At 37.0% G+C, this 518,352-nt stretch overlaps 1 protein-coding gene across 3 annotated transcripts; it reads right to left on the bottom strand.

Annotated features, from left to right (window-relative positions):
* Window positions 1–38,242: 38,242 nt before the first annotated feature.
* On the bottom strand, window positions 38,243–470,525 carry ATRNL1 (attractin like 1). Of its 3 annotated transcripts, XM_036385270.1 has the most exons (29): window positions 470,144–470,525; window positions 433,139–433,222; window positions 431,051–431,164; window positions 430,454–430,582; window positions 427,203–427,411; window positions 417,494–417,668; window positions 416,303–416,390; window positions 405,431–405,686; window positions 399,258–399,441; window positions 395,184–395,338; window positions 387,378–387,462; window positions 385,561–385,769; window positions 383,244–383,362; window positions 377,566–377,698; window positions 376,133–376,314; window positions 367,208–367,421; window positions 366,333–366,521; window positions 361,510–361,728; window positions 356,850–356,987; window positions 339,734–339,827; window positions 314,746–314,798; window positions 295,526–295,620; window positions 294,811–294,889; window positions 293,483–293,640; window positions 256,894–256,955; window positions 242,102–242,180; window positions 155,559–155,666; window positions 89,848–89,962; window positions 38,243–42,030 (listed from the first exon to the last, which is right to left on the bottom strand). In XM_036385270.1, the coding sequence occupies exons 1-29, from the start codon at window positions 470,425–470,427 to the stop codon at window positions 41,906–41,908; spliced, it is 4,134 nt and encodes a 1,377-aa protein (XP_036241163.1). In that variant the 5' UTR covers window positions 470,428–470,525; the 3' UTR covers window positions 38,243–41,905. The 3 variants fall into 3 exon arrangements, with proteins under 3 accessions (XP_036241163.1, XP_036241164.1, XP_036241165.1); XM_036385271.1 differs by lacking the exon at window positions 155,559–155,666; XM_036385272.1 differs by lacking the exons at window positions 38,243–42,030; window positions 89,848–89,962 and adding an exon at window positions 123,856–125,741.
* Between the last annotated feature and the right edge of the window lie 47,827 nt (window positions 470,526–518,352).

Raw genomic sequence — 518,352 nt, 5'->3', positions numbered from 1 at the left:
TGGCACAGTATCTCTAGCTTTAAAATAACAGTATATAAATGCTGTAAAATCACATTTTAGAACAGATTTCAAGTTATAATATTCCCTACACTTACCCAGAGAAAAAGCTCTATATTTTAATCCCCTTCAGTTTTGAAACACTTTCAGTCCATTAGAGCCACGTAAATACAAGGCACAAAACAATAACAGGCTACAAATCAATACATTTGCACAGCCAGCTCTAAATAAATATGATCCAATTGCTGACTTGGAAAACTGAAAAGAGTCCAAAGTTTCCAGAGTGAAATGCTGGTGGTGAAACAACATTCAACTGCATTCAGGAGACCCTGACCCTCTTTTCAGGTGTACATTCAGTCCAAGGTATCAGAAGGTATTTACCAAAAAGGGGGGCCAGTTTTCTGAGAAAGTAATGGAGCATTTAAAATTTACCCTGTTGGGAAGTGTGTTCAGCATTACTGTGGACAATGTGCTGATAAAGTGGGTTGTTAAGTGGTATGAGACAGGTTCAGCTCAAATATTCAACAGTGATCTCTCCTGAAGCAAGCATTAGGCCTAGCAGGAACTTTATAAATAATACACAATAAAATCATGGTCTTCAGTTTGGAAATTGGTGCTAAGCATCCAGACATAATCATACTCACTGTAATCGCACACGGTTGGTGTGGCTGCAAGGGCACCTCAGAAATCCTGCAGGAAGAGACAACCAGAAAGGATGACAATCTTTATTAATTTTGCCTTGTACATCTCATGTTTCAGCTCTGCAGCTGCTTTTGTGATAAATAACAGAGGATGCTCCAAAAGATCTTGTTTCCAACACCTGAGGAAAAAACAAACAAAAACCAAAACAGCAACAACAAAACAAAAAGAAACCTAACCAAAAACCAACCCAAGAAAAGAAAGCACTATTTTCATTTTCTAATTTCAAGCAATGAAGCCCATTGGATTTAAGCCTAAGAAAAAATTTAAACTTCAAGTCATTTTACACCATGATATTCCTTTCTTTCTTGGAGTTAGGGCTTTCTAATCCTGCCACAAATGAAGAATTTATTCCTTTAACCAGGCACAAGCACAGTAAGTCCACACACAAGTAAAAGGCAAAAGACAAAGCGGGTGTGAGAGGAATGGCTTCTCTGTACCTCTGCTCTTGCATGAACGGCTAAAACTCATGTTTGCCCCTTCTTCAGTACAACAAATATGTTCTGCCCAAAAAGTAGATATTGCCATGTTTCACACTAGTCAGAGTCTACAAGCACATACCACAGTGTAATAATTGGTGGATTTGGATGAAATAATTTGTGTAAAAAACCATGATCATTTTTTCTTCTCTCATTCAACCTTCTGTTTCTTGGAACTATTCCATCACTTTTGGAATCCAAAGCCCAAAGACAGCAATCTGAGGCATCAGATCTCTCCTGAGTGCAGCTGACTCTACTAGACACTTCTTGCTGTGAAAAAAAATGAAAATAAAATAAACCAAAATAAAATATAACAAAGCATTTTATACAGTAGTTCTTTAGCACAAAAATGTTGGACTGCTGTATGCATATTTATGCATGCACCTTTATGTTTGATAGATTCTGGCCCCACTCTTTCCTACACAAAATTTAAAGGTTTCTACTGGAAAAAACCCCTCATAAGTGACCTTAGAGATTCAGTTATTTTCAGCAAAATAAAGAAAAGCCCCTGTATCATTTTAATCTAGATGATTCTCATTTACAGTACTCATAAGAGCTCATTAGTGTTAAGGCACATATCTTTGCATGCTTACCCAGCTACCTTGAAAGGCAGGAAAATGCTGTTAAATCCATTTTATGGATGAGAACATAAAGATTCAAGCAGTCTAAATAGGGATTAAATTGAAGTTAGGAGCCAGCCTCTCAGATGGTGATGTACAGTATTTACTCTCTACACTGCATAGTCCCAAAGATGATTTAATTCAGTGAGCACCTTCATCCTGGGCTCCAGAGCTCATTAAGCACTTTTGCATGCTGGAAAATCTCCCTGGGTGGAGCAGAAGGGCGCCTGTCTCCAACCCAAAGTGCATCACATTCCAGGGTTAGATGGGAAAACACCTCAACAGCCTGCCCAGGTTCTTGGTGCTGGGCTGGGGTGCTGAGCTCGTGCTGCCTCCATTGCCTGATTTCCATTTCTTGAAGACATCTGCAAAATATGGGACACCCAGAATCAGGCCCTACTTGGCCCCTAAGGGGCCCTTCAGAGGAGTACAAAGCACAGGGCTGTAGCCAAAGCCAGGCTGGCTCCTGTTGTGCTCCTGTGCTGAAGCAATTCTGCCCGAGCTTGTTGTCTTTTCCTTGTAGCGGGTAACCCTCCATGAATTCCTCATCTGGCGCTTTCAGAATTCCCAGAAGCCCCATGGAATTTCCACTGAAATCAGGCAGAACATGAACAAGTGTTAATCAGTGTTGTAAGTGTTGTACAAGCCACGGCAAGGTTAGAACCACTGCCTTTTGCCTTCTCCTGGGAGAAAGGATTCGGATACATTTAAAGTCGACTGACTGACGCCTTCAGTCTCACCTTGTTTTATTTCAGTTTGCATGACTACACATAAGAGATGGTTTGTCTGCTGTGAATTGTGTCTCTAAAAGATCCCCAGAGTGGCTATATCCTACAGAAGACGTAGTTAAAGTGTGTTCTAAAATGATAGTCCAGACAAAGAGCACAACTATCTCTGGTGTGCACTGCAACCACTTTAGGAAAATTATCTTGTAGCACATAACTCATGTTACATGACAGCATTTTGAAAAGGACAAGATAGAAGGTTAACTCATGAAAATCCATTATTAACAGACCTCTGAGAGTCTGACCCAGTGACAGACAGTTTCTCTCCTTTCTTCTGAGCTTTATACACCCCAGGCTCTCCCAGTTTACTCTTACCTTCTTGATACAGTAGAATTAACCTGACCCTATCTAAATAATAATTTAAAAATCACAAGAATACATGTCTTTCATCAAGATAATGGCTGATGGCATCAAAGGCTGAGGAAGTCCCACTGTGTTTATTGATTAGTGCACAGCTACAATTCCCCAGTTGTCTTGGAAGAAACTGTACTGGATGCTCAACAACTAAAATGCATTAAAATATTACATTTTCTTGTACAAATAATCTCTTAATGAATCTCCTAGGCTTGAGATACACTAAAATTTTGGCTCTATGTGGAGAAATTGCCCCATTTGTAGTGAACTGTTGTTACCACTGGAAAATCCCCTCTGTGAAAAGGGAAGGGCACTGTGTTTAGTAGTAGAGCTCATCTTAATTTCAGAAAAGATGAGGTGTAGCAGCATGTCCATGCACTTAACTCTACAGAAAACAATGCATTGGAGTTCTGGGAAGTTCTCAGTATTGTGTAGGCTGTACTTTATTTCCCTAACCCTCCCCTTTTCAATAGAGAAAGTTTTCAGAAAATTTTCCCTTCTTTTCCTTTAATGAAACCACTCATCAGGAATAATTTGCTACAAATCCATACGTTGAACTCTCAAATTAGGAGCAAGAAAGGAATTCCAAGCAGTTAAGCGCTCTCAGGAAATGAGGCGAGATGAAAGGACCACAGGCACGATGGGGAAATGCATTGTGAGAGGACCTGTGGGACAAATGAAGTCACCAGCCCAAAGAGAAGAGAGCAGTCAATGAGCAAACTTCAGCCTGAAGATAATTTTGGCTCAGGTTTGAGACATCTTAAATGCTTCTAAATCTTCAGAGGTTAGACAGACAAAGCTAGCTGAAAGCCAGATCTTCTTCTAGGCCCCTCTTATCATTAGTCAGTTCTGAGAATCCAGCCTTGTTCTGCTCTTTTTTCCTGGGCTTTGATTCTGTCAGTTTTAGTCCCCATGTTCCACCTGTGAGACTGAAGCTGGATGTTAGGCACACCATTTGTCAGAATGGTGAGCAATTTTTCTGCTCAAAAAAAGCATGGATACATACATTTTCAAAGAGTCTGGAAGTTACTCTATTCACAATAGTCAAATCAAGTCTAGAAGCCCAGGATTAATGACATAACTGACAAAAAGTTCTTTCTACCCTTGCTGATGAAAGGAACTAGACAAATAGGCATACAATTCTATATAATTTGTAAGAGATTAAATGTTCTCCTAAATTTTCAACTAAGAAAGAGAAAATTAATACAAAGAGAAGCAGAAACAGAAAGTTGTTAATGGGCTTATCTCCACAGTTTTTGTTGGGAAGAATAAATTTATCAATATTCTTCTTGTGAAGTTACTTCCTCCCCTGATGGTAATTTTCATAGCATGTACCCCCAGGTATGCCTTTTTTTTTCCTGATTAAAAAAGTGCTTGCTGGCATTGGCCAATCTGTTCATCAACAGGTGTATCCATAGTAGCTCACAGACTACTTTTCCTGCATGGAAACTGAGGTTCCATTATTCATTATCCATTCATTCTGATTCCAAGCAGCCCCAAATCTCAACCAGTTTGTCTATGGATACAAAACAAATGGATCTAAAAAGATGTGACCTTCATATATCAAAACAGCTGCCATCTGGAGACCATAAATGCTCTGCTTCTACCTAACATAAGCTTCTGCACAAGCATGCAAATTGAAGTCAGGTTTTGGTTACTCAGGCAAAATGAGGTTCAACAATGTTTTAGTAAGGTCACTGTTAAAATTGTTTCTTACAAGCCATAAATTGAGCCACCATCCCCATCCATTCACCCTCTAAAGAAGAACAAAAGGAAAATAAAAACTTGTGAAATGTCACCTCACATAGTTTTTCTTGTTTGATTCCCCTCACTATGATTTCTCAATGGTCTGTGTTAAATGCCCCCATTATCACAGTGTGTCACAAGTTTTACATTTCCCAGCATTGACTCAAACTCCTACATACTGTGAGACAAACATTTGAATTAGCACATTCTCCCAAGGAGCGCTGTGCCACGAGTAACCTCGGGAATTCACTACGCACCCAGCTCCTTAGGAAAGCGCACACACTCATTCCCATGCAGTGAACAGGACACCAGGCTGCTCTCAGTGAGGCCTGGGTCACTGCACTGAGCCTGGCACAGCAGCAAGCCCAGCCTGACCAGTCCCTGCTCCCAGCTGCACATCCCATCCCAACCCGCATCCCACACGCCTCGCTTGTGCCACCAGGAGTGTGGGGCTGAGCCCCAGCCTGCACTCCTGAAGGGAATGTCTGAAAATGATGTTAATAATAAACTGTTGTATCAACACAGCTGAGGGGCGATGAACTGCAAGGAGGAGGTGGGATTTGGCCAGGGGAGAACACGTCTTTGGCCAGCTTTGCTGTGGAAATCCACATCTCTCTGATTGCTCCTTTCGGATACAGCAGGGGTGTGAGGGAAGTGGCATTGACAGGATATTAAGAAGCTGGTTCGTGGGGACTTTTACACATTTTACTGCTGCTACTGCTGTGAATTTAAAGAGCATATCCTGTTCTGCTACATTTTCTTACAGTACCTTTGAGGACGACAGGGAATGCAATGGCAGATCACCCTGTGATCCCTGCAGCCCAGTGCCTTGTTGTAAACTCTGGCCAGCAAGACCTTCCTAAAGAAACTCCTTACCCAAAGCTGCAGTTGCAAGTGAACCTGCTGCTAGGAAGATTCTTCCCATCTTCAGTGGTCTGAAAGTAGTTTATCACAGTTTATTCCTGCTCTATACTAATGGGCTCATATTTTAAAATCCCAATTTTTAATGGATAAAGAAGGATACAAATAAGAAAAAGAATCAGTAACAGAGAGCAGATATACTGTGCTGATTTTGAAGCTCAGGAACAATCTTGCATATTTGCATTCCTGTCATCATGCTTTGAGAGCCATAGGTGTGGGTGTGTTTGCATCCACACCTAATGCCAAGGCTTAAAGACAAATAGACTAGGAAGAGGAAAAGAAGTACCCTTATTTTACAGATAGAGATCTAAGACAGAGAGAAATGAGGGACCTACCTCAGGTCATGCAGAGAGTCAATAGCAGAAATTGAAAAAAGTTGTCTGAATCCTGCCCAGTGCACTAATACCTTGACCTTTCTACCAAGGCATTTCCACTTCCAAAGGAAAGAGCTGTACAGATGGCTCAGGGAAAGCAGGGCACAGACAATTAATTGCATTTTACCTGCCATTTTTTCCTTCCCCCCAGTTACCTCCTGGCCCTACAGCCTGAATCATGAATTCTTGAAGAATTTTGTTCATTCAGGGAATCTATACATAGATGATAAATAGAAGCTGGAGGAAAAATACCGAGATGATAGAGTAGGTGGAGGAGGTTTTCTGTGCTACTGATGTATTTCAATATAGCTCTCCCTGAGCTCTCTGCAGCTACTCTGAAGAAAGAGAGAAAAAGCCTGAATACTTGGCTTTTTACTCTAGGTGACAACTGCAGACAGTAGGTGTGAGAGAGTATCTCAGCTCTTTAAAGCATGACTGATAAAGAGTTTTGTTGAAAATAACAGGAGAAGAAAGACCTTCTGCTTCTTTTCTTGCCCTGAGAACTTCTAGGCATTTCCTGTAGGTGCAAAAGATTCCAGGTGACATGGGCAGTGGTAACTGCAATGGTTGAGGGGGCCAGTGAGGATTTTTTTTTTAAAGCACTGATGGGATTTAAGAGCATAAGTCCCACTGACAGGTATTACATTCCTTAGCTTTGCCTGAAATGCCACACCACAAATAACACTTGGAACAGCAGATTTGCTGCATTATCCTTCATAACTGCAGGTGATGTTGGATTAGATTTAAGTTTTTTGTTACACTAAGAATCTTTTTCCTTCTGCTGGGAATGAAGATCTGCTTGGTCACCTCTTCCTGGCCTGGTGTTTCTGACAGTGCTTGGGCTCTGAAACAAGTTGTTCTGTCCCAAGAAATTCACACTTCCAGCCTTCTTCCATATTTTCTCTCCCTGGTGATACCACCCCTCTAATGTCTCCCCCAAAGACATTGAACTGAATAACAACATATGTCACCCTCAGTACTCACTGTGCTGAATTTTGTTGGGTGCTGCTTTTTTGATTTACAACTTTGTGTAAATAAATTCAGCACAGGTTTTAGCCTGCACAACCTCTTTGTGTGCTCTCACTTGTGTGGATGGGAAGCACGAGATACACAAAGGCAACCACCAGTGCCACTGACTAGAACAGCTTGTTAGAAAGTTTACATCTGGCACAAAGGCACACGTGCAAACTGCACTCTGTGCTCCTGGTAAAAAGCACATTTGGGAACAGAGAATGACTGAAACAGAAGAATGAGTGCTTAGTCAGAGTCTTGCCCTTCCCATAGGGAGCCACATCTCCTTCCTGCCAGCAGTCATCTGTACACTGGAGAAAGCTTTGAACAGCTACAACTCAGACACTGATCCTGCTTATCCTGCTAATCCCATGCCCTGGTGTGCTCCATTAGCCTGTGAAAGACTCAAACTTCCCCAAGCAGTGGCACTCTACTCTTCAGAAAGGTGGCTCACACATCTCCTCAGGCCCAGCCAACGGGGAGCAGTAAACACAGCAGCCAAAGGACCTGCACAGCCATTGTGCCAAGCAAAAAACAAACTCCTTGGAGACCCAAAGATGGTCTGGTTTGAATCCACACACCAAAAGTCACTGTTGGTCTCCATACATCAGGTCTGGCCTTCACTTAATCCCACTGGCCTCAGCAACAGCTTTAACACACAGCCAAGAGAGCCAGGTACAGCAGCTACAGTAAAGGAGTGAGAAAAACATTTTCATTTCTCTTTTGTCCCTCAATCAGCACTGCCAAGAGCAAGTATGTATTACCTTAGCACACAAATACTGCAAGCTTTCAATTAAAGATGACAACATCCATGTGGGAATAGTCACTGAAAGAATCCTCTAATCCTACAGAAACTTGTAGGTAGCTAAAAAAAGTGGCAAGATGGTGTGTGTGGATGCACACGTGTATGTCTGAGGAAAGGCACCCTTTGTACCAATAAACTTTAAAATATGATTTACGCTGTGCAGGCAGCAGCCTCAGACATCAAAGCTTCAGACTTAGTGCAGTGTCAAAAAACCATGAAGCTTTAAGGCTCGACCAAGCATCAACCCCAAGCTGAGGCAGAAGCTTTTACTCTTGAGACCGCTGACTGAATGGATTAGATTAAAAAAAAAATCACAAACTCCACAACTCTCTAAAACTGCTGGTAGAAAAATAAATTACAAAATGTATGTTTGCTCAAGTATGTCTTTATTCATCCTGCTGTATTCTACACGTAATGCTTAAACTCTCTGCATTTTAAATGGAGGCTAAAACCAGCTGTATATGTACTAGCCAATGAATAGTGATACCAAATGCATCCAGCAGGGACAAAGGTGTGCTTTTAATCAGAGAAATGAAATAAAAAAAAGACTGAGGTAATACTGTGTTAGGCATTTTGTGTCATGCTGCTGAGTGGCCTGGCTCTAGGCAGCAAGGTACAGCCCTTTCCTTCATGCACGTGTTTTTCCAGAGCCACGGGCAAGGCACCCAGGGGTTTTGTACCAGATGTGTGGTCAGGAGTGGATCCAACAGAGAGAAAGTGCTCTGCTGCCTGTGCTGTGGTAGATCCTGGTGACTCAAGGACTACTGCTTTTCTGTCCAGAGAGCAGAGCTGTGCCTAAAACTACTGTGGTGCCAAAAGATGGGATCTCCTTGCACTGGAAAAAGCTCATTCAGCAAGGAACTTATGGATCTAAACAGGGCAAAAAAACCTGGAAGTTTTATAATTTCTCTTTTATATATCAAAAATATGTCATGACAGAGCTACTAAACAGTTATTTGAGGCCTCTCCCCCAATTTCAGTGGGAGTTCCATACCTGAGCGGCTCACAGAAAGTGTACCAGATACCACCCATGGTCTGTGAGAGAGAGGAAATTACTACAAAGCCCTCTAGTGGGATTAAGGTCATATATTCCCCATATAAAGCCTTGTGGTTCCATCCTTAGATTTTGCCATGCTTTGGTTGCCAACACAACTGAACATTTCAGCTTTTTGAACTTGTGGCAGCCTCTGCTCCTACTGTTTCTGTCGAAAAAGGCACATGGAATCAGTCATCTGGATTCCATACTCATCTGAGAAGGCGACTGAACTGCTGATGGGGGGGACACTGCCTCACTTTCCACAGCACCCTCAGCTTTACAGCCTGCACCAGCTGGAGGGCTGCAGCTGAAATGATAGCTGGCATTAACACTGCTTGCACAGCTTATCTACAGGTCTACTTCAAGAAGATTTCATTATTTGGACCAGCATCAGGCTCCTCGTGTTCTGCACAGAAAAGGATTCCCTTCTCTCCATCAGGATTTCATAGGCCCATTTCCTGTTAAGGGATGCTGGTTACTGCTTCCCTCAGCTCCATTCCCCTCTCCATGTGCTCACAGACACCAACCCCTTTCTGTGTGTCTTTGTGGCAAATTTGCACACTTCAGAGCTCCTCACCCCCAGCCTGCCTGGGGCAAATTGGCAACAAGAATAAAATGCAAACAACAACAGCAGTTGTTTTGCTACAATGCAAAAGCAAACTGAATCTCCTCCTGTTGGTAGCTAAGCCCTGCTGCTGACAAACAAGATGGAAGGAAAGACAATGAGAAAGATGCAGGATGGGATGAAGATCCCAGGTAGGAGGCTGAGGGGCTGCAAAACACCCTCTCTTCTGCCACTCATAAACACTAAAACCATTAAAGGAGCACTGCATTGTAATTTCAGTAACAGGGCAGCAAACCAAGTTTAGTGACATGGAACAAGTTGTCAATAGGCCTACAGATCTGCAGGAGGACTTTAATTGGGTGAGAACGTATCTCAGGAGCAGGGGGGGAAGCAGAATTCTTTGCATGAGCAAAAGATGTTACTAGGTATGGTAGCTTTTGAGAGGGAAAAAAACTTTTATTCCTTTTGTCTCTTTTATCATAAAAATCTACTAAACCACAAACTGTTCAGCTTTGCAATGAGAGTGCCTTTTGTGTCATTTATGTTACCCCACTGTGCTCTTATTATTAAAAGTCTTATGCTTAAGAACAGCACTTGGAAAAACATGTTCTTAAGAGCTTGAAAACACTCCCTGCAATGCTTTCTTCTTTTACTCCCACCCCAGAATCCCAACCAACAAGTGAATTTTGTATTCAGGCTCCCCGCTCCACCCACCCATTCACTTTTGTGAAATATTAATTCCTTCTCAGGTTCCAAAAAAAAGAAACCTAACAAACCAAAACCAAAAAAAAACCAACCTATTGAAAAACAGCTTGAGACACTTTACTCCCTCCGGGAAATGCCATCCAAGACCCTTTGGGTGTCTGAAGAGCAGGAAAGTTCCAGGGTGAGAGGTAGGAAAAGCTATTGCCCTTTATAAAGGAATGGTGAATCTGAAAGACAGTCAAGAAAAGTCTGTCAGGACATGCAAATGTGCCTCAGCACACTGAAGTCTCTGAGAGGAGTGGGGACTATGGCAATCCTGACTCTTTTGGGAGGAGCTGCCTGAGCCTGTGTGCAGTTTGAGTTCCCAGATTCTGTGCAGCTGAGCAGGGTAAGCTGCCACAAGCTCTAGACTAGAGCAGACTTCAGAGCACTCTAATTTAAATTATTATCATCAGTGAAAAGTGCTGGACTATCTGAACATCATGGGATAGACCAAATTTGGGAGATCTACCCTAGCCCAAGAAACAGAGGGGGAAGAGGGTCCACAACTGGCAAATGATGATCTCTACACATTTAAGATTCAAGTAAAAAACAGTAGAAAGTCTTCCAATAGCATCCTACAAAGTACTCCTTAACAGAGCTGCTCCATTCAGTAAAGCAGGGCAGTTCTGAGCTGCTCAGTCTGTGGAGAAGTTTTGGTGCATGAAAGCTCCAGAGCTTTTGGAGGCAGCTAAACCTGAGGCTCTGGTCCAGTCACAGGCCAGACATGGCAACCACTGAGGATGTGACAGTCTGCACCAACAGCAAGGCCTTGGAGAGATTTTAACAACATTATTGGTGGGAATTCCAGCCTAGGAGACACAGAAAACATCTGAAGAAAAGCCCTCCAGCAGTGAGCTGTGTAGAGCTTGTGGCTCACCTGACTTTGCCAGGTAAATCCTCTGGTCGATCTGCCCCAAGGAAGCCAAATTATTGTGGTACCCAAGGCCACAGCAACTCCCCTGTGGCAGGAAGGAAGCCTAAACATGAGGCTGTGTAGAGGACCATGTAGTCTCTGTGGGTTTTTCAGACTGCAGACAGGGAAGCCAGATGCCAGCTGTCAGTCCTATGCCACTTGAGACACTGAGGAGCAGTGGCTCTTGCCATGGTCTCCTCAGAGGACTGACAGAATTTCTAATCTGCCAGAAATGAATGCAAGCATATGAAAGTAGAATGAGCAAACACAGCTGCAATGAAAAGAGAACAGGAAAAGGATTGATGTCTTGGGGATCTCTCTTCTGATACTGTCCATCTCTCACTGAGAGTTTCATAGCAAATGATTTTTAATTTCCCAGATGTACATTCATTTCCCCTGAGAGTATCTTTTCAGAGACTCAGATAATACAAGCTCCTGTGTATCTCTGGGTAATATTTTGCCCTTTTTAGAAAGGACTTTAGACATGCAGATCTGAAGTCAAAATTGCATGCAACTGATCAATGTTCACGGTCAAATATAATCAAATAAGACATTTCTCCTCTGATTAATTTCAAGTGCATTGTCAAAGGTGGTACAGATAATATCAAATTCACATTGCAAGTGGAAGGAGGCAGCACAATGTCTCCATACTTTTCAGCTGTCTGGCTTGATGAGAGGGTAAGGATTGCTCCACTCTTGGCAGGGAGGAGCACATCTCACAAAGCCAGAAAAAAGGAGGTGGTTTTCTTCATGGTTCACCAATAGGGGACAGCCTTTTGCATATTCGTCAGATTAACATATTCTCGGATGGCATTTCCCAGGGGGAATAAAGTGTCTCAAGCTGTTTTTCAAGCTCCTGTGCACTGTCTGAACAGATAGTTATGAAATTGCATTGCTAATGCTTGCAGTGGAGAGGCTTCCTATTCTCTGCTACAATAAAAAACATTCAAGACATTGCTGCATGGCTGTCTCTAAAGGTAGAGAACAGCTTGCTGTGTCCTAAGTAGAACGCCATGCACTTAAATGATGGGGCAGCAACCAGAGGATATTTCTTGTGATGGAGAAGCCAAATTTCATTGTGAAAGCACATGCCAGCTCACCTCAGCCAAACTGGTTGTGGTGCACTCTACTTACAGCACATCAGCAATACATCTGCTCTGTCTCTTTCAGAAATTTTCAAATCACCATCTCTGTCCCCCTCTCAGCTCATCTTCACTGTTTCCTTCCTCCCTCAAATGCTGATTCCCAGCCTTTTGCAAAACATTGTAGTTCTGCACCAGGAAAAACAGAAACATTTCAGTCTCTCCAAAGCCATCCCCTCTTCCCCTACTGCTTTCCCCTTTCCCTCCATCCTATTGGTATTTATGAAGGGGGGGTGGGAACACTCTCAGGTGGTGATATTAAAATGTTTGCTTGGGCAGATGGGTTTCACACCTTTAATCTGTCCCAAACTCAGAAGCTAATAGGGTGACAAAGATACCAGCCCAAGCTACTCACAGGACAGTTTCTCCTTCCCAGTTCCTCCAGCAGTGTAAATCTGTCCAAAATTCCTGTTTGTCATTCCTTAGTAACATGGCTCTTTCATTACAGCCATCACTTTCAATTTCTAAGTCATTTTGTTCAGAGATCTGTTTACAGGCTCGACATGAATATAAAGGGACAAGGCTTAGTGCTTTAGTTTAGTATATATTTTTATGAAACCTACATGTCAGTAACAGTTGTTGCTTTGACTGATTAGACAACATCTAAGTAAAATGATTAAATATGAATAACACAGGATATTTATTCAGACTTAATCTCCCTCTCTCAATCCTCAAGACATTATCTGTTGAGAGTTGCTAATGCAGAAAATGTTGCTCCTATCATCCAGATAGCAATATGAGCTATCCCATGTAAAATTTGATGGATATACTTCCTCACACTGAGGTGGGAGGTGGGCAGAAGGCAGGGTTTCCAAAGAGCAGCTTTGAAACCCCATGCATCAGAGTTGTCAGCTAACTGCATATCAGATTTACTAACAGGACTTACCAGGGCAGGGATTTCTAATTTATCACTGTCTCACACTGGAAGGAATGCTCAAAATACATGACTATTTTAGGCAAGATCTGCAAATTAGTCTCCATCTTATTGCATCCCCCAGATCTGTACAGTGAAAACACCTGCAGTGTCTGAGGGTGACAAAAAGCTGCCTGCTTCAGATCTGCAAATAGCAAATAGTAACATCCCACTCCATTAGTCCAAACCTACCTTAATTTCATAATAGAAAATGGCCCATGTTTTGGACAATAAGCATCCACATCCATGATAGGTGCCCATTATGCTTTTCAGTGTAGTTCAGTTCAGTGCCCACCATTCTGTTTCTCAGACAAAAATGTTTACAGATCTCTTTGTCTAAAGGCTTCTTAGAGCAGGGTGGAAACTGTTATCCAGAAAGCTCCTGGCCAGAAGTTTTGTCCTGATTTCACAGCTCCTCACTGACACTCCTTCCTCAGAAACCTGGGGCTGGTCAATGTGCATTTAGGGTTTTGCAGATGCTTGCTTCCAGCCCCCAAAACAACCCTCAGAAGATAAACTGATAGAAACACAGGAAAGATGGCCCCTAAACACCCAAAATGCCTCAAAGTTATGCTCAAATTCTCCCCCCAAGGGTATTAGCTGAGCCTCAAGCTCTAAGTGCAGCACAAGAGCCCGGTCTCCTGCTCCTTCTCACTGTGCTTCAGCAGCAGATCTTGGTGTTTGATCTCTTGTTGAGTGATTGAAGGCAGAAAAAGTGTGGTCACCCTCATGTTATTTAATGCTGTTTTTCCTCAGTTAAGCAATTAGCACAGTCACTGAGCTGTTTTACAGCAGGTGTTACCACTCTGAATTGTTCTACAGCTGTGCAGGATCAAAGAGTCACAAAGGGAGCCCAGTGTGAAGATCTGCCACATGTTCCTTTAACTCGGCCTTGCTTGGTATTAATAGTTCTGATGTGGTCATTAACTCTCTTTCTCTGTAAGATTTTTTATTTCTTGCAACATATCTGAGAGCTTTGTTCCAGACTAGCAAGCCATGACAGTGAGCCAGAGAAGATGAGACTGATGGAATATAGCCAAGGCTGTGGCACTGTCCTGCAGAAATATTTTAGCCAAGAAAGGAAAGATCTCTCGCTGCTTCAGTTAACATTATCACTCGTGTACTTAAGAGCCCTTAAGGATGTTTTGCTTGTTTTCAAAAGTCTAAATATGACTATGTAGCTAGGGAGCCTTAAGAATTATAATATATCCTAAGGAAGCATTAACAGAATTGGCCCAATAAGGAGAAAACAAGTCAAAACTGAAACTGTCAGCTGAGAAAAATAATAAAAGCCTCCTCCTCCCTCCCAGAAATATTACAGCTGTAGTTGTTCCCATGTTCCTCAAGTTTAAAATTTCCTCCTGTAATAAAGGTTTTGCATCAATAGCTCTATCTCAAATTGGTGTAAGCTTTCAAAGGCACCAATGACAGATATGACATCCCAAAAGCTTTGGGAAAGGGCTTTCCAGAGCTTTATGAGCAGGTGTTGCTGCTTGTCTCTCAGAACTAGGACTCCAAAACATAACACACTCCACAGCCTATGGTGAGAGACAGGGAGGAACAGAAGGCAATGCTGAAGGGAGAGAGAGGGGAAGAAGAGGAAAACAGTGTCTCCAGTTACAAAAGAGAAGTGGGAGAGCAGTGGTTTGAGAGCATCAGCACACAGGGAGGACAAAGACAACACACTGAAGTTGCATAAGATAATATGCAGCAGATAGTGCATGAGTACAGCCATGAGCTACTGCTTTAATTGTTTTGTCAGCATAAAAATGAATACATATTTTACCCACTTAAGTGGCACTATTAAGACTTCACAGAACTCAGGCCTTCCTCAATTAACCCCATCAGGCAATATGCATTCCAACAGCAGCTTCAAAGGTATGGATTTCCACTCTATTAAACTCTATTAAGCTAGTACAGATCATAAAACTGTAAACCTGACAACCTGATGATAGTTCATTTTATTTTTCTCTTTCCCCTAAGCCACTATTCCTTTGCTCCTGTGTTTTGCCACTTGACATGATAGGCTTTGTTCTCTTACTTCAAGGCCTGACTTACTTTTTAGAGATGCTCTATTGTCCTGAACATCTTGATAAGATTGGGAAATCCAAAGTCTGTGGCTGGGACTCAAAAACAGAAAGTGTCTCCTTGCAGTCTGTCTTCTCATGTAGCTCAAGAGGCACCTTTGATTGAGAAACAATTTCTTTAAATCTGAACAGTAATGAACACAAAAAAGGGTTGAGGGTTTTCTGGGAGTGATATAAAATTCTCTCAGCAGTAAGGCAGAATGTAAATTAAAAATTGTAGGAAAAAGTATTCTTTGGTTTAGGAAGGTTAATTCTTGTTTCTGTTGCACACCATGATTTCTCCCACAGAACATGCTCACAGTGAGACTCATGCCTTCCTTGGGGATGACTTGTCAAAGAGGATATGGATATGGATTCTATCATTTTTCCTCACTGTAAGGACAGATGCTTGCTCTGACTGGCAGATCTAAAGAATGAATTATTTTTCTCTCTGCTGAGATAGATATACTCCCTAGATAAATTTAAGCATGATCAACAGATATCTTCTTTAGAAGACTGACACAAAACTTGAAGAATGATGAACATGTCCCCTGGCAGGAACATCCTCTCTGCAAAGTAGTGACATAGAACTGGAAAAAAAAATGATCTATGCTCCTTTCCCATTCCATCATTTTATTCTGTGCTCTACACCTCTATCAAGGCAATCATAAGATGAAGGCTTGAGACAAAGTAAAAATATGGTATATTGCCAAATAGTCTTTAATCGTATTTTTGGCTTCTCAGTTGTCCATTATTCCTTAGGAAGAACTTTGTTCCCTGGCAACTGGAGGTTGAGTGTTATTTCCATGCTGTACAGGGAATTAAGACTTTTGTTTGTAACCTCTTCTTAACTCCACAGATTCAGGGCAGCTCAGAGAATAATGTTTCTTACATTGTAGAAACACCAGAGGAAATAAAACGTGGGCCAAATCCTTCTGTGCTACCTATGAGCCAGGAGACCTTGCCAGAGCTCCACTGCCTGCCCAGGTTCTGCTCCTGCAGAGAAGAAATCAGCTGTGATAGGAATGGTCCCAGGGGCTCCTCCATGGTCACCATCCTCCACTGAAGAGGACATGGCCAAAAATTACATGGGAAATGTCACTTCAGCCATTCAACCTCCAGCACCTCCTTCCTAAACAGGACAGAACTTCCCCCTCCCACCACTAAAGGAAGGAAGGAGAGGTATTAATGAAACCCCAAAAAACCAAAACCAAGACACAGCAGAGACTCCACCAAATCCCCTCAAGGCTATGACAGTGGACAAAATTATAAACCCTAAAAACAAGGAGGGAGGGAGGGAGAGATGAAAACCCAGTCAGATAATGGTCTGTCAATGGACTGATAATTCTCCTACTCCATTGCCTCCTTGGCCACCTGAGCACACACCTGGGCTCATGTTCAGCTGCTGGTGACCAGCACCCCCAAGGCCTTTTCTGCTGGGGCCACTTGCCAGCCACTGAAGATGTGATGCAGCAGTACCACAGCAACCTGCACACTTAGAGCAGCCTCACTGAAGCACTGGAGTACCACCAAAACCCTGTCTTAACAACCTCTCTCTTATGTTTTATTTGGTCATCATTTGCACTCATTTTCATCTGTTTCAATTCATATTGTAAATAGTTCTGAACATAAGATATCTTTATTTGTTTCTAACACTCACTGGGTGCCCAGCTCTAATGATCATCACAGCCATTAATGACTCAGAGGGTTCTGAGTTCTGGCTGTACTTAAAAGAACTTCAAATATCTCAAAGCAGGGAAATTGATAGTTGGGGCTTTCAAAATATTAATTAATATCTATCCCACTGCTAACCCCTAACTTTTTCCATTCCCCCTTACTTTTTAAGGTGTGTTTATTCTCTCCAATAAGTGCCTTTGCTCTGGTTGTGTTGGAAGGCTGCAGCAACATACCAAGGATACATTCCACACAGAAAACCACTGTACTTGTACCAATTATTTGCGCACCACGGAGCTTCCCTTTTATAATTGACTTCATACATTCATGTCTTCAATGCTAAGTGTGTAGCTTCATCACTGCACTAAGCTTTGTCCTGCTCAGAAAGCAAGGGCAATAATTTCCTGATCTGGGCCTGGGAGGTTCATTTGTGCAGAGTACTGAAGCTGATGACATTCGTGTAACTGGGGGCCCGTGCAGAGGCAGCATCAGAGCTGCTGGAGCCCTGCACAGAGGCTGAGGTTTGAGCTCCTCTCTGCCTCACTCACTGTTTGCACAGCTTCCCAGCCCAGCATGCTGATCCCAGTTCTCCCTCCTCCATGACCAGAAAGCTTCAGGAATCACCCCAATATCTCCCTCTCATTCTGTTCTGTACAGAGTCCAGCAGGGAAGGAAATCTTGCTGAGCCCACTGCTTCACTGAAAGTGAATGTGGAGTGTATAGCACCTATTTTTCTTTGTTCTGCATCTGCCCATAAAGAAAATTAAGGTTGGCAGAACTCTACTACAAGATTTAAAGTAAGTCACTGGTAAAACAAACCTGTTTGTAATGGAAATATGAGATTTAAAGTACATCACTGATAGATAAAATCAGTCTGTTTGTAATGGAGATAAAAGCTATTTATATTGCTGTGGTACAGGGTAAACATATTTTTTTTTCAGCCAACAATAAACTCACCAAGAAATGCATTTTCTCTTGTCCAGAAGCTATTCCTGAATTCAGGTCAAATTTCCTGATGGTTCCATCTGAAAAAAAAAAAAAAAATGGAGCCAGGACTCTCAGAAGTGCTGTAGATGGTTCTGTTACCTTTGACCCAACAATTTCATGCAGACCACTTAATTAATTTTTACTGAGGTCCACTTCCTCTATGCAGAAAGCATGGAACTAAATAAATTACTGCATTCTGTAAATGTTGATGATTTTTCACATCGTTTGGTTCAATATTTCAATTTTGATTTCTTCTGCCTGACACAGCCCTACATTGCACTTATCTTGACATATTACTTCATTTTATACAGGGCTGGATGAATTACAGAGATGCTTTTAATAGCAGTTTTCACACTTCCAGTGTCTAAATTTTGGAACCATTCCTGATAATTAGCCTTACCTTTGAATTTTCTCATCTTACTGTTAACTGGAAGCTTAAAAAACCCAAGCCATATAAAATCTGAAAAAGGTTTTAAAACAATCTTGTCAGAAGGAGCATTATATTCTAGAGGGAATGTCAGGACAAGCTGCAGGGTTATGGCTTCCCAGTCTCTGTGAGTCATCTGGGATTCCTCTCACCTCTTCTCCAGTTCCATAACCAGCTGTTGCAAAAGTAACAGCTCAAGAAGAGGTTGAAATACTACTAATGAAAAAAATCTGCCAACAAAATCCACTCACCTGTGCTGCTGACCAAACTCATATCAAGGTTTGGTCTCCCTTTCCAGTGAATTTTTCCAAAGTCTGTTTACTTGAAACATTTCTCCCAGCTTTTATTAAATGCCTAAAAAAGGGAGAGGCTGAGAACTGAGACAGGCAGGGAGATCTCAAGAATGCCTAACTTTGGCTCTGCAGGTTTAAGTAATATTAGGTAAGGACAATACTGGAGAGCCCGAGTGGTCATCTGAGATCTAAGGCTGGGCTGAGCAGCAGCCACACAACAAAACCCTTTGAGTCCATTAGCCTGGAGCTGTGCATGAAGAATGCACTCAGCAAAACACTGAGCTCAGTGAAATGGGAGGGAAAAGTCCCTTTTTCCTCTGAAGGGGAACAAGCAGGTTACAGTGGTTCACCTGGGATATTGTGTTGCCTGTGCTTTTGAGATGGGAGGCCCCTTTTGTTTTAAGACCAATGTGCAATAGCTGAAATTGAGCTGGCAGTACCTGCCTGGGGAACAAACTCACCTTTTATTAAAACAAAAGAAAACTTGCCAGAGCTGCTAGGCTCAACGCAGCTTGATTAAAGACATTGGGGAATTTACCAATCAAGGAAAGGGCAGAGCATGGTAAAAATAAGAAGTTCTATATCAGTTAAAAGTAGCTAGAGAAAACCCTGAGGCTCTGCAGCTGGTCATTGCTGATGCAAGAGATAGGCTGCCTCGTGGAGAAGGGATGTGATGGGAGAAGAGGAACACATTAATCTGCAGAGCTCAGCATTAGGGCTGACTAATCACACACAGCCCCTTCTTATGGCAGGGCTTGGCTGCAGGTCCCTGTCTGCCATGGGAACACGTGCCACCACGTCTGTGAGCCCTAAACGAGGCAGCTCGCTCCCGCCCTGCCATGCCACAGGAGATTGGTGTGAAAAGCAGCTCCAAAATGTGCCCACACCCTCTGCAAGCTGCAGGTGCTGCAGTGAGTAGTGCAGGTTATCACCAGCCCTGCTGGAAACCATTATCACTAGAGAGGCTTCAGCGAAAAAATCCCTTCTAAAGGCACTTGAGTGCAGCAATGTTAATTGCTGATTGTGATTCCCTGCCTCTTACAGGACAGCAGGAGAGAGGAGGTAAGGGGAGGATGCACCAAGTGAGCTCCCTGAGGCAGGTGAGCAACAGGTGTGTGTATTTATCTAGACAGAGATAAAGGCATAAAACATAGCCAAGTTCTTTTCACACTTTCATCAGTAGCACTGGGATAAGGAATCCAAGGTTTCACCACACAGAATCCATTTCTGCCTCGTTGAAGAACTGCCTGACTCACATTCAGGCTGTGAAGAAACTGATTAATAACAGGACTTTGGGGCATGTGGCTGCACACCAGGTCAGATCAGAGTTTCACCAGGCTTGCTGTATGAGAGAGAAAGAACTGAGGTTCACCAGGGCCTCATATAACTCAGCCACTGTCCATGAAGACAGCTGTACAATCTGTGGATGTGTTTTCAGGCCTGATCTCTGCTGCTAGGAAGAACCTGCACCAGCGTAAGCTCAGTGTAACCTGCCTCCTCCTCACAGCCAAGAAACCCTTGACTGTGCTAGAAAGCAATTAATTGATATTTTCCAGTGTATAACAATACAAAAGAATGGCAACAAATCTTTCGTGCCCTGCTGCACCTCAGAGCTTTGAACAAAAGTTTCTCCCCCTCCACCTCTCCTCCTGTCTGCCACGAGAAGTGACAGAAAACGTCAGATTCCAATGCCCAAATTAAATGTAGTAATCTGATCAGAATCAAATGCCAAATGAGTCATCTCTAGCAGCAGCCTCTGTGCCACCTGTCCTTTGCTCTGCCTCTTAGCTTTCATAGTTTGCTGCTCAATACAGTGTCCAAGATAATAGAAAATGGCCCTGATAAAGAAGGAGCTAATGGATAAAAACACCATGAGACCTCTCAGGTGGAAGACTGCACTCTAAGCAGATATAAGTGATGACATTTGTGGGGAACCTGCCCTATACTCTTCCTTTCTAGTGGAAAAAGTGATGTTGATAGAATAATTCTGAATTTTTCACCTCTCTTCTAAATGGCACATCAGTGAGACAGTGACAATGTCACCATTAAACCTGACAGAGAAATGTGTGTTCCCTGATTCCAGAAGGCTGCAATAATGTAAAAAGTGCTATGAATCTGAACCAGATGACCAGATAGAGACCTGGACACAGAACAATGTGGCACCAATTGTTTTTAATACACTTGCTGAATTTGGTACCAGTTCTTGCTCCTGAAAATCAAAGAAACTAATTTAAATAAGTTATCTTCTGCTTTTTTTTTTTTTGCTTTTCCTTTTACTTCTTAAAAAAGGCAACACACCCATGAACTCTGAGCTTGTGTCCTAACTGGGAAACAGAAGGAAAACTTCAGCCAAGGGCCATCTATAATTCCTTTATACTCTCATTCCATCAGCAAGGCAAAAGAAAGAGTTCTGCCCTAAAATTTAAGAGAAAACTCAAAGATAGGCTCTACCCCATCCCCCTATTCAACTACTTTTCTCCTTGTTTAAGGTCAGAGTAACTCACTGCTCAGGCTTCCTAAAGCAGGACATTCAGTCAGACACTACCATGCCTCCAAGGCCATCCAAAAAAGCAGATCCCTGTTGAGAGGTTCTTCTTCCAAAGCAAGGTATATCCAAAATAAAACAACCAAAATAAGCTCCCAATTCCTCACCTCTTAAACACTGGGGCTTTTCTGCTTAACATACCTGTTCTCCATGACTGAGCCTCAAGTCCTCAACTCACATGGCCAACACCTTCCATGCCAATCAGATTTTATCAGCAATAAATTTTTTATCAGCAATAACTTACCAAGGCTAAGATAAAAGGCAAAACAAGAAGAGGACTAAATGGTAGGAAAGTCTGTTGAAAGAAAAGATGGATCCAGTAGAAAAATGGGCTGCGTTAGGGGAAGATGAGCTGTTCACATTGCATACAGCAGTTTACCTTCTTTGTGTTCTTTGTCCTTTTCCTGTATCTGTCTGACTTCCTAAGGCTTGAAACATCTGATAGCAGGAAGGTAAAACTGTCCTAAATGTCTCCAGAAACTGCTTGCCTATTAGGAATTCCCTAGAGAAAATATAAAGAAAATCAAACACCAGACTTCACATCCTGAGCAAGCCTGGTTATGCATATTTAATAAAAGGAAACATACATTAAGTTAAAACTGGGTGTCCATGGAAACTGCATAACTATCTTTTAAAAAAAAACCCAAACAACCAAACATATGAAATTTTACATATGATTTTCTTTTACCTACAGTCTCCCTCTACCGCTTTAGGTGTTATGTATTGGCTGTCAGAGATCATCCCTGCCTGCCTGTTGATTTGGCATCTCCAGGATGATCGCAGCACTGTGCAGTTCTGAATCTGTCATGTACCATACACAGCTTGGGCTGCACACAGGCTTTTCTGCAAACATGGGCTGCAAGCAAAACCCTGAGCAGGATGCCTTGCCTCCAGAATCTAGAGCTCTTCAGTAACTTCTTTTGTTGGGGGTTAGAGGAGGAGAAAAAAGCCCAAAATGAAAGAAAATGGCACGGGAAGGCAGAAGCAACCTGCGCTGAGCAAAGTGAGAAGGAGGAGCTGTGCTCTGAGCTCTCGCTGCTCCTGGTCCTCACTCTCTGCAGGCACAGGGGATAGACAAGGAGTATGGATTTATGTCATGAGGTTATTTAAAGCAGTACCATGAAGCCATGGTGCTGTAGCAGTTCAAAGCTACAACCAGCAGCTGTCCTGGTGCTTTGTGTGGGGTATCTGGGCTGCAGCTCTGAAAGCTGGGCTTCGTGCTCAGGACAGAGCATCAAGCCCTTGCGTGTGGGGGATCAACAAACACTGAATTATCCTGTGGTTCTCTGAGCCTCAGCTCCCAGAGCAGTGCTGAGCACCAAGCAGTGCTCAAAGAGCCTCTTTGTTCCCAGCACCAGCTGCTGGGCAATGTGATGAGATCTGCAGCAAGCAGAGGTTTGCAAGAGATGTGAGTGTGGACACGGCAAAAGAACAGTGCTACAATTAGCACAGGGTGTACAATCAAACTTCTATCAAAATGAAAGCAAAAGTTGGCTTCTTCAACATTTTACCCTTAACAAACAGGCAAATATGCCAAGTTTATCAGCTGGCACTAGTGCAGCTCTGGGAAAACAGTGAGTTGTACACACTGGGACGTGCTGAGTGATACTCAAAGGCACCACCTAATTTGTGGTGACAGCAAAGGTCACCATGGAATATCTGACCTCTTCCAGTCTGTTTCCATATGGATCCTCCTGTATAAATTGCCACAGCACTCAGCAGCTTTGAGGACCAAGACCTTACCAGAGAGAAGCAGTACCCTGAGCTGTCACCCTTACTACCATTGTTTCCAATGGAGTCGTGATGTTCTCCTCTTCAGTAACTGGGAAATTAAATCCAGTCCCTACTGCATTTTTAATGGCAGTAAGAATTTCCACAACGGGATCAGACATTTAAACAAAGAGCAGTAGTTTCTCACCTCACTCCACAGAGCACTAGCAAACCTAACCTCAACCCACCTCATCCTCCTCTTCAAGTCTCTGCACACATTTCTCTCTGTAGCTGCTGCCTTTCTTTTCACTTGCTCTCAAGGAAAGATATCCCAGTTAACCAATTTCTAGACAGCCACACACAGCTAAACAATGCAAATATGTTCCCTGTTTCATCCGGTTCCCTTACTTCAGGCTTCACTATGCACTCATGAGCACATCTGGTTTCCTCCCTCCTCCTCTTCTGTGTTACAAGAGAGATGTTCTATCCTGTTCCCATTATCATGCCAAGCATCCATAAATTCATCCCATGGCTTGGTTCTCCTTACATTCCTGACACAAGGCACCTGCAAAGTCTGCATGTTGAAGCTCCTCTGCTGCAGGTGGAGCCATTCAGGAGCAGACCTACAAGCTCAAGCAGCAAGCAGAGGCTGCCTGGCACTGTCCATTTCATCCTGCTGTAGTGCTCCCACTTGTGCTGCTCAGATCTCTGACTTCCACACTCTTTTCCAACAGTACTCTCAAGCTCTTCTGGAAAGTACTCTGGCCTGTATGTCCCTGGTGGAGAAGATGATGTGGCCCAGATAATTGCATGGGAAACCTGTATATTCCACACGCCATGGATTTCATGTCTGGCATCAAGCATCATACATGGACAAGGCTGATTGATAAGGGCTGCACAGTCAAAGCACAAACCTGTAGGTGGTTCCATGCATCAGGTGTGGGATCACCCACAGACCAAACACACTGGCCTGTTCCAGGAGGTGATGAGTCCCGTGGAAAACAGGGATCAAAATGCTTCAGTGCAGCAATACCAGATCTGCTCAAGTGAACGTGGTAGCTGAGGAGGATGGGAGCAGGAGGAAGGGAAGAATGTGCTATGTGGCCAGCAGCAAGGATACAAAAACACCCAGGAAACTGCTGGGAATCCAGAATATTGAACTATGGGCTGGCAGGCCCCTCATTCCAATTATTATTCCATTTGCAATTTTTTTGGTCATCTGTTTTGTCCCCGGCACTGAGTTCTTTCTATGTGACTTGCCAAGGACACATTCTAAATATATTTCTTCCTGCAAGGGTAAGAAATGGGTTAAGTGAGCTTAGAAGTAGCTTTATTCTCCAACCAGCATCTGTATGCCATTATAAAGTCAGATAACTGTATTACTGGGGTAGCTTGAAAACAGACAAAATCTGCTTTCTGTTTTTGCTAAATCCACAGCTAAATGATTTTTGAGGGGGATGTTTTCATGGGAGATAAAAGACTAAAATCAATGATAGGACTGTCTGAAGACTGAAGTTTCATCTTATCTCCACAAAAAATCAGGAGTCAGCTATTCCAGTCACTCTCTATTAAGTTTTGGTTCAAAAATGTCACTTGTACTCACAGCAGTGCTGAAAAGACTATTTATCTGAATCCAACTGTAGCATAAAGATTCTCTTGGAATCTTTTGTTTATTGAATGAGATAAGCATACGTAAGTAATGCCATTTATTGCAAAAAAAAGGACATGTAGGTGATATGAAACTAAAACTGTGATATGTGACAAAAATTAATAACAGTAATCATAAATGGTTATGAGAATGGTGTGAGGTCTAAAGATAACACAGGCATGCACTTAGATATCAATCTGTGATTTAGAGAATTTAGGAGAAAAGTGCCTGACAGTTCAAAAAAGGAAAATGATCATCTCTTTCAAACACTTCAAGAATGGCAACCAGAGTTTAATGCTCTAAGTAATCAACTTTGCTGTCATAGCACGGTGATGGGTCTGTAGCACTTCTAAATCTGAGTAAGAACCCTGAGAAGTGACAGAGCAGTACAAGATTAAACTTTACACAATCTAAATGTATGCATATTACAGAGTTTCACCTTCCTGATTTCACAATACTGTGACATTTTTTCCAGAAATAAAAGCTTCTATAAAATGCCCTGAAGGACTTTGTTTTGGCCCAGTTAGGCAGTGAGTGGTTCCTCAGTTCTGTTTCCATGTGGCCATTGTAGCCCAAGAAGAGTTAACAAGGGTTGGACAACGTCGCTGTCTATGGTACCTGACTGAATAGACCGTCCTTGACGTGCTAGTCCTAAAATCCTGATTTTCCAATCAGTCTTCCTTTGCAGCTGGCTCTGTCTAGAGCCTCCTGAGAGAGGAATTAGGATTAAATTTTTCTTTCTAGACACTATTCTCTTTAAACACAGATCTAGCTGTAAAGCGCAACTAAGTAGAAATGAACCCTCTCTCATTTTCTCTTTGTAACTAACTTCTTTTATAAAGAGCTTAGTCTCCAGTTCAGCTAAGCCTTTAATTGTGTGCTTAACTTTAAGTATGTGCTTAATGTCAATGGGACATATGGGTAAGTATGAAACTGTGTGTTTCATTGAATAGACTAACTTACCTCAAACACTTTAATGTTTTTGCTGAACTGAGGCCCTGGCAAACAGAACAAGAAAAAGCATTTAATGGGATATTGAAAAGTTTCCTAGTATCAGTTTGTAAAACTAGTATTTAAAGTTTTTTTCTCCTGAGTGGTATAATTACATCAATAACTCATTTCAGTTCAACCTAGAAGGAAAGATTTCTTTGAACGTTAATTGAAATGTGGGAGCTTAAACTAAGCAACTGAACTCTTTGCTTTTGGGTGTCTTTGATCAGAATGTCAAAGATGCCTGGATAGTTATTGCTATTACATCAGTGCTCACGACCTTGCTATTAAAATATATAAACATATCCTCTCTCATTCACTGCATTTCTAGGATTACTCCATTCCTGCAGGTATTCAGCCAGAAAAGTGATTGAGTGGGTATCACACATCAGAATGCCATAAACCCAAGGCATGCGCTCACCAGGGTTCCAGGGCTGCTGTGAAGGCACCCTGCTGAGATCCTTGCCCCTGATTTATGTACACTCTCCTTACTGAGCAGTGTTAATCGTGGCTCTAAAGCAAAGGAGAGCTATGAAATGATGAACACCCTCTCATTGCTGCTTCTGTTCTTGAGTTCAGGAAATTTATCTTTCATGAGTTTCTGTACTTAAGTACTTTCTTTCACAAGTAGTTCAGTCACTGCATTCAGCATCGTTTGCTCTGAAACCAGCACTACCCTGAATCAACTGAGGTGAGCAGTTTCTGAAAAGCTATACCTGGCAGGCAAAAGCATTCTGCCTTTTGGCAGCTCTCTTTCCTTTCCTGTCCCTGAGCTCACCCTGAAGCAGAATGAGGTGTTACCCTGTAAAAAAGAATAAATGCTGTATGCAGGAAGAGTGTTTCTCTTCTCTCTTGCCTTATCCCAATGTGTCCTGCTCTTGTCTCTCCTATAGCTATTGCATCATATTCAGCCTCGGCTTGTCCTCTAAATCTTGCCAAAATCTACATTTTGCTCTTCAAGTAAAATTAATGGCCACACCTATTCATCCTTCTGACATGTCTGTTCTCATTACTCCTCCATCCTTTGACCCTTCCTGGTGTCATTTCCATACTAATATCTTTTACCTTGTGTGTCTTCAGCGACGGGAGCTGCTCTCTCGCATGACTTAGTGCAGAGCAGTACTGGAGAGTCAAACATATTCTAATGGCTCACTAATATTTTTCTTCATTTCTTTCCCATGACAGGCCACAGAAATATAGAGCAGTTATTCCAATATTTCAAAAAAGCCTCAGCAACACTCTTTTATCTAATGGCTACGGTTTTATTTCACAATCTAGGCTACATTTAGTGAAAAGAGAAAGTTAGTGGCAAGTTAAAAAGGACCATAAACAAGACTTATTATAAGCAATATGCCAATAATTATGCTATTACTGCATTCAGTTTTTAGTGCCATGTCTTCCCTGTTTGTTTTCTTCAGCATTTTGGGACAGCTTAGACAGTTAGCAGAAACTCATGTCACTTCTCCTCTGTTTTCCCTTTTAAATTCTGATACGTATTATTTGTGTTGCAGCTCTCACTAGAGGTTTCTTGGTTCTTTTAAACACTTCTCTTGGAGATTTAAAATTGAATGAAGCACATATTCCTATAGGTCTTTCATTTTGTAAACATTTTCTTCTTCAAACAAAAATCTGCATTCTGGGTCATATTTGGAGATTTGTAATGTCTCTTTAATGGATTGTAAAACCAAAGGGATCATTACGATAATCTATTTTAAATTAACTTCTGTTTAAACAATAGTACATTTTTCAAAAAGATATTCAGAGGGGGAAAATACATTCTGATACTAGATAAATTGTTCTGGTAATCAATTACCCTGCCTTTTAAAACACTGAGGTTCTTTAAAGTCTGTATTTGTTTAGCTCCAGCTTCCATCCACAAGATCCTGTTAATCCTTTTAGTGATGTGTTCAGACATATTCAGAATTGTGAAACAGGTATTTTATGTAGATATTGAAGACGGGTATCAATTCACCTATTAACCCACTCTTAGATAAATTGGATAGATTAATTTTCTTAAATCAAAGGTTATTGGAATTTCTTTTCCACAGGCTTAGAATCATTCCTTCGTTCCTCTCTGAACCTTTTATCTTTGTTGTTGTTTTTTTTTCCTTCAGGTTTTTTCTTCATGTGAGACAACAAGATCTGGACAGAGAATGCTAGCAATTATCTCAGTCATGCCATGAACTCATCTCCCTCCTGCTTGACATTCACTGCTTACCCATTCAGAGCTAATGTTTTTCTCTCAGCCATTATATTGCACAGGGAGCTCACATTCAGACACCACCTATCACAAACTCTAAATCTTCATCACTATCACTGTATTTCAAGGGTACTTTTCTGCTCTTCTGTGTACATGTGACTGGAATTTTTTGTTCCCAGGCATATGACTTTGTATTTGTCTGTATTAAAATGCATATTGTTCAGATGAGCTCACCTTATGAAATGATGCAAATCCAGAACACTGAAATGATCTCTTCTGTCATTATTTACCACTCCACTAATTTTTATGTCACCTGCAGTATTTACTAGCAGAGATTTTGCATTTTCTTCCAGATTAGTATTAAAGAATAACTAGCATTAGGCCAAGAACAGATTACTGCAATAGGATGCAGATTTTCAGCCACAATACTTTTGAAATCCATCTACTAAGTACATCTTTCAGCCAAAGCATAAAATGGTTTAGAATGAGCTCAATATACTCTATAAAATGGTAGGGAAAGGTTAAGCTGTTTTAAACAATAAAAATCCAGCTGACCAGGCAATAGATTGCAAGCTATTGTTGCCATCTAATAACATTTTAGACTATCCAGTCATAAAGTTTGAATATCATCATGGGAATAAAGACAAAACCACATTGTGCAGCTAGAAAAAATCCAGTCCCTTAGAAATAATGCAAGACAGCTTTCTCCTTCAAATGCATTAATCTGAGCAGCTCTGTGATGAATGTGACACGGTAACATTCAGTTAAAACACTTTAAAATCCTATTTATTGAGTAGAGAGAGGCATCTGCCTACTTTGAGCCCAAAATACAAGCAAAACTTGGAGAGTGTTTTCACTCTGGATGCACAGAGGCAGCACCAGGGATGCATCTCTCATCCCAGGAATGGCCTAATATATATGGTAGCATCACAACAACCTAATTCTGTCCTTTCTTTTTCTTAGTCAGCACAGCCCACAGTAATCTCACATGAGCCTGCATCTTGCAAGTTGTGCAGGGGTTTGGCAGAACTGTCACTTCCTTTACAATACAATGCATTTGGGGCTTGTGTTCATTATTAAAGAAGCAGCATTTGTGCAGGATTAGTCAGTCCAAATGCAACACTTTAGGTTTAATTTTTAGTGATATATCTGGGTCATATATCTTTATGTGATATACAACAGAACTGTATATTTATCTAATCTTGTAGTAGGAGGGATAAAATTATTGTGATATCAGAATAACTCTTAGAAACTGTGTTTCCTCTGGCTCAGACACAACTATTTAGGAAGAAAAATCAGTTGAAAAAAATAATTGCCAGAGGTTTTGTATGGATTTCAGAAATGCTTGCCAAGAAACTCCTCTATTTCCACTCCTCCAGCCTTTCAGGCCGAGTCTCATCTTATTATCCAAGAAAGTAAAATACCCCGGATTCTTATTGCCTTCTATTTTCGTCACTTTAAATGGACAAATAAATATTATTTCCCTTTTTGGCTTTGCAGCAATTTAGTCAAATAGCTATGATCTGTCTTGCTTGTTATTGTGATCCACATGCTACAACCCAGACAAATCAATCTGCTCCCGTGGTACTGTTACAAGAGAGGTCACAACTTGCTCTTTGTCTCAGTCCTCTGCATTGATGTAGGACCTGTCATAATGTATTTTAAACAGGGATCAAAGACCTAAGCCTTTGTACCTTAACACCATAGTTTTGTTCACAGACTCCTGAAGTTTTAACAGGTTAGATAGATGCAATATTTCTTCCCTCTTCTATTTTTACTTGGTGTTACAGGATTCAGCCAGTAATCTATATGCTAAAAGGGGGAATACAGCATTTGTAACAGCTCTTTCCTTCCCATATAATGTACATCTAAAGAAAATTATTATCATGAATGAAAACATTTGAAATATGACTTGAGAGTCTCCTGCTCTTAAATATCACAGACTTTCTTATTGCCAACAACACGACGTAGGTATTTAAGTATTCTTCAACTTTACAAGCTTTTACTACATTAAATATTTTTGCTTAAGGCATAATATATGTTTTAACAACTCCAGCATGTGCAAAAAACCATTTTATAGCCCAGAGCTTCACGGAAGTAATGAAGGTTTAAAGGTAATAAGTCTCATCCATTTCATGAAGGGGAGAACTACCTTGACACGCTCACATTTTGCAGGTACTAGGGTTTCCAGGTGCAAACAGCATTAGACAGATGGGGTGGAACTGTTAAGAAAACTGACTGAATTTAGTCACATGAATTGGATTTTCTAAAAAAAAAGGGGAAACATAAAATCACTCTTTCATTATCCTTGCATCTGACAAAATGCATTATCATATGCTTTTGCTTGAACAGTGTAAAGACCGCTCACAACAGATACAATTGCAAATCAGGAAAGATCACACTTATGTGGAGCCCTGACAACGTGATCTCATCAAGCTAGAACTTGAAATTGCAAGTGTCACTTCAGATAAGATCAGAGAACATTTCCTGTCCCAATGATGTGACATTATCAGGTTTGAGACTGGAGCAAAGGCACATGCACAATTTTGTGAACTAACAAGGCAGATTGAGAACACACTGGTTGGCAGGATATTTTAGATCCTGAGATTGCCTTGAGCTGGGCATAATTACAGCTCATTTTTTGCACATGGGAGAGCCATCTCGAAGAGGAAAAGAGCAGGATATTCACCGAGGAAAGAAAAATGTTGATCTTTCAATTAGCATAAGTTCAAACATCTGAACTGTGTTTCACAGTGTACAGAGAGCTTTTGGTGAAAAAAGCCATCTTCTGTAAGGCAACTCTTCAGTGGCTGTGCTTCCATTTGTATGGGAATCCTTTAACTACAGAATTCTACTTTAAACTGTTATATATTTAAGCTTGCTTGCAAGAAAAAACACAAACAAACAAACCCCTGCTGTTATTAAACTGCTTAAAGTTCACCCTTAAGATAAAGCATTAGGAATTTATTAGAAGGATTTTCTGTTCATTTCAACTTCTCAACTACAAAACAAACACACTGTTCACAGCCACAAAGGAAGGAGGGCAAAGAAGCCAGTTAGATTTCTTGTCTCTCTGCCTATTTTTGGCACTGTTTAGAGCCAAGTAGACAGGTACTAAGAAGGTAGGTACCAGTCCAAAACAGGTTTCATGTATTAAAAGCAGTGATAGGGAAAATGCTGGAGGTCACATAAGAATCAGTAATCTGAAAATGTTTCCCAGCACTAAAAACCTCAAAGCCATTAAATGCCTCTCCTGATCTGAAAATTTCTTAGCACCTACAATTTACTTTTAATTGAATCGTTGCTAAAATACTGCTTGTTCAGGAAGATTCACTTTTTGGATTTAAGTGTTCTTCATGGCTTTAACTCCAGCACATGGCTAAAGATCCCTGGAAGTCCAGGCTTGGGAGCACCTCCACTCTTTTGAAGCTATAGGAGTAGAACACATTGGAATTTCCATGATGGAAGACACAAAGTCTATCATGGTAAAGCAGCTGGAGGAGACAGAACCGTAAAGTGCTTTTCCCTCAAAGCTATAAATAAATGTACTTAGGAATAAAACATTATTTTATGGAGCTTATACATGGTCTCCTCAGAAACCATGTCATTTCCTGTAGCAGAGGCTGCAGCATTTGAAATACTAATTCCATGGGCAGAAGTTTACAGTAGGTTATTTTATCCAATGTATGCATGTAGTATGATACCAAAATAATTTTAAAATTAACATTTAAATGGAGAGCATCCAATCCCCCACAAACCCAGTATTTTTTCCAGTGACTCCCCAGCATATTAAAACCACAATGATTGACAACTTCCTATATAATGTTTGACAAAACAGAAAACTGTACTTCAGTGCATAACTAAAAAACCATGATGAATGTGTTTTAACATCATGGTTCTTATTTCAGCTCCTCATTTTAGCACAAATGTTTACGTCAGATGAAGAAGAAACCACTATGCATTCTTCATATTCACAAACTTTCTTGCATTGATTAACACAACATTTTATGAGACCTGAAAGAACAAAGTTAAATGAACAAGAAGTGAAAACTTACGATGGATGTGTCCCTCATAGCATTTAGATCTTTTCCACTTGATTAAAAATTCCTAGTTCCTCTTCACTGAATTGTTTAGTTTTTAGCAGTCTCTGTCCTGATTAAAACAAATTAGCATCAAAGATCTCCAGCTGAATGAGGAATCATTAATTGAGAAACATGCAATGCTCCTTAATTACCTCAGAACAGTCAGAGAACAAATAATCTTGGGTTTCAAAGGGGTTTGCATGCACTGTGCACCGTGGGCTTATTCTCTGTGTCTGCTGGAATAAAAGTAGACTTGCCTATACCACTGAGGGGTATCAGTACAAGCCTCAGTAAACACATTGTAGATTGTTTATCTAAAGTGGAGAAAAAACACAGTGAGGCAGTGGCTGACTGGAAGAGATAGATATTTCCATTTATTATGTTGACCATAGCTTTTGATTTGCTTTGCATATTCCAGCATTGACTGGGAAAGAATGAAAGCTGTTCCTTATTGATACAAATTAGTAACGTGGGAGCTGGAGCAGGAGGGCTTTACTCAGAAGCACCTAACAAAATGTCAGACATGGAGGTGCAGAGGGTAACCATGTACTTTGAAACAGCAGGGGAAAAAGGCCAAAAAAATCAAGGAAGCTGGCTCAAAAGGAATCTAAGGATTATTTGGTCTGCCTTGGTCACTTGTTCTTTGTGATACAGTTCTGATTGTTGCTTTTTTAAGATATGACTCAGGCCAGTTAAAGGCAGCCTTCACAGGAGAAGAAGTAACTGACTTTTTTAAGGGCACAATATACTTACTGATATGAATATCCTAACATTTGTTTTGCTTCACTGGCTCATAGGAGAAATCCTGCAGGAAAATGTCACTCAATGGCACTGAGTGTACTCCTGGAGTGGGGCTGTTATTTACATTGCTTTGGCACTAAAGGTAACTGAACAAGTGTTACTAACCTCAAAACTGGACAGGAAAATGAAATACTGTGCAGAGCTACCAGGCTCCTGTGCTCTCTCCTGGAGCTAATTAGCTCTGCAGAGCAGCAAGCAGGGGTGCAGGACAGTGCTGATGCAGCTGCACCCTTCTGGTACCCAGACTAACTCCCCTAGAATTAGCTGGAGAGATTTGCACCACACTACTGATGCTATCCAAGGGTACCCACACAGTCAAAGGGAAAACCAAAAGAAAAGGGAAACAAAACCCTGATGCAATGGAATATGTTTGCAGCTGACATAACAAGATGATCCCAGGAAATAAAAACACCAGAGTAATAAATTTAAAAAATGAGTCCCTACACCACAGGAAAGGTTTGGGCTTGCTCCCAGTTTCTATAAATCCTGCCATTACTCTGGATTTCACAATGGCTTTTTGCTGATGTGGTACCTCAGAAGGGCAATTTTAACATAATTTGATCTCAATATCACATCCTGCTGTTGGCAGTCTAGAACCTGAGGGGCAGATGTGGCACATCCAGCCACTTACACTAAAACCACCTTGCTTGACCTCTTTTCAGTTCATAGACAGGAAATTTCTGTTCAACTGGAAGACTGAAAGTCTCAGAGATTTCACTGGGGCTCATTCTTCTCCTGATAAGGATAGTATCTACCCATAAAGCACAACCTCCTTTTAGCTATTTGATGTAAAACTAGAAAGGAAGGTTGGAAAACTCCTGAAGCCTTTAGAAGACACCACACTCTTTATGCAGAAAGACATTTTACATATTTGCAAGCAAGACCACTGACCTTAATCCAAACTAGTACTTTTATTGGTGAGATCCATATATATATATATTTATGTATGTTTTTGTGTGAGCACAAATGTACCATTTAGAGTAAATATGAGTTAGAGAAGCACTTTATTTTGTCTCTTCTCCTGTGAAAAAGACCTTCACCTGTATATCACACTCCTAAGAGCCACGGGAGAAATCAGAAAGCTGAATATTCTGTTGTTCCCTGGTTTAACTTTTACTTATTTAGAATTTAGTGATGCTGGTTTTGTTGCTGAAGTTGTGATCTTAATGGGTACATCTACTGATGCCCTTCCAGTTGCCCTTCATTTTTAGAGACTATAAACTGAACAAGTTGATATTCCCAGACAGCAAAACTATTGCTTGCACATTGCACTGTCGCAGGAACACAAATTAAGAAACCTTTGCAGTCCTGTGATGTTTGCCATCAAAGCAAGGTTTTGCAAAGCAGGTGAAAGCCACCCAGGCCTCAAAGCACTCCTTGTGGGTTGGTAATTCTTATAAAAAATGCAGTTTGTTGTAACAGAAGGCTGAAAAATGACAAGGTAAATGGCAAGTTCTGAGTGCTTCCATTTCGAGGTACCATTAAGCTGCACAATTTTAAAGGCCTCTTTTGAAAAATTGATTAGTTTATTAAATAAACTAAATGATAACATAGTCCAACATTAGCAATTTCAGTGTCTCCATCATGAAGAGGGCATAAAGTTACATGTTTTCCTTTTTATGGGACCGGGTGAGGCACAGTGAGAGGCAAAACCTATGAAATGGCAATCTGGTTAAGTAATAAAAGAACACCTTTACAGTAATATGAATCATTGGCTTAAAATATTTCGATTTCTCAAACATTCCCCTCTAACCTTCCAAATATTGCAGAAAACAGCCCCCAGATCTATTGCACCACAGAAATTAGGCAATGACTTAGCACACCAGCTCTAGCTAGAGCTGCTTGGACCGTGGCATAAAACAATACCTTGGACACACATTTGACTATTAAAGCTCTGCTGACTGTAAAATCCTGGGCAGGCTAAAGGAGTGGGGTCACATTAAAGCAATATTACTTGGAATTCAAGGCCTTTTCCTCATAAAGAAGAAGACATTCTTAGTAAACACTTGACTAAATCTCAGGGAGGCAGATAATAGAGAGGTCTAAGGAAGGGGTGGACCCTGAGGTCATGGAACACTTTGAGTGCATATGGTACAAGAAAAGCCCCAAAACTGGGAGCAGCTGGCTAGATATTAAACTTGTAAATGTCTCTGCAGGAGACAGCCTTGTCCCAGCAGAGACAAACATATATGCTACAAGTAAAACTTACACATTCTGAGAAATTAGAGAAACTGAGTAGCAACTAAGGACAGGTTTGAAGCTTTGGAAGATTTCTATTTGAGTGTGCAGATGAAGTGTAAGATGATTGGAGATGCTTTAGGAGAGCTGCTGAAGAAACCAACAGTATTCTCCCAAGAGGCAAGATCAATGATTTTGGAAAGGAATCAGGACCAGAATGTGGAAAGGACTGCATGTCTTCAGAAGCTGGATCAGGTTCATGATGAGATTGAATCAAAAGAAAATGCCAAGAGACAAAGCCACTTCAAAACATTTGGAGGGCATGGTGGAGAGGGTGGGGCAGAGAAAGAACATGAATGCCTGAGAAGAGAGCAGAATCTTCACCTGGAGCAAAGAGCATCATTCTTTTGCCAATCTGATGAACAATGCAAATCCTTTCTTTTCAAAGAAGTTACAAAGGGATGGGCCTGAGCTGTTTGTGGAGCTCAGCTCTGAAGGGATCCAAGAGGCAATTACAAGCCTTTGGGAAGAACTTGGCACCGTGTGTTGACAGGGTTGCCATTAAATTATTAAAAGCAGACGGAGGTAAACAAAGCCAAAGGCTGTACAGAATAATTCTGTTCATTTCAGATAGCTGAAAAAATTTCAGAGCCGTGGAAAGTGGTTTTCAGAAATGCAATGTAAAAGCCAGTGGAGAGAGTGCCTGTGTTTTCCTGAAAGATGAAAAAGCTTTCTCAGAAGGGTATATATTTTTGGGGGGTTGTTTTTATTGGGTATTTTATTTGTGTTTTAATAAAGCAGGAACATTTCAGTAACACCAATTTGGATTCTGGAAAAAGAATTCTTCTAAGTATTGAATAATCATGATGTATTTGAAGACATTTAACACTATAGTCAGAATGAATACACACACTTCAAGATTTTAAGAAATCTTACAATGCTATATTGTGGCCTTTGAGCCACATTGGAGGCATTTATAACTCCATAAGACATTTTTTAACAGGCATAATCACAATTTGCAATGAAGAAGATGGAGCACGAAGAAGGTGTAAAATCTCTGGCCCATTTAATATAAATGAGGGATTAAGGCATGGAAATGCATTATCCCTGGTAGTCTTCAAAATGATTAAAATATTACATTCACTGACATTTCCAGACTACAGTGGACAAAATAGTGGAGCACCTTTGGGATCTTATGGTCTGGGCAGCTGGGAATGAAGCAGAAGGTGCTGAATAAAAAATGGCTACTTGAAGAAGAAAAACAAAGAAGAAATAATAATAAAATCAGCCATCTAATAAGCCCAAATAATAAAAAATACCAGTAAATTGAATAGACTAGTAAAACATTTACCCAGAAAAGGAAAATGACATTGATAAGCAGAACCAAGAACAAATTCTGTGACTATTGTTATATGAAAAGTCACAGAGTTGGAGTATCTGCCAGTAAATAATTTGGTTTGGTTGCTGTTTTTTAAAACTGTGCTTTTTAAAATTGTGTCTCGAGTTGTGGTATAAAACACTAACACCTAGCATTATAGAATGAACCTAATACTAAAAAACTTCGTAACTAAAATACACTCAGCACTCTTACAGTAGATCAGTAAAGAGCTCTGAGTACTCTCCATACATTAATTCATTAATCTTAAATATTCCCATGTTATTAGGTTAATTTTAATTTTATTTTAATTTTATAATTTAATTTAAATTTAATAAATTTAAATTTAAATTTAATTAAGGTTAATTTTATCATGCCTACGTATTCAGTTAGGAAATCTTTTCTGGCCATACTTCCACCATCTATTTAGAAGAAGAAACAAATTTACCTGTATTCATATATTTAAAAGATTTTTCATCCCTGACTGTTTGACTCTTAGTGCTTTGGAAAGGGATGGGGAAGAGGAGACTTGCAGGAGTATTGACAAATTTCATGTCTGAGAGGAAGTTTTAGGAAACAGACAATTTGTGTAGAGTTCTTTCATGAAAACATCCATGCTGATTATCCTAGATATTGTGTTCCAAAACTATGTTTATTTTTTCTCAATTATATTTTATAACTGAATGTCTTAAGAGACCATGAGGACTTCACATGAAAAAATAAATTTTGCTTCATGTCAATCTCTAAGAATCATAAAGTAAAAATGACTTTTTATAAATACTGACCTTAGAATAATTGTTAAAAAGACACAAATCCTCAGCAGAATGTTTCTGATATCTTTTAGGAGTATTTGAAGAGCTTCATCTTACTTTTTTCTTGCTTCTTATCCAATGAAAGGTCTTTTAGAAAAAGGCATTTACTAAAATTGGAAAATAGCATAGCTAAGCATTGTTTTGATAATGTCATAGAAACACTTATTGTTAAGTGAATAGCAATTCTGTCAAAATTTATATTCTTTCTGTATCATTGACTCTGATCTTAGCACATAAGAACTGCTACAGGAAAATAAACTAGAAAAGGAAGGATACAAAAGGACAGGAGTTGCCTCACCTCCTGCACTCAGTCTTGGACATTCTGAAAATACTGATACCCAATTGATAATAATTGATAATAACTGATAGTTGACAACATTTTCTATACAGTGTTTCAAGCACACTTCTATATCCTCATTCAGAAGGACTTAAGATTTTATTTCTGTAGAAAGGGCTGTTATTATGTACATAAATAGTCACTGTGTTAGCCTTCACATAATTCAATGTAATATGTGAGAATATGTGAGGAAACAGAGAATGTTCTGATTTAGGTCAGCTGTGAAACCAACTACACAATCCATTATATATATATATATATATATCTATAATATATACATATAGGCACACCCACACACGTAGATATGCTTCAAAAATAATTGTTTGGTTTCCCCATTGGTTCCACTCTTGCTTCCTCATTTTAGAAAAAGGCAGTCTTTAACATATCAGCCAGGGCACAGAAATATTTCAAGACACAAACAAGTTTCAGCATACATGACCAAGCCTGGGGTGACATTAGTCCCTTTTCAGCCTCACAGTAAATTTCAGAGAGCCACTAGAATTCCAGCTATATGTACAAGACGATGATTTTCCAGATCAGAAATACCTGCAGCCATGGAAATGGCCACATGTGGCCATATAGGCAGTCATATAGAAATACAAACAATCCTTATGAAAATAAAATTGTATTAAATAAGGAAAAGCTAAAACAACATCTGTATGGCCCTGAGTTATACAAGCCCAGACTGTGCAAGGACTTTTTTTGCCATTTTTGTGCTCTGTTGTTAGAATTTAATGAGGAAGTACAACTGAAGAGAGCACGGGAAGTTCTGGCCACCTGCAGACATCTCTGGGCTTGTTATTATTTGTTATAAGCACCTAAAATAGCCTTGGATATTCCATACTTTATTCTAGATCTGGAATAAGTATCAGGAAACTACAGTTTTTCAGGTAATTCTGCACCTTAGAGGGTGGAAAAAATACAATTAATTTATTTAATTTTCCCCAGTAATGTTGAACATTCTGAACAGGACAACTTTGCTTATAAAAAAGAGGGATTGTCAAATCACCTTTAACAGAGAATTTTTCTTTATTGTCAAGAAACCTTTCAGATGCTTTTTAAAAAATTGGTAATGAAATTAGATACATAGTGATTTTATAATTTCTATGAATCCAGGAAAGTTATAATGCATGAAGATTGAACATCTGTTAAAGTGATCCCAAACTAAAATTCTTACCATCAGGATTCCAGCCTCTACATTAAATTATTTTGAAAATAATTATTGCTGCAGATTTTACACATAACAAATTCCATGCCCCAATCTGAAATTGCCAAAATGTTTTTGATTTGGGAAGATGAGAGAAAACTCTATGTATAAAAAGAGCAGTCAGCTATGAAAATTCTCAAATCAGATGAATTTGAATGTTTCTTAGTGGTATATTCATGCCTTAACATGTTAAAAAATTGACCTTTTTATTAAATAATTTCAATAGTGGCAACATACTGATAAGCTTTTTTTTTTTTGTACAGGTGAAAAAACATTTCATTACATTTCATAGGAATGTAATGAATGGAAACAAATATTCTGAAGTGTGCAAATTCAATTGGAGTCGTTTCAGGATTTTATATAAATATAGAAATACAAAGAGGAACTGAAGTACTAACCCCATGTTACCATGGACAGGCTATCTCATATTTGGACAGTAATTTGTAGCTGCTGGATTTCCCTCAGCAGAATCCACAGACTGAGGAGGGGGAGGTTGAATCCTGACAATCAGAACTTCACTGGGCCTTCCTTACCAGAACAGCACTTATTTATTTTTCATCCAATATAAATCACATTAAGAGTAAAACAGGCCATTCAACATTTTCTGACTATAAGAAAGGGTTCCAAAGTTAAATTGGATAACAGGGTTTAAAAAAAATATGGCCTTTTCTTGACACAATCATAATGGGACTGTTCATAAAACATCTCATCTGATGTACAGTGGTCGTTACCAAAAAGTTTGCACTTGTCAACAACTAGCAAAATGTAGTTATCAGACATTTATGCTATTTATACCTTCCAAAAAGAAAGCTTTGGTATGTATTTGCAAACTCCTTGTTTTTAATTGTGGCCATTATATAAGTATTTTTATTTACTTCATTATTATATGAATTTACTAATTTGCATGCAATCAGGGATCGTGGGAGTAGAAAGACTCTTCAGAAAAAAATTCTCAAAGTGAAGGGAAATGCTGAATGATCCCATGACAAACATGCTTTTCTTGTACAGTAAAATAACATCTTTACCTGAAACCACAGTAAAATGGCTGATCGCTATTTGCCTATCTTCAGTGTGCAGTAAACTATTTTAATCCCTTTAAAACTCACACCTGATTTTCAAGTATTTTTCAAACTCTGCTTGAGATACAGAGGAATATAATCCTGTATGAGTGAGCACAGTCACAACTCTCCTACAGGACTGGATGCTCTTTCTGTGGATGGGGTTTCCAGTACATTCACAAAACACACTGTATAATTCTTATGTGAAATGCTTAGATTGAGGATTAACACAGAGTTTGGAATATATTCCAGACATGTGGCTCTTTCTTTTTCCTAAGTGTTTGCATCATGTAAGCCAGTCCCATCAGTTTATATTCACTTGAACAGATTAACTTTAAAACTGGCAGAAAGGGCTGTTTTCAAAGGACAATTTTTTCACTAGGCTAAGTAGCACTGGTTCAAAGTTCCCAACAGAACCTTTAAAAATGAATTTTTAAAGTTTTAGGTTATATGAGGTCAGAATAGGCAATAAAAGTCACAAGATGGTATTATTTTAAGATAATAATCTTATTTTAAGATATGAAAATACTGAAACAATCATGCCAGTATAAGAAATAATTATACCATAATTCATAAGTGCATAATTTATCAAAACAATAGAGCAGTCATGGTTAGATGCAACCTAATACTCCTGTATAAGATATAACTACATACTGTACAATTGTTCCTTTTTAATAATTATTTTTTACATTTAGGCCTCATCCAAATTAAGCTGAGTACTTCTATGTATGAATGGCTTTAGGAAATAAACACAACTCACAACAGGGCTTTATTACTGCTACTGCACCACCATGGCATGCAAGTAACTATGTAGTCAACTATAAACAGTAAAATGTCATCGTCTTTCTGAAATAAAAAGAACATAAAAAATACAGATAAAGTAGTAAACATCAATTATCTTTTTTATATCTTTCATATTTACCAAAAGTCTATCATTACATGAGACATTTATACCTCTGTATCACTCTCCTGTACTAGGATGGTGGCAGATTTGGAGCTGAGAAACTATACTTTCAACAAGCTTGTACAAAACTACTGGTTTCATATTACACTCTGTCAGTGTGCAATGCATAAATGAGAATATGACACATCTGCTACCTGCCCCTTACACTCTCTTACTCTTTTCTATGTGCATGATTTCTGAGTAAATAAGAAGACCAAGGGCCATTAAAGCTGGTTGCCAGGTTATCTGTTGTGGTTACTGAGCCCCCAAAGGACCAAAGTCCTTCACAAAGGAAATTCTTTCATCTGGTTTTTGTTGTTGAGTACTGATTGTGTGAGGTTCCATACTGGTTGTGGAATTTGACAGCTAATGTTGGAAGCAAGATGGATTTTTAAACATTTATTTATTTATATAGGGTAATTCCTTAACAGGTGCTAAAGTGGCAATGAGATGAAATTCTGCAGTTGTGAGGGAAAAAAATATCCATACTTTATTATAAAAACAAGAACCAAAGTGCTGACTGGGATTAATCTCTTCTGCTTACAGGTCAGGACAATGTATAGATACCAGCAAATTTCAATATTGGAAAGGGAGCAGGTCGAATAACAGCATGTTTAACTCTCCTTAGATTTGCAGTCTTGGAGACTCTCTTGGGAAAAAATATTGTAAAGCATCTTTTCCATGCTCATTTAATTTTGCTGATCATTTAGCTGGCATGGAGAACCCTCTTTGTAAAATATCCCTAATTCAGGACAAACTCTGAGGTACAGAAAAGAAAGCCCACCCATCACTCTTCTGCAGCCCAAATTATGTTTGTGAGGGTTTTTTCCAATGCAAAGAAAAATAATCATTAAATGCTCAAGTAATAGTATTTAATAGAATTATCTTTCAAATATTACATGTGGTGTTCTTGGGATACACCTTTGCTAAATTCAAAAGCTGCCTACCTCTTCTGGACAATGAAAAAAACACTTAAATCCAAATGATTCTCTTTAGTTTCTGCTTGCTGGAAAGAAATCTTAATGCCAATTACAAGGAAAGAACTGTACAATTCCCATTGTTACATTAAGCTGTACAAAGATTTCCTTTAGATTCCTGGAATTTGCTCAGTTTTCAATTATACAATTTGTTTCCACATTACAAAAAAAATGTGAAGTTTCTCCTAGTCCTGTCCAAGGATTTTCCCTGCTCTGATATGTTCAGGATCGAGAATACTCGGTATTTTATTTTGTATTTTGTTGATACCAGGATCCACTCTTTATTAAAGCTCATCAAGCATGCTCATACCTAGCAGAAGTTAGTTCTGCTTTGGGGGATAGCAGGCTGTGTGACTACAACAGAGCACAGTACCTCATGTGTTCATCCATAGATTTGCCTCCATAAAAACTGAGGCTGTAGTATAGCTTTCAATGGAAGCCATTTAAAAAGAAAACATTACAGAATATACAATTGTAGTTTTTGACTCTCAGACACAAGTTCCTTGACGTGTTGAAAGGTGATGTTTTCGATTTCTGACTCCTGAACTCTTATCTTTACAGTCCGCAGGCTTCTGTTGTGAAATGTCTATCAGAGCACTTGCAATTGCAAGACCTGTAAGGTAAATAAAAGAAAAACAAAATTTAATGCTCAGCTTTCCTGAGAAGAATTCCAGAGCAGCGTGATGGTTTCTTTCAAGGCAAGTTTATGTACTTTCCCAGAAGTGATCAGTTTCATTTCAAAGTCAGGTAACAAGTTCTCACTTTCTTAAATGCCTCTTGGTAACAGTGAAGAGACAGTGGAAGGAAAAAAATGCAGTTAAGACACCAGACTGGAAATAAGGAGAACTGAGTTCCATTTGTGTCTCTTATTGATTTGCTGTGTAATCTTAACATGACCTCTCTTTATGACCATTTTCCTGGTTATGTGGACCAGAAGCTTTCTGACATGAATTGTCTCATATTAAATGTATGTGCTTTGCATTTAGAAATTGATAAAATCAAAATCAAATCAGAAAATAAGAGAGAAACAGAAAGTGCATCTAGGATAACATTGAATATTTGCCTTTGTAATATATATATATATATATGTCTCTTTAATTGGGGAATATCTAGAGGTTAGTATTTACCACAAAAAGATATGAAAATATCTTTCTAGAAAGCACAGATCTCTAAACAAGCAGTGAACCAAGATGGCCTGGGTACATTCTAAATGTTTTCAACTCACCAAAACTCTTCTGGTTTTGATTCTGGTTAATTTGTTGATATTTCATGACCTGTTGTAACCTTAACAGGGTATTGCCAAGGGCATAGACCAGCATGCTTAGGAATCATAGAAACACAGAATATTCTGAGTTGGAAAGGACCCACAAGGATCATCAAGTCCTGCTTCTGGCCCAGAACAGGACAGTGCCGAGAATCCCACCATGTGCATTGTTCACATCCCTCTTGAACTGTCAGTGCTGTGACTACTGCCCTTGGGGAGCCTGTTCCACTGCCAACCATCCTCTAGATGAAGTATTTTTCTCTAATATCCAACCCAAAGCTCTCCTGACACAACTTCAGGCTGTTCCCTCAGGTCTTCCCCTCATGAGGAAGCCGGAACTGCAGTGAGGTCTCTCCACAGTCTCCTCCAGTCTGAACAGACTGGAGTGTGACCTCAGCCACTCCTCATTCAGCTTCCCTTCCAGACCTAAGAAGCTAATATTTTAAGAATTTACTCTTCCATTTCCTTGCTACTGCATCCTTTCCAGAAATTAGTGACTTCTAAAATGCTGTGATTAACAACACACTTAATACAGGGTAGTTCTAGGCTTTTAAATTCACACAGGTGATACTGCAATCAAATAGATTGGGAGTATTCACATCATTTATACTTTCTACTGCAAACAAACCACAAATCCACATTTACATTTACCCAAAATGTAGATAAGGATGGTGCTGGTTCTCCATTCAGTCCAAAACTTTTCATTCTCCAACCAATAACACCACCACTGTCCAAGGAAACCTTTGAAAACACTTTTCACCATGTTTAACTCTCTATTCCTTATCTCAAGCCAATATCAAAGTCAATTTATCTATTGCACAGATTCCAATTTTGCAATACTTTTCATGCAATCCCTCATTACAGCTCTTATCTACTAAGAAACTGTGCAAAAATTGTTTTTCACTAACAAGTGTTATTACAGTCTCCCTTCATAGTATTAGATTTATGGTCAGATTTAGTTCAGGTTTCCAGTATCCTGAAAAATCTATGCTATTGTACACCGGTAACATCACCTTTCTTAAGTCACAAAAAAGTTGCAAGCAGTAATTAATGAGCATCCAGATTTTAAAAATGCACGATGCTGTAAAACACTAAGTACAATTATCATTGATACATTTCAGGACATGTAAGAGCCAAGATTAATCAAGTTGTTTTTTCTCACATACACAAATATTTTGTGGCATGAGCCAGTGATGCTTAAAATTGGACTCTGACAAATTAAATTGTTGAAATCTTTGAGGCACCTTCAAAGTTTAAGCAGTAAACTTAGGTATTAGCTAATTCAGGGATAAAACCTAAATATCTTTTGATGGTTGCTTATATGTTATCCCATCTTCAACAGATAGGCTTAGAGACTATGCTAAACAGAAGGAGTATGATCAGTAAACAGATTTTTTTTATTTAATATTTGGATGTATTAAGCTAACCTCACTTAATATACCAACTAACAAAAAGGAATCCTTAGGTCTAACACTGCATACTGGGATGTACTGGCATGTTGATAGAATCCCATTAAAATCAGGTTGCTACAGAAGATAATTTTTCAAAATGTCACACAAATCATCTGATGAAATTCATTTATTATGTTCTCTACACCCAGCATTGTTCCTTGTTATCAAAGCAATACAATTAACTGGGGGAACAATTCATTATTCCAGACTGGCAGTCTAAAGGAATTTCATTTACCAAGTCAAGCTTGTGCACAGACACTTCGAGCAAGGAGAATTTACATCAAAATAAAACAGAAGAAAATGCTGTGGCTTAAATATTCATTAAAAAAACCCACCAAACCCAAAACATTCCCTTGATGTTACAGGTTTTTTATCTAAATAATAAATGCGAATACATTTACAGTCATTGAAGTTGGAACTGTAAATTGTACAGTGCTCTATATGTGTTACCTCAACTCCTAAGTTAATACATTTACGCTTCTTCTCTGAATGCTGCTGTTAAAGTATCCTACCTAACATCCAAACTGGTATTTTCCAAATACCAAGTACATGGTAAATTCCAAGTACACGGTCTCTGGTTGCTTCTGACTCTTGAGCAACATGGCAGAAAGGAACAGTGGAATCAGTATGGTTCCCACATGGAGACTCAACAGGTCACCTCTAATTTCTCTAAATTCAATCTTAGTTGCAGAACCAGCACTATTTTTAAATTTAGTTTGTTTTTCTACAAAATGTTATAGCAATAACCTGACCTAGTTCTATGCAGCTCAAACAACCTCTAGCTGGTTTTAAGGATATGCACATACAAGTCATTAAGAAGTAAGCCCAGTCAAATTGTAAGTGGAAAGTATATTTTTGTAGGAGATAATTGCATCCACAATGAGGAAAACACCAGAGGAAGCAATATGAACTTGGTTATCTTTAGCAGAACTATTGTCTTTCCTAATGGAAGTTAAATGGTAACAGTTTATTCTCAGGAAGTCTCTAATCATAAAATTACTGGGGTGTGAATTTTTTCCCTTTATTTTTTTTTTTTTACAATAGTGCAAAGCTATTAATAAGTAGAGGGACAAAATACAGCAAATCAAATGAGATTACCTTGAAAAGCACATTCACGGTTTATATACAAACAGCCCTTTAATCCTGCATTCAAACAACAGCATCTGAAAAAGTCATTCATTCTGAGATACTCTCCTCCCAGTCTCTGTAAAAACAGGCAGTACTATATATTTTAATTTTGCAGCAAAACAGCTTCATTAGGCGTGAAAGGTTAATTGCAGGTTTAAGTGCAGTTCGGGGAACAGTGCACGGGTCTGTGGTGAATAGCACAGTCTGCTACAGGAAGGCTGAGTGCTATAAACTGTTTGCCCTGCTGAAATGTTTTACTACCTCATTTACTAACTGTCTTCTTTTACTGCTTGTATTTGTAGTTCTTCTAAACCTTTAATAGCTACAGTTTTATTTCACTGTAATCAGATTTAAATGGAAATACCCATGCTGGGATGTTTAAACATTTTTCCTCTGATTGTATACAACTACATTTGAACTGATGTAAGGCTACACTATCTCTAAAAGTAGAAAAAAACTCCCTACATTGAAAAAATTAGTCTTACATAATGGTGTGCATATTTAAAACCTTTTTTTCCTCCTCTATTGTTCATTTTAATGAGAAATACATGGAATTCTTACTATCTCGTTTGTTAAAAGTAAGGGAACAAAGAATGACCTCAGATTAGGCAGGTAACTGGAAATGTTTCCTTTCAATTTGAATATGCATTATTCAGACATAACATTTGGATAGATGTCTTCATTTGATTAAATTTCTACACATCATTGTTATGCAGAATCAGAACATTCAGAAACCTGAAGACAATAAAATAACTACGAGTCAGGTAGATCAATTAGATTTGTTTGACATTTCAACCAAAATTATAGTCATTGTTTAAGGTGACTTTAAGCAATGAAAATAAAATGCCAGCTGCCATACAGAGAGACTTAAACAGAAAAGACTGGGTAAACACTATATTATTAAAGTCACAGCTTCACCCTTCAGTGCCCACAAGTCTTTGTGTTCCTTCCATCTGTTAATTCTTTAAAGAGTGGCATTACTGTACATGCTCACCCCATTCTGGACACACTCCTTTTATCATAAAGGATCTCTCACTCAAAATATGGCCATTGTGGAAGACTTATTGCCCATGGAAGTCTGTAGAAATGGATCAGAGCTGTTTGAAGATGCACTTAGTGATGAGAATCACAGACTGTGGTGCCTCATGAAAGTCACCACAGCACACAGTGAAGCCAATGAAGGCAATTTCATGCTCATCAATAAAACTATCAGTTTTAATGTAGGGAATTTTAATGAATTCTGCCATTTATCAGTATTTAAAGTCTATAAAAATACTGTTTGAAAAGTACACAATGTATATCATATGTGACTTAATGGTATATGCATATGTATCTATCTATATATATATATATATATATATATATATATACCAAAATTATGTAATAATGTAACATAAATATGCCATTATGTAACAATTTTATATATATGCACACACACAAATTATATACAACCCCCCCAGTTAATAATGAAGTTTTGTATTACCTACTTCTTAATTTGAAGAAACAGATCACATTGACCATCATGTTTATGGAATGCACACATTTATTCTTCATAGGAAAAAATATGTTCATTATAATGTCTGTAATAGTGGGAGAGCATAGCATCCTAGAAGCAGCCTAACATTCTAGAAGATTGTTACTAGGCAGTGTTTCTGAGTACCCATGGAAGAAATTCTCTCACTTTTCTATGAGATACTGTGCTAGAAATAGTCATATTCGATTTAGTTGTTTAGCAATAGTTTCATGATTTTCTGGTTGTTCTTGTGTTCTCAACCAAACTGCCTCCAAGCAGACCAACTCAGGCTTCATTTTCATGACTGAAAAGGCCAGCCTGTTCTTTGTGCTGCATACTCCTCTGCAATGGATCAAGTCATGCTGGGAGATATCCAAAAGGCACATAAAACAGAACCAGAACAAAATTTGGTATTTAAAAACTTCATGCACAGAGCCCCCTCCCAAGCAAGTACAAACCTGATACTCGAGTACTTTCCAGGAGAAAAATTAAGAGTCATCTGAAGTTCAAGACTGTATATGGCTAGAAGAACACAACAGATCTAAGTTCATTTCAAAGTCAGAAAATAGTCAAATCCTTCATGTGTATCAGAGTTTCCTGATCTGGCAGGTGTGCCTAGACAGTATCCAGAGATCGCAGACTTAGTCACAGAGAAAAATAATCATAAGCATCTGCCAAGAACAATAAGTGTCTTCATAGCCTGTCATATTGAATGTTTTTTTTTATTTGAATTAGATTATTTTTAAAAGGACAAGCTGACAGCACCTCAAATTCACAGTCTTTTTATGGGCTTCTCTTCCTGTTTGGTGCATGAATGTGTATTTTAAGTTGACACCGCTCTTACTTTCGGAAAGATATATTAAACAAACTAAACTAACTAGGAAATTACTTTGGGAAAGTAACCCCATCATTTTTTTTTCAGTGATAATTTTTGCAAGATGGGAAGACAGCCAAGAGGCCAGGAGGTATGTTTTCCTTTTCTTTTGCATATAACTTAATTAAATAAGTAAAATATGAGACAGAGCTTAAACCATAACAATAATAACCTAAATAATGATTGTGTGGAATTAAATAGCCACACATAGTAGAGAGAAGATGTCATGCTCCTTTTTATTACACCTTTGCTATTTAGTAATAAGGGCTATCTATAAGGGACTAAGAAATTCTTATTCCCAGAATAGACTTATAAATTACGTGCTGTCAGTTTGTGGGAAATGCAGACTATACAATAAAGGATCCTACAAGAAATGTTCATCCTTTCCCAAATTTTCTCATTGTGAAAAGGAAATGGCCCTACATATTTGTGTGAAATATTTATATTCCACGGGGCCAGTAGGGATTTTTTTTTCTTTTTTTTTTCTTTTCTTTTCTTTTTTTTTTTTTTTTTTAATGCAGTCAGGCAGTTCTCCTTCCCTTTCAGAGTGAGATATCTGTAGTTTGGTCTGAAATCCAGGTCTGTACAACATCTGGTGCCTTTCAGCTATCCAGCCTGCCGGTGACTGAGAGCCAGCATGGGTTGCTTGGCCTCTCTGGATATGGACAAAGGGAAGGTGACAATGCACTCTGGGGTGCTTCAAAACGTGTCCTGGTAAGTGGACCCAGTGGGGAGCTGGAGACTCTACAGTAATGGAATGGGGCAATCTAACATTGATTCACTGGAGCTTTTTTCTCCCACCCTCTTTTCTCAACTCAAGCCCTCCTGGAATACAAGAACCATGGGACCATTAAATTGTTTAGTTTGGAAAAGACCCTTATGATCATGGGGGTCCAACCATTAACACCGCAAAGCCCACCAATAAAACATGTCCCTGAGTGCCACATTCACACGTCTTTTAAACACCTCCAGCAATGGTGATTTCACCACTTCCCTGGGCAGCCTGTTCCAGGGTCTGACAACTCTTTCGGTGAAGAAGTTTTTCCTAATAGCCAATCTAAACCTCCCTGGTGCAACCTGAGGTCAAATCTTCTTGTCACATTCTTTTAAACGGAATGATAATAAAAACACCAAAAAAGGAATAATCCACTTAGAATATGTGCAAATCTCATGCAGATTAATTCCTTGCTGCTCTGCCACTGTATATTACACAACATGCATTAAAATGCAAGTAATTACACATTTTTCTACAATGGACAGTAATATTTGAAACATTTGGATTACATTTTCAGTTTGATTACATCTCACTTCCATTGAATCATTTATCCATATGCTATGAAAAACATCTCTATTCTTGTGATGTTGTGCAGCCGTTTAATTTGTTTTCAAGAAAATCACTATAAACTAATTTGCTCCTCTGCAAGAATTTGGTGAGATGCATTAATCATGCCAGAATCTAATTTGGTCTTGTAAACCTATTTCTGCAGAAGAGAGAAAGTCTACTCAGACTATTGAAGAAGCTCTATTTTCACTTACTTTTAGCAATACCTGGTTTAATACAAACAAAATCATAATTGGTTTTTTTTTTAGAAGTCAGTATCACAGTTATGGCCCAGGTGGGGTTAGTTTATGAAACCCTCTATAGTACTTAGACAAGTCTGGATTGCAAAAGTCTCCTCCAGCCTGGCACACTCAAGGTTGCCTGTATAGCATCATTTCACTCTTTGTCTCTATCTTCAGCAAACTCTTTTTACTTGGACCATGGATGCGAATCAGAGCAAAATGAAGATATGAAAGCTGTAAAAAATTGTGAGCATGAGTTACAACATTTTAAAAGCTCTTTACCCAAATCCATTCATGCAATTGGATGCTTTAACCATTGTGATGAAAGTTAAAGCCTTACTATACATCATGAGGGGGATGAACACCTGTGGGACAGAGATTTATCATCCATATAAACAGAGTGTGATTGGCCATTATTACAGTGCTGAATTATATTTCATGCAATTCAGTAATCAGAATATCTGTGTGTGCCTGAGTATCTGGGAAACAGAGCAGGTTGGAACACAACTGAGCAATCAGGAGAACACTCAGAAGGAGAAAAGGCAGCAGTAGTCACTGGGGTTTGCTTCCCTCCAGAGGGGCCTTTCTGGCAGGGGGTGATTTAAAGCAGATCTCTTTCTGTCTGTAGAGGAAATCTGGGGTGATAAACCTCACCAGGTGAAATTCAGTTTTTATGAATACCTCCCTAATGTTCCATCTGGGTGATAACATACACTGTCAGATTTGCAGCTTTACTACTCTCCTCCTCAAGACAAAACACACCACCTTAAAGACAATAGGTTTAAGGGCCCAAAAGGGGCCAATTCTGCCCACGCTGGAGATAAAACAATACTACTTACATTACCATTTGCTTTTAAGGAAGAAGATTAGAACAATAATCCTCTAAGATCCTTCTTCTCTCTCTTGCACCCTTTATGTTGCAGGTGCCAGGCTTTTTTTCCCCTTGTCAAAAATTTTATTTAAGCCAGAAAGTACTGAATATGTTAATGCAAAGAAATTATTGTAGTTCACCAGAAATTCAATAGGATTACAGCTTAATCAGCAGTAGGCATGATACATGCAGTACTCATCTATAGAGAATTCTCATTTTAAAGTTTTGCTTTCAAAGTACTGGGCTTGTTTTCCATTTCCAACATACTGGTGCAATGTATCATCACTCTAACCACTGCTTTGATACAAATTTGTTTCTGCCCAAATAGCAATGCTAATTTTTCAGTATTCTGCTGATGTCCAATTAGACATTTAGAACATCCCCAGCTACATAGCCAGGAGTCACTCTGACAAAACAAATGATCTTGGGAGGGAAACACAGAATTAAGTCAACGGGACAGAAAGTGTGCTGAGAATTTTGAACCATATTTTGAGTATCACCAAAGTGACAACTTCAGGGTCCTCAGGATCTCTAACAAGGTTATTTGTAGTTTCAGTAATATTAATGTTTGAGAACAATGAAAAAGAAAAGAAAAAGAAAAAAGAAAGATAAAGTCACAAATGCCCGGCTGTCAGTATTAGGGTGGCTCCATTAGCAAATCTAGCAGCAGCATACATAGAAAATTGATTTTTGGCAAAAGGCTGAAAAGCTCACACCGTAAAATAAACAATTTAACCCCCAAACATTTTGTACAAATAGCCCTACCACAATTATGGTCTGCACTGACAGAGAATAATTCTGTATGGGATTCCAGTATAGACAAGTAAGCTACACAGCTACTCATTTATTCTTTACTGAATCTTCTATTTTACATTGAAAGCACCATGTTCTGACTATAACAGGCAAAATTACACACTTAGACCTGTCAAATTGTATGGAAATAGGTTTCCATTTTAAACACTTCATTACATACACTTACTTGGTCCTGAGCAGTCAATATAGATAAATATCAGTAAAATGATAGTAGAAGAGCACTGTTTCTGCTTGTGTGACACATTCACATACAGCAAATGCCTGAAACTGAGAGAAAGTAATACAATGGCTGCATATCACTATAAATTATTATATTATATGTCCTGGGCATGTGTCCTAGTTTGGAGAGGAAGCACTGGAAAACTGATAGTCCACAGTCACAGCTTGCCACCTACCTCTATGTGTATTCCCAATCCAACAAGCAGCACTCATTGTCTCATTCACCCATTAAATAAATTAAATAAAAAAAAAAAATGAACGCACAACACCAAGATCCCAAAAGTCTTGCAAAAAAAGATTACCAAACTATAACTCTTTTAAACAATTTAAAACATTTCTCTAAATGCCTGTGGAAAAAAATGAGAAAGATTCTGCTGGCACACCAAATTCAGATTCCACATTTCTCCTGTAAGGATCAACATCCTTCAGAAATACAGGAGCTATGAAAGATTCCTCTTGGGATCTCATTTGGCATAAATCTCAGCCTGATTTGCACACCTGTTTTTAATTCAACAAAATAAAATCTCTAACTCATGGTCTATTGAGCAGAACTCAGTACTAAATGGATGTGGGAAAAAAAAAGGCAGAAACCAAGTGAAAGATACAGTCAAGAAAATCTCACAACATCCATTTCTCAGCAATGTCAGGAACCTGAAGATGCACTCAATGAAAATTCACTTTCTGACACTAAAGAGTTACTGCAGCAGCCCATTCTCATTAATATTCATGTGAGCAACAAATGGAAGAAATGGAACCATGGACAAGAAGATGTGGTAAGAGATACACAGAGCTTGGAGTTTTCCAATGTCAGGATGGTTCTTTTAGACAACAGCAAAATTCAGAGCAATTCTGCGCATTGTTCCCAAAATTTTCATCAGAAATAGCTGTGCTGTACAGAGCATCATGCTGTCTTTGTGTTTCTAGGATGTCATTAGGAGCTAGTTTTCATTTAAGCATTTTCAAAAAAGCTTTTACTATGTGATGAAGGAGAAACGAACCTTCAGCAGGACATTAGAACTCCCTCGCTGCAATTGTGCTAAATCTCCCATCTGTTTTTTAAAAGCAGAAATTGCATTGAGGCTTCTATTTGCTATTTAACTGCTGACCTTTTTCCCCCTCTATTTTTTCCCATATGCTTTTTGATCACATGTGAAAAACTTAGCTTTGGTTCTCTTATTTCCTGATTTTCTATATTTCAATTAGACTTTAATGGCGGTATATACAGTGATAATGATCCAAGAGTGTTTTGAATGAAATCTGTTTTGTATTTCCCAGCTTCTGAGAGCTGCCACAATTTGAGAAACTTTCTTCTGTAGCCCCTGAAGTGCCTTCTATAACATAATAACATAATAAACCATGGATCTGCTCTCCCTTTGCTGTGCAATACAGCATTCTGTTTCCTACAGCCTGCTGCAGTATGATTTGCCACTATAAATAATTATCCTAAGTTATAAAGATGTAATATAAAACTATAAAGCAATACCATTAGACACCATACACTGGAGACTCTGAAGAAGCCATAAGAAAACATCGATTTTCATAAAGAATAAGAAAAAAGGTGAAATGATGAATGAAAAACATGGTTCATGCTTAGGATTAGCTCATTAAAAGCCTGCTGCAATTTTGGGTACAAAGAATGATAATAGCAGGTAATCAGTGGCAAACTACCTTTTTTCTGAAAGGTGGGACTGCACGTTTTATGACATCTGTCTTAAAAGGTGAGAGGAAAACAAAAGCTGTGGTGGGAATGGGACTTGAAAATGTGTGAGGTTCAGAATTATAAGGTATTATCCCCCAAAAGGGGAAGAGCCAGACTGAAGAGGGATTCATATAAATCTCTGTAAGGTTTGTGTCCAGATGTGCGACCCTGTGAGTTGATTTTTGTTTGTTCTGTCTTGTCTGGACAATACAACAAGAGACACATATAGGATTTCTGGCTTTTTCCCACATTATTTTCCAATGCCTTCCTTCCAAATAGCCCTTCATTTTCTGTTCTTATTTTTGCTGCTTTTTTTTCTGTTGAGCTTCAGTCAGCATCATTTAACTGCCTTTACAAAGTATTCCGTATATAGACCTCCAATAATCATGGATTTTCTTTGTGAATCTGATGTTAGCAACTAAGACTAATCTAATTCCTCTCTACTTTCTTTTATCTCTTTGCATTGCACTGGTGTAAGAAGGTGGTATGGTAGTTAAAAAAGTTGCAAACATCCTCAAAATCATTTATGCTACTTTTTCTTCTCATGACTTCTCATTTTAGTGGGCAATTCTTTTCTATGATACACACACCCATTATTTGCAAAGAGAGATAAAAATAGATGTTCACATTTGAACTATGACCTAATCATTTCTTTAGGAGCAATGAAGTAGATTGTGAACAATCTAAATGCAGCCAGCCTTATTTCATTATTTGAGTCCCACTTGTGTTATAAGAAGAATATTTACATTCAAGATTTTAAAAACTTTGTGCTAACTAGTACACATTTCTCATGCAACTTTTCATCTTTGATGTGTCTAACAGTGCTCTCTCTACTCGCACTGCAAAAGGGACAATAAAAATGTGTTTTCCTCACTGGGGTGGCCTCAAGGATACAGCTATCCTTTGTGCCAGTGTAAGCTGTGCATGGAGCTGCTAAACATCCACAGGGGCTGAGGCAGTGGGGTTTAAATCCTCTCCAGATCCACTGCGATGGGATGCAAGGGGAGGGAAGTAGGGCCAGGAGCCCCTTGCAAGAACAAACAGCCTGCAGAGTGAGGTATGTCATTTCTGAGACTGTTAAGAGATCTAAAGATTGGTAGGAGAAATCTGAACCCCAGAATTCATGGTCTGACTTAAACAAGTGGAATTTTCACACTTTTTTTTCCTCCTTCCAAACATTAGCTCTTTCAAGTCCTATTTTAGAGCTTTCATTTACAAAATCAATGTTTACTGACCTTTTCACAGTGGTTTAAAAATGAATTCAAGATATGGGTCCAGGGAAGAGAAACTGTATTAAAATATCGAGCTTGTTATCTCCAAAGTGCTACACACAAATTAACTAATACATGCTAATACAGTAATTAGATAGTTCGCCTAGCTTTAGTGCAATGACTGTGTTTCCTAAAGCCACCACTGAATGAGAGCTGGAGTGACATCACCCCATAGCCAACAGCTCTCCTCAAAACATAACGTGCTTAATCTTTGTGTATTTCTGTTTGAAAATAATGTAAATTTATTTAGAGTACTGACACGATTTGCAAAAAACACATTTTGAAATCAAGGTATGTTTTGAGTTATTGAAATACTGCAATATAGACCAAACCAGAATGGGTTGTTGTTGGCTGGCTGGGATGAGGATGAAGCTACAGACATTTCACCTGGAATGACTCCTGTGTTCTGCACAAACATCACAGGCAATGACCCCTCACAGCTTCTTCTCTTCTAGGAGCAAATAGCACAGAAAATACTTGAAAGTTCTAGAGGGCAGGGCCATCCCCTCCACAGGGCTGTCCACAGGCTCCCTCCTCCTTTGTGGAAAACCATAAGAGACCAAACAGGCTTCACCTGTGGCTTCCCAGAGCATCACACTCCATGGACACTTGACTTGCATGTCCAGGCTAGATTAGGTACATGTTTGTACACCTCTCAGTGTAATGAAGTCCCAGACACAGTGAGGACTCTAAAACCTTGAGAATAGGAATGATAAAAAACCCAGTCATGAAAAGAAATCAAACTGGTACCATCACAGGTACCTGTGGAGCTTTGGAATTATGACAAGAAAGCTGGCACAGTATCACTGGCATGATGTATTCTGAACCAGATTGGAAAAAGCAACCTGGAAAAAAACCAGTATGATTATAATGAATGAGCCTTTATTCCACATATGAAAGTGCTTCTGATGCTGACAAAAGGAGGAACAATATTTATCATTCTAGGATCTAAGGGGACAAAACAACAATATTAAATCATGAAAGGTTTTGCTTGTGAATTGGCATTGTTTTCTGTCCCTTGTGTTACCAGAATGATAAATGCTTTCCTTTGTGTAGGAAAGAAAGGATACTGCATGTTGTTTATACATATATTTATGCCATATTTTTTGAGATGGTTGGTTAGATTCTCATTAATAAAAATATTTATATTAAAGGTGCTAATAAACATTTGGGGGGGGTGGGGGTAGTGGTTTCCTCATCTGCAGTTTTATTTGAGACTCTCCTTCATGACATTTTAGTTTCTAGGACAGATGTAACAAGATTCAGTTATCTCAGTTCTTAGGAAAACTGGTGGGAATATTCCAGAAGCACAATGTGATCAAAGTGGATGGAAAAGCAATACCCAAATGACTAAAGGCAAAACTGTGCCAGTCCCAGAATTACAGAAAGAGATGATATGTATAAGACATACTAAACACTTGCATTTGAATTTTTAATATAGAAAATAAATGTCACAGCATTTTCATGAAGAATCTATTAGTCTTGAATGCAGCTCATCTGCTACTCATTGCTATGGCTTATACCTTGTACTTTTTATCCATCTTTAACTCCTGCTGAACACTCAAGCAATTGCAATGTCTGACAGGAGGTTATGGATTTTTTTCATATTATCATATTTTTCTTACATTTTATATTTTCAAAGGCTAGCACAGAGCATTCCAGTGAGCACATGAGAATTAACACACTTTGTTGCCAATAATTTCAAATGCAAGCAGTATCTCCTGGTTTGCACAGTTCAGGATGAATATGGTGCATCACTGTGCCATCTAAAGTGACTCAGCTCTGAGAGCTTCAGGGCTTGGCTCTGCCTTCAGTGCACTGAGAACACAAGGCTGAATTTTTTAGACGTTAAAAAAAAATGTAAATAAATTTATAACTAGTAATCTGGTCTGCAAAGATACATATGAGCATGACTCCAAGAAGGGATTACTTTTGAATGGTATAATTCTGTGCATGCTCTGAGTGCTGGGCAAAAGTTCCTAGAGCACAGCCAATTTTCCTGCACGGATTTCAATTGCTAGGTTAGATGCACTTCAAAATAATATTTAAAATTGCAGAGAAATGTGCTTTATGTCTGTTAGATATTACAGCGAGCATGGACAGAATGGCTCTTCAGAAGAGCATGACGGTTTTCATTTTCTTTTTGGGTGTAATTGCTGTTCCTGTTACTCAGCCCCCTCCCTGAAACCTCCATCAGGGACTCAGCTTCACTGCCTTGAGCCTAATGGGTGAGCACTGCCCCACAGAGCTCACAGCACAAACACCTCTGCACTGAATTAAATATCCAGGGGAACAGAAACATACTCTCAGACCTCCTTCACCCACAGACTTTTAAATTCAGCCCAGATATGCAAATTTTGGTGGATTTTTCTTTCATGCAATAATGGACTAAGCAATGAAAGTTCTGCAAATCACTACCAGCTCTCAGTTACGCTCTGTACTTCAGAGGTTTCAGGTGAAATTTCTGACACCCTGTTCCACAGCTATTACCAAGCAGCCCTTTGTGAATGGCTACATTAATGGTGTGTAATAAAGAACACCACCTACTTTACACCTATCTACATTGGCAGTTCCCACACAAGTAAAAAAAGATACAGCTTGATGTTAAAAACTGTCAATGCAAAAGCTTCATAGATCTACGGAGCAGTAAGACTGCATTAACCAACTGGTTTGGATTGTTTGGGGTTTTTTGACAGAGAGAACGGAGTTAAATTATTTTGAAAACTAACACATGAGTAAGCTGCAAAATTTAATTACTTGAATTAGAACAAAATTTTCAGGGAACTTATAACACATGTGCAAAGTTTTGTGTAGAAAATGACATGTACAGGCGTCAACATTGAAAAGTCAGGAAGTTCACAGATTTTGATAGATTTCAGGTTGGATGTGTCAAAAGATAAGCCCTGATGCTGGCAGGCAGTCTCCCTTGAAAATTTAGATTCCATATACAGAGATTTCAGGTAAACCAATTTTTACCTTTACCTCTGCCTCCAAGTGCTGGTCTCAAAGGACTTCATTTCAGCCAAGACCTGTCAAACCCCAAATGCTTTTCATTACTGAATTCCTTCTGTATGTTCTGTCAGCTGTGTTAAAATAATAAATTCACAAGCAATTGATTTTTGAAAAAGGAGAGAACCAATTGAACTCATCTCCTGATTTTGTTATTTCAGCACGTAATTTTTTTCTTTACATATTTAAAATTGTAGTTTGAAGTCTTTCTTTTCTGTTCCCTTTATGGGGTTTAAAGTAGCAACAGGTTCAGAGAACTTGTAATTAAAAAAAACCTTCTCAGTACAATGACTCTGAGACATCAGGGGCGTACTCCAGTCAGTACATACCCTCTCAAATCATTAATATTAATGATAATTCACTGACAAGCATCCAGCACATACTAGGTGCCCTGGTGATCTTAATTGGTGCTATGAAATAATAAAATGATTTCTTACATTCTGATGTATGTGGGGAAAAATTGAGGACATTTCTGAAATTCCTTGCAGAGGTGAATTTGAACAGTTTTTGTCATTATCAAGGGAGGATAACAAAAAAGCCATAGTGATGGATTAAGAAAGCAACAATGGTTATTTCACCTAAAAAGTTGAAAAGAGTCTTTTCAAATTGTGTGTGTGGGGAAAAAGAGCACAGTTTGGATGAAGCATTTGCAAGAACACCTTAATAGGGGACAAGAAAGCAATTAACAATGAAAAGTCACTGATGCAAAAGATAGTCCTAGAGATTAAAATCTTATTGAAACAAATGCTTCTCCATTTGATCATAATGAATTGAGCTGAAAGATCTGCAAAAGCAGTTCACTGAACACCAGAAGAAAATAATAATTTGTTACCCAATTATGGTACAAAGCTTTCTGACCAACATACTGCTTTACAGCATTACTTAAACAGAAATAAACTGAACAACACCATAGTAGAATTAGACATAATATTATTTGAAACTGCAATGTGATAATTAAGAAAAAAAAATACAGCTATATCAGTTTTTAGAGGGCTCTAAAAACACAAGAATATGCTTTATCCCAGTGGGAAAAAAATATTCAAGGGAAGAGGAGATGAGATGGGCATAGCAGGGACAGATGAAGCAAATAGTGCAGGGAAGAAAGGGGCAGTGGTGGAGCTAAGCTGTGCATGGGGCAACAGGGGAATAGTCTGAGATGAAATAAATTGCAGAGATGGAAGTGAGAAAGGTGGGGAGAGAACATTAAGAAGTGATGATTGAGAGAAGTGCATTACAGTGTGGGAACAGATTGCTTAAATTAGAGAAATCCATCAGATCAAGGTAGATTGGGTTTTTGTGATGAGCATGAAGATCTCAAATTCATCCCACCTGACTTCAGACACTTAGCTGAGACATCCAAATGTGGAAGGGTTCCTGTCACAATTTGAAAAATCAGCAGAGAGGCCTGTCCAAAGAGGAGTCAAGGCTCCCAGTGGGCTCAACTGCCCTCTGACAGAAGTGTTAAAGGATAGGAGTGATCGCATTAGAAACACATTTAAAAGAATATGCACAGATACACGAAACGTTTGGATTTGATGGGACTATATAAAAGGGATTAAAGAAGGACAAAATAAACATAAACAACTGCCACAGGAATTGTTATTGAATAGGTTTTTTACAGGTCCCATATTTTTCAATCTTGCCATTTATGGGAAAATGTGGCAGTGATGGGGTGGGTACAACAGAACGGTCAGCAGTGGTGAGGATGGCACCCACAGGAAAAAAAAAAACCCTTAAATTTTCATTTTCTTACGAGTTGCTTTGCTACTGGAACAAAATATGAAGTCACATGTCTGGGACAACAATGTGGGATGTACCAGAATCAAAGCAATGGCTTCAGAAAGGCTCTCCCCTTTATACTCGGGGAGGAGGAAAGGGTTTAATTACATTTTAGAAGTTCTGAGGAAATAAAGATCATGTGCTAAAAACTCTCTTTCACCTTTTCAGTAAGACAGGTTTAACACACAAGTCTAAAGCCTGAACTCAGAAAACCTAAAGGACAGGAGCTTAAAGGAAATGTGATAAACAAATCATCAGAGTAGGTAAATTAACAATTCACATCTTAAACTCTGTGAAAATAAGGAATTAAGCAGACAACCTGGAAAGAGAACAAAGTTGGAGTCAGTTGTCAGAAAAACCAATATGACAGAAAGGCACTGGAAGGAACACACATAGGTGTGAGCAATTACAAAAACAAATTATCTGAAAATATGGATTTCTTCACTGTCTAGTAAATAAAGTAATTTTAGCAAATGAGACAAGCATCTAGATGAGAAAAACATCAAAATCATCAAACTGTCTATGTATTTTGTGTTTGTTGGTCTGTAAAAAAAACAATAAAAAATCATATCTGAAATTAAGCTGTAAATACCATATTTTTTCAGATCATCATCTACTTGAAGTTCAGTAACAAAATCTTGAAGAAATTCAGTTGTGTGTTCCCACTGCAACAATGTTTTCTAATAGTTCTAGTGGTGTGCTGAAAGCTGTGTGTAATTAGGCCTGATGAACCCTAGTAGGGACAAACCCAATGTGGTTTGAAACTTAAGTATGAACAAAAGACAGGTAAAATGAAGCAGAAAATGTATTGCCTACAATAGGTCTTCCTAGACTTAAAATTATGGAGAAAAGCTTAAAATACATCTAAAGATGTAAAAAAAAAAAAAAATAAAAAAAAAAAATTGTTGTTTAAAAGAAGAAACCCTCAGGACTGCAGCCTTTCTGAGATCCTTTACCTTCCTGAGTGTTCTGCTGGGAGAAAAGCAGTGTTCTGCTCTTGTCATGCCAGGAGTGTACAAACCCTGCACAGGAACCAGACAGTGAACATATAGTCGGACACTGTGGTTCTTACTGCCTTAACGAAATTATGCTTTAGACATTTTCTGCATGACTAATCTCTCTTGATTACATTTTGAAGCTTTGCAGTGAATTGTGAATTATGGATGCACAAGGCCTCCTCTTTGTGGTTCTGCTGCTTCCAGTACAGAAGGACCACTGGACTTTGGTGCACAACTTCTGCTGTCTCCACTCAGCACTGTTAGATCATTCCTAGTCTTCCCTGGGAGGGATATGAGAGATCCAGAGAACCTCCACACTGGGCTCAGTGCCCTCCCCAGGTGAGCTCCATTTCCACCCTTGAACAGGGACACAGGGATCTGGTGCTGTCCCAGACTAACATCACCCCCAACCTGCCAGACCAAACAAATTGGGTTTTCAGCACTGAAGGAAAGGACAGGTCTCTGTAGATTTCCTCTCTCTCAGACTTTTCCCTCTTGATTTCCAGAAATATTCCTCATATTGCTAAGCTTTTCCTAAGGTATCCACACACATGGCTACCCTCACATCAATGCACCCACTGCACCCTTCAATTTCTACTCAGATGTCTGGACTAGAACTTGGCAGAGACTCATCCTGTCAATAAGGAATGGTCTATCCCTTAATAGAAACATCTACTAACACTCATGGGAGCTTCATGTGATTTTTTTCTTTCCCTATGGTCGTCTTCCACAAAAATATTTGTGGAAAGAAAAGATGTGCCTGCAGGTTTCAGGACACTTAACACCAGAAGTGCAGAAAGGCTCCCAAACAGAGCAGGCATTGCTTCAAAGCAATTTTCCATCAGCCTTAGCGCAACTGTGCACACAATATTCTCTTTGCAAATCTCTTCCACAATCTGAGGCTAATACCTGCAGCATCTAGACCAGAGATGCACGACAAGGATGTGAAGCTCTTTATAAAATCTGACTGACAGGAAATCAATATTACAAACAAACCCACAACCAGGGATCCATTACTGCAACAACATATAAACCAGCTCTGTGCTATTCAGCAAACACTTGCAAAGTATGTGTTAGCAGTGGGAAATCCTTTTTTCAACTCTCTGGGAATATACAGTGACACAATATCCCTGAAACTAGGAAATATTGTAAACAAACCCATAGGCTCATAACCTTAAACAGAGTTATCCAGCACAGTATATTCTCCTGTGCTTTGGTCCTGTTATGGTAAGGTTTACTTTAGTCTTTTAATCTGATCATGCATACCCCAAATTGTTTAAACTATGATTATAGATGTAAAGTTGTTTAGCCTTCTACAAAAAAAAAAAGTGCTTTGGAGAGACCAAAACAGAAATTAAATGCATGGAAAATAATAGAACAATTTCAATAGCACTAATTGCAAAGCAGTTTAAGAAAGCATCTTTTGATTAAATAATTGTTTTAATTATACAGTATACTTAGGATTACCAACTATAAACACTTCAGCTTTTAGCATTAGGATAATTCCACATATACTTTTGCCAGACTTTCTTTCAGAGCATGAATAAACTAGAAATAGAAATCACTGTAAAAATACATCCAAAGAGAAGGAAAAAGGGTGATTTCTCCACAAATAACAGACATCTATCATAATACATTGTTAAAGGCTATAGCTAAATGCAAAAAGTCAATTCATGAATTGCTCAGGAGAAACCTCTTTATTGGGGGAGACCAAACCTTGGGTCATTCAGAAATGATCTCTGCCCAGGGAGGGCTCTGCGCAGAGCTCAGCAATATCCCTCTCATTGTAGAACTGCACCAAGGCACCTCCTCTGCCAGGGCATTTTCCAAGTGAAGTCTTTGCAAAGGACAAGGTTCCCATGGCTGCCTGCCTTAAACTCACAGATTCATGGAGGGCTCCTTTCATAACCAAAATGAGATATTTCTTGACTTCACACTGTGGTAAACCACAAATTCACCATGGTACATTATCCACCATCTCAAGAAAAAATAAACTCAATTATTCTTATCTACATGGCAGCAATTTTCCACTGAGTTGGTATTAAAGCTTTCTTTGAGAGTAAGATGCCTAGAAAAGGCATTAAAAATCAAATACTGTTGTAGGGAAAAAATATTCTATTTAATCTATTTAATTTTTATATTAATATAAAATATTCTATATTATCTATTTTAATATCACTATTAAAGGCAATTAAATGATATCCTCAGACAAAACCCTCAAGTTTGCTACTGTTTTTATTGTCAAGGGGATATAGACAGAGTAAATGTATTCTGACACTTGGTAGTAAGGGGAGGAGAGAGATTTGTGATACAGAATGGATGAGGAAAGGAGATGTTAGTGAGGCATTGCACATGCAGCCATGCTCTGACAGAATTGCAAAGATTTTTACAGCTATAAAACACTCAAATCTCTCCTCAGTTTAAAAATATGCCTGTAAACAAGTACTTTATATCATTCTGTGAAACAATGACAGCAACAACTGCTTGTACTCTGCCTGCAGTGAAGGGGCTCCTGCTCCAGTAAAAATCACAGTATTACCCTTATGAAATTTCAGAATTATTGGTCCTTCACAAGACAAAGAAAAATCTTTGCGTGCACTGACTGCGGGATCAGTGTAAATAAAACAAACCCAGCAGAACTGCTTGGCAGGAGTTTCAGCAGTCTCTTATCTCTACACTGCAGTTCTGCTTGTACTGCACCTCACTACATGCACAAGACTTTTGTGTTGGTCTTGCTCTCACCTTGTAATCCACTAATCAAACTGGTTGGAGGTTGCCAGAAACTTAACACATCTGTTTAAACTTTTCCACCTGGAAATTGCAATTCAATTTTTTTTTTTTCTCGCTTAAAAATTCATTGCATTGATACTATTTCAAATATCATTACTGATTAAGTCGTATTTTCAACTCAATGAATTTTCACACTGCTCTCCAAATTTGTTCCATTATGAGGAAATATATTTTATTTTGAAAGATAATGTTGAAGTCTTCAGAAGAGTTGTGTGTCGTATCTTCAGCTGGTGTTAATGAATAGTCTCCTCCACATGAAATAGGTTAATCAAAAATTTGGCTATCTGAATTGGGTACTGGTTCTCTTTCTCCCTGACTAGCAAATTATGCAAGTCTAATTGACATTATTTACAGTATGTTGGTATTAGAATTTTATATACACATATATATAGACTAAACTTTGATAAGAAAATGTATCATTACTGTCTTTCACCTGTTTTCTTTAAGGATTATAATCCCAGAGAATTTGTGCCCCAAAGCTTTTTGACCTTTCAAATATTGTCAAATGTTTGTCAAATATTCCTTTTCTTGAGTTATGTAACACTGGTCAAAAACACACAACAAAAATTTTGAAAAAGAAAAGTGTCCTAAGGCTGATACAATGTCTTTGCATAGACAAAGGCATCTGATCATTATGGGGCACATTTTCCCCACTAACAAAAGTTTATTGGCTGTATCTTTAAAACTGACAGTGTCTTTCAGGATCTATCAAATGTATCATAAGATAAGCCATCAAAATAAATAAAATATAAAGTGCATACTTCTTAGGGACATAATTTCCAAGTACATAAACTTTTATCTTACTTTTGAAAAAATGTCAAATCACTCGGAGCAGCACTTTAAAAATATGATTTATGAAAAAGTCTTCTTTTACAGGCTCTAAGAACTCTATAAAAAGTCTTTCAAACAGCAGGGCTCTAAGAACTTTTAACAGAAAGTTATAAAACAGATTATGGATGAGAGCAGGTGAGACAGAATCACGGTTGCTGCACTCAATCAAATGCATCTGCATCTGGCAAGTAGCTCTAAGAATTAAATATGTTACAGCTGAAGAAAGGCTCCTGCAAGTTCTCAGTTTGCATTCCCCAGATCCAACCTTTGCAACACAATAGATGCTGCCATGCTGCAGTCAGCAGGAACTTCAAGCACAGAAGATGCTTTGGGTACTCAGGTGAGGACCTCATGGATGAAGCAAAGAGATTGATATGAGAACAGTCCAGTCATGCAAAAAAAAAAAAAAAAATTCTCCTTTTTTAAATAATGCCTCTTCTTTATGTCAGAATCCCTGCATGTGACACCATCAATTATTCACACAGCACTCAATACATGGCACTGGGGTTACCTGACACCAAACAGAGCTTCTCAAGGCTTTCCTGTTCCAGCTCATGGTCACTGCTAGCCTGGGCAGCCCTGGAGCTGTGAGCCTGCCAGGGTAAGTGATGCAGCTATTCTGTCCTGGCTCTACACAGACTCTCACTCTCCCCAGGCTTGCTGAGCAGAGATGTGCCTGTGAACTGCAGCACCATGGTATATTTGACAGCCTGAAATAAAAGGCAGTTCAGCTCAGTTTCTAAGGTTGTTTTTAATCTCCTCCAACTCCAGATGTCTAGAGTGAGGTGAGGAGACTAAGCTAATCACCTAGGCTCCCTCTGTAGAAGAGGAACAAAGATACTTCAAGAGTGAGATTTAATAGATAATTTTATTTCAAAGTCATGTAATAGAATAGGACAAGATGTCCTGTCCAAGTGCTTCTGTTGACTCGCAAGGAAACTTAGATAAATTCAGATGAAAAACCTAACTTCTGGATGAATGTGAGACAGCTCCTGGTTATTTTGATATAGAATTGCTTAAGAGCAGCTGTGGGAGCACCCTTATACAGACAGCATTAAGGATAATTCTTGCTTCTGGCAATTCACAAATTAAGCTAAACTAAAATCCTATTTCAGCTATAAAACTGTTTTAAAAGATGCTTTTCGGGTTCATATTATACATCTTAATGGGAGAAGGGTGCCATATGGAGGGATTTCATTTTGTTAAGAGATACTCAGTGCTCTTATCTTCTTTATGTTCTGCACAGAAATTGAAAGCAAACAATGTTTATATATATTTTTTGAAAGCAATTTTAATTTTAAATACAGAAAACTTTATTAATAAAGCAATGGGATACTGAAATACTAAAATGAGAGATCCAAGTGCAAAGGATCTTTTAACTCAGCTAACACCATCTAGCTGTATGTAGTTATCTTGCATTTATTCATTTGCATATATGGACCATGGCACTTTAAAATGTCATGTATTATTTTCCAAGGATCATTTTCAAAGGGAAATTGTAATTTGCCAAATACAACTGCCATATAAAATAATAGCTAATGTAACCATAAGATGAAACTGCTGTCAAATTGTTTACCAACTGTCCAGTACAATCAAACACGGTCTTGTGATTATTTTTCTGTTCTGTTTGAGAGAAAAAAAAAAAATTATTTGACTTCCAAATCCAAGCTTTTGAATTCTGGGAGTTCAGAAGTGTTCTGTAGCCTCTATGCCCAAACAAAGTATTTTATGTGCTCAAAAGTGAATCTCATCAAATTCTCTGTGGCCAAGAAGTGTCTGCTGATACAATGGGGGAGAAGTCCTTCAGTGAGGATGAGAGGAAGAAGCATTCTTCACAATCTTCCTCACTTACAAAATGGATCAAAGAAACCCAGCTTTAGCTCACTCCTACCTATACAGAATGCTGCTGCAAAAAAACCTCATGTACTTATCTAATATTTTTGGTGATATCGCCACTATCTGAGTGTTTTCTGCTTTATTTCCCACTTTCTGTGCCCTAAAACACAAAATGCTTGTCTTTACTTCCAAAGCCCTTCCCCACCAAACTGCCTCATTCTGAGGAGGAGTTCCCTACAGCCATCTGCAAAGCTGTCTTAATTATCTCATTTCAGATCCTTCCTTTGCTATGTTGCTTATAGAAAGCTCATAGCTGGCCTGCTGCTCTCCCTTGAACACTGACTTTTTGGCTGCCCAGTACTGTCACATTGTTTCCTTATGCTCCCCCGTCTGTCTAGACCCATCTGTTGTCTCTTGTTTTATACTTAGATTATAAACTCTATGGCAGCAGAGCTGCCTCTTTGTTCTGAGTTCATTTAGTGCCTAAAACAATGCAGGCTTGACCCATGATTAAGGCTTCCCAGCATTAGGAAAAAAACACAGAAAACAGCAAACATTCTAACAAATAACCCAGCTGGAGTGCCGGAAACAGACGCTGCCTCCCAGACATCACAACACAGAGGAATCAAATTCCACCAAAACTGAATTACTCAGCAATACTGGTCCATTTGATCACCACTGAAAAATAGCCTTCGTGCTTCTTTTGCTGTTCAATCTAGCTCACAGTTGTGCCTTTTAGCTGAATAATGTCTTCCCTGAATAAAACTTGTCAAACTTGCATTGTGTGCTTTAGGTACTAGGGCTCTGCTTACTTTGTCTTGGCTCCTCTAAGCAGGCTCAGGACCTCTGTTTCTCTCTTTTACCAGAAAAAGCTGGAGTTTGAAACCAGTTTCCTTGAAGCCAACTTGGGTGCGAGGAGATGCTCACCCACAGCTTCCCTGGTTTGAGGCATCATAGGCTCCTGGTGTGTTTTACTGTGCTGTGATCCATAGCTCATTCAAGAATCACAGAATATGCTGAGCTGGAAGGGACCCACAAAGATCATTGAGTCTAACTCAAGATCTCAAGGGTGGCCCTGCTCAACCCCAAGAGTCACACCATGTGCCCATGAGCATTGTCCAAATGCTCTCTGAGCTCTGTCAGGCTTGGTGCTGTGACTTCTCTCCCTTGGGGGACTGTCCCAGTTCCCAGTTCTCTGGGATAAGAAGATCCTTAGGAAGGAACAGCCTCAGGGGGTCCTGCTCTCTCTGCTCCAGCTCATGCACTGGATTTTGTCCACCTCTGGCCAGCTTGTATTCCAAGCTCCTCAGGTTCCTCCATCTAAATCCCCACAGCAGTGCAAAGAACGCTCATGATGACCCAGCCAGCTCTCTGCTGTGTGACAGGGGACAAAAGGACTAAAAAACCAACGTGGGCAGATCCCAGAGGAAAACAAATCACCACACATGTCTCTGGATACAGCAAATGATGAATCCTACAGCATCTCCAAGGCTCCACAGATGCAGAATCTGAGTCTACTGAGACTGACCAGCACAACAGGAGAAGGTCAGAATGCTCAGAGCACCCCCACAGGTCCCTGCAGATTCTGGCAAGGGACACAGTGTGGTAATGTCCTCATTCCCATTTCAAGGCTGTCTGTATACAGAATTTGGGACAGGATTTCTCTTGTGGTTCTTGAAGTGCTGATTAGTTTAATTAACTTTTCTATGAAAGTAAAATAGGGCATAAATTTTAGCTGTATTCTTTTGAGATTACTGACAGACTTCTTCAAGCACCTCTCTTTCATATTTTCGGGATTTTTGCTGATTTGATTACACAGAAGAGGTGGCAGCATGATGACTGCTAATTAGAACTCTCAACTTATTATCAGTCCATATATTTATAGGTTTCATATTAGCAGATTAATACAAAAACATAATCTGTGTACAGCTGCATTTACCTCTAACACTGAAATCACCCTAGTTCACCCATGTCACCTTTAAAATCTTTTAGCCTGAAGAATTGCATTTAAAAAAGGAAAAAGGAACATAAGAAAATCCAGCTCTAAAGGGGGGTTTTACCACAAATAAAGTTTTATAACTCTAGTAATCAGGAATGTCCTTGAGCTGGGAGTTTTTGATGATATCATTAACAAGCAGTGGCATTACTTCTATGAAGACATCAGCTATAAATTATGCTTTACATACAGTCACTGTATATTTCCCAGGGCTCCAGCACCTCATCTAGGAGGTTTTGGAGATACTCAGCACCAATGGACTTCAGAATGAGCTGAGAATACTCAGCACTCTGCTCTACTATGACCACAAACCATAACTGTGCAGAGCATGCTGAAATAATCATGAGGTAAGTACCTGGTAATTTCTCTTTTCTAGCCAAAGTGCTCATTACACCTTAATTACAGTTAAGCCACCTAAGCATAATCGTCAAGTATTCTACAGAAACAGAAACGTGCAATTTCTATGCAGATTGCATTTGGCTGAAAACTCTATGAATCTACTGTGTTATTCTATCTTGCCATGTATATGTGGACAATGCAAACCAAGCTATTAACAAAATAACCCTGAAAGAACAGGTAATTTTTACTGCTGCCACAGACTCACCTTTTAAGAATGCCAAAGTAGCTCAAAGAATGGAAAAGAGTAGATTATGAAGGACATAAGGACACATTTCTTTATCTGACAACCACAATGCTTCAAGAAGCCAACTCCAATACTCTGGTTTCCCATCAGTTATTTCTGAATGTTACAATAAAATAGTAATGATATATCCAGGTGGCAAAATTCTGTTTTAACAGCTGCATCAACTGTACAAAACTCAAAAGCAGCATCTTAACAGATTAACAGCTCTCCATGATATTATCTTTGTAGCATGCAATTTGTTTCCAGTGATAATTAGGTATTTAGAGACATAACTAATTAGAGAAAAATGACTGGATGATTTTTCACTTGCTCAGAAATCTACTGTCAGGAATGAAGATCCACTATGAGGACTAATGTAATTCTGGTGCTAGAATTAGTGTCAGAAAGATAAGAGAAAATGTGGTTTAAACGATGTAGATGGTAAAATAATGTACCTTCACAGACCTCCACATTGTCAATATATGCACTGATACACTTCTCCAAATGGAATGATTCTATTCCTAATATGCATTTTGTAAGTGTGAGTGCTGAGGAGGGAATATACAAGATTTAGTAAAAGATGGTGCTGAATAGGTTTTTTTCCATTAAATAGATCTTTCCCAGTCTAATTTGGGATAACAGATAAAAGATTCAAGGGATCATTAGTTCTTGAAGGCATTTGTTTCCTCTTATTTTCATGTACTAACTGCAGGACTCTATCTCTGTTTGCCTTTGCTGCTGCATTGCCTGTCAGTAAAATACATCTTTAACTGTGTATCATTTTTCCTCTGGATTTTATTTACCATGTCACTCACCAGCTAGACTCATATAAGTATACCTCAAGCTACTAGAAAAGAGCATTCTCCACATTCACTACTAATATCATTCCACAGATTGAGTGGAGTGCTTTGTGAGAGATGCTGCTATCATCCAAAGACAAATCGTGTCTATGACATATTCAGCCAGCTTTTACCCAGGGCTTAAAGTCATACATCTACAGCACTAAAATGTTTAAACTGGCCCTACAGCGTTCTTCTCCTGGGAAATTGATAGTTCTTTTTGTGCAGCACCAGAAAGCCCCTCATTTCCTCAGTTCCAGGTGTACATGCATGTCTTTGCACACACATCCCCCACCCTTAAATGTGCATCCAACAGCATTCACATTCAGAAGAAAACCTTACAATATATCTGAGTGGCCAGAGCAAACCTTCAAACATTGCAGCTGTTTGTTCAAACATAATTTTATCCTTTCTTATGGTCCAGCCTGTGCAATGAACATGGCAGCTGTTCTGCATAAACACACAATATCACAGCACTGAGGTTTGTATGACAATGCACTCACCCAGGGGAAGGGAATAAGACAAATCTTGCAAACCATTACTTGCAAAAACTTACTGGTTTCATTTGTTTCCTCTTAAAATAATGCCTGAAGTAATTCAACCCCCCCCCCCCTCCATTTTTCTGTTAGTTTGCTTTAATGAATAGACTTTAAAGGTTTGCTAGGTCAGCAGCGATGCTCTCCCCAGTTCCCAGTTGATATTGGACACAACCCTTCAACTTTATGTTCAGGACCAAATTGTCAGCAGTAATCCCATGGGTGAAAATTATATTTTCTATGGCCTCCCAGATGTGGCAAAGGGATAATGTTCCATGACAGATCTGGAGGGTGTGGCTGAGGAGCAGAACCTTGACTGTTCCTCCTCTTTCCCCACTGCTCCAGCAGCACCAACACTTCACAGTGCAGCTGCTCTGGTTAGTAATCTGGGCCTGAATTCTTAAAACTGTTTGAGTTCAGCTATTATTTTGGCCTGCCACCAATTTTTTCTATGAAATGCAACTAAAAGAAAGAAAACTGTAATGTTCTACAGTTTATAAGTCCACCAAACTGGACTGAATTCAGGGAACAAAGAAATGGCATTTCTTCAGTTCATGGTTGGGGTTTTTTTTTAAATTTTTTTTTAACTTTACCAGATTTAAAACTATTCTGTAAACAACAGAAGTGTGAGAAATTGCCTTTGAATGTAAATATATTTTTCTGCGAAAACCTTTCATTCCACTGAGCTGGGAAACTTAGCACATAGACCTAAGTTTGTCTGAATATATGTTTCATATCTAACTAGAGAAACACTTCAAAAACAAGGTTATAAATAGGACAAAATGGCCACCCATATGGCAGCAGTTACATTTAAACTTGTTAATTGCTTGAAATAGCTGCAGACACAGACAACCTTATGTATAGGCACCAATGCCTGTTACACAGCCTGACTGAATCATTAATAGTATTAGAAAATAAACGTCTCCTTGGTATCTAAGCAATCAGAATTTAGGTATAAATAAACTAGATCTTATATTTTAAATAACAGGGATAATTCCCACAGCAGGTTCAGATCAGCAAAGTTCACAGCCAATGTGTTTCTGACCATTTATTCTGAGCATTTCTCTCAAGTCTCTAAATTTCATTGTTGCATATCTCAAATTTCTTCATTTCCACCCAACTCCTATTTAAAAGACCAGCATCACAAAGTATTTCTATCCCTTCTTCCCACTGTGGAAACTTATCGGCCAAGTTTGACAAGTCTTTATGTACAGTGAACAAAACTAAATCTTGCAGCACTTAGATAATCAATGTTAAATATTTAATGATGCATCACAGTGATACATCACTGAATGACACTCTACAGAGAGATGGTATTGACCAGTTGATAAATTTGAAAAAACACAGATTTTCTTAAACAGCACCATTTCTACAGATTTGAACTTTCTAAAGAATGGTTCTCAAGCACGTTATATTCAGCTAACAAAAAACAATGAAATTTTATGCTCACACATGCACACAGAAACAGATTTAAAATACACTTAAAGGGCTCAACATTTCTAAAACATAAATTATTTTGTGAGTAGCAAAAAAGCATAGAAGGAAGGGCACAATGATATGCAAATAACTTCTAAAGTATCTGCTTAAGAGCTCTTAAAACTTCCTAACTTATTTTTTAGGGCCACATTTTCTATCATGTTCTCAAAAAAATATGCACATGCATTTTTTTCATATGCAAAAGAAAGCTGTATATGTGGGAAGAACAGCTAACTCACTAATGCTAAGTAACACTGTAAGAATCTTGTCTTTCCTTTTAAATAATAAAAATAACTGCTTCCACAAGCAAAATGTAGTAAATTACATTTTCCCATATGTTTACATGCAGCAGCATCTACCTCCTCAGAGGAGCAGTCATTTTCTTGTCATTTTCAAGTAATATGTCACACAGAACTTGCACAATCTCTTGAATGCTATTTTCCATAATCACACCTTGAAGTGTCCTAAAAGTCTGGGAGAAGTCAGAATATTCTGCGCTGTCATATCAGCACACCACTCTATATGCAGACAATGAAGAATTAAATCTGCTCATAAAGGAATGGTACATACTGTAAGGTTGACTTCATTTTCCATTAATGCTTCTGGTTTTGTTGTTAAGAAATAGGAGAGGCATTACCTTGAAAAATATTTGTGAGCGCAGGACAGCATCAGAAGTTTCTCTCCAATTAAATATTTCTCAATACAACCATAATATTGACTTTGAAAACACCCATAACAGCCTACTGCTTTCGATTGCACTGTTACACTCATGGGCAACCTCACAGTTAAAAAAGCTGTCTGCTCTAACAGTTTGAGACCATTTCAGCATCTCAACCTTTAAATGGGGTATTTGTTTTTCCAGCCTCATCTAACAACCCCCTCTCACTGAATCAAGGAGAGATCCAGGAAATCAAACTGTGGCATATCTGTCTTCCTTTGTGCAGTCAGTGCATGTCAGACTGGAGGCTTTTTTTAATCTTGACTAATAGGAAATGAAATTGGCTCCAACTGTATCTAGACTGAAACAAGCTACGAGCAGACCTGCAACTTCAATCAGGTTCGTTTCTTCCCATTTCAACCTCACCAGTCTGGAACAAGAAAACCTTATTACAGCATGCTCAGTCAGAGTTTACAAGAAAGGCACATAACTATGGAGACAAAACCAGCCAGTTCTTTCATTCATGGCTGGTCAGGTCATAAATAAGTGCAATTCACAGCCTTGCTTCCAAAACAAAGAACATGCTAAAGTAGGATTCCAGATAATGAATAGTCTGCTCTTATTTCTTTCATAGAGATCTATTTCTCTACACAAATTGTTTGGCTTGAAATGCTGAAAATGTTTTGAACAGGAAAAAATGCTTCCTTTCGTAGCTCTGGCAACACAGCATTCCAGTCTGTAGGAAGATGGTATAAGTGGCATCCAAGAGCCAAGATCAGAATGTACTTCATGAAGCATTGCCAATAAGGTAACATCCCCACCTTTTTAAAGCTTTTTTCATTTCCTAATAGTTGATTTCTTGAGAAATCAATATTCCCTTCTCTTCCCTATACTTTGGAGAATGCTTACAACTACGGATTTGAAGTTGAGGCTTTTATTCACTACTGATTTTTCAATGAGGCCTTTGTATTGCAATCCAAAAGATATAAATAATAACAAAAGGAAAACAAAGCCAACAAACAGTTAAGAGCTCATAACTTGAAGTCATACTCAGTTCAATCTAACAAGTACAAAGCAGATTACGTGCTTGGACACGGATCTCCTCTTCATCTACAGATCATTACCATCTGATTATGAGCTTGATATGAATGTGGCATTTTTTCCATTTCATTCTAATAGAAAATACATTACAAGAACCACGACAGCCCTCACCAACTTCCATATTTGCTAGCATTTTCTCTAGGAGCATTAAGGAGCAAGGGGAAACATCTCCCTTCAAAGTAAGGGAGTGGGCACTTCAGTGAGCCCTGCTGGGAAAACTGCACCACTCCTGCCAGTGCTCAGCTGAGTAAACAAAGTTTCAGCTCCCAGAGCAAGAAATGCAGCAGTAAAATTCGAACATGCAATTCGATATTAAAAGGAAAATAATTTGGGAAAGCAAAGCGTCTCAACTTTTGCTTTTCAAAATGTAAAAGAAAATGCACACAGTGGCTACTGAGGTTGGGTAGGGAAATTTGAAGAGGAGAAGGTAACAACTATTTTTATCAAAAGTACACAAGCAACACAGCACAAGGTAACCCAGACAGGTACTGGGATAAAAAGGATGTATTGAAAACACGGAACAAACACCAGGAGGAACAGACAGAAATAATTTGTTTCATGAAGTTTCTCGAGACTTCTTTCTCTAAGACCTTTCTGTCTTATGGCACTGGTATCACTGTAGTGATGCAATTCCTCACATGGAATAGGATCTGGAGGTGTATCCATATATTTAAGTATGGCCATAGCACAATATTTTACTTCTGAAAAAGAAAGCTAATAATTTTTCTCAGTATATGGTGCATTTGCACACTTTTGTTCATGCAGGCTGCACTGCAACTGGTGAGCAAAGATCTTTTGACTGGAATGAATATTTTCAATCATAATTGCTTTGTTAAATTATTGACAGTGTCCATGCTCAGCTTTCATTATTTTTGTACCAGTTGTGAGTGTGAAAATAAATAACAATTTTCTTATAACTGTGTTCCATCTCTTAGCTACAGGTGTTATGACTGAAGGGACATCAGCTTTTACTAGAACAACTGAAATAGGCCAAAAACCCACTCAGAGGTACACCCATAAAGTGTACATAGAAGATGAGCTTGGGAACTAATTTCATAATTTTCAGGTGTCTAGACATCTTTCGTCGACTGAAATCACTGATTTAACCTGAGAGCACCCCTTTTCATCTGAATAAAGTCACATTGACTTAATTCAGGACTAGGAACTAGAATTTGTAATGTATATTATTTTATTGGTAGCTGGGAATTTCTGTCCTTTGTGGATTGTAAGTTCACTCTGCTGCACTGGGGTGTTCTAGTAACACCTTTATGTAGCCATACAAATAAATGGATTTAGAATATTTGAGGATATAAAAGTACAGAATACATGGAAGGTAATGACAGGAGCAGGGCATTTGCTGAAGTGAGATGTTTCATGTTACCTGTACCTCCTAGAAAGTCACTGTCCTTGTATCAGTGTCCAGCTTGATGGCTAAGGGACAGCTACAGGCCTTGTGCAGCAATCAGTCAGACACTCCATTTCCATGCTTCCAAACTGGCATTTGCTAGCATGTCCAAGTTTGGACATTTTGGGCAGGATCTAAGGAGGGAATTGCTGCCCAGCACCCCTCAGAGCTGCTGAGTGGGATTTGACTGTAATTGGTACAAAGGATGGAGCTGCCTCTTCCCTGAGCTCTGTGTCAGGATGCCCTGTGCTATCAGCTGATGGAAACTCTCCCTGGGAGTTGGGCTGCACATTCTGAGTGGGACAGGCTGTGACCATGGTAGTGGTTGTTGATTGTTACAGCCTTCACACTCTATTCCTGCTGTAGCAATTTATCTCATCTGGGATATAAAATCCTGCATGTCTTGAATTTTTCATAGGGTCTGTCACGGGCCAGAAGTGCAAAGTGGCCTCCCATAAGTGTAGAAGAATTACGTATGCTAAGGATGGTAAACAAAATTCTGTATCAGGTGAAAAAACCTGGATCTTAAACGCTTGACATGGTTTCTGATTGTTTATTTGAGTATCTGGAATATTTTCATGTACCTACCATCAAATAAAAAACCCAATAATTTATGATGAGATGATGCAGGAGAACAGTGCTTTCTAAAAATCTGTTTTCATATCACTATTGATCAATGGAGAAGAATCAGAAAAAGCATCACTGAAGCATAATATCAAGGAAACAGCATTTGAATAAAGCTCTAGTTGCACAATAACAAGTAGTGAAAGTTCATTACAGAATTTCTTAGTATTATCAGACAGAATAAATTATCAGATTATAAAGTTATATGAGCTTCTTAGGGGACAATATTTATCCCACAGGTAAGGATTACTTGAATAATTTACAAATTCCCTGGTGAATGAATTATGCATCCTTGTAAGCAAAATGTACATCACACACCCCAAACTGCCACGCACCACTTCTGCTGGGATGCAAGCCACACTTGATTCCTAAGACAAATTTCTCTTCATTAAAAGGAATTTCCATTGCACCTTGCTACAAAGTGCCACAACCCTACAGGAAGAAATAACTGATCCCTGCTGGCTGAGTGTACCAGACGTGAATCATTGACTCCACTGTGGATGGAAAGAGATGGGCATGTGTGTGGGAAGAAGGAATTAAAGCTCAGGGCCAAGATCTCTGCAGGAAACCCTAAAAATAGCCAAACTTAGAAGAAGCATGGAGTAAGCTTTCTGGTTTCAGTATCAAGTCACTCAGTAAAATTAAGATTTGCTAAGGAGAAAATCTGAATCAACCACAGTTTTGATTTTCCTGTTACTCTACAGATCCTGCATATTGCCCAGGTTCAGAATTACAGTGCCCCATATCACACACCTCTCCTTTTAGGCATGTCAGCCCTTGACTGTAGCAGGGAACAGTAATTAACAGTGTAGGAAGGAAGGATACTGTGCATCTATAAAGGGCAAATTGAAGAAGAGGCTGAAAGATAAAGTGGTACTCAAAAGAAAAAAAAAAAAGCTGCTGAATGATTGGTACAATTTCAGTAACATTTTCTTGTAAAATACTCAGTTTGCCCCTCCATCCCTCAGTATTCCACCCTCCTGCTGTACCTGTCTTTGCACAGGCATAATCTAGGGGACTAATACAAAGCAGACAGGTCTACAAAACATGACCTTCACCAGTTTGGATGAACTGGGATTATTTTGATATAGAGAGAGGTGATAGAGTGTAAGCAGAAAAACATAAATGTCTGCAGAGAAAAGGAAGGAAGGAAGGAAATAATCTTTTTTTTCCATGCTCATTTTGAGCATGATAAAAAGTAATGGGCTTAAAACCATAGCAGAGGAAATTTAGGTTAACCATTGGAAAAGCTTTTCTAACAAGAATGCATGGGGCAAAAAAATTTCCTAGGTAAAAAGCAGAAAGTCCATTTTTGTAGGCTTTTATGAACAGGTTAGGCAAACATCTGCCAGAAATAGTTTACATGCAGCTGATACTGCTATGAACAGGAGAGATGGGAGTAAATGATCTCTAAAAGTCCTTTCCAGCCTTATTTTTTTTATGATTCTGTAATCAACTTTGAAAGGAGTTTGGCATCACTCCTGTTGAAAATAATGGGAGATTGCAGAGTGTTCTGTAGTGGCATTCCAGATTTCCTCCAGTACAAACCAAGGTGGAACTGTGTGCATTTCAGTGGAGGGAAGGGGATCTCGGAGCTCCGGTAGCTGCAAGAAGGGTGGTAATTTATACCTAACTGCATTTGTCACACTCAGTGTCTTGCATTGCCAAGGTCTTTAAAAAGCAGAAGGAATTTGATGCCTCTTTCAGGCCATTCTTCTGATTCTGTTCTGAACTAAAGCTGATGAGTAGCTGATAATGTTTCTTAGGTGGATGAGTAACTGCTTTTAATGCACTGTTTCACATAAATTAGAGCTTTCTCTACTCTGAATATTATTCTGAGCATATACTCTTAAATCATCAGAAAACAGTAAATTAAATGATAGATTTTCATTTTAATCTAAGGCACATTTAAAGCAACACATAATTCTTCTCCCATTTCAGTGAGAACAATGCTCTGACACAGCTCAGGATGTGGCTCCCTGTGCTGCCAGCCATGGTTTGCTGTTTTCTAAAAAAACAACCCCCCATTATTTTCATCCTCTACATAGACAAATAGAATTTATTCAAAGGCTATTTCTTCAGCATTTAAATTTGAAATGTAATAATTACAATCCAGAAATTGTGAAGAAAATTTCATCTGAAGTTCACATGTATACTTAGATATTTTTTTACTTTATGACCAGCGTTCTTTTGTGGCTTCCCCAGGAAAAGATACAGCCTATTCTTGAATTTAATATGTTATACTGTAATAATTTGTAGTGTAACTTGTTACACTTTTTGCATATTGATACATTTTCAAGTAACCAAAATATCTCTACAAAAACTTCATTTTGTACTCCCAGCTGCAATGTGCTATCAAAGATTCTTTATCTATTCCATCATGATGACTAATCAGTATTTCTGCATTGTGGACAAAGATTCCTGCATGAGTATATTTGACAGGAATCATTTATCTGCAGAAAGAATAACAGATTAATCTACTCTTCCCTGAGAAAAAAAAAAACAAACAAAAACAAACAACAAAACAGAACAACAGAGTATCTTATATATTTAGATACTGATCTGAAATTTCATCAACAAATAGTGAAGAAGAGTCCTTATCTTTGATTCAAACATTTCTGCTGAGGCAATGAAGGGATCTGGAAATTAATGAATAGTATTATGCACTAAACCAAGCTATGAACTATTGCTTGAAGTTTTTTCTATTACACTTAGAGCAATGAATCTGAGAGTAACTCAAACATTGTTCATTTATTCCCATAACATCCCCACAAAGTAGCATTCCCATTTTGCAGAGAGCATGAAGACCATGTATCCAAAACCACATGGGGATCTGGTTAGCAGCTAAAAGGCTAAAAGGCTAAAGGGCTAAAATCTACTCTGGGTGCAAATTCCAGTAGATCCAAGGCCCCACAAGAATTTTCTCACTTTTTGGTAAGATTAACTACAATCAGCCACCTAAAACTTCCACCTCCTGTCAGTGAAATCGTTTCACTACGGAGTAAATTCTGCTGAATTTACTCAAATTCCACTGTTGTGTGAATTTGAGCCTAAGGAGCCAGATACAGCTGCAAACACTCAGGAAGAGGAAGGGCTGTGGGGGAATGGACAACACAAGCCTGAAGCAGTTTTGTGCCTGGAAAAGTGTCCTGAATGATGCTCCCAGGGACAAGTCTGAAAGCCTTGAAGTGCAGTTATGGTTTCATGCTGCTACATCACTGTCAGAGGGCGAGGATAAGGAAGGTTACCCTTTGATCACTGCAATCCAACTATTCTGCCTTCCAGGGTTTGCCCTGTGGCAAGGCACCAGATATTCTATGTCTCACTTATAGTCAGATGCACTCAAAAGAAGCTGAGGACACTGAGGACTTGATAGAAGACACTTCAGATTGTGTATCACTGGATCATGAATTATAAGTAATAAATATATATATATAAATAGTACAAATGAAGATAGATAGATAGCTACGCTGTCATTCTAAACTTTCCTTCATCATTTCATGTTGAGTCACTCTCAACCCTAAATATAGTTTGCCATTGTCATTTTCTTTTTAATTTTTCCCTTACACCCTAGCATGTTTTGAGCGCTCAAGACAACCTTCTTGAAAAGAAAGACTTAAAGTGACAAGAGTATTTTTCAGCTACAGTTCAGATCCATACTTCCTGCTTAGGAATTTGGAGGATTCCCTTAGTACTAATGTTTTTCAGACCCAAACATTTTAGAAACAGTAGGTTTATAAAGAGGGGATTCTTTTAGAAGTGATTCACGTACAGGTACTAGTTTAAAATGTCCCTCTTTTGGATGGATTATTTTGTCTGTCCTTTTCCAATATTAACAAGCTATCAGTAATTTTTGAGCTCATTTTCTCCAGTATGAAAAATATATGCAGTTTAGTGTGTGACTCACTTGCCAGGTCCAATAACATTCAGAGAAGCCTAATTTCATCTCATGTTATATTTTACTTATTTTCATGTTTTAAATAGATTTAATTGATCCTTGGATTTTTACTTTTGAATTATTTTTAAATAATTCTTTTTAACAGACTGGTTTTATTTTATGAACCTGCTAATTTTGTATTCCTTCTCATTGTTTCTGCAGCATTTCACATTTACTGTATTTTTAAGAAAGAGCAGAAGAAAAATCAACTTCCAACCTTTTTGTTGATGTTATTATTATTATTATTTTTTAACCTAAGGAATTGCAGATGTGATATGAGAGGAACCCACCCATCTAGTGCTAGTACAGAGTAGTGCATCCTGCAGAAATTTTTTAAGTAGCTCTGCACTCAGGCATGATTCACCAGGCTGTACAAGTTCTGACAGCCTTGCTGGGATCCAAATCATTCCCTAAGCAGCATTTGGTGGTTTCCACACTGTTCCCCATTTCATGTCCCACAAAGACTTAGTCATGTGGATGCACCATTTAGCTGGTGCTGTGTGCGGGCACAGTGCCATTCTGAGATGCCAAAGGATGGTGCATGGAGAAGCAGAACACAGCCCTGGGCTTGCACAGGCACCACTGACCTGCATCTACAGGACAGGAGCTGACACCTGGATCTCTCTGGAATATATTCCCTATATCTCTCAGTTCCAAAATTATGAAGCAGAACTATGCAAGGCATACAAATAAGAGAAGCTGAGAATTTATCACAGTAAGAGATTTGTCACAACCAGCATTAACCCTTCTCTCATAATCATGACCTAGTTAACACAAAGCCAGGGCTCTCAGCTACCTGTGGGTGCTCTGAGTTAAATCTTTGCTGAGTTCAGACCAGTTCCTTCAAAAGGGTTTCACTGTGACAGAGCAGGTCATCCACACACAGAAAGGATGTGGGCAATAATTGAGTTCACTGTTACAAACTCATGGAACTACAGGGACTAAAGTATCCCTTTAAGAGGCACAGTACCCCTAAAGTATTCCTTTAAGATGTATATCCTCATTTTGCTATTCAGTTTTATTAACAGAAAGATCTGAACTTTAAACCTTATTTCTATTCGTTTGTACTTGCAACAGTAATTGAATACATAGAGCACAAGAGGAGTTCATTCCCCATCCTTCACCTTAAAAATGTTTTATACTTACTAATAATATTAGTTCATTTGTGCCCATAAGCTCTAAAGCCTTCTACAATAGTTGTGCAATATTGATTGAAAGGGGTTAGATCAAATTATTCCAGAAATTGAACAGCTCCAAACTTTTAAGAGCTACTTTCAAGTAAGAACCGTCCCTATCATGCTTTTAAACTGCTAACAACAGAAAGCCCTGACATTCTTCTGTCAACATTTTCCTGAACCACAAATTGCTCATGCATTAGAAATTCACTTGAAATGGCATAAAAAGGCTGTGAAGTAAATGTATTCCTGAAGCCTGGGTCTGCAAGCCAGTGTAATTTCAGAAAACACCATACAGGCTGTAAAGACAGCAGATGCAAGGACTGAATTTAACTACATATGATAACTCAATTTATTTTCTCTGTAGTCTAGTAACTCAATAAGTCTTTAGCAGCTTTGTAAATAAACAGATGGATGCCATCAAACGCCAAAGAATGATAAATCTGATTGGTCTCTGTATAATTTTGGACAGCTTTATCCCAAAATAGGCAGTAGGAGCATCTTACTCCAAGAGTGTGATAAAATAAACATGGGAAGGTAGATTATGGGCAATTGCTTTGTCCCAGTAATGAATGAAACTTTCCATGATGCCAGGACTAAGAATCAGGACGGATCTCGATGTAATTATTTTCAGTTGAAGATTGATTTCTATTGATTAAAGAAAAAAAATCTGCTTTTTCAGGGATTCAATGTTAGAGTAAGGAGAAATAGGTGATGGGACCCCTGCTGAAAGATTTAATTCATATACAACTTTAACTTTGAAAGGTTTATGGTTCTAATTTAGCTGTAAGCCATCTGCTCCACATCGTATGTGTTGACTGAATACAAAACCAAACCACCAATTTCACATAGGAAGGACACTTATCATCCAATGCACCACTTGTACAGGGATTTGTTCACTTTCCCTAATTTTGCACCTCTAAGTAGACATCTGTTGAATTCTCAAACTTTAAGAGCACAAAATTGAAAAGGGGGCTCTGTTAGGTTGAGGTGTACATTCACATGGGCCCTCCTGCTGCCCATTTTCCACATAAGAACAAACCCTGTGGTTTTGTGCCAGGAGAAGGAGAACAGGATGCTGCTTTACAGCATTATCTGAGCATCAATGTTTCCATTTGTGTAAAATATTAAAATATTTTTTCCCGTGAGATTTCCAGTAAAAGCTACATAAGTCTTGTACAACCTCTCGCAGCAAAATTCTGAAGTGAGAACTTCCCATGTTTGTTAGTTGCCTTTATAATTTTTTTTTTCTTTTCCTTTCCTTTGTCAACATCTGTATCATTCATATCAAAAGCAGAAAAGCACGCTATGATTTCTTTCAACCAGGGAAAGCTTAGCCTTCCAAAGGGCCTAAGGCTCTGCCTGGGAGACAATCAAATTTGAAGACCTAAGTTTACGGCTTTTTTAATTCAGAAAGCCTATGAAAATGGCTAAAAAGCATCAAGTAACAAAGTAGGCTGTCGTTTGCAGGCAAAAACACAAAAGAGCCAAATAAGAATTGTCAAAAGTCAAGATGAGTTACACCTTGCAGAGGTTTAGTGAAACAAACATCCAAGGACTTTCACTGCATATAACTGAGAGACCAAAACAGGACAGAGTCATTACATAGAAAGAATGAAGAGAGATCAGGTATTTTCTAGATATTGTCCCAGGAGTGAATTTGAAGGTTTTCAAGGAGGGAGATAATGTTTATCAAAGAGGGTACCATCAATATGGATAATGGAATGAGGATATGGAAACAGACAAAACAGAAGTTTTATGAAATGACATTAGGGTAATCAGAACACTAATTCTGTAAGAATATCAGAAAACAAAGGCTGATAACAGGGAAATTTAATAATCTGTCATGTCAGATGCATACAAATTGAGAACAGTAACTGCTGTTTCTTTCAAACTAAATATTGTCTAGATTCAAGGAAAAATATATTCAGTTATTTACCGATCTATTAATCAGACTCTATGAGGTACTTTGCCAGAAAAAATAATTAAAGGCAGGTAAATGAAAATCAAGTCAAAATGCAACAACATTTCATCAAAGATTGTGCCAGAATCCCCTGATAGTTTTCTAGAATAAGTTAGATGATTTTCTTTGAAAGAGTATGCAGAATATTTTCTAGATTTCTGAAATCTTATAATGTGAAAATTTATCAAGAGATAAATTATCAAAAAAGAAGATAAAGGAGTTATGGAGAGTGAATAATGGCATGAAGGAGAGAAAGAATAGTTTTGAAGAGAAAGAAGGCTGATGAAGGTGTAAAATGGAAACAAGACTGTTCCAAAATTTTTACTGTTAATTTCTGTGTTCATTAAAGAGCTAGGCATTAATGTAATTAAATTCAATCATGGCAAACATCACTATGTATCACCAATACAGAGAAGGCTTAGAATATGATCCAGAAAGAGATGCATGACCCCAAGAACTTGAGGAAAATACATGTACTCAGATTGAACAAGAAAATTCAAAGCCATGTATTTTGGAAAAAAAAAAGAAACTTATACTCTAAGACTTTACAGTTCAAGGAAGAAAGTAAGTTGGCTGCAAAAATATCAAGTTGGAAAGGGGGAAAAATGTTTTTAAAAAGTAAATGTTAAAAGGAATAGAGTAACAAAATGTTAATGCCACAGGGCAACACCAGATGGACCTTCACATGGCACTTTGAGTACAAACCTGGTCATGCAAGGTAAAAAGAGATGAACTGAGGCTAAAACTGGGACAAAGCACTACAAAGGTGTTCAGAAGACTGAAGAGCAGGTTCAGAGCAGACCTCATTTACCTTGGCAAAATGAAGGTGGAGAAAATATCTGATTGCTGTGTTAAAACACTGTGGGTGATGGATGAAAATAGCAGAGCCCCAGGTACTGCAGCTGATGGTGAGCAGGCAGGTATGGATGAGGATGGTGTTTCTTTTCAGGTTAGAGCCTTTGATCAGAAGGTTTGGATCCTAGTGCATCTGTTTGTGGCCAGAAGCTTTGCATCATGAGCATTCATCATTGCTTCTGCATTCCCATGACAACAGGAGAGAGGAAACCACTAAATTGTCACCTGGATGCAACCTGACGACAGCTCAGACAACCTCCCCACACAGGGGAAGAGAAGGACATGGCTGCACTTACACTTCACAGTGTTCAGAATTTTACACCCTCTTCAGACATCCTTTGAGTTCCCTTTATCTGACTAAAACTGCAAAAACCCCAAAAGAAAAAAAGTATTTCTAATACTCTGAAGAAACAGTGACAGTTTTGGATTGAAAAATGAATAACTAGTTGTCAAAGAAATGTTCACAGTACTTAACAGTTTTTATTAATATGTCTCATTTTATTGAGTCCCTCTAGGGCAGCAAATCCAGTGATAAAGTTGTAAAACAACCATCTCCACCTCCTCTATTCTCCTGCTCTCTCTCTTTTTTTTCTTATCTTTTTACCTTTTTCAGCTGATGGCTCCACAGCATGCAGGTTTTACTGTCCAATCAATAAGTTACTTTTGCCAAGATGTGTGGAAGACACATTGCTAGCATTATACTGCATGTTCTTCATATTAAAATGTTTATGTCCTTTCCAAGTATATTCTTCAGAATTTAAAGGAATCAAATTTGTATGGCTAGAATGATGTAAAAGCTAATTCATTACAGAACCACCTAAAATTCTGTAAAAGAGCAGACAAAATCAATACCTCATTCTTCATCACTTACAAAGCCTTCTGTGCTAGGAACCTCTGTACTTTCCAAGTAAACTTTATCCTGCACGTTGCAGAAGTAACTGCTCTGGGTTTGGGCTGGAGTAGGGGTGGTGGTGGCTAGCAGGTCTTATGATCTCCTTTGTTTTTGCTATTGCCATCAATATTTTTTAAGTAATCATCGGCACCATCTGCCACTTACCACTGTGTTCTTTTTACAGTGTCAATACTATAAACACAGTCTGCTCCCTCATTTGATGCAGTGCAGAAGGATGGAATTAGGCAGAAAATAGTCACTCCAAAAATAGGCCTTACTGCTCAAAAGGAAGCAACTCCTTCACTAAAATGATCTTGGGAAGAGATGATTTTAGTTTACATCAAGTCTTAGAGCTATTTCCTTAAGCATCTCCAGCTAACTGAAAAGAACCCCAGATTTTACAGTCTCTCATTGCCAGTAAGTTGAAGATACTGCTTAATATACTAATTAGGAGTTTAGTTTGAGTTCTAGTCATTAAAACTCTTACAAAGACTATTTTGATTTTCTCCCACAATGTTAATGTTTTCTATTTTTTTTCTTTTGAGCATTTAACTGGCATCATGTTCGTAACTAATATGGAATATCCCTCAACAAATTACCAAAACTACATTTCTATACAAAATGCTCTAGGTGTGCCTTAGATTAAAGAGAAAGATTAAATCCAGTCTTCACACAATCTAAAGAGTAAAAGGAAACTCAAATATTTCTGTTCCCCACTGAGTCTTTTATAATATAATATTTCAGCTTATCTTTAGAGCTTCTGATCAAATGAACATGACTGTGCAACTTTGCATAATAAATAAAATGTCTGACTCACCCTTGTATTTTAACACAGGTTCTAGACATCTGCACCATTTTTGTGTAATATATACTTTCACTTATTTCCAGTTGCATGTTGGGACTTCAGAGGAAATAAGAGAACTGAGATGTTTTTGTTTTGATATTTCATTATTTGAAAAATCTTGCTATTCATGATGGATGGAGGTGTCTCTTCTAGAGGTGTTGTTTAGTTACTTTTGCTCATGTTTTTATAATCTTTTCTCTGTTTACATGCTATTTTACCCTATCTGAACAGTACTTTTAGATTACAAATATAAAATGTACTTTGGTGAATCAATGTCCATAAAACAGCAAACAATGAAAGCAAGCCAAGTTCTGTCTCCAAAATTACAAAGGAGAGACAACATTCCATCTAGAGATGTGGATTGCTATGGGGCAAACAACAGCATGATACACAGAAATAAGTTTGCTTAAATAAAAAGTAGGACCTTACTTTGTAGGGCCTGATAAGCCATCTGGGAAAAACAGAATGCAGAAGTATGTTTATTCTGATCTAGACATCTATCACTTTTCAGAGTCCCTTTTTCTTTTTGCAATATCAATTTTCGGTTTCTTTTTCAGATGTTTAGGAATCTAAATAATCAGTTGTGAATATCTTCCCGTTTCTATGTCTACCCTCACTTTTCTTCTCCCCCTTTTCAGTATTTACAGTTTTTCTTCAATAAAGCAGAGATTCAACCCTCCTCTGTGTGTCTTAATGACAGTGTATTTTCTGCTACAACTTTTACTTATATTTTTCTACAGAAAAATCTATACTCATCCTTGTAGCACTACTGACTTTATTGGGTTATTTTGCAAGTATGAAAGGACTGTGCAAAGGAATGAGTTTTTACGAGGTAGAAATTCATGAGACTTACATGCCCCAGTGTATGTCTGCAACCAGTTCTGCATACTGAGACAGGTACACATATGAAGCCATTCTACAAATGAAAAGCCATAAGCTACAGTTTTGTTTCCAAGGGTCAAAAAAATTGAGCAATATAATTAAATATAATACTCTATAAAAACTATTAGTTAATTCATATTTATGTTAATGTGCCTCTTATGATATGCATTAGGTTTTTTGTATTTTAATCAGAGAAAATTATAAATACAATCAGGAAAGCCTTGTTACTGTTTTCAACCAGAGCTAATTGTCTTGTAGAACACTAAATGAGCCATTATTCATTATGATGGTGAGGACAGGGAAGGCAGATGGCATGGTAGTTTTATTGATTCTGTGATCCTACTGTCGCTTAAGTAGGATTGAACACCACAGTTAGTGTGTGTGGCCAGAATTACACAAAATTCTGTTTTGAGTCAAGGATATCAGACAGGAACTTTCAGACATCACTGTTTGGAGGCCTGCCATCCTAATTTGTATTGTAACAACGGAATATTGCACACAGTCTTCCATTTCAGCTTCCATTCAATTTCCAAGTGTTATTTTATGGCTTAAGTTAGATTCACCTCATCCTGTCACAGCCATGGAGGTGTTAAAAGATCTACTAAGGAAGAGACCATTCAGCTCACTGCCTCAATAGGGAATTTCCTCTACTGGGTGTTCTATCATTTCTACCCTCTTGGTAGACAGGCAAGTGCTGCTGTGTGAAAGTCAAATAACCTGTAAATAAGTCAGAAATTACACCCCTTGATTCTGAATTATTTTGAAATGGTTTAATATTTTCATTTGTCTTCGTGCTTTACAGCACAAAGTGGCCTTATCCCAGAATGATGCAAGCATTGTTTTATAAACTTATTGTACAATAACTCAATACCTCAAAGCATGGGATTTAGTTGGTTTTAGTAGTAATGATGACATGGTCACAGTTCTTTTAACAGAATTTATCACATTACCAAGCTATTCTTTCTGTATTGCCCAATATATCACCAGAGCTGTATGAAGACCTTGAAGGAATTATTTTTGGGCCTTCCACTGGTGATAATTCATAGGCACTTTTTTCTGCATTAAGGTGTATATTATCCTCTTTTTTTCTGGTCTAACTTGTTTTGTTCAATCCCCTTTACAATGTATAATTTAGTTCTTTCTAGAGAACTAAAGCAGCTGCTCTCATTATTCGATCTGCTTTGATATTAAGAAGAGTTTAAGCTATTTAAATCATGGGGTCAGACACTACAGCAATAAAAGATGATCTCAAGCTTCCAGTGCATCATAAAACTTGCAAGTCACATATGAACTACACCGATGCATTTGTACTGATAGACATGTGAACCCTACAGACAATTGCTATTTTTTGGACCCTCTAATTTTGTTTTCATTACACAGGTACAATGCAGTGAATGAGATAACTGAAGAATGAAGAAACCACACGCTCTATCAGTCAATCCAAACTGAGAAATTTAACTTAATGTTTTGCATCGATCATTCTAATTTATACTTTGTCTCTAATTTCTTTCACTTAAAAGCAATTACTTCAGTTATCTCAGAGAAGTATAATTGAATTGTTAGCTTGCACCCAAAAGAAAATGTAAGGTCTGCTATGAAACACCTAACCTACCATGATGACGATGTTCTGTGACTTTCCAGATCTTCAGGATATTTAATTCTAAAAATAGGTGGGTCATTGAAAATATCTTTTAGGACACGAATCACAATGACTAGTGTTTATTTTCTTTTGCAATAAATTCGTTTTTATCAATATTCTGACTGAGTCTACATGATCAATCTGTATAAAATCTATTTTAAATCACAGATTAATTTTAAGTAGTTTAACTGTTTAACTTACAGAACTAGGCCTGAGTGCTAAACAATGTTATTGAAAGTCTGTAAAGTTGTGAGTATTTTCTGCAGGAAGCAGAGAACACACAGACCTGCACTGGGACATATAGTCTCTCCTAGAGAAGTTTTTTGCCATGCATAGCCTTTGGCCAAAGCCCACCATCTGTAGCTTCAACTTTCTCTCCAGCTGCTGGTAAAGGTGAAGTATAGAACATATGCTGCACAAAGAGTAACCTTTACATTAGGGTTTAGTTTATTCTTTGGTTTGTTGGGTTGGTTTTTTTTTTGTTTTGTTTTTGTCTTTTTTTTTTTTTTTGAACATTCAGAGACATTTTTCAACAAAATATTTGTTAATGTAAAACTCAGAAAAGAAAACTCAAAATCAGAGCTTAAAAAGTTACGTATACAACTAAGAGCTCCAGTGGGGCATAGATTAGTTATTTATGTAAAGAATTTTCTTCCTCAGTTTTGGAGAAAATGCAGGACAATAAAAATACAGGCATTCCCTTCTTATGTTTGGGATGTATGCACAGAAGGAACAAATGTCACATTCTCCCAATGTGAACTGGGAATGAGCATCCTTGAGGTATGATTTAAACAAAGGTGCTTGACACACTGTCATTTCTACCCTAGAACGATCCCAACGAGCTGGAAAATGGCTGTGTGCAAGTAATAGAGGATTCTAATATTACTTGGCAAGACATAATTACTGAACACACGACTTCCACCTCCATATCATTGGTTTTGTCTAACTTAGGTCATAAGGGAAGCCAACTGCATAGAGAACGTGTGTGTTGCCCAAAGTTTCCACATCATTTCCAAAAACTTGGCAGTGTTCACAGCATCTGCTCCCAGGCAGCCCAGGGTGCTGCAGGACAGGAATGGAGTGAGCAGAACTACAGCTATGCCAACAAACTTGCATAATAGCTCCTGCCCAGCCCAGGCATGGCTACAGAGAGCAATCCATGAGCACCAAAAGTCACCATACACAGGAAAAAATGTATATAGCCACGTAATCTAATACACTCTGCTGGCTGAACACCTCAAGCATTTCTATTTGCTTTTGACCCTGAACAAAGTGAAAGTTGTTGGACTAAATAATTTACCTATTTTGAAACACTAAGTGGCTGACAGGTACCATAATAGCACATGGAAGAATAGCATTCCAAATATATGCCTACACAGCTGGTGGAGGGTAAAGCAATGAGAAGACAGAACATAACAGGAGGATAAAAACATGTTTAAAAAGAGGCGCATTCTTTCACAGGTTGAGAAACGTGCAGAATGACACAACTGGTGTGTTGTTGAACCCAGGTCCTGTTTCTAAACACCCATACCATCCATGATTTACACACAGCAAAGGTCAGCAATTACTTTTCAGAGAGTTCTTTATATGGTAAATAGAAGCTGATTATAAAAAACGTAAAGGAATACATTTTTACTGTCAAGATGCACATCATAGGTAAATTTGAAAACAACAAAAATAGTCCCTCCAAAAACATTTTAAGCTTCCATTTCAACAATTACTTTTAATTTCCTTTCATAATGTTTTTTCTTGTTGCAAGACTATAAACACCTTCATTTCTTTTTCATTTCCTTGAAACATGAACAGGGAATAAGCAAAACATCCTTACTCTCTCATTGCTCTCTTCAGAGCACTTACATTTATATATTTCTTCCAGGAAATGGTTTTGACAAAGCATCAGTAACACTTTTATTTTCATAGCACTTCCAAAAATGATATTCCAAGCCATAAACAGCATTTTAAGAACTAAGTCCTCATCTCAGAACTCAGAGGGAAAAAATTTAACACCCCTCACCCTCAAAAAATGAACTAAAACTCCCAAATAAATAACAGATAGTGATCAGGCCAAAGGAAGAACACCCAGCTGAGCTTATTTCCAACATAAGTCAACTGAGTTTGCCCTCATCATTACTCAATACTTTTTAATCTCTTAAATGGATTTTTGAAGGTTAAAAGGATATCTTTTCTGGCTCTTAATGATAAAAGTTTGCCTGAAAGCATATTTTCTGGTTTATTCCTGCATTTCGGGCACATACCATGCAGTCTACTATTTCTTGCAAAGGTGTTCATCTTGGCTGCAGCTGCAGTGAAGTCTGAATGAGTAAACTGCTCACATGTGCAGTGTCACATTACTGGCCACACTTTCTTGTCACGGCTCTTTTGTGTCACATCACTGTAGGCAATTATTCAAAGAATTTTAAAGGTGCAGGTAGGTATCTCCTGTTTGGGAAGTATTTTATGAGAATGTTTTTGTACAATGATCTAGCAGCGAAGGTAGGTCACCACAAGAAGTGCTTCCAGATAATGCAAGTGCTACTTTAAAATGAGCTGGGATCACTTCCTAAGTGAACACCTCCCTATAGAAGCATTCACTCACACAATTCCAGTTTTTATCTGACAGGCATTCTGGGAAATAGTAGTGTTTTAATTGAGTCCCAGCCAGCAAAGTGTTGGGATTTATGGTGTAAACTAGACTGCACTAAATTTTAGCCTGAAGTGAAAATACTCACTGGTATTCCCTGTACAGCCTCATTTACAGCAGCTTGAACTGAAACCATGGAAGTGGCTGCATATGAATTTTTTTTCCCTGAGAGACAATGTTGGAGCATATTGACATGCACAAGTACTGCTTCAGGAAGTCCTAATGAAATGTGGCTGGCTTAATCACTGGGCTTTTTATTTGGACATGACACCAAATTCCCATGAAAAATGAAGTTGGGGCTAAACTTAACACCAGCTTGACCAAGCAGCTCCTTGTATCCATCTGCTGTGCCATTATTTTGGATCTGTGAGGGTGATTTTGCCCAGGCAGAGAGTATAAGAGGAGACAGACACAACAGGCCCCCCAGCAGCCTTACCTGACTGCCCAGGTGGAGGAACCCCTGATGGTCCCCTGGGCAGGCACAAAAACACCGTCAGGACGGCGGCTCTGTTTCCTGAGCACGGCTCGATGGCAATCGGCTTAGGAGCACCCTGGAGAAGGAAAACACCCAGGTTAACCTTTGAGATCCCCATTCCATTTTCACTCATGCACCTTTAGGGTTTTTTAATGAACAGTGTAATAGTGGGAAGATATTTTTTCTGTTGCATTCCCACAGATTGTCTGAACCATGTTAATTGACTTAAAAATGGGTTCTGACAGCCCACGCGGCAGATCTAACCAAACAAAAAATAAAGCATCAGAAGGACAAAATTTTACTGAATTTTATAGTCTGCTAAATGTAGTGATATCAAATTAAAGCTTAGGAAACAGCAAAACCTTTTGATATATACATCGGTATCTGAGAGTAGCCAACTTCCCCATCTCTATTAAGAAGTATCCATGTGAAAGAATTCTGCTTCAACAGCATCCATCACCTAGTCTGCCTAATGCCAAAACTATAAAATGAGTGCAAATATACACTATATACCAATAGCTAAAGGCAGTCAATCCCTCTTGAGAGCCCCAGACCAGGAGCTGCCTTCTCTCTGCCTGTCCTGCTAAGGAAATGATTTCTTCAAGGCAGAACCTTCCTGATTCTTTTTGCATATGCAAAAGATAGGTGCAGTGCAACTATATTTATATATGCTCAGAAACCATCTGAAAATGTTGCCTGTATGACAATCACCCTGCTTTCTCTTCTGTAATCTATGATAGCAGTGGTGTTGATGGCAGGGGTTTGTGCTGTTACCAAACTCTCATTAACTATATAGATAATTAAATTTGCAGCTAGCTTTCAACTAAATGGTTGCTAACTAATTGTTCTTGATGTACCAAGGACAGTAGGAGTTGGGAAAACAAAGCAAAGCCGTCCACAAAGGCATAGAATAGTAAGTTTTAAGATGAAAATTTACAATGTATCCACATTTCCATGTTCCCAAGCTTTGTGTTCACTCAGAGATAGGCATTTCACTTCTGAGAGCTTAAACATTTAGTCAAGCACTAAAGATATTCCTAAAAACATTAGGTCAAAATCAGCATAATCATTTCTTTCTTTTTCTGTTTGCAAATTTTCTAAATGTCTGTCATGTTCCAAGGCAAAATATGAGTTCAACATTTGGATTCAAAATTCAAAGCCAGAAAACTTTCTATTTACATAAAAAATGCAATGTATACATAAATGTCAACTGATTCCAGTATTCTAAGAAAAAAATGATAGTTTAGTCAAGTTAAATACACTGCAAAGTACTTGATATAAGGAAAACAAAGGCACTTCCATCATGTAAAGCAATAATAATTCTCTATTTTTCTACCTCCAAGTAACCAACATTTATTACTGCTCAGTGAAAAAAAAGGTAAATATACTTTTTATTTTTTTTTACTTCATGGTCATATTTAAAAGGCATTTCTGTAGATTCTTTTAAAGCTACACCATTGAAGAACTTGAGTAAATAATGACATCTAATTTAAAAATGCCATGTCATCGGGAATGACAACTTACATTCACCAAAACCTTTACCAAATGATAAAACAGAAAATGAAAACCCCAAAAGCTCCAGCTGGTGTTACTAATGCAAGCAATAGAGCCTTTAAGTCAACATTCCTGACTTGTCACAACAGCAAATCAAACAAATATTTGAAAACACAAAGGAAATGAAATCTTCATTGTAAAATGTAATTCAGAAAACTTTATGCAGTCACACAACTGAAAAGAACAAATTCACTGCTATGACTTTTAATTTGGTGATTACTTTCTTATAAATCCACATGATGATATTTTCTTTTGCTGTATAATATGAACCCTTTGATCAACAGGCCCCATCCTTCTCTGTTTGAAGTTTATACTAATGCTCTTCAAAACACAATTGGAGGAAATGATTTCTGATAAATACTCTTTCAAAGGACTTCATCCAAAAATAAAATACAGTAAGAATTTTGTGCTTTTTTTTTCTTTATAAAAAAATTAAGACTGCAGAAGCAAGATGTCTTATCTTAACCTCACATCATTCAGGTTCCCTAGCAAAATAACACAGTAGCATAGAGCAAATGATAATAATTTAGATAGCCTAAGGTTTGTCAGTTGTTTAAAGATAAATACATAACCATGAATCAAAGTTATTTCACAGGGACATAACATGTTCTCTGAAATGTGCCATTTATCATGCATTTTCCACGGGCTTTTTGGAGGAGATAAGGTACATGTTTGTTTGCCCAAAGCAGTAAGCTACCATGATTTACTAGCTAGAATTATCTTTTTTTTTCCCCCCTTGTATAGAAAGTGACTTATATTTTTTGTCAAAACCTCAAATGACAATCACAGATTAATAAAAGTTTATCAGTGGAAGACATAACAAACAAAAACTTCTTTGATAAACTTTTACTCCTATCGTCCCTTTTTATATACACACTATGACAGAAAGAGGCGTGTCAGCTGGGAAGGTGAAAAAGAAAGTGGCAGAGAACTATAAAGGATTAAAAGAGCATATATTATTAATATTGATAGGGAAAAAAGAAGAGTAACCCAGAGCATATAGAAAGAAGAAATAAGTGGAGAGGGTAGGGATTAAATCAGGTAATTAAAAAAAAAAAAGTTTTATCCACAATTTAACTGTGTATTCATGCATTTATTCACAGAAAATAAGTATCAGGAGTCATCTTCACAGGTTCCTAGATTTTTATTAGAGAAAAGGTTCTACATTCTCCCAATATTTTCCTGAAAGTCCTAAAAAGCCAAAGTTCAGCTGCCTGGTGAGTTTATGAGGAAATACCAAGCTGTGGGAAGATCCTTTTGGATCTGTTTCAATAAGAAATAGATTTGGGCTGAATAATTTATTTTCCTTCACACAACAGATGACAATATTACCATTGCTGGCAAAAAAAACATACGGCAGTGTATGCCATATTCATGCTTTATAAAAGAAAGCAGGAAAAGAGGTGAGTATATTTCTTTAAGCATTGACAACCTCTGCAAATCTTGCATTATTTTGTCTGTTTGGGAATAAAAGAGTTGATCAGCTTTAGAAATGCAGACCAAGGAGAAGCTGGGAAGTGGATTTTGTCCCCTTCGTGGTTAGGATGGGCAGCAGAGAGCAGGAGGATTTTAATGGTGCTGTGTGAACTTGTCCAGTGTCCAGTCTCAAATTCTAAGAGATCTCAGAAGTGGCAAGCAATGACATGAGAGAGGAAAAACCTGAAGAGGTGAGAAGAGCAGGAGGACAATGACTGAGGGAATGTTCATGGAGCTGCTCTAAGTGCTCAGTATCTCCTTGGGCAAAATGCACTGAAACTTCAGCACTGATCTGAATCTATGAAAATATTTAATATTGTGACTACAGGAAGACGGAAAGTATAAAGAGTTTTGGTCTATCTGTATTCCAAGAAGTGGTGCCTCTCAGATGTGCTATAAAACTTCTGATTTTCAGTACTAAGTAATATCCCTCTATATATTTTCTGCAACAGTCTAAGTTAGGTGCATCCAATTTTTAAAAGTGCATTATTATACCATAAGAAAAATACTTCACATAAGACTAAATGGCTGCAAACTCATGCCAAAAAAGCAATTAGAAAATTGAATCAAGGAATTAAGGATTAATGTGAGCATGTTACACCTGTCAGAAGCAATAAGTATTTTGACAAGAACAGAATAAAGTTTGACAGTGTGCACAAATACAGATCTGACATATAAATCAAGTATTAAAATGCAAACAGCTATGCATTAATCACTGTAATGTTTCCTAACTAAAATGGTCTTGGTAGTACTTACAAGAATTCATTATAAATAAAACTTCAGTTCTTAAGAAAAAGCTTGAATCATACTTCTTATTGTATTAATTATTTATGCCAATTTAAACTCAGTTTTTAATCATATTATTAAAACAGCATTAATCTGGTGAATTCCACACAAACTAAGCTAAATACCTTGGCAAATAAACAATCAAATCTGCTGTTGCAACAGGATTAGGACCAGACTCAGAATGTAAACAGCCACTTTTCTGGATTTTTAATGTGGAAGACTTCAGAGGAGAAAAAATGGGGGAAAAAAAAAAAGATTGTGTCCTCTGAAGAGGTAAGAGATGCAGAAAAGGAGGAAACATAAAATTCAAACTGTTATATTACAAGTATTCACATCTTCATTTGCTCTAAGCTTCTGGTGCTTTTCCTAAATTCATTGGTTATTTTCTGAGTTACATGATTTATTTGGGATACAAAAGTCTCAGATTCCAAAATGCACTTGAGTATCCAGGTTGGATTTTGGTCAAATTAAGTTGCCTACATGCAAATCCAAAAGCTTCAAGAACCTGTTAGCTTTACTATTAGAATTAAAAATTTCCCAAGATTTGAAAGTTGTCTCTACCTGCCAGGCACATTTTGGTCTCTTCAATGCCTGCTCAGGATTCACTGTCATTCCTGCAGCTGCCCTGGCTTTAGAGTTTAATCAAAGTAGCTGTTCCCAAAACATTCTTATCAAATTAGGTTTTTAAATTGTAGTTGTGGCCACTTGCTTTTAAAACAGAATTGAAATCAGAGATTAACTCTGTTTTTTATGGTAAGAGGACAAACCCTGGTTACCCTGTTCTGCTTTTACTAAATGCATCTTTGAGGTGAAATTCTCTGGCCTATAATTAAAGATGAAGTCTCAAATGCTGTGACTGTTCTGACCATTTTCAGTGCAGCAAAGGCAGACTCCTCAGCAGTGCTAAGAAAAAAAAAAAAGAAAATTCACCCTCTCAAAATCACAGAATTCCACTGATGTCATCTGGCTAGGGCTTTTTTGGCCATTTTCCTGAAGAAACTCCAACTGTCCCTTATGCAGCTATCTTTCCAGGAGAAGGAGATGGCAGACTCCCACTGCAGACAACCTCCATCCTACCTCCACCTGATTCTTTCCATGGTCATTTACCAAGAGAATCAAACCCAGCAGTAACATCAGAGGAAAGAAGCAGCACTGTCTGTTCCTCCCAGCAAAATCCCACCACTTTCACAGCACCTGCTGCTGCTCCAAGGAGAACCTGACACTTCCAGAGTGCTGGAGCTAAGACAAAGCCAGGAACAAAGCCTGCCATCAGCACTGCTGGTTCTGTAGCCTGTCAGTTCTACACCACATTACTATTCTAAGTGATGGGTGAACTAATGAACTAATGCTCATTAACATACTTTTGAGTATGAGCTTCCCACCCACCCACAAGTTTTGACAATTTTCTCCACAGATTTATTCAATGAGTAATGAGCTTTAATGATAGTGCAACCAAAAAAAAAAAAAAAAAAGCTTTCACAAAACATCATTTGTGTAAGGGAGAAATCTACTTCAGGAAAACACAGAGACAGAATAAATAAACAGGGCTGGGGCACTGAACATTGCCTGTGGCTGGCAGAGGAAACACCAGTTCTTCATATGACTCCAGGGTTTTACAGAAATTCTGAGCACCACTGAAGACTTTCATTCTTTCATTTAATCCATCACATAAAGTTCCTCTCTTGCAATTAGTGAGTGGAAAGCTTCACCTCATTTAAACCTGAAAGAATGGCCCAGAGCCCGAGTGTCCTCAGCACTCTGAGTTTCTACACTGCACCTTCTTTTGCCTGAGGATTGCTAAGTGATTTCTACTTTTGGCTAATGAGGTCCCACTAACCTTTTGGAAGAACAGAACCACATTACCAACAGCAGCAAAAGCTGGTGAACTTTTTGTTGTATCTCATAATTCTTCTACCTAAACTGGAAGAGACTTGAGGCAGCCACCTTTGCTTCTGTGACAGAGTGACTGAATCATCCAGCTTCACCAATTCACTGGGAGGACTCCACCAACCCTACCAAACCTTCAAAATGAACAAGTTTTACCTGAAAACTTCTAGCATGCCAAATAAAGCTTTATTGATAATTAAATGCAACCCAACCAAAATTACACTAACGTTTCTCATTGCTTTTTTAACAGCACATTATCTTTCCATTTTAATTCTGCCCCACTGATTTTGCAGAACACAAATCATTAATTTCCTTGTTTCAAAATAGAAATGGAAATATCAGACTATACTGGAACATTATTTTCCATAAGAAAAGCAGTGGAAATGAACAATAAATAGAATACATTATGATTACCAAGCTGTTATTATGGCCCCAGTGCACAAACTGCATTGTTATCCTTCAATTTATTGTCTTGCTTCTCTGTCTCAGCTCTAACAATGATAGACTGCATTCTTTCATGAAGTCTTTTCTGAGTAGAATATGGTTGTTAGTTCTGTACTGATCTGAAATTTATATATTAGTCTTTAAGTGTTTATGCTCAGAAGAGTCATGTTTTTAATATAAGAACTATGTTTATTTGCAACAAAGTTACCCTCAGTTAATCTAGTAAAGGACTTCATTTCAAAACCTAATAATATGTCATGTGGCATTTCATTAGCAAGAGAATTATGAATTGACATTCTGATAAAAACTGATTTACTAAGACCAAGCTATGAGAAACACCTGCAGATACATTTATTTTCAGTGGGGTTTCCAGAAAGAGCTCCTTATCAGGTTTGCTATTCAGTTTTTGTCCTACTGCCTAGAGGTTGCTGTTCCTGAACTGTGACATCAGTGTGCACCATCCTGGAATTTTCTTGCTTGTCAGGGGTGGCTGCAAGGAACACTGATTGTATTTCTTTATCCATGTCCCCCTGTATGCAGTTCCCTGTGTCTTCATACTATTAAATAAACTTGGTTTTACTTTACTATTACATCTTGCCCATTAATGAGGGTAATTCCAGGTTAATATGGAAAATATTGAACATAACTTAGAGCGGATGGTGTGCAGTAGTTGGACTGGATTACTGCCAGAGATATTCCCTAGAGCTTCCAGAATATTCCCCTATTAAGTTCTATGAGTCTGATTAAAGGCTGGCAGTGACAGCGTCCAGTTTGTGAAAAGAAATTTATCTTGGCAGCATCCAGGTAGATCCTGTTGGGAAAAGCACCTGAGACTCTGTGTCTGTGGCATATACCAGGAATCATGTATCCCCAGGTACCTTCCTGTAAATTCTTCTGACTGCCATCCTGTAAGTCAAAGTGGTGCTGTGCAGTGAAGTGATGCTAATGGGCATTTGTTTCCCAGATGGGCATATCTGCTGGATCTCCAAGGATTAGAAATGAGAAGCAGAGAATTCTATTATTCCTTTACAATTCAGCCTTAAAGACTTACCTATGAAAACTCATTTCCCCGGGGATGAATAACTGACAGTCCATCACTGCTTGAGCTGGGGCTGATCACTTAAGAGCAGAGAGTCACTCCCATATGTCACAATGGGTTAATCTTACCCTAGACTGCCTGTAAAAGAGGACATGGTCCCCTCAGAGCCACTACTAACTTTCCAGGGTTGGGAAAGATAAAGTACAAGGCACAATTTAAACTCTGCCTCACTTGCAGGCTGACAGTGTGGCTGTGGTAATAGGGAGGGCTAAGTGTGAGCACAGCACAGGTTTCTTTCTCTGGGAACAAGCAAACTGAACCAGCTGCAGGCTTTTGAAATGTCCATGAGGAGCTCAGAAGGGCAGCCCTTTGCTCAGGGGGGGAATTATAAAGTTTCAGTCTGTCATTGTGACAGTGAAACTCAGACAGAAGGCAGAAGCTCTGACTAACAGTTATCTTTTGTGATTGCAGAGATCTTATTCCTGTAGCTCTGCATCACCCCAGAGTCATAAAAGATAAGGTTTGATCATCATTTAGGAGATCAATGCCAGATGTGAGGGTTAGGAAAGGCGAATGTCCTATAAGGATTATGCTGTATTTTGCATTTCTTGCAAAATTGGAAAGAAAAATATAGTACCCTGTATGTCATCCAAAATACAGTGTTAGTGAACTTTTCCTCAGCAATGCCTTTTCAAGTTCTTTTTTAACCTCCTGGCCACATGCAGGATGGCTAGTGAATGATAAATTAAAACATTTCTACCTGGAATTGTAATAATAAAAAAGAGAACTAAATCAAGACATTGTGAAAACTAGCTGTCAGCAGAAGGGATTAAAGTGCAAACCTGGCAATATTCTTAATGCAGGAAAAAAATGTTAATGGCATCAGAATAACAAATTACTTTCAATCATGACAACTTACACAGATCACAGACTAGGGAATGTAGGGAGGACACGAGCAAACGTCTGAAAGCGTGACGTAGTTTTTCTTCTCATTGTCCTTGCCATGGCCCAAGGACAGCTGTAAAGTGTGTACACCAGAGCCAAAACCATTCTGAAACAAATGATCCCTATTTAAGATGTGAAAGTCTATGGAAGTTTTCATCCCAGTGACTGCACGTGGACATTGTGGATCTGATCGTAGCCGCTCTGGCAGCTGGAGAGCAACGAGAAATAAAAGATTTCTGTTATCCAAGGAAAAGGAATGAGATGGCAGCAAAAGGGAGCCTGGTTTTGCTGTGTTATATGGTGGTAGCAGCAGCATGTGTTAAACTGCCTTGGCAGTGGTTGCTGCCAGCAGGGGAAAAGGGAGAGGGAAGGTTGGCAGGAGTGTGAAAGCTCAAACCAGACCTTGTCTAAGGTGTTGCAAGATGTGTCTCACTTTCCTCTCTTGAGGACCTCTATCACCTGCTCTGACCATTCACCAATTTGAAAACATAATTGAGTAGTTTTTCACTCTAATCTTATGAATTAATTCAAATCTGAAATATCAGCTGCTTAAATCAGCACAGCACAAGTAGCAGCCGAACTATTTTGATTTACACCAGCTGCAAATCTGACACTATGTTATTCATTAATACTGTCCTTGAAAAATCCTGCAAATAACTCAAGCTCAAGTATTATCACTTAATGTTGCTTCCTAAGATGCTCCCCATCAAGATTGTTAGTACTCACTGTGCTCATATTCAGAATATCACTAAAAATGCACCAAAAAATGGAAGCTACAGGATCTAATCTGACAAATAATTAGACACATGAGAATTAGTGCTTGGAGAAACTTTGCATTAAAGCAAACATGATTACTTGCATGAATGAAACTATTTATTCTTGTTACTCATGTTAGCTCAACATATCTGATGGAATACTTTTTTCTTAAAGAGACAGATTTTTTTATTATTAAAAAAAAACCAAAACTGCTCCTTTAAAATATTACAAAACCTGTGTAATTTTTTAGTAATTCGGTACAGATCTACAGTATTAAGTATTTGATGAATCCTACTTACATGGAAAGTAAGTGGATCTTTTTTGGGGGGCTTTGTGGGGGGTTTTTTGGATTTTTTTTTGTTTTATTGATTGGTTTGTTTTTTTGTTTTTTTTTTTTCTTGGCTTTTTGCTACTTTGTTTGGGGTCTTTTTGTTACCATATTCCAAGCTTGCTTACGCACTTGGGCATTGCTAACTGAAAATGAGTGCTAGGGAAATATAGCCCAGCTCAACTCACCCTTCTGCTCCAGTCATATTTCCTATGGCCCGGCAGCACTTCTAATTATGTCATATATTTATTATTCTCTTCATTACATTAAGGTGGTGCTCAGTCACCACCACCAAAAATTGTGGTTCACATTAAATTCTGTAGTCCCAATCCTTTTTGCATGAAAGTATTTATTTTGCTTCAGAAAATGTTGTCACTTTAAATTTGACACTGCAAAATTTAGCAGCAGTGATGATGATTTTAGCATCTTATCTTCAAAAGAAATACCATTTTCACAGCAGACTGACCAACTTTTTGAAAGAGTTTCCTTGAAAATTCACAAATTTGTGAACTTTTCATTGGAATTTCCTTCAGAGCCTTGCATTTGTTAAGGTTTGTACTCTGCCTATAGATTTTTCATATCTAACCAAATGATTTCTCTTCCCCTAGTTTATGCATGAAGTTGAAATCACTGACAAGACTAAAGCAGAGAAATGTTTGTCCTGTACATCAGTCAACAGAATAACACATTTACTTTTGGTCTCTATGTAAACTCTGATTTATTTTAGCAGTGACTAAAGTATAAAGAGGCAGATAACACATTTTACCATTATTTTCTGATTCCTCTTCCCCCTTCCCAATACCATTCCCAGTCCTATGAAAATAATGCTCTGTATCAAATGCCACTGGTTAACAAGAAGCAGGAGGAGCAGGAACTTATTTACTTCAGCAAGGGTTGAGATTTGAGATCAGTCACCAAGCAGATGTTATTTCTGAAGCTGAAAGTTTTCATGATTGTTACTATGGAAACCAAGCTTTGTAAAATATTCCAAACAAACACTTCTTTATTACCCTGGGCTGTAACTACAATGCTCTGCATTAAGGCTGCATCCCACGGTAAGTTTTCAACTGTGCACATTTTCTTTCTGGTTATTTGCTTTCAGTAGTAACCACAAGACAGGGTTTCTGTAGGTCTAAGAAGAGACTGTATCACAGTACCAGCCATCCATAAAATGACACACACTGTACCCATTCAGCACTAAACTCCTGTCTCTTTCATTTCCCCCCTCCTGTGGGCAGCCACTCAAATCAGTGTTTCCCTGTTCAGCAATGGTGAAAAACAGGAACCCACTGCTAATTCCTGTGGTTAGATCAGCAGCACAAAACCAGCAGTGGTTACTAAATGCCAGCCCCAGCCTCTTTAGCAATTAAACCATTCTGCATTCTTAGTAGACTTTGTGAAGCCCATGAGTCACCCAGAAGGCATCTCTCAGCGGCCTGTCATGCCACACCATGAGCCTCAGACCTGCTGCTCTCTTTGCCAATTGTTGTGATTCACTGGAAAAGCGAAATTTTGGATCCCAGTTCCAGTGAGGCAGTGGGACTCCAGCACTGCAGGATCCCTGGCTCTGAGTGCATCCCCAGGGAGAGGGCACAGATGTCACTGCAGGGTGACCTGGAAGCACCATGGCCTGGGGGAAGGGGCAGGTGAAGCCTGTACCTATGCTTGGTATTTTAACCTCCTCCCCCTTGCTACAATCCAGCTCCCAGAGATGGGGAACAGGGCAAACTGCAGAGGTTAAGGAGTGGCAGCTGGCTTCTTATAACACAGGGAAAGGAAAACTGTACTGAAGGCTAAGCAAGGAAATAAAAAGGAATTTTGTTACAGAATGAATGTACCATGTGAACACTAGGAAAATTCTTTGTCTGAGGCCTTCCTGTCTCCTTTTACAGAGGAGTCCTTATAAAGGATAAAATTATACTAATAATTTCAAAATATAGGTATTGAAAATTAGAGACAGGTGTGGTCACAACTTCTGATTATTACAACTAAAATTACAAAGCTAATTTCATCCTCAACTGACTGCCATGTGCTCACAGTCTACTTTAACTTTTTATGCACTTTTTCTGTTCAAATAGGACAATTTTACCCAAATCTTTCAGAAACTTCTCAGTTATCTTTGAGATGTGTGACAATTACGTTTTTCCCCTAATACCAGTTCCATCCAGAGCTTACAATTTAATTTAAAACTTGGCCTTGACTCAGGTAACATTAAGGATTCCTGCTTTTCATTATTGTAAAACAAATCGGTTTTAAAATACAGAGATGCAATCAGAGCACAATTAGATTTCCATAAGAATATACAGAAGTATGGGACTTGGTGTGCCACTGGCATCTATTATAACACAGCAGAGCAGGAAAGCATTAAGCAAAAGAGCACAACTAAAGAGCTAGCTAAAGAGTTTTAGTTGTGGTGATTTGTTCTCTTGCAATAGTGTGCTGAAGATAATAATAAAATTAAAAATATTTATAAAAGATTTTAAGCGTGAGAAATGTGTGGCATAAGACACTCTGGAAAAAGGTCACCGACAAAAGCAGGCATGTTTTATGAAGATAGAGTTACAATTTGGAAGTGACTGTGTGGGACAGAATACAGAGAATGCAATAAAGTCATGGCACATGTCCTGGTGGACCAATGCCCAGAGAGGGGAGTGCTGCAGCTCAGTGCTGTGGTTACAGGAAGGTTAAGGGTCCAGAGAACACAGAAGCTCTCTTTGGATACCCAGAACATCTTAAAGATTTCCTCTCTGTGAAGTAGGGTGTGCTTTCTCCACGGAGGAGGAATTATGGATGGCTGGGCCTAATGTGGCCAAAGCCAAATCCTCTGGATAGGGGCACTCAAGGGACCACAACAGCCATGCAAGAAATCCAACTGCCTCCCACTTCCCAGCTTGAGTCAGCTCCATTTAAGGCCACTTTGACTTAAGGTGACCTTCCCCCAGCTCATGGAACTGTACCTATGTGCAGGTAGGCTACCTACACAAACAAACTGCCATTTCTTAGTATGCTCTCAGAAATATCCGGAATATGATGTTGGAGGAAAAATTTAAGCATAATAAAAGCTACATCAATACCTTGAATGAAAAATCTTCTTGAAAACCTCCCCAGTCCCAGACAGAGCAATTTCTCATAATTTCCCAAATGTCTATTGAAATGAGTTGCACTAAAAGGTTCTAGAGCCATCAATATATTTAAGAATTTAATAGACGTCTTTTAGGCCTCTTCAATCATAAATTGCCAGAATGGTTTCTACTCCCTCCAGTTTCCTTGTCCCTGATTTTCTGCTGTGACATTTCTGGATGACTTCCAGTTCTGATTGTTGTAAAGTCCTTGTTTTTGCAGAATCACCTAGTGTAGAAATTTGCAATTCCAAACACTATCTTTTTTGGTCTGTTTATCAGCTAACAGTCTTTGCTCAAGCAATCTTTGCCCTTCACATTCCAATTGGTTTTGTCCTTATTCAAACTTCTATGAATTTACCATAAGTAATGTAATTTAAAACATAGATTAGTATTTTTCTACATTAAAAAAAAATTATCTTTGGGCAATCTTTAGTGATGAGAAATATCTGAACATAGACATAATGACAGACGTAATTTGCATCATTAACATTTCACCCATTCAATCTTTCTAATATTGAGGTTTATTTTATATTTTCTTTATATATTTAAAACATTTTTTTATGTTCACATGAAAGGCCTCTTTGTATAGTTATAATTTTTCTCCAGCTTGCCTGGTTTTGTTCATTAGAGTTTCCTAATTTTCTGTGAACTGCTGAGCAAGCTGAAGATTTTAATTGGATATATCACTTTATTTTTTTCTTGTAAGAGCCTTCTTATTAAAGGCTACTCATGTAGATGATATAGATGTTAATCAGCTTGCATCTGTCCTTCTAAAAGATTCAGTTAGGTCCCTAATTAACCATCTGTAAACAAACCCTTGCTCAATAACAGGGCTCAGGCATTTCTTGTGAGGTAGGAAAAGCTGGTGAGGGCTTCCTGCTACCTCTCAGCTCTGCTGTAAATATTTGACTCCTCTCAGTATACAGAAAGTAATTGGAAAAAGACAAGTGACTCACAGTCTAGATTGCAGATCACTGGATTCTCTCTAATTGAGTCATTGTTATTATGAGAAAGCTTTAAAAATTGCAGGTGTCTGTTGTTCCCAGGAGGTGTCAGGTGCTTTAGCAGCACTAAGAGTTGTGTATTCCAGAGCTGTAAGAAGCCAGGACAGAGAAGACCATACATTTCCTATGATGAAAGTCAGGAGAGCCAGTCTTTAAAAATAAAATTACTTCTGCAGATGAAAAAATAGGGGTTTTTTTCCCCTCCAGAAAGAAAGGCACATTATTCTGTGCATTTCCCAAGATCTTGGTCTTCCAGAACACCAATGGTCACTAGAAAATTCTTTCATATTTTTAATTTTTTAATCAATATCAGTCTCCTTTGAGACTGTTTTCAAAGCTCACATCTCCCTGACTTTGCACTGTAGCACCTGGTGCACTCTGCAGTGATCACAGGAGTTTCTCACCAGCTTCAAGAAGGGTAACCAAGCACCCTAATAAATCTGGTCTCTGACAACCTCCTAGGGAGCACGTGGATACTTCATGTGCAATAAGGCTATCCTTTTTTCTTAGAACATATTTGGCATTATACACCTAAAGCACTCTATATTTATATCTATCCCATTCCAAGCATGCTGTTAAGGACCACATCTGCTCACAAAGACTTGATGCACACCCTGTAGCTCTTTTCTTATGGGATGCTCACAGCTGTGACAGAGACAGACACTGTTATTGTCCATGCTTAGGAGCAATTTCTAGTACAAAAGGAAACCATCTTCTCTGTTCTTACAAGCAGATAACTCACTGACGTGTGTCAGGAGGCATTATTCATTTTTACCACACAGAAGCACATCAAGGGTGCCACTCAATCACATGGAAGGGATTACAGCTACTCTGAGGCACTTCCAGTCCTGCCATCATATCTATTTCTCATCCTTCCCTCTTCTCTCCAGTACCTTACTATAAATTACAGGTATTACCTGCATTGCTGTTAATCCACACCTAAAATGTGTGATGACCACAAACACAGGACCATTTGCACAAAACACAGGGAAGTGACTGCTTTTCCACAGAAAGAGAGCAGGAAGCATGACAGAATCCACCTAATTTGGCACACATGACTTTAGAGGCAGATACTCATTTTGATTTAGTACTAATATTTCAGTGGTACTGTTTTATGCTTTCCACCAACATTTCAGCAAGGGATCATTGTGACTCTCATGTTCAAAGAACTTTATTTTATCTTTAATTCTCCAATTGATAGAGCTGTTTTCTGAACAGCACTTGTATGTAATTAGGTCCCTATTATATAGTGTTTAGGAGCTGAGAAGGATCATTAGGACTTGAAAAGAAAATAAAGACATAAAATGAACTTGCTAATCATCAAAAGTTGAAAACAAAAATTTATGAAGGGAGAAAGCAGAGCCACTAATCAGAGATCTAACCTTTTTCTGCAGTTCTGTTTCTCTCAGTGATCTCCCTCAAGATCCAGATTTGTTATAGCACATCCATTTCATATTGATTGCAACAGATTGTGTAACACGAGACATCTTGTCTTTGCAATTTTCCAGATTCTTCTGAAAGTAAACTCATCAAATCATCTAAAAACATGTTACCAGAGCTCTTCAATATTGCATCTATCACATCTTTCCTTCCCATTACCATGTGCATGCAGATGATTAAATTAACACTCCCCTGTATCCCACACAGGCCATCATCACAGCTGTTGTGTCAGATATAATCCATTGCACCTCTGTTCACCTGTTCCACACTTGCAGGACAAAAAAAAACCTCCTCTTTGGGAGACATAGACTGATTTTAATATCTAAATATGTTTTGTAACAGTTTTTCCCAGCTCTAAATGTCAAGGCACTTCTCAGTTTCAAAGAGCCTATCTAAAAGCTCATGGTATATACACTTGATATTTCACTTAGCACCAGTGGAGCACTTTTGGGCGTCCTACCTAATGGTCCTAGGAGCTGGAAATTAAAAGGTTGGATAAATTCACTTGGGAGAGTCACAGCACTCCACTAGGATACAGAACACTTGCTTTGGGTCTTTATATTTAGGCTGAAACAAACAAAGGAATTAGCTTTATAATCTAAGAATACAAGAAGTAAACCCATAGCACAGTCTCTGATTTCCTTTTTTTCTGCCGTTAAACATGTACCATATGCATAATGTATGGCCATGGGATCTTATTGATGATTGTTTGGTGTGATCTATAACTCATATATTGCTCATTTGTGAGTAATGCAAGTCCTCCCAAACTCCTGCTCACACACATAGAAAAGATGAAAATGTTCAATGAACATCACTTTAGGAAGGCCACATTATTCCTGAATGTCACAGCTTATGCAAGTCCTGCTGAAAAAGGCAAAGAACTAACTGACATCACAAAATTACCCACTCTAAATGCATTATACATTTAAGAAAAAGTAATTTAGAAACATGAAATTCTTCCCCTCAGAAAAGTTTGGGTGTTCTTTTCTAAATCTTTGAATATAAAGCCACTTTCTATTAATTCAACTGCATAATCACAGAATAAATCTTTGACTATAAAGCCACTTTCTATTAATTCAACTGCATAATCACAGAATGGGCCAGGTTGGAAGGAACCACAGTGAGGTCCTGCTCAAGCAGGGTCATCCCCGAGCACATGGCACAGGATTATGCTGAAAAACAGAAAATGGTGAAATTCCCAGATTTTATAATTTGCATCAAAAATTCACAATTTTTCTTGTTTGGGTTGCATTTGATAAATAAGAGTGATTTTACATAGCATGTATTTTTAGTTCCTTGGGTTTTGGTGCAAAGGTTCCATACACAGGCATCCCATGCCTTCACCATCAACATCTCTGCAGTACATAATGATTAGGGAAAGATTTTTTACATGCCTAAATTTTACTGAATTTTGAAGAATTAAGGCCAAAAGATTATATGATTTTTTTTGTCTGTATTTGGTTACAACGATTTCTCTAAAAATTCCAAACATCCAAAATTTTAAGAAGCTGCATCACACAGCCCAAAAATCTGGGTGTAAGGGATGCTCTTCCACTAGAGTACATAATAAAAGCAGAACACAGGAATATGAAGCAAAAGAAAATAGATGTAATTACCTATTACAAGAAGAACAGATGTAAAAAAAAATGAAGTTAGGTCTTTAGAACTAAGAAAAATTAAATTTAAACCAACACTATTATACTGTATTCTCACAAAGAGTAAAATGATGGAATGTCACTTTTCTTTCAATGTCTATGTCAGCTTGAAATAAAGATAGCACTTTAATATCATTTACAAATACATGTTAGCTATTATAATATCATTTGTTTCATTCACTCATTACGAATACCTAAACACAAAGTAAAAGTTCAACAGCTCCGTTGACAGCATGATAAATTACAAGAAACCAAATGAGTAAAACATACTACACCTGCCATCACACAACCAGGGAGACTGTAAAAATAACAGAAATCTTTAATTAACTCAGGAAATTAAAAGGTGAGTTTAATAAAGAAGCTTAATAACAAGACACACTCAGACGAACTCACGAGCACATGTTAATCAAGAACAAGGAGTAATTTCAGGTGCATGACTAGATACTTATACACAGCTTAAATTACACTAAAGATAAATGTGCTAAAGTGGTACCCACATACTGATGAAACTATGATGTTATAAACACAGGCACTGACCATAAGAGTCTAATAACAAAAAATGAGGAGCAGGGATGATTCCTCAAAGAGCACAAGTTAAATGAGAAACTACATGGACACTGTGGTTTATACCACTGAAGATTCTTATTGCCCTGTGCTTACATGTAGATAATAAAAACTATATATTTTGTAGGTAGAAGTTTTCAGAACATAACTGCACTAGCATTCAACTAACTACTGCAGCAAAGATGAGATCAGTATAAAGTCTTATTTCTGATAGCTGCCTAATTCCTTTGCTTTCAACAATCATATTTACTGAGTGTACACTATAAACACAGACAATAGGTAGTACCTGTGGCAAACTCACTGTACATTTTCAATAGGTTTTTATATCGGAACAGAAGTATGGTTCTTTTCTATTCAAATATACTGAAAATTACCAACATTAGGAAGAAATGTATGTCCTGAAATATTTAATTTGAAAACACTAGAAAATTTTACAGTGTTTGAGGTGTTTAAATACATAACATTGCTGCTTCAGTGATTTTCTTAATGGATAACAATTGAAAACAAGATATTTCAATTAAGAGTCCCTACAATCAATTGAACAACTTAACTACAAAGCCTCCCTATAAATAAGTTATGGCCTCCTGAAATTAGAGCATTTAAAACACAGAATAAAACATCAGTATCCTGAATTTAATGGACAAAACTATGTCTAAGTTATTCATTAAATAGCACCAAGTATTAGTATTGTCCTTCTTCAGCCATGTGGAAAATGTTTGGAAAGGTTCAGTCCCCCCAGAGCTAACACAACTTTCAGGAAGGCTCCAGCAGTTTTACACTTCCCTGGTAGATTTTCAGTTCCAAACAAAGGTAACTCTTGTCTAGCCCAAGCCTTACAAAATTGTTATCAGCTGGAACATTCCAGATGCTGCTTTCAGTGACAAAATACAAATCCAATGAAAACAATAGGGTTTACATTGAAAAATGTGAATTATATCTGAAACGTATCTCAACATTGTATGTACATGTGGCTTTGAAAGTGATAAACCACCAAGTGAATTTTAATATGGGAGTACTCTTTTAATGAACGTTTTCAAATGATCTCTTGGCTTTTCTAATCTCAGTCCTTATTCATCTTGGAAACTCTGCTTTTGTTCTTCCTACAAAATATGATCCATGGGCTACAGAATTGAACTTACTCCATTTATAACCCATGGTTCTTAACTCGTTCAAATGAATTTGGCAATGTGCAGTGGTGCCACATTTATTCTCAGCAGCCATGCCTCCCCCCTCCCCCACAACCCCCAGTTTATTCATTTCCTAGAGGAAATTGCAAGTTAATAGAAAAAGCAGCACTGGAACTGCCTCACATCCTATAGTTATTAATTAAGTAAAGTCTGGTTCAGTAACTCTGGATACTAAAAATACAGAGTTAAACAAACACTAGTGCTTTTTGAAATGGAGTTTCAACTTCGTCAGTCATTCTACAAAATTTATGCATTTAGACATATCTTTCCTTTAAGAAATTTTTCACAAAATCTCAGAGTTAAAAAACAAAAAACAAAACAAAACAAAACAAAAAAAAAACAAAAACAAAAAAAACCAAACAAACAAAAAAAAAAAACACAAAAACAAAAAAAAACCCTAACAGCTCTTGACCATTTCTTTTGAAGGAGTGAACTCCTTCAAAACACACCAAAGTTATGTTGCTGTTGTGTAAGAGCCACTACACTAGCTGGGTAATTATCTTTTATTCTCCTTTACTCCTATTGCAGATCATTTCCCTGCAATTAATAAAACAAGAAGGTACACTACTTATTTTGTTGACAACGAACAGTAATTAGTAAAGCTTAAAATTCACTCGTGTGAGAAACTTTTAAGTGCTCCTGATATCTGAAGATCTTACAGGATAATTATAGTTGCAGTTGGTATTGAATGTTAAGTCAGTTAAGCTGGGAAAAATGCACATAAACTTAGGTTCTAACAAGCCTATTCCTTTAAAGTGAGCCTTTTCTTAAAAGTTAGCAGGCTATTATTAAAGTGATTTTTTGGAAATGAAGACAATAATGGCTTCAACAGCTATGTCAAATATTTTTAAAATTCTGAATGGAATGAAATACATAAAAAGCTTATGGCAAGTTTAAAGGTTGGGAACAAATGGTGTTATAAATGCAAGAGCAAGTAAGAAATATCGATGAATTTCATCTGTGAATATGTACATTACAGAGAATACTTGAAAACATATCAGTTTGCATCCTATGAAGGAACTGAGTCCCTTCTTCTCTCAGGGAAAGTAATGGATGGGAGCCTCTAACTGAAAAGCTATACCAAGGAAAAAGAAATGCCATAAAAGATAGGATTTTACAATAGATTAAATTAGATTGTTTATTATAGATGGCATTCACCTTTGATTAAACAGTAAGTATTTAGGTGGTTTTGCTCTCATATCTGCTTTTATACTCCAAACAAGACACTTGTGTCACAAGAGGAATTGTCTGTGTTTGCTCAAAGTTACACAGCAAGTGATGTTTGCTGTGCTCTGCCTTCAGAGGCAGAACTGTGCCCTCAGTGTCACATCTGACACCCTGGGAAGGGGAAAGCTGAGGTGCTGCAGAGGAAGCATTCCTCCTTTCCTCAGAGGAGCAAAAAATTACTGGCAAGGGACAGTGAGGCAGGTGAGAGGCAAACCTGCCACAGAAGCAGCACTGGCTTTTGAGCATTTCTCCTGCTCAGAAAGAGCTGCCAGCTTGTGCTCCTCTTCTTCAGCTCCAGGGGCTTGGTGGCTTTTTGTCTCAAGGAATAAGGAGCTTGTCCCCAGCCCTGTCTCTGGCTATTGGCACCTCCATCTGCTGATTCCTGCAACAGCAAAGGGTCTGTGCTGAGCTCCTGTGGAAACACAGCCCAGGGGCTGCCACCCCTCCAGGCAGCCACACACACCACACTGAACCAACTACACCACAGCAGAATCCACAGCAACAAGGAAAAAAAGGGGGAAATTAAAGATCCCTCATAGAGATCACAGTAAAGAACAAAGGCTGTGGATAGCCACCATCCAAGTTTTTTGACTATAACCTTAAATTGAAAAAACCCACAAAACCCACAAACGCCAACAACCTCTGAATCACTGAACAGAAACCCAAAGCAACAAATAGAATTGTCTTATGTACAAGTTTTCTTGTAGAGGTTTGAAATCTATTCCATCAACTTACCTGCACATAATATGAGTGACTATAAAAAGGGCTGAGTGCTGAAGGACTGCTTTCCAGATTTGCTCTTGCTTTCCATGTATTAGGACAATTACCCCTCCCTTTTCTTTTCTTCCCCTCAAGTGGACACAAACAATCATGCTGTGCATCAGTAAATTTTCTCATAATTTATAGTGCCTTTTAGCTTATTGTCTCAAATGAAAAAGCTCTTATACTGAGCAGTAGATACACTGAATACTTCAAATAGTATGGGAGAAAGGCCATTAAATTAATTCCATTTTTTCTAACAGACACTTTTGCTCTATTGCACCTGAGTTCCAGTTCTCTTCTTCCCTGCCAAACATATTCAGGACCTAAGGGCCTTGGATACTTTTGAAAATCTATTTTAACGACAGTGTTGAATTCTAGATTGGAGGCTAAAGGATATATCCCTCTCTGCAGCATATGCTATGGTATCCCATTTCTGCTGCTGGTACTTTAGTGTAAAAATCACTAAATTATTTCATATAGAAGGAAAGATGGTGTTAAGATATCAGCTTTAGAGCACAGCACCTCCTTTAAAATTCCCTGTGCACTGACTGGTCACCTCTTGGGCTGAGGATTGGTTCTTCCTTTGTCATCTCTGCATCACAGCACACAGCCCTGCTAGATTTCCCAGCACAACCATTCACCCTGAAAGCTGCACTGCTGCAATGATTGACCTTAAAAATAACCCAGAAAAAGAAAAGAAAAAAGCAAATGGAGGTATTTTTTAGAGTACAATGCTTCCTCAATTCATTTCCCAGAGTTATTCTTCAAGCAGTTGGGGGGGCACCAGTAAAAGTGCAGAGGTAGAAGGTGTAAATGATAGAGCCTGATGCAGAGGACTGAAAATATTGAGAGGCAGTGGTGCTGCTAGCCAGCCAAGAACATCAAACTGCTCATTCCTTATCTAGTCTGCATTTCTCCTGATAGGAGCTAGTTTCACCAAAACTAACCATTTATGTTATACTAATCAAACTTGTTTACAACCTCCATTTAACCAGGAGACTGTTCTTTTTTTTCAGACTTTGAGAGGTCTTTTTTTCCCTGACAGCTGGCTTGGTGTTTTATTTCAGAAATGCATTAGTTAGTTTAATAAAATATATGGCTTTTCTGGGAAATCTTTCTATTCCTACAGAGTATGTGATTAACAGGCTGGTGAGTTAAATTTTACGTAAGCAGGATATATATCTCCAGCCTCTTAAGCATCTTGTCTCAGCTTTCTCTGGAAGACTAGGTCTGTTGCAGGAAAAATGACCACTACTTCCCTACCAGGGAGAGGCTTTTTAATATATCAGCCCTTTATCCTCCTTGATCTAAAAATCCCCTCAACTTTACCAATGAAGAAAACCAGGAGGCCAAAGTAACTCCTCTCACAACTTGCTCACAGCAAGGGAAAAGCTCCACGTGCCTCCAGAGCTCTGTGGCATTGCTCAGGTTTCTGCAGTCAGAACCAGGTTCCTAGGTCCTGCTGTTTTGGCAGAGATTGAATAATGCTGACACATTTAAGTAGGGAAATAAATCAGGCACAGCCTGCCATAATAACCTTCAGTTGTGAGTGACACAGGACTGGAAGGTTTCGTTGGCCTGGGACATGCTAGAACAGAAAGTGGAGAAATGAAACGAGATCTGTTTCTGAAATCATAAAATGTTCCTCTCAGTAAGTGTGTTAAGAAAAAGGAAGTTGTAACAATAAATTAATTCACCTGGATATGATACACAATTATTTGAAACAGCTGCTTGTGTACTTGAGTTACTGGCTTGCTGTGCTAAAACCCTAATTAAAAGTAGATTGAGAGAAGGTAGCACTGACATTTGCATTTCCTGCAAGGTCACTTCTGAAAATTATTACTGTAATCCAGGTAAGATGCACTGCTTAATGCTTTTTTGGGCAGTGCGTTCACATTTTCTTATTTAATGAGAATGCTCAGCCCAGCATTATTTAACTCTTTCCTTCAGACATTATATAATATGCCATCGAAAAATATTACCATAATTTACACTTGTAAGAGGATTAAAACCGAAGTTGTTCTCTGCAAATTAATTTAGGTAAGTACACTAGATAAATAAATCAGCACCCTTCAGCTCTGAGAAAGCACTTCAAGCAATTTGAAGTCATTAAAAATACTTTTAGTTCCAACATTTTGGCTCTTAGAACAGTCTTAATGGTTATATGACAGTATGTTCTACTACTGGCAGTATGGCTTTTATTGCATGCCCTGATCTATTTGATGATCATGGCAGCTTTTTAGAGAACTACAAAGAAAAGCTGGAATAATGAATTATTTTTCAGACAAGACTAATAAAAGTGTTAATCAAAAATACCATAAATGTCAGAAGCTCTCATAAATTCTACGTTTTATATATTCCTCCTTCTAAACATTCAAGCAGAAGAAAAATCCTAAAAGGAGGATTAAAAAAAGAGAGGGTGCAAGCCAAGAAAGAGCACAGTACAGTCCATGTGCCTTAAGAAAATCTCAGCACTTCATTTAACTGATCTCATTTACTGATTTATGAAGTAGTATTATTCTCCTATGACTCAGTTTCTGAGAGCTTATAAACATCTCCTATAGATTAATCTGATTATGTTTGATTTCTGGTTAGATTATAAGGTATTCCCATATGACAAGACACAGTCAATTATCCCCCCTTATGCCACTATTATGAAATATTAGTGGGTTTTCATACACTTCTATCAATATAAGAAGCACTCCCCAACACATTTTCCAGTGACTTGCACATCACTGATCTTGAGACCACAAGAATTTCAAAGTACGGCGTGGAATGTATCTATTCCATTTATAATTACATGCTTCCTATTTTTTTTTTTGTGACATTTATCAAGATTAGATGATATTTGACCCTCTTTCAATCTACTTTTAAATAGGCCTCAAAAGGAAATTCTCACTGGCAATTGAGGAGAATAGAACTACATATGGCATTGTGGATTCGTTAGCAAAAATTCATTTTAAGATTTTATGAGGTTCCAAGAACATTATGCTGGAAAGTAAAATTATAGAGCTGTCAGTTATGTCTGTTGGATGGTGTACTTCTGTTAGTGCAATGCCAGGAAGGTTCAGTAATTTTGTTGAGGGGTTTCCATAGAGCTGTGCAGATGCTTTGTTCTACCTATGGTGCAAATACCTGCTAATTTGCTTCACTTTCTAACTGAAAGCAATGAATTAAAAAAAAAATAAAAATAGGTACTGCTTAGACACATAATGAACAGGCAAAAAGATGGAGCTTTGTAAGAGAAATCAGAGAGGCTTTTGGATGCCTTGATAACAGTGGTGCAGTAGATGGCCATTTCCAGTCACAACATATATTTTCCTTTACCATGCACACAGACACATAAACACCTCTGGCAACAGCTGTAAAAATAAGCTGCTATTGACTCGAGCATGCATTAGCTATTGTTCCTCTCACAGTGCAGTCTCAAGCAAACACTGACTATATATAAATATATCTCTCTATATGTTACATCTTACAGCAATTCCACAGAATTGTTCCATAACCTCCATGCCCAGAGGAGAGTCCACTTATTTAAAATGCATGATTCTTGGTGTGTAAAGTGAAATCTATACAAAAAGTTCCATGGAGTACTTTTGGGAGCAGCAGTATGACCCTTTGGAGAGTGCTGTTCTAATACAGGATACATCAAAAGATATACACAGTCCCTCTGTTTGAAAACTGTGGCAACAGATGCTTCTCTGCAGTTCCCTGTTTTATAAAATAACCAGTGACAGAAATTGTCACCATATGCTTGATGTTTCATGAAACATCCAACCTGGCTCATTTTATATACTTGTACACTTTTTCAAAATGTGTAGATTTCTTCAAAATGTGTACATATCTTAAATTTATTCCTTTCCCCATATATTTCACACCATTAATATTATCAACCATATAAATTTTACTGGTAAATATTGTAAGAACACTGAAAAAATAAAATTGATTTTTTTTTCTCCCAAGTCTTTTTCATCATTATAGGCTTAATCTTTGAACAAGTGACTCTGATATGGGCAATTTTTAGTCTTTAGAAAGAAACACTATACTTATTGAGAGTGTTTTTGAAAACATTATTTTGGGAGAAAAGGGTGTGAGAATTCAGAGAATAATGCATTCCAATCTTGCATTACTTTCTCAAGTAGGAGAAATCTGTACTCATCACCTGATCAGTTGCATCCATACTTTATTAAGGTTTGATGGATTTAAGTGACCAGATCAATATGTTTGGAGAAATCACTACATGAAGGGGCAATTGCAAACAAAACTTTCTGGATTGACTTAGCGCAGTCTTAAGCATGATTTTTTTTTTCCCAGTGTACGAAGAGCTATGACTAACCAAAAAAGCAGCTTGGTTTTGCAGATTGAAGGCTGGGCTGCTGTCAGCTGGGAGATGAAATGCTGTGCTTTAGGTCGGCACAACCCACGTTTCAGGGACTTTTCAACCCAAGCTTCACCTGCTGTATCTGCCACAACAGCAGCTCCAGTGGAATATGATCCTTTGAAGCTGAGATTTATTTCACTTCATTCTAATTAACCTGATTACTATCTAGCCATACACATCTGTTAACGTGAGACACCAAAAAACCCACACGTTTCTATCGTCATCTGCAGAAAATGCCATGACACTGTCTAAACATAGCATGCTGCCAGGGATTTGAAATGTCAGAGGAAGAGGGTGAATCAGACTATCTGATTAAAAGAGAGTGACATGAGTTAGGAAAAGGAGATTACTGAACAGTGCAGGGTTACTGAGTTCTGTTTAGATTATCGGAAAGAACCCAGCAGTTAAGTTTGACTAACACAGTACAAATAGATAATGGACAAGTTCACACATATTGATTACAGCATTAGCCCAAAGAACAAAACACACACTTGAGCACAGAGATCATTAGCAAGATGCAATATTGACCTAAGTACTTGCTATCAAAATTCAGGTTTCACTTTCAATGAAGTACACAAATTAAGTTGATTTTTTTTTTGTGTGTGTGTGTGATTCAAACTTGGGGAAGAATCACACAAAAAAGCGTATCATATCTTGTGATTTGGTATAACCTTTGCCAAAAGCCTGGGAGGAAAGAACAGGGGAGGCTTTTATACCAATTTCAGCGATCTTAGTAGAAAACCAAGGTGGCAGTGGTGTCATAAGGCTATTATTAATTCAAATCTCAAGAGGTGCCAGTCAAGAATTAGAAGTAACTTGTCATAATCACTTTGGAACTGAAAATATGACTGGAGCAATTTTATATCTGGAAGCAATATGTGACTCTTACGAAGAAAAATAAAAATGGAGGAACGGAGAAACCAAGAGAGAGAATTCACTCTTATTTACTCAATCCGAGTCAGCGTTTTGCTCTGAGCAAACTTGCTTTTGTTTATCAGATCTCTACCTAAAGCAGAGGGAGAGATCACAGACTGCTGAGTTCAACCTCACATGACTGGATCATCTCAGGAAATCTTGCTGGGAAAATCTCTGCTGTGCCACTTAATTGTTCTGTGACCCTTGTAAAGTAACATCACCTCTGTGAGTTTCCATTTCCTTGCCCACTTCGGATCAGCTACAAAATAAACATGTCAGGGCAAGGACTCTTCCTACCACACACTTGTACTTGTCCCTTGGGAATTCTGATTTCACTGGAATTGCAATTTTGTAACAATCTAAACTGAGCAAAACAGTTCTTGAATTATGCAAAGATCAAGACACGAAAGACCAACAAGAGAAAGAATTAATAAATTTGTCTGATTTTTTTAAAACCCTATGAGAAGATTTAGATAGTGCCATGAGTAGTGCTGAATAAATGTACTTAGCTGAAAACCTTATTTATTATTTGATTCTTATAACCAGAGATGCCACTTCTAAATGAATGGTTCCTTCCAAGATAACACAGGAAAAACTAGATTTTTTTCTTTTATTTTTATCCTAGTGACATTAGCCTCACCAGTATCTGTCCCAGATGGAGGTCTGGTAGCAGATGTCTGCCTGTATGCAGGGATCATTGACCTCTGAAATCTGTGCTCCATATTAAAGACTTTAAGAATGAATCTTTCTTTTAAAGGAGAAGATAACCTCTTTTTTTTCTGAAAGAGGAAAGAAAAATCCACGACAACACAAGCTTTATTTTATTTTAATCCTAAACCTGTACAAGAATTAACTTCCACTCACTTCCCTTTGATAATAAAGTTTTACTGTTATTCTACAGAGAGTCCAGGCTAATGAGTGCAAATTTGTACCTGAAAATTTAGCAAAGTTTTAGTTAAAATTTCTATTTTCACAAACCCAGATCTCAGCAAGATCAGAATTACAGTATTCTGTCTCAGACCTCTTGTGATTTAGAAAATCTAAAAGGTCTAACCAGCAACATTTCTAACTCATCATCCCTTGTTTGGTTCATCCTGTCTTTAAATCTGACAGTGATGAGGCTGCTGTGAAGGGGCTGCCATGAGATCATGCAAAATGCACCAGTGAAGCTTAATGTGTGCAATGACAGAGGTACAGGAAATAACTAATTTCTCATTTTCTGCCTCTTCCTCTCTTTCCTGTCAAAATTCTAATTACATTTAAAAAAATGCATTTTACTGACATTGTGTCAAGTAGTCATAACTATTACCCAATATAAGTGTTTGACTCTGGCTCCCAAATAATAATGTTAATGAGATAACACAGAGCAGAGGGAGTGTGGGCTGCCAAGCCTGTGCAGCAAGCTACAGAACACTTCTGATGCAAATTGTTTCCTCCTGGACACAACTGCATTTGATTTGAAGATTTCTTAGTGTATTCATTTTCAGGCTATATCATCCAACATGCTGCTTATATCATCATCACTTTGCACTGATCACAATCTTGCTTTCTGCCAAAAAGAAGTTTCAAAAATAACATAAAGTCCTGGTAGAAATCAGGCCATATCGACAGGCCACTTTAATGTTCTTTCAGCACTGCCTTGCTCCAGATTGCATATTCTCAACCATAATTTCCAACCTTCATCATTCACCTCTCTCCAACAGCAGTGCTTACATTAATTGACCTTGGAAACTATTCTACTGTATTGCACCATCATATCCAATATGCATTTTTACTCCTTAAAAAAAAAAAAGAAAAAGTGGGATTTGCCCTTTTAATGTCTTTGGATTAATTGTAGCACCATCCTCTGCTCTTTCACTGAAGAAAGGAACTAAAGTAGATCTTACTGGACAAAAGCAATCTCTCATCAGACCTCTCTTTCTAAAACCAGAAAAAAATAATTGTATTGCCTCCCATTCTACTTTAATTATACCCACACCAAATGTCTTCAAGTTAACCAGTTTAAGAAGAAAGGCTTTGTAGTAATTGCACACTCAGCTGGGCTCTTTGTAATTCTGTCTCTAATGGCCCTTGGAGGTCCCTTGACTCCTAGAATTCTGTAAAGGCATCAGGGACTGGATAAAAGGGATGCAATCCTGTTGGTGAAAATGCAAAACTGAACAGAATCAGTTCCTTGCCATCCTTTTTCAGAGGCTTTATATGTACGGGGTCAAAAGAACAAACGACAAGTTGCACACTATTTGCATTCCTTAATGAACAGCTGGAGGCAATTGGGACATTGTAATAATGAAAACAACCTAAACAGAACATAATTTAAAAGAACATTTTTGCTTGTGTTTTTTAATAGTGGGGTTAACACCAGAGACACAGAAACCATGCCCTTCTATTTTGAAAGTGCTTTTACAATGACCTTTCCATCCTCAAAGACACATTCTGCATGCCAGGCAACCTAGGCAAAGATCTAAGTTCTCTCTTTTGATTTACAATTAATTTGTCTTATTTTCAGGTAGGATAATATATTTATAACAGGCCTTATGATGTTCTCCTCCCTCTTGCATTTCAACATTCAGTAACCACAGGGATTTTGCAACTACCTTTCCCAGAGATTCTTCTTTCTAACTTTTCATTTCAGAGGCAGGAACTGTACACCTGCAGTTAGGGTAAAAGTCAGCACTAAAAGCAGAAATTATATTTCTTTCTTCTACATGAATGATAAATAGAATAAATACAGGATTAATGTCACAGTGCTTTCCCTACTACTATGTCTGAATTTCCCCAGAGGCAAAATGAACTGTGATCTTTTTCCTTTAACAAAATAAGCCAAATGACACACGCCCCCTGAAAAAAACCAAACCACAAAAGCTCCATTAAAAATATCCTAAAAAAATCCCCAAAAACCTAACCACAAACACCATGTAAAAAAACACCAAACATCCTCCAAAATGAGGATTTTTTTTAATGAGTTAAATCCTCGAGAAGTGGTCACAGCACTGAGCCTGACAGAGTTCAAGAAAATAAAACAAATCTCCTCCCACCACCCCCCAGTATAATTTAAAATCTTCCAGTGTTGTGCTTATTTTTCTTTTGAATAGTGTTCTCTGGAGATAACAGTGGTTTCCCCACATAAATCTTTACAACTGATTTTTTTTTTCCCCTTTCAGTATTGCCAAATAGAACTGTTCTGCTCCAGAATATACAGGAGGAACCACTCTGGATGCTCACCTGTCACTGCTCTCCCTGGAACTGAAACAAGGTGCTGACTGCAAGGGGCACTTAGAGAACGACTGGAGCTGCTCCTGCCCCTGCTCAAAGCACAGGAGACCCCCAGCTCGGGGCAATGCAACAAAAATCAAAGGTGGCTTTGCTAAAGGAGGACAATTCCTCATAAGCTTTTCGGACAGGCAAGTTTTTTATATTTTAGCCTTCCTTGACATATTTCTGACTCCTCTGTTTGGGAGTGACATGGCTGCTGAGCACAGGAATCATTCCTGATGTGCCTATCAGGAACCTGACGACAGAAGGAATTAAAATAGGAATTAAAATTAAATTGTGTAGGACAAAACTGAACTGATAAAAAAGGGCATATCAGGTTAGAAATATTTTGCAAGGTACCAAGAAATTGATCAAAATTTTAAATGTAGATTTATCTTTTGTTTTACAATAACAATGTAATACCAAAAAAAAAGAAACTATCCCCCCTCTGATTGAAGTTATTAACAATGATTCTTTATCAGCTTTCATTTTTAGCAAAGATGATCTTAAAAAATCTTTGTCATTTTTTTCTGCAGCTCTAGAGTGTAAACCAAGACAATTGAACCATTTTAGCAGCAAGGCTGGGTGCTCAGGGAGGAACTCTCAAGTACTATTATCCCTGATAGCATCAAACACTATAGTTTGTGCTGTGTGTAGCAGTTTTGAAATGTGTCACAGAGATGGAGTGATTCATACTTTGTATTTTTCTTGACAATAGATGTTAATATTTTCTGGTATTTAGAGTGTCAGCTTTTTGACAACTTATATTGCATTTTGGGCTTGTTGGCAGTTTTTCTTGTGTTATCTGAAAACTAAATTGTGTATGACTTGGTACAAAATGAAGCCAATCACTTGACTACCACTTCTAGCCTCTCTTCTTGTGGATACTTTACACAAAGTAAATATTCTTGTGAGAAGGCAATGAAATCTTGGGGGTGGGGTGGGGGTGAGGAGACGAAAGAGAAAAATGGGGGGAAAAAAGGGATCACAAAAATGTTTATATTTCAGTCTGAACAATGAATTTTGAAGGTGGTTTTCTTGAAGGGAGAAAAGCGACATCTGCTAAGTCATGGTCATTAAAGCACTTCACATCTTGTTTTCCGACTCACATCTATAAAAATCGTGCTATGCAAGATCTAAGTTGAGACATAAAATAACACAAGGTCTTCCTCTGGCATCTCACCTCAGAAAATTCAAAAGTAATGCTTAAATTGCTAGAACAATTCCTGAAAATTAGGTAAAAACTTCCATGGAGAAGTTGTGATAGAATTTATGTGGACATATGCTTTCTCTAAATTTTCATGTTAACTTCATAGTGCCCTCCAAGGCCCCATGCAAATCTTCCAGATAACACTAAACTGTAACACTGAACACTTTACTGTGCCTGGGGAAAAAAAAAATCACAATATTCAAGTTTGACTTCTGCTCTTTCAAAAGCTACACTTTACCCTTCTTGCTAGGAAGGAGCAAGACAAAGTCAGCTGTAAGGCTCTGAAGCACATACTATTTTACCATAGCTAAGAACTTCTCATACAATGTTAAGGGGTTGGAAGGGAGCTTAAAGATTTTAGAAGCATTGTTGAAGAGCAACAGAATACGAAAGTTCATTACAAAGGAGAAGTGTCAAAATGTGACATTTCAATAACCAGGAGGGAGCATGGCTTGTTACCAAGCTCAACACACAAAGGAGAATTATTACAGACCAAGTCCAGAACTGCAGCCTGGTCTCACACCCCCTATAAGAATTTGCCTTCACAGCTGGCTGTGACATGCCAGGACCACGTGGGACAATAGAAGAAAGGGACAACGAGACTGGCAGAGCTGCTGTGTTTGGTCCTGGTGTTAAGAGCCTTGCACAGGTCATGTTTTGCCTGCAGAAACTCTCCAGGCGCCAATTGCCTCTCTCAGGCTCTCAAAGCACACCTGTTAATGTGATGAAGGAAAATCTTTCCCTCAATCCCAAAGGAAAATTATCCCCTGCAGATCCTTTTGCTCTTTCCCTCTCTCCCCTTCCTCCCACATCACGCAGCGATAGCAGCTCATGAAAGCAGAGTGGCTGCTCCTATCAGAAGGAGGAGTATTGGACATTTACCAATAAAAGTTCATCGTGTGACCACATTTACAGTAACAGACTTCCACAACAAAAATACACACAGTAAAAGCAGGTACCAACTTCTCCAGGAAGGAAAAGAGATCTAGTAGGACAAGAGATTATTACAAAAAAAACGTTATAACCTGGTGATTTCTCTGATATCTCTTCTCTAAAAGCTGATGCTGGAAAAGTGAAGCTAAAGAGATGAAGGGTAAGTAACAACACTGCTTAAAAAATCAACCCAAAGATATTAATTAAATGAGGTCAAAATCATGGGAGAAGGTTAAGGGAAAGGCCTGTAACATATTAACATAATCTCTGAAGCCTAAAAAGGTTTTCTGTTCCAGAAAGACAAAAGTTTATTGCAAAAGTTTTACAGTTTCAGTTGTCTCTGCACAGATCAGACACACAAACACACAGAAGAGAAAAAAAAAAGGCAAGATAAGTAAGATCTGGGGATCAGTGACCACTACATACCTTCAGGAAAGAAAAATAATTATTACCCAGAGCAGAAAAACACCTCTAGATCATCTCTGAAATTGTGGAAAACAACTGGAAATTATATGAAGATAACTGTAAAAAATAAAATTTGAAAATAGCCTAATTTATGAAGTAGGCTCTGTAGATTGTAGAAAGATTCTCATTAACCACCTCCAGTAAAAAGAACTATGAAGAATAGGATGCCACAATGGGAAGGCTGTGATTGCACACAAACATTCATAAGACATCTCAGTTTGCAAGAGTGATTCTGTAATTTGGCTAATTTAAAACCATCATTTCCAAAAGGAGTTGTTCTGTCCAGCATTAAGCTCATGCAGGGTCCAGGGCTGTAACATGTTTGCAATCCAGCAGTGGTGGTGATGATGCTGTGACTAAATCCTGCAACAGGCATCATGTGATAGCAGAGTTCTACTTAGTGGGAGTCCAGTGAACACATCCAGCTGAAATCCAGGCAATTTAGCCTTTTCTTGGAGCATGGGTGCCACAGCTGTAGGTCTCAGCTGTCACTTCAGAAAAAGCATGGCCCAAGCCTGGGGAGCAACTTCCTCCACACCAAATACTGAAACAAAAGAAAAACTAACAAAAAACCCCAAATAAACCTCCCCTAAAAAAAATAGCTCCAGAAGCAAAATCTCTTATCTCTGCTTGCCAGCAGAGGTTGGTGTCCTAATTTCCAGTCTGCCAGGATTTTTTAGTCCTGCTGCACTTCTGACCACTGGCAACTACAGTGCCCCAGCAGCAAGTGAGGGACTGTGTCATACTCACAACATCGGCACTGTCATGGTAGCTGTGTCCCTCTCCTGACACTTACAGTTAAACCCTTCAGCCTGAAAAGGACCTAGAGCCCCCAAGTTTTTCTGGGTAACTGTTTCAGGCACCAAAGAAGAAATTCCACAGTAACATTACCCCGTGAACACATAGTTCTGACCTGTGAAGACAAAAGCTGTTGCAAATTTTTTTCCAAGTCTTCAGCCTTCATGAAGGCATCCATCTGCTTCATCAGACATTACTGAGATCACATGCACACAAGGTTACCCTTAAAATTAACTTTACCATTTGTCATACACATCCTCTGATGCCAGCAGCACAAGGTGCAGTTGCTTTAGGCTCTCTTGAAACAATTTTTTCCACGTGCCGCCTCTGTAGAAAAAGTCTAATCTTTTATACAATAACTACTACTACCTGTGGCATTATGGCACCCATATCTGACTCATCCTGCATAAAGAAAAGGGCAAATCTCCCTCATTCAATAATTTCTGCATCAAGCTCAGCTGCTTGCTCTTGAGGCAGCTCCTCTTTTAGAAAGAGATGCAGTTTTGATCAAAGACTTCCACTAATGGAAAATGTATCATATTCCCTGAATGATGCATTCCAATAATAAAATACTTTGGCTTCTGAAAATGTGCATCATCTTTCCTGATCAAATTCTCTGACTTTCAGGCTCAGCCTCACGATCTTGTTATGCTTTGTATTCATGATAAATGAATCCCCAATACCAAGCATCTACTCTGTGTGGAGTAGATACGTCACCCCTTGCACTTGTCTTTGAGAAACAAAAGCAAACAGAACAAAACAGGACCAAAAAGAAAGCCCCCATATAAATTTGTTTAAGGTTGGCTCAAAGCTTTTAGACGAAAAATGAGTCTCATCTTGCATCATCTCCTAACCAAGAGTCAAGCACAGAAGTTCAGATTTAAAGTCAAAAGGGAGATTCTTTACGTACCCACTCCTCCCCCCCGCCAAAAAAAAAAACCAAACCAAAAACAAACAAACAAAAAAAGAGGATCTAATAGAAGACCTTTTTATCATGTCCCTTCTATGTGAAGATAGACCTATCAGAGCTGATTGAAGTAAAGAACTTCTGAGCACATCCCCCAAATGGGAAATACAAGGGGAGATCCTCACATGCAAATTATCTAAGAATTATTTTTCTAATGTTCCTTCAGAATTATAGCATGGATTTACAGTACTCTTAATTATGTAGAGTAGTAGTAAATAACCATGAGAATTTCTATCCAAGTGAGATGAAGCTACACAAGTGACCAAGGAGGTAAACACATTTTGCCAACACAACAGTACTACTGATGCTTAGAACAAGATGAAAAAAGGTGGATATGAGGAATATCTGGAAAACACATGGAAAAGGAAACATCTTGTGGTCTAATTCTGTCTGTTATTCACCTTTTGGGAGCAGCAACACATCTATAACACAGCATGGTAACTCCAGCATCAGAGGAACAAAGCACTGAGCTGGACTGAAAGCCACATACCTGCCCAGCAAACTTTCCCACTTCATATCTTCAGCAAAGTGTTCACTACAACCACACAGAAAATAACTCTGTAAAATGAGTAAATACTGGCCCAGAAACAGAGGAAGCCCCAGTCTTGGGAAAAGCTGCAGAGGCACACAAAAACATTATCTGACATGGATGAAATTTTCAAAATCAGAAATGCTGCACAATTTTAATGGTGGCCAATGGAAAGGAGAACTTAAGTTCACACAATTTCAAGTTAATTGATTACTGACTTGGTTTTGGGCATGATCACTGTAAAAACACTTTGGTCAAGGCAGACATATCTCCTGGTATTTTGTCTTCTGTTTGAGAAATACCCTGGTCCTCTTCGCCACACACACACTACTCAACAGCAAAGCATTGGTAAGGGTTTCTTTTATTTGGTCAGTAAGAAAACAGCATCAGTACATTAATAACCAATGATAAACAATGCCGTTTAACTGTCCAGCACCTAGATATCTCATGTTCCAGCTTTCTTTATGTGTACACACATTCCAGTAGTCTCAATGCATTTTTACAAGTTGGTAGCAGCTTATGTTAACAATTTGCACACACAAACACACACACATGTATCTCAACAGGAATTATTTTGTATTATTCAGCCCAGCAAAGAAAACCTGCAGTAGCTGGCATTTCCAGTAGCCATGCACGATTTGTATGAACAGTTAAGGTCAGATAAGAGGGAGAGAGGAAGAGACACAGGGAGACACAAGGAGAAAAGCAAGCAAAGCCACAAGTTGAAGACAGGCTGTTGGCTCTCAGTTCTTCAGGTAAAAAACTAAGGGCTGGTAAGAGGCAGTTGTCCATATCATCATATGGAAAAGTCTCCTTGGCTAAAAACAGCTTCTAGAACTGCATTTGTAAAACTAGACCAGCTGGGAGGGAAAGAAAAAAAAATAGCTGATGAAGAAAAATTTTAAGTGGCAGAGCATATTCAGGAGAATTAATATGTCCTTCTCTGGGAAGTCTAGGCTCACCTAAGCTACCCTGGAGGAGGATGCACTTTTTGATGAAAGAGTTTCTGTTCAGGTCTGTCCTTTGACAATTGTGGTGACTACATGAGCTTGGGGTCACATTTAGAACAGAGACACTGTAAAGTCTTGCAGACCTACTAAGCAAGCCTAGATGGCACAAAAGGTACTGCGATGTGGGGTTTGGTATGACAACAGGAGAATTACAAAATTACCCAGGACAGTGAAAATCACTAAACCTCTCTCCACGTGGACTGATTCAAGGAAAGACAAAGGCAAAGTGAGCCCTTTAACTTTGGTACAGTATTTCTCTGTATGCAGTAATTTTTTTTACACATTAGCAGAATTACTTTGGCAACCAATGTGGTTAGGCAAAGTGTCTTTATACAGACACACTTTGAAGGTCAACCTTAGCAAACACTGTGGTTCAAGTCATCCTAAGATATTAAACATAACTGGTCTAACAGAGCTGCAATTTATAATAAAGTGAAAATAAGGACACTTCAGGAGGTGAAATAATTAAATGTATAATCAAGTTTCAAGTATTGAATATTTAGTCAGGAAATGTACAAAGATATCCTCCTATTGACTTAACACAGAGGTTCAAGGTAGATATCTGTTAGAATGCCCAGGCAGCTGTGGCTGACCACATTGTGAATGTCAGCTCATTGACTGAGGTACTGAACTCTTGGCATTTTAAACTTAGGCAAGTCATTAGCCATGAAGAAAAGCTAAGATTATTAGTTAACTGCCTGTTCAGTTGCAGGTACAAGCATGGTACAATCTGATCAACCAAGCATAAATATTTTCTGCATTTTAGAGCTACACATGACATACAGAAACCCCAGAGGTGCTAACATCATTGCAGAAACTATGTAATTAAAATTTACTAATATAACTTGCAAAAAAAAAAAAGCAAAAAAACCCATAAAAATGTGTGAGAGGCTTTTGGGGAGTCCCAGGAGACAGGTAAGGGGTACAAGCACATGCCATTCCACAGTACTGAGGGAGGCTGGCTGTGTGCCAGTGTCAGCCACTTAACTGCACCCTGCAAGAATTCAGCTGCAAATCTTTGCTTCCTTTCTGTCTTTCATATCTTTGCAAGGCAAAAGGCAAAGACAAAGTCTTTCAGCTGGAGTTCTTTCATCCAAGAACATTCTTCATCCAAGGCCAAAGGTTCACCATATCCTAAAAGGCCTTTGGATCTGCATGTTCAGTCATCTTCATCCAAACGTATTTCTTTGGGAGCATTATTCAGTCCTTGTGGCCGATCCTAAAAGAACACCAATAAAAACTATCTTCATTCCTTCAAATACAATCTTCAATGGCTTTATCTCTAGGACCACTGTATGAGAGCATTGTGTCGAAGGTGAAAAATGGATGCAGAGGTATTTCAATTAAAACCACAGCACATTGAAACATTTTTCTATGGTTTTTGGAGGTTTAGTTTTGGTCAACTCTCCAGCTAAGTGTTCCCAAGGTGAAACAGGCTTTCTGGAAAACCACACATATAAACACAATATTTTTCCCCCTGTGCTGACAGCTGTTTAAAAATACTACCTGTTGGCTTTCCTGGGACAATATTTCTAAGGGGATAAGAATTGTGATATAAGATCCTATCAGTGTATTACACAAGTACAAAGTACTTTGAATATAAAGCTCTAGAATATGAGGAAGTTTTGTATCCACTTAAATTGCTTTACTGGACTAGGAAGAAGCAAAGTTTTTTCTGGGAGGAAACGAGCCAGTTATTTAGTGGGGCACAATAATGCCATAGAACACAAAGCAAAAACCTGCAATTGTAACTTGTGACTGTCTAAAATAAAAAAGGTGCAAGCTAATCTTGGTTTCAAACAAATACCATTCTTTCACCTGTCCATTGTTATTCCACATCATCTAGCTCATTCCTTACATTTCCTCCAGATTCTTTTATATATATATATATGTTTTCCAATCCTTTCCATAATTTTTTAAAAATATTTTTCCAGAGTCATCTATTAACCTCTTCCTTTTTTCCTTCTGTTGTTTTTCTCTTCAGGTAGCCTGTCCCTGCTACTCTTCTTTTCAATTCCATGAGGCCCTATAAGATTTTAGTCTTGGCCTTCCTCTCAGCATCACTCACAACTCTGTTTTGGTCTCCAGAGTCTCTCTGCCCATTTGGGATCTCCTGACCCTTTTCAGCCTAATTCCCCACAGTCACCTCCAGTCCTTTGCTATATTATTTTTTTATTCTTCACTTCTCTTCCTATCCCTCTTTCACCTAAAGCCATTGTAACTTCAGTTTTATTTCTTCTTTTTTGGATGTCACCAAGCTTCTGCAATTGCAGCACCCTGCCAGACTCAGTCACAAACTGTTTCTAAAATAAAGGGTCAATTGTGCCTTGTTCTAACAGCATGAAAAGACCTAAGTGGAGGAGAGTCAATCTTCAGCATGTTGTTAAAAAAGAAACAAAACACCACAAAACCTTTTCCTTAAAAGCAATGTGTTCAGTTTTTGCTATTTTTTTATAAGACTTGAAATAATTTATTTTATTACTTCTGTATCTGTAGCTTCTGAAGGACTTCCATTAAAAAACTCACTCCAAAGAAAACTACAAGTTTTGATGGTTACAAGAAAAGCATGAAATATGCTCCTGTCTTAGCTAAGTGAATCTCAAGTGAGAAAAAGTATAATTCAACCCTAATATTTTAAAGTCCTCAATTTTCAAGGCAACTGTGTAAGTATTAGCATTCTGACTCACAGACACAAACCTGATCTGAACAGAAGAGCAGACTGTGCAAGAGCTTAGATCTATACTTGATTTTGAACTATTCTGAGTTAACACTGTTTGGTCAGAATAGTAAAGGAAGGGAAGAAAAAAAAGGAAAGCCAATCTCAAGAGGTGACCACTTGAATGCCATTAAAATGCCACTCATTACACTAAAGATGTGAAAGCAGGCAGGAAGGTCATCTCAGTAACTTCTAGACAATTTTGGGTGGGAATGACCAGCAGCAACAAGTGTTTGGTACTTTGCAGATTTCAAACCAGTAGGAAATTGAGAAAAAGCACAAAATTCTGCATCAGTTTGTGATATTTGTTCCTATCAAAAGTAATTTCTTGATCTCAAATTAGAAGCCATTTCCCCTGCAATGGAAAATAGGTCAGATAAAGGATATTTATGATGATTACTTTTTCTTTGGATGGAATGTAATCAATACCCCTCATTATGTTAAAGCAAGATGATGGGGAGGAAAAAGGTGCTGAGGTGAATTTAAAGGCACTGAAGGGTTTAGAAATCTTTTATAACATTAACTTTTTGAAAGATGTTAACAAGTCATACTAGCTCAAACAGAAGCTTCCTATTGACTCTATTCTGCCTTCAAGGCTCAACCAAAACAGATACCAGATTTTACATCTGAAAAAACTCAAATGGGATTTGGTTTTTAAAGTTTATTAATTCTTTAGTCTTCTTTGTTCTTTAGCTTTTAACGTGTAAACTAGATTTCTGTGCACCAGAGTCAATAATAAACTTCTAGCTGAAAGAGGATAGTGATATAAGGTTCCATGTACCTTATTGTAACATCAAAAATCATAAGCTTGTTTTAACATCAAAATATATTAAAAAGTGAAATTAAAGTAGACTGTGTTAGCAACAGGCTGAAGGAAGACTGAAGACAAAATAAGAGAGCATGCTCTTCAATAATTTTTCACAACAAATTTGAGGCCTATCAGATTTTGCACCTAGTATAACATACAAGTAAGGATCATTTTCTGGATGCTAAGGCCTTCCTAAATTTATTCATAACCAGATCTAAGCTTTTGGTCTCTGTCCTGGCACTGACATTAAATAGTCCTTAGTTTTCCCCAGCTGACTTCTGAAAAACAATAAAATCAAAAGGTGCCAACAACAAGTTTGGTGCTGGGTCAGTGTTCTCCCTGCAGTGTAAAAACAAACTGTGAAATGCCATGAAGTACTTGGAAGTACTCACAAACAATTTTCTCAGGGTTCCCCCTTCAGCACTGGAGGTGGCTGTGGGTCAAGCCAGTGCTAAGACAAATCTGAGCTTTACAGCTGTTGAAATACTTAAAGCACACCAGATTTTTAAATTATGTCATAGCAGTGCAGTTATTACTTGCCTGCCACAGGATCTGCTGATGGCAGTTCAAGTTCTTATTCATCAAGGGGCCCAAATAATTGAAGCAATCCATCTGCTCCATGCACTCCCCCTCTGCCTACCCTGTGATTGCTTATTGCCATGTGTTTTTTGCCAGTGATGCCATACCTGAGCAATTGGTGGCCTGTTGGATCTCCTGAGAACTGTGCTGTGATGGAGCAAAGGTAACTAAAATATTCCACCTGCTCCAAGCTCTCCCTTTGCAAAAACCTGATGGGATGTGAAATTTGGCAGCCACTGTCATAACTGATCAAGCATTTGCCAGACTCTTTCGTATTTCCTGAAGGCTGCTGCTGTTTTTCATCATGAATTCCAGATAATTGAAATAATTGACCTGCTCTAAGGCCCTGCTTTGACTCCAGCATTCTCAGCATTGGGACATTTGCCTATTGTCATGTTTGGTTAAGAGCAGCAGAGGCTTTAATAGCTCTTTCACAAGATGTCACAGCACCACAAAAGAATCTTTTTTGCACAGTTTGTGTTACTGAACTGCCAGACACCCTTCTGCTCTCTGCCCTCACCCCATGGCTCAAAAATGCACATGCAACATCCACCCAAGTGTTAGAAAAGTGTAGGAAGAGGAAATGAAGGAAAGCATGCAAGCAGTTTTGCAAGCAGGCTTATAATGGGAGTCCTCTTACTGCTCCCATGTGATGAGTAATTTAAACACTCCAGTGCTCTTTTGCTTAGATGAACTTCCACTAAGATTTTTTTCAGTAGTTAAGGAGCCTACAAATGTTTTACAGAGGATCAAATACCCAAACTTACACTTTTCACCACTTATTATGCTGCTAAAGGACAGACTTGCCTGTTGACTGATATACAGATTTTTAGAATAGTCCAATTAACTGGACTAGCCATAAAAACCTTTGATGTGTTCTTCTACTGAGGGGTATAGATCTTACTTGCAGTCAGATTATATTGCTCACTTTTATTTGAGAAGAACAGAAGTACCACATTCCCTCACTAGATCACATTCCACGCCTGAATTTACTGTATTCATTTCAAGGAGGGATGATCAATTGTGGTCATTGCTCTGCTTAGACTCTGAGCAGGTCACAGGCTGACTGACAGTGACTGTAGAAGTCTTTCCAGCACTTACATTAAGATCTAACATTTCTGCAGCTGTACTTTGAGGCATTCTGTATTTTGCTCTGCACAAAATACAGATACAGACTTATTTTTAAAAGACCACTTCTGACACATCATCCACTTCTAACAATGTTCAGCTTTTCTAAAGTCCAGGTTTCTTTATCTGTAGCCTTTTCTTTTCAGCTCTTTATCTTTAAACAGATAACACTGAAACAAACAAAGAGAAATGCTGTTTTTGAAGGGAAAAATCTGCCAAATCTTATACACATGTACAGCTAGTAATGATCTCAACATTGTTACAGTTATAATTATCTACTCACCTTAATAAAATTCTGTTTGGTTTTTTTTTTTTAATTGAATGTAAATGAAACCAGTCCAGTAAGTCAAAATGATCTGTTAAGAATAACAGTTTACAGGTAAACTATGTGATACAAAGAATACTTTGTTCTTATCTTGCATCAAGCTTTTTAGACTAGGAACTGCTCATTGTTTCTTGAGTCAAAAGGCTTGATGTGTATTAGTATAAAGATAAATCCTGACATCCAGAAGAAATTTAGGTTTCTATCAAAAAAGACAGTGGATATATGCAGAGAGAAACAAAAAGTCAAGGCAGTTCTGTGGCCCAGAGAGAAGCTGAGACCTTCAGGGGGTCCCTTCTAAACTTCAAGTTCTTGTAGCAACACAACACATAGTTTCCCATTGAGAAATACCTGAATTAAAAGAAGAAACTCACCTAGTGGTAAGTTTCAATTTTCAAATTTAGAGAGAACAGTTTCTCTAGAAGACTCAATACCCTGCTCCAGTGAGTCTTTGTCAATCATCACTTATTTGAGGTAAAAAAATGACAGAAAGGACACTGCTGTATTTATGTACACAACTGTGGGGTGAGAGAAATCCATCTTTTGATGAAATAGCTTTCTTTTTTTACGAACACTAGTGATGACTGATTGTAGAAAATTCAAAAGGGTGACTTTACAGATAATTGGCCCTGACTAACAAAAGCAAACAACATTGAAGCTTTTTGTCAGCAGTGGGATGCAATTATGCACCATTAATTAAACTGGCATGCCAATGAAAGGTCAGATAACACAACATGTAGAAGAAAGTAGTTCTGTACTTTGAGATGTTATTGCTTGAAAATGTTTGTGCTTATATAGCACTCTTGGAGTGGGAGGAAACCATTCTTCATTTAAATAAGGTGAAAATTTGGAGTGAGATTCTGGTCTGGCTTAAATACAAGAACATAAAATAAAATAAAGGTGATGGAACTAAGCAAGGTGTTGCAAACTTTAAGGTATCCTTTCATCCTGCAGTGGCAGGTCTGCTCAGGAACGGGGACATCAGACAGAAGGCAGAACATTTTCACTTAGTAGGGGATCAGTAACCTTGCAATCACTAATTTAATTCAAAGCAGAAGACCTAACTTTCCTTATGACTGCATATGCTTTTATTAAGATAATCTACTGCTCTCAATGTTATTTTTATTCCTTGCCTTCTCCCTGTCACCAATCTGATTGCTCTCAATGCCATCTCAGGAAGTAGATTTGCCATTTGTGATGCTATGCATCACAAAACTCGAGTCACAATTAAGAAAAAGAACCAAAAAAAAAAATCTTTGTTAGCAGTAAATAATTTTTTTCCCAAGAGAAGTCACTTTTAGCTGGATTCTTCCCTGTCCATCAAGTTGCTCTCCCCCAGTTGCTTTATTTGCAGAGACTAATTTGGCAGCGAATGATAAATGGCAGCAAGCTTTGTGTCTTTGTACATGTATTCCAAATAACCCAGTAAATAAAAGACACAGTAACTTATGATATCATCTCTGCATGCAATATATATGGCTTTTCCTGATTCTTTCAATTTTTCTTAATTGATTAGAAATAAATATGCAACCTTGAAGGCCAAAAGCTTCTGAAGTAAAAGGCACACAGTGTTCTAATGTTTATCACTAATGGAGTCAACTGTGTCTCTTTGCCAGGATGAAAGAGACTTGCAAAGATATTCCAATACAGCTGCTTCCTCTCCCAAAGCGGAATTGAGACTTGGCAACAGGTAAAAATGGGCAAAATTGTGCCAAAGAACAGCTCAGGGACGTGCCTTCACCTTGGCAGGCTGGAGTTGGGTTAGGTGATCTGAGCAACAGCCTTTGATTGCTCAAGTTTCTCAAGGCTAGAAAGTCTTGGGTCTTGGCAGGGATGGCAGCGGTGTTCTTTAAAAACAACAACAAAAAGCAAAACCAAGCACAAACCCCAACAAAACCCCAGCTACTTTACCCCTATCTATCCATACTCAGATACATTATCCTTTCTTTCCAAAAAGAACAGCAGTTCTTTCCAAAAACAACAGTTAAACATTGAAGTGATTAGATTGTTGACAAAGAACATAAATGAATCAAAAATATTTTCATTTTCTTCCCAGTTTTTTTTTTTTAAGATTTCCCAGAGAAATCTTATTTTCATCACTTCCATTTCCCCTGACATACTAAAAAACCTGATTCTGTGTCCTTTCCTCATGTTATTTTAACTTTTCACATAATTACAGAGAAATTGCTAATGGTCTTGCTGAGCACTTAAATCTAACTTATCAATAAGGCAAGTCAAACTTCCACACAAGTTAAGTTATGCAGGATACATATTTCAATGCAGCACTATACCATCACACTTGGTAACTTAAAGGCAAGCATTTAATTGCATGAAAATTTTTGAGAGAAAGTGAGGGAATCAGTGTAATGAGGTTGTCTTTGAGCAAACTAAGTGGAATAAGCATTGATAAAAATATCAAAGAATTGATGTTGAAAGTGAAATTAAGTCAGAATAAGGTAAGTCTCAATTCCTGGAGTTTAACTTGATGCAAAATCTAAGCAGAAGGGAACTTGAAAACTAGGTTAACCTTTCTTTCACTTTGCATTTCTTTCTACATTGAAGTTGCGGGCTATTTTAAACCTGTGGTTTTGTCTAACTGCACATCTCAAATGGTAAATATCTCTTTCTTTTCAAGTCTCTCTGAGTTGCTAGAGAACACCTTTGATACTATTCACTGAATCCAGCCCTGTGCTTAGGCAGGAATGCTACTCTTCGGTAATGGTTATCCTGAGTAGCTATAGCACCATTAACTTGTCTCAAATGCCCCATTTTTGGAGATTGTCCTTGTTAGGAGCAATTTGAAAGAGTATAGAGGAGCTGAAAAGGACTGAGTATTTTAGATTAGACTATTATAGTAAAATTGAGTATCCCAATCAAGTTCTTCAGTATCTAAACTGATTTATCACATCCTAGCCCTCCTGTGTTAAAAGAGGTCTGAAAAAAGTATGCACCAGAAATTTTGTAGCATTCCATGTTAGGCTTCCTTCATCCCCACAGGTCAGATTCTGATTTAGATTAAATTATCTACCAGAAAAATAAAAAGTCCTCTACCTTAATATTATATTAGTATATCAAAGAGATGTGTCCGACATCTCAGGCTCAATCTAGTAGCCAGTAATTAGGAGACAATGGGAGTGATTTTGAGAGAATCCCTGATTGTTTCCAAGGTAAGGAAGCAACAAAGAAAAAGACATTTGGGGCATTCCTTCTGAGGCAGCTCAACTACCACAGCACCTCTTGCTCTGATACAAAGCCCAGATTTCCTTCCAGCTTCTCCTCCAGCCAGTCCCACAAGAAGCAAGCAGGCATTTGGATGACTTCTGTGTGCTTTCCACTTTCCTGAAACCATGACTCATAAGATGAAAAGGACCTTATTCAACTGTTAAAATTCTTCTACTGTATTCAGTTATTCAGTGACCAAGTAAAGAGGCACCCACCACACACCATACATCATTAAGATATTTGAAAAAGCTTTCAAAATCAGAACACTCAGTACAAACTGCTGAAGAAAACCAGAGGTAAAAAGAACCATGCACAAATGTTACTAATGGACCTAAATAAAACATATGGCCCTCCTGATTGCCACCTAGACAAGACTAATATTAGTTTTTAAATCTAGAGCTCTCTCAGAAGCAGAAAGTTCTACTTCTTACCATGAAAGAAAGGCTTTTATTCATATAAAGGTGGGCAGGGCCATTCTCCTAATTTGCAAGAGGAATGCTGTGTTCACATGGGCAAAGTAGGGCTCTGGGCCAGGACTCATGTTTAATAAGACAAGAGTGCATCTAATGGAATTTAAGGGTTTAATATTATGTAATTAACTTTTTGTCAACACAAATCCAAACAGTTCATGCAGGTTCTGCTGCTGCAGTCAGAGGCAGGCGAGCAGGCCCTGGCTCTCCAGGGAAGCCCCTTTCACTCCAAGGGGGCTCCAAGCAGATCAGTCCTGGCATTCTCTGCACTGTCACTGCAGTCACATCCTAGAGCATCTGTCCCGAATCAGCTGGCAGTGGGAGGGATTTGCTCCTTTCCAACACTGAATTCTAAGAAAGACTTATTTAAAAGTGAGGGAAGATGCAAATAGTTATTAGATAGCCTTAGAAGAACATGATCTGATGGTGCTTTTCATCATAATATTGCTGATGATTACTCCCTCAAGTCAATTCAGAAGAGGCTAGGACTTTTCACATGCAGCCAAGCAGCTTTCAAGAGGAAATGCAAGACTAAAGATTCTGTTTTGAAATCCTGCATAATGATATGTATTATAGAATAATTTTTTGTTGTGTGTTTTTCAATTTAGCATGCATAATTTTCAGTTTTGCTAGTAATACAGAAGGCTTTAATGCTTACTTAATTAGTCTAAGCTTGGTAATTCAGCCAATGAAAACTAAAGTGTTTAAGTTATATTAATTGTAAACAATGTTAACAGTTAATTTTCTGAATGATGGAGCAACACAAAAACAAACTTGAGTAACACTAGGATTAATTAATTGATTAGCTAGTTTCTGTTGAGAATTATATTCAATAAGAGTCTGTCAATACAAATTGCTATCAATTGAAACTTTATGAAGTGCCAAGAATAATGGGTTCAGGTGCATACTATAACTAGTTGTCATGAATGCCAATTTACTGCAGAGAAATGGATTGTTTATCACCTAATTTAATTTCAGACAGCTAACTCACTTGTAATAACTCATTTTAGCATTGAATTTTCAAGAACTTGAGTGTTAGAAGCAGCAGCTTGCTGCTGTAATAAGTTTGCAAATTTAAATTCTTCTGTAAATAATTTAAAGCAGACTGTAACTCAATTTTGCCATTGACTACTTGGAAAATATTTAGCAATGTTATTTACCATCCAGACACCCCTGTTCTTCCCACTGGCAGCATGTTTCATTACAAATGGCTGCCTACTGCTGCAGTATTAGACTTGAATCTGTGCTTTTAATAACACTGGCATGGATGCAGTGTCCTCTGTTGCTTCTGGCTGACTCAGCCAAAACACTCTGTGGAAGTACTTAATGCACTTCAGGACATCTGGAGAGTTTGATGTCCAGATGCTGAAGAGGAAAATGCAGAGAAGGCTCACAGCAGACTGAAAGGACACCAAAGTCCTCTGGTTTGGGCCACAGGATGGGTTTAGTTCATCCTGTGCTTTCTCCATCCTCTCTCTGAAGTGTTATAGGGTATTTGATGGCACCTGGGAACAAGGAAAGTTAAGCAAAAAAGTAGCTTATTTGGAGCCTTTGAAAAATTATGCAAAACATCAATTTCTTAAAGGCTCTGAGGAAGCTGCCAGCTAGAAATAATTTAATACTATGGAAATACCTTCCCCTTCCAGATTTTCAACAGTCACTGAATTTCAGTTGCAATGCCCAAATAAGAACATGCAGTTACACTACAATGAAAAAGTGAGATGGCATACTAACTTAAGAGTTTATGAATCTGCATAAAGCTTTACATCCAGGAACCATATCAGCTACCACTGTAATATACATTCCTGGAAACACGATCAGCCTTTCTTCTCTTTACTTTGCAAACAAGGCATTGAAACAAATCAATGCTCCAGCACATCTGCAATAGGTATCTGACAGAGCCCAGCACCTTGTACTGACAGCTGTCAAACACCACTGAGTGTAAAAGTTCCTCCCAGCTTCATGCACTTACTGCAGGTACCTCACATCAGTGTGCAGCATGCTTGTTAGTCAAGGCAGATCACATTTCAACATAACCACTGTATTAACACTCTCCTGCAATCTGAGACTTCAAGGAAGATCAACCACACTTGCAAACAAGCAGCAACAAACTAAAATATTTAGAAATCCCTTTCAACTTTCCTTTAGTAACATAAAAAATTTTAATAAAATAAGAGGTCCAACAGCAAAAGCTTTGAAATGCCATCTCAAAAATAGGTCAGACTCTTACTTCCTATCTTCCCCCTTACAGCATGAAAAGCTGTCTGTGCTTTGCCTCATGACTTCTCTCCTTATGGGAGCTTCTATAAATCATTTCTGTTAGCAAAAAGTAATCCATGGACTAAGCCTGTCCTAGAGCTACAGACTGAGCTTCCACTGGGAAGATGCTGCAGGCTGAACACAGATGTTGACCAACCTAGTTAAAAATTGAACAGCACATAAGCAGCACTACAGCAGCACCACTGTTTATCAGAAATCACTCAAAACATCTTCTAAGTGAGGAACTATTTTAACTCTAGTTTCAAGTCAGACTAATAACATGACATTTTACTTCAACTCAGAAATCTTCTTTTCTAAAGTCTGATATTTCCCTCCCCAAGAACATTAAATGGATTTTCCAGATTACAGCTACAGTGATACAAATGAGGAGGTAATCAGAGATTTAATTTAGGATCATTACCCAAGCTAACACCTCAGAAATCTCTGCTGACACGAATCAAATGGTTATTCTCACCTGTCAGCAAGAGTTTGACAGCTGAAAGGCAGGGGGAAATATGGTATTTGACATTTTCCTTCTAGCAGGAGGCTCAGTTATGAGTTTATAAATTTATTATAAACACATGAGGTCAAAAGAAAATTATCTATATCCAGTAAATCTAGATAATAGCTTAATAAATTTAAAATGTACTCCCCACCCCCTCAGTATGTTGGGAACTTAGAAAAAACTACTTACTGCTTCAGTTTTGAAATTGTTTTGAAGAAATTTTCTGTAAAGAAATATGTTCATACTTCATTAGTTAAACTGCTACAGCAACAGAATAAAAAAGGTCATATTTCAAAGTTGCAAGGCATTAGCACATGACTGAAAACCTATGAGTGGATCTTGCTTTCAGTTCAGCACCAGAACTGACTGATCCAAATAGGAGTATACATCAAAATACAGGCAGGTTATAACAAATTGTACTTGTGATGAAGTAAAATATATTTATTATATATTTATTATAATAGTAAAATACTATTTCTATTGCCATCCTATAACAACTGATACTTGAGCACATACAAGCCATTACTTAAATCATTACATGGGAATAAAGTCTTTCTAATAAAGCTTTCAGATTATAAATGACATTGATCTGTATGAAATTGTTATTTACCATTGATGGACACTCTGTACAATGTTAAGGAAGATGTATGCATCACAACACAGCTGAAAGCAAGGTCCTACCTAAACACAGAATGCCTTTATTCCTAAGGGGGAGCTGGGAAACATCAGCAGACAAGTGCAGGTCTGCTTTTACACAGATTTGTAAGATTATAATTATTTTTGACCAGAACCTTACCAAGAATGAAGCCTTAAAAAATCCACAGCAGTTTATGATCAACTCTCAGATTTCATCCTTTGGTACCGGCACTGGTCCACAAAGTAGACAGAAAATGGGGAATTGCAGTGCATTCAGAGAAGAGCTCCAGAATAAACTGGAAATATGCTTTGAAGTGTCAAGAACTCTATTTGCTTTACTGAACAACTTTTAAAAGACTATTAAATCAAAATCTGCAAGTACCAGTAAAAGCTGAAGACTCTGAGATGTAATGGATGAAGGCAAGACAACTTTAAGTGGCTCTTAAATTTATGACAGCTCAAGTTAAGGCATGATTTTAAATAGACCATAAAAACAGGTGAAAAGTATTAACCACTGGAAGACTAGGAAAAAAAAAAGCCCCAACACAACAAAACCAAAAAGCAAACAACTGTTATTTTACTGATACCTAAGTCCAAAACAAATAAATTCTTGTTGGTACACAAAGAAACTTGCACGCATTCAGAATTTACTGCAGTCTAAAAATAGTTAATGACTTCAGTGTTTCTCTCTTACAGAAGTACATGCAGGAAAACAAAAGTAAACATTCTTCTCCTCAAATTTCCTATGGAACAATGAAAAATTCAGGATTAATTAAACCTGGTCAAAAGTACAGTTTTGTAACCTATTTCTATTCTATTTTTAGAGAGACACAAAGTTTTTGATTCTGAGTTGAAGGGCAATTCATGAACTCCACATTACTTCAGTATAACTGGATTAAAGGCTTGGACATCACTCAGTGCAGAGATTATAAAAGCCATCCCCATCTTCTGTCTCCCAGGACAGCAGCTGAGGTCACACAGCATTTTTCCACCAAATTTGTTGAGTTCAAGAACCCTTTTCTCTACAATAGCAGAGTCACAGTTATGGCAGAAAATGACAAGAGCACCCTATAGCCTCACATTTGGGTCACAGAAATGATTCTCTCCCTGCTGGCTGATGACGGCCTGGCACACCCATCTCTTCTTTTCAGGGACTGTCTGAGGCACTGCACAAAGGGGAAACGCAGCAGCCATCCACTGATTTTTGAGAGCAGAAGCACAAGCACAACTCCAGGAGATCATTTTCAGATGTAAATCCTGATTTGACAGAATCAGCTTTCTGCTGTGTTTGAGGTACTTTTGAAGAGGCATCCCTTTTCAGTATTCCCCCTTGGCTCTGCTCCACACATGGCTCTGGATTCAGTTCTGAGTCAGGCATCTAAAAATGGACTACTCCAGCAATAGGCATTACAATAGCAAAATCTTCTGGGAGAAACGTATCCCAACACTTTATTTTGCATTTTTAAAATTGACAACATATTTCTGAATGAATTCTAGTTAAGCCTTGTATTTTTAGGAGAAGCTGCAGTAATTACTGGGCTATATTTTACTGCCTCTCTTAGGCTGAAAGCCATATCTAGATGGGAAGGACCAATATAAATACTGTCACTTATGAGTAGGTCACTGGATAAAGAGCAAAAAAACCTGGGCTTGCTTCCAATTTTTCTGTGTCAGTATTTCTGTGTGTAAAGTGGGATGGATATCTACTAACACATAAGAAGCATTTCTAAACCTAAACATGAAATAAACATAATTTACTATGGAATGTTTTAAATGGCTACAAGGCTACTGAAATACTATAATATTTGCTTTTCCCTCAAAGGTTCTCATCTGCATTGTAAAGATTTTACTACTTAAATTATGCAAAGCCATCAATCAGCAAAAGCACATTCACACTTCAGGGAGCCTGACTCCATACCCCACAGACACTTCTCTGTTTATAAAAATTACTCTAAGATAATACTGGAATAACCTCACTTTGTTAATTATGACACTTTAGACAATCTGGAGCGTTGCAATCATTTCAAGCACTTTTGAAGCCACACCCTTAGAACAGTGATAACTCAGCTTCACATTGTAAGGAAGGAAAATGAACTGTAACGGTGTTAATTTTCTCTGAACATGCAAACACATCAATGGGATGCTTCAGATAGTATTCATACAACAGGAATATTTGTTCCAGTCCATAGTACATCTTTTATTCCTTCCAAATTGCTACTCTGACTCTGAGTCTGTCACCTGTGGAAATACCTATGACTCCATTTCAAGTACTGCTGAAGAAACTTACATGTCTTTTCAAATACAATGTGTGTTTAAAGAGTATTGAAATTTATGAGGAAATTGAATTTCATGCATTTATTTTTATAAGAAACCTATATTTCTACAGAAGACTCTACTGATCATCTTTATGGAATCAGGTTGAAAAATACTTAAAAAAAGGAAAAAAGTTGAATTTTCTCCTCAGAGTCAGAGGAACAAAGAACAAGGTCATAACATAAGAACAAAAACACAAAAACAAAGTCTTATGAACTTTAAGAGACTTCAGAATGCTAGAAATATTGATACTCTTCCCCCTTTATTCCACTTAAGTGTGAGATTCCTAGCAGACAATTGCTAAAGCACCACATGCAGAAAATAGGCTTGACTGTTTTCAGTAAGATGCTCTTGAACATAGGTATGCACCAATTCTGCTTTTTAATCTAGAGTTTGAACACAAAATCCTAAACTGAGACACAAAATCACAAACATTTTCACATGAGAAATTAAAGAGGGTCACCATCTGTTTTTTCCTGTGAATGCGCCTCCATTGTGTGCTTTAAGGTGAGAGGATGCCTCACTCCTGCACAAAGCAGCACAACCCGGTTTGTGGCCACCTTTTCAAGCTGACAGCCATAGACTTCATCCACATGACACCTCACCTGTGTGCAGGTTCCCAGCACTGGGACAAAAGCTGCTCCACAGCCTTCTTGGGATCCATCCCCTCCAACACGCACCACTTTTCTCACTCACACACACATTTTGTGGTCAGAGGTGGGAACACTTTGCAAAAAGGGCAGGTACACTGAGGTTCCCCTTTCTGCTGCTTTCCAATAGATATCTCTATATGTTAGTGCAGCTCCTGCAATGGGCAGGGTTTGGATTAAGTCACAGCTTTTACCCACTCCATTGGTCATCATTTCCCAGCTTTCCATCCTTTTATTTATGATGGGTAAATTGAAACATTTTTATCTACCCAATACTCCCAGTTTTAGATATTGGGATGATTTAAATTCTGGTATCAATCAGCTACAGCCTATTGCACCTCACCACTGTAACATGGAAGAGAAAGATCTGGATTCTCCACTCAATGTGGGAAGCCTCATTCCATAGCTCATTTCCAAGCCCCCATATCACAGGGTCAGTGATGCATGCTAGGCTTTATAAGCAGCAAAGGACTTTTAGATACTTGAGAACAATTGTTTTATTTTTAGCCTTCTTAAAAAGACAAAGCTGGCACAGTTTGGGTCACTGTGGAAATGACTAGAGGTGAACCAAACTGCCTTTAATTCCAATGAGTATTCCACTAGTCCTTATAAAAATAAATATATATAAATATATATACTATTGACTGTTCACTAAAGCTATCCATTTTCAAAAGTTTTCTCCATCTTAAAACTTACCTTAGAATGATCATTTTAATATTATATTCTGTGACAGAAGAGCTTATATAAGAGTGTAACATAAGAGTTCATTTGGCCCTACATCTCCCATAATGGGCACTTTATGAAATATGAACTTCCTTATCTGTGATATATTATCTTTTCCTTGAAATATGGCTAATTACTGTCATTCATTAGAGATGAGACATTTGAGTATCATTTCTTGTGTCACATTGACTTCAAGTTGCTTATGATTTCATTTAACTAGTGACAGGGAATTTCTGAATACAAATTTTAAAAGATTCACCATGTACCCCATAGTTATTAATGCACTGTCTTAACTGACATTTCCAGCTAAGGAATAGGGTACCAATACCAACACTTAATAACTTCAGTGTCACATTCACTGTGGATTAAAATATCTGTAGAAGTAGATCAGAATCTGCATTAGGAGCATCACGTCACAGATAGAGGACAGTTTCTCAGTTTGCAGGTTCAAGTATTTTTATACAACACTGTGGATTCACCTTCCAAGATAGCCACTCCTCCAATTTCAAAAGCTGTTTTATATCACATACTTAAGGGTTTTCTCCCAAAAACCAGATACAACAATCACACAAGTAGTTCTGTTTGTAAATTCTGCCATAGTACAACCAACTATAAAATTGTTTGTTCTGAATTTTACTCCAAAGGACAGGACTGCAATGTGAACATGCTTGAAAGATTAGGACACGCATTACATTATTTGCAAACTACAAGTTAACATGTCACAAAGATTGTCATTGAACATGCTTTATCTGTTGGAAGAGTTGAAAGAGAAGAAAGAGTTGAAATGAAGAGATGTTGATTACAAGGATACTCTAAACTAGAGGTCAGGCTCCATAACCACATCTGTTGTGAAAGCAATGGAAGCATATTTTTATCACACTGACTCTTCTGTCCATATGCCTTAGTAATCTAATATGCTTAGGAGAAAGGTATTTTGGATGATTCACTCTACAACACCTGGGAGCTCCCAATTCCATCACCTCTCTTGGAAAACCAGAGCCATTACTAAGACACCCTACACACATCTGAATAATATAATCTCTATCAATTGTATTGTTAGCACACCTGTTGACCTAAAATACACAGCCTAGACTCTCACAGACTGAACTGTATCAACAAATCACTGAAAGAAGATGGTGCCTTTATGATGGAATTGAGACTTTTTAATTAGTCAAATGAATGCACCTATTCCAAAAAGAAGGTACCATCTATTTACATAAAATTTTATTACAATTAAGAAGAGAGGTCAGGGTATTTCAGAGAAGATAGTAGCAAAGAAATCCTAGGACGCCCTTAAAAGAGATTATTTTTAACACTGGACTCTCCTAAAATGCAGCTATCAAACACAAATATGAAGACTATAATTGACATAATACCAAGAAAAGAAAAAAAAAATCAAACAAAATCAGATGCAGAACAAAATTTCTTACTTACTCTTTGTAATAGGCACCTGAAATCTACTTTCTCTTTAGTTTCTTTTTTGAAGAACTAAAAGAGCATTACCAATTTGTACAGTATAGAACACAGCTTTAGTATAGTTCCCCTTATCTTTAAATTGAACTACAGCCAAGGCATCTTGCATTAACAAAAAAAAAAAAAAAAAAAAAACAAAAAACTTTTCCTTCCCTACCCATATTTGGGATGCTTTCTATGGTCAATGATTGCTCCACAAAAAGATCTTCTGCAAATTTCATGTTTATTGGGCTCTGAGCTTCAGTAAACTTTTCTGGGCTAGTATCATTTTGAACTGTGCCTAATTTACCACAAAGCTTGTAAAACTAAAAAAAAACCATCAAAAAAAAACCCCATCCCAAACTTCTCTCACTACACAAATAGGTTAAAACTCCCAAAAGTGTTTTGTAACTGTACATGCACTGCCAAAATTTAAACACATTTTTCAAAAATCACTGTATAGTATACAAATGTACACATTGCAACTACTAAAATATAAAGGCCAGGAAAAAAAGGAAAGGAATTTAGGGGCTAGCATAAGAGAAAGAATTGGTAAATATTTCTTACCAGTATCAGCAGAAAAACAGACACTGAGCATTTCTTACATGATGCTACTGAAGGAAGTGCCTTTATAGCAGTTCTTTGATTAAATTAACATCAAAACTTCTCCAGCTCTTGCAAGAACTTTACAGCCAACTCTTTTCCACATACACAAAAGAACCTGAAATCCTGAGCAATACAGATTTTGGTTTTTGCTCATGTTTTACATATGGTTGAGTTAGCAGAGAAATGAGCTGGGGAATCACTTAAATTGGATACAGACAAGTCCCCAGGAGCAGCAGGGATACTGGGAACTGGGCAATGTCATTGAGAAGATGCTGCCATCTTTGACTGGTAAGAAGAAAGACTATGAAAGAAATCCCCCTAAAAGACCTGTCCAGGCATGTGAAGGTCAAGAATTTGGCAAGGAACAGCCAGCACGGATTTCTGAAAGACAAAGTTTGCCCCACTGACCTGGTAAATTTTGGTAATGGTGTGACACACTCAGAGAAAGACAAGGCTGGATGGTGTTAACTTTGACTTTAGCAAAACTCAAAAAAAATCTTCCATTGTATCTTTGCAAACAAAACAGTGAGATAGAGGTGGCCTAAGCATTAAAGTCTGGTAGTAAGGGATTTGTTCAGTCCAAGGAGAAACCTAAGTTGGGGTCTCTTGCTGACTCTGGTAATTCTATCCTCTTCTCACAAGAATAAGAAAATGGGCAGTAAAAAGAAATTTCAAGAAGGGAGGTTCAGGTGAGATATTAGTAAAGGCTTGTCACAGAGTAGCTGAACATTTGAACAGGACTCAGTGAGTTTTCAGAATCAGCTTCCTTAATAATATTCATAACCCCATCAAACAGGGCCCTAAACAATCTCACCATAGGGGGGTTTAACTCTGCTCAAGGGTTTGGCTCCTCCCCAGTCTCTTTGACTGATGTATGACTACAAAAGATGCCCTCCAACCTAAGCTATCTATGATTCTATTGTGCATGATGAATGCTATTTTCTAAAGATTAGATTTACTGCCTAATTCAAATTCAGTAACTGAAAATATTGAATTTCAGCTTAACATGAGCTGTCCTAACAAGGATCAGTTCCCTGGCCCTATTAATGTGAAGTCTCTAAAACAGCTGATGAGAAGATGATCTCTAGTGCTGTAAATACCGAGCTACCAAATAGCTGCATTTGTCTGTCACAAGTGCTCACCTTGCAACAGACTCAATGATCATGATGTTGAACAGAATGGTGCTCAGAGGAGATCTGCCTACTAGAGAAAAGCTGGTTAGTTGAAGATGGACAGACAGGTGAGCAGGGGGAAGACCCTACAATTACACAGCTGTACCATGCAATGATCAATTATAACCCATTGTAGAGAAGAGCTTTTGAATTTCTCCTTCAGTCCCAGCTCTCATTAACCACTTCCATGTAATGCTTTCTCCTTAAGCACTTCTGAATAATGCTTTCTGACTTTCCCAGCTGATTTAAAATTGTTGCCCCTCGTAATGAGTTGATTGCACTACTTTCACCTCTTAATGGCAGCTTCAGTTCTGTGATACACTTGGACATTTTAAGTCCTTTGAAAAACTGTCTGAAACAGAGTAATAGAGCACACCTCAGCAGCAAGAGCTATTATAAAGATTGCTGCAAAAACATCAGCTCTACCCTTTGCTTTCTGTGCTGGCTTTCTAAAGAATATAAATTCAAGGTTTTAGACCTTATCCTCAAGATACTTAGTGGCTAAGATGGCATATCTAAAACATGCCTAAAGTCTGTAATCAAACCTTTATCTATTTTTTTTTCCTCATCTTGCACAGTAGAACTTTTTGGAACAAAGCCAATTCCAAGTATTACAAGATATATAAGTTTTTTGGATTAGATCAATAATGTTCCTGAAATATTAGGTGGTTGGCAGACTTTGACAAACTCCCCTATCCTTCATCCCAAATCCTACACAAGTTTCTCTGACTTTGCCCTCTCACATAAATTCAAGCCCAAATGAATGTGTAAAAAAAAAAAAAAAAGCCAAACCCAAAGCATGACATCACACACTAAATATATTGGATTTCTGCCATTTCCAACTGTGGATGCCAATGGCTGTGTGTAGTGCACGTGTACCTACACTGTCTGAGAATTCCTTTCAGTTCTCTTACTTCCTTTTCACCTTGAGCTATTACATCTTCACAAAATCAAATGTCATTAATGAGACAGACATCTGGATTAGTTACTTTAAACACTTCTTTAGCTATTTATTTTGCAAGGTAGTTGCAAACTGGTTATAAACTGTTGCTAGATCAAAACATGCTGCACATTGCTGCCATTTCAATGAATATAGTTCATGAAAGTCCTAACAGAATGAAAAGAGATGCTTTAACTATTCTGGAGGAAAAAAAAAATCAAATATTCAGATTGTAGCTGCTCTCCTACCATTTAATTAGGTAATGGGCAGGAAATGGGAAAACTAATACATTTTTTCCATTTAAAAAAGTATATTTCTGCACTTACTCTGTATTTAACCATACACACAAATCCACTATTCCTCAATAAACAACAGAGTAAGTAGAGTATTTAACTACTTTCCTTCTAATGGAAGGTCACTGGAAGATCTATATTGTACTGCATTAGGCCCTGGTGCAACTCTGCCTTGACTTCAACAAGTGATGGGAGAAAGCAATTCAAATAACATTCATGATCAATGCCTGAAAGTACACAGAAGTACATGACAGTTGGCTTTGGAGATTATATTTCATGTTTGTCTGACAATTTATAAGAAAGTGGTAATATATATATATATATATATATATACACACACACACACACATATATATATTCAATATTTCCTCCATGAAAAATAAATGACCAAGAAAGACACACTTTACAGCATCCATATGCCCAGAGGGAAATGATCTCACTGGATCTCACTGCTAAAGTCGTGTCAGTGACTCTTGGTGTATTTAGTGGTGATCTTAAAGATCATCCTGCATTTGTGTGCTCGGTGTTGCAAAACATAAATTATATTTGTGAGTCATTGGATAATGCTCTTTTCTGCACATAAAATGACATTTAAACACATTCCGAAGGGTATATTTTATTCCTTCTGATTCCTACAACTTGAAATTTTTCTCAACATAAAATAAATTGCTCCTCTACTTTTCCAACAGCCCAGTGACTTTTCCTTTAATAACCAATAAGTTGTTTGTAGAAAAGAATAACTATTTATTAACTGCAGCTGGTTCAATATTTGTACATCATTTTTAAAGGCCTAAACAGTTGAGACAAGAAGGTGACAGCAAGTACCTCTATAAACTTTCTAGTCTCTTACTGAAAGCTGGATAATAAAGATAAGAAAAAGGTCATTTTGCCAAGGATATAGTACAAGGAATGGCACTCAAAGGCAAAAATTCTACTTTAAATAAAAATCTAATAAGATTAATATATACCAAAGATGAAAAAAGGGAAAATTTTATTTCTTATGTATCTGTTAAAAACTTTACTGCTTCACACTAATGAACAATAATGTGTTACAGTCTTTGTTACAGGAAGCTCTAACAGATTTATTTTATCTGGAAGTGATCACATATCACAAATACTGCTGATTTTTGAAGGAGATAGCCCTGATACAAACTCAATGTTCTTCCCAATTTCATTGCAGTCTAACTGCCTTTTTAACTTCTACTTTACTGCAGTGTTTAGTTTATTGCAGTGTACCATTCAGAATCTTTTGATTTTCAGAAGTAATGGTCCAAGGAGAAGGTTCCTTCAGTACCATTAAAGAATCCTACTGTAAATCCTGATTGAGCCCACTCATTTTTCAAATTCCAGTATTTTGCTGGTTTTCCTATTATGAAAAGATAATTCTTCAGATTATTACTGAAATTAACACCTTATAAAATGTTTCTACCTCTGCTTTGCCAAAGCCAGTGAATGGAATCCACACCCTGTAATTCAATAAACCAGCCTCACGGTTTATTTGAAAATTTGAGTTAGTCACACCTAAGTGATCCAGTCTGCCTGGAAGCACTCACACCTTCCTGAACAATCAGTGGAAAATCAGAAACCGCCTCTCACAATATGCAGGGGAAAAAAATGAGATGAATTTTCTACAGCACAGGAAGGACATGGACCTGTTAGAGTGGATCCAGGGGAGGGCCACCAAAATTGCCAGAGAGAAGGAACAGCTCTCCTGTGAGGAAAGGCTCTGAGAGCTGTGGTTGTTCAGTCTAAAGAGAAGTCTCTGGGGGCAAGAGCTGATAAGGGAGCTGATAAGAAACATGGGGACAAACTTTAATAGGGCACATAGTGACAGCAGAACAGAGGGGGCTCAGAGCCTGCCTAAAAACTATAAAGCTTCAACCTTTTTGTTGAAATTGAGCCACCCTGCAACCAGAAATTGAAGAATTATGATGTCCAATGCACAGCAGACAGAGCCAAGCAGTAAAGTGCTGCTGGGTTGAAGAGTCATGGGAAACACATTGGATGTGTTGGATGGCACATGGGGTGGCTCTGAAGTTTGGGTGAGCTTTGAGTCATCCAGGGCAGGGGCCTTCTATGCAAATAATTCATATTCACTTCAGGCACAAAAACAGTTTGATAGGTGGTACAGAATGATAAAACTTCAGTGAAAAGTAGCATAAACTTAAATATTGCCTGGCATAGAGGTTGCCAAGTTTTGTGAAGAAAAGCCCAGGCAGTGCTTTTGTCTTGTGTCTGCTGCAGTTTCAGTGACATTGTTGGAAGGTAGAGCTGAATCTTGAGTAGGGAGCTGGAAACAAGCATGAAGGTAAAGCCTCTGAATTAGAGCTAAGGACTACAAGTTGCTAAACATCAAAGAGCACCCTCCAGTACCCGGTTCTACCTGGAAACATGGGAAATGGCTGATGAAACATTATAGTTTCTGTACCTATTTCTTCTCTTTCCTTTTAAGGACAGAAATGTCCTACTTTAAAGATAAGAAATAACTTCTGATCTAAAACCAAAAGAGGTACTAAGAAAATACACGTAACTAAAAGAGCAGCCAGTCAGAGAATGGCATGTGCAAATCAGGTGTACAGAAAAGCCCAGTAAACAGAGCAATATTCCCATCAATGTGCTTTTTAGTTATTCTGATAGCATAACTCTTTCCACGCTTTGGTATGTTCAGTTTAAATAATTCTGGAAATATCTCATTCCTATGGATTTCATATCCAAAGGCAAGATTTCCATGACCAAGCCTTGTCTGAGGAGAATCCTAAAGCTACTTAAAAACATAAGTATATAAAATTGCTTTGCATTTGCTGAATTTTGTCTACTTTATAAAATATAATTACTGAACCTGTCTACTTTATAAAATAAGATGTTGCAAAAACTGAATTCATTAAAAGGTAGAGTGTCATTATTCATAACATTTACAGAAATATATAAACACTTCTGCTTTAAAACAATCAGCACAATTACTTCGATACTCTGGATTTGCAATTATGCATAATACATTGATTTAAGAGTTCTATTCACAGCATGCCAATACCACTGAAACATCTACACTTTGCTTGTAAGCCAAAATTCCTCTATAATTGAGCATGAAATTTATTTGCAATTTTGTTCAACACAAATAATATATTTTTAGCCAAACAATTTCTGTAGTCATCTGATTATGCAGTATGTGTGCCAAACACACTCTGTGAAGTGGAAAGATACATTTTTATCAAAAACCTACACAAAATCAGGTTCTCAGAACTAATTGTGAATTTACAGATCCTACAGTTCATGTAGGTAATAAGCAAAAGCTTTACTCTCCTGTTAGGGTGAAATACTAGGAAATCAACCTCCACCTAGACAAACCTCCTCTACATCATGTCTAACGTTTTCTCACAACACCTGTTTGCCCATGAGGACAGAAATAAAGAAGCAGAGAAAAGAACATAGGGATTTAACAAAAAAAAAATTTGCACATTTAGAGACTGGATACGCTTTAGAATTGATATACAATTTTTAAAAACTTGAAGTTGAGGACTCAAGCAAAACATCAACAGGTTTTGAGGTGTTAGTGTATATTTTAGGAATAAACACACGCATACAAATATGGTCTTTATGAAAAAAACTGTGGCTTACTCCAGGCAGCATTTCTCAGGTTATTTTTAGCTTTCCCATATGCCAGAGAAGAAAAATGCTACTCAGGAATCTTAAAATATTGCTAATGTAATTCTGTGCAACAAATTGAACATCTATACCTTTTCCGTTGATTTACTATACACAACATACAAAAATGATAGCTGTGACCAGTATGCATGAGCAGCTAAGTGAGATATTTGTTCTGAATCTTAGGCTCAGAACACTCACACATTTCTAGACATACATTTTAGGTGAAGCCACAAAAATCTTACAGAAATGTAAAGATATTTAACTGGGCAGGGCAACCCTGTTGTGTGTAACCACTGTATGAGGAGCAAAATAGTGTGAATCTAAACATCTTATTTAATGAAAAACTACATTTAAGGAAGAAGGTAGTGCAAAGCAAACAATGCTGCTTTGGGGTAAATGCTTTTCTCTAGTGGAAGAACAACTGGATGTGAATTTTGGTGATATAACTTCCCTTGCACATCACATCACAAAAAAACCACACAATCTGCAGCAATCATTTACAAAGAAGGAAAAATGCTGGAAAGTGACAAAAAGTGACTCAATAGCTCAGGAGAAAGTTTTCTGGATGAACAGTACTGAGGGAGGGGGCAGAGAAGGCAGTGAGCCATCCAGGTTGAAGTGTAGCACAAAATAATGGAGTTCTTGAGATAATGGACAGCAAATTTAACATGATCTTTGAGCAATACAGAACAGCAGAAAATGTAATCCAATACAGATGTCTCCTCTTCAGTGTCAGGTGTGACATCTGACTACATCTCTCTGAGATCTAGTAGTCTAGGATGCATGGATTTTGAGAGACTATAAACATGGCAATGCACTTGTTAAGAAAAAAATAATTACATCATCAGTACAGACTTCAAGGAGAATATTGAAGCTATTCCAAATAGGATGGAGATCATGTTTGGCAGACCTACAGTCAGGGAGAGGCTGGGGTCAGAGATGACTTAACAGTTTCTGATCTTGAGAGAAAATGAAGGATGTAAATCAATGAATAAAACAGCAAAAGTGAAAAGAAGGGTGATAAATATTCAGTAACAGAAAACTAACATTGCAGTGAAGGTAATTAAGGTGTTCAAACAACAGAAATGGAACATTTTCAGAGAGTCTGAAGAAGGAAGAGCTAGGGAGCAATCAGAATAACAATAAAGACAGAGCTGAAAGGAGGTATCTAATGCAGCTATGGTACATGGGACCTCAGAAATATTTGTCCATCCTGCTCTAAAAAGCTTCCAATAAAAGAAATTCCATCACCTCCCCAGGCAATTGCTTTCAGTGATTCAGCTTTATTATGAGAAGCTTTTCTTGATACCTTCCTAAGCCTTCCCTCCTACAGTTTAAGTCCATTACACCTCTGCCACCTGCAGCACACCGAGGAAGATTTTGCCTTTCTGATTGCTGTTTCCCTTTTACATATCTGCAAGTTATTATTTGGACTCCTTTAACTAGCCTACCCCATTTTCCTTGACTTTTCATGGTAGTTATAATTTCTAGGTCTCTGATTGCTCACATTGTTCTCATCTAGATTCCTCCTCTTCCCTTGAGGTACGGAGAGCAGCTCAAGACAATGACATGACTTTTCAGTAGGGAAGAAGGGCAACTATAATGGCCTCTGATAGCTCCTGTTGCCAAATACATGTTGCCTTTATGGTCACTGGAAACAAGGTGACCATTCAAGGGAAAATTTCACCATTATCTAAAATAAATTATTACTTTTTGCAAGGGCAGTGAAACTGATACTCTGATACTGAGACTAATATTAGGAACTGAGCATATCAAGAGGAAAGCTGATGCTCTGCACCAAGGAGTTGGGAAGAGCCTGTTCCTTGGCTTTAGACATTATGTCATCAGCACAATGCAGGTGCAATGCTGATGAAGCATGCAACTAGGTGAATTTTGTTCAAAATAAGGTAGGCTGCATTTTCAAAAATTACTCACTGATTTAGTCAAATTAGATAAGAAAATTAACCCACCTTAACGAGATTTATTTGTAAACCAAGCAAAAAGTTGCCTTATTGGCAAGAGAAGCCAGCAACACAGGTTATAATATATACTACAATTACTTAAAAGTCCACAACTCTCTACTACAGGATTTCAATGTGTTTTGATAAGTCACTCTACTTTCCAGCAGCCATTCTTTGTGTAAAATGACAGCTGCTTGTGTCAGTGCACACCTTCCAATTATTTACTCAAATAAATGACAAATAATGGCCAATATTTGCTTCATACCTATCAAAAGTGCCTGAAATTCAAAACTTATTTAATGCACCATAAATATTACTCACTAGAAAACATTATTTGCTGGAGAAAAAAACATAGATTTTATTAGAAATTCAAAACGTCTGACATCATCCTACCTTGTCAGAAGCAGATGATGGTCTAATTTCTATGACAACTCTAGGGAAAATGCAGTCATTTAATGGCAAAAGGACTGAAAGATCTACCGTGTGCTTTTCTGCAGAAATAATTGTGAAATAACATTGACTTGAAAAAAACAAATCCAAGTAATACCACAAATATATCAAATGGATGATCATCACAGCAGTAAATCTGCACTTGGCCCTTCTGCAGGCAATGACATGCCTGTCTCCACTCCAGCAGATGCAGCACAGGAAGATGCTGCTGTTCAGAGTCTTAGCATGATCAGATATGAAGTGTTTGTTTACAGCAGTGTCTACCTTGTCTTACCTAAAGAAATAATCTGTCCTCATGTCCAAAAGAAAAATATCCAGAAATTAGGCAAAGAGGGGGAAAAAAATTGTTTTACTTCTCAATTAATACATAGATTAACTGAAATGACTGTCAGCAGCACAGTAGAAGAAACTCTTCAAAAGTTATTTACATTTTAGGGAAAAAAATTGCCTAAAGGAGGTTTAGAATATGAAGATAGCCTAAATGATTTAGCTTTTGGTATATACTGGAAACTAAAAAGCAGCCAAGTCAGGAAATGGCTCAGATGTCTGGAAAAAAGAAATGAAAAGAATAAAAACCATTGTAACACTGAGGGCACTGAGTGCCAAGAAGCTCAGCAATGAGCATCTATTGATCTATGATGCTACTTTGATTTTTTTTTATGATTGTGGTACTGAAAAAAATTATGGTGGTATCACAAAAGAGCTAATATTCTCAAACTCTCTGGACAGGGCACTTCTGCTGTTTTCTGGCTCTGCTCTGAACAGCCTGAGCTATGTGCTACTGCTGGCAAGGGGCCCTTGGGAATTCTCTCTGTCCTTTTCCCTTCTCCTGGCTCACCAGTGACTTCACCAGAGCCCCACTGGACTGTCCTCCTCTTGGGATCCAGAGGGTCAGTGCCTTCCAGACTTCCCTTCCCCCTCTCCACCACAGTAACTTGAGATTACTCTTGTTCTGCCCAGGAGGGAGTGAGGGGTGTCCTGCCTCCAGCTTCACCTTCCCTGCAAGGGCTCACACAGACCTCATCAACTCCAAGCAGTGCAATGGAAATCATTACAGATGCAGATCAGGACTAGCATGGGTAAAATATCATTAATATCATGGCACAACAGGAATAGGTGTTGCTTGGTACATTTAGAATTGGGATAACATCCCAATTAACATCCTATCAGTATCATTACGAAGGCAATGGTTGGTGTGATTCAGCAAAGAAGCAGGGCAAGGGAAAAATGAAGTCTGCTTTCTTCTGTGTTAAGTTTAAACTGACAATAAAACATTAAAGAGTTGTAATAAAGCCAACAGAACAGAATAGAAAACAAGATGAGACTTGTTCACGTAAAAGGTGGCCTGAGGAGGTAAAAACTGATAAATAATGTTGTTTAAATGGGTAAGAACAAAGGCTATTGCCAATGCCTAAAAACCCACTCAAGATAGGGAAGAGGAGGAATATGATGCAGAGTAAAGTTTTTTGAAGGAGTTAATATGGAGATACTGTCATTTTGTTGTCAAAATATTAAGAAAGATAGACTGATTGATGGAGACTCCAAAACTGAGGTTCAACTCTCCTCTGTAGTGTTTTCAGGATTTTATTTTTATTTGTTGCAAATTGCTGCTAACTGAAAATAGACCCAAATATTATCAGTTATATTGTAAGTATCTAAACTAGACAACCATTTCAAGTACAGTATTTATACTGTTGGGTTTTTTTTTAGCTTTTCTGAACACTGGGTAAAAAGTGCCTTACTACTGCAAACTAAACCTCTCCAGTGAAACAGCTACTATGGATATTTACAAATAAATGTAAAATACAGCTGTTAACCAAACAGTATCCTGGCATTACCATGTGCAGTCATATGAATACTGCCTTTACCAGAACATCAGCATTAATGTAGAGCTCCAGCTGTACAAAAGCATCACCACAACCACGAGAGGCAGGTGACCTTAATGAACAGCAGCTTTACTGTGCAGCTGAATGGGAGACTTGCAGCAATGTCTGGAAGAGTTCAGTGACATTACCCAGTGCCCAAAGGGCCCCGGGATCAATGTGGTGCCACTGGAAGTGTAGAGTTATTCCAACGTCAATAGAAGTGTAACAACAATGTCAAAGTATCAGCGAGTAACACACGATGCCAATAAAAGTGTGAGGAGAGGGAATGCCAGGCACCATCATCAAAACTGAACCCCTGGTATACCAGTGCAAGATCTCTGCAATGCCAGCAGAACATTTTGAAGTTACCGTATATTCTCATTTTTTCACAGAAGATCTTTAGCTTTCAGCCTCAGAAAGGGCCAATGGGCATCAGATATGACATAATTTTTAATGTAGTTGAATGATTCTAAATTAATACAATAAAATGAAGTTTACAGGTATTTTACACGATTCTGTTCTTGAACATTGTATCCTGGAAATGTGTGACCTGTATTGCCCTCAGTCCAAAAGAGCAGAATACAAAGAACAGAATGGCAACTAAAACTTTTAGTGTCCTTTCACAAAGAAGCTTAATATAGCCCCTTTATTTTTACAGAATATATACCAAAGGACAATCAATACTTGAATCACATTCATTTAATCCTCAGTACAATGACTTTTTAAAGATGTAGGATCAGTATAATTCCAAGGAAATTTTGAATGGACTTTCTTCTGTGTATAGCTACGTATTAATTAAGAAAAAACCACTATGGATGCTGAACTCTAAACAATTGCTAGAAAATGCTTAGCTAGGAAAATAAAAGAAGGTAATAAAAACTGTAAAATATAATTAAAATATTTTAGGATCTATCTCTTTTAGTGCTAAATAAAAAACACAAGAAAGAAAATGTACCAATTAAGTTGTGATGTTTACTTCTAAAGTTTAATTAAATAATCAGTATGTACAAAATTAGAGTATGGATGCCTCATCATCCATTCACTGCCTCAATTTGAAAAGAAAACAGGAAAAATCTTCTCAGGTAAGAGACAATGAAATTACATTGCAAAACAATTAACTTTTAACTGCAGTGTAATGTCCTCAGCTTGGGGAGCTGGAGAGGTCTTCTTTTCCAAGATAAGAGACAGAAATAAGGTGGTTTTGGTGAAGAATGCGAGTGGTTTAGTATTAAGTCAGAAAATAACACAGCTTCTTCAAAGAAGAAGCCACCTATTCCAAATATTTAAATTGTGACAGTGAGAAAAATTGGGATGACTTCCTGTTCAATAGCAGGACAGAGCACCTCACTTTGATAAGTACTCAATAGCTGAATCATTTTCTTCCTGCTAAGCTTTTGTTTTTCACATAACTCATTCTCCATGAACCTTGGAGCTTTGACAGATTGTATTTAACCTTCCACTGAGATTGGTTATTGAGGAAAGTAAGAGAAGCTTTGAATTTAAGAAGAATTGGCAGCAATGAAGAGTACAATCTTGAAAGATTTCAGAGCTAGCACACCTTGTTCCCAGGCCCCACCATACATAGGCTGAAGTAAAAACTGTAAACACAATATTGTAAATAAAGTTAAAGGAGTAAAGGAGTAGAAGATCATCTCCCCAAATCTGAACCTAGATTAGATATTATTATTATCCACATATGGTAATTTCCCCTCTATTTTCAGGTGAAACTTCTAGAATCCATTTCATGCATTATTACATCATTCCAATATTATATTGCTTTACATATTACTATTTCTTTTCCAATGCACTGCGATTGCAATAAAAGAATGCAGTAATGTAGCAATCTCCTACAAACAGAACCATGCAGTACAGTCTGTATGCTTTTATGTTTTAAACCTCTGTGTATCAAGCAACACTGAATTTTTACTCTAAGGTGCTTTAGTTAGGTTGTTTGTTGTAATCTCTGTTAATTAAGATAGATGTTAACTAGATGGCACTGTGTACTTGAAGGACTGAGCATGACATTTGCTGCTGACTCCTGCCCGAGTCCTGCATTCCTTCAGCTCACATCCATCACAACAGGACTGCCAGGTGAGCTGCCTGTCACCCCAGCCCAGGCTAATGGATTCTCCAGTGGTTTTAGGTGCAGCTTATGTCATGAGATTAAAACTCTGTGCCTTGGAAATGACAAAACACACGTAGCTGAGACTTGTCAGCTCCAGGTAGTCAGATGCTGCTTGGTTTCAGAAGCAGATGCAGATGAGACTGGCAATATAAATATGCAAATCACAATGGTCCCTTGTCAGCACCACTGTTCCTACCTCTAATGGCCCTCGTAGAAAGTCTGTTTGCTCAGCTCCTACTTCCAGTGCTACATCGACAGAAGCAAAGGGGCGGCTGGCCATCTGCTGTCGCTCCCGCATAAGTTGCTGATGAGGAAAAAATGATGTTTTAACAAAACATTAAAAAATGCACCAGATATCAGTCTGTCCTACTATACCTCCCATTAAAACATAAGAATGCAAACAGCATGCACACAGGCACTTTTGTGATATCAAAGTGAGAAAGTTACACCAAATCATAATCATCACCATCTATATTCACTCGAGAAACAAGCACAGAAGGTTATGATGCCTACAAACGGCCTTTTAGCTTGAACTCTGACAAACTTTCCAAATGAAAGCTTCCCTAACTGACTGTTCTCTCTAAATAACTGCTATTTCTGTAAGTTACAAGCAAATATAGAAAATGGTTGGTAAAAATAGTTGAAGTCTAATTCCACTGATAATGCATGCATTAGAACACCTGCCAAAAACAAGTCCACTTGGCCTTTAAATTTTCATAATTCATAACTAAGCCAGATGGAGTTAATAGTGTCAGGACTCAATTTTATGCAGAATCTTTTCTGGTGTTACTTTCATATGAAGAATAACGTGCCAGGATTGGGAACTCTGCAGCAGTATATCAGAATACACTCAGCTATGCTCACAGAGCTTGTATAATCCCTTCCAATCATACCAGTGTGCACAGAAGTCCCAAGCAAAACCACAAAGTTAACTCATATTTCTTCCTCTGTCTGTAATTATAATGCTTATTAAACCACAATGAATAAAAATGATGACCAGCAGTAGATATTACAGATCTTACTCCACTGGTTCAGTGCAACTAATGAAAGCATTATTAAATATTTAAGGTGAATGAGTCGTGCAATTCAAGTGGTGTGCTCCTTCAGCTGAACAGGATGTCACAGAATCTTGAAGAGACAAAACGCTTGCAAAAATGATTTATTAGAAAAGATCTGTTTCATTTTCTTAACGTTTTTCTCCCTGTTATCTCTGGAAAGCTTAAAACATTAGAAAGTGATGCCTGAATGTAAATGACACTAGCACCGTGACATACTGCTAATAAAAGCCTTTGAAATAATAAAAGGTATGCAAGCAAATATTTGCTGGCAGCTTACTAATAAACACTGTTGATTTAAGATCTGTTACAAAGCAACAAACTCATTTTGTAGTGCTTCTTATGCATTTTGCCTCAGCTTGCATTTTAAGATTGTCTATAGAAATTTAAAGACACACTCGTAACGTTAAAATCAGACCAGAACCTCTCAGTGCACAGCCAGTACATTCCCAAGGCCAGGATTTTATAGCCAAGCAGTGTTTGTCAGCAAGCACCTGCACAAATGGGCTCCCAGTATATCACACCAAGAGGGCAATCAATATGTCTGTGGGCAAAACTGCATGTTTTATGTTGAGAATAAATAAAAGCCAAGTATGAATATCTAGATGGTTAAGAATTATGTTTTTAACCCTTTACTTCAACATGAAACTGCTGGTCTCTGTCTAGGATTTACATCAGCATTGATTTACATCAATACAATTTACTAATACATTTTACAGCTGTAAAGAATTACTATGAGCCTCCAGTCCTACCAACAACTTAAGAAAGACCACAAAAACTTGAAGTATAAAATAATGAGTCCCTACATCCTAAAATTACTATATGTACCTCCTTTTCCTCTTAAAATAGCAAAAATTGAAGAAAACAGTGTAATTAGAACAGTCCTGCCACATGGAACTCATTACAGTATTCTAAGTCTGCAGAGCTATTGGCAAGTGCTTACTTTTTAATGGGAAACCAAACACTGTTTTAAACAAATAGAATTGCTTTGGGAAAATACTTAAACAAGCAGAACAACCTATGTTCCAAATGCACATATTACTATTTAAAAGATTTATTTAATGCAGATTAAAAAGAAATGTATTTTTTATATGTCCTCTGGTTTTTAAGGCCAGTAGGTTTCTCCCCCTCTTCTCCTGGTCAGGCATTCATCAGAACCTTTTCATTCACAAGACAGTCGCTGTAATTATGATAGTCTGCCATTTGAAAAGAGTGCTACAAAGATTCTTAATTAGCTCTGTAAACAAGAATGAAATCTTGAAAATGTTTGGTTGCCCATAAAGCGCTGCTGATTTTGGCAGCTGAGCACTTGCACATCAAAGTGGTTTACTCAAAACACTGCTGCTTTCCTTCATCATTTTAAAGCTCTCTGCAAGGTGCAGGACAGAAAAAAACCCAAGATGCAATGAGGAGAAATACAGGAAGATATTATGATGTTTAAAATCAGTTTTGTGGCTGGAAAAGGTCACTGACTCCCACCATTGGCAACTGTCCCTGGACCAATATTGGGACAAAGTTCTAGAGCTTCCAGTTATAGGGAATTAGTACCTCACCCACGGGGCAAGGAGCATGGAAACTGTTTGAACAGACATTTCATGAGAAGAGTGAAAAGGTTCTTCCTTACCCTCTTGGCAAAGAGATAAAAAACCAAACAAAACCCCTCCACAGATTTCACCACAACTGAGGCAGAATAAACAGGGGATAGCGGAAAGTAAAACTATAATGCTGTTACTTTTATATACTCAATTCCAAAAAATATACTGGATTTTAAAAAATCACAGGAAAAAAACCCTCAAACTCACACTTCTCCAGTAATTAGGGATATTCACTTGTAGACATCAGATAAACAGATAGTATTAACATGTAATATTTGAATATTTTATCACAAATTTGATCTATAGCATTTGGAATGCAGGCACATCTCTAAATATTCACTTTAAAGTATGGGAAATGAAAAATATTTTCTCAACATAGGGCTGAGAAATTCAATAAGCATTTATTTGACTGAGCAGACAACCAATTTCAAGTTCTACCATAATTTTAAATCTCATTAAGTACAATACTATTGACAAGATTAATTTTTTTAGGTATCTCTATTATTTAGCAGCAATTCTAGTGTATTAATTTATATCCTATTGAAGATTTTTTCATATAAAGTATAGAATTATAGGTATCTTCAGTGAAGAACAGTAAGATGCTAGGACACTATAAATTAGGTCAATTTCTCGCTCAACACCCATATAATTTTAAAACATTTCTTCTAAACCCAACCATTTTGGCATAAGTATTTCCCCATCATGGGAATATGCATTTCACCTGACTCTGCATGACATGTAGACATCTTAGCCTGCAGATTATGATAATTTTGAGTTTTGGTGTCCTAGTGAAATAAAGATTTTGAAATGGGACCTGCTTTCCATCTAGAATTTTATCCTAAGAAAGCAGTTGCCCGAGAATACAATTAAATTTTACCATCAATCAAAAAAACTTTCGTGGGGGATACCACTCCTCTGATCAACATAGTGCGGAGTAAATTAAAACGTTACATGGCATCGTGTATGCGCTACAGTAAGGAAATTCATTCCTTGCATAGTTCTTATTTAGATAGAAATGTTTTGATATTTTTTGCTCTTGGTTGATAACATCACATTCAAAATATTTTAATGACTATATTGTATTCACATACAATAAAACACTCAATGCCAAATACATATTATAGTGAGTTAACATTAACAGAATACAATATTTCAGCAAACTCAGGCTGACATGTTTCAAGTCTTGTATTTTAGGAAAGGTTACCATTTTGCTTCTTTTTTGTTTCTTTTTTTCTTTAAGATTTGCTCTCTCATGTGGAATTGGATACTGCTCTTCTGACTAGCACTGCTTTTCTACTCTGTTCACCTTCCAGCATAACTGCCCTGGAAAAGCCCTAATTGGAAAAAATCTAATAAAGTGCATGAGTTGTTAGGAACTAGGAGAGGTGTGCTTCTCTTTGTTATAGCAGACATTCCATAGAGACTGAGAGATTAGGAGAGCTGAAAAGAATGAGGCCATTTTAGTGCCGTAACAGGATGAACATAGCAATCCTTTCAAAGATCTTTCTGTTGCTCTTGGGCACCTCTAACAAGCTCCTGTAGCCCACGGGCAACCAAAGGTACCCAGAGTGTGCCATAAAGGGGGCACAGACCAGTGTGCATGCCCAGGGTCATGGGGACAGCTGCACACTGGGGTAGGAGTAAGAGGTGGCAAACACCAGAAAAAATGTTCAGGAGACTTCTGACTGCCAAACAGAGCCCGGAAGTCTCAGTACACTGTTCCAAAAATAAGGGTATGGCAGGTGGAAAAGTGTCTATTATCTTAGCAGCTGCCTAGATTTTCTAGTTTTTCTTCCTTCACACCTTAGATGGGTTTGGTTTTCTTCCTAGATGACATCACTATCAAAGTGGTACCTGGACATGTATGACTTTGTCAAGGTGAGCATTGAAAACCAGGAAAATGGTAATTCTGCAACTCTCTGCAAACTGCTGTCTAGCTCCATGCTGCACAGCCCTCCTAGAGACAAGGATTTTTCAAATGTCTAATTTGAAATTCCTGTTCTGCTTATTCATCCTGCAGCTCTCACTTGTCTGCAGTTACAACTTGGTCACCTCCTTTGCTGCTTCTGCACTGTCAACTGCTGATGTGAGTAACATCCAAAAGCTACAACAGAAGCATTAACAATGCCATGCATTAAATCTGAGTTTTATAGGAAAAATATTTGCAAGGAGAAAAAAATGTAAAAACCTCACAGAGAGTTGCACTGACGAATTTCTGATCACACTGCATTTGACAAGCTCCAAGGCTTAAAAAAAATAAAGACTGTAAGTAAATCGACAGCCCTGCAAAACCAGAGCCTCCCTAAACAACCAATTCACCCATTCATTGAATATTCTTGAAGGTTCTTACTGCCACATCCAATCAACACAAGTTACATGACTTACACACATCTGCGTGGATCACTGATATTTTAGTTAGAAACACAATTTAATTCTCTTCCTAATTCTTAAGTTTTCATTTTCAAACTGAATTATACATAGTGATATTGTAATGAAGCCCTGATTATTCACTTTAATTTGCACAAGACAAAGCTTGCCTCTGTAAATTTTCTCATTGTAACTCTTGGTGTTGAAAATCTCTTCAGATTAAATTGGCTATTTATATGGCTGGAAAGGAGAGCAATTTCTCATTTAAATGTTGAATAAAATATTTGACTTGGTTAATTTCCAAATCAGCTGCTTTCACCGGAAAGCCAGATCACAGTCATTAAACCTTTTTGTTGGGTTTTAGGTGAAATAAGCTCACTATTCCATGACTGCATGAGGTACACTGATTTTAAGAGATGGATAAAAGCTGGCATAGGAAACCAAGCAGCAGGAATAGCCATGGTTCTGACCGAATCTGACAATCTGAATTCAGTCATTCCCTCCACCATGAACATCCTAAACAATCATTTTCCCTCTGCCTCATTTCCCACCGTGCTAAGTGGAAAGTTCCCTGATACAAGAGTGCATTCAGGTAGGCAATGAGATATTACAATGATGGACATAGTATAACGTGCTATTTGCACTGCAAAATAGAGTCTGTGGAAACTTCCTGCGATACCAGGGCCTATTCCATATCACTTTCTTGTAAAATTGCCTGAAGAAAAGGTGCTCTCAGGCGTGTGCAAAGATCTGTCATGGGAAAAAAATAAGAGGAGTTATACTTTTTGTCCTAGCTTTATACTGAATAAAATGAAGGGCTATTTAAACTAGACATACTCCAGCAAACAACAGCTAAGACATACTTAAAATACAGTGTACACATCCCCAAAAAATAACAGTTCCAAAAGGTCAAGTTTTTATGTATCCCTTTTGGAAACCAAATACCAGTCGTCTGCAATTTCCCTTGAACAAATCAAAAATGAGAAAAAAAGATGAGCCCTGAAAAGGTCATTTTTTTGCTAGATCCAAGGAACAGATATTTAATGTATTGCACATTAGCAAGCAAAGAGCAAAATGTGAATCTGCTGTGACTTCAGCTTTTGGAACTTTGTGATACTGGAATAGAATTCCCATCTCTAGAACACTGAAAGTGGCACCCTGGGTGATGCTCATTTGCCAGCAATTTATGGGGGATTGTGTTACAACAAGGTTGTGTTTGATCCTTCATATTTTTCCCCTAAAGAGTATTTTGGCATGGGGAGATTTTTTGGGTGCTAAGAATCAATAATAAACTCAAAATTCAACTCCCTGCTTTAAAATTTAAGAAGTGTTAAACACGACCAAATCCTATTATCACTTTCACTTGGATCACAGTGAATCCATGTAGCACATTTACACAGATCTGTAACCACTAACATTTTAAAGGTTCCTAAAGATGTACTTAAGTCTTTCAGTAGGTTTTGCTAATCACAGAATTTTGCTCTTATCCCAAGTTGAGTGGGTTTAAAAATCCCTTCAGCAAACTGTTGAATATTTTGCTCTTAGCTATCACAGCCATCGTCAGTTGACAGAAAAATTCTAAAAATGCTTGTTCTGCAAAGTAATTCTGTGCACAGAGAAGAGCCAGGTCAACTAATTGCAGATGTTGAAATGCTTCCACAGAAAACATTTAGTATTTGCCTAAGGACAGTTGTTTTTAAGTGAATATATTAAAATATGTCTTCAAATTATTTCAGAATATGAAAGAGAGAGTCAAAAATTGTATGGTGCAAACTACCCCTTGGAACTCTGTCATCTACAATGGTGCCACATAAATACTGCTTTCAAAATGTTTTCTAAAGAACTGCTTAAAAATGTAACTACCATTTTTATGAGTGAAATAGCCACAGTGGGAAACTTCCTTAAAATAACAAAATCTCAGTCCTTCCTATCAACAGTTGTTAAGCAGTGGCCTTTTGACACGAGGCACCATTAATATTACCCATCATTACCATAACTGTTAAAAAACAGCTCTAGTTCTTATCTTAAACAACAGATGACAAGCTGGTAATTTGCAGCTCTTCCTAAAGTAATTCAAATTGCTTTAAAGATAGCAAACATGTTCTGATAAAGGAAACCGGGTTTAAGTGGTGCCCCATGAGATCACTTGGTCCACACCCCTGTGCCTTGCTCCTACACAAGGGCAGTGTGATCATGATTCTTCTGGCAGATGTATGTTTTTAAAAAAAGGCCATAGTGGTTCCACAGTTCCTCCAGAAGTCCAGAACACTTAAATTAAATCTCCATGTTGAAATTTAAGCCAATGTCTGCAGTGGAGACCATTCTCTGTTTACAAGTGAGGAGAAATCTCCCCCAAAACTCCTGTGTGCTTTACAGGACTTCCTCATAAATCTGAAGTTTCCCTTCAGCCTTCTCAACTGTAAACAAATGTGAGTATGTAAATGTTATCTCACCACTCCTGCTCCCATCTTCAGTGCTCCCTTCTGTCTTTTAAACCAACACCAGAATCAGATTCCAGCAGAAACCCACCTGATGCACCATTCCCTTACAATGAACAACTTGTATCCAACAACTTCAAGAACACACTTTGACATTCACTTCCTATTTGTCTAAAAAGTCTGTTAATCTGTTGTATCAAGAAATTGGGTTTGGCTCGACACAACTTGTGCTTGAAAAAAACAACATTAAATCCCTCACTTAATTTTTTTTTCTACATTCCTACTGATCATGTAAAAATTGTTTATCCCAATACTTTCCTAAGAATTCATGATAAATTGGCTGGTGCCTAATTGCCCAGCCCTTCCTTTGCCCTCTTCTTTTCTTAGATGGGAATTATCTCTGGTTGTACTTGAAATCTCAGAACCCTGACATGCTCTGGAATCATGTATGTGCTCAGCTAATTCTCTACATATTCTAAAATATATTTAACCAGGTTTTGATAACTGAAAATATTTAGCAAGCATTCTCCTAAACATTTTTCTACTTTACTGCTTGATATTGTACCCCATTTTCACTGCAGGTACTTAAGAACCTTTTTAAAGAGGCCATATCTAAAGAACTTTTAAAAAGAGACTATTCCCTAGCACAGAGAAAGTCAGAAAAAAAGCAGTATACATATTATTACTTTAAAGAGAAGCTAAAGTGCAGGACATGTATATCTTAATTTACAAACAATGTCAATGCATTTTTTAACCTACATGACAGAAAAAGGGTAGACACTAGATTTGTTTCTTTTGTGAAGTGATGTGAAAAGTTGCAGTCCAAATTTTAATGACTGAATTGGAGCTAGGCCAATTTATAAAAAGCTGAAGTGTCTGAAATGTACCTGGATGCCAGGCCCCGTAGTCACTTCAGGTGATCAAATATTCAGATTTTCTTTCCAGATGACATTGAATTCAAGGCCTATATTTATTTTTCTTCATTTTTAATGAAATTATAACACATACAAAAGTTAGAAAAGAAATAATAATGCTGAGTAGGAAAACCAGGCTGTATTCCAACAAAGATTAAGGTTGTCTTTATTATTACCTCCAATTCTTTAAAACCATCTATTATTTGAGATTACTGGTACACTGATAAAGTGACAATGTAAATTAAACTTTTTAGGTGCAGCACCACTGACAATCACAGTACTATCCTAAAGTGATCCTTTAGAAGCTCCTTAAAGCATAAATGATATCACCATTAAGGAAATTAAACAGGTGATGTACCATGACTGACTGATGCCTTTAAATGCTTTCAAGCTTTAATCTTTAGAGTATTTAGCTGAATAACCATCATTGTCCCTGCCTTGCCTTTGCCTACCAAAAAGAGGTACCTTGACCAGTGTTCCTGCCTGTGTCAGGATGGAAATGCCCTGACTCACAGGAATCCCCAGTGTGAGGAGCTGAATGGTCAAGCTACAGTACCTGGTGCTACTGCCTCGGGGGAGTAAAGGCCTTCTATAAAATCCTTGCAAATTTTGACCCTGTGTTACAAGCTTGTTAAATCACTTTTCATTAAAAATGAGCCTCACTTTTAGCTCAACCACTGCATCCAGTAGAAGTTTTAATACCCAGTATTTTTCACATCAGCCATTCAATCAAATCATTAGTAAAGTCATAGTTTTAAGTTATAGCCAAGACCAGAAATAAGTCTGGACACTCCAAATGTACAGAAACAAATTTCACCCACTTGGCATTTTCAGCAAGAAGGGGTTTGAAACTAGGATGCCCATCTGAAATCTGGGTGCTAGCCAAAGAAATATTTCAAACTTCACAGATTTGTTCACCATACGTGGTACATTCAGGTCAGCAAGAATTTGGCACAAACTGCTGGGGGGAATGGCATGTGGGCAGAGCCAGTTCATGTTGTGCAGGGGAGCAAGAGGCTCTGAAACTGATGCAATTCTGCTGTTGGATCAGAGTAATAATGTGAGTTAAAGCAAGTCTCCTTTGTTCGTGTTGCTTCTGTTGGAAACAACTGATTTAGTAGATGTGAGACGCTACACTTCTAATGGGGGTTGCTCAAGAATACTTGAACAGTAAATCTGATGGAAAAGCTTTCCACTCCTGCTAGAGAACTAAAAAATCAAGGCCACTGAGCATCCCTTACCTTTGAAAGAAACCAAGGAACCAAGACAGTTTGCTCTGAGTTCAAATATCTTGAACAGGAAAGTACAAAAATCAAGAAACTGCTGAAACGTCTAACATTTCTATGGAGAATTATTTTAAGAGTTGAGTTGCTACCTAGAAAGCTAAAGGGATGAGAACTTGTCTAATCTCCTAAAATATTTCAGCTACATCAGAATTTCAGAAATAGACAGCTTTCAAGCATAACTACACCAAAAAGTTTAAAATTCAGTTCTGAAATAAGAAGCACAACAGTAATTCCAAGAGACTACCTTGGCAATATCTGTAGCAGCAGAAGTCAGGTTGCTATTCTATTAATCTTAATAATTTTGTGCACAAACCAGCTGCATAAAAGGAAATCTGACTTTCCCAGTACTGCTCCTACAAGGGATTGCACCAGCCTGTGTGTGTGCATACTCTACAGATTAGAAAGAAATACTGTGAAGAAGTTAATCCCTCACTGCTGCTACACTGAGACTTTCAATATAAAAGTGACAGAGTGTAAATCAAAGCACCCTGGCATTTTGAGCTCCAGTCAGAATGTTTCAAGAGAGAGAAGTGGGACGATTTAGAGTTCATCAATTATATCACATCAAATTATCCTCTATCACAGGCTTGGCGCGACAGCTTTCATCTATTTTAATTTACAACAGAGAGGACAGCCAAGTACAGGATTGTGGCAATGACACAGTCAGAGGGAAGCACAGCACTTCTGTGTCACAGGAATGGAAGGCTTGTCTGAACAGCCACTTCAGCTGGGTCAAACACTCCAGCCACATTTTGTTTCTTCCATTTGCTTTGATCCAACACCTCTCATCCTCATTGAAGGAAGCAATGTACTCAACATATTTTTAGCAGTTCTGCAGCCACTGTCCTACAGACTCTGTCCTGTATACATCCACCTTACACAGTGCTTTACCTTTGCAGTTAAATCCTCAAATAGATGAGTAGACTCATGGAATGCTATTGTAACTGTATGTGGTTAGGACAGAGGCTAGCTACCTTAAAGTAAAATCACTATCAGTAAATTGTTAGAATTTGCCTTCCAATTGACAGACTTTAAATTTGTATTTGCCATGGTTATTCGAAGACACTGACAGTGCAATAACTTAAATCACAGAGAAGCACAGGAAAGCACTGAAGGACCTTGCACAGATGTAACATCACAAAACATTTTATATTAAGAATTCATCCTTTTGCTATGGATATGATCACAAGCACTGTGCATCATTTAAATTGTGGTTAAAGGCTTAGACAGATTCAAACAGAAAATGGGTCTTGTGTTAGCACTGCATAGTGGGGAATTTGCACGATGATGAAAAGTCAGCTTTACTGTTTCTACCCACAGTAAATCCTAAGAAAGAAACAAAAAGAACAAGAGACATTTTCCACATAGCATTCAGTTTCCCTCTTCTCCTTTCTTTTTTTTTAACACAGGCAAATGAATGTAGGGATTTAAAAATGCATATATTGCAATGATTACTTCACCAGAATGAGCAGGCACTTCCAAAAGTATATTTCCACACAAGCTCTGTGCACATTGGAATTATGTGCACATCACTTTTACCTGCTTTCCTCTAATATGGCCCATTTCCAAATTAAATACTGCAAGCTTTAGGCAAGTCAAGGTCATCTTTCCCATTCCTTTACTTCCTCCCCAAGCTTGACTTTACTGGTAGGATTTTAAGTAGTGAATTACTACTAGGACTACTACTAATAGGTTTTTATGGCAGTCTTAAAGGGTTTTTTAAATAACTGTATCAGATTGAAATGCTTAGGGACAAATAAATTAACAGAATTTCTGACTTCTACTTTCTAGAAACTCTCATATGATATTAGAGTGATTAGTTGAAACAAAAATGTAAGAGACAAGATTATTTTTACCTGGAATCTTAATTGCCTCCTTTTTATATGCAGTCTCGTATAGTTCGTATAAAGAGTAAATAAATACAACAAAATATATATTCATGACATTCCTCTCAGGAAACTGAAAACATCAGACATTTTTATATTGTGCAACAGTAAGTCACCTTTTGCATAGGAATCCTTTACCTGCATTAGAGAGAAACCTAAATTTTTCAACAATGTGGACTTGTCTCCTGCTATTGTTTCCAGCTGGATTGGTTTAAAATGTCAGGGAACTTGCTACGTGCTAATAGCTTTTATATATGGGCATCTGCTAAATGCTTTCAAATCTACACCACCATAATATGAGAGACAGCTGGAATTTCATTAATTGAAATTTATTTACCAAGAATAAAAAAAAGCCAATAATATCCTTAATTGTGAGACAAAAGGAAACAGAGATATATATGAGTTAAAGGTGCCACACATCTCAAATCTCAAGCAGACTTATATTTATAACAGTGCATGCAAAGCAAGGCCTTGCCCTCAGGAGCTCCTTAAAAAGAGCATGACAATGATGATTTGGCTAATTAATTTTCCCAACTTATTTGAAATGGAGGGAAGTTTCTAAAATGTAATGCTCAAACCATTCAACATGAGTTTTGACTGTCTTACTTGGGGCTGTGGTGGTTGGTTGATTATTAACAGGGAAAAAGATATTTCTTGATTATGTGAACTTTGAAATTTAAATAGATATGCTTTAACCAACAAATACGAATTTATGAATTTATATTCTCTCTCCTATTTAACTGAGGACCAGCAAACCTTCTCTATTTTCATCTGGGTAAGGATCCCACTCAATATCAGCTCTAGCACAGGTTCAAAATGCCAAATGACAGCAGGGAAGCCTGGGACGCCGCAGAGGAGGCAGCTGCTTGCTGTGAAGCAAAGATCAGGTTCCTGTCAGTGAAGGTGAGCTGAAAGACCACAAAGGTGTGAAGTACAAGAGCATTGCTGGGATGTGATGCCCTGAAAGGATTCTCTGATCCTTCCCTGCCACACATAAATGATGTGGGCTACAGAAGCCATTGAAGGTACTACAGGAGACATTTCTGGACAATGCCCCCATTGCAGTTTCCCTGCACCCGTGGAGAACTTTCTCCACCTTGCTCACTCCTTAAGACAAACTATTGAAGACTGGGGATCTTGTACATTGCTAATAGGTGCCAAACCCTCAGCTAAGGCCACCAGGAGAAGAGAAGGATGTTTTTCCTCACCAGATTAGGAGGGGTTTGGAGCTTCTCATGGAGTAGGATCTTGCTTTGATTGCTCAATAAAACCATTCTTTATGCCCACATTTCATACCAGTGTAGAAAATCCAGTTTATATAGAGGCAAGCAGCTTGACAGTGCTGGGATACAGGGCTGGAAGATCAGCATCTGCTGTGATTTTTCCTATGTGATTTTCCCCGAATATTTGTATTAGGAGAAGGAAACATAAAAATGCAGCAGCAAAGACAGCTCGATGACAGGCAGAGGGAGACTGAACAGTCCCACTTAGTGGATTATTAAACTGTGTTACCAAATTAAAAATGTACACAGACACAGGTTACTTTAACCACATCTTGTCCTTCATGTCCTGTATGGCCATTTTTAAGGGTCAGTACACAGGAGCTACTTTTACTTGGGTAAGTAGCTCCAAACAGGTCCCTACAAATAATTTGGATATTTTTGGTGATGGATTATATTAATTTTTTCAAAATTCTACCTGGTTCAAGATTCAAAGAACCATATTATCCCCACAGGTAATTTCTTCAACATTTTATGAATACTCAGGGGACTTAGAAAAAGTTCTTATATTTTTGTTTTTTGATAATTTATATTTTTAGCACGAAGTTAAAATTGCCAACATCCATGATTCAAATACAAAAATCCACTCTATATAAGAACTCCTAAGTGGCTGTTTGACATTTACTCTTTTGTCTGTGCTCAAACACAAAAGGTGGGCAAACAGCACTAAAAAATTTGGTTTCATACAGGGATACCCTTGCACCTACAAATTATTGATTGTAAGAATGCAGCCTTATTAGAAAATGATTAAATTTTTAAAGAGGATTTGAATATTTGCCTAATTTTCTAATTTATCAGCATTTTGATTCCCTTCCATTTGAATTCTGATGAATGAGTCTTATGATTTCAACAGCAAAAGTTTGCTTGCAGTTATATTTCACTGGCCTTTAAAATAACATGCTTTCATTCCTGTCCTACAGGCAAAAGTCATTTCTGAGTTTCTCAGTTTTTGATGGAGGGAAATTTTGACCTAATTTTCTGAAACTTTAAAGGCAAAAGATGTCAACAATTCTTAAACACTTTTTTTTTAAATGCAAGTGCAATAAAAGGTGCTTCAATAAAAATCAAGATATGAAAATAGTGGTTTATCAAATAATTTTCTTTGCAATTGGCACCTGTCACATCCAAAAATGCTCCCTTAGGCTGTACCAACATTTTAGATCTATTGTGAATATACCAATTAAAACAATTTGGGACTATTTATGTTTTTCTCTATTACATCAGAGTCCAAATTTCTAAAATATTCACTCTAAATTGTCTTCTTGTCTGTCATATCTCTGCCTCTGCTGAAAATAAGTCCCTTTTTGAAAACCCACTATTTCTGACAATCAGTTTACACATGCTCCAGCATCGTTTTAAAAATATGTTTTTATTTTAAAAACTCTGGCTTGATTACAAAAGTACAGGTTATATGGTTTAGTGCTCAGAAATGAGTGGTTTGTACCTGCATTAGTCCAGAGAAAAGAGAGAAAAGTCATTGGAATTCACAGATGCTGAATCACAGCTTGAGCTACTTACTCCTCTTTTCTTCACTTATATTCAATGAATCAAGGCTTACTGCAGCTGAGTATCTCAATTATTATTATTATTATTAAGTCCCTGCATTCTAAACCACTTACATACCCAGCAGAGATCAGGTCCTTCCCTAATCAGGTCCTTCAGAGTTTTCAGAAAACAGGAATCACGGCGTGACCCACACTGAGAATGAGTTGACACCACTCAGACTGACAAGGTCCAAGTTATGCTAAACCAGGATGGCATTGCAGAACTTGTCAATGAAAAATCCCCCTTGTTTAGTTCTCATTTAATGAGAAATTCTGCTTTGTTTTTCTGATACATTTAGAGTTCTGTGTCTGAAGATATTTTTTGCCTTCAGTCATGCATAGACAACATGGAGACAAGTGGATTTTATTCTACAGTTTGATTCCCTCTCTCTTGAGCATTAACACAACAAAGTATTTAACTAGTTAGAGGGATTTGCATAAAGGAACACTCTGCAGTATTTAGGAGTGGATAAAACACAGTTAAAGCTCATAGAATAAAAATGCTTCCTTTACATTTTCATCCACTACCTGTATTGCATATATAAATAGATTGATTTGGAGTAACTAAATTATTTTAAAATCCCTTGTATTCAATCTAATGCAAAATGTACATATGAATACAGTTATTTAAGCAGCCACAACAGCCCATGTAATAGTTATACCAGCATTTGCTGCAACTACAAGTAGGAAAGGATGGCAGGATACTGGCATTTTCTTTCCCACAGTGTACAGTGGGTTGTTTCAGATACTGAGCTAGTTCAAACATATAAAACATGATTTTCTTTAGAAAGTTAAAGTAAGGCTTACACAGAATGAATGCAAATAATTTACATACATATAGGTGTCCCAAATTTCATGTATTCTATTTAATTCCAATGCATATTAGGCTTTAACAGCTGAGTGAAGAGGACTTTAATACAGCTGGAAAGTGAACTGAAGAATCATGCTGGCTACACACTGCTGGACAAGCCAAGAGACCTGTAAGCCAGTTTCCTCTTCTGAAAAAGGTGTCAAAATACACAGCAGAGAGCTACCTGGAATTGCAGCACCTTCTGAACATTTCAGAGATCAATGCTCCCCTGGCCCAAAGCAAAATAATTCCATTTTTCACTCACTCATTGGAAAGCTTCCCTGAAATATCTCATTTCTCATACAAAGCTGACATTTAGATAAAGTAGTATTTTTGAAAAATATGCTATTTAGCCTTAGTAACAAATAATGAGAAACATTTAGCTGTAGGGATCATTGCCATAATTTCAAGGATTTTACTAATTCTATACATAGCTTGAAGTCATTCAGAAATGTTTTTGATCCTACTGTACATCAAAGAATTACATGATTTTTAAGCAGAGAATAAACAAAACTGAATTGTGTGAAGTAAAACACAGCCGCGATGAGAGATGACACACCGTTTACTGAGTTTACTCTGGGATTTTTTTGCTAATCTCGTATTTCCAGACAATATTTTGGCCCTTCAACATACAAAATGCAGATTGGTAGCTGTGACTCAGCTGCACAAAGCAGCTCTTTTGTTTTTCTCTCCTGGGGCACTCCTTGTCCAGAAGCAAACTCATTTCACATCACCTCAGCTGCCATTGGCAAACTCACCAGCAGTGCAGAAGAATCAAGCTGTGATGTGCCATGAAGCAAAAATAGAGGCTGGACCTGCAGTTTACTATATGCAAAAAGGACTTCTAACACCACTTCACCTGGACATAAGTTATATTTACCCTTCAAAGAGTAAACCTCTATCTACCACCCTAATGTGGGCCATCCATCTCAGCTGCATTTCTCAAGGAAAATTTATTTCAGAGGAATGCCGCCAATGATAGTACTATAAATATATATACACACACATGTGGCTCAATACAGCATGCTTTTATAACAGTTTAATACAATTTCTAATAAAAGGTCCAATTTTTAGCCACTTTAACAAACCAACCTGCACACCAAGTGGCCACAAACTCCTCAAACAACTGGGCATTACTTGTGGGCATATTGCTATTTCTGCTAAAAAACCCCAAGGCTATATGATGAAAAACTCTGCAGACTTCAACAAGACTTAGGATATGTGAAAGCCTCCTTAAATTTCTGGATTTCCACAGAGGTGGTTTTGGAGGGCTGTGCTTTTGCTTGGTGCTGCAGACAATTGTACCACTGCACAGAGCTTGGCTGCTGTGTTTCCTAATGCAAAATGACACGGTACATTATTTGCCACATCAGGAAAAGCAGAAACTATGCCCTAAGGCAGAACATCCTGAGTCATAATTATTCAATTACCATGTTTAAGATCATCCACTGTTGTGTGAGCACTGTGAAAACGAGGCATAATGAAGTGGGTTACACCAGGCCTGACATTTCACCCTTCTGTCTGATTGTGCTCACTTTGGGGATTAATTCAGTTCTGTTGTATCATTCTGTGAGGCTTATTTCTAGCTCCATTTTAATATTAAACTAGAAAACATTTCTGCTTATATGTTATGGAAGTATTTCATGCTACATTAAAAAATATTTACAATCTACCCAAAGAGCACACTTAATATTTTTGAATATTTCAAATCTAGGGAGCTAGAGAAATAGAAAAATTATTAATTCATTATAATTATTATTATCAATGAAAACCGCACATAGTGATCTGTACAATATTGCACATTTTTATTACAACACACTACTGTGAATACAATCATTGGGGAATGCTATGAAGAAGAGAAATTATAGAAAAATTAATAAAAAAACTCCAACACAACAAGAAATATTATAACCACAAGAATGTTTCTGCAAAACAAAAGCAATAACAAATAAAAAATGAATGGAAAATGTTTAAAGGTTATTTCTCAGCTGCCCAGTACTACAACAGCTGATTTAAAACACATTTAATATTGTAACAGAATCCATGGGTAGCAAGACTTCAGCTAACAGCCCTGCTGGAGCAGCCTGCAGGAAGGAACCCAAGTACAGCTCAGCAGCCACAGGGAACTGGAGGGGCAGGAGCCCTTCCCTCTGTTCCTCCTGCCCTCCCTTCCATGCAGATTCCAGAGGAACATGGGCTTCTGCCATGATGTCTCCTCCCTGCCTCTTCTCCCTCAGAAGGGGGAGACTTGGGATGGTTTTGCTCTTTCCCTCAGAAATGGTGTAGGAACACCTCTTCCTGCACTCCTTCCCACCTCCACCTCCTGACAGTGCCCTCACAGCAGAGGCAGCAGGGGTAAAATCATGGAATCACAGAATATCCCAAGTTGGAAGAGACCAACAAAGATCATTAAGTCTGACTCCTGATCCTGCAGAGGACAGCCCCAAGAATCCACCACATTGCTCTTGTCCAAACTGTCTTGAACTCTGGCAGCCCTGGGGCTGCCACCATTTCCTGGGGAGGTGTTCCAGCGCTCAGCCACACTCTGGGTGAAGGAGCTTTTCCTAATATCCAACCTAAACATTCCCTGACACAGCTTCAGGCCTTTATGGATGGTACAAGCTGTGCACTCAGTGGTGGCACACTCCTTGGGTTCAGCAAATATTCCTCTATTTTGGGGTAGAGACACCAAAAAGAGCATCCTGTGTTTGATCCCACGTGGGAGCTGCCTGTTGGACCGTGCTGGTGGCATACTCAGAACAAAAACATAGGAGATTGATTCACCTTCATAAGAATGGATTAATAAGCAAAAAAATAGAAAAGCTAAAATTTCCCACTCTTTTCCTGAAACTACTGTGAGAAAACAAATACATATTATAAAAAATCATAATATTTTCTTCTTCATGATAATTCTCAAATACAAAATAAAACCACTGAAAATATACAGAAGAATTCTAGAATGGCAAGATTTTTCCAGGATCCATATGCAGTCTATATCACAGCAGTAAATATTCTCAATGCTCAGAGATATACATGCACACAGCACTAACTCTCTAAAGAAAGTAAGATTTTAGTAAATTTAATCTTGTTTCATCATAGGTGTGGGGAAAAACCTATGTGTATTTTAATGGAATGCTAAGATAAGTTAAGACTAAATGTACATGTATAGGTAGATGTCTCTATATTAAAGTAGCACAAAGCAGAAAGCCAAAAAAGGGGCTAAAAAGCAATTTAGCTGAAGAACGAGGATCCCAGGTATTAATGCACTGCCACAGATATGAACCTACAACTAGCACAAGCACAGAAGAATTCCTATGCAAATAGGGAAGACAAGCTAGTCCTACTTTCCCTGCATATAAAAGGCAAATATACCAATATGGGATGAGTAAAAACCTCCTCACCAATTTTTATAGCGAACGCTTTAGAAAATTCCCAGCATTTAAAATCCAGCACTCACGGTCCAGAGAAGCCAAGTGGGACATGTTCTTAAACGTGACACGAGCCTTGCCTCTGACATTATCCTGTGAAACATTTACTCAGGGTTCGTGGCTTTTGATAACAGCTCAGCATACTGCTGCTCTTCTCCAATTTATTCTGCAAGTTTTTGATCTGCCTGCTGATTATCTCTGAGCCAGTGGTTCAGAATCGGAGCTTTTCCATCCTGTGTATTACCACCAGCAAATTCCTAATGGAGAGAGGTCTCAGTGGATGATCCCTCAGCATCCTACGTGTTTCTAGCAAGACAGACTGCTACAGCAACACAACAAATAAAGGCTTATATGTTGAAATTCACTGCTTGCAGGGATGAAAAAAATGACAGTTTTTATATGCAATAGAGAAATGAGATTCTTCTGATACCCAACATTGCTCTTAGACACTGAACTAAGCACAGTGCACACATACTTGCCGAGGGACAGTGCTGCATCAGCAGGCAAAATAGATGCAATCAAATTGAAGGCCTCCTTATTTTAGGACATCACACAAAAGCAGGGGAGGCTCAACCCTACCTCTAAGAAAAAGATTGATTTGCATCTGCCTTAACTTTGGGAATGGCTGTGAACTCTGCCATGAAGTTGCAGATGCCCCCAGGTTGTAACAAATTGAAAAGGGAGAAATACTGGAATTATATTCACATTATGGTGTTGTGTGAAGAACTTTAATGACCATGTGGATGGTGTGCCCTTTTGCCATCCATTTTGTGGGACAATCAGTATTTATTTACACAGACTCTAGAGTAATTTGTGTGAAATGTAGTAATTCAAAAGAATTCAAAGCAGTAAAGGACAACAACTCAGAGGCATTCCTCACTCACATACTTTCAAATTAAAAAAAAAAAAGGGAATATTTGTAAAAGTGGCATTAAAAAAGTGGATATTTGTAAAAGTAGGAGCAGTATCCTCCTACTCTTCAAAAACTGGAGTACTAACACAAAGGCAGGCATCAGAAAAAGGAATAGACCAAAACTCCAATAATAGGTCAGTACTTTTTATTTTGGCAAAGCCTAATGATTACAATTTCTGCTGATCTCCACTGTATATTATCATTTGTTCTTTTTCATTAGCTTTGCCTCAACAGCAGTAGCAAAATGGGAAGCAAAGTGTGAAGGCAAGAGAAACACAGTTCTAATAAAATGAAAGTAATTTCCATTTCACCTAACGTGTCTGTTAACAAAGCCCCTCCTCATGGATGTTGACTGCACATCATCCATTTGCTGTAAAGTTGAATTTAATTGTATTATTATTTTTATACTCAGTTTATTGCCTAAAAGCCATGAGCCAGGACTTCTTTGCATTAGCTGTTGTGCAAACAGAGGAAAGAAAAGAGGGGTTTATGGTCCAGAGAGTTTATATTATAATTTTTAATTTTTGATGAAGAGTAAAAGATAATCTGAATGAGGCATTCAGGCATTAAAAAAAAAAAAATTAAAAAAGCATTTAGGTATATAATGCAGCTCCTCTTACAATTCTCAGCAGCCTTCAGAAAATACCATTACCAGATATATTGAACATTGCTATAAAGTGACAGTAAAGAGGATGAAAATCTCTTTAGGTATAAGAGCCTGAACTACTAACCTCAAAGGAATAATGTCTATTTATCAGAGACGTCCAATCTCCCCCCAAAAAAGGTGGTATCAGGATAATAAAAAGTGCAGCCAAAAAAAAAAACCCCACACACAGACAACAGACTGTAAATTACTAACATCCATTAAAATAAATGTTTTTTCCTATAACTGCAGAACTAATTTTACTCTAAACTAAAACAGAAGTAGTAATTACCATCACTGCTCAACTGCTATTTTCTGGGCTCAGAATCTCCCTGAAGGTTGGGTTGGTAAAAAAAAAATCTGGTGTTGTCTCTGTGCTTTTCCAAGAGTAGAAGTATTGATTCATTTCCCTTTGCCTTCCCAAGATCTTTATTTGCTGCCTTTAAAGAACAATTTGGAATTCAAAACACAATGAACTATCCCTGTATCAGCAATTTTCTAAGTTACTAAGAAGGTACTCAGGTAAAATACATCATCAAAAGTTCCATATTCTGACACACTATGTTTATATAATTTCTTGAAAACACCGAAAACAAGGTAGATGTTATTTTATAATAAAGTGTGATGGCAGCCATTACCCAGATCTATTTATTGTACTGATAGAGCTAAACAAGTATTCATCAATATTGAATTTTAAACATAATACTGAATTTGGACTCTGCTAATCTGGCCAATGACCAGATTCCCCAATGAATAACTGCTGCAGAAGGAAAATGCAACTACAGAAACCTTGCAACTCATGAGATTGAATTTAAAAGTCTTTCATCAGAATTTAAAATTTTGACAGATTCAGTTTCAAAAATAACCCTGCTCTTAAAAGAAAATATTAATGGTCTGCTTCTGCTCCCTCATGATGAACATCAACATTTCTTTAAACTCATTAAAATATATCCTCAAGATTAATTTTTAGAGGGAGTAAATTGCTTACATGGTCACTATTTCCATTAAGTAATCCTTTGAACAAAAGAGGGAAATCAGAATTTCAGGAATTAATAATGTAATAGTAACTTTTAAAACTATGGAAGATAGAATTGGATCTATTACAAAAAAATATTATTTTAATAACCAACCATTTTTTCAGCATGAGTATACAGTATTTTTGAGATTCATCTTTAAAATTACTTTAAGATTTAATAATTATATATAAATTAAAATGAACATGCCAAGTGCTGGGTGATATCATCCAAGTCTGTTATTCAGCAGAGCAGAAAAATATCAAGAAAAAGTTGTCCTGAAAACTCCCATTTTAATTGCTCTGCACAGCCCTGGAAACTGAGTTTGATGCCTCTAATATTAATTCTGTTGAATTGAAGCAAAATGGATCAGGCTGATCATAAAGAAATTATAAGCACTGAGCCAGGTTATGCTAAAACAACTTCAGAACAAATGGGAACAATTTTACTCTATCCAATGACAATGAAAGAAACACATCACATGTTTAGCACTAAAAGAATATTTATGCTCAGGAGCGAGATGGGGGGAAGTTGTTCAAGGTCAGAATTCAGGGCTGGAGTGGATCAGGAGAGCCATGAGAGCTGGGGGAGGCATCAGGCAGTGAGGAACACTGGAACACACCACAGCTTTCAGTTTTTACAGAAGAGGATCTGTGCTCTGCTGCTTTCCACGCCACAGGCATCGTTACAGATAACGCTGGGCTGCCCTACACAGAGATTTTTCTAGCATCCCCTTTGGCACATTTTTCTCCACCTCCCATCAACTTTTCACCTTATAGAAGCAGCTACAGCCAAGAGATACAAAGTCAATTCATATACACACAGGCTTTTTGTTTTTAAAAACATCCCACGAACTTTCCAAGATACCTCTTTAAGTGTCCCCTTATACCGAATTCTGGAGAAAAATTATTTTATAGACACCATTCCTCCCCAGGACCAGATTGATTTAAAACCACACCACAACCTCCCTTCAGAGTGCTCAGGTTGTAAACTTGCTTGTATTGGTTCTATCAAATGCCTCATGCCATGTCTAGTCTGTGATTTAAAAAGTATTTGACCAATTTTCATAAACTCAGCATCTCTGTGCTAATAAAGAGTTGTTTAAATCAATCAGTGCTGTAATGGAGGATGAGCATCAATGAGAACTTCAGGAGTGACTCTTGTCTCTATGTTATAATTACATATGTTCATTTCATTATCTGTTGTTTGTCATGTCAGAATACAAGTTCTGGCTACAGAACAGTAAATCTGGGCCTGAGTGATTCATAAATGTGCTTTAAGTTTCACTGTGTGAGAAGTATTGTTGCATTTATTTTTTTTCACTTGAGTGCTTGTTGTATAAAAGCTTATTTTGTATGTCTATAACCCTTGTAGAAAAAGCAGTTTTAACTTTATAATAGTTTCATAAAGGGAGAGAGGGAGAAATAAAAAGATACATTACACAAAAACCCCAGAGATCTCTTTTTTAAATACAGAAGACACCACCCTTTCTTTTCTTTTACAGCATGGCATAAAGTTGATTTAAGAGATTTAATTTTAGACTGGAAATCATTTTAGATCCTAGACAAGGAACAGGTATTTTTTAAGCCCATTGGATAAAATGCACTGGGTATGGCGCCTTGAAAAAATAAAGGGGAAAGTGGATCTTGCCAGGAGGAACATATTACATTGGCATGAGAAACAGGACAGAACAATGCAGTTGACACCAGCTTAGCATCTGGGGTCAACTGCCAAAAACAATGCATTGCTTATTAGGATCTGACTGAAAAGCTGATCCTCTGTCCTGAGCCACATTATTCATTTGCTTAAGCCAAACAGGCTCTTCATCAGCTGTCCTGCCTTATGTTCTGATTTCCCTGGAAATGCATGGTAATGAAAGTCCTTCTAACAGATGTTTCTTCAGACTCATTAACTTCTGAATCTTCTTGTTCATTTTTTACACCAAAAGTTAGTTTATTAGAACAAACAATTAGGGGAAAATAGAAAAAACACAAAGAGCTGTTGTCACGTTACTTAACTCCAGGTACTGACACAGAGTGAATACATGCAGATGCTAATAAAGTATGAGACTCAGAAATTGTCTTGAGCAATGAGGGAGTTCCCCAAGTCTCAAGAGACAAAGATACCCTGTGTGGCCTCCAGCAAAACATCATAAATCATCCCTTCCCAAAGACTCCAGTAGAGACTGTCCTGGTTACTGGCAATAACTAAAGGCATAAAGCACTTTGATCATACTTCCTGAGGGAAAGTTATTTAGTGAGCTAAAATTACACTACAGGACTATATAAATAGTGCTACAGCAACCAGCTCTGAGGAAAATGTTAGTCTTGATGAATTCATGAACCATGACTGAAATAAAAAACCATCAGAAGAATGAAACACAGCTATGAACAGGATTTACTTTATGATACATAGAACATCATAAGTGGCAGACATTATTTTTATATATATGTATTTACACATATATCTGTGTCAGCCAAGTGGTGATTCTTGGGGATGATGCTGTGCAGGGCCAGGAGCTGAACTCAATGATCCTTGTGAGTCCCTGCCAACACAACTTATTTAGACTTACCTGTTGAATTATTAGCTGAAATTCTGATAATAAGGGATGATACATTAAAAAAAAACAAAAAAACACAACGAAAACATCTCTGCAAAGGTATGACATGACTCTTCACCACCATGTACAAATTCTGAACAGTTCCACATTGATCTAAGTTTTAAGGGTTTTCTAGTATTTTAATCTAACAAGCGAGAGTAAATGAAATAATATTCTGATATGAATCCGAATATTCTGATAATAATAATCTGATATTCTGATATGAAACAGTATCTTCCCTAGCATGGAGATTTTTAAAATCACATTGTACTCCTATAAACCCCCAGATTAAAAAAAAAATTTACATGATCTTACATGTCATCTCTGAAGACTGATGGTAACATGAAGCTATAAGCTACATAAACAAAAAGAAAAGGTATCTTTTCCAACCAATAGATTAAAAAAACCCTAATTATTAAAAAAGAAATAATTATTAAAAAACTAATTATTAAAAAAGTTTTAAAATGTAAGATACCAACAGGTCAAAGGCAGCTACAAAAGCAACCTTTGTCACTGGCTTCAGATCTTCTAATGGAAACCAACACTAGACACAGTTTATAAGTTCTAGTTCTAAAATAATGTACTGCCAATCAGGAATTCTTTCCATTCTGCTAAGAGATATTTATAAGTTGAGAAGAACAGCTTAAGGATATATCATCAGAGGTAACCTATGACCTCTGGTGAAAATATTCCACAGGCTTCTGAATTGATTGTCAGTCAAGTTTTTATCTGGATATAAAAAGTGAAAGAAAAAAGGCCTTTTCAACAAATAGTAACTTCCTTTTCTATCTTGTGTTTTGGTTTTGTTTACCATCTGGACTATCATACAATTGTATGTACCTGACAGTTTCCTAACATTTTATAATAATAAGCTGCTTTTAAGGAAATCCATTCACAGGAGCAGAAGCAGCTGCAGGATGCACTTGCACCCACCAGCAGGGCAGCAGCTTACTGCATTTCTTTACAAAGCAAACTGAAGTATTTTGCAAGCAAGAAACAGTTTTATGTATATCTGATAATCATGAGTAAAGGTGACAAAAGACTCTGTGGGTGAATGCTTGTGATGCATTTTGGAGTCACATAATAATTTCTGCATGTTTAAGTCTTGCTAAACAATCAGCACGGTTTGTTTTTCACATTTACACGGGGTATGTGTTCCCACCCTGAACAAAGCAGCATTGTGTTATCCTCAGTTACTAAGAATCACATGCAGAAGAATTCTCACTTGAATGAGCTAGCAGGAGATGGTGGGCCACATGTTTTCCTTTGAAATACACACACTGATCACACAAAAATCCCAAATCTTTTACTGTCTTAGTTGATCATCAGCTCACTGGTCAGATCACAGGGTAAATTTAAGACAAGGAAAACAAATGAGTTCTGTGTCCTGGGGCTTACTCACACTTTTAAGACACCGAGTTAATGGAGTTACAAAACTGTTATGCCTGCCAATGACACTGCAGCATGTGAGCAGTGCTAAAAAGAAAGGCTGAAATAGCCCCTTCTTTCACCACTCCTGCAGAACATCTGACTGCTGCACTCACTATGCAAATCTGTGTCTGGTATTATATAGCTCTCAAACATCTTTGCAAGGACAGATGCCTTATTTCAATTAGTTTGTCCCACCTTCTTTTCAACTAAAATAGAAAAAGGCATTCACATTTCATAGTTAAGAACAAAATTTCCATCACTTTAAAAAAATTAAAAAAAAAAAATCAAGCAGACCTCATTTTAAGGGCAATTATTACAAAATTATGTCTGTCTGATTAGCAACCCAAGCTTTTATGAGTGAAAATAATGGAAACACCAGTTGAAGTGCAACTCTGAATATCAAATGTCCACAAAATAAAACATCCCTAGCACAGCATTGTAATGGCAGCACCCTTAAGTACCACTTAAATGGCCCAATTTAATGTCCCCAGCATCAAGTGCCTTACAGACACAGAAGTAAAAAACAAGTCCTGCCTGAAGGAGCTCCCAATACAGGTATAAATCCTAGAAAACAGGTGACTATCACAGGATGTTGGTAAAAGGATAACAGGTTGGCAGAGTTACCAGAACTGAGTCACAAAAGCATCAAATTACACTGTTGCTAAAAATGCAAATTTAACATACATTGTGCCTAAGGGCTGTTCAGAAGAAACTCTTTCTGCTTTTTCTTACAGTAGAACAATTGTAGAGACTGTGAAAACATAACAAATGTACATATTTGGGAATTCTTACTCTACTCAAAATTTCATCTTTGCTTGAACGTGAGTGCCACTGATCAGTCCCCAGACTAACATACACAGAATAAACAATGTAAACCAGCAAGCCTCACTACCACTAATACCACTACCATGTGCATGGCTATACAGAACAGAGAAGAAAAACATCTGTCTGCATTTTTTCCTCTTTTTATGCCATGTACTGGGCAAATGTGTGTGTTAAATTTCATTTTCACAGATAAATGTATAATATTAGGCTCTTAACTTCACTGCCTTACCAAAAAGTCCCCCATTGAAGGGCAAAAAATAAATGTAGGATTTTGCTTAAAATCAGGCTGTGAAAGCTGACAGAAACTTCCCTTTCAGCACACTTTGTATCAGTAGGTACTGTGCTTGCAAACTTATCTTGTCTGGATAACTTCTTTCCTAGTTGCAGAGAGATTAAATAAAAATGCACATTCCAGCTTCCAAAGTAAACAGCCAGATATTTTCTCAGCTATTTCATTAACCTAGAAACCTTGTAGAGGCATTTCTCAAAGGCATGGTTTAAATGGAAGTCATTTTAATGACAAAAGAAACTTTTCAGATCTGATATTTTAAGGACTAATTTTAAGCTATTCCCGGTATTTGTATAAGATCACAAAGACTTCTGTAATTAACGGTTGCTACGCCAAGAGAGGAATTATTTTAGATTATAGTGATCCTGTTTATTAAACAAATTATTTGCATAGTATTTTAAAAAAAACTTTTACTGCAGCTTGCACTTTTTAACTCTTCTAAAATTATCTGGTAAACAGGTGTGGCAGTAATAGGATTAAACTCTGCACAGCACTTCCTTTTGGCTATCTCTAATCTCAGTTAAACCTTACTCCCCACTCATCTGTGCATGGGGGCACATGTTCATCTCTCAGATTAGCTGCATGAGGAGTTTTGATGCCTAACTTCAGAAAATTAGGAGCATGTAGAGGTTGGTACATTATTTGTGATGCCTGATTTAGTCAGAAGCCAAGGTACTACAGGGCTGGCCTTGAGCTAATTGCTACAGAAACTAAAAATTCTAGGAATCAAACGGGAAAGAAAATAATTGCAATTAACATGAACACAAGTGCAAACTTACTTCTAGAAGTATTTTACCTCACAAAATTCCAGACCACCAAGTAGTAGCACAAACACTGGTGTGTTGTACTGAAATTAGGTGCTACCATATATTTTTATCAAATAGTATTGCCAAATGTTTACAAATTAGTTACAAAACTAAGTACCGAAATAAACAGTCAAATCCTTCATGTTTATTTGAAAATCAAGTTTACAAAATATTTAGTTTTAAAAATTACTAAATATTTACTTTGATAAAACTAACTGTTGACTAATTCTAAAGAAAACGTTGATATCTTGCAAACCATGTGGTGGAACAGCAAGACCAGCACAGAAATGCAAGTTATTTAAAATTAAATATTTTAATACAAAGGTATACATGAAGAAAGTTCCATTAGCTTGAAAGATACAATCTGCAATGTACTTTGCAGCCTCACCTGATAAATTTATGCTGTGTCAGTTTTCAGTCAACAGTTAATATTTGACCACACTAAATTAAATTACAGGACGATAGCTCATTCACACATCTTCTTGCCCTTATTTCTGTCTTAAAGCTGTCTCTTTCATCATGGTAAAAGAAGACAATTATTTTTCTACAGATCAATCCCTATTTTGTATACATTCCTGAGCATGCCTATCCCTTCCAAAGTACATGAATTGGAACAAAACAGATCTCCTTTTCTGATAAATTGCAGTAGAAGATTCTGCCTTACAATAAAACAGTATACTTGTACTTCCAATATTTCTTCAAATATCTAAATATTATAAAAAGCAGGTAGGAATTAGGTGGCAGCTGCTAAAATAAGCGGGTCATCTATTATCATCTTGCCTCCTATTTGCTCCATATGTGCATGATGCAGCCACAGGTTTGCAGGAACTGGGAATGCAAACTGTTATCCTCACAGCAACTCCTTTCCATGCTGCAATGCACATCCTCAGTGCAGTAAAGAACTTGTATTGAAGTCCTTAAGTCCATGAAAGTTTAAATTATATGCACTGCAAAGCCTGAAACTTAATCTTCATCTTGAGCTGAGATCTGTACTTTAAAAGTAAAAAAAAAAAAAAAATAAAAATCTAAAGGAAGATCTATTCTTAATAGAAGCAACAGCCACCTGCAGCACAGGTGGATTATGGAAAGGGAGAGCCCAAGACACTACATGGAAGAAAAAAATAATTTAATATGAGCCAGTAATTTGTTCTCATGGCTGACTTAGTTAAGGCCAAATTAATCATCTCATTTTACAATGTGAGCATATTTGGGCTTGGTGCTACTGCAACTCAAGTGTATATTTGGAGATATTTTGCTCATTGAAATAGAATTGGTTCTAGAGGAAAAAAAAAGGTAGTGATGTCCAGTTAGGAAATTTTGATTTCATGTCATTTCAGAAAGCTACTAAATATCATAGCACAAGTTACCTGTATAGTTTTGGATGTTTTTTACTTGCTGTGAGCTTAGAACCACAGGATGCAAATCTGGATGCCTCCCAGCTATTGTGCTGACAGAGCAAAGGAAGTAAAATGTATCTTAACTTTATTCAAAATTGTTGTGGTAAAATATGAGACAAAGACCGTTTAGAAAACAAAAAACCTACAACATCCAGGTCTACTACGAACTGTTTTCCTGAGGGAAATACACACAAAACATTAAAGAAAAAACAGACTTTTATGTAGGAGTTAATGGGAAATAGCAGCCTTGTCTTAAAAAGAGGAGAGACAGATTATGATTTATGTCTTAAAAGATCATCATTCTTCCACTGAGAACATTCCCTTGCCACAACAAAGGCATTTAACATAGAGCCAGGAGGAACAACAGGCTACAAAAAGATCTGTGTAGATAACAGGACCAAAATCAGGTAAAATGCAAGGATCCACTTCAGACCCTGCATTTCTACAAAAAAAAAAAAACCAACAACCAAAAAACCCAAAACCAACCAAACAAAAAAAGCCACCACTCACAACTCAAAAAAAAACCCCAAAAAAAACCCCAAAGAACAAAACAATAAAACAAAAAAAAAAAACCAAAACAAAAAAAAACCAAAAAACAAAACAAAAAACCCAAAAAACCCCCAAAAAACCCAAAAAAACCACAAAACCAAAAAAACCACAAAACCAAACAAAAACCAAACCAAACAAACAAAAAAAAAAACCAAAAAAAAAACCCAAAAAAACCCCCCAAAAAACCCAAAAAAACCAACAACCTGAAATGCCCAGAGGCTGCAGGAGGACTTCGTGTCAAACACCACCTAACCTGTGTGACAGCCACATGGTTGCACTCTGCCTGTGCAGCCGTAACTGAGTGATCCCTCTGGCCTCAGGGAAAACAACAGGTAAGGTCCATGCAGCAACCAAGAGCAGCTACACAAACTTGCATTGGTGTGGCAAAGTACAAATCCCAGTGCAAAGCTTTGGATAACTACCCAAAAGCATGTCAAAACGCCACCAAGCCTTTTAGGTCTCTAATCAGAGAACAAACTGAATCTTTCATGAAGATCCTTACAGATAAGGATGGATCTCAAGTTCCAAACAAGCAATGGCTGCCTTTCCTAGACAGAGCATTACCCAGCTCATTGTCATCCAAATCCAATTTCACAGTACTCTGTGAAGGCAGAGACAAAGGAGACTTTCTACTGATAAAGTTTAATGAAAATAAATCCCAGAGTCCCAGGTCATCAGCACACTGATGAAAGCAGAATCCACCCTGTATGCACTCTTTCCTGCTGACATCATATTTTGTATATGATGGGTTTCACTAGACCTTTGAGCGAGGAGGAAGGAAAATCCTTTCAAAATTACCCTTAAAATCTCAAAGAGAAACTAGGGATGTTCACTTAAAGAAAACAGTGTTACCCAGTCTGGTCCATGGCTAGATAATACAAAGAACAAATATTGTGGTTTTGCCTCCTGAACAGGTCACTGCTTCAGAGCAGCAAGATCTGGATTTCTGTTTTTCCAAGGACATTTGATATACAGTCATGGATTATAAAAAACATCATGAAGATATTTCATGTAATATTGTTCTCTGGATTTCCTGAAACCAGATTGCACTTGGAATTGCAGAGCTCAGAAGTTACATAGGGGTCGTCTCATGAAACATGGCTAAGGTCAAGCAGAGGGGAAGAAGTATTTCAAGCCTTCTACAAGTCTTATTTATCAATAGATCAAGATCCTGCTTCCTGCATCTCCCCATCTTAACTTTTAATGAGTTTAATATTCACTATACTTTGACATCAATACATATTTTCCCCGTTTTCCAAGACTATGATCCCCTTTTGCAATGCAGCTGCTGCCTCCTCCATCTTTCCTTGACAGTTTCCTGAAGAAAATACATTCCACATCTACTTCTTCCATATCCACAATATCTCTTTACTTGTTACAGAAGGTGAAAAGTTTAATCTGCTCACTGGTGCAGTGGGAATTACCTCCCTCCTCTAGAAGGAGGTGAGTAGCTGAACAATTTTAAGGACCTCAGGCTTTCCAGATTTCAGAAAATTCCTGATAAGGCTGGCTCACAACACAATGGTGTAAACATCATTTCTTTAGGAAGAGAATGTTTGGGGTATCTAGTACCTAAGGCTACAACTTATAAAGTTCCAGATAAGGATCATATGATTCAATTATCAACTTCCTTATTCATTTACCCAGGTGATATGCAAAAGATTGAGCAGAAAGTGTGTACCTTTAAATGTTTAATTACAATACTTAAAGGAATTTTATGTGTGTTTATATAAAGTGGTTATTCCTTACTATAGTCATCATCATAAATTTCCTCATAAGTCCTAAAATAAATACAAGTAACATTGAAATGCACATTATTCATTCTCAAATTGAGAAGCAAAACTCTTATTATTCATTGCAAATCTAACTGTATTAATTTCTCATTTTGGTTTAAGTGAGAAACTTGTACTTTTCTCTTAAAAAGGAAATTATTTTTACAAGTATACTTAAAGCATGCTGCCAAACCTTTGACATAATCATGCAGAAGTATTTTATATATGATATGAAATTACTTTAAGCAGGTGACTTTAAGCACTTCCATTGGTATTTAAGAATAATCAGGAACACCTGATAACTGAAGACAACAAAGATTTGAAAACTGAATTTACATTTCTTTAATACTTCTTACTTGCTCCATCAGATCTCAGGTTAAATACAACAGCTAAATGTAGCATTAGATCAGGGTAATATTCAAAGTTATTTTCAGTATTACAGATATTAACATAAACCAGTTTGATTTTCCTTATACACTATTTAGGAAAACCCACAGGTGAGCTCATCACAGCTTTCCCAAAGAAAACCTGAAGTCCTTCTTCAATTTGATTAATCCTTACTCTTACACATCTCCCAGTGAAGCCCACTGCAGTCTCAGGGGTTTGATTTCTTTTTGAACACAAGCAAATACTAGAAAAGATTTTCTGTTTTGTTATAAACCACATGACCTTCCACTTAAGGGGGAGGAAAGATGGAATCACTGTTGGGAAAGGCATTGACTAAGCAAGTAAAAGCTGAGGGTTTGGGGCTTTTTTGGTATCTTCCTTCACTATATGAACTGAATATGACTTCATTTTTCCTAAATCATTACTATTCAGTCCTGATAGCATTTACATCACCAAATTTCCTGTAGATACTTGGAAATATTTAGACTTCTAGAGTAGCTGAGACAGGAAAACGTGCAGAGTCTGCAGCAGGAGGACAGGGAAAGGCTGTGCTGTTCCATACATTCTTCACTTAACCTAAATAAAGTCAAAGCACCACACTCACATGACAGAAATTATACAGGCCAGAGGAACAAGGGCTGTCTGCAAACCATCACCTTTGTGGGACAACTGGAAACTAGACATTGAGCCAAAATGTCACATGACACACTGTCCTGTTCAAAAGTAACTCAAGTTCTTCCATTTCTGTTTAATCAAATTTTCCTCATATATGGAAACTAACTACATCAGGCTCTTTCATGTTCCTGAACTTGGCCATAGAACCTTCTTTAAAATAACATATGTATTTCCTTTGTATTTTACATGAAAAGGCAAATTTCTCTACAGGGCAAGTCAAAATACCTGAATCCAGCTCCTGTTCTATGTGAACTTTTAGAGGAGTCTCTCAGCCATCACCAACTGTGCATTTAAAAAAACACAAAAAAGCATAAAGAAACCTGCTAGTACAATCACGCCATAATTTTCCCAGTTACTTTTTGAATTTCTTTTTTTTTTCCTTGTATTTGTGCTAGCTTGAGATTTCATTTACTCTCCTCTTAAAGCCATTCCAATTCATATATCTATAATTAAATTATTCTTTGGCACAAAAAGAAAGAAAGGAACTTGGCATGACTGCCTGCTGCTGAGGGCAGTAGTCCTCATTTGCTGCTATTTGATCAAGATAATATTTACCCCCAGTGAGAACCATTAACAAGACAGGCTCAGAGGGTGTGATGCTCCAGAAAGTACTAACTTTGTAATCAGGGCATGCTGCTCCAGATAAGACAGAGGAATAATTCCATTTGTGGTTTTCTATCTATCTTACTCATGCATCAGTCTTAAAAATTAAAAAAGGCACATGACTTAATAAAAAATCCTCTTCTAGACAGTGAATTGCACTGAAGTGTAAGATTCCAATTTTTCATTTTCAAGTTTTCTTTGCCTTTATTAAAAATACATGTCATGTTAAACTTTGCATTTAATTTCCCCTGATAGCTTATAAAAGTGAGAATCCAAGAGGAAAAAAAAAAATCACTTGGGCTGACCTAAATAAATTTCTTCTCCATTTCTAGGAGTGTCAATGAACAACAACAAAATTGACAATTTCAGTATTTCACAGAACAGTAACTAAAAAGGACTAGAACGATTAGTTGAGCTGAGTTCCAGCTTTGCAAATACCAGCAACACAGATTAAAACACAACCACAGAACTGTGTGAGCATATTGGATAACCCTCACAATTCTGTTTCTCACTAATGTGGTCAGCAGCTTTTAACTCCATCACTGCAGCTCTCTCACCTGTCCTTAACAAATGCAATCCTGGCCCACTTACATCTATTCAAGGCATTTCTGGAGAGATCATTATCTTGTCATCACTTTGATCATATCATCTTTATTTAACACCTGGTTCCTCGGTTTCCCTACCATTTCAAATACCTTTTACTTGCCTTCAATTTCAAAACCCCTTGAAATTTCTTCTCTCCTCTCTAGCACTTTTCATATGTTATCATTATGGGTACTAAATCATTAATGCTGCTTTCTGAAATTAGAAGACCATTTGCACCTTCCCCTACACTACCCCTAAGGCTACCCAAAAAACTTCACCCATTGAAACCTTCCCATCAATCATTAAAATTCATCTCTGACAATACTTTCCCAGAAAACTGGGATAACAAGGTCACTGGTGGGCTGAGCTGATTGAGCAGTATTGATTCCCACACCACCACAATCTTATCACAGAATCAGCAAGGTTGGACAAGATCAAGATCATTTCATATCAGTATGAACCCAGAACTGCCATAATTATCCCTAAAGCACACCCCCAAGTGCCACATCCAGACACCTCTAGAACACTTCCAGAGACAGTGACTCCACCACTGCCCTGGGCAACTTATCTCAGTGACTTCTCATTCAGTGAGAAAAAAAATCATAATATCTAATCTGAACCTGCTGCAACTTAAGGCCATTTCCTCTCATCCCTTCACTTGAGACATGGCAGAAGAGGCCAACATCCACCTCACTACACCCTCCTGCTGGAGTTGCAGAGAGCAATAAGGTTCCCCCTGAGCATCCTGTTCTCCAGGCTACACAACCCCAGCTCCCTCAGCCACTCCTCAGATCTGAGTTCCAGACCCTTCCCCAGCTCCATTGCCCTTCTCTGAACACATTCCAGCACCTCAACGTATTTTTAGAAATGTGGGGTCCAAAACTGAACACAGCACTCAAGGTGGGGGCTTACTCAACAGAACACCTTCCCTCATAGCTCTTCAAAAACTATTCCATTTAAATGCTCTGTTGGACACAAACCAAGTTGATGCTACAGATTCATATTTAAAAACCAAAAATGCTGCGAATATTGACCTCTTCTTATTGATATTTCATTGTATGTTCATTCCACCAGATATTGAGACTTCATTGTCTGAACAAACCCCCAGCCTTTAAACTCCTTTAGTACCTTGTATTTGTTTCCATGATTCAAGAATTGGCACAAAATAGCAAATCAAAAAATTCAAAACTACAACAGGTTGTTCACACAGAGATTGTTTTGAATTTTGTGTGATGTCTGTCTCTTAGCTCTAATGAATTTACTGCATGAAACCATGAAGCATATATTATTTTATGCAACAGCAGAGGAAAACACAGACAAACTGAAACACTTGTAAAATGAAAGCACATTTTAACCTAGTACCCGTAGAAGCAGAGGGCAGGACTTCCAGTCCACTATGAGACATTAATTTAAACACCTTGCAGCCTCGAGTTCCCATGACAGATCCTGCCCTTTAACAAAATCAAGTTATTCCTTTTAAATGTTATTGGCATTTTATGGGCTGCTAAAAGGAACAGAGCTCAGAATGTTTATATTGCTCTGAGTCTCCCTGATTGTGTCCCATTCTGATAACCACCTGCCTGATGAAGCTTTGATCAGGGATGCATCTTCTGCAAATAATTCAATAGGAAACAAACATGTTACTGTTGTATTAAAACCAGAATGTGTACTGGGACCTAAGATTATTGGTCAGTGCAGGAATTTCCAGGCATCTGGTCTGTAGCTCACATTGCATGCAGTGAATTATATCCCAGTAATTGAGAATGATGAATGATTTGACTCTCTTAAATATATAATGAGGAAAAAAACAGAACAGTGAGAGCCAAGATTTAGGCAATTTTAGCCTCCAGGAAAAAAACAGTTGTAAACCAACACCACCTACAAATCTCAGCGGGTACTTTGGTGAGGTAGTATGTCATGTACCTTGAGTAATACATCTTGCATTGTGGGCACGAAGAAACACTAATATTGATCTTCTACACCATGAAAAACCACATGTAATGTCGAAGCATTTAGAGGTTTACACAATAAGGTTAAAAAACCCACTTAATCTATTGCTTGGAGACTTTTTTTTTCTCTGCACAGAAAAGGCAGAGGTATTAAAATAAGTGTTACAAAAGATTGCTAAATTGACCTGATACAATTTAATGTCACAATGGCAAGATAATACCTCTTCCTGCAAATATTTCTGTAGTACTATAGTGACATTACAAAAATACACAGTCAGCAGCATATCCTGAAGTTAAAAAGCAGGATAATTAGTAATTTCATGCAGGCATTTCACACTGGGATATCCTGCTGTGGTAAGAGACCGTCTGGGACCAACCTCCCATTCACACAGATCCTGGAGTCAGAGGTCAGCTCACTTCTGTTATGGTTTGTCTGTCTTCCCAGCTGGCCACCCTCCTTCCTGCTGCACTGAGTGGAAACAGCAAAATGCAGAACCTCTTGGGAGACTTTGGAAAAGACTGTCTGTAAAGCTGCAGAGTTCAGTACATGGATGACAAGGCAGCTTATGGAACTTGGGGGCATCAGCCTCAATTTATTTTGCAACACCAGATACAAAGAGGGAAAGGGAGTGAAAGTTCATATACAGTCCTAAAAGTTTTATTTAAAAATACCATGCAATATTGTTTGAGTAATTTGGTTTCTATAGTAAGAGAGTGGAGTGGAAAGCAGAGAAATGGTAAACTGATTTTAAAAAAGCTGAAACGGAAAAGAGTTTTAAAATTGCTAAGGTGAAATCCCCCTGATAGTCTTTTCTTTTACCTATTGTGTTTATTTGGGTAACCAGTGGCTAAAAGCAGTTTCTGGTGAGTTTAACTGCTCATTACAGAAATTCACGTGTCTCTTTTGTTGGTGGCTCAGAGATGTGCATGCTTAGCACTGGAGAAGATGAGCTTGTGAACAGTTTGCTGTTCAGTTCTGGCACAAGGACTGGATTTAAATATGAATGGGCAGATCTCCTGCAGCTGACAGAAGTGCCCACTCACTCCACCACTGCTGCAGAGATGTTACCACCAGCTCCAGGGCCTCATTTTTCAGAGCAGCAATTCAGAAAATGCATATTTATAACATTTTAACAACCAAACAAGTTAAAGCACAAAACGCTGGAATTACAGAGGAAGTAGCAGACAGCAGTGGGCAGAGCCTTAATTCGATGTATCTGTATTGTGTTGTGGGCTCCATCCTGAAAGCCCTACATTTGTGCTCTGAAAGGCAGCAGCTGCTTCCCATCTCCCCCAACATCCGAAGAGAGTTTTACGTTCAGAGCACTCACAAGCCAAGAACACTCATCTCTGAGCTGGCTGAGGAGGTATCAGAGGGATACATCTCTGATACTGGCTGATGGGGAGAGGATTTCTCTGCTCAGCTGAACTACTCCTCAAATGAGGGAGAATTTGCTAAGATACACTGTGCTGCTAAACAGATAGTCCAGTAGCAAGAGGCAGCACCAAAATTTACCAGTATTTCTAAATGCTGTGCTAGATTGGTGAAACTTGGTATAGCACATCCATATTTTCAACAATGGGGACTAATTTCCACAACCAGTATGACAGTTTTCTTCCAGAGCATTTTCCAATATGACAGGTAATACAAAACAAAAGAAAACAGGGAAAGTCATCTCTAAACTATTCTTATTCAATAAACTCTTATCCATTGTTATGGTAAGCTTTTTCTTGCAATTTCTGATTTGTAGTTAACTTTTTTTTAACAGAAGATTTTACCCAAGTGTCTTGAAGGACATAGCTATGAATGAAACAAAGATACACCTCACTTTTCACTTTCTAGATGAGCCAACTCCTTCTGATCTTGAACCTTTGTGTTAATACCTTTCTTATTCATCCAATAATCAATTTCCCACACAAATACCTCAGTTCTTCTTCCCAGCTACCCCCGACACACATATCTATAGAAAATATTCAATATCTTCTGTAAACCCATCTCCATTTCCCCAAACTGCTTCTTGCAATGATTATAGAAAAAAGGTGAAAAGAATGGCTGGAAAAGAGATGAAACAAGTATTTGGAACAAAATAGTGCATTTGTGTACTATCATGCACCATTTTCCCTCACACTTCCTCTGCTTTTTAAGAACATGCATGTTTATTTGTTGCTATATAGAACCTGGCACCATGGGACTTTCAAAGAAAAAGTGTGATACTTATTTACTACCAAAATGCAAACAAGGTTGATGATTGATTAAAACAAAACAGTTTATGCTGTATTTGCATTCCTGGTCCCAAATGTGGAATCTGCCAGTATTGTACCTAACCCTCTTAGAAACGAGCACTCCTGAGATGTTACTCACCAAAGTTAATCTAATAGCCAAATATTATAACTATGCTTTCAGCACATTATTTTGTATTTTGTTATTTACTGTTTTGTTATAAACACAAAAGCAATATTGTCCAGATGTGTGAAAAGAAAGTCAGATGCTAACAAACTCCACCAAACAAAAGCCTAAACAAAACCAACCACCTGGTAATTTACCCATTTGTGCATTTTTCCCAGAAGATTTTGTAATTCATAAATGAATGAGAAGCTACCAGAGTTTTATTTCTACAGGCTTTTATGCTAATTGAGCTTGCTCTAAACATTTCCATATATCACATCAAGTATTCAATGAGGTGCCAAAGCACTTTGTTAACAAACTTATTTCCCAGATGTGGCTAAAGCAGGGACAGAAGGCTTGAATGTTCTAACATACCTAACAATTCAATTACAGTTATCTTATGGTGCCATCACATATTTTTCTTCAACAATCAAACAACCTCAGCTGGAAACTCCAAGCAATAACACAAATAAAGGACCATCTGGCAAGAATAATTAAGGAAGGCTGGAAATAAAACATTAATTAGTTGTGTAGTCCAAATGACCTTCAAAGGCCTTATGATGAAATTATACCCAAAACAGATAATCATTTATTTCATGTTACAGTTATATTTAACTAAGCATGAATAAATAATAATATCATTTTAGGATGCGATTACTCTGTTATTGACTAAAACTGATTTTGTAACTGTCTTATTTTTCTATAACAATAAAATTAGCATGGAAAGCAACCTACATCAGTCTGGAATGGCAGCCTTGGTGTTCCCCTGTTTCATATCAACGAGACAGATAAATCAAGCTTGCCTCAAAATTTACATAGCAAAGGGATAGAATGGTTTGCCAGGACAATATGCATGCAGCTAATTGCTTTTAAATCATTTACATATTTTTTTCCCTTCAATTTTGGAAGAAAAAGAATGGAAGTCTACAATTACCTGCTTTCTGATCTATGAAATTAAATGCAATGCCAAATACTAGGGCTTCTTAAAATCTCTTCTGGACAGAAAGATACATGGTTATCACCAACTTAGGGAAGATAAGGTTCACACCTTTCAAAATCTTTGCTACTTTTACTGATGACAAGTTAGTTGCAATTAAAAGAAATCAGCATTTTCCAGTGTAATCTGCAGATAGGTCGTGGTGGTCTTCATGATCCTCAAAGCAATACAGTGTGGAAAAGAATCTTCAAAAAAAATACAACCAAGTCATTGAAAAGGAGAAAAAAGTGCTCAGTATTTCCTCTGTTTTTGTACCTTATCCAAACTGCACTTAAAATGTGTGTATGAATTATTAACAAAGTTGCATCTGTATATTTTCTGGGTTTGGTTTTTTTAGTTGCACGTTATTGGAAAAATACGCTAAGGCAATGGGTTTTTAAAGAGGACTATAATTAAGAAACATTAATTACTTTATTTTATTATTGTACAGAATTGCCATCCAGCCAATAAGAATAGAGCCTTCATTATATGGTGGAGTCACCTTCTCCTCATCCCCAGGCTACAGGACATCGAGCAACTGAATGGATTACCCTGGAGCACAGCCAAGAGCACATCCTCTAGCCACAAGCCAGACCATGACAAAGCTCCTGGAAGCCTCAGACATCATCTGGATAAGCAGGCACAGGGGACAAAATCATCCTTTGGGAATCTGAAGACCAGATCCACTTATGAAGACCCATTACCGACAGAAGAACCACAGGAGTCCCCAAGGCCAAGGAAAGCCAGATGAATTTTTGCTGATATATTGTTGTTTCCACTACTGAGCTGTGTCTAGCACAGCATGCTGGTACATCACTTGGTACAAAGAGTACCAAGATCAGAAAGAACTATAACAGCTTTAAGTAGCCCAGAAGTATATTCATTTACTCTAAATGCCTTTCTCTGCTGTCATTACTACGTAAGAAAGGCAAAAGCAATGTAGCAGTCAAACATGATATTGATAAAATTAAAACATACTTAATTTTTTTATGCAAAAGATGACGGTTCAGGAAAATGCTAAATATTTCACAACAGCCACTCAGTTCTGTCAGAAGAATATGAACTAGCAAGCCAAAGCTTGATGACTGGATCTCAAATGTGATATGGCTAAGGATTCCTTAGTATGGGGCAGTAACTCCACTGGGTTTAAATGTACTCAATTGTAAGATTTTCTACATACTATTTTCTTACTAACCAGTGAATTAAATTCACTGTTCCAGGATGATTTCTAGGAGCACTAAATGACTGAGCTTAACTTCTAGGACAGTGGAAGTCAATCTAAATCCACATACATGTATTGCTAAGCCTTTGAACCATCCAGTTAATAGGTCACTGCTTAATATGGTGGATTGAACATAAGCACTGCTAGAGGAGCTAAAAAACTGATTTTGTGCTGCATGAAATGGGAAAATCTGTCTAGGTGAAGTCCTCTGAGCACAGCAATGATCATTTGCCAAAAATAATAAAAATTGATGGTAATTACAGCATACCACGCATCAAAAAATTGGAATTGTTAAATATGCTTTAATAGCTGAATTGTTCCAATAAAAAGTACAAAGTGGTTTTATGCATAACTTTTCCCTGACAAAACAGCTATTAAGCATTTTTCACACTTTTACTTCACATCTACACTCTGGGTGTCATTAGCAGTGACCTCGTAACAGGAAAACACTAAATGGCATTTGTCAGAGCTGACAGCAGAGTGGAAATAAGAGAAGCAGAGTTTTTACCCCTCTCTCAGCCCCGACTGAAGCCGGGAGCTGCAGTGTGGTATGAACACCCCAGACCTTATATTCTCCAGCTCTAACTGGAATGGCAGCTCTCATTTTGTGCAGAAGTTTGAGATACTTGATTGGAAACTGGCACATACCAAATTCTTACTTTTCTTAATCTCTATACGATGTTGTAACTCTCTTGGGGAAAAAAAAAAAAAAGATCCTATTTTGTATGACAAATATATACACACAGACATAGATATAGGCATATCCTATAGTGATATTACAGTTATATATGGTACAAGATCAAGTGTCTTACGTCAATTTTCTGTCAGAGTTCCTCCACTGACAGCACCAAAGCTCTATTCTTTAAAGATTTTCCTCTTTTCCTTCTTACACATGAAGAATGAAAGGAAATCCAAAATGAACCCAAAAACTACTGGAAATTTTCCATCTATTTCTTACTTAATATTAAAAATGTTGATTTTTTTTCAACATCTGGACATAAAATTCTGTAAATATTTCCATATTACTTTGATTTTGAGAGATTAATGTCCAGAAAAGTTCCTCAAGTGAGAGTTATCTCAGTGATCTTAAGTATTTTAGTATTCTAAACTAGAATTTCTGCAATCTCTTCTTCAGTAAGAATACAAATGGAAGTATCAGTAAAATAATTCACAAAATAACATTAGGCAAATATATCAAACTAGTCCCAACACATGCCCTTAAAATACTGTAACTGAACTAGAATGGTTGTGCTTTAAAAATAACAAAATCAATATAATTTCCTACTACTCTAGCATAATATTTATTGCACCTGCTGTCACAGAATTTCCCACTTTTCTAATGCATTTCTTTTACCTTAGAAAGTCACTGAGATGACAATGGGACTCTTTCACCCACATCCTCAAGGCTGTTAATTCTTTTTAGAAATACACATTTTGTGGGGAAAAAAATGATAACTATTTCCTCATAATGGAAAATACTACAGTTCTATATGCTATCCAAATGGAAAATATCACTATTTTTTTCAGTGTGAAACTATCATGCATCCATAATGGTATCAAAATATCCAAGAGGAATTAAATATGCAGACCACAGCTAGAACATACTGAGAAATTTTAAAAAATTAACTCAAGGGCAGATGCTTAAACAGAACATGGTCCAAAACCAAATAGTTTGGGCCAGGTCCCTGTTAACTGTAAGTATTCTAATTACTGAGACAGATGATGTTTCAAATGAATGTAAGCCACTTTGGCTGAGGTACAATTCCTAAATGTTGCATAATTTTATTTTGCCTTTTTACATCTACAACAAACAATCACCACTAAGGAAAATTCTACCAAGAAGTATTAAGTAAAGCATTCCTATTGCAGGAAGAATAGCGTATGCTTTATGGTACTAAGCCTAGAGCACTGGTCTCCAGTTTGGGACCAAAAGCCAAGGTTATTCTCTGTATCCCACCACCTTCTCCCTCTCTCTCATCTCCTTTTTTTCCCCCCACTTTCATTTCAGTTTGGGTTTTGTTTTCTGGCCAAATAATTACCACATCAAGGAACCACAAGAGCTGCATTGCTCTCAACCAGTAAATAGCATGGCCAAATCCAGAAGGTCAGCTGGGATTCCAGGTGGTCCCCGATACAGCCCCACAGTCCAGCACAACAGATCCCAGAAGGACAAACCTGCCAGAGGGAAGAACTCATGGCCTTGTGTTTTCACAAAAGCTGCAGAGTTCTTCTTCAGATTGCCAGAAATGCTCTGGTTCTCTGCTCCAGCAAGGCAGGAAAGTGTTTCTCACCCACAGACACTGAATTAATTCAGCTGCTTAGACAACCAACAGGAACAGACCTTCTGGGCACCAGGGAAATGTACTCTTGTACTACAGGTGGGCAGTCAATACAGAATTCACTTACAAATGAATATATAACCCAGGAAACAGTGTCCACAACACTGGCCTAACTACATGTTCACACAGCTGATCAATGGTCACTAATTTTGTCTGTTGCCACTGAGACCAGGCTGCTGATATCCATACATGTCAACAGGAGCAAGAGAAACAGAGAAAGAAACCACTTTCATGGCTATTGTGAGAAGACGTTAATCTCCCTCCAGAATGTTATCTGTCAATCCACTAATTTCAATGAAATCCATTCTTGATGAAGTTACAGTTTCCTGAGATCTTGGATATCTTAGGTTTAGCCCTCTTTTACTTCTGAGTCCTAACAGAATTCTCGTGTTCAAAAGCAACTTCTTAAAATGTTCTATAAGCCTTTAAGTAGTTTTAATAACAGTATTTCACATTGAGAATTGTGGAAAGAAAATTACTATTCAGCAAGAAAAATTAATATCTGGCACATTATCAGAAAGCCCACTGCAGGATCTGTGCAAGGTAATTTGGCACAATATTCCCTCTGGCTGGAAGAGTTGATGGGCTCTCTCTCATTAATGAGGGCACACGGATGGTGTGACACCTTGCAAAGAATTCTGTACTGACAGAAATCTGCAAGCCAATAAGCCACCCCAAAATTTCACTCTTTAGTTTTCACGTTGTCCCCTTTGTAGAACTTTACAGAGCAGAGTAGCAGCCAAATTCTTGTCTGACTCATCTCATTTCCTATTGGGATTTAATAATCTAATCTAATGCTTTATTTTGATTTTCAAGTGTCAGCCTGAAATGGGTTCAGCCCTCTTAAAAGTGGATGAGTCCACAAGCATTAAAATAGATAAATCATATCACAACTTGAAAATTTGATTCAGCTTCTTATATTATTGGTCTGCATCAGAATTTGATATTTTCTGTTCTCATAACACATAAGCAGCAATTGCTTCATAAACTGGAAATACAAGATATTTTGCTAATTTTACAGAAAAATTACCAAAACTGTTATGTGTACTTGATAAAAGTGAGTTGGTCACTGTATGCAAACTCTAACTCTGCATCTAAAAAATTTAGTTAATTGGGGTATTTTTAGTAAGTTACTTCCACAAATGAAAGTAAAGTTAAAAAAATTATATTAAAAGTAAGCACTCAACCTTTTTCCTGCTTAATGTAAAAAGCCTTGATCTTGTATGCTCTGAGTGGTCAGTTACATTCTCTAACTACTTTTCCCAAAGTAAAAGGATGGATGATCACTTGATTTTTCTTATTGCAAGGAAATTAAGTTTCTTATTCCCCATAATTTTATAAAATTTTAATTAAGGTCGATTTTTTTCCACATTTAACACTTCAAAGTGAATTTTTCCAAGAGTGCATACACTTCAGATAAAATGTGTTCTTTTTTCTTAAGAATTATAAATACACACTTTACCTGCACATTAGAAACAACCTATTTTTTATAGTCAAAGTGGATCCTGTACTTTAATACCTTAGGGATAAACTAAAAATTTGACAAAGGGGACATTAATATTATGACTTTTGCTTTTTCTTAAGAAAAAAAGTTAAAATCTGTGATCAGATTATAAAAGACTGTCTTAACACCAAAATAAAGGACATGAATTATGTAGGAGCTTGAGCAACCTACATTCTGGAGTTCTCAGCTTTGGAAGAAGGTTCCTTGAGTCTTTTGAGGTCTTATAACATATGGGTCTGCATTAAACTCACACCTGTGCTCAGCAGTAACAGTGGCAGAGTGCCACAAGTCCTTCATGTCATGGTGACTCCTCTCTAATTGTAGATTATTTTGCAAAACAAAATGGTCACTCAGTTCACTTGTCTGCTACAAATTCCACTTTCTTTTCTCTTTCACACAACTTTCTTTCCAGACAGGTGTGCTAAGAGACTCTCAAATGTCTATCCAAGAGATAAAACATAATCTTCCAGAAATCTTAATACATATCCCTCTTGACTTTGTTACTATACTGCAGTAATATTCCTTTACTAAGAGATCCTGATTTTCTTTGCTTCTACTAAAACTACATGTCACAAGGCAGAGCGAAATTTGCACTTTTGGAGTGCACAGCACTTGAGGAAGATCAAGACCACGGTAGCAGACGTTTCCCTCAGATAAGATCGATATCAAGGATCCTCTGGAGCCCTGGCAGCATTTTAAAGTGTGGCTGTTAATGGTTGCCAAGAGAAGTACGAGGGAAGCGTTCTCTTGGAGAGTAAATTCAGCGCAGCTTGTAACTCACTCTCCTGGTATATGAGAATATTTTGCCCTCTCTCAGCCAGAGCCAGAATCAACACCAACAAACAGGTAGGGAAAAACTGGAAGCGTGTAATAGTGTCTAAGGGTGGGGAAGAGGGAAAAAAAATCTGTCCCATAAAGGGCCTTCTTGAATACCACATTTTATTATGAATTTCCTTACTTATACTCTATAATACTTTTCTGTCAGAAAAATTATATTAACAGTTTTGAATTTACAGTTTTACCTAATTTATGCAAAATACATACGCCTGATTTTGATAACTTAATGAACTCATTCTAACAGCTGAAGAGCTGCTGTCATTTCATCTGAATTTACTGAATTTTAAATAATTATTTGTAATGCTATGAATTTTATAGCTTTGCAATGTAATTCAATTCAAATGTACCCTGAGGTTTCAGAGTGATTACAGCCCATCACATCCAACAGTCCCAAAGAGGGCAGAGAGAACAAACTCCTCAAAGTAAAATTTTTTCCCCAGCATCTCATATTTTGTCAAAGTAAACTCACATGATTAATCTGACTCGTGCACCACAGATATTTAATTCCAACTCATTCTGACTTTTCATTCCCACAAACATCAGTGCCAACACATCCAGAGCTCTCTGGTAAATCTAAGAACCTATTCATCTTATACAGTGCATTGGTAAAATGCTAATGACAATGAGTCAGATCCTCCTTGATGTAAACCATAGATGTCTTTCTGTTAACTTAGAATCCTGCAGAGTTTCTACTTGAAAAGCATTTTCATTGCTTGTTTATGCTGGTAGAATTCAAAATATGGTGAATTGATGAAACAGCTGTTTTCATGATTAACAAATTAAATTACTTTTAGTGTACGTTAGCCTAGAAAGGGACACTTGTGAAGAAACTTGTGAGTGTTAATTCACATGAAATAAGTCACTCTTACAGCAGACATCCCACATCAATTCTCATAAATCCAGAATACTGTGTAGGTCCTCCAAGTATCACACCTAGTTCACTACAAAACACAGAAGTAGAGAACATTTCATCAAATCAGCTATTTAAGAAATCTGTTTCTAAAATTTAGTCAACATTGTTCCCAGAGGGACATTTTTTTAATGCTCAGTTGCTATTCAGCTGAAGTTCATTATCTTTTATACTTGCTTCCCTTCACTATTCAGCCAAGGACCAACCACTACAAAAATTCCTAGTGAACTACTTTTTAGCCGTTTTCCTCACAACCATCCAACAGTTTGTCCCTAATACAGCCTAAATTACAAAATACAAAATTCACAAAGTTACATAGACTTCCTAAGAGGAAAGGGTCTTTAGGAAAATTCTGACTGCAGAAAGCACAGAAGCCACCTTGGAAACAACCACCACTATGCCCAGTGCCTTCCCAGACCATGTGAACACCATTGCACAAAGGTTTTGTGGAACACCCTTGTAGCTATCAGACTTCTCATGGGGATATGTGAAGTTGGTCAGAGCCAATATAGTTTAAAGAAGTCTCCCTCAGCACAATAACCAGCTGCTGCCCAGGGTCATCTTGAGGAGTCACTAAGTTGGGTGGAATAAACAAGTAATGACAAGTTAAAGGTAGTAGCCACTTACTTTTTCCAGACATGGTGAAAGCCAACTCGATCAACTAACCCCTCTTCACCAAAAATAATTAGCCCTACCTTAGTCTCACTTACTTAAACAGTGCTTTGAAAGCCCAAGTGATTCTGATTGAAATGGGCTAAGTGAGCCCTGGCAACCCAATCAGCACAGCTGGGAGCAGGGTAACCCCAGCAGAGGCATGAGGAGCAGCTGGCCTTAGAAACAGGATTATAACCTTTCCACTGGCACAGCTGGACCAGAAAGAACAGGTACATTTACATCTGAAAGACAGACAATCCTTCTTAAATGAAGAATCAATACTGTGAGCATTCCTGATGTGGTCATCCAATCTCAGTCAGCCGCTCACTCCGTATTTGTAAAATAAAATCAAAAATTCAACCTAAACTTTTCTCTATTATACCTACCAGGCATACCTATAGCGTCAGCCAAGCAATCTTTTAACTGCTCCATGTCTTAAAATTCAAGCACATATTGTATGTACCTGAGTGAAATTTAAGGTATTGACAAACAACATTTATTTTGCTTCCTTCAACACAGATGTGAACTGTAAGCTTTCAAGCATACAGCATTGAGTGTAGAACAGTATAATTAAGAACTATATATTAGAAACAAAATTATTTTTGTGATCTCATATTAGTTCTCTTTCTTGTGTTATTCAGTTTGTATTAGTCTGGTTATTTAACAACTCAATCTCATGGACAATTAAACAATACTCACAGAGGTATACGAATGTCCAACCCAATCAGTTCCACCTTATTAAACTCTTCTTTCATTGTTTTGTTGCATCCTGAATTACACAGTCAATACGGTCTCCTCAATAGGCCTACACTTCTGAACACATTTTAGAAATAAAATCTCAAACTTGATAGATTTCACTATCAGAATAAACTGCAGCTGCTCTTTTAAGCGTAAAGCAAGATTTTTAGTTGTTTGGGGTTTTTTTTTCCAAGAACGTCCACAGTCTTTGCTTATTCCATTTCTGCAGTTTTAAAAATTGCAGAAATAGAATTCTTGAAATCACCGCTGTCACCTCAGAGGTATCAGAGTTTATGGTAAAACACAAACACACAATCTCCCTATCATCAGCTGCTGTAGCAAAGTTATTTACTGCACTATATGGAAGCAGTAATCTTGTTTTCCATATTCCTTTTGAAAGCTGGTGACATTCACTGTCTTCCCAGCCACCACGGCATGACATGCAAGTCAGCATGAAAACCATCACAACACCTTGACAGCAACACAAACATTGATTATTTCCAAAGGTAACAGCAGAGACTAGAGAAGACAACTTTTACTTTCCTTCAGAAAAGTCATAATTTCTTTTAGTTTCTGTCATTTCTATGGCAGAGACAGACACTCTCTTATTATATATTTATTTTGGCATACAACATTTCTGAATGATGAATCTCAGAATGAACTACATCTGGGAATGGTATTTCAAATGAAGTATCTTCAGCCATCACAAAAGAACAGGTTAAAACCCAAGGAACTTAAAAGCTATTTTCTCTTTTCATTATGGACAAAGGGTTGTTTTTCTAAATTATTGTAAGAACAATACCTAATCTCCTGATATTCTTTATTTTGGGGAAAATCACCTAAATTTCTAAAACAAGAAACACACAGCACAAAGCCAAATTAAATTCTTTATAACTTCTACATTCTCTCATTTTGTGCAGTAGATGAGTGATCTGAAATTTGTCAAAGGAAAGGTATAACTCTCATATTTTGTTATAGCAGCATACATCAGTGACAGGTCATGCCTCTTTGCAATAGAGACCTTTAAGTGATACTAAATGAAACTATTATATACATACCATATTTCAAGTGACTGCCAACATTAATGCATTGTTTCGGTAATAACCATGAATCTACTGTGACATATTTGGGCTATTTCTCTGTGTAGTTATAATAAACTTTTGTCCAAGAGCATTTAAGACTGTAGTTCTCATTATCCTTGTTGTGTGACCTAGAAGGGTCCTTGGCAATCAAAATTCTGACACAGAAGTTCACAGTTCAAATCTGCCTTTCAAGTTATCCCTTGAGACCACTTGTACTGATCCCAAGTCTTTTCTGACAGCTGTGTTGAGGTTCCCTGATTATAAATTCCTATCTTCTAATCTTTTCACTGGAAAGGGCAGCTGCAAGTAATGGCAAGTTAATTGCAGCATATGACACAAATTCAAATAAATGCTTTAAAAGATTTGCAATCTATGCTTAAAAGAACAATTTGGTGGCAATAATTTCAGTGTAAATCTCCAAGTGCTGAAGGGATCTAAGTTGTTCCTAAACAGTGCAGAAGGAGAAAAAAATTGAAGTACATTTTTTGGGATATAGGTCTCAGTAATTGTCAAGGCATGACAGGGTTTTTGCTACACCAGTGAAAATGAAATTGTTCCAGACACAACCTGGCAGCCAATACACAGCTCACTCATGGAAGGAGACCAACTCAAACTAATGACAACCTACTGTTAAAATACATTTCAGTATTTTCCTTAGCTGTGGGACTGCAAAGGTCTGTGATATTTGAAGCAAAATAGGTTATAATGTGGTACAATAAGGCAGAAAAACAGAAAAAAAACCCTGCCTGTACTGATTAGAAACATAATAGAAGCTATACAAACTTATTGTAGTTATTTGCACTTGCAATTATTTTCAAGTAAGCTATGACAACTGTAATAGAGACCTGTCAGCTGCTGTCCTACCTCATGATCAGACACATCAGATCTCATACACTAAGAAAATGCAAGAATAGATGGGTATGGGCATAAAAGAAGAATGATGCACACTTTTGGAGGAGGTGACATTTCAATGCCTAGAGAAGGACCAAACCAATGGCCCACCAAGGAGCCATTAGGATGATCCAGTTTGACTTGATCCGTAACATACCTTAAAGGATTGCCCCCAGTAGTTTATGCATCAACCACACAACATTTATTTAGTGATAGAGAACCCCTGAAAACCTTTGAGAAATTCCATTTCTCATTATAGGATCTTGCTATACCATTTCCTGCTACATTAAAGAACTCAGAGCTAGCAATTTTCTATCTAAAGATGAGATAAACTTTAACCAGCTCACCTTAACTTTCATTCTGTTAACTACATTGAGATCTTCAGCCTCTTATAAGCACTTTTTCAAACCTCAGACAAATTCTTGTCTCTCTTCTGTTGATCCCTTTACAATTATCCAGCCAAAGATATTTCAGATAAATATTTAAGGAAAGGAGCAGACATGATAACTTGACTATTGGACTGTTACAAAATTTTTAAGAACATATGCTATGGATGCATTCTCTAAATTATTGCATGCTTTACTGTAGGAATTTAAGTTTTAGACCTAATATTACACATCTTTGTAGCTCTTTAGGTTTTTCTGTCTTAATGTTAAAAAGCAAAATAAGTAATGGACATTGGGCTGCTTTTCAACAAACAAGACTAATGCTGCGGATAAGGGTAAAGTTTTAAGGGCTTAAAGCAGTTCTTAGTTCTTCAGCAAAATGTACACCTGAAACCAATTTTTGTAATTTCAGTAGCATATTTTAAAGTTATTCAGAAACTTCTGATAGTAATATCAACTGATGTGTAGGTGAACTAACCTACATTACAGCCAAAAGCAAAAGTACACCAAAATCACTCTGTTTAATGACCTTTTCACAAGGCCTTTTGATGGCACCCACGCTTCCTTCTGTTACATAAGAAAGAAATGGATATTATTTTTTCACTCAAATCTGTGAAGGGAGCTTTGCTAGAAACTGAAGTTCTGGTCCCCTACACATCATTGCCCTGGAGGTTAAAGTGATATAAGAGAAGTCAAAACCTGGAGCAAGTAAGGGCACATTTCCCTGTTCCTGTCCTATGTGACTGCCCAGAAAACAAACTGACCAAACTGGCTGCTGGCTTTATGAGTCTCAGGTCAGCTCTTTTTAAACCAGCAGATGTACTAGACTATACAGCATGTTTCAGTCTGGCCTCACTTCTCCTCTTTTATACTCAGTATAGTTAAAAAAACCAACAAACAAACAAATCCCAAAACCACATAGCCAAAAAACCACAAACAAAAACCCCAAAACAGTGAGAATAACAGGATGTCTTCCTCTCAAACCTTGTAATGCAAGACAGGAGACAGATGATGACTAAAGCTATCAGGAGAGTCACACCCCCTCATTCCCCCAAGAAATGCCATGAGTTTTAACACTTGGAATTGAGTAGGACGCACAATAGTAGAGAGTCTACTCAGAGATCTCAGCCACCTCAGCCAAGTTGAACCAGGGCACCTGCCACACTGATTCATTGGCAGGTTTGGAGAGTTTTTACTCAGGAGCTTGGTGGAACAGCTTGTCCAAGGTGTGTACTCTTCAGAAAATGTACAAAACTGTTTCACTTTTATTGTCATTTAAAGGTATTTTTTCGGTAACAACTTTCAGATTTTCAAAACTCCTTTCTTCTTGAAACTGTTCTGTGTGAAGGAATTATTCTATTCTGTGATTTGAACAGCATTTTTTTAAAAAAGAAAATGTTTCTCAAGTTTGCTGAGTTGTAGATCTTTAGCATAAAATTGAGATAGTTTTATGTATTTGTTTGGATGAAAGAAATACCTAAAAAGAAGCCTTTTGAAGGATCTAAACATCCCAATATGCCATTAGTAATGCAATTAGTCATATCTCCTTTATGGCCCTATAATTTCAAGGGAGCAGTGTAGGAGAAAGAAAGGTTCAGGACAATAGTGCAGCAACAGAACATCTGTAAATTAGCAAGTATATTTTATTAGATAATTAGCAACTGGAAAAGTAGCACATGCAAATATTCTAATGGAATAACTCCCACTAGCATGCATTTAAATGGCATTCACAAAATAAGCTAAGAGCACCTGAGGTGTAAAAGCCTTAAAATTGCGTATTTTAGCAAAACAGAAGAATAAGGCTAATGAGTTAGGTGTATATTATTCTTATATGCTTATAATAATAATCCCTTAGCTAGCAAGTTTTAATTTTTTTTCAAGGTGTTATAAAAATTACCAGAATAAGTATTAGTCAGAGGTACCTTTTCAGTTATATCTTCAAATACCAGCAGGACTAATCCTCAGGTAAAATAGCAAAAGCTTAATGCTATCGTATTTCATTTCAAAGGATTTGAGCAAGGAAATAATTTCAGATGATTAAATCAGTTCATTTTGAAAGAATTTCCATGGAAGAATTGCACTTGTTACAAAAGTTTGTTGCATTTCTCACAAACACCCAGAAATCTTTTCATCAATTTATAGGCATATTAAAGAAATTGGCCCTGAGTTCTAGAGCTCAGCAATTGATAAGTGAGTTTTTGAGCACCACAGATGAGTTTCTTTGTCCTGACCTTGAGCAAGGAGTCATTGTGAAGTATCATCACTGCATTTATACTGTGAGTAGTGTAGGAAGACTGTGTCCCTCACACTTCATCATGCATCACTGAACTGTAACAAACTCTGACAGGTATAGAGTGTATCTCTAAATATTATGACACTCTGCTAGTGACAGCTGGAAAAGAAAAGCTGGACACAATCACAGTTCTCACATTTACTGGAAAAGATGAGCTGCCATCCACAGCAAACATATTTCAGGAAATGCTAATGAATAAATTTTTAAAAAATTGTTTAAATGTCTCATTTCCTGACATTTTAAAATGCAGAGAAGCACCAGTTACAATTGCAGATGCTTTTACTGTCAGCAATTAGTCTTCATGTCTTGTGTGTAACATCGTCATAGAAACCACTGCTACAAAAACCAACAACCCCCTAAAAATCTAGAAAATTCAATAACCTTGCTCAATTAAAAAACAAACCATGGTAAAGGTCACTTGCCAAGCAATAATGTTTGCATAATACTTGCATATGAGATTCAAGCTTGGAATGTCACAAAAAGTATTCCAAGAGTACACTTTTGGCAAATTGAGTTTTCTCATTAACCATAAGTATTTCTGAAGTAATTTAATTAGATATTCATTTCAAAATGAGAAAATTACATTCAAGTACTGCATCTCATATATATGAGGAGTACACAAAGGAGAACTGCATCTTCCCACCACAGCTCACTTCAGCTTACAATTCCTCTTTAATTATTTTGATGAGGCTGCATTTAATTCAAAGCTTACAGTTCTGTAAGTTCAATCACTCTGTTCAAATATAAATGCTCTGAGATGTACAGACATCTACTCTTTTGTAGCTCAACAGAAGTACACTTCAGCCAAAGAAATATTTTAATATTTTCCAAAATAACTTTAAAATCTCAGACATTACAATTTCTCTCACAGCCAATCAGGTGTGTGCTACACACATCTGTTGAATTCAGTGCTCTCTTAAAAGCTGCTGCTTTACTTGCATGATAAAATATAGAGATTTTCCTTCATAAAAAAAGAATATTTATTTCTAAAAACAATTACTAAACCATAGTTTAATTCCAGAAACATAAGCTTTTAATGCAGCTATGCAATAAACCAGCATGCTGGAACAACCCAAATTTTTAATCATTACGAAGTGAGAAATGAGCATTCCAAAGGCTTCTATTTATGCTTTTTAATTATTTTTTTTTCCTAGATGCATTTTGGTTAGCATGGAGATCAGTTACAAAAAAATTATTCAGAAGTTAAAACAATTATGGGTATGTCTCTGCTGTAACTGATTTTTGCAGAATAAGGAAGAGCTTGGTTTAATAGTATCAGCTAATTCTATTATATTATTAGATGTATTGCTTTTAAATATTGTGATTTTAAAATGTTTAGTCTCAAATGTTTTCGTGTACTTTACATTATACTAAAAATTCTGCCAAATCATTACATTAGACACTTTATAGATTTTACTCAGAACTTTCTAAAAAAAATTCTTCTGGGGTACCTTTTCTTCTATTTTATGAATATGTGCAGTAAAAAAAAAGAAAAATAATTTAACTGCCCAGGCTGTTCCTTTGATTATTAGGTATTTAAAAGGAGATTAATTTCCTGAAAATTGCAATTCTGCTTTTTGGTTCTCTACTCAAAGAAGCTGAAGTTAAACGCTTGAAACTCCAATCTGACTTACTGACCTTGCCAAGAATGTTGAAACATCTCACCTTTGAAGAAAATCAGTTCAATTTTATTAACTTATGAACATTTCCAACAGGCAGACCAGAATATGTTTACAGCACATTTCATACTATTTGGGGCATGAGGTATTTTTACTTACAGCTATTTATAATTCTAATCTGGGTGCAGGGAAAGAAATGGGATGGTTCATTTAATGTCTTCAGCAAAAGCAATGTCTAAAGGGATATTTATTAGGAATCCTTCATCTTAAGTTCCCTGAAAATCCATAGAATTTCATGGGTTTTTCTTTCCTTTTCCCATTTTTCACTAAACCTTCCTTATTCCTTAGCAAATTGAGTTAGGAGAGAATTAATAATAAAGTAACAGAGAGACAAATAAATCAAGTGTACATTAGAGGTAGCTGACAAAGTCAGTCCTGAATCTTTTCCAAGACCTTTAATTTTCTTTAAGTTCTTAATGCTAAACTTAAAATTCCCAACACAGGCTTTTCAAAAGTGTTCAGGATCCAACAAGTTGAACAATCAGGGGTAGATTAAGGTGGAAAGAAGTGAAGAGCAGAACAGTAGAAGAATGGAGGAGGATAAGAGGCAAAAATGTGAGCACAGAGATATGGAAACAGTAAGCAGGTAACACTCTGATCTTTACTCCAACTTACTGGATATCACATCTCTGTCTTCATCTGTTAAAAAATATGATACCTACTAATGCTTGAAAGGCTTTGAGTCTTATGGTTTAAAAGTTCCTAAAGAAAAATTGAACCCTGAGTCAAAAAGAGCCAAAAAACAAGACTGTTAAACCCCCTGATTTTCCATTGCTTATTCATCTTTTCCATATGAATTAAACCCTAAATGAGGAATATTCAATTCACTTGTTGAGTGAATTCATACAAATTCAACAAACAGCAGTAGAACATCAAGAGAACTGTTTTTTTTCAGACTCTATATGATAAATCTACATGCTTGACTGCTCTGAGTGCAACAACATTCTTAGCAATTAGATGGCCACATTCTCCTTAAGCAGATGGAACAGAGGTTAATGACACTTGAAACTGCCATATTAAAGGCATTTTTATGGTGACCACTTGTTTTACTCACTTCAGTGCAGTGGAAAATGGAGTTTGACAGAGGTGACAGGTGACCTGAGGTTCACTGGAAAGCTGCAGTTAGTATTGTGTGTTCTTGGTTTTCATTTCTGAGTGCTTCTTCCACTCAAGAGATCTTCAGAGAGGATTATGGATCAGAAATTAATTCAGCTCTCTTTTATAGCAAAAACCAGTCTTTTTTCTTCTGAGAGTTCTCAAAAATTCAACACGTTAATTTAAATACTTAACAGTATCTTTCTGAGTATTTCTTCATTTCAATTTTTAGCTTTTACATTGAATAAAGATGCAATGCTGATTTTCAAGATCTATTTCTTGCACTTTAGGGTTGTATTTCACTCAAAGTAGGGGTGAAAAAATCCCCAAGATTTTTCTTTTGTTTAAGTCTGACCATACATGTGTTACAAACACTTGACTACCACACTTAAAACTCATATCACAGTGCACTGAAACTTTGTGAAAGGCAAGATCTCTGTGACATTAAAGCTATGCTTGATAGTACGCTGTACTTAATGATCTGTTAGATATCCTTTTATTTCTCTGTTTCAGAGGGTTTATAACTTCAGGACACATTCCTTGCAATCTGAAGCTAAGCGTATAGGATAGCAATCCAGGAAGAATTTTATTAGGCATGTGCTCAAACCTCCTATAAAACTGATTTAAAATAAAGATCTCTTTTTATGCTTTTATCTAAAAGGGAAGATTAACAAGAATTTTGTTGGCACCTATCTATAACAATTTTTTCACAGTGAAATGATTTTGAATATGAAAAATGACTCTGTAGAATACAAAAAACCCAATATTTTTCTACAAAGAACTTAGTATGTATTGATCTTTCTTATTACTATTTAATTAAATGTTACAGCAGTGGTGAAAACCACAAAACTGAAATGAAGTTTATCTCATAAATAATTTCTGGGTCAAAAGAGGTACGGGTATGAAACCCAAGACTTTTCACTGTAGGTGCAATTGTGAATAAATACTTTGGATGGAAGTGTTGCACAAATTTCTGTAGGAGCTGAACAGAAGTGAATTGGCAAAGTAGAAAGAGGGGGACACATAAAATTCCATTTGCATTGGTCAAACACAGCAGCCTGGCTTTGAAGTTCATCCCCTACAGTCCCCGTCTGTCTTTGGCTACAGAGAAGTTTTGGTGCAATAATTTATCTTTGGAGGAAACCATGCTAGAAACTCTGCTTCCTGTGTGCACCTGCAATCCCAGTGGGTGTGCAAGTGTCCTAAGACTGGTCTTTTGGAAAAACTGTACAGCTGTACACAGTAGGACTGTACATGAAAGTAAAGTAAATCTGCATTTCTAGTCTTGGCTAAAAGAAAAAAATACGTGAATCTTCACACAGAAATATTTTAAAATCCCTTAATTTTTTCACCACCATTGAAGCAATATATAAACCTTTTCTGGGAATGCCAATTTTACCCCATGGATGCAAATTTCTCAAAAGCTTTCTAACTTCCTGCAAAATGCATTGTTTTATATTAGATAATTTGACACAAATTACTGTAAACCTTTTTATCATGATGGAAAGAGTAATATTTTTCATGCATCTGAATCAGAAATACTTATGAAACATCCTGATCTTTTGAGTCACATAATGCAAGTGTGCACATGAATGAAATTTATAGAATTCAACCTATATAATCAGACAATTATGTATCCATAATTATCACTGCTATTGCAAAGAATGTTTATTTCAATCAGATAGAATTTGTTTCTCCTTAAGGTGGTAGAGTGGCTGCTCTTCTGAATGTGCATTCCAGTGGGACACAGGGACTGCTTCGTTGTGCTTTGTTGCAGAATGATGAGTCTAAAATGTATTTGTCAATATTTTGTTGAACTGAAGCCTGAAAATGCTCCAAGCTCCTGCTAAATAGTTTTTCATCAGAGACACAACATCATCTCTGGAAACAGTAACAGCAGCTGTTAGAGTCATCCCTGTGGCTTGGAAGACAGGAGTCCTCCAGTGAGAGGGCAGGAGTTCTCCTCTCAGCATTGCCACTGACTGCTATTGATTGCTCTGTCCACATCCAGCCCTTCACATTGAAGAGATCTCATTTCTCTTGCCCTACAAAGCAGAAAGTTTGGATTGCACATTGTTCACTTCTGGCAACGCTGGCATCACAAACTCAATTTCCAGCACAGCAGTTCCAAGTTTTATTCACTTAGCCACTCAGAACAAACATTCTTCATTTATGAAATTGTACTTAAGGCACTTAGATAGCAGTACAGAGAGTTCTCTTTTGTACCAGTCAGAGTCTTCCTACATGATTCAAGGAAAAACATATTCATGTATATAGAAAAGGAAAAAAAAAAAAAAACAGGTTCATCACTTAAATGGGAATTTAGGAAATCCCAGAGATGCTGAGTTAGCAACTGCTTTTGTGAGTGTTGCCAATTTTCAGCTGACAAGCAGCATTGAAAACTGGAGTGGCAAACATTTGCAAAGCAGTATTTCTTTATGTAGGTTTAATGGGTATCAAAGCTCTGCTTTGACATCTTTTGAAGACCTGAGCCCCACTTCAGGAAAATTAAATTAATCATTGATCCATTTATAACTGAGCAAAATCTGTTAATGGTTTAATTATGTTACTGTATAAGGCTTCGCTTCTTTCCCTGTCACTTCAGGGCCTCCCTCTAGTTTGTCCTTTTTCAGACAAAAAACCCCAAAACAACCAACCTATAGTTCTTTTAAAATACTTCCTTCTTAATAAACACATTGTTATGCTCAAGTGAATATTGCTTTCAAGTGTTTTCAAGGAAATTGAAAGCATACTTGGAAACTACGAATATATCATTTTCTGTAGGTACAATGTAAATCTGAATGCTTGTGGGAACAAGACAAATGCTAGGGATTTAAATCCCTTTATTCCTTTATCCTAAAGTCCCACCATTCTTAGGCACAGCTACAGAAACATCTCTCTCTTGCAGCTCACAAAGAGAAGTGGAAGCAGGAGAGAGAAAAAATAAGCCAATAGATTTTTTTCTCAATTCTTCCCTAACCCTACAGCTTCATCACTCATAAGCCCTCCTCAAATCCACAGGTCTTCTAAAGTCTCTACACACTCACCTTTAAGGCCCCTCACATAGCCCTCAGCTTCACTCAATATCCCTAAAAGCTCCCTGGATAATCCCTTCTCCTCCCTCCTGTGCTCCCTGCCACACAGCTGGACAAACAGCCCGTGCTGCAGCCAGGTTTGGGTGACATGTCCCTGACTAGGGGGCTGCTTAGGGGACAGAACAGCTAAATATTCAGCTCTGCTGGCTTTTCTCTCACAAATCTGAGCTTCCTTGCTCTATGGGGGAAAAGTTACAACCTCTTGGTTGGAATAGTGAACTTTTGGACACGGTACCTAAGTACAATTGCAGTAGGCAGCCAGGCCCAGAAACAATTACTGACAGCCAGCAGACAGAGTATTTGCATAAACGTATTTTTCAGGACACTAAGCTAAAATCTGATATTGGAAGCTGTGGAACTGCTTTAAAGGAAGGGAAATGAGCATAGTTATGAATTGTGGTGATTTTCAATATTGTGACAATGAAACTAAGTGCCAGCTTTCTCTCTTTGTATTGCATTCAAAACTGCTCAGCTGAGAAGTGAACTTTGCAGAGGATGGCAAGCTGCTGCAATAGAAGCCTCTCACTGTGCAAAAACTGTTGTTACTTTCTTGATGTTTCAGTTGTCTATCCAAATAAAATCACCCGGTGCAAATGTGCATTAGGAAGCATATGGTACGCAAATAAATAGTAGGAGGCCTATGCTAAACAAACTTCCATTTTCTCTGTCCCAATCTTTCATCCTTTCCAAGTTGACCTTAACCATATTAGGAATGAAAAACTGTTTCTCAATTATGTGTTTATATATGATAAGAGACAATCAGGCCTAGTCCAGTGAGGTCCAGTTAGCCATTGTTTTTATGAGTGACAGTTATCACAAATAATACTTCAGCCTCCTTGGCTCTTGTATCTTTCCCTAGGATGCAGATGTGCATAATTACTTGAGGTGAGACAAAAGAAGTCATACAGCATTGAGGGATTAGATCTCTCAGAAGGTCCCTTTTCACTGTCTTCTCCTGATTGCAGGCAATCACAGAGAAGTTTAGTTTTAGTGAATCCTTTCTCCTTTGCCTGCCTGAGTGGCAGCCAGGAAACTGTACAGGACTGCAAGGCTCTCTTAACTCATTTCAATCAGCTGAAGGAGGACACAGAATGAGCTAAAACAGCTTCTCCTCCTCTTCTGTGCTCTCAGTTCAGCAAAGCATATCCCTATCTTTATTTGCATGCCTAAGTTCTAATAAGGGCTGTGTGCGGACCAGAGTAACTGAGAAAGATTATCCCTGTCCTTCACATGCCACAAAGCATTAGTGCTGAAGCAAGTTCAGCAGTGATATCCCTCAGAGTCCAATGATTGTGAGAGAGCCAAGATGTGTGTTTGGCTGCCTAATAAACTGTACCTTTGAGGGCGTTTGCTCTATCACCATTTGCAGTATGGCTGTTGTAATACATGTCAGCTGGACGTACCTTAAGAATGGTGCCTCACATTTAAAGTATTGCTGCATGTTCAGAAGTTTTACAGGCTCCAGTCTAAGTAAAATACCATTGTCTGCGTTATCTCAATGTCAAAGAAGAAATACATTTTGTCACTCTAAGGACAAGGTCAACATCAAACTAGTCTCTTGCTGCCCTGTCTTTAAAAAAAAAGGAAATAGCCTCTGTGCTGGGATGGAGAGCGGGAAGTGTCCTCAGAGTGTCAAGATGTCATAAGACATAGATCAGAAATGAAGATGTGTACAACCAATACAGAACAGCCTAAAATAATCAAAGGTACAGCTCATCCAAGTCATACAGACATGCCCCAGTTAGCTTTGAAGTTAAGAGCTAAGATTTTCACAATACTGATTTTCAGCAGTGTGGAAACCAGGTGAGCTGGAATAGCTGGCTGGTATTTGGGTAAATATTTTGGTAGCTCTCCTTAATGAACATCACGAGGCAGCAACTCTGTGGTTTGAAGACATGGATTAACAAATCTAACTTAGCATACCAAAAAAACACCCTCCACAGGATTTGAGGAGGAAAAAGACACGGAAAAGACTACAACAACATTCTGCACAAAGGAGGATTTCACTTACTAATAACTTGGAGTGTCAGGACTCAAAAAAAAAGGTAGGTCATATCTAACAACGTAAGCTCAGGACAGAAGAATAATATTAAAAAGTCCAACAGTTTAATGAGCTACTAACTAATTCATGGTTACAGACTCTTTTTCACATGTAACAGTAAGAAAATGTGGCCTTAGCTGGCCAGAGAGAACAATGCTTAATCTCATCATTGCACTTCCTCATCTGAGCCCCCTGAGAGGGCATACACTCCAGCTTCCAAAACTGAGACACTTCTTCATCCTCTCAAGCATCTCTCAAAACAAGCAACACACTTCAAGAGAACTGTGTTCTACATTAATTATAAGAATTAGAAACCCATCACTAAATTGTTGATATAATTGAATGTATGAGAAACAAGATGAATCAGCTCACAAAAAATGTGAATCACAAATGTCACCCCTGGAAAAAACACTGGCTAATCTAAGGTTTCTAGTCCAGCCAGAAAAGATCTTGCTTAGGTTTACATCCCAGTGATTCATTTTGTGGAAGGAAAAATAATTGTTTCTGCTCTTTCACAAAAATGCAGTTTGTGCAGCTGTCATCAGTACGTCAACAATTTATATTTGTTTTACCTGCACAAAGGAGTTTCAAATCAATTTCAAAGGCTGTACATTTGAAAAGCAGCCAGCTGGCTATTCAGAACTTTCAATGTGGTTGCCTTTATGTTACCAAGCAAATAAATAGACAGCCAAACATAAAGGGAATTTACAGCAGTTAATTAGCAAATGCCATTGTCCTACTAAACAGAAGTTATTTCCACACATTTGGATACCACTCCCCTTAGCAGACCCTCTTCATGATACTTCTTTCATAAAATGTCTACGTATTTCTGTACCCTTTTAGCATATTTGTTTGTTGCAAATCTGGCTTTCAGATGGCTATCTAAATGTGTCACAACAGGCAACATAAGGGAACAAAATGCTTAATTTCTTTCAAACGCTGTAATAAGGCATTTGCTAAAGTCTGGGAAAAAAGATCTAGAGATGTGCTTTATTCTGCAAGATGTGATGATAGCAGAGTGCAGCTTCACGAAAAGAAAATAAATCAGAATTAAATCTGTAGACCCATGTGAGCTATACCAAAACCTCTAAGATGTGTCTCATTATTGCCCCATCCAGGCTGCCTTCCAAGCCTTGGAGGTTCTATCTTCAGTGACTTATGTGCCCATACATTTTTACACAAGACAAAGAGTATATAGGAACTCAACCATTGTAATATAGAGAAATGTGAAGAAAGTAGGGTTTTAAACCTCCCCTTGCATTATTTTCCTTCATATGCTCAGCATTTGGCTTGCACTGTCCTATTCCACAATTTCCAATCCTCCTCCCACAGCTGAAGGACAAACAGCACTTTCATTCTAGTCAAGATAAGAACAGATTTTTGCAATTTCTTTGTCCCTAAAGCCATATCTGAAACCCCATTCTCCTGTGCAGAAAATGCCTTCCCTTTCTGAAGGCAAGAGTGCTACAGGATTCTTACCTAGACTAAAATTGGAATACCTGAGCTCAGAGCAAACATCAGCAGCCCTGGCAGGTGGCTGTGTGATCCTGAGACTGGAGTGCTGCTATGGCTAACAGGGATTTAGAACTACTCACAGTCTGTTTTAGCAGCTGTCTCTTCATCACAGACATGTTTTACTGCTTGGATATGCTGATCCTCGTACATAAAAAACCACAGTGATAAAGTCAACAAAAATTTTGCTTTGCCGATTTCATGGATTAAAAAAAAACCGAACACAAAGCAACCCACAGAGATGTGAACCTTATCTCACCTGTTACCTGCTATGGAGACAGCACCTCATCTCAAAATCAAGAGATTTTGCTGAGGTGGATCTACATTGACTGTTGGGCGATGTTCAGTGGTGGACCTGGAAGTGCCAGGTTAACAGAGGCTTCTTCCAACCTAAATGATTCCATGGCTCGATGTTGTTTGGCTCCTTTTTAATTACTATTTTTAATGCTGTTTCCAATACCTTGTATATTTTTTTTTACCTTATTTATTTCCCCCAATATGTTTTCCTGCACTATTTTGCCAGCTTGCTTCTTCCCTTACATTTCTTTTAAGGCACAAGATCCAGATTTCAATTTTTTTGAAGTCTGGCCAAGTAACAAAGGAGGAACTGTGTCAACAATAGTAATAAAAACAGGGCAAAAGATCAGGAAATTTCGAAGGTATTCAAGACTTCAACTTGTATTCAAAGGAATGCAATTAAATGCAATCAAATGAACCTAATGCAAAAAATAATATCATATTATTAGTAATTGTAATCAACATGAAATATAGAAAACTTCTCTGCTAGGAACTTTTCTATAAAAATTGGGGTAAGATTTATTATTTTTTCCTTTGTATCTAAAGTCCATGAATTTTTAAATTAATATAAGCAAATTATTTGCAGTTTTTCCAAAAGAATGTGGAAAGGAAATGAGAAATCATTGATCACCCAGACAATTTCATAACAGTAGGAAAAAAGCACATGTGGGCACACATACACAGATTTACACAAGTAAAGGCTTACATGCCATGTGTAAAACAATTGTTACAGAGAAGCATTTCTTAGGTTCTGGAAACAAAAATCCACATTCATGACTGCTATTGCTACTGCTAAAAGTATGTGCGAATTGGTAAGAATACAAAGTGACAATGAAAGAGTGGTAAAAATACTAGTTACCCATATACTCACTGATCTAGGACTTTTTTTAAATTGATTTATTATATGAACAGGTGTTTTCAAAACACATTAAAAAACATGAATTTTGCAATGCTTGTGAGGTGATGCATAATATACACTAGTCCTGAATTCAAAGGTGTGTTAGAAATGGAAAAATTTAAAATTAAGGAAAAAATCAGATTTCTTCAAAACAAATTATTTTTGGACCCTTAAAAATTGACCCATAATATATTACAGAATTTTTAATCCACCTAAATTTAAAAAGGTACTACTGCTTTTAATATGATTTTTTCAGTCAGACTGCTTCATAAAATATAAAGAAGCACACTGTGTTTGCTCTTAGAAGCTAAAGAAATTTCAGAAGGATTGACTTTTTAAACACATATTTGCAGTAATCTAGTAATTCTTAATGTTTCACCACCAACAGATTGGCCAATGTATAAAATCAATCTTTAATTCCATGACAGGAAAAGAGTTCTTGGTTGCTTGCATAATTGCTGCAGAAATGGTGGCTACCCTAATGGCACCACAGAGGCTGTAGGACTGTAGCATGTGCAGCAGCACAGAAAATGCTGTTAAAAATGGATCATTTCCATTCCTTCATCGGCACAGAGTTTCTAAACTATGACATCATTCTGCATTACACACAGAGTCGTTAGGAGAATAATGTGCTAAAAATAAAGAAAAATAAGCATAGAAAATGAAGAATTCAAGCTGAGCACTAACAGCAAAGGTCAGCATGAAAACAGGGAAAACCTCAGAGATCTAAGGTTAGAATAGTGAAAGAAAAGGAGTGAAAGTAGAGGCCTGCTTGAGACCTTGATCAAGCTCCAAGGGGCTCTGATGATACAAGCTTGTTTAACACGAGGAACAGAAGTGCAATTCATACGCCTGAATAAGCCAGCTAATCTTGTTAGGGCATGCATTCATGTAAAATTAGTCTCTGCATCTCTGTCTGAAAGAAACACTTGGATCTTTTTAATTTTTACAGCCTCCGGCAGTAAACGATTGTAATCATTTAACAATCGGACTCTTTGCAATTCAGAGCTGTTCTTGAGGGTGCTGCAGCCCACACTTCCAACCCAACAATGGCCAAGCTGAACTCATTTGGTTTGACTCCCTGTGTGCTGGGTTTCACATTCTCAGAGCTCATTTCTCTGCTAAGGCTTCCTGACAGAAGCCTAACACACAGGCTGTGCCAGCTGCAATCCTGCCCATCGCAGAAAAAACCCTGATAAACCGTGGCAAGAGAGAAAGCCTGCTGCCCCAAGTCCCAGCATGATCACATAATTATTGACCACGTTCTCTTGACCTTTCGATTGCTAGTTCAGGGCCTTGTCTTATGATTATTCAGTGATTCAGTTATAAAAGACTTCGGTACAAATTACACATTTTAAATAAAAACATTTATTCAAGAGCAGAGTATGTCACAGTAACTTAAAATAAAATCTGACTTGGGAATCTATGTGTTTATTATCACAGTAGCTATGCTGCTGGGCTTTTGTAGATTATCTGGCCCATGAGATTTCAGTAATGGGATGGCAAAAAAACCCTAAGTAGCAGAGTAAGCAAAATCTACCCCAAACTTCCAGAGAAATTTAAAACTAAACATAGTGAAACAAACTAAAACCTTGCAATTTTTCATTAAACGAGGCTACTTTGCATGCTTGCAAGACATGAAGTAAACTATACTGGCCATTAGAAGAGAGAATGTTTCCTAACAGGAATAAACCAAACTATAAATAGAAAACTATATTACTCCAAGTGTTAAGCTCTTTTGTATACTCACTGTGGATACTAAGATACAGATAATTATGATATGGAGGCTAATGCTGCTACTAATTTAAAGGAGCAGGTGAATACAGTGTAAATTTTCACTGATTTACCAAAGGGCTAAAATTTTCTAAACTGTTATACAATCTCTTTAGTAAAAAATAAACAGTGGCAGATGGGGGTCTCTCATAACATCGACCTCAAAGGAAACCCAAGACAGTCTAAATCCACAGAAGCTGATGAAAGGATTCCTCAGTGAAAGAGGTCAATATTCCAACAACACAGAAAGACAGGAATTGTTCATTGAATAGTAAAACTTCCTTTTTCTACCCCCACTGGACTGAAATATGCTTCTTTATCCTCTACACTACTTGTGTAGACAGATATGAAACATCTCTGTCAACCTGTGTCAATATTGCTCAACTGTTATCTTGAAGATCTGGTAAGGGAGAAGTAGCACAGACTTAATCTCCCTTAAATCCATATTAACTATGACAGATATACTTTCCATGTGCAACAGTTCCATTTGGCAGTTGTTGTCTTTGGTCTGTTCTTGAACTTTCGACTCTTTTCCACTGTTTGTTGAAGAAAATTTTAACAAATGTAAAATAGCTGCAGTGAGAGAGGAAGAGAATAAAACTGAGGCTCCAAACATTTAGGAAAATCTGACTGCATGGCAAATGGATGCATGATCAATAACAGAGAGCTGGAGAGAAACACATTATAGAGACACATTGAGAAATATTCCAGATGTCAGCAACGCTAAGCCTCAGACATCAGATAACAACTGTAGGAATACACTCACACCCTGATGTTCAGCTCTACTTTGGGATGAAGATTGCTACTATTCTCTTTTTAGCAAATAATATTTGCCAACATAAATTTGAATACTGTGGCTTTTTCCTATGGTTCTTTGCTAGTGACACAGAAAGTTAACTAAGTTAAAACTGGATGTTTTCTCACAAGTGCTCATTCCTGAAGGTAAAAACTGAGTTGAAGGTGGCATAATTTTATGTTTGTTTACATCCTATTACAAAATTATATATTATCTATAAGGCTTGTGTATAGTTTTAGATATCTTGTTCAAATATTTTCTTGTGTTATGTGTTTCAGATAGAAAAGAAAATCTATTGTTAGCATTGTTAAAAGCTTTTATGGAAGTAAAATTCAATAGAACATTTAGTCCAAATATTTTATAGAGTCAAATTTGTCAAATCACATGAGTATTAAAAAAGAACAGGTGAAATTAATGACAAGTTCTATACAATATTTTTATAATAGATCTTGTGGAATTTACATAGCAACTTAAAAGTTTCCAAAATATCCTATGCCAGTTTACTCAGCAATTTGATTTAATTCCAGATTCCTTCTGATCTTTCAGAGAAATAAGGGATGTCCCAGATGAATAAGCAAGAGGATGTCCTAGAACCTTGATGTATGCAAGGAAATCACAGCAGCAAGATAAACTCTCTGCGGTGGCTTTGATGCTGACAATGCCTTTCAGCAAAGGACTACCCAGACCACCAAGGAGATGCAGGCTAGGATCAACCCACAGCATCTGAAGCCCCAGAGGAAACCAGATTATGATGTCTCCATTGTGAAAAAAATGAAATTATTAGCATGCATTTCCATTAAAAACAGATTAAGTATTTTTGTTCATACAAATGTAAAGCACCTCTGTTAAAAAACTCAAAAGAATCTGTCCCATTCCAAGTCCTACTTATTGGAAGTGAAAAACCTATAAACACTTTCATCATTGCTATGCATGTTGTTAGACACACTTTAAAAATCTGGAAAGAAGGCCAGTTTTGCCACTTTCAGGAATATCTATTCTATCAAAAGTCACAATATCCACATTTTTAAGATCCTGCTATTCAGACAGAATAAAATGTGCAACACATAAATTACATTCAAGCAGATTTAATGAAGTTTTGATTTGTGGGCTTTGTCCCCTGACACTTCATTTTCCTTCACTCATAAGGATATCAGATTCCCTTGGGTTCTCTTTGTGAGTCCTGATGTGTCAGGGATGGGTTATTGCATCTCTGCACAGAGTGGCTTGTTGGTTACTGCCAAACACAACACGAGGACGAGTCTCAGTCCTCTAAATAGCTACTTACTTTTCTCATATTTGTTGAAGCTCATTATCTTTGCTATTTCTCCTTTTTTTTTTTTTTTTTGTCCAGAAATTGTGATATTTATCAACAGCTTAAAAATTTTAGGAGGATATAGAAGACAGAGAAAAGTCACCCTGTTTCCCTAGTCAAAAATTTGTGAGAAGGTTCTCTGAAAACACACATTAGCCAATATTCCTTGAAGTGCTCATCGTTCCTCTCTCAGCTCAGCAGTGACATTCCAGAGCTGGTCACTCAGAGTGACAGAAGTCCCTGAAGTAGGAGAGCGGCACTGACGGGCTGTGCAATGACACCAGCTCACGTCTGCACAGCAGCAAAGGTCCGAGCTGACAAAGCCTGACCCCTGTCACTGCCAGGCTGCAGGAGGCTACAGGACAGCTGTAACAGTCTGCTGCCATAAGAAAAGCCTTTCAATGCAAATCAGATGTTTCCTGGTAAAAGGCCACTTTTTGACCCTAATTATGAATGGAAATCTCTCAGCTTCTCTCTCTGCTACATCTGTATACTATGGAAAATTGATGGAAATCACAGAACAGAAACCTTTAATTTATTGTCAAGTATATTTGGCATTAACATTTGTTATTTAACACATTCATCCAATAATTTGTGTTCTAATCTTGCTAACATTCGTTTATCAAAAGGGCTAGAATTTGCAGATTTTGTTTTAACCATAAGAAACACCCTTATACTACACTGTGCCACCAGTGTTCTTCTGCCTGTCTGGATTTATCAGAGAATGCAAGCTGGTAGCACTATTCCACATATGTTCACTTTGTATAAACCTCAAAAAACAAAGGAGCTCAGAACTGCAAACAAATTGAATTTAATTCCTTCATAGACCATTTGCAGTATTTCCTCTTTGTGGGTAGCAGGAGGAAACACTGGCTTTGCTTAGAGAATTTTGATAATATTTGGTAAAATCTTCATCATAATCTTGTACTTTTTGTATGTTTAAAGCATGTTTTTGATTACCACAACTATAGAAAACAGCAAAAGCAATATACCCAGCACAAGAGATACAGATTTACAGTTATACATTAATCCTTGTTTTTTCCTGATCTGAAACAATATTAAACTGACATACTGTGTCTCTATCCTGTGTATGTCTCTAAAAACAAGAGATACTTCAAGCTGTTCTGTCTCAAAACATGTGAAATGTGCTATACATAAATGAAAGGCAATTATTCATGTTCATGACAATACTAATTAAAAATTAAACAAATTGCAGAGTCATTCTGATGCAAGTAAGGTTACCTGAGTATCTGCTATGGCCACTGAAAGAACAGCAGCAGCACAGGCACAGCCACATTAGCATATGGCAGGTGGAGAAGGACAGAGGAAAGATCAGAGAGCACCTGAGAGAACTGGCTGTGAGTGAACACAATCTGATTCATGGAAAAAACAACCGTGTGGGTTTGCTTGACATAAAATTGAGCAAAAAATGGTAGATGCCTCTATGAGGATTAAACAATGAATAAAATAGATCTATCACCCTCGGTGAGCAAAGAGGTAAAAGAGTTTTTAGCCACAAGCACACAAATTTCAGCAAGTTTTCACCTATAGTACCCTGGAAAAAACACCCCCTTGCAAAATGCCTGAAGAGCAAATCACAAGTTGTGGTGGGGGAAGTATCAATGTAGCATTGTTGAAAGTAACAACCATTTTATCCCAACAGATGGCCAAGGGGCAATATAATGCTTAGTTAACTTTGTACCAAGGGCACCAAGCATTTGTGCCTTTCTACCCACCTGAAAGGGAAAAAAAAAAAAAACACCACACCCCAAACCCCTGAATCTATGAGCTATTTTTATATCAGGGAGAATTGTTGTTATCCCAGCCCTCTTACTAAGGTATGTTTTATGAAACCCAGGTGATGACATTTCATTCCAGGCCAATGAAGGCATGCAGAGCACTGTAGCAGGTTCCATCCTGCCTAACAATGAATAACACAATCATTTGCAATTATGTCAATGTGCTGCTCTTACAGTGGTGCCATCTAAAGGATGTGTGATATGGATGTGAAAGATGATGAGACATCAGTCCAGATATAAGGGCAGATTCAACTCTCCCTGGAATTACCAGGACTTCATAAATTCAATGTAATTAGTTTTGGACCAAATCACTGTACATAAATCCTCAAATAAACTTGCTACAATTGTAGGCACTTTATAAAAAAACAGAATAAAGGGACATGAACACTGCGTGCAAAGCAAATTTACTGGGAGCTGTGGCTAAATATCTTAGCTGCCTTTGATATATCCCATTTTAAGGGTAAACAACTGTTCAGTTATCAGTGATGTCAATTCCTGAAGGTTTAAAGATTGTGTATCCAAAACTATCAATTTTTGAAGGACACAATCCAAAATATTATGTGATGCTGGTTAAGTCTATTTCTCTGTACTGAAAGAAAAATACCAATTAATACTGAACATAAAATCTTTAGAACTTCAAAACATCTCAAAGTTTCAAAATATCTGATAAAAATGCATAATTTCTTTCTAATGTTTTAAAATCAGAACAAATGCCTGCCAAAAGCAATTCAGAACAGCACAAAATATTGCTTCAGGTATTAAAATGCCTGCTGCACTAGTAACTTTCATTTGCACTTTTTTAAAAAAGCCATGCTATGAAAAAGCAAAAACAGATTTCTAAGGTGCATTGTAGAAATGTTCTGAACCCCTGAATCACCAGATAAAATTTCTCAAAGATACAAAAAAAAATCCCCTCTTAAAACAGGATCAGTGCTTATTTCTTTGTGGAATCTACAATGAAATTGAACATATAAATCATACCAATTACATAAAATATGGAGAATGAATATGGTTACAGATGTAAAATGAGTATTTACCTATGAAGACTATTCAGATATTTTTAGTGCTACTGTTGAATAAAATTTCTCTGCAGTGGCAGAATTCACCACAGAGCTTACTCCCCTGACGTAAAGTTGGGTTTGAGACTTGCACTCCCAAAATTCATTTTAAAAGGATAAGAAAACACACAAATGATGAAAAAAATATTAATAGAGTTAAAGTAGCAAATGGAAAGTTTAAAATCTAATTTGAAAGGGGAGCTGACTCTCTCCCAAGCTATTGAACATTTATTGGATACAATATGCAGTGAAATGGAATCAAACTTGATATTAAATTCAGGATGCAGCCTAGGTTGGGATATTAATAATCTCTTCCAAGAAAAGCAAATGAACCTATGGAACAGGGAAGGTTTTAAGGGTGAGGGTATGAAAAGGGTGAACACTGCAGTTCATTTACCATGACCATTAACAGAGCCCAGGGATCTCCCCAGGAACCAAACTTCAGGAGCTCCTCCCTCCCACAGGGACACAAGCTGAAGGGCACAAGTATTTATAGATTTTTTTTCAGTCCTTCAGTCCACTCTTGTGGTGTCTTTCTTGGGGGTGAGGGGTTGTGGATGGGGGATAGATTGGGTGTTTTTTAGATTATGGCATAGCCATAAATGCTTATACAGAGACACATGGGTAAGCAGTTACGGTGAGAAATTTTCCTCACGTATTGCTCTCAGTTTATGCTACTTTCTATATTACAGGAGAATCCTTATGGGAATTTTAGGTATCTGAATCAAATTTCAGACCTCAGTGCAAAGGCCTGCTGCTCCAGAGGGCAATGCAAGCCTCCTGCCAGCCCCAGCTGCCCCTTTCTTTTGCAAACAGACACTTTCTGTGTGTAGGACAGACACTGAGACACAGCAGGGGCAGATACATTTATACGTTCAAGTGGCTTAAGCTGCATAAGCAAATAATAGTGGGAAGAGTATGTAGGGAACAAACTATAAATTTACCCCAACATCAAATAAAATTATGGGATGAGTGTTTCCTGCATTTTCCCATTCACCTGTATTCCTCCAGAAAATACATTGACTTGAAAGAAACAATCTTGCTAGCTATTACTGAAATTCATTTTAATAAGCTGCAACTTGGTGTTTTCTTATTTAAGTCATGTATTACAGTTTTCTTCTTCAATTTCTGCTTTGCTTCACATTCCACTGTATGTGTACCTCTAATGAGGAGACAACTTTTAAAATTAAAAGCATTAATAAAATGCAGCTTGTAGATATTTTTAAATTAAAAAAAAAGTCAGATGTGAATAAGCATCTGGGGATCTGAATAGTTATTTCTTTTATTCCAAAAGCTTCCAGCAAAAGAGCTGTTTCTGGAGAATTAAAGGTACAATCTTCTACCAATGCACTGACAGATACTTTATGGCTGGTGCCTTTTTTGATAGTATATGCTTTTAATCCATTCAAAGCAGTAAGAAAATATAAGTTTCACATCCAAATGACGTCAGTCTCTTTCTATTTGAACTTCCTTTTATTCCCTCCCTTTGAGTGGATAATAAACCATGGCTTGCCCAACTGTGTAGCATAAATGAAACATGGAAACACCATTCCTTGTGGTCATATTCAACCCTTATTTTGATCCCTGTCAATAAGGAGAGCCCTAAATACTCAAGTACAAATTTAAGGAGGTCAAGAGGCCTCTGTTTCCCACTGCCCCTCCTGCACTGATCCTTGGTAGTAAGGCAAGCGCTCTTCTGGAAGAAGCCAACAATATTGTGCTGCTGCATCCTCTCTTCTTCATTACACCAAGTTGCACTGTCCCTTTTGTCCTCTTAAACCTTTTGTATGGTGATTTTGACAGTCGAGAAGCAGTCTAATCTTTCATTATTATTGTGTACCAGCTATGCACTCAGGCAAAGGCAGTGCTTTCTCTAAAGAGTCATCAATCTAGAGAAATCATTTTGACAATTGAGTTCAAGCATAAAAGCCAAAAGGCAGAGGCCTTTTAGAAGTGCCAATTTTAACAAAAAACACAACACAGCTGAGATGTGTTTCATAAGAGCATATTCAGTACTAACAAAATAGAAAAGATAACTAATGATGAATAAGAGAAAGGAGAAACAGATGTATCTGATGGGAGAAGGAATGAGAACAGTGGAAAATTCAAAGATAACAGCAATACAATCAAAATCAGGAGGACAAGGAAAGAAAGATATAAGATCAATTAAATATGCTTATTAGAACCTCTTCCCATATTTCTGGCAGAGACTAACAGTATAAGAAAATGAGTACAGCTGCACAAGTTTGTCATTTACTTGGAGAGGCTCCTCATGAAAAAGCTTTGTCATAGCTAATCTTTCTTCTGGGGGCTTTCTGAATAAGTGGCAGAAAGTGCATTTGAATTCTTGTGCAAGAAACAGTAAGGAGAACAGAATTACAGCTAAACACAAAAGTAGTGTTCTTACAGCATGATGATACAAATAAAGCAGTATTTCTAGAGAAATACTTCTTCTGGAAGAATGACATTTCATACCAATATCATGGAAAGACATGTGCCATTCTTAAAAAAACCTGGGGTTTTAGCATTATGTTCTTTCTATTAAAAGATAAAAACCAAACAGAGCCACACTCAATTAAGGATGAGTTTCCATTTTGAATAGAATTATGATTACAAACTCCCTAAGACATCAGGAAGATGTATTTTTTCCCTTATCTAACCAGTGGGTCCCAGTGTACAAAGCCACACAGTCTCTCCAGAGACTGGCACTAAGTATGCTGGCCTCACACCCTCAGAACAATGACCTGCTGCAAGACAGGACTGCACTCGAATTTGCAGAGTTACTCCCTTGTTATCACACACAGCAGCCATTCAGCATCAAAGGCACCTTCACTTGGATTTAACAAACATTTATCTTGAAGAAGAAACTGAAAAGTACGTTAATGAGAGGTATTAAATATGCTCAACAGCTAAAATGGGAATGAAACTCTCCAGAACTTCAGAACTTTATTCATTATTATCAAAAGCACATAAGCACCACTTGACAAACTTTAATATGAGCATGGGGGCGGGGGGAGGTGTCACTGTGTAATTTTGTTGAGCTAAAACATTACTCTAATTTAATCAGACAAAAAAGCCCTATTTATAATTTGATTCACTATCTTTCACAAACAATTTCACTTTCCTACCTATTCCCTTTGTTCACTTAATTGCTAGATTGTTTTAAGAATGCATGAAGATCAAAAGCTGATTTTATGGCACTTTGAGGTGTGAAAATCAAAGACAATCACAAACAAAAGATGATTAAAAAATAGCTTTTTGCCCTCCAAAAATAAAATTTTTATTTTTAGATTGTGGATTTTTGGTTTTTTTCCCTGCTTAAATATTTGTGAATGGTGTGAAGTACAAACTGCATTGGATTCTTCAAAGCAATCACATCCACCTGATGCAAAGCAGGTACAGAACAGCTGCAATATGAAGTCACAGTGCACACTGAACTGCATTGTAGCTCTTGTGTGTCTCAATGTTTTTCAAATACTGGAAATCTTATATACAATTTACTGAGGGGGCATAACACTATCTGGATCAGAGCAGCTCAAATGATTGTAAAGGGCAAAGTTTTAACCTCACAAATCAATGGGAAATCCAGTCACAGCTGCTGTAGGATTCCCCTTCTTGCAGACTTGTCTATTTAAAATTTTAGTCTGCCTCCTAGAACATGCAGAAAAAGCACTAAATGTAGGCAGCTATACATGCATGTTCCTCATTTCCTTGTTACCCATTTGGGCCAATGTATTACAGCGACCTGGAGAATGGCACATGCTTTCTGTTTGTGACGTTTCAGGCTCATCCCTCAAGGCAAAACTCATTGGCAAAAACAAATGCTTTGTTCAGTGACTGCTTACCTATATTCTGAAAATATTTATTGCATCTTATTTTTTAAACAGTAATGTGAGGGCACTGATGGGTAGGTAAAACTAGCTCTTAACATCAGCTCTGGGGAAAATACTGCCCTGAGTAAACCAGGCAAAAGTTTTTATACAGAAACAAATGTGTGAACAAATCAATGTTTTTCACATGAAATAGAAAAGAAAACAATTGATTACCTAGAAACACCAATAACATGTCTTTGACAGACTTCAGCATCAAGTACCTACTTCAGCTGGTGCAGAGCGGTCCAGTGAATGCTGCTTTTGAAATTCAGTGCTTCCAAAACTGATAACAGAGGGCCAAGTCCCACTGGGGGACTAAGCCTACAAGAAGCTGAATCTCTGATCAGAGAAACATTTTGTAAACACACTACTTTCTCACCTGGAGGACACTGAGCAAGCAGTATGAAAGTGCTGCATGACAGCTGGCTGCCTGAGGCCTCCCTCCATCATGGGGAGAAAAACAAAGCCAGGATTTTTAGACATATATATATATATATATATATATGTCCTGCAGCTCATGTTGGTAAGAATCAAACAGGAAAAGAAAGGAATTTAAGCTCCCCCCTAGAAACAGATAATATTTCCCTTCTCTTGGAGTAAGGAGATCCATAAACTATGAATCTGTGTACTGGATGCTGTGGGATTGAGCAGTAAATGGGCACTTACAGAGTGTAAGAATTGGGATGCAATAAAAAAGTGAATACTGTGCTCAACTCGGTAGCAGAAATAGCATCTGCAAAATGTATGGATTAGAGGAAGATCTCTCTAAGATAGCAGAAACTTTTCAAAATAATGTCAGTCTGACCTGAGCAGGATGGTAGCAAAATAGAGGGATATAAACTTTTCTTTGTAAGTCTTAGCTATGAATGTGAATTTTATGTGGGTTGACAGGGAATTTTGACTGTATCAACTACTAGAAAAACCTATTTACTGCTGAGATGATAGACTATATTTCTTCATATCTTATTTTGCTTGCAATCCAGCTAAATCACCTTATTTCTTTATGTTAGAGATATATATTTACTTGCTTCTTCCACCAAAAAAAAGTTTAATCTAAATGAAGCTGCTTACCTTCCGCTAAAAGTGAGATTTTTTTCAGCCTGAAGAAAAATATCTTTGTCAAAAAGAAATGTTTTGTAATAGCTTTTATACCACAGTATTATTTCCAGTTAATAGCAGCCTTGTAAGTAGATATACAAAAAAATAGAAAAAAAGGTAATTGTGGGTGTTTTATTCATTTGCCATTTGCCTGCATTCCAGTTGATAAAAAAAATTAAAGAAATTAAATAAAGTTAGGATTTAGCTTTTGCATCACACTGTGCTTGATTCAAATATTTTACTCTAAACCATTTTTTAGGGACAAACAACATGGAAAAACTAATAGCAACAGGGAAAAACTAATATTCAAATATTTGTGATACCCTAAGCATTGCATTCAGGAACAGGAACACAATATTAATTTTAATTAGAATTTGCATTTGAGAGATTTTTTGCTCAATTTTGGTTTTATGATTTATGATTTTATGCAATTTTTTATCAATGATTCAAGATAAAAGGAAAGCCAAAGGTTATATGTAAACTGGTCATTATATAAGGGAAGAAAGCATGTTTAAATTATGTTAGTTGCATGTCAGAAAACAACCAGCCATTCTGAAACTACTGAAAATACACAGTATTTTCCATCTGTAGGATAGATATCATCTGTCACAGGATACAGGAAAGCAAGAAGAATGACTCACGAACATGCAGCAGCTACCTTTTATAAGAATTCTGCGTATGTGCTAAACAGTGCTGTTGCAAAAATGTGTATTTTAAAATACTGTTGAGACTTAAAGACAGTTAAAGGTTCAGTTAGAGGAAAATCAGAATAATTGCAAAACTATGTATGACAAAAAAAAAAATCAAACACCAAAACAAAACCCCAGGAAAGCAACACAAAACTTGCTCAAGTTCTCATCTATGTGTGTTTCTCAATTTTAAGGTCAAATAAGCTGTCTTGCCTTGCCTGCCACTCATACAGGAAAAAAACCCAGTAAAATTACACAATGAAGGGGATGTAAGGTGCAAAACAAATAATCCAGCCCAAATCATGAAATGAAAAGTCAAAAATGAAAAAAAAAAATCAATCCACGGGTGACTCAGTCACTTGGATGGACATGAACTTAAATGGCACAAAAGGTAAGGGGCTATTTTTGACTCTGATTTTCTAGTATCTGAAGTTTTGTAAAGTTTAACCATGGTACATGACATCAATAACTTCAAAGGCTGCATTTATGCAAATGAGATTTGTAAAGAAGAAAGCAGCTCCTTAAAAGCCTTTTTAATGCAAAAAATATGATGGAATATCTGGATAATTACTTGCCTTTATTGCCATTTGGGACATAGTTTTGCAATGAAAGTATAAATATCAAATTAATGTAGATTTTTAAATAGCCTTTAATGAGGAGGTGCAGGTGCTATTAGAGCACTACTGTGGATTTTTGATGCTGCAATATCATATCATGTAGCTTTAGTCTAAGAGAAATCCTGGATGCCTCATCCCTGGAAGGGCTCAAGGCCAGGCTGGACAGGGCTTGGAGCACCCTGCCCATGGCACAGGAGTTGAACTAGATGATCTATAGAGATCTCTCCCAAACCAACCCATTCTGTGATTCCATAGCAAATAAAATGCTCCAGGAATGTACAAAATACTCTGACTTCAAGTGGGTTTTTTAAAACATAAGATCATAAGGTTAAAAGAGACCTACAGAGACTGCCAAGGGACTCCCCACCACCCTACAAAGGCATATCCAGGTCTAATTTCTGTCCTGTATTTGCCCATCCCACTCCTAAAGGCTTACACTGACAAAATGTCTCGAATGTTGGAGAATATCTATTGCAGAACTACACTACTAGTATCATTAAAATTTATTATTTTCATTGTATCACCTGATTGTTCTTTGAACATGGGCACTTTGTTTCTCATCCTTTCTACAATAGAGAATTCAGATGAATGCATTATTCCATTCCCCACCTTCAAGGCTTTTATCACACCTCTCCATGATCTTTCATCCTATGCAACTATAAACAGACACACTTTTCCACTTCTCTCCTCTGAACAGTTCCAAATGTTCCACAGACTTTTTGAACTGTTGTGTCTAAGCTGTCCATGATGTCCAATTAATGCTATATTCAGTAAAGGACAAGAATTACATGTCTTAGAGGTACATATGCAAACCAGAAATACATTCCTTTTTTTGTAACTAAATTGCAGTTGACTTATATTCAGCTTGTGAACCTTTCTAAGCCATTGATCAGCTCTGAGGAATTGTAGCACAGTCAGCTTTTCCTTTTTTTAATTTGTGCTGTTTCTGTGAAGATGATTATTTCTACCGGATTATTTCTAAAACTTGCTTTCACCAGTATGGATATTGCTTCCATATTTCTAAAGGTTGTTTTGAAGCCTGATCCTGCTAGGAACACACTCCTCACCCAGCTCCCCTTATGCAAATTGATTAGATGTAATCTCCAACTGCAGGACTTAGGTCATTAAAAAACACTGATGAGTTCTGGAGCTAGGACAAAGCTTTGAAGGGGCTAATGCAGATAACTACAGTCCACACATAGTTAATCCCTCATTTCACTGATAAGGAACATCTGATTATGGGGTTCTGAGCAGTTTTGCACCTACTCCACAGCTATGTAATCATGACAATGCTTCCTTGCCTTCCCTATCAAAGTATCCTGGGATGGACTTTTTATAGTCTTTACAATGGCCAACTGTACAAGCACCAGATGTTCTCTCCTCCGTTCAAAAGGACTTTTATCCTACCTTGGAAGAAAAGTATACTCTTTTTGTGTGATTTGGTGAACGAAGAAAGCATCCAGGCTTTTAATCTTTTTTTTTTTCCATAGATGCTTACAAACAGCTTAGCTTTTATTGATGGATGTTTCTGGGAACTCACTGACTAATTCTCTGGCTCCTCTTTTCCTCCCTTTCCACTGAGATGATTTATGTCCATCGTTTTCTGTAAGCTGACAGCACACTGGATGCTCTAATCAGAGGTGGACATTTTGTGCATGGGTGATTTAGTCATTAACAGCATTAACACCGTGGACTTGCTTTCCATGCGAATGTAGAAAGGGACAAGTTCATTATATTATACTTAATAATATACACTATATGATATTAAATATACATAATATAATATATGATATTATACTGAATATTATTACTGGACACTGTGAAGGTATTAAGTCAAAACCTAGTGTGCTTGATACTTGTACATGGGTCACACATGCAGGGATACAGTATTTTTCTAACCTGCATGTTCCCACTCTTCTAGAAATATTATTCCTTAACTTTGTGAAGAGAAAAAATTATTATGGTAGGCAAAAAGCAGTGTAGGATCAGTATTGTCCATCATTAACTTGTTCAGAAAGCATAAAATCCTAAGAAATGGGTGATTGGTTTTAATTAAGATGAAAATCAAACACATACAACATATTTCATACCTTCATAATGTATTTTAGCAAATATTGAAATATGTACAAAATATAACACATTAAAGCATCAGACTATTTCACATCTTTGTATCTCTTCACCCAGAAAAAATTAGGAGAAAGATTTACTGTCCATTTCACTCCTTTTTCCTGCCTAAATGAACAGAAACCTAAATAAGTTGCCAGGGACAAAGGGTTATTACAGAATAAAGGAAAGAGTCATCAAAGCCCCCCAATTAATACCAACAGAATCCTTAATGAAAAACTGTATCACCACCACACAACTGTTTGTGTGCCACAGGTGAGGAACTGATGGCCCAGGCAGTGAAAGAACTGGCAAAAAGGCACCTACAACACCAGAAAGAAAAGGACTGACTTCCAAAGCCAAACTTCTCCAACTGGGAAATTGAATTTCCCTGCCTCCCTTAGTACTTCTGACCATGGCTGCACAAATATAAAAGGCTAAGAAGCTACAGCTATTTAAGTCTATGATAAGTCTTAATTAACTGGGATTTTCAAAATGTATGTGAAGCAGAAAAAAAACATAACAAGCTCAAGCTACAGGATTCATTGTGGTTTCAGTTTTGCTAATTGCATGTGGGTCAAATGACTGCCAAAGCAGTCTGGGCTAATTTACTGATGTGACAATTCAACTGCCATGGTGTACTCCATCCAACAAATCCCAAACAAAATATCAAATGATATTCTATTTTCCAAAATTTATTTGTGTAAAAATTGAATGGCATGGATAAAAATAATCATCTGTTCAAATATTCATATCCCTATATTACTTTTGCTACTATAGAACTGTACTAAAATAACATAACATTAATTTTAATTAGTTTTGCATTTCAAAGCATTTTTTCCACACATAGTATGTTTTTATGCGACTTCTGTCAATACTTGAAGATAAAAGGAAAGCCAAAGGTTATATGTTAATTATTAATTATCTGTTGAAAATAATGTAATGAGCTTGGTTTATATCAGGTCACACTAACTCTCAACTGTTGTTTGTGAACTGCTGGAGCAATAAAAAATATAGCTCCAGGAAAGATAAACATTGTATTGTTAGATCCTTGAAAAAGAATAACTACTCTACCTTTTTGTAGGCTGTGTCATATACCCATGGGGATTTTTTTAAAGTACTATTTGATTGTGTGTTTTTTTGGCTTTTGGTTTTTTTGGGGGTTTGTTTGTTTGGGTTTTGTTTGTTTTTGTGGGGTTTTTTTGTTTGATTTGGTTTTGTGTGTTTGTTTTGGATTTTGGGGTGGGTGTTTTTGGGGCAGAGGAGGGGAGTTTGCTGGGGTTTTTTTTCCAACCTAACCTTTCACAGGTGTTTGCAGGTTCCTCCAGAAATAAGTACACTATGCAAATCCTGTCACCATGACTCTGCTATTATTTTGTCTTCTACCCAGAGAAGGGGAAGAAGCCTTGAAGGTGCCCAGATGAACTGCACAGCCAGCGTTTGCTCAAGAAGCACGACCCCAAGGAATGTTTGTGTGTACAAACATCTACAGAGAGTACAGAAGTCCCCCATGGAATTTGTTGATAGCAACAACACTGACACTCACAGCAGTGAACACATTCTGCTGACAGAGTAAACCAATTAATAGTGCAGGCACTGAAAAAATCAGTTGGTAAAGTTATTTAATTTCTAGCTGCATTGATCTTTGCATCTGCTTTGCATTGATTATTAAAGCTCTAAGTTTAGCAGGGGGTCATCCACATAGGAGAAACTTCAGTGCCTTCAAAATGTTTTTGAAGAAAGAAACAATTAGTCTGTATATTATGAACACTAACTTTAAGAGATAAAAAGGTGGATGTGCTTATTTTAGAAGGCAGCTACTATCCATACTGGGCAAAGTAAAATGCAAACACTTTGGAAGAGATTCAGGAATTATATGAATCCCACCTTACTGCTACTCAATTGCACACATATGTAAATGTACCTAAAACTCAGCTCTGAAAAAGAATCACGTATTTGCAAGGAAATGGATGTTTGTGGAAGCAGTAGCAAATGTTCTATAAACTACAAGCAATAAAAGTTATTGTTTGCATGATTTAATGTAATTTTTAGAATACATGGCTAGCATTCAACTGTAAATAAACAAAACTTTAGGTAGAAAGGAAGAGCAGGGTAATAGAACGGAACTATGTTTTCCAGGCTTGCACTTTTGAGTTATTTCCCTGCTCTTTGGAGGAAGGACAGTTCAGACTAAGCTTCTTTTATTCTTCTCCCATTGCAGGGGACTCACCTAGGCCAAAGTTGCCCATCCAGTGCAACTAAAACTTCTGGAAACTCTGAGAAAAGCAATGGAGTATCTAGAGAGGAGTATTTGCACTTTTCAAGACCTCTTACTGTAAATTGTCAAACTTTTTCATTCTCTCTTCATATCAATTCTTGCAACACTTCTGTTGTTTGCAGTTAAATTCACTCTTTTCTTACACAGCTTTGAGAAACAGAAGGTTTGTTTGTGTTTAATGGGGGAAAAATAATTGATGCTATGCTGCAAAGACACAGGAAATACAAACATAAAGAAGAGTCTCACCACTTTGGGCCAATATTCAACACCTGCTCTTTCTTTTTTGTTAGGAGACAAAAATGAATCATCTATTTTGGTGCAATCTTCTTTATTTACAAAGAACACATTCACCATACTCATTCCTTTAGCACTGTGGAAACCAATTCAAATTACTTTTCTTGTCATAAATTCTAACGGAGTTTTCTGGTTTCTTCCCAGGGTCCCACTAAGGACTGCCTTTCTCATTGTCTGCTGCTTTTTGCTGACAGCTAGTTTGCTGAAAATTCTGCTAATGCTCTTATGTTTACAACCAGTCCCATGGAAAACTCTCAGACCATGCAGCTCAAAGCACCCCCAGGTTCTGCCAGGTGGCCACTTGCCTCAGGCAGTCTTTTTCATTTGGGCCAGTTCCCTCTCTCTTTAAAATAACCTTAATTTTACCTTCCTGTTGCCTTGAAAACTTACCCCAGTACATTTGCAAGAGTTAACCAGAGAGTAAGACTTAATATCACCATTATAAAATTAGCATTATCTCCAGAAGCATTTTATATTCATATTTAGAAAGCTCAACTTTGATAATAAATTCTACTGTACAGAATATCACAACTATTAATTTTAAAGTACTGTTATCAGCAGTAAAAACTACATCCAAGCTTCCTTTCTATGCATATCCCAGGAACCACATATAATGAAACTAATTTATTTTGATTATTGCCTTTTGGGAATCTTCAGGCTAACTCCACTACACAAGTGTAAGAAGGAACTTTGGTTATTATGTTAAGAAAAGTGAACAATTTTCTTCTCCTGGTCATAAGTACATATAATAGAACACCTACTTACTTTCTTTTCCCTAATTTATTTTTTTTTAATTAAAGAACTCACAATTTGAATTTTAAAATCTGTTGTTGTCTGTTATCTTCTTTACCTTCTGAATTTTTGTGGAATGAAGAAACAGATCTTTTAGCAAGCTCTCACAAATACTTTATATCAGCTTTGCTTAATTCACTCCCCAACAGAAATTTTTTCAATATAATATTGAGTCTGTCACTGGCACCATTTAATACTTCTTTTTACAGAGAACATGCATGTTGTGAGTATTACCAATATAAGAATTAATCAGATGCTTACTTTTATGAAATGACAGTATTATAAATACAACCTCAATTTTACAAAATGCAAGGAAAGAAAGTGAAGAATAACTCTCAGTATGGGACATTTGACTCGATGGGTTATTTGTATTGTTACCAAGAAGTCAGGTCCCCACAAGTATCAGAGTATAAAGAGTGAACACTGTGAAAATTGGGCAGGATAAATTGTCATTTGGAAGGGCCTTTCATACTGACTGCAGAGGCAGTCCTGAGACAAGATCTAGTGTCAGCTACCCAGGCATATTGCTTGAAAGGTTCACTCAGAGAGGAACCTAAATTTTAGGTAAGAGAGAATGCAGAAAACATCAACCTAAAAGAAATGCCCCGGTTATCCTCAGGAAAACTAGATCCACAGATGAAATAAGCAGTCATAGCTCTACTGATTTCAGAGGAGCCTGAGCAATATAACAAGTTGAGATTCTGGTCCTATGAATAGCTCCTTTGACTTCAGTAGGATTACTCACATAGCCTATGAGTAACTACATACAGATGTGTAAGATATTTGCTAAGCAACAGACAAGAAAATAGCAAAAAAGAAAAATTATCTGTGAGCTTAACAACTTATAAACTATATAATCCTGTAGACCCCTACACACATGAATACTATTACACACTGGGGTACATTAATTATGCATGTCAATATTTCTTGGTTTCCTTACATTTGCTGTTGTTGGTTCTTTGCTCACCCTGAAACACAAAGTATTGCTTTTGTTCCTTCAAAAGCTGTTGTTCAAGAATACACCATATTGTCTGTGTTTTAGTATTGCTAAAGTAAATGTGTTGCATCCCATAAGCAATATCATATACACCAAAAGCCATTACTGTCTTTTCTAAAAGAAATACTTTAAGAATTGTCATTTGAATAGAAAGCAAAAAAGCTCGAGCTGAAATGTTCATATTCTCCACATTCATTAGTGCTATTGACATAACTGAACTTCTTTGTTCCTATTAGAGTTACCATAGAAATGAGCCTAAAGCTATTACATGAATTGTTACTGCTATTAAGAAGTAGTCTACTTCAGTTTCATTTGTCTATTTGTAAGAACTTTTTAATATTTAAGAGAATAAAACTACCTTGGTAACAAAATCAAGGCAGAAAGGTGGAGGGTTTTTTACACAAACATAAGCATATTTAATAAACAGAAGCAATAACTTGAGTGGCACCCACACACTGTATTGAAACAAGCATTTTCTACAATTCCATGTTTTTATGTTTGTATATGCTATTCCTTAAGATCGGCAAATGGTGCACAGCTGACTGTATAATGAGATGCTATATATAAATTATATTAACCTTTAAAGTTAGGTAAGCACTTTACACACACAATCCATGCTTTCAAGCATTTTTTACCTAAAAGGGCAATCATGCATTATACTTCCTCATTGCTCAAGAGCTTTATAGTGTATCACATGAGGAAATAAGAATCTAAGTAATCTTTAAAGATATGCACTGTCTTTCTGGTGTGTAATTAAAATAATATATTAAAAAGTGATTTACATTAAAAAAAAGTACAAATCTATTTTAACTAACTGACTGATCCAATATACACAGATGCATATTTCAGACTAGATATAGGGAATATATTTTTATGATCAGGGTGGTGAAACCTCCATGCCTGGGAACATTCAAGTTCAAGCTGGATGAGGCTCTGAGCAGCCTGTTCTGGTTGCTCATTGCAGGAGGGTGGGACTGGATGACCTTTAAAGGTCCTTCCCAACTCAAACAATTCTATGTTTCTGTGATTCTAGATAACAACACATGACACATTGGCACATGTCTTTTGTGTGTCTGAGTGAAGGGAAGAAGGTGCTTTATGTACATCAGTGATTACAGGCTTTTGGATTAAAAGTAACAATTACTTAAAACATCTGAGGGGACCAAGAGTACAAAAGGTGCACAAAAGGAAATCTGAGCAGCAACTGGTTTACCTTAGGAAGGGCAAATACTTTGCTAAAATAACTCAACTAGAAGCTTTGTGGTTTATAATCCCATCTGTGTGAGTTTGTTAGTGACCTCAGTGTAATCTTGTCAGCAAAAAGAAAAGTTCAATGCACTATTAAAAAGAAATCATTTGGATGCAGATTCTATCAGCAGTGTGATGCCTTTCAACCAGAAGTTCATGAGACAAAACCTTTGAGCCACTAAAACTCTGGCAGGCAACCTATCAAGTTTTCAGTAAAGTGATCTATGAACGGATTGTCTTGTACCTATTCTGAGCAGAAGGCTGAATGAATATTTTATATATGAAACATGCAGAGAAAACAAATAATATTCTCTTCATATTTCTTATTTGGCAAATCTGGGTGATAGATCTTTTCTTGTATAAAGGAGGAAAACAGTCAGATTGGAGCTTCATGGATGGGCTCTTGTGTGAATTTAGGGTATAAAATGCAAGAGGCCCAACAAATCATTTGGGAGAAAATGACAGCTTTTGGTTTTTCATCCACTGAACTAGAAAGTCAAATTTTACTGAGAAAGGTGCTAGTAGAAAGATTTGTGAGCCTTTGGAGTAAAAAGAAGGATGAAAGATTAAAACCAAGAATACCTATCTTATCTTTTAACACAGTGTAGGACTCTTCTAAAAATGCTTTGCATTTCCTAAACCTTGCAATATTTAGGAACTCCTTTATTTGATATGCAAGTATATCTTTCCCTTTTACTAATCCTGTGTCAATTTCCATACTTACCTCTAAATGTTATCTTGCTAACGTCATGAATGTTCTAAATTCCTCCTGTTTTGTTTTTGTTTTCTTGGGACTTTGATGGTATTTTTATCAAGACTTTTGGGGTGTTCTTATCAAGATACTGCTATAAGAATTATGCTTTGGATATCATCTCGTTGTATTCTGTATTATTCTTTTCAAGGAAGGAGCTCCCTGAGATGAGCCATATTCCACTATCTTACTTCAGCCCTTCTTAAAAACCTTTTTTAAAATGTCACAAATCCATGGGAGGGATGGGTGGTGGAAGGTGTCAAGGGATGCCAGGCAGGAGGCTGTTCATGTTCTACTGCTCAAAGTTTCACTGATCTTTTTGGAACTATAAAATAAAAGAATGATACTTTCCAATTTCCCTCAATGCAGAATGTGAATAACTTTGATGGTATAATGTAAGACAGTGTCTGCTGTCCCTTGCCCTTTCATAAGGAGAGAAGAAGAGAAGCTCATCCAGGAGTTAAAGTATAAATATAGAGTTCAAAAACTTGAGATAAAATATATCTTAAGAGACAGGAATGTAGGTAAGATATGAACCAAAATTTTTATGAGAAAAAAAAAAATTACCAAAGCTCAAGGTCTTAACTTAGGGGAAAATTATTTCAACTAGATAAACTGAAAGACCAACAGATATGGGCAAAGGAAGTTAAATTCAGTGTAGAAAAACATCAGTTAAAGTATTTTGGAAGACACTTATTTATCCATTTTCATATATACACAATGTAACAGTTTCTTACGTGTACTTATGATAGAACCTAAATTTTAACTGCTCAGCAAGATATGGGCAGTGCTCTGAGCAGTGCAAAGCAAGTATTTGCTGAATGAGCAATGAATTAGGAAAGAAACTGGAGGGAAAATTTCTAAATTAATGGGATAACAGAGACATTCCCTCTTCACAATGCAAACAACTTGCTCCTGCTTTGTACTGGATTGGGGCCATGCTATGTTCAATTTGGAATCAATAACGTCCCAATTTAGCCAAGCATTGAAGTCAGAGGGAAAAACAGGACAAGGTTCTGAATTTTCAGCTACACCTAGGGCTCTACAAATCTTTAAAAAAATTATTAGCTTACCTCAAGAGCCTGATAAAATGCATTACTAAAAGATGACAAGAACTGGATGGTAATGTTCCTCCTCCTCAGGGGAAAGAAAATCAGGAGGGACAATAAAAGGATGCACAGCTTTTAACAGCAAGCTTTTCTGTATTTGTTTGTGTTCTTGTTTTGTTTCTATTACTATAGTTTGGGTCCATATTGAAGGTAACATCTAAAGAGTCAAACATTCCTGTCTCTAAAGAATGATGAAAGAGATTAAAAGCTCATCTGCCCAATGGGCTCTAAAGTAGATACTTCAGAAATCTTTTCAACAGTAGATTGTGTGCTATTCATACAATTTATTTGCAACACTTAATTGCAAAATCTTATATGTTACATATAAATAGAAGTTTTCTAGCTAGATTAAAGGAAAATATTGCATGGAATGTAATAAAAAACTTGTATTTTACATGAACTGAAGCTGGTGGTCAAGAGCAGATTGAAAATAAAGGAGATTTCTTTCAGCATTTACAATTCATAACGCTACTGAACTCTAGCTACAAGAGAAAACCAAGTTTCTCTAGCTATACTCAAGGAAAGACAAGATTCAGAACCAGCCATGAAGCTCTGAGTTCATCCAGTTGCCAAGTATGTCCTTCTCTTTAGCTCTTCTAAAGAAGCTGCTTGATGTTTATGTTGCATTTATCAAACAGCTTATTTTAGCTTTCATAGCAGTCTTCGAAGTACTTTTGATGATATTAGGAAAACAAAGCTTGGAAAACTTGAGAAACTTTTTGTATGAAAATGTTTTCATTATCAAATGATGCCTAAAGACCACATTAAAATATTATATTTCAAAAATCTAGGAAAGCAATCACAGAACATTAGACCAGATCCTCTAGATCTGGAAAGGGGTACATTCATATTTGTTCTTAAAAACATAACAAACCAACCTCATTAACATCTGGAATTAAATCAATGAACTACTACATTCTATCACAACACAGTTTTGCACAGAACTATCAAAGTGTTAAGACAAATTTAAATGAAATAATATTATGTTGAATAATGTAGTTTACAGTAACCTTCATCTATATTTTGCAAGAAATAAGAAATAGATGAGAATTTGCCCTCAGAAAATTTTTAACAATGTTCATATGAATTTAAAAAAAAAAAAGTTCCAAAAGGAAACAAGTACCAATAACATACATTTTCCTTTGTAGCACCACTTGAAGCTAAACCTTGGCATTAGTACATTATAATTTCAGCGAAGAAAAATTATAAGTGCTAGTTACCTGGCACTTTTAAAGCATATATAAATTCACTGTAGATCTACAGAAAAAGTTATTTAAACATTCATAGTGCCAGTATACTAAGAAAAAAATCATTAAGTAGATCAAAGCTTGTCTTTAAAATAAACCCTCAAGATTATAGTACATTAGGCAAGTGCTTTTTCCAAAAATCATCAAGGTTAGAAGGTTCAAGAAGGGAAAACATGACTGTCTACAAATTTTAGATCTCATTTATGAGAGCAAAATGAAATATTACAACTATCAGTATACAATCATATACATGTAGCAGCATAGATAAAGTTTAACCTCATTTAACTGTAATAAATTGTTAAGCAGGTAAGAACAAAGATTTGGCCCAGATTTTTCAACATAGCTGTAAGAATTTAGACCACAAAAGAATAAGGTGATTTTATGTATGAATATTTACTGAAGATTTTAATTGTGCCACAGATTTAATGATGAAACTACTGATGCTAATAGAGAATTTTGCTCCTTTGAGGGGAGGTCCATGTTGGATATTAGAAAACATTTATTTACAGAGAAGGTGGTCAAACACTAGAACAGACTTCCTAGCAAGTGGTCAGTGCTCCAACCTCATCAGTGTACATGAAATTACTATTTACTTGGACAATACTCTAATAATATGGTTTAACCTTTTGTCAGCCCTGAAGTCATCAGGCTGAATAATTCTTTGCAGGACCCTTTCAACTGAAATATTCTATTCAATTCTATTCTAAATATTTTAAATATGCCACCATAAGGAAATTTTAACTTTCTGCAGCCTAGTGCTGTAATTCCTTTAGTTTTGACAGGAGAAAGAAATAGATTTTTCTTCTTCAGCATAAAAAAGTCAAGGGTATAAAATGACTGCATTTTATTTTTGCCGTGCTATTTTTGTTTTTTTGCAGTGCTAATTATTTAAATTGCATATACAGGAGAAAGGGAAGGAGTGACTGTTAATCAAAGTTCTCAACATATTCTGAAAGATAAAGCTACTACAATAATCTTAAAGTTATTGATACCTCTCTCCGTCGAGAAGCCCAACAGGTTTGTTTGATTTTCCACACGACAGCAGCTACCAGCAGTAACGATAAGAAACAACTGCAATTACAAAAGAAAAAAAAAAGAATTGTAACTTGTGAAAAGCTTATGTTTTTAGAGTATCAAAGGTAATGAAAAGGCATTCTAGCATGGGAAAATAAACCCCAAAAATTGGGGAAACTAAACTCTACCAGAATTACAAAGAGTCAACCATCCACGTTCAAAGTCAAAGCAAATGATGCACATCACATGCTCTGCTTTTCTCCTGGAACTGTTTCCATTAGCATGGGATAAGCTCCAGTACAACTTTCCACACACTCACAACAGTCTGAACAAATATGCACTGCATGTTCCATGTTTAGTAGATGAAAAAAGAGGACGAAGTATAGAAAAAAATTTATAGCAATTTATATTTCTTTCACTTTGTAAATTCTGAGTAATTTCCTGGGATGCAGGAAGGGCAACTACACAAGGAGTTTAATTAGTTGAGGAGCTGGGTTTGCACATGGACAATAGGCCTGTGTTATCTTATTGAGTATTTCCATGAGTAATTGCCCAAGGAAAACATCTCCAAGGACATCACCACATTACAGTTCCAAAGACACAACAGAAGAAGAAAAAAAAAGACAATTAAACACCTGCAGTGCAGAATCAGAGCATACACCTTCTCTCTTGCTTCAGTATCTTTGTATTGTAACATTTAATCCATGAAGTATTTTAGTAGAAAGATCATCGAACTCAACCTCTTTTAATGAGTTTCTGGATATTGAAAAAAGGCTTCTAAAGCTGGCACTTGTAATTACTCAGAAGATCTTTCAAGTTTTTAGACAGTTTTTTTTTTTCTAATATAAGTATCTGGATTTACTAATTGTGTGAAGAACTTTCACACTATGTTAGCTCTACTACTGTATCAAGTGGTTTCAACTAATCTAATACTAACTATTGAATTAACTACTAGACATCTACAATTTTTCTTTTCTGCCAAAAAGCTTCAAGATATATTCTTTAATATAGGAAATACCAAGATTTCTGGAAGTAGTATAGTTCAGAGGAGTACTGTGCATAAGTGCAAAGTAACACCAATGTCTTCCTTTAAATGCAAGTACAAGTGATTGTAAATTTATATTTGGTTGCCTATAGAAGAGCAGAACTAAAAAAACCCACTGACCACCTGAATTAATTCAGTTCTGCAGCAACATCCTTTAAGGTTTTTAAGTCAAGAAGGAACTATTAATAGTATTTCCCAGAAATGTTCCCCCTCCTCTACACTGCACTGTCCAGGTGGTACCTGCAACCAGCCTGACTTTAGGGCAGCATCAGGGTACTGATGTGCTGCTAGAGATTGGCATACTGTGCATGAAGTAAGGGAAAGCCATCTCACTCTTCTCCTCCTCTACAGTCCTTCCAAAATCCACTAAATTACGGAAACAACAGCAACTCTGTTTGCAATTTTTAACTCAGTGCTCCTGGAATTTAGAAAAGGTTAATACATGCAAGGGAGCTGGACACAAGAAACTAAGAGAGAGCCTTGCACTGTGTGACTGATCTATTATGACCAGGAAGAGAATCTCTACCCTTAGAAAATTATCTCCTTCACATTTATTAATTTCTTGAACAGTTCTCTTAAGTTAGTAGAATAAAAAAAATATTCAGAGTTCTGGCTGAAAGACTTCAGACAAATGGATTCTGTGCTCTGTACGTCAGTGGAGTGGGTCACACTGAATTTTCTTCTCATCAGTCAAAACATCAATTACTTATTTTATACATAATTACTTATTTTAGCAAAGCTAAAATCAGAAATTAGTGTCTTAAAGACGCACCCATAAGATACTATAAACCACTGGAAGTTACAGCATTTATAATGTGACTTTTGTATAATCTTTTCTTGGCAAGTAAATATTATATTTTCTTTCCTCTTTTTTTTTTTTTTTTTTAAGGGAGTGGTTTTTTAGAGGGTGAATCAAAATTCATGCTAAAGAATGAATGAAGAAAGAGATGGAAAATAGATTTTGTGAAATTAACCTAGTTCCAGACTGTGGTGAGATAACATCCTTGCTTTATGTAGGGCAATAAAAATTAAAGCTGACTGCAAAGGATCTCACAATGTAGAGTGACTTAGCAATAAAATAAGAGAATGAAATTCAGTGACAATGAACTGAAGGCAATGTGCACAAGAAAAAAAAAACAAACCACAACTAGCTACAAATACACAATGATAGGTTCTAAATTAGCAATTACCACTCAAGAAAATGATCATGAAGTCATTGCAGATAGTTCTTTGAACATATCAACTGAATGTTTAGTAGCAGTCAAAACAGAAAATAGGATGTTGAAAGAGATTAGAAAAGGAATAAAAAACAAACCAGAAAGCATTGGGATGTCAGTGCATAAATCTAGAGTGTGCCTGTACCTTGAAGCAACCAGCATCTTATCTCTAAAAATTTAAGCTGAATGTAAAAGGTGTAAAAGAAAGCAGTCAGCTTGGCCAGGGGAATGAAATAGTAGAAGAAATAAGTTCTCTTTGGCTTTGAAACAATAGGTATTTGAAGGGAGCCATGATAAAGACATTAACATCACAAGCAAAAAATGTAAAAAACCATCAGGACAGGTGTAAGTGGATGCTCTCCAGTCCCCCATTATACTTCTTAACTCCTCCTTATGACAGAGATATAAAAACAGAAAGTGCAGTGCAAATTAAATGAATTGAAAATTGGCTATCAGGCAGATAAAAAAGAAACTGTCAGCAGGGGACCAACATCAGTAAAGGGAACTTCTAGATGGGTTACAAAGTTCCCATCAGATCCACTCAGTTTTGATGGGACAAATATATAATAGCTGAGCGATCTATGCATGACACAAAGACAAAAGTGGTTAATAATGGTTAATGGCACAGAGGTTAAAGAAATTGTATAATGGTCAATTTTTAGATTTTTTTTTTATACACAATCATTGCTAAGTTGTATTTATGAGAACAAGCAAGTCAGACATCATTTACATTGCAAAGAATTTCTTTTTGCCTTGGAATGAAGCAGTTCCCAAACCAGTTTAGAGACCAGTGTGAATGACAATTCAGTATGAATTACTGCTGCGGTGCTGAAACAAAAAGGGTTAAAACAACCTTAAATACTCAGGTGCACAGTAGTAAGCAGCACTTGAGAGATAAATTTATCACCCTACAAGGTTCTGCCAAAACAGATTCTATCAGACTTGTTCTTAAAGCTCTGCCATTGGCATTTTGTGAAAGGAGATTGGAAAACATGGAGAGAATACAGAGAAAAATCACAAAAAGTACTCAAAATCTGGACAAATCTTTTGCTGACAGTGACTTTACAAATAAATCATTTCACTTTTGGAAAAGACCAAGTGGCAACTTGCCTGCAGTTAATCGACATGATCACAGATTATGTGCACCATCTCTGACTCTCCAGTTGAGACTGAGTGACATCCAAATCAACAGACATTTGGATAAATGCCTTTGCAAAGCACATGGGTTATGAAATGCTAACCCCCAGTACAGAGTGAATGACTTTCTGTATTTATCAATGTAAGTCCTCCCAATAAGACAATTGCCATACCAAGACACTCTTAAAACCACAGCAGCTCAAGCATTATCAAGATTTTGTGCTCTCCAGAGCAAAGAAAAAGTGCCAGAAGACAAGGATACAGCTTTGCACAGTTTCGCCTTCAAACCACGTGGAACAAAACAGGAGGAAACACTAAAAAGCATGCTTGAAAATGAGCAACCCATCACCAGAGCCCTGGATTACAGCTTGGTTGAAAGTTACTGTCCTAGCATGATTTTGGAGACAATAAACAATTGGAGAACCAATGAACTGCAGAGGAAGAAGCCTTGAACACAGTTTGTGTCCAGCACAGCAGAGGAAAGTGGCCAAGGAAAGGCTGCAAAAGAACACCAGGGCTAGCAGGGAGGTCTGGGCTATGCAGATGCTCTGCCCAGAAGGGCTCTGGGTAATATGAAAACAGAAATAGTGATTTAATAGAACAAAGAGAAGGGAAATTGCAAGGAACAATTACTGCTTGCATAACTATTTTTGCAAGCTACAGAGCAAATTTTTGACTTCCAGAGGTCACATTTAGGCATATTTAGTGCAGACCTGGCTGAGGAAACTAAAGTGTTTTCCATAACTCAGAAATTAGTTTCTCTGCACTTCTTTAGGCGGCAAACTAAAAAGTGTTAGGGGAATTAGTGGATGTGTTGCTGCTTGGTCTGGGCAAACTGAAATAAAATGTGTAGATATCCTTAAAGAAATTTTAATTGCATGGATAAATAGAGGGGGAAATCTGTGAAATGTAATGATCAGCATGTTTAGACCAGATGAATTAATGACACATTTGTGCCTTAAGCTCTATGAATGCATAATAAGTAAACTACAGAATTCCTTTTTTTATTATGTATTAATGCCTATAAATTACATATTGTATCAAAGTAATACTTTAGTTAAAGTGAAATAATTTACTTATTTTTGCCGGGATGTAACAGGAACTAAGCATAAATATTTTAAGAATCAATACTGTAAATGGAAGGTAAACAAACCAAAACAAAATGTGCCATTCTTTGTTATTTCTTTTTTCATTCTCTAATTGTTTAACATACAAAGAGAATAATTGCTGTTTTTATGATTTTAATCAAGACAGTAATTTGCACAATAATTCAAATAAATTTCCACAAACCAATGAAAGCAAACACTTTTACAGAACTTTAACTTTCATCTAGTATACTTTTAAATCTACTAAAATGAAAAATTATGTGAGATCGTACTTTGAGCATCCATCACATTTACTCTTCTTACAGGACAAGGTAATGCAGCAGCCCACAGCTGAGCGTGGGGCAGCATCCCTGGTTGGGCCCACCCTGGGAGCAGCACAGCTGGGCCAGCACAGGGAGTCAAGGCTGCTCTGCCAGCTGCCATCATCCTGTCCCCATGCTCCAAGGTGTGACAGACACATCCTTGTGTCCCAAGGGGAACTCCTGCAGGGCTGGCTTAGTGTGGATCTGGAACGGGCTTTTGAACCAAGCCCTGAGTGCCCCTGTGGAGCAGCCCTGGAGCTCAATTAGAAGGTGTGCAATGTTCACTCCAGACCCAAGGGGCTGTCAGCCCATGGAACTAAACCAGAGCTAGTTCCAAGACAAAAAAAAAAAAATCATTCAGTGTGGATGTCAGGTCCTCAGCACCATCTTGCCCAAGTGATGACCTCTTTGTTCACACTGCTCACCAACAGAGAGAGAAGCTCCCAAAATTCCTTTCACCAAGTTTGTTAGAGGCATAGCAAACTCATTTACTGGCCACATATATATATTTGCACATACTTTAAAGTCTTCTCCCAAGTCTTTTTGAACATAGGACTTGGGCCATCAAGACAATTATTACTCAATCACCGGAGTCTTGCTGAGCTGAGACAGTAATTAAACATTCTTCTGTATCCATCAACCGCCTGCCTGTTGATTTCTCTTTGACAAGGACACAAAAATGTACAGTTCCCCAGTTAGCAATCTAAAGAGTGACCCCACACTCTATTGTTTCTCTTCTAGTACTAACATGAATACAATTTAACACATTCAGTAAAACAAAGTGATGGCAAAGAAACTTTTTAATGCAGATATATGCAAAGAACACAAGTCTCATACCTAAGTTAATATTTTCAAGGTAGTACTGCAAAAGTTTCCCAACAGATCACATTAACTGTTTTTCTAAGAACCGCTTTCCCAACACATTATTTACTATCTTTTTATTGGTAAATAGAGCCCATTTTAATTGATATTTTATAAAGCAAGCACAATTCTAAAATAAAAATAATTGAACAATTATTTTTCTAACACTGTGACTTCAAATAGCAATTATTGTCACAGCAATTGATTTCTTTCATTGTACTTGACAAGAACATTGTGTTTATGATTATGATGTGCTGGGTTCAGCCATCCTTGTGTTAACTGGTATACACATGACAAGCAGCTCCAAAGATTTCAACAGGATTATCTGAAGCACAAAGCATTGTAAACATAATATTAGAAGTCTGATGTGTATGACAGCAGTATATTTTTTAATGATTAATTAAATTGCTATGAATCAGAAAGTTTTATAAACATCATTATAAGTAGAACTATTTCAGTGATTAGCAATTTAAAATGATTCTGGGAATTAAGTGTTACAATTCCAAATTAAATTGTATAACGATTAAGGGAAAAGTAGTCTTGGCTAGCAAGGAAGTAGGATATGCAAATTGCAGTTCATAGTAGCACAATGTGTGGGGTCAGGGAAATGAACCCTGGCTGTGGAGCCAAGACATTTCAGCCAGGAGTGCTGAATTCCTGCTCAGGGAGAGGCACAGCCAGTGAAAGGCATTGCCAACAAAGCCAGCATCCCCATCCAGGTGATTCAGGAATGTCCTTTTCCTATTCCTGCTTGTCATGACAACACCACCAGCAGCTCCATGCACTGCCTCCCATTTTCTGGAACGCTCCATTTTCTTGGCTCCATTGATAAGCCAAGAGCTGCAATCTTTCCCTCTTCAGGTACAAAATGTCATTGTTGCACAGCCTTAAATATGACAGGGCTTTTTCCATATTCCATTATTTTCCCCCACAGCTTCTTTTTGAATTAAAGGAACCCAAGGAAAATGTGAACCCTGTAATCCAAAAGCCACACAGGGTTCAGGCACTGAGTTCTTGCTTTCCAAACTGCAAAGTTAAAGAAATGCCTGAATATAGGTAAAGTATCTACGATGGTATTTAAAACTCAAAGTATTACCAAAAATCATTTAAATGCAAATTTGTATTTATTTGTGTCTCAAATGGAATTCACACAAGTTAAGCAACAAGTTTCAAGTTCATTTGAAACTAATTACACGGATAATTCTTCTTATCCAGATGACTGATTAAAATGTTATTTTTTGATGCAGTCCTGAAAATCCATATATCCCCAGAAATAATTCTTGCATAAAGTGATTCATGAAAGTCACATAACTTCCCTTAAAATTCTCTTCTCACACATTCACAACTACCAAATTTATACAAAACAGATTAAGAGTTAACAAGAAATATATATCTGCCTTCTGATCTGGTCCTTCCAGACTCAACACTGTATTTGGAAAGAATGCATGGAAAAGAATATCCACATGAAATTTGTTTTACTTTGTCATGGTTAAAACCATGATACTACCAAAAGAATGCTGTAAGTCTCCAGAGCAGCACATTAAAAATTACTATTAGAAATATCGTGAAAATAATTTTCAGTCAGAAGAGCAAAATTAAGTAAAATGACAAACTAAGACTTCAATAATGGTATAAATAAAGCTTCACAATTTAAGCTCTGAATACATAATGGGAAACAGGGAGATTGAACTATCAATGGTGTCGACTGCATTTTATATTAGTTAAATTTTAAAGTAAGCAGTAGCAATGAAATATAAATATAATATGTATTAATTTATTAGTCAGAATAGCTGCTATTTTTTGTGCTAAATAATTTATTAATATATATTCAATACAGAAGACCAAATTAATCCTTCTTCTCCCAAGGCATAAACTCCTATAACAGTTTAAAATCATCTCTGACAACTGCCTTTGCAAAGCCTGGGTTCATTGGTCTTTCCTGTGCAATGAAACATCAAAACTCTTCTTGAAAGTAAAGAAGAAAGAAATGTTTGAACAGGGAATTTGTAATTAGCAGAAGAATTATTATGAAAAAAAGTATTGGCTTTTTTCATTATGTCCATGTGCCACACTGTTATAGACGATGGAGGGGAGCATTAAATAACTTTATTCAATAAAATAATTATTAAAAATAACTACAAAAGACGTACACATACATTTTTTAGATTTCTATTTTCCTACATACATAATTCATGCATACATCCACAAGGCTGTGGGTTTCTGTTAAATATACCACAAGCTGCTATAGTGAAGTATGAATGAATGATCAATCACACGAACAGCCTTTATATTCAACTTAAAAGGGAAAATGCATGCAGTGTACACCAAGATGCTATTGAGAGATCAACATTCCCATTTAATCTGCCAATCCAATATCAGATTAAAGTGAACCATGTAAAAGGACTCTGAAATATATTACATAATAAAGCTCTAGATGTGAACCTTTTACCTTTTACCCTCCATAGTTCTTCCTTTCACCTCTTTGAGGCAACAAATAAAAAAGATTTACAATCAAAACTACTTGATCTCGTGTAAAATGAAATTAATCTCCACTGAATAAATAGAATATCACACCCATGAAGCGTGATTATGTTTCTTTAGTTATGGAAAATACTTTAATATGTCATATAATTTTATGTGTTTGCCCTTCTTGGGTGAAATAGTCCATATTTCTCTCAATAAGTGATGTTGCATGTAAAAAAAAAGTATAAAAATTATATATATTTGTCCACTGAAATTCTGTACAAATTATGAAATACAGAATTTAGTATTTTCTGCAGTAGCTTTCCAGAATAATTAGAAATTGAATATAGTGCTTCTATTACAAAATAGTTGTGCTTTTACTTCTGCTTTTTTGCAATGGTCTTCTGATTTATGCTAATTTAGGATTTAAAATTAAAGGGTGGGGAAGGGTGGGGGGGAGAGACCGAGAGAAAGAGTCATTTTTTCTAATCACTGTCAGCTAGTGAATTTTGGGAAGAGTGCTAAATTTCAGCCTCCCAAAACAAGAGATCCACATTATTTCAAGAATTTTTTTCAATACTTTTTCAATATTTTCACCCATTGTTATTTTTCACTGCTCTCTCTAGTACAGCTATTATTCTCCAATAATACATCACAGAAATATAAAATATGCTTAGAAAGGCACCACACCATGTCAGCATTGTTTAGCATGATGGACTGAAATATAATGAAGGAGTTTAACACAGTCCAAACAACTTTTCCCTTCCATCTGTAATCTTTCCAATACTTTTTCAAAAGAGGCAAATACGCTAAAATGAGTAGGTGTAAAAAAGTAATAACTTTCCTTATTAAAAGTCCTGTTAAAATTAAATTTTCCTGAGAACAGAGCAAGGATTTTTAAATTTCCAGGCCAAAGAAGCATCAGTCAAGAAGAACACTAAAAATTCTGCAAATGTACTGGATAAAGAATAAAAACCCCTGATTACCCTCGACCTGATATTAGAATTTCAGCTAGTAAAGACTGTAAACATATTAGGAAAGAAATATCATTTTCCAAGTGGTGAATGTTTCCCTAAAATATCACCAAAAAATTATCGAAAACATAGAAAACCAACTATGATATAGAACATCATTGGGCCATATATGAAGATTAAATTCAGATCAAAAAATTCAGATTAAAAAATTTAAATAGATTATATAACTAGTTTAGTTTTTACTGTGTGATTCTTAGTGTGGCTTTTGGAGTTCACAGAAAAATTTCCATAATTTTGCTTCTTATTGACAAAGCATAGTCATCCCTACCTTGGATTCCAACAGATAATTTAGAAAGACCACAAAATCTCCCCCACAAAATACTTAATTTAGTACCAAGAAACTTTACTAGAATATTTGCATTAATATTCCAATATAGAAGATTAATTCCTTTGATTTAAGATGTCTCTTCTAAAAAGGAATAATCAGATTTAATATTTTTGGACGTATGAAATTCACAGCATAGCACGCGGTCTAGCACTGTCTTTTCTCTCTCTCTGTGATTTATTTCAGCTGAGAACAGGGACCTGGAATATTTCTGCCCTGCCATCAGGAGATTGCTCATTTCTTGGCTGTCACTCAGTGCCCAGCCCATCACACCGCCCGCCTGCAGAGACAGACGGGCACGGGGCTTGACAAAGCTGCTTGTCACCCGCTGTAATGGACAATGACACCACTGCCTGAAGGAAAACACTAATGCTTCTACTTCCTTTAGTTCTTGTTATTGTTTCCCTTCATCAGCTTTCACCCCACTTCACCGTATTCCTCACATCTGGGAGCAAACTCCTGAAGTTAACTTTGCAACTGGTACATGTCATAAGAAGACTGAATTCCTTCTCTTTGGAATTAAAATGACAAAAGCAAAATTTCAAGTCCATTTATCACAGATGAAAACCTGCTTTAGTTCTTTTGCTTAAAGTACAGTGGACTGGAGTTTCATAAAAGAATGACCAGGAAGGATTAAGCACTCTGGAAGAAAAATTGCTGTGAGCCTTGATGCTGTTGAAATCTAAGAAAAAACCTGACTAACTGGATTTAAGAAAATACATCAGAAAATGTAGGGAATCAAAACATAAACGCAGTATGAACCATCTGTGATGCTTCTTAGGATACAAAATCCAATGCAGCTCTAGAAAGAAACATCCCTGAAAGGAGAAAATGCCAGAGCTTCAGGAGGCACAATGAACACCTCTCACTGTATTTGCTACATAAAGGAAGAGAGACTTCCAAACTTAACTGCACTGACTTTAAGGAAGGAGAAGGCCATACCTGTTTTATACACAGGCACATAGGCCATCTTCAGATATCTGAGCCACTAATTCGTGTTTTGAGGAACAGTGTCTGTTGAAATCGAAATATGGTGAGCACTCACACACACTTCCAAATGACTCAAAGGACAAACAGAAAGATGAAAACCAGGAAGAAAATAATGGAAAACAGTTCTGTTCACTGATAGATTAAGTGACTCATCCCTTGTTTTGAAGAGCAACTGATCCGGTGGCACTGGGGAATCTCCTTTGCCTGCAGGCCAATAACAAGTGGCTGCTTTCTCTGGAAATATGAACACACCAAATAACTCAAAAGTGATGACAAAGTTTCTGTGCGATTCAGAGAGCAGAAGACACAAAGCTACATTCAACAATTCAAACCAAATATTTAAAGAAAGGAAACCCAACTCAAATTGCCCACCACAGTACAGATGTGCTTTTCCCAGTGGAAGTCAAACAGCTCTGTGCTTCTAAGTGAGGTGAAAACTTTTAATGCAGCACTAATAAAAATCAATTTTATTCTAGCCTCAAAAGTAAAATCCATTTTACTATGATAACTTGATTTTCATATTATTATAAAATATTCTAATTTGGGTTTATAAGAGCTCTGGATTTTCTGAGATCCCAGCCACGATGGATGTGATCTGATCCCAACACACTGGTTTTTGTCTTTCTCACAGAGATCAATATTAGATCTGATAAAGATAAGTACTCCAAAATAAAGAATAGCATTAATTTCCCATCCTTCATTCTAATAGGAACAAAACATGAAGGCAGGGTACAGATCAAAGGATGCTGGTAAAGAGCAGGAGTTCTCCCATTGCAAACTCACCCCCAGGGTGATGGATTCATCCACTGCAGCTCCCAGGAGCTCTGACACTGCTGAAATGCAGTCAACCCCTCCCACTGCAGGCAGCACACAGTCCTACATGTGGACTTAATAAATCTGGTTCTTCAGCATCTGCTGCAATTCCTCTTGTAGCTCATGCTCATCTTTACCAAAATACCCATCCTCTCCTTCTGCAATAAGCACTGGGTACATTTTGAATATTGTTTTCTCTCATGCAGCTCACAGAAAGATTTAATAGAAGGCATGCACCCCTGATCCTAAATGACTGTATTTTTTCACGGAATTTCTTAAAGCACACACAAAAGAAGCATTTTTAAATCAAAGAGTCCATATTGTTTAATATTGCTCTACTTAATAAAACCTGGAGATTCTGTAATTTATGACAGTAAGGAGGTATGTTGGAAAAGTGACTAAAATATTCTATTCAGTCAATCAGCTTCACCCAAAGTAGCAGAGACAAGTAATAGTTCTGGGAGCTCAGAGAACATGCCTGATGAGTTAGTAGTTGGTACAATGCATTTGAAAAAGGCTTTAAAAACATAGTTCTGGCACTTGCTTATCATTTCCTATCACGATTATATTAACAGCTAACCTTTGTCATCTGCACCAATTTCATGCTTGCCTGGCTTTTGATTATGAGATTTAACCACATTTCTTACCAGAACTTATGCTTCAGATTCTTAATACAAATAATTATCTGGGAATTGCTTGAGTACTGTTATAAATTCTGTTACACTGTTATAATTTTATTTAAAAGCAGGTATAAAAATCAAGTGTTTCTTAGCTCTCCAATCAGGATTTACTCAAATCAAAGATAATAAAAACAAAAAATTATTGAACAATCAATATACATGGTTGTTAGATGTGATCTAAAGAAGTAAATAATGTTTTCATAAAATAAAGCTACTTATGAAATGTCTGAAATGTCCTAGCACCGATTTAGCTAAATCCATATATTCATGTAAGACTTGTTAACACTGCAAATTTCTTTATCCCTTAGAATTTCAAATAAAGTGCCATACTTTAGGATATCATGGGTTTTAGTGGTCCAGGTAATACAGAAATATACTTTCTTTAACTGTGCATACTGTATTTCTTAGTGTAAGAAAGATCATTCACATTCGCTGCCTGTGAAATTTTCCCGTGGGATCTGTACTTCTTAGAGAAGGTGGAAAGAAAAGAAGTCGCAGATTTCTCAATTTGTGTGATGGCTAAAAGTCTTCAAGGCACTCAGAACAGCAACACAGATGCCACACACTCTATAAGGCAGTTTGGAATCTGTAACTACTCATATTGCCTTTTTATTCTTAGAGAAAAGGTCACTGAACCAATAGCTACAACAAAATATTCCAGCAAAAAAAGAATGAAATTAAATAGGGTGGAGGTTTTTAACAATGCATATCATGGTCTGAAGCACTACAGTTTCAAGAATATTCTGCTTATTTTTTTCAATATAACTTCTATTTATCTATATCTTATCCTAGACTGTTTTTGTTCTAGGATATACAATATCGGTATCTTGGTAGATCAAGCATTAATTTCATCAAAATCATATATTTTGTGCTTTATTATGTATAGTTTTAAATAAATTCCTAACACAACAATGTTTTTAAAACAGTTCATCTTGATACAACAGGACAGTTCTAAAAATGCCTGTTTTGATGCAGTAAAATGTTCATTTCATCTCTCAGTCTGGAACAAAAAACCTACAAAGGAACAGTTTTAAACTATACTTTTGCCTGGCTGTTGAATAGCAGTTATTGTAGAATGGGGCTATTTGCTGCTCTGGCCAGGCAGGGTGAACAGCATTTTGTCACAACCTCAGAAACAGGAATATAATACTGGATGGGAGAAATGCAAAGGCAGGTTTACCAAAGCATGTTGAAGTATGTTTTGTTATCAAGTACATTCAAGTTGTCTTTAAACACTATTATTTTCTCTATCAACAATCTTAGTAAACATGGCCTGGGTTATTATTATTGCTACCACCATGATTTGCCACAGTCACAATACACCTAATTCCCATTCAGCAAACAAAACCAAACCCCACAAACAAACAAACTCAAACCTACACAAGACAAAAAACAAACAAACCCTTATTAAAATGATTCTTTTAGGCTGCAAACTGTTGACATCCTACCTGTGCATTTACCCAGAACAAGCTGGATGAGACAGACCATCACACTTGGAGAGACAATTCCATGTACCCATAGAGATGGCTGCACCACCACAGAGCTTTAAGTTCACCTTTCCTAAGGCTGCACCAGGGCAGAGAGCACCAACAAACTGCTCTTAGTTAACCTCTGCTATTTGTCACAGGATCCCTCTTGTCTGTTGTACTTGGACAGACTTTGCTTTCTTTCGCATGGGTTTGTAATCTAAACGTTTGCATAATCATCATAAGTTTTAGAGCTTGCTGTCTCCCCATGAAAAAAAGAGAATAAAACCCCAAAACACACACACACACACACACACACACACACACACACATAAAAAAAAAAAAAAAACAACCAAAAACCAAATACCAAAACACCACTAGGCTGACCTTTAGGAAATTAGCATTTTATTGCTCTGTTTGTGGTGAAAGAGGAGAAATGGGATATTTTATATCACCTACTAAACTCCTCCCCATTAGCCAAAGCCCTAGGTATAGAAAACTTCAGGCTCTGTTCATTTCTCTGCCCTTTTTGGCAACAGAAATAAACAGAATTTGAACCATTCACAGTTTTCAAGAGTCTGATTCTTTAGGTACAGTTCCTCAGAGCACAGTGATTAAAGTCAACAGAGAAGCCAAACTGTGAACTTGTGAAATAAAGTTATGGCCTAAAAATACAGAAATTCTGATGAACAGACATGTCTGTCACTGTTCATATTTTGTGTACACTTCATGGTTATTGGGAAATATCTTCACAGCAAGATTTCAAAGCACTGTAACTAATCTGTGTATATTCAAGTTTGTGACATTTTATAAGATAGCTGAACATTTAAGAAGCCTTTCAGCAGAGTTTTGTTCACATTCTAGAATAGTTGTTCATTTGCAGTTGCAGCCCATCCCTGCATTGCTGCCATAACCAAATCTCAGGCATCAGCTTCACAATCAATCTCTGACACATGAAAGCATTAGTAGTGACATGCCGTGTTTTGTTAAAAATAACAAGCTATTGAATAGAGCCATCTTTTTAAATAATTCCATAAAAGTCTTTTAAGAAAAATGACACACATGAATTCGAGTTTAGCTGGCTTTTCTTAATCACTGTAATACATGGTACAAACCCAGCTAATCTTCATGAGGTGTGAGGACTGTACCACTGAATATGAAATACACAATTATATAATGCAAGATTCCAGCAGCTGCCTGGTGCAAATTAGGGACCACAGTTTGATGGCCTCATTTCAGGCATTTCTCAAGATTCAGAAGCTGGTTAAGATACTGGTTTGATGGTAAAGAGTCATCAGGATTTCAGTCAGAAGACAAAAAGAGCAATTTACCTGAAGAAGGTGACAAAGAACTGCACCAGATCCATGATAGTATTATGCTGTGAGAAGGCAATCTGCAAATAAAACAGAAGTAAATTACAACATTTTCAGACTCAACAGCTCTTTTTAGGCGAGGGCTTTATGGCTCCATGAATTATTACTTTCAAGTGTAATTTCACTCTAGTCTGCACACACCTGCATTTATGATAAAGTGAGATGAGCAACTAATTCCCATATCCTTGCTGGTATCAAAACACAAATGATGGAATATAATACTTTTACTGAAGCAAACTTAATAGAAATATCCACTTACTATGAAGAATAAAAATATTAGGAAAAATATTAGGAAATCATATTGTTATTAATTGTCTTGTTTATAGTCAACTGTTTTAACCAACACCATCTTCCATTTTAATAAAAACACTGAAACAAGGTTTTAGAGAAGACAAAAAACATATAGAGCTTAAAATTAATGCATTTAAAATATCTTAATTGTATAATATTAAAATTAATGCATATGTTAATTTAATTTTTATAATAGATAAATCCAGTGCATAATAAAACAGTTTCAAAGCATATTACTTGAAAGACAAAGTAATAAATATTCTTTTGGGCTACATTTTTATAGCCTCACCACAACATGCATTAGTTCAGCTCCTTGCTGTAATTTTTGTGAATATTTAAGAATTATCTCTAAGACAGCATAGAGACACTCACACTTGCATGCAATACAGGCTATAATTATTTTTTTAAGTAATTTTTGCTAATGTTAAGAACAGTATTTAATATTTATGTTATATCTACAAATATCCATAAGTCCCTGTCTTGCTCAGTTTTTCAGTCTATATTTATCAAACTAAAGATACAGAGAACCTTATACTTTGAATTGTACAAAGTGTTTATCTAACTATATTTACACTCTTTTCAAGTAATTGTTGGGTTTAGAAACCCTGGTGCATTTAAGATCTGATCTTGACTAGTAATTACACCAAATTACTCTGAATCCCTTTCATAGCTTATTTGTGAACTTTTGAAATTATAATTCATGATACTGAAGAATTTACATTTTTAAAATTTATTTTATTTGATTTTTATTTTAGACCAAAGCTAGAATGCAAATTTTGGTAGTAATAGTGTTACTGTGCCTTGTGCCAGCCAAACACAGCTGAACAGATCAATTACCTAAAAGATAATATCTGAGAAAAGACCAGAAGACTTCTTTGGCCCAGCATAAAGTGCATCCCAAGCATAAACTATTGTTTAAGTACACCTTGAACAAAATGAAAGCTTTCCAAATTATTTTTTTTTAATTTTAAATACTGCTTGGATTTACTTCAAATTCTATTTAGCACTGAAATTCACTCCTGGTGTTTTCATTATGTTTTTTACAAGTACCATACTTTAGGTGATGAACTAGCACAAGGAGAAAAAAACATGCCAGTTTTGATAGAGTTCACCTTTTGTGACCTGTTGAAATGCTCTTTGTTGAAGGAGCATTTTGATTTTGCATTACTGCAATTATTTTCATTCAAGGTGTCAGAATTTCTTAATGGCCCCTGTGAGTCTAGAAACAACTCCAGTCTGCAATCAAACCCTGCAATTTGATCACAATCATACAAGGAAAGTTTCATCTTAAACTTTTTTAAGAAACTATAGTGCCTCTATTTCTCTTTTCCAACACACAACAAAAATGAAGTAAGCAGATTTACAACATTTCAATGATTTTATATCATTAGCAATTGTTAAATGATTTGCACAGTACAAAGCTCAGGGATATAAAGCTTTTGCACAAGAATGGACACAAAAGGAATTTCCAACTTCTATTAATCTAATCATCTACTCAAGATAAGTGCAAGGGTCTACTGCTGGGGTCCATGTTTGCAAATTTATGGAAGAACTTCTGCCTGTGGGACTTGCTTGCTTGGTTGTATGGGATTTTTCTAAATGTACTCATACTTAAAAGCAGAAACACAGTTAGATAGAAAGTTTCATCCCAAAAGTAATTTTCAATTTTAACCAAACATTTTCTAATAATTACACTGAAATTCATGTTTAAAAGATGAACTACAGTATTTTCTGAACAGTATCATGCATCTTTGACTAATTTCAACACAGAATATTAACAAAAAGAATACATATTTTAATTATAAGGAGACCACAAAGACGCAAGTAAATGTCATGAACCTAGGACTGATACAAAGAACCATAATACAATTAAAAGGATTTATTTCCTTTGGGGTTTTATATAGATATGAATGCAATTGTCTTTTTGCTTGTGCCTATATAGATAAGGGACAAGAAAAGTTCTTTCAACCCAAGGTTTTCACTTTGGACTTAAGGATACTGGAGCCAAATATCTCCTTTGTTAATTTGTATCATACCTTAATAGTTTTCAGTTTCCCCAAAACATCTAAAATCTTTGTGGATCTTACAAACATTACCTTTTATAAATAAGGAAGAAGAGAAATATCCTTTCAATCATCTCCTGTGGAACAGAACCAAGTGCTGGTGGAACATATTTTTTAATAGTAAAGGATACCTTTGATGAGTTATTGCTATTATTATCATTACTGCTATTGTTGTTGTTGTGAACTGCAATTGTATTCCATCAGATCAAAGCAACACCAATATACTACAGATTAAATGTAGAAAACTGCAACAGAATGAAAAGATTCCAAAGCCAAATGTGGTGCTTATATACATATATATATATACATGTGATCCAGCTCAACATCTTAGGTGATAGAAAAGCCTATGAAGAAAAGGCTGATGAGTGATAAACGAACTGTGGGGATTCTTCCAACAAACAAGACATATCTATCTTTTTCTTCTGCCACATTAAAGTTTGTGAAAAATATGTTTTTTAAAAAGCAAGCAAACAAACTTTTTTAACAATACTGGACAAATTGGAAGACAAGGCATTGTGACTGCTGGAAAATCCTTTTTAGCAATTAAGGATTCAAAAGTGAGATAAGCAGCAGAATATGCCAGAGAGCACCGACACAAGGATGCACTGCAATCAACGTTTCAGGTACTTAACTTTTCATGTTTTGGTTACACACATGATATAGGAAATACACTTTACACTGAATAATGATGGATGGAATAGGTTTGTTGAAAGAGGAACAACTTCTGAACAAAGATTTTTCCGGCCTTCAGAAGTTAATGCCTGCAGGAATGGATTCATTTTTTCCCATTGCTCCAGTTCATCTTTACCTTGACTATCACATCTAGCAGCAATAGAGTCCTACAGAACAATAGGTCAAGATCTGTTCCACGACAAAATGAGACAATCTTGACAGTCTAACTCAGGGAGAACTTTCATATGGAAATAGCTAGAACTTTGTGTTTTAGTTTAAAGATATAGGTGTCAAAAAGCCACCTCCACAATTCTAACACTACCAATTGTGCAAAAGGAAAACTAGGCACTAAATCCAAATTGCATATTTGCAGAAAACAAGAACCTAATCCACAAAATGTTCCATATATTCAAATAATGTACACAAAAAGCAATTATAATCTCTGCTCCATTTCATGACATTAGCCACTAAAGCAAACTCCTATCTGCTCAGGCTCTCAAACCATGAACAAATACTTCCTTTAATACAATTTCTCCATCTTCCTCTGTTAACAAATTAAAAATGAACAAATAAGAGAAACTAAAATAAATACATGGCAAAACTCTGATAGAAGGTCTATTAAACCTTGAAACATAATGCAATAAGGTCAGACATAACCCAAACTAAACTGCCTGCACTGTGTTGATTATGCAGACTTAAACCCTGCAGAATTATTACTTCCTTCAGTATCATGAAAACCATAATTTAATTTCTTCTTGGATAAAACTATTATACCCTCCCACACTGGTGCTAGGTATGTACTGAAGCAGAAGAAATGGATACTGACTGAACATAAAGGCTGACATTTTGGTGTCCAACATCTTTCATACTTCCTTGAGGGATACTTTCTTACCGAGACAACTTCAGACAAAAAATATGAAAGTCAGCTGAGAAAAATTGTGTAGATCGCTACATTTTTGTGTATACACAAAAAAATTTTTAATAAGGAAAATGTAGAAGATCAAACACTGCAATAATATGGAATGAGGATGTTAAAAAATTTAAACATATAAATTCTTACATTTACATGTCACTGTACAAAGTGAAGTTTAGATATCTACTCTGCAGAAACATGACTGCAAAGACCCAAGTATAAACTGTTTTAAAGACATTACAATGTCTTTAAAGTATTACACAATAATTTTGGGGTGGGGAATGGTACTGATGGATATCTTCAAACTCAGTGAATACATGACTACTGAATAACCAGTAGTTACAAATGAAAGGACACTCTGATTTCTTCATTTAAATATAAATACAATTATAAGTACAATTATATACTGGGATATCTTTAGAGAGAGTAAATATGGTTCTGACTCTTCCCATTGGACTTCAGCTATGAAGAGTGGCCTGCCAAAGTGAGAGATGGATGGTAGGAAATTGTCCATTTCCCAATAGAAATATTTAACAGGCAAAACACAAAATTTCTTTTCCCTTGGAAAACAGAAATTCCAAGAAAACATGGTAAGGAAAGGACAAGATTACCAACAAATTACATCTAAATAATTATGTCTAAATAAGAGAAACATTAAACTCTTGCTGGCTAAATGTTTATTCCATATACTGGCTTTCCATTTATTCCATATACTGGCTTTCCTAGAACGCAAGAAATTTTGAAATGTATCTGAATTTTCCCATGTGGAGTATATCTGATCTCATCCCATGCGTGAACCTCATCTAAATTAGTCAGCTAACTTACAATCATCAGCAGAGATAGGAAGGCACTTCATAGGTGACTCTAAAATAGATGTGGAACTCCCATAAATTGGAAGGAATTGCCCTACGGAGCTGCCATTTCTCTCCACTACCAACACTGGGATTCTGTGATTAGTTTAGATTATAGACCTAATGTCAAACTTAGAATAAATAATATTAGGTGAGATAAATTTCTCCCATGGTTTGTAAGTACTCACTGGGTATTTCTGTAAAACAGTGTAATGATAAAATAGGCAAAAGCAATATTTATTGTTGGGATTAAAAGATCTGAGAAGCAATATGAAGCTAAGTGGCTGTTGCAGAATCCTACTTCCTCTTGCTGTGTTAATGCCTGTAAAGAATTCAGTCTGATGTTGACAAACAGTCCTCCCAGATGATAAGATTTAGTGATAAAGAAACTTTCATACTGATAACATAAACAGAAAATGAAAGATAACATAGAAATTCAGACTTCACATCAAGATTTGATAAACAGCTTCCTCAGATTATCTCTGCATTCTGCAGCCCTGTCTCTTATGCTGGCACACATTACATTATCAAAATATACACCCCTTCATTTCTCAAAAAATGTAATAATTACAGGATATTATTTCCACTATTCAGAGTCATCAGAAAGGCTGAAAGACAATCTAGTTTTGTATTCAAGTAAGATGAAAGACACTCCTAAATAAGGTTATAATAGCTGAACTTTTTTCCTACCTAAAAGGCACTTTATCTATTAAATTCAATATGCATATTCCACTTCTTTATTCAATTCTGTGCTTGTGTACACATATGAAGAAAGACATAACCACACAGAAAAACCCAACATTAATAAACTCCAGGAAGTGAAGGAGAGAATGTGGGGGAGGGAACTGTTATTTAACTTACAGTTTTACTCAACATGCAAAGCATTTTCATAATGATTCATATGGACATTATTAAGAAATTGAAATATTGAATATTGAAGTCAATGAAAGAATGGAAGAAAATTAAGAGACATAGACAAGAGACAAATTACATGTTTCAAAATTAAATTAAAAAAAGGATTAAAAGTAATTGGCACAAAGACCTATAGTACTGGAAAGTAATTTTCAACATAAATCTTTGCAGGATTGAGTTATCCTACAAACTGTGTGAAACAGCAGATTTCTAGACAACATCTTTCAAAACTCTGATTTTTAAAAGCCTGCCTAGATTAAATGGACAGGAAGAAAAATTAGAAACAGAAGTGAAGGGAATGAGGTGAGAGAATTTGTCAGGAAGAGTTGAATGATTAAATTCTACTACAAAGAGAAGCATTGCATGACAATATGGTTTTGTTTGTCAAGCTACATTAAGGAAAAGCCATTTTTTGTCACTTGCTAGAATTGAATTTTCCTTTCAACCCCACGTTTCAGCCTTCTTAGTATGCCTTCTTCTGACATCTTATTATGACTTGATAAATTAAGGAGTTTCCCATTAGGAAAGCTGCACCTGTTACGGAAAGTGCTCTGATCATCACAGAGCCACAGAAACGGGGAGGAACATCACAAACTGAGGCTGTTCAACTTCTCACTCAAAGCCAGGCTACTGTCAGCCCCAGATCAGGCCAGCAGTGCCCTTTCCAGGGTAAGTTCTGTAAACCTCCCAGAGTGACCATTCCACAGCCAGTCCAGAAAATTTGTTTCAACACACAATTGCAAACACAATGAATTTTTTCTAAGGTTCAATCTGAATCTCCCAAGGTGCAGATTCCACTTCTCCTTTCATTCTGAAGTTTATAAACAGAAAAATATCCTGCATGCAAGACATTTTTCACCTTTCCTAAATAAATTAATAACTTTATACTGAGGTATTTGAATGACTGCAGAACTTAATATGATGTTCATGGCATTTACCATTCATGCCTATGTGTATAAGAGATATATCAGAGATGGAAAATGTGCTGCTAAAATGATAAGATTTTTTTCCAAATTTCTCTAAGTTTTTTATTTCTTACATCTACAGTAGAGCTGGTTTTGCTAGACAATCTACCAGTTAACCAACTGGCTGGTCTCCAGCCTAATAAAAATGATAATAAAATTTTTATAAGGCTACAAAAGCTGAATTGTTAAAACTTATGCAATGTTTTGTTCATTTTAGAAATCAAATACTTGGTTAGAGAAGGCAAAACATGCCCTGAATTTTGCATAAAGATCATGCCATTCAAAATAATGTATGCAAAACCCATTGTGAGATGACAAGAAAAGGGCAAAGCATTTTCTTAAACATGAAGAGAGTAATTTCCCAAAGTTTATTGTTATAAATGTAGAGCATGCTATAAAGCTGTTGGAGCTGTGAAATAAAAAATTTTGTATTTGCAATGGCACTTTTCTTGATTACTGTGGATTAGCATATTTATGAGGTTACTCAGCCTCAGGTTTAAACCCACAAATCAAAGGTTTATATCGGCATGGGTAATGGATTACACAGGAGTCTCTGGCCCACGATATCCCAGAGGTATCTGCCTTTCAGAAGATTTATGTATATAATACCACTTTGTAGAAATTACACTTTCTGATCTTTTGCGTGGTGCTCGGTGATTCCCCTCTCTAATGTCTAAAACAACCAAAAAGCAGCAGTCTCAGTCAGCAGAGGAATTCATTGATGCATTTTCTTGTTCTCCTCCTCACCTTTTGATAAGGCCATGAAAGACAGAGGCTCTAATTCCTTGATGTACATAGCACTGCTACAATGAGAGAAGTCACTGTGAGCATATTTAATGCAATTACTTCTGAAAAGAGGAAGGAATCTGCATTCCAGCAGTTACCCACAGCACAAATACCTGAATTTTGTTCATCCTATGAACAGCTCTCTGATAGAATACAGATAAAATTTTTTAAAGTCTCACTTTTTTCTCCACAGGTGAGTACTGATTACATTACTATCAGTGGTAAATACCTACTGTCTTCCTTTTGGCTTCAGAGAAACCAGAATTTCAGTGCAGAATACTAAGACAAGAAATTTAAATGCTTAGTCCAGCCTCTTATTAAAGACTAGACAAAAGAGAAGTCAGGTAAGCATTTTCAAGACTGTGTGTACCCAAGTTAATCTTTTTGATCATCACTGAGAAATTATGACAATGGAAGACACGAAAATCTCTTTAAACTCTACAGAAAAAATGGTCTTCAGCTCTATTACTTCAATCTTTTACTCAAGATCCACATCTCATAGAAAAGAAAACCAAAGTATGCAAAGAAGGATAAGGGAGTGGGGTTTACATGTGCATGACAATGAAGAGGACATATAATAATTGATATAATTTAGAAGAGCCAACATAAAAAAGTATGAGGAAAAAACTCCAAGACAGATTAAGTTCTCTGTATTGAATGTTTATTCCACTGGAGGAGAAGTGTGGGGGTTTAGATGTAAGGCATGATGTTTACTTATCTATACAAGGGCAAGAATATTCTAACAGATTATCTGCTGAAAGAACAAGAGATCACACTAATGTGAAAATACTAATTCTTTCAAATAAAGGGGAAGTGGCTGACTAACCTAAAAAGCATGCAGCATACCAAGAAACTATATAACATATAAGCAAGAAAATAGTTCTATGTTTCTCCTTGAAGAGGTGATAAAAATGCAGAAAGTGAGAACCGAGACTTTTACAAAATATTAAATTGTGAGGATTAACAGAATAAATTGTGATTCAATTTTTTAATGTTAATTTTACTCTCTTTCAGTTAACTTTTATCGATCCCTTGAAACTGCTATTATAGTTCAAGCTGTAATGAATTTGAAAACAAAAAAAGCAGATACAACTGTCAGCTTGAGACTTCACTCACCCTCATAGTACATTCTGTAGAGTCAGGATGATGGATCACTGACATATCACTGAGGATATGCTGTCACAGTCAGAAGAGTATTTGTAAAAAAGTGCAGAGAAATGTGTAATGGAAATGGCAGAAACCTTTTTAACAACTTGCAGGAATTAGGTTGGGAAAGGTGGATGAGTAACTGGGTTTCAGGAGGACTCAGAATGTGAAACCGAAGAGCAGGGCCTGCTCAGCTGAAGCTGTTTTCCTAGAAACAAGCCCATGCTGCCTTTTTGGCAATGACATGCTGGACTACACTGATATGAACTGGCAACAGTCATTCCCAGGAAACTACAGCATTTGTACCAAAAGTTTTGAAACTGAAATGTAGAAATGAGAGTGAAATGAATGAATGCACCACCTAGAACTGTGATCTGGAGGCTCCCTGCAAAGCTCAGAATGAGCTCATGGACAAGCAGCAAGGAACTTCAGTCAGATTTATTTTGATTCATACAGGACCTATTGTTGAAAAGAAAACAAATATTTAAAGTTGTCAGCACTGAGTGTAGTTTTTATTCTCACTTTTTAAAAACTGGATTTTCCAGTATAATTTCCAGAAGCTCTAACTGTTTAATCAGGCTTGTGTAAATCCACAATAACCATTTGTCTGTTGAACAGCTTTAACAAAATCAAAATCCAAAGAAAATAAACACTTTTGCAGCTAGAGCACTCATGCCTTCAGAGAGGAAAATGGAAATACTTTTCAAGGGCCCTACATAATTATGATGCTGGCCTGCACTCTGCCAAGACATAGGTTGTGCCTTTTCCTTTCTCATGGTCAGTACTTAATACCAGCTTAGGGCAGAAATGTTAAGATCTGCTTTTGGGGGTGATTGTTCAGCTATCAAGATTTTTTTTTCATTTGAGTGGGAAGAGAGAGGGTATCTGCATAGATGAATTTGATCTCAAAATAGTGAATATCATCTTCTGGCAAAACAAGTATATGAGTCAGGGCAAAGATCCTACGTGCAAAAAACTCACATTCAGAAAGATAAACTCAGTTTCTGTTTCACAAACATTCACTTTGGAATTCTGAAATGCCTCATTTGCTGTTCTGAATCTATATGGCAGGGGAGTAAGGCAATAAATAAGAAATTTATTTAGAGGGTAAGTCTAGTAAAGATCAGGTATCTTCCAGCCTTCCTCTACACCTCAGAAAAATGATTTCTTCTTTTAACTAAGGAAACATTTCCAAGTGCAATCTGGCAAATTGAAGGAAATTCTCTAACAAAAACTTTGTTTCCTAAACAATAAAAGCTATAGAACATAGCTCTGCATGTCCTGCATGGACAGCTGTGGGCTCAAAGACTGCTCTTAAAAACAGTGTCCAAAAGATTTTTTAATAAGAGAACAAGGGAGATGATCCCAGAATATACCAGCTGAGGGAAAGACACATAAAAAAGTACCCGTGTTTTCAGACATCCCCAAAGGAAACAGAAGAAATTACTTATAAAAACATCAATTATTCACAATAATTTTAGACAAAATTTCAAACAAAATATGGGGGGTTCTGCAGAGAGCTAGGAAATTTGAGGTCTCTATTTTCTCCCATAGCTACCAGTTTTAAAAAATTGGCTGAGCTGGTCCAAAGAACCATAAAATAGTTTTGATAAGCCTTTAAAGGAAAAATTACTTTCCTGAAATTTGAAAAAAAGTAAAAAGGTTCTGCTTAAAAACAAAACAAAAAAGTACATGAACACTTGGTTTAACCCTGAAATGTTTTTTTCTGCAAAGTTTTAGAAACTAAAACAATTTTTCTCCAAAACTTTTCCCACAAAATCATCATATTTGACAAACTCCAATTATTTCACTCTATAAGCCTGACCAGGCTTTTTTAAGAGAGCTATGTGCAGGGCACATAGAGGAACAAATACTTTAAAAGACAATTCTGACTAACTGGCTCCAAGTGCAGGAAGGTGTTGAAAAAGTGAAGTTAAGAAATTAAAATCATACTCTTTACTCCCTGCAGGGTGAACTTCCCACATAAAGATTTTAAAGGTATCTATCTTGCCAACAGTCATTTGTAAGAAATATCCTCAGAGTATTCCAGGAAAGATTTTCAGTATGTTTTCTGGGACAAAAATACAGCAGAAAGATGTCTTCACCTAAATGCAATGACCACAGTCAAAAAGAAGCATTGTTTTTTCTCCTCAATGATTACAGAAATTCCCCAGACCATTCCAACACTCCTTTTTCCAAATGAGAACACACTCATGGTTTTCACTGAGACAAGAACATACATATAAAAAATATAGATCTGTATATTTATTATTTCTGAGAACGAATGCTTAATTGGTTTCTAGCTGCAAGTAAGGGGTTTTTGCAATTATTTTATGCATCTGTAGAGGGCTTAATGCTGATTTATGTTGTTTACTGAATTCTTGACTTAGGCCTGGTGGGAAACAGTACAAGGAAACCACACAACGATATTCAAGGGTTACAAGTGATTTCCACAAATGAGGTATTCTATACTGCAAAACTCTTTCAATACAAATCATTCTCAGCAATAATTTTTTTAAAAAACACTAAGTTAAAAGTGGTTTATGTACCAATTGTCTTTTTAAACTTCAACCTAAATCCATTCAAAGTGAAAGGCAGGAAACTCCATTTAAACATAAGAAATATTTTTTATGGCAAGGAGGATCAAAGATTACAGCAGGCTGCTTAGACAGGTTGGGTATTGATCTTTAATCCTCGGAGATATTCAAAACCTGACTCAACAAAGCCCTGGACAACTTGCTCCAGCTGACCCTGCTTTGAGGGGTCAGACAATCTCCAGATGGTCCTTTCCAACTCCAGTCATTCTGTGATTCCAGAATAAGCATGATTATTTCCCATCTCATGGGTGTTAGTACAGGTTATTAGGCCTCTGTGTCAGTAGAGGAAGAAAAGATAGAAAAAGGATTTCTGAAAGATTTAATTTCCTCTCCATTGTTCCAAGGCTGGCAAGCCTAAAAGTGCTTGAAACAACAAATGCTATCTAGTTCAATGTATTGTACCAGAGAGCATTATGCTTTTTCTTAATTTTAAAGCATAAAATACATCTTGCAAATGTCTGTTTATATCACAAGGAAAGAAAAAAGGTAGCAACTGACAGACACTCAAAATTTGCTACATCAAAAGTTCCTGAGATAAATGCCCTGATTCTGGTAATGATGACAAACACTTTGATGTAATATAAGCTATATATTTACTGCAACACACTATTACAGTAGCACCAGTCTAATGTTTATAGTTGGTGAAGAGCACTTCTCTGCCTTTTCATTATTGGCCTGAAGAACTGCACTGAAAACTGTTGTCTACTCAATGATTCTATCTTTGGACAATGCCATTCATTTCATCTTCCAGAGGTTCCTTCCAGCCTCAACCACTGTGTGAGATAATACAATAATAAGCCATAGTTATTACAGTTTTTAAATGATCTTTCAAAAAAAGAAGTTTATTCATTCTTAATTGCTACATTTCCAATCTTGGTCTTAAAAAAAAACCAAAACCAATTGTTCAAATCTGCTTAATATCCTTCCAAAATTAACCAGCTGAGAGATTTTAAGTGTTCTGAAATTGAAGCTTAATGAATGTATTACCAAAAAAAATCTCTGTTTTCCCAACCTTTTCACTAAAAACTATATAAAATACAAACTGCTGTCTGCTATAGTATTTATTTTATTATTTTTTTACTATTTATTAACTTTTTCTTTACTGTGATGAAAAATCTTAATGCCAATATTCAATCAAGTCTCTACCATAAACATTCCTGATGCCTTTTTCCTATGCAATGAAGAAATTCTCCTTATTTTCCCTTACATCTTATCTAATGAAATTCTATCCATAAGTTTTAGTGACTTTTCAAGGTCACCAAATATTTGTTGTGCCACAATTTAAAAACCTGATAGGAATCAAAGATACCAGAACTCCAGGGCAATTTCAGGTCAACCTCTTCTTTATTGAAGGTTGATAGGTTTTGATCTGTTTCATGGGCGAAGACATTAGACCAATATTTCATCTGAACACCCCTTAAAGATGTTGGTATGAAATGTAAGAATTTCAATGGAAGTGAAAGGCAATTGAAGCTCTCAAACTGAGGGTAAACCTTAATAATTTTCTGTAATTTTTTCAACATAATTTAGCATGAATGTGTTTCCTACTTAAAACTCAAACTGCTGACAAATTCCACGATCAAGTATTTAAGAACAATTAATATATTGTTTGGGATCCAAACTTTGAACAGATAAGAAAAATATTTGAATAAACTGTAATAAAATTGCATAATACACTCCTAAAAATACTCAAAACCTGATGTGTTTCCCATAGATAACTCATATTTCCAGTTTCAGACTTTTATCCTACTAAATATTATTACGTCTAAGTACTTGTAGTTCATCCATAGGCAAAAATGATCTACTAAAGAACAGAAAATCTCTCAGAAATCTTTACTGCTGTGGATTGGACTGTCATAAAAAGCTGATTTTCTGAGAGTAGGTCTTGCACATTTTAATTATAATTGGAGATTTGCTTTGAGGAGCAAAGCCTGAGTTCAAAGATGAGGCTGCAGTCTGTAAGCAGATCAACAATTACAAACTGAGACTAGAGTTAAAAACCTCAGTTCTGGAACACTTAAAATTAACTTTTTAAATCTGCACTTTGTATAATCTCCAAAGCACTAGCAGCTCCATCAGACTGGAAGAATGAGAAACTGCATCAATTTGGCCAAGAGCAGAGCTCTAATCCATCTGTTTGGGAGTAAAAGTCTCACTTGATGGGTCAAGAAACACCTTACACCTGAGTACCTATTTCAGATGCAAAATTGCTGGGTTTATATATATTTTTCTATTAGACATCCAAAGGAGAAGCTCGCTGTTTTATAAAGAATAAAGATAATAGCTACATAAATGTTACAATATTTAACTTGTTGAAAGAAAAATTGCACCTTTATTTTTTGAAGTCTGTTCCAATGCTGCACTTATGTCATATAACTGAGCTTGGTTTAAAGTATAAGTATCCATAAAAAGGTGATATGATAATATCTTGTGCTAATGGTGCCATTATCAAGCTATAAAATGATGCCATTATTTTGCCCAACTGTGTGGCTTCATGCCCAAGGCCGTTGTTCCAGCTGGGAAGAACAACTCACAGTAATATGGCATATTATGAAATTTCCCTAAATATGTAAGAGGTTCCATAAATGGAATGCATTTATGCAAGCCACACTATTATGTAATAAAACAGTCTCCTGATTTATGTCTGAGAGTAGGAAATCATGTCAATCCATCCCTTTCTAGGACTCAAAAAACGAAATATACTTTTTGAAAGCTAACTAAAAGGGAAAAATAAGTTGATATGGAGATCATCCTCAAATACCTGCTATAAAAATTATTTCCCACACATTCTGGAAGCAAGCCAGTTGTCAGAATTTAGGGTGACAAATGAGAAACAGGTCAGCGGTCAAAAACAAAAATTCCTTAAAGCTCTTAAGGCAGCATTTAATGCATAAAAACCCAGTGATTATAAATACAGCTAAATATGCCATCTGCAACATTTCTCCTTCATCTTGGCTCCTGTCTGGTTTATCTACACAAACCATAAGACACCTCTTTGAGCACTCTTGAGAGTCACCGAGTCCCAGCTTTGTCTCTCAAGTTCAAGAAAAGATGAGCTGACAGACCTGCAATGGCATCTTTACAAATTCATTATTAACATCTGGCCAGTTACTAGTTTTGTACTTCAAGCATGATCATTATTCTTCATGCTCACAAATTGAAACTGCAAAGGGAAGAATAATTCTTGGCATCATTCTCACATAAGAGGCAAATCTAAATTATGACATCAGTTGCAGATTGACTCAGTAGTAAATTACCAAATCCAATTTACTCAGGACCTTGTAATTTAGTTTCAATCTAATTTAATTTAATTTTAGCTGTGATATATAAATGTTGATTAGTAGACTATTGCATAAGAATGCAAAGTATTTAAGTTTCTTAAGTTACTAATATTTAAGCTACAGTAGTTTTGGGGAGGGGGGTTGGCATGCTTTTTTTCCCAAAGGCAGAACTGAACAATATTAGGAACCACACAAGCAAATGTTAATAAAATTAAATCTGCTATCCATGCCAATTAACTCTACAACATAAGTTTCTAGAATTGAAAATAATTCTCCCTTTGCAAATAAACTGAGCTAGAAATGCACTCCATAATTTATACACCAGGCCATACTGACATGGGCTTATCCTTGTCAAAGATACAGCTACAACTGCTGCTCTTCAGAAGTGATGGATACTTATGTTTGAAATTTAGATTTTTTTATCATGTGATTATCACTCAGAGATCTTACAGAGTTCTCTGATCTTTTTGCTTTTGAGATCTTCCAGCACTGAATGAAAGCACAATGAAAGGACACTCTAAAGAACCATGCAAACATACACCAAAATGTCACCTGTTTTATTCCCCACTTTTGCTATGTTGTACTTACTGGTCTTTACTTCAAGTCAGATGAACAGTAAAAACTAAGCTATGAGAAGCTGTACTTAACACATTTTCACAAATAAAAGAATGATAAAAATCAGGATAAACCTATCAGTAACTGTCATTTGCTAATTACATGGCTGTACTTACACTAAAGCTATAAAGGTCGATTAAAATAATAAATCTGGCAACCTAGCTAGAATTTTATGCTGCAATATTCACTAAAAAATTAAAAATTTCCATGAAAACAGTATAAATTCTGCCCCTGGGCCACCTCCCTTGACCTGCTGGCAGCACCCTGCCTAACTCAGCCCAGGTCACCTTTCCCTTTTCAGAGCACGCTGCTGGCGCATGGCTTTTCCTCCCCAGGTGCAAGATTTTGCAGTTCCCTTTGCTGAGCTCCATGAGGTTCCTGTCAGCCCATTTCTCCAGCCCCTCCAGGATGGCAGCACAGCCCCTTGGCATAGCTCAGCCTCCTCCTGGCTTTGTGTCCCCAAAGAACTTGCTGTCTCATTATCCAGATGAGTCCATAAAACCTCATAGCACTTTTCTACAAATTATTATTTCACTAACAAAGTGTTCCATAGGGACAACCCAAATGGACAGACCTAATTTTACCTTTGGATAAATAGAACTGTTACAATCTACTGCTCTGACACTGAGGTAATTCTGACTTGTACAGGGAAATGAATATGGATATGTATGGAAATAATTATGTAAAGGAATATACTCCTTACATATTTATATATACATATATATATATATACTTACATATATAAATGAAAAGTAAATGGCATCAGGAAAATGTACTACCAGGCCATATTCAGATTGAGATATCTGTATCTGCCACTCAGTTTATCTCTTCTCAATTTATTATCTTCCTAAGCCTACCACCAATTTCCTGACATATTTTATTTCTAGTACAATAGAATAGGCAAGGGGAAGGTATTAAATAAAATAGATTTAATATTGTTGAACAAGTTTATTTGAATACTGATGCAGTCCTTGCAAAAAATTAGTTCAGCCTTACAGTTAAATCTTTTTTGTAACTACATGAAATCTGGTTCTGGTGAAAGAAGGATTAGCAAACTCCTATTGCAGAAAACTGATGCTACTTTGCAGCCAATTTTTATGGTTGTGTGATGAGGAAAACCAGTTCTAAAGCTATACTTTTAGTGTCATATGAATCTAATTTTTCTGGCAGACATGTCTCATACAAGGTCAGTAGATAAGCATTTTCTCAAAATGTCTTATAAGCTTCCTAAATCCATACAGTTTCGTTTTTTCCAACTGAACAACATCAACTATCTTTTTTCTTGAGAGAATAAAAGAACAATAATTCCATAGACCATTTTTTTTCTATTAACTGCACTCAACCCTTTATAAAAGATAATAGACCTTCTGCAGCATCACAAAGCAAAAATAAGGAGATCACATATAAAGTGATCTGTGAGTAATCAATATGCAATATTCAGGCTACTTATCAGAGCCCCCAACCAGAGGAAGAATTTGGTTACATTGTGACATAAATACTAAGTCAATGATATGGGTTTGAAAACAAAATACACAAGAGACAGGAAGAAATTACCCTAAATTAACAGATCTCTAATGCTAAAGCTAGATTTTCTACAAAAACATACAATAATGCTTTTAAAAGCTGAGTTAAAAGGTTTGAATTACACATTTCCCAAGCGAAAGAACTTCTACTCAACTCTAAATAAGATGATTAAAAAATCCCTTTAAAAGGAAGAGAAAAAAAATCCCTTTAAGGGGGAGAAACAGAAAAAATCCCAGCATTCCAATGCTGCTCCAGCAGAAGCCAAAGCAGCAGATGCTGTGGATGCTGTACCTGGCACACCCTGCAGAGCAGCACTGCTGACGTGTGGGCACCACCCAGAACAGCAGCTGCTGAAAGGCAGCTTGGATTCCTAACAGGGAAAAGAGCTGAGAAAGAGGAAATAATTTCCTTTTCTTGACTATTTACAGGTTTGATTCAGGACAGGAGGGCATCACAGTTATTCTTATGAATGGAATAATACTAAAAAGATGTTCATGTTTAACAGCCTTTGCTTGTGTGAAAGGGGAACTCTCTAAAGAAAATGGTTGAAAGTGAGACTGTTGATGGAATGGGAAGAGAAAAAGGCTCATTTGACAGCAGGAAAATAATACAAAGTCTACTTTTTTTCTTGAGAAGATTTTAGCATGTAACTTCAGATTATAAAAAGTAGATATGTAACTACACACGGTACAATGATGTGTAAACCAGAGCCATTACAAATATTCTGTTTGTACAGACAAGGGATTATTCAAAGGAAAACAAAATAATCAAAAAGGATATTTTTTTACACAAAACATCTACAACTGCTGCTCAGAAGATTAAAGAGACTTCAGTTCTGGAAGGCAAAAAGACTGATGAAGACAGAAAATTCCTTTGTTCTTCCTGTTCCTGAATATTGGAATGCTTCACTGAGGGAATAAATGTGTACATAAATATGGGACCACGTTATTACAGAAACCCAGAATTAGAACATGGAATTTTAAGTGCTTAAGCTTTGCTTTGAAAATTTCCTTGAGGCTCTGAGGTGCCAATAGATCACTCTGACTACTGCGCAAGATGGAGCCCAATGGTACCAACCCCTGAAATTGAAACAAAAATAAAATTACCTCCTAATTAGGTAATTTAGGATTTAAAATTCTGATATACCTATTTTAATATACTACACTCAGTTACATAAAAGTAATATTATCTCTGATTTTGATGTCAACAAATTTTGGGTCAGTTCAAGGCTTTTCACAAGGTGTTTTACATGCACTTCATACCAGCTATCTATGCAGAAAAAGGATGAAACAGAGCAACAGTTTACACCGTTAGGCAGTAAAGCTGTCAACATACATGAAAACCAAAACAGACAAGGACATAAGAAAAAGAATGTTCTATTTGAAAGTCACATTTGGTAGAAACACAGCACTCTTTTGCTTATCATGAATTTTCCTCACAGCTGCACTTTTACTAACCCCAAAACTGAATTTCACCAATATGTAAGTTTAAGAGTTGAAATTAGACTTCTAAGATATTTCATTACAAAAACTGCAATCAATAAAATTATAATAATTCTTATCAACTCTCATAAAATTTCTTCTACATGTTTCCATGTCTTTCGTTTTCTTCCATTAGTTTTTTCAGGACAAGAGCAACCTCAGCATAAGACCTGAAGGAGTCTCCACTCTAGTTCTCTTGAAACCTCTTAGCTTTAACCTCAGAGAGCTTTTGTTTCTCTTTTGAGTTCTAGTGTGCAATTCTGAATCTCCTTCAACAACATTCTCATCTTCTCAGAGCACAGTAAAAGCCCAGTGAAGCAAAGATTTTCAAGGCATGGTGAAACAGTTTAACACTGCTTTTGTATATCCTGATGGACACAGTTATTTCTGGTCAGAGGTTAATCAAATATTACCCCTTGCAGCAGCTGGATATTTGCCATTTGACTCCCTAAAATGTCTGCTCCCTCAGAAAAGCACAAGGGCAGTTTTCCTCAGATTAAATACCCATTTTAAAATTTGGTGGAAAACATGTTTGTTTCATGCAAAGACAGATGAAAGTTTACTTACACAGTAAGTAATAGGGGGAGAATAAATAGGGGGTTAATGGGGGGGGCGGGGAAACTATAAGAAACTGAGAAAAGTAATTAAAGCTATTCCTTCATTTTCAGCAGCATAACATAGCTTCTCTTCTTTGAGAATAGGCTCCTTTACATCGCTTACTAAGTCATGTTTTTATGCTGACTTGTATAAGGTTTTGACTAATAACTAAAAAACTATTTACATACTGAGATTAAAATAAAGAAAAAATCATAGAGGTAGGTCTCTATGTAAATTTTGCAGTGTGGCACTGAATCCCCCAGTACAACCTGCCATGGATTCAGCACCAGAGGACACACAAACCCAGAGCGCTCTCTGAAACTCGTGTGACGATTCTATGAAGCAAATGAGGGTGGTCCCTTTGCACTCCCCAAGTGTATGTCCTCAGGGAAAGCAACCCCTTGAATTTTCTCCACTGCTTTATAATAGCTGTAAAGAATTTATTCAAAACAGGATATGAAATAAAATCGAAGATAAATAATGGCTGATATCACAAAAGTCATTCAGAGTACCCAGATGCCCCAACCTCTTCTGAAAACTAGCACCCAAATATCCAGATGACTTAAAAATGCTACATTTATGATCTGTAACTTACAGAATCTGGTAAGAGGGGATTTTGTTTTTTGGGTAATTTGTGAAAAAGATGGGGGTGAGCCATTAGCAATTATCAACAGAAATATTGATTTTGTTGAAAAAAACAACCTACTGTCATAATTTCTTCTACTGTCATAATTTCTTGATTAAATAACTTCAGGAATTTCCTTTAATCTGTTTGGTAACAAAATGTCATTCATTTTGTGTCTGCTGGTCAACTACATTTTACAGAAACATTAATGTACAAATGTTCACATTAAGCGGTCAAGAAAAAGATTCTCCTTAGCAGTATTTTCAGATCAAAGAAATAATTTTGCTACTGAAAGTTCAAAACACGTAGTTATATTTTACCACAAGTGGCACATTGAATATGAAAGTTTATTTTATCTGCATGATTAAACCAAAAAAGAAGTGACAGTAACCACTGATTAATTTCTAAAATATTTCACAGAACTAAGACTGCAATAATATAATTAGTCAAAACAAATTCAGGGATCTCTTACCACTTCCGAATACTATTCTTTCATACTTCCTTTCTATTCCTAAAACAAAAGACAAAAACCCCCCACTAACTTTCAGAACAGAAGGTTGTAGCAATTTATCAATTCCCTGAACAGCAGGGCAAAGCAGTCAATTCAATTAAAGACCATGTACTAGACCAATTCTATTCTCGTTCCTTGTGGAGCAAAGAGCTCTAAGTGTCAACAAACTGACAGTGAAAGAAGAGTCAATTGGTAAAAGACCAATTTCATTTGTTTTTAAACTGTTCACAGGAAACTTACAAAGCTGAAAATGGACCTGTTTAATCCTCCTTTTCTGAAGCCCATTAACTGCTTTGTAGTAATCACTGCTTCTATGAAACTGTTAAATCGTCAATTCTTGATCCTTCATAACAATGTCAGAGATAATTGTAAACACTCCTCATCCCCACTACCGTTTTCCCTCCACAATCCTTCAGGATGGCTTGTAGGACACCTATGTGTCATATCACAAAAAGGATGATTTCAATTATTTCCTAAGATGTCATCAGTGGATTCACTTTACTTTTGTTGTTAGAAATTGTTCACATCAAAAAATGTTCACATCAAAAAGGAAAAAAAAACCCAAGGAATATTGAAAGAGGAAAATAATATCACAGAAAACATAACAAAAGCACATCAAGTACAGCAGATGGGACATATCTGCTTCCCCAAAGAGAATCAAATCTGTCTAGAGAGGTGGTTATACAATTCCTTTCTTAAAATGTTTGGTTTCAGAGATTTTAAAAACTGCCTGTGCCACCTTTCCTTTTAGCTTGTCTAAACTATCTCCCACTGATAGTCAGTCCTGTTTGTTCTTCCTCCCATTCTCCATCTCCTTCCCCCATCATCACTCAAACAACCTGAGCTGCAGCATCACCCTTTAAGATTTCTTAACAAGTGAACTCACTTCAGGATTGTCTCAAGTCGTTTTTTCTAAACCTCTTTGCAATTTTTACTATCCTCTGAACTCTCAAGTTGAAACCAGGAAGAACTGAGTAGAACAAAAGGACACTTTAAAAATTTTATTTAAAACACTGTTCTTCACGACAACAAATCCTGGTTTATGTCTTTGTATACCTTTTCATTTTGTTCTCTTTGTATCCTGAGTTCCTCTTTGAACACTATTAATACAAGAGGTGTCAGCTTAGCAGTAAAATTTTTAAAGTATAATATTATTTAGTATGATCATTTAAATAACTTGCTTTCACTATGCTGTAGGTTTAAAAAGCCTTTAAAAACCATAGCATTAGCATTGTATATAATTAATAACAACTGAATCTTTCCCTTAAGAAACCCTGAAAATCTTATTGCAATGATGTAGCATTTCCCATTAAGGCCTTTCTGTTAAAAAACACAATTAACCTTAGCACACCTAATATCATACTGTTAGCAAATTGTCACTACTGTATCTTCCATAATTATCAGTTTAAACTAAAAATACTAAAATAAAAGAATCCCTTCCACCACAATTTGCTTCATTACACCGCACTGACTGGGGCTGAACAAAGGTAATGTTTAAATATCATTAAAAGACCCCTAAAACAGTTTAAAAAATATGAACAAGAATTTAAGCATAGGTTATTTTATAAAAATAAAAAATCACTCACAAAGTACTTTGCACATAGTAAATGCAACTGCAGTAACTCAGTATTTGTGATAATAGAGACAGCATGTGAATGGACCTGAGCAGAACTTGTTGGTTCAATACCAAGATATCATGCAATTTATCACTGTGAATGATAAACCATGCAAAAACATCCACAAATGAAACATCAGTTAATGATCCTATAGAGTATTTGCAAACTCAGGAGTATAAATTCACATTGGCACTCCTATGACAAAGCATCTACACATTGCAATTAGGCACTCAGATTTCACTGGTTTCCTTAACTGATTAAATGCTATGATACTAGAATATAATTTGAATTTGTCACTTCAACCAAAATAAGTTTATTATTTCAGGTTGAATGTATTATTATTATTATTATTATTATTATTATTATTATTATTATTATTACTACTACTACTACTACTACTACTACTACTACTACTACTACTTAAAAGTAAGTCCTGCCCCTTTTCCATCTGGCTACAACAGGTGTAGAATAAACAGCACTGAAGCAATTTCCTTGAACCACACCAGCCAAGCATAAAGAAAAATACAAACGGAATGTGAGGCATCTTAATGGAGTAACCAAAATTGTAACAGTAACAATGGTGCTGTGCAATTTAATCTTCTGACTGCAAAAGGATGTTTTGACAGACTAATAACTGTACCCTGCACTGTCATTCTACTGAAAGACTCAAGCAGAAGGTGAAGAGCCATTAGGGTGGCTGGGAGGGGACAGAAGATGAATTTAAACACAAAGAACAGAGCTTGCTTAGCCAGCTGAAAGGCTGACAGGCAATAGGATTGCCATGTATAAATACAAAAAAGGGAATATACATTAGGAAGAATGAAGAGCTACTGATGTTATAGACAATGGTTGCACAAGAACAAATGTGTCTAAACAGAATGATTATATAACGGAAAAAAAGGAATTGTGAAACTATTTTAAGTTCAAAGCATGAGGAAATCTGTTTTTTTTAAACAGGATATATGAGGTTATGAAAACATTTGCTTAAACAGTTTCAGGTTTAACACATCCTGATAATGGAAAAGATTACTGTCAGTTCTGAGCCTATACAGGTATTATATCAAAAAAACCACTTAATTGTTCCATGTGTATTTGCAAGACTTGAAGCCCAGCAGATAAAGATTACAGCCCTTCACTTTTTGTGAATTACTAGTTAGTAAAAATAAGATTAAAATTTCTTTTAATTAAAATATTAATAATGGAATCAAATCTTGAATAGAACAATACTTATTATGCAGAAAAAAATGACTGAGAAGTTACTGTTTCCTTCCCTTTCATAAATTACTTTAAACACATAATTTTAGACACTGTTCAGGTACAAATAATGTCTACAGAAAATGAATCAAAGTGAAACCAAAATAAGACCAAAAAAGACAAAGTACTGTCAAAAGGACAGGGTGATTATATCCAGGTTCAAGATGTCTTCAAGTATCCCTTATCTATGTGAACTTTAAACAAAATTCAAAGGAAGTGGATGTAAGGAGATGAGTATCAGTCTTCACAAGGAAACAAAGATCCAAACATATCAGGTTACTGTAATTTTCCCAGCTCCTCAGGATGCCTCTTCTAGTTAGAATGGAGAAGTGAATTGATTACATTGCAAATAATACAGCTGCAATTGATTTTTCTTTTCCACTACTTGCCTTACCACAGATGAATACAGCTAAAAAAGATTTTCAAAACAAATGAAGCTTTGTGTTTAATGGTCACAGAATAGAAATGAAGTATCAATTAAAAAAAAAAAACAAACCAAGCAACAAGAAACCAACAACGTAATCACTTTACAAAAAAAGCATTATCAGCTTATAGTAATGAATACAGGTATGATGTGAATAAAACAGCTTTTTGCCTTTTCTAATGCCTAAAGAGAGGACACGAGAAAAGGAAAAATCTATTCTGGTGCACGTGCATCTTAATCACAAGAGTGCTGATACATCTGTGACTTAGGCATATCTGTTGTTGAATCCTCACCCAAAAGCTGACAAGAGCACTTCAGAATGTCACTGAATGCCTTCATTTTGGCATGGATGCACTGACACATTCACACCAGGCTCATGCTCAGCAGTGGAACAATAATGCATCCCCAATGAGAAAGCCAAAAAGTTCCTTTTAAATCTCTGAATAAACATTTTATGAATCCTTTCTCTACTGACATCTCACCTCCTACACTGCAAAGTCTAACAGTAACAATAAAAAATTGTATATTTCTATCCTTATATTTCAGTTTAGGTACAGTTTTGCACTCTTTCCCCCCTTTTTACCCTTGCTGCTACTGAATAATACTCATGGAGTGCTTTAAGTTGGAAAACACCTCTAAGATAATTGATGTGAACCATTAAGAGATGTAGTCCATCCTTGCTCTTTCCAATCTCTGGTCTGGACACAAGCACAGTCAAATTTTCAATCTGGGAATGTATATTTAAGAAATCATGCCAAAACGGGGGAAAAGAGACTATCCAGATCTCATTTAAGAATTATTTTTTCTTTATGAAGGCATATATAAATATTTAGCTCAAAATGCCCAACAGCTGAATTAATATCAAAAGAAAATATCTTGCATTTGTATTACACAACTTATTATTTAAAAGAAATACCTCAAATTTATAACTATTTTCATTATTTTTAAAGCCTGGGGGTTGGAGGGACTCTCAAGGAGAATGCAATGAATTGCACTGAATTCCTGGTATGGATCTTAACATCTTCTGCAAATTCATTGAATTCACATTTTACTACACAGAGAAGTCATTAACTTTGAATGTTTTAAAGACAGGGCAAAGAAAGGATGGTTGCAGAGAAGATGACTCAGACTGTTCTCAGAGGTGCACAGAAAGAGGATTAGATACAATGAACAGAACCTCCAACAGATGCAGGAAAGAAAATTACTAGACAAGGATCTGAGCAATCAGACCTTACTTTGAAGTTTGCCCTGATCTGAGCAGAGAGCTGGACCCGAGACCTTGAGAGGTTCATCTATAAACTGTTCTGCTTCCCTGAGTCAGAAATTCTGACACTTCCACTAGAGATAACTAAAACAAAACTTTTATCCATGAAAATCAGTCATTTCTGCAAACCTCTCATATGTACGCAGCAGAGAATTTCTCAGACCCTACCACTGAGAACAGAACAAAACCAAAATTACCTTAAATGAAAACAATTCAAAGCCTGCACTAAGATGGTATTAGGAGACAAAGGAGTAATGATGATTCCACATACATACAAACAGCTTTTATTTCAGTCATTTGAGAATATCTGACAGCTTGAATGGGTTTTCACTACCTGGACTCGTAGTTAATATGGCAATTTTAACAAGACTGCAATCTGTAACAATGTCAGTCTTGTGTATTTTTCTTGTCACTGTAAGGAATAAGAATGAAAAGACAAGAAAGTAAAATGAGGACATCATGAAACAAAAACAAAAAAGGAAGGAAAGAAACACACAAGATTAATCTTCCCCTGTTTTTTTGTGAAGGATGTTAATGAAAAGCTAGCAATGAAAGATGAGAGCAATGAATAAAAATCACATAAGATAAATAATAATGTAGTAGTAGAATAGAAAAATCTGTAGAGCATGTTGGTCTAAAAAATAATTAATCAGCTTTAAGAATATATGTGTTCCAAACAAGTATTCTACAACCAGCAGATCTTACACGTTTTCACAGGAGATTGCTTCACTCCAATTCATGTCTACATCTCCAAACCCACTCCTAACACATCCACAGAAATATGAGTAACAGAACTTACAGTAATTGTGGATATTTTCCTGTTTCTACATATAAAGAGATTGTATTAATCCTTCTGACAAAGCTCCCACTTTGAGGAACTAGAATAAAAATTCAGCATGACACTTAATAAACTTTTAACTAGTGTAAAATGCAATTGCAAATAAAGATTCACATTTGTACAAATGTGTTTCTAATGCAAGGCACAGCATGATTCTTAGATCTTAGTTTTCTAGTGCTATTTAAAGCTTCTGTCAATAACTTGCAATAAAACAGTATCATCATTAATATGTTTGATTTGGCATGCTGAGGAAAGGAAGTGAAAATAATAGGTCACTTACAAAGCCATGTGTATAGGAGGATAGGGGAAAGGTAAGAGTAGTAAAACTGGATTTGGTAGTATAAATGTGGAATCAAAGAATGAAGATCATTCTCAAGGATGTTATTCTGGACTTAGTGACATTAAAGAACATTTGGGGTCATGGTAGGACTTAGTGACATTAAAGAACATTTGGGGTCATGGTAAATAATCATTAAATTCCCAGTGCTGTGATGAAGGGGCTATGGTACTCCTGGGTGTATAGAGGAAAATAGTGAATGCAGCAAAAAGGATTGTGATTGGAGTCACAAGAAGAAAGAGTAGGAAAGATGGAGCTAAGGCTGCTCTGCTTCCCTCAGAAGCACAGTGTGTCCATGGGGGAGCTGCTGAAAACCCCCTTTTCCTGTCCCAACTACATCATTAACTCTACATCCAAAGCAGATCCAATCACTTGGAAAAGCACACCCAATTCTGGCTCCCAAAGCTCCCAAGGGATAATGAAACACTGGAGGGTTCAGAGAAAAGCCAAAAAACCAGCAAAAGAGTATATGGCATTTGCAACAACATCATATCCTTTATAGGAGGAAGCTCTCCTTTCTAGCACAAAATTACATTTCAAGAGTGGCCCTTGGAAAGCCACACTTACCATGAATCAAAATTTTTGAACAGCGGCAATAATTGACAGTCAGAACTATGTAGCAGAAGTCAAGTGTACATCCCCTTTTTAGAAACATTTAGGCCAAGATTTTTTTTTTTCCCAGTATATGGTCTAGTTCAAACTGCAATTAATTTATGAAAGCCTATGCTTTAGTTTATGTCTCATTTCAAATTATATGACCAAAGCAGCCCCTTCTGGATTTATCATCTATGAGATGTAACACCTAGGTAGCAATGAAATCAAGTGCTTACATGAAAAAGTAATGACAAGTAACTAATGTACTTAAAGCCAGATTTTAAAAGAAGCAGATGGCCTGCAAGCTCTCTACTCTCTTGTTTAATATGTTTATCTGGCTATCTATGTCTGATAATTGTACTGTCTCCCTCAAGGCACAAAATATATTTGTTTAACCTAGAACAAGCAGTTTATGTTTGGTTTTTTTTTTTTTTATTTTCTTCAAAATACATTAAATTAGCTTCCTGGTAATAAAGAATTCAAGAGATTTTTTTAAAATGCCATAATTATCACAATTTAAAGGTCCTTAAAGCATTAAAAAATAAAAAAATCAGCATTTCATAATAAAAAATGAACTGAATTGTGACCCTATAATCCTTTTCCACAGTCTGAAGAAGAGAGCACTCACACTATAATCTAACAGAGACCACAGCACCTCCCCAGAATTTGCCCAATTATCAGCCAAGTTTGCAGGTCTGAGCTTGTCTTCTTGATAAACAGAACTTGGGACTCTACTCAGTTTTGTGCTGTTCCTTCTGCATTTCTCAGGAAAAGCATTTGTCAACTGTGACTTCCTCATACATTCAGACTGGTTAGCTGGGTTCAACCCATTTATGCATTAGCTAGTCCATGAGGAACCACAGAATGGCTTTGGTTTTTTAAATCCTAGAGTCTCACTGAGTAATATTCTCATTTTGTTATTTCATCACAGAAATTATTACACTGGCCAAATGGTTCAGAGATTAATATCAAGCTTTTTTAAAAAATCGAAATAAAATATCACCACAAGAAAAATACCCTGAAGAGCTCCTAAAGGTCAATATATGGCAACTATTTTCCATTCTCAAGGATTGTATCTAGCAGCAGATATGAAATTCAACTTCTTGCATCTGTGACTGCAATAACTCTTACACATTACAGTGCCACCAAAAACACTGGTTCACTAAAATAACCATTCTTAAGTGTGAATGTCTGCTTAATCTTAATTAAAAAAAAAATTGCCCTAAGGATGCTGGTGACACCTGAGCTCACTCCTGAGAATGCTTGTGCACATAAAACAGTCTCACCTGTTGAAGCTTCACTGCTTTTGGAAAACTGGGACTTAGAGAGCCCTGCAAACTCAGCTGTAAGCACTCCTACAGTCTTCAGCTATTTTGCCATGGCCTGAGGAATTAAGCTCTGAAGCTTTAGGCAAAATCCCAGAACTGTATTTGCAGCCAGTGTTGTCAAGGCTGCCTAGCACTGAAAAGTTCTTTTTTCCAGATTTACTGGCTCAGAGCTCAGAGGTCACACTCAGCCTCCAGGTCATGGCACAAGTGCCCACATGCTGCTGTTGCAGGACAATCCCAGGATGCACAGGAGCACCTGGAGCCAGAGGAGCTCAGGAGACACAAGAGCTGCTTCTCCTAACCCTGGAACTCCTGTCCATGTCAGGACATGAGCACCTGGAGCCAGAGGAGCTCAGGAGATACAAGAGCTGCTTCTCCTAACCCTGGAACTCCTGTCCATGTCAGGACATGAGCACCTGGAGCCAAAGGAGCTCAGGAGATACAAGAGCTGCTCCTCCTAACCCTGGAACTCCTGTCCATGTCAGGACATGAGCACCTGGAGCCAGAGGAGCTCAGGAGACACAAGAGCTGCTTCTCCTCACCTGAAACTCCTGTCCATGTCAGGACCACCATGATATCAGTGATGCTCATCATCATCATCATCACTGCTCAGCAGATGTGGGGCTCTCAAGAAGTCTTCCTCACAAAGCCCCTACACTGAAGTTTTTAACCTGATTTCTGGCCACTGACATTTTGTTTACTAAGAAAAGTTGAAAAACATGGATTTGGCAGAAATCCAAATTTAAGCAAATATATAAGAAACACAAGCCTGTACATTGCCCACATTTTTCTATAAAATCCTGATCACAGAGGGCAACTAAGGTTGTATTAATCCTTCTGACATAGGAGTTTCTGACAGTCACGATAAATAGTTTGAAAATACCTATTCTCTCCCACCAGCTTCCTATCTCCATTCTGAGCCCTTATGAGCCAAACATTTACTTTCAAATAATTCTGAAGCCACTGTGTATGACCTTTATAGGCTTCTGCAGTTCAGCAAGGCATAGATGTTTTCTTCAGGGAGAATCTTAATATTTCAAAGTGTTTTTTTCTTATTACTGAACAAAAGGTTTTTATACCTCACCATTTGTTCCCACCCCAAATCCCAAGATGAAGAATTGATTTATTTTTTCTATACCTAATCAAAAGTCTTGAAAAAACATAAGCTATCTGAAAGCAAACATTTTTTTTCTTGCATTCTAAATTTTCTAACTAAAATTTACTTCAGTAAGTATATAAGAAAAATGGAAATTACAGGGGGAAAAACATCAATATCTACTTGCTAAACCTATTAGGGAGATAATTTTTATTAGCAAATACAGTATCTATACATCTCTATTGTGTTATACAACCACCAGTAGATGAAGCCTTGGTCTGGAAAAGAAAGCCCTGCACAACTGGCACATCAGTAACACGAGTTCTTATCTCACACATTCAAATTATACACCAATTAAAACTATGCATCACTGAGGACTAATTATCTCTTAATTACGTATTTTGGTTCCCTTAAATCATCAGCTGAACTATTAACAGGGCTTCTGTTTTCTCAGAGATACATCAACTATGTTAAATATTTACAGATATTCTGGTGGCTCATACTGGTCCTTTTCTAAGGTGATTGGGAAAAGAAATGTACCAGGAAGAATAATGAATATCTACATTTATTGGAGTGGTGTGGGAGTTGGCATGATATGGTTGGCAACCTTGTTCTGGTACATTTTAAGACTAATGTTAACTCTTTTGGCATTATTTAAAGTAAAAATGCTATAATCTAATAATCAGAAAACACCTTCTCATTTTAGCAACACTCTAGGATTTGTGGGAAGCATTTTGGAACACCCTGTATTGGATTTAGGCACATTAAGCCATTGGGGAATATCATACAGCCTTGGGAGTTATTCTCCATACAACTGACCTTAAAATTCCAAGAAAATAAATTATAGATATTATAGATAGTCCACTTTCCAAGGCAAGAACTCGTGGGTTTCTGGCATTACATTTGATTGCCTAAGAAAGAAAAAAGGACCCATAATTACTGTAGCAGTCTCCATTTGGGTGGTAATTTTCAAGTACTTTCTAAAGTGTAATAATTGTACATGTAACAGATATACCTGTAATAATGTAACTATGACTGAGAATTTTAACAATGTTATTTAATGTATTGAAAAACAGAATTGAGTTTAGCTTTAGATACTAGCAATGAAGCAAATGGAACTTCACCTTCAGGCTGCTGTCCTGATTTCAATTTTTAAATAATTTTATATTTCTCCACTTATAGTAGCTTTTTTTTTTCTATAAATAACTATAGAGCAAAAATTCCACTTAACACATTTTAATAATATATAAAAAACAATGCTATGGAAGATATAAACCTGAATTTCCAGGCTTCTTGCTGCGTAACAACCTAAATGCCATGAGCAGACAGATTTTATGAGCCACTTTGACAGAATATTGAAGCACAAATGTATCATGAGCAGCCTTGTGATCTCTTATGGGGATCCCTGCTTATTTAGATATACATTCTTTCATTCTAATTCCCTGCAAAACTTAATGCCTATATTCAATGAATAAAACCTGACAAAATACTAAAGACTGTAACAACCTTCCTTCAAAATCTCTTCCAAAGCACTGTAGTTTACTAAATCTCTTGTTACTTAGATCATTTCCTTCTAACATACAGATGGGAACTTGCATTTGCACTTCTTCAGTGTCATGTTCCCACCCCTCCTGCTTTTGGCACTGCAATTTCTCTTCCTTCAGAGCCCAGGGCTGATATGACCTGATGCATAATGTGAGGACATTGAATGTAAATTTTGCATCCAGCTTTGTTGAGGACAATTTTCACAGCAAAAGAGGAGGAGAACAAATGGCCTCAAGTTGAAAATGGGGATGTTCACATTGGATATTAGGAAAAATGTCTTCACAGAAAGGGTTGTCAGGCCCTATTGGAATAGGCTGCCCAGGGCAATGGTGGAGTCACCACCCCTGGAGGCATTTCCAAGACGTGTAGATGTGGCAGTGGGGGACATGGTTTAGAGCTGGACTTGGAAGTGTAAGGTTAAATGTTGGAGCAAATTATCTTAGAGGCCTTTTCCAACCAGAATGATTCTACTTTTCATAGTGATCATTATCATCATCCTTACTAAAAACTGAAACTACACATTTTAGACTATACCTCAGTCATCTATAAACAAATCCACTCTGTACTGCAGGTTGCCTTCTAGTCCTGTTATTTCTTCTGTTCTGACAGAACTGTCACTATATGATAGTTCAATGGATTTCCCAGGGTTTTGTTCTTGGTATACTACTTCCAAACCTACTTTAATAGAGGGATTTTACATTTACTGTAAGAAAACATCGAAGTTGTTTGGAAGTTAATGCATCCACTTCATCATCAATACCAGTTTAGTGTTTCAGGAATTACAGTGTCTCCATACATTGTTATATGCAGTTACTCAGCAGCCTCTATGAGAACCATTAAGGCACTTAGAAATGGAATTGTTCACCATAAATCATAGGGATTAAATTTAGGCATGCAGTCACAGGTGGCACAGCTACAAACACAGCTACGTGTGGATAAATACACAGCAAAGGGTCCACAATCATGACCTGAGCAAACATCAGGAAGGCCTTAAAACCCAAAAAGATCTGACCTTTACTTGTTAATTTAGTTATTAGGTTTGTGATATGTTGTAACTTCTAATGGCAGTGACTGACAAGTTTTACTTCTTGGAGCTTTTAGAACATGTAAGTCACACATGAAAGTTAAAAATTCAAATGAAGCCCAAAACAAAACCAAAAAAGCTGAAATAAATTATACTGCACAGTAAATTTTATTACAAGGGTAGATATGCTTCTTGATTTACATTACACTCCTCCTTCAGTTGCTACACTCAGGCTATTAAGAGGGGAAAAAAATCAATTCTGAAACAGGAGCCAGTGAACTGAAAGAACACAAGTTCCAGCTTTCAAAAAAAAAAACCACTTGAAGATTTATATATGAAGTAGTTTTAATTATCTGTTGTGCTACATACAAATAAAATGTAAATCTTTACCATAATTCATTATTCTGTTCTGGTATAAAAACTAATACAGGGTGCCAAAGACAGTTTTCATCAGAAACCACAGTGCAGGCAAAAATGGAATTCCAAGTAGGCTTGCTTAAAAAGATTAAACTTCTTCAAACACATCAGGGTATTCTACATGTACACCAACATCCTGTCTAACTTCACTGCGACAGTAATTGTTTTATGCTGTGGAAACATGTTAGTTTAACTAGGCTATGTTCAAAAACGTATAACAAGATTTTTTTTTTCATTATACACAAACCTAATTTTGCCAGACAGTGCTTTGCTGCTGAGGCTGAACCTCACAATTTAAACTGACCCTCCCAATTAAAACTCAGACACTCGTGAATTTTTCATTTACAGTTCAGGGAAGAAAGGAAATAACTAGTAGAACAGTTATTATTATCTTCAGATTCAGCTTTAAAATTGGTAAAAAATTTTGCTGCTCAGGCACAAGTTGCAATCAGACTTACAAGTTTGACAGTTATAAAGAGATATAGGTGCAGGAATGCAGCTGATCCTAAAGCAGGAATGTCACTGCTGTCCTTAGGGACAGTGATCAGACCAATAGCCAGGACAGCATTTTAAGGGTATTTGCTTTTTCATACGCAGGCACTGCTTTCCAGAATATGGGAGAAAATGATAGGGAAAAAAAATACATCTGTTACCAGCTTAAATTACAAAAATCCCTTGTCATAAAATTAGTTTCCTGAGACTGAAGAACATGTTGTGACTGCTGTTATTAATATTTGCATAGCTGTCAGAAGCCCAAGCTTTATGACTGCTTACTACTTCAGGGACCATTGACCACTATTTGAGGTGCTGCCTACAGCCTGAGTTACTGCTTCTCAATAAATGTTACAGCCTTCAAATTCCATTATCAGTGGAGTCTGAATTATACTGACTCTCAAAATAAAATAAAAATGAGCAGAAACAAGTTATGGGGCTTTATCATATATTCTGTTCAGAAATCTAGCCTATTTTAAGGCAAGAGCATTTTCTCATGAGTCCTGCTTAACTGATACATAAGACACAATACACCCAAAGGTTTGGGACTGCCAAAGACAGTCAAACATAAGTGTGGATGCTACTCACATCCTCTTACTTGGACACTTCTATTAACATCTGTTAACAAAGATAATTTATAGAGATTTCCTCTGAAAAGATGTAGAAACTACTTTTGTTTATGAAAGTCTCACCAGTTAAATTTAAGGGTCTTTATCCATTCTTACTCACCAGCAACTCTGAATAAAAGGAAATGGAGAAAAAGTGTGGTATAAGCTGTTAGAGTAATTCAACAGGGAAATATCCAACATTTGTGTGCCAGTGTATAACTATTACATACTTCTGAGGAAAAACTGGCACCTGCCCATTTCACAGCCAGGTCAATAGATCTATTTGTGGAAACAGCTCTAAGCTGAAGATGTCCCACAACACCACCTTTCTAATGACCCCTTATGCAACTATGTCACTTTTCTGCTTCTTTCCTCAAGGAAGAAGAGATTTTTCAGCTAAATAAAATGCCTTTAGCATCAGGAAATTTAAATGCAGTGTTTTCCCCTGAGGGCTGCAGAGATCACCCAGCTGTGTGCCCATGGACAGGAGGGTGATGGGAAGCTGCAGAACATTTCAATAGAGAGCGGCAGCACAGCTGAAAGAAACTCAGAATTTCCTACATTTCCTGGCAAGGAATTCACTGCTATCCAGTGCTGAAGAATTTGTATTCTGAGGTGATTGGGATCACCAGTGACAACAATGAAATGGGTCACTGCTTATCACAGACCAGTACACCTTAAAGAGCTGTTTTTATTGACACTAATCATGACATACCATTTTTTCAAAGCCAACAAAACATATTTCTAAAGAAGATATTTTGTTTTAGAGCCACCAGGGATTTATTAACATTTTGGAAAAAAAATCCCAGCTTGCTGAATAGGTAATATGAATAATAAAACTATCTGAGGAAGCAGCTGTGAGCCATTGATCCCAATAAACAATCACCTGCTGGGATGGACAGATTTTTCCTTATAGTCATGAAAATCTTGGAGATAAATGAATGCAAAACCAGAGATAATACAGGTGACTTTAACAGAAAGTGAACTTATATGTCTTGTATAATGAGGAGGGCTGCTTCTTTTCCTATAGAAAAAGAAAAGAGCAGTAACTCCAACACCCAAACCCTCCCAGTGAAAGAGCCCAGAAATCTTAGCTTCAGTGCCAGCATAACAGGAGGCACAAGAGCAGAGAGGTGAAATGCGTACCAATAACACCAGAGGTAATAACATCAATAACACAACTTCAAATACCAGTTTAAAAGGAAGTAAGGTCACTAGCTCTGCCTCCTTAGGAACTCATGTTTTATATAATGTATTCTCAACAAGTTGCGATGAATAATGGAAATACAGGAGGGCTGGTACTCAGACTGTACTTGAAAAATGCTCAGTGTGCTGGAGTACATAGTCCTCTACAAAAGCATTGTGTAAAAGGCATGTGTCAAATTTCATGTTGCTACCTTACTTATTAAATGAACAGAATACCTGTCAAGGAAGCCAAAATAGTTTCCATAGGATTAAATAAAGCCTTCTGCACTGAGTTAACGCAAAATACCAGGTTTTTCCCAGCATGGTATGACCACTGCAGCGTGGCCATTGCAGTGAAAAGGACTGCAGTGCAAATAGACAAATATCAACCACTTTTGCCTGTTATGAAGGTGAAAACTGGTATGCTACGAGATGAAGATGTAGAAGATCATAACTATTAGACCTGATTTAGTACTGGCCTTGGAAAGTTTAGCCTCTGATCGGAATGAACCATGTCTTCCTTCTCCTAACCCAAAGTCACAGGAGGTTTCATATATTTTTAAAATTTCTACTACATGCAGAATTATAAAGTTAGCATATAAAACAAAACTTGTTTTCTCTGAAAAGCTCCCTGCTTCATTTATCATTTGAAGATTTTATCTACTGCTAGAGCACCAAACACAAGAAACATATACTGGTAATGTTGACTTCAGATATTTTCTCAGAAAAGAACAAATTACAGCATAAAAAAGGCTGAGAGCTAAATAATAGTCTCATTAATTTAGGAAGGCAAATACAGAGGAAGAAGTTAAAATCCCAAACCAGTTTGCCGGATTGGACCTCAGTATTCCTTCTCGGTGCATAAAATTGAGTAACTTAATTTCTAGATGGAGTACAGACAGGACAGGAATGCAATAATCAAGCACCACCACATCTGAGGCAGAACTGTGTAGACTGTTGAATATCAATGTGCCTCTAAAAGAAGCACAAAAAAACCCCAAAAATAAAAACTGTGTAACCATGGCAGAGAATGAAAATTCTGATTAAAAAAAAAAAGAGGAAGGATGTAACCAGTGATCAGGGATTCCCTTCATCTGGGTGTTATGCTGCAGTGGAAACAGCACAAGGAGGAGCTGAGATCTGCCAACATCTGCCACAGAGCTGCACGTCTCAGGAATGCATCACCTTAATAATGTTTGTCTTACAATGATGATACAGGCACCTTGCAGTCGTAAAGGTGAGAGGAGAGTGTAATGCATTTACAGCTGATATTGCTCCCTGGATTTGTTTAAGGAGCCTGTTTGGCAGCTGAACTTGTTCTAGCCTTAGGAAGTGGGAGAGAGTGTAAAACACCCCTAATATGAAGACTAAAAGAAAGCAAATAGTCTTCAGGGTTTGTTTGGATTTTTTTATAAACTAGTAAGTCATAAATGTTAGTAAACTTAATAAATTCATCCTCTGACACTGTTAACACATATTTACAGTCACTGTTCAGGTATAATAAAGACAACTCTAGCTTTACTTAACACAAGAAAAACATTTCTTTGACACTTTAGTCAGAAGATGACTGCTTTAATCCAGAACACTTTATCATATACATCTAGACAGATAGAATACATTTTTGTATTTATTTTATATACATATATATACATATATATATATATATATATGTCTGTGTATGTGTGTGTATTTTTATACATAGATTATAAAGTAAGGTTCAGTATTTTAGAAAAATCTGGAAGGTTTTTTCCCACCAAAATGGAAATTTTGGAGGGTATTTGTATGGTTAACTGCAAAGTATTTTGAGCTTGTACTTGATTAATGATGAAGTAAATCATCAGGATTTCCTGATGAAGTAAATCATCAGGAATTATGAAATTATCATTTTAACAACTTAATTTTTAAGACTTAATTCTGTAAGGGAGTTATAGTCAAATCCACTCATCCACATAAGAAACTGTTTCATTGATGCAGGACATGCTGTGTTCACAAGTGCAGCCATAGTAATTATTAGTATAAATATTGCTGGAACATCACAGGTCAAGGAGGAATAATGACTGCATTGGTTTTTTTTGAGTCTGCTACTGTAGAGTATCTCAGTGCTCCAGAAAATACTGAATGAAATTGATTCCAATGAAGTCAAAGAAGGAGATAAATTCTAATAAACCATACTTAGTCCTAACTGAAGTCTGTGATATTGCAATTTGATATAGTCACTCAACATTTAAAAAGTCAGAGGCTCCAAAACCAATTATTAACATCCAAATACCCAGGTACATACAGATTTGTATACCATTTTCTGTGTTTACATCTAAATGCTGAAGTTATATTACAATTAAACACGTATGTTCAACAATTTAAATTCAGATTTTAAAATTGACTGAAGTCTGACTCACTACTAAAAGCTAAAGCACAGCATCATGGAATGGTTTGGGCTGGAAGGAATCTTAAAGAGCACCTCATTTCAACTCCCCTGCTATGGGCAGCACCACCTCCCATCAGGCCATGCTGCTCAAAGTCTCATCCAGCCCAAACTTAAAATCACACTATGACTGCCATCATAACATAATTATTATAGACAGAAAATACAACATGCAAATAACTCTATTTGTATACTTACTGCATGAGTGAAATCATGAAATTCAATGTAAAGCTGAAATAAAAATGTCTCTAAAAGCACAAAGAAGTCACTAACCTGTATTTTGATTGGCCAGGAGAAATTGCTGACATAGACATAGAAAGTGATGTTTGGGTTGCTTCGAAAGTTAAATTTTTCACAGGAAAAGCTGTCTCTGTATTCCTTAATATTAACCTTGGAAACAACAGGAATCTCTTCTCCAGATATTGTTCCAGCTAAAAATTTTTAAAAGCTCAGGTGTAAATATACATATTTGGGAAAAATATTAATCATCATTAAAGATGCCGAAATAAATTTGCATAAGAAACATAAATCCTTAACTGCTTTTGGTGTCTTCCTCTAAAACAACCTCTTATTATAGTTTAAATGGCACATTAGGTATATTTAATATACATACAGAGAATTCACAGAAATTTTTAGTTTGGTTTCAAAAATTATATACAAACTGGAAAAGTGACAGAAGAAACATAATTTTACAAGATAGTTATTATGGTCAGCTTAACAGATAATATGCTTTCCTCCATAATTTATGTTTCATTTCAATAAACAGCTCAATAAAATCTGTAAGGGAATTTGTCTACATCTTACACTTTTGCAATCAAGTTTTAATTGTTCATGAAAGCGTTAATAACGTAACTAGTAATAAACATTTATTAGTTTTTGCAAATAAATGAGTGACTGAGCTAAATTAAAATAATGGAATAAATAGAGTTTACTAACTGTAGCATGGTAAAGTACTTCAGAAATGCATTGATGAAGAAATTCATGAATTTAAGAGAAACTCTGAACCTTGTTTAAAAAGATTTCATTTTAAGCATCATGCCTCTCCTTGGATGTGTTTTCAGAAAGTCAATAGAACCAATTCAGAAAAACTGTCTTAATTAAAACAAAGAAGAGTAATGGGGTTCAAAGTTGGAGAAAAAATAGATAAGCAGCTCCTTTTATCAGCATACACAGAAGAACTTTATTGTTTGATATCAATGTAAAGGTTAATAATTAAATTTTTAGCTTGAACACTGAAACAAAGAAATAAAATCTCAGTCTCTGCAGTAGTTAAGGAAGCAATTTATCTTAATTAAAATCACAGCATTTCATAACACTGTCATTTTAAAAATTTAAATATGCTACAAGCTTTTCTTACCAATGCAATTTTAATTGAATAGGAGAGAAAGTCAACATATTAATGAAGCTTTATTCAGATTGCAAATTATCATCTGAGGTTTAAATAATATAATTAATAACAGGATAATGATAATGGCAAAAGAACACATTTGGCAAAGTTTTATTATCAAAATTAGCAACAAAGAGACAATCAGGTTAAAATAACTCAAAGGATCATGAAATCATTTGGGGGAAAATCTCATCATAGCAAAATTCATTCTCACCTGTAGAACCAATAGACCATGTAATATTGAGGTTAAAGTTGTTTGATGCATTAATTGATATATCCAAATTTTTATTTGACTAGAGAAAAAAAAAAAAAGGAAAGTTAACAAAACATATCAGAATGTACTGCATATAACTCTAGTGTACATAGAGCCTTTCAATCATTTTCCAGTTTTCATTTTAAACATATCTAGAAATGGCAATGTTTCACTGCCAAAGGCAATTCTCTGTTTTGCTTTGATAAGAACATGGTACAATTTAACATATTATTTCACATAACATAACATATAATTTAACATAACCAGTTTTGTTTGTATTTTGTCCTAAGTATAACAAAATATTTGTCTTTAAAAAATAAAAAAAAACCAACATGGCAAATGCCTACATTTTAATCACAAGCCAAAAACTTTACTTTCTGTGACTGAAAATATTTTCTCAACAGAAGGGTATACCCCTTCAATTCATCTCAGGAAGATATTAAACTTGTTATTCATGGGAGCAACAATAAAATCAACCAACTCATAAATTTTCAGAGTATTGATTAAGCTGAAGTACATCTACCATTTAGAAAGGGTTCTCAATGAAGGCACTGAACTAATTTTGCAGCTCTAAAACTTTATAGACACTTCAAAAACCTTTAATCGACATCAAATACAATGGAAATCTTAATTCTGAGTCTCGAAAACTTTACTAAAATTAGTAACATTTTCTTACCTGTTCTGGATTTGCTATAAAGTTTATGGCAGTGTGATGACGATCGTCCTCTTGTAATAAGCTGAAGGTAAACTGATAATCAATCAAAAGGCTGTCTGTAGGCAAAACAAAAAATATAAAATAATAAAATAAAGTGTATAAGTGTACACATATTAGTTCTATATTATGCAAGTACCTCAAAGTTTACCATTCACATTGATTTTAAAAGTCATGGAGAAATCTACAAGTCAGAATTATTCACATGCATTTCACTGTTTAAGTGTTTGCATAATAAAGTCTTGAAATGATTAAAACTAAAATTAACTTAACAAAAAAACTAAATTAAGAAAAAAACTTCTAAATTTTTTACCATTACAGTTCTACAGGGATCAAAAGCTTCTATTTTCCCTCTCTCACAGGAAATAAGGAGGTGACTTATAAGTGTACATGATTCTGATTATTATTTTATGCATGTTAAAATATGGCAAGTCATCTCTGGTGCTACAACCCAGTGAATAATTGTAAAGCATTATTTTGATCCCTGGTCTGCTGACATTCTGCTACCAACACCACACAAACTGCGTTACAAATAAAAAATATGTGATCATAAAAACAAAATCAGTAAATACAAAGAGAGTGAAAGATTAAGTCAAAGCAGAAGAAAAGCTGTGTCAGCCTTTTGTTGGATTTAATAGTTTGCTTACTGCTGACAATCACCTTTTCTGCAGCAACACATCATCTGAAAAAAATACACTCTGTTGTATCCTATGGGAAGGCTGACTTAGAAAGAGAAAAAAGCCCACTATATTGTCTTAATAGTTAAAGAAAATTGTTTTGGTTGGTTTTGTTCAGGGTTTTTGGGATTATTTTTTATAGTGAGTGTGGAAGGAAAAGTAGAAAATAAAGGTTCATAGAATATCCTGAATGTGGAGGAACCCAAAAAGGAGTTGCATGAAAGGAATCACCATGATATTCAAAGGTGAGAAGTTCGCTTTCTCTATCATTACCCACCACAGTTCTGTTATTCAAATAAGAATAAGCTGATCTACATGTCTTAGTTAACAAGTTTTGACCAGGTCTCTGCATGTTTATGAAGGCAAAAAATGAATAAATATGAAATTAAAATGCCCCATGAATTTATTTATAGTAGTCTACACTTCTACAGTTATGCAAATCTAATTAATAAATCTCATTGACTATTGTGCCATATGTCCATGCTTAACAATAAGATGACCATGGTACCAGAACATCTTTAAATGTAACAGGACAGGAAAAGAAGGCAAGTAAAGATTGACCCCTATTAAATGGATTAATAAACCCTTTAATAATCATGAGTAGAAAGGGGAAAAGGTTAGGAATAATGTACAGAAATGCTCAATCTCCTGATCTCATCAACTTGGAGATCCTCAAAATGCAGACAACTGCTTCAGCATCAATCTTTGCAAACAGAGTTACTGTAAAGGTGTGATAGACCAGCACCACAGAAAGCACTACTACAGAAATTCTGGCTACAAGCAAGGGCTTCAAGATGCAAGAAGCAGCACTGACAACCAGGACAAGATAACATTGATTTGCTCATAAGATATGGAAAATTACCACTTCAATATGTCACAGTCTTTTTCCAAGCACAAATTGTGTCCTCTTAGGGATGCAGAGTATCAGCCAAAAAACCAGAAGTTGTATATAGATAATATCCCATCATAAGATAACATGGGAAATAGACATAAGACTCTGGTCTCCCAGTCATGAGTGAACAGCTCGTCTGCATACAAGTTTTAAAAAAATTACAGTAATTTACTTTTACAACAATATGAGGTTTTTTTCCCCCCTGGGGTTTGTTGCTGCTGGTGGTGGTGTTGTTTAGTTCTTTGTTCTTGGTTAATTTTAAAATAATTTTTAAATTTATGTTTTACTTCTTAAAAGCCAACAAACTGATGTTTCAAGGAATGCAGGAAAAATCCTGACACTTATAAAAGTTAAACTAGACGTTTCCTCTTAAATTTAAAATGTAACATCTGTAACAAATCAGAAAATTAATTCCACTTTTTATATTGCATTCTTACATACAATACAGCTGATAGTGAATTGTGAAAAACAGGAAGAGTTAATTATGTGTAGAGGCTCTCCTTTTGTATCCAAGATATCCCAAAGTTTTTTATTGTGTTATTAATGACTCTATTATTTAATGGTTGATCAATTTGATACTTCATTAATAGCAGGAAAGTTCAGTAGGAAGTCCCACGCATCATCTTCTCTGTAGCAGTCAAGAGCCTTGAACAACACAGCCTCAAGAGCAGCTTTGAGAGCCAACAGAAGAACTCTCCTTGGGGTTCTTCAGAGTTGCCAAAGGATCTCTAAATTGCAGCAATTCCACAGAGATCTGCCACAGGATAAACCATTATATCCCTGCCTCGGCCATGGCTGGGTGCTGTAGAGCAGAAACATTTATCCCTTCAGAGACAATTCCAACTCAGGGGAGGTCCTTGAGGTGAGCATGACTCGAATGAAGCAGACAGCAGGGCCTAAGTGCAGTTGGGTGATTCAACAGCACAAATGAACTCAGGTGCAAATGAAAGAACTGACACTGAGCAAACATTCCTTCCCATCTTTCTGAGGACTGCAGAGGTTTGCTGAAGAAATTTCATAGGTTGGAGAAAGGTTCACAAAACTTCAAGGAAGATTTGTCTGGACCTATTCTAAAGGCAAAGATTCCAAATCTTTGAAAGTCTCTAAAGTTAGATTTTATTAGAATATAAATTAGCAGAACCAATTTAAGAAGAAACTCAGAGTAGAAATTAAAAGGGATTGTAAAGAAGACTCTACCCATTGCACCCTGCTGCTGCCCCTCTATCTTTCCTCACTCTCTCCATCTGCTTCATTCTGTAACTTAGGAGACTCTTCCCCCACAAGTATTCAGCAGCTCCCAGGGAAAATATCACCTCCCTCTCCTCCAGAAAGCTCCACCTTCTGCAGACTGAAGCAGGCAGAACAGCTTTCTATCCTACTGCCAAACCTCTTCCTAAACATAATATATGCCACTGCATCATAAGTGCACATAAACTAAGCAGTTACTCAGTACATCACACCATATTTCCTAATTCATAGTGCCATTCAAACTAGAGAGCTTAGCCTCAAAAGCAGTACAAAATTCAAACTAAAAGTCAGTTCTAAGACTATGACCTGTTCTGAACAGCTAAATGTAAAAGTAGCCACATATATAATAACTAAATGTAGAAATAGATATTTAAAGTACATTCAAGTATACCCTGTTGATATATATGTATATGTTGTGCATATTCATATCAGGAATTTGGAGAAGCCTAAGATTCTACTCCATGTAGAAACCCCCATGTGGGTTTGTTTCTACTTTAAATCTTTATGAAGCCACCATAACTAATTTTACCCTTTATATAAACAAATAAGACTTTTCATATTTCTGTTTACCAAGACAGAAACACAACAAATCTACTCAAGCAGGTGACTCAAAGCAGCAGGCAGACAGAATTTAAAGAGCCATTTTCTAGCCTATAATCTCCTGAACTTTCATAACTCCCTGAACTTTTATGTCTAAAGTTCCATGGGAAAAGTTTGTGAGAACATGGAAACCTCTCACAAACTTAGAGCTCAGCTCACAGCTCAGATCTTAATTCCCCAGCACACAACACAGTATTTGGAATCCACAAGCTCAGTTTTTTGAGGCAGGAGTCAGCCCAGAACAGTCTAATATCTATGTTTCCAGGTATTTTGTTTCACTTTATCTTAGAAATCATTGATTAAAGTACAAAAAAAAGTGTTGGGAGATAGGACCACAATACCACCCTGACATCATCAACGGTCAAATATTACAAAGACATACGGTTATTGAGTTTTTTCACATCACTATTTTGATTTTTTCAAAACCCTTGACTGCTTTCACAGTCAAAAGGAATCATTAAAATCAATTCAAAATGCCAGTAATGAGCATGTGTGAGAACATAACAATAATTAGGTAAAGAAAGATATTTAATGAAATAGGAAAAATGAATTTCAAAGCAATCCTTTAACCCTAGTATCGTTGTTAATTTTCAAGAAACCTCTCTGTTTCATTAATAAAGGTCAATGACTTCTGATAAGAATTATATGGTTTAATATGAAAGTTTTGTACTCATATCCAAAAAGGAACAGACCAATTCCCATACTCAAAATTTGTACTGGAAGAAAACTCTGATTTTTAAAACTACAGAATACTCCCAAAAGAACAAAGGCCAGAAAGAAGCTCTTCAGTATTTCTATAGTGCCTCCATACTCTGTGAGAATATATAATTACAATGGAAATTACTTTTAAAAAAGATGATTAGATTGAATATGTTTAGTATAAATTAGTGACAAATTTATATACGAAAAGATATGTTACAGGGGAGTTTTAAGACTGTAAAAGGATATAAACCACTATAAATCAAGGGTGCCTGTAAATTATTTTTGGGTGAGTGCTCCCTTAATGGGCAGCTTTCAACACTTTGTTCCATGTTCAGTACTCAGTGTTGGGCCCATGCCTCATTTACTACGTGCTATACAAGCCCTTTTCTCAAGATGGAATTAATTTCTAATGTGGCTTTCTATAGTATTCATCACTATAATTTTCTAAGTTCTTCACAAAAGTTAATGAATTTGTTACAACATTACTGAAGATGAGAAGGCATTTGAGTGCCATTTTATAGGACAGGAAATGAAACAAAGAGACCAAGGACAAAACCATCTATTAAAAATGAGCAGCCAATCTGAAATACCTGGACTTTGATTTTTCATAATACTTTGAATTATATAACACTATGTATGAACACTGTTATTTGGCAGCTCCTTCCATCATTCATTGTAATTCTTTCCACTTTTTCAACAAAACAGGAAAGGAACACACATTCAACTTTCCATTACATTATCACTGATTCGTTCCCTACAAATTCATTCAGTGCATTGTGGAGTGAAAGTTCCTTGGGAACTGGTATATAGCAATATTATTAAAAACTGTGCAATCATGCTCTAATAAAAAAGCAAATATAAAATTATTGTGACAGCCACCTTCGTTCTTCCACCATCCTGCACCCACTGCCTATGCAGCATATTTCAATAAAGGGGGTTTATTAAGTAATTTAAGAATCAGGCTGGAGTAAATTTTAGAGAACCGCTTCTGAGCTATCTTTTACCTGTGAACAAATCATTCCAAGAGAGTATCCCAGTTCACTGCATCTCTCAGCAGGAGGGAAGATTGAACCTAGGTTCCCAAAAAGGGAGCAAGAACATTCCCAACTGGACACACTCAGGGCTTTTCTAACTTTGGTCACTGGCCATTCTCCCCTGGTTCCTCTCACATAGTTTCTAAACACATTTTTAAAGCTGAACAAAATGGCAAAACAGTTTCATACATATACAGAATTTCTGAGAAATGTCTATTCATTTTAACTCCAAAAGTTTAAGTTTAGCAAAATATCTAAGCCAAAAGCACTGCAATGTATATCAGCCAGATTTACAAAAAGAGCATGGAACTAGACCCACCCACCCACAATATAATCTCATTCTCAGCTCCAACCTAATTATCCCATTTTTAAAATATTAGGTGAGGATCACATGATCTTTACTCAATCAATGACTAAAATAGGGTTTTTTTCACATTTTTTTCTGATAACTAATAACTTCTATTTTGTGAATAAACCTCTCAAAAATCTAGTGCTGTTTTATTTTTGCTTGACATCACTTAAAGTTGTAAGAACCTCCATCATGATTGCAACTTCAGACTCGTCACAGTCTTCCCACACTCTTCTATTTAAGGATCTGTCTATTCATGCTGATTCTAAAATTCATACTCTCACCTCTTCATTGCACAGGCAGTTCGTCTCTCTCCTCCTCTTTCTAGTGATTGGTCTCTATTTTCAGCTAGATTTTGTTGAGAACAGAACTACTCATATTCCTCTCTATCAGTACAAATGCTGCTTTTGAAACCAAGTACCATTATCAAATGCTATAAATCATATTCATCTGTGACCAAAATGAAATTCTCCTTGTATTACATCAAAGTTGGGGGTTACCACCAGACCTATTTTCTGTCAGGATAATTATTTTGAACTTTCAGAGCAGCTGCCTGATTCATTCCACTGTCATCTGTATCTAGCAGTCATCCACTGCCTCATTGTCATTTTTATATTGAATATGTTTGTGTCTGACATTACTTGTCCATTGTGATAAAACAAAAAGTCATTTACTGTGAAGTCTTTACTAAAAACTTGCATTTTATTATATCTAATCAGAGCACAATGAACTTCAAAAAAACCCAGCATTTACTATTTATATGCCTTTTTCCATTTCAAGAAAGAGCATGGGAGAATGTATTTCACATAAATTCAAAGTCTTTAAAAACATACAGCAATAGCAAGTCATTGTTCGTTTTACTATACTTTACAAAAATGTACTGGTCTAAAAAGCCCACAAAAAACTGAGGGATTAGTGTCATAATCAGAAAATTGGGTAACTAAATTTTATTTTAAATATAAATCTTTTATCTTATTAACTTCTCCACTGCTATTTGGAAAGGTCTAATAAGTTGTCAGTTTTGATCCTAAGCGAGGGCCAGAAAAATCTACCTGTTTTAGAATTTTACTCAGCTATATTTTGCTTATTTTCTCAGGCCACTCTGTATTGACTAAAACTTTCAGTGGATGACAGAAATGCATCATGTTCAGAAGGTCACTCTTGATTTCCATTACTGCAAATAGAAAGACCTAGAAGGTTCATTAAGTCTGGACATTTAAGTTTTACAAGGCTAATTAGGTGAGATGTATCTTGCCATAGCTGTCACAGAAGTAAAAGTGTAGGTAGGAAAATGTCATGGTAAACAAGGCTGGGCTTGTGGCTGAGATCTAAAAACTGAGGTACAGATAGAGTCACCTGGGGCCTTTTGAGCATGCAACCTCAAGATGATGCTCCTAAAGTTTTTAAATCCCAGACCACAGTCAATTATTATTTTTCCTAGATATTTCATTAAACTCTTTACTGAAAATGCTGTAACAACTGATGAGAACAGCTGCAGACCCTTCTCCAGCTCTGTGGAAGAACATGGTCTATAAACAAAGTGTGGAAAGCAATGGCTAGGGAATTATGAGCAAAATATTAGCAAAAGAAGCAGCCACAAAGAAAAGTAAGTGCGCCAATCAGCAGGTATCCAAATGTCAGTTGTAGGAAAAGGTCTAGGTGTCTCCAATGATGGAACATTTCAGAAATCACAGCAGAGTCTTGTCAGAAGTGTGTTATTACTTGACAGCAAGGAGTACTCAATAAATGTAGTTTTGTTTTGTCACACTGGACCGTCTTTGTAATCCCTTAACTCTTGTAGTATTCATAAGTGTTAGAAGAGTGAGAAAAAAAACCAAAACAAATAAAAAGCCAGGAAAAAAAAGTCATTAAAATTATTATGGAAGAAATTCAAATTTCTCTCTCCATGATTTTTTTTCATATTGATCTAAATGCATCACCACCTTTGTAACACTCATATTAATATTACAACTCTAACATGTATTTTCCAATATACCAGCATCAATACCCACTAACCTGATTCTAATTTACTGCTTTCATTATATAGTCTCTACACACTGAGGAGATCTCTGATCTGCTTGTTCTGACAACAGAAGTGGCACATCTAAGAAACAACAATGTTAAATTATTGTTTGACTTTGTGTATTATTGCCAAAGAGGGATGTTTCTTGTCTAGGAAAGTACTAAATGAAAGCAGTCAGATTTTCATGCTATTTTAAATCTTGCTCTCATAGCTTTCAGTTTATTGTATAATCCCTGAAAGTTTACTACATCTCCTTTTAGAAATGATTTTTTGAGAAGCTTCTATTTATACATGGATCAATGCTGAAAAAATGGGCATGGCAGAAGTACAAATGTAATTTTTAAATTGTTTATGCTTTTATACGCGTATATACTCAAGCTTTGCTATAAACTGGGAACAGTCAGAAGTTAATCAGACAATAACTTCTACATAATTATTAGCAGAGCTTTTATCCTGCTTCTCAAATAACCAAACACATATCTTAACAATTAAAGAACAACCTCTTGCTACTCAGGTCTTCCAAGGAGACAGAGCACACACTTTATAAATTGTCTATAAATATACATGGATAAATAGGTGCTCCTGCAATATCCCACCATTTTCAAAATTCTCTTCTTCCCCTTTTCTCATTATTTAGTTGAACTTTGCTTAAGAAACCCTAAATCCACAACCCAAATGTCAGAACCCACCCCATGTTGCTTGACTCCGCATGACTTGTACAAACTGCACAATGTACCTTCAAGTTGAGATGTTTCCACTTTGCTGTATTCTCAAACCTTGTTAATACATTAGTTCTGATAAGTAAAATCTCTCATAGCAAATAAATCCATATCAGGAAAACTGCACTTCATACTGGATAGAAATTACGTCATATACCTCACTGAGCAGTGTCCTCTGTTTTAAAGTCACAAATTACAACAAGTACTTGTACTGTAATAAATATAAAATGCTACATCTCCATGCAGTAGAAACACAATTGCGTTACAACTTTGAAAAGAAGAAGAACACAAGCACTTTTTCCTTTAAAACACCATTAGGTATTTTTAGAGCAAAATCTGTTGATTTCATTAATAACGTTCTCACTCAATAACATTGCTCATGCTAAGAACTGAGTGCCAATTCAGCAAAAAATATTGATAGAATATTAAAATTCCAAACACTCACAAATGAAATTATATATCTGTAATATTGCCTAATCCATTTTACACAGCCTTTAGAACAGATAGGAGGAAATATCTCAACCCTAGTATGGAATAAAATACAGAGTGAAAAAAAATAAAAATAGAAATAATAAACATTCCCCTACTTGCTACAAGTTTGATTTGTAGGACTGGCAGTCAGGTACATAAAATAATAAACAGTTTGGTTAAAATAAGCAAATTGAAATAATGAAGGAAGGAAAAATGGAGCCCCAAAGGCTGTTTTCCTCAACCCCAGTGCAGTCACCCATCCTTCAGAGGAGATTTATTCTTTGCCTCAGAGAGGAAACATTGGTCACCATGGCAGGGCTCACTGACTCCTTTCTGAAAGTGACTTGGAAAACTCAATTTCCACCCGAAACAGCTGCCAGCCATTAAAAGAAATATTATATTTTCCTGGTGTTATTTTTTTCTATAAAGCAGGAACTAAATACAGCTGTGCTTTCATTATTTTTTTTTTCTTTATTTGGCCATGGAAAGAAATTACTGTGAACCAAAATGTGCAAATAGAATAAATCTCTTCTTTTATTGTTATGGTTTGGTTGGCTTTTTTCAAAATAGCTTAATACAGACATATTGAACATACCATTACTCATTGATATACATCAAGCACAAACTTTTTGACACGGATTCTCTGAGAACTGAATTAGCATGTAAAAAGGAACAGCAAACTGTAGCAAATACTGACAGTCTGTTTGTTCTTGGTATTTGAAAAGCAGTAATTGTTCATATCACTGCAAGTGACCTTCACAGGCCAGAGACGGTGGCAGGCAGTCCTTGCCAACAGACATGAAGTGACACATTTGCATGACGTAGCCATACACTGCCTTCCTTAGAAGTTTTCCATTGTTCTCTTTCCACCATTTATTCTGTTGTTCATTCTAGCAATGACCTCTCCATGTTCTCTTTCATTAGCCATTCCCAACATCAGAAAAGGCTCTAGCACTTTAAAATCTGTCTGGCCACATTTTCAAAAACAAGTACAGAAGCGGTATGTGTTTCTATTCAACAGAAGTAGAAATCTAAAATTCTCATATCATTGATGAAAAAAGCGTGATATTGTTGCCCTTTTAAGACTTTTCTTCCCACATTTTGCATAGCTTGTCATTTTTATAAAATTATTCTGATGGCCGTGGCATTTCCTTAAGGGGCTAACACAGTAAAGTACATTTATTTCCCCATAACATAAAAAGACAAATCAAATACATATATATTACTTCTTTACCAGTGTATCTTCATACTCTTTGACAGATACATTTTTCAACTTTCCCTTAATGTCTAGTTTGCTATTGTATCTATTTCCTAGCATACATTGCTGCTTTTTGACCTCACATAGTTCGCTCTTCCATTTCATGTCAGCATTACCCTTTATATCAAGTGACTTCCAAATTACACTTTGCTGTCAATGAGTTATATTTCTGGAACACATTTTAAAATAATATTCACAACTCAAGCTAAGAAAAAGTGACAATAAATTAATATCAAGGACTCACAGGCTACCTTGCAATATGCTGAAATGGAGCTGAGTTATTGAGTCAGAAAGCTGAATTTGACAATGTCCACATTTAACCTAGTTTACAATTTCCTTAAGTTTATATAATACAAGGTTTTATCATTCTCTTGAGATAGAAATGACCCCTAATTTATTTAAATGATGGCACAAAAGTCCCTCAAATACCCTATAAGGGCTTCCCAGCACTAATTCTATAGCTGGAAATATCCCTGACTGCTCTCAGGACCTTACAGATACATGTGCCAGGATTAGGTGGTTCAGGACCCGCACCTGAACAGTGGAACTCACACTACAGCACATTTGCATTAATGGAAGAGGCTCAGCTGTCCTCCAGTGCTCCATGTTTGCCAGCAGAGAAAAACACCCCAGCTGACTTGGAATAACGCACTTGTTTGACCAAGAATTCCCAAAAGAACCAACTCAAAATCTCCCACATATCACAAGACACTTACTGAAGTCAGGGTGTGTTTTTTCCCTTTTTCAACTGGTTCAGGATTTCACTATAGATCTTCCTTGAAGTCCTGCTGATCAAGAATTCTCTTTTCCCTGGGCAGTCAGCATGGGAAGCAATGCAACTGCAAAAGCACCACAGGTGTTTTCCCTTGACTGTCAGAAGGTAAAGCCAAGGGACCCTGAGGGATCCTTTCCCATGGCATTTATTTCTTACAGCTCCAGGATCAGGGAGCTCCAAGGCCTCCAGGTGTCTGAGGAATGACAGCTCCTGTCCCCTGGGAAATGTTCAGGAATCTCTCACACACACAGCACAATGAACACACAGCACAAGGATTCAGAAAGTATCCATCCCTGTGAACACAAGCGCAGTATATCAACAAAATCAAACATTGTGTATTTGTAGATACTTGCACTGGTTTCCTTCTCATTTAAAACACTGCTTCATACAAGGACTAAAGTCCCCTACAAAGCAAAGGATGTCCTCTGAATGAGATATCCTGCTGCTCTTGCCTCATCAAGATCTATAAATACTCACATTTTATACCTATAAGCTATTTTACTGTAATATTATATCTTACACTGCAAGAAAAATAATACAAAAAATAATGATGGCACCTGTGGAACAGTCCTCTAATTCAGGCCTTTAACTGCATGCAATACAAGGTATGATTTTTCTTCTTTTTAGCAGTTAGAAAGTTCGTTTCACCACTGTTAGTTTGTCCTACTTCTTTGAGTTAGGGTAGCATACTTGCTATTATTGATGAATAATTACTAAATTACTTTGTCTGCTTTGACAAAAGGTATTAAATAGTAACTGTAAGAGGATGCCAGTTGGTAAATTCCCTAGTATATAAGCAGAAGCTACCAGAGAAAGCAAATAATCTTAATTTCAAAAATAACACATGGCTTGTTAAGCAAAGAAAATCCACAACATTAAAAAACATTAATTACAAAAATGAGAAATAAATACATACATGGAAAAATTCTCCAACTCAAAGTAAAAGCTGAAAATGATTGGCAGCAAATCCGTTTCCTCAGCCTGCCCAACAAAGCTGCAAGCCAACCTAGCATTTGGCAAATGAGTACACAGAGCCTGGGGTGAGATCATAATACTTTATTAGGAGCTTCAGCTTCAGATGTGGTTATTGTTTTAATTCTCTGCAAGGCGACAGTTGGTTTCTGCAGTTATTTTAGCTCAGGGCAAAGACTATGTTTGTCTGCTGCTCTTTATAAGTTCTGAGTTGGTAGGTTTGCTGAGGCTAATCTTTTATCAAGCCATCCTAGAATTGTCTGATTTAAACAATAATCTGTTCCACTAGACTCTTTAAACACTAAGATTTCATTTTAAATAGAATTTTTTTGTATGAGTCCATATATTCAAAAGACAATGTCAGTCATTACTTTGACTGTATTTATAAATAATACAGATTTTTTCAGTCTGTATCAAAGTCAATCAATGTTAGATATAATTGGTGGAACTCATTATTTTAAGTCAAGCATGACAGTTTTACAATTACAATATGTATTTAGTTGAAATTAATGTTGTCCCAAAAGGAAACACGAATTGCTCAAATCAGTAGTGAAGCTGGTGGCTGCTGGTATACATCTCCCAAGTCAGCTAAAGCAAGCACGTTTTCAAGAGCTAAAATTTATTGTTTATGCCCTTTAAGTTTCAACATAATTTTTAAATATCTGGAAAATCCCTGCTAACAGTTTTACTTATAGTGCTACTTGCTATTTATCTTCTAAAACACTCTCCTTGGAATGTTCTTGAGTTTAATTTTCCTCTAAGTATAACAAGTCTGCCACCTAGTGCTTTATGGTACCTCTAGTACACGTTTTACTTGACAATTATTTTTTTACAATTTTATTGATAAAAGAGGTCATGTTCTGAGTTCCTGAATGCATCAACATGCATGATTTTAGTATTTAAAGAGATTTCTTTCAAAAATTTTAATTCTCCTTTTTATTAAATGATAACATTGGTAACATAATAAATGTTACTAAAAATTGCCTTATATTAGAACTTTGACTGTGACTAAGCCCAGAAAAGAAAGAAAAAAATACATACTAATAATAAAGAGAACAGGTGGGATGAACGATCAGACCATGTCAATAGGTCTAGAAAGCTTAAACTGCATTCTGACAACAGAAATAAGGGTGTATTATCCTTTTGCTCTGAAACAATATTGAACTGATATTTCTAAAAATTCATTGGAAGTTGTCATAAATTATCTACATTTAATAATTAAACAATCTTTCTAGTTACTACTACTAGGAAAAAAAGAAATCAGGACTTACAAAGTCTTTAGTCCAAAGACCAGATATGAAAAAGTAATTAGACTTCTTATTTTTTAGCAAGTAAGGCAAATTTTTAATAAAGCAGATAAAAGAAATAAGTGCTTGAGATTATTTCTTTTCAGGCACCACATACAGTGCATAAAAATATGGTTTAAAAGTTTTAAATTAAAATAAAAATTTACTATAAGAAATGGTATAGAGAATAGGTACAGACTAGCACTTTTCTTTACTTTTCCCTTTTTGAAATCCTGGTGTGTCAGCACTAGTGGGGCTAATACAGCTTCAGGACTGGACTAGAATCCTTATGAGGCTCTTCACCAGAAGCAAAATTTGCTTTTTTTGTCCCCAGCTCCCTGCACAGACACCAGACATTATCTTGAGAGTTTTTACTGAACGTACATTTCATAGTTTCTCACCAATTTTGCACATGAAAGTATCATTCTTCATCTTTGTGAGCTGCTGACATACTGAGGGAATTGCTTATTGCTATCCTGTCTGTATTTATACCAAGGAAAGAAGCAATAGTCTTATAAGCTATAATGATTTTATGGCTCAGAGTTAAGAATGGCAGAGCAAAGCCATAAACCAATTATTCAGGTCAATCCCAAAAAAGTCGTTGCAAAATGTTTAGTTTTCCTACTTGTAATAATGTTGGGGATTTTTACATATAAGCTAAACTTTGCAGTGTCCTCTCTGGTTTTCTATTTCCTCCTTGTATGTCCAGGAGACTGAGTGGAAAACTCAGAGGTGCCAGAGGAATGTGTACACCTGACCCCTAAGGCTCCTGCAGATGGGCCCAGCACCTTCCTTCCCTGTATGTTTCATCCCAGAAAAACAGCTGAGAATGGTGGTCAGTCACTGTGTAAAGCCACCCACAAATGGCATTTCATGAAACACTAAGGTAAGAGAAAAAAGGAAGAGCTCTGGAAGGAAACACCTAGAAAACAGTTAAAATAAAATTGCACATTCTTTCAACCTTTTTATATATAGATATTAAGACCTAGTCTTTTTTTGAAGGCTATAAACCCAACAAATATCTGGATCAGGAGCATATGATTAATAAATAGGTTTTAATTCCACAAAAAGCTGCAAGTTGTTCAGTCCCACCCTGGTTTAATTCTCTTTGTAAATGACCCATCCCTCGTGACCTCTTAAGTTTTGGGTTCTCTAATCCTTCTCAAAGGTCAGGTTCTAATCCCTAAAGCAGGCCTGCTCTGCAGCATGGGAAAATCTACAGTGTTACACTGGATCTATAATACATACATACATATATTTGTATATATAATGCAAAGGCAAGCTTCACCTGATTTTTCTTTGCATTCACAAATATCACAGACCCATAAAACTGCCTGTCCAGCCAAAAGATGAGCACTAGATTAATTAAAATTGTTCACTTATAGCAATTTTTTTACACTGTGACCACATTCTGGCCATACATTGCTGAGGAAATCTTCTGGAATGCCTGAAACTTTCCCACTCCAAAGTGTGTTGCCTTGTAATTCACTATTGTTTTAAAACAGCAACAAGTCTGTAGGAGCAAATGGAAAAGCTCTTCACTGTCAATGGTGGTACCCAGAAATAATCCAAAAATTATTCTAAACACTTTTTTAAAAGAATAAAATGGAAAAAAAGCTAAGGTATCTAAATCCATGTGTATTTTTTCAACTTCATTGTCTTGGCTAGGAATTTTCTTAGTGGACGAATGGGAAAATCTTGAGTGCTCAGCTCATGAAAATTCTAACTATATGCAGGCAAACAATGTGATTTACACTGGCAGGACTGATTTGTTGTAAGCTTTTATGCTTCTGCATGTAGCAGTATTAGAAACAGTTGTACTTCTTGTTTGATATGTTGCATTGGAACTCAAAATAATGTACATAAGCCACACATTTTGGAAAGATTTTGACCTTAGAATTATGGCTATCTAAGAGAGGTTTATGGTGGAAAGTATCACATCCTCTCAAAACAAGTGATTGTTAGCATGCCTATAATTCAAACCTTGCATTGTAACACATCATGAATTGTAAATTTAAACTTTCATTTTCTCTGGAACACTGGATTAACCACTTCTCCATCTATGATTTAAAGCTTTGTGTCTGTATACAACCCAAGTGAAGATCACAGAAGTGGCATTCATCCCAGTGATTCCTCCCAATCTGTCTAAAACCATCTGGTTTTGCTGTGTGTTCCCTTGCACCCAGGAGCTCTGACTCTGACAGCAATGCATTCCTAATGCTGATGTGTGAGGAACTAATGCAGCCATTTGGATGCACACTTTGCTATCGAGGTGTCACTGCCATCCATCACGCTGGCCCAGACACCACGGAGCAAAAACAACAGCCAATACAAATGTATCACGACAAAATGTTGTATTTATGGTTTGTGTACATGCATAAGTCAGCTGCACAAGCATCTCTGGCCTCCACTCAGGATTCATTTCTATGGATTGAGTCAGCTTCTGATCATTCATGGCAAGATTGGCTCCCAACAGACAGGCCTAGGGATACAGAGCCTCCGTAACAGAAATACAGAGACAATCCAGAAGCAGACCTGTCCTCAGCTAACAAGGATGTTTACATGGCCAAACAAGACTGTAGCTTCTAAAATCACAAAGCTTTCTTTTGCATTAATACTGGTTTTATTTTGTATAAGAAATCTTTGATAAGGTCTCCTCTGATATTCCTAAGCCATGGCACATTGAACACTTTCAGCTCAAAAAATCCTCCCTCTCATGAAGTTCTAAGCTGCAAATTGTTGGATGTAAAGAGAGAATTACCACTGTATGTTTGTCCACTTGCTATCCTCTTCCCATGGCATTTGTGTGCAGCCACTCCTGACAACAGGGTGCTAGACTAGATAGATCATCATACAGCTGCTCACACATTATTATACATTCAGTACTTTCCTAATTTCTGTATCTATGAGGCTTGCTCTCATTCTCGTGCTCTCCAAGATGTTGTGCTTTTTCAATAACACAATTCAGTTAAAAAGAATGATATTAAAATAATTTTTAAAAGCCATGTACAGTTATTTTCACACAATCTGGATAATATAGCACTGCATACCCCATTACACATTTCTTATTCCATTCTATTAAGTTTTCATAATTTAAAGCAGAAAAACTACTCTTGTCCAGTGCTGCTGTGTTTGGAATTGCCATATGAGAATGAAATCTGATGTTTAAAGCGCTGTTCCTCAGATCTCTCTTCTTCATCCTTTGGCATAGTATCTGAATTTAGATAAAGTCCCTGCAATGTTTCAGCGTGTTGCCTCCTACATAAATTTCATTGTTTTCAATCATGCCAGACCCATCCAAAATCCTCCTCTGTTTTTATTTGTGCTCAGATCACTTCTTCAACCACAACACCATCCATGTAAAGAATTAAAATTCTGTTTACTCTCCTATATCATTATGAAAGGAAACAAATAATGAAGAGAATAAAACAACCTGTGCTCTCCCAGTGGCAAACTCTGTTTTCATTTACCCTCTTAATCAGTCCATTGATGTCAATACCTGCACCAACACCAGCCTGTTCCCCCTTCCTAGGCTCAAGCATGGCAATGACAGGCAAGAGGGGGCAGAGGACTAGGCAAGGACTAGGTGAGATGGGCAGAGATGAAACCAGCTGAGATTCTACAGGGCAGAGAATATTCACAGCATCCTAAGCTGCAGGAAGTTCTCTAAAGTAACAAGCATTCCTCACTCCACATCCTGCTGCTAAAGAGAAATAAAGAGAAATCCAGGTCATCCAGTATCACAGGAAATTTATCTAGACACTTGGGATTAAATCCTGAAGTTTTGCTCAGAAGAGCATTCCAGTTTAGGGCAATGTTTCCACAAGTGAAAAAAAGGGCAAAATTTAAATACTCAAACTGATCATTTTAAGATGGCCAAACTCAAGTATGTGACCAAAAGTTTTCCTGATGAAGATCCTAACCATACAGCAAGTTATTACCTGCAGTCACTGATTTTGATTCAAAGTAATAGAAACAGATGTGCCTAGAATTTTAATTTCTGACAATCTTATGCTGCTCATAAATACATACAATTTATTTTTCTCTCCTCTTGAGCAATAATATTCATGTGTTGTAAAAACTACACTTCAAGAAAAAGTAAAGTGGTATTTTAAGGATCTAAAGAAAAAGTTTCTTAATGAGGAGTGAAATAAAGCACAGAAAAAATGCCATCCAAATGCCTGTCTTGTACAAAACTGAAACATAGTATGGCCATATTTTGGAATATAGATAACAAATTAGAGAATCTCTTCATGGTGTGTGTACATATATATTTTTTAATACATGATTTAGCAGGAAACAGACTGTGCTGATAAGAAACTGTCATTGAAATCTTAGGCCAGTCAGTTATCCACAAATTAACTGATTATTTCCCATTATGATGCACCATCCAGCAAATACAGAATTCCATTATTATTTATCAGTGCAATCTCCCTATTACTACAATAAAGTAACTCTGAGAATTGTTTATATCGGGTACTTTAAATGGCTGGAAGTATTAAAAGAAAATTTATTGTTTCAAAACAACAAGATTTTTAAAATATTTTGAAATCTGACAGAAGACAAATAACAGTAGTGAGTTAAAGGTGAAAGGGCATCTTGAATATAGTACAATTTGTCTCCAATATGATTTATAGACCCAGCCTGAAACATGATAGCAAAAAAATAAGGTTTTTTCATGAAGGTGCCTGAGGTCTACAAATCTCATTACTGTCATTTCTTTTCAATCCCTTAAATTTAATAACATTTATTTTTAAAGGACAAAACAAACGTTGACACACATATCCAAAATATCCTATATATAATTGTGTTCAAAGTATGAACTTCTCATGTACTCACTCTAAACCTAAAAATAATATTTATTTAATTTTTATACAGATACAAAAAATTATTCTTCTAAATACTGATATTCTGTTTTAAAGTAAGACACTTTTCTTATGCAAAAAACAACAAATAGAAATTTACTGATCAAGAGTATCTTAAAGACACAGCTTTCAAGAGTATTTTCAACTTGGTCTACACCATTTAAAATTTATGTTCCAGCTTAAAGTATTAAATTCAAACTTATGTTGTCTGAGAGAAAAAAAAAAAAAAAAAAACCCCACACCAATGTTCTTTAATAGCTGGCAGGAGGAATAAATGTTTTAGGCCTAGAGATATGTCAACATCTGTAATATAGCATGTAATTTACTATTTTGTTCTGTAAAACATACCTTGCAGATGCAAACCATTTAAGGTAAGAAAGACAGATTAGCAAAGAAAATAAACATTCCTTTATTAGGTAAATGATGCCTTAAAGACACACTAAAATAAAGTTGTTGTGTATGCTGTAAAATAAAATGCTAAGAAACAAGGCCAAAAATCAGAAGAGAGGTTATAAGTATGTTCAGACATCTGTCTTTATGTACAAATTCAAGTTTGAAGTAGGGATGATGTTAGAAACAACAGACAAATGGATCCAATTGTCTGACACAGAGCAGGTACGTGCAAAAGTCACAAAAGTTAAAACAGTGTTCTCCAACATCCCATCTGTTTTTATGATGATTAAAATTACTATTGAACTTGATATTGGCATAGTAAAATTGGCACAGCTCACTAAGGGATTTCTGCACATGGGTAATAAGCATTCTCATCCCTTCAGGTCCTTCACTAAGACTATCAAAACTGCAATGCTTCAGAGTAAATTTGCCAGAGGCACCTTTTCTACGACATTAAGAACATGGAGACAACACACAGCCTCCTTTTATGACACTGTGGAGAGCAGCTGTGTCTCATGTCCCTGGGAGGCAGACTGGCTAAACCACTCAGAAAGTCCCAGGGAAAGTCCCAGTGCTGTTTACACTATTTGCATTTCTCCACCACAAAGTCTGTCTTTAAAGCATTGACACAATTACTATTCCTTTCATTCACTTATGATGAGATACAGAAAATAATCCAGTGGCTTGGTCAGTCCCTCTAAGCCAGATGGAAGGAATCAACTTTCAGTAGACTTTAATTTGTGTTCTTGTAGACAAAGTAAGAGAAGCCCAGTAGGGCATTTTATTTTTCAGTCAAAATATCAATGTGCTCAATTTTGGAAAATCTCCAGGAACTTATTTTGTTTTTCCAAGGAAATGAAATTATCATATAATATGTAATCGACATTTCAGTATGTAGCATTAAAAATACAAGTACTCACAGTAGCATGTTCCCCTAAGTGGATTTCCAAGATACCTATTTTCAGAGTCACAGCTGCAGGGGGAAAAAAAGACAAAACCAAACATTCCCATTAAACATAGTACAGCTTCAATAAAAACGCAGCTAGAATATTTATTCAAATATCATGACTTTCAGTACTACCAACACAAATTCATGCAAATAAGAAGTATTTAATATAGTTCTTAATGGGGGTGTGCTACTGTCTGGAGGCAGCTCTCTGTCATACACGAAAGCCAGAGTGACCAAGAGTTGAATAAAGAGCTTCAGTCACCTGCCTGAAGCTCTGTAGGAGTGCCTGCTGTAGGACTCAGGGCAGGAATTCTGGGCTCTCTGCACTCTAATGAGCAAAGGAGGGCCAGGCAGCCACCCCAAGCACTGATCTCCTTATCCCTGTCCCCCCAGTAAGAGCTGATTCCCTCCCTGGTTTTGATCTGGCACAGCAGCATCTCAGCTACTAAACTTCCATGAACTCCAGTGGCAATTGCTCCTCTTCACTGACCACCCAGGGCACCAGGTGAAATTCAAACTGAGTATGATGTACTGATGCTGCTGACAAAATGTGCACATGAGAAGGGCTGGAGAAATAGCTTTTTTATTGAATAAGAAGATATATAGCTATTTTCAGAGACATTAAATTTCCTACAGAAATTCAGTTCAAATTCAGTTGTATAACATTACTCTACAAATGCCAAATATCTTAATAGAAAATTATTAATCTGCTTTAGGCTTCCTTGGCTATTTCATGGAAGTCTCCAGCAAGATTATAGTTTTCCCTTAAATATACAGAAAGATTCACAAAACAAAGAGAAAGCTAATCACTGCCTATTAAGTTTCATACAAATATTTTCCCAGAGGTAATCTGAATCATTTAGTATCTTGGACTAACTTTTCATTACTTTATTCTAACAAACTTCATTTGGAAGGAGATATTTTTGCTGTTATTTTATTTGTGATTGGTATTAAAAATACATTCTAACTTGGATGTCATATCATTTAACAAGTTTCAGACTTTAAAATATTTTGATGTTTGTATTTCTGCTGGTTTCTTCAATAGTTTCTAACTGGTGATTCCTAACTCATTTTTATTTAAAAAATAAGCAGAGAATCTCCTTGACCGTTTGTTACAATACCACAAAGAAAATAATAAGCAGTAGCAATAAAATCAAAAAAAGTAGAAAAAACATGTTCTGGACTCTGTCCTTGTGCACTCCTGATCCCACATTAGCATGAGAACTCTTTACAGGGTCAACTATACAGAAATTCAACACTTTTTTAATATAATAATTTTCATGATTAATCTCCAAGAAAACAAAGCCCCCTATGCCTAAAGTCTAACTGCAGAACACAACTTGTGATCTTGTTCACAAAGTCACTCTCACCCCACAGTCCTTTGCACAGAATTTAGAAGTGTGAATTTAGAATTTAGAAGAGAGTCTGATCCTGAAGTAACTCTTGCATGTACTTGGAAAGAGAAAATCTCTCAAATAGTAACACTGGTCTGCCTGAAACAGTTTTTTTCTAAACATCACAAACATTCTACAAAGAACAGCTTGCAACTGAAACAATAAAAAACATATTCATGTCTGAAAGGGCTTTTAGGTTCAGAATTCTGAAAGAGAGCTACAGGAAAGGGACCATTTTTAAAGTAAGGGTTTAAAAGAATTCACTATTCTTTATGTAAGATTGCCACATAAATGAGACAATGTATCATGTAGAAAATAATAATAACATTGTAAGAGGACTATTTTTCCTCTTGAATTGTTTCAAACTTAAAGCAGATTAAATGTAGCCAGTATTTAGAATATGCTGAGGTTTTATACCTGAAGGAAAAAAATATAAAAAATAACTCTCTACTTAGAGTCTTAGGATGAAGGCAAGAAACTTCCCCTGCTGCTCACTGCTAATGAGTGTGTGTGACATGGAAGAGCATTCCAACTCCCAACAACAAAACCTTTTCCATGGGGAGAAAATAAACAAATTCCTCTCTGACCTCTTGCCCAGTCAAAGCACTCACCTGTGGTGCTTTGACACTGAGAATAAAGGTTCAGGGTCTTTTTTTTTAATCTTGAAAATCTTAATGAAAAAAGACAGCTGTTTCCACACAGCTTCCCTTCTCCATTCAGCTGTCCTTTTAATCAGATGCAACCATCTCCTGTGGATCAATAAGTGCCAGAACCCAGGGATTTCCAGCATCACATATTCCTTCCTTGCATTTTTACTTCTATTTATATCACAGAAAAAACCCAAACATGAATACATGAAATAAAAATATCTATAAACTCCATCTAACATAAGACAGACTTCACAACTTACAAGAATATACAAAGGATTGGTTAACACAAAAATTACTGGGTTCGAAATATGTTGCGACATACAAGTATTCATAAGTATGCATTCAAATCCAAATAATTACCAATTCCCTGACAATTACAGAAGTGACCTTCAAACATCTTGAAGACAAAAAAAGCAATGCAATTGTACAGCCATCTCAGTTGTTTCAGCATCATGTGTGATGGAATGATAAAATATGCACAATGAGAAAAGAACAGGGAATTACACCACAGCAAAGTATTTGGATGTATGATCATAGATATTATACTCTCTGTGTTGGGAGCCTCATGGAAGTACTGAAGGAGGGAATGATTTTGGGCAGGAGAGAGCCCTGGTGGGTGCTCTCCCAGAGAAGCTCCCAGTCTGACAGGAGCAGACACATGGCTCTGCCTGGGCACAGGATAAAAGGCACCATGGATGTGAGGGAGGAGGAACATCTCCATGGACAGCACCTGTACAGCACAGAGGGAAAATCCAGGTTCCTCCAGTGCTGCAGGCACACAGGAACCCCAGTAACTGAAGGGGGATGAGATTTACCTGTTATCTGTGTTCTTTTTATGCCCTCTCATGAAAACAGCTGGTTTATTACACCATTTGTAGCCAGGTCTTTCATGCAGAACACTTCCATAATGTATATCAAGAATAACATGAGGTGGAGTTTTTACTAGTTAGGGAAGCCTGTTTTAATTTAAATGGAAGATACTGCTTAAACACTTGGTTTTCAGTGGAGGGAAAAAATGAAACTAATAGGATTAAGAATATATCTGAAATTATTCACACGAGCATGTATGGTGGGTTTCGATTAAATTTAGTTTTGTCTTTTAATCCTCTCCTATTTTATTAGCATACATATTGCTCTGCATTAGTCACTGATTATGGTTCCAATTACAAAATTTCCTATTCGCTGAATTGTTTCCTTATGAGCTTTACTCATTGTAGTAATTTTTGTACCTTTTCCAAAAGCCAGCACATATTGGACCATATGTGAAGCATAATATATGCCTCAGATCTGAGAAATGGGAGCTACACTCATTATTTTATGTGCCATAGGGCCATGATCATTTGCTTTAAGTGGTCATAATGAATGAGCAGTTCCACTCTGGCAGGACTCCAAAGACACAGCTCCCATTTACAAGGACAAATGGAGGAAGGCTCCTATTAGGTTATACACAAGTTCTATGGTTTGTTCCAATACAGAAGTATTCAATTCATCAAGCTCACTGACCTTTGGATGGCCTGCTATTAGCACTTATTTCCCAACTTCTCCCTCAATTATCCTTTCAAAACTGAACCACTTTCTTCACTTTTTTTTATCCCCCTGGATTTTCTGGAAGTTCAAAATAGAAGTTATTGACAAATGCGTTTAAAAAATAATTATTCTCATGTTTCTGACCAAGATAATGTCTCTCCTTCTCTTTAAATACAATAAATGTATGTAAATGAGGACATGTTTACAGTAAGACTGACAGATTTGAGGGGATGTTTAATGAATGAAAGGCTTCTTTGTAAGACAGAGTTTACAAACAACCTTTTGTTGAAGCTTAGCAATGTCGATACTCATGTGTTCTCTACCTTGCAGGCTTAAGAAAGCAAAGGAACTGAAAGGACGGGAATATTTATATGCACACATCTAATTTTATTGTCCTGTATGGCCCTTAAGGAAGGGCAAATGTTCAAGCTTCTCATGTGAGGAAAACTATCAATATAACACCAACCAAGATCAACAGCTTTCTACGCAGGTGATTTGATCACGTGGAAATCTTGCTATAACAGCTCAGTTAACCTTTCATGGTGAAGGCAGAAGCTTCTGCAGCTGAGGTTGTAACTGGTCCAGAGCAGTGAGTGACTGATACCTGAAAGCTCAATTCACACTTAGATGTGGTCAAGACTTAGGTCTTGATTTAGGCCTGCCTGGCATCTGTACCTTTGTCACAGAAATGCCCAAGAACAACCACATCTTCTGACCATCCACAACAGACATGGTCAGTAGCAAGGAAAAGTGAGTAACCTCACAACCAGCACCTACAATACAGCAGCCAGTGTCATGTTTTGGAAGTTAAAGCAAGTTTAAAAGATTCAGAAACAGCATCATCCTTCCACCGAAGTGCTAAGATTTAGATGCAATAGTTGAGCTCAGATGACATATTTAATGAAAAAGAGGCATTGTAAGCAATGCTAATGACTGCTTTGTGATTTTCAGAGAACAGGTTCATTTGCTAATTATTATTGAATTTTTATCCTGCAACATAATCTTTATTTTGCTAAAGTGAAATATGCGAAGTAGACAAACTTCATCATCCATAAATGCAAATGTACGCCTCTTACAGATAAAGGTCTGCTTCTTGACTGCATTGACATTGTACTCTGTACTACATTGTCCCAAAGCTATCCATTAATACTGCAGTATACTCAGATAGACAGACCTCTCAGATCTTGGTTCTAATGTAAAAATTGGACACTTTCACTTCTCACACTGCCAAGATCCTTCCAGTCATGAGTAACTTCAGATAAAAAGAATTATCAGCCTACCTCTTAAGATAATGATAACCTAAAAGAGTAAAAGGTACTGGGATTTATGTTTCCAGTTAGAACTTTTTAATAATGTGGGGAAATGATTTATTTGTTTCTTTCTTGTAAGTGCATATAACAATGTCTTGAGACAATGTTTCTTCTGTAGATCAATTTGTCTCTTCCTCACATAATTCATGAAAAAGGCCTAGGCCAGCAATACTTTTGTTTTTTAATCTAGGCTGATCTCACCAAAAGAAAAAAGTAAAACATTCTAATGTCATAAGAAGTTTTCCATATCCAGACCCCTCATGCTATTTAAATCTTCACTGCAAGATCAAAAATAATTATTATTATAGACTTCTTATATATTCTTTGAAGTAATAATATTTCAAATCACAAAATCCATTTCACTCCAGGACAAAATAAGTTTTCAATGAGGTGTCACTTATCATATAATTATATAAGAGAAATCTTCAGGAGAAAATAAAGATTAATATGTAAAATAAGAGTTTTCTAATAAAGTCTGGATCCTATTTAGTTCTTCTATACAAGAATAAAGTGGCCTACAGCCCTGATTTGGAATAGCTGGATAACTCCCTGTTAATCTTAATGAATAAGACAGCAAATGGATTTTGTATGCAAAGTATTTGATGCTGCTTACTCTGAACAAGAAAAATCTCATGTCCATGGCCTTACCCTTTACCTCTGGCACTCTTTTCTCTACAAATGGCCGTGTTTTTTGGCAGTGATGCACGAACTTGAATATATGCAAAAAGGTGAACTTGGAAAAGCAGAGTTCCCTCTTATCAGTCACTGTTCTTTCAAAGTCAGGGAGGAGAAATACCCACATTTCTTCTCTCACATTTTGACCTACATCAGACACTTCATCCAGCCCTTAGAAAGTAAATACTAGAATATCTCATAACTCAAAATAAGAGGCTCTGTTTACACTGAACTGAACCACAACTCTGAGAAATATTAGTATGAGTTTCTCAACTACTTCTTTCCTTTTAGAGGGAAGAATTAGATAAGAAGCAATGGCAAAATAACTGTGAAAACTTATTACTGCTTAAACTGAAATGCAGCTCCTCCTAAATGTTTACTTTTCAAAAACCAGTGAACAGTTCACAAAATTCACATATGTTTAATCCTTTCAGAAGATAAATATTGATGAAATGTTCATCAACAATAGAGTATTCATAGAATCATAGAATGGTTTGGAAGGGATCTTAAAGACCATATGAAATAAATACATGCAAGTCAGTGTGCACTGGAACACGTTGCCCAGAGAGGTTGTGGGGTTTCCCTCACTGGAGATATTCCAGAACCATCTGGACACAATCCTGTCCCCGTGCTCTGGGATGGCTCCATTCTGTGATTCTGTGATCAGCTATTCACTGCCTGCTCTGGCACTTTCCAAGAGTGTTTGTATATTGCTCTTGTTTAGAAATCGTTTCTCAAAAAGAGCAGGAGAGGCAGCACGTCAGAACATTAAATATTTTAACAGGCCCTGACAGTCAGAGCAAATGCATCGTAAATGGCTTCATCAAGTAGACCACATGAAAAAGAAATAAATATACACACACTAAATCCCAAGTGGTTTACTGCATTTTCATTAGTCATTACTGAATTGTAAAATTTTACTATTACTAAGTGTGTTTGTAGTAAGTATATTTAAGTATTAAACAGTTCCTGGGTTGTTTTTTAAAAAAAATGTGCATTATAACATTACTCTTTTATTATTGTTGAATTTAATCTATGGTTTATAATTCGACTATTTTATTACCATTGAATTTAATCTATGGTCAGTCTCTGAGGGAAATTATTGCAAAGAACTACTCAGTTACAATCTCAGTGCAGAAAGTTCAGTGCTGTGGTATTACAGAGTGCTATGGAGTTCTCAGCTGTTTGCATTTGATCTTTCTTGCATTCATTTCACTTTGTTTTCAAGATTCTGGGATGGGTTTTGTTTGTTTGTTTTTGTTGTGCTGAGGATTTTTAACAAAATCACTATTTATATAAGACTATAATTTCAAGGCAATTTAAGGAAAAGGCAATTTCAGAGATATGTATTTCAGGATGCCATACAGACACTATAATTTCCAGAAAATGGTACAAAGACAAGCAAGTTACTTTTTGTCTTTCTACTTCAAATTATGTGTGGTAACTTTGGTCATTTTCCTGTCATTTAAGACAACAATCTAGCACAATATGGCAATTAATATTTCCAAAAATATGGGAAATTCTGACTAAGCCAAGACAAAAATGACAATTCAGAAGCAATGCATATCACACATTTTGGACTTGACATTGCAGCTCAGCAATGGCCAAATGCTGCTTATACGTGGATGTTCAAGAATAGCAAATACAAAATGAAGACAAAGGTATGAATAAATCAGAGTGCCATGGCTTTCTCTAGGCTGTCAGCTATACAGTATTAGGGAATTTTAGAAAATAGTCATGTTATCTGAATTATTGCTCTACTTGCAACAACTTCTACAGTGCTAACGACAAGTTATAATATAAACGTGATGAACAAATACCACGGATGTTTATGTATAATACATACTGCAATTGGCAAGCTGTCATCCTTACCCTTAAGGAACAAAAACTCTACCCATTACATTTTCAAGTAACTTTCATTACTCCTACATGACTTAGGTGTTTCTGATGAGATATTCAGAACTTTTACTTCCCATAGGTGTTTCCTATGGCATCAACAGAAATTCCCAGAGAACCACCAGAAAGCAAACATGGATGCATTACAGTTTCCAGACTTGTAGCTTCCTTCTTGATCTGCAGGTCTTTAACACCATATTTTTGTCTATCAGATCATTCCAATATCTATACACCTATCCAGTATGTTGTTCTGATAAGTTCTCCTCCTGCCTAAAAGAACTTTCTTTACCCCACTCCTGCATAGCAGTCTATCAAATCCATGTGTTATTGCCTACCATCATTCCATTTGGGCATATCTGGCCTTTTTTGAAGTCCTTTTTAATATCTAGGATATCAATCCCATCTAACCTGCACCATCTTTTATTTGACTTTATTAAAAAAATATATCAATCCAAGAGATAGAGAAATATCTATTAAGAATAGAGCACAGAAAAACGTCTGGGTGGCTGGAGAAAGGATCAAGTCAGATACACACATCTGCTTTTCCCTGGCCCCTTGCCTATGAAGAGCCCAAATCCCCATTAGCTCATTATAGCACATAACCTCATGAATTTCCTGGAGCAGAGATGACACTGATACTTCTTTATGAAGTGCCAAAGAAGTGTAAATAAGTGTTTCTATCTGTGGTGCAGCAACAATACTGAAACTGTCAACACTTCCAGTCTTGGCCAGCTCTCCTCGAAGTTATTGGACACTTAAGAAGAAAACTTAAAAGGAATGGCTATAAAAGGAAAAAGAGCTGGCCAAAATGAGACTATAGCCTCATGGTAGGGGACTGTGAAGTATTTCATAACAGGAGCTTTGCTCTACCAGCCCTGGTCCGTTCAGACTAAGTTTCTATGGGGTTTGATGGGCAGGCTGCACAGGACTGCCATGGAAAGCAGCACTTGCTTCTATGTGAGTACAGCACTGAACAGAGTCTTTAAATAATCCCAAAGACTTCCCAAAGGGCAATTCACAGAATACAGCATTTTTCAAATGCACAAAGTCTTATCCTAAACAACGTCAGAAGGAGAAAAGAAAATAAATTTTTTAGCTACTGTAAGAGCTCTGGTGAAACTACTCGCAGTGGGTGAGAGAAATCTGGCATTCCAGCTGGGAGTGACTGGGAAATCCAACTCCAGCACTCCCCTAAAAGATATTTTATCATTCCATCCCATGTGCCTCGAAGACTCAATCCCTCTGCAAAGAGGCCATAAAACAGCAGCTTTAGTGGGACCAGTGATCAGTAATCGATCTCCTGCATTTTGTAAGCATCACACTTGATGCTTGAACTAGTTATTGCTAGAATTACCTCAGACATATGTATTACACTGGGTACAATCAGTTTCTTTCCAGAAAAAAATGTTCTTTCTTTGCTTTATGGGCTAAAACAAGGGTGACAAAACTATTGAATTCGTTTTGTGATTAACATGCTTCGAACTACATTTTAGCACCTTTCTCTATGTATTCTGAGGAGACCAAGACATGCGTTTTCAATTTTTAAAAGATTGCAGTGCAAAATATGTAGGTATTAAAAAATATTTCTCTTACTGAACAATGAAATGGAATAATAAAAGCCAGGTAATCTGCCAGAACACAGTCCTAATCTGATCCCCATGTGATCACCTAAAATATGAAAAACTATATTCAAAGGGCTATGCAATAAAACCACTCTTACAGTTGAAAAACCTGAGTTGACTATTTATTACTTTTTAACTCAATACACTAATAAAAATAACAGTTTTTGCTAGTCCCTTAGATAGACTTAGGATCAAAGACTAACTAGTTATGTGGCCAACTACTTTCCTATCACTCTGTATGATAACAAAGAAAAAGTGCTCAGAAAGAAAAGAAAACTGAATGCTTTACCGCATGCCCAGGAAAAACCCTGATTACAAAGTCATGAAATTTACTAAACCAGGAACTTTTTTGACGTCAGAGAGAAATAAAGAGAATGCAGGAGGCATACAAAAATCCTGTTTAGTAATCCAAACATACAGTAGAGGTGGGATATTACTGATGCAGAGATTATGTGGGAACAGCTATGGCATAATCCCTTCACAAGTCTCTATTTCACCAGCCTTGAGCATTTCTGTTTTCTATCCATCATTTTCTGACTGTCTGTTGGTTTGCTTCTTAACTCAAGCCTGCATAGGATAATAGGCTACAATTACATTAACCGCCTTTCATCTCAGTTTGAATTAAATTTGTTCTGCGTGCCAGCATGAAAATCTGTCCCCAGTCATTTTGCTTAAGTCAAGGAATAATAAACTCTCTCAGTCCAATAATTTAGCCAATGGTTTATAATATGAAATATTTTTTAACTGATAGATAGTATCAAAATTAGTATAAGAGGAAAGATTCAGTTACAATATTTATCAGTTATGTGTATATATTTTGCATAATAGAGAGTGATTTCTAAAATATTTAAAATACAGTCCTTTCCTTTGTTGTTTTCACATTCCTAAGGTCTTTTTTCTCACTTGTTTTCTGACTGGGTTTCTAAGTTATGCAGAAGTTATGCTACAATCTGCAACATTAACCATAACTTAGAAATGCAAAATATTTTAATGCCAATTGAAAAAGAATTCTGGTGACTGAAATGATCCATCACATCAGAAAAACAAAGTACTCATTGCATTTTCCATAAATAAGAGAAAGAAATTAACTGAGAGCACAGTGGAGAGATGCACTCTGAGGTGAATCCCCTTTTGGGACTATCAGAGTGGAAAAAAAAATCCAACTAATTTACTCTCCATTCTAAGTTTCTCTTTTGGATTTTTGTTTTTAAAGAAAATATAACTGGGATGACCCTCTGATTTCAAAGTTCTTCAGGAGTGACTTCAGAGAAGCGTTTTGAGCACCATATCAGTTCTGAAATCACAGAATATTTTATAAGCTATCCTGAATTCGTTGATTCATAATATTCATATTATTAGTAAGAGTGAGCATACATTCAAAAGGCAAAATATTAAATTGACAAACATCTCATAAGAAAAAGACAAGAACTATAGTGAAATGTCCTGTTTTAAAAACAACCTGTGCACAATATGACTTACTGCCAAATGGAAGAAATTTTTGATAATCAAGTTTGGATTCTGGAATCAGAAAGCACAAAAAGGAATACTCAAAAATTTTAGCAATGACTTCTAAATTTGCAGAAAACCACGTTCATACAAAATGTTACCGGGCAGTTTTTATTACAGTGTGATAATAGAATGCATGACAATTTACTGCATTATGAGCATTCAAAATATCAAATATGATACACTATTTAGAAACACAGAAAGCTGGATATATCTGGAATTAAGGTCAATAAATTACTATGAAGGAATAAGATATATTAGAATAATCTTTGGGCTGTACTGCTGAATGCTTCTTTTCCATTTCTAGGCCTGTATATAACTGGAATAGTTCAATTAGAACTTCTACAATGTTTATCAAAAAAGCTACATTGGTCACCATTTCTTTCATTCCTTCTTTTCCCTGTGAAAGAAGTACTGTTTGCTGAATATTTATTATCGTTTATTTTAAGGCCAGTACTTAAATGACACCTGTTGCAGAAAATTTCATTTGATACAAACATAATTAAAACAAGACACAAGAGATTCTTAGGCTGAGGAAATTGTCAAAGGCTGAGGACACATAGGGAGTATGCGCAGGTTCAAATATTTCAATTAAAAGAATCAATCTCCTCTGGCACAACAACTAAGTCTAAAACCAGCCTGTAATGATATCAGAACCTTAACTACATCGAAATATTCTAAGAATATTGAGCAGACAATGAAAAACAGGCCAATGCAACTAAATAAAACTGAGCACAGACAAAGCTCAAACAAAAGCTTCTGAAGGGCAAATATCAAACGACTTATAAAGTCACATATTTAGCTATTTTCAAAAATGTAACAGCAAAAGCAAAAAGTACAGGAAATGGTACAGGAAATGTTTCATAAAAGCATAGGACAAAAAGATAAAAGAATTAAGAAAACAAAAACATCCCAAAGGTTTTTTTCTACCCTAAAAACAGGGTGGAAAATGCATTTAATTTTATTCACATCAGGGTGGTATAAATAAAACTGAAAATAAAATGGGAAAAAATCCTACAGTACAATTCAAGAAAAAATTACATTTTCTTAAAAAAAATCTTTCACAAATAATGTATTTACATTATTCCCACTTATGAATCTCAGAGTCATTTAACTTACATGTGGTTGGCACTGAACAGCAGTGGAGCTGTTCATCTGCTTAGATGTGCTACTACCTCTTTTATTCATAACTATAGAGGAGGCAATTCTTCTGTTCAACATGAAGCATTGATATATACATTTTTCATTTCTTACAATCACCATTGGTCACCTTCAACTTTACCTTTCCTGATTAAAAAAAACTCTTTATTTACCAAGTACAGAAAACATCTAAAAACATAAAGAAGGCAAATGAACGAATTAAAAGAAGCAAAGTATTAGGAGTGAAAAAAAACTTTTGTGGACTTGTTTTGTGAAACTCCAGCTGCTATTCCATAGTGACATTTTAAAATTAGCCTCCCAAGAGCAGGGGAAACAAAAGTAAACCATATGTTCCCAATTCTCACCAACCAGGGAATATCCCCTCTTAAACCTAAGGAACAAGGTGTTATCATGTATTAAAATATTTATCTGAATCAGGGCCCAAATCTGTGATTAAATCAAGACTCTACGTAAGAGAGGATAAAATGACCTAAAGGAGAACAAGATGAGATTTTGTAGCAGCTGTTAGAAAGTAATTGCTGCCCTTATCTCCTTACGGATCTTGTAAGAACTCATTTCCAGGACAAATATTTTATTTTAAGTCTTCTTTATGAAATCTGATTTATTAAATCTCTTTCAGCCTGACTGTTCCTTTACCCTTTAATTCTTATCACTTCTCTGTGAGCAATCCAAAAGTCTTTTCTTGCAGGACAATGAGCCCTTTTTGACACATTCTGTATGTTGGTTTGCCAACCTTGCTGCTCTCACTTTGGCCTCCTGCTGTAATCCAGTATTCCTAAATTTATCTTTGCTCTGTGCAACACTGAAAAAAAAAAAGTTTTGTGGCAGATCAAATTTTCAAATGTGATTATAAGTTTGCTTTGATTCTAAATCAGACTCCTGACAGTATTTAAAACAGCTTTCCTAGCTAAGTTTTACTCAGCCTTCTAGTACTTTGTTCTTTTCTTAAATTGCTGAAAAATTCCTTTTTTGTAATATAGAAATAATAGATAGAGATGGAGAACTAAATCTTTAAGCCAATCCTTCTGAAGTGATAATCTAAGCCACTCAGACTGCACTGCTGAAGTTTAGCATATCATCAGGTTCTTGGATTGATTTATGGCCTTGTAATCAAGCTCCCCAGCCCCATTATCTAGTCAGCTGATAAATACCACTTATTTTTCAATACATCCACAAGAATAGAAAGCTCAAAACATGCAAAGGTTGGGCAGCTTAATTTATATTTTATACTTTCTAGTGGTGATTACTCAGTACAGAAGTAGAAAAGAATAAGGGAGTATTTTAATATTAAGACATTATTTTCTTTCAGCTGGTGAAGGCAGATAGAATTGCTCCTCTGTTATTTCTTCTTGCCTTATCAGTTATCAGTTCCTGTAAATACCTTGCATGTGATGGAGAATTTACTTTTTGTATCAAATGTTGTGAGTTTACCTTATAAGAGGTAAAATATTACATATATTTTTCAGTAATGTTTATTGTAACTTGCTGTCTTTTCAAGTCTGCATTATTCCAGGTCATTCACGTGAAAATGTAGGCTAACAATGAAGGCAAAGAAAAAAGGATGCTTATGTAGCAAATGTGCTTATATATGTTCTGCCTGCAGAATTCATTATCCCAGGCAGCCCACCTCCCAGTTTTTAAACAGGAGTGAAAATAATATTCCTCTTAAATAGACAAAGCTGCAGCAAGGAAGAATATCAGTACAGGGAATCACAATAGATTCCAGTGAGCAAATAAAGCGTAGGACTTCAACCACACTTCTGAAGCAGCACAGTATTCACAGCCTCCTATTCTTCATTATGTTAATTGTTAAAGTACAACTCGGATATCTACAGCTTTCCAAGCAACTCTAAAATGTTGTATGCAGTCCCCTTATCTACCCAACCATTCCAAGAATGGAATTTTTATTTCATTTCAGTCACCCATCATTAATGCAGGAGTGGCACAGAAAGCCTCTGTAGCAGCACTGTACTTGGGCCATGGGGAAGCAGGAGAACACGGGCTCTCCTGCAGCAAGGGCACAGGCAGGGTTGGGATGGAAAGAAGATTCAATAGATAAGAAAACCTGCTTGACTGCCAGATGTCTGCACATGCAGCTGCAGCAGAATGCAAGTTTGTTGGCAGGCAGGAGTCCTCGGGGTGAGGACTCCTTAAGCACAATTTAGCACTGTGTAATTGATGTGCACAGTCTACATAATTAGCAGGAAAAAAAAAAAAAAAAGAGGACTAATGCATTTCTCACTCCCATGTCTTAATACCAGAACACATTTCTTAGTTCTCTCTCTGCATAGCTTTAATCTTTCGTGTGCATTCTTCTAATACTCTTGGCAACTACTGAAGCAATTTAAAACTAATAACTAGCAACAATGTCTTAACTTTGAAACAAAAATTGAAACCAGAAATAAAACTATTCCAGCTAAATTTTCATCTAAATGTAAAGGTATGCAATTGGCTGAAAGAGGAAAAAGAAAATGAAAATGGCAGTAGGAAGATGCATATTTCATCTATTAGAGACCATAAGAGGAAAAGAAATGCAATCTTTCCATCACCAGGAGATTTTTATCAAATAGTGCCTGTAGTACCCACCTGACCTAGCCTTTCCTTATCGCTCTATAAAAAATTATTTTCTTCCCTTTCTCAGTAAATAAAAATATATGAATATCACAAGCTGAAGTTGATGGATATATCTATCAATGAGTTTTCATCACAGCGTAGCTTCATTTCTTTTAGTTATTTGTAAGGTTTTGAAAATAGACTTTAAAATATAAACAGGGTGTGGTATTTTGGGCAAGTTGAGCACTGAGCAATCCATATCAAGCAAGAGAAAGAGGCATTATTCCAATTTCAAACTTAGCTTTGTGTTGATAGCTCAGAGAGAGCTCTGAGCTCTCACACTGGTCTTTTCTTTTCCCATTACTACCTCTACACTTGCACTTCCTTAATGACAAATTGATTAAACCAGATGTCTATTTCAACTTTAACAACTCTTGTACCAATTGCTAATTACCATACTAATGGCCTATCAGGTGTGCATTATAAGCCCAGATCTATGCTGCACAATGGGTATTTTATCTGAGAGTTAAGAACTGAGAATAATTAAGAGATTTTCAGCAGCTTTGAAAAATCATGAGAATTATAGATCTACCAAGAAGAATTTGAGATTCAAAAAACCTGTATTTTTAAACTCACAATTTAAAATGAATCAAATGTCTGGATTACTATATACATTGAATTTGTGTACAGGTAATAAGAAAACATGGGTATTTTGGATGGATCTACCTTAGAAAACTGCTTTTCCTTCAAATAAAAACTATATCCTCCACGATGTATTGACTTGGATAGCACAAACCCTGACAGCAGACACGGAGAGTCCCTTCAGCCTTTGCTCAGTCCTCATCAAAATTCCATCATCAATTGGCTGCAATAAGCAGCAATAGCAACACGACCACTTTAAAGCCACTCAACACTCACTGTACTATTTCAAACCTGGTTTTCAACACAAAACAATTCTACAATAGGCAATATTTCAGTTAACAATCAATAAAATCAGTATCACCTTCAAATCATTCAACCTGTTTTTATTTTTAATGCCAAACTTAATACAGATTCTATTGAAAAACTATTTTCATTGTAAATTCTCCTTGCACACTTTCTCTGCCCAGTGCTAAAAAAGGAAAGCCTGGAGTGCAAGAAGACTTTGTTATATCAGTTCAACTCAGGAGAGAAATACAGTGTTGGTAAAATTCAAACTCACCTTCCATTCCATATATACTCTGAATTCTGTACACAGTGAAATAGTAAGGGAAATACTTATTTTGACAGGCAATATCCTAATGCTTTATTTTATTTGCATAGTGTCCTGATAATTCAAGAGAAAACTATTCTGAAGTAATTCCTATATATACTTCCCACTGGATTTAATTACGAAGTGATTTTATAACTTTCAAAAAATCCATTTTAATGGATTAAAAAGTTCAGACTACATTCAATCAAGTATCTCAGAAAATGATGGATATTAATAATATTCAAACATATTAAGTATAGATCAGGTCAAATAATCACTCATTTCTATCTAAAAGGATTTTTCCTTAAAACAGAAAAAAATGTTGTCAGTCATTTAAAAGGCATAAGTGCTATTCATCACTTACTAAGAACTGATGCTTTGTGCCTCACTAATTGGTGTCATTTCAGGAAGTTACAACTTCATTTAAAAACAAACAAACAAAAAAAAGAAAACCCAACAAAAATGGAAAAGGTGAGTTTTGGGAGACAGCCAATACTATTTAATAAGCTCACCATAGAATCTTTCCCACCACAAATCTCAAAAAAGGTCAGAATTTACATGAACATGCACAATATACTATTTTCAGAAACAGCTGGGGTTCCTTTGAAATCATCTCAATTTTACAGACCACTTTCAAATCAGAAGAAACCACATTATCTGTCTCAAAACTCAATATATCTATGGCCCACAACAATTTTTACTGTTTTTTCTCACAAGTGGAGTTTCCATTACTGAGTACTTAAAGTCTAGCAGTACATAATGAAATACCAGTTTTGTGTATTGAAATCAATGTCTGTAACTAAATCATAATTCTCTTTACAATATAACTCCATTCTCTCTGAACTTCAGCCAGCCAAACCTCATTTGTTCAGACAATCAGTTAAGGAAAACGAACCAATTCTTCTCCCTAATAAAATACTGTAGAAAAATCTTACTATTTACTCAATACAGTGGTACCATGAGTGACTCAGGGAAAGAATTTAATGAAGTGTTTTTACTAGAATATATTTAAATGCTTCTACCAGAGAAGGTTAAACATCTATTTTATCCTCGGTGGAAACCACAGAAGAAAGGGGAAGCTTTACAAAGAAGCTCAAACAATACATCTCCAGCTGTAGCAATCCAATAGTCAATCAGTATTGATTGATTTATCTTACCCTAAATTGAAAACTAATAAAAAAGAACCTACTTGCTTATGAAACAATTGAAAAGTGATGGCTTTACATAGCAAAACCAATTTTTTTTTAAAAAAAGAGTTTCTTGAAGGACACAGTAATACTGCTCTAAGTCCCTTTCTTCAGTTATTTCCCTTCTTTCCACAGAACTGACAAACTGCCCCTGTCTATGATGCTACAATGATCAGCATGGATGGGGACATATCAGAGCACTTTGGTTTTCCTCCTCAGCTCTTTTCCACCACAAAGGACCAACAATGATACATAACATTTTGATAAGCCATTTTTAAATATGATCTGTATTTTCTATAGTAGCCAAGATCCCCTTAAAAAACCCCCAAAAATTAAGAGACCACTGAGAACTCTGAGAACATTGATTTTGGAAATGTTTACATGTACTGAAACTGACCAGTGTTTATGTGTCATGAAGGCAAAAGTAATAAAATATGTCAAATTCTTTGTTCTAGATAGCAAGTCTATAATAAAACTGTAGTAGCAACATTTGTTTTCTGGAAGATGATCACCTTGAAAAGGTTTTGTCCTCCATAAAGTTTTGTAGGACTGTTTATTCTCAATTTTTTTTTAATCTCCTTAAGTATTTGCCTTCCACAAAGGAAATATCACTTTCCTCCCTTCTGCTCCATAGTTAATTGTCCACAGCTGACTGCAGTAGCAGTAGCCAGCAATAATAATAGTGATGTAGAGGGTTGTTACTGTAACACAGCACATATTGAATTTAATCAGTTACAACAGAGCAGTATATAATAGAATTTTTTAAAAGAACTCCCTGAAATATCTGGTTTTGTCAGTCACAACTCAGCTGATGGATTTTTTCTGATGACAGCAGGAAGAGTAGCCAGAAAAGCCATCAATTATTTTCTTTTCCTTCTCTAAAGTGAACTACTTATCTTTAACCAAAGTAGTAGGAAGGGTAAACCAAATTCATACTGTACTGGAAATCTGTGTTCTTTCTCCCCCTACCTGCAGAGTAATTCACAGATCCTATCCTACACATAGCAATTTCTGATTGAGAGAAATTAATTATGGTGAGATTAATTATGGCTCCCACGAACAATGACAGTTTATAATCCAACCCCAGCAATGTGAAAGAACAGAATAATTATATTAATGGTGAACAGAGGTGGTGACCAGGATAATCAAGCTGCATGTATTTATGTTTTGTGGAGACCCCAGCACTGTACCTGGCAGAAAGGACAGACTGCAGTGCTGGGGGTATTTGGTTCATGCAGGTGAGAAAAGACAAATGCCTGGTGGAGCCACATGTTGAAAAGAAGATTGTCTTCACTGTCAGCAGCTTCCTGCAAGTGTTTTCTGGAATTTAAACACTCTGTTGGCTGTCTTATAAGAAATTCTCCAGTCTCCTTTTTCACTTTCTCAAAGCAGCAATGCCAGGAGATGCTGTAACTGCAAACACCTCTCCCACCGGGCTGGTGCTTCACAAGAGCTCTTCATACTGAGTTCTGGCTTATGTGACTGATGCTACTCAGCATCCCTAACTCTTAACTGGGTTCCAGTCCTGGCCACAGAGCAGCATTCCCAGGTGCCTCCATTGCACATCCTGAGAGATGCAATGCAGCACAGGCCCATCATTTTTAACTGCTTGAACTGGGTTTAAAAAAGACAAACTCAAATTGTAAGTCTTTGCAACCTATTCTGACCCTGTCTGAGACTAAGAAAAAGCACTGGCTATGCAGATATGTGGAATTTTGCTTTAAAGCTAGCCCTAGGCAAGATGTAAAGCCAGCCCAATGCACAAAGCCCTCTGACCTCCTCCTTTCCAAAAACAAGCACAGAAATTAAAGCTACAACTTTGCTGGGTAAGAAAAAATCAGACTCAATAATAAAGCAATTTTATGGCAGCCATAACCCCCACTTTTTCTCTTGCTCCCAGTAATTCTTCCATGGGGCACAGTCTATGCTTTTTTCTTTTTTTCCTGCATGAGTATACATCAGCATCACTCCCATTCCTAATTTCATCTCAGTCTGAACTCAGTACCTAACTAATTAAAGGCAGAATTAGTGTCTTCATCTTATATTTACCTTTAAATCTTTATGAGTCTATTTCAGACATAAAGAAAATGCAAACTTCTCTGTTCTTTTCAGCTGTGCTATTCTATTTTAATATAGCACGTGGAAGCATCGCCTTAACTGTACATCTCTAGACAATTGACAGTTTGCACCAAAAATCACTAGCATTTTATAGAAAGAGGTTGGCCTTACAACAAATGCATCCTGAGCACTGGAATTCAAAACAGATCTCACTGGCATGGGATCTGTGAAAGGCTTGGGCAGCCTGCCCTGTTCCACTGCTTCACTGATATAACCTGCACTGAGCAAAACAGATTATTCACATGCCAGTCCCTCAATGACACGATCACGGCATTCAAAGAACAGTTGTTCAGAAAATGAGATTCACTTCTTTTGAAAGAAAACCCAGCACCATATATTTTTTGAATAGGAAGCCAAAAAGATATTAAGTAAATCTCTATCCAGTACACATCCAAACATAAACCAAGTGGGCACAAGAGACAAGGACAGTGCTGGCATTCCTTCTTTAGCCAGGAGGGTTTGAACAATTGTAAAGCAATACCTGTTTTCCCCTGCACTTAGCATTTTTGGAGGTAGCCTGAAACTTCCTCTTTTCATTACTATGAAATATCTTAGAAAACAGCTAAAGCCCAGTGGTAAGAGGATTCTCCTCTGTTGAACTTGGCAAACCAAAAGTCATTTTTATATATGTGCACACAGCCAGTTATGGAAGATCCTGACTTAGAAACCAAAGCAAAATTACTTCATTCTCATGAAAGAGAAACTCTCATGCTGAAACCGCTCCCCATTTTTCAGACAATTAGTACTAAACTCAGAAAGACAAAAGGCATAGGGACAGAACACAGTGAAGTCCCAAGGTACAAAGCTCTTTGCAAGGTGCTTTGCACCAGCTCATCCTCACTTATGCTCTGAGACCACTGTCTTCTAGGAATGATACACGACATTCCAACTCTCATTCCTTATTTCTGCAAAACTGAACAATTTCTTGAATAAAATGTAATGTTTGGATGTAACAATGCTTAACAAAGTGTAGTTTCACTTACAGAGAGCTGGCAACTCTGAAAGATCCCAGAGAGCCTCATGAACTTTACATATAATATACTGAATATAGCAAAGCAGACAAAGTGAGCCTCCTGCAGAACAAAAAAAATCAACAGAAAGGCCAAGAGTGACATACAATACTGCCAAAACCCGTATTTTTCTTTTCTTCAAATTTTAGATCTCAAATGTTTCAAGTGCCTTCTGAGGGTTTGAGCCATTAGAGTGCATTTGGGTCATGCTCTGAAGCTTTGATATTAGACATATTTTTTAAATGAAAGCTGCAATTTAAGAAAAAATGATTGATGCAAGAAACATGAATTAAAAGAAAAAAAATAGCTCATATCCTTGAAAGATCTGACAATAATTACTACATGTAGAGCAGAAAATGAGTACATTTAAAACATAAATGTACTCATAAATGTTGAAGTAGGAGTTTTATTTTATTGTTCTCCTTAGAAACCTAATGATCCAGCACAGTGAGAACTAGCTGAGAGCATGAACCTGTCCTTACAGAGGCAAGCTGAAATTTTCAGGCAGTTAAATAAGAAGAGAGGCAGTTGCTAAACCCACCAACACTGCTAAACTCACCAGCAGCTACATGACAGATTTTGCTGTAATTCTCCACCAAACGTCACAGGTAATGGAGTAACATGCATTAGCATGTCAAACTTTCCTCTTAAACTAAAAAAATCAAGGTCTGGACTCAGCAGGAATAGGTAGAAAACACCTCCTATCAAATACAATCAAATATGTTAAACTAATGGTGAAATATTATCAAATGACAGAAATACAGGGAAAAGTGTTGAAATCAGGAAAAAAACCCCAAAATCCTTTTATTTTATACTTTTAAACTTTACTTTAGAAAACCACCAACCACCATGGTAACCAGTATTAAATGTATTATACCCTCAATCAGGAAAAGACACTTTCTCAATAGAGTAAGGGGTTTTTTATTAAATTTCCAGCAATAAGAATTCCTTTTAGTCTATTTGGCTTTGTGATTTGTGTGTGTGTGTGTCTGTGATAAAGGAAGTTCAAATCAAGTGAATTTATTATATGATTGCTGCCAATTCTTCTCCTACTGAAAAGCAGCAAGAGAAGCTCTGTGTGGAAATAATTGGGAAAAGATTTACTCTGCTATCTGCAAATAAAGCTGCAGTGATATCAATAGAATAGTGAATTTGACTCTTAACCCAGTATATTTTTTACCTGTAAGATGAATTGTACCATTCTGTGGAGGGGAATTATACAGAAGAGTATGGCTGGATACTTTAAAATCTTATTCTTATGTACAGCAGACTATCAATAAGTGTTTATTTTTTATGCACAGATCCTTACATTATTAAATAGCTATTTAAAGCTTACATACAGGAAAGATTTTTACCAAATAAATACCATATATTTTAATAAATAAAATAGCATTTCTTCCACTTTTACGTAAGAGGTATGTCTAAGAAATTAATGGTGTGGACATTCATTAGAACTAAAATGAGCAATACATTTTATAATCTTGAATTTATCCTTCTTACAACTATTTAAAATATACTATGAAATGTGAGATTTAAACTAATACTTTTCCCCCAGTATTTTCCTTCCAACAAGTAGTGCTTCATTACAGAGGTTTTGAAGCCCAATTTTAGCCCAGTTCTTACATGGTGATGAGGAAAGCTACAGACACATCACCAAGTGAAGGCTTTCACTTGCAAGAGCCCAGATTTACTGAAACTTCTCAAAGAATTATTTAATTACTCACTTGATCACATCATTTTCATTTGTTTCTTCCTTGCCTCCAGCAAAATTTCTCTCATTTAATATCAAAATTTGAACTTTGAAACACCCCCTTTGCATATTCTGCACATTCCTACAAGCCTATTCCCTGAGAAGGTCCCTGTACATAATCCTGTATATGGATACATCAAAACATGGAAGTTTGAAAACCTCTGTCAACAGAATTCGATGAGAAAATAAAATCAGCAGCTAGTAAATCAAATGTTAGAGAAAATTAAATAAAACAACTACCTTGAAGCAATAGTTTTCCCTAAAAATATGGTTTAAGTCACCATGATTTTTCTGTTACTACCAATTGCATATTTCATTTTCAAAAAATTAAGGGGAAAAACAAGAAATCAAGAATTTTTATTTGTATCTGGTTTTAGTATTTACAGTCTAGTAACTTAGAATAATCCAACCATTACAACAATTTCCTCATGATCAGGTGATTACGAAAAGTTTTTACCAACTGAAACGACCAACTTAACAAACAAAAAAAATAACATTTGACAAATATATGATCATGTGATCATGAATGGTCATTTAAGAAACATAGTAAAACAGAATGAGAATTTGTGCTCCAAGCTGCTTTAGAACAATAATTTTAATTTCAAATGGCACTGTGCTGCATGCCATCCAACACCACAATCAAGAAATTAATGCATCTGAGAGATGGGTATGCTAAAAAAATGCACAAATAAATAAGGTCTTCCATAAAAGCATACAGTTGATAAAGTAGGGAGGGAAAACTAAAAGAAAAATAAAAAATGTTGTAAACTTTCCTGAATTTCATAAAACCTCTGCCCACAAGGCATTGTGGTACACAACAGAGCCCTGCAGCTATGACTTCCTAATCAATAGGATTCTTGACAGAAATATCAATCTATCCTTCTCACTGAACAGCCAGAGTTTGGAATTTTCATTGAAATACTTATTTTAGCAAACCACAAGGTTGTAGATTTGCTGCTGAGGTTGTACGTTTTTAGCCTAACTAGTCAGTAGCAAAATAACCCCAAAACATTCATCCAGAGCAATGGAGAGCAGTATTCCCACTTTGAATCAAGTTTCAGATTATTCATACAGAATATAATAAAGTAATAAATGCAAGTAAAGCATTGAGCTGATTTTAGTTTCTCCTTATCTTCTACATAATGACTGCATATATCTCTTATGATACATTCAAGAGAGGTTGTGAGGGTACAAATTATTTTTAAAGATGAAATAGTTTTCTATTTCTTAAGCATAATACAAAATAAATCAAGTTCATATTTTTCATATTAAGTTTAGAATGAGTATGGGACTGCATTCAGTGACTCATTAGTGATTGGTTTTTTAAATTATTTTTTAATGCTCTTCATCTCCTGATGTTCTAAGGGAAATAGTTAAAAAACCATTTGATTGAAACTTCCATACATGAGTGGATCACTCTCTCAAAACAACCATGAGAGTAAAATGACACATTCTAACTTATTTCCTCCAACTCAAAATCTGTGGTTATTTGCTTGAGTACCCATGAACCCAACAGATTTAATTTCATCCCCAAAAAAACTCACCAACACTTTAAATATCAAATAAACACCATAGCTTGCCCTGGACAAGCCTTGGGTTTGTGTACGAATCTAGAACAGGAATGCATTACATGTGACTAAAAAAGAGATTTTCAGTCTGAAACTGCAATTTTAAGTTTACTCGTGAAAAGTCAAAATTCAAATTTCTATTTCATCTGTGTTGTGGCATTGCTGTAACTTCTGAGGAGGGAAGTCCACAACTAGGAAAACCTTTTCTCTTCTAGTCCAGTAAGTGGGATAAAAGAACCTTTTAGGATAGACAAACTCAGGACAGCAGACTGATATAGTTAAGCAGCACAACCAGTCACATGAGAAAAAAGTTCCAAATCAGAGTGGAAAAAACAATGAAACAGAGGACAAAGGACACCAACAACCACAGAGATACATGAAAGACAGGCTGGGGTGAAGGCCTGAAAAGGGTGCCTTATATGGAGGGTAGCCAGTAAAGAATTGGCATTTTCAGCACTGAAACTGTTTTCTGTGGTTCAGGTGTTAAAAAGGATAGAGGAGAAATTGTTGTCTTTTTCTTCCTATTCTTTGTATAGTCAGAATGGCACCAATTCAAGTCCAGAGCTGGTAGCTGATAATCAGATCACTCATTAACACCTAGAACTGATTAATTGTGTGGGTACAAAAAGAGGGGGAAAAAGACTTCTCAGTGAAGACTTAATTCAGAGCTTAAAGATATCATCATTCCAGCTTTTGTCATGATAAAATTTCATCACTTAGTCCTAATCTTGACTTCTCATCTCATCCTGAGAGTCTTCAATTAGCTGGACACAAAGTCCCAGAGGTAGCAGGGGAACAGTACAGCTGCCAGCACAGCTCTTTCTCACGGATATACACAGATCCTCTGCATCAGAAATCTTTGTTCTTTACAATTTATCAAGCAAAGTGTTATAGGTAGGATCCAAGCCAGTTCATTGACTAAATCAAAGACAAATTCACAAATCTGGTGTAAGTGGATGTCCTGTGGCAGGCAGAGCAGAAGCTCCTGGCAGCTCTCCCTGCTGGGGAGGAGTCAGCTGGATTCATGTGCGTTCCCCCCAGTTCCAAACAAAACTGCTAAGGTAAGTTTGTTGCCAGACACTATTACAATAATTATAACTGCAAAATGAATAAAGTTCCTATTAATAACACAGTGTATCTGATAGAACAGACTGAAGGAAGCATCTTAAATTTAAGGCTATTCACAATTAACTTTAATGTGCTATTTGTCCTATTTGATAAGTTACTCCACTTCAGCACTTGATTGTTCTTAGGACTCCATTTGTTGTGAAGGTGCAAACTCTTCCTCTAAACACAAGAGGCTATTCCAGTCCAAAAAAAAAAGAGTACTTTCCATGACAGGTCTACACATTCCTATAGTCTTGATTTTATGATGTGGGAAAATGTCTAAAACACCTTAGTAAGGTTCCAAAATCCTAGAATCACTGTAGATTCCCATCAAAATAAGTGACAAAAGTAATGAATGTAATTACCAACTCATATGTATTTTTTTCTTCACACTAATGTTTTAAAAACTTAAGAAAAAGGAAGACAAATAGAAGTAATTCAAGTTTGTTCTTGGAAAAAAATGGATTTTTAAAAAGTCTTCAGTACCCTCAAAACATTACTAAAATTCTTTTAACTAAAGTCTAAGTAATAGTGAAATTTCCTGAGAAATGTAGGGAACACTATATCCACCACCAAAACATTAGCAGGTCAATCAAAAAACCAGTACTAAAACAAGGATATGAAATGGGAAAAATAGTGATTATTCACTAATCAAGGATTGCAATAACTTTAGGCTACATTTAATTGTACTCACAGTTGACACTGGTCTCCTTTGATTCCTTTGGTCGTGCAGAAACATTTTCCTGTTTGCATGTGACAGATATTTGCATGTCCACTGCATGTGCAAGCTGTAAAAACAAAAAGGAAAAATGAGATTTCCTCACTCATACTTAATTTGATAATTAAGTGAATATTCATAGATTTTAATACTTCATCCCAAACACATTTCCTACAAGCTGTATTGAAATATATATCTAGTACTACTTCAAATATAATATTTTTCAAAAAAAATTCACTAGCATATCGCTTCCTTTATTTTCTGCAGAGTTAAAAACTATTCCTGTATCATTAGAGGCTGTCCTCCACATTTTAAGTAACAGCAGTTTGAGAAAAGCAATTAAAACCTACCATTTCAATGTGCAACACAGAAAATAATTCATAATTCATCTTTGCTACACAGGGTGAAATCCTGACCAATGACAAAATCCATTTAGCTTGAAATGTCTAATTAAAGTGTTATTGCAGATGTTTGGCAAAAGATCTAATATAATTGGAACTCTCGCTATTGACAAAAGTGAACAAAAAGAAATCTCAGAAACCATTTGAACAAAGGCAGAGCAAACACTACAAGTATAGTCCACAAGAAGAGTTTTCTAGAAGCTGGAAGCAGGCAACTTTAAAAGCTCCTGGAATCTGAAGGAGAATCACAGGAACTGAAGGAGAATCACAGGAACATCATCATCCCTCCACTCCTTTAAGGCCAAAGAAATTCTCTCCACATTGGTCTGCTCACTGCCACTCTTGCTGCCTGATAGATTCTCACCTCAAAAACATTTTCCTATTCCCAGTTCTTGAGCTCTCTTCTTCCTTTTCCTTTCCATGTTTATTTGAATTACCATCTTGCTTAGGCAGCTATTTTTAATTCCTAATCAAGTATACCAAATTTACTAATCTCTCCCTGGTAAATGTGTCAATACATCCCCACATCAATGGAATGATTCCCTGCTAATATTCACACCACACCCAAAGTCTTTCTTTAATCCAAAGTAATTCTGAACCTACTAAGATGTTCATATTAGGCTTTCACTGAAGTTTTAATTATGACTAAGATAAAGGATTTAATATATGAGGTCCTGCTTGGGAACAGATATGGTACCAAGTGGTGACCTGTATAAGATAAAAGTTTATTCTCTATTTTATAATCTCATACTGAATTCCTATCACAGACTGAGTTTTAAACTTCCCTTATACTGATAAGGAATAACACACAATAAATCCTTCTTCGACTGTGTCCCATCCCATACACATTCTCACCTCTCTGCCACAGCCTAAGATGAATAGAGGAAAAAGGTACTAGACAAAGTAAAAACCTAATTAAATCTAAATTATTATTGAAATAATATGTCCATTTCAGGACTCCAATGGTTTGTTCAGCCCTCAGAGGGCTCATTAAATAGCCAGCTGAACTTAAGGAAGAATTCTTACTAAGGAGATGCCAGGCATTTAATCTGTCTGCAAGAAACACCAGAAATTTCTATGCAGCACATAGTGATGTGTGATGTTTTTCTCTGTTTCATAACACAACACTTCTGAAAAATACCTGCAGTTACCACAAAATCCTACATATTGTAATTCTGCTATCCTCTTGACACTCTACATTAAATGTTCATGGAAGTGCTGCCACTACATTATCAGTTAGGTTTTTCCAAATCCATTCATGTTTTCCACTCTACATTTATAGAATTATTATTTAGGCACTTTAAGCTGAAAAAGCCTCTTCACAAAAGTTAATTTTAGTTGTGTAAATCTTTGCAATGCTTTCAGTGAAAAATACAGGAATATATTTTTAGTATCTTATTCTGCTTATAGTTAAGTACTCTTAACAGTGATGCTCCATTACAGGACAGCACCAAAGTTATAAAGGAGCTAAAAGGGTGAATTCTGAAGCACATTCCAAAAGTTGTCAGTGTTTTGACAAATATAAAAGCTATTGCAAACTAACCTTAATTGATTGCTCCCACAATTATTGCTCATTTAATAGGAAGTAGATCACAAATGTGAAAGTGGAAAACATAAGTGATTATATAGTAGCAGCAGTTCAGTGAACATTACTCTTATTGAGCAAGTTCCTATTAACCTCCCTGTTCCTAGATAATACCAGGGGAAAAGCCAACACCTTTGCATTTACACTTTTTAAATCTAGAAAAAATCTGTTTCACAGCAATGAAAGCATATATTGATATGCTTTTTATATGCCATCAATTACCTAGGATTTGCAAGTGTGTGATGAAAAATTGACTCCTACCAATCTGTGGATCTCTATGTGGGGGTAACCCCCAAAAAAATCATTTTAGCCATTGCTGCTCTTACTGGAGCAAATGTGAATGCATGTGATCAAAGAAATGCAATAGCAGAGCAGGACAATATGGTAGGAAATTGGAAGAAGATTGACATTCTTCCATTACCCCAATATTTCTGTACTCCTCTATACATATTTCTTTCTTATTTTCTATTTGTTTCTCTCTGCTTAACCACTCTCAGTGAATGATTTCTCCTGGGATGATAATGCAGCCAATAATTAAAACTGCAGCTAAGGTAGGATCCTTCCCAGCTTAATGCTACCAGTTTTGCTACCTTGAAATTTAACAAGGGATTTTTCTTGGGATCAGTTTTAAAATCATATTTTGTACCAATCATTGTCAGCTGGCAGAAATCAGGAAAAGAGATTCAATTTATATTTTCCATACTTTTTTGAGGCCAACACTTGAGTTCATTCACTGAAAGGGGTGTCAAGAACTGGAACAGGCTGCCCAGGGAAGTGGTGAATTCACTGTTCCTGGAGGGATTTAGGATGTGTGGATGTGGCACCTGGGGATGGGGGTTTGTGATGGGCTTGGCACTGCTGGGGTAATGGTTGGACCGGGTGAGCTTAGAGGTTTTTCCCAAACTAAATGGTTCCATAATTCTGTGACTTTGTGCTACACCCTTGGACAGAAACAAGTTCAGCCCAACCGCAGCTCTTCCCATCCCACTCTTCATCTTCAGCTTGGGTTTATATCATGCACACCTGCTTTTGTTTAAACAGTTATTTTAAATACTTAATTACCACGCTTTTTACCAAGAATTAAATATTTAAAATAAATAATCTATGGCTCACAATAAAAACCTACTTAAAAGATAGAATTTAAACCTTTGTTTGTTATTTTTAACATAATAAGTGAAATTATGACATTAGAGCTTTAAAAACAACGAGAAAAAAAAAAACTCACCCTTGCAATATCTACTCTATTTTTAGGGAAATAGCAGCTCAAAATACTCTTTTGTACAACATGCAGATTTTAAGTGGAACAGAAAGATTATATGAAAACAATATAATTCAGTAGAACAAATCCATGCTGCAAAATCACAACCCTATAGAATTTATTAAATAACAAATCCACTGTATGATTGATTCCAAGTTGCCAGCTCAGCATATAAATGTTCTTGCTGACAACAAAAGAATACCCATCACTATTTCCATGCAGTATGCATTTTAAACAATTGAATTTAAAAATACTTACTGCTTAGCCCCCATCTCCATCATACAGCTGCAAGAGCATTTTTTCTCTCAAATGGAGCTCACTACAGATGGTGATTTAAGTAAATATGTTTGCTTACATGAAAGGTTGCTAAACCAGAGCTGCATGTGGATAATCACCATAAGACACCTTGCTGATGTTTTTTAAAGGAAAGCTATGACAATGCCATTAAATACTGAGATGTGCTACTTTGTTAATTTTGCTAACATTCAAGGCATATGTTAAATCAAAAGAAAAGGAAATAGAGCATTTCTTGTAGATTAGGCTAAGTAAGAAACAGCAACTATAAACTTTTATTAGATGCAAAATTTTAATGCTCAGTTTCCCTGTAAATGTTCACCTATGTAATCTATTAGTCTACTCATATGGCAACTGCCCTACAGAGACTATTTTCTACATTAGGAATATTGCAATATTTGTTGTTGAATATTGCAAAATATTGCAAAGTCTAGTCACTTAATTCTCTAGAAAAGTGTATTTAGCCAGAAGCCCCTAATACCCTTTTCCCATTCAACAATTGCTTTTATAGGAAATACATCAACTCAAACTTTGAGACAGGAAATGTAAAAGCAAAAAGATGTGCCCAATAACACTTCTGCAATATCACCAAGCAGTATTAAAATTAAGCTAAAGAACTGCTGTGAAGGCAATAACCAATAAAACCAGGAGTTAAAAAAAAAAAAAAAGAAAAAGAAAAAAGCAAAAAGATGGTACTAGAACATACTGCTGTACATGCAGAAATGGAATTGTCATTTTACAGTGACATGATTGTCCTCCAAAATAAATCAGTCTTAATAGAATAATTAACACATATAGAACTAATTTTATTTTCCTCTTTCTTGTTTTACCTTGTGATTTATATTTCTTTGGTCTCAAATTAATTTATTTTTATAGTAGCCTTACAGCACAAAAAGAAAAAAACACAGGTGTACTAACACAGTGCTAAGGACTGTGAGACAGAGAGAAAAGGTAAACAGAATAGACAAATATTTTGGGTTCCTGTCCCTCAGATATGGAACTTACAGTCATATTAAAACACAGACAATTTCACTCGAGCTTGAACTAACGCTACTGAGATCATGTGACCACTGGTAAGGCAATTATTTTTTTCTGAAAAGCAACAGTCAACAATCTGGAAATCACAGCCCTCTTAGCTTTCAGGACTAAGCATACATTCCAGAAGTGGGATATTTATCCTAATAAACCCAGAAACAACAACAGACTGATTATCTGTGGAAGAAATCAAAATTTAGTTTGGTTCCACTTAAAGACAACCTTCATCAATTAAAGGCTTGTATTTGTTCTTTAGCCATTTTTGTTCTCGTAAAATAGCCCTGCAGTGTTTCTATTTAATTTTTCCTTCTGTTCAAAGCATTCATCCTGAAAAGTGAACTGATTTCTTTTGTTTATTTGTAATAAATACCTCTCAAGCAATCACAGTAGAGCTGTCTTTAATCATCAGCAACTAACAGTATAAAGACAGCTTGGAAAATCATAATTTTGCTTTATACAAGTAGATAATGAAAATGCAACACACGAGATTAACACTGAAAGACAGACAGGATCTTTTTTCTTGTTAGGAACTGAGCAGAATCTTTAACAATTAACAAGAGTAATGCTGTTCCTGAATCTCTCATGTCAATACTGAGCCACTGTACAGAATTTTTACAGCTTGCTGTTGGAATAATATGCATTTTCTGCCAAAAAACATGCTGAACAAAAACATTGTCACATGAACTCACAAAATACAGTAGCAGCAATTTCATGTTTTCCATGTTAATCTGTTCGAAAAACAGAAACGTTTACACTAGCTTTGAACATAGAAAAATGAAAAATTCCAAGTGAAATCATTAATACTACTTTATTTGGAGATAAGTTTAACATGTCATACTTATCAGTTTCCTTTTCATTCTTTCCACTTATTCATTTCATTTCTAAACATAATATTAATATTAGTTACCAAAAACTAAATTGCCTACAAATTTAGACTGGGCTAACCTACAGATTTTAAGAGTTCAACTCAAAACTGAAGTCTGTATCTGATGTATGGGACAGTTTTTTACGTATCCAAGCATTTAAAGAGACCTTTCACAAGATTCAAAGTATTTTTTCTTAAATTACTCTTAGCTTTCCTCAGCTGTGAAGAGACTTCGCACATGAAAACACAAGAGAAAACTAGAATTACTTAAAAAGGAAGTAATTTCAGATCTAACAGACAAACTTTTACCAGCTTTAGTAAAAAACTAAAACAGTGAGTCTTGATAGTTATTTGCAAAGCAAAAACATAAAGTGAAGATTTTGGATACCTTCATGGTCTAATGTCCATACTGAGATGTGTTTTAGACTTTTTCAGACAATAAAAGGCCCAGTACCTACTATTATTATTGTTGTTGTTGCTGCTATCATGTCTTTTTAAATTTTCTTAATACAGCAGCTTCTGTACTACTTTGGAAATTTTGGTCAAAATGTTCCTTTCATCAAAAGGCTGTTAGCTTTCCCCCATTCTCTCTAAAGAGAACACTGGAAGTTATAACAAAAAAAAAAATCAGAAAGATTATTATAAGGCAGTATACAATGCAAAAGTATTTAAAAGCATTCAAATGTTATTCATAGCAGCCTTAAAGGTCAGAAAAAAATTCCAATCTAAGGTGAAAAACATCTGAAGTCAACAACTGGTGATTGCAACTATTTGTGTGTATTTGGTCATTCAGAGTAAAAGCCCAAAGAAAAGAAATGATTTCTACAATTTATCAAGCAAAAATGTCACAAAATGTAAAGAAGTCAGCAAATCATTTCCCTCCCTTAGCCATTAGGATGTACAAAATACAACTGATTTTTAATGTATTCCATTGCAAAGGAGGCTTTTTTTTTTTCCCTAAATAACTAATGTGGTCTGGCATTATAATCTATTTCATTTAGCACTCAGAAAATGAAGACAGAATCAACTGCAATCAAACTGAAATGCCATTACAAGTTTTTTTGAGGATCTTCATTTGATCAGTTGAGGAATGAGTTGCACAATGCCTCAAAATCTATTTTCTCACCAGCTATGGGGGGTCCCAGGCCCCCTTAGGAAAAGGGGTGACCATTTCAATCCAAACCACAAGTAGAAAGGGAGATGCAGAAATTAGAAACAAGCAAAATTCCTGCTTTTTCTATTGCATTTGGGATGAGGAGACTGGCTTTAGTCAAAGGCTTATTTGAGGATCAAGTAACAGTGATTTAAGAAAATGTCATCTTCAGCTTGCAGCTGCCTGCCCCCAGTGCCCCCTGAGCCAGACACAACATCTACGTGAGCTCTTGACATCACCTTCAATACAGGGTAAAATATGTTTGTTTATCAGAGGCTGACAAAATCAGTACATTTCTAGACAGCTGAAAGTTTCTAAATCATGTCCTGCCTATCTCCTCTAGGAACATCATTTGGAAACCAATGGATTTACACATTTCATTAGGAAGGTGAACATGATACAAAGCTCAGACAGCACATCAGAAATACATTTTGTAAGTATTCCTTACCACACAAAATAAATTTATGGCATGTAAACCTGAAAAAAAACCACAAAAATAAGAATACAGAGCAACTGGTTCATCATTGTCAGAAACTGTGCTCCACAAAAGCGTGCAGGAGGACTTGATCACTAACAGCAGTGAGAGCAAGAGAATTGTCATTAATCATTGCAAGTAGATTAAATAAGCACAGAGATAAAGGAATATAATATAAATCAAACTGCTGCATCTCTTCAATATCTGTAAAAGCTATAAGTGGTGATCAATTAAAGGATGCCTGAATTCAAAGTTCTCAGGATAAGATGCTGAACAAGCACAAAATGCCTGCTACTTACACAGATTAAGATAGCACAAGTTGTTCTTATTCTTTTTACTATTTCAGATATTTTTGTTGCATAGTAGACCTCAGGAACAGTTTAAATTAAGGTCTTTTCATTTTTCTTTTTAAAAAAGCTGCCTTGTTCACACTCCACTTGAGTAAATTAGAATTAACTTTGCTGGATGGAGAAGTTATACAAAGCAGCCTAGTGTAGCCACCAGGCTTAAGGAACAAAACTGTAGTTGATAAAATTGGTTACTAGTGATTTAACTACATAATTCCACTGTAATTGTTCAGGTTGGAAAGAAAACTTTCTTAGGCAAGAAAAAAAAGTCAGTGGTTCTCCACAACCAACCATTCCAACAGCAATCCTAAGGTGATGCTTGAACCAGTTGTTTGCCATGCTGACTGCTCCTAAAATCACATAATTCTGCAATGAGAACACACATCCTGGTTTAGGAAGTAAAGGCAGGTTTGGAGAAACAAGAGGTACCTTAAAACAGTTGTACTTGACAGAAACTTTATAAAAATCTGTATGCAGTCAAGGAAAAACATCAAAAATGTTAAACATGTTGAACAGGCATCCTGTCAAAACCTTTTGAAATCCCACAGCCACACAAATAATCTCTCTCTGGAGGTTAATCATGCTACATTCAACAGTTTTCCTCTTTTTAACTCTCATAAAATTATGAAGCATCTGAATGTCTATTGATATTTGACAACGATACTTCCCCTGAAGTGCAACTCCAGGTCCTTCACTTAACATTATTCTAAGTAGGTTATGGAATACAAATGTATCTATAAAAAGTTTCCTAATTTTGGTTTGAGTTTTTTGTTTGAACTTACAATTAATTGTGCTAGAAATCATACTTTATAATATAGCTCTAGTGTACAAAAAAAAGAAATCAAAAAGAAAATTATCTGTGTACACAAGAATTAACAGCATATTGAGAAGTTTGTTTAGCACATTTTGCTTGGCAGTCCAAAAAAATGGAACAGTAATTTTAAAAGATTTTCCAAGTTCCTCAACAAAGTTTTTCCTATGGCAATCCACTTCTGGTTTAGTAGCACAGGACTGATTTTGAATACATTCTGATTGAAGAGAACCTAATTTAAATTCATAACTAAACCCAAAACCAGGCTTCACTCAGTGTTCAGACTATCTTGGATACTGTTCAATAAACAGCATTCATTAAGAAAGGAAAATAAATTTTCAAATCACCTTTGGGAAAAAAAGGTCTTCTTAAAAGAGTGTTTATTCTGACTGTTCAAAATCTGCAAAAAGCAACATGAGGCTTTTCTTGAATAGATTATTGTGCTAGAATCCCTTTTCTTTGTGTTTCATATGAACCAAGAAGGCCTTTTCCTTCTACTAAAACCAAATTCCAGCATTTTAGTTAATACTGAACACTTTTATTCTATGATAAGGTATTTCATTTTGAAAAACCAAGGGATTGGTGTCATCTCTATTCAATACTGAATGGTAAAAAACAAATTAGGGAAAACAAAACAAAATACCACTACTACTGCAAAATGGGATTTCTTGACAGTCCCTTCATTCATCAAAGCCTTCTGCTATTTTGTTTGTACAGCATGAACAAAATCATGTTATCTGCTGGAACTTAGCATGTGAGATTTTCTTTGTCTGAATAATCTTAAATTATAGCTTCTTATCACAGAGTTTTGCTGTGAACTTGTGACACACTGTTTCTTATAAACCAAGGTACAAGCAAACAGGTTTTTTAAATTTAGTTCTGTATTATAGTACCTGAAGACAGTACAGAGCACACTATACTCTTTCTTCCACCAACTTCCAATATTTACCTGTTTTTATATAAAATGTCTTAATTCAATAGGCTCCTGTGGTCTTGTGTCATAAGCATCCAATCCACTGAAAATCCTTTTTTTCTGTGACTAACCTTGAAGTGCCTGGACTAAAAGATACTTGTGATTTTTTAATTTCATACTTAGTCACTGTGAAAACAGGGTTTCTAGAATACAATATTTAACCTGATATACAGTTTCCTGTACATTTTAGACAGCTAAAGATGGAATGCCAAATGTGTGATCTTGCACCAGTGAAGTCCACAAATACAATTCCCTACATGCTAGACATTAAAACAGCTAAGCAGAAAAACTATATAAAACCTCTCTATCCCAAGCTGCCATTTCATACTCTAAGAGAGTCAAAACTCCTATTTGGACATTGGCTCTACTTTAGGAAGATGCAGAAGTAAATGCTTTTGCTGACATTTATACTGCTAATTGAGGATATTCATGCTTCCTACATTTCTGCTTTTTTCCAGCAGATGTCAGTTAAAAGCTCTTTGCTCCTCATTGTTAGTCCTACCTTAAACAGGATTCATAGCCCCAGAATATAAGATTTTGGACCAGAAACCTTTTTGAAACAGAACTGCGTGTTGTAGAAGGAAAAAAAGTCCAAGTTTACAGCTGTCTCTTGATGAAGTTTTAAATGCAAGACTTTTTCTCTGCTTTTTGACTCCAAAAAGTCACTTCTCAGGTCAACAACCCCTGCCCAACTTTTCCTGTTGAAATAGCATCATCCATCAGCTCCTAAAGCTCTTAGTCTCCAGGTGTTTTAAGGCCAAAACTCATAGAAAAACGGCAGCATATTTGATATTTACTGAACAAAACTATTCTTAAGTAAACAATTAACTCCGTATTTAGGTTTACTATCTTAAATAAAGTCATACAAATTTATATTCAGATGCTTTATATTTGATGCTTCTCTACCTGCCCTATGCAATCCCAAACTATAGGTAATTCTAAAGCTACATAGCAATAGTGTTAAAGTGAAAAGACTGCTGCTTTCTGTTCCCTCATTGCTTAAATAACTTTTTGAAACCTTGAAATATAAGTCTAAATGTAAATTAGCAGGTACCTTTCTAACACAACAATTTGTTAAAAAAAAGAAGTCAATAAAAAACTGTTTTCCTTGTCATGTTATCAACTTTTTCCTTTATGAAAGACAGGTTGCTTTTGGTAATGTATGAAATTATGTAATCTGATGTCCATCAAATTTCATATACAAATGCTGTGTATATATTCATACATACATGTGTAACTACATTCTAAGAATATGGCTGGGGAGCAAACAAAGGCATCTTATTTACATCATCCTGGGCTCTATGGGCCAATTTTCCTGGGATCTATTTTCAATTGGTTTTCCTTAGCACATTTCTCATATTTTTCCATAGATAGCCTAATTCAAATTGATTCTTTTGTTGCTAAAAAATCAGAATGGATATTACTTTAAAGTATGTGCATTAGAGTGGGTTTTGGTGTAGGCACCCCATCTAAGGAACCCCACAATTAATTTAAGGTGATCAAACTGGATTCTTTTTTTAAACATCTGACACACTGATTGCCCTCTGTGCTCTACAGAAAGAGAGCTCTGTCTGTTCTTGAGGGTGCTCATGGCAGCTTTTAACAGTCTTTCTTTTGGAGAAGAAAGGAAGGAAATCAGAATCAGCTCCTCCACAGAGGGTCATAATGAAAACACATTATGAAGGTTGCCACTGCTGAATATGTAAAAGTTATAGAAATAGTGCCAGAGAAAAAAATTTGTAAAGTCACCCATTAGGCATCTTTAAAAGTTAAATAGAACCCAAAATCCAAGGAGAACATTGTCAATCTGCTGCCAGGATGAGTTTAACATCTTTCTCATGTCTCTCTTTCACAGGCACTTGAAGTAATGCCTTGTGGCACCCTTGGCCTCTTCTCTCAAAACCCCACATCTCAGCTGTCAGTAACTCAGCAGAATAATCACATTTTCTGAAGAACAGGATTTGAACACCATGGAAGAGCATTCTTCAGATATAACTTCAGTGACAACACATCACTAATAAGTTTTAGTTTTTATTCTTTTAACCAACACAAATAATCACAATAATGTATCTATACAACTAATCTACTGCTGGGTTAAATTTTACCAAAATCCTTCAACCTAAGGTACTTTTAAGTAATTCTGACAACTTAGTCTCTTATTGATACTTGTCTGATTTACTTTTTTCATGTCTTGAGGCATTTCCTGTAGTTACATGCCAGTTGGGTGGCTCATGTCTAGATGCCAAAGTTTATGTGGAATGCTTTCAAGCAGCAGCACTGTGTAGATGCGTGCACATAGGTTTACAAATACAGGTGATGCACACACGGTGTATATTTGCCAAAAACATACTGACTTTTGATAATGGTTTGAACACCTCATAAAAAATCAGATGTTTCCAGTAAAAGGTTAACTTTACCTTTCCAAACAGAATGATTACAAAGCAAACATGGGGAGAAGCTGCTGCCTTTGGTATTGCAAGTGTCCAATGTGTGATAACAGAGAAAGGAAAAGATCTATAAAGGCAACAGAAATGCTGCAGATTTGCTTAAAAAATGTCACCCCAACAGCCTGTGTGGTTGGAAGCTTTTACAGGATGGTCATCAGTGTCTCAGGTGCCTTTAAGGGCTGCTTAGAGAACAATCAGTGCAAGTTAAGACACAATTCTCCTGCTGTGCTGGGACTCACAGTCTCCTTCTCCTGCAAAAGCAACAATGGCAGCACAATTCTGGGAAAACTGAATGCTGCTTGGAGTGTTATCCCATTATTAAAGAAAATGACAATACAGCAAAATGCTTACATTATCTTATTATTATTAAATATATTATACATTCATTGCATGTGTCATTAGTTACCGTAAAGAATTTTTTTCCTGGCATCTCATAAATTGTAAGGATAATTTTTTTAAAATACCATGCATAAAGAAAATGTCAAGTTGATAAGCAGCTAGAGCAATTTTGTTAACACTGACAACTTAAGTAGTGATTAATAAATTTGAAAATAATACTAAAAAACATCACTAAGATGAAACAAAAATTGTTCCAAGAAATCTCCCATAGTGGGGGTTTTTTGGTACTTTATGTGCAGTTTGTAGTACACATACAAATCTATTTTTTTCTAGAATTTCTATTTAAAAACTGCATATTTCCCAGAAATGCAGCATGTAACAGAGCAAGACCCTGAAGAAAACAAGAGAAACCATCAAGACAGCAAGCCAGGAGCTGTTCCCACCTACAGTCAAAGCTGGTTTACTTCCAAAATCCAATAATATTCAAGAATGAAAATTTCTGAAAGAACTGAAAATTTCAATTTTCAATATTTCAATTTTCAATTTCAATATTCACACCTTCAAAATCATCCCTCAAATAGGACTTGAGCAAAATTTAGAAAAAAATCAATCAAAGTGATTTAGAATATCTGCTTTCAAGCTCTTCAACACCTCAGACTGAAAGGCTGCCGAGATGTCCCAGGAACAGACAAGGCCGAGCTGTGAATTTCTCATCTAATCTTTACCACAACACAGAATGTGCCTTATGCTGTTCAAGACAGGGTTTGAATACTTAAATATTTCTGGCACAGGCTGACAGCACTGAAATTAGCACTCCAAGGACTGCCCATGGATTTGCTTGCCCTGGAAACCCAAACCTGTCTCTTCCCAGAGCACCCTATTCCCTCATGCTCACAATTCACCTCTGCTCTCCCTCTTGTTTTCTTGCACATTGAGATAATTCTTAAAAAGGATGCTGTAACTTGACCTGGTAACTTGGGTGGTATCCTCTTCATGCTTTCTTTGCTAGACAGGGAGTTTAGATGACAAACCTTAAGCATATGCACAGGGTCTGGACTTATTAATTTGTGCGCTAAGATTTGTTTCCAAAAAGGAAGGCAAATCTTATTGTACAACTTAAAATATTTCATAGTTTAAGGTAAGAAATCAATTTCATTTTCTATTGTGGCTACCTATTTGACACCACAGACTCCCTGAAACCATTTTAATTAGTATAAGAACAGATAACTAATAGATTACAGTCACAGAACTTCCCTTATCATAAAAGACCCCTGCAATTTATTACTGATTTTTGTACAGAATGCAGCAATGAATTAAATATAAAATAATTCAAACTATATATTTGTACAATGAAATGTCAGAAAGAACTGAAGGAGCACATATATCTTCACTGCAAGCCATATCTTAGGACAACTGAATATAAAGCTCATTTTTACACCAAGAATACAAATTCTAATTCTCATTCTCTGTACTGAAAAGAGACTTCAAGTGACAGAATTTAAATGAGTAATTGGTATTAGGTATGGTTATTTCAAGAAAAAGAACAGTAATGATTTCTTAAAAATATGACTATTGACAAACTACTGGCCATCAGCAGCCACAATACCACATTTCTGACACAAATAAACTAGTCTCAGCTACAGGGGAAACCTGCATAGGATGGAAAGCTTTTTAACTCCACAGTAACTAAAATCCTACAGATGCAAAAATAAGTAGTATACAACTTAGTAATATCTTAGTAACATTAAGGACCCAAAATATGGTAAATATCCATAGCCATATGGCTATACACAGCTCATTTTCCTATATAATCAGAATACTTTATCTTCACCCAATACCTCCCTGCTTTCTAGATCTCAGACTCCAAGACATTACAGAATATTAGGGCTGGAGAAAAATGTGTGGAATCAGCTAATTCCCTACCCATTTCCAAGGCCTGAGACGTTTGAAAATTTAAAAGGGATAGTGTAAGTGGTAATGCAGATTTCATAGCATATTTAGGTAATCTTTCACAGTTTAACCAGTAGAAATTTTTCCTTGTATTCCACCTTAATCTTTCTTGTTGCAACCTAATCCCATTACTTCCTCCTCAACCAAAATGGGGATGTGGGGGAAGGCTCTTTATCATGTCCCTCTCTTTTCAGCTTCCTTCATGCATTTGAAGCCTGCTATTGTGCCTCCATCTTTTCTTTGTCCTTCTGCAAGGTTTGTCACATTTACTAAGCCTGCATAATATCAGAATGCAAAGCAAGTCCTTAGATCTGTTTTAAAGCTATTGAAATGTCAGCAATTATAGTGAGTGAAAATCTCAAAAAGTCAATTTTTTTTACCCAGTCTTTAATCACAACTATTCAAAACCTTTTGGAATCTGAATTATATCTTTTTTCTATAACAACTGTTACTCATTCCATAGTAATTTAACACCATAACACTATACAATACTACTATAAATGTATCAGTTATTTGATGACAGTTGTAAAGCCACCATTAGTACCAGAGTAGAAAAAAATAATTTTAACAGAATTTGCCATCCTTGGACAAAGGTCAGAACAGAATTGATCACTCAGAGGTGGACAGTCATTTCTTTTAGAGCTTTCTGAATTACCTCCTTGGAGTATAAACAGAAAGGATTTAGGAAACTATTGGCACAGTTAAGGAAAAAAGATAAAAGTTTTCCAAGGACTTCAAGGCTTGCTATGCATGTCCTCCTTCCTGAGGGCTAATGGAGCCTATATAAAAAAGGAAGGTTTTCTTGCAAATCATTGTAGCCTGTATCACCTACAGCCAAACTAAGAGCTCAGATTTTACCTATAAGTACATATACCAGGACAGCAGGAAATGTAATGTGTGTACTAAATGCGTACATCAGTACTTTCCTCAAAACACTGCGAAAAAGTTATTTTATGTCATGAGTGTGCTATGGAAATGACCTGCAGATTTTGTCCCAGAGCACACGACTTCACCTCTGCACTGCAGAGATCAAGTACATCCTCTGTCCCCAGCTGTGACTGCTCTCCCATTCAAAGCCAGCTGTGCCCTTGTAACTATAGCAACTTGATCCATGAAGAATATTACAATATTACAGATGTACTTTCAGAGTTATAGTCATCATCTTGTCATGCCTTTACAAAGTTTTCAACCTGCATCCTCAAAGATTTTTACTCAGGAGCTCAGAGGCAAAAACACCATGTGCTCAGGCAGCCATGGAACCAAAGGCTGAGTCTCGGTGGAAAAGCAAAGTTGGTGGGGTCCAGCCAGAAAGTCAGCTGGCAGCAGCAAACTGACACAGGATGCAACTCTAAAGATGACTGGGTTGGGTGGTTTTTTAGTTCCTTGTGATTCTTTTGTCCTTTGATTGGCTTTTTCATATAATTTCCTGCCTTATTTTCTTCTCATTTCAGTCACACTTAAGCTCAGCTTCTAACTGGGTTGCCCTTTTTTCAACTGGTATTTTTCTCCATATATTTCTATTTTAATTATGGTTTTAATTTCCAGCCAACTTTAATTTTTTTTCTGCATTACCAATAACATTAGCAGAATGAAGGAGAAGATATATAGAACCATTACTTACTTTATGTTTGTACTGTGCCTGATCCCAGCTATTGTTCCAAGATCCTCTTAATTCCCAGTAACATTGATTTATCTATGGATCCCTGGTATTTTTTCCTGCAGAAATCCCAGGCCCACAGTTTGGGCACTTCTATCACAGTACTCAGGATACTGTAGAAAACCTTACAGTTCACAATTACTACATCCTTCAAAATATCCTAAGGATGTAAACATTTATTATGCACTCTATACTAAAAATACAACTCAGCATAGTAGATAAAGCATTGAAATAATTATCATTTTTATTTTTTAAAGCATTCTCTAGTCAAAATGGCTCCTGTTAAAATCATGTCTACCAATAAAAATATGCATTTTTACAGACTAGGACTGAAAAAACAAGCTGTAAAATTTATAATTTTACTAGTCTTATAAATTGATTTCAGCCATTATTGCAGCACGCATATTTCACTAAAGGTGATGGAATGCTTATTTGGTTGATAGCTAATGTATCCCTGAAGAATAAAAGCTGTATGAATACATCATTTTGCCATAAAGGTGATACAGACAGCAAAAGAACATTTTGTCAACTTCAGGAGAAAAACTGAACTATTAAGAATTATTTAAAGCATCATAAAGCCTCAGCAAAATGTTCAATTGTCAATAAAGGTAGATATTAATCTTTCTATCCCCTTGAACACAATTTTTACATATTGTGCTTGAGTGTACCAGATGTGAATCTTTATGCATTGCCTACTGCACATTAGAGTGCTGAGGAACCAACAAGGTCTTTAAATTAAGAAATACTCCTTGAGAAGCAAAGGTCTGGTTAAAGAAATATCAGTAATGAAGAAGAAAAAGTCATGGGGCAAACCCTTCCAGCATCCTCTTAGATTCAAAGCCAACCTTATTAAGCTTCCATAATGAATATGTTCCTCCTTCCACCATTCAGTTTTAAGGCAAGGAGTCCCTGTAGCCCCTCAGCAATATATAAAATCCACTTGAGTATCTGACTTCATTCTCTCCTTCACTTCAAGGAGAATCCTCCACTGCAGCAGTTTAAAAACTAAATTTTTAATAGGTCTGGGTGCCTTGCCAACCTCAGCACACCAGGACTTTTTGTTTCATCTGTACATGAGTAAGACCTGTTAGTCTGTTAAATGTGTAATTCCTCCACTAGCATCACAAATTTACACAAATCAGTGTTACAAGACATGCTGGCAGATACTGAAGTTTATTTATAAGCACTGCCTCTAACAGGATTGTTACATGGAATTTAAAGACATCACTCTGAAATAATTTGAGGTGTTGCTCCAACGAGGAAGTTTCTTCCTCCCCCTGAGAGAGCAACAATTGCAAAATAATGACTCTGATGAGTTTTTCTTTAAGTATATTAATCTAATTTTGAATCATTAATTTAGCTGATCAGCTCATCTGTACTATAAAATAAACTTTTAACCTTTAAAGAAAAGTAAATTTCACGTTACATTAAAGACATTAAATTCATATTACATAAAATGTCATTTTGCTATTTTTCTTTTTCCTTCCAATAGAAGAACTTACCTGTACACTGTCCTCCATTTGTGGGATCCCCATAATATCCTGGCATGCAGGTCTCACACTGTTTTCCTGTTGTTAGGTTTCTACACTGATCACAGACATTGCTGTTGATGCAGGTGCTGTGGCCATTACACTGGCAAGCTGGAATACACGTTTTTAAAGCTTCATTAGTAAATTTCTCTTTGGAACAAAATCATCTCTATGTGATTATGAAATTGTAGTACAATGTGATTCTGAGGAGTTTAGTCCTGACTAATAACCAGCATAAATATATTTGCACTTTGACACAGAACCTCTTCAAAACAGCATTGCAATACAAGATGGATTCACACAAAAACTGTGTTGTGACATGTGAGTTTTAAGGGGGGGGGGGTGATTTATGAGAAAGGAGGGTTTTTTTTTTACTATTGGAATTATTTAATTAGTCATTACAGCTTTAAAACACTGTCCAGGCATTTCAGAAATCTTTGAAGAGGTAGTAAGTCACTAACTGAGACTCCATGAAAACCCCAATACCTACGTACAAATATGAGGCATTTGAAAACCTACTGTGATGGAGAACATGAACTCACAGCTGATCAAATCTAGTGGGCAGAGAGAAATTCCAAAATAAATTAACTAAATATTATCTTATTTTAAATGTCCTGACGTTCATTAGCTTTGACATACAAAGCAATTTTAAGGATATCAGGACCACATCAAACAGCTCCAGTCTGTCCTCTCTACAGCCTATTTTGGTGAAAGTGAAAAAACTTGCATTCCTGTTGACATAATTTTTCACACGTGACCTTGAAAGCATAAAATTGCTTTTTGTCAAATAACATCACTATAAACCACTGATCTTGCAGCAGAGCTCCACTCCAGAGCTTCACATTTTGGGGAAATTCAGAAAGTACTGATCACTCCTGCAGCAAAATCACAATGTGAATCCTGCCAGCAACATTGATCCTGCTGCCAAGTTTTGAAGGATGACCTCTCTATAGAGTAGAGCTTCAGAGCTCATGGTGTCCAGCAGATTAGTAATTTGTCAATTATAGCAGCTTATCAAATGTCAAACCATGTCAGACCTGTCGATTCTTCAGTGCCAAAGTGGGTGGAAGACTTGGAAGAGGACAGCTATCACAGTAAGATTGAGTTTTTTTTAAAATTTGGATTTTTTAATTTAAATGTCACAGTGATTGGTGTCTTGGCTAGGGAAAAAAAGGGACTCTCACTGCATGATTTAAAAGTTTCTAGAGCTGTTTTATAATTTAGTAACAATATATTTATAGCCATTGCCAGACTTGGCTCATAAACCATTAAAACCTCCCAAGCTGACAATCTCTTCTTTCGTCTGTAACTACGCCTAGACAATCTTCCAAACAAGTATTAAACAATTCTGTACCATTAGGTTTTCTCACTATCTGGACTAAATCTCTAGAAATCACAAGACTTATTCTTCCCAAGAATACTTTATTTTTAGACACCTTTGTGGTGTCTCCCTCTTGTTCAGTTTGTTGCCATTCTCAGGAAAATCTACACAAAAGCACCATGAGCTGCAGCTCTATTTTGAGGTTTGTGTACATGTTTTACACATTACATTACTTAAAGAAAATGTAAAAAAATTACAGCCTGATAAGCAAAAATTAAAAACAGAGAGTACATTAAAGAGGTATTCTATTGAAGTAAGATTGCCTAATTAAGAGTATATCATAGCGTAGGACAAATGCTTAATATTAATATTCTCTAACTAGTGAGCCATTGATTCATAAATTATCTATTCTTGCTAACGCTTAGTTTTGTATTTCTTAATTTTTTTGCTATACAGGGTGATGAAAGTAACCTTAATTGTAAAGTTTAGATTTTTCCATGCCATATTATTATCTGGTCATACATGACAGCTCTGAATTCTTACATTTTGTTGAGTCAAAGTAAATGGAAGAGATTTTACAACAAATTCAAAAACATATATATATAGACAATAGAAGGCAATCCACAACTGATATGACACAGCATGGAAAAATTACACTATATATTTGCTGGTTTCCCTAAAAATATGCATCTCCTTGGAAAAAGTAAGAAGTGCAAGTTCAATAAATTTCTAAGTTGGTTCAGTGCAATCAAACTGGAGGCATCAGTATTAAATAATTTTAAAAGTCATTAAATTAATGAGCCACTGGTAATGAGTAATTAAGTAAGAATTAGGAGTTAAATTTGTAAAAGTTCTTTTTTCCTTAAGTCCTTTTAATGTACCTCACTGGCACCAACAAAGTCATTTTCCTCACACACAAAAATGTGCTTCAGCTGAATCCTCAGGCAGGCTGCCCTGGAGAGAAGCAATTTTATGTCTAATTTGCTTTGGACTTCTGTGTTGAAATAGCTGATGAAGCTGACAATTGTTGGTAATTATAGATTTAAGAAAATAGTTGAAACCAGGAAAATTTATGAAAAGGGTGTCTTCATTACAATCTGGATCTAGTGTAAAGATACTTCATTTAGTTCTAAACAAACTAGTTAGAATCTACTCACATGGCTTTTCAGAGGAGAAAATTAGACTTTAAAGAAAAACTTGGGCTTGCATTCTACCTAAACCTTTCTTCTCACAAGGTGAATGTCAAAGCTATTTTTCTTTGCTTTTTATACATATGTTATTTGCAATTTTATTTATAACAACAGTTCAGTTAAACTAAGAATCCAATGAAAATAAAACTGCATTCCTATCAAAAGAAATACTATGACAGCTTATTTGAAGCCTGTTGATTTCAAAGTGACCAGTCACAAAAATAAACATTTTCTATACTGTCTGATGAACAGAAATCTTGAAGTTTTGAACAAACAGAAAATGAGAAGGAATTTAAAATCTGTATCAGCAGCATAATTGCCCAGAGGCGCTATAAGGAGGATGGATATGGACTACAAGGAAAAAATAAGTTCATGCCTGAATGACCATGAATGATTCAGACAACTATTCATCAATGTGGCAGAATAATCTCCAAACTGCATGATATAAACTATCTATTTATATTTTCATCCTAACTGCAAAGTGTTCAGTAGGCTTACATAGACTTAGTCCAATTCTATCTTGTTTCAAGTACATCAAATGATTGTTGTGCTAAGAATAACTGTGTTAGTATAATCCACTACAGAAAATATTTATGAAAATGAAAATAAAAATCTTAGGAACCAAACCTCCAGCCTAAACAGATCAAAAAAGAAATTTCGCATCAATTGAAGTTTTAATGCTATGACTTCTGAACTATTTGTCCCCTAAACTCATAAAACCAGGGAATGTTAAACTGCAGAGGAACTTCAGTAAATTCTTGATCAGAACATACAATGAATACAGAATTTTATCCATCAAGAATAAATATTAAACACAGCTGTTTAGACTAGCACTATATTTACCTATTACAATTTCACTAGTGGCAGAAATTATGCATTGCCCTGAAGGGTTAACAATCCTTCAATATCAATATATAGACTAAGTAATGAAATTTCTATACAACAACAGAATGTCATTCTACTGTCAGAAATGTACTAGAAGCTTCTTTATTCAGGAAGTAACATTAGATGATGTGGAAGGTTTCTTTGGTTTTAACTAAAAATACGCAACAGTGTTTACTGGGGTTTATAGATTTCATTTAATTTTTCTAAGACTTGAAAACACCCTCACTCTGTATATATGCATACACAACAGAGAGAATAAACTGAGAAAAAAAGCAGACAAGAAGGCAAACACAGCTGCATGTACCCATAAAATTATTGATCCTACAGAAGCTCCAGCTTCCAAAACTATCAGCAATAGACTATTTCCTGAAAAAATAACTGTAGAATAGTTACACTATTAATTCTTAAAAAAAAAAACCAAAAAAAAAAAAAAAAAAAAACAAAAAAAAAAAAAAAAAAAAAACAAAAAACACACCACAAAGTTTTCAAGTTGTCTTTTAAACTGTATTATTTATTGTAAATGACTTCTGGAGGGCTGTCACAGTCCCTAGTGTGCTTTTCATTTGCCTGCAGTGCTCCACAGCTGCTCCCCACTCTGCTGTCAGGGTTGGATGATTTCCACACAGGAGGCTGCACCAGCACAGCTTTCGCTGTCACAGCACATGCTATTTTCCTTACTTTTCCAATGAACTCAAAAATTAATACTGTAATCAGACTGGTGTGGCTTAAATTAAGACTTCAGAGATTCTCTTTAAGGACACATAAGCACATATTCTATTCATTCTGAGTGTCTAAAAGGTCAGCTGGAAGCACAGCTCAGGTTTTGGCAGGCCCCCATTCTGACAGTCAGCTGGACTTGGAAGAGCAGGAGAGAATTTTGTGTCCGTCAGTCTTCCCCTATGGATAATTTCTCCCCAGTTCCACTCCTTGATGGATGCAAAAGCCAGAAGAAAGCAAGAGCTGAAGAAAATTCATATGCTTTCGTTTCTAATTGTGGATGGATAGGGTGGGTGAAAACTTATCTACAAATTAATGGCAATTTTGTCTAAACTTCTTGCACTGCATTTCACAAGTCAACCTATACTTGTGTTCAGTAGACAAACAAACCCTATATTTAGGAAATATTTTGTAAAAAATTAGTTTTCCATGACTATTTGCATTACTTAGAACAACCACGTTATTTTGGTGTGCTTAAACTCTTATTTCATATATAAGAGAGAATGGAAGCAAACCTTACCTGGACACTGGATAAAAGACCACTCATAATTTTTTTCTTTTGGGCAAAGAGTAGCATCAAGCACCATTTCATTGGAGTGGACACTGACAGGTTTCATTGGGCCTCTGGAGGAGCCTTCCAAGCACTGTCCTTTGCCAGTGTTACTGGGATCATTGCACCATCCACACCCTGGCTGCTCCAAACACTGTCCACAGGTCCTCAGCCCAGAGCAGTTTTGAGCTTTAATACATGGAATACAATATTAATGCATTATTTTTTAAATAAGATGCTTGGATTTTACAACAGAAAATGGAGAATTAACTTTTCCTTGTGCAAATTAAAAAAAATACCAGTAATACTAGTAAGAATATCTCAGTTTTCATTAAAAGTTGTGCAACCTTAAAGATCACACAGCAGGTGTTTGTTATACCACAGTGCAACAATAAAAACTTCAAATCAACAAAGAAAATTAAGCAGAACAAGAATAACAAGAATATTGCACATTTTCATTAAACAGAAAAGAAAATATTTTCCTTCCTTATTAGTAGTATATAATGCATTTATTACTAATTTTACTGAGATAAACAGCCCTTCCAAAGGAAAAACTAGAGTTCAATACAAGGTCAATAAACCAAGTAAGTGTGATAATATTTATAAACATAAAAAACTACAGGATCATTCAAATTCAAACCAAAAATTATTTTGGGCACAAAGTAGCCCTGGATGTCACCTGAGTATTCACCTACAAATATGACTTGGCCTTCTCACATACAGTTTTTGAAACAAGCTAGCAAACCACACATCTCAAGCAACAAGTCATAATTCAGACCCACTTAAATTAACTATATCTTAAGGTTCTCATCAGTCAGTCAGGTTTCATTTTTAAAACTGCATTTTAAAATCTAAATAAACCTTTAGATCTTTTATACTCTATTATTTAAAATTATTACACAGTCTTCCTCATATTTCAAATCTGTTTAGAACCAAATAAAATTCCTATTCTGAAGTTATTGTCATTTTTTATTAATAAGAAATTAACATTTTAGTAAATTCAAGAACACCATTAAAGTTCCCAAGCTTCTTTAAGCTTTTTCTGACATATCTTAGTTTCTTTAATTAGTGTTGTAACACTGGATCAAATTAACGTCAGACTCATTCAAACATTGATCACTATGGGTTCCTGTCTCTCCTCACATTAACTTTACGGGCTTTCAAAATTAAATTTTAAAAGCACACATGAAGGTAAGCTCCTGCTGTGAAGCCAGAATTATCCAAGTTTCTTTTTAAAAAGAAGAAAGTAATTTAAAGATTCCCAGAGTTATTCGAAGGACACACAAATGGCTTCTACGTGAGGGGAACCTCTCAATTTGGCTCAGCTGCAGCCAGAACACTGCATCCAAATAATGCCCACAGTTACCTGGACTCCTCTGGTCCACAAAAGGAATACTAAGCAGAATGATTTCACTGCTAAATAAATTAACTGAGACCAGAATAAAACCAGCTCCTCTGCCTTCAGCAACTATTAAAATTGTTTTAAAGTAATGAAAGCTGTAAAAAGAAAAAATACTGCACAGTCTAAAGATACCTGCTGATACCAGGAAAACAGGCAGTGAAGAGTCTGAGTGAATCTCAAAAGGATTTTAAGAGCACAGAAAGCTGAAGCAAGAGCTCTTCAATAGACTTGGAGGAATCCAAACAGGAGGAAATGTTTCAAGTTTCCCAAATATGGAAAATAGCAGGGATGGGAAAAGGCCAATAGTTGTTGCAAATTGTCAAATGTGAAAAATCAGTTTTAAACAATCAGAGTTGAAACTGAATGATACAAATCTGTGCTTTTGAATACATTAGAAGATCAGCAGAAAAATAAAGACCATCATTTTGCACTGGCTGGCTTGCCCTTTCAGAGATGCACTCCAAACAATCCAAATAAATCTCATGCTGCTATTTATACTCATGCTGCTATTTATAAAGCCCTGAAGTATCAGCTGCACTATCTTTACAGAGGCGAAAGCAGAACCAAAAGTGAAAATCCTCAGCTATTATCTGTAGTGACATTCAGCTGAAAAACTGGAGAGCTGAGAAGCAATTGTTGATGGAAGAAAGGGATATTCAAGCAGCAATTTTGTTTTCTTTGAAATTCTAGAGGTGGTCCAAGATTGTTCAACTGTCAGCTATTCAATCAAAAGTCATAATGGATGGAAGATGTAGGGAAGAGTGGAAATGCAAGTTTTTGGCAAGTAGGCATTAAAATGACAATATGTCACCAATAAAAGAGCATTCCTCATTTTTAATTCCAAGTTGTGAAAATAAATGTGAAGTTCTCAGGTTTGTTTTTTTTTAATTTTAAATCATACATGCTTGTCTGAATTTTTTTTTTCATTCAAAGCAAAACATCCAAAAGCTCAGAAATTAGTCATTCAAAATAAAAATAAAATTTTAAATGCAAGGAGGATTTTTTTAAAGGTATAGTTCCAGTCTGTTCTTCAAGTAGAAACACTATCCCTTGATAAGGGTATCCACTTAATAATTCATTACTCCAGCAGCAATAATGATGTATTTACCTAATAAAATTTTCAAGTCATTTTAGACTAACAAAATATCTGAACCATGCTTCATTTGAACATGCATTTTCTTGTTTAAATGCAAAATATCTGATGCTAAAAAACTCTGGGAAAACTGCTTACAGCCACAGAAACTTGGTTTTTTTCTAATTTGTTGAATATAAAGTACATTTTCATACAAAATTGCCTTTACATAATGTTGAACTGGCATATAGCAAATCCCTTTTGCCTTATTTAATATTAACTTTTACAGACCTAACAAAAATGACAATCAAATTAAAAACAATTTCTTATGTTCCCCAAACAAATTGAATCAATATGATGTGCAAACACTACACAAAGAGATAAACTGAACTGAAAGTTCAGGTTAACATAATATCTGCTAGTTCAAAAATATAAGCATCATTTATGTGGTATTCTGTCAATTTTATCTCCAGATTTGCAGTCTATTTAAGTTCTGCCACAACTCACTATCAATATTTTATAAGTTAAAAAATTGATTCCTATACATGAGAAGAGAACAAAAGTTCTGTGAATGGTAATAGGAAAGAAACATTTATATAACTACAGAATTATTATTCCAAACATATTGACAGGAGATTAAATGTTCCCATTACCTGTTACACTGAACCTGGAATAATACCTCAAATTTACTAACTTAGCCAAAAAGTTTACCAGAAAAGCTCAACATGGTCCTGGTTCATTACATTCTATGATTATTAAGGATGAAGAAGGAACCTCAATTAGAGGAATATGGGCTCTTGGCCAGTTTAGCCTGAAGGAAAAGCTTTCCTATGCCTTATTTCCCTTTAACCCAGATAGGTAGAGGCCTGGTACAATCAGCTCTTTTTCTCTCCTAAGACTAGAATATATCAATGGTTCCTTTTACAGATACATCAAGAACTTGTTTTACCTAGTATTTTCCTAAGTTTTAGGTGAAAGTAAGTAACTGCCTTCTGTGATCTTTGGGGTTTTTTTAATTTGTATCCATAACCTCTCAAACAGAATCATGATCTATGTATAGTCCTGAAAGAAAGTTGCTTGTTGTTGTCAAGATCTTTAATGCTGTCACAAGATATCCACAAATAAAAGATTCCAAAGGCTTTGATATCAAAAAACCCTTATGGAGAGAGAAAGGAAATCAGAAGTAACCAGAAAAACTCTCTCAGAGCAGAGCAATAAGGAGAGTCCAAAGGTACCCTTCAGAAATCCTGAAAAATTCTAAGAACCAGTCTTCTCAACAACAGTGACTGAGGAATTGTTCTAAACAAACCTCAACTAAGACACAGGCAGCTCACTCCAGCATCTACATCAATTATGGCACCAATAAACCCTGGGATGCTGGAACTGCATGGGGCTGACTCCAGTCACTCCCAGCTTGGCAAGGAGCATCTGTGACTGATTCACTGAAAGGGACTTGGAGGAGATTGCTCCCAGAGACACTGCATCAACCTCTGATGAAATGTGCTTCCAAAGGGGACATCCAGGGAGTAACCTGGCTCCTTGACAAAGTAAGAAATCACTTGCTTCTTGTCCCAAAGGATGAAATGGGCAACCTTGAACATTAACGCAGCCTGACCCAGTCTGGTCACACAGGACAGAAGTTTTCTGTACCTCCTCTACCTGCCTGATGGCCTAATAGAATTCCTTCTACTTCCATAGAGAGGATGAACAATCTGCAAGAGTTAATTACAGATCAAGGTTAATAATCCCCATCTGCAAGGGAGAGGAATCTAAGGAAGACCAAGATCACTTCTTTTGCATTTGTGTTACAATATTCTCAAGACTACTACTATCCTTACTAAAACTTTGGTTTTATCTTTGCATGTTAGGAAAATGGCATAGCCTGAATCTGAAAAAAAGTAAATCAGAACACTTAAACCTTTAAAAATTCAGCACACTTCTTAATAAATTGATATTGTGTAAGTCTAAGTTTTATATATTGGTTATCTAATTTTAACAGTATCTTGTTCCAGCTCATGGATCTTGTTGGTCATACAAACGATCATGACAATTTTTCTTTACTTGAAAGGAATAAGTACTTTTCACAGTTTCAAAAGATTAAATACATTTCATCATTAAAGAATTTCCATCCATCAAAGAATCATCTGTATCTAAGAAATGCATACTCAGCACTGACTTCTCACATTAGTAGCCATATAACGTCATTCACTTGAAAATCTTTTTATCTCTAGAGAATGTGCTGAATCTCTCCAGCTCTTTTGAGTGAAAAAGAAATGTAACAATATATTTAGTAAGATGAACATTCACTAAGATACTCACGGGAGCAGGTGGCAGTTTGCCACTCCAGACACTGCCCATATGGGAAGGAGATGATGTAGGCATTGGAGTCCACGCATCGTTTGGTGCTGCTGCACCACATGCACTCCATGCCATTGCTCGTGCAGTTGGAACAGGTTGTCCTCAGGGAGCAGGGCTTTTTGCAGGGCCTGGCATTCTGGTTGGGACTGACTGGAAAAGGATCACAAATATTTTATCATTTCAAACACAAACTCAATCTACTTTTTCTTTCACCACTTATTCCATTAGAAAAATCCCTGTTGAAGTGGTTGCTTCCTTAATTAGTCATAAATATTTTGCCCCAAATTTATGTTTTTGTATATAAATAAAATCATATTTTACAAAATTTCATATGCAAAACTGAGCATGACTCATATGACAGCTCACAGAGTCCATTTTAGTAGATGTTAACTTGAACGGTCAAATGACTCTCACAGTAAATTTCATACACAAACAAACCTAAAAGACAGAAACCAGAATTTTGGATTTGTCTGTCTTTTACAGCTTTAAGATATTCATTAATGTTCAGCAAGATTCAGAAAGAACACATCAGCATTACTGAAGATCTCCACATGTAGTTACAGATACTGTTAGCATTCACTATTACTGATTTAGAGACAAACAATAAGACTTCTGGTGTAATGCAAAAAAGCCACATGACCTAATTCTCAAATAAATATTTGCTGCTTTAGGAATATTAATAGATTACAGCTGTTTCCAAAAAAAAACTGAAAAATATATATATTTTTGTAATTATTTAATCCAAACTGTCCCCAGACCCCTCTTAGGCAAATGAAGCCCCAAGGAGCTTGTTTATTCACCACGGCATCAGTTCTTGGGAGAAAGAGGCTCCTTACCAACGGGTTTTTCACACACAAGGCCATCTGCCATGGCAGTGCAGGGATTTGCCTTCAGCCCTGCCACCTCTGCTCTCTCCAGGTAGGCACAGAAGCCAGAGTCGTTGGGCTCTCCAGGGAGCCACTGCAGGGTGGTGTTGGTGAAAGGGGACATGTCATCCCAGCCCCAGTAGGAGATGTTGATCTTGCGCAAACCCACCCAGGGGGAAATTTTCTAGGGATGAAAATGAAACAAATGGAAGAGAATCATTTAAAATGCTCTTTGTCTTGATAAAAAATTTCAAAAAATAGTTCAACAGCAACAACTTCACACTTTCAAAATTCACCATGTTTTTTATCTTACTTTATCATCTCATCAATCATTGTCGACACAGGTTTTATCTTAATTTTTCTATCTTGCTGAACATCCAAAAAAACCCAAAAAAAGTCCACTCCCTATATGCTTCTCTTCAACTAAAATCCTGCATTCTGTTCAAAGACAATTCTGATTTCTATTATTGGTCATAATGAAATTGTTTGGTTTTTTTCCCAGTGGCTACTGTACAATTACTAATTGCTAGGCCACTGTGGATAATGAAATACACATATCTTAACAGCAATTCAGAGAAATCAAATTTCAGGAAAAAGTAGGATCAATATTACATCCTCTGAAGTCCATAATGCTGATACTTTAGGCAATTCAGAGACAGAGAAAAAAGTGGCACATTTACATTTCCAATGCTGTTAAATACACATTGAATATACTTCCATTATGATTTATAAGTTACATATCATGGTCCAGAAAAAACTAAAAGCACACATTTTTAAAAAATATTTAGGATGTATCAGTAAAACTGCATCACAAATTCTACTGATTTTTATCATTTCATCTTTACACTCCTAGCAAGTGAAAAAGCAGATTTTAAGGAAAAAAGGCATTTGCTTGTTCCAGGATAAATCTACATGGATTACTTGCCACCATTGGTGTTAAAATCTCCAGATACCCAAACCAAACACATTTCCACATGTAATCTCTGTGTAGGCAGTTTTCATTAAGCCCAGTTTAAACACACAGAAGAGAGATACAGAGAGACAACTGGGCTGTGACAGGTACATGATGGCAGGTGGGTGCCAGAATACCAAACCCAGCTGCCCTGCCCAGGCAGAGGATACACATTGTCAGCTCCAAAGCAGAGATATTGATCTGATTGTGAATTAGGTTCACAACTGGTTTAATTTACAAGGTAAGTAAGGGTAATTTACAAGGTAAGTAAAACACTATAATACATCTAAAGGGAATCTGCCATTGTTAAAGAGCTATGTATTCCACAAGTGAACCAAGAGTTACTGTCATTCTCTATCACTGATCTTTCACCTTTGATCTCACATTTTCTCTGGCCACTCAGGTTTAACCCATGGGTGAAAAGAAAATCTTTCAGTACTCTTCATTCTACACACTATCAGAGCATTCCTTCTTTTTTTCCCAACTTGTTAGAGCAAATTGAAATATGAAGGATTATTAATTTTGTTTCAAAAATACCAGTGGTAAATACCTTTTAAAAGAATCAGTAGGTAGATAGTTGGCCAGATTCCTGACCTCCCTAATATGTACTCCCTATGCTCTCTTCTGCTTCTGTACTACAAAAACTGCTTTCCCTACTAACACTTGGGGACACAACAATTTTAAATAAACCAGAAAATGACTAAGAAAAGTTCCATTCCATAAGATGTGTTCTGGGAGACTCTTAAACAGCAACAAGAACATTCAGCAATTTTACCACTTTGTGTCTTACTTCAGTATTTACTTCCTAACTCGATTGCTACCCCAGGTGATCAACTTTCCAGGTGTATGTGGGGACTGTGAGGACTCACATGTCCTCAACACCAGAAAGAACATGATGCAAGCAGTAAAAGTGGAACTTGGGCATCTGGAAAATGGTAGATAATACATCTGTTGCCTTATTTGTTGTTTAGTTGGCTAGATTCCTGTTTTTGTATGTGGTCCACATGGACCAGAAGACCTTAAATACGTACACACAGATCTACACAGGTCCCTGTAGATGCTGAGTGTGCACACCAAGCACATGAAATAATGTCAAGGGCTTAGGCAGGATAAATTGCTGACAAACACACACATAAAACCAACCCTACATGCCTACTTTGGGATTGAGGGATTCCAGCCAAGAGAATCTTTAACATATTACTGACTGTTTCAATTGCACTGCCAAATAATTTGGCCTCAGCATCAGTATATAAAAAAACCAGGGATCATATTCTAGCTATGGTGAAAAAGTATGTGAGCCAATAATGAAAACTGACAGTGCAGCAGTGATATTTGGAAATAAATTCTTCCATTTGAGTAGGAGACTGTCTTGGAACCCCTTTAATGATGACAAAGTCCCAGGGAGAATCATGAAAGCCAAAGCAGCCACAGGAGATAAAAGCAGCATCCCTGAAACAAAAGACTTCCAGCAAAAGCAACACATATCCCAGTCATAATCATTCTTAATAGCTGGACTATCTGGACAGCTTACAGTCATCATGTCAGGGATCTCAAATTCCATATGTACCATCTCTGGCTCTCTGTTAGGATAAAGCATCAAAGTACAGACCCAAATGCTGATGAGCACGTTATCAAATGCACACCATGGAAACTGTGACCTTGCAGGCCCACTCAGGCAGTGCTGTTAGGATGCCAAGCACAGATTATCCAAGTAAGGCCTCCCAAATGTTCCAATGATGTGCTTAACATGCATATTCAATTATGTGGCATCAATTCCATCATGTGGTGGGCCACAGGTGAAGACTGCTGGCAACAGCAGAGAGTGTGTGTGGACATCATCAAAGTTTATCACCAAAAATGATTGCAGCTGCACTGCATGGACGCCAACAGGAAAAATCAAATCACAACAAGAGCATTCAGCAAGTTCTATGTGAGATACCTGCAGCCACCAGGGCTCTGTGACTATCAAATTAATTTCTTAAAAAAAAAACAATGCATAAATCATCTCTCAAACTGATGAAAGGTTTAGTCAGAATAGCTGGGAATCTCAAGATACTTGAAACAACCAAGGGACTTCAAATGTGTTGACTGAAAATGCCAAAATGTGTTGACTGAAAATGCCAATCCAGTTTCTTCTTCAGGCTTAAGAAATAATGGGTGTTGAGCTTCCTTCACTTGAACTCTATGGTTGTTTCATTTAATGCAAAATGAGTGTAGAAAACAGATTCCTTTACTTTGAATATCTTGCCAAAGATGCCTCTGAAGAGGATCAGACAGGAAGGAAATGAAACTGCTAGTTCTCTGGAACCAGAACTTGCTGATGCAAGATTCCAGCTTCCAGGCCTCTTGAAAAATGTTCTTTAACAAATCAGATGAGTGAAAAATACAGTGCAAACCAACTGATTTATTGGAAGTTCAGGTGATCTTTACTCAACATATAAGTGGGAAGAACATTACTCCTCCAGAGAGTACTCTCCTCCTTCAGAGAGCTCTGAAGATCTGTTCCTTATTTCTATATACGCATATCTATAAAAACTCCCTTGACATATAATATACAATTCATTTTAAAACAACATCAATAACTCAACAAGCTCACAAAAGAGCATTCTAGGCAAGTTTAAAAATCAGTTTAAAAAACAGAACAAAAAATAAAAACCAAAAAACAAAACAATACAATACACAGCAGGGGCTCAACTCCATCTTGGGAAAATTTGTCATGAGCCTTACTAATGTTGCGGTGGATAACACAATCAAATATATATTGTGAAATATTGTATAGCTTTATCCCACTACACTATTTAAAATTTGGAATCGCCTCTAGAATATGTTTGTCCTCCCATCCATATCATTCTGTCTATATTTTAGAATCCACAGCCCATCTTAGAAACTTTATATTTGTGCTTGAAATACAGCTAGTCATAGCTTACCTGTTTTCACAGAATCACCTTTTATAGCACTGAAAACAAGTTACCAAAAAACCTTTTTAAATGAGACATGAAATATTTGAGAATTACTAAATTCTGAGAAAAATTGCTAGGCAAGGCTTTATTTTTCATCTGACAGAGGAACAAAATTGCAATCATATAATGCATACTAACAGAACATTCTGTAACCTCATCTACAGCTATTAAGATGAACATTAGATCAACTTTTGGCCATAACAGGAATCTATAAAAAACTGATCAATAATAACTTAAAGAATATGCTCTTCTCTCTTTCTAAATCAGACTATTTAATTTGTTTTTAAATAGTAATCATGGAGCTATGTTAGAAAGAAAAATTGTGTAACCTTAACTAGAAAGCTAATAGTTCATGTTAAATCCACTGTTTAGTCAGAGAATTTAAATGAGATTAAGTTGCTTTGAGATCTAAAGTGAAAGGGATCATTTCTACTGATGACACATTTTTTCAGATACTACTGCTGAATCAGCACTAAACTAAATGAGGGCTGAATAATTTGCAGATGAGTGAAGTGAGCAAGACTACCTTTACTGAATAGCCAAATACCACTGAGGCTCAAAAACCTCCCCTGTTTCTTAATTATGCAAATTACTGAGGAACTATATATCTCTTTCAAGAAATGTATATGCACCTTTATTTAAATTCCTTTTATTTTGGATCTCAAATTGTCCTGAAAGTATATAATACACTACTGTCTCATTTTCTGTAATGTGCCCTACAACACCTTATAAACAAAATTCAACAAACTTCTCAGGAATTGTTTGAATTCCTGGATTTGTTGCTCTAGGATGAAACATACAATTAAACTTTGAAAATACTGTGGCCTCTCAGTGCCCATATTTCCACAACATTCACAATTTGGAGAAATTACTTGCGGTTAATTTGACTCTTTTCTGCACCATTCTGAACAAAAAACCTACTTCCTGAAAAAGCAGCTCTGTGAAGAGAAACAACGTGTGTTCTATGGAGGGTTTTCCATTCCTTAACTGCAGCAATTCTGACTATATCAGATACCATCACACTCCATGTTTTGTAAATATATGCCCAGTGATTGACACATTTTAAGCAGTGGAAGAAAGATTTATAAGTGTCTCTGGATCTATTAGACACATGTGATGCAACCTGGATGAAATTAATAGTAGGAGTCATGTGTCAGGTCACCTTATTCTCCTACTCTTTTTAAACTTTTCTGTAGTCCAATAGGTTAAAAAAAACCATGAAATCTGTGAAACTGATAAAACTAGAAATTCCCCAATTTCTATCTACAGAGAGTCTAGCTAGTATTTCAGTGAGACTTTGGTTTCTTCTCGGAATTTCTTCTTTATAGGGGACAATTTTAAGGCATTTTCGGGCATCCAAAGTGAGTTGAGCTCCCCCAATCCTGAATGTAGGAAAAACAGTTAAACTAGAGGTGAGCTAATGGATAGCCAATGCAACAACTGTAAAATAGAGACAAAGTGCTAAAATAATTTATTAGACTTCTAAAACCACAATAGGAAAGTGGGACTGGTAGAAACTGTTCTAAAGGGAGTAATTCAGAAACCAAGAGTAGATGTCAACTTCACCACAATCACACACATTATCAAACCACAGAAACATAGAGCCCTCAGAGAATACTTGGAGCTAACAAGGAATAACATTGCTATGCAAAGCTCACTAATTAACTGCAACCTACACTCAAGTGTAATTTATAAAAAGATGCTTAGCCTTGTGAGCCCAGAGTCAAAGGAAAAGTTGCAACCAGTTTATATAATGAAAAGCTTTGTGTATAACTGTTCTCTTCTTCCTTTGTGCTTACTACACCAAAACTAAATCTTCTCAGAATTTATTGCATGCTAACAAGAAAATTATTATTTTTAGTTAAATCCCACAGTAGCAAGCAAACTCCCAAGAGAGCTAATTGCACTTTTAAATGAATATACAACATTTGAATATTAGCAGGAACAATAAATTAACCTCATATTGCTGTTTCATCTGTTTTTCAGAGAAATTCAAATCTTCCCTTTCATAATATTTTGCTTACTAGGTCAATAAAAGCATGTAAGAAAAAAACATTAAGTGTAATTTCTCTTTAGTGTGGGAATCTGCAGCCTATCCATTGTGTTTACTTTGGCATTCTTTGACAAAATTTAGTTTATTTTTCATGAACAATACAAACTTGACTTTAAACTGCTGGTGAGAATTTTAAAATACATTTGCAAATTCAACAGTGTTTTGAGTTCATATCACACAGATCTTTGTTTTGTCCCTTCCTTTAGTGCCAAATGAATCTTCTCCTTATCCTTTAAAAGGAGGCAACCTATTGATTTCCAGTTTAGTATTGGGATTAGGAGAAATTATTTATACACAATGAGGTTTGGAGAGGGTATGGAGACAATGGCAGCCCCCTCCCTCTGAATCTTCCCAACACATCAATGTATTATTCTAAACATGATAAAGAAATTGTCCTAAATTTGTCCCAGAAGAGGGACTTTGCATATTAGGAAACGATCTACAAAATCACATGATGTTTCTAACAATAAAGAATGCTGAAGTCCTCCCAGGCTGTAGATTTACTGATACTATTTGACAGTTTGTAAAATACACAACAGCTACCTAAGTTGCTTTCCATTTCTCAGCATAAGAATACCAAATAACAAGGAGATAAAGTCCGAATCATATTCTTATTTCCAAATGCTGCTCTGACACATTCATTAATCCTGAAAAGTTTTTTTTTTGTTTTCAGGTGAAACTGAAACCTTTTTTTCTTTCCCAGACTAAAGATTTTAAAGCCTTCAACATTTACCCACCCAAGTCAAACTCTACTGCAGATAATAGAGATTTAAACCACCGTGTTCACCTTACAGCAGCTCTGACTCCATTTGTGAACTCCCCACCAACACCTGTTACAGAAAAAAGCCATCTAAAATGAAATCTCACTCTTTAAATCATTATGATTGCAGTTGGAGAGGGAAAGGCAGGCAAAAGAAGATCAAGAAGTTTCAGAGAGCCTCTGTCACACCTGATAACACATTTAGGATGTATCACACTGAGTAAATGCAGCTGGACAGATAGATATGAATGAAAAAAGATCTTTTCCTTTCCAAGTGCCACTGAAAACACCAGGATAATTCATGGCAGAATTTCATTAGAGGTTCTGACAGCTAAATGATTGTTTAATCCAAGATAGATTTTTTTAAAGCGAATAAATTTGTCTACAATTGCTTAAACTGTATTTGAGGTATCTCAAATTTACATCACCACACTGGCTCAGGATGTACTTCATTTAAATAAAGATATGCTCAGGAGGATGTCACCTTGCAGAAGTTCTAAGCTCTGAAATGTAAGAAAAATCTTGCTTCCAAACACTACAACAAGCGTTTTCTTATCCACACCTCAAGCCAGTCAGGCAAAATCAGTCATAACAATAATCTATCACACTTTATTAGATTTGAAGGCATCCTGTGCAGTATTTTAATAGGAATCAGGGGAAAGGAAAGCAAAAAGGAAAAAAGGTGGTAAAATAAATAACCATAGCAATCATGTTGCCAACATCATTCTGTTGTTGCTTTTGTTTCAATTACATTTTCAACATTAACTCATCAAAGAGTGGACAGACAAAATGTGTCTCAAGGCTGCAGTAAATACAGTATCAGAGAAGAACTTCTGACACAGAATGATTTCTCTCCTTCATTAGCAAAAAAATAGGAAAAAAAGTTTATTTCTAGTAAAAAATACTTCCTCTGTCCAGTTCCTTTATTTACTTGGGAAAAAACACAAAAACCTCAAGTACATAACCTATGTTTGAATCTGCATTTTGCAGTGGAATGCTAAAAAAGGATAAAAGACTACTTTTGTCCAGAATGTGTGTCCCTAAGCTCTTGCTTTCAGATTCAGAAATAACATAAAGGCAACCCTTAACTGCTATTTCCTTTGAATGATCCCAATTCCTCTGCAGCAAAACAACTTCATAAATCACATACTAGTTTGATATAAGCTTTAATTATTATCCACAATTATCTTTCATTTTCCTGTAACTTTAAAAATCTCAAGCTACTTAAAAATTTGAAGATTTTATATGGACAAAGTGCTGCATGTTCTACAAAACTAAATACACACTCCCAAAAATGTCCCTTGCTAAGAACAACTGATTTGCTTGAAAAATCTGAATCATATTCTGCTAAGACACCCCATCTGAGTGTGCACTGCTGGGTTTCACATTTCTGAGCATTTTTACATTTCATATACTTTAACCAGTGATGTTTAAACATCACAAAAAGTATTTGCATATTTAATTGCCAAAAAATTGAACCTGACCACCCAGTGAGAGATGATTTTTCTTCTCTTCTCTAGTTCCACACTTCACAAAAGTAATATGGATCACTTTTTTAAGGAATATTCTGGTGTATTGCTGTATTTGCCAGAGGCATGGAAGAGTTTTCAGCTCTCTCTCTCTCCCCCCACCATCATTAGAGAAAGCTAATTAGCTCCAGCTAATTTCAGTACTGCTAGGAATTGCTACATGTTTTGCACACTAGTGCAGCTTCTCAGTGACCCTTTGATCCCACAAACCAGTTACAGAGCAAACTGCCTTTTCTGGAGAAGTTACACCTGTACTGGTGCATGGAGGTTATGCATCCCTATTGCTGGGGACTGCCTTTGCCTGTGTTGAATTTCAGGATTACCTCTATCACAGCTGAAACCAGGACACAAAATCAGTGTTCCAGGCATTCTCTTGAGCAAATACTCTCTTCCAAGTAAACAGAAACTTTTAGCATTTAAATCTGGTAAGGGGAAACCTTGGGAGCTGCTGTGTGATTTGTTTTAAATCTTAAGATTTTTTCAAACCTTAATATGCTACATGTGACTTATACCAGTCTTTAGCACCATTTAGCACATTTCTTTGAAGGCATAAACTTTGCTCTATTTGGACAATACCCTAGATGAGATTTCTCAAAGCCAATTTGTTTCACATAAACACCAATTACAGTTCCTCAAGTTACCTGAAGTGTATACTTCTGTATTTCATCCAGAACAAATTCCACTTCTTTTGAGGTTGTTAATGAGGCGAGATTTCCACTCAAATTGTAGCAGTACAGTTTGGCATTGTCGTAGCTTTCCCGACTGGAATTTATGTGGAGGCAGGCATCTCCAATGTGATTCCATCTCTCCCCACACAGGTGAGCTGGTGCAAAAAGCATACAATTAAAACTGATTCAGAAAAAACTTTTAAAAAACCCAAGGAGTCTGAATTTTATCTTCCTCAGATCATAAATCTAAATTGCACCCCACACTCAATTTCCCTTCTCACATCACGTAAATTCTGAGATAGCAAGTATCATCACCAGAATACTGTATTGTTACAGAAAGAAGCTTCTAAGAACTTAAAAAATTATTTTTAGATATTTGCTAGGTTTCAGCATAATATTTTTATGCCACTATTTCTTCCCTGTATTCAGAACTGAGCATAACTAAATATTAAGATAAGATTATGTACATAAATAATAGTTTTAGCAACTCCTTTTATTTAAGTGTTATGTAAATTTCGAAATCTAACTGTCCTAGAATTAAGAAATCACAACTTTACACTATCCTTGCTTTATCATACCTTTGCATTTCTATTTGCCTAAATACCAATGCAATCCAAATGATAGAAAATTCAGATAACATCTCTCTTCAACATTTTACAGCATTACTCAGACTCAGATGACTATTAAAAGATAAGTATGAGCAACTGTTATAGTCAATCTACAGAGATTACATAAACAGAGTTTTGAACTGCAGAGAATTGTTATTTAATGAATCATCTCTGTAAAAAAAAGTATTCATTAACTTCATCTGGACATAAAGATCAAATGGAAAAGGTTCTGACATCTAACTTTATATATGTAGTTATGAATACAAAATAAATACTACTTCAGAATGTTAACAGTCACCTTCTGAGAATATTTCACATTAGCATTTTAATATTCACTGCTTTTATATTAGTACCAACATTAGACAACCAAGAAACTAGATATTGGGCTCTATCTGCACAGGAAAATTGAAGCATAATTGAATGATAATTTTTCAGGTAAAACCCCAGCTAGCAAAAGGAACAATGTCAGTGTCCAAGGAGCAGTAAGGCCCCAGAATGGCCATTCAGCTCTGCACTCAGTGCTCCCTGCAGGCCAGGGCTCATCTCTGCCTGTGCAGAGGCACAGTCATTGTGCCTTCACTAATGCCATTATCTGCCTGACACAATTAAAGGTAGCACTGACACCCCAGAGTCAGGGCTGAAATCACATCTGGGTTCACCTGCACAGGCACAGACAGGCAAGAGAAGCGAGCACAAATAAAACAAACCCATGGCTGCTTATGAACAAACATTCTCTGGCAAGAACAGAGGAGGCTTCCTCAGGTTTGCAAGCAGCTGTGAGCAGCAGTGGCCCCTTACCAGGCAGTGCCTGGCACTCCTGCTGCCGCTGGTCCCACTGGCAGTTGAGGTGCAGGGAGCAGCTCTTGCAGCTCGTCAGTTTGTTGCAGATCTGCTCATTCCTCACGTGACATTTCGTGTAGTTTTTAACCGACTGTAAAAACAAGCAGACAAAGCAGCATCTCAAGCAGACATCTACTAAAAGAATAGAAGTCAAAATGGAAATACAGAGCCGGTAGATCCTTCCCAGAAAGTCACGGCCACCTAAAAGCTGGGCTGAATTTAAGCTCTTTATCTAGAATCCTTTACCAGAGCCAGAATGCAACACTGGAGTACAAACCACCCCACTTGTTCTACACAACTGAGTGTCAAATTGAAGAGGCCAATTCCCTGTACAGAGAGCAGAAGAGCTTAAAAAACTAAACTAAATATTTATTTCTTAGCTACTTTAAGGTAATACTTTCCCTAAATTATTTCATCCTATGCAGGTTAAAGCAAGAAAAATAGTTAAACAGAACATAAAAAATGGCACAAGGTGCAAAATAATTACATATAACTGACTGAAGGTGCAAGAATATGCTCCACACACAATATAAAACCAGGGATAACTTTATTCCTGTGGTACCTTAGCATAGAAGGAAAGCAGTAAACACTGAAAGAATTATTACCTGGGGGCTTTTATTGGATTTGGTCAGTGTTTGGTTTTTTTCCTGAGAACTGAGGTCTTCCAAGTTAGACATTTTGAACACAAATCTTTCTTCCCCCTGCATAGTACTTTTAATTAAGACATTGTATTGATACCTGATTTAATGAACTGCCCTAAATCCTCAGCCAATTCATCAGCTCACCTATAAGGCTCTCTCTACCAACTTAATTTCAAGGTAATAATTAAAGTAAGTCCTAATGCAAGACAGCTTTATACTCACAGAACAGTTGAGATTGGAAGGGACCTCTGGGAGTCCCTCGTGTCAAACCCTAACAAGTCTTGTCTCTCTTAAACAACAAAAGATTAAAATAATACACGGCAGCAATAATGGATTGTACTTGGATAGCAAATGCATGATTTATTGAAAATGTTGGTTACTTTCCTTTCTATTACTCTCCAGGAGTATGATTAAACAACTTGGAAAGGACTGCATGACAATAAGTTACACAGTGGTTGGCACTGGAATATGGCAGTGATAGGGCAGGGGGGAGAAAAGCTGTCTCCTTTTATTTCTGTTTTTTTCAAAGTCCTGAAATAATGCATTTGTGAAAGTGAATTCTCAATCTCACACAAAACCAGCTTCACTCCAGTTGCACAACACTGCTGTTGAGGCTTTTTATTTTATTTTTTGCCTTGAATGGATCAGATGCCTACCAGTAAGTTTGTTTTCAGAGGTCCTGACTTTCTTCTGTTCTATAGGGAAGGCTACTGTGAAAGCAAAAAGAACCAGAGAAGCAGGTCTAGGTGCAGGCATCTGCACCAGAACACGAAACAGAGCCAAAGGCAATGCCAGCAAGTAACAGGCTTGTTACTATCTAGGCCAAAAATGCACACAACAGTAAAGCACAAAAAAAAAACTTCGGTACAAACCCAAAATTTAGTTTCCCTCAGTGATGAAACATACTCACAAAACTTCCTGAGAGATGCTTTAAAGTGAATTTTAGAGCACAAGTAACCACCATCTGCTCCTTTACATTTGCTCAACTAATACTCACTTTTAACATTTCATTTTGACATACCCTTAAGCATTCAGATTTCTTTTTAAAATTATATACTCTTCAGTAGTATTACATACAGATTACAATTTTCCACCTAAGCTGAGATATTTGTTCTATTTCTTTCTAATCATGAAGCTTGTTGTGTGCTGGTTATTTAATGTTTAAAATAAAATTCAAAGTACTAGTGACTGTTCTATAATAATATTCTTTGCTGTATTCCCTTATTCCCAGCATTTATTTCCCTTAAATCCAATTTAAACACTGTTTGCCTGAAAATCTCATTAGTTCAATGTAGATGTGACTCCAATAGGTAATTCACATTAACACAATATTAAGGTTATAACTTAAACTACCGAACCCAATGAAATTCAGAAAGATGACAGTCCATCTGTTACAGAACTTCTATATTGCTGTAGGATATTTATAATGTTTACACTCCAAAGCATGAGTAAATCATGTTATGTATAAAGCCTCCCTCATGTCTGATTTACTTAGATTTTTTTAAGTACTGATCCTGATATGGTAGTATATAGACAGACTTATGAACTGCAGTGATTTTCTGAATATTTACTGGAGAATGAAAATACTACAGTAGTTTATCTTAGAATTTCAGAAATCACTATTAAATTATGTACCTCTCTCCTCCTCCTGGATTTTTTCAGGTTAACAGTATAACCTTGTCTAGTTTTCCTAGTGTAAATGTAAATTATCAATTTATAGATTCACTATTATTTCCCTGAAGCTACTCCCAGAACTTGCTATTGGGTACTTCTTACTCATAAATTTTCTCTGTTTCCTCCAAGATAAATTTGATTCTATTCATATTTCCTTCTATTACTTTATATATTTTCTCTTGACTATTCTTTGAATTCCTCAAATGTAGGCAGATTAGCATGATTACTATTCTTGGTACTAGTGTATCATCCAAGGACTCCTATTGTGAAAGAAGGAGCTTTCTGGAAGCAATGCAAACACGAGAAAAACCCCAGGGATTCTTGTCTTTAAGGCACTGTGTAAAAATATTTATTAATGTAGGACGATAGGTCTCTTTGAAGCCTCCTCTAGTATCCCATTTCCTTGGCAAAATGCTCTTTATCATCCCCTTCATGGATTTGACAATGTTTGTTTTATGTTGCCACACTCAGATAAAGAACTCTTAAATCACACACCATTCTAGGCTGTGTTTAGGTAACTGTCACCAACGGGGGCTTTACAGTATTGCACATGTCTCCACGTGAACCAACACACAAGAAATTCAGTCAAAGAGGAAGCATGCCCCCCTTATAGGAACATGCCCCCCATTGGAGCTTTTGAAGGCAATGACATTTTCAAAAATGCAATACTGGGTGGAGGCAGAAATAAAATAATTCAGCTATGCCTCAACATACTAAGGCTCTCTTTAAGGCTACTTAATCAATTCTTTTTTTCTCCTCAGAAATTAAACAAAATCGATAAAGTAAATTTTTTTACTCTGAAATTCAATCTCTCTCTGGTCTTCCTCAGTAGAGGAAACTGCATTTTATTGCAATCAGTCAGCCTCTCCAGCAATTTACCATTTTATTTGGTAAAGTACAAGATTCTGCCTTCATGGAGCTTACTCCTCCACGGTACTACTTCATGAAAAATGACATCTTGTAAAGGAGCAGCAATCTAAAATGAAATTAATCTCTCCCACAAAGCCTTTTCTTTTTTTTTCTCCTTTTTTTTGGTAAAGACTTGTTTCCATTAAAAAATATAGTCCATTTTCTGCACAACATGATCAGCAGCAAGGGAGTATCATTTTCATAGGATGCAAGATAAAGCATTTTATGTGCAGACATAGAGGGTGAATACAGTTTCATAAACATATTAAGCAGATTCAGATCAACCAGGCATTGCAAGCTTCTGCTTGCAATGACATCAGATATGAATGTGACATAGATACATTATCTGTATGATCTATACCTTGATGATGCATGAGTCTGCACAGGAGGGGAATACAGTGTCCTGCTAATGTGCTGGCTCACATCAGAGGGTGAGCACAGGCAGGTGAATGTGCATCATCAACACATTAGCACTAATCACGAAGTCAATCTGTCCAACTAGAGTTACTTCAGGGAAATGTCCATATTTTACAGGCCTTCCAACCAGCAGAGTAGCCACACTTTGCAGTGTCTGCTTTGCATCTATCTGTGACCATGAGGCCAATGCCAATCTGGTTGACAGCACATCTTTAGTAAACTGGCCAGTTTCCTTGAGGCAGCAGCAGCAGATTTTTATAAAAGATTATTGTCATTCTCATCTGGAGTTCTTTGATCTAAGTCATAAATCAAGGGCTTTGTACAGCTGCAAAGGCTCCTTGTGATGTTCCTAAGTCTACAGCTTGTTATCCCATATTACCATCACAGTGCTGTCACAACATTTCCATTTGTGGGCCTAGTCCAGAAGTAGCAGTCTATGAAAATGGATAATCAGCCTGATCCATTCTGGTTTTCCACATGGTGCCATTCTGTTGATGCTATTTTGGTGGGTTTTATTGAAGCTGCAAAATTCTGCTTCCATCATCTCACGGCCAATAGACTAATTTTGCAACAGCCACTTCCCATTTATGATAGCACCTCTTTCCAGAAGTCATTTTGATGATTTTTTGCTACCCATTCTTTAGTAACTACACTAACAGCCTTTGCTATCCACTTCAAACCCTAAATAAAAGACAGGAAATGATACAGAGCAGACTGGAGCATCGTTTGCTAATAAAGCTGACAATCTTAGTCATGAAAGGTTGTCAAAGAAGGACACTGAAACAAGAAGTTTGTGCTAAAATACCTAGTGCTCCACATTTATTAGAGATCATTTATTAGGAATGAAGATGGTCTGCTCCTTAGCAACTATTCCTTGTTCAAGAGCCGAAAACCACAGCTAGAAAATTAGCACCTAATGGAGAACAATGTGTCAGGAAAAGAAGGGCCCTTGAAGATCACAAAGGAAACTAACCATTAGTGCCTGGAATGTGAAATCCCTCTGACAGACTTATAACATGACTACTGATGAATTTGTGTCTGCATTGCTTTTATTAGTAGTGACTAGCTACAAATGCCAGTGATTAGAGCTGGCTGTGCTCACCCTGAACGGGCAAGATTTGAGTCACAATCAATCCAACTCACACCTTAATTTGTCTGGGGAACAAGATTGATTTGCATCAGGTTCAAGCCAGAGAGCAAGATACTTTTACTAATGAAAGTGTGTCAAGAAAGGATTTTGAACTCAAGTACAGCCAGGTGTCTGTGGACAGCTGAAAAGTGTAAGGAGGCAAAATTTATAATGCTAAAACACTGTTGTAAGCTTGACAAAAATCAAATGAACAAGAAAGAAATGAAGCAGCTGGTGAACAACAACATAAAGTATAAAACATGGCACTAGGCAATAAGAAAAAGAGAAAACTATAAACTTGCACAAATCTATGTGATCTGATGGCTTGTAGTTGAAAAGATCAGAACCAAATTATCACAAGCCAATGGACCTCATGGTTACAGAAGCTCATATTCCTTTTATGAGATGACAAGTGACTCCACGACAAAGAAAACCATTTCTATGATGATCGATGATCAGAAGACCATGACTAATGAGACTGGTGTGGTCATGTTTAAAAGGGGAAAAACCAAACAGCACCCTTGATGGGATTCCATGGTTTCTGCCTGTCTACTGTACACCACAAAAGCACAAAATCCAAGTTAACAATGGCTCTGACTTTTTGCATGTCATTAATTAGGGGATAAAAGTATTTGTCTTGAGAAATATATAGTAGGCATATATAGTAGGCAACACACTCCTGAAAAATACTTGTTTTACTCTGAAGTAGATTTTTTTTTGCTGCAGTCCAACTGTCCCTTCCACAACACTTTTAGCTCAAAAGCCTGGAAAACAACTTTGTTTGCGCTGAAAACAAGCAACTCCTAATCTACTAGACCTAGGAAAGGAAAAGTACTGCTAACATGCTCAGATTTGCGAGGACTCACCATGCTGCAGTTGCTGTTTGCTGAAATGCACTTCTTGTCGTCGCACCACTGGCAGCCGTTGGTGTTGGCGGTGCAGCTGGCGCAATCCGCGTACCGGTAACATCTGTCGTCGGCAGCAGCTGCCACACAAACCAAACAGAGAAAAGGAGAATAACGCCACGTTTCTGACACTTCCTCAGAGCTTTTCCTGTTACGGCCTTCATTTGAACTCTAGCCATTCATAAGGGTTTAAGTTACTGTAGGAAATGAATTCTACTCAGTTAATAGGATTTGCTCCTTTAAAAATTCCTTCAGCACCACTTTATTTGAAGGTTCGTAAGTCTCATATCAACTAACGGAATATTCACTGATTTACAGCATGAAAGCTCTCTTAGCACAATGCAGAAATTAAGAGTATGAAAAACTTTTTTCAAGTATTTTTCCTTCCCTCTTTTAACATGGAATAAAGATTTTCTTCAAATGTAGGATTCTATAAAAAATATTAGATGGCTATGCAAGAAGACAAGATAAAAGCAGTAAATAAAACAATCTAAGACAGATATGAGCAAGACATGGACATTTTAAATCTTTGTAAATTAATTTATAAACCTAATAATGACTGGTAAGTTAAAGCTCTGTCCTTTAGCTACAAAAAGTATTTGAAAAAGAGTTAATGTTATATTCTTAATAATGGGACTTGGACTAAAATTTAGGTTATGTAAAATCATTTAAGACACAAACTATTACTTCAGTTTAAAGGAGGCGAGGTTTTAAAAATCATCATAATGCAAAATAGGAGAATTTGTATCATCTCCTATGCTGATTACTGTGTTTAGTTCCTGTTTGGTTTGGCTCCTTTAGTTTCAGGTGCATGCAAGCTTAAAAGATTCTCTTGCCAGGAAAGTCTTGTCATCCAAGAATTGATCTTTTGAAAATCACTAAAATTTCTGCTTCTCCTTCAAATATTGACCATCAGCAGTTTCGCAGATGATACTCTCAACCAGGTAACAACTGAGCCAAGTAATGTAAAAGAATATATGAAAAATTCACTTTTGGCAAAAAATTACCACCTGAAACTGGAAGAGTATGACAGCAGTGAAACAGTGCTGCCCATACAACTTCTTCAGAACTGGAATTATACAGACCTCATCTCTTCCAAGTTGAGTTGTACTTTATTTCCACTGCAGCACCTGGACTTGAGAAACTGCTCCAAATTTTTAATTTTCCTTCAGCCTGTCTGTGCTTTGTTTTGTTTGGCTTTTATAAACACCTGTTGCTATGATCAGCTTTTTATAAAATCCACTTTTATCTGTATTACTTTTGAATATAATGCCACAAGTTTTTTTTGCCTTTTTTATATAGATGAAACTTTCTAGACTGTAGATCTCTAAAAGTTCTGACACTGTACAAAAGCCATTTTCCAGAAAACTGTACCTGGATAATGTTTTTGTTATATCACGTACCTTTTTTTTCCTGAGTTTGAGACTTTATAGCCAGTCTAGAAACAAGTACAAGCTATCAGAAAAATAAAATGTCTTGAAGTGTTGATTAATAGCAGTGCTAGTAACTTTTCAACAAACATTAAACACAGACTGGCAGTTTAATTGTATGGCAGTTTGTACACACAGCACACAGGCAAAGTCTGGGAAGCAATTTTACACTGTGCTGAAAGGAAAGATGCACAGAAAAAATAGTAGGTGCCTGTTGCAGGGATAAATATTCTGTTCATGTGACATATAAGAACAACACTTTCACAACCAATTTATTTGTGACAAGCCAAAATGCTTAGGAATAGGTTGGAACAGTTATTCATAACAGTAAATTGCTGTTTCAAACAATACAGCCATCACAATGCCACAGAGAAATTCACATGACAAACTTGAACTCATCTGACACACTGCAAAGGGCTTGCTTGCCTCAGGTTTGTTTTCCAGCTGTGCCTGCACTATATTCTTCTGAACAAATGCTTCTGTTTCATAGGTAATCTGCTTGAAGCAGTGATGCTTTCCTCTCTTACTGGCACTGGCACACACAGGTACAGGAGTGCCATGTGCCCATAACACCAGGTATCACTTGCAGTGCCCATTTGTGCTCTCACTGTTCTGCTCTGCCTTAGCAACTTAAACTTGTGCTCTTTTGCATCTACTTCTCTGCATGAAAAATACAAAAGGATTGCACAACTGAATTTTCTTTCTAAAAAACAGATCTCTTGCACTGGCTATTCTCACAGGGGAACACTCTTAACATTCCAGTCACCACTTCCAGGTGGTTACTTCTTTGGGGGTTGCCCACCCCCATCTCCTACATTGCATTACAAACCTGACTAGAATTCACTTACCTGTTTTCTTGGGACATTTTGCTCTAAGGATATTATTAGCATGTCCAGATTCCCAAGATTCACAATGTTTCTTGTTCCACAGACACCTTATTCCTGGACGAGCATTTTTGCACAGCTCTTCATCTCTGAATGCTTCACAGTTGGGAGGCTTGTACACGAGGATGTCATTCAATAGAACACTTGAAAAACCCCCAAATATATACATGGACCTATTGGAGAAAAGCAAGGAAATTTAACTGTTATTGTAGATACATTTTCTTGATATCTTATCTGTCTTGATGCACAATTAAAAACCCACATACAATCATTAAAAATATCATATTCTTTCTCTAATAAAGACTCTATCAGTGGCTCCTTTATTAGTTACATTTTCAATTTATTTCTCCATGGAAGTTGAGAGTTTAAAAAAATTGCTGAAAGCTCCCTGTGCTGCATTTATTATGGAGTGGCATATCCAAATATCTGGGAAAAAAAATGAAGAGCTTTGAAAGAATTTTTGCAGTTAGATATTGAGAATAAAGCATGAAATACTGGCCTGCTGAAAACAAGAACATTCTTTTCAAGACAGGCAGCAACAGTTGGCAAGATGGGTATTTGTTTTTGGTAACATTTCTGGTGCAGTAGCTGCTGACACAGGAAGCAAAAGACTAAACCTGAACCCTCACCCTTCTCATTAAAACTAAGAACTATCTCAGGTAAAAGATAGTAATAGAGAGCCTCTATATTTGTATGATATACTCTTAAAACAGAATTAATCACAGAGTTACCAATAGCAGAAATCTGGAGAGTGTCTTGTATTGCACTGTTCTGGTACCAAAAACCCTTCCAAAAATACCACTATGTTCTTAAAAAACAAATACATTTTTAATGTAATTAATAGAAAGTGACAGTTCTCAAAGTATCAGACATGGCTTAGATGGCATAAAACACAAAAATCATAATGAAAAACTATCAGTTGCTGAATTCATTAATTCCAAGTAATTTTGTCTTAATAAATAAATCTGTTCATTGATTAATGTCAAGTGCTCTGTGTACATACTTACAATTTAGTGTTATTTTTGCTAAAAGCAGTAACACTCTTATTTGTAGCATTACTCATTACCTCATTTCTGACCTATACAGGATCCTTTTATAGAAGATCCATAAGTTGCCCACAAATATTTCAGTACTGACTTTATTAGTGTGATGCATAATGTAGAAGAGGTACAATGATCTATAGTACTGCAACTTCAGATACTGGGCCAGGTGGCAACCAGCAAAACAAAAGCTGACAAGGTAAATATATACATTTCTTTAAATAAACAATATACATTTCTTTAAACCTGACTATTGTTTTCTACAACTTTTCCAACTTAATATCATCTAGTTGCTGGTAGGCTTTTCCTCCTGCAGGTAGTAGAGATGATGACTGTATCAGTATCATCAAAACCTTCCCTTTTTCCCAGCAAATTTTAGTTACATGGTTATACATGGTTATTTTATGACTGTAGAAGAATTATAGCATACTGCAAAGAGAAAAATATTTCTTCCATCACGCCTAAGTGAGGGTTATAGTTGATACCAAATATGAAATTCAGTGTAGCCCTCCAAGCTGAGAAAACACCTCAGTACCCTGGAACATTCACCTAAAATGTCACTGAACAGATCCCCAGCAGACTGGGCATTCGCTGTACTGATTACCTGATGAGCGCTACTTTCTTTCCCTTTTAATAAGTTATATCAGCTCTGTTATTGAATCATACTTCACTTAAATGTGACATCTACAGGTTTTTCCTTCAGAAAAATGGCAAGCAAAATTTAAGAGACACTTCATTTACCCATTACTGACAACAGCAGTGTGACCAAATCTGTTGACATCTCGATGCAGATTAGGTTTTGGTAAAATCTTCCATTCATCACAAGCTGAAAGACAAAACACCAAGCATATATCAAATAATTTGAAAAGTTTTCAGCAAAATACATGTGAAGTATATTTTAACCACTCAAGGATAAATCAACTCTACTCCTTTTAGATGCATTTGTAAGTAGATGCTTCAAGAACCTGTCAGCAACACCGATCTATCCTAACATTTATCAAGACCATAGGACATTCACAGAAGAGTCCCTTTATTACAGATACAGTTGTCTGCCTTCACAGCCAGTTTCAACACCCACAGGAACGAGCCCTGGCCATTGTTGCTATCAAGGGATCAGTCATATTGCCCTCACGTTTACACATTCTCAAATTAGCTAAAGGGTTTCAATTTCTAAGTATTTAATGGAATATCTATGGCAGTGAACTTGGTTCTTTTCTTAAGTGTTTTAAGATAAACTATCACTCCTCCAGATGCGCAACCCATCTCATTATTGTCTTACTTTTGGTATCTTGATTTAAGTATGCTGCTAACTACTTTCCACATACTTGAGAGGAATGCTGAATCAGGATCTCCATGTCAAATTAATTATTCAAGCACATTTCTTTTGGAACTGCTGTACACAAATGAGGTTTCAGTGTGGTTTATTTTTTCTTTCCTGACTAGAGTTTTAGTTCTTTAGAATAATTACTCTTTTCTTCATTATTTCCTACTTAAACTTTACTGACTTCATATATTCAAATCCCACAGTAAAAGAAATAGGGAGCACCTACAGATTTAAGCTTCAAGGAAAGTGAAGGGCTTTTGCACCTTAATTTGGGTACAAGCATCTCTCAGTAGTCAGATCATAACACCTCACTCCTCAGCTTAAAAAACCAGAAATGGATAAATCCAGGAGGAACAAACTGTCTTCCAAGCTGGTCTCATTCGCAGTGTCAGAACAGCTCAACTCTGCCAGTGCTGCTGTTCTGGCACTTCTAATGCAGAAAATCATTCACTGCAGAAAATTATAGACAGCAGCACCTTGTGCAGTCAGCATCCTGTTAGCAAAGCACACTGGAACACCCTGTGCAAGGTCACACAAGGATGGACTCGGCACCCAGGAGGGGATAGTGTGGCACAGCTATGGCAGCAACACCACTAAGTCAGCTCGGGCTTCCACCAACCACAGCCTGAACCCATCAAGAGAGCCAGTGTGAGACCATGGCTGTGATAAATAAATCAATTACACGTCTTTATAAATTGGAAACAGAACCTAAAAGCACATTATTACTGGAGTAATGCAGATGGCTCAAAGAGCAATAATTTTGACATCAGGTGGTGGACTCCATGGAATTAGCAGTGTGAAGAAAGTATAGCAAGTTTCATGCATGGTCTTAGCAATACATCCCAAAATTCTTACTTCTTTCTCAACTCCTACCTTCTATCACTATCATTGTTAACATTATGTTATCATAACACTATGGAATTATTAATACACTTCATCTTTCACACTTGTTATTTTCTTATTTTCTCTACTTAAACAGAGTGGTGAAAGTATGCACAATGCCAGAGAGATATTCCTGAAACAGTTTCAACCAAAAACCAAGCATTTTAACGATTGACCAGCAAAATCTTACTGTTACACTTTAAAATCAAGTCCTTGATGCTCTTAAGTGACTGCACATTAACAGACACAGCACGTGCGAGCTCATGTGCCTTTGATGGTAAAGGAAACAATTTAGGAAACCCACACTAAATTTTCATCTGATTTTAAAACTCGCACTATATTTTCATCTCATCTTAGGAAGTATTGACATTTATTTTCTTATTTTTACAAACATACACATTATGAACATATAGTCTTTCCTGTACTTAGAAATTTATTTTAGAAAAAGTGGGATTTAACACCAAGGGAAGATCATAAAACCATATCAAAGGCTGATTTTCAGATGAGGAACCCCTGAGGGCTGGAGATATAATAATTCCTTTCTTACTGATGGTATTTTTCAAACTGGCAGGTCTTTTCAATAGACTACAAGAAAAAAAAGAGGGAGGAAAGCTTATTACAAATAGCCTCCCCTCTTATCTTCTCCTAGGCTTCTCAATAACTACTGAAAACTGAACAGAGCACTGTGCAAGAAAAATTCTTTTGCTCAGCTTTTAATTCCTGATGTGAGTTTCTCTGTACAGTTGATTAATACAAAATACAGATAGCTAGCCAACTGATTTCTGGTGGTTTTCAGTAAAGAATCAAATAGAATTCATCCCTGCCCATCATCTTCAAACTCTCTTTGAACCACTCTAAGCACCCAAATTTCAGACTTCACTGTACTGTTCCAAAAAAAAAAAAAAAAGACAAATGGCAAATGTAATATGATTTACAACATGACTTATCAATATTACAGCATTCTGTGTATTGTGTGCATTATATTAAGTCTAATAATGATGGTAAACTGTGTAGCAAAGAATAACATCTTTTCCTCCATAAAATGTTATGCCCTCGAGGCATTTTACTGATAGAAAATGGCAGATAGTTGTATCTGTTCTATCTGTAACTAGGTACAACACATAGCACATGGAAACACACTCTGCTTTTAATAGAACCAGTTACTAAGCAGATGAAGTAACAATACTAATAAGTTTGGAATAAACTTATTAGCAGAATTTTTAGCCACTGAAAAGTACAAGGAGAAATAAAGGAGTTTTTTTCTTTCTATTACAAAGGCTTCTGCTTTAAGAAAAAGCTGTACCACATTATAACATTAAAAGACAAAGTTTCATCCTCCTCCCTGCTGTAGATTAAACAGTTCCCAGATGACACTGGAGTGGCTCTGACAGTGAATAGCCAGTCACACACAGTTCTGTGATGAAACACCACAGAAATGCACTGGATTTGAAGCAATCCAGCTGAGAAAATCCCCACTTGAACTTTGCACAGGGTATTGCTCTCCAGAGCCCTCACTCCAACAGGTCAGGCCTCAGCACATCTCATCTACAACCTACTGGCCACATTGCATTACTGATATCAGAAAGGATGACCTGGACATTTCACAGGAAAGTTTTCAATGCTGCAACAGTAACCATACATTACTGGAAGGTTTCTCAGTCTGATTTTATAGGGGAAAAAAAAAAAAACAACAAACCAAACCCCAAAAAGAAAACAACCAAATAATTTCTAATCAACATTATAGTGTCAGTAAAATACTTGAACACAGAATTTGGTTTTTAAAGTTTAACTAATTAGGCTTACCAAAATGTGACTGAATGGAAGAATAAAAAAATAATAGAAAAATAAAAATAAGAAGAAAAGGTTGTTAGGATAGTCTTTAAAAAAGAGGTAACCAATGTTCCATACTTCACCTCCAGGATCACATTATTATTTTGGCATTGGCAGACTGATTTAGTGACAACCTATTACTGCATTTAGAGCTTTGTTTTAAGAGAAGGTATAGGAAACCTTAAGGTAGTTAATGCTTACATTTATCAAATCATTTCTAAATTTCAAACTATTTAAATAGTTTGAACTGCCAATGTATTTATTCTGCTCAATCACACTGCAACAATGCAATGCAGCTTTATGTGCTACATAGAATCCAATGCCAGCTTATGTTTCTATTTTCTCTTTACATATTTCTAATAATTATTAAGTTCATTTTTCTTTTGTAAAAGTAGTAAAGCTGGTTCACAACATATGGACACCATTATACCTCTGTCTGGTTCTCATTTATGACTCTGGACGACCAAACACTGAACATAAACAGCTAAAACATCATGAAAGTTATGTACTAGCAGAAAACTTATTTTCTGCATTTTTCCACACTTCATAAATATTTTTCTTTAATCAGATAATAAAAATCTCCTTACTCTCAGGAAAACACAAAGCAAGTATGTTCAAAACAGCATGAATTGAATTTAAACTCTAGAGCTAACATCTACAACAGAGTCTGTACATATAACAGTGACTCCCCAAGCAGTAAAAAGAAATCAACAACCTCATGCTTTGCTATTAAAGGGAGCAATTAGTGCATTATATTATTATGGCTTTGCTCTTCTAATAGCCCAGCAATATGGAAGTAATTGCTGTTACAAACTGCACCAAAACTGCAATTATAACTTAAGGGTTTAGGAACTCATAAAACTTAATCTTTCACAGGCACTGATTTACACTTTCTTTGTGATGGCACATCGATATCCATTTGTAACTCCAGAAAGAGGGAGAACTCAAAAATAGATGTGTTCATATTGGGAAAAAAAATAATTCACAGATATTAAAACTACTTCATTTTGTTAATGGCAAAGAGTAAAGATGAAACAATTTACTTTACAAGCAAACAATTTATGAATAAAAAATTCATTTTTATTACAAAATACAAGCAATAGGTTTGATTACAAGTGGAACTAAAGTCAATCTCATGAAATCATTTTGAATTTTTTTTTCAAAATAGGAAAATGTTTCTAAGCTTTGTTTGAATATCCTAGAAGAAACTTAGTACTTCACATGCAATATTGTCTTTCATAAGCAATTGAATTTGCATACAATTTAATCCATAATAATAAACTGAAATCCAGATAGTAACAAAAGAAATATTATGGAGTATATTATTAGTGTAAACATATGGGTTATTGCACTTCTCCCACAGATCCAAACAATGCAGAACCCCAACCACCACTAAGAGAAAGCACAGAAACAGCTGCCATGTTCCCAGGATTTCAGGTTTTGGCTTTTATAGAGATTCCCTGACCATAATTCTTTGTACATATCAAGGGTATCCAGACACCTTAGCAACTGTCAAATGTGGAACAAAAGGACTAAGACTGAATACTTCATAAACTCAAACTTAAGGAACTTAGGCATGCAGAGATCTATTTATTAACTGCACCATTTTGGCCAGAAACTAAAATAAATATCCTAAGTCTTTTAAAAAAAGCTTTTATTTAATTGTATATTAATACTGGTCTCAGTAGTTAGAATTGCTTTAAACTCTGATTCTGCGTGTCTAATAATCTATTTTTATCTGCAAATTTTGTATGTTAATACTCATAAAATATAATATAATTATTTTTCTAAGTTCTGCTTGGAACAGAAATCTAAGTTTTAAGCATATGGGGGCCCTTGTAAAGAAAAGCCATAACCAACATCATTCAGAAACCTGCAGGTCAACCCCAGCATTCAAGACTGTCCCCACTGCCAAGCTTCCTCTTCCAGAATAATGAAGCAATTACAGCACAGCTGGAAAATACCTGACCTCTACAAGAATGACCCTCTATGTTTTTTTAGGGGGCTTCCAGAGCAACCCAGGGGCAACCTGGTGGTAAAAAAAAATCAAAGCAGAACAGAAGTATACCAAGGCCAGATTTCTAAAGCTCATTTTCTTAATGCAGCAGTCTTCCCATCATGTATTTACTGCTATATAAGTAAATACATCAAGTCGCATTAAACTATGAAAATCACGGCATCATAGCAGTTTTTATAATGTCTCCCCATCTCTGTGTCTTCACCTTTGACAAATTTGCAGTAGGTATTTCAAATTACTGAACTGAGCTCTTGACTCATGACACATTTAAAGGTCTAAAACTTGTTGCAGACTAAGCTCAGAACTTAGGGAGCAATGCCTGACTCAGAAAAGCAGAGGGGGAAAAGGGAACTCTGTCCCAAGCTTGGTAAAATGGATTGCTCTCTGGAGAGACTTCTCTCTGTGCCTGGACTAGAGGAGGAGTGGGGATTACCAAACTGCATTAGAATCCAACCTTTCAGAAAGCTGAGCTTGGCTGAGATGAAGCCACATGAACAGTTATTCCACATTAATATGAAAAGCAGTGTTTTCATGGGTAATAAAAAGCTGAAGCAATCTATTCAGAGGACTATGTCACATATAATAAGAGAGATAATCAAAAGTACTCTCTAGCCCAACTTGAACATAAATAGCATAGGCTCTATCTCCAGGATTCAGCTGGTTCCCAGACAGCACCCATTTTTTACAAGACAAGGCTAATACTCCATCACTTGCAAGGTATCTAGGAAATGTGATGCTGATAGCATCATATGTATTTTTTCTTCCAAGCATTGTTCAAAAACTCATGATACAAAGTAAATAAGATTCTGAAATATACCTATTGCATAATTATTTAATTCTTTATAAAATATTTCAAGTTTTCTGAAAAATATGTCTTTATCAAATATGTGCTGTGAGATTTGTTTCTAAGTTGGTAAAACGAATATTACAGAAGAGTAAGTCTGAATCAAATGTCTTCATATAGTCATTTTTTAAGATTAATTACTACATCCAAAGAGTGATTACTACATCCATTTCTTTTGTACTTCATCAGTTTCATAACACATGGAGAATGTGACTTGCAAGAGAATACAAATACCAAATTAAATACAACCAACTAGACAAACCAAAATATCGTTCTACATAAGAAAAAATACTATAAAGCATTTTCATGAAGATGATAAAAAACTATCAGTGTGTGCAAGTCATAAAGTTACATTAATTCAGATCTTATGACTCACACTATTGATCTGTAAGTGCACATTTACAAATAAATGCAGACCAATAAATAATACTATGCTCCAAAATGAGAAAGGAGCCCTGTTTCATTAAAAATTAAATCCACATGTAGACTGAAGTGAGAACAAAATCAATAGCTCACAGCATCAGATGCCTATAAGAAGGTATGGAATATGCAATAGAGGGTTACAGTAAAAACAAATCAGCTGTTTTATTTATTTTATTTATTTTATTTTCAGCTAAGGCATTATTTGCACACCCATTAAAAATAGCAGGAATTAACCCATATATGTTCCATGTACTGAAATTAGTCATTATTCTTGTTTTAAAGCAAAGACATTGCACTGATATCTACAGTGAATGCCATAAAGAGCCACTAACTAGTCCTGAAAGAAGGATCATGTCTCAGCCTCTTCTACCACTGTAGGCAGCTGATAAACACTTGCCAAAAGCAGATCCAGGCAATATCCACAGGCTATTCTCACCAGGAGCATGCATGAGTGCATTTCCCAGGCTGCTCTGACACATTTCCCTTTTTTTGGCTCTCAGGACAAGAGACTGTGCTTTTTGGCCCCAATGTGTGCTGTATGATTATATTTAAAGCCCAAATACAAAGTATATGTTTATATTTAAAGCCTATGCATAAAATATGAACATGAACATCAGGGAAGGGAAAAACTATTTATGATAAGAACAGCAGTGGCACAAGATAGGAAAAAGATTATGGACTCATTAAATTCTCTTCTATTTATAGCCTCCACAATCCTATAGGGAGGCTTTTCCATAAGTGTACAGCTCAAAGGGTTGGAACCACTCACCAGAATGAAAGCTGACACCCACCCAGTCTTGTCTTATCACACAGTTTTCCTCCAAACTGTATTCTTATCATATATTTACAAACAACAGTCTTTTTTGCTCTCAGCCACCCTTGTGAAATGAAATATAACACATCCTTTTATCATCTCCTAAAGGCTCCTCACGCTTCACTCAGCTCTAATACCAGTTGCCATGTAGTGCCTTTTTTCAGTTTGTCTTCCTTAAAAGTGTGTTGCCAAAATACTAAAAAATATTCAGGGCCTTGAGAATGGCATGGATGCTGCTACGCCTTGCCCCACAAACCAAAATCTTTAGACAAAATGGAACAAAAATCTGTAAAATTTATAAATAACTTGAAGTTGTTTGGGATCAAACTATAAAGAATCACATTAGCTGGACTTGAGAAAGTAAAATTGCGGTATTTAAAACAAAAATGAGAAAAAAACAGCAGAACACATACCTATATCGTATGAAAGAAAGTCAGCAGAAAAACACTTTGCACCGTTGCTCAGGGAAGTATCATTATGAGTGTTTCCACCAAAAATGAGCATAGCTCCATTGATTAAGACAGCTGAATGAAGGTATCTTGCAAAGCCACTCTCTTTCAAAATAGTCCTACAAAACATAAGAACAAATACATACTAACACATGGAAAACTGGATATGGGCATCCAGAAAATTTGTAATGAAAGCAACACAAAATAAGAAAAACAGTAAACTACAGTTATTACTCAGTAAATACAATGACATTTAATCAGATTGCTTCTAGCACTACCCATTTTCTCATGACACAAAATATATATACATTTATTTAAAATATGACACTTTTAGTTAAAATAAAACAGTTTGCCAAATAGTATAGCTGAAATTAGTTTTAACATGTTTATTTTCTTCAGAAATGATTACTGATATGGTAAATTTTACTCAAAACTGAATGAAAACTCATTCATAGCATTAATCCCTATTCTTATATATACTTAGCCATGTTAGTTTTTTGCTCAAGAAATGCAATAAAAAACTCTTTGGACAGCTAAAATAAGCCAAAAAGCATAGTCTCTTTAGACCATACTTAAATTACAAAAGGAAAAAAAAATTCCTAATTAATTGAACACAGAAAAAGAAATGGTAGAAGGCATTTTAGGTACATTAAAAACACTTGCACTGCTTCATAAACTTATTCAGACCGGTAAACTCTAACATAGCAAACTTCAGTGCTAAAAAAAAAAAAACTGTCCAGGCAATTGAGGCTTTGATCTCTGTCTTTATTTACTTCAGCCTCTGTGTGTGTGGTCTGCTTTGTGCCAGAGCAGTGGCACAGGCCCAACAGTAGCCAAGAGCTATCAATGCCACAGTTTGAAAGGGGCAGATGTGGGGCCAGTAGAAAGAACAGAATACAAACTTGATTCAATCCCAGCAAATAAATCTTACCAAGGAAGAGAGTAACCATCTGTGGGTTTTGCCAGATGAATTAGTTAAGCAGACCAGCTGTAGACATGTTTGTGAAGGGCTGATTAGATCACCAGTACAAAATACCTTCTACATTCTCCTAATAACCTTTCATTGTTTCAGTAATCTAAGTTTACAAGTTTAGACTCTCATTTTCATTTATGTTACTACACACTGCTCCAATCTACAATTAAGCTGTTAGTCATTAATTTCCTCTAAGAAACTGACTCAACAATCTTTCCTTATGAGTGAATAATACTGTCTCTCTTGAACCACTCTCATATTTGTTCAGTATTTTTACATCATCATCATGTTTGAGAGAAAAGGTTTAAAGTATATCTCATTTTTCTTACATAATAACATAAATCAATCAACAAACTTGAAATATTTTAAGTGATAAAAGATTGCATAATTAAACAAGTTGAAAGGAAAGCATCAAACCTGAATTCTCATATTATTATTGAAAAAAATTCCCCCCTAGCCCTGGAAAGTAACATCAAAAGAAATACCAAAGACTAAATGAAAATAAATGAGCTTTTTTATTGCTTAAAAATGTGACAATTCCTTCAATCCACTTACATACCCACATATGTGCTTCTGCTTTTGACCTCTTTCTTTTTTTCTTTCCTATTAAGCCACTTGCTTTTCTCTAGTGTATTTCTGATTTACATACTTTGAAAACAGAGGACCACATAAGTGTGTTTTTCTAACCACGAATTGGCTTGATAAAGGATACTTATGGTACCCCCAGATAAATGTGGTATTTGGGTTCAACTCATCAGTTAGCAATACAGAAAGTTAGAATTACATGGAAGTAGAACAAGACATTATTTTTAAGTTATTTTCAACTGGCCATGGAGGAATTCTGCTGCTATGACTTGAAAGAATGATAATATCCTAAGAACATGTTATCTTTGTCCATTTAGACTACAGAGACCTTCCTGTCTTTTGCTTCTCCAGTTTTCTACAGCCCCTATTGCCTAATTTGCACTAATTGCTATACACTAGGCTCTGCCTTGATGATCTGCCTCGCAGCTGTCTACAAATAGTTGTGTTGATCACTAAAGGCCTGAAGAGACATACACTGTTCTGGGGCTAACTAAGCCCCAGAACACACAGTAGACATTGGAAAAAATCTCCACAGGTTTCTTTTTTGGGCTACTCACTTTTCTACTTGTGACCCAACTCCTGGTCCCTACCACAGTGTGGAGTTTTTTTTCCTGTAATTTTTGCATATTGTGTGCTGAGTTTCATCCCTCCAAGTAACAGCAACTTTTCCTCAAGATTCAGCAGAACTGGAAGTTTGTTAATTTGGCCATGATTTTCGCTATTCATTAGCATCACTAATGAGGGCAATCTAGAGAACTCTCCAACACATATCAACCCCATGCAAATTCTGTGAGAGTCTCAGCAGGTTTCCCCTGAATCCATTATTTATGCACATATTCGTGTATCTGCAAACATTAGTCCCGTTAACTATGGCAGTGCCAAGTGCTGCAAGCAGCAGCACCACTCTCGAATGGTAACAGAAACACCCAGAAGCCAGCAGGTGCTTCCAGCTTCAGGCCATTATCCAAGCCCAGCTCCACGTTGTGCCCCAGCTGCAGCAGCAGGGCAGTAATGCAAAGCAATGCAGGTATTGCCAGCACTGTAATACCCCATCGTGTATTAGGAATAAAAATATTGCCCTCTCACATTCCAAGAAGCATAAAGCTTGTTTATTTGATATTAAGAAATTAAAACCTACATGGAACTGAGTTGAACAGGTAATCATATTTGTGTACCTCAACTTACTGAAGCCTATGAACATCTGCCAGATCAGCCACTGAAATGGAAGGAGTGCCAGAGACAGTGAGGATCAGCAAATGGCATGGACATGGGTATGAGAGAGCCATCAAAATTCCAACTCCTCCTCATACCACACTTATCCAGTGCCACATTCAGTCTCTTACCTCACCAAGTGCTTTGAATGCTAATCATAAGGTGTCACAGATAAACAAAGATTCAGATTTTATTACTGTATGTCATTATTCCATCCTCATGCCCATTTGAGCCCATTTTCAGTGCCACAGTAAAATTCACTTGCAGTGTAAATCTCACAAAATAAAGACTTGAGTTCTCTACAAGCTGCAGAGAATGCTACATTAGTATAGAGTCAAATGAAGTATTCTTTATTAGTTTTTATATGAATAATGCATAAAAATATTCCAGCAATTATTATTATTATTTTCTTTTCTAACAGACCATCAAAGGAAAAAATATCACTTTGTTCCAAAAATAGAATAAGAAAGCATTAAAATTCCAGGAACTCATAAATACATTGAAAGGAAAAAAAAATTATTGTATTAATGTTTCCAAATGCCATGAGTTAATGGTATTAGAACCTCAGTAAAATCAAACCCATGTTTCCAACATCTGAGAGCAAGTTTTGGGTGCTTAACGTGAAGCCATTAGAACTCTAAACAAATATTAAATTGCAATAATAAAATGTTCCAAGAAATAGTTCTTGATCTCAAATCATTTCTAAGGTAAGAAAAAACATTCAAGGTCACTTTCTGAACATAACATACAAGTAGCCTTCATAAATTACAATAAACTTGAGGAACAAGGAACTGATAGAAACACCAAGAGCATTCATAACTAAGGATTCCTACATAATACCAGAGGTCTTCTTATTTCTGATAGTTTTGTGAAAAATAACCTTCCACAGTTCTTAGGGTTTTGTCCTTCTTTAAATAACAGCCACTGTAATGTACACCAGCATGAATATACTTATCATACCATGAGGAAACAGTTCACATGTGCTATTTCTGCACAGGGGTTGTGTGTGGCAAGGAGAACCTTTTCCCAATTTGTAGAACATGCACAAAGCTTCCTCCCTGCCATCCTTTCAATGAATAGCTCCACTAATCTATTGAATCAAGTGTAGTCCCTCACTACAATTCTTCCATTTTGCTGCAGAGAATGTGTTGTTCTGAAATGTGCAAAGGGTATAGAGGTACCTGATGACTTTGCTAGAACCTTACTCTACACTTCTCTTGTCTTCAGTAACCTACAACTTGGTTTCCTACATTAGAAATCCAACTTACCATGTCCGAGTATTAACTTCATATCTGTAAAGATCATCCACTAATCCATATTTATTGCCAGGCAATGCTTTGTATCCACCATGGACATAAATAGATTTTGTCAGTTCATCATAGACACTGGTATGGCCATATCCACCTTGAACAATTGCTCCTTTTGTTTCTGGGACAAGCCAAGAGTTAGACCCTTGAAGAGACATTAAAAAAAAAAAACAACATAATTTAAAGGCTTACTACTGCTAAATCACAATAGTAGGAGTTTTAAAGATATAAAAGAATTTCGAATATAATTCTAAATACAGCAATAACTATGGGGATTTATTTTAAGAAGTAGTTTTATACCGATGTATCAAAATATATGCAATTAGATAATGTTGTCAGACTATTACCTGCTATTCACAATCAAATCAAAAATACATCATTGTTACAGCTGCCAGGCAGTATCTCATCCTCTCCCACATGTGACTTCAGCACTCACACAAACAACCAAAAAGCCCAGAACTTTTTGAAAATATGAAATTAGGAGTTATGATTAATTCTCACCAGAGATGGCTGATGAGAATTCAGTGCTCCAGCTCCTTCAGATTCATTAGGAACACCTGTGCTCAGTCACAGGGAGTCTGAGGAGCCTGGCAGACACTGAGCTGCAGTGAGTCGTGAGAAGCACGTAACATAAGGCAGCTCCAAGTGTGCATGGATATGGGCAGACACTTTGGGAGCAACCATAAAATTATTGAGCTAAAATCCATTTCTAACTGCTGTTTCTTAGTTCTTTAACTGCAAATATACCCATTCAGTTGCAGAAGACTCACAAAAGAATAATTTGATAGCAGCTCATTCAATTGGCATTTAAATCCATGTTTTACATCACATGATTAATAACTGCAAAGAGACACCAAATAAAACCAGCCACAATAGCTGTTAAGACTGAAGAAGAGAATACAACTGGAAAATATTTTACCATTGGAAAAAAAAAAAAAAGAAAGACACCTATTAAATTCCTGCAGCCTGTAGCCCCAAAATGTCTTTTTCCTCCACTCCATCTTCCCAGATGATGATTTAAGTCACAAAAAGAGCAAGCCAGGAGGTATTTCCTGCACAAGGCAGCCTATACAGAAGAGCCCGTGATGGCTGGGAGTCAGTGCTATAGATGTGAAACAAGAAGTAATTCACTTCCAGGCTTGTGGAGACTGGCAGAACAGAGAGCCTGGACAAGGACATCCAAAGTGGAGCCATCTCCCAGTTCTTAACCTCAACTGGCTACCATTATAAAGTTACTTATCCAAGCACACACCACCATACAGCTTGCTTCCTCTGAAAATTAGGCTAAATCTCATTCTAATTTTTTATCTGATATTATGTAGGTAGCTTAGATTAACTCTTTTCCCTCTCATGAAGAGGCTCATGATTTTCAGTTATTACTTTTGCTAGCATACTTGCCTTAAATAGTTTCCAGACATTGCCTCTATAAGTTACATTTTTTTCAGTAACAAGTGCTTATGGCAAGTTATAAAGTATAGATTCTGAGGAAGAATTGTGATGATTTTTGTGTACAAGAATGCTGGTATTCGTGGTAATACACTATTTATAACTGACACGGAATATTTACATTATTTATGTGTAGTGTAATGTAAGCAGTATTTTATTTCAATCCCCATGTTAGATATTATCAAGCCATGAAGAAGTGCAATTCTGAACACAAAGATCAAATTTGTACTGATAATACTGTACATTACATACATATTACTTTGATAACTAATAGATTTACTTGATAGAATTTCTGTAAGAGGGTTGGTGAGAAGTCAGCCTGCAGATACACATTTCTATTGCCAAGAATATCTTCATTTATTTACTTAATGATCAGTCCTAGAGATTGGCATATTTGCTTTTCAGGGAAAAAGAACTATTTCTCCCCATAAATTGGCACAATGCTGTTGATAATATGCATAATAGAATATTTTGCATTTCTATCAGAATGGTTCATGTGGCATTAATGGAGCATTATGGTTTATGTAGCAATGCTGTATTTGATGATTCTGAGGTCTTTTCCAACGTAAATCTGTCTGTGATTCTGTGTAGCATTCAGAACACTGTCACAGTAACACTGCATATTGCATCACTTTACATGATTTGGGCAGAAATATGAAAACCTGTTCCTTCTTGAATAAAAAAAAAAAAAAGCTATGAATAACTACAGAAATTCAAGGAAAGTGGTCCAGCAACATCTTTCTGAAATAAAAGCCAAAAGCAGTGTTATGTTGCTCTTTCTACCTCCCATTCTAAAATTTAGCTGAGTTGCCTGAATTTCAAATACTGAAATGTGTATGTACAGTTTTGATATCATTCACACGTCAGCATCTCGAGTATTGCATCACTCATACAAAAATCCAATCCTGTCTATATTTAAAGACATTACTATGCATAAGATCTCACCTTTTGAAGCAGCTTATTGACATGAATCTTCACCTAGCTTTTTTTCAACAAAAATTCAATTTTTATTGAGGATGTTTACATAACTCCTCATACTCAGAGATCCCTCTCTTTCAATCATTATATCATAAGAATATTGAAATACATATAAGAATAAGAAGTACTCGATTGACCAAACTAGTAATTGAAATTGCATTCTCAACAGCTTACAAATTCAAATGCAAAGAGAGCTTCATGAACAAACATGCCAGAATAAGGAAATAGGAGGTTTTAATTTTTTTTTCCAGATTTAAATTTCAAGTCTAGTATACAATGTAAAAATGAGGAAGATACATTGGTCCAATCTGTCCTTATCATAATACAATATTCAGATAGATCAGGTAAAAAGAACAAAATGTCCAAAAAGCAACTTGGTGTGCCACTTTCATTTTATCACAGTGACAAACTTGAAAATTTTACAAGCAACAAGGAAGCTTATGTTAACTTTAACAAAAAAGAGGAGGTATGTTACATCATGGGGCCACTTATTTTTATATTATTTCAAAGAAATACTTTTAACCAAAAGCAATCTATAACCCATTTCTAAAGCCACTAAAAAATTTGGGCTAAAATATCATGATATTATATTAATCCAAAGAAATCTCTGTATTGTAAAAGAAATAAAATAAAATCACAGAAGACTTATTCAGAAGTTTCTAAATATATAAGGAGCCTTTATAAACCTCAGCTAAACCAAAACAACATTATTATATTCACCTTGAGACTCACATTGAGATTCTTAGAAGGTTTATGAGGTATTGCTAACCTAAAGGGAAATAAATTTCCCTGGGGAGTAACCCAGAAAAGCTTTATGGTTCAAGTTAGTAAAATCATTCACATAATTCCCATATCAGGATTTACTGGCTCCTCAGAAGTCGTAAGTCTGGGTGCAGCAAGAAAGGACAACAGGAAGCTCTTTTCTTCTGCAGCAACCACCACACCTTTGAGTGGAAATAAATTCATGTGTCTTTGCATGGTGAAAATCTGCTGCAAACCCTGTCCAATTATTCCAGAATTTATTTTACTCTCATAGAAATTACTTTCTCCCCTAATGCAACAGTGCCAGAGACATTTTGAGATTGGCTACACCTTTGATTGGTATGTTTTATTAACAAGAACTACATCCTGCATGAAAAGCTAGTGATTTCCACAATTATTTAAAACCTCTTCAGGTGTTTGCTAATATAGACATCATGGAAATCATGGCCACAGCAACTAAATAAGGCTTTAGCACCAGAATTCCATGTACCAAGTTCATCAAAGTACTGGATCCTAGAGGTTTCAGTTCATATGAACCAAAGGACAAACTGCCTCTATATTTCTTTCTAGGCATGTAGCAAATGCTTGAAAAAATAGCTTTCATTAGGACTAAAACTGATAAGATGTAGAGACAATAACAGTACAATTTGAAATGTTAAAGTAATATGCTTTTAAAACCAGCAGAGAAAGAAAAATAAGAACCTGATTTTTTCTTTCTATAATATCAGAAGCCCTTATTTTTATGAAATTGCCTTTCCTATTCAGGTGAAGTCAAAGGAATGCTTCTCACTTCCTGTGTCTTTTAAGTTTGGATCCTGAACTGCAAAAATCCTCCAAAAAGTCAGCAATTCTTAATTCAAACCACCAGCTGGAATTTTATGGTTAAAAATGTGTTGCTACAGCTGCAAAACTGTAGATAAATGACACGGCCAACACAGAATTCAGGAAAATTTACCATAAAATTCACTTAACTTAGAGGGGAGGGCAAGGAGAGAGATGCAGTGAGGTGAAATGAAACAGGAGAATTCTCTGTGGCAGCAATGGTTGAGGTAGCTCATGTTCTGCAAAGCACTGGGCCAGCAATCAATCCTTCATCAGATGAGGAGACTCACTGAAGGCAATGGGCTTCCACAGTAATACCCAAGACTGTTACAAGTTTTCTTTGTGTTTGATGCAAGTGAAGCACATTTCCTCTAATAAACTAAATCTCTCAGTAGAGTACAACAAAAATATACTCTTAAAAAGGAGACATTAAAAACTGAGATTAATTGACACACAACTGACAGAGAACTGCTTTCTCTTACTCCAAACTTATCCCCATGGTAGGGACGGTCTGAGGTTTTTCTTTGTTTCTGTGTGTTATATATGCTTAACTACACTGTTTTATTAATCCTCTGCAAACGTAGCTGTAACATTAAAAAAAATAGGAACAAGCTGTCCATTTCAACCATAAGGCCATCAATAAAATCAGCCAGGCAGAAAATTTTACAATACAAATCGTGTACCCTTCTTCCTAATTAAAGTAACAACAATAATAGGTGAGAATAAAATTGGTACTTCTAGTCCATATTAAATTAGCAGCATGTGAAGAAGCAAATAACTTAAAGTTCCAACAGAAGAAGCAAATAATTTAAAGTTTTCCAATAAACATTACAGTGAATGAGCATGCAGAAACTAGAACAACATATTGTTTCCTTCACAGAAAAAAAATCATCTCTGATATGTCAAAAAAACAACTTTCTGAAAGTCAGTTTTTCTAAAAAATGGCCTTTAATACTTAAGAAATATTAGAATACTATTGTAAAACATCATTCTAAGACCAGAGTTTTATAGTAGATTTTATGCAGTTAAATTGAATTTTTCAGTGTGACTAAAGAACATTATGGTGCTCTTCCTCTTACTGCCATTCACTTTTATCCTTTTTCAACACTGTTATATAATTTTGACACTGCCATCAGAGATAATGCCAGAGAGCATAAGAACCATCTGACTTTTGAAGGGATTTCCTGAACCTATAAATCTGTTTAAGCAGTGATTATATAAATATGCATGTATGAAAAAAAAAGTTAAATGGAACAATTAAAAACAATTACCATCCCGTAGCACGTAGGTATTACTTTGAAATTTTGTATTACGTCTTCTGCATATTTATTTATTGCATAAATAACTGAGACTCAGATAAACTCAATAGGAAAATGAATTAAACAAAAGTAGAAGACTATAAATTTAATTAGTAGGCATATAAATATACCTAAGAATTTATCAGGTGTAGATTTTCAATATTATTCCATTGAAATGGTATCTTAACTGCACCATGGACAGGATTAGAAGATTTCTCGTTGTTCATTGAATTTCAGCATTTAAAATCACCTCAGAAACAGCTTGCATTTCACAAGGGGAATCCCAGACAGACATGGTAGCTTATTTAGAGAAAATGAGAGCTCATTTTCAATTATTACCTCTAACAGGAACATGTATATCTTCAAGAGAGAACCTTATGTATAATGATGAACTAAGTTATTACATTTAAAAACAATACAACAGAAAGAAAAAAATATACCAGCATTAAAGAATCTTTAAATTAACTAAATTATTTTTGGTTTTTCTCTTCTACTAAGTGGTATAAACAGCAAGTCTGTGTTGAAAAACTACATTTCATCACAATTATCACGGTGAAGAATTTCTGGTTTCAATTTTTATCCTATTTAGGGTACCACAACCACGTACAAAAATGGAAAATATCATGGTGCTCCAAACACACATGAAACACTATTACTGAACAAGAAATCTTATGTACATAACTTGAAGGAAAAAAAGGTGAGGCTTTATTTAAATTGGAAAATATAAATTTTTCTTTCTGGAAAAAGAAAAATCACTTTTTTCACTTAAAAAAAAACAGCACTTTTCGTATCAGTTTGTAATCAAAAAATTATTTGAAAGTGACTTACTGATGTAGTATTCCTGCACAATGCTTGTGTAGCCATATATGGAAGAATATCCAAAAATTACAATCATAACCACATCTCTGCTGTCCAGCTCTACTATGTGTGCTGAATGACCTTCCACAGCATATTGCTGTCCATGGACAAGGACTGCAGGAATTCTGGTACTCCATGTTTGACTGGGTATGTTGAAAACCCACAGTTCATCAGTGACATTGCCATAACTCGTTTCAATTTTGCCTCCATACATGTAGATGTCTTCCTGTAAAAATGGGAAGGGAGAGAGGAGAAAGCAAATAATGGATTACAGAAAGATAACATCTGAACTGCATACTCCTCTGCTGAGCAGTATTTCATAACTGAGCAATCTGATTTAAATCTTCCCATTTAATCAGCTCAATATCAGACACTAATCCCAGACAATGATACTTAAACTAAACCAACAATGATAAGGAGTCTATTTCTCTGAAAAATAAACCTAGCCATGAAAATGACACCAAAATGAATCTCAAAGAGATTATTTCATCCAGAAAACCTTTAATTACATGGCACTTCTAATCCATATTGAAGCATTCTTCTTTAAAAAAAGCTAAACAGAAAGGATATTATATTGTTTTCTTAAAGAACAGTTCACAGAATTAAAATATGATTTTCCACACACTCAGTCTTTGAGGATTTCACTCAGCACATGCACAAGAGAGCACATTCTCTCCTACTAGCAAAGTAACTTAACTTCTGAGAAAATCCAGTCACTAGAACCCAAAGAAAAGGGAAAATGCATATATGGAATCATAGAAGGGTTGGAAGGTATCCTAAAGATCATCTTCTCCCACCCCTACCACCACGGGCTGGGACACCTGCCACTATCCCAGGTTGCTCCAAGCAATCTTCCACTATCCCAGGTTGTCCAACCTCATCTTGGACACTTTCAGGGATGGGGTCTGAAGATGGCTGCTTCTCTGGAAAACCTGTGCCAGGGTCCCACCCCCCTCACACCAAAGAACTCCTTACCAGTATCTAAACCAAACCAAAACCTAAACTAAATCTGCCCTTCGACAGTTTGAAGCTATCTCCCTTGTCCAGCCACTCCATGCCCTTGTAAAACATCACCCTCCAGCCCCTTTAAAGTGCTATATGGTGTCACCAGAGTCTTCTCCTCTCCAGGCTGAACAACCCCAACTCCTCCAGCCTGTCCTCTTGGAGAGGTGCTTCAGACATCTGATCACCTTGGTGGCCCCTCCTCAGGACTTGCTCCAACAGTGCTTCTTCTGCTGGGTGTCCCAGAGCTGGACACAAGGCTCCATGAGAGCAGAGCAGAGGGGCACAATCACCTCCCTCTACCTGCTGGTTGTGCTGCTTTTGATGCAGCCCAGGATCTGCCTGGCTCCTCCTGAGAACACTTACTAAAATCAAATCATATAGGGGAGTACTTTGAGTTCTTTTTAAGGAATGCAAAACAGAGATTCCAGCCATCATGAACCACACACCTTAAACAGCAGGGCCATCTGTTCTGGTAAGTAATGAGTGATTTACTTAAATATTGCCTGAAAGCAAATCCTACTGAATTTCACTTCATCTGGATTTGTAAGCCAAGGTATGAAAAGTCACAGAATAAATTCCAGATTGTTGGCTTCACAGATTTGCTCAAGGACACTTTATACTGGGTGGAAAAAACTTCCTTTGGTTCTGAGATTGATACTCAGTCTTTGCTAAGATATAACCACCCCGTACACCCTGTGTCCCATTTGCATGCTGCACAGTTGGCAGCTGTCTTCTGCATTCTCCAATGTAACATTTAGGGCTTACCCTAAACTCAGCCTTATCAAGTTTAAATTAGAAGAAAAAAAAAAAAAAGATTGACTTGGCATGAAATACTCAGAAAAAGAGGCTGGATGACCAGCCAAACTGGTCTTTTAAAGACCAAACTCTCTGATGCACTTACATAGTACACTTGAAATTTCTGCAAAAATTTCAACTATTTTTTTTTCTTCATATGAGGCAGGTGAACATTTCTCGATTTAGAATTTAAATCTTTTCTGTGCAGGGATACTCTGTGCTACTGGTGATGTTTGAACAAAAGACGTTCACAGGAGGAATTTGTAGTAGGATTAGAGAGATATGTATCTGAACCCATTCTTCTCCTAGGAGATAAAACATTTCAAAGAGCTTGGTAAAGACCCACAAAAACTGAAGAAGGTTGTGCACTGATCCAAAGGAATGGTTTGAAAAAATATTCTTCTTGAAAGGATCCTATATGGCTCATTCCTTGCAATACCACATAGATCTCCAAAGTCAAATCAGCATCACTAAAATTGTGAACTACTTATTTTCAAATGCTGATAACTGACTATAGCATAAAGAGAAAGCTATTTAGGGAGCTGCAGGGGCTGTACAACAGTATTTGGAAAAAAAATATTTCTGACACTGAGAAAAGACACTTAAAAAAAGAAGAAAAAAAGGTGACCTAAAGAGCTGCATGAACTTTGAAAGTATTTCTCAGACAGCTGACAATAGCAATGTCCTCCTCACGGTTCTGCTTAAATGATTCAAAGTTCAGATAAAAGAACAGTTCTGTGAGGAGTAATCTTTTAGGTGACATAGCAGATCCTGTATACAAGAATATTCACAGACAAAAAGACAAGAAGGTCATGACAACTGCTTTATCAGCCACAGAACCAGATTTAACTAAGCTTTGCTAAGGGCTATTTCTGAGATTAGGAAGCTCCTAGAGCTGGTGAAAAACGCTTTAAAAGTAAGTGATGATCAGCTGAACACAGAGAAAAACAAGCTGAGAGACCAAAGTCAGTGGAAGAAATACAGAACTGAAATTAAAAAATGTTACATGCATACTTATACATGGAAAAAAAACAACCTCCTAAGCACAAGATAGACACTTATTTGGAAAGCCTTAACAGGAATGGGTTGTAGGAATGATAAAAGTGCCACCAGTCCTATGCAGCATAAAAATTGTGACAGAATAGAAGGAACCCCTTTATTAATTTTATACTACCTTTATAAATTATTTATATAGTAAATATAGGTCAAGGTATATGCTAAAGGTGAGGCTTTCTGGAAGACACAACACCTAAGATACAGAGTTTAAAGTATGCTGGTGCACAAACACTGCTGACCTTTACCTGAATTAAGCATAGTAGATATTTGTTTATAAGACAGCAAACCAAGCAGGACTGCAAAGTAAAATAATATATTTTTTAAAAAGGCAACAAAAAATATAAACTTGAGAGTCTTTGTGAAATTAGTGCAAAAAAGTGTGAAGAATCAGGTCCAAATTAAGGATCTTAAAAACTGTCCTCAGTCTAGAGGAGAGAGTAGGACAAGAAGCAGATTTTTCCATGGAAGAGATAACAAAACAGGTAGATGGCACCAAGAAGATACAAGGCCTCCAACACATTCATATTTTAAAGTTCTGATACAAGGTATCAAAACAAACACCTTCAATTACAGTATGAGATAAAAAAATTGATCATTTACTCAATAAATTGACCTTAGATATATAAAACATATTAGATATGTTTTATAATATGAGTAACATTCTCTGAGAAGTTATGGGAACCTTGAAAGACCTTGTGGTTTTTAAACCAAAATTTCATATAACTATTACTTTATGCAAATTGAAGTACAGAAAAGTACATTGTTTATTGAACTTCAGAGCTCCTCCTCAGTAGGGAATTAGAGAAAAAACGAGAAATTTCTTCCTGTAAACAGAGCAGGTCGACAGCTCACTCAATCATGACATTCCCACCTACAGATGCCATCAGTTGGTTTCTTGGCAGGTGTTCAGGTCCAAGCCAACAAAACAGCCAGTGCAGCTCCTGTTTGTTTCAATGGAACCAAAACTTTTCAATAAATGTTTCCATTTTTTCAAATCACATTTTTTCCCTGAGAAAACTACTTCAGTGGAAAATTCTGATGAACCATAATGATAAAAAAAGATGAAAAAAGGCATATGATCTGTAAATAGTTGAGTGTGCATATTGGACAGAGAAGATGACAGCAGAAGGCAGGAATGATAAGACCAAAGCCAGGATTTGAACAAAATAGTTAAATCGCATTTTTCAAGAGAAGAAAACATTCATTGAATCTAGGATTTCTCTTATAGAGCAATGAATGACATGCACATTTTTGACTGGACAAAATAAAACCAAGAGAATAACTCATATATAGGAGAAAAAGTAAACTTGTAACACTCAAATTTAGTAAAACTAAATTTGAGTGTTACAAGAATCAATACAACTTACAGCCATAAAATTCCTCTTAATTTCTTCATCTTATTGGTACCGTCATCATCTTTGGAGATGATGTTTGTTAAATAACCAGATAATTCAAATAAAATTAAATGCCTGGTGGGAGAGATTAAAAAAGAGGGAGCCAGACTCTTCCCAAGGTAATCCAGCAAATAAACCAGATGTGATGTGCACAATTTGGATTACAAGAAATTCAATTTCAATATAAGAATAAACATTTCTCTTTTCTCATTGAGAATGCTCAAGACTGGAAGAGGTTGCTCAAAGATCCTTGACAGAGGAGCATTCTACAGTGAGGAAAAATGAAACAGATCAAGGAGGATATTTTAAAAGATCACCAAAAGACCAGGAGCACTCACTTGTCCCTTAAGTCCCAATTAACAGACTGTACACCAGAGCAGAGTAACATTTGCACACACTTCACATTGAATCCTGAACAGCCAAAAATCATTTGCTCGATTCACCTTGGACATGTTCTCGTCACTACACCTTATCTCAGTGTTAGTATTGATTTTATATTTCATATAAATGCAGTAATTCAAGACTTCTAAAACTTAACATTTTTTTATTCCTAAGACTTCACAATTTTTCTTTTTCCTAAAGGAACAATACTTAGCTGCTCAGGCTGTACCTTGGAATAACACACTCTTATGCAAATCCTGCCTGCATTCCAAAAGAATCTTATCTGGTAGATACCACTAAAAAAACTGTAAAAAAAAAAAAAACCATGCAACAAAGGGATAATTAATAATCCATTTCTAATGAATGGGAAGGAAGTTAATTGCATTAAAATAACACATAATTTTCATTTTGCATTTCTGAACTACATCATGGCTACACAGAAAAGTTTCTCTCTCAGAAATTAGTTTTCTGCCTTAATTCCTATATAAATCTAAACTGTTCCTGAAGAATTGGCCAAAGAAATGCTACTCATAAACCACATGAAGTCATCCTCTATTTTCTTGAAACAAGAACATCAATCTTTTTTCTCCCCTAGATTGTATCTACACCTTGATATTGAAATTAATTTTATGTAAACTAACAGAACTCTAGCATTTATTACCATTTCTGTTCTCTGTACTTCTACCCAAAATTTTTAAAAGTTTAGTGAAATCAGTACATCATTAAAGAAATTCTCCTTTTTTTGTTTCCCCAAGCAAAATACAAGTCTCACAAAATGTTACCTAGCAATAGCTCAACCTCCACAAGCCTGTTTTTTGCATTCAACACGTACCACCTGGTTTAGGACTGTCTAATACCACCTCTTCTTTTCCACAAACTGTTATCTCCTTTAATTTGGTTAACAGTATCAAGAACATCCTATGTGTTATATCAAAATTAAAAATTAGTTACACTTCTACTTTATCCAGTAATCCATTAGACTGTGGAAAGTAGTCTTCACTTAACTCTTCCTCCTGAAGCCTGATTACTAATTCTCATTTTTTCGAGGGACTATATTCTCTCTGAATAGGAACCTGAATAAGTTCCTGGAGAGGAACATTTTAACATTGAACTGTTCCCAACAGGACCCAGTTCAAGATCAAGACAATACTGCACCACATTATATGTCAGAGGGTCAACTTAATCAAGAGTGCTGTCACTTTATTTCTTCAGTATTTGCAGTTTTCCAATGGTTGCTGGGTTTAGTCAAAGCTATTAATTAAAGTGACCTTACTTGGACTTCACTTTCAAACCAACTGGGATATAACATTGAAACAAGGAATGAAAAATATGACACTTCTACACAAAGAACCAATCTCTTGATGAATTAGGGCCACTTCATAGAAGGGAACTCTGAAGAGGCTTTTCTCAAGACTACGTGCAAAAAGCGTGGGGCAGCTCATCTCACCTACTTCTCACACTTCTGAGATCTGCAAATCAGAATTAAGAGAGCAAGTTGTGCATAAGATGTAATTCAAAGTTACAGAACAATAAAACTACAGAAATTGCTGGTACAGCCTACCAATAGCTACTTAATAGAATAGTTAGAAAATACTTTTGTATTTCCAGTGCTATTCAAATTATACTACAATAGCCAACAAAACTAGGCATTAAAAGAATAACAATAAACCAACTGGTGAAAGATTTTATCTAGTTGTTCATAATAAAGTAGGAAAAGTTTTTTACTCTTTTTTGCTTTGTTAACACTAGCTTTTGATAAGACTAATAAAAAAAACAGAAGATATATAGAGACTCAACATCAACACTAATTAATTTGTGAAAAGAATCAAAATAATTACCCTTTCTTAATAAAGTTTTAGAAGTGGAAGTAATATTCATAAAACTCAAATGAGCTAAATTAAATTTGACTATATATAAAATGGTCTGTGTACTTTATGGTTAGTACTACATCAGCTTGCCTGCTTCATCTCTATAGCCAGTCTCAAAGAAACAAACCTCCAAGCCCAGCCATCCTTCCACTGCCTTGGGACCAGCACCAACAGCTCAATTATGAGGCCAAATGCAACCAATTTTAGTGATACTGCCAAAAACTAAGTCCCAAAGGCGATGACATATACACCTTGCAGGCACCTCCCTTTCTGCTGAATTCCAGTGATCTAGTGTTTTGGAATTTACTCTAACTCCCTACCTAGTCATGTTTATCAAAGCTATATGTACCTACTCTAAAAACCTCACAAGTTGTTTCTTCCAGTCTCTATATAAGCCTATTTCTTATATAAATTATTTCAAAGTACATTGATATTTTCAGTATCAAGCTGCCAGAAATTACATACAATTTATGAGATGCAGCAGAACCACTTGCTAACAGCACCTTTCCAGTAATCAGTGTGAAAACTATTTAACAGTTTAGTTGGTTTAAAAGCATGAGCTCTTTTATGCTCTCTCCTCTATAAATGCATAAAAAGTTTTGAGGATTTGTTATAACTACACATCAGTGGGAGTCCTCAGATCTTTTTTTCTTCAGAATAAAGAACAGTACTTCAGTTTTTACCAAAGAAGCTTTCTGAGGGAAATGGACACAGTAACTTACTTCATTCTCCAGAAAGTCAATCACACAGCTGCAATTTATCTTGCACCACAATCAGGCAATGCTGGCTCTGGGCTCTCACTCCAGCCAAGCACTAGGCTTTAAAATTTCAGAAGCTCAAGTCAAAAACTTAATCTAATTTCTTCTCTGTGGATATTTTTTCCTATCAACCATAAAGGAAACATTACACAATTACTGGTACAGAGCTGAAAACACAGCTCAAAGCTGCCATCTCTAGGTATTATGTTCTACTGCTCTTCACTCTAAATTACTTTTTCTGTTTTTCCAAGAGACTGAAGATCTAAAAAAAAATATCAGAACTATATCCTAACAAGTTAATGTAAGAAATTGCTTCAGAAGGGAGTTCATTTTCCCCTTGAAATTTCTATGATTTGCATGATCAGCTTCTTTTGGCCCATGTAACTTCTGACGTTTGACATAATCACTAGTACAAGCAGCATAGTAGTTAATCATTTCATATAGGTTCATTATTAGTGAATCCTAATTGCTAATTAACATCCATCTTCAACAACAGCCACAGCTTCTTCACTATACCTTTGCTTTGCAGCTTTCATTATCATTAACATGAGTTGCACTTCACTGAGATCCAAAGAGATGTCTGAATTAACAGAGACCACATTTAATATTTGCTGGTAAAAGGACTTCTAAAACAGTTACCCTTTAGTTTGGAATGCCTCAAGAAAATATTAGCACTGTCAAATAAAAAGGTTAAATTATATTTTAAGCCTTTATTCTGTACTGCTAAATGATACATTACTCAAATGTTTCTTGACTAAAATCTCCACATTCTATAGGAACTGTAATAATCAAAGTCACTGGTCAAAAAGATCTGACCTTTCAAAGAACAGATAATACATTAGTAATGAATCAGGGAACTGACAGGAAGAAAGGCAAGCTTGGAGTTAGGGCATGCACAAAACCTAGTTTATATTACTACTGAAAACACCTCTACAATATTCACCATGCCACACACAGATTCAACATCTCTGTAAGAACAGATGCCAGGAAAACAAGACAAAACAAAATATCAGCCCATGCCCTGAATTCCTCTTGGGGGAAGCACTCACTATATAAAAGGAGCACAAACATAAAAAGAAACTAAAATGCACAAATAAAAGGGTAAAGTCTTTAAGAGAAAAATACGAAAAATGTGAAAAAATTAAATGTAAGACATTGTAAGACATTTTTGCTCAGATTACAAGAATGCATCCTATTTCAAAAAGAAAACAAAACTTTCCATTAAAAATAACAAAATAAAGTTTAACTTAATAGAAGGATAATGGAAAATTCATAGAAAAAGTAGAGCTCAAAACAAAGTTCAGTAATTCCACCAGATTAAACCAGAGACTCACACCAAAGCAAGCTATGAAATACCTTAATGAGATGCCCAGAGAATTTATATATAAAGTACTAAGACATCACTTTCCAAATGCATTAGCAATACACCTAACTAGATACTTTGTGGTGCCAATAGACTGTCTGAAGGAGTATTCTGAGAAGTCAAAGCCATAGCAATAAAATGAGGTTAACTGTCCCTTCATGGTAGACTTCACAGGTATTTCCATAGCAAAAACTAAAAACAGATAGTTCATGTAGGGAGAAAAAAAAACCAAACAACAACCTAGCAGAGAAAGTCCCTGGAATTAGTTCTGAAGAAATTAAAGAGGTAACCCCCTATCTGTAGTATCTAAATTCCTGCTTAAAAATGTGTCTATACCAAAAGACTGATAAGGGAGAGGCAGAAAGGACAGAATTCACTAAGTGAAACAGACAAACAGATAAAGAAAAATTCGATGAAGTTTTAAAAGGGAAGTTTTATCTTGCAAATAAAGCATTGGCTTTTTCTGAAGAAATCAAAGGTCCAGATGATACATGTATCTGAAATTTCAGAAAGGTGCTTGATAATATTCCTCATGCCCTAAAGGAACTAAGATGTTCTGGAACAAGGAAAGCAGACAACACAAGGCTAATTAAGTCTATAAAGTAAAGTTTGGGGGAAAAAATAGTCACTTCTTAAATTAATAAAGATCATTAGTGGTGTTTCACAGAAATGTGCAGCTGGGATTTGCTTGTTCAATATGTTAAAAAAACAAGCTGACTTAGGGATGAGTGGAAAAACAGCTGTACTGTCTGACTATACTATGTTATTTAAAATAGCTGAGACAATGGTCAAAGGCAAATAATTGCAGAGGAATCTCCTAACATTGCATGTGCAATACAAGAAAAAATTAAAGATTAAATAAACGCTCACATGCATAACAAAGAAAAAACCTTTTTTCACCCTATGTGAAAAAACAATTTAAACATATGGGGATGGGTTTTGAATTGCCCAGACTGAGATCCTGAGGCTGTAACTGACAGTTCTACAAAAATACCAGTTCAAAGCCAACAGTAGATTTTTAAAATGCTAAAGCACCCTAAAGAATTAATAGGAAAAAATTAGACCCTGAATTACATCAATCTCTGAGGTAAGAACACACTAAAGACTGTGATTCCTCCTTTTTCAAAAGGCAAATACCAGAATTAGAAGAAGCAAAGGCAATAGTACAACATTACTCAGTGTATGAAATATCTTCCTTATAGAGGATTATTAAAAACACAAAAGTATGAAAAAAAATGGTGGAGTGTGTGATGGCCTTACAGAAAATCCTAAGTAGTAATAGGAAATCAATAGAGAATAAGAAGTAGGGATTATCAAAATTAAACCAGCTAGTACCAGTTCCTGAAAAGGTTTTATTTCTTAAAAAAGATATTCTGGAATTCTTAGGCACAAGATGATGTCAATGTTAAAATAAATACATGATCCAAAAACTGAAAAAAAAACAATAAACAACGGGATTCATAATTTTTCCACCAAGATACTACCCTATTTTAGGAAATCCCAGCTGCAAAGTAGGACAGTATTCTGAGGAAGCTTCTGTAAGTTCCTGTCATTTTTTCTCATATTCTTCCCTAGGCATGCACTGTTACCATTATTCAAGAGGTGTTACCAGGCGAGCTGAACACTCTGGTCTGACTTGATGCAATCCTGTTTGTCCTGCCCTGCTGGCAGTGCTTTATGCAAACAAAGGAAAATTTGTGACAGCAATTCTTTATTTCTCTGTCACAGTTAACAAGCCTGTCACCCTCTGTAGCTTGTCTCCCTGATAGCCCCCTCAGGCATAAGTTGGAGCCTTCTCTCCAGTCCTGTCTGCTTGTGCTCCTGGATTCCCTGAGCAGTCCCCAGACCTGGGCCATCACTTGCCATGGCACTGCCAAAGGTCCCTGCTACCAGCAACTGGCTCTGCCTGTGGGGCTCAGCCCCTGGGGATGGTGCCTGGTGAGCAAGAGCACTGCCCACAACCCCAGTTACATCTCATACACACCTCTGCCTTTTATTGGCAGCTTTAGCTCAGAAGATTTATGGTCAGCAAAGCGATTGAGAAGTATTGAACAATCTCTGTTCCAAAAACCATGCAATAAACCTAAGTACTGAAGAAGAAAACATTAATACAAAATATTTAGAAATTAAATTATCCTCAAGTCTCCGTTCATGGTGACTCATTTCATCACTAACAGCACACAGATATAAATTTATTATACAGAACACTGAAGAGTCCAAACCTGATACAAAGCAAGAGTATGTCCATATCTCTGAAGTGGCCCTTTGGATACAGGCACTACATTCCATATACTGCTTTCCAAATTGTAGCTAGAAAAGAAACAGAAAAAGAAACATTTTCGACCTGTAGACAAAACAGAAGGGCTTGTATGTTCAAACTAACTCCAACATGGTGATTTGTTAGTGGGGCAACACAATCCTTTGAACTATTACAAGAGTGCAGTAACTTAACAGTGCACTAAATTTACCTCAAGCAGAACAGGAGCATCTCTTTAAGGGATTCATCAACAATCTCAGACAACAGGAGTAACTGATAAAAATCACAAGACTTGTTCTGTTATCAGTCACATAAAAAACCCACCCCACCAAACTGCTCATGCCCCCTGCTTTTGCGCTACTCTGAAGATTTACTGCTGGGAACCCTCTTAAATATATGGTTGATTTTAATTTCCATTACATTTTCATTCATTAATTAGTGCATAACATTAGATGAGAGAGAGGTAAAAAAAATATTACAAAGGTAGAAAAGAAAAATCCAAAAGATTATGGGATTTGTTTTGTATGATTGCAAATGTGTGGAAGAAAGCAATAGGTAGACAACAATAGAAGAGGTAAACATGCTAATAATATGCTAATAAATAGAACCTAACACTTGCATTTGCCACATTTAGAGCCTCTACAGATCAAGTTACCATCCAAATCACCTGGTTCCTATTTACAGCTGCTTCAACTTTGCTTGCAATAGGTGGGCAAATACACACACAAACTGCCATAAGTATAAAAAAGTGGAATACACGTGACCTGCCTGACCCTACTGGCATAGCACAAGTGGCAAAGTGTGAGCTCTAAATACAAATGTCCTGTAACCATAAATTAACATCAATAATGAACATGGCTTTCAAAATGTACTGTATGAAAATATCAGCAGAGAACTTCTTTCACTATTTTATCACAACAAAGCTCCTTATGTTTTGCAGTTTTTCAAACTGAACTACATATAAATATCACCTACAGTTTGATGTTGCCCATATTTTCACTTTCTATAATCGTAAGAAAATCACAAGCATAAAATAAGACCATTAATAAAGAATCTAAAAGAGATAGAAACCTTTCAGCTCAATTAGAGGACAGAAGCTCCCTCCCTGGTAAGATCTGTTTTCCCTAAGCCGCAGGAGAAAGGAGAAATCACTCACTTCAACACCATTTGGAAGGAGCTGTAGTTGAAGGTGTAGCCACCGATCACCCACATGAACTTCCCGTGGAGGACGGCCTTGTGGGACGCACGGCCCACAGAGGGGCTGAAGGGCTTCACGTTGGGCAGGATCCAGTAGGACTCCGTGGAGGGCACGTTCAGAGAACAATCTGGGCCTGTTTTGTAAACAAACGTGCAATTTGTGCAATCTGTTAGATGGGGATGTTAAAGCCAATAAAGCAGAAACAGGGGAGGCTTAATTACAGATGTCAGGATTGCTCATTCTGATAAAATACGGTGTACACTTTTATGTTTAACAGATGCTCAATGAAAAAATTGACAACATGGGATGTCAATCTAATTGAAAGCATTAGATTAGCTCAAATAATAACAATTCATTTCCACATTCTTCTCAGACAAGAGACTGAGTCACAAATTGAAAGAAAGGCACAAAGCATCACATTTATAAATGACCTATCATTTATGTCTAAAACTTTTAGCACTGTAGGTTACCTTTGGAGAAAAACTATACTGTAGTTGAACTAGAATAAGTGTATATCAAAGCAAATAATATTACAGTAAATTAAGTTACAAAATGCATTATACTATATTAAATCTTAGAAGTAAAAATTTGCCTTTGGCAAATGCCATTCTGCATCATTTTTCAAGAGGAAAATACACTATCATGTGCTTTATCAAAATAATTATTTGAATAATTAAATTTTATAACATTTTATAGACAAATACACAAAGCCACCAAACCCACAACTACTACATATGACTTTCGAATCTATTTCAGCCAATCATTTTTGTCAAAGTAAGAAAAGTCAGAAAAATGCATTGTTTTTTTTAGCTATTTATACCATTACAATCATGAACAGCAAAACAAATTTTTTATTTGTTCCATGATAACAAAAATGTGATCTCTTCATCATCAATTTATACTCTAGATCTTATGTAAAACCTGAATATATATGTATATGTGTGCATGTCTGTATATATATATATATATATATCTAAATATTGCTGATAAAGGTTATTATTTCAGGGCCTTTGAAGAACCACAGAAGTTCCTGTCCAACCACGTGACTGAACAATAAAACAATACACAAAATTCAACATAGTTAAATTGAAAATTAAGTAAGGTACATTTTAGGATCATCTCAGGATAGCTCATGAAAATATTACATCACCACTCAGCAATGGTCAAAATAAAGAATTGTGTCAGAATCAAGAATCCTGTTACCCCACTGCATAAATCTGTGGCTTGTGTAACCTTAGAAAACTGTGTCCTACTTAAAAAGAAGAGATTAGTGCTGGACACTGTTTACAGAAGTGTAATAAGGATGTTTCAATTACAGAAACCACTGAATTCCTTTGAACCACTGACTTTTTCACTTAGAAAAACACAAAATTATAAATGTCTATAAAATAATTATCAAAGAGAGGGTGGATATGAGGAGCCCACAGTCTCTCTGAATATAAAGAGCTGAGTTTTATGAAATGCAGCTTGAAGAAGCCATGTTCAAAGCAAACAAGAGGAGACAGCTCTTCATGTAAAAAGTATCAGATCTCTTTGGCAAGGATACTCCCCTGGCAAAGGGTGCTCCAGATGCAAATATTTACATGTGTCAAGGAGAGATCAGACAATTTTAGAATACAGAGATGCTGAAGTTTACTAAGTATGCTAAATAAGTAATAAGCAAGTTTACAATAATTTTAAAACATTATCTTGGGGAATGGGAGCGCAGGAGATAATGTTTTTCCAATGTTTATTGTCATTTGGGGGCAAATTGTTGCAGTTACTTCCTATACACAACAACCAGACATCCAAAGTGTACATAACCAGCTGTCAACTTTTCCTAGTATACTACAGAAGAATGATGTCCACTTGTATCCAAATTACCTTCCATTCACTAAGCGATGGAGACCCTCAATTCCCATAGTTCATTATACCTTCTCCTCAGAAAAGATTAATGGTATCTGAATGAGTTCTAATGAGAGCATGAACAATTCAGTGTACTATTTCTTAAGCATTAATAATTGATACTATAATAGAGTTGTAACCTCAGCAAAATCGCGATTTTGGTAAATCACTGGAGGAAACACTTAATTTGAATATAAAAGGGCTTTAAAATAAACATTTGATTAAGTGTTCTTTGATCAGGGAAGAGCTGAAAATGATGGAAACGGTGCCTGCAGGTCAGGCGGAGCAGGCGGGTCCCTGCCGGCTGTCACCGCGGGCCCTCGGGCCCCGCGATGTCGCGGCCAGCAGGGACCCCTGGTGGCGAGCGGCGAGCGGAGCCGGAATTCCTGCGGCACATCCCGACACAGACACCTGGCACCGACTGCAAGAAAATGAACGCAGGAAAACCGCCTCATACTCAGTCAAGAATGCAAAAATCTTAGCCAGATCAGCGATGGAAGGAATGTCACAGACAGCCCTCTTCCAGCCTCAGCGCTCCCTGAGACCTGAACGACAGGAAAGGTGAGAGGGAAGCAGAAACACCACTGTGCTACAGAGTCACAGAAAACCTCGGGCTGGAAGGAGCCTTAGAGATCGTCTGGCTCCAGCCCCTCTGCCATGGGCAAGGGCTGACCACGTTATCTATCAACCGGGACAAAAATGGAATATACAGCTACAGAAAGGCAAAACAATAGAATAGTGCTGGCCTCTATCAAAACATCATTTAAAAATCAAATTCTTTTGTATGGCTATTGCTTTATAAAAACAAGGTAAATGTAGAATTTATGAATAGGATTTATAGATTTTCCTACTTGAATACATACGCTATTATTTCAGCAAAAATACATATTCTCTTCAGAAATGTTACATTCACTAAATACGTGCCTTCTGTGCAACAAAGAGCAACTACAGCCGCAGAACAAAGATAATGAAAAATATGGTTTGTTATGTTTTATGCAAATATGATTTTTCTCCATTCATTTAAAATTGAGTTTCTTTCTTATCTTCCTAATGTGTCAGTCAATCCACTGGGGGGTGGAGGGGGGAATGCTTTAAAAACAGCAAACAACTTTATAAACCTGAACTAGAAGTCAATTACGTTATCCTCTAAGGTAGGGGAAAAAACTCTATAGGTTTAAAAAAGCGATTTATCCCCACCACACAAAAGACATAATCTAATTTCTACTTATTGAGGAATTTCATGAAAAGCCATAGTAACAATCTGTTCCAGTAGTTTAAGTCATAAGATCAATTTCCACCTAAATGACTAAACATCATCTACTGTCTTCAAACCAAATCTTTTCCTTTGAGAGCACAGAAGAAAAAAGCAGAAGTGTTGATGTGTTGAATATAAATTTCATGGTGCTCTTCATGCAATCTAATCAAAGCAATTTTAAAAGTATTTGTTGTTTATTCTGGTTTTGTTTGTCTGATCATTTGAATTGAGAATTATTACATTAATATAATTTTTCAACCACCACAGCTCAGTGGTTGAAACCAGTCCTACAGTCAGACCAGGCTGGAATGGCTCAGTAATTCCCTCTAGGCATTTTACAGTAGGTGCACCCATTTATCGCTACAGTGCCCCTGCACAGCTCTGCAATATCCATACTGGATGTGAGTATTTCTCCTATCCTGCAAACAGCCTTGCTGAAAATGAGACTCAATGGCAGGCAGAGAGATCCTGGTGAGGTGTTCAGCTAAAGCAGCAGGGCAGCAAGCTGTGCTCCTCCAGGAATGACACAGAAATCCTAATGCACACGAGCTGATGCAGCTCTTGAAACGCCCCTGGGTGCTGCTCCTCAGCCCTGTTTGTCTCCTCAGGCAGGAAGAGGGGATCAGCCAAGGCAACCCGGCCATGGGGGATGCCTAGGCTCAGTCTGAGCAGGGGAGCCAGAAGGGCTGCAGGGCCTGCCATGGGTGGGTACAGCTCCACTGCATCCTTTAACAGCTCAGCTCCAGATCCCACAATATCAACAAGACTGGCACAGGAGATAAGGCCAGATGTCACAGCATTGTCTACTAGAAGCGGGGAAAGCTCTCCTAGTCTTCCATGACTGAGAACAAGTACAGTCTCTGGTAGACACCACGTGAGATTTGTCACCCTAAACAAAAACAGGTTTTGCTCCTCAGGCTCTAAAAGAAGCAGGGACTTCCAGATCAGCTGTTGCTGACAATACCCATTGGACTAGAGATTCTGAGACTCCATCCTAATGGCAGCAAGGTACCAAGCTCCAGTATCTCTGCTAACAACTTCTAGAAAACTTCACAGCTCTAAGACAAAAGCCTCCTCCCAATTCTTAAATGGTGTATTGATGACCAGTTTATCCTAATTTTTCTTCTACCAGTGTTGCTATCACTGTACTTAAAGACCTGGTCTGTCTATATACCCCACAAATGTTTATAAACAGCAACACTCTTCCCTCCCAGCCTTGATTTTACTTGTTTAAACAAACCATGCTCTGTTAGTGCCTTCCATAGCCCTGTCCATCCTAATGGTTCTCCCTCTGAGTCTGTTTCTATTTGTATTCAAGAAACTGTAGTAAGAAAACATGAAGCATACTACTAATGCTTTGACATATTTAACTGGAAACTTCTATGAGTGATCATCCTACCAGTACTCTTGGCACTTTGGAGTTTGCAGAGCATAAAAAAATAATAATGTTAATTAGTTCATGTTCTAATTGAGATAGACAAGCAAGTTTTCTCCCATGTCACTTTCTACATTTCAATCCAAGACTATAAAACAAATTCTTAATTCTCTTAGTCTCTAAATGTATTAATTTACAATTTATACTGAAGTAATTAAATCCTACACATTATTTGCAGACTTTTTTGCAGGATATTCTGGTTCTCCTTCATGTTTTAAGTACCTTCCACCTCCGTATTACCAGATTTCATTAGCAGCATTATAAGTGGATTACAAAAATTATGTAACATTATCAGTCCCAAGATCAGCCTTCAAGGAGCATTGACACCTTTCCATATGTGTTCAATACACCCACTCCCATTTCATGATGAAGCAGCTGAGTTCCCCTTACTGTTTCCTTGTGTATGCACTGCACTCTTCATTTTCAATGATTTCCTGTCATCAAATGCTGAGGTTCAGATAAAATATACTGCATTTTCATGTCAATTTTCTTACAGACTATCTTCGTTTGAACTACATTGATAAATTCAGATTTCAACGGTTTTGTTATTAATCACAATATATGTTTCAGTATTTCTTTCATCAAGTTATGGTCTAGAACAGTGCTGAAATGAAGTTAACAGGTTTTGAGCTGCATTAATCACTTTCTTCCTAATCTTAAATGAAGGTGCTACAGATAATAAAGTTAGTTTTGTATCTTACCTTATCAGAGAGATCAGCACTATCTACTTCTTGTATTCAGGACAAAGTATTGCTTGGGATCATTATTTTAATCAAGTTCTATTTTCATACATTTAAGTGTATGCCTTTTAAATAAATATTTAGGTCATAGATTTATTCTAAACGGATTACATTTTTCATTAAAACTCACAAATAGCAGGGGACTCCCTTCCTAAATCTCATCCTAATTAGACATAGAGAGCATTATCAACCCCATTAATGCAGCCATTTAGTGAAACAAATCAAATAAATTCTGCTAAATTTGCTTTCACTAATTGTCAGATGACACCATAAAGGTATTTAAAACTGGAGCTGGCTCTTCATTTACCTGTGATGTTCTTTCCCTTGCAATAAGGACTTGACTTTTCTCACACAATTTTCAGACATTAAATTTCTAATTACAATATCTATACTTTGTTTACAAACTCCATAGTCCTCCAAGAAGGCTTATCAAATTGTTAAATTCCACCTGAAGATAAATCTGAAGAACATTTTCAGTACATATGAGATAACCATTCATTACAATTCCTTCCTACCAATTCTATAGACAAACTTTTCTTAGACAGCTCTCATTTTTATGATCAACATTAAAAAAAAATCTACAAACATGGAGCACAGAAATAGGATTTTAACTTAAAATTGGGGGACAAAAATGTTCCTTGGATATGTGTCTTTATATGCATATACAGTATAAATGCACATATATTTAAGAGGACATTTCCCAGACTGTAAAATTGCAGTTTCTCATTTCTGATTTGATACTTGGCCAGGTGAAAAGTAAAACTGAGACAAAAAGGGCATTATCACAGGGCAGAAGAGTTATAAGAAACCTGCTTCTATTTTATTTTTCCTTCCAAAAACAGGTCTGTCCAAAGCAAATGTTACATCACAGGTCCTCATCTCTGAAGACACCCAGACCTGTGTGCTTTCTGTTCAAGAACATCCAGGCCCAACAGCCCAAAATCTCAGATTTCAGATCTCCAGGCATTTGGCACAAGCTTTTCCCAGTGCTGCATTTCACCTGCTGCTGCCTGAGCCTCCATCTCAAACCTTCCCCACCAGTTTCACTAACCCAGCACCACAGAAGCACAGCTTTGCTCAGTTTCAACGATGGGAATAAGGCAGGCCAAACCAGAGAGTTTGACATCAAAGCCTTCCACTGAAAAGTGGGAATAAACCCAAATCCAGTGAGTCTTTTCAGGAAAATCTGAGTTAGACAGACTTTGACAGAGTTGTTCTGGCCACACTCATGATGCCATACTACAAAGCAAGCAAAACACTGATTTTACACTGCAGTAGTCGTGGCTCCTTTTATACTTTCATTGTTTACTCTTCTCCTTACAGAAAGACTCATTTTTCCCTGGAGAGATGTTATAAAATTCAAGCTGCCTCAATTGCTAATGGACTTATTTCAAAGTTAATTAGTTTAATTTCAGAATCTGGTCTTCTGCTACATCTCTATCTGCTAGGAGCAGCTCTGCAGGGAGAACCCACTAACTATACATGTTCCAGAAATTGTATTGGTATTTTAACTTTGGATTAGGGCTAAATGCCTGTTTGGGGCTGGTGTGCATTATGTGCAACCCTAGAGCCCATTTTTGGTGTAGTTTCTTATAAAAGGAAAGTACTTCCTCTGTTTCCAAACCACCACACAATGCAATCCAAAACATAGTAAACATGAAGTACCAGATTTGCCTTGAAGGTACCCTAGTCATCCCCTTTAAATGAATTTAAAGACAGTCTGTAATTCCTCCCTGATCTATTCCCCTTTTGCTTGCAGTGCTCATGTTCAGTGATCAAAGTGATCAAAAGTTTCTCTCAACTTCAGGAGCCTTCAACTCTTTTTTGTCCCTGTCTACACCTAGGAGTCAGCAATGTTTTCAGCAATTTCAAAGACAGTCCACTTAATCCTCTTTAAAGTATCCTTTCAGTCATCCTGAATTTTTTCACCTGTCACAGAAGTTTTTAACTGTTTGGAAATCTCTCTTCTTTATAGCTTGAAACAATCCAAGACATGCTGTTCACAGTATCAAAGAGAATCTTTTCACTGTGAAAACATATTCAGCAAAAGCATTTTTCTATAAAATTCTTAAATAGGCCAAATTGTGCAACAGCCACCACTTTGGTCTCAGCCAAAGAGAGATTTCTCTTTTACATATGCCTAGCAAAGGAAGAGAGAACAAGTCAGTAGTTTTGAGGCGTATTTTTTCCTCCCTGAATTACATCCACAGCCTTTTGTTAGATAGTATCAAGACAGATTAACCAGGAATGGGACACTGTATTATGGTACAGAACTCAAAGAAAATACTCCTTAGTATTATACTTGGTCTGAAAAGTTCAGACTCCCTTATGTTGAGTGAAAATTTTAAATTAACCAGATTTTCTGTAAATACTAAATTTTGTTCTTGCACCAACCACTTCTGGAATATTTAAGATTACTAGCATTATTAAAAATACTTTGATTTTTAAAAAAACCAATACATTCAACTAGTGCATGTTTTGTTAAATGAAACGTATATTAAAAATAAAAATTATGCCAGTTATTTGTCTTCAAAGTCTAAAAGTTTTTATGGAAGCTTTATTCCATGTTCATACAACCAAGTACGAATATAGAATAAAGCAAGTATCTACAAGATCCTTGTATTCAATTCCACAAGACATATCTAATAATCAGGGGATCCTACTTTTTACTCAAAAAAGTTATTCCATCCCAAAGAATACCCTAAAGTATTCTCTTTTCTCAAGATACTTTTTTTAAATGTGTAATGTTCTTCAGAGCTGCTTCTTCACCGACAACCACAAGATGTCACCGTTGTAAAAGAAACTCTATGCAGTAAAATAGGAAATTCTGACACATATATTCTGAATCAGGGGTTCTAATTATCATACATCCAAATCAATGCACCTCAATGATTTTTTTTTAATACAGACACTAAAGTTACTCAAAAGAAGATAAAAAGAATATAGTAATAAAAAATGAAACATTAAATTCTCTCCTAAAGCATACAAATCAAGACCCTTCAGCCACTCAGTTTGAATTACCAAACACAAGAAAAACTTGTCAGACAGCAAGAGAAAAATTTATTATTTCAACATTGCAAATAATCTGCACAGAAGATAGTATCAGTATAGAAAGTGCAGAATATACAGGTGTAAATAAATCAAGAAATAAAGCAGAGATGAAAGACGTCTCCCAGAGCTTAAGGAAAGTTTGGTATTTAGTAAGGAAAAATAATTATATATCCAAGCCATCTCATCTGTGACGGAATTTAAAAAAAAATTGAAATCTATGTAGATTCAGTGAAAATCCAAGGAATGATGAAGGAAATTCTCTTTATATGATCTGTAGGAAAGAGTGAGGAACTAGTATGTACAGAAATGCCAGGTGAAAGGAAGGCACTAGCAGCAGTAGTCAGATTTCTAATTTTATTTTGTGCTTAAAACTTCTAATGAATTTCATAGCACTATATCTGAAGGTATAGCCTAAAAGCATTTCCAAACATTTGTGACATTTCCCATTTTCTACTCAGCAATTTGACACTGCAAGGAATTCATGCACAACTAAAAGGGTGATAGTCTTGCTGCAAATTCTATTCTTAACTTCTTGACATAGATTAAGCCTTCAGGATCTTTTTGGGTACTACAGTCCTGGAAGGTTTTAAAGGACTCATAATAATAAGTCTATGCTATTTCCATTCAATGACCATATTGCTAAACCACTTCCCTTCTGTGGGTGCACAGATTGCCTTTGAATGATCAACTCATTAATTATTAAGAAGTGAAATGTATTAGATCTCATCATGACTGTGAAGTAATAGGTGTGACAGCTAATAGGAGTTAAGAAGTCATTTCCCTTGTCATGCCAAAAGAAACAGCAATAAAACAGAACTGAGGCAGGAAGTCATGGGAAGAGAGCATATCAACTAAGTAATCTGGAGGGATTTTAATATTTCTGTTAAGAGAATGGCAATTTCTAAGCATAGCAAGCTAAGCCAATTGAGACTTGTAACAGAAGTGGTAAACAATAAAAACAAAAATCCACAAGCATCTAGCATAATTATAGCAAGTGAATTAAACATTTAGGATCCTAAATAATTTATCTGTAATGAGAAACAATGATCTATGGTACTGGGAGAAAAACTGCACCACATGCTTACAGTACACCTATTAGCCCACAGACAGTCTTGCACCATTATAACAAAGCAGTTCACCTTCCTTTTTCATTGAGAGGCTGCTACAAATTATACCCAACAAAAAGCAGACAGTGGCTACTTTACTTCAGGAAACACTAAAAATATGATGCAATGATGTGACATTAAAAGGAGGGCAGGGAGAAAATCAAATCACCTAGACACTAAACTAAGCAAAGCTTACCTTGCCAGCTGTCATTGCAGACACAGAGCTTCTCTCCTGTCAGGTCACAGTAGCCATGATCTGGACTCCCACAGTTGGCTTTGCAATAGGGAATGTCACAGGCCTCTCCTTTCCAGTACTTGTCACATTCACAGTACACCCGGCTCGGTACAGACAGACTGGTTGTGCACTTGCCGTGTTCTGAGCAGTTATTAGGGCAAGAGTTAATTCTGAAAAAACAAAAAAAAAGTAAGATATCTGAGAGTACTCCAGCAGTATTTTTTAGATAAAGAATGTTTTATCATGAAAAATTTCTATTTACTGATAAAACTCAAGTTTAATGATGATTTTACAGGCAAATGAGCTCAAAAGGTGTTGATCCAATCTTAAATACAAAGTCTTTGATGCACTCAGGATCACAAATACCTTGCACTGCAACAAACATTGCCATGAAGCAAAAGGACAGGCCCTGCTTGGACAGATCTATTTTTCTCCTGTATTCCAGTATAAGCACTCAGTCCTTTCAAATGCTTGTTATCTCTAGAAACAATGACACTGGAAGTAAATGAGCTTAAACTCTCCACACAGGCATACAGTTAAAGGGTTTTCTGGAGTAGCTTTGGTCTATACTATAAACAGTGTCCTAACATCTGGGGAGAATAAAAGAGGGAAGAACAAGTAAGGAAAAATACAAGATGGCTAATATCCTGTAAACTACTTAGAGGTAGCACTTCATTCTTTGAATCCTTAATAAAAGAGCCACCTTAACTCTGCAGTCCAAGATGCAAAAATAGGACAGCCTAGGCTGAAAGTCTATGACTGTTCTGGGAGTTTGCATTTCTCTGATACACCCTACCAAACACTGAGATCACAGGCAATGGGAGTGCAAAATTAAGCAAAGTGGTTCCAGAAATGCAGGCAACTCCTTGAAATGAGGGAAGATGGAGGACATGGAATATGTGGGTCCAATAGTTTCCATGAACTCAGGCAGTATGTGCCTGATGAAGTCCAAACAGGATTTGAAACTCTTTTCGATGACTCACCGCAAACTCAGAATAAAGTGTTACTACAATCTCTGATGATAATACAGACCACTCCCTGCAGATGGGAGATGGATACTGTGGACAGTCTTCCTTACTGAATGAAGCTCTAACTGAATGAAGAAAGAGCTGTTAAAATTTAACAAATAATTGTTCAAGGCTGGCCTTTGAAAAGATGCAATTGTGGTAGGACAGTGAGGAGACATTTTTGTCTTCTAAAGACTCACTTCTCAAAGGACTGATTCTATTACGCTGCTAAAATAGAAAATTCCACATCTGACCATCATTCAAAATCTCCTGGGGTTTTATCTGGTAACACACATGGCATTAAAGCCATTGATGGCATTAACAGCTGTATGCTACAGCTGGGAGGAACCTCTCCTCCAACCTCACAGGCAGTGTTCTACAGGAAGGTGAACAGTTAAGTTTTTCCACCAGGAGAGGTTAGTTGGAAAGCAGACTGTTTCCCACTCCAACTGGTTCATCAAGGATTCAAACAAAATGACAAAAACTGGATCAGCAGAATTAGAAGAAAGTTGCCAGACTTGAAGGAACAGAAAATTTACTCAGACTGTTCTGAAGTAATTACAGTTGTTTCCTATTGAAATGGCACTTTGGTCACAGATTTTGTGTTTCTGTCTTCCCCAAAATAAAGGAATACAAGTGGTCCATGAAGATGAAGTCAAAAAGTAAGGAAGAGGATAAGAGAAGCAGAGTACAATAGACTAGTGACAGAAGCAAAGTTAATGCAGCCATAAAAAGTAATTGTAGGTACTTCTTTATCATAAAAATGTTATGTTGGTTCATTAAAAATGGTTTAAAAGTATCCCTTGCAATAAAAGACACAGAAGAACGGAGTACATAGAACTTCATGAGTTATATATGTATTTATTTATTTTAAATCTACAAAAAAAAATATTATGTAATGATATGCAGCATGCACCACATTACCAAGTAATGAAAGAATGCACATACACTCATTTCTTAAGAATGCCAAGTCTAATTGCCATTTGCTCCCAAGACAAATAAAAACATGCAATAAAAGCTTCAGGGATAACTGAAAAAATGTAACTAATTACAATAGAAAGTCTGCCAGGTGATTGCATTTTACTGATGTCAACTGACAAAAATCAAAAATACTCAGTGTTCTAGGCTGTTATTTCCAATGCAATATATATAGTGAGGTTTCCCAAACTTTGAATAGCTACTTATTATCTGGCCAAAGGTGGGCAATCTACTGCAAATCACAGCAACAATCTTCCCACAGACAACGTACCAAGTATTGTGCCAAGAGCAAAGTTATGGTCAGAAACACAAATAGGAATTTTAAACTAATAAAGAATATGACAAAAATGTAGCATGTCAACTTCAACATAAGAAATGCAGTGCTTGCCACCATATCCCAATAACTGCTATTTCAGAATCTGAAGGGATTGAGGGAGAGCAACAGGCATATCTTCAATCATTGAAAAACTCACATGAAAAAACAGGTCCAACAGGACCAAGCAATTCCCTCTTGAGCCAAGGCAAGCAATATAAAGAGATGTTGCATTGTGTAACATGAACATCCCAAATGAGACAGAAGTTGCAAACAACTGGTGCATATAAAAAGGAAAAGGCTCAGGTCTGCCAGATGCATCTTTGGAGCTGCTGACACAGAAAAGGAGGCTGGACAAAAGCAATCATGGTCATATCAGATTAGACTTTGCCATCACAGAAACTAAAAGATGCACAGTGCAGTTAAGATCTACAAAGGCAGAGTGTAGACTGAGATGGAAAATAGGAGGGGAAATACCCAAGAAGAGGAAAAGAAATGGAATAAAATCTTTGTGGCTGGCACAAAAATTCAAGTGGAACTGTTCGGAAGGTTTCAAAAGCCATAGTATATTCAGCAAGAGAAATCAAGCAACAGATGATCCCAGTTCAAGAGAAGGAAATTTATATGACAGCAGATATAATCTCCCTTCTAGTCCATATGACAACTATATGTGTTGGATAAACACTGGAGGGGATACATTCTAGTTCCATATGGCACAGGAAAAACTACTCTGGGAATGGCCATGTGACTTTGCTCAAAAAAACCATAGGAGTCTGTAGGAGTTTTTTTCCCCTAACTCATACCTTAATAATTTATTACAAGCCCAGCCCCCTGGTTTTAGACACTAAGCACTGAGTATGACTTTTGCTATTGAAAAAAACAACCAAACAATTACTTAGTACAAAAACACTTACGAGTAAAAAATGTTAAATCCTGTTAGGTTATAAGCAGCATCACTAAAGAAGTGTAGCAATGCATAGCCAGATGTAGTAACCACCTCAGGAACAGTTTCATTTCCACGCACTTCAGGGACTATCAGACCACTGGAAAAGAAAGAAGAAAAATATTTTTAAGCAATCTTTGGTATATTTAGGGGGAAAAAAAAAGGAAAGAGGAAGTTTGGTATTCTGCTGGTTAACTAAATAAACAAGATGACATAAATAAAAATTTAAAACTTTTTTAATAAAAGGTATACAAGGTATATACAACTTGTATATGTATCTGCAAGGTAAGTCAGGTGTTTCCAGGAAAGTGCCTGTGTGTAAGCATTAACATTCCATTCAATGCCAGCAGTAAGTATCCAAATAATGGATTTCTGCTATGATTATCTAACCAAAACTGTAACATTTTGGAATGCATTCTAATACAACTTTACATACATGTTCCCATAATACTAAGATAAGAAAGCACTCTAACTAACATATTAAAGCCTCTAATGTTACTTTTTCCCCCAATAACTGAAAATGTCCATACATGACTACATGGACAGTAATATTAGTAAATACACTCACCTAAATACAGCTATTAAAGGTGCATATATAGAATCTCCATCATATACATACATATGGTCCCAGCTACATTCTGTGGCAAAGTGATTAAATCTTAATCTTAGTATCGCATTTGGGCTGAAAAAAAAAACATTGATATAACACATTTACAGATTACTGAGATCATAAGATCAAGAGCTCACAGTAGAATTGATTATGCCAACATAATCAATTGTTAATTGTTAAAACATTTTGAGTAGTAATTAAATATTACAAAGTGTTAAATAACAAAAGCCAGGGCAAGCAAATATTCCCTTTATCTTAGAAAATTTAAAAATAACATATTCAGTCCACAGCTAATAATCCCTAAAGTTAATGAGAAGTGTAACTTCACCAGATTTTATCAGTGTTCAGAACCACAAATTTAGAGCAATTAAAAAGTCTCATTTTAATAGACTAAATTTACTTTACAATGTCAGGACTATGAACTTCAAAGAATCCTTCAAGATGAAATCACCTACACATCCTCTTCCCAGCATTACACTAATTATTGAAAATAAAAAATCTTAAAACACAAATCTAAAATTGCAACCAATATTAGTGCAAGTGCCTGCCTCCGACCCTCTGCCAACATGTGGGAAATGTCACTAGTGACATTTTGGCTGAGGTCCAAATGGATCTGTAAACTTTTTGAAAGGTGGAATTTTTACATACCACAGAATTACCAGACATACATATATATCTATATATCTATCTATCTATATATATATATATATGTATTTCCTGAAACATAATGATTATTTTCTTGTAGTTCTCCTTGCTACTGACAGGCTTGAGTACAATTTGTCAGTCTGGAAAACATGTGGGGTTTTGTGACAGATCCTTTGGAGAAAGCTCTTTGTTCATTTTTTAAGACACAGTATTACACCCATATGTGACTTCCTTGTGTGCTGACATTTGGACATTTGGTTGCTTTACTCCTCCTCAGACTGTGCAGCACATTGATTTCTCCAGCTTCCCACTCTGCCATCTCCTGAGAGCAGGAGGAATGGAGTGAGGAACAGCTTCAAAGCAGAGTTTGCCTGTGGGGCTGAGGTGTGTTTCCACTTTAGTGCAGTGCAGTGCAAATATTCCTGAGCAAAAAGAGAAGCCTAGCTAGGTTCAGACACATATTCAGCTATAGCTTGGTCTTCTAGATAATAAGATTTAAATGATTTTGCAAACAATCATAACTTCACTGCTGCTTTGTTTAAAATACTGTCTGCATATAAGCAGACCAAAGTCAGAGCAGACACATCATTTCTGACCTGCAGCAGCAGAGCATCCAGCATTATCCAAGATAATTGAGATTATGACAACATGGAAATACAGAAGGAGCTAATTTTGTTCTAGAATTGTGAACTAGAGTCAGCAAAATCCTAACCCATATCCTGGAGGGGTGGAATCCTCCTGAAACGTAACAAATTTGTGCCATTAACACTTAGCCACACTAATTTATGTGTCTCATTATTTCTTCAGGCATGTCTGTGTGTTTCTGTGCTGCATAATCTGGAAAATTAGCAACAGGCATGAGGAACCTAAACTGTAGGCATAAAACTATTTCAAAACTAAGTATGTGAGGAACTGTAGAATGCAAAAGAAAATACTTTATAGAAGCACTAACTTTTGAGAAACACATAACTGAATAAGCATTCTGTACTTGAGGCCATTGCTGACTTATCATTGATATGAGTTAAATAAGTCAGGTAATGAGTTAAATAAAGGGATTCTGTAACTACTTTTGGATCTTATGCAAAGGTACTCAAACATGCAACAAATTTATCATGGGGTTTTGAGGGCCTGCAGCACCAGCCATATATCAATGTCAGCCTAATTTTTGCCAGCAATTTGAATGGGAATGGAATTTGGCCAACTCTAAGCAATCCTGAAAATCCTAATACCCTATTTTTTAAATTCTATATAATATTTAAACAAAACCAAAGCAAACTAACAAAACACCAAACTGTTCATATTATACCCTCATGCAGTCTCTATGTCAGGAGTTCTTTTGATCTCTAGAACACATAGTACCAAACTGTTTAGAAAATTTAGGCTATGAAAATAGATACTTACTATCCTTCAATTAACCATGTGCATTTAGTTTTATATTTGTAATTTATAGGTCCATCTGTTAAATATCCAGAAGGTTCTGTTAACCTACAAGAGGAAAAACAGGGCTGTAATAAACCAGAGACACCAGAACATGAATCATCGACATGCCAATAGAATCTTTCTTGATGAAAAGAAAATGGGGGTGGGGAAAACAGTCAAGTCTCTCTTCATATTTCTCATCACACTATTTGTGCTCACAAAAACTTGAATTCTGACTCTTCTAATATTGATTTGCTTTCTTCCTCCAGGCATTCACTTGTATGCTTTCTAGTTCAGTAGCAAATAATTTAAATTATCCTTTACACGAAATGGATCCAAGCCAATGTAAGGGGGATTTGTTTAAGAGCATTTTGGTTTGCTTTGCTTATTTGCTTTGCCATTGCCTTACAACTTACTTCTGAAATTAGACAACACCAGCCATAAAAAAACTCTCCTAGATCAAGACAAATGAAGATATAAATTTGAATAAGCACATCTGGCAGGCTGCTGCTCTGTTATTCCTACTCAGTACCCTGTCTCTGCACAGTGCTCCCCAGTGATTATCCAGAAGGATAAATCCCTGCAGATTCTCCACACAGCATCACACCACCTTCAATGACTTAGAGCTCAGGGACACTTTCAGTCACAGCTGTGCCTCTGGGTTCATGCTTTATACCACTCAAAATGTAATGATCTGTGTTTTATTTCCCTTCTTTCCCTCCTCCGCCCCTTTTCCAACCTGAGAATTCCTTGCTCACCTGCCTTTAATAAATCTTTTGTATTCTCCTAGAGCCTGCTGCGATGCAACAGAGATCAGCATATTGTATCCAAGATGCAAGTGAACCATGAATCTGTACAGTAGCATATTATTACAGTAGCAATATTATTTCCATTTTATTCTCTATTCCCATTTAAGATTTTATTTGCTCTTTCAACAACTGCCATTCAGACATTTGAAACAGAAATATCTGCTGTAACTTTTTTTGAGTGTTAATAGCTCAATATTCATCACATATAGAAATTCCTTTTATGTAGAAAAAGAATCTTTTCACCCATTCATATTTATTACATTGTATTAATCTATGTGGTGATGAAACAGCAGATGAAATTCAATAATCTATTAACATAAAAGCTTTCTAAAAGAGCCTGGTATCTTCAGCACATTGTACCTTCACTAATCCATTCTACTTTCTGCATCCTTTATGATTATGTTCAAGCCTTAACACATGTCTCCAGTGGCCTTACTCCACTGGGGAAACAGATCATCTCACTCTTTAATAACAAATAACAATAAATATAAAAACATCCTCAGAAACACTCATTTCTTTCACTATATTGTAGAAAGAAAATCATTAAGAATAAGTATCACTAAATAAGAAAAGCTTTCACCTGTTTTGTGTGCTTTTCTTTTTAATAAAAGGCAAGAATACGTAATATTCCAATCAAAATAATTTCAGTGCTGTCATATGATTTATATATAGAAGTAAAGTCTTATTTAGCTATCTAAGAACATAGATTTTCCTGGCAGAAGTATGAAATATTAGAAGTACTCATTTGCAGTCATGACCATTGCCTTCTTAGTAGTTGCATAGTGCAATGGAGGTGACTTACAAGAGTTGTTTTTATTAGATCAGCCCTTTGGTACTGGTAAAGTACAAACAATTTCCCTTGTCTCCTAGAATGGTAATTTTTTGATAAGTAGTTTCTTTTGGAAGAGTAGATAGCCTTTGAAACAGACATTTCACTTTGTTGGCAAAAAAAGTAAATAAATAAGAGCACAGCATTACTTTGCAATAATGTTTGTAGAAAATTGTAAGATAAGGGCTTGTTCTATTTAAAATAAATACATAGCAAGACAGATGGAAATTACTGTAAGTTTCTTGAGTCATACCAAGAATTGTTCTGTATTATTTTTCTTTCCAAGTGTTATCAAATCCCAAATGCCATAACACAAAGATAAGCAGTACCACTTTCAGGTAAGCCCTTGCCCAATCAAGGGCAATATTCTCTTTCATATGAAGCAAGGTATTCATCAGCAGCTTTCCTCTGTGGCTACCGGTGATTCTGTCAAATAACCACAATCCAGATGAGCCACCCTGACTATGCACTCATGAGTCACAGAGGTGCCTGCACTGCACCCCACTCCTTGCTCCCCACTGAGAAAGCTTCAGTGAGAAGACAGAAAAATTTGTGTGGCCTGCCCAGGCACCACAGGTTAATCCCACCCACACTCCAACCTCCTAAACAGAACACACAGGGGAGTAGCTGATGCTGTGTATTGTCATTTGAAATCCCACATCAGCTTTCATAATATTCTCAACAATATTTTTTCCTAGTTGGCAGGGTTATAATCAAAGCCTATAAAGAATTAGAGGGTGCATGCCAAAAGAACATTTCCCATCTCAGTATACTGTAAAACAGATCTACCAAACAACAGAAAGACATCAGGATGCTGCACATTTAAAAGTATTCAGAAGCACCAGTGACAGATCAGTCATTCACCAAGATAATCAGTCAGCAAAAGATTCCCTGAAATATGTGACACTACAGTGTTTCACCAAGCAGACAGACACACCAGAAATGCAAGGGCTAAAGCCAACACAGGGCAACCAAAGGGATGTCTACAGTCACCTGGAATAGTACCACTGCTATAAAATAATGGCAAATAAAGAATGTACAGTGGCAATATCTACCACTGCAGAGACTTTAAACCAATTTCAAGGAAAAAAGTACACTCTAGTTCAGTCAAAAATTATTGGTCCAAAGTGAAGGAGCAGTCAGATGAAATCTACGCCTGCAATACATAAGACGTCAGAGCAGGTTATTAAAATGGCCCTTCCTGCTGTAATATTTATAGAGCTGTGAAAAATGCAGTCTTGTCATCTCCTGCATCCTCCTGCAAAAAATAATACCACCAAATCTTTTAGAGAGGGACACTAATTTAAACCAGAAAAGTTATTGGCTATTTTCTGAACATGAAGATCCACAAAACTGCTGGTAGATGGACAGAGGTCTGATTTATAATTTAGGAGAAACAAAGCATAAGCTACATTCATAATATTACAAATATTCACTATTAAATAAGGAGTTATAAAAAAAATTCATTTATGTCTATGTTACTTAGTGTCACACTTCTACTGATAATTTTAAGAAATGTTGGATTACTTTGCAATTCCTACTTCAGATGTATCTGAATATACAATATAGAGCATATTTTGCTGCACGGATCCATCTCAATATCAGTACTGCTGTGTCAGTCAAGAGCCCCTTTTTCCATTGCTGAAAAATTTTGCTCCATCTCCTTTTCATCTTTTATGAAAATATGTTTTATTAAAAAGAAATAAAAATCAATAACTGTGCTTCAAAGTTAAAAGATCAAGTTCTTCATAAACAGAAGTACTGGCAACCTTTCTAGTTGAGATCTTGTGTCTAACATTTACAGCAGGGAAAGAGACTGCACAGATCTGAATATATTAATAAAGAAGGGGAAAAAAATTCCAACCACCTGACAGTACAAGCCTGAATCAGTGAGAAAGAAATGCAGAAGTGATCAAGAGGCCATTTCTCATACCACAATATTGAATGACAGACTAAGGTTTTCCAGTATTTTTTCAAAAGAATATCTGAAAAACAGTATGTTCTGAAAAACCCACAAAGGCAGATTTTTCTTTTCCAGGCATAAAGCATTGACTAGCACCTAACAAAATTTCAAAGAATTTGCATTTGATTTTCCTGCATTTTTACATTCATTGTATAACTTTCTGCTGGGCTTTTTTTTCACATATGAAAAAAGGATGTACTGAACATACTGTAGCTCTAATTTTTCTTCAATGACTAATGAAGAGGAATAAATATTCAATACATTAAGGCAATATTTGCATATGCCAATCACACTCCTCTACTTGTTACATACTGCTTTGCAGTAATAGAAGAAGTTATATTTAGAAACACAAAGGACACTCATGACAACTTCTCACATGCTAAGTAATCACAGGCCTGCTCTTAAAGAGGTTTCAGTTTATTCATTGACAAAGTAGTAGTTTCTGTTGCAAAAGTGAAAACCCTAGTGATTAATTCAGTTCATCCTGAGTCCATCTTTCTACATTATTTTAAACAAAACCATGCTCCAAAACAATCCAAAAATCCCAGAAAAATAAAATCAAGATTAGAATACAATTTTTACCCAAGAAGAGATATCCTGTATTTCAAGAAGCTTAATACTTATGTTAAAAATAATTAAAAAAAAACAAACAAACAAACAAAAAAAACCCAAAAAACTAAATTAGCTGGAATATAACCTCTGATTGGTGCAAAACATTAATTTAAGGTTAATTCTGGCATGTGCTCTGTTTCTGAAAAAGGTTGTTGTTCCATAGTGCATTTTTGCAATAGTCCCAATACAATAAAAGATTCTGCTTTCAAAGTCCAAACTTATATGGCATCTCACTTATGCAATGCATTTTCAATTACATAAATGAAATCTGTTCCCTTGCTCAGGCTGCACAACATTATATAAACTCACAGAACACAGACCAGGACAGCTTGTTTAGAATAGGATATCTGAATATGTGACTCTGAGGGAATCCACAAAGAGACTTGAAACATGGGCACAGTTTTATAAAGACCTGGTAAACAAACCAGATGCAGAAGATAAAAATAGTATTATAATAGTAAATTTAATATTCATTCTATTTTAAAATAAAATGTGAAAATACTGCATTAACTACTCAAGAATTTTCTTCTACCGCCTCACAAAGTGGTACTTGACTTTTTTTTTTTTTACCAAAACCTCTATAAATTGCCATTTCATTTAGAACATGCCCTAACACCTATCCCAACTATATTATATTATTATAATTCAGATTATATTGAAATCTTTTTTCAATTATTTGTCTAATCTGATTTTAATAATTCCAATGATAGAAGTCTACAACCTTCCTAGGCAATCTATTTTAGTAATGACTTATTAGAAAGTATTTCTAAATGTCTATTTCACCTTTTTTTCTTACTTACACATATTTCCTGAATGTAGACCTGGAAATCAGCTAAAATTCTTCCTCTTTCTTTTGAAAAGAGGAATAAAGCAATTTAATCTAGCAACCTCATGAATAATTTTCTAGACTTCCTTCTAGAATTTTTCCTTCTAGAATCTGCACCTCAAAATGGTACCTACTTCTCCAGCTGTACTCTGACCAGCAAAGCAACCAGAGAATTATTTATTATACATAATGTTCATAATCCAGTTCTCCTGAATGCAAGTAGTAGAAGAACTCTTTTATGCTGATTTGTGTACAACCAGTAATTCCCCAAGATTGCCCACTTCCTCCACAGGAGGAACTAAATGATATTACTCCAGTTCACCTTACTGAGGTTCATCACACCCGCTCAAGTGTAGAAATTCAAATCCAATTCTGTCCCTATCAGGCTACATTATATGGGATCAATGCAGCTCACATCAGCTGGAAATTGCTGCATGGAAAATTTCATTTATAATCACTTGCTCAGTAGGAAAACCTAGTTTTCTTTCTCTGATATAAGTGTTTACTTAAAAGATAGTAACTTCTGGTCACACTGCATAGTGAGGAACCCTACTCAAACAGCAGTGAACTCAAGAAAACAAGAAAAGAAAATAATTCTATTTGTGTATATTTGTGATAAAGGTCTTCATAAAAACTCCTGCATCTTTCATAACAGCCCTTTTTCTATTACTCAACTACATCAACAGCTTCTGAATATTCATATTCATTATTCATTCACCTTACAAAGCATAGCATACCACTAGCATAAAGGCAGTACTAGCAAAAATTAAAACTCCTCTGCACCCATGGTCTCCATTGTGACAGCTGCATTAATTTTGTATACTATAATGCAAGCCATTCAAGCCATTACAACATGGCACCATTTTTTGTGTTGGCTAAAACTAAGCAGTTGCCAGATACCAGCACCATGAAAGAGGCACTAAAGCAAAGTTTTCTTCCACCTGACATTTCTAAATATTAAGTCCAAAGAAAAGTAGTCATGAACAAAGAGCCTTCTACTTTTCCTTCATGTAAAGAAATTTTCTGCTTTAGTTTCCAGTAATAGCACATGTCAGAATGATCCATTTCAAGCTTTTTGGACAAAAATGATTCACAGAATTATAGATGAATAGTCCAAGAGATAAGGTGAATAACAGGCACAGTAATCTCTCCCACTGCACAAATGATTGGAGTATTTTATTTAAAAGCTTGATACAAAAAGGGAGAAAATAATTCTACTGAAAGTATAGCTGCATAGAATGGATCTTGAGAAAATCCATCCTGACTTTTGTCTTCAGATCTTTCTTTAGATTAGATGCATATATATTCCTAAAATATGTAAGTATAAGCCATAACTATCTAAAAAACCCAATCCAAATGTTGATTGCCTGAATCTAAGCAAAGAAATACACCATTACTAAGAACTGTGTCACCCACTCCCAAACATTCACAATTTAACAATAAAAAGTTTTTACGCTACTTAGTTTTACACATGGATGGATTTACACATAATATTTATGAAAATTTCCTATAAAATTGAGTGGAGTTGAGTCAATCTACAGAGTTCAACAGCAAGCTCCATGTTTTCTACAGAATCACTACAGCAATTAACAGTTCATATCTTGCCAATATTTTCCAGGTGGCAGTGGTTCTCCATCTCAACTTAGAGATCAGTGCCTTTTAAAAGATACTGCAAATAGCACAATATCCTCCACTGACCTGGAACAAACTTAGTGAAAAGAAATGAAGTGAAAGAAATGTAGCTTCACCTCTCTTATCTGGAATACTGCAGGCCTTTCATATTTCCTATTTTAATATCATGGTTGGACAAAATCATATGAGACAAGCACATATTCTATTAGGAATGCTCAGGCTAGTTCATAGATGGCATCCAAAATTCTGCCTATAAATAGGCCTGGCACCATGCTTAAATTAAAAATTGATAGAAAATCAAGTTGGCATTTGATACAAAAACAAAACATGATATAATACCCCACAGCACTATCTCATCTAAGTATGGCTGTAAATGCTACTCCACATATAAAATCCCAGAGGTCAAAAAGCTGTATAAAAATAATTCCTGTTTTGAGTAAGAGACAGACCACCTACCCAATCCCCTGGCTGAACTTCTTGCACTCTATTTCCTGTCATAGTTACTAATTTTCTCAAAAAAAGAGCAAGGTTTGAAATATTCAAAGTTCTGACAATTCAGTCCTGATTCACAAGAATATTAACAGTAATCCCAAAGGTTTCTCCTGTATGCAGATAGTTGCTATTAGAAGCAAACAGGAATTCAAAAAGAATCTGCCAGGAAGCAAGGAGACACCCCACTGCTCTAACATTTTACAGTGTTCACTTCAGCCAAGAGGTATTTTTATGGCCAAATGTTGCCAAGATAATGAAGAAATTAATTAAAAAAAAAAAAAAAAACCAAAAAACCACATTCCACCAGACTGAAGTGGTCCTCTTACTTACTTTTTCCTACCACATTAACAATGTTATTATCTCATTTAGAAAAGTTCTGTACCTTCATAGACTGTGTTACTTGAAGATCACCCTTATGTTACTTTAAGATCACTTGGAGTAACACATTATCCTTATGTTATTCCTCTTGCTGAAAACAAACAAAAATAAGTTATACTTTAGGTTTCTTTAACAGCAAGAGATTTTTATTTTCTAGTCTTTACTTTCTACAAGGCAGCCTCCATTTCCAAAAGTGGTTAAGTGTATGTTCTGGCATTATTCTGTTAAGATCTCTAAACTCTGTCAGGGTACACTTCATCCCATCTTCCAGATCTCCACTTGTTGGGCCCAATATTGATCCCAGGGAGATCCCACTCATGACAGGAGCTCTTTACACATGACCAGGCAGACAGCTCCTCACTCACTGCACAGATCCCTTGTCTAGACCCCAAGAAATCCACTTCTGTACCAGGAGGGTGTGGGAACCCATACCCAAAGCCCTGGAGAAATTGAGGTAGACAATGTCTCAGCCCACATCAGCAAGCAGGGTGACTTTGTCATAGAAAGCAATCAGGTGTGTCAAGCACATTCTGACCTTGGTGAACCTCTGCTGACTTTTCCCACTCATGTTCTTCATCCGATTTGTAATAGGCCAGGAGAATTCATTCCATTCCAAGTTTCCCAAAAACAAAAGTAAGACTGATGGGTCTATAATTTCCTGGACCCACCTTTCAGCCCCCTTTGAAGATGGAGTTTTCGTGAGCTTTCTTCCAGTCTTCTCAAACATCCCCCAGTCTCCGCAACTTCTCAGAGATGACAGAGCCACCCCATAACATGAACCAGCTTTCTGCTTAGCCTCAGGTGGATTTTGTCAGGGCCCATTGATTTATAGGGGTCAAATTCCTGTAATAGTTCCCACACCAACTCCTTCACTGACAGTGGGTCTGTGTTTGCATCAACCTGGATTTTCTCTCCCAGGGCCTGGGGCTCAAAGCACCAGCAAAGAGAGATGTGAACCAAGTGCTGAGAATCTGTCTTCTCACATTGTTGGTGACTAATTCACATCTGCTGTTTAACAACAGGCAATATTGTGCTCTGTTTCTCCTGTTTCCATACTTGAAGAACATTTTTCTTGTAGTTTTCAATACCTCTGGTCAATCTCAATTTAAGCTGAGCTTCTGCTTTCCTGACTGCATCTCTACACAGCCTGGGAATGTCCTTGTAGTCCTCACCAGGTATTTCTCTGCTTTCCCATCTCTGGTACAGTTCTCATTTCAGCAGACTCAGAAGCTCACAGTTAAGCCAAGGGGGTCTCTTGTTCCACCAACTTCCCTTACCTTTAAATAGAATTCAATCTCAGTAGTGTCTACATTAAAGTAAGATTGGCTACAGGTTTTGATCTAATCACAGGATTAACATGAGTGAAGGATAAAGTTGTTTATGAATTTTTATCCATTTGTGTACAAACTTTCAACAGATGTATGTATATATTTATATAATGAGCCACATGTATATGTATTTTATAAGACTTCTATAATTAATCAAACATGCTACAGTACTTTAAAATGTGGAGCAAAAAGCATATGGGCAAGGCAGACTGAGGTACTTGGCAACAAGGTAATGCACTGTGCCAATTTTTCACTGTACATCACCATAAATCTCATTTTCACTTGTGACCTAGTTCAGGGTTTTAACTTAAGCTTCCTGAGGTAACAGGCAAATGCTCTAAATCCAGTGTGTCACCAACTCCTAAATTTCTCCTTGACTATTTAAATCAAGTTTCTATGCTCACCAAGAGGCACCTCTCTCTACCTTTCAATCATTTAGAGTGATTAATATCTAACCATCAGATTTCATATCTGTTAAGGACAGAATTCTCATGGCAGGAAACTATCTCATATCAGAAGGCTGCAAGCACCAGCTCCCAAAAGCTATATTAGTTTTGAAAACATAAAAATGCACTAAAATTTGACACACAGACACTTTCCAAAGGAAAAAAAGTATAATTTTCTCTTAGCATCTAAGATTTCTCAAGACTTTTTAAAATCCATATATATATATATATAAAGCCAGCAACAACTCCTTCCTCTCTTCCCTTTCCCATCAGCACACATACACACTTACAGCCTCCTAAGAGGTTCCCAGTCCCTGAACACAACCTCAGGACAAATGTTGAGATAAGAAGAGATAATAGTTCTTTTAAAAACTTAATTGATTAATAAATTCAAAGGGCTGGTTACTGGGGAGATTTCAAGTACTGTCTTTCAGATAATTATATAGATAATCACTTACTTCCAACTTCTCTGGCTGTAGCAATTATCAGGACATTACACTATAAAGCACATCCCTCTGTTTGCTGTAAAGAAATGGAATAATGGCATTCATGTCTCTAGGGTATTACAAAGCTTTCTTGTTTGGGGATATGAAAGATTCTTACTAGTCATAAAATAATATCATTTCAGAATACATTTTACTCATGTGGCAGGTGTCATTTCACTCATATTTTATGCTTGACTTCATAATTTATGGGTATGTCACAACACTGTTAGCAACTTCCAACACTCCCTCTAGAAGTGGATGAAGAGGTATAAGAAAGAGAGACTATGATATTTTCATTTTTAACTATGACAGCTCCAAGTTTCCCAGAATCAATCATTTTATATGTTGGTAGAGGGCTTTGGGAATGTTTCTGATCATATGGGTGGGGTTTTTTTTGCTTTAGTCATCTCTCTCAACAAGCCATCCATCAGTCAATGTAGAGTTAATTTCCTGGCAATGGTGGAATTCTTACAAAAAGACCTTTGAAAGATACAACAAATATAGAGTAATTATTGCTTTATTTGAGTGGCTTAAACAAACTGGAAAACATAGGAAATTCAGAAAGAAGTGCACTGGTTCACATATAGAAGAGACAGACATCTGAAAGGATATTATTCAGCTGAAGGGAGGTTATTATTGCAAGGATGCCAATTAAAACTAATCCTATTTAAAAATAAAATTTTCTTTCCTTGCCTACATGATCTACTGGACGGTTCCATGAGTACCTTTCCAGTCCACTATTCCAAATTACAGGCATGCACTGACATAAGCAGAACCTTCTATAACATCAATAATTCAATCAAAACATTTTCGCTTGTTTGTTTTTAATTGTGAACAAAAATCATTGATTTTTAAATGTTTTGGATGCTTGGTTTTGCTTTTCAGAAAGTTCTACTACAGGTAAAAAAAAGTGAGTAGATATGAAAACTAACAAAACTAATTTTCCTTCTAAATCCTAGAAAAATCACACAAACTGCAATAAATTCTTAATATTTATTGGAGAAAACTCATCAAATATTCCTTGAAAGACTCTTATTGACATGGTCTGAAAGCACTATTCATCCAGAATTTCAAAACTGGTTTAGAATCCAGATCAAAAGAAACCTCTCACAATAACGGAAGTCTTAATACTGCTTTTATTCAGTTCTCAATTTGTGGACTTTGAATATGGCATTTGTAGACTAGAATTTAGCATTTGTGCTATGATCTCAGCTAATGTATGGCTCTAAGGTTTCTTTCATATCACTGTTAGATGGTCAATACTGATTCTATGCTTATCAATACAAAAATAATTTCTCTTGTAAAGAAAATGTTTTGAAAGATTAATTCCTGCAACATTAACAGCTTAATACCAGCAACAAGTCACAAAAAAGGAATCAAATTTCCTTAAACTTTCCATTGACCCTAAAGCCTTTCAACACTGCTGCAATAAATAAATAGCCTTCTTTCAACATATGACTATTTCTACACCAAGGTCTTGCCAGAATCAAAGATGGCAGAAATCAAAACAAGAGCAAATGAAGTTATGGACAAAAGAACATTCCCTGTATCAGGAAAAATCTGCATTACCCAAGACCACAGCTGAACCTCAGTTTCTAACAGAGTTTCTTGTTGTTGCTACTCTTTTGTTAGATCTTATCTGCATAAGCATCTGTTCAGCAATGCTTAAAAAGAGATTAAGAGCTGAGGGAGGAGGGGGGAAGCTTCAAGAGCAGAAAGGCTAATATATGGGTATATTCAGCTGTAAAATGAATCAAAGCTGTTTTCAGGACATACTTCTAGGTGCATCTCTAAATGCTCATCCCACAGTCAAAACAAACTTTTCTTTTTGGCCTTTGATTAGTCACCAGAAGGTGCTCTTAAATCATTAATCTGAACTTCAATCACTCCTGACCTCAGCTCTCTGAGGACAGCGTTGTGTCCAGGACTCTTAGTAGGTGATTAAACTGGAACCTAGTACAGTTAAAGCAAAATTCAAACCAATTCTGGCAGGGCTTGCTTTTCACTAAGGAAGCTGAGGGTTATCATGAGCCTAAAAAGAGCCGAAGGGCTTAATGAATCATCCCCAAAATAAGCTTTTACTTAATATTGAAAAAAAACCTAAAACACACCTCTATGGATGTATGCTCTCAAATGGGAAAAAAATTTACAGAAATTCCAAAGAGAAGAGAATTAGATATTTTACACCATCTCAAACTAGACAATTAGGAAGCTTCAGTCAGAGCTTTAAGAGGAAAAGTTTTAAGATTTAGGATTTATAAATATAGCTATTTTGATAAATCATTTAGGGGAAGAATTGAAAGGGAAAAACATGTTCATCAAAACATGTGACATCTTAGTTTCAGTGATTATATAAATTAAACCAAATAAAATACATAAACTATATGCTTGTGGAAAGAGTTTTACTTTGATCTGTGAATTGGCCCATTTTTGTCAGCTGTTCATAAAATCCACACCTGCATTTATACTTTACCATATGTACTCCCTCCCAAAATAGGTGCCAGATCCAGATCAGGCTGTATGAACCACCAACAGCCACAGAGGCAGAACAAGGCACAGTCTTGTACAGAAGTTATTTTGCACCATCTTTACCTCCCAGCTAGCCAAAAACGAAGCAGAGCCCCTTGAGTTTTCTGTCCAGAATGGAAGCCAGGCACGAGCTGCAATGTGAACACACTGACCTGGCCAGCTGTGAGTGACCAGCACAGCAGAGGCTGCACCCTCCCACCAATGAGTACTCACCAGCCTGGGGAGCCTGGAGTCACATCTGGAGTGACAATCACCAGGATCCACCTCCTGACCAACAGAGACTCTAGTTCAGGGTGATTTTTGTCTCACTTTCCCACCCTCAAATACCTATCTTAATAAAATTGCTACTTTTGAAACACCAACTCTAAAAGTTATCTGAATATACAAGACTGAGATGACTTCTTCAGCCTGAGACTAGGAATTGCCAGGCTAATGTCAGCTTTTGCATTTAGTTAGAAAATAAGCTAAATCTTTGCTTACAAAATCACCAGGAATACAATTTTTAATCCCTTTACATTTTAAAACGCTTTTTCTTGAATAAGCCTAAGGATCTGAGTGTTCCAATTCATAGAAGTTCTTAGGCTGTAAATCCATTTACTAAAGATAGGATTATAGAGTACATGTATATCATTTTACATATGATACTTTTAGGGAATTTAAACTGTCAGGACTGCTTTAAAAAGCTTTCAGTTGAAAAGTGAGCTTTAAGGAAGTATTTACTCATATTTCTTGAATTTCAATACATACCCTCTACTATCACGAAAAAAACTGAAGGGACCTAAAAATTTTACTAAACATAAAAATGGACACAGTCCTTGTCTAAGGTGCATGGTGTAAATCTGCAAGAGTTGCCTGTTGAATATAACAGGGATACAGGACTGGGTATTACAGGCAAGAGAGGGCAAAGCCCAGCTTCAGAAACCTGTTGGAAGGCTTTCAACACTTTTAAGATGTAGTTCCACATATTCTCCTCATTAGAGAAGAGTGGTGTAAACACAAAACTAACATTGCACATGCCAGGAGAGTGAAGAAGGATCCTTTAGGTAACAACTGGGGAAACTGGAGAAATTAAGCTGAATGAATTGTCCCTTGAGTGGGTAGCTAAATTGCAAACAAAGATATTTAAGAGACAAAGCATCAGTCTCCAGAAGTGAATTTAAGCTACCAAGCAGACAATATATGCCTGGGGAGGGGAGGAAACATGCCTTTTGGTAAGCTTACCAAGTCATTTTTATAGATGGAAATTTTACCTTATTTTTTTTTGTATTTTGGACAGCCATTCAGATCTGTGCTACTCATCTGTTTCTGGATTTCCTCAGCATCACACTGCATAAAAGATTGATACATTTGCTGCATATACTAGATCAGGCAACATCCCAAATGAGGTCAGTGACATCCACCTGCTTCAAACCAGAAAGAACCCTCTCTAATGTCTTGACACAGGCAAATACTGGGACATATGAATAAGTCATATGGAAGCTCTAAGTAGCCACCTGCTATTCTATCAGAAAATAGGATGGCTACATATTGTCAAGGTCTAAGGTTACCTTGCATAAGTGTCTGCACAAAAAGAATTTAACAGTTTTAAGCGGTCCCTGGTGATAGACCAGACCAGAAGGCACAGCTATGTCTCTTATGAATAAGGCTGAATAGAGTTGTATTCATTCATTGATTTAAAAATAAAACTTACACATTAATTGAGTCAGTTGGTGAGGTATGGTAATCACAGGGAGCCCTCTCCTCAGCATTCACTACAAAGGATGCCTCTTGAAGGCTTTTTTTACAAAGAATATCTGAATGACTAGTTTTTCCTATGTCTATATGCAGATTTTTGCCTCTTGAACTGTGTACTCATATGGCAATAAAAAAAAATTTTGCCTTAAAGATGCAAGAGTTGGATTAATTTACAGGGAAAACAGTGTACTAAGACTCCATCTCAATGACATCTAAGACAGTTGCAAGAAATATTAAATACCCTAGTGAATTGTTGGACATTTAGGGTCACAGAGCCTTTTAAAAATGTTTCATTATCTCAAGAGGTGAATGAACAAGATTATTTAAAGAGTTAGAAGAATGTATTTTAAAATCAGGAGCAAGACAGTTTGCAGACAAGCAATCAAGTGGAGAATGACAGCTAAAAAAGATAGAGTAGTTGTTTCAATGGTTTTTCTACTCCTTAGTAAGGAAAATAGATCAGCTAGACTCTGAAGGAGCAGTTAAAGTAGTTGAGAGTCCCAAGTTAAGACCAGTACCATGGAAGTCAAGAGAGAAAAAACATTCAAGGAAACCACACAACAGTGAAGGCAGAAAAACAAAATGAAAAACCACCCTTAAGACTTCTTTTGAAAGAGTAACATCAAAGACAGATCAAATAAAACGTCCATCTTATTAGAAGATGAATGCCTAATTTAGGTCAACACTGAATGTCCCAGTTTCAACACTGTTGCACAAGGGCCAAGAAGTTCCCATCTCCAAGGTCTGCAGGAATGAACATGCAAAGAGGTGCCAAATACAGCATCTAGTACCTGTTGACTCACACAACCATATGCCTGCATTTGCTTTTCTCATCTCAAAACCAAAGCATTCCTTAAAAATGTTAAAGAATAAAATAATTACAAATTGAACTCAACTATATAATGAAGTTCCAGAAATCTTCAAGTATTGCCTGTTTGGGGCTGTGACAAGCAGATTATGTCACAGATCACCTACAGGCTGCAAAGCTTTGCAGGTGCTGTTGAACCCAAGCTAACATGGCAATATTTAACCAGGAGACTGTGCATTCTCTACCCAACACTGGTATTTCCAACAGGGAATTCTGCATGGGAAGTATGTTGCAAGCAAAAAAAACAAATAAACAAACAAAAATTATCTAATCAGAGAAATGGACCCCAAAGGATCCAGAAAGGGTAATCACTCTGCTTAAATAAAGCCATGTGGTACAGTCAGCCCAGCCCTCTCATTTCAGGAAAAAGATGAACATTCTTGTTAATACTTCAATAAATTGATCATGGAGGGATACTTGATCTAGAGATTTGATGAGAATTAATCCAGCTGTTTTCAGATTGGGCTCTATTCAAAAAGTTGTCAAGACTCAAAATGTTAAGTTCCCAGTGGATGCTCAGCTGCTGTACTTATTTCACACTTAGCAGGAACAGCTCTTCCCTGGCCCAAGCACCCAGCAGCAGTCAACTTTCACAAGGAAACAAATAATATAAATCCATAATATCCTAGTCTTCTCTGTATTTGGGGCTCTCCCTTTTAGAATGAGCTAGAGCTATCAGAATGACAGACATCTTAGGACTCACAGTGACATTGCTGCTGAACCAAACACACGAGTCATCATCATCATCATCATCCAGAATGCTGCCTGCTAGGCACAGCTCTAAGTGACACACTACTTAGTCTCCCAAAAACAAAAAAAAGCCACAAAATACTACTAACCCACTAATTTTAACATCACAGTTAATAAGCATGCAAAATACATCAACATCAAATTCTAAAAACTCTCCAAAGCTGATTTATTTTCTCCTCACAACTGTGAATGAAGGTTCTTTCTGCAGTAATGTTCTGCAGTATCACTTTGCTTTTGATAGGAAATCAAGATTGAAACGAACAGAAAAACATAAAAGTGATAAGATTGTATTTCAGCTGTACAGTGATTTTAAAACTTCCATTTTCTTTGGGTTACAGAGCATACTGGTTGGTTTGTTTTTTTTTAATTACTTGTGAGTAAACACAGAAGAACCTCTCTTGAAAAACCTTTTAATTTATCATACAAAAAGCCTGGGGTATGGAAGGATTATGCAAGTTTATTTTTGTTTCACTCATATATTTTCAAGAGAGGGATGTTCATGAAAATCAGGTACCTGTGAGCAGTACTGTTGGATACATACAGGATTTACTACCTTCTCCTGTATTAACACTACTGTGCTCAGGGAGGGATTTGCTGAAAGTCCTCTAATTCATTATAAATCTTTCCTCCACCAAACAATTACAGGAAAAATACTTATTTTGACACCATATCTACCAGAGATGCTAAATCAGACGTACCAGGTGTATTAAATATTTAACAATAAGACCATCACTGGAACATAGCAGAGCACCTTTTCATACTGGGCAAATTGAATAATTACTCTGAATGCCAAGAGTAACTAATTAGCACATCTTAAGCCAGGATGTATGATCCTAAAGTCTTAGATATTTCCATTTAAATTTTTCATCAGTGACTACTTTTTTACTGCAGGGAAAAGAGAACAGAGAGGATGGAAGACTATTCTATACATGCATTATGTACTGGTATCAATTTGAAAATCCATATGGACATAATAGAAAAGTCAAAGCAGCTCTACATACTCATTATCACTTCAGATGTAATTTGAGATGGAGATCAGTCAGTGATTAAATTGTTACCTTTAATAACGTGATAAGCACAGAAATAATTCATCTTTACAAACTACTGTGTAAAATACATGCCATGGGATTGTAAACTTACTAGAAGTAGATATTATTTCATTGTTATTGCCAGTTAGAATGTACTCTGAGTGACAGTCAGTATTCACATAAATGGAAGGATTTCATACTTTCATTTATGCAATTAATAATTAAGATAATTGATAGAAGGTAAATAGGGCATTCTAGTAGTATTCAACAGAACTGAGTTTATTTTCTACATAGTGGAAATTTATGAAGAAACAGGGATGAATCTTCTGCTCTTTACCTTAAAGCATGAAAATTACTTTGAGGTGGAAATTCAAGTCAGAATTAAAATACTGCCCAACCTCCAAGTGAGGTTAAAATGACCAAGAATTCTAGACAAATCTTAAATTACTAAATATCTAATTACATCTTATAAAATAAACTGAGCTAATGTGAATATAATCTGTAAGTGGGTCAGCATTACCTCCTGTTCTATTTCCACTTTGGCTTTGTAAGAAATATATACATGACAAGGCAATCAACCATAGTACCAAAATATCTGAGCTGTAATGTATAACATTAATTGCACTAGAGCAACAAGTTCCCGTTCAATTTTTTTTTTAATAGTTTCCTCAGCTAAGGAAATTTGTTAGATCATGTGCTTGTATGAGTACAGATTTATATGGCTACAAACTTGTCTAACAAATTTGCAAAAACATCAAAAACATCAGGAAACATGAGGCAACAGAAACAGCAGATAGCACAAAACAAAGAAAATGTTCTGTGATTTTGACTCGAGATGATGATGCAAAGCATTACCTTGCAAAAGCAAGGCAGCTCATGGAAAAAAGCATCTTGAGTTGGATAATATCACATTTTTAATAGGAAAAAATTCAAAGAACTTATTGTCCTACCAGAACAGAGACAAGAATCTCTACACAAGAGCCCTAGGAAACAAAAGAACCAATACATTAACTTGCAAGTTAAGCAGCAGGCACTTCATTATATCTATTAAATTATAGCATTTGTCATATTCTAGCAAATATTGTACCTAAATTTAATGCAAAAAAGAAGAGAATTAATAGAACCTATTAGTCTAGCTTTTCATTATTCTATATTCATAGTTTAATCTAAAAATATGGATGTGAGGGGAAAGAAGAATAAAATGCATCATAAATTTATTAATATATCACACTATCTTTGATAAAGCAACTATAAAGAAAATTACCATTATAAGAGGGCTTGATAATAAGCTGTTCAATTAAAGCTGGAAACCAAGTTAATATGAGAATCATAATGAAAGTAACAAGTTGGATAGAAATGGGACCAACAGGTTGTGCAGAAGAAAAAAATTTAACCCTATATGGGAATGAATACTGGATAATGAAGACAGTCAAAAACTGGCCTTAAAATACACCTAACAATGATGGCACAAATGTGCTAATGGATTTATTGATGGCATGAAATTGCTCATATTATTAGAGATTATTATATCCCATGCAGAGTACTGGGCGATGGTAATGCTACACTAAGAACAGAGGAAATTCAGTAATTTGGTCTGGAAAGTCATGGACTTAGCGAGGGAAATACTTTTAACTAGTCCATTGGAGAAGGGAGATAATTAAAATAGCAAGAGAATGACTATGCCACCAATGGAACACTTCCAGAAAAAGAAAAATGATCCTACAGTGTGGGATTTCCAGAGATCAGGCAGTGATCCAGATGTGGGATTTCAGAAGCAAGCAGGCAGAAACAGTATCACAGCACAGGAGCCAGGCAAAGCCATATCCAGGAAACAGAAGAGGAAAGATTAAACTGGAACAGAGAATGATATTTGAATGACTAGATGAAATAAGAGCCTAGCAAGAACACACTTGCTTATCCCAGCATAATGAAATCTGAGGCAAAAATATGACTCTATACATAAAGAGGACAAAAAGAAAAGCAAATGGGGAGAAAACAGCTCTTCTGGCTAAGTGGCTGTGCACACAAAAATGTATAAAGGAAACTGCATGAACAAATTCAGAGTGACAGTCCAAATCCAGGCAGTCAGAAATCACAGAATCACAGTATCAGTGAGGCTGGAAACTTCTGAGATCCCCGAGTCCAACCTGTGACAAACACCACCCTGTCCATCAGACCATGGCACTGAGGGCCACACCCTCAAACACCTCCAGGGACCACGACTCCACCACCTCCCTGGGCAGCCCATTTCCATGCCCAAATGTGAGAGTCAAGAAGCTTGAATGCATTTATAGCATTTTTCATTACATAATACTGCCATTTCTCTCCACAGAGTTTGGGAGTATGGCATAAAGACCTCAATAAATATTCTTTAAATCATGTGTATGAGGGCATGCTTCTAAGAGATACCTGCTCAAGTTTCAAATTGTTCTGCAAGAGGTGATTGTAGGGGTTTGTGCTGATGTTTTGTCCTTTATTTTTTATTTTCAAACATAAAATATCCCCCCCATACAAATATGTCTCTGAGTATAATGATGGGGAACCATATATTTGCCACATACAGGTAGCCAAGAACTTCTTTGAACACAATAATTAAAAAAACAGAAGTATACAATGTTTTCACACAGTTCTTAGATCAATAACTGATGCCTTTGCCTCTCAAATAGTGTACACAAATAGTACTAGAGTAGTAATCCTTCAAGAGTTGGGGAACAGGAAAGGGAAAAATAGGAGAGAGATGAACCCTCTGCAGAGATGTCAGCAGCCAGAAATTTCAATCCCTCTGTCTGGTAACATCAGACAGAAATCTGGAGGGAAATGAAGATGATGGTAACTTGTAGACTGAAGTAGGGTAAAAGCAGTATTCAAGCCTAAATTGCAAATCAAAATGCTCAGCTTTGCAGTCCAGTCCTGAGGTAGCTATTCTTCACAGGAACCTGAATTTTTTTCCACACTGCAGCTTGTGAGCTCCTCAGCAGCCTCAATCCCAGGCATCCATAAAAGGCTGTAATTGCTTGGATGAAGCTGGATGTCACATCACCACAGACATATGAATCTACCTAGCTACCTCCTCAGAGATCCTGATGGGCAATCTGGGAGCACAGCTCACAGGAATGCTCTGGCAGTGATTTTATATTAAAATATGAGCCCATAAGGAGAAGATGAAACTCTTCCTCCTTCTCACTCCTACTGTCATTCAGCTGCACAGTGATTAGAGTCACTGGCCCCACATAAGGGAAGGTTTGCAGTAATCCTGTAGCTGCTTCAAGTCAAAGAACCACCAGCATGGAGCCTCTACTTTCATGCAGACTCTGGATAATTCTATTTTCAAGCATAATTTTATATATATATAGATATAAAAGTAGATACATACACTCAGATGTACATACAGGCCTATCTGGTTTAGAAAAATTTTCTTTTTATATGCAAGACTTCACCTTTAACTCATACAAATCCCTGCTGCTTTATAAGCATGCCTTCTTAATTAATCCCAATTTGCCAGAATGTTGAGGAGGCAGGCAAGTCATTAGAAAATAATCAAAGCACTTGAAAAGGGAAAAAAAATAAAAAAGAAATACCAAAAAAAAATACAATACTTCAGGAACATCATCAGGAAGTTTCATGTTAAACTAAAAAATTCAGAAGTTGAGGCAAATGCTCATATCAACTTTAAAAACTCACATTTAGATAAAAGAAAATTACAATACTCTAGAAATGGCAACTATAAATTAACAGACATGGGGAGTCAATTTTCATTTATCTCACAAGAAATGCAACAATAATTGCTATTTGCAATTTCTAATAAAGTCGTAGGAAGGCTGAACCATAAGGGAAATAATAAAAGAAACTTAAAACATTTATGTTCATTCAAATTTCACAGCTCTAGTATTTAATGTTGACCCTCAGTGTTGGTAATTTTCCTTTTCTTTTTTTTTTATTTTTTTAATTAGAACTCCCTGCTCCCTTCTCCATAAAGCCCAGACCTCTCTACCTCATTGTTCAGGGCTTTAATGTTTTAGCTGTTTCAGACAACTGCAATGTTCATCTAGAGAAGAAAAAAAATATTAAAATGAAATTACCAGAACATTGACAATACCTGGAGCATTATAAATTAGAAACATATTTTAGAAATCCTACCTATTTTTCCTATTAATAATTTAAGTAATAAATTTAATGTTACTAATAATAGTTCAGCCATTAATTAAATCTATCATTTTTCTCCAATAACTGTGCACTGGTGGTGAAAGACCATCATGAGTAGTGTGGTGGTTCACACCTGCAAACTCATTTCCAGAGTGAGCACATTCCACTATCACAGAACTCCATTCATTAAAAAAAAATACAGCACACACACACAAGTCATAGCTCCAGGATTAGAGGTTAGAAATAATCTAAAGAATACTGTCAGTCTCCTAAATTGTGAGGAACTGGAGGAACTGAAATTAAAATAGACCTCAAATGTGACTGCACAGTTTCTTTTCCTCCCATTTCGGAGAGAGCTGAGGTGAGCAGGAGTCCTTATATGAGATTCACAAGTGATTTATAGAAATCTAAATCATAAACAAAGCAAAGCCTTTTATTTCTGCAGATACAAACACCAGGGAGGACACAGCTCAAAACACAAAACTGCAGTAGTTGAGATGGAAAATGAACCTTAAAGATCAATGAAGTTTTAAGCTATGCTAGGAAGGGTTCTACCAAGTCTTCTGTCATTTATACATTTTTTCCTGATATATAAATTGTCATTTACCATTATGATCTAGGTTAAAATGAAAAGAAAATAACTATTTGGTTCTGCATTTCATAAGCACTCAATTGCTTTTATAGCTTAGTAACAAAATTTTGTCTTCTCCTATCTGTTAATTTCTCGTGCTATTTATGTTTCCTCCCCTTCTTCAATCCACCTCCCCTCTCCCATTAGATTATGCAATTACATCTATTTATTATCTAATAAGCTGTTTCATCAACAAATGTGCAACACAGCAATATGAAACAAATTCATAACCTCTCTGCTGATTTATAGAGCAGTAAAAAGATATAGGAAAAGAGAGCATATAATTTACTGTAAAGGCAGTAAGAAAACCTCTAGAGCATTTTTCAGAGAAATTAAATTCTCAAACTCCCTATCACAAGGCAGCTTTTAAATGGGGACAATCACTAAATACTCACTCCAAAGCTTAAAAAAAAAAATCAATTTGATGATCATTATTTTGCAACAAAATTTAATGCAGACTCACAAGTGAGTGTTATCCATTGCAACTTGGTCTGTGCAGTGCTTTAAGAACAACACAGTTGTGTACGGGAACAAAACACAACCAGCACATGAAAACCCTGCCTGAGGCTTTTGGTCCAGAATGAAATAAACTACAGCTTCTTCCACAGCTGGGGAAAGTCCATCACTCTGAAAGGCTGGCTGGTGTAGAGCCACAGGACTCTGGTGAAGACCTTTCCTCAGCCTTTGAGCTGGACAGAGAAACCCCCCTCAGTGGAGTTCTTCCAAACAGAATGAGAACCCTTGGGTGGCTCCTTCTGCCAAAGATGCCAAAGATGGCAGTTCCACAACACAGACAGCAGAATTCAAAGCACAAATTTATACATGAAAAAGCAATGCTGAACAAATCTATTGGTCTCATAAACATCACTTTTTTGCCTGTTTGGGTTTTGTTTGATTTGTCACTGCTGTTGTTTTTCACCACAACACAGACAAACTTGAAATCCTTGGAATATGTTCAGTGACCACACATTGCAATCAGAAATGCCCCTCTACTTATAATTACAAGCTTCCTGATTTCATGCTTTAACTGCTGATACTCGTTGGTCAGATGCATTTGCCAAATTACTGAATACAAAAGGCCTTTCTACTCATACAGTCATGCAAATTTAGTCCGCACAACACAAGCAACAAAAGTCTGCTTCAGACATGGTCCTAAATCAGAAAAAAATGCACTTTGATAACATTTTTGAACACTTACAAAAGACTGTTGCTCGATTCCTACAACATCAAGTATGTCTAGTACCAATAACAGAAAATATTAGTTGAGGAATAAGTATCTCCCATGACACCAATAACTTCAGACATTCCTGACTAATACAACACTACTGAGCAATGCAGACACCAGGTTTTTTACTGAAAACAGAAAGCTAATTATTAAGATGCTGCATTAGTTCAATGAAACACCAGAAACAGGCTTAAATAGCTATAGAATCAAATACCCAGATTTTTTACTAGTTGTACAAAAACATCTGCACACTTCAGTTTTTCCTCCTACCTCTCAGCATATAACTCTACACAAAAAAAAAATTCATCCTGAGCATTTTTCTCTGTGATCTTTAACATAAATTCAAAACCCAACTGCTCCAAAATAATAGTCACACACTGTAGTCCAGTTATTGTTTTGCTTTTAATGTGCCCATTGCACAGTAAGATTCTGGTTTCTCTTCTGCATCCAAACACAGTAAGGCTCCCAGAGATTTCAGAAGAGCATCTCTCCTTATTTTTCTCAAGAATGCTCTGACAAGGATAAGCTAAAAATATTTTAAGAGAGGAGAGGGAATTCTACTTGAACAAAAGCTAGCATTTCGCTTTCTTCACATGGATAAAACATGTTTTAGGAGAACATTCCCTTGGACATCTGTAACTCAAGCAAAATATTTGAAACCACAATCCTAACTAAAAACAGATAGAAGGGAAAATAATTACTGAGTGCCATACTAACATAATTAAATTCATTCAGAGGACAACTGTTTGTAATATATAGACATTCTTAGCATGAGACAACACCTTAACAGCTTGATTCTAAAAGTACCAGGACATAAAATACTGACCCCTAACAATTCATTAGGTGAAAAGATTATTTCATCAACTTATTTATATCATTTAACAATCTCTCTAAAAGGATTGATTCTATCCAGCCACACAAATGCCAGAAGCATGTAACACAAACACTGATTATCAATGTCATTCCTCCCTGGTATCCAGACATTCTTTCACTGGGAATTTTTTTAATTCAGTGCACTGTAATTTTAAAAGAAAATGAAACCAAACACAATAGGCAAAATAAATCAGGATTCTAAAACTTAAAGCAATATATATGCACACCCACACACATTATGTATTAAAAACCTGCAGGATAACAACCATTTCACCACCTATACTTGAGGGACACACTTTTGTCATATACACCTGATTTTTAAGAGTCTGATTATCCTTTTCATTCTATGAGCTTCCTGAAGTTTACCTTCATATTAAAGAACAAATCCTAAACAGATGAAATACAACAATTTAAGATTATGGCAATTGAAAGTCCGACCTGCAGTCTACTTTCACGTGTAAAATTATGAACAGCCTCATTATTCCTTCTTATACCATAAATATTAATTTAATGGAGAAAATATAAATTTAATGTAATTTTAGTTCTGTATATATTATTATTAACTAAGTAGTGAATAAAATATTAATTTTTTATCCTACAACTACTGCCAAGTCCATGCTGGCGTATGCCTTCATAAAAGTTACCTCTCCACAAAACCAAGAGATGTTTCCCATCCTGGATCAATTACAAGCCCCAAATCTTACTCTGTGGACATCATCAAATCTCACCTGTTTCCACAACACTCCTTACTTTGCATAGAGTGACCTCCTTAGAGAGTGTTTCTTTCAAATCCTGCCTCAAGCAAATTCTTCAGCAAGTACGAGCAACCTCTGAACCAAGCTCATTATCCACACAGCTCCTGAAAATTACTTTCTGGACAAGCCTATTTCCCCCTCCCAAAGCTCAACATGATTAATTAGATGAGCAAACACACAGTATTTCTGATCTGCAGACATCATGCACGCACACACAGCTATGCCATTTTCTCTTTGCTGCTCGAGCGAATAATTTAAGAGTCAAAAATCAGACATGCACACAAAACCCTGAAGAACAACACAGGCAAATTGAGACTAAGTATAATTCAACATTAGGGAAAACAAAAATCCTTCTGATAGTCTTAAGCACAGACAATTGTTGCCAAGAGAAGTTGTGGACTCCCCATCCTGTGTCAAAGACCAGGCTGGATGGAGCTCTGAGTAAGCTGGCCTGGTGGGAAGCATCTCTGTCCATGGCAGGGGGGTTGGAATGAGATGCTCCATGGTCCATAGCAAGCAGCAGGTCAGATTTATGCAGCCTGTAACCCAAGTTAAGCACTGAAATCAAGTACAGAGATGCCCTGAACTATATCACCATCTTATGCTGTTGAGCACATGCAGAAAAAGAACCACCTCGTGCCTGTGTGTGTTGAGCAGTAAATGCAGCTCCTCCTGCACTGCAGCAGCCCCACACACAAACCTGCTAAACCACAGGTCATAACTCCCTTCAGAGCCATGGTTTGGGCTCCCAGGCATTTCCATACAGATTTCTCACAGCATTTTCCACTTCCCTGTGGAAGCAATGACAAGATCTTTTAGACTAGAAAAACCTTAACTATAAAGCAAATACATCCTACCAAGAAGAACATAATGTGCAAAGAACAGAGAATTCAACAACAGTGATCAAAGTAACTCTTAAAAGCAGAAACACACAAAATAAAGGCATCCTATCATTTAAACTACATGACCAGAATACATATACTTCCTGAGTTTGCAAAAAATCCCATCTTAGAGTGTGACTTCAACACAGCCAGCCTCCTCAGTACTTCTGGTCTGCTAAAAACAAACAAAATAAAACAAAGAAAAAAGGAAAAAAAGGCCTTAATAGAGATGACAACCCCAAAAGTTGCTGCTACTTAAAAAACTGTAGATTCCTAAACAGAGGATGCCTGCAAATTTCCTTCATCAATAATGTAGGTTTTTTTAAAAAGCATGCTTTCAAGTAGCCCCAGAATAAGAGATATGATACACTGAAGTCTAGGCCTGCAACAGCATAATTATGAGAACAAAGAAGAATATTTCTTCCACTAAAGATCAAGTGTGACTATGCTCATACTCACCAAAATTTGCATATTTATTTTTGTCACTCTCCCAGCCTTGAAGCACAATAATTTTTATGCACATCCAGTGACTTACATAAAGGAAAGTTGTAGACTCCAAAGTTACAACATAAACTAGAATATCACACATTGCACAGTGCTCTCCTGGATCATCAGAAAACCAGACTAAAGCTCAATTTCTGTACTTAATAGTGAGAACTAAGGTTAAGTGTGTTCTTCATCTGCTTTGGTTTTCATTAGCAGATGGAAATAAAAGGACACATTTATCAGGATGATTAAAAAATAGCGACTGAAGAGCTACAGGTGATGTGCGAAAAAGAGCTGATCAGCCACAGGGGGTTTTATTAATAACAGGTAGGGCTTTTTAAGATCTTTATTGAGCATGAGCTCAAAACTCTCACAGCAACTCAAAGGAAAATGTCAGAGGAAGATGTCCTCAAATTCCATTTCAGTGTAGCATTGCAAGCTTTCATCATGCTAAGAGAAGCTAATATGCACTGGCTCTGCTTTTCAGTCCAATTGCTACTTAGAAATGCAGCCAATCTAAATTGGAAAACCCACATCTAACTTTAAAGGAATATTCTGCATACATTCAGCTGTCTGCCACTTCAGAGTTTTATGTTAGAGAACAGATTTCCAAATGCCTACAAAGCCCAAATACAGTAAGTACACTTCAAGGATGTATATAAAATTGAAAATAAAATTATCCAGCAACACTGCTGATTATGAACACATTTTGTAAAGTTAATCTATTAAGCTGTGGCTTGCTTGTTCCCTGTCTCCACCCTCTTTAAAAAATGAAAACCAGAGATCAACTACAAACTCATTCCATCTTTCATGTCCTGGGTCCACCTTTTCAAGATCAATTCTCTAAGTACCCATCAACCTCTAACCTATTGGCATTTATACCTGCATTAACAGAGGCCCCCCTATATACTTACTGAATGACATACAGTAGGTGCTTGAAACAGTCAGTGTAAAATACTATCATGAAACTCCTCAGTTATGAATAATATGTATTTTATATATATATCAATAGTAAACTTCATATTCTCTCTTATGCTACACAGTAGAAGTCTCTGAGAAAACAAAGAACTTCAAACTATATTTTATATTTGCAGGGAAAAAAAAAAAACCTGTACAAACTGAAAACAGTTCAGTCTTCCAAAACTGAGGACTGATACAGACTTACAGAAAATTTTATTTATTCTCAAGCTTCCATTTCAATTCAGCCACTTGTTTGTTATTTTACTTTAGACAAGCACACAACTTCAGGTTTCTTACATGTAAAAGAGCTCAAAAAAACACGTGTCTGTCTCCCAAGGCCATTGTGACAAGCAGCTACCCAGTGCTTAAATAAGATATCCAAGTAAAGTATGATACAGATGAGTGAAGGTAAGTCCTTCCTTGAATATAGATTGGGATTTTTAGCCCTGTGAAAGCTAAAATAGTATAAGCACTTCAGAGGTTAAAAACTCTAGAAAAATTGTGCCATTTTTAGTTTAAAATAGATGCTTGCTCCTACAAAGTGCTACAGTACTAAAACAACTGAGGTGGTGAGGGGCAGCAGGGTGTGGATTTTAAATACACATATTCTGATTTTAATACTTATATCAGCATTAGGGTTTAGAAAACATCTGCAAAAATATTTTCTAAAAAAATTGTCTTAATATGATAGTACAGCTGTGCACACAAGTGCAAATTCAGATGTTTTCAAAAGCAGCCAATTGTTTGTTCAGTATTTTTCATTTTACAGGATTACCTTCCAGCTCCTGTCCAACGTTTTGGTTTCAGTTACCTATTGGAGCAGACTCATGACACAAACAAAGCAGATCTGCTGATAATGAGAGAAGCACAAATGCACCCAGCTTCATTACAACAGCTCTGGGATGCTTCCCATGAAACAGTCACAGTTCATTTCCCTTTCCCCGTGCTTGCTTTGGGACACCCTGAATGTAACACATCAACATTTGATTAGCAAGAGTCCTCCAAAGTATCTTCATCAACTGGGTTTGCACACACAAACATGGCTGTGAGTTGTGTTTGGGTTTTTCTTGTGAGAAATACATACCTTTACATACACACACCCTTACTTTATAGATCATTAAAAAAAAAAAAAAGAACAATTAAGGGTGCAAATTATCTACAGTTGGATTAATCAGCATTTCAGTTTTACTAATAGAGCTGAAATTATCAAAATATTCCTTTATAGAAGTCAGAATGTATCCAAGTCTTCTTGAGTTTCTAAAACTGAGATTAATTAACAAGAAAATTAAGCTCACCATATTTTAGTCACTTCTATCCATTACAAGAAGGAAAGTACTTTAAACTGCAGCATGATTGGAAAGATACTTTCCTGACTAATTTATCTTTGTCCCAGGATTGTGGGTGGCAATGAAAGAAGCCCATTTGTCTTCTTGTTCCACAGTGCTTTGTGGTTTGCTTGCACCTTCAACAAAGTTTCTGCAAAGCTTGCCAGAATATTTAGAGACATTCTAACCCCAGATCTCCTCCTAGGATTTTGACCAAAATCACTGCTGCTCATATTATACTGCCACAACTGGTAACAGACATTAGCTAAAGTCTAGTCCTTTTGTGACATAGTCAACATGAACCATTTTTTTCATAGAAGGCAAGTTATCAACCCTCAAGATAACAGAGAAGTGGCTGAAAACTCAAACACATGGGAATAAACAAAAACCTATACACAAAAATACATGTCTGTAATAAATATCTACATTTAAAGACTGGATTCTGTAATAAGATAAATGCCATCAACCTACAAATTAGGAATGTGTGATTCTTTGATACTGGCATAGGAATGAAATTGCTAATGTAGAACACTGTATTCCTACAAGTAAAGCAGTAACTCTTCAAAATACCCATTAAGTACTGCATGCAGCATTTTGCAATGTTTTGTTTGTAATATTTAATCCAGGGTTAGGGGTTAGGTCTTTGGGAGTCTTACTTCTGAAACCAAATCTTATCAGTGACAGCCAATGTACAATTTTTTTCCAGTAAGTCTGTAAAATGAGACTATTATTCTGCAATAAGACAGACTGCAAGGTTTTGCTCCATCTGACCTAATGAGGAAGTGATTTTACTCATCTGTTTCAGATACACAGCATAGTTTGGACAACAGCACTTCATGCCCTAATATTTATCACATTCCAGGAACAAATGCAACCTCTAACATTTTATCTAGCTTATTAACTGTGCCTCATGGGTCACCTCAAGTCTTGTAAGCTTACAGGAAGTGTTATTTCCTTTTTACAGATGAAATACTGAAGCACATAAATTATGGAAGAAATCCATAAGAAAATGTAGACATTGAGTGTCTGTCAGCTTGGGTGTCTGCATCCAATCTTTAAGTAATTCAGTACTTGTTTTGTTGCCAGGTAATCCTAGAATACCCTGGACTCAAAACTCCCTGCCCAATTCAAGGTTATCAGATATGTGTTGCTTAAAACTTGGAAATATACTACAGCTAGGTTGTTTTTAAATACCACTAGCAAGAACAGAGTAGATATTTTGCCATCAGAGATGGAAGCAGCCCATTTCCATCCTTAGCTAAGAAATATAAAATTACTGATTCAAACAGATCCTAGAATCCATTCCTTACAGATGAGTAACATGAGCTTTAAATTTTGGAAGAGATTGTCTCATGGAATTTTTTTTTAATGCTGTTGCATTAACAGAGTTTAAGATGCTTACCCTGGAATATTCTATAGCTGGTGGCCAAATTAATTTTTAGAGGTCAAAAAAATTTAGGTTTTTTTCTATGGAGCAAACTTAAAAGTCAAATCCAGGTCTTGCACCTTGGGAACAAACACTAAGTAAAAAACTGTGTTAAGCTTAGTTCCATCATTTCTCAGTAAGGTCTTGATCCTCATGGAGCTCTTGAACCAATGCAACACTTTTTCCACTCATTAGGTTTTTAAGATTTAGAGGACAACCTATAAAACTGGCATGAAAATTCCCACTACTCACTCACCTCACATTAAAACATCTATTTTGCTTACAGTTTACTGGTTTACTTTTATTACTGTTAGCAGCTGCAATTCACTGGAGTGCTCATGTTTTCAGGTATCATCATCATCATTTATTTCTCCTTACAGGAACTTCATAGCATGTTTTTCAGGCTTAGACTATACAGCAAATAATAATTATCTGTCAATGTCTATGAAATTTATTCTTCAGTACTGCAGGAGTTTCCCAATGCATTTTTGTTGTCTATGTAGTAATGTTTCAAAATAAGGTCTTTTCTCAGCAGCATTTGTTAGGATGTGTAGGAATATCCCAAGGGTATTCCTGTAATATCTCATATTTACCTCCTACCTTTTCTGCCTACATTTTGATACAATTAAATCCATTTCTAGTGCAGTGTGATAGACTGAGTTCTCAAAAACTACTCATACTCATTTTAAAAAGATGACATGAACTATGGTAATGCCTTCCAAAATATGATCATCATGCCTGCCCCTTGATTAAAGGAACTAAGAGAAACAGTGTGAGACTAAATTTATTTGCCAAAATAAATTTAAAACATACTAAGAGTACTAAATGCTATAACCTGTACAGCTATTTATGTATTATTTATGGATAGACTTAAGCATGCATTGGTATAACTGAGTTTTATACCCACCCATAGCAATGGCAACCAGCCTTTGATGCTGTCTGAAGGGCTGGCAGGGTCATCAACCATCTGTTCCCACACTACTTTGCCTAAATAACAAACTGCTTAGCCTGCAGACAACCCAGGCTTCAGAACCCACCAGCCCTGCAGACAACCCAGGCTTCAGAACCCACCAGCCCTGCAGACAAACCAGGCTTCAGAACCCACCAGCCCTTGCCTAACTTGTATTTGGTTTCACTCCTATGGGTGGCTGCAGGTTTACACAGAGGAAGACATGCTATACACATGTAATTATCTACTGCTTTGGGGTAGAGGAGTGTTTCTAAAAGGGCATAGCTCCATCCCAAAGGTGTTTGCAGCCCCACAACTACTTGTCACTCCAAGCAGGGGAGGATGTGTTCAGTTCACAGACTAGTTTGAGGAAAGCAGGGCCTCAGTATTGAGGATGCAGCAGCTCCAAGAGGATTTGGAGGTAGAAAATCAGAGTGCTAAGCTGAGAAGCACTGGCTGCAGCTGCACAGCAGGACCCCAGGCAGCAGGGGAGAAGCTACTCTGCATCTACATTCCACCAGCAGGACCATTACCAAAAGCATCTAATTCTGGCACTCATAGCTCAAGAGCACTGATAAAATAGGGGAGGCTGTAAACCAAGAGAGTAGTCAAGGAGGAAAAACTTTGTTTTATGTTGAGATAACTCAAGGAACTTTCCATTCTCAGTGAGGAAAAGTTGGCCATATCTCCACCTGCACAGAAGACCTCTCCTACTAAAGGTTCTACAATGAAGACCTAACTCAAAACATGAGAAAACAGGGTAACTAAAAGAGACAAAAAGTAAGGTAGATTAGATCTGTCTATTAGCACTTCCTGCATTTGGTTATAGAACACAGTGAGGATAACTAACCAATGAAAAGAGTTTGAAAGTCTGTAAGGGGCTTTGAGTCAGTGGGGTGTTTTCAGACATGTACAGGTGCTTTCTAAAGCATGGGTTCAACTCACACAGGCATTAATTCAGAGTTAGCCTAAAGCCTGAAAAAGGCAAGAGGTAATAAGTAATCAGAGCTCATTTCTGGTCTTCTCTATAAAACCCTTAAAAACCACTGAAATGGCTACAGTTAGGACAGTGGCCGGACTCTGATTTTAAGAGTATTTTCCAATCTAAAAGATTTCACGTAGCAAGTACCAAGCAGTCAATAAAACACATCACAATATAATTAATTTTCAAAGCTTGCAAAAAGACTGCTTTCCTTTCAAAAAGCATATTTCAGTGCAGATTGCTTAGCTCGGGAGGCATTAAATATGGTTTTATGGCTCCATGTTTAATGTTTCTACACTCAAAACAAGATTTACCATAAAAAATTGTTCTTTAGAAATCAAAAATATCTTGCTAATATAAGCTATAATTGTATTCTTGAATTTTAATATAGACAGAGAGAAGAAATCACATTGGAATAGTTTTTCAGAGCACCATAACTAAAATAACTTAAATAAAGACCACTTGATAAGACTAAAATCATAATCAATTATGCTTTTCCAGAGGTTTAATTTTACTACCATTTACATGCTGAGTTTTAAAAAGGCAGTTTGCAGGTGCAAAATCTCACACTCAATTGCACTGATGTCAATAAGAGCAATTATTTCTTGGATTAGGTACAGGCCACTCTGATGACAAAGATAGTGCTGCAACTTATAGCATGACTCAGGGATTTCACCCTGTGAAACAGAAGTTGCACTTTAATGGTGATGTTGTTTTACTTTTAAGTTCTGGAAAACTAAGTCTGGACCAATTCTAAAAGTAACAAATTTTTTCTCCTATCTACACCTGCTGATGCTGCCAACTCCTTTGGATCAGCAGGAGCCTTATGTAAGTGAAGTGACTTGAGGAAACTGAGCTAGCTTAAAAAAAACTGGCTGGGAGGTGGGGAGATCTGTTCCTGTTGATACTTTTCAACTCTCAGCAGGAATATTAATGCTTACATAAGAACCAGCAAGATGTAATCAAAGAGAAGCGTGAAGGATAAAGTCAGCCCCTTTCACAGCACTCTGAACTTCAGCTGGCTGCAGCTAAAGCTAACTTCTTTTCTTAAGATCTCTTCTTACACAACATTATCACTCATTTACAATCTGCAATTTAAGGACACTTTCTTTGCATGAGTCATTCTGCAGACAGCATAATTCAGAGTTTTAGATAGAGATAAGGATTTTGCATGGAATAACAAAATTTGATACCCTTCAAACATTTCAGTTGTGAATGTACTTGTACTTAGAAATTGTTCTGTCCTTGAAGAATGCAGAATCTTTTCTAGGAGCTCTAGAAATTAAGGAGAGCATGCAGGAGGTAATTTCAAAGTACAATAAGAACATCTGGAGGCAAGGTTTAATAATCAAACAAATCCATTTGCTCTTACTCTCTCCATAACAACTGCATATCTAGGACTAGGTAAAGCAGATTAACTGAAGTGTAGGTCCTCAAAGGTGCTCACCTGTCCTCTTCTGCTTCATTACACATCACACTCAGAGCTATCAAATAAATAACCAGAAACCTCTGAAGACACAACCTAATTTTTCAAAGGCAGCATATTACAGTGGGTATTTCTAGTCCTCAAAAACTTTAGAGGAAGATAAATTCCATGCACAAAGTTTTCTCAAATGCTCTTCCACAAACCAGTGCAAAGCAGAGCACATTTTGGAAATAGTGAAACTTTTTGCTCCAACCTGGAGGAATTTTTTTTTTTTCTTCTAAGAAACCATTCTGTGAGTAGCAAAACTAATGAAACCTGTTTTCCTGCACTGCTGCATCTCAAGACTATTGACTTTGACATCTAACTACATAGAAGCTGTGACAGCAGTTTTCACTGCAGTTGGGCCATTCATAATGTTTGTGTCCCTGAACTCCCTGGAGTCTTGTAACATAACTGATTTAGGCAGCCCTTCCCTCTCCCTTCTGCCCAAACTCGTACCATCAGGAAAGTACAACTGACCAACAGATTCAAAGGCACAGAGAAGGGGAAGAATGAATGGCAGATGTAGCATTAAAAGCATCACTTCTTTAATAAATCAACCTTGCAAAACAAAACCATACACTGCCCTTTAATGCTTGTGGTTTAGTTTATACCTTGGGAACTGTGCTGCTTCAAGCTCCCTGCTATAAAAACAGAACCTGCTCACCCACTGGCTTTCCTGTCTTTCACCAGGAAAAATTCCTTTCCCCTTTCTTTTAATAACCAAATTTCCCTTTTTTTATTTTGGTTAAAAAAAAGGTTTTGCATTATTTTGCAGTAGAGGTGAAGGGATGAAGGGAAAAAAAAAAAGGTTGAAAGATGAAAGTAAGGCAGAAAGTCAGAGCTGCATTCAGATATCCAATCTGGACAGAGAGTAAAATAATTTACCACCAAGCAGACACGAGGCCTAAATCTTTCTGAATAGTGACTGACAGGATTGTGAATGCCCTGCAGTAAGAATAACATCTGCATTTTTACATGATTTACCACAGGCTTCACAATAACAAGAGTAAATTCAAAACTTGGTAAATAAGAGAAATAAAATGGCAAAATGGTGCTAGCCAGTCTCTTGGCCTATTTTCCCCACCCACCTTTCTTTCATCCAGTGCAGAGCAACATTTGCAAAGCAGTTTACTTACTCAGTAGTTCTCCTACAGGGAAAAGGCAAGGTTACCATAGTATTGTCAATTAATTTTGACACCTGCTTATGAAGATTGATCAATTATTTTTGATGTCTCTCTCTGCTGTGTTGCTGTTTCTCAGTTTAGAAGAGAAATAAAACAAAGCCAAAAATACTACACATCTCTCACCAAAGAATTAATGGTCCCAAGACACCCTCAGGCAGAGCATGTCTCCTCTTACCACAATGTTCCTGGTACTTGCTAATGCAAGTCACTCCTTCCCAAAGAGTAAAAACAACCATACCTCACTTACATGAAAAAAAAAGGAAAAAATCTTATTTTCAAGTGTTTTAAGCCTAGCCTTGAAAATCTGTTTTTTCTCAAATACTGAAGTGACAGGTTTTATACAAGTCAAATTTAGGTCATTAAAAGTTCAGTTTTCATCTGGGGTAACAGGGACACAGGCAGGCACTTCAAACAGCTGCGACTTGGAAACCCTGTAAATGTTTAGAGTAATACACAAGGTTCTATTAACATTTCTACAGATCGTATCTACAACCTCCGAACCGGCTGTTCGTGCAGCTCGAACAGCCTAACACACTTTTCAGTCTTTGCCATTCTGAAACGATCTACATGATAATCCTTAATGGCAGAAGCAGAAGTGATGTACACCCGACAGGACCTGACAAACCACTGCTGCAGAAGTCCAGCCGTGGCTACTTAAGGGTAAAAGCACATAGGAAATAAACGCAAATGTTCCGCGGCAATAAGGCAAAGCATCGGTTGCCACAGAGATGGGGAAGGTCTTTAATCACCCAGCCATCGAGCAGAGTAACATTCTTTTTCCAACTCTTCAGGTGGAAATACACGGAGCTCATCGCCCATTCCACACCCATCTGAATTACCAGGATTCAAAATACAACCGCTCCGAGCTGCTGCTTGCAGCAGTGTAAGACACGTTTAACATATTTCACTCCATCCCCAACTCCCAGGGCTTGAAAAGCTTTAAATCTTAGGATGCTTATTTTCAGTGCAGAGTATACTTTGCTTCCAAGAATAAAGATTAAAGATGAGCTGTCAAAGACACTGCTATGAAAAGTGTCCTCAGTAAAAAATAGCTCTCCAACAGCTTACTCCCGTGAGAAAAATCATAATGCAAATGTCACTGTCACTCCTAAAGCTAAGCATGTAAAAACACAGAGGAGTTAATGAGAAATCTCTTCCGATTTCACCAAAACCCCTAACAGCAGTTCAATTAAACACTGTGTGAGCTCAGCTCAGAAGAGGAGCCCTTCCAACATTCAGACAGAACTTCCTCTAGGTGGGGATGGATTATTAACTTTCTACCAGAAGGGAAAATGTAACCACTGTGCTTCCTCACTTGACAAACACAACCAAGGTAAAAAAAAAAACTAGATGTTTTAAAAGATGACGAAGATAATGCCTGTAAGGATAGGATAACAGCCCAGTAAAAACTCAGAATACAATCATTCACAACAAGCTTGGAAATTTGAAAAATTACCATTAGCTTTGGTCCTGGCACTGTTAGGGTCTGTTATGAGTAGCACCAATACAAAGGATACAAGTAATCTCTTTAGCCAGGAAAAAAGAGCTCTGCAGATCCACATACACAAAAAAGATTCACCTGGGCCTCCTCTCATCACTCTCCAAAATTAGCCCATTGTTCCACAGCAGGACAAGCCCCAAACATCCAGTACACACACACAACAAATGGCCAACTTTAAAACCTTATTATCAAGGTCACAGGCAAAAAAAAAAAAAAAAAAAAAAAGCACTATATTTGCCTTGTATTAGTTTTATAGCTAGGTTATAATCTTACTGCTGCAATATCCACCAAATATCAGTAACTTGGCTCTCTCTCTGCACTATGTACATCACTTCTGCCAACATGTCTGACTTCAACTACTCCTTAACTTCCCAGGCTAACAAGTTGCTGGATTTACTTTTTGTTTATTTAGGAATGAGTGACCTAGTATTAAATGTTTAAAAGAGATGTAAATTGTACAGCTTAATTAACTCCAGAGGAAAAAAAATCTGAATTTAAACACAATTTTAAAACAGACAGTTATTGATATTTAATCTATAAAAAGTAGTTTCCGAAAGACAGAAGGAACTTGACTTCTCTAAGACACAGTGTCTCCAGTGTATTGCTATTAGTTAGATATTAGAACACTTTCCAGCTATGTATGTCAACATACTTAATAAATGGAGTTCCTGCTTATAAGGGGTGTTTTACAGGGAATGAAATGAGATGCCCTGTCCAAGATTATATAGCGAAATAACAGCAAACAGTATTCTTCATAGCCAGTCTTTACACTGATACCAAAGGGGGCGGGAGGAAAGTGACAGCCCTATAAATTAAGTCTTCTTTCCCACTCCATAGAGAAAAGCAAGTGTCAGGGTAGGCTTCCTTCTCACTGATCAATGACTCGGTATCACAGTGACTTTTAAGAATGAGAAGGTAGTTTAACCTTGACTGAGTACTCCTTCCCTCGCAAAAACATGTTACTGTTTCATGTGTCCCACTCTCTCCTGCAAACCTTGTCACCAGGGATGTACATTTCACTCAGTTGCACTTGTGCTGTCCTGAATGCAACTGACTAATGCCCACTTAGCTTAAACAATTGAAAGAAAAGGCTGGAAGGAGCTAAACCTTTCACTCTTCAGGAGGAAAAAGTAATTAAAATCCACTACTAATCCTTGTTCCCTGGACAGCCCCATGAAGTGCACATGTCATTTCCATGACATTTCCAGAAGGGACAGCAGCGACACAGCTTTAGGCCGATTTCTCCCGGCTCTCAGTTCCCACGAAGTGGAGCAGCCTATTTTCAGCGATAAGTCAGCCGGCGCTGTGTCCTGTGCTCTTAAGAGCTGGAGGAGCCTATTTTATCCGTAACTTCTGCCACATACTTCCACCACACACGAACAAAATCATTGCAGACACAAGCAAACCAAAACAAACAAAAAAAGGCAAGTGAAAGTGACAGGAAAAGGACGTAGGGATGAGAAGAAATTCACAATAAGCAGAACCTTACTTGAACCTGCCCTGGCAGTGTTGGCACTGGTCTCCCACCCAGCCCTGGTCGCAGACGCAGGTGGAGTTGACACAATGACCCGAGAAGCAGGAAATTTTGTCGCAGGACTTGGACTGGGACACCTGGGCATAGAGGGCCAGGTAGAGGAAGCCGTAGAAGAGCAGCCAGCTGTTCACATCCAGGAGCGAGGCGAAGCAGCAGCAGCAGGCGGAGGGGAAAGGTCTCCAAGCGGCCGGGCCCGCGGGGGCAGCTCCCGCTCTCCGGCCGGCGCTGCCCAGGTCCATCTTGGCCGCGGGGGCCGCGGGCCGAGGCGCGGCCGGCGATGGCAGCTTCCCCTGAGGGGAGTTAATCCAGCCAGGGAGATTCAAACCCCCCGCTTCCTCCTCGCCTTCCTCTCCTCCCTCCCGACCCCAGCGCTGCCTCCTCCGGCCCCTTCAGCCCTCCGCGCCCCGTCACTCCCGAGGGGAAGCCCGGCAGCGGCAGCCCTCAGCCATCCGCCCCTTCTCCTCGTCGTCCTCCTCAGGGCTCATCGCTCCCGTCTTCTTCCATGGAGGAGGAGAGCTGTCTCTTGACCTTGTGTTTTCTCCTCGCCGGATATGCCCCCACGGCCGCGCACACGCCACCCTGGACCATGTATCCCGCGGCTCCCCCTTCTCCTTTGTATCCCGGTGCCCGCGGCACACACGCAGCGGCGGCGGCGAGGAGGAGCGCGGGAGGCGGGGGCCGCCGTCCTCCCGCCAGGCAGCCAGCTGGGAAGTGAGGGCGGCCGGGCCCGGAGCCGCTACGGCATCGCGCTCCGGCGGGGCGGGGAAAGGCTGGAGCGCTCTTATCCCCGCTCCGTTATTAGCCCTGCGGGGAAGGGAGGCGGGAGGCAGCGAGAGGAGGGTTAGCAGCCCCTCCGCGTCCCAGCTGACAGCTTCCAAGCAGCCATTTTTAAAGGCTAATTGTCACCGCCGCTCGGAGCCGCCTCCCGCCCCTCGGCCCGCGTGGATCCGTCCCTCGCTGGGAGGGGGGTCCGGCGGGGTGACCGCCCTCCCGAGGCCCCCGCGGCCGCCTCTGCCGCCCACGCTTCCAGAACAGGAGCCGGGGGGAGCTGGAGCTGCGCTGGGAATGCAGCCCGGACCCCCGAGGTGAGCCCGCCCCGTCCCGTCCCGTCCCGTGCTCCATGAGGGAGCGGCCCCGCTCCCCCGGCAGAGCGGCCGGAGGCTCGGATCTTCTTCCCCGCTCTGCTCCCTTGGCTCCTCCGCTCGCCTCAGGTCCTGCAAAGTTCAGGCGGTTTGCCTTGAACTCCTCCCGGCTGCTAGCGGGAGAGATGGTACAGCTTGTTTGGGGAACCTCACTTTCCTAAGGTTTGCTCTGTACAGAAAATCACGCTATGAAAAGCCAGTGTCCATAAAGGAGACAGAGGAGTCCTGCAACTTTCTTCGATTAAAGGATGAGAGGCTTTCTCTCTCGAGGTTTCGAAGCGCGCAGGCTCCTTTTATCCTAAACTCCCGGCCGCTTTGTGCCCTTTTTTGCTTTCCCCATCGGCTGAGGTACTAGGAAGGTCCAGCCTTCCCGAACCGCCTACCCCACATCCCCCCTTGAACCTGTTATTCTACCCCAAAGTTCAGAAACTCGGGTTGGTACAGACACTTGTCTGCTTCAGGAGCCCAACTGGCTGGGTCTGCAACAAACCTGCTGCCCAAAGTTAATGGACGTATTAAGCTCCATTCAAAGAAGTTAACACCCATACTTTCACCCATCGAATTGTTTGTAAAGACATTAGCACACATTTTCCCTCTCAACTCCATCCTCCAAATTTAAGGTTCGAATCAAGACCTTGCCTCCTGCTTACAGCATGATGAGCAGTCATGAAATTGCTGCCTTTGTAAATGGAGCTATACAAAAGTAATCCTTGTGTTAAAGTTGCCGAAAATGTCCTTTTGGGTTTTTTCAGTGTTCCTTCCGCAGCCTTTTCAACTCTACTGTAACCTGTTTTCATTTTATGATCAGTCAAACCCTCAGAAACTTTTTCCTAACACTGAAATTGCGAATGCATGATGTGATGTCTCTGTTCCAAGCAGATGAAGAAAGGGTATTTAATTTCATCTCCTTGTACCCTCTCTAAATAGGTCCAATGTAACCCCATTAGTCTGGAATCATATCCAAATCGACCCCTCCCCAGATTCTTAAATGTTTACCCTTGAAGCCCATAGGAATTTGTTTGGGTTTTTGTTTAACCTGTTTTCCCAAGAACACCATTAAACCTTCATCTGACTTTCCAAAGTCCATCCGTACTCCTGTAAGGGACAGAATAACATCCAGCAGCATCCATTTGAGCTTTGTGTGAAAAAAAAAGTCAGGTTGTCAAAGTCAAACACAAACATCACAGAGTCTATGCCTTAAGGAGTTTACAGTCTTAATAGAGGGAATAGCTCCATCAAGTACGTGGGGAAAACCGAGATGAAAAGTGATTTTCCCAGTTTAATTCCGGAGGGTTTAAGGAGGTCCACAAGTTGCTCTCAGTCCAGGAGTACATTGTCTTCCTACCAGAGCTGAGATAGGTTGTTTCATTGTCCTGCATCAGACACGTTTCTTAGCTATTAGACATCTCTTTGTATGTGTTTGGTAATGAATTGGTGAGTTCATGCAAAGAGAGGAAAGGGAAATTGTGTTACTGCTTTATATTTTATGATAAAAAGCCGAGTCTGAAGCCTTTGTGAACAGTCTGCTAATTGTACAATATCACATGTGATTAAGGCTGCTGAACAACTGTCCTCTGTTCAATACTATTATGGGACCAGAAATACAGTTAAAAGGAGATCACAGTCCAAGACATAAAGTCAGTTGAAGAATATTCTTTAATACAGAAACACTTTAAGAAATAGTTTTGCTCACCATGACAGGGAGATACATTCCTTCTCCACTTTCTCAATTCCTTTAAACCAACCAAAAAAGTTCTAAAGCCATCTGAGACATTTTTTTCCTCAGACTGAAGGAAGATTTTGTTTCAGATCTACAGAAATCAGCCAAGTTTTTGAAAATGTTTGAAATTAACTTTCAAAACTTTTGAAATTACCATTCACAGCAAAGCTAAGATCTCAATAATCCTTTACCAGGCAAGAGATCTATTCAAAAGCATAAAACTAAAACCAAAACCAAACAGAACAACCCAAATAGGCCAACAGAAAAGGACTAGTGTGGTTGTAAGAGGGGCAGAGAATAGCATGATAGTACTTTCACTGCATAAATAATCATAAATAAAAATCTAAACACAACCAGAAAGGTTTCTAGATTTAGAGCATCAAGGAAGAAACATTGCACCACTGATTCCTGGCTAAGAACTAACATGCTATGAAAATGAAGGAAAGCAAAACTTTTGGCTGCTGTATGCCACAGCAATGCAGTAGAAATTTCATAAATCTAGGAAAGGAATGACGTACAGATGCCAATATTGGTTCTCTTCTGTGCTCATTTTGATGGGATTTTTTTGGTGTCAGATGAAGTTAACAAATCTGGCTGAGAGAAGTCAGATCTGTCAATCCTTTCATCTTTATATGCATATCTGTAAGTTCCACTTTTCTTGCAAGTGTAACATTTTACACCTTTCATCCTTTCAGTTCTTGACACAGAAATCATTTACACTTTTAAAGAACTAATGTACTGAACCATCTTGGGTAGATTTAGAACTTCAAAGCATTTGAATAAGTTCTCAAAAGTTGCAAGTTATTGAATAAAAACATAATGAGATTACAAGGTAATGGTGTAGAAGGCTGTGTGAACAAAGCCTTCCAAAATATATCCATTGTAGAAGGAAAGCAAAAAAAATAGAATAAGTATAAAGTATTATATAAATTATATTATATATTTCTATTATACAGTATTTATATTATAATAAAGTATATTATATATTATAGTAAAGTATAAAGCTTCTAGGCTATTACTATCAAAACTTAAGCCCCTGTATATCAGGAGAAAAATGCTGATACATTTATATTCATTAGGTAAAACATTAGTATATTTAAAGTTCTCTGTGGTTGCTGTTGTGAGAGAGTGGAATAGATAAAGCAAAACAGCCCCCAAACACAGACTTCTCCAGCTGCCCAGAATATCTGCAAAACTCTGAGGACAAGAATAAAGCAGAAACCATGCTCTCCTCCCTCCCCCATGCACACACACAGAGGCACCTTCCCTGCTCTGCTGGCCCTCTCCTGCAGGCTGAGATCAATGAAGCCTTGCTGCAGGCATCCCCCTCACTTAAGGATGCTCGGTGCTATTTACAGCATCCAGCCCAGTGGTTCTGCAGTTATGTTGAGAACAATGTAAGTGGCTGAAGAGCAGAGGGAGAAAAAAAGAAAACCATTGGGCTTGACCTCTTTGCAAGGATATTAAGAGAAACAAATGCTTCCTATGCCCTTTCCTTTCTCCTTGGGACAGATATTACTGGGCTCATTAAGTGTAAGGGGCCAAGCTCTGCACTGCTTCTGGACAGGGATATATAGACCTGCCTTGGCCTTCTGACACATTGGTGAAACAGGAGTGTAGGCAGGAGGAAATGGCTGCACAGAGTGATTTGACAGCTTCAGGAGCTGCCCTACCTAACACATCAGAGCAGTGCACAGGGTACAGGTTTCCTACCGAGCCTGACAGGGAACCTGAGTGCAGCCTTCCCCTTTGCTTTCCAAATATGCACCCAACACTTTGTATAGAGGACAGCAAAAGGCTTTTTTTTTTTTTTTCATAAATCCCACACTAATTTTTCATTGAGAAAGACTGAGCCACCTGAGCCACTCCAAAAAAAATTTCTGATGTAATGGAAACCATCAGTCTCTTTCCTGAGGTAAAAGAAACTGGTCCCTACTTATTGGATTCCACTGCTAACAGAATAATGCATGTTACAATTTTCTGTTCCTATTGTCTTATCTGGTAAGTCAGCTCTTGGGAGGTATCAATTTTATAAGATTAAAAGTATCAGCCTCCCCTCACCTACTCATTTTTTTCAATATTTAGAAAGAAATATAAGCCTTCCCTTGCCTAGTTATTTTTTCTAAACTTAGAAAGAAATAAAATTCACAGAAAATTCACTGGCACACTTCTAAAGTGAAACCTTGATAGAAAAATCTTACCTTTCTTAACACCCACGTGTGTATTTTGCTGCAGTAGTCACATTTGTTACCATCATCTACAGGAAAACTGCCATACAGTAAGGACTGTAAGTGCTGTAAGAAGTTTACCAAACTCAGAAACATCTACAAAACAACAGAGGTGGAAATTAATGCTTATGTTATTTTTTCCATTTTTTTCCATTTTTTATGTGGAGAAAAAATTTAGAGTCAGATCTGTATTTTTTATGCATATGCATGAGCTGAGGTGTAAAATCTATCCTACAAAGAAAGAGCAAGAGCCAGATTTCTATTGGAATGTTTATTCTTCTGTAGAATTTTTTCATAAAAAAAAAAGTAATGATATTTTTTGCACTCTTTTTTTTAAATTGTAGGCTGTGGATGAAGAATAACAGGATAAATTACAATTTGGCTTCAGGTCCATTTAAAGGTGAAAGATACTTCAGAAAAACAGAGACCAAACAACACCAAGTTCTATCAGCTCTGATAATGACATCTTTGCTACTTGAAACACCTCTCTACTTTCAAATAAAAATCTACCAAGCCACAGAATAAAATCATGTTACATTTTTCTATATTTTTTCTACATTCTTTCTGCACAAAAAAAAATTAATAGACAATCTGATAGCATTTCTGTCTATGACAGAACCAATCTGCTGACATTGATCTTGACTCTGAGTATGAACCTCTTATTTTTTAAAGTACAAAGTCTTTAAAAGTCTTCCTACTGAATAGATGTGTAATTGTATGACATGCTGAAACCTTGATGCATCTTGCACTGACATTTCCCACTACAAATGTCGCTTCTGCTGAGGTTTTTTTCTGCATTCATTCAGCTGCCTTTTATTTTCCCTGCTATTCCTTCTGGAGTTTTTCACAATCCTGGTTAATCTTGGCTAAGCTAGGGCATTTTTTCCTTGTCAGCAAAGCTCCATCTCACAATTCAACCTTTCTTACACATCATTAGTAGGTGTACTGAATTTATCCAATACCCTTTAATGATCCCAAAGGGACACTGCTATTAGACTTTTTCTAGCTGAGAAAGCATTTACTTTGAGTTATTTTCTCTCATTCTTTTCTAAATTAGGACATGATCTTTGGGATTCAAACTATTGTTGCCTTTATTTCTGTATTTGTTCTTTTTATTCATAGATTCAAGAAAATACTGAAAACATTATTAGAAGATAATGAAATTCTATTGACCTTACTGGGATTTACACCCTTCCTTCAGAATTTAGCAGAGGTTTCCACATTTTTCTGGCTAGTTGGCTGAATGATATATTACAAAAAACCTTACTAAAAGATTTTGAAAATAAAAATAAATCATCTGCTCCAATTTTCTCCTATCCACTATTTTTCCTTTGCAAGGCTTAGGAAGAATGCATTTATTATTGGTGGCTTACTGGTTCTTACTCATCACATTATACTTTACCCAGGAGCTTTTTAAGTCCTACACCAATTTCTTCTGAGGCTATTTAAGCGTGACTTTCTCTTCATGTTGTCAGGCTGACGAATTTAATCTCTTTTGAAATAAATTTAAAAAAAAAACCCAAAACAAAAAGTAAATTGTTGGGTAACTGTTAAATCAGCAGTATAATCAGTATTTTGATTAAGACAATTTTTATCTTAATATCACAGTTCATCTCCTTCAGAGTGGTGCTGCCTAGTCCTAGTGATTCTACTTCAAAATAATCTCATGTAGATTTCTTACTCTTCTTCTAAAAAAACCCCAACCTTCTAATAATGGCTACATTGGTAGCCTAATACTTTAACACTTAATTTTACAGTATGTTTTTTATTACTGCAATGAAATTATTTGCTTTTCCTGAAATTACCTTTTCCTTTCCAGTTGCTACTTTTGGAGCCTACTTAATTTTCCTGTTTTTTCCTTTTGTGTGTTTAAAAAAATTACATCTTTCTTTTTTCAGTCAATACTTGAATAGTTGTACTATTAGACTCTGAAAAGTGATACTTGCAAAAAGTGGAAAAACAAGTACATCAAGTAGTCCACAACAAGGATAATGAAACAATAATTGTACTAGGCATAATGGAATAATGGACAAAATTATGCTCATTTTTTGCCATTTGATTTGCATAAAATTGGCAAAAATGAGAGGCTATGCATGCATTGATCCCTGTCTTGTCTTCTAGATGTCATAAAAGAATTGAGTAGATTAAATTTTCCCTCAGTATTAATGTTGAAAGAGACATTATATGCCAAGAATCTAAGTGGCATATTGTATTCATTCAATGCAACTATTTTCAGTAATTTGAAGAAATAACTCTCTTGCATAAATATAACACTTTGTCAAGCACACAACAGTTATTTAATTAGCTGAAGACATTAATTTCCATAGCTTCAGATAACAGTAGAAATAATAATTATTAAGAATTACATTATTTCCCTGAAGTAACAAGGTTTATTGCCCCAGAGGAGCACAGAGATGCGTGTGGCACCTCCTGTTTGTGTACCTGGCCACTGGTGGTGCTGCAGGGGGAGGCTGAAGAAGCTGTGAGTTGAGATGCTGAACTTATCCATGGCCTCAGCCAGGGATAAAGGCTCAGGATGTGCCATGGGCAGGTCTGGCTGCACAGGTGGATGTGCAGGATAGTTCTCTCTGGGTGCTGAGGGAAACCTTCTCACTAGCTTGGCGAGTGGTTCTTTGTGAGCAAGGCTTTGGACCAGTTTTAAAAGGTGCCAGAGAAAAAAGTCTGCAGGCCTTTCTCCCTCCTCTTTTCAGGTTACAGATTTAGAATCTGTGTGATCAAAGCCAAGGAGAGAGCGAGAGAATTGAAAAGGTTCTAAGAAAGGGAGGATGCAAAGTGAGCCATCAAACACGTGCAGCACAGATCCACAGGCAGAAACGCAGAATCAGTTCGGGTGGAAAAACCTCTGAGATCATCGAGTTCACCCTATGACCCAACAGCACCTTGTGAACCACACCATGGCCATGTCCAGTTTTTCCTTAAACACCTCCAGGGATGGTGACTCCACCCCTCTGGGCAGCCCATTCCAAAGTCGCCTTTTACATAATGAAATTCTTCCTGATGTCCCAAACTGGTGCAGCTTAAGACTTTATCCCCTTGTCCTGTCACTGTTTGTCTGGGAGAAGAGGCTGAACCCCCACCTGGCTCCAGCCTCCTGCCAGGGAGTTGTAGAGAGGACAAGGTCATCCCTGAGCCTCTTTCTCCAGGCTAAACAGCCCCAGCTCCCTCACTGCTCCTCAAAGAACATGTACTCCAGACACTGACAAAATATCTGGCAAACACCAGTTGAAAAATGGGAGAGACAAAGTGCACATAATGACAGGTTTGAACAAAAGATTCTTCTGACCAGAAGGCTCCTTCAATATAGAAGCTACTGGAGGTATCCAAGGGGCAGAAACTGGAAAGACCTAAAGCTCAGGACCTCATGGGAATGGGAATACATTCTCTAGTAGGATGAGAAAACAACTATCTGAGGCTCTCTTTGAAAAACCATTAAGGCAGGACATAGTTGTCTATTCAGTTCTTCAGATGTGCTAGGGACTGCTTTTTTATTTCATGAAGTGGAGGAAATTACACAGAAAGTAGCTATTTTAGATTTAATTCTAATCCTTTAGAAGGAAGTGGTTGAGAATCTTAAAGTGGAAGTTAATTCAAGAGAAAAAGATAATAAAAATGATAAGTCTTCCATTCTTCCTTTAAATTGCAACTAACAAAATAAGGCTAATGGACTTCAAATAGCTCAGGGAAATACAAGTATCTAGCAGTCATAAGGAACAAAAAAGAATACAAGAGATAAAGACAGGACAGCAAATTATCCTAACATGGAAAAAAGATTAGAAGTACATCAAAAATTAAGATGATTGCATCAAGAATTCTTTAACAATCTGAAAATCTAAAAGAAAAACATAAAATATAGAAAAAATATACATAAATAATGGCAAGTATAAAGAAACAGCACAAGCAAGCCAGAATAAAATGAAAAAATGCTGAAGCACAGAATATGCTTGAAGCCACAAGTAGCATGATGATATTCATACTCAGCTCAAATGGCACAGATCTGTGCTGGAAATAATAGTAACTTCAACTGTTTTCCACAAGGCTTATACCACATTAAAATGCCTTGTCAATCGTTTTTGACCCATTTGCCTCTCCAAATTCTCCATCTCATACCAATCTGTAGCTTTTAAATTCCTCTAAAAGCAATTTCACAACTTGAAGCAAAGACAGATGGTGGAGTTTCATTTTCTCAGGTGCCTTTGCCAGTCACGTTGACTTTAACTGTCCACTCTCATCACAGGATGAGACATAAACCTGGCCCACTGAAATTAATCCCATGTATCACAGTTTATATGTGTCAGAGTCACACGTGGTCATATTAAATATCAAAATGATGTTCAAAACAAGATTATGAATATATGATTTTCAACTGTGTCTCACAGAGAATATCTGTGGCTCATCACTGCTAAAATAAAGTTATTACCTGTGCAGCAGTATCAGGAGGGCCACACACTGAAAAGTAATACTGCAGATGGGTTATACTTCTAAGTACAAGTAGTGTTGTTATGCCATGAAGACAAACAGCTTCAGGCTATAAAAAAGCCTGAGAAAAGGAAGGTTTAATAAAATCTTGTGGAAAAAAAAAAAATGATGCAAAATATCCTTACTTCACAATGCTCTTTTACACGGCAATATAAATATCTGTATTTTGTGCTTCTGTAGTTTTCCTCCTTTCCCTCTGTTTTCTAGCCTATGGGAAGATTACTTTGTCATTTACCCAAAAATAAAGTGAGAAAAATCCTAATTTGGTCTGAGTTGCTTTCCATCCATTTAACTAACTCAAATGTCCAATTACACTGACAGATATTTTTTCTAATAAACTTTGTCTCTATAATTTACTGGCTGAAAAGCCAGTATAATTTAAGGCATATTATAAAGTTTCATCTAATGTTAAAAGGTTAACATAGCTGTGCAAACACATGAACATGAATGTGCACATAACACACACATAGTAGAAGACTTTTAAAATTTTTTAATTGTTCTAGGATTTTTTTTTAGTTCACCTTACCTCACCTACATACACACCTTATTCTACACTCTGCCTTTATGAAGTAGAAATATCCAGGTGTTACTTCCCTTGCTGAAAGGGACTGTCTTCAGCAAATACCAATAATGCCTCAAATAAAAAGGCTGTTTGATGTCCAAGGTTGGGTATGAACACCTGCCAAATATAAAACAAATGCCAATTTTATAAATAACTGATAGTATTCCTGTGAGTATTTTGAGCAAAAATTAATGCTCACATCTCTCTGAAGAATGTCAGAAAATTGCACTGCAGAACAACAGCACATCATGTAAAGGATAGGTTTAGACCCTGAGCTTTCACAAGCTTGTATGGTCTAGAATTAAAGAGAATAAACTCAGGAATTTCAGCAGGGCCTCGAGGGAAAACTGTTTTATGTGCATTCTGCCTCTTAACTAGAAGAAAATGCCTGCAGTACAGTCAGCTTGCTAAAGGAAAGAATGCAGAAACCTCTCTGTGGAATGGTGGTAGCAATTCACACCTGAGGAATTCTAAATCCAGCAAAGCCCCAAGTAACTCTGAGCAGCTGGTGCTGTCTCCACCTCCAGAGGTAGCATAAAAACAGAGGTGATGAAATCCATGTGGGAGATAAAAAAATTCTTCATGTTTAGTGACCTCAAAAAGAAGATGAACATTGAAAAGACAGACCTCATCTGAGCATGGAGATGTGACATTGTCTTTAGCAAGCATTCAGCCAAACCTGTGAAAAGCTGGAGCTTTTCTCTTGGTTCCTCCAAAAGAAGACATTTCACATACAAAATTGATTTGTAAGGGCTTACAGTAAAAACATTCATTTAAGAAATGAATTTTTCCTTTTTCCCTTTCTTGATTACCCATTTGGGATCAAGAATCAGAGCAGAGAATCCTCCTCCATGTCCATTTATTTGCATCAGGAGTTAAGATCTGATTATGTGGTGGAGAGCAAGGAGGTAGCTCTGGAAAAAAGTTAGGAAACTTTTAGAAAAAGAATTATGGAAGGGAAAAAGTATGTAAACAAATGAGTACATTACTTGAACTCTGGGCAAAAATAGAGCCTACAATCTCCAAACCTCAAGAACGTCCTTGTTTTGCAAATTTGGTGTTTTTCTTTGCCTAATGACTGCTCTCTGGACTTACTTCCAAAACTTTTGACATTGTGTCTGTGCAAAACCACCCCATTGTGTTTTGTACGAGGGCTGTCTCTCACATGCCGGTGTCAGAGGACATCTGCATCATGAAGCAAGACCAGAAGAGCCCCCAAATTAAGGGAGAAAGAGGGAGGGAAGGCAAAAGTCTGTCACACTCTCTATTATGGCAGCTGATTTCCACATCTGCAGAGAAATAAAAGTGTAATTCAGATGGTTTGTCAAGGGAAATATGATTGAATTATCTCTATAGCCCAGCTGAAAGGTGAAATGATGAGCAACCTGGAATTAAATTAAAAACCTAAACCCATTAAAGTATTCAGATTTCCCAGACTAAGATAAAAGTGAAAACCTTTGAAATTAAGCAGTCTTCCTACCCTTATCTCTGAAGCTGAAGACGCTGCTGCTTTGGATAACACAAAGGAAGCCAGACTGGATTATTGCTCATTTGAACACTGGTTCTCAAATGCACCATATTTTCCTCAAGAAATGAACATTATTCATTTCAGCTTATGCTGGATATCAAAGTAGCTGTAGAAAAGGACACAAAATAAATTACCAACCATCCTTTGATCCCAACACACTCCCACTGCTCTACTTCCCCACTCCAGAGAACAATGTGAAGGAACCAAATCTCCCTTATTCTCAGCACAGAGCTGCACATTCTGAATCTTTCAAAGCTCCTTCCTTTTCTGAAGAATGTCTTTATTCTTAATAAATTTGAAACTATGCACAAGATTTCCTCAAATGACAGTTTTCTCGCATGATTTCTCCCTTGCCCTCAAAGTGATTCCTCCTAAAATATAGATTTTAAGTCTCCCCTTGTCTGGCTTGAAGAGACAAACAGATAGTTCTCTTTGAGGAATCAAACTCTGTTCATCCATCCCATCACAAGGAAGTACATTTCTGTACAGATGCATTCCATTCTTATGTGCAGTATAAACAAGAAAACAAATGTGGTTTTTTGTTTAAACTCATTTTCATGTTGGGGCAGTTACACTTTTTCCACATGTGAAATAAATTCTTGTCTCCTTTCATAAAGGCATTTAGAGAATAATAATGATTAAAAAAAACACCATCCAACCTTTATTCTCACAAGTGCAGTTAAAGGCTGAGTCACAGCCTGACAACTTAAATTAATGCAAAAACTTATAATATGCCTATATAATCTCACAAAACCATATTGCTTCAAGTGTAACAAATTGAGACCCATCCTTCTGTGTATTTATTTATTCAGGTGATGCACCTACATCCCTTTCCTTCTGTCTGTTTACAAAGACTTCAGGTCAGGCACTTTTTCTTTGAAACTTGCATGGCATTAACATAATGAACCCCAATCCCAACAAGGATCAGTGGAAAGAACATTAATAGAAGTACTTACTTATATTATTTTATACTAACAGTTATAGGGAAAAAGCTGTTGCTTTTCAGCTCTATTTTGAATGCAAGAAAGATTGAAGGCAAAACTGTTTCATAGCTCCTGATGCCTTCTACCTCCACAATGGAACCAGCTCCATTCTTCTGTGACTGAGGAGCAATAGCTAACTTACCCTACATCAAAGGGCACAGAATTACCAGGAGGAAGCTAAAGGAAGAAATAATTATTATGATCATGCTTCTACAATCAAAATTTTCCAGTAATATTTTTACAGCCTTCAGAAACTCTTCAGTGGAGAAAAGTCATTACTGTACTTTGGTATTATTCCTCAAGCATTTGCCTATATGCCAGATAACAATGTGGATATCAATGGAGATTCCCTTAATAAACATTTTTAAAAATTAAACTTTAAATATAAAACATCTAAAATGGTATTACTTCTTCCATCATCAAAATATTATGCTGGTGCAGTTAAATTTCCCTTTAGCCTTGGGTTTGGATTCTACAAAATTAAATATTCCATCTCAAACCACATATGGTAGTTCAGTGATTTACACCTCATCTAATTTTGCCAGACATCAGAAACCCTTTTAATGAGTGCTTGGAGGGTTTCATTCCATTATAGTTCCAAAGAAGCTGATGCTGCATTTTCTTTCAAATTCAAAAATTTAGTTGGCTGACATCCAGCTTGCAATCAAATAATAATGAATTTTTAAACAACTCCTTCCCAGGAAGAAGCTCAAGAATAAAATGGAAAAAAATTACAAGAACAAATGTCTCAGATTTATACACCTCTTTGCAGCAACTGTCCAGATGATGAAGCACATTGCTAGAATCTCCCAGAAATAGAACCAGTAAGATTTTGAATGTTTCTTCATCTAAAAAATAATAACAATTTCACATGTTCACTGTTCCTGTTTGATTCAAAAGAATAAGCTAAAAGCAAACACAATCTGAAAAAAAAAACATCTATTTAAAACCTTCTATACTGTTAACTGTTCATTGCACTTGCCAGAATGAAAGCACAGCAGAAACCTAAATATATATATACAATCAAGGAAGATAGACAGGATTGATTTTGAGTAACCATGGCAGAAAATAAACACTAAACAAGAGAATCAAGTACTAGGCTCAATTCTACCACTGGTTTTCTATATGGGCAAGTCAGAGAATTCCATTTATCTGCATTTCATTTCAAACCCTAAAACAGCCTTTGCAATGCACCCTTTCTTCTACTCATCCTCCCCCTCTTCTGCTACCTGTTCTCACAACATCAGCTATGGAAAACCCCCTCCCACCTAAAAAGAAAAGGCAAAAGGCACCTCTGTACATTCCTGCAAGCAAAGCAAAAAAAATTAAAAAGGACCCTGAATGTTATCACAGACTGTTTGGAGAACAGTGAACAGAGAATTTCCCAATTTGTTCATCCCAGGTTTGAATGAGCTCCCTTTCCTCTCCCTTTCATCTGATGGTTTGTAAGAGTCTTCTCCCCAATATAAAGATAATTTTCATAAAGGAAAACACCATTCATTATCCCAGTGAAAAGTACATGTCCCACTGGAATATACTGCATGTGTGTAATTGATGAGCAGTCTTGCTAGAAAGTTGGGATGTCAAGAGCTGCTGAGGTGGCCAGGTGCTCTTTGTGATGATATTTGTAAAAACATCTACCACCAACTGTTAAAAACCAGATATTTATTTACTGTTTTAATACCATAAACTTCCAAGTGTCATCTGATCTGGTAGCTAAATATTTCTATAATAAATACTAACAAAACAACAAAACATCAAAGATCATTCTAGCCAGAATTTAATCAAAACCCTACTCTCCTGCATATAAAAAAAAAATCTTGCCATCCCATGCACGTTGCTTTCCTGCTTTTTCTGGGAGTAAAAGGAGACTAATTTCCCCTTATTTCTTCATGTAAGCCTGTAGGTTAGGTGGCAGTTCAACTTTTATACAGAAGCAATTTTTATTTCCTGAAAGATAGGATTATGTCTTTGGATGCAGTGACCCTACTTCAGATCCTTTTATTTCCATAGAAATATAAAGCTGGAAGGGAGGTCACCTAGTCCTGGCTTTCTCTTTTTTAATCTAAAAGAGTCCCAGTTCACACAGTCATTCTTCAGAGATCATATTTTCTAGACCTCTGACTGGTCTCTAACATCTCTCACAACTCTGTTCCAAAACCCACTTTGATAGTTATTCCTTTATTCTAAAAGGGAATTGATTCTAAGGCAAAATTAAATTATGATTAAACTTTCCTTTTCCCTTTTCCTTTGTCCTTTTTTTTTTCCAAATTTCTTCACTGGTAAATGCAACCCAGGTGAAGATTCTTTTCCAGTTATAACATGTCCTAAGTGTCATAGCAACTTCTTCCTCAGTTGCTGAGCATGCTCCCTTTTTATATGTGTGCATTATTTACTAGCGCATAACTAACATTATTTAGAGTTTAACATTCATCAACACACTAAGTATTTCTTTTGTGAATAGCCCCAAAAGATGTTTTTCATTATTTCAAAGTGCACTCCTTTACTGTGGACTGGAATTTCCTTGACAGAAAGCATTTTGCAAAGTGTTTTTTCTATGTTATTATATCCACTAAAGATTAAGAAATTGAGCAATATAATTTTTACTATTGGATAAGTGAGATAAATATTTTCTTATGACTGGCTGAAGAGATTGATGCACTAACTCAGTACATTTCTACTATTTCCATGAAATGAATATAATAATCAGCCCTGGAATTTTCATAAACATCCTAAAACACAGGCAAAAATCAGGCCACCATGGAATACTGTGATCATTTCTATGCAAATGCCTTGCAGTTCTTTCTGATGTTGCATTTTTTAGGATGTTATCTTGGAAAGTTCTTGAAAATATTCCTCTTGTGGAGATATTCAGGACATAGTGACCTTATAAACTTCTCTTTTTTAGTGAACATGCTGCAGAGTAAGGATTGGTCTTGTTCTCAGCTGCATGGCTGAGTAGATGTGGAAGCAATAAATGTTCCTGAAGGTCCCAGAGGAAGTCATAGACTGGTTAGGGCAGGGAGGGACCTTAAAAACCATCCCAAAAGTTCCAACCCCCTGCCATTGACAGGGACACTTTCCACTAGACCAAGTAGAAGCAAGAGACAGCAGCTAAGTTAAGTAGCTGGGTGGAAGGAATGTTTGCAGATAAATGCCCTCACACTGCTAGAAACAGCTCTTCCAGAGCAGCACATTTTTGAGACTCTGCAGAAGTTCACAGGTGCTGCCTTACTCTCCTTTCATTCTCTGTCTCATTGAAGAAATTTTGTCTCTAAGGCTCTCAAGCTAGAGTTGGATTTTTCACTTTTGGTTTTAATCAAAAGGCATTGGTGCACTTTGTAAATAGCAGAACAATTTTTTAACAGCCTCACTGCAGGAATTTGATCTTTTCCCTCTTCTTTAAAGCAATTTTTTAGCTTAGAAAACAAAAAAACCTCACCCCATATTTACTGAAATATTTTACCAAAAAAATTAGTGATGATGAAAAGTGGGTAGCAAACCCAATGGCAGTGGCTATGTTATTGCACATTAGAAAAAATTCCAAATGTTTCACCAGGTGGAAATCACCATTATTTTAGAAGAAAAAAAGCATATCAGCAGAACCCCTGTAATGAAATTACTCCTGGAAGTCTGGAGAGTTCATCTGTTGGCATAGCAGGTTTTCAACATGTGAGGGCTGTCAATTTTTCTTAGATTAAAAAGTATGAACTTGTTATATATATATTTGTTCCTAATGGCCAAAGAAAAGTACCAAGGCGGGATTTTAAATGCAACCTACTGGTTTAAAAATGAACATGGATCTTCTGATGGTTTCTTTTTTTCCTTCCAAACTGCATCTCTTCTGCTTCCAAGAACCCTGAAGCCAGTAACTTTCCATCCCCTGGAATTAAGGATGCAGTATCTAACACTGTTGGACATGGGTACCTTTCTTTGGATTTCAAACCAAAGTTATGATATTCTGACTTTTAAGTAATAGTATAAAATATCCACTTTCAGTGCAGTTTACAAGAAAGGCTTTTTAACAAATTGCCTGTACATTTAGGGTTTTCTGTCTACCTACCAGATAATAAAAGCTTAGCACAAGGAGCTCTGCAATCAGCAGCATTGAGTAAATTTGTCCACTTATCTCTTCATGATTCTCTGAACCCATATTCCTGTATCTGCTGCATTAACAGATTCAGAACCAGTAATGTGGAACAAAACCTGGCTCAACCACTTGGCTTAGGAAGTCAGTAATTTTACCAGGAAAAAGAACAAAATAAACCCAACAAAACACAACCCAGATCAGTGCCCCCATGTAATTCAGAATACAGTTGCCATATTTTCAGTAACACAATTGCTAGAACCACTCAGTTAATCAGTCCTACAGACTGCCAGTCATGCTAGATAGCCTTGTTTTGTAAATACCCATATTCTCACTTTGGCACTGGACAAATTCAGATACAAAACCAGTCACACATTTTCCAAGTTGTTGGGAAATAGCCCAAGTGAGATTATAAACAATGGAATCTGAGAAACTGGCTGGATGCCTTTGCAAAGGCTTTGATACGGGCTGTTGGCTCGCTCCAGAATTTTGAAAACAGTTAAACATATTTTCCTGGTAGCAATATTTTTCCATTGTTGTGCTGTCCCAGCATGGGATCATAGCAGAGAGTGACTCTTCTTAGACATAAAATAGAGTCTGACCAACCAGAAATGGGGTGTGAGTGTGACAGGAGTACAGAAAGGGGAAGAGGGAGGGTGTGAGTTGTTCAGCACCTCCAGAGGTAGAGACCTGCACAGAGAAGGTTTATATCTTCTCCAGAAGTGGATTGCTTTTGAACTGGTGGAGTAAGCAATCACTGTTTTGAGGAGCTGTAAAATCACCTGCTGAAATTACTACATGTCTTGGGAGTGAGAAATAAACTGTAAATTAAAGAGAGCACAAGACTGGAGCTTTGGAAAGGAACACGGATATGCACTATGGGTATCTTTAAGAAGGCTGCTTTGTGTCTGAGAGGAAGGGGAAATTTTATGGATTCTAGACCCAGAAAACACCATGACAATTCAGGGGATTATGGCTCCAATTCAGAGGAATGGAAACTTCAATGAAATCTGAATCTGGGCTATAAGCAGATATTCAAATTGCTCCTTATTAAGCAAAGGGCTTAGCTGTTTGTTTAATTTATATCCAGTCAAAATGAAATTTCATCATATGCTTAAATGCTTTTCTAAATTAGAGATTCACAACCTTTTTCTGGAAACTGATAAGGAATATTTCCAACAGCATGGACATGGTGTAGCATTTTTCCATATTTCAGTGTAGCCACAGTTCTACAGCCACTAAATGCAGTCTTTGTCTACTTTTAAAAATTAATGAATCCTGTGGGAGCTTTATTAATAGTCAGAACTTAATTGCTTTACAATGCCTTTCACTCCAATCAAGAGCATTTCTAGCAGCTTCCTGGACTGTAGCAGTGACAAATCATTCATCCCAGCAGTGAGGGATTATCCACAAGTGTAGTGTAGCACTGGAAAGGGTTTTCCTCCAACAGACTTTATGTTGTGGATTTTGTTACTGTGTTTGCTTCTACCTTACCTCACCTTTATGTATGAGAAAAACTGAAGTAAATCAATATTTTCCCTGGCTTGTCTTTCTGAATTTAACTACAGCTTGACCTTTTTTGTCCTTGTCAAATCTATTCTGTGCAGTAAGAAGGGAATTCACTTAGTTCTTGCCCAGCTGAAGGTAAGACTTTTAACTAGCTGAATAAACAAAATACAATAGGCAATTTTTTCCCCTCTAGATAAGCAATTCTTTTTAAAACTGTCTGTTCTTGGTTTTACACAGTGAAACACTTGAAAAATCTGACTTACCACTCACTGCAGTAACTAAGAACCTTTTCTTAACTCCAGTGGCCTTTGGATCATGATCTAAATGAAACCATGGTTTTCTGTTTTAAGAAAAATAAGAAAACAGAATTTAAAGGGACACATTGTTTCAAACAGACACATTCAATTCCTTAGCTGCAATTTAAGAAGTCACAAGGGAAATGAGTTTTCATGGTCTCATCATTTCTTTGAAGTAAAAGTGCACACTCCATCTTTTTGGCATTTTTTTCAACAGCAGAGCACATGAAAAAAGAGCCCCACTGTGCATAAAGAGAATAAAATATGTTCAAGAAGAAACAGGAAAAGAAATTCAGGTTAATATGAAGGTCAACCTTTTTCTGTGTTTCAAATCTGCACTTTTCTGAGATCATAAGGAGAAATAAAAAAAGCTTTAATCTTCATTGCTGTCATCCCTTGGCTGGAGAAGAATTAAAATCCAAACAGAGATGTTTTGGCTGATGTTAGGGTGGTAAATTACTCTTAGATTTTTAATTGTCTGTCCCTGAAATACCAGACCTTATATGGCACACACTTATATGGCACACACTTTATATAAAATAAAGGCAATACCTCATTAAGGGTATTAACAAACTCCCAGGCCATTTTTACATTCTGCTTACCTCTTTCAGCACAGCAGGGCAGTGCAGCAGCCACAACAGAACCACTCTGGATAAACCATCTCCCATGCCCATCTCTCTGACTGTCCCCACACCCCATCTGAACTGAACCCCAGGAACCAGCTGGAGTCTGATGGGGTCTCTTTAAAGGTCCCTTCCAACCCAAATTATTCAATAAATCTACAACTCTAAGCCCAGGACACTCATTCTCCCCAGGCTCAGGTATTTCAGGTTTGGGATAAGGTTTCTTTTACTTAAAAAACCCAACCAAACACAAAAAACCCAACCAGGACAGGTGATGACTTGGAGCATGAGCTGACAAGGCTGCTAGAGAAATATTTCATCAGCTACTTTAAAATTTAACTGAAAATGGTTTTTTAATGACAATATTTTATTAATCTACTTAGTTAGCTCTCCTTTGCAGGAGAACTGCTAGACAATGACAATGTCTTCTATTTATAACCTATCAGAGCTGAAAGGCAATTCTCTCAATCATGTACTGGGAGTATGTTTTAACAGTAGTGGTGGAAAGAGTGAAAACTGTCTCTTCTGCCTAACTGCATTCTTTTCCTCCTTAAAAGTGAAACAATAATACAAAAAATGGTAGTGACCAATTTAAAAGAATCCACAAACCTGTCTTCCATGTATTGTACTATCTGGTTGCATTATATGAGATAAAATACAGGCAGGCAAGAATCTGTATTTGAGGTAAGACAAGGATGAGGGAAAAGGTTTCCACACAAATAAGAATTTCCTTGTCATTTAAAACTATGAACATGTCACTTGGACATGCTAATTGGAAGTGTTGGGAAAAAAAACAAGAATAACTCTTAGGTGTGATACTCTTTAATGGCTAAATGTTAATCATTGTAATAAATCAGAGGAAGCTGTTTGGCAGTTTCTTGGAGAGAAGACAATAAATACAGCATATTTTTCTGATGGTTTTGCATATTTACTTTTAGCACTACTCCCTAGGAATAGCCCCCTGAACAGGGAAGCTGGTTTCCATGTTCTTCTTCTGCTGTCTAACCACAGCTGGTTTTTTCTTTTTCCCTTTTCATACAATCACATGGGAAAGAGTTCATATTTCAAAAATTAAGATTTTGGTCCTGTATCTTTCTTTCCTGCACTACAGTCTTCCATTATAGTTCACTGGAGGACAAAATGGTCCATTTTTCCACTTTTCAATGGGAGGATCCATAATTAACAAAATATTAAAAATTTAACTACTACTGGAAGCATAGCTTAGGGCATCCCCAGAATGAAAAAAAAGACAGAGACATCATAGATGTCTCTGTTTTCCACCTCATAAAAAGAGCTGTTTCAACTCTTACTCATGGAGCAGGAAGCACTTTAAATGGACCTGGAAAGGTGAATAACTGTGTCTACTTCTACCCCATAGCTGGCCCTGCTGTGCCCCAAACAGCCCCCCAGCAGCTAATTGAAAAGATTATAGAGAATATCCCTATCTGATAGCCAAATAGTGGCTTAAGTGAAGAGGAGTGAGAAAACACAGCCATTCTGTTTTATGAAAGCCATGCTACAGCACCAGTGGCTGCTATATTCCTCACCATTTGTTCAAGGGAAAAAACCAAGCAGTATGAAGATTTTCCTAACTCTGATCCAGATGTAAAACACGTTTTATTTAGCCTGCCTGAGGCCAGCAGCTCTCTGTGAGAGCACAGAGCTCAGCGTTGTGCTACGTTAGCCTGGAGTAGCTTTGAAATATAATTCTGTTCCCTTTGATTTTTTTTTTTTATTGTGTTAATCTTCCCTGTTGAAAATGGTGGTATTTAACTGGGGGAATTCACCAGCTCAAGTGTTTCATGGGAATATGCTCCCTTATTTGGCATCATCTAGGAAAGAGGGTGATTGAATGCATCACCAGCTTCATAATTTTTAGAAGAGAAGAGGGAATAAGCAAAGTCACAAGTTGAGATAAACAGCAGCATGAGATTACAGCATGAGGAAGAAATTTATTTGTGATAGAAAACAAGAAATAAATATTTTTCTCTCCACAGTGAACAAACTCTTCATTTCTCTGGCCTAGTGCCTTTAGCTCTCATTTTAGGCTTCTTGTTCTGCTGAATAATTTTGCATCAGAATTCTAAAATCTAATGTTTTTTCAGTACCAATTTAAAGCTTTTCTTCACACTTTCATCCCTTATTAACAAGCACAGACACAAACATACCTGTTCTACTTTTTGTTCTTCAGTAGCTCAAGTGCAATTTATGCTTTTCCTTGTTCAGTCTTCAGTCCCTCAAGCATATTTAAATGATGTAGCTGACTGGACTCTTTATGAAGAATTTTGAAACTATTTCTGAGCAGAATATTTACTCAGTGACTAGAGAAAATCTCCCCAGTATTTTTATACAAAACATTTGCATGTGAGAGTGGGACATTTAAACTATGCAGAGATCATGTCCCTCCAGTTAAAAAATTCATGGATGCTCTGCAAAAAATATAAACCAGTCCTTCTCTATAGCTGTATTAAATCCATCTTGTGTAGGGCTATGGGTTTATTAAAAATATGCTCTTTATAACCATGGACACTGGAACTGATGTGAAAAATGGACTTAGAAGTGGCTGCAGAATCTGCTGCCTCACCCTGGGGATTGCACCATTATTGATTTCCTGCCCATGACCCTTCTCCCTTGCCCTTCAACCCCTCCACAGTGGCTGCACTCATGAAGGATATCCAACTGAGAGCCCCTCATGCTCAGACTGAAGCTGCACAGCAGCAGGAATATGCAGGTAACTGTTTGTGCATTTGGGGCTTCTTTTTGTTTTCTAAATCAAAATGTTCCTCAGGATTTCTGTTTTCCATCCATACCCACACTTTCCTCTGCCTGTGGGCATTGCAGGGATGCACTGGGCAGCCTGACAGGTTGTAATTCCACTGCCCTGGGAATGTTCCATGGGCCACTTTGGCATTGATTCCTGGCCAAGTTTTGAAGAAGGTCACTGCAAACTACTGCTTGCTATTACATCACCATAAACTGTGCTGGTTTTGGCTTTGAGACTCACTAGTGGAAGGCAGTGTTGTGCCAAGTGTCAGAGAAAGTAGATTTCTTTAGAGATGATACCTATCAACACCACAGTGAGTGCCAAAATTCCTTCTCTATAAAAATAAAGAAACTATCCTGGAAGAGACTGACTACAATTAACAATACACAAGCAGAATCACTGAAAAGAGTTCCCCAAACCTCCCAGTTAGAGCACATCTACATTGATTTGGCAAAGCAGATAATAGCTTTCTCATACTTGTTAAGAAGAAAAATTGTCAAGAACACATTTAACAGTTACTAACATATAAGCTGCAATTTTATAATGCTTTAATAATGGTGATGAAAATTAGAGACACAACTGGCACAGGAGAAAGAAGGAAAACCATCATCTTAAAAGTGAAATTGGTACAAAGCCAAAGAACAATATTATTTTAATAAGAATGCTGAGGAATATCACCCTTCTAGAATTTTGTACAAATTATCTGTCAAACTATTTAGGAATAGATGTCGTGTCTTAGCTAGAAATACACATTCAGGGGGAAAAAAAAACCTAACCAGCTGCCAATCCCCTGACTTACTGTCAATCAAATGGTTATAAATGAGAGAGAGATTATTGTCAGGCCAGTCACAATGAGGAGTTCAAATCACAGTTCCCTGACTTATTGTCAGTCAAATTGTATTATAAACAAGAAAGATACGGCTGTCAAACCAGCCACAGTAGGATAGCCCTTCATACAGAGTGCAAGACAAAGGAAAAAATTATATCTAGCTAATTATAAGAGAAAATCCATGTGAAATGGAGAAAATGCTGACTCTCATATACAGATGGATTTCTCCATTTTGGCTTTAAATGTGTCTCCCCTATTTGCCAGGTGGAGGAAAAGGGCAACCACCTTTCCCACCGCTCACCCTGGAGTAGAAACTTGTCCCCATCAAGTGCTGTGGGGAAGAGATTGTTGCATCCACTGCAACCAAAATAGCATCACTAATCTGTCTGCACCCTGGGAATCCTTGACAGGTGCTTCTCAGCCATCTGCATTTCTGTTTTCCCTTTTAGATTCTTCTCCCTTTGCCAGCACGCTGGCCAAATTCTGGCTCTTGTGTGTGCCCAGGCTGTCTGGAGAGGAGCAGAGCACCAACAGGAGGTCAAGGCAGGGGAACAGATGAGAATCTCTTGCTTGGGTAATTAGTTCTGATCCTTGCAAGGCTAAGCAGAAATTTGGCCAGCAGGGCATGAGCACCCAGATGGATGAAGTCTAATTTGGGACTGAAAGAGAAATAAGAAGCAAAAGCAGGATCACAACCAATATATCCATTCACAATTTAGTCCATTCACTCTTTCTGCTGTTGCCTTTTTTTTCCTACATTTGTATAGAGATTCCTCTGGGTCACTCTTTCAGCCTCCCTCCATCCTTGTCTTTTCCTAAGATGTTATTTGGCTTGACAGTAATGCTGCCTTTAAAACATTAGTGTAATTGAACAAAAATGTTACATCCTCTCCTTCATACTTAACCTTTAAAGGACACATTTATTCAAAAATACTCATCAAGGCCCCACTTTTGACTTTCTGGCTGAATACACCTGCAGGATTCCCCAAATTTATCATGAACATTATAATGCAGGAATGAAAAATATGATAATGCTTGGTCTATTTTTACATTTTAGCCGAAAATGTAGTGTTCATTTGTGGAAAAGGTCAGGATACTCCTTAGGTTTTTTTATGTTCAGTGCCACAGTTTTCACAGTTTCCACAGTTTCTTGTATACTAGTTATACAAAGATGTAGTTTAATCTGGTTTTCACCCAGAAAAAAATGTTAAGGAATCAAGACTGGCCTGTGAAGCAGGAGTCTTTGACTTGTTGGGCAAGGAGATTGAGACTAATTTCTGCATAGGGAAAGTAGGAGTTCTGTGGCTCTGGGAAATGATATTTTTGATTAAAAAAAAAGATGGAAAGAAATTAATTTTGAGGCTGGGCAGGCAAAAGGACGAGAATTTTAGATTTAATGTTTATGATGATACCATGGCTGCAGAGGTTTCAGTACCAGAGTAACAGCAGTGGAGTAATTCAGGAGATGCTGAAGAAAAAGGAGATTGCTGGGATTAAGGGAAAACCTCTCCTTTGCAATTGTCTCAGTCTGGAATGTTCTCTCTCCCAGTGCCAGTCACTGTCCTGCACACAGAGCTGAGCCATCCAGCCAGAGGCACTGGGTGGGGTTTTTTTCCTGCTAAAGGCAAACTAATTAATGTTTGCAAACTCTTTGCAATCTGCTGGTATCACTGCAACAAATCAGCAGTTTAAATGTATTTTCAGTACATAGAGGACTGCCATGCTGCCAGCCTGATAAATATCAGAGGATTAAATTTGCTTAGAAAACTGAAGTAGTTGCAAATTAATTTAGTATATTTAACCTGCATTTAGAAGAAGGAAAACCTCTTCATTTTAATATTGAAGCTCCATAAGATTTTATGTGCATATCATTTAAGTCTGTTGCTAAGTACATAAGAGGCAAGTAATGCTGTTTCTTTGGGCAGATGGATACATCACTAAAAATCACAAACCCATTAGATCAACAAGGACTATCTAATTATCATGGGGAAATACAGCAAATAAATCTATCTGGTATAAATTATGGGCTTATGAAGTCATACATAATGAAATAAATATTTAATTTTTCTGAAATCCAAAATCTCGCTTTAGAAACAGGAATATTAAAAATTAATTTCCATTTCTTGTGATGGGTACAGTGTGGTTGAGTGGTTTCAGCATGTACATGTACTCCCAGGAGCTGCTGAATCCTATTCCTGGTTCTGACAGTGATTCATACCCTGGACCGAGACAAATCATTCAACCTCTCTGTACTCCGTGCCCATCTGTAAAGCTGAGATAATGCTGACCTGCTTCACAGAACCATTAGAAGAATTAAGAAACATCTGTTCTGCATCTTGAAGACATGAAATGCTTTAAAAATGCAAAATACTTTTATTCCAGGGCTTGGAGACTTTTTGTGTTGTCACCAAAGTTCTTAGCACCTGGCAGGAGTGATTTCTCCTTCAATGATTTGGCCAGCTCCCTGTTTCTGTAGGATTTATTATTTCACTCTCCTGACTAGGTCTGTCACCATTTAGAGAGAGATGTTTACTGTGAGGTGGCTCTTCCCTGCAAATAATTGGCAGTGAGTTCCTTGTGGAGGCACAGCAGAGACTCATCCTCTGCAAAAGGCTCCAGCCCTGACAAGGCAGGTCCTGCTCTGCCAGCAGTGGCTCAAACAGAGCCTTCTTCCTCATTGTGGGGAAAACATGAAGCAAAAACCCATTGAGGGACAGAACCAATGGGAGCACACTCTGAGAGAGGAAAGGTTTAATAATTAGAACATTCCTTGTGCATCTCAATAGGAGCAGCTTCTCCACAAGGGATGAAAAAAATATTTCTCTTCATCAAGAATTTTGCAAGCTGCATGGAATAGTGGAGAGCAAATCTATGAATAAGACTGCAAGATTTGTATTTCAAAACAGAAGTGTAATTGGCCTCCTTTTTAAACAATCACATTTTATGCTATGTTTCATATTCAATCTACTCATTCTATGGAACAGACTTCCAAGATTATTTCTCTCTGTTTTCCTGCCTACTCAGGCAGTATCTATTTATCTCACTTCAGTATTTATTTAGTTTTCTGAAGGAAGAGTTAAACAAACTTAACAATTCCATATTTTTTAACTGACTCAATTTCAAGTAAATTCTGTTTGTATGCCTGAAATTCCAGTAAAATATTTTAGATCTGTAGGAATGGGTCTTATATTCTAAAGCAGATATTCCTTTAAAAAAATGAGAACAACTGTACAGCTGACAAAAATAACATTTTTAAATTGACTAGTTAGAAGGGTCTTATATTCTAAAGCAGATATTCCTTTAAAAAAATGAGAACAACTGTACAGCTGACAAAAATAACAGATTTTTAAATTGACTAGTTAGAAAGATAAGATTTGCAAGTCATTTTAATCAGAGGTGGTTTAGAGGTGGCTTTACCTGACTGCTGTGCTTGAGTGACATTAGCAATGACCTTTGCATGATTAACTGGAAAGCCTAACCTGGAAAGATAGCCAGCTCTACCTTAATTGCCATTATTATGGTATTCACTTTGGCCTTGAAGTCTTTAGTAGGCTGTAAAATAATGTCTATTCCAAATAAGCTCTGTTCTCTGCTACCTATCCATCTCCCTTACACAGTCACAGATTACAAGGGCAGAAGTAATTGTTGTCATCTCACCCCCTCCTTCAGACTGATCTTTTGGATGTCCTTGCTGCTCAGTGTCCTTTAGCCCTCAGCAGGCTCTGCTGGAGCTAAGTTCATCCTTTAGGAAGTCAATGGTCTTGAATCAAAGATTTCAAGTATCCATTCTGCTTTTGGACAGTTATCTGTTTACCCATCCAATTAGAAATATTGTTTCTTATTTTCAAGAGTAGTTTGGCTGGATGTTGTTATGCTTTTGTGGGAAAGAGAAAGGAGCTGTCACTAGGAATGACAAAGTAAGTATTTGTAGGCTGATCAGATCACATGGTAATTTTCTTTTAAAGAAGAGTGAGCTAATTAAGCCTCTAAATACATGGCAGGTTTTCCAAACCCTGAATCATTTTCGTAGCCCTGTAGTGAACCCTCTCCATTCTGTCAGCTTACTTTCTGAAAAACTCTATTTTAAGATGAACTTAATCATTTCACTGCAGCTTCAGCTAGAAGGCAAACGTTTCTAGAAATCATAATTCTCCCCTGCTCTTTCTGTGGATATGTAAATCTGTGCTCACAGGAGAAGGATAAAGTGACAATAGCTGAAATAATCATTTTACCATCCAGCAACCAAACTAATTCCCTCCAAGGATGTCACACACAGAACTATTTCCAGCAAATAATTGAAAATGCACAAGCTAAGCTTTGACCACCCATAACCAAATCTGACCTGAAGCTGTGTGGGCCAGAAAATCACTTCAAAAGCAGCTGCCTCTGCTGCAGCAATGTCCTTTCTTTTTGGGCAACTCCCAGCATTTCACCAACACCATGTCAGAATTCACCTACCCAGGGGCTCACAGGTGCTGGGCTTCAGGTCTGGATGCAGGATTGTGCTCAGCTCTGAAGATGCTGCTGGGCAGGGTTGGATGAACAGGGTCACAGGGCAGCTGGAATCCAGCAGAATCTGAATTTACAGGAGCTGTAAAGGATGGGACAGCCCACCAGAGCACAAGTGTGGGCTGTCAAACCTCAAAGCAAGGAGATGGTATTACAAAAGTGATTTTTTTTTCTGTGCATTGAACATTCTCTATGCTACTGTACAGACATTCCTCTATTGCTGCTTGTCTTTATATTCTGCCTTTCTCAGTGCCAATACAGTGCCCCAAACAAGTCATAGTTTCTAAAATATGTAAGTGTTCCAGCTGACCTTATGAACAGCTATGAAATTGTAATGTAAGGGTTTGAAATCATACACAAAATGGCAATATCTGAGAAGTCCTTCTATTGTTGTTTCTTTCCATAAAGAAAAAAAAATAAAAAGGCAAAAATATCTGAATTCCCCAGAAAAAAAAATCACAGCCTAGGAAAAGCAGAGTTCATGTGGAAGCCATTCCCAAATTTACCATGATTGCCAGCAATAAATATGCTTTAGGTGAATTTTTCAATTTCCTTTTGCTCCATTCTCTGGGAGTATTTCACATTCTGCCTTGGGCACAGACCTCAACACCAGGGGCTGGATAATGCAGCCCCAATTGATGTCAGAATGTATCTGTGCAGTGAAACCCCCACTGCCTTCAGTGAGATATTGGTGCATCTGAGGCACACCAACATGTGCAAGAGTTGATGACTAACATGAGCATCTGCTTCAAAAATACCCCAGCTTGAGCTAAGATATGATTATAGACAGTCTATTGTACTTGCAAAAGACAAGTAAAGAGTTCCTGGTTGAGAATACATGTCAGAAAAATGACATGTTTTCATCACTCCCAGCCATAGTTAAAAGACTCTGAATACATTAACCAGCTGAAGGAAAAATACTTTCAGCTTTTGTATCACAGTGGGAATCCGTTAATGCAAGTTATGATGTAACAGACAATTACTGTGAATTCAACTGTTCATCATTTCTAAAAAGCTAATAATTTATTTTTTCTGATGTACACAAAGGAAGGTGGTATTTTTCACCAAGTTTACAATGCTCCAAGCTAGGGAAAGGAGTTTAAGGTGGGCAGGGCTGACTCAGTGACTGCAGCTGAATAGTTATTTAATACAAAGCTTTAAATCATTAGATAGCTCCAGTACATGCTCCTGCATCACTTTTCAAAATGATCCAAGTCCTTTTGATGAAAATCTGGTGGATAATTCAGCCTGCCAACTGGCATGGGATCCCAGGCTCTGCTTGCAATAATTTCTTATCAGTAATAGCTGTTTCTTCTGGTTCCTCTCCTAAACCAGACTTATTTCCTTTATGCAGAAGGCTTCAGCCACGCTCCAGGGACCAAATTCCAAGAATGCACAGCTGGTTGTGCTAGCTCTAGGAATGCACAGCATTGTTTCTGAAAGGGATTTCCTGGGCTGGCACCTGCAGGCACCTGAGGATTACAGGTTTGAATGAAGTTTGCAGCCGTGTCCTGGCCCTTTGTGTGCCCAGGAGGAAGGACAGCCAGCTCCTCCTCACTGCCCAGCCCTGGGGCTCTGAAGCTGACCTGGAATCTTCCCTGAATCCAGTCCAGCCACACCCTTTGATAGAGTGCCCTGCCTTTGCACTGCAGGAGGGAACAAAAGTATAGGGTGCAGCCTTTAGGCAAATTAGACTTTCAAATAAAATTCTGACTTAAGAAATTGAGCATTATTATGGGCCAGCTGTAAACAAAATTTATTCTTTTTATTAATTATATTTATTTATATTTATTATAATATTTATTATTTTATCTATTATTATATTATTAGTATTTTATTATAATAATTATTATATTATTATTATTTTATCTATTATTATATATTTATTATTATATATTTATTATTGAATATTTATTATTATATATTTATTATTATATTTATTGTATTGTTTATATTTATTATTTATATTTATTATTATTATTATGGGCCAGTTGTAAGCAAAATTTTAAAAAAGGAAATTACTTTTTGCTTACTTGTAAGAAGAAAAGCAGGAAAAGAAAAAAAGTAAGGAAATATGTGGCCATGCAAGGAAAAGGTGTGTGCTCCCCTCAGGCCTCTGTGAAAGGCACAGGCACAGCCATGAGGATTACTGCAATGGCTCAAGGGAAGCACAAAGGGATTTGTACTACAGAAAGTCTGGAAACATGAGTATGTATATCATCTTTACCCAGGAAGAAAAACAGCAATTTTCAAGTTTATATAGAAAAAGAGAGAAAGGAAATCGAAACCTTTACACGACCAAGTTTTGCTTGTTCCATTTAAATTCTGATGGAAAAAAAGGGGAATCAGATCCCTGAAAATGTTTCTGTACCTGTGCAGATCCTTATCCATCCTGTCCATGTTGGTACAGTCCTCTGCTGAGCTTTACCTTCCTGTCACAATTCTCATTTTTTCTCATGCATTTAAAGCAGCACCAGTGTCACTATGACATACAAAAAGAAGAAGAAAAATGTTAATGTAAATATGGGACTATGAGCAGACCCTTGTCATGTCTTCCATCAGCCAGCCTTTTCCTTTCTCCCACTGTATCCCTGCAACACCCCTAAAAAGGAGACAAAATTTAATATAACATTTGAAATGGCCAAATTAACTGGCATTTCCAGGCCACCTCAGCTGTCAGTGCCTGTGATGGCAGGGGATGTTTTGCCAGCTCTTTGATGAAAAGATATATATATTTATACACATATATATAGCCAAGAACAGTGTGGGAGCTGCTTCCCAAAAAATGCTGAAAATCACTAGTGACATAAGAGTTATTAGAATGCATGATTTCTACAGTGTCAAATAAAAGAAATAATGAAAATAAAAGAAAAAGTGCTTGCCTGGAAAGTAAATGTTATAAAGCTGTTTAATTAATATGATGGCTTAGTGGGTGCCATTAAGCACCTCTTTAGGTTAATTTTAGTCTCAGCAGGGGTGTGGATAAATAGGAAGTAATTTTACCTTGTTCCAGATATAGCATCACTTTATTAAATCAGAAGGGACCAGGCTTTCCCAGTCATTGCATTTATTTGAACTGCATTATATGGTAACAAATTCTCTCTCTGTTTTAAGCATTACAGTAGAATTAAGACTGTTATTAAGAACTCACCAATAAATAATAAATAAATCCTGTACTGTCCACTTCCACATTACACACTAAAAAATGTGTGAATTTGAGGCCAAACTTGAAGCCAAAATGTGCTGTCCATCTCTGGAGCAGAACTATATTTCTGACCACTCTTCTGCTCTCAGCCAAAGCCAGATCAGCTCATTTTTGTTTAAGTCCACAGCATGCAAGAAAGGACAGCAGAAAATACAGAGATTCATCCAAAGATGGTGTTTCCAGTGAAGAGCTCTATCAGAGCTTGTTGTCTCCTAATCCAATTTCTATATGGGACACAGAGACACATCTCTGGTAATGTTTCCACAGTGGTGTTCCCTGAGCAAGCAAACTTGACATATTGCTGTTATTTCACAGATAAACCCATATCTTTTAATAAATCCTACAGACTTTTTCGAGCATTTCTTAAATATGCAGAAGCTGAGAGCACCCTTGGTGCTCTCCCAGATTGCCTTTCTAGCAAGGAGAGCTATTTCATATGAATTTGCATCATGAAACAAGTAAAGAAACACTTTAAAAAAGTTCAGCAATTGATTGTGACAGAAGTGAAACACTGAAGCTCAAGTGCAGGGTAAATCAGATGGCAGAACCTGCCTGACCTTACCTTACACCCTGACTGACAAACAGATTCACAGGGCTGCAAATTCATGCATTCATTTTCTGATACTTAGAAGTTTAAATATTTAAATCTGGATTTACTTGTTATCCTAAGCAGCCTCCTGCAGGTTTACAGCCCTAAGTTCCTCAATCTGCCTAATTCCAGTCTGTCTTTTCCTGACACCTTGGAGCAGGTTTCAGCCAACACATTTGTTTCTGAGCTGCTGCAGCACCTTCAGGGTGCTCTAAAATGAGTGTGTGGCTCATCCTGGGCAATGCTAAGGAATCTTTAGAGTACAAACCTCAGCTCCCCCAAGGTTTTTTGATATGAAAGTTAAAACATTAATTGAGAAATATGTCCAGTAGTACCCAGGACTTGGCACCTGCCTGTTCCCATTCCCAGAACCACAAGGAAGTGGAAGAAAGAACAAACAAATAAATAAACAGCAACAATAAACAAACAAAAAATCCACAACAAAAAACCTCCCCACCTTTTAAAAAAGAATTAATTTCCTTGTTATCTCCAGCAACTGGAATACAACAGTATAGCAAAGCATCCCAATACATCAGAAGGAATAAACAGTGTATGAGATCATCTTAATAACACACCCAGTGTAAGAGACAATGAAGTGATAAGAATTTTAGGAATGTGTTTATAATAATCAAAATAAAAGGAGGGCAGAGATAAGAGCACAACCTAATACACATCATTAGCATTATCTACAGTCCATGCCAGTCTCAGTTCTGCTAAATGCTTTTGCTGCTCTCTTACTGTCAAGCATTTCTGTGCTATTGGTTGTGTCCCTTTCCCCCTTGCAGTGTGAGAGTTTAATATAGAAGATAATATCAGTGTTCAAAGCCCTGCCACTCTCTCTCTGAGGCTGTACCTGCTGTGATAGGATGTTGCTTTCCAGTTCTGAGGAAGACTCTTTGTCAGCCCATTCCCAGAATTTCTTCACTCATTGTCATTGTGAGTAGATCACAGTGATAAAGCAGCCCCTGCTCACATTCACACTCCTCTTGCTGGCCCTGATCAAGAAACTCCTGCCTTGTTCCATCTCTTGGAACCATGCACTGGTTTTTATTTTGATGCTGTAACTGTTTATTCATTAACTTCATTGTGTCTCATGACATGACAACATTTGGGGGAACAGGGGGGGAGGCTGATTCCACACTGCACCCTAAAGAGCCTTAAAAGTGTCTTCATACACTATAAAATCTGATTTTTCATCCTGAAAGAATGGCTGCCCACAAGCCCAGCCAAGCAATACAGCAGTCAAAGATGCTGTTGTCAAGCCTCCCCTTCAGAGCAAGCTTTTTTTCAAAGCTTGAGCACCATTAAAAGAAACATTGAATTTCCACCTGAACATGTGTCAGTCAGGTGTTTCTCTTCTTAGATTTAAATATATTTCAATCACGTATCACCACAGTGCTGGTTACCAGCAGGGTTACTGGGATAGCTTATTTGTATTGGAGGGAAATGGCAGCTGAGGAAATGAAGATAGGATGCAGGAAGCTATAAATTATTTCAGCATCATTTTAAAACCCTTGTGTTGGCAGTTATTAAAAATAAATATATATTTTTATCCTTCTTTTCCCCTTTATTCCACGAGACAGCAGACAGCTTGTGACAGAACCTGAACTCTGTAAATACCACATTACCAAAATTCAGGATCTACCTCCCCCAGCACAAAGCTTTGATTTTTAACAGTTACATGAGATGCAAAACTTCTGGAGACTGAGAACTGAACAGGGCAGCTGAGTCTCAGCCTGGCTGCCTGCACCTGCAGGAGAAATGCCCTAAAACCCCCAGTGCCCATTCACCACAGCCAGTGGTGAATCTGCCCAGGCACTTTCCTCTTGCTATTGCCATTATAAATCTATTTGCAAAGCCAAAGTCTTCTTTAAAATCAATAAAATGTCATTAAAAATAATTTTAAAATGTCTCATTTGCACCCTGGCTGTAGCTGGGGCACGTGGCTGTAGCTCAGCACTGGAGCCGGGGCTGTGATCTGCTCTGCCTCCAATGCTTTCTGACATTCCCTGGCATTTTCTCCTCTTCCCCACAATTCCTTCCTGGCTATCAATATCCACATTCCTCTGACTTGACTTCACTAAGATGGACAATCCAAGCTCTCAGGTTTGATTTTCTGGGCCCAGCTTTTCTAAGCTGAAGACATATATCTATGTCATGAATTTCTGAGGTGGAATCAATCCCAGTTTTTCAATGTAAAATCTTGCAGGCCAATTTTCTGAAGTGTAGCACTGTCTGCTGGATGTCTCCTTGAGCACTCAAGCTCAATAGAATTGAAGAAAAGCAACGATCACCCCTTGACAAAAGAAATTAATGTTAAGCAAATATTCTTAACAATTTATTGAAACAAGTCCTTGAAAATTAGCTTTAACACCAAGGGGAACCCAAAACCCTAGGGAGTTCCTTTAAAAATATTAATGGAGGAAAATACAGAATTTTAATGAATATATGCTAAATATCTTATGACTTGAAGCACTTAAGATGCAATTGATCTCACCACAGTGGTGACAAGTTAGGGAGCAGTGAGAACAGAGACTTATCATCAGATAAGAAGCTCAAAACAGAATTACATTCTTTGCTTGTCACCAAAGCACTAATACTGAGAGGGTGTGGGAAGGCAATTTACATACAAAATTGGAGCCACATAGCTAATGTACTCTGATTTTTCACTTGAACTACATGTCACTGACAGAAGGGTCTTTTTCTGTAGGAAAAAAAATGGCTGATTGTGTTCTGCATGCACTACCCCATTTTCTATAGCACTAGAGAATTATTTTGTGTTCTGCTGAAAATTGTAAGGTAATCTAATGCAAACTAGCCATCCCCTGTCTTCTCATCATTTCAAAGCCCCTAAAAATACTATTTACAAAGTATGCAACTGGAAAGCTACACTGAATAATGTATAAAGAACACATTTCTTTGAATTTCATAGCCTTTTGATGGCAAAAACTTGACAGACTTGAAGGATGTTATTCTGTCATGTGGCAAGCTAGATGAGGAGATGTGTAAAGTTTTCTTTCTTCTAAGCACATCCATCTTAGATGTAAGTACCTGGAAGTGCATTTATGTGGCTTTTTGTTGGTTTGGTGGGGGTTTGATGGGGTTTTTTATGATTTTGTTGGTGGTGGTGGTTCGTTGCTCCTTTTGTTGTTTTTTTAATATATACATTTGGTAGCCAATTTTGAAATCTTTTCCTGAATTTTTGGGAAGGATGAAAGTTTGACAAGAAAGTCTCACAGCTATGTGTGCTTAGCAGAAAGATTTTTAAATGTAGAGTCTGATGAAGGAATAGAGATGGAAGCAAGTTTTGATACAGAAGAAGAGAATTGCTGTGCCAGTCTTACTGGCTAACCAAGAAGGCAAAGGGTCTGTTAGTTAGAAGGGGGTTTTATGACTTAGAGCAAAGGATAAACCCACCCCAAACAAGAAGATGTTTTTACCAAGCAGAAAGAGAGCACAGGCAAACAAGTCAGCAAAGCTGCAAGTAGAAAAAAGGTCTCAGAATTTTCCACTGCAAGAAAACTGAAAAACAACTTCTAGCTTAAACTGTAATGTACTGACTTTTAGTGATTGGAGAACAGTAACATGAATATGGTAATTATAGCAGTTATGATAGGCTATAGATAATAGTTAAGGTATAGATTGGTTCTACTGTATTAAGATGCTCAGCAAAGAAAAGGATAGAATGCATTGTAACCAAAAGAAAAGTCTAGAATGCATTGTAACCAAAAGAAAGCATAGAATGCACTGTAACCAAACCCAAAGGGTCTCCAGGCCTGCCTGCAGCTGGGGCTGACAGCTGTAGGCACAGCTCTGTCACCCACAACCCTGGACTACTGTAACATCTTGGATGGAACAAACTGCATTTTGGAGAACCACCTGGAGTCCCACATCTCTCATTTAGGCTCTTACACTGAATGTTGAACTAGAATCACCCCTTCTTCTCTACCATGTGAAATCCTTGCCTTGATAACTCATAACTGATAGCACAACTGAGTGATCTTCTAAATCCCAAGGAGCTCTTCTGACTTCCCCCCTGTGATGCTCCATGGCAATAACTCACCTGCTGCTCCTGGGTCCTGGCTCTGACAGCAAAGGGATTTTACAGGGCTGGGGGCAAGGCCATGCCCAGGAACAGGCTGGATATGCTGGACTCAGCCTGGCACTGAGGAACAATGCAGCCAACAGGCACACAGAGGGACAGGGAATGTTTGTGTGCAAACACCTGCCCTGGGAGAACAACTTCACTCTCTCACGGATTGATTTTCCTCCTCGCCTGTTCCTTCACAGCCACGAGGCAGGGAAATCTCCTCAGCATGAGCAAGTATTACTGCACACTTCATTCCACAGTTCCAGGAAATTCCTCAACTGCTCTCTCTGCTAACAGGCATACTATTACCTGTGCTTTATTCCCACTGAAAGAATTAGTCACCGTGCACCATCTGCTTTCCCCTTTAGTCAGCAGCCAGTACACAGCACTGTGCACAGAGCATCAGGCCATTCTTTCAAGGTGCAGATATATTTTTAGAGATCATTTTGACTTTTTCATTTGTAGAAAAGCAGATTTCTCCCTCTTCAAGGATGATTGTTATGTTGTGCTTTTTCTGAGAAAGCAGAATTATTAATTTAACCCCTGCAGCAGTCTCAGTTACAAAATGCACATTGCATATGAGATATTCAATGTGCACAGCTGGTGTGACCATTTTAAAAAAATTAGGAAGAAAATAGCTTCTTGGTTTTCAATTTCTTCCCCAAAAGAATTTTAAAAAGGCACATTTTGTTCTGCTCTAATTAGTATGTGTGCCAGTGCATGACTTCCAAAGCAGGCAGATGCTTTGAATGAAGTGTAATGTAGATTTTCATTAATCTTCTTTGGCACAAGACTTTTCTTCTGCTATGTGTATGCAGGAAGTAATGACTAGAAAAGATGAGCAATCACAGGCATTTCTAACCAACTTAAGCTGGCTTTTATAAAGGGCAAGACAGGGTCATAAAAGAATATGGTTTTCTCAGTGTCTGACATCTCTCAGTTTCTGGTTTTTCATAATAATGAAGGGTTGGGGGTAATTCCTTTTTAATACAAAATATCAAATTCAGATATGGGGCCTCTAAAGAAATTAAATATCAATGCACTGACAAATGCATGCATTTCAATCAGTTCTGGGACCAACACAAGAGAAAACCACAGATATATTTTCCTGACAGCAAGCAGAGAATTCAAAATTGCATTTCCTGAAACCAGTTTTTCTATTTAAAATGGAGTAAGGAGAATTTTTGCATTTTGCTGGAAATGAAAGCCTATCAGTGAACAGTTTCAGAGTAAAGCTGGAATTACTTTCATCTTTTCCCACCTCAGTTTAGGGATATTCCATTGCTTTGGATATGGCTAAAGCAGAAAAAAGCTTTTCATTTCTGCAGCCTCTTCCATGCCTTCTCTTTTTCTCTCATGATCCAATCACTGATTCCCTCTGCACTTCTTCCCCTCACTCATGAGCTTTGCATCTTAGCACTTCCCTACACTTGCAAGAAGAGACTGAGCAGATTCTGATCTACACGTGAGATTTGGGGGTGAGCTCCTGAACTGGAATAGTGGGACTGGGAAGTTCATGCTCCCTCAGAAATGTTGGCTTGGGCAAAGGCTGCTGCTCAGCTCTTTGATTTCCACCTTGAGAAGAGCCTTTCTCACAATCATGCGGTCAAAATGTAACTTCTGACCTGAAAGCCTCAACTTTGCAACAAGAAACAGGCCCCTAAACAAAGTCTGATGGATAGCTGTGGGCTAAAGATAGCATGTTTGACAGCTATGCACAAGAGAAATTAAATTAAAGGGGGAAAAATGTTCCTATAATAACAAAATCATTAATTACACAAATGGATTTCTATTTACAGTGCAAGTGAAATGATGACTTAAGAAGATTACAGAGCCACGTGCAATACAGAACATTGCTTTCAGGAAGAGCACAAGCCAAAAAAGGAATGAAAATTATATGCAATAATTTCAGATAATACACAGGGGATACAAAAGCAAGTTCTAAAAATGGAAGGAAATGTAGTTCTTTCTGACCTCTGTAAAACAGTCAAAACCATTAAGCAATGGCACAGGAGCATTAACATTTCCTGACAAGACCTTAAAATAACAAAAAGAGGGAAACTTGGATTTAATCTACTTTAAGTACTACCTTCTACAAAGGCCACACTTAATAAAACAACACTTTTTCCCTAAAACAGCAAGAGGCCTAAGTGGTGAGTACTTCTAGGAAAAAAGGAAAGGAAAGCCATGTTTGGGAAAGGCACCTGCTTTAGGTTGCAGGTTATGATGGTAGAACTGGGGAAAAATATTTTTTGGTTTCCCAGAAGCAGCAGGATTCAGAAATTTTATAATATACATTTCATTTTCTCTTTGCAGAGTAGAATGAGTTCAGCTTTTCCTTCTTTTTCTTAATTATGAGTTAACAGGTACACCTACCTCACTGGGGACACAAGGTCTCATTCTGCTCTCAGATTTGCAGCCTTCTGATGGAACCACCCACCTGTGGCTGCAAAACCTGTCAGGGCTCCCTGTGAGCACTTGTCTGAATGCACACTGCTCAGCTATAAAACAAATCAAGGCTCTTCAGTCTTTGCTTTTTCTTCAATGGGAAATTTTAGAGATGAGAGACAGGCAGGCTGATAGAGGGAAGAGGACTGGAAAGCATTCTGGCCTCAGATCTCCTCTGTTTCTCTATTTGTCTAAACTCTTAAATAGATGACACCTCTCTACCTCTCCCCACTGGCAACGCTGCTGCAGGAGCTGAAACATCACTTACTGCCCAGAATTTATAAACACACTGCAAGCTGCATTTTGTGTTCACTCCACTGTCTGTCAACAGTTACTCTAGCACACACTGAAGCTGGGCATGATACCATTTATCAAATAAAGGATTGAAATGCAAAAGAAAAAAAGCACTCAAAAGTTAAGGCCCAGCTGGAGTTCCTCTGGTTCATTCAAACAGTAAAAATGATCACATTGTACCTTGGTTTGCAGGGCTGTTTTGTGAAGCTGGTCCTGTTGGCATCTGGACACCCTGGCAGAGCCAAGGACAATTTGATCTCTTCCTTTAAATATTCTGTTTTGGGATGTTCAGGGTCTTCTGTAAAATTTTTCACTACGAAAAATTGTGTTAATCCATTAGTGGTTCATTGTATTGTATGCATCTGTATCTATTTATCTATTTGTGTGAAGTGATGATAAATCTGTCCATTTCATCAGTTAACATTGAATGTAGACACATAAATCAGCATAAAATGACCAGATTCAACCTAAATAAATTGACTGCTCAAGCTCAGAGAATAAATTTAATATCTGAAGAGAAAAAAAGAATCTTCTGCAGGAACAATTCACAACTTTCCTGCAGGTACCTTCACTGATATCAGTCTCTACTAAAAAAATTACTTTAGGTGACACCAATTTCATAACTTAGGCATTAAAAACCCCTGTTAATGACAGTAGATGCATGAATGTCTACTTTAGCTTTAAACTAATTTATAGAAACTACAGATTCAGTCGATTATTCTGGAACAGAACACACTGAGACTGGGTTTCCCTTATGGATCTTACCAAACTGAAATGATGTAACCAACTAATTAAAGCAAAATAAAGCAAAAACACAATTAGGTTTTTCTTGAGGTTTGAGCCCCCTATACTGTAATATCTCATAAATAATTACAATAATGAAAGGACATACACTACTGTGTATCTAAGTGGATGTGGTTATAAAGGAAAAATCTTGCTTTTAAAGCTGACACTGTAACAGTGGAGTGGCTCAGACAAATTATATTTTTTTAGCAAAAAAACCACCAAAACCACTCTACAAATAACCTTTTTTTCATAAGGAAAGTATTATATACAACCTTACAGGCAGGAGAGAGACTCATATGAGCTAAAAGCTCCAAGGCAGATCAGTCAGGAGAGGAGCAGGGGATGGGCAGGAAGCAATGCCAGGCTGACAGCTCTCTTCTTCCAGGAGTATTTTGAATTGTTTCAGTTGTCATTACCTTAAGGAAGTTTTCATTTTGACAGCATAAATATTAAATATTTTTTAAAGATGAAAGTTCCAAATAAACTGTGTGGAATTCTTTTTTTTCTCTTCCATATAAAAGCAGTAGTCACTAACTAGACTGCTCAGGGGTACGAAGAGATAAATAAACCTGCACAATGTGACCCTAGAAATGATCAGCTGTGGATTGCATTAATGGGACTCTAAGCTGAGCCCTAAGAATTTTAGCTCTGACCCTTTGTAATGTCAAATATTTTGGCTATGAGGCCTCCTTAGAGCAGTCCATGTATAAATACCTTTAATGTGCCAAGAAAAAGAGCCAGTCATAACTAAGCAAACAATCAAGAATAACCAAAGCACAACAACAACCAGAAAAAGCCTCCACATGCCATGTGTTCAGTTATCTGTATTTAAAACACCATTAGGGCAAAATCTTTTAAAGACTCAACATAAATTTCATTTTTAAAATGATACTTAGGCTATGCAATAATATTCAGGGCAGCAAATGGTGCCTAATTGAAGGGTGAAAGAGAGTAAATAAATATCCTTCTCTGAAGAGTGCAGGATGTCATTATCCCAGGGCTTTTTGCAAACAAGTGGGAGATTGAGCACCCATATTCTATTTGAATGTTATTTTCCACCCAAAGGCTGAAAAAGACTTAAAAGTACTTGTTAGACTCCCAGAATGAAGCTGGGGCAGAACATAAAGTAAACAGGAGATAGAATTGCTCTCCTGGGAGGAAGAAAGGTGGGACAGATTTGCTGAGCCCAGCTGCTCCTGAGCAGGAGGATCCTTCCCTGCACACCTTGTACAAGCTCAGCTCCTTCCTGCCAGGCTAAAAGACTCATCCCTGCAAAACCCCCTCCAATAACCACACCACTCCCCATTAAAAATACCACTCCCCATTAAAAATACCACTTCCCATTAAAAATACCACTTTCCATTAAAATAACTGCCCTGATGGTAACAGCCCTAGGCATTGCTTTAGCCCTAGAAATTTCAAAAATAGCCCAAACACCCATCCTCACAAAACAAACTCCTCTCTCAAACTTCTCCACATCCCTAGGGTACTTTAACCCTTTAATCCACCGCCTAAGCATAACCAACTTCCTCAACAGAGGACCAAACATTGCCTCCCACCTAAATGACCTCTCCTGATGCAAAATAATAGGCCCAGAAGGACCAGCCAACCTGCAACTAATAGCAACCAAAAACTAATAGCAACAAAGCAGAGAGCTCCTGAGAAGGGCTCTCCTGCTGAAAAAACAGACCAGAGTGTGGAAAGCAGAGGACAGCAAAGCAGATGAAGCTGCCAGCATCACAGCTGGGCTCAGGGGTGCTTAAGGAAGCAGCGTGGAAGGGAATCCTTGTCCTGTGGGAGCAAAAAAAAGCCCAGAGATAACATGGGATGGCCTAAAATACAACTTCAGCAGGGACAGCTCTGCCTTCCCCAGCAAATACTGAGCAGTGCCTCAGCTGCTGATCCTGCTGCCCTGGTGGTGCAGGAGACTCTGTCAGGGGCCAGATTTAACCCAGCACGATGAGGAGAGCCCAGAAACGCATCAGGGACAGGTGAGACAGGAGCTGGAGATGGGAGCTGGCATCAGAACCCCCAGAGCAGGAGGCAGGAAGGATTCATGGATCCATTCCCCTGGCTGCCAGCCCCTGCTGAGTGCTGCTGTCCTCAGGGAAAGCCAAGGCTGCTTGTGCCTGCCAGGAGAATGGGCCTGGTTTGAGGACAAGAAGAGGTCTGAGGAAAGCCTCCCACCAGAAATCTGAGCTTGAAGACATAGAGGAGCAGTCAGAAATCTCACACATCTCACGTGTGGGCAGCCTTGTTTCTGCAGTCAGATCAACCAGTAGAAACCCACAGATTTCAGTAAAATCATGGTTTTGCAAACACTGAGAATGAATAGAAATTTGTGCTGTAAAAATATAAAAAAAATCTATAAAAATGCAAACTGACAATTTTTATTACTCAGGGGCAATAAAGTTATATTTCAAGCATAAGAAATGACAATTTATCAAAGTCCCAACCCCAGTTGGAGAATTCGTGACTTCTGGAATACAAACAGTAAAATCCTTAATGAGACAAGTTCCACAGCCAGAGCTGCTGCTTCAGAAACACCCTGAGCAGCCACACTTACCCAATTAGTGATCTGGCAGCAAAGTGAGCACATTCCCCCATTCAGACCTACAGAAGAAAAATAAATATTTAATGTATGTAAACTCAGTCACTGACTGATCATTAAACATTACCCTAAAGAAACAGGAATATCTTATATACTCACACACATTTTTTTACAGCTTTTCTCCACATCTCTGTGAAGATTAAAGAACTTTTGTAGGTTTTAAATTAAGAGCGCCAATTTTTCATGAAATAGCTTTGTGTGGTTATTGTCTACATTAGAATGCTGCAAATAATTATACATAAAATATAATTTATGAGTGAGAAAAAAAAATTTCTTGTGATGAAAATCCCTGCATTTCCTACAGGGTTTTCTGGGGAGCTGGGAAAAATATTCTCCTTTTCAGAGGAAAAGGAACATTTCCCTTGCACTGTCTCTGCCCTGCCGCTAAGGAAGGAGACAGCACGGGCAGTGGTGGGTCAGGACAGCGTGGAGCCAGGTCAGGCAGGGCTGGGCAGCTCTGCCCACCCCAGCCAGCAGAGCAGAGGGGCTGCCCCTTCCCCACGGGGCGCCAGCCTGCAAGCTGCGCCCAAACGCTGCACATCTCATTAAATGTTCCCACAGCTTCTCAGAACTGCTGATCTGTGTGTCAGCTCTGCTCCTCGGGAAAGAGAGGCTGCATCATTAGTGCCTTTCTGCTACAGAAAGGAAAAAAAAAAGATTGTAACACCCCTTCAGCACAGACATGACTCAAAACGCTGAAGTTTTCAGGACACCAGCTTTTCACATGGAGAGTGAAAAATGTGTTCCCGGTGAAACAATAAGAAACATAAAGAAATGGCATCAAGAGGTCAACATATACTCCTGAGGTGGCTCCAACAACCACCCACTCTCACTGTACCTCAGCACTCATCCTCAGAGCCACCCTCCCACCAGCTCTGCAGGACTAGACTGCCATAACATCCTCTGCCTGCAGATGCTGTCACACCAAAGCCTAAACCCCAACCATTTTGTGCAGACAAAATCAAACCAGACCTTTTATTAATATTTTTGACTTAACATTATCTTCAGTCATCACCAAGTGTATATCTCCCAAGTGTATTATCCCAATTATCACCTTCTCCTTTATCGGGGTGTCCATGGCACCACCTACTCCCACCCAGCTCAGAGAGCCAGGGCAGCCACCCACAGCCCAGCAGCCAAACTGCTCTTCAGGCTGCAGCAGCTACAGCACCTTCCTGACAGCCCAGGAGGGTTTGCTACCTGAGGCTCTCTTTGTTTCATCCAGAGCACGATGAGCTTTTGATTAATCATATGGTGATTAATTACTTGCACTGTTTCTGGTGTGGATCCAGCATAGCAATCAGCTCCTCCCAGCAGCATCCCTGAGCTCTGAAGGTGGGGATTACCTGTCACTGGCTGCACAGGGAGCCCTCTGCACATTCCTCATGTGCTTGGGTTCTGTTCCTGGAGCACTTGCATGGAAGAGGCAAAAGTCATCCCGTTAAAGCATCAGCACTCTGCAGCCAGCACCACGCAACAAGAGATATTTTTAACACTATTAAAATATAACTGCAACTTTTCACCAATGTTATTGAATCAAGAGGCTGACCCAACAACATTTGTTATAAATAATAAATACATGTGGCCAGACAATGTATTTTGAAAGGAAAATTTTTATACACAAAAATCTATTTCAGATGAAAATATTTCGTATCATCGAGCAGAGGCTTGTATGGGTGAAGACAAAAATAAAATTATGTCCAACTTAGACATGCAATATGTGGGACATACTGCTTGTACCTGAGGCTCAGCTATAGAAAAATTCCCATTTTTCAGCTACAGAAAAATTCCCTCTGCACAGGCAGAGGGTAACAGGCCCATCCTTCCAAGGAGCAGTGGACTGACAGCTCCAGGAAGGACAGATGTTTGTCAGGTCATACCCAAGACCATCAAACCCAATAAATGACCTTTGGCCATCCTCCAAAAAGTAATCAAAACAAAGAACCAGCATAGGGAAATGAGGGAGTGATTAAAGTACTGTCCCAATCTCCAGTAGCTTGTGGCTCAGACCAACTCAGCCAGAGAAGGTTTAACAGCATTCAGGTAGAGAACCTGCAATTGTAACTCTGCCTTTTATGGGTTTCTGACAGTTGCTTAAATCCCAAATGTTATTTCTAATTAGCATGTATTTAAATATGCATGATCCATCTACACTCTTGCCTTGTTTGGGGCCTTGGGGGTGGCAGAGTGCAGGGTGTCTTCTCCCATTAGTAGGAAGTTACCATTTTTGTGAATTATCTGTTAGAAGCAATTCTAATTTTTTAGTGCTGAAAACAAAACCCAAAATGGAGGTTAACTACAAACCTATGAAATCTATTGTCTGATTGACATTTTAAGAAAACCACTGCTTTTTACTTCATTCATGCTCTTTTCCAGGTTTAGGACTGCAGAGCTGGAGACCCTGCATCAGCACAAAGCTTTACATTTTAGTTTTATTTGTAGGTAAAGCATCGTTGAGTCTTACACAGAGACACTTTCCCAATGTATCTCCGCCTGCTCACTCGGTGCCATTTCCCCGAGATCTGATACAGTATTTGAGCAGAGACATTGCCAGAGTAATTTTAGAAGTTTCCCTGGTAACCACTGCTGACATCTCTAACTCAAAATTTAAGAGTACAGCTCTCTGCAGCACCCTTACATGGCAAAGTGCCTCACATCAGCTCAGCCCAGGAACCTGGCAAACGACAATTCAATTCCTTCTGCTGTTCACAGAGTTAAGGTGCATGCCCACAGACTTTCCTTTCACTTAGAGAAAGCTGCTCCCACCTTCCCCAGGTTGCAGAGAGGGAAAAGGCACAGATGAAACCCTCAGAAAGTGATTCAAAGGAGGGAAAGTGAGGCTGGAAAGAGGGAGATGCTGGAGAGAGCTGGTGAGAGACACAAGGGAAGGGGAGCTTAGAAGCAGCAGCATTTAGAAGGCAACAGGAACACCTGAAATGTGTTGAGCTGGCAAGAGAGAACTGAAAACAAATGATTTTACAGAAATGAAGAAAACAATGAAAAGAGGGGGAATAGTATTTCTTTAATCAGTCCTTCAGTGTATTTTCTGGAGGATGCTCACCTTCCTCTCCAGGTCTGAGAGGGAGGTAAAAGGAAAAGAGGGTCACTGTTGAGGGACCCTGTGTGCCTCAGTGTTTTATCTCTGGGCATGGATGGTCTCCTTTCAGTGGGTCTTACAGACAGCCAGGCCACATCCCTACCCTGCACATTATTTTCTAAGTAATACCTTTAATGAACAGTACTGCCATGCCTGCCTAGACCCTGCAGTCCCTTTCTGTGCCCCTGGGAGCTTTCCCCACTCCTGTCCATCCCAAAGGCTCCTCCTGCCCCTGTGCCCCTGCCTATTGCCCAGGGCCCTGAGAGGCTCTGGCTCTGAGCTTATCCATCATCTCATGCTTTGGAATTCTGGTCCACAGCAGGCAGGCTCCTACTGATACATGATCCTAGGTCAGGGTGAGACAAAGAGAAGGATGAATACCAAGAGACATGAATAAAGAACCAGGGGAAAAATCACTTTGAATAGAGAATATTGTCTTGTCTTCATTCTCCCATTTTCCCAGGTACATGAGTGCATATTGGAAGAAATCTCTAGGAATATATTTTCCTCCTCACACATCTTACTGCTTTTGTTTTAACTCCTCAGGGACTGGAGGGCTTTGATTCAGCACAGGAGATTTCTTGGGCACCACTCACCACTCTGGGTCCCATCTTTCTTCCCATCCTTCATCTCCCAAGTTTCAGTTTCTTTGACATAGAACCTCTCCCTCTATTTGTGTATTGCTTATCATAAATGAAGTCCAGTTTCTTGTTTTGGAGCTGACAATGAAGGGAAAGAAAAAGCAGTAAATAATACAGCTAAGGGCAGGATTATTTAAGAAAATGCTGGAGAATCCCTGTTGATTAACCTGCATTGTACAGGAAACCTAGGGAGTGTGGTGCTCATTAAGGTGCAAGGAAAAATAGACAATTCAAAGGGATAGAGGAAAGGAGAAATCCAGCTGTTTGGGCCCTTACTACAGCAAAAACAACCAAAAAAAAATCTCAGAAGTCAAACCACAGTGCCAATCAAGGACAGGGGAAAAAAAAAGAAACAACAAAAAAATTAAGAATGTGTATAGAAACAGTAGAGTGGGGTGAAGTAGAGACCAGAGAGCTCTAACCCAATATAAAAAGAAAATGCTGAGGTAGGGAACTTACACAGAGGTCACCAGGAAACTGCTGGGGGAATGAGGGGGCATCCCTGCGACAGAATTCACCCTGGAAGGGTCAAGAATAGCTCCTGCCAAAGCAGGTTAGCTATAATTGGTGCATGGGAACAGACAGTGAAAGAATTGTGATGCTAATGTCTGGGATTTTCGAAGTATTCAGAAAGCTTTTTGTTCTCCACCACTTGAAGCCCCTCATTGTCTTTGCACCCCTGGTTATTGATGGTTTCAAGCACAATTTGAATGCAGAAGAAACACAGAACTGATCATCTCTGGCTGCTGTGGCTGAGCTCAGCAGCCCTTCAGAGTGAGAAGCAGGCAGTGTCTCCACGGATGAACATTTCCCCTCTAAAATCTCTGAGCCATGTACCACAGCCCCAAGCTTTCAGCATTCCCCCAGAATCCTTTAACATGTTTTTCCTCAGATGACTAGATGTGAAAATGTGCTTTCCACTCTTATTATTACATGGCTGTGCCTTCTTTCCCTCCACTCCTTTATTTTCTAACTGCTTTAACATGTTTGAGAACAAGCAGTGCATGAGAGTGCAACTTGCACTTTAACAGGCTTCCATAAATTTCGACTTGAATTACACTGCTGGTGCCATGCTGGGGGGAAACTAGGCCAGAAGAGAGTGGTTACTGACAGAAGAGATTTTCCTGTAATGGTACTGTTAGCTACAATTCAAGGGTCAGCATCTCCACTTTCCAAATGTCTCTGAAGAGGCACAGACCCCCTCAGTCTAGCAGCATTCCAATATTGCATTAAATGAAAACCAAGCAATTCATCTTCCAGAAAACCTAGACTCATCACCTGAACTTCATGGGATACAACTCCCTTGGCTGCAACACCACAAACTTGCCCATGAGCATTTGAAAAATCAAAGTTTTACTTTCTGCAGTTCCTACATTATTGGATGTGTCTCTCCTTCCTCCTGCACCAGCCTAAAACCAAACCAAACCTTCCAACAGCATCTGACAGGGCTAAGGGAGCCACAGGTTAGGACCTGAACTGAAAGAGATCTAAGCTAGCCTGACATTTAACTCTGCTTGCAGGTGGCATCTGCAGAGTCTAAATCAAATCTTCCTAAGAGAAGATGCAATCCTGCAACCTTGGCAGTGAAATTACAAGAAATTTTGGCTTTTCCCCCAGGACAATGGATAAACTTGCTCCAGGCTTTAAATCCCTGTCTGTGGTAGGGAGAAGGCAGGAGAAGGTCCTCAGGGTCCTCAGAGCAGATCCCATCAGGAACCACCCATGAGGATGATAAGGAACAAAGGACAAATTTCCAGCCATGAAGTTTCTGGTCCATATTCTGATGAGTGGAATCTGCAGCTGCACATGGAACAGCTCTGAGGTTTACCTTTCATCACCAGCACGATTTCCATCATTTCTTAACATTTTCTCACAGGGCCTGATGCTCCAGGGCATCACAGCTCCTATAGGTCTTCAACATTTCCCAAAATGCAGGTGACTGCAAGGCTGTGGATGAGCTGCTCTGTCAGGGTGGGCAGCACAAGCAAGGGCTGGGTGATAGAGTTTGTCCTGTTTCCTCTTCAGAGCTGGGAATTGCTCAGTGTCTTCCCACCCTGGGAAGCTGCCACCCCAGAAATCTGCCCAAGCTGCAGTGGTGGCACAGCAGAGCTGTCTCATGCAGGTACAAGAGAGGATTTTTAAATAACACAGTCCTTCACTATCCTTCCTCTCTGCTCAGCAGAATTTACTACCTGCTAATCAGGAGCTGATGAGAAGGTTTTCCTTAGGCTGCTGGAAAAGCCAGCAGGGTGAGTGGGCCATTTTTCAGTGCTCATTGGGCACAGAGAGCCCAGCATCACACCAGGACACAAAGAGAGGTGGGACTGCAGGGGCTGAGTTTGCTGCCAGCTGCTCAAAACTCCCCCTGGATTCTGCAGCTGCAGAGCTGAGGGTACCTCACCCCAGATGCTCCGGGTGTCCCCAGCCCTTGGCTGACCTGCAGCTCCCCTTCCCAAGGAGAAAGGAGGCTGTGCAGGCACCTGGGGATGCCAGAGATGGAGGGAAGGCACAGCTCCATGGCACCCACCCTCTTTGCACAGCAAATGTGACACAAAGCTCAGGCACAGCTTTGCTGGCCCACGAGCTGCTGCTTCTCATGGATCCAGCAGATACACCACACTGAGCCCACAAGCATAAACCCATTTATGTTACGGTGTTCCTAAAGCCCAGAATGAAAGAGGGGCTTTTTTTGTGGGCTTTCCCACACTGGGAAGATATTTTTGCCATAAACCACTTCAGAACAGAGCAGCAGGTAAAGGAAGGGCAAAGACAGAGCAGTCAGGAGAGGTCAAGGTCAGTGAGATGAACACAGGACCCTGCACTGCTCACCAGCCTTCTCCTAACTCATTATTTTCCCAGAGAAAATCTGTCAGTGCCTTACCACTTGACTAAGGTGGAACCCTTAATTAACATTTGCAAATTATTTTCATATCCCCAGGTAAGAGGCGCAATACAAATATATGGCATTATAAAAGAACAGCCCTTATGCCTGAACTCCTTTAGTAGTGCTGAGTAAAAGGAATTACTTAGAGAATAAAGAAAATAGTAAAACCCCGACTTTGAAATGCCATCTGCATTTGTGACCTCAGAAATATAAAAGTATATTTAGCTGGGACATTTAAAGAA

Source organism: Molothrus ater, chromosome 8 (genome assembly GCF_012460135.2).
Source record: "Molothrus ater isolate BHLD 08-10-18 breed brown headed cowbird chromosome 8, BPBGC_Mater_1.1, whole genome shotgun sequence".
NCBI classification, from domain to species: domain Eukaryota; kingdom Metazoa; phylum Chordata; class Aves; order Passeriformes; family Icteridae; genus Molothrus; species Molothrus ater.
Note: the sequence above shows the minus strand (reverse complement) of the source record. Positions and strands in the feature narration are given on the sequence as shown.

What these genes read in the sequence shown, in the direction of transcription:
- ATRNL1 (XM_036385270.1), bottom strand. Translation starts at nt 470,427, where the DNA reads ATGGACCTGGGCAGCGCCGGCCGGAGAGCGGGAGCTGCCCCCGCGGGC. An exon ending in ACATGGTTAATTGAAGGATA is followed by an intron (nt 431,165 to 433,138) that starts GTAAGTATCTAT and finishes TTTTTTTTTCAG; the next exon opens with CCCAAATGCGATACTAAGAT. An exon ending in GAAGTTAATACTCGGACATG is followed by an intron (nt 395,339 to 399,257) that starts GTAAGTTGGATT and finishes TATGTTTTGTAG; the next exon opens with GACTATTTTGAAAGAGAGTG.